Source organism: Chroicocephalus ridibundus, chromosome 1, assembly GCF_963924245.1.
Source record: "Chroicocephalus ridibundus chromosome 1, bChrRid1.1, whole genome shotgun sequence".
Lineage (NCBI taxonomy): Eukaryota > Metazoa > Chordata > Aves > Charadriiformes > Laridae > Chroicocephalus > Chroicocephalus ridibundus.
Window position 1 is genome coordinate 59,410,446 of NC_086284.1, and position 550,914 is coordinate 59,961,359.

Here is a 550,914-nt window from a genome sequence, read left to right on the forward strand (position 1 = left end):
AGGAAGGAAGGGGAAAGGAAGGAAGGGGAAAGGAAGGAAGGGGAAAGGAAGGAAGGGGAAAGGAAGGAAGGGGAAAGGAAGGAAGGGGAAAGGAAGGAAGGGGAAAGGAAGGAAGGGGAAAGGAAGGAAGGGGAAAGGAAGGAAGGGGAAAGGAAGGAAGGGGAAAGGAAGGAAGGGGAAAGGAAGGAAGGGGAAAGGAAGGAAGGGGAAAGGAAGGAAGGGGAAAGGAAGGAAGGGGAAAGGAAGGAAGGGGAAAGGAAGGAAGGGGAAAGGAAGGAAGGGGAAAGGAAGGAAGGGGAAAGGAAGGAAGGGGAAAGGAAGGAAGGGGAAAGGAAGGAAGGGGAAAGGAAGGAAGGAAGGAAGGGGAAAGGAAGGAAGGGGAAAGGAAGGAAGGAAGGAAGGGGAAAGGAAGGAAGGGGAAAGGAAGGAAGGGGAAAGGAAGGAAGGGGAAAGGAAGGAAGGGGAAAGGAAGGAAGGGGAAAGGAAGGAAGGGGAAAAAAGGGGGAAAAGGCAGCAAGCAGTTGAATAATGTTTTTTTTTTTCTCTGATATGGAGTATCAGTTGTTTCACTGTTATGCATTGAATTCAGCAGATGTATACGCACCATTACTACAAGTCCATTATAAGTCCATCTCTATGGTAGCAAAATACCAACTTAAAGAAGTTCTCTGTTCACATATGTTCGAGTTGCTGCCTGATCTCCTTAAGGAACGATGTTAGAGAACAGGCGTTAACAAACCAGACATTGCAGTGACAGGGGCTAGCTAAAGCCAACCGCCATCAGGATTTAATTATTATTGCTATTGGGTTACACACGCAACGCTTCGTTGGGTACTTCATACAAAGCAAATGCCCACAACAGACTTTTTAAAATCCATATGTGACACGTTAAAAGTGTTCAAAATGCATAAAGGTCATAAACCAAAAAAATATAAAAAGCTGTAAAAAAAATTCACACGTCTCGTACTACTAAGACTTGAAAAAAATCAGCAAAGCATGATTTTAAATACCTGCTCTTTACAGTAAGAAATTTTAAATAACCAACACCTGAGGATGACGACAGTACATACAACACATGCTTCATTTTTCTTATTATTTATTCAATTATTTGCTGGTATGGAAATATACGTAACTCGTCGTGGATTCACACACTTAGTGCAAATTACCTCATCTTTTATAATTTCAAGCATTTAGACTGAAAGACTGTGTTAAGCTGTTCTTACAAGGATTTGTGGTCACATCCACCCTATTTTGAAACCAGCACAGTCTAAACAACAGAGTATGTATTTAAGGCACTAGATTTCAGTTTAAGAAATAAATCCCCTATTTTCAAATATGTATTGCAAGAACTTTGCACTGCAATTTTTTGGGGGATCAAAATGTCAGTAGCCCATTAAAGCAATGGTTTTGTGTGTACATATTTAGAAAATTACAGGAGACACCACTTATAGTCAAAATTACTCACGTATTTTATTATTTTCTTTTAAATTCTAAACAGAATGATGATAATGAAAACCGAGTGGAAACCGCTTTCAGGTACCGACCTTCTGGTGCAATGTATGCTGGTTGGAAAATCATCTTAACCAAAAAATATAATGGAATTTTATAACATACTATTAAATGACCAAAAGGAGCCTAAGAATCAAAAGTGATTTTTTTTTTTTTTAAATTAGTAAGAGTGCAGCAATCCTGCATAAAAAAAAAGAAAAAAAGAAAAGTGACATTTCTTGCTTTAGTAAGCTTCCAAGTTGACTTAGATTGGTGTGGTCTGAATTACATGAGGTGGTTTTTTATGTCTAATTTTTGCTACGCTGACATTTTTTCCTGTGACCTCAGCATTTCTCCAGGGACAAAACTATGGACATATAACCAAAATTCTTTATATTTAAATACAGTAGCTTAATGCATTTAATATGCACAAAACGGTTTTCATGTACACCTTTAATGTGTGTGTCCTCCCCCAGATGGGCACAACACATCTCTGAAGAGTTGAGCACATCGTTCTTTATACCCTAAAAATCCTCTGGGCAAACTGTCTTTTAGCAAAGGAAAAGAAAACCAATGAAATTAGGAAAGCTACTCTGCGCTGGTTAAAAAAAAAAAAAAAAAAAATCAAGTACCCGTGGATTCTCTTCTGGTTTCGTATTTCATTTAAAACATTTTAAATAACACTATAAGTTATAAAATATTTGACCTCCCATTATGGAATATCCCAAATGGTGCCAAAGTAACATTCGTAACTTCCACTCGGTCTTTCCCAGAAGACTACTGAGCTGTCACCATTGCTGTTTACAGGCTGTGCTAAAGCTCGTCGTGCTTAAGCCCTGTAACCAAAGGAAAAAAAAGTAATTATAAAACCCAGTTATACGCAGACCTAATAACTAGTTTTGTAAAATGTGGAGAAAGCCCTTTACTTTGTTTCCTGTTAGTCAGTCAGTTCAACAACATGAACTTCATTTTTAGAGCCTCGCTAAAAGTTGACCCATAAGCTTTCACAAACTATAAAAACTACTAAGAATTCTTTATAACAAAAAGTGAATCTGTTCCTTGACACATGACTTTTAAATACTTATCTGCTAAGTGTTTTCTTCAACCTTGAGACCTGAGATCACTATTTTTTTTGTGTTTCACATTACTCCAAGAAGTCAAGTCGTATTGGAAATCCTATAGGAGTGAGGGTTTTTTTCTCATGCTATCTAACTAACTCAGTTTAAAACAATTTTAGTAAAAAACGAAACCACCATGAAAATCTATTTGTAAACTAAACGACCATTTAGTCTGGTGCGAAAAGGCCCCACGTTGATAAGCCCAAAGTGCGAGATGCAGAGAAAAATTAATAGAGACTCAGTTACCTACTGTTTAATAGACATCAGCTTTAGATTCTCTAAGTGAGGTCTAAGCTAATGTGCTTTATTTAATATTTGCAGCTCAAATGACTTGGAACAGTTGGTTGTGTTTGAGGTCCACCACTACATTTTCTCTTAGATTCTGGCATGAAACTAAAGATTTTATCCTCTTAGTGTAACTCCTGTGTAAAGAAGCATCCCACGACTCTCAAACCCCACACAATTGCTCTGAGAGCTGGAAAAATTACACTAATACTGCCTCCAATCTGAATTTCAACTATATAAATGGTTATTTTTTTAAAAGCTAACGGATAGAATATGCATGAAAATTACCTTTTTGAAAGAACGATGTTAGATTTTTCTTCTCTTTTTCAATTTGCTGGATTAACTTTCGTATCTCAGAGTCATAGTCAACCCATTCGGGAACTATCCGGGCCGCAGCCTTTAATTTTGGTTCTTTGGTTTGGGGATTGTTGCACTGAAAGTTTAAAAGATACTAGATGTAAACAAAGCAAGTGTGAAAACATCACCTTTCGAAGGAACTTACCTAAAATAGTTTTGTCAGCATTTACAATTTCACCGAAGGACGGTGTGCAAGGTCAGTTACCTTGATATTAATAATTAAAAAAAATAATAATAGTCACACAAACCAAATTGTAAATAAATCCTGTTTAAATAACTCAAAACATTTTATTGTAAATACTCGTATTTTTCCATGTGCTGCTGACTATACGGAGAGCAAAAGCACGGCTGGCGCAAGACTACTAAGATTTAGACAAAGTGACACAGGGAGATACAAGATATACATGAGTATATTGAAACTGAATCTGGTATGTTTTGTATTAAGTTTGTGATGCTTCCTCTAGTGGCGTCTAGAAAATGTATCGATTACTGCCATAAAATAACATAAATGGAAATGATAATAAAAAGTGATACATGATAATGGGGACTGAAAGACAGTCTAGTAACTTAATTTCAGTCTTTCTTCAATAGAGCACCCATCTTTAATGCACCAAAAAAAAGCTTATTTTAACATCTGTAAAGGCACAAAGAAAACAAAACTATTTATATACTGAATATTCCCAGCAGATTCCACCTGTCTGTCTGTCTTCAGAATTACGTCTCTGAAGTATCACTTACAGAGCATGTGCATTGTCAGAAAAACAAGAATGGGGAAAAAATGGGATGGGAGCAATAATGACAGAGAAGAACGTTTTCTCTCTCTGTTTCAATGCCCAGAGACACTTTCTTCTTTCTAAATATGGACAGTCTCCTCAGAATTACACTTTTCAAGCTCTGCTTTATCTCCCGTTTATAGCGATGAAATGGACAGAGCAAACCATGATAATATTAACTCCTCTCCACAGAGGGCTCTGGGGGAACCTTCTTTGTAGGGAGTGCAAGAGCAGCACACAATAAATACTCAGACAGTTAACAGTACTTCATCATCAGAGTTCCACTAACCTGGCTGAATAGGGAAAAAAAGATAAGGAAAATACAGATGCTGCTTTAAAAAGCCCCAATCCTGTCCAGTTACAGCTAGCGACATTTAATTTTGGGGTACAGTTTTCAGCTTTAATATAAGCAAACTGGGTAGAGAGCGAGCGGGAGAGGTCTCAGAGGAAAGGCAAAAAGTTGCTGTACTGCGAGGGGAGGGAAGTGGTGTTCCTGTGCCGGCAGCGAGGCCGCCTCCGTGACATCACGTACGCATATCTCAAAAGCCACAGAAATGACAGCAGAGTTTTTAATCTATAACACTAATTAAACTCAAAATCAACTCACCAGATCTATTGTTTTAGCCTTTTTCTTGGATTCATCGTCACACCAGGTTTCACACCAAAGCCACTCCTGAGGAAGAGACTTAATGGCTACTTGATGAATCATATTATTGGGAAGATCCTGTACAAATGTTGTAAAATCATAAATTAGCATTGAATTTAATGTAACTGGTTATCAAGCAACTACTTAAGAGTAGAATAGCTTTGCCTAGTACCTTTTCTGCAAATTGTTCTTACATTTCCTTCTTACGTTTCCTTCTAAGTGCTCACCTAGTTCTTTTTCAGGTAGCTTGAAAACTCAGTCACGCTCACTTTGATGGCCAATTCCACCTCATTTCTCAAGCAATTTTTTTCTTATACTTACATCTGTCCTTCCTTAGCTTGACCTAAGCAATACTACTGTCTGAACTACTTGTGGTTCAGATACTGCATGTCAGACCATAAATACCACTACGCAGAATTAGACTGTGTGAAATTATTAAAGCAAAACTTAACCATCTTTCCATTCCTCAAATTCACAAAAACGCTCAAAAACATATAATCCGGGATTATGCCATGACTCTAAATTTAGACGACTTCTAGGAAAATGAATTCCAGAAACAGGAGCATGAAAAGAAAAAGACATTAAACTGCTATTCTGGCTATCTTCTTTACTTCTTTTTTTTTTTTTTTTTTTTTTTTTAACCTTTAGTATATAGTCAAGTACTCTCATCATGAAAACTCTGAATTAGTATCTTGCTGAATGCAGGGAACAGCATTTACAGATGAGAAAACCCTCAGGCCATCATACGCTGCTGCAGGTACTCTGGCCACAGTTAAAAATAGCAGGTGTAATTGGTAGATCCATTCGTAAGCTCCTTCACACGTGCAACTCCTACATTATACTTAAAAAAAAAAAAAATAAAATCAATGTCAGTACTGAAATAAGTATTAGTTAGTTCTTATTTTGCCAATTCACATTGCTAAATGTGACAGAATAGCACATATAGCTGCATTATGAAAGGCATATAATTTAATTCAAATATAGATATTAGTGTGGGAAAATTACATCAAATCTAAGTAGACCGAGAGTCTATTTAAATCAAAACATTGATTTAAATGCTTTGTGTTTTAAAAACTTCAATTCTATTAATTTTTGAAAGGTAAAATAAATGATTTATCACCATCTCAATTTCAAGAGAAAAGAGACTGGTTTTCTGTTGCGTGTCTCTGAGGGTTACAGTAGTAACTCAGGAATTGTGATTTCATTTAGAAAGTCAAAGTTGTGAATTTACAACTTGTTATATGGAGTAAAAAGTAGAAAGACAGCTGCTAGTTCCAGGATTTATAGTAAATAGAAGAAAATAAAAAAAATAATCTAAACAAAAAGTTGCTTATCCTTTCTTCTAAGTGTTTTATCCTCAAACCCACTAAAATACATCTAGAAGATCAAAGGAAATATTCATGAATCAGAAAAATAAATTAACGAGGGTAAGAACAGATTGTTTTTACTGCCAGGGCCAAAATTCTTGTTCATCCAAAATATGTAAACTGCTGAAATGAAAGTCTTCTAGACTTTCACAAACAACATGTAAAAGTTGTTCTTCAATTTGATTTACAGTACAACTGTTTTCACATTCAGTCAGATAAGCTACACAGTTTTAAAGGGGAACTCCTCTACAGCAATATCTTTATTAGAAAATAAAACCTCAATTTAAAAATATAAAAACATTGACTCTTAATAAAAGAATGTCTTACATTCCTTTCTGCTGATTTTTATTCTTTAAGTAAAGAACAAGACGGTTAATCATTTTTAGTGAATGGCTATTAGTATAAATACTTGTCAAGTATTTGTTTTGTCACCTATACATAGACGTTTCCATGCTTCTCCTTTAAAAAGTACAATTAAATGCACTGTACTGGAAGTCTAGTTTTTATCATGTGTGATTTTTCTCCCTAGGAGTTCTTTACTTACTCTTCTTGGCATTTAAAATTACTTTTTTTTTTTTCCACTCTCTCTACCTCTATTTTGTGGTTTATGTTAACCTTAACTACTACCCGTGAAGGCATCAGTGCGGCAGATGAGCAAAGAGCTGAGATTGCTGCATCTTTGAGAAGGGCAGTGAGCACTCCAATCAGACATTTAAAATAAAAAGAAAAAAATTATCATAATGCATACTTATCAGTAGACAAAAACTCTGCGGGACCCTTGTAAAATATATTGGACTGTGGTTTGTATTTCTAGGAATGTTGCTGTGTTTGGTGTAAGTAGTAACAATGAAGACAGAAGATGATTCCTATCAATACAGTCAGAAAGCAGATTACTACAAAAATATTACTTTGAAATATTTCCCTTTCCTAAGTAATTCCAATTCCATTCTGCCAAGATGTAACTACCTTAAAATCTGCTCTCAGCACCGATGTGCTGAGGGAAGGGCAGCTGACACTTAATGGCTTTTGATTGGATCCAACAGACTTGTAAGAGATATATGCTGTCATGAATTAATGCTGTAATCGAAAACATAAACACCTTAAAATGGAAAGAAATATGTTATAAATATTTTGAGAACATTAGATTAAACTAAGTACCATTTCTGAAAAAAAAAGCAGCATCATGATGCTGTAACCAGCTTCTGAATCTTAAAGGTCTTTCTGAAAGACACCTTGTCCATCTGGGTAAGACTATGTTTGAAAAACATACAGCTCTATCACATCAGGCCTCTCTAAGTGTGTGACACAGGGCCAACACTTTGTTCTGTTTTCCAGAAGAGAGAGGTAAAATCTGACTCTTGCTGTTACATCAAGTCTTTTCCTCTTAACAGTTACAGCTTCAGGCTGCTCCGACTCCCTGTGTCCAGTCTAGTTCGAGTTTGTAGTGTAGCTGTATTTCCACTTTTCTTCCAGCGTCATAAGAACTGCTATTTTCAATACTTAGTTTTATTTCTGGATAAAATGCAAGTGGCAATAATGTACATAGGTAAGCGAGAGGAACTCACTTGCAGAGAAAGGGGGTGGAGTGCAGACACTGAGAGATGTGGGGTTTGCTACTGTGGGATCCCTTACTGCCACAGGCAGGTAAAAACCTTTTGTGGTTCAGTAATTTCCAAAAGAAAAATTACAAAAGCAGGGACAATCATGCTTATGAAGCCTTATGAAATTCTTCCAAAGAGAGACATAAAGTATTATCTACTCAGGCAGAAAGCAGATGAGATGTATTATCAATCTTCTACTGAGTTAAAGAAACTCTACTACAGAAGAAAATAATAAATTTAAGTATGTTCTGTACATCTGGGAATATACTTACATGCTTGTGACTTGCACCCTGACTTACCCCTCCTAGCTTTAAAAATTGGTGGAGTTATATAAATGAAGATACTGTCACCCCAAGGTGACCGTGTACAGCAACGAGTAAGAATATAATAATATAAGAATATAATTACCATTATCAGAATATAGGATTATCATTAGAAAAACACAAATGCACATAGAAAAACTACAAATAAAGGACAGCGTCCCCTATGCTGTTTTCTCCTCATTTTTTCATATTAAATAATTATTTAAGGTAATCATCATTTAATGTTCAGTTTTATGAACTGTGCTCATCTGCACACCTGAAAATGTGCTAAAACAGCAGGAAGGGGCAAACGGTTTCAGAATTATATAACATACACATCGAGATACAAAATAACTCCACGCATATTGAGAAAGTTAAAGAAAATAAAAACCAAATTGCTTAAAGCCATATATACCTGATCTAGATTTGACAGACTGTTGGGATCTTGACTAAGTGCCTGGTACTGGCCCCGAAGCCTATCTCCTGCTGCAATCTTCCTGAACTTCTTCAGATCCACAACATATAAGGCACTAAAAATATGAACAAAAGAACTCAGTTTTGTGGAGTTTCACCTCCTTTTTGGTAATATTAATGAAAATAACAAGAAACCAAAACCTGTTCCCATCCTAAAGGAATATATTTTTTTTTAATTAAGTGCCTGAAGCTACAACACAAGAAGTGAAATCAGTATGTCATCAGAATTCACGCCTTATTCACCTCTTACTGAGAACGACTATAGGGCAATTGCTTTTGAATGCCTCAGCGATCAACACCAAGACCCAGAATTTAATCAAATCCACAAACTGCACAAAAATATGTAAGGGGTTATCCCACCTAATATGGTATTTCCTTTTCCCAAGATGCGATGCCCAGTATCCCGATTTCCAGAAACGGTACCCATCCATTTCTTTACGGCTGTCACAGAAAGGTGTGTATCCATAGGGAGCTCCATTTAGATCCAGATCTCTGAGTTCTTTTAGGTCACTTCTCACAATCTAAATAAAAAAGTCTTTATTTTTATGATTTAATACTCTCTTTGAGGTGTGCATATGAGGACATTTATTGCAGCAAGCTTCCCAAATTTTAATTAAAAAAAAAACTCAAACAAACTGCGACACTGCAATGGTGCAGTATGAAGTATTCCACTGGAATGATATTTACCAAATTATTGTTCAAGGAAAAAAAAGTATAAATTAAATAAAACAAGCAAAGTATTTTTATTTCATAGACCAGTGTTTCTGGCTGACCAATACTAAATGCCTTCGTGCAGGAGTATAGAGCTTTCAAAATCTACTGAGCATCTCCCTTCTAAAAAAGTCCTTCCTTTTTGTTACCTAACTTGGGCACTTCAAAATTATTGCATCATTTAAAAAATCTTCGTATCTAGGAGTAAAGTACTTTTAAAAATGGGTTATGAGGACATTTTACAGATGTCCTTTATTTACTAATCAATCATTCTTCCATCAAATCCCACTACTCTAATTTATCAGCAGTAAAAAAAAAAAAGTTTTAGCTGTTTCTCTGTATAGAGAAATCCTTACAGTAAGCAGTTAGGACAGACAACCAGTATTACTACTGTATCCAGATGAAATTATAAAAGTTGCAGTCTGCATTGCTACACTTAAATTTAATTTATTCTGAAGCTTTGGAAAAGGCCCCAGATACGTAATATTTGTTCTGAAGTTTTTAATAACCACAGGATGGACTCTTCAGTGTCTCATCTGTTTGAGACAGCATGTGACCTTTCAGTATACCATATAATATTCATTTCCGAGTGAGAGACTGCATACAAATTTAAGGAAAACAGTGAGAGGATTAATATTGAAAAAATTCAGCCATCTAGAAGTTGTTCAAATGCTCTAAACGAATCGTCTCAGACTCCGTCCATAGTGGAGAAGTCCTCTCACAATCAGCCCAGAGACTGAATCACTCAAATATACCTTAGGTGAAATGCGCCTTTAAGGTCACACAGACCCCTCCAGGTGCCTTTCTCGCTCCACAGACAATTTCGGGCAAACTCAGCGCAGTGAGGCTCTTAATTTCTACATGACTAAAAGTAAAATTATTGCATTTCGCTTTCTGCACCACCACTGGTTCTACTTGTACAACTGCAATAGTCTTACGGGACCAACATCTGAATAAAATGGCCACAGAGAATGAAACCGGATCAATTTAAACCAAAATGAATTCCTCATACATTTATACAGCATTATTTTTGCCTTACCTGGTCAGCATCGACAAATATTATTTTATCCACAGCCAAAGGGAAAAGAACATCCAAAAAAAGAATTTTGTAGCCCCAGATAATTCTTTGTTTTTCTGTCTGTTGATAAAGCCAACGGGGCCACTTATACTGTACTAACTCATACTTGAAGCCATACTTTTTAGCCATGTGAGGAATAACATCCTAGAAGAAGAACCAAAAAACTATTAGTTGCACAGGTACGGGACACAAAAGGACTCAAAAGGAAAAAGAGGGAATGTTGCAACACAGTTGCAGCTGTGTTGGCCTTACTGACTACATAATTTATTACTTGAAAACGTTTCTTTAGTTCCAGCAGTATCCTCAGCTATTACACAAATATAAAAAGCATTGATTTCAAGCTCTGGGAGACTATCAGAAGAGATTAAATTATTATAATATATCACTGGGCTTTGGGTTCCAGAAAAGAACTACCGTCCTCATGAGATTTTTAAAACTATTGGTATTTAATGCATTCAGACATTATTTCCAACTATGAAAATTTAATTTTAACTATATAATTACTCAACTGTAATTTAAAAAAAACAAACCTATTTAAAATTTTAAAGAAAAAATAATTATAGGAAGACATTTCTCCTACCTTAAATGTTGGGGAGAGATAGTTTTTCAGAAACCAAAATTTAACTGGTGTTTTTGTATGACGTAGGACAGAAAGCATCATAATTCTGTGGAAATATAAGTCTATAATAAACAAACAAATACACACACGTCATTAAATTTCAACTGCACCTAACAGACGCTAAAACTTTCTAAGTCTAATTTTCTTTAACCCAGTTTAAGCAGAAATTTCTATCTATTTCAATTAAAAGCTTTGAAGAGCATTTGTTCAAGACCACTTTGAGATGGACTTATTCAATCCACATTGGCTCAGCAACATGAGAATGAACAATTTCAAAAGTGGATCTGTTAACAAGTTTTATTCTAAGAGAGGTGCCTGACAAAATCAGAATAACAATTACTACCTTATATTAACTTGGGTACTGAGATAACTTATTTCAGAAAACATTGGTTGAGTTTAATAAGGTTGCCAAAAAGAAAAATAATGGGAAAGAAAAAGCATTGTTCAAGTTAAGGTCCTCTTCAGAAAACCCTTGATAACTGCAAGAATCACTATTTTGGTTTAATTTGTTTTTCCACTATTGTGGCATTTGTTTGGTGTAACCAGACAGATAAGCAACACCTTACAGCCTTACGTGAGGACAAGTCTGCCTGAAAAAAATCAAGAAATAATAAGCTTTAAAGTAAGGTAAAGAAGTATGTAGGATGTTTTAAAATTTTTTTTTTCTCCTTTAAAATAAATGAGTCTTTCCTTTTATGAAGGCTGTCGTAGGTTGAAAGAAAGAAATGCAGATGTTCAAACTGCATCAGACTGCTAAGAAATAAAAATCAATACATACAAAAATACTACTTTCCAAATAAATATGCATGAAAAAGAACCATGAAATTCCATTTTAGGGTAGGAAAATCACAACATCTGACACCCGTAGACAAAAACTCAAATCAGAAAAGTAACAGAGACGGTCGTGAACAGATTAGGCAATGCTGTAAGAATTCCTTAGAAGCAATCACTGCTTACTGAATGAACGCCGAGATAAGTAAGGCCGTATGAGCATGTGTTATCCATAGTTTGGACTAAACATAAATAGATGTAACTCTAACGAAGTCACTTCAGTTATATCTTTATAAAGAGAGGCTGAACTGCATCTGTTACGTTCACACCTTACACATGCACTCATGAAAGACATGGATAACATGGATAATATTCTTTCTTCAAAGAATAATGGTATTTTTGAACATCTGTACGTTGAATCAGTTTCTTCTCAAAGATTAATTTAGTCCTCACTATATACAACTTTTCCGTGCTTTGATAATTTATACTTTACACCTCGTTAAAAAAGTCAGTTTCTTTAAGCTGCTTAGTTTTAGGATGAGCGTTTACGGTATCGCTGTGAAATTCTTGTTTCCCTTTTACCTTTCCTTACCTTAAAAAACGTTCATATAAATGGCCTGAAGCAACTGAAAAAATGTTAAGAACATCACTTTTCTTTTCCTTCTCTTCTGCTGGAATTTCTTCCGAAAATCTAAGAAAAAGATCCCCCCAAATTATTATATAAAGTAAGCATTCAGCAGAAAGAAAATACTACTACATTACCATTAAGCTTGTAAAAAAATCAAAAGTAAGAAAATACACAAAAGAAACACTCATCCTACAGTAACTGAACAGACTTACATTCCACTCCCACTGCAGGTGCCTATGATATCAAAATCTTTTGGGAGCAACACCTCATACCCAGTCAACTCGGGACAAACGATGGCACAACTGCAGCCTCCAATATTTGCAATCAAACAGAACCTAAATTTGGCAAGAACTCCACATTTTATCACAGAAAAAAACCCCCAAAAAACCCCACCCAGCCAGAAACAACACACAGCCAGAATAAGTTGAGAACTGGTCATTTTTAAAATCAGCAACAGTTATTTTTCAAGCTTCATCCACACACGTTCTACACCAGAAGAACCAATGCACATTCTTGAGGCGAGGGATGTCTGCAGAGCCCCACAGGTGGTTGAGCTGAATATATACTCTAAAATACAGACCGAACATAACAGAAAGCTGGCCACACCAGGCCAAACCACATATTTAGCCCAGTACCTTACCAACAGCAAGTGACAAGGCTGAGGAGTAGCAGCCTTTCCCAGAATACTCTCATAACAGCCAGTGGTCTCTGGTGATGGGCATTCCTGATTTTTTCATAATATTTGCTGAATTCTTCCTTAAATTAATCCAATTACTCTCCCTATAGGCCACCCTGTATCTTTGAGGTCCATCATCCAGAGGTTTTCTAGCTTCTGCTGCACAGCATTTTTTGCTTGCTTTGAACACCAGGTCTTCTTTTTCAATCAAGTCTACCAGCATTGTTTTTTAATCACGTATGCCTTCCAGCACACGGAGGTGGGAGATGGTGGCTGCAGTCTCCCTCAGAGCACCGCTTCACAGATCTCAGAAGCGCGAAGGCTGCCTTAGCCAAAATTGGTTACAGCGTGGCTTTATATTGTTAGAGATTCACCTCAACAGTCTTTTTTTGAGGTGAGTCATTCCTCACGCACTTAGATTGTGTGAGTCACTTCTTTTTATTTTTCTTCTGCTTAGATCCCTTTTAAAAATATACTTTAAAAAGTACAAAAATAAGTATCCCTCGTAATCTTTAAGAGCAAATCAGACAAGTCTCAGATCTCCAACATATTTAAAGGAATTCACATCACTCCACTAACACAAAGCTGAGATCTCAGAAGGCTGCAATGTGTGTACATGGTGCGAATAATCTTTTGAGAAACCCATGTTCTTTTCACCGAGCATTGGTTAAGAGGAGACAGCACAGTCTTACCCGATCAGGACACAAAAGAAAGGGACATCAGTGGAGCGGCACTGACTGTGTGGTGCGGCATCTCCAAAGGAGACAACCCCACAACTAGCACTGAGTTCTCACAGGCTAAATAGACTGCAGTTCACAGTCTCAAGCTGTCCGTCATCTTTCTTTCTGACTTTTTGTCCCATTTCTCATACGTAGTGATAGCAGGACTGAAAGAACGTCAATCTCTTTAAAATGCAACCATCACCACATGTGACTAACAAAGACAGTGATGAAACATCCTTTTCTGCCCTTACGTCATTCTCAAAGGTGATACAACAATTTCATAAGAATTTGTATCTCATTAATAAGAACTACATTCAAATTTTAAAAAGGGCAGCTTGAACCACATACAATCCACACTCAACATAACTGTGAGCAACATTATGACCAACTGAAAACAAAATTTTACAATGGTGTATGGCAAATTAGAAATACTACAATGTTAGTAGTTCCAAGTATAAAGCTTGAGACATTTATTACAATTATTTATAGAACAAAAACTTTAAGGCAAAAGGTATTTTATTGACAAATACAAAACCACATAATTTCATAAACTAGGTCTAGCTGCAGACACGCAGCATCATAGCCTGCCTTTTGATGTTCATTTTGATACATCTGAGGACCACGTTACTGGCTGAGATTTGCACATTGAGATTGATTCCCTGACACAACAAATTAAAAATAATGCCAATGGAGAAAATGAACAGGAATTAGAAATGCAAAGGAGGGACTGAAAAATAAATAATGAGTTGAACAAAACATTACAACAGAAGGGGGGAAAAGACAAGCTGCAGACTCAGTTTGGGTTGGAAAGGACATTTAAAAAGGTCATTTAGTCCAACCTCCCCTGCAGTGAGCAGGGACATCTTTAGCTGATGATGTTGCTCAGAGCCCCCTCCAACCTGACCTTGAATGCTTCCAGGGATGGGGCATCTACCACCTCCCTGGGCAATGTGTTCCGGTGTTTCATCACCCTCAGTGTAAAAAATTTCTTCCTTGCATCTAGTCTAAATCTTCCTTCTTTTAGTTTAAAGCCATTACCCCTTGTCCTATTGCAACAGACCCTGCTAAAAAGTTTGTCTCCATCTTGTAAGCCCCCTTTAAGTACCAAAAGACCACATTAAGGTCTCCCCGGAGCCTTCTCTTCTCCAGGCTAAACAACCCCAACTCTCTCAAGCCTTTCTTAATAGGAGAGGTGCTCCACCTGCTCTGATAATTTTTGTGGTCCTCCTCTTTCTATGTCTTTCCTGTGCTGTGGGCCCCAGAGCTGGATGCAGTACTCCAGGCGGGGTCTCCCCAGAGCAGAGCAGAGGGGTAGAATCACCTCTCTCGCCCTGCTGGCCACGCTGCTTTTGATGCAGACCAGGATACGGTTGGCTTTCTGGGCTGCAAGCGCACATTGCTGGCTCCTGTCCAGCTTTTCATCCACCAGTACCTCCAAGTCCTTCTCAGCAGGGCTACTCTCAATCCCTTCATCCCCAGCCTGTATTGATACCGGGGGTTGTCCCAACCCAGGTGCAGGACCCTGCACTTTGCTCTGTGGAACTTCATGAGGTTCCCATGGGCCTGCTTCTCGAGCCTGTCCATCCTGTTCTGGATGACATCCTGTCTCTCAGGCAAGTCAACCGCACCACTCAGCTTGGTGTCCACAAACTTGCTGAAGGTGCACTTGACCCCGCTGTCTATGTCATTGATGAAGATATTAAACAGTACTGGTCCCAGTATGGTTACCCCAAGGGGACACCACTTGTCACCAATCTCCATGTGGACATTGAGCTGTTGACCACTACCCTCTGGATGTGACCATCCAGCCAATTCCTCATCCACTGAACAGTCCGCTCATCAAATCCATCTCTCTCCAACTTAGAGAGAAGAATATTATTGGGGACCAAAACATAATATTTATATTATAAATCCCTTGGGAAGCCTTTTTATATATTTGTATCGCTATTAAGTAAGAAACATTTACTTGCTATAAGTAATAATAAACATGTCCTGGCAGAGTTAAAATATAAGCAAATTATGCATTACCTTGCAATTGATTCCCGATTTCCTTTTTTTCCTGTTGTTCCATCAGTAAGGAGATCTTCATTGATTTTATCAGGCTTTTTCTGTACCTAGTCATTAAAATAAATGTATTTGTGTAATTTGGCAAGTTAGTTGATATTAATTACTACTTCAGTTGTGATATCTAATTGCAGCGTACTTACTGGCTAGAGCTGGACCAGCATCTTACCAATTTCTATTTCAGTAAAATACTTACTGAACTTCATTAAAATGAACAGTAAAAATTTCACTTTGTGCTTTTAAACTACACACAGAACTGTGGGATAATTGCTGGAGGTGACTTAGGAACTAAAGTTATATTCACATTTTAAGAAAAGGTACAGCATTGAAGAAATTTCCAGGGTGGAATGCAGCTGATACGCAATGAATGTATTCCACTGTAGTTCCCTAGGCCACATAACCTGCAGTCTTAGAGTCAGCAGATTCTAAGGTGGAAAAAAGCCAGCAGAGAGAGTGGGGCAGTGTGAAGATACTATAGCCAAACTCTGTGCATCAGAGCAGGGAATGGGAACTTACAGTACTATGAACACTCATAAGCTGCATAGTTATTACCCTGAGCCAATAGTTTCTTATTTTTTGTAAAAATCATGTCTTTGGATTGAACTTTGCTAATCATAATGTCATTATAACACCAAAACACACCTCCATCCTAAAAACTACCCCCCTCCAAGGTGCAACCACCCCTCACTGAGTCTGTGCTCTGAGTTTCTGCTTTTCTGAGTTTACACCAAGCACAACAAAGGTATGTATGACTAGAGTCACTCAAGCTCCACCTGAAAGGTAAAAAATAGTATAAAAATGGCTTAAGAATGGAGGGATGTCAGGAAGATATCACGAACCATCGCTGACTTCTGGGACCAGTCAATGGGCTGAGCCTCTCTTCCCCCCCCATAGGGACACCTATTGGGTGAGATTCGAACACTCGGCTATACTGAGTGCTTCCCTGGGAAACTCAGAAATCGCTATAGAGAGTTGTTTTATGCTACTATATTACTCAAGTTGGTTCATGCTGCTGTATTACTTGCATGTGCTTTGCAGACAGGGTATTGTCACCAGCAATCCAAAAGAATCTGCAATTCTCTTGCCTCAATAAACTGCACTATTCGTTAATCTAGCTGTGAGAGTTCTCATTGAACGTGACCAAGCTCCTTAAATCTGTCCGTGCTAGTTCATTGAACGTGACTAAACCAGAAGTGCATTGCGCTATTGTGCATCTGTAATTGTGGTAGTTCAATACATTGAACGTGACCGGACCTATAGTGCCAAATTGGGCATCACTCAGAATTTAAGCCCAGCTGCCCCCAGCCCCTCTGATATCTGAGGACAAGCTGGAATGCAAAGGGGTTTATTTTCTGCCAAATTCCTTTAACCTTTAATGCAACAAGAACTTGCTGTAGTAAGAACAACAATAACCAATTAGGAAAAATTAAATGGCGATTAATAAATCAAACAGCGTGTTCAAGCCCTCTGTACTTCCTTATGCAAACAATAACTAAAAGTGTGGGGAATGGTATCTCATTTTCTGCCCTCATGAGTTTGTGATCTGGACACTGGCTGCGAGAAGAAGGGTAGCAGGGTGTCACACCACGTTCATGGAACTTACCTGCAGGGAAACGGCAATTCTCATAAGTCCTTCACAAGGATAAGGCGACAAATCTGTCACTGGAACATAAGCTCTCCCAGCCAACTTAAGCAATTTCTGTTTTCTTACCCAGATGCTTAATAAAGGTTCCAAATTAATTTTGTTTGCTGACCTTAGCTTCCTTGATTAAAAGAAACCTAATTGTTCTTGAAACCCGAATAGCTTTTAAAATACTAGAAGTTTGAACATATTCAATTCTAACTACATTAATTTCCCATGTTTATGCCGTCAAGCTAATGCTTACAGATTTCTTTTCACCTTAATGCTTCTGAAGCCACATCCTACGTATTGCATAGGATGCAACCGTAGTGATTCTACAGTTCAACTGAATAATAGAGCTCGCATATTCTAGTTATAAGCTCAGTAGATACCACCTTTCACATAGAATAATTTTACTATTTTGACCCAAATGGCACCCCTTTCCCCCATTCTCTGTGGTTTAAAGGCAGGCTCATCACGCTCCACGGAGTAATACGTTTCCTCCAGGTTCTGGAAACTTTCAGTTACAAGGCTGGGGAAGAGACTCTCACATGTGGTTTTAAAAATTCCTTCTATAGTTGTGTTCACATTGTTCTCTCTCCTTCTCAAAGGCTAAAATTAGGATACAAAGTAGCAAGGACACCTACACAAAATGTTACTTTACAAAATAATGGAAAACATATAATACTAGGACGTTCTTTCTCCTTAATTCTCCTCTGATTTCATTACCTCTTTTTGATACACCTTCAAGAATATAAGTAACGTAATTTCATTTACACAAATTTGGTAGCTTAGGGTAGCATTCGACATACCCAATTTTAACTTCCACTCTGGTATCTGGACTTCACGTAAAATCCCTCCCCAGTCACAGCAGAGAACTGGATGTCTCAAGAGGTGGTGATCCCCTTGGTTTAAATACACACACGAGATGGGACGAGCATCCATCCCTATGGACTGTCTTTCTCATTCTGCTAAGCAGAGAGGGAGTTTAAGGCACCTAGACTATGCTCTTACCTTAAGCTAGATAAGACAAATCCTAACTATGTTACGCACATGGATGTATTATTTTAACAGCTATTTAACAATCTCCCATGCAATTAGTATAACCTGATTGGATCAAATTAACTACATTAATTCGCACACCTTTCTCTAATTATACAGCATCCAAATTACATATTTCGGTACACATCTTCCAATTAAATATAGCCTAAAACATGTAAGCATTAGTCATACTTCATATAAGCAAATACTGTAGACAAAAAAAGGTATCTCTTTACATACTTGGACTTTGATAATTTTGCTTCTGAAGTTGTTTAATACCACGATAACATCTGTCAGGTCAGCTTCAGAATCCGTTCCTTCATGGCTGTGAGGAAAAAAAAAACCCCATGCCATTAAAACAGGCATTATTACTCGTGTTTAATTAGAGTATAAGGTTTAGGATTGCTGAAATTTATAGATACAAAGTTTCTTCACTTGCACCTAATTATACCTTAACTTCAGAAACTTTCTCAGTTTTATCCATCACTAGACATTGTCCACAGTGGAAGCCCTCACTTTTTAATTTGGATTTTCACAGGAAATTCTACCAACCAATGAAAAAAATGCAGCAACCTTGAGCCGAATACTTAATTATGTATTATATGGGTATGTATTATATTCAAATATTAAACTACATTTTATTTTTCAAATACGGAGTACACCTTAGAAATTGCCGTGTGACGGCATTAAATGTACTTTTAAAATAAATCCGCTTTAAGAAGCCTAGGGAAAGCTTCACCACAGTGCTGAGATAGTAAAGAATGGCTTTCAACTGGCTGGCTTTGGTAACTGAACCCCTGCAGACACGGCTGGGCAAGGCACCACATGAACATCTGCCCTACTGAACATCGGGTTCAAGCCTTTCAGGCATCTCAAAACTGTACCGCAGTCCACTGAGTAACTAGTATGAAAAATGTTGCTGTCACCCCATGATACAGCATAGTAACATAATTCTCAAATTTTATAGCCTTTATATTTATATATGTGTATATATATATACAGCCCATATATTTTTCCATCAATCCATTCTGTCTTTTAACAGCATTATTGGTTTCCTCTTGCTAAGGCTGCACATACAAAAAATGGTTTAAGAAAGTAATCTGCTGCCCCTTAGGCTTGATTTTATTTTTTTTTTTTGCCTAGAAAACAGAAATATTTAAACCTTGTTTCAATCTGTTTCATTCTACCTATCTGAAAACATCAGCTTTTTATATAGTTATCTGAATTTTCTATTTAATACCTTTCTGTAAAAAGTGCCCATGATTACTAAGTTTCATAGAGATGGCCGATTGTTGCACGAATCAAGGTTCAGGGTTATCTTGACTTTTCTACTCTCTGGTTTAGTTTCATTTTCACACTTTTAAAATACTGCATGTATGAACACTCAGCCAAGGACTGTCTTTTTATCACAGGGATGTACAGTACTCAACATAAAAGGGCACAGATCTCCATTTCAAATAAAGTGTGTCATTAAAAAGCTCTAAAATAGTAAAACTAGAGCCAAACACAACTGCTGACAGCAAAAAGCTGGCACAGCATTCCCATTTTTGCCCTCAGTTTTTACACAATCAAAATTTTCTGTTATTCACTCAGTTACCTCAAAATCTCTATGTTAGGAATTCCGTAGCTAGCTCTGCAGCTCTGCTGATGAAGACGATTTTCCAAAGTCTCTACAATATTCTCAAAGTGTTTAGTTTGGCTTTAAATTTAATAACATTGCTTTGTCTCCCTAAATCCCTTCTCTCGATCCCTCACTGGCATCTCCATCTTTAATGAGTGCCAGTTGTTTTTACTCTGCACGGCATTCTGTTTGATGCATTTCTGTCCCAGTATGAACAAGGCACTGAAAATAAGAGTTACCTTGGACACTTAATGTTGGTCTCAAGATACAGTTTATCTGTTTCTCCATTCACATCTTTATATACTTCCTATTATTACTTCTTTTCCTGACAGAGTACTTCATTTCAACTCCTAGTCACTCAACTATGTGCTACTTACTGACTAGGAGAGTCACTCGTTTTTAGGTAGGTATCTCTCTGAAAGAAAATGAAGTCCATCATCTGTTCTCTAATTTTAAATCAACGTGCTGAATCTTATACAGGACCTCTTGTCTTCTCTCTGTTCATATGATATTCAGCATGTTGTAATTTATTCATGTAACAGATACACATTGCACATGAGCGATCATTTGAATAAGGTTTTGATTGTGACCTGGGGTTTGGAAGAACTGGGATCATGATTTATAAACTCCCTTAACAAAATGAACACGGATTTTGTGTTTTGTCCAAAAGATGCTGAATGCTGTTAGTGTAACGTAGTTTGTAAACTCACTGAAAGTAGGCACAACTTCCATTTTAAACGCAAGCAAAATGTCTTGCATACTGACAACACTATTAAATATTTAACAGTAACTACTTCATTGTTATACAATTGTTATATGAAACTAAACATGTCAAGCAGACTATTTATGTCACAGCTTTAAAATGTTTCAAAACACCTATGTACTTTAAATATAAATATAAACAAATATCAATATAATATAAATTATAATTTTCCATACGGAGAACAAAAGCACTCAAGTTCAACAAATGGAGACCCTTTAAGAATCTCAAAACAAAAAAAATCCTCCTTGCCCGAATTATAAAAGATACAACTTTCAGTTAAGCAGTCTGCATACCATCACAATATAATGAATTATATCTACCTGCATTTTTTAAAAATGGAATATTCAGCAGGAGCTTATATATCTTTAGATGTATATTATTTTCTGAAGTCTCATCTTGCAATACCTGTTTTCCTACCAACATCATAGAATCAAAGTTCCAATAACAAGCAGTGCTCAGACTGTTGCTGAGCATATCAATTTTCATCTTCCTAATATTCATAGCAATTTACTAACAGCAAATTGATTTACAAGTATGACTGCTTCAAAATAATGATCCTTTTTAGAAGCAGTGTTTGGCGGGGGGGGAGAAGCTTATTTCAAAAGCTGTGTATTTACATAAAGTAAAAATAAATTATTTGCATGTGTATTAGATGTTACTATGAGAAAAGCAAATAAGCACTGAGGTGTAGAACACGCTGTAACTTCAAAATCCTGTATTTCTCCTAAGATTCCTACAGGCCTGTGCTTCAAAGAAAACAGGTCATCTCTCAGTTCAACAGGAGAGGATATGATTAGTATACGAGGATGGTGAATGTACTGCAATACCTTTTGGCAAAATTCCACCCTGTCACATAGTTGCTTGAGTTCTGATAGCAGTTTGATACTATCAATAAGTAAGAGTAATATCAAAGATCCTGGTACGGCCTCCCAAACATACTTCAGCTGTTGTACTCTAAGCCTACGGCTTGTAATAATTCAATGAAATAAACAGTATTGTTTAGATTCCTCATCAAGTATTAATTTTACATAACTTAGCTGAGCTCAATTAAGCTCATTTGTATTACTCTTATGGAAAAATAAATCAGTAATCTTAAATGGCAGAAGATTTAAGTTTTCTTTGATCTAGCCCAGAATCTCGAGTGGTTTTGTTTCATTTTTTAATTCAACTACAGCTCATTACATTATTTTTTTAAGACCATGATATCTTTCATAAATCACTTTATATATATCTTAAGAACTGAACGTTAAATCCGACAAATAACTACAGCTGGTGGAGATTAAGTGAACTTCTTAAGATAAAGACCATGTTTTTCTGCTTTTTCAACAGATCGTGAGTGGTTTCTGGAAAAAAATAAATTGAAAATCGCAAACAAATAGAATGAACCTAATATTCCGTTACCATTTCTTCCAGTAACACTGAAATTGATTCATTAACTAAATATTCAAAAAAGCAAAGATGTTCATCAGTTTTTTCATTTTTTAATAGTAGCGATGACTAAGCATCATATGGAACTATGTGTTCCTGAACTCCAAGTAATAGTAAGTATTTTATAAGAAATAGACTTATTTCAGCCCACAGAATTAAAGGGGAGGGAGGAAAGAAGGAAGAACTGAAGCTGAAATGAAACAATCCTGTTCCTCTAGAAGGGGTCGGATCCAATGCTTCAAGAGGAGGCCCTCATATGCTAGAGATCTATGCTCTTACATAAAACATGAGAAAAAGATGATTCTTCCAACAAACAGTTGGAATGATGGGTAGCATGCGCTCCTCATTTGAAAACTGACCATGGAAATTACAGAGCCATGTAGGTGGCAATTAAATGCCAGTTACTGGAGTACAACGTGACTTCTTTTCATGCGCAGGGGTTTCTCCCAAGAGAGGGAAACGTGGCGCAGTCAACATGCAGCCAGGGTACAGAACTGAAGGGTGCTTCTACATCCTAAGGTGAAGGTGTAACCACAGTGATTCTTGGATGACTTGGACAACTAAGAAACACTCAGAATTAATTGAAGAAAAAAGCCTAGAACTGACATTAATATAATGCTCTTGCTAAAACAAGATGCCGCCCTCAATAACACTGCATTCAGAGGCATCCTCAGGGCTCAAAAAAAATAATGAGATGGAAATTCATGGCACTTCCTCTAGTTGATCAAGACGCTGCCGGAGAGCTAGCAATGCTCCAGCGGACATGTTCTTGGAATTACACGTTAAGTATGTTGGGAATGCCCAAATATTAATCAGCAAAGCCATGAGTGACATTTCTACAGAATTTGGTGCAAGCAGTTGCATGATAATGCTAACCATGCTTGGAACTGACAGGACAAGCATCTGGAAGCTGCGTAGCTGCACAGTAAGAGACTTTGCTAGCATCAAGCCTAGCTGAGCAGCTTAGGCTTATTATGCATTAACATATCCAAATATCTTCAAGAACACATGGAGCAATCAAACAAGAACTTAGGCTAATCAGGAAATAAGGTATCTCTTACAAACTTTACATCTTTCTTTGCTTCTTGTTCAATTTTTTTCGCTTTATTTTTGCTCATTTTCCTTCAGTACTGTCTGATCTTTCCAAAATATGTACACTTTCAGATTTATTCATGTTTCCAAAAGATGGATTAATACTTACGAAAAAACCTGATAAATGTCTTCAGATCTTCCTTTACGCAATCTCAGTGTCCAAGCACCTGGATTTGCTTTCAGCTGAAAATACCCCTAAGAAAAAAAGGAAAGACAGTCACTTGTTCCATCAGCATTTCAGAATCAACCATGTATGCTTACAAACATCAATTATCCAACATTTGGTACCGCAGACAGGGTTAGTAGCCATTAACTACTGTCAAACCAGCACTGAAAGTAATATGGCAGTGACGCAATCAAGGATCACCTTTCCTGTATGTCCATATTAATGCCTTTCAGTGCTCCATTTGTTTCTAGCTCCACCTAGAACAGCAAGTGACTGAGTAGGAAAGAAATAAATTATTAAACTGACCCTAAACTGAAAGGCTTTTTTGAAACCTACAATTTTTGTCTGGAACAGCTTTCCAAGTCAACACAGCTCCTTCCCAATTTAGGAACACTGCATACAGCTATCGCTATGTGAAAGCCAGATGAAGCAAGCTTTGGAATGTGAAGAATCATTAAAAATTTCATCATGTGGAACATCTACTGTTGAGATCGCATTTGGTATTTGTGTAAAAATCAAAGATTCACAGTTTATTAATCATTTTATTCTTTGTGATACAAAGAACAGCAGATAGGTAACAGATCTTATTTATCAAAATCCTTCCCTACCAAATGACCTTAGCCAATAGAATATAAATCTTTCATTTTGGAAATAACAAGATTTTCTGCTCTACAGACTGCTAAAATGAAAAATAATTACTTTAGATGACCAGAGGAATTCTCAGATGTGGATTTGTCCTACAGAGGCTTTAAGCGCTTGACTGAAGTATCTAAAATAGGAGCCTTCTTTTGCCTGGATCATTGTGTGACAAAAATGGTTATTTTAATCAGAACATGATTCATACCTTACATTTGTCAGTGGAATCTCCATCTGAATATAACTACCTCCAACCATCTACTTAAGACAATTAGGCTCCCAGTTTAGGTATTTCAGATAAGAATCTAAAATTAGCCTATATCCAAACCTTTATTGGATCAGAAGAGGAGCGGAGGAAAGCTCAGCAAATTAGAATCATAGAATGTGTTGGGTTGGAAGGGACCTTTAAAGGTCATCCAGTCCAACCCTCCTGCAGGAAGCAGGGACATCTTTAACCAGATCAGGTTGCTCAGAGCCTCATCAAGCCTGGCCTTGAATGTCTCCAGGGATGGGGCCTCCACCACCTCTCTGGGCAACCTGTTCCAGTGTTTCACCATCCTCGTTATAAAGAGCTTCATCCTAATGTCTAATCTAAACCTACCCTGCTCTAGTTTAAAACCATTGCCAATTAGAGATACACATCTTTTGTAGATGGTCTTAACTCCAGGATACTCCTGTTACTTTTAGCATTACTAAGTTTGCAACACAGAGAAATGGACTTAACGAACAAGAAGCTCATGAAGAATTCTCATGAAGAGCGTGCAATTGTAATGACTATTTCTGTACTTAATACTTACCAGGTTGGCCATCACAATAGTATCAACCATGACAGGATTATTCTTTGTGCCCAGAGTGAACTGTAACCCTCGAGGAGGTTGTCCAGTTGTCACATCAAAGCAGTGTCCTTCAAGCAATATATATTCTAGTTCATATTCTGCTATAACTGTCCCTTTTATCTATGGAAGGAAGATTTCCTCAATAAATTACGTCATTTAACTATGTGGGAAAGGCAACATGTTGCAATGACAAATATGTTGCATAGGATTTACCTCAACTAAATTCAACTGTCAAACAAGAGAGAAAGGTCCTTCCAGAAGGAATTTCACTGAATTTTAAAATAGGTATCCAAGGTAAAGAGGATGAGTCTCTGTGTGGAGGGACCTTCTCTCCACTGACCATTGATGAAGCTGAGGCATCCCAGCTTTGGTAAGGTAAATCCCAACCTTCATTTTCACAATACACCTTCCAAATACACAGCTTTGGTCTATCAAACACCCTCAATATTTTGAGTAAGTTTCATGACCGAAATGAATCTAGTGACTTTGAAGCTGATGGATTAAAAATAATTTTAAAATTGTGAACTAAAAAAGGTCAAATATATTTTAATAGATATTAATAAACAGCCATCTGTTCATGTTTATTTGAAGATTTACCTAGGTTAAACCTATTACTACCAAAAACATATAAAAAGAATAAAAGAGAAATAGAAAGCTAACACACAGAATCCCTTAATTGCTTTATTTTTATCTAAAAAAATAGTATTCCTGTAAACATTATAAAGCTCAACGTAGCAGATAAATTGCTTTCACTTGTACTCTGAATTCTGAATTTTTCTGTTTCATTGCTTTTTTTTTAAATTAAGAGAAAACGTAAAAAAAGATGATGAAAATATAAGTGGTAAAATGCTGACTAAATAATCAATTACCACAGAAAATATTTCCAGAAACAGACACACAAAAAAACCTCACAGTATTTCCATTTCCCTTGAGGTAGAAAACTTGTCCAACACAAGTTTTATACTGTTTACAAACTATTACTTACATCCTGTAAATGAATGTTATCGAGATCACAGGAACTGTTTACTGCTTCAACCAACCAGCTTTCAGGAGTGTTCATATTTAGAGTTAAAAGAGGTGATTCTGGCAATTCCAGGAATTTTGCCACTGGTTCAGAAGGAAGGTGCTTGTTGATCCCATAAGTTAATTCTGGTTCCAGAACAAAACGATAGAAGCTGTTGAAAAAGTGTTTTTAAAAAAACCCGTAAGTTTACTGACATATGAAGGTCCAAACATGAAGTTCTTCTAAAATACTAAAATATAATGAATGTTTTCCAAATTATTGATGTTTGGAGGCACGGCAGCTCCCTATTCTTTTGGAATACTGTCAGACAACACCTTTATTCTTTTGCAATACGTCAGACAATTTGATACGCTGTATCATATCAAATGGGCTGGTAGATGAACACAGATCTATTCCCTTTTGAAAATTTTTTGCTGTGAAAGTGCCTAGTTTCCAGTAACATTCTAAACAGCTGGCAAGATGAATACCCGAGAGGTGGATCTCAACATCTTGACTGTGAACCGCCTTGAATTCTCAGAATCTGTATCACTAAACTAAGCAGCAGGACTAACGTCTGCTAGAAGAAAAGAGTCTTTGGGAACAGCTCTTGACACTAGCAGCAGCAAAAGACAGAGCAGAGGAAAGGAGGGTCCTTCTATTCCTCTGCAGCTCTTACCTCATTTATTCCACAAGTAAAAGTTCCTTGCAACAACAAAATAACGATGATTTTCTTCCTTCCTCTACTGATACTCAACAAAATGAGAAGAATCAGTACAGAGAAAGAAGAGCACTAAAGACGCAGAGTGAAAGAAGCAAGCAATGAGTGCTTCATACAGGGGCACTTGTATGAAGTAATTAAATGTTACTAAGAAAAGTAAAAAGGTAAGAACATCTGTACCCATCAGGAGGAATACAGTTTTCCCCACAAAGTATTTGGGTTGGTATGCAGATGCATTTCGTATTAAACCACTACTGCAAGCAAAATACAACCTTTACGCAGGGTAGATGTCAGGACACTTTTTGCTCTCACCTCTCCCAAGCACAGGGAAAGAACCAGGCACTAACACCTGCAGAGTGCCTAAATTTAAAAGCGATCATGAAAGCGTTCACCCAAGATCACTCAGAAGACTGATGAGATTAAGACACTCTTTTGCGGTATAAGAGACGAGTTCAATTCCTCTCAAACCGAATAGAAACTAAGGACTTCTGTTTTGTGAGGAAGTGATTAACTAGTCTGGTGGCTAAAGGGCAGGCAATACCAGCAGCCTCTCTCGTAACAAGATTGTATGTAAAATACCTGCCAAAGGGATGGCAGTGCTTAAACATTTCTCTTAGAGGGACTGGAATCCTCTCTGGGGAATTCACTTCAGTGTAACTGTTTGTAACTGAGTTAGTGAACCCTGGTCTTTACAGACAGTTAAAAGAAATGACAATTTAAGGCAGGTACTTTTAGGATATAATATTCTTAATGAATTATAACAAGATCTCAAATGCAGACTGGACATTTACTCAGATCGATTTAACTTTTAAAGTTAAGGGTACCTGTAAGAAGTGACCAAGTCAGGCAGACAATCTCCCCCTGCAACTTTTCAGAGGCACAAAAGGCTCTCCACTCATTTCGCTAAGGATTGTTTATGAGAGGTGCATTTGATGGACTACATCACTTCCCTGTGATCCCATGCTTGACACCACAGAATTAGAATTTTTCTCCAGACAAGTGCAAACTGCTCGGGTAACATTCAACTTACATTCAAAGAAACTAACGAATGCAACAAAAGAATTCAGAAACACAAGCCGCTGTTTATTTTTCAAGGGAATATACACTAAGGCTGTTTTTCCAAAACGAGCTAGATCATACACTTGTAAGAAAAGCTATAAACTACTTACCTCTTCAGTGGCACTTCTGACAGCTTAGACCTGCAGTTCAAAAACAACCTGAGTTTCACATTGATAATGTCTTTGAGCACCTACAGAAAAAAAAAAATCTCTAAAAAATAGTTCTTGGTAATCATCAAACTTTGAGTATAAGCCAAAGTTATCCTTGCCACATCCTGTCATTTCTCAAGCTTCAGTAGAAATCTCAAACATTTTAAAGTTCTAAATTTATCTGTATATTAAGGGATGTTGTCAGATATTCCAAATAAAGATTTGACCTTTTCTAAAACTGCATGAGTTAGCATATGATATTCTTGATAGTCAAAACGTTAATGTTTTCCCCTAGTGATGCAGTTTTTTAAAGAGCAGCTGTCCCCCTTTTCTAATACTTGAATCAATTACATTATCACCGTTCTTTTATTGTTTTCTAGAAGATTTTAATGCACTTGAAAGTCTGTAAATATAACGCATGCCTTTTATTCAATAACCAATCTTAATGACTTTCACTCTTATTAAAACAGTTGCATACAGTAAATTGTTGAATAAAGCTCAGAGAATTATTCTAATACTTAATTATTTGTTAATCTTCAATGGCAACAATAGAGTAATGATGTGTTAAACTTGAAAACATTCCAGTAAGTTAAAATATTTCTACTTCTTTCTCAGTTTCATCTATTCATTTCTAAAATACTAATTTTCTGGATGCTGTTATATAGGAACCATAATATTAGGACAGTATTTTTTCCTTATTTTTGTTAGCAATCAATTTTGTTTAAAGTTAACAAAGTTATGGATTTCTTTAAAGCCCTCAAAACCCCTTACCAAGTTATCTTTGCTTCTGTGTTTTCTGATCCAAAGTGCTTATTTGAAAGCATAAAGCAGCTGTGTCTACGTTTATAGATATTAGCAAATAAGATATTAAAGCTAAGTTAAAATACTGCTACCACTAAGACTAAAATCTAGAATTACTATAACAGCAAGCAAATTGGTAACAAAGCAAGACAATGGTCATCCTTAAATCTCTCTTATTATAACCATTTTTTTCCTCTTTCTTCAGTTCAACCCACGGCTATGCATATTCTTTACTATCTGCTACAACTTCACATAGTCCTAGGGACCTGTTCTGCTCCTCATTTCTCATTCTCATCCTTTTTGTCACATGAATACCACCACTGAAAAACTACTGAGCAAAGGATGACGACTAGGGAATGGTATAAGGGTGAGAACAAGTGAAGAGGCAGGAAATGAGAACCCAACAGCACTGGAAGCATAAGACGGGAAAGTATTATGTGACATGGGCTAAAGACCACCAAAAACCAAAACAGAGGTCAAAGTCACTCAAGAATCTATCATTCAAAAAAAACCCCCATTTGTAACCAGTGCTAGCTGGTCTCATCTACTAAAACATACCCAGAATTTTCAACATTAAAGAAAACAATTTCTCAAATAAAGATGCTGCACGCAAAGTGATGGGAATCTCTGTTGGACTTTATCTTCAAGCAAGACAAAAAACCCCCATCCATTAGTAAGAAGGATACTTCAGCGATCTGCATGGAGAGGTTGTTGTGTGTAGAATAAAATGATCTTGAAAAAGACTGAGGTACCATCTTCATTCATCAGCTGACCATGAAATTTAGTGTAGTATCATAGCCAAAAGAATAATGCAGTTCTTAATTAACATTTCAAAGGAATTTAATAGGAAATGACGGATAAGACAAGAATGCATTATCTCTGTGTTTTCCAACAATGCAAATTCTGGAATACTGTATCTGGTTCTGTTATTTAGGGCTGCTGGGGACACCAAAACCCAGGGCATTCAAGTGAACACATGAAAACAGGTTAGGAGACTGGAAAGCCTCTTCTATAGCAGGGTATTTGAAGAGTTCAGTCTGTTTACTTTAAATACGAAAATCCAAAGAAGAGCATGGAAATTTAGTTCAGGGAGTATTGTTCACACTGCAAAAAATAGGTGCGTTATTTCAGTTTACTATGATTGGAAATTATTTAAGAGCAAGTTTTATTTTGCATGTGCAGTCACTTTGCAAACCGCTTACTGTAAGTTACCACAACTCATCCGAAAAGCATTAACTAACCCATGAGTATTCAACCAATCACTTGGAATTGTCTGTGAACATCACCATAATACGAAGCATCTACACTGAAAACAAACTCTTTATAATAGAATCTTCAACAGAACAGGCAAAATGATACAGCATGGAGCTAAATAAAAATCTGCAATTCCAAGCCTGAGTTTAACAGTCAGGTTCATTAGCCACTGGAAAATCTCAGCAGTAGCTGTATTCAACTGCTTGATAATATTTTAATTAGCTTTAGATAAAAAAAAAAAAAAAAAAAAGAAGATTTTTACTTCAAATGTTAATTGATAAAAAGAAGTCCTATGACCAGTGTTATACAGGAAATCAGACTAATTATCAAAAGGGGCTCCTTCGGAGATTCCTGTCACTTTAGGGATGGCATAAGAGTTTCTCCCTGAAGACAGAAGAACCTAGAATAAAAGGCAGAAGATAATTGACAGGAAAAAAGAAAACGTTTGATTTTTCACTCCACATTTCTGAGTTCTTTGACAGTTACTGGAACAAGAAAAAAAAAAAAGAGTAGATGATCCTAAGGATTACATACTGCCAGGGCAAAGCAGTTAGGCTAGGGGACATGTAGTTTGTTCAAGTGCAACATGTATAACATTTCTGCAGCTTTGCTATCTTGTCTGGAAATATCTGATGCTGAAGTCCATGATAAAACTTTTTGAGAAAGGGAAAACAGGTTATATGGAAAGTTCTACCTGCCTCCCACTAGAGAGGATATAGAGCAGTTCTTATGATACAATCCAGTATATATTTTAAAAACAGATAAAGGCCTTGGCTCTGCTCTCATCCATGCTCTGACTCATACCTTGCCTCTGGCCTTAAATTCCCACTTTCTCAGAATAAGCAGTAAAGTTTAAATTACAGTTTACCAATAGCTGTTTCCACCTCCTCAATTTCAGTTCCATTTAATATGAGTAACTTTTTGTTTATATTAAAAAAAAAAAAGTTTTCTTTGAAGTGACTATAAAGTGACACAAAGTAATAAAGTAACATGCTTTCACCAGGGTAAAAAAAAATAAAAATATCACAATGTGGACATAATCACCATGGACTGGGGCAAGAATCGTGTGTTTTGCTGTGGTAATTACCACGCAAATTTTGCACTATGAATAGCTACCATCCCAATATACCGGCCACTAATCCAATTGTGTTATTCAAAAAAGATCCTTTAAATATGAATATATCCCAGTGCTTAAAGTTTACATTATTTAAGTCACCTATATACAGCAAGATAATCAGAGAGGCATCCATTTAGGAACTTTGAGTTTGGGCCTTGCTGTACATGTAAGCATGTTTTGTCTACACCAGGAGGTAGTGGTTTTCCAGATAATTATATGTTTGCTTTTATTTTTAATTTTCAGGTTATTTTAATTTTCATTTTAAAAAAGAAAAGATAAGTTTCACCTACATTAAAATACTTCCCATTTGTTTAGTTTTAACAGCATTTTGTTATTCTCTCCGAAGGGTTGGCTTCTTGAATAAGACTCCTACGAATGAAGTAGGATCTGTGATAACTGAATAGCCTGGTACACCCCGGGGGTCAATTGCCTAGGCATCCATTAGGGAAGACAGTGCTCATTAGGGAGCCTGTTCCACTAGGAGGAATGGAAGCTTCTGATCTGAGCTGCAAGGTCCTTGATGCAACTTACCACAATACAAACTTCTGGCTGAACAGAGAGAGTTTCCAGTCAATTCCAAAATGAAAATACTTTCATTTGGTAGTATCGAGCTTTCACTTTAACTGAGAATGGTGAAATAAAAGATCTGGCTCTAGACAGAAGCTAGTATTTCACAGTCTTGAAATATCAGAATTTTCATGAATTTTTAAAATGTTTTACTTTACTATTATCTACAAAGAGCAAATGGATCCTTCGACATTTGATACAAAAAGCATAAAAGGGTATGAAAGTGGGAGGGGAAAAAGGAATGTAAGAATTTATGAAACTTTCATAATTACTGCAGAGAAAAAGATAAAACAGGATGCAGCAAAAATCAAGTTACGGGCTTCAGAATTGTAACAGACCATAAAGAGAAGACAAAATTTACATTTTTATGGGAAACTATAAAGGAACCTGAGGTAGAGTGATATCCTGCAGCTAGTGAAAAGAGAAAATCACTTTAGGAGCTACATTTTTAGGACAGTATCTCTTTAGATGATCAATAGCTACACACAATGGAAGACTTCTAGATATACTTGGTAGCATTAATCAACTAAGAAATACCCTTCCAAGAGCTGAAAGGTTTATAGTGCAATCTTCTTATGATGATATTACGGGTCAGATTTAGACCACCTCATTTAGGTACCTTGGAAAACTAAGGTGATTTGGTTTAATGGAAAGAAGCATATGCCTCTTAAGATTTTTGAGATGGGGGATCCTTTCCCTCTATATTACGCAATCTCCTCCTTTCTTTTTATTGACTATAAAGAGCATTTATGGACTCACTTTTAAAAGGACTGGTTCAAGGGGCATCTGAATTTTAATTGCAAATGAAGTATTTACAATGATGAATCAGATCATCCCCAACTTTTTAATATGAATTTAAATAACTAAATATATATATTTTTTAAAATACCTACTTTTCGTTTACTTCTTTATCACACTGTACATGGAAATTAGAAGAAGTTTAGTAAAAATTAAACTACAAATATGCAAATTAAAAAAAATGACCACCATCTTACAATCAATAAATGAGCCATCTTCTGTGCTTCTCTTGTCAATGGATCCACAATAGCAATAACATCATAGAATGGTTCATTCTGTTGGGGATCGACTTTTACTACGCTGTAAAAAAAATTAATAGACAAGTGACAAGAACACTCTAAACTGAATTTGTGGAATTAACAAACATTTTTAGGCATGAATTTGTAATATCAGAGGCACTTTAGATTTTACTGCTCATGAAGATGTTTCCCTCATTTCAAGTAGTAACCATTATTGCTCCCTGTGACATCACTAGGAAAGCTAAACGTGAACAACAATAAAAAATTTAGCGTTACTCTACATAGTTACATATTGGTTATTGATTAAATACATGCCCCGTAACAAAATTAATAAAGTAAAAGGAAAACACACAGCAAAGTTTTTTAAACGGCCTTTTTGTTACTGGTCTACAGTTTCCTTCACCGATATGTAGAATTATCAGATTTGACAAGTGCCAGCAGTGACACAATTTTTAAAAAACAGTGGGAAAAATGGCAACTGACAAGTGTGAAACTTGACAGGCTGGACTAGCTTTATGCATTACAGAAAGTAATTTAGTTTGATAAACTCGATTAGACTAAGTCAAGGAGATCCTTGTTAAAAGTCGTCTGGATCTACAGGAATGAGAAGTTAGTAAACCTCACTTACAAAAAAAAAAATCATGTGCTGAAAATACACAGAATGGACTATCTGAATTTGTTTTCCACAAAAAACATACCTAGAAATGTGAGTACCATTAGTGAGTCAAACGCCTTCCAACAGGGTAGCAATACAGTACTGGCTGTTGTTAGTGCAAGTTTGGAAAACGTGTTAGCCACTTAAAACAGGCTACTACTGATTTCACTCCTTGTATTTTCAACAACAGGACCAGCCCATTGGCACAGCACGCTATAGCACCTTTACCAATAAAAACAAGCACGGATTTGGAAATAGCATTACAAAAGTTTTTATTTTGATCATGGTTCTTGTGTTATCATATGTCCTTTTAAAAAATGTACCTGTCTGCTCCAGAAAGCTTGCCCCAGCTAAGCTTAAATTAAAACCAGCTACCATTAGAGTATCCCATTACAAAGAGGATAAGATTCACAGATGCACATGTTGGCATTTTAGGTCTCATTTATTAACAATGACAACAAAAGACGACACTTAGGGTATATTCACTTTCTAAATCTGGGATCAGAAACACAAGGAGCCAACATACATGTAAGTACACTAATGACATTAATATGAGCTGGCCAAGTGTAAAACTGTTAGCTGATCTGTTCAGTTTTTCTTCAGGAATTAAGTGCCAATGAGCCCTACTAATTTGCATTTGAATGAAATCTAGGTGTATTAGCTGTGGATTTAGCTGTGGTCAAGAATGACACTGCTAAGCCACAAACTGTTATACAGGTATAAGCCTTGACAATACTACATGAGATCCACAAACAGAAAAAGCTGTACTAGAATTTTCCACATTAATGAAAATTAGTGGGGGCTTCTTTTAGCTCTAATCTGTGAAAATACTTCTAACATTTTAGTAAATGCACAGACTCCAAGTTTTCTAACTCCAGATCACCACTTGTGATTCACACCAATTGTAATAACTTTTTTTTTCAGCAAAGGACAAGGCAGGATAATCACTGAATATTACTAATTAATTTATGAAGAAAGAGGTAAAGATGAACAGGTTGTTCCTACAACCACAGAATCAACAACTTCTTTTAAAACTGGAATGCTTACTCAAGTTTCCAAGGACCTTATGTAGTCATCAGTATATTCTAATTTTAATATGAAAGTACTATAAGTGCGTTATCATGACAGACAGAACTTACCTGTGCTGTTCTTTGAGTAATTCAGCATCTTGTCTCACCTCTGTTTTAGGCAAAGACGACAGTAGGGCATCTATTTTCATAATCAAATCACTGCCGCTATATTAAATAAGGCACATATAATTTGTTTTTCATTAGAAAAGCAGTAAAACATTCACATTTTCATGTCTGTCTGTCTGCATAAGGAATATTTAAAAAGCCCACATCCCAAACCTGGACTCTTTAAAACAATTATCACCTTGAGATTTGCAGCTTTGAGTAAAACCTTTAGCATGACAACGCCCAGGAACCACTAGTGCCTTAGATTTTGTGAACTGTACGCTTCTTAAAATTAAATGATACAGAATTAGCAGAATTACCATTCAGCCTCACAGTTTGCATGGTACAATCTACTGACATTTATAGCTCTTTATTCCCTTTCTTTTTTTTGCCATTTTTTCCCTTTGTGACAACACATCTAGGAACGGACATAAATGAACGAGTTTCAAGTTTACTTGGCCACATCTCTTAATTTTTTTTTAGTACTTCTTGCTGGAATTTCCTTAGAAACCTTAGTAGTTCTATATCACTGGCACTAAGTCCTAATATTTGACTAAATATGTTTTGCCTCTCACTACTTATCTCGTTGATAGTTCTACCTCTTCTTGATTTTGTTTTTCTGGTAGTTATTCTTTCAGTTGTGCCAGTCCTTCCAGATAACAGAAGTGATACTCAGACACAGAATGTCAATAAGACACTGTAAATACAATAAAATTTTGCTGTCGTCTTTGTACACAGAGTGGATCCTTAGATTAAAAGCTGGCTAGAACTCATCTTTACACTTCTTCAATTAACAGATGTGTGAATGCTGTCTAGCAGGGTGTCAGAGCACCACATCTGCGCACGCCTCTACAGGCTCCTTTTCCAACGATTCCCAAAGACAATGCACTTTCTTACTTCAAATATCAATATGCAGTCTTTAATACGCAGTCTTTAAGATGCACTGGATTTTATCGAGCTTATTATTATTCTTTACAATTGCCCTTAAGTAAACAAAAGCTAGTAGGAATTGTCTACAGTCAGCTGTACGCATCTTTTGGTTTTAAGCACAGTGAGAGCAGATAAAATATTTGGAGTGATTTAGCAGAGCTGCACACACGTTATGAGGCAAGTTGGAGAGGATACGATCCTTCGGACACCCAGTGCTCTCTTATGCCCTAGCTTCATCGCACATATGATAAAAGAGGGCATGTCTCTTGAATAACGCCGGGCGCCTTTTTTTCAGCTCTGTGCTGTAATGAGGTACCAGAGAGTCTGTCAGCAGCAGGGTAAGTGACACACAAAGTTGAAACCTAACATACACAGTTTGTATATACAGTGGAAAACTATGTCAAATAGCATAATTAGCCAAGCATAAAGGTGATACAAAATTTAGCAGATGTGCCATTTCTTTTAGAAAATAGGGCGAGAGTTTGAGTAGGTAAGGAGACTAAGCGTGGCAGGGAAACGCTAAAAAGGAAATGAAGGACTGTTAAACCTGTCTACATAGAAGTACTCAGATACTAAGTAAGAGGATAGCAAATATATACCATGCAAACAACAAAAAAGTGCATGTAGAGGGTATATATATATATATATGAGTATATAGTATGAGTACTGTGACTATATATTTCTTATTTCCCTTCATGCAAAAGGATTATTATTTGTCACAGGCAATAAGTGAGGCAATATATCATAAAGCCTCAAAATACAAAAAAATTTTACCTTTTACTACTGTTTCCCATCTCTTTGACAATAGCTTTAATCTTCTCCGCTGAGGTACTGTATGTTATTTTTTCCAACAAATTAAAGTCTTCTGCATAGAATTCATTTTCTTCTAAAGGACCCAGTACCTTAGATAGAGAAAAAATGTTACTAAACATAGAATGTCCCAATAATGTTTCTTCTGTAAGCAAAAATATACAAATATTTTAAATGAATGCACAATATTCAATATGCAACCCCCAGCCCTATATACATCAATGTTATTAACTATATAGTACTAAACTGTACATTAACTAAGCAAGATTAAGTTTTTACAGTTATGTAATTACAGTTAATTATCTGTCACGAAGAACAGCTGCAATGATATCCATGGTATTTTTCATTACGGATACTTATGTAAAGGAGTACACTATTTAGAAATAACAGATCTAAGTTTAAGAAAAAGCTCTGTTAGGTACACTATTTCAAACTGAAATTCAAATTACTATCTATCTGCCTACTGCGCTCTTTAGTTGTTTAATTCTGTGAACACAGTCTTGGCTTCTCAGATGAAGCAGAATGGATAGAATGGAAGAAAAGAGCAAAGGACAAGAAATGCAGGATATGCAGAGACAAAAACCAGAACTACCACATTTTTTCGGTGTCTGAAGGAAAAGAAGGTGCCTTGAAGTCCCAGAAAACAGCTTTGAAGATGCTGTTTGGATTTCCTACTCATAGTCTACCAGGCTAAACTGACCCAAGTCAGCTTCAAGAGCCTACAGGGCTCCTAGGATATAGAATGTCATGATGTAAATCTGGTGCTGAATGCCTCTCTCACAAAATTCAACTGCTTCCTAGAAATGAGAGGTCATCTAACAAAATTCCACTTTTGAATTTTTTATTAATATTAATGATGCATGAGATAATCACACAATGGTTCTCTCTATGAAATACCATGCTACTTTTGTAGAAGCCATAATTAGAAAAAAAAAATTGCTCATAAAAACAGGACTTCAGTGCTGACGCAGCGAGGATAGAAATTAAGGATATCCCATGTCTTTTTTAAAAGTAATCTTTTAAAGTGAAAACATACTTTCAGATAGATGAATATATATTATCAAATTCATCCATGTATTTTTAAGAAATGTATTTCCTCAAAACTTAAAATATTACATAATTTGAGCTTTTCTGGGCATGGAAAACAAATAACGTTTTCTAAAATAACGCTGCATATTTAGCTGGGGGTGTGTGTGTGTGTTTGACACAAAAAAGCCAACACATTTCTTTTGTGCTTCATCAACAAAAGCGCTTTCTGTGGGTTTGATAATGGTATTCCCGTTGTATCTTAGAAGTCATTTAGGATGCACAAGAGTAATTAAGAACATAATTTAAAGACATTTTCCAATAATGAGATGCCAACACAGTATCTCTATTTCTTTCTAATGTGGAGCAATAAATAGAAAATAGAGAAGAGTTAAAGAGTAGTTTGTGCAAATTGTGTTTGTAACATTAGGTATGGACTGTCATTAACTAGTACTAAATATTGAACACAATATTCTATTTTTTAAGCACAGTTCATCTACAGCCACATTGTAATTCAGGCTATTGGTTTCAGGATATAAATTCAAGAAATTCAATCAACAAAACTACTATACTTTTATCTGAACATTAAGAATTAAGACTATAGAACAATATTTATAATATTTATAAACAATATGAGTTTTTAAAGATTGAAATAACTATCCTAGTCAATGTAATTTATTTTTTATTATATATGCAATAGCTTATCCTATCCCAAAAGTGTAAAATATAGGTAACTTCAGGATCAAAATTTATTCTTAAATACCATTAATAACACATCAAATATTAACTTACTTAGAGAATTTTGTCAGATTAAGTTTTAAAATAGCCATGGGAATGACATAAGTATATAGTAGCTTCAATGGAGTGGAGCTAATAAACAAATTAGGAGTAAAGCAAAATAAGAACCAAGGCAAACATTCATACCACTCTCTAATAACAGGTTGCATAAGCAGAAAAATCAACATAGTGCATTTTCTTTAGCTTGAAACTGAACTTCCAGGAAGTAAAAAGTACCTACAAAAAGACTGAGATGACTTTCTTTCTTACCCTGCCATTGCTCACAACAGCCATTTGCCCAGGAAGCAGCTTAAGAACCTCCTGGCAGAACATCTGGTGGGTTTTAATTATATCCAGTCCTAAAGTGTTGTACTTCTTCTCAAAAGCATTATTATCCATTTCCTAAGGCAAAGGTAAAGTATGAGATGGTAGAATGATTAAGCAAAAAATAATTTTTGTAACAGCAGAGGTAAGCAAAGATTTTCTTCAAGTTACATGGTAACCAGAAATCAAAATAAAGCAACGACCTCAGCTTCAATATAAGTAATATGACTATTAGTGTGGACCCACAGTTTCCCAACTAGTTAGTGTGCAGCTTTTACCCTTGGGCAACTGTGAATAACCATGAGAGGAAATCTGAGCCTGAGATTAAACGCTTTTTCTAAGATCCAGCACAAAGCTGCATGAAAAATAACACACTCTGTTAACAACTCAACTGTATTCTCACCTTTAAGAGAGGGACATATTACTCTAATAACCTAACAATAATTTTAACATGGTCGTTTGATACAGCTTAAACATGTTTTGGGGATGCCAACATCATTGAGCAAGACACATAACAAATCATTGTTCAAAGTGGGAAAAAATGCTGGAACTTTGCCACGCTTACAATGGCACTGTACCTCATCTGTTAAAATTATCCCACTAAATTAAATTCTACTGATATGTATTTCTTCATTAGAAATATACAAATTAAGCAAATAGAGTCATTCAGATACAATTAATATAACAAAATAAATTAGTAACATGCATAAACTGCTTAATTGGCTACCTCTGTGACTTTCAAAATGTATTAGACAATGAAATAAGAGCATGACCCAAATCCGCTAATTAGTTTTCCGCTATGGTGCCATAGAGTTCCCTTAATCTTCCAAATCTTTCTATTTAAAAATACTACAGTTTACAGCTCCTTCTGAAAAAAAAACCTGTAGTTTGCAGCTATTGTTTGGTAACTCTGCTCTAGTCTATGTGCAAACTTTGAAATAAGCAAGATTTGCATTTTAAACCAAGGAATTTTCATAGAAACACACCCGAATATGTTGGCCATAAGTATACAATGATCATTAACCTGAAAAATTTCAATTGAGAGCGCTTTAAAAAAAAAACCCAAACAATTAAAAATTATTTTGATTCAATAATCCAGTGTCCATACTCAACATTCTTCAGTACTCTTGTACTTTCTTCCTTTAGAGAAATTTTCTATTCTTCATCACATAAGCGTTGTCAGAAATCCAAATCTGCTTGAGCAGAAACTGTATAAGGGTCATAAACTCCACAGCATTTGACCAAACAGTGTTACTCTCAACAACATATCCTTACATTAAAATACGTGTAAAATGAAAAAGGAAGTAGTCTAATTCAGTTTGCACTCACTGAGGTGAGGAATTTAGCAATTTTAGTTCCAGCAGCAAGGGATTTTGCTGTCTCTTCTCTAGTTAGTTTACTTAGCAAACTTTTTAAGCTGCTGTTGTTTTGGGTGAGAAAAGCAGTCAAAATTCCTCTTGCAATGGCTGTGTTATCTTCCTTTATTTTTGATGAAGGATTGTTCAAAATCCCAACTCGTATATGACTGCTTGTTTTCTGCAAAGAAAAATACAGAATAATACACAATTTTACAGTTCCATCTGCTGTTACCTAATGTATTCATATCTATTATAACTCTGTGAAATGCCCTTAAGTATTCAATTTTTTGCAGCTACTTGTCTTTAGAAAACACACATCAATGCCTAATTCAGAACTTCAACTAGGAGTAAAAGCGTTATTAGTAAGGATTTACCTATTCTGTCATACATATTTTAAATAGAAGGTTATTTTTTTTAATAGAACAATTGCCTTTGAGCATTCTGCAGAAGTTCATTTTTAACAAAGGACATACACAAGTGTTCATTTACAGATTTCAGAACTGGTTTTCTAGTTGTTTTTCTATTTTTCAAAAACTATCAAACTAAGCATAAAATAAATACAAGAAAGTTTACCCACTTATCACTTTACTCTTAATCAGCAGGAAAATCTTTACTTGCTGAAATTGGTGATACCACTTAAATTTTACTAGAGAGAACATGATCAAATAGTGTCACTGACTGCAGAAAAGATAGATGGACTCTATTTCAGTAAAGGATACAAAAATAAGGGATGAAATGACTGGTATTCAACGTATGCAAACAGCAAATTTTAAGCCCCTGAGACAAGTTTTGCTAAAACACTTATTTGAAAAGGTTGAAAATGTATACTTTAAACTATTCCTGAGAAGCATGCTCTCACTGGAAAGACAACAAGTGGCATAGTAGGCTACATTAGGAGACACATGGCAAGCTGATCAAGGGAAGTTCTTATTCTCCTCTACTCGGTACTTGTGAGGCTGCACTTGGACTGCTGGGCCTGGTTTTGGTCCCCCCAGTGCAGTAAAGATGCTGAGATGCTGGACAGGCTTCAACAAAGGCTTCAACCAAGATGGTCAGAGGCCTATGAGGAAGAACTGAAAAAGTTGGGCTTGCTCACTCTGGCAAAGAGGAGGCTACAGAGAACCCCAATAGCCAGCAACAACTACTGAAGGGAGAGTGAAAAACAAGACAGAGGCAAATACTTCTTGGTAGTGGCAAACAGTGTAACAAGGGGTAGTGGCCACAGATTTTGGCTTGGCAGACATTAGGAAAAACTACATTAGGAAGACAGTGCAACACCAGAACTGTGCAACACCCAAGGGAAGGGATGGAGTCATCTCCTCGGAAATTTTCAGGACTCCTTCAGGCAAAGCTCCAGCTGACCTGATATAATGATGGCAATAGTCCTGCTTTGAGCAGGAGGGTGAACTAGATGACATCCAGGAGTCTAGCCAAGACATATCTACTTTTTTTCTAATAACGTTACAATATATCAGTAATTTTCAAAATAATATATATATTAGCTGAAATACTTAAAAGTGAGTTCCCTTCGGCCACTTCCCCTCCCAGATTCTTGCATGTGCAAGAGGTGTCTGTGCCAGCTCTGCACCTATCAGAAATTCTACTGGACCCTGACCCAACAGACAAAAAGGCCCAGAAAGGAGTAGAGAGTCTCTATACAAATCAATGGACTTTTAAAAAAATAGTATGTTTTTGTATGTCATGAAACTTGAAAATTAGACCAAGCAGTACAACTGGAAATTAAGTTTAACTAAATCAAATCTAAGAATTAGAATGAACATAATCAATTAAATTGCTATTTCAAAGAAGATCCAACAAACCTTGTACAGAGCAGCTTTTTCTAATGCTTTTCCTGGATTCTCCTCACTAACAAATGGGGACTTGCCCAGACAGATCTCCCTTCCTAGAGTTGTGAACTGTGGTATATTTTCCTTACTGAAGGATAGGTACTACAGGGGGAATATATCTACCTGTCAAGCTCGGATCACAGATCTAGCAGTCAGATAAATGAAATGTTTTTCCTGTAACAAGGACTTGTACTGCATATCTCTCCTTGCAGTTTTTTAAGCCTCTTTTTAGGACATATTTGATATCACATACTCTCTGCAACATACTGTTTTTTTAATTCCCTTAAGATGGTTCCTATTTCTTTCCTGATTATTAAACCTAGATGTTTTCCCAATTTCATTCTAATTACTCTTCTAAACTCCCCAGCACTGAGTGTTTTTGTCATTTATATTCACATGACATTTACTTGCGCACTTTAAATTCTATTATTAATACTGAAGAACTTAAAAATAAGCAAAACTCATAAATGCAGACAATCCTTCTAGCATATTAAAATGCTTCTTAGCTGACCTTGGTTGTTACAGCAATAAGTATAAGAGCCTCTCTGCATACCATTCCTTGGCATGAACTATAAACATTGGTCTTATCAGTGTGAGAACGAACAGTTTTCTGCACAACATGCTGTTAGTTTCAGAGAGTTAGAAGATGCCTAGCTAAGAAGTAAAATTACTGAACAGAAAAAGTTGGTTCTGTTTTACCTCAGAGCAGGACAAAAGTGTAATCTGTCTCAGAAGCATACAAACAGCACGTGGAAAAATAGTCACTTCATGGCCAGTTACGCCACATGATACTGGAGAACACTGCATAATGCTTCACATGAACAGGCATTAACCCAACTTCCCTGGCCCAGGTAACATGCTAGGTTACCTCATGGAATAAGGTCTGTAATTGGGAAGAAATTCACTCTTTTAACGCACAGCGTTATAGTTTGTCTCCTGTGTCAGGAGCCCATGAATCAAACAATCATTTACAGGCCTGTAAGATGCCAGTGCTGCAGGAAACTAGAGTAAAATGAAAGCACTATCTCATAAGTCTGCAGCTGACCCACAAAAAAAAAAAAATACTGTTACATCTTTATTTAAGAGTAAAATTTTTGAAGTGCACGGTGTTGTTAGGAACCTATCCATAATAATTATTTTAATAAAAACTGCTAGAAACTCACCAGGTGTTTCAAGGCATTAGAAAGCAGTCGTCTCCCAGCTGGCTTATCGAAATCAGCAATAATCCAGATAGTAACAGCATACAATGCATCTTCATCTGAAAATTAAAGATAATCCTGCTTCACATTCTAGAGAATCTTCTCACAAGTAATGAATTAATTCTGTTAAAGATTTTGAAGGTTATGTGTACGTCTGACTGTTGACTTCAGCTGTAAGACTAATCTTTGCCACATGAGAATCTTTTGTCCTCTGAATTGGAATACAATTCTTAGCAGGTACTTTATCACGTTAATATGAGAGAGTCACTAAAATAGCCAATCTATTGTTCTACCACTGAAACAAGATGGCTTTAATAAGCCAGCTCAAATTAACAAGACCTGCTTTACCAGAGGTTTCTTGTGAACATTTGATGGAGGCTCATTTGACAGAGGCTGGTCATACGGCCACAAATGAAAAGAATTAAGTAGTTACAAGAATGCCTGAGTTAGGCCATTCAATTTCCCCAGCAGCAAAGGGAGAGTCCTTCAGCCAAAGGCAGGACAAAACTTACAATTTCTGGACACAAATGGGAATATACCAAATACAGTCCAAAGAAAGTAAACTACAGTATAGGTGTATATGGAGAAAGTGTCTCTTTTCCCTGGTCTATAGCCTCCTGTTCTTCATTCTTCATAGAATGGCAATGGTACATGAAAAATTCTGCAAAATTATCTGTACAACAACATCAGTCTATTCAGGCCTATTGAATATCCCCGTATTTTACAAGGTTCTGGTAAGATTCTAGGAAGAGGTTATGATTAAGCAAAAAACACTGGGGACAGAGGTTTGAAATGTAGATTCCAGCTTAAAAGTTGTGGGTTTTACAGAAGAGATCTGAATCTTCGAAATGAGCCTGCAGATTGAAGGCCAGTTGTTATTTGACCATGAGCTGGGATGTCCCTGTGGTTGTAGACAGAGAATCAAATACAGTCAAATAATTTTATTCCAAAGAAACGTAAGTATACAGCATTTCTTTTTGATAATGGAGTACGTAAAAACTATGTTAACACCATATAATAGTTACTGAAAGAACAGCACTTTGCTAACAGGACTATTCTGTTCCTTGAGGGGCTGATGTAAAGGAGCAGCTTTTAATTATCTACTCCTAAATGTTAACAAAGTACAGACTAATGCAAAATTCCACACAGTATTATGTCCCTACTGTTGTAATTAGCATTTCCTGTAACTCAGAGGGAAAATACTTGCATATGCAATAAGAATATTTTACATAAAAAAATATTTTAAGTGTACAAAAAAGCGTGCATTTTAGTAAAATGTATAAATGAGCGATAATCCATAAGAATATATGCATTTTTTCTTTTCTATAGAAAGACAAAGATTTAGATAATGAAATTAAACAATCAACTAGAGTAAAAAAAATAAAGAGATACTAAATGCTAACAGATAAGAAATAAAATCAATTATCTATTAAACCGTAGAAATGCCTAATTTTGGTATAGATATTACAAAGACTATAAAGTCTTGACTTGATAACGCTGCAAATAAGAGTCACTTGAAAACTGAACATACTCTGTCCAGTATTCTCAAATAGAACTACGTCACGATGAAAACTGAGTCTGTTTTCAACACTGCAAAAGTCTTACTTTTTAATTTCATGTCTGTAAAACAGAAAACAACTAGCCATGGCATCCATTCCATTTCAAAACTACAAAATTTAAAATACCTATCCTGTTATTATAATTTTTTTATTTTATTTATTGTAAATAATAATGTTAGGATATGATCTAGCTCCAGAAAGAAGATACTGGGATATTGGGAAATGTACTTATTTACATGGGATCCTTGGGATGCTTGCTTACTTGAGATATTTTACTGGCAAACTTCAACAATTTTTAATACCCATATATACATATAAGGCATATAAAAAAATTAATATACCCCTTTTTGTTAAATACTTCATGTTGTCTGAAATTACAGCACTTTTATCTTGTGAGTCCAAGAAGGAGAAAGTAGAGAAGTCTTCCACATCAAATGGAACTGCAAAATGTAAACCACAACATGTTAGACTTAAAAACGGAAAATCATAACAACAGTCAATCCAAGAAAAGTAGTTACCAGATGTGGATCTGAAATGTACGTATCTTCTTTCTGCTCCAAAAATAGTTGGGTTTATACGGGAAACTACATTGTGCTGATCCATAAGAAAATCTATTGCATTTACATGATCATTTAACAAACCCTGTAGTAAGAAAAAAGAAACTATAAAAGTATAGATTTAATTTAAAACAAAGACCAAGTACTTGTAAAGCCTTTCAATGAGCTTAAAGCTTCTATATACACACCCAGTTATGGACAATGTCAAATCAAAAATGTATGACTATCACACATACAGTATTTCAAAATACCAGATACACATTTTTCAATGAATAACTGCATTATATCCTCAGTTTCTGGTTGAAAAATTCCATATGATTACTATATGCTTAGTTGATCCTTCAACTTTGTATAATCTAAATATACTGTTTCAAAACCATGACTGCAAATTAATGTAACAATGTAATTTCAGTTGTCATGTTATTAATTTTAAGCCATCTCATTATAAAAAAATTAATATATAAACGTGACTCAGACAATCCACTGACAAACATTTCATCTTGCCTTCACTCAGAAAATGTTAAACATACCATGAACACTGCCCTCTGGAAGAACCCAGTGGCATCAATAATCCTCTGAAGAATAACTGTCTCCAACTCCGCAGCATCCATCTCTTCTCTGTTAAAGGGCACGCCATTAAACAGAGCTTGAGGCAATGGACCCAGGCCAGTCTTTTTATAAAAGGTTGCTCCTGCCTGATCATATCAGAAATATCACAGGATTAAATAGACTGTGGCTGACTGTAGCAAAAAAATAAACTAATATCAAGAGACAATGAATTCTAATCTCCAAGCACTATTCACTGTCACACCTTCTCATGAGTAGCCGGGACAAAAGAGGACATGTTTGGAAACTAAACAGGACACGTGGAACTCATTTCTCAAACAGATGACAAAAAATTCTAGATCTATACATGGCATTTTAAACTTCTGCTTTATCATCCTGCTGAGAAACATTATTTTATTTTGCTCAATATTCTTAGCAAAAAATATTAAGTAAATAATATTGCAGAAGGACCTTGAGACAGTCACAGTTTGAGGTGGATCACTCTAGACCTTTTCCCCGAAGACAGCACCCCCAAAACCCTCAAAACACTTTTATGTTCAGAAGCCAAGCCTTATTTGATTAGAAAGCAGAACTGGCTAGTTTTTCCCAAACAGAGAAAATTCAGTGAGACAAACAGAAATTAAGATGTATTTTAAGTAATTCCCCCTTCCTATTCCGTATCCTTTCAAGCTTCCTTTCAGTGTCACTTTCTGAATGGCTACAAACTCTATGGCAGTGCCCATGCATCCATCTTTTTGTCACCCCACTGTCTCCTCCCTGATCTTCACCGCAGTTTCATAGTCCCTGTTCCTACAGGGGGCTTCCTCCTGGTACATCTCTGTCTACTTTTCCTTCCTTTAATATTCTCTGTGGGAAGCTTTTCTCCCCTAAGTGTATCCAGCTGTTTCCAGGGCAGATTCAAATTGTTCTTCTATGCAAAGCCTCCATGCAACTCAGTGAGGAACAAGCAGCATAAGGCAAACAGCACCTTTTTTTCCTGGCTGCCCAGATGCACCTTTTTAAAGGAACATAATATCCTTCATACAACAAATTTAAAAAGGAAATAATTAAAGTGAATGGCATGTGTCAGAAACACAAGATTGTATAGATGGCATGGCTGAAGAAACATGAAGGACAAATACTTTTACATAGGTATTTTAGCAGAAAATTGTCTACATAATCAATTATAGATAAAAATGTCTTCTCTATAGCCTTTAAATCAAAATCCATAGCTGTCTTTCCCAAAGGAAATTATAACCAGAAAGCACAATTAAAGGAAACAACGATTTGCCTAGAAGATTGGCTTCAGCTCCTCACGTACAAGACATGGGTAAACAATATCTGCAGTGAGAGACAGACTCCTTGACATGCTTACTAGGAAAAAAACACAAAACTTGTGCTCCTGAAAGCAGCAGGCAATAAGAAATTTTAATAGTGCAAGCCGTAATGCAGAAATCCTTTCAACATTTCCGCAAATGCCTGAATGGTGGCTGAAGAAAAATTAAACTCAGATACTGTATTTCCGTGCTTTAACACTTACTGGTCTTTCAGCTGGGCAAATGCAATTAATTGTGTACTGCAATATTTCTTACCACTTTGCTCTCAACATACCTTCCTCCCATCATCGTATTCAGAATGCACACCTAGTATACTCTGAGCATCAGCGTGGGGGTATTCGCTTCTAAGAACATCTTTCACATGATTTACTGTTAGAACATTTCCGTCTTTCACTTCACGGTACATCTGTAAAAATTATAACAGAAATAAATAAATAAAGTGTAATAAATTTTCAATCATATTTAATAAAAATAAAGACGCAATAAAGTAAATATAATCTTTGTACAGTACTGTAGTAATTTTTGTATTGGTATACTTTTATATTGCTTTTATTGCTATATTGCAGTTTTTACATTGCTTTAGTAATTATCACCATTGCACATATGCTCCATTTTTCATCAGAGCACTGTTCTGATGAATCTATTATTATACCTTTAGTCTAAATCTGAAGTGGCAAAGTGAATATGCTTATGTGAGCAGAATGTGAAAGGTTATTTCTCTCCACTGATTAGAGAGGGAATCTAAATTATTACTACAAACTACCTAACCATGGGTATCTACCAGAATCTATATGGGATGAATCCCAGTCTGAATTAGTAAGTGATACTTTTTCCTACAGGAGTAATTTTTCCTTACCAACGCCATTTTATTTCATAGCATAAGATTTTATTACTTTCATCAAACATACAAAAGAAATTTGAAGTGAAAATTATTCCACCCATTTCTTTTCAAATGAACTGTAAGTTTATCTCTATAGCACTGAATATCTCAAACCTGTATTTAATTGATTCTATTTTTGTTATCTTTTAATTATATTTATCATCTCCTCCTTTTTATATTTTGAAACAAAGTAAATAGAGGAACACAATATTTTAAAAAGCACGCTGTAAATTGATATATTGTGACCTGGTCACAGACAATAGTCACACATGCGTGTCAGCTCCTAACACTTGTAGCTTTCTATTTCTCTTCCAAGGTACTCCTGGCTACTTCAATTCCTTTCATCTTAAGCTCTCTGAGTTTGTCCATGACATTAGTTTCTAGGCACTGAACAGAATAATAGAAAACAAAAGTAAGAAAAGATGTCATGTATTAATACCATGACCATATTCTCTGATATAATTTTGCCTGCAGAGTCTTCACATAGACTGCTCACTTTATTTCCCTCCACTCATCTCTCGTCTCTGAAATTCGTGTCTTCCCATGAACCTGCATTCTCTCACACAGAAAACCTGGCTCACCTGTTAAACTGCAAGCCTGGAATATTTCCATTTTCTACGCTCATTAACAGCTCAAACGACCAAATAAGACCTTAGCTTACTCTGTTTCACTTTCTACACTAGAGAACCAAGAGTTTTTCAAAGCTTATAGGATTGCCAAAGAGATATTAAAATGCCTGTACTCCAAGAGATACAGAACACAAAGGCAGACACATCACACTAATGCAGATAATACAGAATCATTTTTTTCACAAGAATGCACTGAAAGCTGTAAGGTATGCATCTACTTTTTACATTCTTGTAGAAAGCCTGTAGGTAAGTAAAATTACAAGAATAAGTTGGTTTCTGGAGGAGGAAAATATTTCTGCAAATCATTCTATAGCAAATTAATGCTATACATGTTTTAATACTTTGTTTCCATGCAAAATAAATGCGAATGTATCATGTTGTCACAAGGTAGCAAAATCCTAACTATACAGAAAAGTAACAAGTTTAAAGAAAAAAAAGAGGTGATTTCTTGTGAAAGAACTAACATTAATTATCGAGGTAAAGGCTTGAGAGGTGTCAGTTTCCTCTGCAATGTAATTAAAAGTTCTCCAAAGAGCTATTCCAGCGTCTTCATTTCCATCAATTTCTTCTTTAGTATTTAAAACAAAAACAAATCCAATTCTATAAACAAACAAAAAGAGATCATACATTTTAAACCAGTATCAGTTTCATACAACTTGTTCACATAACAGTTCACGTAACAGTCTAACACCAACAGAGAAACCCAAGAAGTCTGCATTTAAGTGATGTGTCCAGCATGTAGGCACAAAAAGCCAGCAGCAATTAAGATCTTTGGGAGTTATTAGGATTTACTGACAGCCCTTTCTTTCCTTAAGCGATCACGGGTTATGACACACTTTACATCCCTGCCATCATCTCTTAACCTTGAGTCTTTGTTTTAGTCTGAGTATGATCTGTCTTTATTTTTCCTGAAATGGGTGTTTTGAGTAGCTGCACGTAGACATGCTGGGGTCTTGGCACCCTGTCGGCAGTACATGCCATTCTTACTAGCCCTTCTCTTGCCTTTTTCACCTTCTGGGGCTTCCCCACCCTCCTATTACCATTCATTCTCCATTCACAGCAATTTTAAAAACATCTACTACAATTCCCTACATTTCCATTAAGTGAAAAAAGCCCTAGAAATAGGAGGCTTGAGAGGAAAAAACCCAAGAAAACTCCTATTGGAGATGGTATTTTGATACTGTTCTCATGGAAAAAAAAAAAATTGGGTTAATCAGGCCATACTACCTTTACAGCATGAAGTATAACAGAGATTTAGTGTTCTACAACAGCAGGGGACATTCAAACCTAACAGCCACTTGTTTGTCTATAACAAAACATTTTGATTAAATTGAGCATCATCATTTTCACACGAAGACATCACTGAAAGGTTTGGCACACGCTCCAAAAAGCTCAAAAGTGAAAGATACTGATGCGAAGATCCTGTTTCTCCAGGGAACAAAGGCTTTGAGCAGTGAGACAATCTGGTCAAACAGACTGCAAATAGCAGCACAATGACTAAAGCACAAAGTCTTTCGCAGACTGAAGACCCAGGAGAGTTAAAACTGAAGATAGCTGAAGTCATATTCCCTGCTGAGAACACATGACAATCCTGGTCTCTACTATACTACTTGAAAGGACTTCTGATCATTACAGTCAGTTCTATCTTAGCTGGTATAGGAAAAGGACCAGAAAGATCCTTCCATTGAGGATCTTGGGACTGGCAAATTGACCTGGCCCAGAAAACACCAGGCCAGTTTCTGACAGTGCAAGGAAGGAAAGCGTAGACAAGCTCCATCTTGCATGCCATGTCACAAGCAATAGGTAAGAGGAGCAAGAGTACGAATATTTTCCATTAAACTTAACACAAGTGTGCAACCAATGTGTTGCATGAGAATGCTGTTGCATTGGACTTCATTTGAATTCACATATTTTCCTAGCAGAACAGAAGATGAAGAAGAAAACAACCTCCTTTTAAGACTTTTATTCAAGTCTTTCCGTTTTCCTTACCTAAGTGGTACATTATGATGATAGAATAATTCTGCCAGTTTCATATAATCACCTGTATCTCCTTGGACAGGATCAACAAAAAGTACCTAAGAAGAAAAAACATATTATACAGCCAATATTTATTCTTGATATCTGCTTTTGTTTTTTTTTCAGACATAAAATCTGAGATAAGAACAGAAATTTCCAAAGGAACTGTGCACCCCAATGGTTTTCAATTGCCTAGAGCACTCATTGTAAGAAACATTAGGAGTGTAAATGAAAATAACCTCAGAATCAATGAATTTGGAGCAAACACTGAAAACAGGATTTAACCATTTATTGAACTTAAAACCACGTGATATCACTACTCTCCTTTGAAAGACTGTGCCAATACTTTGTTCTTATTAATGAACTTGCTAATTAATTAAAAAGGATCTCATGCTCATTTTTCTATTACTTCTTTCAACTAACTCTCTTCTGTTGTGAAAACTAAACTAAAATAAACAAATAGAATATATTGACTTAAAACTTTAATTAAAAAAATGGAGCATTGGGAAAGAATTCTTCCTTCCCGTCTCATGTATCTTTGTATTCACTCTTTCACTTATTGTAGCTTGAAGTGTAAAATCAGATCTTCCAGGCATGCACAGAATTTAAAACTGTGATCTGTCTGCATAGGTAGATTATCCTTATGCAGATTTAAATATGACACCAGTACCTTATTTATTCAGCTTCGCACTGCAACTCCCCTTAGAATTTATCATAACTTTGCTAGAATAGTTGAAATGCAGCGGAATAAATTTAAATTTTGAACACTCCCTCCCCCTCAGATTATAGTTAAATGATAGGTTGTAGGTTTCCATAATACAGCTGTTATATACATCTATGCCAATATTTAACTTTGAATACATAATGCAATTTACTTCATATTACACACATCATCTGCTTCATTATGAACATTTTTTTTTTATTACATACTGCTTGTATTTTGGTTGTCTTTGCATATACTGAACTTCATGTCACTTGGATTGAATACAACAGTGGACAGGAAGGAGCTACTGATGTCATCTATCTGGACTTCTGTAAGGCTTTTGATATGGTCCCCACAACACCCTTCTCTCTAAACTGGAGATACATGGATTTGATGAGCAGACTGTTCAGTGGATGAGGAACTGGCTGTGTAGTTGCATCCAGAGGGTAGTGGTCAACGGCGCCATGTCCAGATGGAGATTGGTGACAAGTGGTGTCCCCAAGGGGTAACCATACTGGGACCAGTACTGTTTAATATCTTCATCAAGGACATAGACAGTAGGGTCAAGTGTACCCTCAGCAAGTTTGCCAATGATACCAAGCTGAGTGGTGCAGTTGACATGCCTGAGGGATGGGATGCCATTCAGAGGGACCTGGACAAGCTTGAGAAGTGGGCCCATGTGAATCAGCAAGGCTAAGTGTAAGGTCCTGCACCTGGGAGGGAGTAACCCTCAGTATCAATACAGGATGGGAGATTAAGGGATTGAGAGCAGCCCTGCCGAGAAGGACTTGGAGGTACTGGTGGATGAAAAGCTGGACATGAGCTGGCAATGTGCGCTCACAGCCCAGGAAGGCAACTGTATCCTAGGCTACATCAAAAGCAGTGGGACATGACTCTCCCTGTCTACTTTGCTCTCATGAGACCCCACCTGGAGCACTGTGTCCAGCTCTGGAGCCTGCAGCACAGGAAAGACATGGACCTGTTGAAGCAGGTCCAGAGGAGGGCCACAAAAATGGTCAGAGGGCTGAACACCTCTCCTATGAGGACAGGCTGAGAGAGATAGCCTGGAGCAGAGAAGGCTCCAGGGAGACCTGATTGCAGCCTTTCAATACTTAAAAGGGGGTTTATGAGAAAGGTGGAGCAGCTTTTTACCAGTAGTAGTGACAGAACAAGGGGTAACAGTTTTAAACTAAAAGAGGGTAGATTTAGATTGGATATGAAGAAGTGAGGGTGGTGAGACACCACAGGTGTCACAGGGGAAGGGCTCGCCCAGAGAAGTTGTGGATGGCCCATCACTGGCTGCGTCCAAAGTCAGGTTGGATGGGGCTTTGAGCAACCTGATCTAGTCAGAGATTATGGGGTATTGGACTGGATGATCTTTGAAGGTCCCCTTTCAATCCAAACCATTCTATGATTCATACAATTACCTTTTGTAATTTAAATTTCAATTTAAATTAGCAATAACTTTTTCCTTAACTTACTAAGTGATACAGACTGCTACAGACAGAGGAAAAATTAGGCTACAAGACATTTGTAATTAGTATGCTTTATAAATTAAATCTTTCTGTACGTTAGTTCATCACCTCTAAAACAAGGACAGTTATCATTACCTTCTCTCAGTAGTGTACCATGAAGAAAATTAATTGATAGTGGTGAATTATCTATATGTAGCATGGAAAGGAACAGAAAAACTGACAAAACTGTGCCCAAGTCCAGTATTGTATATTATAGGAGGCAGAAAGCCAAGAATTGCATGGGGAGGATAAAATGAAATACTGAGTTAATTCAGTGAGTAGAAACTATTCTTCACAGTGAACACAGAAATGTCACCTGGAAAAAAAGTTTGTGTTGTCATGCAGGTCAAAGCACGACAGTACTGTAGAAGAGAGCTGAAACTATAGCTGCACCATCAGAACTTCACTCCATTCCCCAGATTAATATTCATTCTGTGCTCTTTTTAAGCAAATTATATTTCACAGTATTCCCAGATAAGTACTCGCTGGACGCTAGCATTTATCAAAAATTACAAACAAGCTCAGTGGTGCTTCGTTCATCATGTGGGAGTAGCTCATTATTTATTTTCTGTTTTACTCAGGAGGATATAAAAAGTTTGCATTTCTCTGTCAAATTGTAACCACATTGCATTTAGAATTTTATTTACATCAATTCCTTGGCAGAGAGGTTGAAGAGTGCCATTACATTATCCCATAAATGAAAAGAATTTCACAAGATGTTTTTCCTTACAGGGCTGGAATAACTTGCTTCCTGTATTCTTCAGTGCTAATCCTATGCATCCCTTTCATCTCCTAAACTATATATCAAGGCAGTGGAAGACGACCATTCATTATTTCACATCTCCAGCTGGCAGTCTTCAGTGACACCTAGAAGCAACTTTCATTGCTTGAAAACAAAACCTAAACCAGTGGCGAGTCTTCCATGAAACTGGCAGCATTTTCTAAAATAGTCTTAAAATGAGGCATGCATTCCTCTTCTCCTCTAATTAGTGGCCTGCTGGTACAAAATTTCCATCTTCATCTTTTGTCTCTGAATCTTAGCAATGAGATTCACCAATGGTAATGGTGACTCTCTGAAGGATTTCAATAAATTATGAGGCTACTTTATAATACAATCAGTTGCCTAGTATAAACAGAAAAGATTGACAGCTTGCTTGCAAAGCCTGAAAGCCAAGAAACACATGGGAATTAAAATACTGCTTTTTATGGCAGCATCTAAAATAAAGAATATGTCAATTAATTGAATTTGACATTCACATGTTAACTGTCCTGAGAAATCAGTCAGCTGTAAAAGTAGTTTCTTCTCCTTATACAGAATACTCAGCTGTTACGATCAACAGGCTCATGAACTCCAGTTTTAGGGTCTCCATGTCAACTTCACCTATGCCCCCTCAACTCCTACACATTCTGAAAAAATTAATTTCATGATGTAGTCCTGAATATGTGCACTATCTTTGTCTTTTATTATCTTTTTGTTACACGGCCAAATATACAGAAAAATTTAATTATATATATGTATTTACACCCTCATTAGAAAGTCCAGGTTACCAAGAAGGTTGATTTTGTAGAATGTAAAGTTTGACATTATTTGTAATTCTGGGAATATTTCATAGAAATAAACCACTTCACCAAGATTCAAGCTGTTAGAGTCAACAGATAAAAGACATAAACGCCGCTTCTGGAAATCAGACTAATAATCACATATGACTCACTAAACAAAAAGATTTATTAACAGATCCACACAGAAAACATGAAGTTCTAACCTATGTTAACAATGAATATAGCATGTGTATTTTTTAATAAATTGTCTGTCCACATATTAATACATAAAGTACGCAAAGAAATTAAGTTCTCCAAACTTACCAAATTATATAAATTACGTCTAATCTGCTGTATAACTCCAGGAAATGTGGGCTTTAGCAGTTCCTGATAGCTTGCAGGCCACGTGCTATAGCTGTGATCTTGTTCTATATTATTAACCCACTAAAACAAAGAAGCCATTCATTTAAAAAACACAAATTTATTAACCACTGAATAGATTATGTATGTATAAATAAAGCTATTTTAACACGCATGGAAATGCTGGAAAGAATAAAGTGTTTTATCTTCTTTTCGAAATTGTAACAGGAAATAGCTTTTAAAATGAGTATTTTTTTTCCTTCTCAAACTGTTCGGGTTTTTTATTTGCAATACATAATAAAACTAATAATAGATAGAAAAGGAAAAAAGACCATTTGTATGCTGCATCAGGATGTGAATAAAAGCATTTTTTCAAGTGTGCAAACTACTTTCACAATACAAAAGTCATAACAACATAACACACAGATATGTATGTAATACAGCATAACACCTTGTAAGACAAATACAGTATTTATCTATAACCTACAGCAGCAGTATTTTTATATAAAAATAAGTAATTAATATATGGCCAAATTTATCTACTATTTCCTGTGCAAGCCTGTCTACACTTGGCAAACAGAAGAGTGAAATGTGGTTCTTTCAGGTGAAGAAAATTAGTATTTTAGTGCCTTTTTCACCAGCATAACCTTTGTAATGAAAACTGCATAAACTTTGAAAAAGAGAGGGAAGAAAAAAGCAAAGTAATCAGACAATTAAAAATAAAGTATTTAAGTTCTCCACAATTCAATTACCATACCTTTAAAGTACATTTAGCAGTCTTGCATAATACAAAGACATTACCTAGCTAAATGAATTGATGTAAAGTCAAATTCTATAGCTATCAGTGTGCAACCACTCTTCCTCTTTTCAATATCCTACATATTAAAATTTTAATAAGGTATAGGATAGAGTAAATGACTCCTAAAATGTATTGAAGAAATACCACCCTCCAAAATATTTTATACTGCTTATTGATATATGGGTTTATGCCTAGTATTTTAATTACACTGCAAAAAAAAGACAGACTGTCTTATACATAGCATCAAATATGTAACATTCAAATAAATAGTTAATTACTCACTATTATCGAAGAGTGACGAATATCTAACGCATAATTGTCATCTGTAGGATGTATATGCAACCTCATAAATTTACTCAGGATCTCCTCTTTGATTCCAAGTTCATGAAGGCCATGCATCACTTTTCCTTCCAGTTTAAGAGTCTCTAAGATACTTTTTCGGGAAGAAAAAATACATAATGTCTACACAGAACTCTTGTCATGACAAAAAATAAAAAAGACTTAACACAAGGATTATTTTAGTATTAAAAATAATTTTTATATTCTTCTGCAGTCAAATGTTTAAAACAAATAGATTAACAACACTGCACTTATATGTCTTCAAATTTTTCAAAATAGAATTATAACATATTACGCAAATAATAGGAAGCTTTGCAAGTGTATAGAGAAGCAGGCAGCAAGTGGTGGAGACACAGGCAAACCCTAAATGTGCATCACAGCAGAACCCTGAAAACAGCCGGGAGGGAACATATAGCTACTCCTCTAAGAGAAAACTCTTTCCCAGAAAACCCAACAAGACTCTAACATTTGTTGCAATCTGAAAATTCACTATGTGAATGAAACAAACCTGAAGTACTCACCTACTAGACCACGGCAGGCAAGATTTTTCAAATGCCTTTATTCTACCTTGCTTCATTTTGAGTTCTATTCTAAAGGTTTCTTCTAAATTATACTGAAATTAAACCTAGCACTAGCATTAAAAAATACTATTAATATTTGCATCATTATCAAAAAATATGCAAGTGACTCCATCCCAAAACCACAGCTGAGAAAAAAATTGAGTAAAAATTGCAAGTATAAACACTAAAAGCAAGAAAGTTTAAGGATTTCCTTGAAGGAGCAAAGATGACATTTTGAGTTAAAAAATAGAAAATAAAGAATTGTAGACCCTGATGAATTATAGGAAAATTAAAACAAAACAAAAAAACCCACTCAGCCTCAGGAGATTTACTGACAGTTTGCAGGCCACCAAAGATGATTCTGAAGTAGTCATGTCTGTTCTCTGTTGACATCATACAGAATGTAAGGGAAAGTGCAGTTTATGAGTGCTTGCATAAGAGAGGCAAGTCACACCCCAAAAAATTATACTATAATTACATAAACTGGAAAAAGATTTCTTATACCAAAAGCAGGTTAGTTCTGCATTAACAGAAATTATTATAAAAGGTGGCCAGATACAGACTCACAAGTATCTCAAAAAGAACCCAAGGTGTTGTGTATTTAAATTTAATGCCTCCAATTTTTTTGTTAATTTTTAAGAAATAGGGATGAAGTGAAAGCACTTAACTTACATTAAGTGCTTTTCCCATCTTTTTATACATAGATATTGGATTCCTTCCATTTTAACATGAATTTTACATGTTGAGTCATAAAACTAAGCAAATATAAAACATGTTCCAAGAGAAAAAAATACTGTTTTCAGCTACTTATACAATGTTCATATTCAGAGTAAAACCACTGTAAACCAATATTCCCTCTATTGGAGCACTTCATGGCCCCAAAAACGCAACAGATGAGATTACTTATCGCCATGAGTAAAACTCCTCCAGTATTATTAGTAATTTGTAATTTTCAAATAAAATATACCATCTTACCTAAAAGGATCATGAAAATCCAGGTCAATATGAAGGCCATTTAGAAATAAACGTGCTTCTCCAGGTTGGATTCCAAGTATTTCATGAAAATGCTTAAAAATAAGAAGTACTGCTAAATTATTTAGGACACTAACACACATATACAGATATAAAAATACACAAAACTAAGTAATTCTACACAACAGAGATATTAAATCTCTTCCACATAATTTCTTCTCTTAGCTGAGTGTTGTTGGTAAAAATATTGGAAGCATACTTTTAGGAGTGCTATTCAACACACTTTCAATGCCTAATAGAAATACAAATTAAAATAGTTGATAATCCCCCCCGAAAGAACCTACAGTGTCCCTACCTGTACAAAGGTATAGGCAAGAACACATTCTCAGTGTCTCCCAACAGAAAGTGAAAATACACACAGATACAGAAATACAGCTCATAAGTTTTTGAAAATTAGCCCCAGCATATTCCTCCTACGTATCCATTCACCTCCAAATGGAGATCAAAGGCAGACCCTACATGTGCTCTCCAGACCTCCACTTGAAAGTACCTTCTCAATAGCTTAAAATCTTTCACAATTCCAAAAATGTGTAGTCACAACTGTTAGAGGGAGGGAGGTAGGAAAGACAGACGAGAAAAAACACAATCTCGTCTAACAGAGGGGTCCTGGAAAAAAAATAAATCAGAAAGGGATAGCACATCCTTGCTTTGCATAAAGAAAAAAATCCACAATAAACAAATACAAGAGGAAGGAAGTGTTTAGGGACTAAGGTATGCCTTATCATTTTATTTCAGAGCTGTGAGGCACCACACTGTTCAATCTGCAGTGGCTGTAGCAAGATAAGTAACACGAGCAACAGCAGCAGTTTATTCCAACTCACCCCATGAGGAGCAGTCAGAGTTCCAGATCTGTCTTAATTCCCAACAGAGGAATGGAAAGCACCAAAAATAGGCAGAAAAAAAAAAGCAAGCTGAGAAAGATAATTTTTTCCCCATTTAGCTCCCACTTAGTGAACAAAGTAAGTGTGAACAAAAAGCACACTTTGAATAAAAGCACCCTTGGAGCAAGCAACTCAGGCTGCATATACTACTCCACTTATGAGCCTGCCACTGAACAAGTGAGAGAAAAAACAGGACAACCTTGAAAGTGACATTATTCCATTAAAGTAGCGTGGTTACTTTCACGCAGTTAAATGTAAGTAAACTCAAAGCTAACTGGTTTGTGGCATTCTAAGTGCAACCCCACATAAATGAGACAACAGTGCACTTGAAGCTCCTTGTAATCCAAGAGATGTGCATATTACTCACCATTCATCGAAAAGGTACCGTATTCCTCAGCTTATATAAACATTTTCACAACCCAAAGCAGAATGGAAATATGTAATGGTACCTAATATCAACGTATGAAAGGCAGGGCTCTGCATGAAGGAAGAATGCAGCTGTGATAAGTCCGAGCCTAACACAGAAAGAATTTTTATGAAAGCCCCAAACCTGACCTTGAAAACCAGCTTTTGAAACTGGTAGACTTAATTTATTCTAATGGTGTAACCTGAACTTTGTAGTGCTTTTTTGTATGTAGATTTACAAGAGAGTAATAATTACTTTGTTATAAAGTATCTAAATACTTTATATATTTATATTTTCAAACTCAGATATAATGTGAAGAACATGGTGGATTTGGGGGGGTGGGAGGTGAGACTGCATCCCACTAATCCTAAGAACTAACCAGAGGGGAGACTGCATCCCACTAATCCTAAGAAATAACCAGAAAGCCTTTTTTTTTTTTTTTGGTTAATTTAGTTAGTTATTATCTTTCATGAAAACTTCAGTAGGCACCTAAAAAATGGATGTCAGTGGGCCTTTCAAAAATAAGGAGCATAAATGCGTGGCACTAAGTTTCCTATGGTTGGATAAGGGGAAAAAAAAGGAAATAGTTTAATTACTTTTCTAATTTATAAAGGAAAAAGGAAGAGGAAGGACTTTTATCTTCTTCATAACTAACTGCTGCTTTGCATTACTCTGGCCCAAGTGCAGGACGTCATACTTATCTTTGTTAAACCTCATGCAACCATTAAAACAAAAACTAGAAGTAGGGGCTAGTGTCTGATGTTAACATTTTTCCTGCCACAGCTTCACACAGAATTACACACCCTCCCAAGGTCTCACTCTACACATCCTTTATAAGCAGCCAAAATTCATAGATGCCTAACAGTGCCAAGTGCCGCTGCAGCATGTGGTATTTCTGATCGTTTTACCTAGACAGAGCTTGATCCTGAGACACAGTCAAAATGGGCAGATGGGACAAAATTAAACAGCCAGGCACACAAAGATAAGACTTCTTTCTACCCAAAGTCCTAGGTAAATCTGAAATGTTTTTGTAGTTAGCAAATCCAACTTGGCTTCCAGTTTTAATACCAGCGTTGTGCCACAGAGTGCTGTAACCACAAAAAATCCCCCTTAATGCCACTGGACTCAAGGAGTGAACAACTATAAGGAGGATTCCAGCCTCAAGAAATCTTACCAGCTTCTTTCAAGGCTCTTGCACAGATCTTGTGAGATCAGCTAGAACAGTCCCTCTCCTTGAAGCACCGAAATCAGCATTTCAGGTAAGAGATCTCTTACCCCTACTGAATGCTTAATACGCCCAGACATTCACGTAAACAGAGATACTGAGTAAGACTGCAACTGGCTGATGTAGGTCACACAAAAACTAATACTCAGTAAAATGAATGCAAGAACAGTGATAAAAGTATCAGCCATTGGGTGTTGAAATAGGAGTTTAAAACATTTTTCAAATCCTTCAGTAGGAAAAGAACTGAGCTGAATCAGAGATGAGACTCACTATACAATTTTGATACTAGGCATTTGATTGTTCAGAAGAGCATCCATTTGCTGTAGCAACTTTGATGGAAGGAGTATTTAGGCATCTAAGACCAGAATTTAATGATGATAATACTCACACGGTATTTTCTTGCTAAACTGTCAGCAGATTATTGCATCAGAAGTTCCGAGTTGTGTTTAATGAGATTTTATTGTTTCTCTTATCTATAGCAGTTCTTTGTCTATTTCTTAGTTAGGTATCAATTCATTACACTAAATCATCACATGCCTTTCAACTTCTAATACCTTTATTTCCTCCCATTACATTTCCTATTCAACTTTCATTATCTTGAGAGGGAATCATCCAGTTACACACAGCATGAGATCATATCTCTCCTGCTGCTAGATGGATGTACTGCAGCTTAAAAACGCACAAGCCAATTTATAGTGCTCTAGCAGCAGTGCTCAGGAAGTTTCCCTATTTTTATTAAACAGACTTTAGCTTTTAGCTGTCAAAAGGCCTATACCCTCAGGTAGGATGTAGCATGAAATTTAAACTTAGTGTTCTAGGTGCTTAAGACCCTCCTAATGTATTTAATACAGTCATGGAATCATAGGAGCAATTTAGTTGACCAACCACACAGACACCCAATATAATTTATCTCAGGACAAAGCATCTCAGACTGGGAGGTACGGGTCAGGCAGAAGGGAATGGATATCCCAGTGGACACATCTGCCAGACCTGTATGGCTATCTCAGATAGCCTGCAGCATCTCAAATGACATCAGAAATTCAGGTTTAGGCAACTCAATCATGTCCCACAAAACAACCACCGAGTGAGCTAAATTGTTTTTGATGTCCATTGACTACATCTTCATTGTCATAACAGGAGTTTACATACCATACAGATGTGCCTAAATGCAGAGACATTCATTTCCAATCAAATCTCAGTAACTTTTCCTAATCCTTATATTTAGTAATAACAGCTATTTCAATTTCTGATATCAACGCTTATAAATACTTAAAGGGTGGGTGTCAGGACGATGGGGCGAGGCTCTTTTCAGTGGTGCCCGGGGACAGGACAAGAGGCAATGGGCACAAACTGGAACATAGGAAGTTCCACCTAAACATGAGGAGGAACTTCTTTACCCTGAGGGTGGCAGAGCACTGGAACAGGCTGCCCAGAGAGGTGGTGGAGTCTCCATCTCTGGAGACATTCAAAACCCACCTGGACGTGTTCCTGTGTAACCTGCTCTAGGTGACCCTGCTCTGGCAGGGGGGTTGGACTAGATGATCTCCAGAGGTCCCTTCCAACCCTATGATTCTATGATTCTATGATTCTATGATATGCCTTTTTTTTTTTTGCATTTTGGGGTAGAGTTTTTGATTAAGCTGTTGGTTTTTATTTTTGTATTAACAGAGCTGCAGTTTGAGAAAGACACTGTAAAGACTTCACCAAAAAACAAGGAAAGTCCTGATACCAACACTCATACTCTGGAGAAAGTATGATCAACAGGGCTTTGTTTTGCTTTATCCTGACTATAACCCTAACAACAAAGAGATACAGGAAAATGTGTATCTCAGCTGCACATAGAAAGCACCAAAGTGGGGTGCAGATACTGGTTTGGTCCCTTGAGGAAAAACTACAGCACTTCTCACTAGTGCAATAAACAAGCTGTCTGCATAATGTTGAGCCCACTCCGAGATCTCTGTGACAACCCAAGAATCACACATGCAGCCGGCACACAAGCAAGCTGAAGGGCTCAGGAAGGTGAACTGCTGGGATATGTGAATTGTATTCTCAATAGGCCAGTCCCACGTGGAATCACCTATGGACTAAAAAGGCCCTATAAAATTGTTTGCATAAACATTTACAAGGATGTAACACTTGAGCCTGTCACTATTTGGGCAGGAAATACTCAAGGCTGGAAAGTTTTACAATTAGTTTTGTGTGGTGGAGAGCTCTAACACATTTATGTGAAATTTTTGCTACAATAGAGATGACAAGCTCTTCATGAGAAGGTGGCATGAGTGCAACAGGGATATTGTTAACTTTCACTGTTTTGGAAGGTGGAAGAAACTGGAAAGGAGTGACCTCTGGAGATATTAGTCTTGGCAAGACAAGAGGAAGAGGCCTGAATGGATACAAAGGAAAACAATACATGGAAATGTTCCAAAAGCACAGAAGTACTGTAAGAAAGAAATAAATCCCTTTTCACTATGGTGGCTGGTCAGCCTTAACACCATATGAAAATATATGTTCTGAAGATCACGGACAGTGCTATGGAGGTCCTTTCATGTGACCAAAAGCATGGTGGCCAACATTTAATTTTAACATTCAACTTGAAAGAAAAAATCCAAACTCTCAACTGAGACAGAAAATGACAGATGTCACAAACTCTACAAACGCAAAGTGGCATCTTAGATTACACCTCAGATCAGTCAAAAATCACATGAACAGCGGCTCCTAATGTGATACACAAAAGATGCAATGCATCAAGGATGAAAATAAATCCACCATCGACCACAGGCAACATTCAAAATACCTTGCAGAATAGTTCTATGCGTGAGTCAGGGTGTGGAAAGCTCACAGCTAGTATGTGCTAACCATAATATAAGCAGCAGGCCTAGAGTCAACACCAAAACTCTAGAAAAATTAACTGATACTTATTTTGCTTTCACAGCACACAATTTATGACTGAACACAGTACTCCATAAAAAAAAATTGTTTGTCCTTGCCTAATTCTGTAAAAATCAAAAGAGGGAAGGGAAAATGGACCAAGAGCAGCAGAAAGTGAAAAATTTGAATTGAGTATTTCAATGTTGTTTCTTTAGCTCTTTTTCTCTGATAGAAACCCCATGAAAGTTGCTACACTAATAAAAAAATCTCCAAAAGCAATAATATGATAATAGTACTCAAATGTCCACTTGAAGAAACAAAAACAAACCTTCTGATTTTCTTCTATTTCATTTCGCATTTTCTTGTCTACAGGCAGTCTGGTCAGCGATCTGTAAAAATGAGAAAGGTGTAACTCAAACTGTGATGTCAAAGACAGCAATAAAACCAGTCAACATGGTTTAAATATGTTATTATCAGTAGTCATCGGAGGATGAGCTTAATAACTTGCTTATTGTTTGTTGCGGTTTTTCCTCAAACCAGGACATTGTTCAACTAATCTAAACCTTCTCATAAAGCTTAGGTACTCTCTATGAACATACAGAATGTTGTAAGTATATTCAATACTGAGTAAATATAATACTGTACTACTTTCTATGTTCACTAGTTTTGATATATGAGTCATAGAGCAGAGAGCAAGAAACTATAAATATTTCTGCTGAAAAGTAAACATTGCTGATTAAGATTTTTAGAAAATATTAAAAGACTGTAAGTACAAAGAAAAGACTATCTGAAGCCAAACTTGAACTTGGAAAAATGGAGAAGGATTAGGATGAACACTATCAAGTAGAAGTCTCAGAAGTTGACTATATAGGACACTGCTTTAAGAGAACTTCCACCAGCAACAGACATAGTTCAGGAACACTACAGAACTTTTCTCATTAAAAGAATATCTGTAATTGATGGGAATTATTACTGACAATTTACTTAGCCAACAAGCAAAACAACTACTTAACAGAAGGACTTCATAGCAAGGTAGAAATTTAACGTGTGGCAGTACTAACACAACTATTACTTTGAATTCATAGCAATAGTTTTAGAGAGTCCTGAAGTAAAACATCTGTTCAACATCTTCATCAATGACATAGACAATGGGATCAAGTGCACCATCAGCAAGTTTGCTGATGACGCTAAGCTGAGTGGTGCTGCCGATGTGCAAGAGGGATGGGATGCCATCCAGAGGGACCTGGATGAGCTAGAGAGGTGGGCCCCAGCAAACCTTATGAAGTTCAACAAGGCCAAGTGCAAGGTCCTACACTGGGGTCAGGACAATCCTCATTATCAACACAGGCTGGGGGATGATGTAATAGAGAGCAGCCCCGTGGAAAAAGACTTGGGTGTACTGGTGGATGAAAAGCTGGACGTGAGCCAACAATGTGCGCTTGCAGCCCAGAAGGCCAATCGCATCCTAGGCTGCATCAAAAGAACTGTGGCCAGCAGAGCTAGAGACGTGATTCTGCCCCTCTACTCTGCTCTCGTGAAACCCCACCTGAAGTACTGTGTCCAGCTCTGGAGTCCGCAGAAAGACATGGACCTGTTGGAACGGGTCCAGAGGAGGGCCACAAAAATGATCCGAGGGCTGGAGCACCTCTCCTATGAGGACAGGCTGAGAGAGTTGGGGTTGTTCAGCCTGGAGAAGAGAAGGCTCCGGGGAGACCTTATAGCAGCCTTCCAGTACCTGAAGGGGACCTATGAGAAAGCTGGGGAGGGGCTGTTTGCAAGGGCATGTAGCGATAGGACGAGGGGCAATGGTTTTAAACTAGAGCAGGGTAGGTTTAGATTAGACATTAGGAAGAAGTTCTTCACCATGAGGGTGGTGAGGCACTGGAACAGGTTGCCCAAAGAGGTGGTGGAAGCCCCATCCCTGGAGACATTCAAGGCCAGGCTTGATGAGGCTCTGAGCAACCTGATATAGTTGAAGATGTCTCTGCTTACTGCAGGGGCGTTGGACTGGATGACCTTTAAAGGTCCCTTCCAGCCCAACACATTCTATGATTCTATATTTTAGGGAAAAAAGTTCTGATTTTTATCTCGCTCAACTCAACATAAGTAGTACAAGGGCCTGCAACTCTCAGAATCAATGCTTCATTCTGCGTACATAGGTGAAGAGAGCTACACAGATAAAAAGAACAACCTAAATCTTTCCAAATAGCTTAGAGTAGTAAGTCAGAAACATTAAAAAATGAATGTGAAAATAGTAAAAAGGTGGAAAGGAAGAGACGAAGTTGGCCCAACATTAGCAAGGAAGTAAAATACTTATCAGCAAAAAGGCAAGCTTTACTGATAGCTTTTTCTGATAATAGGAAAGCAATACATTAAAGAATCATTAACTAGCTCCTTGTCTATGCATGGCAGTTGACGATGCAGGTTTCTAGTAAGATTTTAAGGAAAAAGTGTGATGGTCAGCTGTTGAGAAGGACACCCTAGGAATTTGAGGTAACAACTGTAAAAGTACCTGTGAAAGGTATTAGTTCATTTTGAGTTCAGTCATTTGTTCAATTTGTTAAAAGCTTTACAAAGTTCTATGCATTGCTCTTCTAAATATTCAGTGCTAAAGACTTACCAAACAGAAACACCTTACTGTCTGAAAGTAAATGGATACTAATTATCCTTCTACATGATGCAGGAATATTCTTGTATGACCTTAAAGTTGTAATATTTTCTGTCACGTTATTTTATACATCTTTAATCTTATCTGGAAAAACATGTAGCTATACAGTACTGCATATCAGGAGAAAAAAAAAGAAAACTTTGCACATGGTTCATAATGTTAACATTCATGAATAATGAACAGATAACAAGAAACACAGTATGATAATTCTTGTTATCATATTCTTAATTAACAGATATTTATGACACATATAAAATAAATCAAAGATTAAAAATATCCTAGAAAATGCATTATCAAAATATTGCCATGACATATATTAGTTCTTACACTGTCTAGATCTGATGACATTTTGTACAATCTAGCTCAGACTAAACTGTTCAACTGGAAATATTGAGACACAAAAATGCAGGAAATTTCACTAGAAACTTTAGGAAGACTGGTATATTATTTTTTATGGTCTAAGGAACTCCTCCATTTTTAATGAACGTGTAATATTTAATTTTTATTTTAATAGCAATAGTTCTAGAATTTTTACACAGCCTTTTCAAAGCAAAATTTGCATAACTAAGAAAATGGTTATTTTCATACGTAAACTGTGTGACATTTAATCAATTTTAAAACACTACTATTAGAATGACCAGTTATCTATCTAAAGTGATTAAGCAATATCTTTTAATTTCCTGTTTATTCTAGGTTGGGTTTTTTTCCAAACTAGTATTTGTGACTCAGCAGGTTAAGCATGATTAGATTATTATGGAAATATATTTTGTGCACTGTTGTTTTTTTTTGGTTTTTTTTTTTTTTTTTTTTTTTTTTTTTTTTTTTTACACAATGCCCCTTTGATTTAAGTCTGTTTGTTGCCAATGCAGACCTACTAACTTTATTTAAATATTCATAATCTCTCTTTGTTAAAAATAATATGTTAGATTAGCATATTAGAATAAATTATACAGGACATAAACTGTGATTCCCCTTTTAATAATTGTAAAATCTTCTTACACTTTTACTCATAAAAATAAAATGTTTGAAGAGCAGGTAAATTGCGCTCTAATGCCACAAATACACGGCGGGAGTCAAAGGGAATGTAACAATTTGACTTTTTAAATCAACGATTTAAATGTCACCTAGCATACTTCAAACCGCCTTTTTCCTATCCTTTAAAGAAGAGAACCAACCTTGCAGTTCATCATTATGTACGTTTCCACTACTTCTAAGGGAAAGCTGTGTTTTCTGATTGCTAATCTAACTGTAATTTGCACCTTAATATTTAATAATAATTACATTTCAGGCATTTTAAAGTTATTTTTCTTCTTTGAAACAGGATGTTACAAAGCTGGTTTTTCCATTACAGTGTATATTTTCTCTAACAGAAAATCAGGGATGACAATGAAACACTGTGATGATTAAACAAGAGTTGTAAAATATGAAAGCACACTGAGCTAAAGAACCCTGTTTAGCATCATACTTAATTCAGTAATTCAAGCAAATATTGCTGATCGGATTGCATGAAGAACTTATTAGATATGAAGAAAAGCATTTCTCAATTACAATAAAATTATCTTACAGGAAGAGCAATTTTTAGTATTAGTACAGATATTTATCTTGATCTTTGTCAAGTAATCTGTTATCTTCCCAGGTAAAACACTGACATCTTATCTTAGAAGCACAGCATTGCTTCTAAGCACAGTTCTAATTCTAACTAATGTGGGTGGATCCTCTATGAAGTTTATTAATAGAATTTTGCTTCTTCCTACTGTGAGTAGATCTGCTGTTAACTCAACAGAATTTCCCACCTGGGAAAATATTATTCCAGTAAAAGCAGAGAGGAGTAGGCATTCAACCATAAGTGCCTGACGGATTAAGAAGCCTTCATGGCATCTCCTGCATCAGACAGGAAGCATTTAAGAGACCGATCATGAGCTCTGCCAGGAGTTATTTTCTACTTGACGAAATTGCCAGGAATCCATCTAGCAAGCTGTAAAACACGCATATCTGACTGCAGGATTTGGATATAAATCTATACCGGTGCCATTAAACTCAAACACAAAAACAGCATTTGAAAAACAAGCTTAAGTATCATACCTGGCTCTTATTGGGAAGTTCTGAGCTATGTCTTTCATTACCTTTAAGGCATCATAAACAGGGGCAGACATAATTCGAGCAGCTGCTTGAAAACTAAGATCTGGAAAAAAATAAAAAAAATCACTGGAAATATCACTCTCAATCAATACTGCCTATAACCAGAAAACTGTCCCATATACACACTTCCATTATTAATATTTTTTTATGTTTCAATTATACATTGTAAAAAAATTATGCAGTAACATTATTAAGGTCAAAAGGCAGGCACTTAAAAGTTTGAAATACCAAAATCAGGCTTTCCTACACAATTCTGCTCAGCCGTCCTAAGCACATACATTGTCCATGTAATTTCTAAGCTTGCAAAAACACACTGAAAAAACCAGACAATTCATCGTGTGATATTGTACCGGTATCACAAGGATATCATGCTCAAACCTCGACACACGCCAACCCACAGGCACCCATAACTGTAGTAAAGAATAAGATCTTTCCAGGTCCAGGACTTCACAAGATTTTCAGAGAACAGATATGTTAAATGTATAAGACTGTATTGAGCATGTGAGGTGCACAATTTTCAAGAGTTTGCCGCCATCTCACAGGAAGAGAAAACAAAGACTCATGAAAGAAAGGTCAGTCTACTGTAAAATTCAAATTCATAGTTCTCCTAAGTGTCTAGCTCAATTTTTAAAGGTATCTCATTTTTCTCTCCCTCCTTTTTCTCAGAATGAGGTAAATTTTCATATGTCAGGACAGTTTATAATTCATTTGCCTGTCCACTGGAAAAACAACACTGGAATTCAGTCAGCCTTCTTTAGGTGCCTAACCTGGATGTGACAAACCTTGGCACATGAGACTGGAGAAAATCCAATTTTGGTACCAACAGTACCAAATAATAAGGCAATAATATAATAGGTGCTTCTGTGTACTTTGGATACAGCCTGTCTAACTATCTTGGCACAATGATGCTTTTTCTTCATAATCTGCTAGTTAAGACATTTGAGCAGAAACTGAAGGCCTTGGGTTATTCACTTTGAGGAAAGCAGATGCCACGTTAAGTAAAAAGTGCTGGGTAGAAAGCCATAGAGGATGCTGCCCTATTAGAATTTTGCATCACCTTTTTGAAGCAATTAGGAATTTAAAAAAAAGGCTGAAGAAAAGCAATCAGCATGCATTCCTCATTTAGCCCAATAAGGTACACCTTGGCTGGAAAAAGGCGAGTCCGAGAGGTGGAATGTTAACGTGATATTTCTTAATATATTTAATGAAGAATATGAAGAGATTAAGGTTCTCAAAAAGAACCTTTCAGATCCCTTTCAACAGCCACATAAGCTGTGATCAGGTGAAGCAATATCCAATTGCTGCTGTTAATACAGCTAGTGATGCCTTATCTGCTGTGCACTTAGGACACACACTTAAAAATCCTTCATAAATTGTTGATTATTTCCATTCTACGCTGAACAGCTTAGAGTACAGATATTCAAATCCCGCTGAGGCAAACTGACATGTCGTTTTATCTCCTTGGTTATCTCTGGTCCAGGACTGTCACTTACAGACCTCCCCTTGCGGCACCCTAACACAGCTGAGAGTGCTGTGTAGGGCACCTTGGGGAAAAGACGATCCTGAGCTTAAAGCAGATCTCAAAGTATGCTTTGAAAGCTAATGAAGCACTAGAGATCAAGAGGCTGTTCACACAGATAAAAGAATGAGTTATTAAAGGGAATACCACATCAGTACTCTGTGCATCATTTCTCATTACGAACAGTAAATCCGATTACTTACCTAAAACATAAGGCTCCTGAAAGACTCTTGAACGGTGTTTAGGGTCATTTATAAATAGAAGTATGCCTTATAGCTGACAGAGTTTTGGTTAAATTTAGTTAAGTTTTTACTTGGAAGCTAATTAAAGGAAATCAGAGAGTATCTGAGCCATTAACTCAGCCACTATCATTAGTCATTAAGAATGAACTAGAGAAAACACCCAGTCATGTCAAGAGTAAGAGTAACGAAGCAATTGTGCCATCCAGAGAGAGGGCTGAAGATGCCATGTCTGAAAAGGCCCTGAATGTACTTACCACAAGCCAGTACCACTCTTCCTAGCACCAAACAAACAGCATCCCAACACTTAACTACTTTCAACATTGTATGAACTGGTTGCTTGGGCAGTGGCACCACTTTCATTTTTTATTTATATAGTCATGACACCGCGGAGAAGACCACCACTAAATAGAGACCTTATACAGGCTTTTGAAGGTAGACACTAAAGGGATCAAAGCTTCACAGATGCTTCTGTTCGAACATCAATTAAATGGTATTCAATCATGTAAAAAAATTAATTAACTAGACAAAAAGATAATTTTATTTTTATTTGCATAATAGATTTCTCAGGAGAAGTGAAATGCGATGTTTTTCAATTTTTTTTAAATTTTGGTCCAAGATAAATACTGCAGCCGAAGGAGAGTTCATTAATAAAAGACTGCAAGTGAACTACAATTATCTCAAATAGCCAGTTTCAGACCAGGTACTGCTAGCAAACAGTCAGGGTCCCCAAAAGAAACTGAAGTTCAGATGATTGCTCAGTCAGTCTCCTTTGTTGCACTAGTATAAAGGTAAATTAGTTTTGGTCAGCTCGTCCTCTAAAACTGAAGAATGTAACAGGTAAAATTTAGTTGCCTAAACTTTTGTGCATTTAGGGACCTGTTTTAGAGTGATTTATAATACCATCCAAGCTACAGAACACCCTGTAGGTCATCAGCACAGAAGGTGTTTAGAAATCAACTTCTACATATTTGTTCTTTTCCACAGGAAAGCTTTTAAAAGCATGCAATATGAACTCCAGTACATGATAAAAGTTAGCATTTATAATTTAAAGAAAGCAAAGGTATTAACCTGTATTTCGTCCCGACTCAATAGTTATGCCAAGGTGATATTTTTTGCCTGATTTCTCAAAAAAACCCCTGAAACTAAATTTAACATCCAAGATAACACATCAGGCAGAAAACTGGGCAATGTAATTTCTGTCTTTAAAATCAGTAAAGCTAGTTATGATTCTCCACCTTATAAAATAACTTCAATGCTCCTTTAATATCTAGCATGTAATAACAGGACAAGATACCAATACATTCTTTTTAAATACTTGATATAATACTGCTTTTTTTATGAAACCATGCATCTCTTTTTAGAAGAAGCTTTTATCATACTGTTGATACATCAACATAATGAACAGACTACTGTGTTAATTCAGAAAAATGCAATACATACCCTGTAGCTCCCAAACTTTAAGTGGTTCCATGTTGTTAGTAGTTTCAATTAGATGTTTTCTAAACTCTTTCAGATTATTTTTCAGATCAGGATGCATCTGTCTACAATAAGACACTTTTTTTAAAAAGGCAAAAATCAATGGCATCCAACAATGTCTGTTTTTATCCACAGCATTGCTCACAGGTAATACTATATCTGCAGGGTAACAAGCAAGAGTCAAAATTTTAATTCATACTTAAAAGAAAAGTGAGGATTTGGGGTGAGAAGAGGTGATTTCTAAGGACTAAAAAACAGTTAATTACAAGGAGGAGTTCAGTTCTTTCGTAGCGATATATCTCAAACCCTGTCGCATAAATTTTGATGGAAAAAAGAAACTCAAAGATTAAGTAGTATTAACAATACAGTTAACTGTATAGTTAGTTTACTATAGCATAATGTATACTAACTGTATTGTAGAGTAACCGTAACTGTACATAGACATAGAGTTTGTTGTATTACCTACAAAAGACATAAGCCAGTCAATGTTGAGAATATCTTTTATAAATTAACATCACTGACAAAAATCAAGGTACTGAGCACGCAAATCACTAGTCAGACCTGAAGAAGAGCGTGGTGCCCAAAAGCTTGGCTATCTTTTTTGAAAACAGAATTGGGCAAAGACATTTGGAGGGCAAAGACTTCAGCCTGCAACAAGATACCTTCCAACATCAAACAATCACCACTAGATTTTTAAAGACTCTTCTACAGCAAGTATAGAACAAGAAGCAAAAGAGTAGCTAAAAGTCTTAACGATTTAGATTCTGTAATATTTCATGTTTTATTTTAGATATTAAGGAGTTTCACAAGGAATCTCTCCCCCCTCATTTTATTAGCTGTTGGATTATATTAGCTGTTGCTCTTTACAGAAAAAGAAAAAAAAAATCACTGATGAAGACTGTTGTTCTGGGATTAAAAAATAATCCAGGTTCCTCAATGAAAGCATACTCATCTAAAAAGGGAAGCAAAGACAGAAAATTCCTTTTTATCTTACTTGTAATATAGGCCTAGAACTGACAAACATGGCTCATACTCCTAGAAATCCCTCTATGACAGAACAAACCTAACTAGTTTTGATGTCTTTAATTACTGCTTTTACTGCCTTCTTTGCAAATTTATCTTCATGACATTTTTTTCCTATTCAGACCCTCTATTCTTCTGTGAGTGAAAGAAAATTGACAAATAAGACCCAGCCACAAGCTCTAACCAAGATCTAGTATTGATGCTTGATCCCTCATTTCTCTTGTTCAATTACATTAGGGTCAGCGTGGGCACAAAATTCAACACACAAAGTAAAGTGAGAAAAGCTGCCCTTCTCTGGATATGTATTATGATATAGGATTAAATTACGTTAATTTGAAGAACCAAAGAGTTATATTTCTAAGATTTTTTTGTCCTCTGCTTACATCTGTACCTATTTCACAGTGGAGAAAAGTATAACCTTTGACATGGCTACTACAACTGAAGGACAATATAAAGATGGCTGAAACATCTCTTTCATCTTCAGTATGAAGAGGGGAAGAAAAAGAATTTAAGAGTCTAGATACACTGTCAAGAAGTCGGGGTAACTATCTGACAGCTTCACAAATTAGCCATAGTGCAACACCAAGAACCTAAGTATAACTGATCTGGCGCAACTGAAGAACAAAAAAGCTCAGATAAAAATATGACATAGGCATTTGATGCTACCTACTGTGGAAGATCTCTACAGATAGGACAATCACATAAGGATGCCTGAAGATCTGGGTGCACTTCTATCTCAATGTGTTTACCTTAAAAAAGGCAGAAAGGGCATGGGCTCTCATGAATTTAGAAAGCATTAGCAGCTCTAAACCCCAAGGAGACTTACAGCTTGGTGAGAATATCTACAAATAAGTTTACTTTTTACTTTAAAAAATAAGAAAGAATGACATTAGAGAAGACCCACACTCTTGAGTTTCTTCTTGAAGAAAAAGCCAAGATTTATGATTCACTCCATGGATCTGTCACAGGAAAATGGAAGCACTTCTGCTGACAACAATCATGAAATGAATCCATCAACAGAGAACCAGAAGCAGCCCATAGCCCTCAATAAGGTAAGGATCCAACTCCATCAATCACTTGGACTAACAGATTGTAACTTGGAGATAAAAAAAGTTCCTGCCAGAATGGAACACAAATTCACGAACTCCAAAATCAGAAGACATTTATAATAAGCATATCTTCCAAGAAATATCACTGCTTAACCCTAAGAAATCAATGCCTAACTAGCTTGAAAACACCTTATGTTACTGTAACCCACAGCCTTGGATTTGTTGTGCTACTGCTTGCATTTTGAAAACCAACATTTTGATTCTAATTATCTGAAAACAGAAGTAATAGTAACCATTTACTGTAGAACTCCATGTTTTCACATTTGTATCTAAGGTTTTTTTTTTGACTGTTGCTCAGAAGGATTTTTTTTTTTTTTTACTTTAAAAACAGTTTACTATATACATTCTGAGAGAATTAGGAAACTAAAATCAATAAATTGAAATGAATAAACAACTGTTGCACCTTTACACTCACAAGACATATACACCAAAAAAAATTAATGAGAGTTTTCACCAGTGACAAATTTTCAACATAAATCTCACTACTTCTATAAAAGAATTGGGTTTGGTTCACATTTCAGAAACTAATGTAGAACTTTAATTATAACTTATGTCAACTCACTTTAATTTGCCAAAGAGAAATCCTTGGACATCACTTTCCTCCTCCTCCTCTTCCACTTCTTTTGTATCATTTGCTCCTGAACACACAGCACATGTAGAAAATATAAAGAAAGAAAGTTACCGATGTATTATGGTCTTACGAATTATAAGACTGTTAAAAGAAACATACAAACAGAAAGTTGTTGTTCCCAGACATAATGTCAATTAAATTTATATTTATGCATTCATATTTTGGCATCAGAATAAATTGCTTTACAGAAATTAGCAACATTCAAATTAATTTTTAAATATCATTCATCTAACGGTTACATTTTTTTACATAAATTAAATTGATATGTTTAAATAGTTTGCTTCCCAAAATAGCCATTTCTCAGTTTGATTAAGTGGTAAGGTATAACTCTTACGAGCCAGCTACTACCAGATTTATGCCTGAAAAACATGATGACTTTAAAGCGCCTGAATCTCCAGCTATCATTTGATGTAAGTCAAAGATGAGTTTCTTCCCCTTAAAAAAATATTATTCTAGTTTTGAAGTGGCTCACAGGCTATTAAACCTTATTCTCACCAGAAGAGAGTTAGTTTCTTTAAATCTTGTAAATCTCCACACAAAGTAATTTCTCACTGTCAGAATGCTATAGCTACTACTTTCTGTGATGTGTGTTTCATTTCAACATGTAGTAACATACACCAGTACCAAATACTATGGTAGAGCACATCTTTCCTACCAAAGGCTGTGAAAGTATTTTCTACAAAAATTTAGGAACCCAGCCCTGAAACAGTAATGTGTAGCTACTGTGGTAGTTAGCATATTAAAGATGCCAACAAACATAAAATAACTGAACAAAGGTTAACGTTCTTATACTTATTGAAAGGAGGAAGAATGGGTTACATTTTGAAATAAAGCTCCAAATAATTACAGGTTAGGTAATGAACTATATTCTAAGCACAGCTGTTTAAAAATATTTGCATATATTTTGATATAATACTTCCCAATGCTGAGACTTCCTTCTGTGAAAAGAAATTAAGTATAACCTTCAAAACTTTACTGACTTTATAACTGAAGATTGTAACATATTTTAATAGTATCACCAAATACGACATAATGAATAAAAAACCAACATACCTTTAACCTGTGTGTCATCTACGGCTTTATATTCTGTGCTCTTTATTGCAAGTTCTACACCATATCCAGACAAATACAGTTTTCTGGAACTTGGTTTCTGTTTGATGATATTATTTTAACAGACCAAAAAAATGTAACTTAAAAAACTGTATTTATAGGAGATTAAAATATTTAATACTGTAACTTTAAAATTTTATGACAGTCATAACTTAAACTCATCTTTCAGTTTATGATTCAAAATACTACATCAAATAAAATGCAAGAGTCATGTAAGGCATATCAATAGTCCATTGAGAAGGTGTGTAAAAGGAAGTAAGGACTTCCTTTATCTCCTGCAGACCACAGAAAGGCTGTCAAAATTGTAGTCACTGTAAGTAATATTAGAGGAAGGACTAGAACAGGCAGAGTTGATAGCCCCCTATACAGTTACTGGTCACATTTTAAACTGTTTTTCACTTAATTGTAATTTTAGCAGATTTCAGCATCTTGGGAGGAAACTATCTATTTCTACATCAGGCTGATTCCTTAAAAAAAAGTTTTAATGAAAGAGTTAATAACTTTATGCAAGGAGGATTAAGAAAACATAATAAAATATCACTGCTAAAAAACACGTCGCCACTTATTAAAAACAAACAACACGCATTTCTAACTTTGGAGTGGAAGTTTGACATTCAACAGTGTAATTACTCAAGAGCACATGTATTTCTGAAAAACACTCCCTAATTTCCCCAAAAACGTTTGAAAATCCCCTTTCCAAAATGCAATTTGCATACACACAGAACTTGAAAGCTTTTTGGCTTTGGCTTACAATTTTTAAGAATCATTCTGCATTGAGAATACTCCAGCCCACAACTGAAAAGCCAGCAGGACTGAGGGTTTTCTCTGCTTGTCCTCTAAGCAAATCTCAATGCAGAGAGCAGTGCACTCTCTAAGCAGTCTTGGTGATACTGGCAAAAAAAAAAAAAAAACCAAAACCACCACAAACAAAAAAACCCCAAAAACCAAACCGACAGCAGAAAGACCATACCTCTTCTGCTCTCAATGCTCCCTCTTCTGGTATTTAATGGAAAAAAGGAGGGAGAATCCCTCTCAGTGGAAACCAAAGAATAAAAGAGGAGGTTGTGAGGAAGGAGGAAGAAGGAAGAGCAGTCTGAAGAGAGAAAAAGTGCAGGGAGGAAGACAACAGGCATTTGGGGGGACCATGGTGCATAAGCCAGTCAGAGCAAGGAGACTGTAGGTATTTAATTGAAAAAAAAAAAAAAGTGCACAAAAGAACAGAAAGTTCAGTAAAAACTATATCCCACACAACTTAGAATTTAAGATTGGTTTCCTCAAATTCTCTGTTTCATTACTGTGAGCAAACAACTCAGTCATCCACAAACTATGGATCTCATTAAGAGCTGTACCTTGAATATAAATTACAAAAACCTTCCAATAACCAAAAGTGGGGGCAATATAGTACCATGTACTGGTATTTGTCTTGTTTTTTTTCAGGGAGAAGTGTAAGTTATGAAAAGCATTCAGAAACATTATGTTTAAAACACTGACACTATGGAATGTGTCAAAAAATTGGTCAATGATGATGTTGACTGTGATAGCCCATGCTGTTATCATACAATGAATGTATGCGATTATACTCAGAATATATAAAGTATAATTAATTATTTTGACTTGATTTTCTATTCTACTTCCCATTTTTCTAATTCTTGTTATTAATATATTCAGTCTCCTGCACCAAGATTCACCCAAGGTCTCCATACAATGTACAAAAAGCAGACACATAACCAAAAATTAAGTACTTCAAGATCAATCAGTGATGCAAACAGTGCTTGCATGCAGGATTAGATAATATTATCATGCTTTCCCAGCTTCAAAGTTTGTATTAGGTGAATCACTTAATCTAGAAAGTTTTAAAATTAGAATATATATTGCACATGATTTAGGCAAATGCAAAAATAAGTGTAGAAAGTGTGCTTTGTCAGAAAGCAAGCAAAATAAAGACAGAATACTAACAGTTTACTGAATCAATGTTAATTTGAATTGCATACCTGAACATAATGCCGGAGAACATAAACAATTTCCTCCTTTTCCGCCTTCTCAGATAAAATCTTGTGGAATTTAACAAAGTCTTTTGTACCCATTTCTGCATAAAGAACAACCACTGGGCCATCCTCTTTGAGAGTTGGGAATTTATGATCTCCCTTAAAAAGATACGGCCTGGGTCTGTTTTTAAAAACAAATAGTTGTGATATTATATATTCAGAAAATAAAAGCAGTGGCAGTTTTTCTACTTCATAATTGAAAAACTATTAAGGGCTTACACACTAGAAGTATAAAAGCCATGTTAAAATCATCACAAAATAATCATGATTTCTCACAAAACAACTTAGAACACAAATTTTCAAGTTAAAGCCCAAGAAACTGAAAAATCAGCATCAACTGTAATTTATTTTACCCAATCACAACAGAGCCAATGAAGAGCATGGCGCTTCGAGATTTTGTGCAACAAGCAGTTACAGCTCGAACCTCTTAAATTAAATGATGCATTACATCTACTAGAGATGTACAGATCAGACAGTGATTAACAGAGTAGCAGACGGATAGTCAGTGAAGTTTGCGAAAGCTGCCAACACACACTGGGGTTATGCTTCTCTTACACCATTAAGCTCTGTTGATTTAGGTAATTTTACAAATTTTGATTTCCTACCTACCCTCCTAGTTACGTTTTCTATACCTGTGATGGTATCTTAGATGACTACAAACATCTTTTGAATGAATCCTTGAAAAGATGAAAAAGTAACAGGGGATATGGTTGAGTAATATACTCAACATGCTAATTATTGATGAGTATACTTCTTTTTCAAAGTTGCCTTTGCATAGTTACACTTGAAAGACCAGTAAACTCCCTCCAAACCTCTCCAAGGCAAGTGAGAAACTGTAATCCAAAACACACTACAGAAATGCGTGTAGTAGATGTTCATTGAAAAGTCATATTGGAAAGGTGTGAGCAGAACTGCACACACCACAGTTCCTGTGATACAAAGTTTAGGAATATCTTCAATATAAAAATCACAGAATTTACACTGCAAAGGACCTTTGGAGATCACCTGCTCTAAACCCTCACTCAAAGTGGGGCCAGTTTGTATTAGGTTACTCAGGGCCTTAACATCAACGTCCTACATAACTTGGTAGGTACACAATCAAAGACCACATTTGTAAAGCAGAGAAAAAGTGCCTGGTTTGAGAATTAACTTGGGTGCATGCAGCCATGTGTCACAGAAATATCAGGCAAGCTTTCCCCTCATCACAGGGCAGGGCAGATGAAGTAAGTGTCATCAGGGAGTCTGAAACAACTCCTGAAATGAGTAAGCTCTGTTCAAGAACAGATCCATATCTGCCCAAGATTAAAGCATATATATGGGATGTGACTTGTGCAATTTCCTTTTCATATACAGAGAGACAAGAACTGCCACAGTCATTTATAGAGTTGAAACCTAAATCAAGGGAGCTTCTCTTTTCTAAACTAGTCACCTACGTATAGCAGAAGGATGACTCCTGCTCTCAAAAGGTGGGTACCAAGGGCTGTCATGACTTTCTTGAACGCTGACAAAGGAAGCATTTTATACTATAATGACCCAGCTCCACTACAAAAAAAAAAAAAATTAAGTGCTGCAGTGGAATAACACTGCATAGGGCTAACCATAATGACCTTGGATTGGAGAATTAAAGTGTTCAGCCCTTGTAAATCCAAGATAAGCCCCCATTCTCTGTTTCTCTTCGACACTGAATAGTTGTGAGAAGTAATTGGTTCTCTTGCTCTTAGAGCTGAAAGCTAATTTATTTCCTGCCATAAGAGATTCTCATGAGAAGGCTGCCTGAAAGCAAAGGACAGCAGCTGGGCAGAGAGAAAAAAAAAAAAAAAGATAGAAAACCCCCATGGATGTGGAGTTCTGCACTCGCTACCCAGTTACTAGGGTAGTATAAGCAACTATAGGCTTGCCTTGATAGTTGCCAAGACACGGTGCAGAAGGAATGTGGTGCACAGAAGACAGCAGACATGCGTACTGACAGACCTTCTAAAGGCATTATTGTTTTGAGCAAAATATGACTCCCATCAATCTTAGTGTTGTATTTTTGACAATTAGCAAGATAAGCAATCCCAGCCATTTAACCACAGAAGATCTTGCTTTGAAAGGTCCAGAGCCCTCGAGAGTACAACTGGAAACAACAGTGGAAACAATTACAAGAAGGCAAACATGGATTTCTCAAAGTCTAGCTCCAGGAACTCTAAATATTTGAGTGACTCAACTACTTTTGGGGTGAACAGAAGGAGAGGAAATTTATCAAGATTTGTCTCTACAGCTCTGAAGGTTGTGATGTGACTGGTGCACACAAAACCACCCAAAACACAAGAACAATTCAATAGAAAGAGCTTAAGTTTTGAGTTCTTAAAGTTAATGATTCGTAGAAGTCTAGCTCTTTCAATTCCAAATACTTCAGGATTCTATTGTGTAGTATTGTGAATTTCCAGAATCTTGTCAATTTGGGGATAGTATCTCCAGAATGGAGAACATACTGAATGCAGTTAACTGCTTTAAAAGAAGAGCATATTCAGACATTGTGATAAAATATTAAGGTCTCATGATGCCTAAATGTATGACCAGAAGAATTCAACATCGTTTTAAAAGCCAAAATATAGTACAAATAATCTATGTAAGAAAGAGACATTTGTTAGGCAGAATGTAATAGTTAAAATGGGACATGGCATTTGAAAATACTGTACATGTAGAACGCAAAATTGTTTTCAGAAGCAACCATCCCCAAAGAGACAAATTTATAGGTTTTCAGTTTTGGTTTTTTTTTTCTGATTTCTATTTGATAGAAACCAAAATCCAAGAAATATGGCCTACTGAATCATCTTTCAGCTCTACATATCTCCATGAAGCAGTTGAGGGTACAGACACTGACATGTATTATGGTGACCTTGACCGTTGCAGGAAAAACAAACAAAAAAAATGCTACATAGAGACCTTGAAAAAATACGGATTAATTCTTTTTTTATGGAGATTAAACATTTTGCTTTCATTATTTTCTTATTATTTGTTATTTTGATAGGTTCTATATTACTTTACATCCCAAATTCATTCTGGACTGATGCTACTTTCTACAGGACAAAGTCTGCAGAAAGGCTTGATAGGTGCGAAGTCTAGCACAAGGTGAGGAAAGGTTATGCCAGTTGAGGTAGACTCCTCTTCCACCCCTGTGCCAACCCCTTACCACCCAGAAAACCTCAAATGCAGCAGCACTGACTACACAGAAAGGTCTGACAGCAGAAGTACTGTCTGAGACGCATTAAAGGGTAAGCTTGTATAGAAAGTACACTGTAACTTAAACCTGACTATTCCACACCAAAGAAAAAAAAAGGGAATACAAAATTATCCACGTGTTTAGAGTAGCAGAGCTCTTTTTTTTTTAAATCCCTAGTTTGATTCATAATTGATGAATTCTTATAGCAGAAAGTGTTTAAAATATTTCAAAACCAAAAGTCATTCTTAAAATAACTTATATTTTAAATGGTTATGTCTTTCAATATCCAGTAAACAGGGATTTATGGGCTTGGCATTATCAAGTAAATAGAACACAAAATTTCAAAATACTACAAGTATATATGCAATAATACCTTTTCCTCTTTAGTAATCTATTTTTCCTCTTAAAACAGATCATTACATTTACCTCTTAGTAGCCTTCTTCAGCAGCTTTTTTATTTCATTAGTCTTACAGGTGTGCTTCTCATGGATAACCACAAATGCACTGCAGCCTTCTGGTGGAGGTTCATCAGCTGCAATCTAATATTTCAACAATTATACTCAACCAGAATGCTTTGATTGCACTTCAACTTAAACTCACATCCCTTTGATTAAAATAACTCAACAGCTGCCACTGAGTTGTGTTTCTAATTAAGCCCATTCAAAATTGGGTGCATGTGAAAAAAGTAATGGAAAATATTAGAAGATTAAGACCTTATAACCTTTGTGACACATAGTCTATCAAATGCAGTCATGCTCCATAAAGTCCAAGTCCATTTATATTCTGTAAGACAGGGCGGAGAAGTCTCCTCCACAAGCTGAAATCACAGCCTGTACTCTCAGACATTTTTAATTTTAGTTGCTATCAGCAATCATGTTAATATACAAAGATTTGACTGCTAACCGATAAATCCCAAACAATTAACATCAATTTTTGGTTCTCTCTCCTTCCCATCCCCCCACTTTTTTTTTTTAACTATATTCAGCTATTCCTATGTAAGTGGGAATTATATGACTGCCTATCAATGACTCTGGATTCACAAGCTGAAAGATAAAAATGAAAATATACTAGTCTGAGATGATGATATTCCTCCAGAGAACACTTGCAAAAAAACCCTTAACTTTATTACAGCTTATTACCTTTCAGAAACACGGATTTCTCACTTTATCTTGAAGGTGGCATTGCTAAAAGGAGGAGGAGCAGCTTTAGGCTAGAGGCACAGTGAATTTATGCCCTCCCACTTTTTCATTAACAAAGCAGGTATTTGACTATTCTATCTTTCATCTTTTCAAATACTAATATAATGAGAGGGGGGGAGAGAGGGGGAGAGAGAAGTGCACTAAATAACAAATACAAATGACTTGGACGTTACAGGAAATTTCCTACTTAGGGAATGTCTGAAATTCCCATAGGATTATTTAAAGCAATGCAAAAATAGCACCCACAACCTGAGTTTTAAAAACGAACAATTCCAAAAATTCCACCCTGAAAATGCTATCCATACCATTAAACATGAATATTTGTTCCTGTCAATATAACCCGCTTATAAAGCATCACCTTCATAAATTGATCATGCTTTATTCCAAATAACATTGGCATATATTTTACTGAACTATAATAATGAACATTCTTCACTCTGCAGCAAATATACCACATAAAATCATGTACCAAATATATCAGATAATACAGTCACCTGCTGAAACATCTGAACAGTTGGAGAATATGCCCGTATGGAAAGTGCAAACTTCAACAGATTGATTTGCAAATTGGATAAAAATTGTCCTGCTTTCTTCAAGATTAAATTGTAATAGGAATGCTCTGAATCTGTTGAAGAAGAAAAAAAAAATATGACACTTTTAGTAATTAGCCATAAATGATGTGGCATGTCTACCTGTGCTATATAACAGGCAAACATTACGTTAGTGCTGCTTGGCAATTCAAGTCTTAAATGTTGTCCGCTGATAATTGTTTCCTTTCCTACCAATTCTAAAGGCCTAATGCAATGTAAATACAACAAAGATGAGTGCAATAGCACTGGTTAACATTAAGTCATTTTCAGCAATATAAAAATTGGCTCAAGACAATAATGTCTCTCTGCAGACCCAAACAGAAAGACTTAAATAGAACTTCCTCATTTATTTCTATTTGTCATGCTTATGCTAGCCTTTTAACGCAAATTTTGAAGGTTACTTTCAACTAGCATTTTACATATTATTTCCTCACATTTAGTCTGGGAACACTCCAACCATGCAACTTAAATAAATAAAAGTCTTCAAAAGGTGACATTCTTTGTGCTACTCTCTCATGTCCTATTTCTTCCTTAAAGACAGATGATAAACAGGAGTATGAGAATGGATGCAGTACGGAAAGTGGCTTCCCCCCTCCCTTCATATCTCGCCTTCTCAAGGCCAAAATTAGGACTCCAAGTAGGAAGGAAGGTGGATGGTGCCTGGGAATGACAGAAGTGATAAAGAACATTGGTTGGAAATAATTAACCTTCATTTATTCTTCTAGAGGCACATTCAAGTGAATATAGTCATGCTCTCCTTGGACTGTGAGGCAAAAAAGCCTAATTAGAATGAGGTTCTAATATTGTTTTGTCAAGTTGTGAAAAAGACCTGTACCTGTTTAGGGAATAATGCTCACCAAAATTTTAAATCAGGCTGTGTACATCGTACTATATAATATTTTTGAATACAAACGAATTAAGAGTCAGAGAACCAAAGTTGTGACCATACCATCCCTGTTCCAGGGGCTGTTCTTCCACAGGAGGAACCGCTGAAACACGCGTGAAGCAGTCCAGAATTACCAACTTATGGCCCAAAAAACCCTATATCTATATAGTCAGCATGTATTTTACTTACACTGATAAGATACTATGTGGAAACTGCAGTGACTCAAGATCTTTTTCATGTGTAATTCAAACATTCTCCTATAAAAGCAAAAACTTGCAGCAAAGGGAAAGTGAATTGCACGGAGGAACCATTCTAGCTGTCCCGCTTGAATTTATCTGTGTTCTTGGGTCAACACCTTATTTTAAAGGTGCTCTTGCTGTGAAAGTGGAATGATCATCCCAGAAGGAAATTCCTTTAGGGGTCCAAGAGGCACCAAATTTTTTACACGGTGTGAAAGTCACCTCATATGATTTAACCGGCCAGATTTCACCTGCCTCAGCTGCAGCAGATCTGAGAATTACTCTTATCAAATCATGAATGCAGCAATGCAAATGCCATTCCCTCACCATGGCCTAGGTTCCAGCTAAACATTATACCACATACAATAGCCCTACAGGCCATAGTTTTGGAAATGCCCATTAACTGCTCCCAGCACTTCTGTATGCTATTTTCACAACTAAGCACTTCCTATCTTCTCACTTTCCTCTTTACAACCCTTAACCTTCTTTTGTTCTTAAAGCCTCAAGGATCTCTTTTCTGCCTTTCCTCCTTCTTAAAACTCATTATTTAGAAAGGACGAGTTTGCTGTGATTCACTAGAAAAAAATAATCTACGATTACAAAAGGGTATGATCTACATTTCCAGAAAGCTGCCTTCCCATAAATTGTATATGATCATTACTGTCTAACGTTAAATTCAATGGACAAAAACCCCATCTCTTCTACGTTTTCTAAACCTACACATAGCTCTGGCGGAACTCAAATGAGATAATTTTGGCTTCACACATTCCAAGCAGCGAATGTAAAAGTTTTGGAAGTGGCAAATACTTCCAGATTGAAACGTCTTCCCAATAACATGAAGCAAAAATAAAAATTAGATATGAAATCTCTGCCTCTCCACTCGGCCCCAAATAACTTCCTATTGAAAAAAATGAAGTTATTAAATATACAATTCTAAAGATACCGCCTCAATAAAACATTTTTACCGCAAGTCTTTATAAATTCTTTGGCTTACAAATTCCAGCTGTGCTTTCAGTGCTTTATATAAAACATCTGACATTTTTGCTCTGGAAGATTATTAAGACAATGATGATTTTAGTAAGTAAAAAAAAAAGAAAGATAATTTGTCATGTGCTTTCAAAAATAATTGTGTTACATATTGACAAGGTCACATTTATCAAATTATGCATACATTCCTACCACTTCAACTTACATCAACATTGGTGGCTTCATTCAGACTACAACTGTACTTTAAACTTAAGCAAGATAAATTAATCTACATCAAACGCTATACAATACACCTAATGCAAAAGCATTTTAAAAAGTCTATTACACACAGAACTATGGTTTCAGTTTTGAAAATTATTTTCACATAGTACTTGCTCCTTGAAACTTTATAACTACTTTCCCTCCAGGCACATTTTAACACTGCACTCTACGCCAAAAAGTAAAAGTCATATTAAGTCATATTAAATTTCTTAGGATGTTACAGGCAACCATGGAGAAACAGATGTTTCTGGTCATAAAATGTGGCATGATAGCATATTACCACTAAATTCATTAACAGAGTTGATTTAAAAATAAATAAATAAAAAAATGAGACAACATTAATAGAATACAGCTCCAGATTTCAGACATCTGAACGCATGTTTATGAGCTACATACCTGTAAAATCCCATTCTAGCCAAGAGAGATACAGCCTAGCAGCCAACAAAACCTGAAAAGCTATTCAGCTCACTCTAAAGATGCCTAAATTTGTCAGCTGAATAGCTCCCTTAATTCCTGTGGCCAAATTGATTAGATTGACTACAACAAGAATGGAACAGCTAGCTAAGCAGACACATTTAAACACTGTCGTTTACTATCCACAATCTACAGCAGTATCTGGCATCACAGGCAGATAAAAAATAATTAAAGGAAGATGACCAGGACATTCACAAAAGGAAAGTAAAGGTCTGTATCGCAGCTCCTCAGATCTCATGCACACACAGCACAAAATTAATCTGAGTATACACTGGTGGCCCGCAGGAGAATTCAAAGTGCTGAGACACAGTCAGTAGGGAGGGTAAACATAAGGGACATAATTAGTCAAAAGAGCACAGGGTTCTGGCATCATTATTTTGAGGGATGGGAGCGTGGGGATTTTTCCAACTGCATAGATGTGTATATCTGTATCTATAGATCAGCTAGGGAACTAAAGATCTCGGGTAACAGCAGTTGAAGCAATCACCAGCCAGTCAAATCCCTATGACATTCAAGCAAGATGCCAGTAGAGAGGGAATACTTTATTTTATTGCATGATTATTACAGAAGTGCCATGCTTGTGAAACTGATTCCTCTTGAATCTTTAATGTTGATACAGTATATAAAAAAATTATGTAATTTAGTTGTGAATAATGTATAGCCTTCTAGATTACAACAAATAATTTTCATGATTGTTATTTCTATGTAATGCTCTGTTACATTTTTTCAGAGAAAATAGCTTCTCTATTAGTATGTTTGTGTGGGGTTTGTGGCTTTTTTTTTGGTTGTCTTTTTTTAATATGTATTTAAGAGATTGCTGAGAATTCATTATATTAACTGAACCACTTGGGAAGACAGTAAACACTCAAGTTATAATTAGTCGGCAGGGAACTGGCTACTTACCTTCACTGTGTTCCTAAATTAACCTTTTGAGATATAAAAGCAACAGTAAATTTAAAATGCAATCTTCAGTGTTTTGTAACTGTGCTGGTTTTAGTACAAATTTTTTGCAACTTTGATTTCTTTATAACATGCATGCAGCCCAAAATAGCATCACCTGCATTTACAAATCTTCCATAAGCCTGGTGGCAAGTATGTTGCATATTGAGTAAGCACACACAATCTTGCCCATACTACCTGAAGAACTCACTCTAATTTAATATAGTAAATCCCATCATTAACTTTTTCATGTTTTTCACAGTGTATAATCTCAACGATGCCCAAGCTGATTTGAGTTCATATTAAAGAAAGTGTTAAAACAACCAAATACACCACCAGACTAAATGCTTTACCGAATTCCACTTATATTGTTCCTACCAAATCCATTAAATTGCTACCTATATCATAGCTAAAGAGACCATTACTAGACCTAATTTGCTAAGGATGAATATTTTAAATGAGCAAATTAACAACAGATGTTGATTTGATTATTCTAAATTTAAAATAACAAGTTTTGAGAACTGATAAGCAATGATTTGGAAATCATCCAAGGGATAATTTTAAAGAACAAAAAGAGCCACCATATTTGATTTTTTTAAGTTTTAGCTTCAGTACTTCTGAAATACTCAACTGTAGGTTGGGATACAAATCTATCATCCAATTCTCCTATAAACCCAGTTTTTCAGCTTCAAATCTAGTAATTCTTTACCTTCTATGAAAGCATTGCTATTTAGAAACAACAACGCCTTTATTTCCCAGTTGTCCATCCTATCTACTCTTGATTTCATCCAGAGCAGAACTAAAAAGTCAGTCATCACAAACAATCCTTTTTAAGCCAGATCCTTTAATTTGCTCCAGTAGTTATTGTTACTTCAGCCTTTACGCATCATGAACATCCCTCTACGTCAACACATCTTGACATGCACCAGCTAAGACGGAACCCATTCTACCCCATCCAGAGAACCACCTTCTCCTCAGAGGCATACTGTGCCACACCACTATTTCAGTATCAGTATTCTTCACTCAGCTGACCATTTTATTGTAGACATCTAATGCAGACTTCCCTACTGAAAATGGCTTAACTATTGCTGGATATGTATGATGCTCATATTATTTCTATTTCATACTTAGTATGTTGACTTCTGTAAGGCGCTCTTAAGTTGGAAGACTCAGTATTGATGTGATTTTGTCATTAAATAACCACTTTCTTCTCCTCTAAAACTGAATCTTTCCTTCTCATCCTGTTCATAAAGAGCATTGTTTTGCTTGTATAATACTACCCCAACTATGAATAGACTTTTAGGAAAACCACTCGGTGCCAGAACTTTTTTTCCTGCATTGTAAACACAGGAGTTCGTTGGCCATTATGATAAATCAACATATACACATCAATTGCTTAGTATTCTTAAAGTAATATTTTAGTACATTCTCAAGGTTCCCCACTACCATAATACTGCAAGACAGACCATGCAGATCATCCTACTGGTAATTTATTTATTCTGAATCACAGAGCTTATCCAGGTAAAATAGGTAAAGTATGCAGCTAACAGCAAAGTTCAACATACACCTGTGTCACTAAAGCTTCAAATTTCTTGGAAAGTTGGTCCGAGCAAACAGACCAGAGATGGCTAATAAAACCCCCTGACACATCATCTAATACATCACTCTTCAAGGCAATATCAGCTGCATCTAGACTACTCATAGAAAAAACAAAACAAACAAACAAAAAAAGACTAATTCAAGTCAAAAGTGACTTCTGGAGGTCACCCTATCCAAACTTAGAGGAGATCTAATTTCAATGCTGTATTAGGCTGCTCAGGGGCTCACGCAGTGGTTTTGAGTAAGAATGGAGATTCCACAACCTCCTGGGGCAGCCTGTTCCAGTGTTTACCCAACCCCACAGCAGAAACATTCTCCTTAGTATCTAACAAAAATTTTCATGTTTCAACTTGTGCCCATTGCTTTTTTTCATATTACTGTGTAACTTCAGGAAGGATCTGGTTCCATCCTCTATACCTTCCTAATAAGAAGTTGAAGATATGAGGTCTCTCCTTACTCCTCTCTTTTCTTCCTCAGGTTGAGTGAAACCCAGTTCTGTCAGCCTTTCCTCAGAAATCTGCTCCAGTTCTCCAGCCACTGTGGTGATCCTCTCCTAGACTTGATCCAGTCTTTCTTTTAATGGGGAGCCCCAACCTGGGCGAAGCACTCCAGAGGCAGTCTTACAAGTGCTACATACAGTGAAATAATCACTTTTCTTTACTTGCTGGCTACACTCTTGCTGATGCAGCCTAGCATGTAGCCAGCCTTCTCACGCATACGAATTTAACTCGCTGTTGACAAGAATCTCCAGGTCTGTTTCCCAAAAAATGCCTTCTAGTCAGGCAGTGCCCAGGTTGCACTGTTGCTGAGATTATTCCAGCCCACACGCAGGAGTCTGCAAAGCGCCTTTGCTGAAACCTCCCAATGTTTCTGTTGGATTATCTCTCCAGCCTGCCAAGGCCTCTCTAATGGCAGCCCTACCCTCCAGCTTCTCAACTTCTCCTCCCAGTTTTGTGTCATTCACAACCTTGTGGAAGGTATAACCCATGCCACTGTCCTGTGCGTTGACAAAGATCTTAAACAGCATTAGTCAACAGTACTTGGCTCAACAAATGCTACAGGTCAAATTCTGCACCTACTTCAATTTTCCACATCCTCATGCTCTTACACAGAATGGCTCCAAGCAGCATTTACCACCCGGGCCTCTGTTCTCAGCAGTTCTCTCTGGCTTTGTTCATACTTCTGACCTCAGACCATCCCCAGTTTTTATCAGCTCACAGTAATTTTCTAGGTTTCTTTTCAGCTCTCCAGTTGATATCCCACAACTATAATCACAGTTGTTTGTACATCTTCTGCTTATACTATATCCTTTCTGAAGAAAGGGAGAAATACAGGGAAACAGTAAAGTAGAACATCATGTGTTGCTCAACACAAAAGCACATCACGGAATCATAAGCAGCAAAATGTTGTTTACCATGCAGGTCCCTGTTTCTTTCCTAATAATTTTTTTAAGTCTATCAGCTACCTCGGACATTGCTGAACACTCAAAATAACATTCTCACTGACCTATCCACAAGGACACCGCAATCTCTTTTTGACTTGTATTCAGTCAGTCACAATTGTTGAAGCATGCCGTTTCTTAAGTTCTCCCTCCGATATATAGCATTTTTCACATAACAAGGATTCATTTTTGTCATCTCACTGCCATTTCCTGCATAATCTTTCTAGTGTTTGTTAGCTTTTGACAACTGATGTAACATTCAATTTACCTGAAGTCTCTTCGTGTAGTAGTTAGGTCCTCACACTCATGCCTAAAGAGCTGTACTATTCTGAAATAAAAAGCAAAATGAAACAGCCTTACCTTGTTTTGAAGCTTTTTTCACCTTGTTCATCTATTGACCTACCAAGTAGGTCTAATATTGACCAACCTGTTGTAAAACCCGGTAGGTTTCCAAATTTTTCATTACCATGGTCATTTCTAGTAAACCTCTCTCCAAGGTATCTTCTCAGGTGGCTCATTTTTACGATTAATTTCCTAGATTTTATGCTTTGTTCCTCTCTCCAAACTTCTAACAACTTAATAGTCTTATGTCTAATCATGCCAGTTTTTTTAATCCTATTTTCACAGTGATAAACATTTATTCCAAAACACCAGTATCGCTGCTAGAAAACAGTCTGTATGCCATCTAACAGTATTAAACCTTTTTTGGTCATTCTTTACATTTTTTCCTTTAGCTAGCATTCTCATTTTAGTTATGTGTGGGTTTTTCTCCCCTACGAGCATACATCTTACATAAAACATGAAGTCTGAACATCCTATAAGCTCTTGCAGAGCCACCTAAGAAGGTAGGTATCTTGTAATCTTTACATTTCTGTTCCATATGGTAACAGCAGTTCAGTCCATCTCATCTTCCTTGCTTTTACAATGCTCCTACAGGTAGAGCTCCCAGGGAAAAACATGCTACAACTTTCTGAAAGAAATCTACCTCGTAAGCAATAGTGGAAGAGTTAGGCTTTACCTGACAGGAACTAGCTAATGTGTTAGCTTGATTTTTAAAAGTGCAAGATAAGATATTAGAACTAGCATGCTCTTTAACTTACCTCCTTGCTTATAAACTGTTAATTCTCGTACGGTTTCCAAGAATTGCCAAAACTTCTCATTACCATCTTCTGCAATAAATTCACTGTTTAAAAATAAAAATGAATCGTCCATAGGTTGATTTTGTCCAAAGATGTACCACAGTAAAAATCTTCAGTTGCTTAAAATAACAAATACCCAGCAACAACCAAGTATTAAGTATATTCAATGACCATCTAAGTTCTCTGCAGCATAAACACTGAACAGTGATGTACTTTCATTAAAGTTTTGAACAAAATACTACCCATCTGAACTCAACAATGAGAGCTGTAAAGCAAGCAGACTATTCTCCAATACAGAAATAAACACAATTTTTCACTTTATTTTTCAACAGGTATTCCAATATACAGTTATAAATAAAATCAACTAAGCACACAAACTTTATTTATTAGTGGCTAAATGTACAAATAAGAACATACACTCTGTCAGGTTATATTTTTTAATTAAATGATAATGTCTACTGTGCTATGCAGAGGAGGTCCCCAATCTCTGGAACACTTTCAAAGATGTGTTAATCCTTACAAAGCATAAAAGGTAAGGTTTGCTTTATTCCAAATACCATTCTTCCACTTACTGGTAACACTTTTTAGTTTTGTGGGTTTTTTTTTAAGGGAACATCAATTGCTCACACCATCCCAACCCCCCTTACATCTGCATAAGATATCTACTTGCTAGCATGAGTGTACTGTTTTCTAATCTTTACTTTGGAAGTTTGCCACTCCTTTGATTACAGAAGCTTGCAATCCTCCCTTTCATGGGAGTTCTCCAAACAGCAGCAAACAACTTTATAAACAAAACAACAACAAAAAAAGATTTTTAAACCAAACTGGCAGGAGAGCCGCAAACATGTAATACTGGAAAACATTTTCACTTCCAATTTTGAAATTATGATCACAAATTAAAAATAACATTCGAGAAAAAAAGATATGTTTTATTACTACAGCATCACATATTCGCTAATCCCTTTATACATATTATTTCATTCACCAGCAAAAGTAAACTAATTGGGGTGAGATGAAGAGATACTATTAGTCAGCAGAAGGTCGGAATTGTGTAGATTAGCCCACTGCACCTCCTCGAACTAGCCTGCAAAATATCCGAGGTCAAATACAAAGCAACTTGAGAGCACACTGAAAATCTGGGAAAGCCTGTCAGCACTAACCAGAGCATTTTACGAAGGGAGAAAACAGTTAAGCCCTATACCAACGGAGCACTTGAACGCGCCCTCTGACAGAGAAAGAGAGAATCGCAGCCATCCCTTTCTGACAGCCTCCCTCCCTTCTCCGCCGAGAGAAGGAAGGGCCCCCCCGCCCTCCTCCTGCCCCCTCAGCCAGGCGCCCCCGCCCCCCCCCCGGAAGACCGCAAGGGGAGGCTGCGCCGCCGCTCCCCTTCCCCAGCCTAACGGCCTCCCGCGGCAGCCGAGGAAGGGCGGCAGGGGGAGGAGGAGGATGAGGCGGCGGCTGCACGCACCTCGCCTCCAGCAGCAGCGGCGTCGCCGGCCACTTCGCCGCCAGCCGGGCCGTCACGGCCTGCGAGGAGGCCGGAGCCCTGCCGCAGAGGCAGTGCTGGACACGCAGGAGGGCGAGGAGGAGGGCCGGCAACAGCAGCGGCCGCCAGCCCGCCATGAGGAGGAGGACGGGACGGTGAGGGGCGCTCGGAGCTCCCGCCGCTCCCTCAGCCTCGGCGTGCACGGCCCCGCCCACGACGGCCTCTGCCTCGCTCCCACTGGCTGCACCGTACCCTCGCTAGGGGGCTATTGGCCAGCCTAGAGACCAATCAGCGGCTGACGCCGAATAAATAGCGGGGCCAGCGGGGCTGGTGCCGTGACACGCGGCGCTGGGGGCGGGGCGGCCGGGCGGCTCGCGACCCCGCGCAAGCGCGGGAGCGGCGGTGGCGGCAGCACCTCCCCTCCTCCCCCGCCGCCCTCAGGCGGGGCGGGGAGCGCCTGTGCCCGCCTGGGGTGCTGTTCCGTTACCTTTTTGTGAATTCTCGGGATGTTTTATAAGTGGGAGTTTTGCGTAGGGTGTCTCTAGCTTTCCTGTTAAAGGAGAAGCCGCTGGCCGGGCGTTCACACAGCAATCGTGGTGTCGCGCACACACACTTTCAGGGGCGCTTCCTCCCCTTTCGGGCGTTGTTTTTTTTATAAAATAATTAATTTAATTAGGAGGTACAGTGGCAAGGACAGCCCAGGCTAGGTGCCTCCAAAGGGGGGGACCCCAAGCAAAGAAATCCCTGGGCCATTACTCTGTGATCCGCACAGCCACCCCTCATCCATCTTTTAGTCCAGTGGTGATCTTTGGTCTGGGGTCCTGTAACATTTTACTCAATTCTTTCTCTGTGTCCAGGCCCGCGGGCTCTCACCTTCTTGATTCGCAGTTTCAGCCGAGGGTTGGAGGCTCCTTATCTTCTGGTCTGCGCTCCTCGTGCACCTGTGTCTGCCGGCAGAACGTGGAGAACTGAAGAATCCCAGACTTGGGAGAAACACTAACAAAACATCGGTGTGATATCAACATATTTCCCATACTAGAAGGCTAAACACAGCACTGTACCAGCTGCTAGGAAAATTACCAAGAAAATAACTCTATCGCGGCTTACAGGCTTTAGCAAATCTAGCTACTCATGCTAAGTAAAGCGAGGCAAACAGCACAAATCACACCATATTGTAACCCTAAGTAATTTATTCTAATTAAAACTTACCTTTTTTTTTTTTTTGGAGGTGCTATGATAGAGATGGGTTTTTCTCTGTGTTCATTAATTTTTGTGCAGCTTACAAGAACTTAATACTGTTGATTTCTTACTCAAATTTGATTGAAATTATTACACTAAACAACTAATACCCCTCAACGTTTCCCCTGCGGGGCTCTGGCGTTATTTGTGAGTGGTGGACACTGCTGTTGGTGACAGTGGCAGCGGCGGCTCACAGCTGAGGAGAGACAGGGCTGTGTCATCCAGGAGCCGTGGTGGCAGCTGCATTCCCTGGTGATCCCCAAACTTCCCAGTGCCTCTGCTTGTGCTTGGTCCTGAATGGTTGTTCAGCTGAAAATAGTAGCTAGGAGCTTACTAAGTGTGAAAGGCTTCATACGGAATATACATTCACATATACTTGGTAAAGGAAAAGGGAATTACTTAATTTTTCCCCCCCCTTAAAGTGAAAGTATTCCATGCCAATTTCTATTTTGAGATGTGTTCTGTTTCCTACCAACATAATGTTTTCCTGAATAGACATGAGCTTTGCTGGAAAAACAATTGTTTGAACCCTACCTTTATATTCAAACTTAAGATTTTTCAGGCTTGTGGTCTCCAATTTCTTTTTTAATCTGTTTTTGTAATTGCACTAGTTAATTCCACTTCCTCTGCAAAACTGCTGCATTTTCTCCCTTATTTTTCCCCCAGCTGTATAGCAAAGCTAGAAAAGCAGGTGCAGGTGCTTCTGAAGCAGTATTGTGGGATGTGAATGCGGAGTAGCTCCGAATAGTTGTTTATTGGAGGAAGAATCCTCCAGCTGTATTAAAAATAGAGGGTACCGCCTTTCCCAAAGAAAACATAACCCATGAAACGTGGAACTTGAAGCTGAAACCTGGAACATCTCACTGCTGCATGCACCATAATTTATTTTGCTAACGGTCACTTCCTGACTCCTTAAAGCTGCTGTGTGGGTAGCAGGAGTCAGTCAGGGCTGTAGTCTAGGGAGCAGGGTATGGATTGTATAGTCTCCATGTTAGTGCTCAGGACCAGTCAGAATAACACCATATGTACAAACAAAAGGAATCTGTTTGCCAGGTGTTCTCAAACTATGGTACAGAAACTCTGCCCAAACAAAACGCCTGTACTTACACACCGCTGGGTCCTTATCATCTGAAAGTATGATAAAGACATCCCTGAGGGTTGTTCATATGTAAATTCAGTCTGGGGCCCTTGTGTTTTATCTTTTTTGGACTTATTCCAACAATTTTGTGCTATTACATGACCTCAGATAATTTTCAGGTATCACTGGGAAACATCAGTGATGCCAACTTTAATGTAAATCAGTTGATTTAAGTAACCTTACATAAGACTGGTAGTTTTCATATACCTCCATAGAAAAAAGTACAGGAGTATTTCTATTGGTTCATGGTTCTAAGACCATTAGAAATACTATAAATTCAGTATCTTTCGTATGGATATACTGTGATATACTGTTTGAGCAGCTTTTTTCTTTTATATTGACCATTCAGAAGCTGCTGCTGCCAACAGGGATGTTGTGTGTATGGATAAGTAAGTTTTGTTCCCGTGTTTTTCTGTGCTAATAACCTATGTATGTGGACAAACTCTTGCATCCATGGAAAGTAAAAACACTTATGATGAACTGGTGAAAGACACTTCCATCACTCCCTAGCAAAGTTCAAAATGCATTTGATAGACTTACTAGAACTCTCTTTACACTTGTTCTGCACAGAATATAGCTATTTTATATGAGCATCTATCAAAAAAAAGCCCAAACAAACCCAACAATCCTTTTATGGTTAAAGGAGTAACTAGTGAGTTGCTTTTTGCTGTTTCTTTAGCCAAACCTGACATTTACTAAGCGTGCTCCCCATGTATATACATTTACCATGCATTTTTCATAACTCCATGCGATACTATGTATTTGGGATGATGGATGCATCTCTCTTACCCTAATCTCTCAATTACTTTTCTATATAAAGTTGCTATATTACATTTTGGTTGATATTGATATTGAAGAGGCTGCTATTGTTGCTTAAATGTGAATTCTTAATAGCTTGTACTTGTTTCATCTTGAGCTGTAACAATTTATGATTTGCCATGTAAAAAGATAAATAAAAGTTTGTTGCGACTGGTTATGGAAATACGACTAGCTTTGAATTTAGTGGCAAGGTAAAGCAGTAGCTCTGAATCACAGGTCAGATAATTAATCTCTGGTGAACTGCAGAAAATATTTTGTGCGGTTTTTATCGTTCTGCTTAAATTCAGAGATCTCCATGAGGCAAAAAGAATCTCCCTGCCAAGACATATCTCTCTCTCACATTTAGGATTACTGTTTTATTAGGTGCTTAAAATTTAGGATGATGGATAGGCTAAACGAAGTTGGAAGGGACCTCAGGAGGTCTGTGGTCCAGCCTCCCACTCAGAGCAGGGTCAGCTCTGAAGTCCAGTCAAGGCTTGAAAAAATCTAGGGATGGCACAACCTCTCTGGGCAACCATTGCTTAAGATGCAGTTCCGATTGCCCCTTGGAAAGAAATACATTATATTTCCATATAAAAGCTTTTGCATATTTATCCATCTTCCCTTTGCTTTGGCACCTTAGCTACACTCTAGCCACAAGGAGCCAATACACACTTTTCAAAAATCTGTTTCTTTATATTTGGACAAAGGCAGATTTTAGGTTTTTAAGCGGTGTGCAAAGCTAGAAGATGGAGAGCAGACTTAATTTCTACAGCAGAATTTTATGTAATTAAGTATTCCAAATAGCACTTGGCCATTTTTGTACGTATATTCCATATATATCTGAGAAAGCCCCTTAGTTCTCTGAAACCGTTTTTCATCACAACAGAAAAACAATTACAGCAAAATTTAAAAATTATTCATATCACAGCTGTGCAAATAAGAATTGATTATCATAGCTGTTTCAGTGTGAAGAGAGGAAGTGATTAATGAAGACTTCTCAGTAAGATGCAAATGTTTTATAGTATAAGTCACAGTGAGCTATGTCTATTTAATAGAAACAGTAGCAGTAAGTGCAAATAAGTTGAGCTTCATCAGCATATTCAGTTAGTTGAAAATAAAACTTTATTTTTTAATGGATTGAAACCAATTTTTGAGCTGAAAGGCTCCCTTTCTCCCTAACTTGGAGGTAATGTAAATGTCAAACACTAGTCAAAAGATGTACCCGATATCTGGTTATTAATTGACAGCCTCCTGCGCAGTAACTGCTGGCATCCTTTTATCTCGCTGCGAGATTGGAGGCCGATCTCTGCAGAACCTGTCAATGTCACTCCTATGTCAGGCATTTGAGGTGTTTCCCCGAAGACATTAAGGATGCTCTTCGTCCATTCTGTTGAAAAGAAAGACCGGCCTGGGTTACTTGATTAGCATATCTCAATATAGTGGTATTATGTAATAAACAATGCAAAATATATTTTATAGTCTGTTAGCTCTTCATTTTGATTTACAGGGACAAGGAAGTGAAAGAAAAACAGATGCAGAAGTAACATAAGCCTGATTTCATCAGCTCACAAAAGCTGCTCAGTGGCAACTTTTTGGCAATCGGAATTTATGCTGCTTTGCTATGCCTACGCGTGCAGCTGCAGTGACAGTAAATGGGTCTCTTCCAGTGTGCTTCTCTTTCCAACTTTTCATAGAAAAGAAACTGAAGCAACATTTTGCTTTGTAAAATAAAGACGGAAGTTACAGCTTCTTATTTAAAATGACCCACCTCTGAAATGTAAAGAATAGACTTCCCAGGCCAGATCAACACTGTGGGCACATCTGTGCTGCGCAGTGGGGGACAGTGAAATGTGGCCGTGATGTGGACTGCAGCCCCATTTGGATACATCGGCTCACAAGAAACGCCACTGCTCTGCTGTGCCAACAGGACAGTGTGGTTCTGTCGATTTCTGGACTGTACTGGCTCCTACTGTGCCAAATCTGAGCAACTCGCTCTACCAACGGATAAATGTAGGGCTTATCTTTAACATAGCAGGTTTTCCTAAGTCTGACTATGCTAAATCTTAGCTTATGGGATCAAGCTCATCATGCAACATGAGTTGTCACTTCTGATGCCGACTAACAACCCTGGTTGTTAACTGGCATGCTCTCGTAATTATTCTCTTATTCACAGAACCCTGTGAGCTTCTTAGGTGTTGAAAAAAAAGAACATTTTTCCTTCTTTCCCTAATTGCAACTTGTGAATCTGTCTATGTACTCAGTGAAAGGAATACAGGTGATACACAGGTCATAAAAAAAATTAACCTAAAATGTCCAGTAAGGCTATTAAGTCACCATTGTTAATGATTCAAATAATAGCCACATACTTGTGTTTTAGACGTGGGTTCTCACATGCAAACATTTAGGAGATTATAACTTCAGTAGGTAGGATATTTAAAAATAAAAAGTACTAAGTTGAGTATTTTTACATTAATTCATAAGCTGATAATGTGCAATGAAGTGCCTCAAGACAATTCTGGCCACATAGTACAACAGCAGCACCCAAAAAGACTTTAGTGTGAAGGTACGGGTGTGTTCACTGAGAAAATACAGTATTTCCCAGAACAGAGATTTGAATTGTAGGCCTAGCATGTATGAATCAAAAGGTGCTATTGCTGCATGCAGGGTGGAAAATATAAAGATAAAATAACTGTACAACGAAGTATATCAGTGATTTTTCCTTTTCAAGTCAGATCAGCGAGGCGAGTTCTGAATCCTTTCCAGGATACCTAAGAAAACATAAGTTGGAAAATTAGCCAGAGTCCTGAATGTGCGCTCAGCCAAGTCACCTTTGATAGAAGCGAGGACTGCAGAATCATGGCACACTGCCCACTTAAAGCCAAGTACAGTTTTTCTTTGAAGAAGCTCTTCTTTTTTAACTGGTTCAGAATTGCAATTGTATTTTCTTTTGTGCAGCTCTACATATAGACCGCACCGTCCAGCGTCCTGCAGTGAAGGCACACGCTGGGCTGTTTGACGCAGCAGTTCCTGGCTCAGGGTGAATTCTGGACTCGGCAGGAGCGAGGAACCACTGCCACGTGAGGAGACACATGCCCCTAAAGAAGTGACTTCTGGGGTAGTTCTCTGTTCCCAGCTGTGCATGGAGTGATGTTCGGGCCACAGCAGGAGCTGGGTGTCGGGACCAGCTGGCTCGCAGGCTGCGTGTGGCCAAGCATCCAGCAGGAGAAATCTTGTGTCTTTGGGAACGGTATCCCTCACTTCTCACTGAATGTCTTGCTAGTGCACCTCCAATGCAGGAAAGAAAAATATAATGCACCTCTTAAAAGGATGCTCCCCTCTGCATTATGTTGTTCTAATTTCCAGACTCTAATTTCAGAGAGTGGTGACACTTAAGATTACACCCTGTTTTTCGTGCGGCTGTGACTCTTGACTGGACAAAACGCTGGGCAGCCTGAGGGAACTTTGAAGCCAGTCCTGCTTTATGCACAAATAGAACAAGGTGACCTCCAGCACGCTCTTCCAACCTAAACTATTCTATGGCTCTTAAGTGTGATTTATTTTAATTAAAGCTTTGTGTAGCTAAAGTGAAACAGAACAAGTCATGCTGCTTTATTGTGTGAAATGCAATGGATTTTTTCCAGTCGAACAAATTCCAATGCTACTTTTTAGGTTTTGCTATGTCCCTTCTCATTGGTCTATCATTTTGGTAATGTTAGTAGCAAACTAGTAGATAGGTTTCTTGCCTGTCAGGGCTCGTTTCCCCTTATTTCCCAACTTTGAAAAAGCATACTTGCAGACAAGTCATCTAAAGCTATTCCTTCCAATAATTTATGCTGAATATCTTTAGAGAGAACACAAAATTATTACTTTCGAATAATGAAAATTAATATTTTATGTCCTTTTCACTTAATCTCAGTATATAAAATTTTCAATTTTTATGATTTATACACAAAGCTAATTACAATCCGTTGTGAAGACAGCTTTAAAAATCAATGTAAAAAATAACAGTTACACATAAATGAAAGAGAATCAAAAAGTGCAGCCACAAGCTATTACACATATAATGAAAATGGATTTATTGCTCAAGTCTTTTATTACCTTCTATTATTAAACCATTAAGAAGGTCCCTTAAGTTTAATCCAAACTGGAAAAGACATGTTTCCATGCACATATATATGATATTCCAGGCAAATATATACTAAAGGAACATTATGAGACTTGGAGCTCCCAGAAGAAAATAAAAAATTATGATTCCCACATCTCTGAAGTCAGCATGCCAATAAATCATAAAATGTGTACTTTAAAATGTTCATAAAGCTTGGAACGGTCAGGAATTACAGTTTTTTAGCACTGGAACATACACATATAAATTGATTCCTAGGTATTAGCCCAGCACATTTCTTTGGTTTCACTGGCACTAGCCACTCAAAAATCCAAGGAAGTACAGTCCCAGAGAAATAACTGGTCACTGAACACTGAAGTAACTGCAAAGTTGTGGTTTATATCTGTATATGAAGAGATTCAAATATGCATATTTCTGGAGCTTTGCACCTGTGTATTGAAGTGATTGCACATAATTAGAAATGTGATTATCAAATATGTTTTCACATACCGCATATAATTAGACTTACAGAAACACACTACATTTAGAATATTTTAATGTAGATAAACTTTGAGGGCAAAAATGAAGTGTTATTAACGAAATGCAAATTGTTTAACCCCTAATGTGCTAGCTTCTGCTAATGGTATCTCCTGTATCCTCCTGTTGGTAGAGGGATTCCCAGCCATGCAAGCTTTCCTCAGCGGTGAGGTAAGAGCCGGTAGGATGCTCTGTGCAGGCTTTTTCACCCCTCCCTACTGATGTGCAGTTCCAGGCTATGGGACACTGAAGAGGCAGGAAGAAAAAGAAGGCAAGAGGACTAATGCTAGATGTATGCTATCCTGATGCATGGTCTTTTGAATAGCTTTGTCACTAAAATAAAATGGTCACGCATCTAGACACATGTTTGACTAACTTCTAAGATGACACACAGGTATGTATGGTAATCCCATATAACTAATCTCTCATCTTAAACTAAGGGAAAATTATGTTTATCTATTAGTTTGTAATAAAGCTATGTTTCTGACTGGAAAACTTGGCCTTATTTCTGTTTTCCATTATTCCTTGATCATGACTTCCTAGATTAACTGAAGTTAAATCAGATGTATGCTAGCTGTACTAGTTATTCACATTTGTTTAACTGCTGTTCATGCTATAGTTTTAATAACTCTGACCATTATCATAAACAATTTGCTATATTAGACTGATATACTTAGGCCTTCTAAAAGTATTAGGATTAAATGATAGGTCTACTCTATGATACTAAAGAATGAAAAATGAAATCCTGCCTGCTAGAGGCCCCAGCAAACTTTTCCAAAAGAGTCTTTCTAAAATTCCTTACAAAAGAAAGCGTAAGCTCCCATTTTCTCCACATTTTTGCTATAAACTTGGGGTTCTCAAACACTTTATTCAAGGAATGCAATTATAAAGTCTCTGGACAACTCTCATCCTTCTATTTCTTAACAGTTGGGAGAGGGGATGATAATTACGTTATAAACATCTCTATTTAAATAAAAAGGCTTTACAGCGTATGCATTTTTATGTTATAACTGTAAACCTCAATTAAAACTATTTTCATGGCTGTTAATTCCCAGTTATGCTTGCACATAGCCACAGATGAGTGTACAGGGCTGATAATTGTTTTACAGATCAAATTCTGGTATTTCACGCACCATCAATGGTTTGTAAGCCACAGTGCGACTACACTGCTGTGGGCAACTTCTGTCTTCTCTTAGCAGTGCAATTCTTACTCTATTTCAGCTTTCCTTTTGCCACAAAATGATGTACAATGTTGGTAGTTCGAAAGTACGTGCTTTTCCTCACTAAACCGCTTCAACTTCAGGTGCCCTTAGACCCCTTGTCCAAACAAACTCCTTTGACCAACCTGTATTTTGATCTCATTTTCCGCCAACCAGAGAATTATTCTCTTTTTTTGGTCGTTCTTAATCAGAACAAACACTCAAGTAATCTTCACCTCAGTTCTCCCTCTGAATTTACAGTTTATTCATCTCAAACCTGTCACAGTGCTGAACAATTTTTCTTCCTTCTCGTATTTCTTACTTAGTCATTGGTCTCTCACAGACAGACTGCAAGGCCAACAGATCCTTCCCTCTGCTGAGGGTTAGGGGAACTATTGATATCTTGACACTTGCTGACACAATTTGCCATTACAGGTTAAAACTCCTGGTTCTTATGGTAATTACAGTTCCTAGCATAGTCTAATCCAAGATCATAAGATAGATTAGAGGCAGATGTCTCAAACCAAGACTTCAAACTGAGTATGAGTATCTAACCCGTCATCTACAGTACTGGTAACTTTTCTGCACTGTAACTTCTGTAGGTCAACCAGATTTGAGGTAATAAGGGTAATTCTACTGCAGCCCCAGCTGTGAAATAACTTACATCCCTTCATAACTAAACCTGAACGCCTCTCAGCATTTTCCAGAAGTCCAGCTGAACTTTTAACTGATGACAGGACCAGTATTTCACTGATCTCAGTAGGATAATTTAGAGAATAAATATTACCATTCATACATTTTATGAATCCATAAGGAAGACAACATTAAATCTTTATATGGCTATACGTTAGGGAAGAATCACTGATTACATGCCTTTAGGTGCACAGAACGACAGGTGAATATGGAAGAGTTAAGAAAAATCCCCAAAGAAGAGTTGGAGTCCTTCTCAGAAGGGGCTGAATTGTTCTAAAAACTCCTGTAGCAGCATATTAAAGAAGTGCAGTTCTTGCATTCAAACTTCAAAGTATCCAGGTCAGCTTGCTGAAATGAATCCAAGAATGGTCTAGTAAGAAATAGTGGCAACCCAGAAAGCGATAACAGTCCTGAACTTGCTGTGATTTTCAGTAAGGAGTTGGAGGTCAGTTATAAAAGAAAGGTTCAGATTTGTGGACAGCTGTGAAAGCCAGATAGAGGTGCTAGAAGTTGAGCCTGGTCTACCATTTGCAATGCTTTTCTCCGTTTTCCATCTGTATCCCACAGAGATCAGATGAAAGAGATGAAAGATTCTGAGATCAAATACTACAGAAATAATTTTTTCCATCTTGGAGAGGGAAACTTCTTAGAAGAGTTTTTTTTGTTGTTGTTGCTGCTATTGAGGCTTTTTGGGTTTGATTTGCTTTTTTTTTTGTTGTTGCTTTTTTTATACGTCACATCCCAAAGGCTGAAAAGATGAATAAAAAAAGGAGGGAGAGGAGGTCTAGTGGATCATTTTAAATATTACTTCATATTTATTTCTCAGAAGACACTGAAGTTTCTAGACTTCATACAAAGTTGAAATCAAGTTTGAATCAAAGTTGTGTCAAGTTAGACTGCGTCTATCCATCACACATCTAAAAATCAATCCTGAAGGAAAAGACAAGATATGGCCTGAACAGCTTCGAAAATCGTAGTAATTTGGCTTCTAGACACAAGTAGAGGTGCTCAAGAAAAACTGCTGGTGGGATAAGTTATTCTTGATGGGGACTTGCAAATTAAGATCACCTGAATGGGAGCAAAAGGTTTTTGTGTGATGGTAGGTGGAAAAAAATATTGCTGTGATGCGTATCACCAGGTGGCAGTGTTACACAGTCTTGCAGCTCCTATACTTTATGAGAAGTTTTGGGGTCTTGGGAGGAATACTGATAGGGATATATATTAGTTTTTCCTAGGCAGAAGGAAGCATTTTGCAGTTTCAGAAGAGACAGGTCTCTGCATTGATCTCCCTGATCAGAGTCAATCGCTGGGAGGAAGTTACAATCCTGGAACTTGGGCATTGACGTGGACACCTTAATCTTTAAATACAGGAATTTATTGCATGCTCTTAGGCTGTTCTTTACTGGGCAAAAGACCAAATGCAAGTGCAGTAGCGATATCCTTCACATGATTGACAGTGACTGAGTCTGTAGCATTTCCACTTGTAGCTGAATCTTGAAAAATAAATGTGGATGTGGTACAGATGGCATGCCTTTGGTCTGTAGTAAGTCCACAAAAGCTACTCTAGAATTTACGTCATAAGTGTTACAGGATTCAGAAGGCCGAAGGCTGGAAGGAATGTGTATAAGTACGTCTAAGTTTTTCCGTGCACAGAACAGAAGTGGGGGAGCAACTTGCTGTGTCTGTCCTGCTAAGTGCTTTCCTCAGGCTGTCCTCATGTTGCAGATTCTGGTTGTAGAGAGCATACATGAGCAACCCTATGTGTAGGGGGTTTGGGATTACAAAATAACCACCCCGCATTTCATAGTCTTTCCTTTCGCCCTTTGGTGCAGGACCAGCATTTGCTGCTAGTCATTTGATGTTGCATCTTTCAATAACGGGAGCATTTGTAACTCCACTCGAAGTATCTTCTCACTCACCAGCTCTGTCTGGCCATACCCTGAAGCTGCACACATCTTTTGAACGACAACAGCAGCCAGAGGCTCTTCGGCTAATTTGCAGGCACTGGTCCCATCTCACATTGTCCTTGCCACAGTTCTGATTAGAGCTGGATAGCAGCAAGGCTCGCCATTGCTTGTCCTTACTGCCACCCCATCCCCGAGGCAGCGGAATCCAGGAAGCTCCCTACGTAGCCTTACATGCCAGAGATTTTCTTTGCTAGCTAACATACTGTAACTTCAGCCTGAGTTTTGTAATGTAACTTGGCTGTGCCGCAGTACAAAAGGCAAGAGAGAACACAAATTTTTCTTCCTTAAATTAAAAACTGCAAATGCTCAGTGGTGTTGCCTATGTTAGTAAATGAGACATGCTCAGGAACTTTCTTGGATACTGAGGCCAAACAGCATGGCATGGTCTGACCCACACTGAAGCTGTAATCTTGGTCACTGAGTGCTGGTTGAAAATTATTTCTGGAATGGTTTGACTCCCAAACTATGTCCAGGAGTTGTATGGGAGAGTGCTAGTTGGCACATACCAAAACATGGTTACAGCATTTTCTCATTCTTTACTTTTCTAGATGTCCATGTTGCAAAGTCCAAGAATGATCCCTGGTGCAAGAGCAAAAGATGACCGAGTTTACATGACAGAAAGAAGATCTTCCTATAAATATCTAGCTTTTGGCAGCTAAAAAAAACTAGCTCAAAGTTTTCAGAAAAGTTCCATTTTTGGGAAACTACTTTCCCAAAAACTGTAACTAAAAAAAAAGAAAAAAAAGTATTGTAATATTTCTATGAGCAGTTATACAGTTTTAAACAAAAGAAAAGTGGCTAGAATGCTGGAATTGATTTAAGATGTTCCAGTTGTCCTAGGTCAGCGTCTTACACAGGTGGAATTATGAAAGCAGACTATACCTGATCCTTTATCTCATAAGGAAAACAAGCAGCAATGAGTAAGGAATGATTTGCAGAAGCCACTGCGTATGGACTGGCACATGTGAGACATTGAAAACATCGTTTCTGTATTGTCTGCTTTCAGACTAAAAGAAATAAAAAGGGGTCATAGGTTTAATAAAGTTATTACATCCAGAAAAAGAATGGCAAGCAGGAGAAGTGAAAATTAACAAGCCTCATAATGAATTGCAACTTTACAATAAGATGAACCGGTAACGGTATAATGCATAAATTGTTTTAAAAGGAAGAATACAGCACTCAATGTGCCATTGAAACAGAAGGTTCAGTAAGTGCACATACTAAAATTTAATCTGACAAAAAAATAAGGGATGTTTATACTATAAACCTTGGAACAAATTAATCCCAGAGAGATGACTGAAGTGAGCATGAGTTTATTAATTTAACAATTTGCATCCTTGTGACAAGGATGCCACCTGGGACTTGCTGCACAATGAAAAATTGGATTATTGGAAATCTCAACTGGCTGCAAGTGTTGAAACAGCTCAGGTCAAGCGGTGATAAATAATTTAAAGAAACCAGTGTGAGGCAGGTGTCACTTTAATTTTACATTAACAGATCTATTAGACATTAACCTTATCAGACAGGTAATTGTTAAATGAAATCACGCTTTTGTACTTTTGCTTCATAATATCATTTGCTTACTTATACATTTTGTACAAACCTTGATGTTGGCACTGGCACTGACACTGCTTCACGTGTCCATTGCTTCAGACTAGCAAATATTGTATTGACCTTTAAAATAAATGGTAAGTATGCCAATTTTTATTTTTAGCAGCTCAGAGAATGTGTTGTGTGTTACCTCAGAAGTGGCAAGGAGAAGGGACATACTGTGCTGGAATTTTAAAATAATTTTGTGTGCACATTTTCACATGTCAGGACATCTCTCGTAGAAATGACAGTAGAGCTGGCATGTAAATTTTAACAGGTGAAGGGGTTCTGCCTGAAGTCGTTATGAGGAATAGGTTATTGCAGGATTATTTTCTTTGAATTCTTGGTGAACTCTGAACTGTATGCTGAGAGCATAGGATCTCGGAGAATTGTTATGTTAGAAATAAGAGAATCCTAAGTCTTACTTGCAATTGTTTTATTTTGAAATCCACAGAAACTACATTCATTTTTTTAAGAGTATCCCAAAACTAGCTTCTAACTGACTTTGGATTTTCCTTGTAGTTAAACTCTCACTGGAGATTTAGAGATGAGTTACATTTGAAAGGGAAAACGTTGAGATTGCAATTTTTAGGGCTTCATTTTGAACCCAGTCGTGTTCCCATCAAATCAATGGAAACACGACCGCGTTCAAAATGAGCCTTATCATCACTTCATTGATGCTAGTGAGTTACAGCCATTACTTCTAAAGAATCTAACTGATTTTATTAAAGCTTAATCCCACAGGGCCTTGCAGAGTAACCTGGACCTCTATAAAGACGACATAAAGTGCTTCCAAATGAAAACGCTACATTCTTTCTCTAGGGATAATTAGCCTCTGCTGACTATTGTGAGACTCAAGTTCACTCTGGAGACCCCAACTCTTATGGAAATTAGGGCCACGTTCGGTATAGCCACTGGGAAGAACTGGGTGGTGGTTGGATGTGCTGTGGGTTGTGGCTGTATATAAAGCATGGTCCACAAACCGTCATTAAGAATATTAAAATTCATAAGTAAAAGCCTGTCTTTGAAAGCTGCATAAATGTATTGATTCATGTGGGCCTGCAAGTGCTTTTGCTAGTTTCGGAAAAATGAGAGCTTTTTTAAAAGTCAAGTTTTTAATCTAAACCTCATTATAAATATTTTCACTTCTCTTGGACATCTTTTCTGTCCAGTAGAAAATACTTTTTGCCAGTCTTCATGAATCAGTAGCTGTCTTGGGCAAGTTTAAATAAATAAGAATTTTAAATTTAACTGAAATTCACAATTTCTCTGTTTAGCAAATTTAGCTTTGATCTTTTCATGGAGATGAAGGTACAGTGTCAGTCTGGTATTTAATGAGAAAATCTTAAATTATAATAGCATCTCTGTATCTTACTAAAAGCATTATGAGGGATACTTAAGTCTAAATCCTTTATCTGTGCTTTTATTCCAAATACGAATTTACCCACACAAGCCTTGCTAGTGCTATTCTGTTACCGAAATAAGGCTGTATTTATATTTAATGTTGGGTTGGTTTTTTTTTGATGGTTCCTTAGGTGATGAGTAGGCTGAGGTGAGAACAAAATACTTCTATATCTTACATGTATAAATATTTACATTTCTCTGGGATAGGCTTCCTGTCACCTAGTGAAAGAGAGAGGTTAAAAGGCAATCTCGTTAAGTCCACTCTTGGGAGACACGGGGAGTCTGGAAGCAGGTGTGTACGGTAAAGGACAGAGCAGAGAAGAGAGTCAGGTCTCCCAAGAGAGAAGGTGGATGCTCTGCTTCTCTTGCTGGCAGAGAACACAGTGATTTTCCAAGGCAAAAGTGCTGTTTTCCACCTTGGTAAGAGTGAGTGGGTGCACACCTCTTGTCATTACTGGCAGAAGACTGAACAGATTCATTTAACGCCAGACTCTGCCTTTTCTTCTCTCAGAAGATGGAGGGACCGGCATTCCAGTATCGTGGTGCATGGCTGTACAAGGGTGGATTTCACCAGGTGACCCATGGCGTTCTCCTTACAAAATTTCACTGAAGATAAAATTGCATCTCTTTCGATGTCTTGGCAAGACCCAAGAATTTGCTACTTTTACCAGCATAGTACTTTAACAGTGCTGTGGGACTCTGGGAATGTGTATGTGTGGGTAGCACGTTCATGCATTTGAAGTCGGGTGGTGTATGCTGTTGTTCTTGTGGTAGCAACTTTAACGTCTAGATTTGGCACTTCAGGGCATGCTCTGAAGGGCAGAGACTGTAGGTTGTTGGGGGGTTTTTTTGTTGTTGTTGGTTTTGGGGTTTTTTTTTTGGTTTTTTTTGTGTGTGTGTATGTTTGGACTCAATGATCTCAAAGGTCCTTTCCAACCATGAAGATTCTATGATTCTAACTTTTGGAACATCTCACAACGTTTAGAGTTTTAACTGCTTTCGTTAGATCATTTTCTGGTAACTTCTACTATTTCTGGAAAGATTTAATGAGAGCTGATACTCTCTTCCAAGAGTCCAAATACTTACTTTCTACTTACTTTCAATCTTCAGCTTGAAATACATTGTTATAACTATTTCTTTAAAGTTTTAAAGTTAAATGGCCCATGGGAAGGCACTATTCTTCTGTTATGAGCCTTCCAGAGGTGAAGTTGTCTTTAGAGTTGAGCAAGAAAGTTGCTTTAGCCCTGTCAGATATCTAATTAATCCCTCAGTAAATAAAGACATTCTGTAATTAAATAACCACGATGTGCAATCAGTTCTAACATGAAATGCTTTGCATATTAATATATTATAATCCAGGAGCTTGTACGAGGCTTGTATTTGGATATGAAGTGTTTGTGACAGACTTTTAAAAAAAGACGGAGAACTCATTGCAGACAAAAGGGTGTTTGACAAAGCACTGCTTAGCTAGATGTGACCTCTAAGGTAGATATTTGAATTTCTATTAAATTATAATTTTTTCAATAGGGAAACAACACAGTTTCAACCTGAGAGGTTTTGTAAATATGTGAAGGGGCTTGAAGAGTTAACTCTTGAAACTTTGATAAAGTAGCTGCTGGGGAATAGATGTTGCTGCCTTGGGAACAGTAAGTTTTCCTCAGAAAACTTCCAAGCATTTGGGACTTTGTGCTCTGGAGGCTTCAAGTGACCCCCAAGAGCCACCAGCACTGCAGATCATTTAATGTATAGTTAGGTAGTTGTCCTGGTTTGAGCGACACAGGATTAATTTTTCTTTCAGCAATTTTACTTTTCAGTAAGGTCTCTTCTAATGCTTGGGAAAACTGCACTTTTAGAAAACTCTAGTGTCTGATTGGTGAAAATATTTACTTTACAGGCAGCTGTGGTATGTGAGATTCAAGGTCTCAGTGCTTCGAGCCTTGCCAGGTGCGGGGATGAGGAGGAGCGAGACCCGGGCACTTGACCCAAGCCGGACAACAGGATTATTTCATACCATGAACATCACATTCAGTATAAATTGGAGAGTTTGCTGAGCAGTTCTCTCTCTCCCTTGATGGCTGTGATCCTGAGAACGTCTTGACCCGGTGCCAGACCCCTGATCCCTTCCCTTCCTCCCAGAGCCACAGCGCTCGCGGTGTCCGACATTTGCTGTCCCCTGCTGGGAGTGCACAGCCTCCTGCTGACAGCATTGGCCGAGTGTAATCCGTGTGTATTTTATATCGGTATCGGGATCGATACTGGTTCTTTAGTGTTATTAATGTTAATTATTTAGTCTCATTCTGTTAAATCTATTTATATTTCAACCCTCGGGTTTCCTTGGTTTTTTCCCCTGATTCCCGTTCCCAGGTGGGGAGGGGTCATCGGGTGATAGAATAATTGTCTTAATGACAATAAAGTGTTGTGGGTTCCTCAAGCCATAACGGTAATTAACACGTGCCGCAGTCAGCACTGCCTGCCCTACTTATTTGAAACACTGGAACTCCGGGGTTACAAACACAGGCTTGAAACCGCAAGCACTACGAGACCCACGTGCCCCCAAGGCAAAAATAATGGAATTTTAAGGAGTTTAAAAGAAAAAAAAAAAAGAAAAAAGACCAAACCCCGATGTTATCTATTCCCGCCTGGCTTCGCCGCGACCGACCGCGGGCGCGTGCCGGCACCGGCCCGGCGTCGCGCGACCCCGTGCTCGCGCCGCTTTCCGCGCGACCCCCGCTCACCTGGCGGAGCCCCCGTGTCAATCTCATTGGCTTCCCTCCGCTCCGCCCTCGGCGCCTCATTGGCTGATGTCGCCTTCCCCCCGCCCCCCTCACCCTATCGGCGTCCGTCCGATACCTGGAGGGGAGCGAGGAGCGACTCCCAGCCAACCCACCCCCCCCCGTTCACTCGCTGCCCGCTCTCATTGGCCATATAGCCGGCGTGCTAGGCCCGCCCATTGGCTACTCGGCCGGCCGGCTTTGCCCCCATTGGCTGGCAGGCGGGGTCCGCCCCGCCCCTCCCCGCCGGGGGCCGAGCGGTGTGTTTGGGCTGGAGAGTTGCCGGCGGAGCGCGGATTCAGGAGCTGCCGTCCGCGCGTGCCGGGGAGGGCGCGAGGTGCTTTCCCCCTCAGCCGCGAGGAGCGGGATGGCGGCTTCGGGCGGGCGCTGAGCGGAGCGGGACGAAGCCAGCCGCCGCCTCCTGAGGGGGACCATGCCGTCGGGAAGGGAGCCGTGCGCCCCTCGGCTGCGGGATCCGAGGGGGGCGGCCGCCCTGCCAGCCCCCGGTAGCGCCTGAGCCCGGGGCCGCGCCGCACTGCCCCCGCGCATCGCCATGGACGAGCGTTCCAACAGGTGGCTGCTGCCGCCGCTGCTGGCCCTGCTCTTCTTGCTCATCGTCTACCAGTACGTGTCGCCCGCCTGCCCCGGCGCCGCCTGCCCCCACCGCCCGCCGGCCTCCGCCGCCCGCCGCGGGGGGGGCCCGGCGGAGCGGGAGGAGGAGGAGGTGGTGGCGGGCGCCGCGGAGGAGGAGGAGGCGGCTGCGGCGGCAGCGCTGCCGCGGCTGGTGGCCAAGTTCCCGTTCGCGCGTGGGGAGCTGTGCCGGCGGGTGCGGTTCGACATGCGGGGCCGCGACGTGATCGTCTTCCTCCACATCCAGAAGACGGGCGGCACCACCTTCGGGCGGCACCTGGTGCGCAACATCCGCCTGGAGCAGCCCTGCTACTGCCGGGCCGGGCAGAAGAAGTGCGCCTGCCACCGCCCGGGCGGCGACAAGGACACCTGGCTCTTCTCCCGCTTCTCCACCGGCTGGAGCTGCGGGCTGCACGCCGACTGGACCGAACTCACCAGCTGCGTGCCCGCCGCCATGGAGCGCCGGGGCTGCGCCGGCAACCGCACCCTCAGGTCAGTGCCCGCCGCCCCGGGGAGGAGGTGGCGGGGGGTGATGGGGGCAAACCCACGCGTGCTCGGAGGTCTCGCCTGTGCGGCTTGATTTCCACCCGCTCGAAACCTGATCCCACCTTTCCCAACGCGGTGGGAAGGCTCCCTGTAACTGCGTCCCGCTCGCCGGCAATTTGGCAAGAATTGTCCGCCGCCGTCGTCACTGAGAAGCAACCGCGGCGGGGGCTGTGTGTGAAAGGACTTCTCTTCCAGTGGAGGTTCTAGTTCGGGCTATTCCCCTCCCTATTTGTTACCTGTGATGCGTTCGCTTCACCTCAAATTTGAGCTGATTCCACGTAGCGCCTGTGCAGCTGCCTGCTGTACAGGGTTAGCGTGAGAGAAACTACTCGTTTTAATGCAAGTTTCTCCTATCTGTTTGTCCTTTTGAAACTTGTTTTTGACAAAACGCTGTGCTCTTCTGCATAAGAAGAGTGCCTCTGCAGAATCTAATGGATTGCTGCAGCTGCTGAGTGATGCAACTAGTGGAGTTTGAAGTATTCAGAAGCCCTTAAACTCTCTTTTTCCCGTGTTTCTTGTTGGCAGGTAGACTGGTTCTCTGCTTCGTGTTGAGTACTGAGCACTTGCTCTATGTGCGAGCTGAAAGCCAGGCTCTGTGCAGGGAATGCAGTACTAGCAAAAACTGCAGTGTTAATGGTCCTTGGATGATCGGAGGACAGGGCAAAACTTCTGATTTTTGTATGCATCCTGCCTCCCTGCCTGTTATCTTCTATTGCGCTTTTTTTGGGTCGTGCAAATGGTCTTTTCTGTTTTTAAAATGGAAAAATTGTCAGATGGCTGATCTTTCTTGATATGAGATAGCTCTAGGTGATTCAGTAAGTTTTGGGCTTTCTTCTAATTTATTTACCATTAAATCAAGATTTTCAGGCTAATATTAGATCCTGTCTTTATTTGGATGATAGATTTCAACATGCGTATTAAGAAGTTATGAGCTGAATTCTCTCTTAAACCTTTGTACTGTAATGATTGTGACTTCAACATCTGTAAAGTATTTAGGAAAAAAACTTTTTTTTTTTTAGTTAGATAGTTATCCAAGTAACTTCTTTCATTTTACTATCCATCTTAATTTTATGAGTCTGTAAACTTTAAATTTTCAGTAGGGCCACTCACACATTGTGTTTTGTGGCTTGTCACTTAAAAACACGTACAATCTATGACATAGGTGGACTCATTTTCACAGGGCCTATTAGTCAAGACAGTAGAGTTGATTATTATTGTTGTTGAACAATTTGAAGATTATTTGATGTGAACATCAAAGTCTCTCCCATACCTCAAAGCTAGTCACATTTGGCATGACTCCAGTCAGGATAATTTGAATTTATTGTTGATGGTTGTGGACTGGGACTGTACTTGCAGAATGCTGTTAAGGTAATTCATACAATTTTGTGAAAAATGTTTAGCTGGAGATAAAATGAATGCATTTGTGTGCCAATGGAATAGAAATGCTGTGAATGCCTCCAAGGACAAAATAACTTGGTGGTAACTGTAGAGCTTTAAGGAATATTCAGTAAACTTGTAATGTAAACCAGGGAGAGAAGGAAGAAGAGTAATACTTGTAGAAATGGCTGAAAATACATAATCTGCCACTGAAGTCCCCTTTTCCTCTGTCATGAAGAATATTAGTAGGTAAATAACTCAGTGTTAAATTGAATTGTGAAGATTACAAATGGGCAGTAAAATTGGAGTAGTGGCTTCAGTACTTTTAAACAAAAACATGATTATATTAAGTAAATTTAAAACTTTGAGTTGAATTACAAAGCAGTTCATTGTGGTTGTTTGGTTGATAATTATTTCGATTGAAGAAAGACATGTGGTGACATTTCACCATTATAGCTGAATAGTGTTTTCTTAATTTTTTTTTTTTTAGTTAGTGAATGATTTGGTTAGTGTGACATTGCACTTCTTGATTTGTCTTTATATAAGTGAGGAAAGTGCTGTGAATAATTTTGTTGCACCTTTCTAATACTCATTCTTTCTTGTATTATTTTGTGTGCTGGACAGATACCTTTACATTTTTCCCTTTGTTTTCTCTTTATAGTCATGTAGCTTGACTTCAGTTTTTCAAGGAGCTGTAAAATGATTTGGATAAGCCTGAAGTACGAATTGTCTTTGCTGCTGGTAAAGTTGGAATCAAGCCTAAAGTACTTTGCTGGAGGACTGTAATATTGGAGGCGTGCATCTAAGTCTTTTTTTAATGTCTGAACAGAGAATTGAGAATGAGACTGTATGCCTAAAACGGGCAAGAAACTAGCATAAGAGTCTAATGTAAAGCACAGTGATTATTTTTAAGTCATCTTTTAAAGCTTCTGAATGTTTGAGGCATTAGACTTTATTGAATAGCTCATCTTTTTCTCTTCTCCCTTCTAGCTATGGAGTCAGAAAACTAGGCTAAATTGGTTAAATATCTGACAATGAATTTTGTTTGTGGCTAGGAGGGCAGTGGGACAAAACATATTATGAATTTGGTACCAAGGAGTTTGATCTCTTGTGCCGTATATTTGATGCAGTGAGGATGATGTTAAGTGTATTTCAGATTTTTTTTTTTTTGTTCCCTTCATAGCAGGATGTTAGTAATATAATCTGTTCTTTCAGTCCTCTGTATGTGTAGTCTGCCCCTTACTACATAGAGGGAATAAGGGACTTAGAGTATAAATCTCCACATTCTGAAAACTTGCTTCTTAGAGGGCTGGTAATAGTGTAACATAAGTAAAAATTAAACAAGTGGCTTTTGGAAGTATTTTCTTTGCTATTTTGTTATAAGTAAGTTAGATTAAGTCCTACCTTTTAGCACACGTCTTTAGAAGAGTCAATGGAGAGACTATAATTAGAATTCATGGGGGAAGGGGCTAGGTGGCAAAAGGAGGGAGTGGATGATGGTCCTAGGTCTCTTAGAAGGTGTATGAAGCACTACCTCATCTCACCCTGGGTTCTTTGTCTTTCACGGGCAGTGTGTTTAAAGATGTTTTACTTCTGAAATCTCATTAAGGTTTTGAAGAGACTTTATCTCGGCTTTTCCTGTTTCTGATGTTGGTTTTTTGCAGCCTCAGGTCCCAAGGGAGGGAGCACAGGGCAGAAATTGCTGCTGTGCCCCAGCAATTTGAACTTCTTTAAGCTGAAGTGCCAGCTGTAGTTTTGATGTCGCTGGACCCTTACCTCAGTGTGACTTAATGGTCTGAAGTGTCCTGTGCCCTTGTCCCAGCTTAGGTACTTCATTTTGAAAAGTTCTTTGTTATCAATGTATCGGATGCTATTGTGAAGTTGTAGAACTATCTTTTTTTGTTAAAAATCAAAGTTATTCTTTTGAATGACATTACTTTAAAAACAGAACAATAACTTTAGACTTTATTTCTTCAAACACTTGCATATGTTTCAATTTTCAGGATGTGAGATGTTCTGCTGAAACACCTGCTTAAGTGTTTACAGAGCCAGGCTATTAGTTTTTCATACTAATGTACAGCTTTCACTTTCACAAAAGTTGCTGTCCAGATAGTAAGGTTATTGAGAATGGTATGCAGCTGATGTATTTTTAAATTAAATTCTTATTAGTGTAGTTTTCAGCTCAGCATTGCAAATAATTAGTATAAGTAAAGCATCAGGACTTTTTCCATGAAGATGCAGTTAGGTTCGTATGGAAGTTCTTGCATCAGTAGCACAGCCCCCCATATGTTTAACAGGGGAGTTCTTGCTATGCATTATGTCTACAACTTGTGTTACTTACTCTGCCTTACAAAAATGGGTGTTACAACAGAAGGTAACTGAGACTGGTGTGGAATTTCTCTTTTTTTTTTTCTTTTCTTTTTTTTTTTTTTTTTTTAAGTAACAGTGTTTTATTTCCCTGTGTATTTGCTCTGCCCTCTCTGGAAGTCATTGAAGTTGATGATGCTTCTGTTTAGCTCCACCTCTGGAACTTGGCTTTCCTTCAAAGGTGCCAAGAAGCTGAGGCTATGGAGTCTTAGCCAACATTACTTGAGGAAAGAAAGGGAAGAGAAAAGTTAGATGTCTAACCTGGGATGCCAGGGAAGAGTTGGTCTCAAGTCTGAGTGAATGACTTTAGACTGCCTCTGTAGATGGTGGGGAGAAACAGAATAAAGCGGGCAGTCCTTTGGTGGATCTAAGACGTGTCTGAGACCTGCTGAATTGTCTTCTGGAGGGGTAGTTCTTCCTTTCACCAGTTACAAGGGAAGCCTGGAATGGCTAATTGGCACTTGGTATCTAAAACTAGATGACAAGAACTCCACATCTAATGTTGCATAGACATTGTCCAAATGGATTGTGTGCCTCTGTTAGGTTACCAGGTAAAACTTGGTGTGTGAGGTGGGGCTTGCTTTGTCTCTCTACTCTGTATGAGGGATTGAGAAGGGACCTTAGAAGTCCTAATCGAGGCACACTTTCTCCCTTGCTGGTGTGCCTGCAATATAATTAATAATTATTCATTATTATTTATTACAAGTTTGATTAAACTAGGAAGGTAATCTTTTAAACTACACACTTGAAAGAACACTGCATTGAAAGTGTTGTCTAATTTTCTTATACGAAACAGTGAAATCAGTCTAATTGTGTAAACCCCATGAGCTTTATTATCAGTGCAGTTTAGTCTTCGAAACTATTGATTTTCATTAATTTGCTTCCATTATACTCTCCATTTCCTCATGTCTGTTTAACTTACTGTGTGCTCCATTATTCTCTGGAAGGATAAACCAGCAGTAAACCCATGAGTCATGGAACTGGGAGGGTTGAATAGAAATTATTAGTAGGATTCCTTTTTCTTCTTATGCAGTCCTTTATTTGACTATTGAGTATTTTTAAAGCTTTAGCAATAATAATGTAAGATGGACTCCATTCTTTGCAGCCATGGTAACTATGATCATTGTAAAAATGTAAGAGCATTAATTGAAAATTAAGACTACACTGAAGGTAGTGGGGAGAAGAAAACAAAAAGCCACAAATGTTTAAACTGGGGGGGAGGGAGGAAAACACAAATTCTCTACTATACCTTGATATTTTCTACTGAAATGAATGCTAGAGCCAGTAAACTCTATATAGTTTGTTTTTTTTATAAATGTAAAGAACAACAAGGATTGAACAATTTCCTGAGGTCCTGCTACTGACAGTGGGTTTTTTTTTTCCTTCCTTAACTGTCTCCAGAGTGGAATGCTTTAAAAGAACCTTGGTAATCTGCTGCAGCGTTTCATTGTCCTTACTATTGGAAAGTGGTGTTGTCTTCCCCCAGTGCTTAGTGTGAATCTTATTAACTTAAATTGTAACCCCATTGCATCTTCTGTCTTTTGAGAAACCGGGAACAAATTGATCCCCTTTTCTCTGCAATAGCCTGCTAGCTACTTTGGTTCTTAGGAAGTCCTCTTTCAACCTTCCCTTCTTAAAGTGTAACCAAATCCAGATCATTCTGTATTTATTGTAGGCCATTTTTAATGTTCCTCTTCCTTGGATTGATATCGGGTTTTTTCTTGAAATGTGATGCTTCAGTAAAGGTACAGTATTTTGTTTGTAAGTGTAGTACAAAGTGGAGCAAAAAAGATTACTTAACTTATTCTGAAAGTTGTGTTTGTGGTTGTATAATTCAGTGATGTTTGCCTATTTTGCAGTTGCCTGACATTGACTGTTCGGCTTCGGATTTAGACGCTATTCATTTTCTTAAAGACAACTACTTATATTTCCCAGTGTCTTTTTACATGAGTTTTGTGCTCTCCCCACTGGATTTCATTCCTCTTCCGTCAGTTTCTTTAATTTGTAAAATTGATTTAAATTTTAATTTTGTCCTTCCTAGCTTTTCATCATTGGCATATTTAATAAATGTGTTTTGTATTCAGCATCCACATTGTTGATGCAAACATTGAATAGAATTAAATCCCATTGTAATAAACCTTTTGTTTGATATAACTCTCAGAATTGCTTTCCAGGGAGTTCTGCCATGCCACATTTTTTTTTTTCTAGACCATTTTTTTTCTGGCTTATGACACTAATTAAAAATGTTGTCTAAAGTCATACTTTTTTTTTTTTAAAGCATTTCCTTCCTACTGTTCCTATTCAAAGCCAATTACTGTATTTTAGAAGGAAATTAGACTTATTTGCTCCAGCGTGATTGAGATAGTAATGCTGTCTGCTAATCTTTTCTTCTATGTGTTTAAAGATAACTTGTCTTAGAACTTGTGGCAGCATCTAGCAACTCTCCTTAACTACTCTTTGCACTGTACTTGTCTCCTGTGAGATTTTCCCTGCAAATGATTGATGGGGACGAACTCTTTAGCATTGGGGTTGTCACAGCTCTGTAAAACTTTTGACCTAAAGATAAGTCTTGTCTTCAGACTTTTGAAGCTGCTGCAATAGAAATCTTAGGTTGCCTTGCTGGTGACTACAAAAATGACTTGAACTTGTGTTTACTGTTAGTTGCTAGTATTAATAAAACAGTGATCGGCACTAATTCAGTTGGGAATTGATTGTTTTTATTCATCCATCATTGTAATTTACAGATAACTCTGAAATTCAGTAAATTTTGAGACAGAGAGGTGCATTTTATGAAAATGGTCACCGTAGCAGCAGTTCTTCTCATTGTCTCAAAGAGAACTTAGCAATTTACGCAAGTAAATTTGCTTACTTCTTTGCTGGTTCCTTTTTAATCTAGTTTGTTACATCATGTTGGGGTGGGGTTTTGGCTGCTTCTGGTATTTCATTCTGGAAAATATACTGTCTAATAAGATTTTCTTTAAAATGAAGGAGCTGTTCTCTTCTTTGTGCAGGAGCCCGACAGAGAAGCCCTGGGAGAGAAACAGAAAGTGGAAGTGTCAGTAGCATCTCCTAGGGCTGTATGGTGTTATAAGACATAGCAGCTGTTGTAACTCTCTTGTGTTATTAAGATGCTTTTTAATTTCTGTTAACTAGCTGCCTAATTTAGAGTAATTTCCTATCCTCTTCCTTAAATTCTTACATAGCTTTGGGGTATGTATTTGTTTGAGGTGAAATGGGAAAAGTTATGTGTGAGTGAGAAAAGTTGCTGTGTAATGCCGTCACACTGATAGAGATTAAATCTGTAGACCCAGACAGTGGCAAAAATAGGGATAAAATTGTGAGCTTACTCTTGATTTTTTTTGAGAACGCTTTGCAGAAGAAGAAGAAGAATCTCTGCCAGCTCAGCTGTAGCGATCACAAAGAAGCTCAATGGAAAGTGTAGAGAGCTGGCTGAACAGAATGATTTTTCTGTTCAGGTGTCTTGGCAATTTTCATATGTTGCCTTCTAAGTCAGCAAGAGTAAAGCATTTCCTCCCAGAGTTTGATGCAGCCATGGTAGTGAATTGAGCTAATAACAAAGATTCTGCTGCTCTCTGTGCAGAACGAGACCTGATGAAAGTAAGGGAACCTGTGTTCTTTAATGTATTTAATATTGCATTCAATTTGCTGCCTCTGGAGGTATTTATAACCCAAACTTCTAGTGCTAAACTACGTTGGATGTCTTAATGTTCTTGGTGGCCTTAGAAGGTAACTTAAACTCCCTTCAAAGTTCTGTTATTGCTGAACAAGGTTTTCAAGTGCTATGTAGGAAGCTGACTGTATGAATTAAGGGTCTAATTTGCACTGCCTAGATGATAAAATGATTTAGCTTTGAAAAAACTACTAATTTGCGGGGCGGGTGGAGTGGGTTGGAATTAACAACAGAACTACTTTTGGGTTTGTTCAAGATGGCATGGGTCTTTTGGAGCAAATTCCGGAGTGGCAAAATCAGTAACTCTGGAACTACTTACGGTCTATTACATGATCAGTGTAATTGTATTGTATTGACATCTCAATAAGTATTGACTAAAAGGTATAAAATGGGTTCTTGTAAGGATCAGGCCTTTTATCTTCAAGCTCTGAGGACTTTGGTTCTGCTCTGAAACTTAATGTTAGATTGTCTCATGTAAACTTCTATAAAGATCTGGAGTTTGGCCCACAGCTTAAAGTAATCTTAGAAAAAACGGAGTGGGGGATTAGATTTTACTTAATGATTTAAACTTAATGTCTTAAGCCTCTTATTTTCTTTAAAAATTAGTAATGTTAGAAAATGGTGAATGTAAAGTGGATTTCAGACATACATGAAGTGTTCTATTAATGAAGTTGTATGTCAGTTTTGAAGGTGTATTAATGCAAGTTGAAGTGTGGCTCTGAGTGTCTATAAACTGATGGAGATGCCAAACACACTGGCTTAGTAGTAGGGAAACTTTGAATGCCATATGAAGAATAATGCTGTCATGGGGAAAGCAATGACCAGATGCAGTTTCAATTTCCAAAGTCAGAATAGTGAAGGATTGGTGAAACAAACAGTGATATTCATAATTGACTTGAAACTATATTTTCCAACTCTGTGAAGTGTACCTTTTGTTGATGAGAATGCTGGCCATGTGGTTCCTGGTGGTGTTTGGTATACTGTGAGGAAATGGCCACTTCAGGATGTCAGGGTATGTGGAGGAGCTGACCTCTCTGAGACCAGTTACTTTCTGCAAACAAGTAAACTTGAAAGCAAGGTCAGTGAAAGAAGGAGGCATACTTCACAAAATACTAGACAAGAATGTATTTTATTTTTTTTTCAAATTCTCATCTAAAGTCTAATAATGTCAATGGGAAGAGCTTGCTGACGTAAAGATTTCCATTTGTAAGACTTGGGCACGTTATGCTTTTAAATGTATGTTAAATGAAAATTTAGAGATAGTAATGTAGGAAAAAGCTTTTTTTTTTTTTAACAAAGTAGCCTATTTCTAGCTTGTTTCTTGAGCTGGCTTTTGTTTAAGTAGCAAATACATTTGTATATGTGTTTGTGTATTTTCACACTCAAAAGTAGCTACTTGCAATTTTTTACTTTATTTCCATGTGTCTTTGCACACAGGCTATGGTTCAGAATGTGGGGGTGGGTGGAATGGCAACTGATAGTGTTTTCTTGGGGAACCCCTCAGAGTAAGGGGAAAGAAGAGAAACAGTGTAGGAATAAGCTGTGAGCCCAAAGTGAAAGCAAAGTCTGGAAGAAGCAGAAGAGAGCAGGGAGCAGAAATAAATCTACAGTCTTGTGAGGTGAAGGACAGATCAAAATTTTGCAATTTGAGAGTCAATTTTTTCCAAATAAAACTTGGTTTAGGATTTAAAGCTCTCTGTTCTTTTATACTTGCTGAAAGATAAAGATGTGGACATAATGAGAAAGTTCAAGTACCAGCTAGTTTGAATTCCTGTCCTTCATGGGTCTTTTCTTCTTTTGGCATAGGTTTTTCAAGTCAGATAAGTGTTGTAATAAGAGACCCAAATGTTAAATTAAGCATCTTCAGCTCCTACACTGTAAATCCCCAGTAGCACAGTTGTCACATAATATTTTCATCCTTTAACTCGACCTTAATTTTTAGCGATGGGAGTAGGACCGTTATTTTCCAAGAAGCTTCAAATGTGAGTGACGAACAACTACTATAACTGCAAAAACTTTGTTTTCATGCCAGAAAAGCCTCTGTCAGGCTAAAGCTATAGCTTTTCTGTTGCTGACTTAACAAGGTTCAGATGAGAAGAGTAACTTTATGAAATATTTCATGTTGTTCTCTACTAGTAGTCATTTGGATTTATTATAGAATCTTGTAGGTAGGAAGGGACGTCTAGCAGTCATTTAGCCCAAACCCCTGCTCAAAAGTCAGTCTAACTAGAGCAGGTTTTTCTGGGCCTTACCCAGAAGTTTTGACTAACTCTGAGAGTGGAGATGTCACGGTGTCTCTGAGCAGCCTCTTCCAGTGTTTGACCACCCTTCAGGGAAAAATAGCTTTTCTTCTCATCAAGCTGAAATTTCCCATTTTCCAACTTGTGTTCATTTCCTCCTGTTTTATTGCTGTGTGTATCCAAAAAGAGTCTGGTTATGACTTCTCTATGCATTCCCACCTGAAAATAACAGAGCAATAAGGTCTACCTGGTTGCTGCCTTGTCCCCAAGCTGAACATCCCACCTGAAAATAACGGAGGAATAAGGTCTACCTGGTTGTTGCCTTGTCCCCAGGCTGAACAAACATAGCTCATTCAGCCAGTCCTTGTGTGTCATATGTCCCAGTCCCTTGATCATCTTGGCAGCCTGCTGCTGACAGTTGCCATTATACCAAGATCTGTCTTTTACTGGGGAGCCCAAAATTGGACACAACAGTCCAGATGCTGTCTCACAGGTGCCAAATGGGGGAGTGAGGGGAAATCACTTCCCCCAACCTGCTGGCTAGCTCCTGCTGGCATAGCCCAATACTTGGTTAGCCTGCTTCACTTGCAAAGGGCACATTGTTGGCTGTTATTCAACATAGTGTCCACCAGGAGCCTCAGCCCCTTTTCTGCAGAGCTGTGTCCTAGCCACTCAGTGCCCAGCCTGTCATCTCGTGTGTTCTTACTTCACCTTGGGTGCTAGTTTTTTCTTTTACTTAGAATCATAGAATGATTTGGATTGGAAAGGACCCTAAAGATCTTCTAGTTGCACCCCCTTGCCAGGGCAGGGATACCTTCCACTAGGCTTGATGTCCAAGTGGAGACCAGTGATGAGTGTCATTCCTCAGGGGTCTGTACTGGGACCTAGTGGAAAGCGTCCCTGCCCATAGTAGGGACTTGGAACTAGATCTTTAAGGTCCCTTCTGGCTCTAAGCATTCTGTGATTCCATGATCAGGTTGCTCAAAGCCCCATCCAGCGTGGCGTTGAATGCATCCAGGGAGAGGATATCCACAACTTCTCTGGGCAACCTGTTCCAGTGTCTCACTGCCCTCACAGTAAAGCACTTGCCATGGTTGATCTTCATGAGATTCCCATCAACACAGCTCTGTTGCCTCTTGAGATTGCTCTGAATAGAAGCGCTGCTTTCTGGAGTATTGATCACTCTCTCCAATTTGGGGTTGCCCATGAACCTGCTGAAACCAGACTCCATCCTATCATCAAGATCATTAATACTGACCTTTAAACAGCATTAGCACCACTGTCAGTTCTTCAGTGACACCACAAGTAATCAGCCACCAGCTGGACTTTGTACCACTGCTTACTCCTACTTGCAGCCCAATAGGCCACTTTGCTATATTGCCCCGTCACCTAGTCCATATCTCACCAGGGTGGCTGTAATGACAGTGTGTGAGAGCGTGGCAAGGTCCTTGCTAAGGTCAATGCAAACAACATCCACTGCTCCAGTGAAATTTGCTTAACCACCTTTCCAGGGACAGAGGTGAGACTGACCAGCCTGTACCTCCTTGAATCCTCCTTCTTGAAGGGAAGTGTGAGGTTTGCTTTTTATTTATGGACAATGGGTAGAAAAATTACAACAGATAAGATGCTGCAACATGCTGATGTAGATATTTTAACCACTCCCTGTTCTTCAATTTAAGAATTCCTCGAACAGGGTCAGAAGCTATAATTATTAAATAAAGAAAGGATAGATACAATGATTTTTTCGCTGTGTGCATTACTTTAGTTTGTCGAAAGAAACAACTTATTACCAGCAGTAACTTTTTAAATGTTTGATATGTCCATGACATCCTATGTAAAGCTGGTCTCAAGCATGTGTTGTAAATACATTCCTTTGTACATTTCTTTGAAGACTGGGATGGTGTGCTTCTTTGGTGCCAGGGAGGGTCAGCTTTTTCTTATTAAGCTGAGCTTAGTTGATAATAGAACTTGAATAGCAATTCAGTAAATAAGACATGGTCACATATTTGTCTTTTTGTTGTTGTTAATACTTGGACTCTTGATGTTCTGTAATATTTATACAGTTTCAGGATATGTTGAGTCAAGCATTTCTATGCAAATTATTTTTGTCCAGAAGGCTAACGCTTCTATAGTTTTCCATATTCACATTGCAGACAGTGTTCTTCAGAGCTCTTTAACTTCCATCTACAGTGATACCTTTCTTTATTAAACTGTTCACAATTAAATTATAGTGTAAAACCTTAATTGTCATGTGTTAACACGAAATAACTTTCCAGACTGTATAATAAAAGAAGATAACTGTTTTGCCTTTCTTTTTCCTATTCCAAAGTTGAGTTATTGGAATGAACTTTCAACATAGGTTAAGATTCTTTTGTGCAAGGTTCAAAACTTCTCTATAAAATTGTCTCTAGGCAAATACAGAATCCACAAAAGAGGAACAAATACAGAGGCAAAGAACTGGTGTTTATACCTTTACGTTTCTTTTAAGTGGACTATAAATTCTTAAAAAAAAAAAAAACTAAGTAGGAAAAATTCAGAAGATGTGATCTTCTTAATCAGTCTACTTATTAAGATACCGGGGAGAAAACTGAAATAATTAGTTTGTGTGTGTATGCATTTTTTTCTACTTTTTTTTTTTGTGAAGTCAAGGTATAAAGTCTCCATTTAAAGACTTGAATCACAAACTTCATCTCAACTGTGTTAAAGCATTTATGCCTTTTTAACATGCTTTTAAAACCTGAAAATGCCCATTGAAATGGTTTCCTCCAAATAGAGAATTTGGCTGCCTAAGCGAAAGGAGTAAATGAAAATAGCTTTTCCTAAAAAGCCCGTGTCCTCTGTAATGCATTGCCTTCTTAAGCAAAGGCTTCTTTTTGATCTCTGGTCTCCTGCATCCGTTGTCCAAAGCTGGCAGGTCAATGAGCATGTAAATGTATGTTAGGTTTTGCAGTACTGCCTCTGACATCTGCAGATTATTTCGTATTAGTGTATATCTCTTTTCCTTTTGATCAAATTGCCAGATATCTGACAATGGGATAAAGAATCCCATTGTGATATGGGCTAGTAGCAGGCATCTAAATGGCTGCTGGGCATCGCTATAGAGAAATAGTAAAACTGATGGACTGCATCTGACAAACAGATTGACTGGGAAGCTTAAGTGCGGCCGCACAGAACTGCAGCTTTGATTAGGAGAGTAGTGGGAATAGTGGATGCTTATCATTCTTGTTTCATGCTCTGTTGCTTGTATTTCAGTCCATTATCAGATAGTTCCAAAGAAAATATTAAAAATAAACCCCAAACAAAACATAAAAATCGAGTTAATCAGGAAGTATTCATATTTATGTATTTTTTCTTGTGTGACTCATCTCCTTTGCGTTGTACCTGATTGCTTTGCGTATGGACTGAGCTGGTTGGAGTAGTGCTCATCTCTGTTTGACTTGTTTGACAAACTGCAGGCTTGAATTGCTCAGTTCTGTTGAGCTTGTCTGCCCTGCTGTAGGTTTTCTAGGTGTTTGGCCTTGCAAGGGGTAACAGAATTGACTATTTTAATCTGTCCTAAAGTCTTTGTTTTATTGTTCCCTCTGTTCCTAGCAGTACACAGAAACTGATAAGGAAAAATAACTCTTCTTTTCCCCATACCTGAAGAGACAGGGGACAGAAAAGATGCATTTCTGTGTAACTCCTGTGTTTCTATCTGCTCCCTGAAGCTGCTGCTCAGAGGGCTTTTATACTTGTTTCCCTTTGATTTGTATTCAGTTTCTCCTAGGATAAAGTATTGCAATTGCAAGTTGTCTCTATGGCGCATGCTTTAGTCTTTTGTTTTTATGATGTCTTGGAGAAGAAGGTATTTAAGATTAGTGTTGACAGAGCTGGCAGAAAAATTTTGTGCTTTACTATCAGCTGTCGGTCGGCACTGCTGAAACCCAGCTCTGCAGGGTGAGCCACCAGTTTCATCCCAAGGAGGGGAGTCCTTGCCAGCAGATGAAGGAAGGTAGATAGGTCGTGACTTTGTCCCCCTGCCACAGAGGGAAAGAAGCAGGGTTGCTAATACTTCTGTAATCTGGGGGGGAAAAAAAGGCGATGGTTTGATGGAACTAGAAAGGTATGAAGTAAAGAGGAGTATTTAGGTACAAGTAGGGAGGGAGATACCCCTGGGGTACGCAGAAGGAGAAGTGATTTCATGATAGAAGCAATAAGCAAGGAGATCCAAATAGAACATCTGTTTGCATCAAAACACAGGAATGCACATAGCTCTACCAAGTCAATTTTCAGCAGGTGTTTTGGCTCTGCAGTGGCTTCTTCAATCTCATAGTCAAATTTTAATTTCTCTAAAATCTTTGAGAATTAATTTTAAGCAGTTAGCTTATGCTTTCATGTTATCTTTTAATGGAGATTTTTTTGCTTTCTGCTTCTTCCGTTCGCATCGAGTATCTGAATTACAATTTTTTCACTCTTTCATGGGTTAGAAATTAAGAGAAACAGCATCTCAAGAAAAATGACAAATATCTAATTCCAGGACCTGGAGCCCTACGAGCAATGTGGTGTAGAAATGCCCAGAAGTTGACTTTATTATATAGTGGTTCTCCTCCCCTTCCTTCTCTTTGGCGCATTTTCATTCTCTTCAGGCCTCTTAGTTGTATTGCTCCCTGGTCAGCCTGGTTCCTGCATGGTAGTGGCAGTGTCTGCAGCAATGATTGATGTGGAGACTAAATTGCTAGGCACAGTGAGTGTTTCATGGAGCACTTAGCCCGCAAACTTGAAGATGGAGAAACAGTTTTTTATTTGGTTTTGACTATTGTTTGCAGGATCTGGTTCAAAGTGTTTCTGCCAAACAGTCGTTCTGTAAAATGTATTTAAATTTCTTACTGGATCAAACAGTTCTACCTCTGAAAATCCCCTGCTTTGGGGGTTTTGTTTTTTAGAGAAAATTCCTTAAAAAGAAAAATCATATAGAAGACAATTTCTAAAAGTAAAATTCTTGTAAGTGGCATGGGAACTACTTGAAGATGCCGCATCCCGGAGAAAATGCATGCACCCGTTGAAGATACTAAGTCCAAAAAGAAACTGGCATGGCATAACTAAACAGCCGGGTAAGAGAGGTAGTTACACAAAGCAGTTTTCACCATTTTTTTTAAAAGGTCAAGTTTTGTCTGCAAGAGCAAAGCACAAAGGTTCATAAATTCTTTCAGGATAAGGTAAAAATGCAATGCAGTTCAGAAAGATGATTGAGGAACAATTTGCAGAAGGTATAGAATTAATGTTTTTGAAAAACGCTGGTAACAAGAAGCCTATTAGAGAATGCGTAGGACTAATAGATGATTTCTCCTTCAATCCTCTGATTGGAAATAAAGCTCTATCAAAAAAGAAGCTGTTTTACCTGTTGCTTCGGTGTTCATCTTTGAAGAATTTCTGATCTGGAAGGTCTTCATTATGGAAGGTGTATCAACAGATCACTCTTCAAATTGAAGTGTTGGTAGAAGCGATTATAGAACAAGCTCAGGAAAAAAAAAAGTGGGGGGAAAAAAAAAAGACATAAACCAGATGGTATTTAAAGGTGCCAGTTGCCAGAACCAGATGGTATTTAAAGGAGCTCAAGAATTAAACAACCAAACTACTAAATGCGGATGTGATGTCCTGCTTAAAACTTGGTATTTGGAAAACTTGGAAGTAATTTTTAAAAAGACCTCTACTACTTGCCCGTAAGCTTAACATCTGCAATGGGAAAACTAGGAGAAACTATTACAGGGAATAGAATTAGTGGATAGTTACCTAATACAACATGGTGGGAGTACCATGTGGCTTTTGCAATAGGAAATAGTGCCTGAATAATCTTGTAGGATTCTGGAAAGGAGTTAAAAATCATGTTCACAAGGCAAGTCCAGTGGTTGTAGTCTGCTTAGGTTGCTAAGGTTGTTCAACAAGGCTTTCCATTAAAAGCTCTGTGGGAACCTAAGCTGCTATAAAATAAGAAGAAAGGTCATGTCATGGGGGAGAAATATTCTTCCTCTGTTTTATTTTTAATATGTTCATTTATTTATTTTCTAAAATGCTGACAAATAAACGTAAAGGGATATCGTCTGGAAAGAAGACAAATACTGGAGGATAATGATACTATGAATTGTGAAGAAAAAGCTGGCTGTGAGGACTTGTAGAAAGACTTTTTTAGGTATGTAAGTGATAAACTGACAGTTGGCTTTCTTTGTTGATAAATGTGTAGTGATGTATACAAACCATCCTAGTTTTGCTTACACAGTACGGGCTCTGAAATGACATTATACTCCCCTTCGAGAAGCGTGACAAGGAGAATTCAAGGAACTGCAGACAAAGAGCAAGCAGTGGATGCTGTTCGCATTGACCCTAGCAAGGACTTTGCCACGCTTTCCCACACGGTTATTGGGGCACATGGGTGAGACATGGATTAGGTGACAGGGCAATATAGGGAGCTGCCTATTGGGCTGCAAGTGGGGGTGAGTGGCTGTACAAAGTCCAGCTGGTGGCTGCTTAAGGTTTAAAGGTCAGTATTAATGACCTGGGTGATGGGACAGAGTCTGGTCTCAGCAGGTTTATGGGCAACCCAAAACTGAGGATAAGAGTCGTTTTCCAAGTGGGAGTGTGTAGACAAACAGAACCAGACTCTTTTTGGATGCACACAGCAATAAAACAGGAGGAAATGAATGTAAGTTGGAAAATGAAAAACTTCAGCTAGGTGAGAAGAAAAGCTCTTTTCCCATGAGTGGTCAAACAATGGAAGAGTTTGCCCAGAGACACTGTGGCATCTCCATCCTTGTAGTTAAAGCTTCTGGGCAAAGCCCAGAGCAACCTGCTCTAGTCTGTATAGACTACGTTTTGAGCAGAATTTTGGGCTAAATGACTGCCACAGATCTTTTCTAACCTTAAATCTACTAATCTCTTCAATGAGAACTTCAGCAGCAGTATCTTCTTATTGAAAAACTACTAGAGTGAGCTTTGACTTTTTCTTCTGTTTGATTCAGAACAGATTAATGGCCTGCACAGTTTTCCAACAATATAATGCTCTCAGTTAATGTTGATGCTTATGTGACTGTGTTGCAAAGATACAATTATAAGTTGTGTAGAAGTCCGTGCTGTAAACTAACTAACTTTATCTACTGCTTGTGCAGCAATCATAGCAAGCCAGTGTTCTCAAGGGAGCATTGCAGTGTGGTGCTTATGCTGATTGTAAATTAAAGTTTCTTCTCTGAGCTCTGGGTTGTTTGTCCTGCTGCAGTACCTTTAACTCTTCTCTTATTTTGTTGTGGTTGGGTTTTTTTTGTTTGTTTTTTTTTTGTTTTGTTTTGGTTTTTTTGTTTTTTTGTTTTTTTTTTTGTTTTTGTTTTAGGAGTGTGTGAGGGAGGACTGGTAGAGAAAGGAAAAGGACATGGGATGCACTGCATTGCAAAGATAAGTGGATTGCAGGGGTGGAATCGGAGCAGATGGACGTAAGGCTGTGGATGTTACTGAGAGATTGGGGCCTTTCAGATCTGAAACTGAGTGGGGAGATAGAGCAGAAGGATGTATGTGGCTCGGCAGTGAAGTGGAACAGAGACTGCTGGAGGCTTTAAGAAGAGTTTTGAAAACTGACTACAACTTTATGTATTTATTTTAACAGGCAATTCAATCCAAATTGAACTAGCATCCATAGAACACAGAGGTAGGGTAAAAGCCTACTGCTCTTCCCAGCTTTTAAAACTCACAATAGGTGAGCCTAACATATTTTTCCTGTCTTCAAAAATAACTCAAATCCTTGAACTCTTATCAGTTGCCTATCAAAAACTTGTACATTAAGAGAGTCCTTTTAGGACAGTGGTCGTTTTGAGAATCGTTGATAGAGAAACAGTTTATAAATAATAGCAGTGAAATCCTTGTAACTTTTCAGAATAAATGCAAACTCTCGAGGGAAAGAGACAAGAAGTTTCTGCATGCCCCAATTCTTTCACGCCTTACAGGTACTCAGTTTGTCACATCAGTTTCAAGTTTCTTGCCGGTGGTTACCCATATAGCACTCAAGCTCAGACTTATGCAGACAATTGCACTGCAATAGATGAATTATAAATCCATCGAATCAAAATAATCATCATGGAATACAATAAACTTCATGTGAAATTTCTGTGAGCTGCATGTATATGCACCTTTTAATCCTTTCCATAATGAAAAGACATTTTTGGCTTGATGAGATGTCGGTAAGAAAAGTACTTGCACATAAAAAGATGTGCTTAGATACATCTGCTGTGGTAAATCCCATTCAGCTGAAGTTCTGAATCTGCAAATTCTGACAGCTTTTTATTCAGTGGTACAGCTGTTTGCATAGGTACATACGGTAGCAATGCTTAGAAATATTACCTGTGAGTTCTTAAATATGTATAAAGCAAAGAAATCCTTTACCTTCATTTGGCACTTTTTTGAGATAAACTACACTGGCTCTTGAAACTGTAATTTTAAATCTTCAACTACAAGGCTTTTTAAAAAATGTTTCTTTTTTATTTTTCTTTTCCACAAATTCAGTGCAATCTCTTAGGACCCTGAATGAGACAGCGCATTTAGGTGGAATTACTTCCTCTATGCATCCCCAGCACCATTTTTATATCGAGCATGCCAAAAGAGATTAAACTTTTCAATTCCTGAAACTAAAGACTTTATTAGAGCACAACAAACCTGACCAGGATAAAAAATAGGAAAACCTCAGGGTGAGGGAGAGTTAGTTGTAAGGCTGGAAAACAAATTACTGCTTGCTTCGCATGTCATTCAAGTGTGTTGGCTTTTCCTTAGTCCTTCTTTCAAACCCTGCGCGTTCTTCCCTCTCCCAGTGGTTGCTCGGTTAGAGACAATCTACGTTTTCCATCTTATGATTTTTTCCTCAGCTTCCCAAAGAAAATCTCCTTTTGAGGCTTGACTGTGGTTTTGCTTTCTGAAGCTGTCAAGAACACTGTCAGTCTTAGCTGCCCTGTAGCTTCCTTACTTGCCATCTGTCCCTCGCTGTCACTTGTGTGCTTCTTTTCTGTATTTTTAATGGCTAAGAGTGATCAGTGTTTAGGGAAGAAGTCTCCTTCCTTCCCCAGTCTCCTTCCTTCTCCACTAACTCACTGCCTAAAACGGCTGTTTTAGTCTCTTTGTCACATGGTATTTTATGAATTGCACAGAGTTTTATGGTGTTCTGTAAAATGTAACCTCATGAAGTAATGAAGATACCAAATTCTGTAAAGCATGAACATGAGTTCATATCTTTTTAGTGTTATGTTAAATGTGGATTTACCACACTCCTGTTCTCTTGTGTGCTTGCCCACAGATGCTTGTACTCAACCATTTACACTGGTTAAATACAGGAAAATAGTGTTTGTTTACTCTCAGTGTTCCCCCACTGGCTTCACATTTTTTACAGCTATTAAGTGACTTTTTCTTTCTTTGTAACTTTGATCAAAGCATTTAGGTCGTCTTTTATTTGGATTATGTCAGCTCATATTCCTTTGCACCTCCTAAGTTCTTCTTATATATATGTGCATGTATTTTTGGAGAGAAGAGGTCAGAAGTGTATTGTGGAGAACTTGTTACAAAAAAGAAGTCATTATTATTTGGGAAGTGCATAGGAAGAAATTTTAAGCTAATGAAGTCTTGTTGAATTTTTTCTGTTGAAAGTAGGTTGAGACTGATTTTGGCCCTGTCAAAATAAGGGTAGATTATTGTTTTCTTATGTAAAGGTGACTGCTACTCACAGTCTAAAGAAGGGTGCAGGGAGAAAGGGCCAAGGTACTTTCCTGCTGCTGCTTTCCAGACACAGCTGTTCTTTGTGTTGTTTGGTACTGTGTGTCTCTCTCCAGCTGAATTGCCTGCAGGGGGAACAGCCAAGGAGGGGCAGGTGGGCAAGCAGCTCCAGAGCTGGAGTGATAGTACAAGGCTTCTTCGCGTTTCTCAGGAATTTAGGTGAGAAATCCCTTGCTCTGTTTCCTTTTCTCCACTGCAACATATGTGCTGATGTCTTTAATGTGTAATGACGCTACGAAACCTTTTTGTTTGATGTTAATGGAAGGCAACTTTGTACCTACAGTTGATGGTATGAATGTCTGATGCTTCCACTGATTGCAACAATTTCTCTTCTCCTAGATTTCTGGAGGAATTGATCAAATCTACAACAACTAACAACCTTAGTGGTTGTAAACTTAATTACATCATACCCTACTTATGCAAAAATTACATGAATGCTTTATTGTGGGACTTGAGACTTTGTTTTCTTTAAACTTGAGGATGATTTTATTCTCATAGATTAGGCTTTTCTGTAGGTTATTTGATCTTTGGTTTTGAAGAAAATACACCTAGGCATCATCTTGGTGGAAGGATGACTGCTGACTACAAAGTATTTTACCTTAACTGTCTTAGCATGGTTACTTGTTTTGCACATCTGGGAAGGATTTGGAAAGATTCCATTCAGTCCCATTAACAAACTCCAGCTTTGTGACTTTCAGAAAAGAAGGAACAGTATTACCTATTATGAAAGATAAATCAATTAACAGTTGTTGCATACATAACGAAATAGCTCTCCTATATCTTTCACGCTGCCTCGTAGCAGCAGTCCGACAGTGGCAGAACCCCTATTCCCTCCCCCCTGTTCCACCCGCCCCACCCCCCCACCTTCTTAATCAGAGAAGAGTCGAGGAAAAGATGATGGTTATGTGTGAGTACATGACAAAATCACAGGTCGTTCTCAAGAACAACAACAATAGAAATCCCTACTGGCACAGAGAAAATGTATCTAGGTGTTTACCGACACACTGCTGATGTATTTTAAGGAGGCAGAACCTCTCAAAAGAGTGGTGTTCCAATGCTGACAAGTCAAGAAAAACATTATTTCTGATTTATGTGGAATTAAGGGCCATTCACGTTTATAGGCATGGGTAAATGAAACTCTCTGAAGTTAATCTGTTCTAATTTAGGAAATGCTAAATATGTCTGTTATTGCCTAGCCTGTAGGCAAACTATTCCCCCAGCGCACACAGTGTTTTATTTACGGTTGTGTAAGTGTCCCTGCTGCATGCCTTTGCCATTCGGTCACATATACTGCACAGTCCTATCAAATAATGTATCCTACATTGGCATCTTCTGGCTATTGGGTGAAAGGGAAGGGGAAATTATTTCCTCAAAAGACAGTGATTTGGTGTTTTTTTGTTTGTTTTGTTTGTTTGTATTGTTTTTTGTTTGTTTGTTTTTAAATATTTATGTGTAGCAGAGAATGCAAATTTCCACAGTTGGGTAGGATTTAAAATCTTGACATCAGCAGCATCTCCTCGTTTCAGAAGATGGAATGAATGCTTATCTATATCTTCCCATAGTCCTGTGTTGCTATTGAGAAATAGTAATAAATGGGAAGGTCAGGTCACGGAGCAGACTTAACTACTTTATTGCTTACTTCCCCTTATCTCAGTGTTTCAGACTGCTTGACTCAAATGCTTCAACTGGAGCAAATCACACTAATTAAACTTACAATTTATGCTATGAAGATTCAAAGGCCACCCTGAGATCACCGCTGGTGATACCAGTGGAAGGAAACTCTTCTCAAATATAGAAGTTTAGGTTTACTCTTACTTTGTTTCCTTGATACAATATGAGGTATACTCACCTTCTAATTGATGTATTCATACAGTGATCCAAAAATAATTTACCAGTTAGTCAAAATAATTTGCCTCTTACTTTCAAGACAAGATCTGTGTATCCCTCTCTTCTTAAAACCCTCAGCTAACTGCTTCAGAGATATCACAGAACCATGAGCTTCAGATTATTTGATAAGTCTTCCACAATTTTATCCTCTTAAGTAGGATAAAGTAGTCTAAAATGACTGAGGAGCAGCTTCTTTAAACGTATGCTTTGTTGAACAGCTAATTTGATATTGACAGTGTTCTGGGGGGTGTTGAAATTACAGATTTGCGCAAATCTCTGTTTTAAGCTAACTGTTTTGGCGAGGGACTAAAAGGCAACTGGCAGTGTTGACCTTCAGTAAAATGAGCAGCGGCTCAGACTTCACTGATTTGCAGGTGATATTAGCAGCAAGAACTTTATGTGAATCACAGATTTTTCAGAGGAAGGTTTGCAAACCACTTCTGAAAGGTCTAGTTGATTTACAATAGCAGCAATTATTTTCTTGTTAGAGAAAATTGTAGAAAATGTTTTTGATCTATTTTTTTAAACTAGCTGTCAGATCACTTTTTATCTTTTCTCTATTTCTGGACATTATTTATGGTATTGAGCAGGAAATAAATCAGTGTTGAAATACTAGCTAATGACATTGCTTTTCTGTAATTTTAAAGATTATAAAAAGTAAAATATTGAACAGGTTTTTTTATGCAGAGTGAACTAATGTTCATAGTAATCTACTCTTTTGATGACAAAGAGAATATCATTACAGTTTCAGGAGCTAATCATTTTTAGTACAAATGTTTCTAGAAATGAGCAGACATCTTCAGATCTGCACTGAGGTCAGGAAGATGATTTTCTTGAAGATTGAAGTGAGAGTGAATACTTATGGCCCTTAATCAGTACTGATTTGTACAGTTCCTGAAATGTTCAGCCCTTTGTTTTTCTTATTGCTTACTTATTATTACTATTTAGTTTGGCATTACTAAGGAAGCCAGCTTTATAATATACATGTGCTTTGACTGTAATTGTCAATTATGCTTTGGATTTATGGTTTAAAAGGCATTAAATGTATTTTGATTATATGTGGAATTAATCTGGTATACTTGCTCACTGATGATGGTCTGTTATGCATAACTTCTTCTAAGTGTAAAGGCAGTTGAGGGATTGGGAGAGGACAGCAGAATATACTCCAGGGGAAAACAGTCAGTCACTTAAGAAAAGAGAAGAAACTAAATGACAGAAGCACCAAGCAAAGAAGAAAACCCTGCTGTATGAAATGTAAATAAAACTTGTAATAGCTTGAAGAATAGGTGAGGATAAGGCTGGAATTAACAGCTTTTTTGAGTACCACGTTTTCACAGTGACTAGAAATTGTGGATGGCTACCTTCAAATAGGGACTCCATTTTCAGAGCTGAAGGCATGAATTGATTTAATGTAAACATTGTTGAGAGGCTTTTAAAATGTCTTTAAGATAGTCCACCTAGTTCACTTGCTGATGGTTCTAGTTCCCTTCAGGATACACTAGGCACTTACAGCTGGCTGGTAGATGAGATGGAAATGCAGACTTTTCTAGGAGACCTGCAGTACTTCGGAGCAAAACCTGGAGATGGGGTGGGGAGTGTGTTACCTTAGAATGCCTGAAAGAGAACTGATTGTTTGCATTTAAACTACTGAATCTTATTTGGCCCAGAATGTCTTCTAGGAATCACTGGATTGAGTAAAAGTGACTTTGCATGCCCAGTTAACACAAGGTCCAAGTCCACTTTTGAGGTGGTCTTAAATATTACAGTAGTATATAAGTAGGCAGAGAAATAATTGTACGTCTCTTCCATCCCCAAAAGTTTGACTTCATGGATTTTCTAGGACTGTATTAATTTCTATTTCTACAGGGTGTGTATTATTGGTGCTTCATGATTTCAAGGTCACATTACATATCCAAGATGCTACTGTGATTAAACTACAGACAGAAAAGTATCATACCTGAGAACAGAATTCAGAATATCATGTCTTTTGTAGAATCTATAGTTAACTTGATTTGGTTTGTGTTTGGTTTTTTTTTTTTTTTGGTATGTTAATAACTTAAATATCTGTTATGTATTTTGGGATAGTTGAAATATGGCCAGAAGGAAAGAATGTGCCTAAGAGGCAATACTGAGTGTTTGAACACTTTGAAATATGTTTTTCTGTATACACCCTAAGTGTCTTACCAGTGGAGGCTGCATCTGTCTCTGTGGAGAAACACAGGCACATTTAGTTTAGTTTTGTACACATCTGTAAGTACATAAATGTTCCTCAGGCAAAATGCTTGTTTTCCTTTAATGCTTGATCATTATGGTAGTGTGAATGTTTGCACATATAAGTTACTTGAAGTCTAATGCATTCAAACAAAAACTCTAATAAAATGGTTTTTTTTAGTAGGTTACATTTGAGGATTTTTAAAACTGAAGGATAAAATGTCGATAAAAATAGAGTGGAATACTACGATGTTCAGTATTTTGATGTTTCTTTCCTGCTTGCATAGTAATACAATGAATGATACGAGCTGATTAAAGAAGCTTCTAAATTCATTGTTGGTAGAATTTGGTGGCAGAAAGGCAGCAGTGCTAATTATAAGCACAGACTATATTAAATTGACATCAAACACTTAAGAAATACCATAACTAAGGCGGTGGGTGTGTTTCTAATTTTCCCCTTTGTCCCCTTGTGCATGGGTAGCATGATACAACCTCCAGTTGCGTTATCACTTGTGCATTTCTTTCCCCACCAAGTCCTGCCTCATTCAGTGAAGAGGACAGATGATACTCACTTCCTAAGACGCTAGTCAATATTTATCTTAGCCTGGTTGTTCATTGTGAGCCTCAGGCTCTGTTTACTGTAGGCTATTAATTTCTGTGTGGACTTTTCTGTGGTGCTCATTGCTGTAATGCTTGAGTACCTCACAAAAAAAAATTCAGCACCCTTTTTTAAGGTCAAGGGATGATCTGGAAAGCACAAGAATATAGAATCAAGGAGTCATGGAATGGTTTGGATTGGGAGGGGACCTTCAAAGTTCATCTAGTCCAATCCTTTTGATGCAGCCCAGGCTTTCTGGCTGCAAGCACGCATTGCTGGCTCATGTCCAATTTTTCGTCTACCAATATCCCTAAGTCCTTCTTTGCAGGGCTGCTCTCAATCCAGTATGAAAGATTAAAAGGAAAAATACTATGTTTAAGTGTTTGACTCTTTACTTTGCAGTTTCTGGCTGAGGTTGGCACAGAATACAGTTTTATTAGCCACTTGGAGACCTGCCAAGCTTGTCGCGGCATCTGGCTTTTAAGATGCTGGTTTTGATTGCTTCTGTATTTGCAGACTGACAGGAAAAGATTTAGTCTTACCTGAAGAAGACTCCAATTAAACCACAGACAGAAAGACATAAAAGAAGAAAAGGTGGGTAAGGAAAAGATCTTATGAACAGGGAGGCAAGAGAAGTAAAAACCACCACATTCCATGTTCAGGACCTCTGGACCTGTTAAACACTGATTTATCTCTAGGATGGATCTTTCCTAATCAGTGACCAAGGCAAGGGTTCTCTGAAGATCACAGAGGATGTTCCTAAAGTATAGGTACACAGGGAGTCGGACCTAGGCGTATATAAGAAAATTTGTATATGGCAGAACTTGGATATTAGAAACCTTTATAAAGCTTCTCCTTAATTTTATATTTAAGCAAACTTCCTTTGTCCAGACTTTATCCCTAGTCAGATCACTGCTTCCAGCATGCAGCTGATAAAAAGTTACTGTGAGGGCAGTGTGTGAGCTAGCTATGGCCTCTCTAGAGCTGGGGGCAACTATTATGGTAGAAGAGATGAAAAGAGGAATTATATGTTGACGTTACCCTCTCATATCAGTAGGATGAGAAACCATAATAGGTCAAATTCAATGACTTTGTGGTTGAGGCAGAAGAATAGTTGGTCATAAGTCCAGAGCTTCTGTTTCTTTGGTAGGGGGTGGTGGTGTATAGACAGCACGCTCAACAGCGGGGGCTGATGTACTGGCCACCAAAAAAAAACAAACCCCAAGAGAGCCCTGTCAAGCAAGAGTGTAATCATAGGTGCTTTGTTTCAATAATACTTAATTTTAATTGAAAATATCTGAAGATGCTGTTAAAAATCTCGGTGCCTTAGAGGACTTCTAGTATCTATCAGCTATGATTTTTTTCAAACTTTGTCATGTTTGTATGAGTTCTCACTGAGATTAGAAAAAGGCAAATTCCTGACATTCCAGTAATCTTTCATGAAAGTTCCCATTTCATAGCTTAAGGATTTCATGTTTTTTTTCTTAAGTACAGACAGATTTTTTTTTTTTTTATTTTTATTAATCTTTCTTGGGAGGGAGGGGGACAAAAACTGGTTTCACAGATTTTTTTTTTTTTTTTTTTTCCCCCCCTTACATTACTTCTTGTACATCTGTCTCTCATGTGGTTGCTCTGCTGTTCTTCTTCCTCAAAATATCCCCTAAACCTCATAGAGACAATAAGCAAGATAAATTTTAGCCTTATTGGTGAAAGCTTGACAAAGCTTACTAGCAAAAGGTAATGGGATATGATAGGAATAATTTAGCCATACTGTATAACCTGTTTTTCCTCTAATGATAAAATACTGAGAGAAATTCAGTGGCCTGAGGAAACTTGTGTTTAAGGTGTTTGGGCCCAAATTAATAGACACATATGGCATGGAGTTAAAAGAGATTTCCATTAATGTTTCATTGCCAAATCAGCAGTGTGAACCTGTTGTTCTAGACTTAATTTCTCAAATACTCCGTGCCAAGTTTTATTTTACTATTAAAAATACTGCCACTGACTACTTAAGGGAGTGAAAATAATCAATGTTGGAATAAATGAGTAACCGTTGCAAATGGATGCTTTAGTAAATATCTGATCTGTATCTTGTGTGAAAGGCCTTTCTGTATATATTACATCCGTGGTGATGGGTTTGCCTCTAGTTGGGATGCTCTTCTCAAGGTAAATTTGGACCAAAATAAATATTCTTCCAAGCATTGTTAAGAAGTCCTATGTTTGTGTGTTGTCAGCAACTGAAGCAGGTTGGCTAAAAAAGTTCAACCAAAATGTCTGTGAATCTTTGCCTTATCTCACGCGTAACTAGAAAGTTTGCAAAAGAGAAGAGGTTAGTAGCCTTAAGTGTTCTGAAAAGTCAGAAAAATATTTCTTATATATGTGAAGCTGTTAAATGTGTAGTTTTTGAAACAGACCAGTTTAGCAATTTAAAATGAAAGTTAAATTTTGTGGTGGTTCTTTGCTTCCAAATACTAGGTTGAGCCATTTTCTCCAGGTCAGACAAACTGAGTTGAATGTAGTGAGTCATTGTTCTGTTCAAATTACTACTTCAAAATCTTCTTTATCTTTTCTAGAAGTTATTCTGTTACCTCCCTCTTCCCCATACTGTGGTACATACCAGCTAGCTCTCTTGCCACTCTTCATATTTTAGCCCCTCGTTGTCTGTCCTGATGCAACCAGATGTACTAAGAGTATGTTGTTTGTAAGAGTGAAGGTAAGTGTGAAAACCAGTATGCTCTCTGCAACAACCTTCTTCAAAGCTGGAAGATATGCCTCTTTTGAGGGCTTCGTTGTGCTTGAAAGATAATCTGTTGTCATATTTAATTCATAAAAAAATCTTCATTTCCCAGCTCTTTTGCTTTTTAAAGACTTATATTTCTTAGTTTTATACTTCACCAGCAAGAGTGTTTTCTTTTTGGCAGTTCTCAAGAGGTTCTTGTCTTTGTTTGATTAGGAGTTGCATGAATAACAGCATGCAGTTTATTTCTGGTCTGATAGAAATGTTGTTAGTAATCACTTACAACATCAAGTCATCTTGTATTTATAATATTTTATTATTCCTATGAGAGTATCATCATGAAATTATTATGGAAAGGCTTATCGTTAGATAAAAACACTTTCAAATATGTATTGTAGAAAATACTTTCAATGCCATCACAACACTTCAAGAAAGAAGCAAGCGTTCTATCTCTGCAAGTAAATATGACAGGGAAGTAATCCATAGCTTCTTTAAAACAAATTCTCCAGATATAAACTTCCCTGGAGTTTGCATGAAGACTTCAGTATAACTTTATAAAGAAGAAAACGTCTGTTTCAGTATTCTTCGTATGCTTTCTGTGGCTTTAAAAATTACTTTTCTTAGTGTTGTGAGAAAAAGTAAAGCCCCTTTTGAAACCAGCCTCTGAAAAGTGACTAGACAAAGTCATGGAAAGAAAACTCATTGAGAGCTATGTAAAGGTGCCAGAAGTGTTTGAGGCACTTCTGTAGTAGAATCACTGGATGCTGAGAGTTTTGATGGAAGGCTCTATTATCCACAGCCCACATTTGCATTGTTTTCCTATGCACCTGTGTAGCCCAAACTGTAGCTCCAGTTTTGAATCTTCAATAAGACCAGCATTTCTTATATTATCATCGTTTTTATTTTTAAAATTTAATTTAAATTAAAATAAAGTTAAATATATAAAACAATATTTGAGAGGGACTTGATTTGCATAGAATGCATGGGAAGGCAATTTGACCCAATAATCTTCTGGATTTATAAGGTAGCGTTCATAGTGTGCTCGCAGAAAAGAAAAACTCTGGTAAGTCTTTTGCCTTTACTACATTTTAGACGACACTACTATGGTATAAATTAAAGTGAAAATAATAGGAGGTGATTGTATTGGCAGTCATCTCTGTATCGATATTGAAGTCCACTCCTGGTGGAAGTAACATTACTGAATGGAATAGTTTTTAAAAACAATGTCTCAGTGGGAAGTGAATTGACTCAGGGGGCAATAAATCGGAAACAGTTTAATAGTTAAGAAATGTGTTTAGAATAAGGGCTAAGAAGGTATTCCAACTGTTCTCTCTGTTTTGTTTCATGTATCTGTTTTATTTCTATCACTGGAGTATCCTGCTGAAGGCTGAAGCAAAATTGGAGGTAGTGTTTTTTTGGAGTGTTTTTGAATTCAGTATAATGTTAATCAAAATGCCTTGGCTACTCTTTAACTTCCATTTGCCAGTGTTGTGAATGGATGGTCAGTGCCTTTTCTCATACCTTAAGGCAGATAAAAGCCATTGAAATTACATAATGTTGGTCCTTCTGTGAATCCGCTGTTAAAATGTTAGGGTTTTGGGTTTGGCTGAGATGGAGTTAATTTTCCCCATAGCAGCCTCATAGTGCTGTGCTTTATATTGGTAGCTAGAAAGGAATCGATAACATACCAGTGTGTTGGCTACTGCTGAGCAGTGCTGGCTTAGCATCATGGCCATCTCTCCAAAATTCTCCCTTCACCTGGTACGCTAGAGATGGGTAATATCTTGGGAGGGGATGTAGTCAGGACAGCTGACCCAAACTCACCAAAGGAATAATCCATTATTATATGATGTCTGCTCAGCAATAAAAGCTAAGAGAAAGGGGTGGGGGGCATATTTGTTACTACGTTGTTTTGTCTTCTGGAGCAACTGCTAAGCATACTGAAGCCCTGCTTCCTGGAAAGTGGGGGGACATTGCCTGCTGATGGGAAGTTGAGAATAAATCTTTTGTTTTCCTTTGCTTCCGTGCATGGCCTTTGCTTTTGCTTTATTAAACTACCTTTATCTTGACCCACAAGGTTTTTTTTTCCCATGTTAATTTCTCCCCAAGCTGGGGAGTGGTAAAGCAGCTTGGTAGGCAACTGGTGTCCAGCCAAGGTCAGCCCACCACAGTCAGCTAAACTTTGAAGTAGTTTGTGTACACTGTAACCAATGGAGCAAGAAACCACAAAGTTGTGAATAAGTGTGACCTGCACACTGTCTCTTATTTTAAAACTTTGATTTTCATCTTGAATATGTGAATGTTTAAGCATTTATAAACAAGTGACCGTACTCTGAAATTTTGTCTGCTCTACACAATATAGTTTTCATGTGTTTGTTCATTCTGTGATTTACTTTTTAAAGACCTTATTATATGGGTGTTTCTTAGTATCACGGAGTGATCTTGGTCTTTGAGCAACCCCATCTAGTGAAAGATGTCCCTGACCATGCAAGGGGCTTGGACTAGATGATCTTCAAAGGTCCCTTCCGACCCAAGCCATTCTATGATTCTGTGGTCCAGGTTGGGAGGGTCCTCTGCCCAAGAGGTCCCAGACGGGAAGCTTTTGTTACAAGTTTAGAATTTTTCTTGTATTTCTCGAGAGTAACCGGTTTATATAGGTTGCTTTGGGTTGTTCTTCTGGTGCCTGTGTCTACCTCTGAAGCTTTTTGGTGTGCAAATAATTATTTTGATAACATTCACTTATTTACAAAAATGAATTGTTTGAGGATTTTTCATATCCAGTCATCTGTGGTACACATGCTTATTTGTGTGAATGTACTGGCCTGTGTGCTTCTGTGTCCAGTTTAGTATTGTATCTTGAAGTAGTTTGCAAAATGTGGTAAGAATTACATCCTAACTCTTAATAAAACAAAACACCCCCCAATGAACCCAAACCTCCTCTCTACTTAATGGATAACAAATACAAAAAAAGACTTAACCCCTCCAAACTAATATTTTAGCATGTGAATTTCAGCATTACTTTCCTAAGCTAGAATGAGTAGTGAAAAAAACCACACTTTAGAAAATCAAAGGTTTGTTTGAATCATATAATAAGGATTCCTTATGTAAGAAAGTTAAGTCACCAATCTGAATAGCAGAACAGTAAAGCTTATTTTCTGTGATAAAATTTATTCATATCTGCTCTGAATCTGTCATGGATAACTTCTGAAAAAAAAAGCGTCATTTAAAAATGTTTAGTTGGAAGATTATTGAAATGTAGCAGGCTTTTATTTGAAGGATATCATAAATTAATTTTATGTATAAGCCTATGGAGAGTAAGTTTAATCAAAGCCCTTTATGCCCGCAGCAGTTTTTTATAGTAGTTGACATCTCTCAAACTGTTGCCTAATTAATACTTTAGTTCTACAAGGTGTTAACTCAGATCCTTGGAATGTTATGGATGCTGTTACAAGGAGTCTTTGAGAACATCTCATTGTTTGACCTGTTCTATAATAAAATACCCATCACACAAGAAGCTTTCTAGTTTTATCGTGAAGTATTTTCATATATTGGGATGCTAGATCAAATAAAACTGTTGAAAAGCTGTGGTTTTATTGTGTTTACCTCGAGTTGTGGACTAGAGGTGGACTGGTTCCCCAGTGCAGTAAATATCAGTGTAACTGTACCTGTTAAATCCCCTCTCATTTGTAGTAGCCTGTAGCGATGGCAGAGCGTGCAGGAAAGACATTCGGTGTATCCTTAGCATAAGTTCAAGGCACAAGTCATGTGGAAAGGAAAAGTCAAACCTTTGTTCAAACTCCTTAGTCATGTATCTGGAGGTGGGAGGTGGGGGGGGCGGGGTAAGAGACCTGCGTCATGGCAATATGAAGAGTTTGAATCACTAGCGACTGGTTGCAGGACCAATACAACTGTTTATTTACTATACAGCTGTGGTTGCTTTTGATGACCGTAGGAGGAAGAGGTTTTTCCACTGAGGCAAAACTCACTTGTAAGTACTTACTGGCACTTGCAAGTGTTCCATCTGTTTTCTCAGCAAAACGTGTGTTTGAGTTTCCTGAGACCTGGGTACGGTAACCTGTATGCTTCCTTAAAACTTAAACTGTGTTCGTGTTTTTTTTTTTTTTTTTTGTCTCATCTTAGCCTGAGCTAATACAGGTATACACTATCTTCTCTCCTTTATTTCTCTTACAGAAATGCTTGTGGTCCAAAATCTGGATTATCCTAGTGTGAATGAAATACACTGTCACTGCAGAAAAAATAGATTGTTTCCTTGCACATGTGCAAACCTCAGAATGGCAAGTGATACAAAAGGAGATAAGCAGCGTTGGTCATACAGCTTCTGTACAAACCAGGCCTGGTAGGGCTTATTTGGTCAAAAACAGTGCATCTGAATCCAGGTGAGAAATCTGTATTAACACTAGCTTGGGAATTTCTGTGTTCCTCAGTGAGCAGCATCACTGACATTTATTTTCTCCACTGAACTTTTACACGACTATCATGCAAAATCCACTGTGCCTAATTTATGTAGGTTTTATATTGTATATGGATTTGATTTATCTAAGTTCTGTCTCCTCTTCCCAGTCTGGGAAGCTGGCAGTCTGTGCCTGTGACTTTTAAACAACTAGATGTCTTCAATTCTAGTACACTTCAGTTATTCACAGCTGCTTCTGTAAATGTGGTCTTGCAAAGGAAAGGTCCTTTATTTTTAAAACTAAGGAAGCTGATGAGGGGTTATTATGGGACTAGGTACATAGTACAAGGTGTCTTCCTTACTGTTTTATCTTTAAGTGGTTGTGCTGTGGTTAAACACATTATTGTATCGTTACTGTCTCAGAGGAGATCTTTTAGGCTTTCACCTAGGTGTTAGTCCTGTAAGCTGCTTCAAAATGGGTATGAAACTACAGCGGAAGACTTCAAGCCAGGATAAACAGGCATTCTTTCAAAAAAGTCCTGCACTCTTCTCCCTCATCTCAGTTACTGTGCCAACACTTGTTTCTCTCTCCCCTGCCTCCCCCAACTTCCCAAAGTGATGAATTGAATCGGTTTGGGGGTTTATCTCAATTAAAAGTATCTATATTTACCTTCATACAGCTGCATATATGGAAAGGAAGGCAGCGTGAGGATAACTGCTGGGGCTAGGAGGGCTGAGACTGTTGCTTCTTCTGCCAGTTTGATTAGTGCCATGGGTTACAATCAATCAGTTGAGCTTAGTAGCTGTAAAAATATCCTATACAGATACAGCTTTAGATCACACTCAGATCAAATTTTAAATGAAACTGTGCCTCTGTCATGTTTTTACATTTGCCATCACAATTTGCACTTAGGATTCACCAGTTTTCATGCATGATGTTTTCAAGCAGGGGAGAAGCATGCATATGGAAACATCAGGCACGCAGTCCTAAGGAGGTAAAAAGCATTAGAGAAATCATCCATCCTTTAAAATTTCTGACTAATCTCTTCCTTCACCGTGAAGAAATGGACTCAAAATAACAAGGGGAAAAAAAAAAAAAGCTGCGCTTCTTTACCCCAGTTGAGTTGGTTTTGGAGCATTGTGTTTAATGGGTGGCATTATAAATCAACTTTGCTACTGGAAAAATGTCTGATTTACTTTATGCGCAAAGATTTTTGCTGTCTCTTCTTTGGTTTTTTTTCCTACTTTTTTCCAGCTCCTCTTTTTTTCCTTCCTGGTTGCAATTTGCAGAATCTCTTCCTCGGTTTTGCATGCCACTGTCTTGCTATCCTTACTGTCTTTTTTCTGTTTTTCTGTGTCATGTTCCTACCTCACCCTTGTCTCCTGTTTTAATCCTGCTACATGCAGACAGAAGGAGCAGGGAAGTATTTCCCACCCACCCAAGCATCAATCCCACCACCCAGTCATAAGGTTTGAAAAGCCTACCAGACTGAAGACTAGATGCAGTTGGTATTTGAAATAGAAAGCCGTGCTATCTAGAGGCAATGCTCGAGTGAGACACCAAAAAACCCCACAACCAGCTTCTTGTAGCTATTAGAAAAGGGACTATCCTGTGCACTTTCAGACTCTCCTAGCTTCTGGCTAATAAGTGTCTGGTTAAATACATGTCCCTTTTCGTCTTGTAAGCAAGAGGTACTTTTTTTTTTTTTTAGCTCTTTATACAGTGTTTAACTCATATTCCTGTGCTGGTCGTCGCCTTTTTGCTCCTGCCTGGGCCATTGTTAGCAAATGTGTTTTGTGTCTTCCCCCGCTCCATCAGCTCTTCTAGACAACTTGGGTCTTTCTGTGGGTTGTGCAGAGCTTTGACAATGGAAGATGCTTCTCTGTTGTTTTGCACAGATGATGCTTTTGGTACTGTGTACGTTAATTATATTTCAAGATTGCTACTTCAGTGAAAAAGAAAAGATTCCCAGGACACATGCACGGCAGTTGAGTGTGCTGAGCAGCAGGCATGGGGTGCTGAGGTTGGGCTTAGAGGGAATGTGGGGCTTGGGCTGTGCTTGACTGTGGGGAATGGGGTGGGCTTGTAGGTTGGAGGGTGTTTGGGGGGTCTGTGCTGCAGAGGTGCTGGCAATCAGGAGGAGGGTTTTGAGGGCAGCTGAAGAGGTTGTGTGTGGGGGCATTTGTGGGTGACTGTAGCTGCTGGGTGGTCAGAGAGTTCCTGGGGGTGACGAGGCAGGGGCGCAGGCGTTGAGAGGCCTCCTGGGCAGCAGTGTGGTGGCGGGACAGACTCAGCCCTGATGTTGCCCACAGGTGGGGTAAACTTGTTCAGAACCAGCTGGTGTTATCAGGGGTACCTCCCCATGGGTGACTAGTGGGGCTGCAGCATGGGACCTCAGGGACCTGTGAAGAGGCCCGGCAGCTAGTGAGGCATGTGAGATGTTGCATCTGGGGACTAGGAAACTTAGGGGTTTTTTTTAACTGCGTGAGTAGTCAAAATACTGGGTCAGGATGTCATGTGCAGTAGTGGAGTCTGTGTCCTTGGAAATGTTCACGAGTAGATGCTGCCCAGTGCCATCTGATCAGGCTGGCTTTGAGCCAGGTGTTTGGATCTGGGTGGCCTCCAGAAGTCCTGTCCAACCAAAATTTTGTGATTCAGAGATTTACAAAGCAGACTTGCTGGATAGCTTATATTTTTAGTGGTCTTTTTCTAATTTGAGGGCTTTCTAATGTTGCATACGTAACTTGATTTATGGATGTTTGGGAATTATGTCATTGTTGGCAAGATGCACACTAGCACAGAGAAAAGCATACAGAAAAATAAGATTTGCCATGCTGGGTGAAATCATCTGGTCTGCCTAGATGATAATAAGCTAGCTGGGATCACTACCAGATCTTTAAAAAAAAAAAAAAAAAAAAAAACAAACCAAAACAAAACCATCCGATTAGCAAAACCAGGAAAAAAAAAGTCAAAAAAGAAAAAAAAAAAAAAAAGCCAAAGGACTCTGTAGGGTCAGTGTGGGATATGATTATGCACTCTCTTCCTCAGTTCTGTTTTGCCAGAAGCAGTTGGGTATCTATATTTCATTAATTGTTTTAAGTCCATTAATGTCAGTCCCTTCTGAGTTTTGACTTAACTAACTTTGGCAATCATTGCTGAAGTCTTATACAGTATGTAGTGGTTTTTACTCATTGACACTTGTTGACTTTTTATTGGCGTATTTTACTGGCTGCCCTCTTCTACATGGGGAACAGATTATTAACTATCCACACACATACCACAGAGGTTTACAACTTTTTAATGAGATAATAAATTGTTCTTGTTTGTTCTTGTTCTTCTTTTATGGAAACCATTCTAATTCTTTTCGGTCTCTCTGTATTAGATCTGTTGTATGGCATTTCTTTGAGTTCACTTTGATGTTAGGATTTTTAGAGATTTATGGTGTGTGGTATTATAAAGGAGACCGCACCAATGAATTACATAATGGTATATGTGGATTCCCTGTTACCCTCCAGTCCTTTGGTTTTGTTTGCTTAGATCAAGTTTGATTTAAACAGCAACTGCACTTTCAGTTTCATTGAGCCATTTGTATGGGAACTGAAGTCCCTTTCCTTGTTTAATAACTGTGAATTTATAATCTTTAATAGGCTATAAAAAGCTTAAATTTTCACTCCAAGGAGCCTTCAGTACTGTCAGAAAGAATTAAGGAGTGGGAATGTCTTACCCATTTGGATGTCATTTGTCTTGATAGGTGCTTTCTGGAGATAGTCAAGATTAATATTAATTCTGATATAGTGTGCATATACTTCTGTTTTCATAATTCATTTCTGGACAGTGACTCTCCTAAATACATTGCTGTGTGTTTATTGTTGACTTTCATTGTATGCCCTGTGTATAGGGTAAGTAATCCAAATTCAAGAAAGAGGAAGCATGAAATCCATAACAAAACAGACATCCACATCTGATTCTTTGATAATGGAATTTGTATGTTGTAAAGCATAAAAATCCTGAAGTTTAATTCACTGTAGATACTACTTGGAATCTAGACTTTCTCTCCCTCCCACACGTATTCTTCATTCCTTTCCAGATATGCTAATTGTTGTAGGGGGTGGTAAGGAGGATCAAAATTGTCAGTAACATAACTATCTATATGTGGTAATAAGAAACCAGTCTTACTATATCAAAGTAACTCTAAACTTACGTCGTATTCAGAAGTCTTGAACATTCATCTCTTGAATTTTCTCTAGGGATTTTGCTTGTCTTAAGTAGGACTTTGAGTACCAAAAATAGAATACAGTATTTATTTTTAAAAAGAGCAAAAATAATAAATCCAATCTGATATGGGCCATGAAGGGAAGAGCCATGAGATAAAATCATTCTAATGCCTTGTTAGATGTCTGGTTCCTCCCTCTTCCCCCGCCCCCCCCCCCCCCTTTACTTCTCCAAAGATATTTGCAAAGGTTCTTCATCCTAGTCCAGATCCTGGAAGAGTAAGTCCAAGTGTATGCCAGAGACTGTTTAAAGATTATTTATAAAATGCTGACAAGAGCAAGCCAGGAAGGGCCATAATATTGCCACTTACTTGAGTGAAAGGGCTTTTAGTTGATGCAAGTAAACTGATGTTCAAATGATCTTTTTGATGTTTCATTGAAAATGCCTGAGCAAGGCTTGATTTTTCTGGAAGGCTGTTTTTGTTAAATGCACTTCTTAACACTTGGAATTATTGTATTCTGAAAGTCTAGATTATTTAATTGTGTGTCCATCAGATCCTGGGTTGTGTGTGTGCACCTTAGAGGGCTTTTCAGCGAATGAGGCTTTAGTTGTATTTCGGAGGTAGCAGTTAAGTAACAAATCTTCTCTTTACATCCATATTGGAACCTAATATGGATTGATTAAATTGAGAAGCTGCTGTAAAACTACTTTATCTTATTAACTGTGCTGTTCACTTGGATGTGAAATATATGCAGTGCTCATCACAGCTAAATGGTGGTGTGAACCTAAGTAGAAATATGTTAAGATATAAAATTCTACATATGCTTTTTATTAGTGAATGAAACCAAGCCTTCATTTATATACCTTTGTAGAAAAAGTTAACAAGTAGAGGAGTGCATTTCTATCCATTTTATTACGATCTGTCATGTATGCATTCTTCCCCCTTAAACCCGTCTTCTCTTTTTTGTCTCATATTAAACTGCTTATGTTTCTGAAAAGAATGTTAGACTTAAGAAAATAATTTTTTCCTCTTCTCCTATGTTTTTGTACTTAGTAATCCTTTTACTTTTTAAAAATCTTTTTCACAGTTCCTCTGGTTTTCTTGTATGATATCTGTAACATTCCTGCTAACACTACACTAAGAACTCTGCAGTTTTTTCCTCTGTTTGTGAAATTGCCTTTACCTCATCTTTCAAAAGTCTCCTTAAAAGTACGCTATAGTAATTCCATTGTTTCTCATCAGACATGTGTTTTCATACTGCTGCGTGTGTGGGGGTGTGCGTGTGTAGGTGTTGTCATGTCCACCTCAAGATACTCATTCTTCCTGTGAAAGTGCATAAAGTTTTCCTGCTTCGGTTCCCAGTCAGATCCTTAGTTGTGAAGGAGCTAGGCAACGAGTGGAACCAGTTGAACAAAATAAAACACAAAAAAATCTGCCTCTCGGCCTGTGGAAGAGAATGCTGCTGGCAAAACTGGGTTACCACTTTGGGAATTTGTAGTTCCGTGTGCGTCAGCTACTGGTGCAAATTCACAATTTTATTAGATGTGTGCTGCTTTTTAATACATCGTTTAAGCTTTATAGAACACGTTTTAGTTAGGTTATCTTCTACCATAGGCCCTAATAATTTTAAATATAATTTTAGATGAGTTAGAATATTATAAATAACTTTTAGATTTGGATTTATTCACCTTGGCTTTTTTCAGATTGGGCAGTACAAGCATTTTAATACAACATCAAGGATGCCAGTGTAAACTCTAGGAAGAAATACCTAAGACACAGACTTGTTTTATGAAGCAAATTAGCCTGTTATGGAGTAGTTATCGTAATTTTTTCCTTAACAACTGTCTTTCAGGGTATATATACTGCTATCACAGGAAGGTGCTAAAATGCCTTTGATAAGGGTCTGGGCACTACCTTGTGCTGGTGCTTTTGATATTTACAGCTGAAAGGGGATTTCAAGTGTTTCTGAACAAGCTCCATGTTCTTCATCTTGTGCAGAGCAGGAACACGACAGAGTAATGAAAGGTTTTGGTTTAGTGGTTTGAATATTGTAGGTAAAATAATTGCAGGCAGTGATCCTATGGGATAAAAGTTGATTGGGAGATATGTAGACTAACAGAGAGGTATTGCAATTTTTGTGGAGCAACAATGCCATGTTGAAACAATATTTGTTAATTGGCTGGTGTGTTTAAGGAGGAATAATCTGCCTAGTTTAAGATTGAGCATTTTTTCTTTCATTTGTGCTTGTTGCCTAAATGAGAGCTCATTATTCAGGTTTAACAGCTAGTAATTGCATTGGCGGCTCTAAGTGTTACTGAATCAGCACTAGAACACTTTAAGTTATTTATACAGATTTACTGTGTTAGTAACTTTCCATGAATAACTATGCCATTTAAAACTTAGCCTATTAAGGGGTCTTCATTTATATCATCAATAGCAAGGGTGCTCCTTCCTTTTCCCTTTAGTGATCTTTTAAGCGCTTTTCTTCGTTTATACTGGTATCTGCTTCATTTGTCACTGTTGAACAGTAAAATTATCTAGTTTTAGTAAAGTGGCTTTTATAACAGCTTGTGCATAAATATTTTGGTGGCTAATGATTTTCAAGGAGATGAGAATGTTTTAAATTCACTAATCGGAATGAGCTAATAGCTCTCCACTCCTGGGAAGTTACTACTTTATTGATATTTTGTAAAATTTTTAAAAATTATTTTATTGAAAAATATTAAATTCCGTGCAGCTTTTTGTCATTTAGTTGCAAATCCTAATGCTTTCCAAATATTAACTACTTGAATAGTCATTAATAGTCATCAAAAACTCATCTTTGTAAGAATGTATCTACTGTTCTAGTGAAGTGTTTACTGGTTTTCATTGCTGTGACCGCCCTAGATAGAAAAATAGCTGTATTTGTTTTAACAAACCCACTTGATTTCAAAAGCAGCATTAAGACATTTATAAATATGGCAGTAAGAGTACTGGTTGCTTGTTTTTTCCGTCTGGCCTAAGAGTACTGGAAAAGAGTAAAAAGTGCTGGACTGTTTTTTAAAATGCTTTCATGCTGATGGTATGAAAATTGGCCTTGCCCCCTCTATGTGCGCAGGAGTTTCTAGGAGGGAATATAATCACTGTGACTATTTGCAAATATCCTGCAGTTTTCTCTGAAGTGAATATTCAAGGAGCCATTGTGCATTAAGTTTCTTAAACTAGGACCTCTGCTTTGATGTCTCAGACCTGAGTTTCTTTGTAAGGTGGTATACCCCTTTGCAATGCCACATGCCACTTAGTCCAGATTCTCATCTTGAATGTCTGAACTTGGTTAGGTGTGGGTTTGGTTGCATTTGTAACGTACAGCTGTCTGTAGGGAGTGTGAACTGATCAAGGGGAAGGTCAAATGCTGAGTTAAGCAAGATGACCAGGCTAGATGATTGTGGACACTTAAAACTTGCTGCATAACCAAATAAACACCCAATAACTGAGAAATTGCAGTGTTTTCCACCTTCTGTTGGAACCTAACTGATGGAATGAGACTCATAGCATTTGAAAGCATCGGTTTTAATTCCAAAAGCGTTGGGCAGAGCAGAAGTCTTGTCAACACTTGGCAGTGTTTTGATCATTCTTTGTGTGGCTTCTACTATTAACCACAAGATGGTGCAGTAAAATGAATTGCAACTTTTGTGTATTCTTGCTTCTGAGTCACTAATGCAGGAATATTCAGCAATCTGTGATGGGAAGAAAAATTTCAGAAGAAAGTTTGTAAAGATGAAGTATAGAGGTTATAATACCCCACTTTTAGAAACTGTTTTTAGTGGTGCTTACTGCAGACGTGCTCTTTCCATTGAAAAGTGATTGAGCAGAATAGCAAAATTATGGAACTAAATAGTGTATTGCTGTTTAAGCATCCGATGTTATTGGTATTGAACTCTGTCTCTTTTATAGATGCACTGTGTGTAAAGGAATATTTAAGGTAGATTTATCCATTATTAAGGTGGAAGTAATTGTGATATAGAAACTTTTTTCTTTGAGATTCCAAATCTCAAACTCTCTTCCTGTTTCTTTATGGCCTTGGTAATTTTTATTTTTGTAATGAACAAAACAATTCGTTTACTGTGCACTTCCCTTATGAATTGCACTTTTTTATACATGGATGTATGTAAGCTTGGAAATGGAACAGCTGATTCTGGGCCAAGCTGATGTACAGGGGTGCCCTCTTGCAGTACCACATGAGGACAAATATGTCTTTCTGTCACAGTAGTGTATGATCCCAGTGGTGTCTCCTGTTTTAGTCTTCAGTAGCTTTACTGCTACAATAATGTTAGGACTCTTTTGTATTATTTTAACTTTTTTCTTTTTTCTTTCTTTCTTTTTTTTTTTAAGAGCAGAAAATATGTTCCCCTCCTTTCTCTAAAAATGTCGTAGCCAAGTTGTCACGAAATCAAAGCATCAGACTGCTCAATTCTTCTCTTAGACACTGTTTCAACTCCTTTACAGATAGCTGTAGAAAGCTGTGTGTGCTGCCTTAATACATTTCCTCTATTGGACTTTCTGTCTGTCATGGTCCTCCTCAGTGAAGACAGGGAAGTTCAGAGATAGCTGCCAGCACCTGTATTTTTCTCATAGTTCACAGGAAGAGATTCCAACTCTAACTTGGATGGGTTATTTTTTGGGGAAAATACTATGCATCTGAGGCTTTAGCCATCCAGTGTCTGCAAAACTCATGGCAACTGTGTCAGTAAAACATCCCTGGCACTGAGAAGAGATGAACCACTCTTGCCTCCCTTCTGCAAGCTGCCACTCTAGCACTGCAAACTGTCACTGCCCCTGCATCAGAGCCAGGCAAAGTTGTGTGTTCGGTGCATGAGTAACTTGATGCTGGTTTGGGAAGAAGTGAAAACGTTTATCCTCTGAACAGTTAAAAGCCTCTTCTTGTAAGAGTGGTTGGTAGAGTTGGAACAGCCTCTAGGTCAGCCTCTACACATGACACACGTCCTCAAGCTGTGTTTGCAGACACCACTAGCTGAGTGCTGTGGTTGATGGTGGTAATTCTTTAATACTCTCCATCAGCAGTGGTGTCGTTACCGCTGGCAGAACCTAGTATTGTTGAACGTAGTTTTTCCTTCTTGCGGGAAGCAACCATTTAACCAGGATCAATCCCTCTAAGAAAAGCACTAAGAAATATTCTTGATGCATAGAAAACATCAGTTGTCTCAAAGTACTCTTTTTTTTTTTTTTTTTTACAGCTAAGATAAAACACAACTTCTGAAAAAATTGCTGAGATTCTAGATGTTGACAGGCAGAATCATCTTTGTAAATGAGACACTTGGAAATCCTTCTATCTATTATTACTATAGCAACAACATAGGTAAATAGGTAATAGGTAACTTTATCTGGTACTACCTGCAATGCTCTGGTGCTGTTGAATGAAGCTTTGTTTATTGTTGGTTTCCTTTGTAGTTCCCTTTCTGATGGCAAGAGTGAACATGAACAGATCTCTGAAGAGTGAATGCGAGTGTATAAAGCGCTTTGTCATTTGCTATGTTCTTGCACATGAGTCAATCTCTTTGGCTCTAGTACTACTGCTTAACGATCTTAAAGAATTAAGACCTATTGGACTGTCTTAGAAGATCTGTCCGCATTGGGACAACTGTTGTGAGAGAGGAGAAATATTTGACTCCTAATATTCCTCATCCGTCCAGCAAGATGTTATGGCAGGGTAAGATACCCTGCTTTTTTGACAAAATTTGCAGAAAATTAAAACTTCGTTTCTTTTTGAAATTTAAAAAAAAAAAAGGCTGAAAAAAAAAATCATATGAGAAATTTCATAGGATTCCAGTGCCTGTCTGGCATTTGTATTTGTGCTAAACATGCAGAATGACAAGTCAAAAGAGCTTTTTTCAGTAAGTGAAAGAGTATGGACCAACCACTATGGAGTTGTGTCATTTTAATTTATTTGACTTGCTTCTGTTGTTGAAATCCTGATAGAGGTTTTCCAACCTAAGTGGACTTGTCAGATACTAGTATCTGCAAGAAAGATGCTTCATAGTTGAAAGAAATAAGTTCTGCTATTTTCATGCTGTATTGCTGCAAATAATAGTTATCAATATATCCCACACTTCTTACACATCTCTTTCATCTTGTGATAAATGTAACAGTACGTGTGCTTTTCTTTATGCCCCACATCCTGATTGCTCGAGAATCATTTCTTCCTTTTTTTGGGGGGGGGGGCTAAAGTTTCTTCGAATATACAGTTATGGGGAAAATTGAGCAAGCTAACTATGTCTTTATGTGTCTGCTTTAATAGTGACATTTTCTTGGTGTTCTTGTGGTTATGTTGTGGATATAAATAATATTTAGAACTATTAAGACTGGCAAGGCTACTAATTACATAGTTCCATCAAGGAACTAGCTATATAATTTGCCCTGTTTTCTAGAATGATGCCTGAATATTCCATTATGTTGTGACCAGAGAAGAGTATTTTACTGTCACATTCAACTGAATTTATTGTTATTTTTCCCCTGTCTCTGCTCTTTATGTGGCTGTTCTCATTACAGTAGAGAAGTATGTATTTTTCTATGATGTGCAATTTTAAATTTTTTTTTTTATTGAGTTGTCTGAATGTGACAGCAGCATGGCTGCCTGAAGTCATGTTCTTCTGTTGTCATGCCCATGGTACATCCATTTCTAGCCTGGCTTAGTTGATGTGTCAGCCTGAAAGATGTTACAACCATGGTGACTGATCCCCCGCCTCATGGTCTGCAATGTGAAAGTCGACTGGTCTAATGTCAAGATTGTTTCTGTGGGGTAAACACCTAGTGGAGGATATCCTGCTTTTTGACAAGTTGGTATCAAGAACAGAATCTTTTTTTATAATCCCGAGGGAGCTTTTCTGTGGATCTGAAGAAAATACAATAAGCCCCTTCGCTCTGCTGTCTTGCAAGAGGAAACCCCTGAGGAGATGGGTAATTGGATACAAGAAGCATCAGACATTATTTTCAGCGCGTGCTTGTTTTTAGCAGGCCTGACTGGATAAAAGAAGGTAAGACAGTTTCCAAAGGGCCCAGGGTTTGAGTAGTTGTGACATGGTTCTTGAAACCTCTTTAAAACTTGCTGCAGGTAGGAGGTGCTTTGTCCCTTTCAGTCTTTGTGCTTCTGGAAATGTTTCCAAGAAGATGTGCTTTGAGAGTGGGAAGGAGCCTTCGAGTTCGGTTGCTGCTTGCTGCACAGCAGGCTGGCAGCTCCTTGTCGATTCCAGAAGCGGTGTGTAGCCCTGGTGGTGTCTGGGGGAGGGAACTGTTATTTCAGAAGTTAACTCAAGCTGTATTGGAGTGCCACAAGCTTGCAGTGACAGACCTACGTGGAGTCTCACTGATGCTTGTGGTTACGTACCTGACTGTGTCGTAACTGCTCTTACCGGTGCTCGGGCTGCAAGCCAATGCTCATACCTGTCATAACTGTCGGTGGAGAGCTAGGTAAGAAAGCAGCTCCCTCACTGCAAGGGAGCTGTGTTTTAGTAGTAAGTGTAGCTGCAAGTTAAGTACATTGATAAGTGCAATAAGTTGGTTTAGGGCTACAGAGGACTTAGTAGAAAAAACGGGGAAAAATGCAAGACTGCTTTGACTTCAGAGCAGATGGCTGGTGTGTTATTTTATCTGCTACCATTGCTAAATGGAAAACAAGCTTGTATTTGCCAACCCTGTGCTGTGTATCAAAGACTTCCAAAGCATAAGAAAGCAGTGCATAAGTGTATGATGTCTTTTAGCCTTAACAAGACATCTTGTAATTAGATTTATGTAAATGTATGGTGTCTTTTAGCCTTAACAGGACATTCTGTAATTAGATTTATGTAAAAGAGAAGAAACACAGGTTTCTTCTTTTGCTGTTTGAGCGAGGTTTTCTAAACAAACGTGACTCTCTGCCCTAAGTACTGTGCTGCCGCTAGACTAATTAATCATTTCCATGCTGGAGAGGGATCATCAAGAAATGACCTATAGCTTTGAAACTTCCTGGAGCTACTACTTGTGTATGTTGCTGAATAATTAAAACTTAAAATCAGCATTTTCTTTCAGTTGCTGAGTTGTGTGGCTTTGATCAAACTCTGTGAATGCAAACTGAGTGACTTGCAAAGTTAATAATGTACTACTGCTACTTTATTGCAACATCTGTACTTGTCTGACTATAACTAGAGAGGTGCCAACACATTAACTCAATACACTTTCTACCTGAAATACCAACTTAATTAGGATCATTTATCAAAATGACACTTGTTTCATAAGGCCAAATCAAATTGATTACTGTTGTTTCTGCTGCACTTGTGCCAGCATTAAGAGCAATACTTCCAGAAACAAAGGTGTATAAATGCATATCTTACATTGCATGAAAATGTACTGCTTGAAGAAGCCCAAACGTTTTAAAAGTATTGAAATCTATAAAAGAAAATTCAAAAATTTAGCCAATGTAGTTGCTTAGATAATCTCTGTGATCATCTTATCCGACTAGTTTGCCTTCATACAATGGGAAAAATTGTCACTGTTTTGCAGATGGGGGCTTGAGAATCAGAGAGACCAAAGCTCAGACTTTCAAATGTGGTTAGTCACCTTAATGGCTTTTGATAAGACTAAGAGTTAAGTATCTGTTTATTTTCCAAAGTTCTGGATTTAAGTGACCTGAAGATCAACTGAAGTCAAACTAAGTATTTCATGTTTTGGGAAAGTACTTCTCAAACAACAAAGCAATTGAAAATTCAAACAGCTAAAATAGTTTTTAAAACAGATGACTTTTCTAGTGTATGAATGAAGGCTATACTTAGTAGATAGTATACTTTCTTTCTTTAAAATTATATCTGTTTGGATCCTCTTCTAGATGTGCTAATCTCATGTGCTGTGTGCTTAAAACCTTTTGAATAGTACTGTCTGAATGCCACCAGTGACTTAACTTACATGTCTTTAGGCTTCTGTGTTTAATCTTATGAAGTCAGAGCGTGAAGTCAGATCCACAATTATCAGTCCTTCAGTTCCCTTGGTAAGTCAGAATTTGAATTTTAAAAAGCGGGTAGGATCAGCTGCAGGGGAATCTGAGTGCTTAACTAAATCTAATAAAAACCCAGTTAACAGAGGAAACAGAGCATTGCCATTCTGAATAAGGTAATGTTTCCTCTTTAAAGATGAGGAGCTCAGTGGTGGGAAGGAGTCCCATGTCAGAGGTGGGATTTTGTCTCCTGACTTTTGCCTACCAAATTTTGGTGAAACTGTGAAAAGAAACATTAGATGCCCTTCACATGACCTGTAGTAAGCTCTTGAAATGGGATATTCACAAGGTAAACATGGGAGGAATGGCTTGGAGGAGATGAATGCAAGTCCGGTCCAAAATTGGTTTGCAGACTGTATCCGGCAGTTTTTGACATTCCACTTTTACAGGGAATTACTGTATAGTCCTGAGGCTCATCTGTCTGAAGACAGCAGTAGTTAGTGTGTTAATGATATGGATCTTTGTGAAAGAGTTGAGAGCATCTGCTAGGGTGCTGAAGGGATGGTTTTGGAATTTCAAGGGAGTTGGTAGTTTGGAGAAGTGGTCTGAAGTAAATGAGGGGCAGAGTTCAGGATTGGTTCTGCACTACTCCCTGCCTAAGCTACTAACATGAACCCCACTGATGAAACATGGGAATAATTTATTTACTTTTCAGATCTGCAGAAAAAGGTATAAGGCTGTAGCTGATAAGTTGAATGTAATTTAGTGATGTCAAGCCCTTTTGATTAAAGGCAAGTTATATTGTGCTGTATAAAGAGGAGCATTGTCTGCAGGCATGCTCCACATGAAGTAAAGTTTCTGTTCTGTTCAGCATTGGTAAACCCTCGGCATTATTCTGCCCTCTTCTGGGTACTGTGTTTTAGGAGAGATAAGTACCATGTAAGCATGATGCAAAAGAGAGGAGTAAGAATACCCAGGGTCTGGAATAAGTGACTTCCAAAGGAGAAATGAAGAGATAATTTATTCTAACATATAAAAATCTGTATATTTATATAAATATTTGTATTTATACCTATCTTTATACTCTTTTTTTCCGCCAGGACATTTTTTCTATGCTTACCTGGTGAATATCCCATTTCAAGAGTTTACAGAGCTGACGTGGATGACATGTAGTGTTTCTTCTCATATTTGACCAAAATTTGGCAAGGTATCCTGATTTGAGGAGTCAGGAGACATAAGTCCCACCTCTGAAACGGACTCTTTCACATCACTGAACTCCTCTTTAAGGAGGAAACGTTACTTTATTCAGAAAAATACGTAAAGTATATGACTTCCAAAGGAGAAGTGAAGAGTAGAGATAGTTTATCCTAACCTGTAAAAATACAACTGAGAAGCAATGTGGTAATAATATGGCAGTGTAGAGAGGAAAGAACTCCATTTGTCTCTCATAGACCTGGCAAGAAGTAACAACAGTAAACTGCAATAAAACTTTTTTCTTCTTCTCTTAAGGTTTGGCAGACCCTTAACAGCAAGACAAGTGAACCTGTGGGATATTTTGCCTGGAGATTTGTTTACAATGTCTGAGGTCTTCGGGAACAAAACAGAATTGTTAGGATTGATAGCTTAAGGTCCCTCCCAAATTTATTTGTTTGATCTTTGATTTTATTTGACCTTCATGACCTAAACTACTGCTTTTTGGGGCCTATGTACAGTCACTTTGGAACAAATGCTAAACTGTGTGTAAATGAAATCGTAGTGACTGAAAGCAAATGAAGCAAGTATGAGCTTTATTTCTGACACTACTTTAATTAAGTGTTCATATAGTTCTGAAGATTAGTTTGTTTTATTTCAGTGGAAACTCAAATATAGAGATTGAGCATATTAGATTTACATGTTGTTTTTGTATTTTCCCTTCACTACATGTAAAAAAACTTCTCAGTATAGTAAACCGTTTCCTTTTGAAGTAATGAAAAAAAGCAAGCACCAAAACCTCTTTGTTGTTCAGGCTTTATTTTACGTTGGTGATGTTGCAGTTTGCCAGCATTATTTTTCGTACTAAAAGAAGAGCAAATTGTTGCTATATTGGTTTTGCAACTGAAATTGAAAATATGCTTTGTTCTGGCCTATTTATTTTTAATTCTTTGTCTTCAGTTCTTTTTGCCTCTAGCAAAATGCCACTTCACCCTAGCAAACTATTAAAAGAAGCAATATCCGTGCTGCTTGTTTGGCCTGTTCCATCAATGCATGCATCTGCATCAAAACTGTCAGAAGAGACTTTTCTGTTGCACTCACATCACTTAGTGAATTGCCCTGTTGATAAATTTTCCGCTCTGATGTCTTATTTACCCTCTCTTTTTGCCTTATTGTGGAGGAATTTAGCTCCTCGTTTGTTGTATTGCATTTCACATGTCCAGTGGCTGAAGTATCACCCGTATCAATCGCTGGAGCGTGTCCAAAGAACAACAGCAAAGCTGGTGAAGGGTCTAGAGAAGAAGTCCTGTGAGGAGCTGCTGAGGGAACTGGGGTGGTTTAGTCTGGAGAGGAGGAGGCTGAGGAGTGATCTTATCGTTATCGTGCCATTTGATATACTACTCATATAGAATTTGTTTAGCATAACTTGCTTAGCATTATTAGTAGCTAAATTTGGTGAAGCCTTAGGCCGCAAGCTGTGAACCTTCACCTAGATATGTTGAACTTTTACCTAATCAATACAAAAAGACTCCAGAGCTGGTCCAAGCCAGAAGACAGGAAGCTACATTCATTAATAGAAGTTGCAACCTTAGAGATAAGAAAAGAAACAACTTGCCTAGGGACAATGAAAGGACTCAATGAAGAATGGAAAGACCCCAGATCCTAATATTATTACTGGTCCGAACTGTTGAATGTGGGGTGGGGAATTTAGATTGTAAGGGTATAATTGCCCAGTGATTTCTTTGTTCAAGGCCCCTCTTTGGAGGCACCCAGCTCAAGCTGTAGCGCTAGTAATAAAAAGGACTTTACAGAAGAATCTCTTTTTGGCTTATTGATTCAGCGGAAACCTGGAGTCGAACCCTGTTATGGTGGCTGGCATGCATAATTTCTATAACATCACTCTCTACAACCACCTGAAAGGAGGTGTAGTGAGGTGGAGATAGATCTCTTCTCCCAAGTAACAAGTGATTGGACAAGAGGAAATGGCCTGAAGTTGTGCCAAGGGAGGTTTAGACTGGATATTAGGAAAAATTTCTTCACCAAAAAGGTTGTCGAGCATTGGAACAGGCTTCCCAGGGAAGCGATTGACTCACCATCCCTGGAAAAGAAGCTTAGGGTCATAGTATAGTGGTGGACTTGGCAGTGTTAGGTTTATGGTTGGACTCCATCTTAAGGGTCTTTACCAACCTAAATGTTTCTATGACTAGATGCACTGAGGTGTTCTTCAGTATGAGAATTAGGACTGACTCCTATTTCTTGAGCAACAAGGGGTGGCATTTTGAAGAGATGACCAGCCTGACTACCTGCAAGTGCCCTGGTTTGAAACTTTCCATTGGTTCTATGAGCTCCAGAAAAAGCCTGGTGCAGTACACATCCACTTTGCTTCATGGGAATTCTCCAGAATGCAAATCCATCAGCACCAGAGATTTAAAATGATATGCCTGATTGAAAAGAGCGATTGAAACATGGGCAGTATGCTCTGTATTTTTTGTTTATTTTTTTTAAAGATTTGTGTTCATGTCTAGACTGCTGTCGTGGTTTAGCCTCAGACGGCAACAAAGAACCACGTGCCGCTCGCTCGGGCCTTCCCGATACAGGAAGAATCAGAAGAAAAGGCAAGACTCTTGGGTTGAGACAAAGGCAGTTTAACAGGACAGCAAAGGGAACAGGCAAACAACAACAACAACAACACGGATAGAGGCGAATATACGAACATGATTACGGAACCGCCGCTCCCCGCCGCTCGCCGGCTGGACTGCACCCGGGACGCCCCAGCCCGCTTTTAAGCAGCAACTTCCTGTCCCCTCCCCCAGCAGCTCAGGGTGGGCGTGGCTCACATGGCATGGAATACCAGGAAAAATTAACCCTATCCCCGCCGGAACCAGGACATTATCCACCCCTTATTCCATACCATCTATGCCATGCCCAGCAGGTTCCAATGAATTGCCACCACTTTCCCCTGTTATATATATATATATATATATATATATATATATATATATATATGCACATATAATGCCCTTAGTTTATGGGCCATCCCTCCAAAGTGTCCGTTGAGTTCTTTTAATCCGCGGCTTTGGGCTCCATCAGTTAGAACAGTCTCTCAGGGCAGGTGAGATGCTGGGTGGTGCTGGTCTGTTGCATGCTGTATTTTTCGGAGCTTGTGACTGGTGCACCTGGTGTGGCTCATGCTCACAGTCCATGGGCTGAAGATGTAGGTCTTGAGGAAACTGCTGGGCGCCAGCTGCTGAGGTCAGTTCTTATCCCATCATCCCTGTGCCTTACTCGTAGTACAACTGATAGCAATTATAGCAATGAGGACATACAGTGACAGTGTTACTTAGCAATTAACAGCACACAATCTGATTCATTGGCTATTCTCGCCCAAAATCAGATCCCCATGAGGTACACATCGGACTTCCCCATCCTTCCGCATCACCCACCAAGTGCACCCAGGTCCTTGGGCAAAAGCAATCCCACGGATGGGTTTGCCTTTGCCTGAGGCAGGACTAACCCAGACTGTCTTCCCTAGCATATTCTTCATGTGCGCTACGGGGACTTTATCCCCTTCTACAGTATGTGGAAGTTTTGATTGGGCAGGGCCAGCCCGATTGGTAGATCCCCTGGTGTTAACTAGCCAGGTAGCTTTTGCTAAATGTGAATCCCAGTGTTTTAAAGTCCCACCACCCATTGCTCTCAGTGTAGTTTTTAACAGTCCATTGTATCGTTCTATCTTCCCAGAGGCTGGTGTGTGATAGGGGATGTGATACACCCACTCGATACCATGCTCTTTGGCCCAGGTGTCTATGAGGCTGTTTCGGAAATGAGTCCCGTTGTCCGACTCAATTCTCTCTGGGGTACCATGTCGCCACAGGACTTGCTTTTCAAGGCCCAGGATAGTGTTCCGGGCAGTGGCATGGGGCACAGGGTATGTTTCCAGCCATCCAGTGGTTGCTTCCACCATTGTGAGCACATAGCGCTTGCCTTGACGGGTTTGTGGCAGTGTGATATAATCAATCTGCCAGGCCTCCCCATATTTATATTTCAGCCATCGCCCTCCATACCAAAGAGGCTTCAAACGCTTGGCTTGTTTGATCGCAGCGCATGTCTCACATTCATGGATGACCTGTGCAATAGCATCCATGGTCAAGTCCACCCCTCGGTCACGAGCCCATCTATATGTCGCATCTCTCCCTTGATGGCCTGAGGAGTCATGGGCCCACCGAGCTATGAATAGTTCACCCTTATGTTGCCAGTCCAGATCCACCTGAGCCACTTCAATCCTAGCGGCCTGATCCACCTGCTGGTTGTTCTGATGTTCCTCCGTGGCCCGATTCTTTGGTACGTGGGCATCTACATGGCGTACTTTCACAACCAGATTCTCTATCCGGGCAGCAATATCTTGCCATAGGTCAGCAGCCCAGATGGGTTTGCCTCTGCGCTGCCAGTTGCCCTGCTTCCACTGCTGTAACCACCCCCACAGAGCATTTGCCACCATCCATGAGTCAGTGTAGAGATAAAGTACTGGCCATTTTTCTCGCTCAGCAATGTCCAAAGCCAGCTGAATAGCCTTCACCTCTGCAAACTGGCTCGATTCACCCTGTCCCTCACTGGCTTCTGCAACCCGTCGTGTAGGACTCCACACAGCAGCCTTCCACTTTCGATGCTTTCCCACAATACGGCAGGACCCATCAGTGAACAGGGCATATTTCTTCTCATTTTCTGGCAGTTTATTATATGGTGGGGCCTCTTCTGCACGCGTCACCTCCTCCTCTGGTGACATTCCGAAATCCTTGCCTTCTGGCCAGTCCATGATCACTTCCAGAATTCCTGGGCGACTGGGGTTTCCCATTCGAGTTCGCTGCGTGATCAGTGCAATCCACTTACTCCATGTAGCATCGGTTGCATGATGTGTGGTGGGGACCCTTTCTTTGAACATCCAACCCAGCACCGGCAGTCGAGGTGCTAAGAGGAGCTGTGCTTCTGTACCAACTACTTCTGAAGCAGCTCGAACCCCTTCATATGCTGCCAATATCTCTTTTTCTGTTGGAGTGTAGCGGGCTTCGGATCCTCTGTATCCACGACTCCAAAACCCTAGGGGTCGACCTCGAGTCTCTCCTGGTGCTTTCTGCCAGAGGCTCCAGGTAGGGCCATTCTCCCCGGCTGCGGTGTAGAGCACATTTTTAACATCTTGTCCTGCTCGGACTGGCCCCAGGGCCACTGCATGGACTATTTCCTGTTTGATTTGTTCAAAAGCTTGTCGTTGCTCAGGACCTCATTTAAAATCATTCTTCTTCCGGGTTACTTGATACAGAGGGCTTGCAATTTGACTGTAATCTGGGATATGCATTCTCCAAAAACCCACAATACCTAAGAAAGCCTGTGTTTCCTTTTTACTAGTTGGTGGAGACATAGCTGCTATTTTGTTGATCACATCCATTGGAATCTGACGGCGTCCATCTTGCCATTTTATTCCTAAAAACTGGATCTCCTGCGCAGGTCCCTTGACCTTACTTCGCTTTATAGCAAAACCAGCGTTCAGAAGGATTTGGACTATTTTACTCCCTTTCTCGAAAACTTCTTCTGCTGTGTTTCCCCATACAATGATGTCATCAATGTACTGCAGATGTTCTGGAGCTTCACCCTGTTCCAGTGCAGTCTGGATCAGTCCATGGCAAATGGTGGGACTGTGTTTCCACCCCTGGGGCAGTCGATTCCAGGTGTATTGGACGCCCCTCCAAGTGAAAGCAAACTGTGGCCTGCACTCTGCTGCCAAAGGGATTGAGAAGAATGCATTCGCTATATCAGTCGTGGCATACCACTTGGCTGCCTTGGACTCCAGTTCGTACTGGAGTTCTAGCATGTCCGGCACGGGAGCACTCAGCAGTGGCGTGACTTCATTCAGACCACGATAGTCTACAGTTAGCCTCCACTCTCCATTAGATTTTTGCACCGGCCATATGGGACTGTTAAAGGGGGAGTGAGTCTTGCTGATCACTCCTTGAACCTCTAGTTGACGAATCAGCTCATGGATGGGAATCAGAGAGTCTCGGTTAGTGCGGTACTGCCGCCGATGCACCGTTGTGGTAGCAATCGGCACCTGTTGTTCTTTGACCCTCAACAACCCCACAACAGAAGAATCCTCCGAGAGACCAGGCAAGGCAGACAACTGTTTAACTTCCTCTGTCTCCAAAGCAGCTATGCCAAAGGCCCAGCGGTACCCTTTTGGGTCCTTAAATACCCTCTCCTGAGGTAATCTATACCAAGGATGCATGGAGCCTCTGGGCCAGTCACAATGGGATGCTTTTGCCACTCATTCCCAGTTAGGCTCACTTCTGCCTCCAGTACAGTCAACTCTTGGGATCCCCCTGTCACCCCAGAAATACAAATGGGTTCTGCCCCTCTATAGCTTGATGGTATTAAAGTACACTGCGCACCCGTGTCCACTAGAGCCTTATACTCCTGTGGGTCTGATGTGCCAGGCCATCGAATCCACACCGTCCAATAAACCCGGTTGTCCCTTTCCTCCACCTGGCCGGAGGCAGGGCCCCCCTAATACTGGTCATAGTATCCATTACTCACTTCTTGCATAAATGACTTGGAAGTTCCTTCAAGAGGATCAGAAGCAAGATCAGGCCTTCTGCTTTGTCTGGGGAACGGCCCACTGGAAACTGGGGCGGCACTTTTCCTGGAGGGATCCCCTTTTGTGGTTGTCCTTCCTTGCAACTCCTGTACCCGTATCCGCAGGATCGAAGTAGGTTGTTCATCCCACTTCCTCATGTCCTCTCCGTGGTCCCGCAGGTAGAACCACAGGGTGCCTCGTGGTGTGTACCCTCTGTACTCTATCTCTTCAGTGGGGAAATGCCTGCTTCTAATAGCTGAGACGCTGGCCCGTGCAGGTGGGGAGTAGGAGATATTCTCTTCAAGTTGCTGGACCTTCCGCGACAGTTTCTCCACAGCTGAGACAAGGGGGGAAGAGAGACTTTCTTCATATCTCCGGAGCCGGCCAGCCACCTCATCCACCGTTGGTCCCTCTTCACCTTTCCATTCCATTACTGCCAGTGAGTTGGCATATGACGATGGTGCGCTCTGTACGAACTTCCGCCACATGGGCCTTGTGCATCGCACCTCATCAGGGTCTGTGGGTAAGTCGGCATTGTCCAAGTCATAATAAATCATCTCCCGCACGGCTAATTCTCTCAGGTAGTGGATACCTCTTTCCATGGTAGTCCACTTGCTTGGCTGACATACAACATCCTCACTGAAGGGGTACCTCTCCCTCACGCCTAACAGGAGTCGTTTCCAGAGGCTGAGGGCTTGGGTCTTTTTCCCAATCGCCTTGTCAATGCCGCCTTCCCTAGACAGGGATCCCAGCTGCCTGGCCTCCCTACCCTCTAATTCCAGGCTACTGGCCCCATTATCCCAGCACCGGAGCAGCCAGGTGACAATGTGCTCGCCTGAAAGTCAACTAAAATCTTTTTGCATATCCCGCAACTCACTCAAGGATAGGGATCGAGTAATTATCTCTGGTTCTGCCTCTTCCTCCTGCTCTCGTGATGACCCTGGTTCATCATCATCTCTTACTAAGCGAACTGATTTCTTTCTGTACTTCTTCTGTATGGGGGCAACTGATACCGGCACGGGTTGGTTCCCTGGTTCAGTGGCAGTGGCTGCTATGGGGGTTGGAGTAACTGCAGTGGCTACCACAAGGGTTGCAGTAGCCGCAGTGTCCGTCGCAGGGGTTGTAGTAGCTGCAGTGTCCGTCGCAGGGGTTGTAGTAGCCGCAGTGTCCGTCGCAGGGGTTGCAGTAGCCGCAGTGTCCGTCGCAGGGGTTGCAGCAGCCGCAGTGGCTGCCGCAGGGGTTGCAGTAGCCGCAGTGGCTGCTGGTCTGGTTTCCATCTCTTCCCCCTGAGGGTGCTGCATAATTCTGAGCAGTGCCTGGTAGATACTGGCCAGGGCCCAGCACAGCGCGGTGAGTTGTGCCTCTCTAGAATAGCCACAGCATTTTCCCTTCAAATATTCTACCACTTTATCAGGGTCCTGTAATTGTTCAGGGGTGAAGTCCCAGACCATTGGAGGTGAGAAGTTCTCTAGGTACCTGCCCATGCTCTCCCACATGCCATGCCACCCCTGACTATCCAGCCTCGGAGCAGATCTCCGGGTGGTAGTCTTAAATAGTCGCTTAACCCTAAACAAGACCTGGAACGTATTCAGGAGACATAACACTAGGAACAGGCTGGTTTGAGTATCCCAAGGATATTCAAAATTCTCAAAAGTTGTCATACCTGACCCGAAGGAGAAAAGGGAGGCAAAAGAGCTGGGGAAAGTGCCCCCCCCGTTTCCCCTACAGACTGGGTGTAATTATTAATAAATTCTGAGAGACGGTGTCCAATGTACGGACAGGACAGCAACACCACATAAACACCCCAAAATAGCTGTCTGAACAGTGATGTTATCATATCATAAACAGATATCGCACAGGACAGCAGAATGATAATCCTCATCCCTCTTCCAGACATGGTAAACAGCATTGCAGGGAGTACATAAGCCATATAGGAATTTATATAACACAGCCATGAGAACAAACCAAGCAACATGATGACCAGCGACTATTTACCTAATAAAATAAATGCGTACAAAAAAAAAAAAAAAACAAAACCGTTTTTCCACGTTCTAGTTGGATTCTGTCGTTATCTCAACCCTCCGAGCCCCACGTTGGGCGCCAAACAGGACTGTTGTGGTTTGGCCTCAGACGGCAACAAAGAACCACGTGCCGCTCGCTCGGGCCTTCCCGATACAGGAAGAATCGGAAGAAAAGGCAAGACTCTTGGGTTGAGACAAAGGCAGTTTAACAGAACAGCAAAGGGAACAAGCAAACAACAACAACAACACGGATAGAGGAATATACGAACACGATTACGGAACCGCCACTCCCCGCCGCTCACCGACCGGACCCGGGACGCCCCAGCCCGCTCCAAGCAGCGACTCCCTGCCCCCTCCCCCGGCAGCTTGGGGTGGGCACGGCTCACATGGCATGGAATACCAGGAAAAATTAACCCTATCCCCGCCGGAACCAGGACAACTGCTGTCATCATATCATGGGCCTCAAATTGGAGTACCTGAAAAAGCTTGGAGTCCGTTTCAGACGTATTTGCTTAATGGATAAACAGGATAAAATCTGCAAATAAGAATTAAGCTTTAATTGTGTCATTTCACAGCATTAACCCTCTGGTTACCCAAAAGCCATAAAATTTGCTAGAACAGATAGTATCAATTTGCAGTGCAGGTACGTTTCCCCTGTTAACCCCCTTCTAGTTGTTTAATTTCCAGAGCCAGAAAAATGCATGTGAGGTGACTTTTCAGTGGGAAGGATTAGTGCAGGGAACTTGCGGAATGATACTTCTTTCTCCTGGTTCTGAAACTGTGGGGAGGAAACGATCTGATAAAAATGCATGGCCCTGAGGGTGTTCACCTCTTCAGATCTTAAGATTTTTGGTTTGGATGACTTTTGGGGGGGTAATATCCAGGTGTTGCTGGAGGAACGCATTAAGTTAAATTGTGTTGGTAGACTGCTTTGTTAAGAGTGAATACAGTATTTTTTTTGTCATTTTTTTAGTAATAGTTAAACCAAGGAAATATTTTCTTGCTTTTCAAAAACTTTTTTCTAGCAAAGGCTGTTTTGGAGGATGATCTGTAAGACTAAGGTTACCTTATATATTAACTACCTCGTAATTTGGAATCCTTCATGACAACAAGTAGCTTCCAGATCAGTCCTGCCCATTAGGTCAGTTTTTGCCATCTTAAGCATCACGTGGAGTATTTTGTAGAACTTTAAAAGCAAAAAATGGAATTCTTCATTTTAAAATGTGTAGCTCAGGGGTAGGGTTAACTTGTGTATAGGTAATATGTCAGTGCAACTTCTTTGCTGCTCAAAAAAATGTATCGGAAATCCATCTGGGGAAAAAACGCAGTTGCTTGCTTCAGTGGTTTCTCATGAAAAGACATTTTTGGCTTTTGCTTTCAGATTCCAAGTGTCTTGTGTTGTTTGCAGTCCATGGTCTGCTGGGCCAGGAGAAGAAATTTTGAAAACTAGTAGTGAAAACAGGTGATTTATCATGAGCAGCCCACAAAAAGTTGGGGTCACAGGTAACTTGTGTTGAAATGTTTCTATGAACTGAGATGTGTTAGCATAAGCCCTTTTCAGAGAGATTTTTATGTTTACAATAGAATATTTTAATTTATGCAGTAACTACTTTATACAGTCACTTTGACATCTTCAATAATATAAATTTGTGTATTGTGGTTTGAAAGCAGTGCGTAAAACAACTGTGTTAACACTTCTTTTTCTGACTGTAGTGACACTTAGCTATTGCATGGAAGTTGCAGGAGATGAAATAATGTGACATGAAATGTTATTCGCTTGGTATTGGATTTTGGGTTTTGGCCCAGAAAGTGCATTTTAAAGACTTTTAAGGCAGTCCATTTATTGAGGATGGACATGGCTGAATGACTTTATCACTGAGTTTGTCACTGCTAAAGGTAACTTATTTAATTTTAATGCATACAATTGAAGTCCCTGATGAACTCTGCAGTATTATCAGTTTCCTTTGTAATTCTTGGTAAGTGAATGCTACTATATTATGTATATTAGATACAATAGTGCTGTTCAGAGCAGTGGTTTTTAAGTGCTGTTTCCAAACTGCACAGCATTAGAGGATGTCTTCCTTCTTATTGTGTTACCATTAGTCTTTTCTTTAGAATTGTTGCTTTTAATATTCTGAAATACATTGGACTCAAGTAATGTATAAAATCTGAAGTCTTTAGTCTTCTTATCTATAAAATATAGTTTATGATAAGACAGGAGACACAACAATTTAATGAAAAACCTACTTTCATCCTGGGCTCTGTTTGGAAATGTTTCTTCCAAATGTGTTTGTGATGCAGGAGCCCCATCCTATCAGCAGTTTGTCTTGTTTTGCCTTGGAAAAGTTTGAGCAGCTAATGAGTAGTTTTGCTTAATATTTCAACCATACTTAACCATGAAAACCTACTATTTTTGAAATTTTCTGTGTTCCTAATAGAAAGTTGCAAACACATGAAGGAAGAATATTCATTCATTGCTCTAAATGTCTGAATCCCCTTTTCTCATTTTATGTTTGTGTGGTACCACTGAATGTCATGTTTCCTCCCCTGCTGTTTCAGGTAAACCTTCATGCATACGTAGAACAGCAATCTTCATTGCCAACAGTATGAATTTAAGGAGCGGGTAGAATGAAGAGAGACCGTAGCTTGTCAAAATAAACACTGACCACTAAAACCTCATTTAACAAGAATGCCAACGCAGTACTAGGTCTTCCTTTTCTTTGTGTCCTGATACAGATCTAGAATGTGTATTTTATCCTTATTTACAAGCTAGGATTATTGCTCCATCTCCTGATGTTGCCAAGGTTATGAAGGATAGGTGCAGTTGTTAGGAGTATATATGAGCTGAAAAACTGTTTAAATTTGTATTTAACAGAGATGTAAATTTGTACAAAACAGAGATGCTGTTTGGTATGAGAGCAATCACTTCATTTTGATAAATAAAAAATTAAAACACTTTAATCATATCAAGAACATCCTGTGATAGAAAATCTAGTTGCATGTGTTTACTGTAATCTCCCACGAAAAGATGTCATTTCTATCGTAACTAAAGCCATCATGCCTGAAATGATAGAGATTGGGATAATTCACTTCCTGTGAATGTAATTGCTGTACTATAAATTCAAAGTGAAATTCATGTAGTAGGCAAGTAGCTATGATGACATTCATTACTGCTATGAAAGAAAGTTCATTGGGATTTTATGCAGATGATACTTATGTGAGGTTATTGAAACAAGGTTTTGAATGGACTCTGATTTGGAAATGACATGCAGGAACCCTGGGCCTGCTCTTTTAGACCTATCTGCAGTGTGTATTTCACTAGAAGAAATTGCATTGGAAGCATAAGGAAATCTGTGCTCTTAACAATTAAAAAATGAAGAGATATCAAGGTAGCTTGAAGAAAGATGAACAGCACGTGCTGTTTGCAGTTTTGTTGTTGAAGCGTGACTGTCCAGCGCTTTGGTTCTGCTCGGAGATCTGCTATTATCTTTTGGTGGGTACATAGTCAGTGACCTCAAAACCAACTTTGGAAGTGCTGTGGTTTTCTTATTTAAAAAAAAAAAAAAGAGAGAGGGGGGAGAGGGCAAATAAACTCTTAAGATGATTTATTGGCACTTACAAAAGGAAGTAAAGTTGTAAAGCAGAAATGAGTTGACACATGTTGTTAAGGGGTGGTGGAATTGTCTTGTGTCTCTCAGATTCCATGGTGGTGCTGAAAGAACCTGTTGAGGGTTAACTTTGGGAATGAGTTAACTAAGCCTCTAAATCTAGTAAGGCAGCACTATATAAAAAAATACTAAAAAAAAACCCCCCAAAACACCAAAAAACAAAACCAGAAATGGGGCCTTTAAAGACTGACTTTTCCTTAGTCTTGTCTATATTTGCTCATAAAATGACAAGATTTTGTTACTTTGAGTAATTAGTTACGTTTGTTCCTTAAATTATTAGTTAAACTGTCTTTTTAGATTGTTGTTGCAGGAGTGAAGTAGCTAATGGAGCTTTCACGAGAGCTTGTTAAATCTCTGGAATCTATTGTCTCTTTCTACTTTTTTTTTTTTAAGACACATTAGGAATAGGTGATTGTAATAGAGAAAAATGGTAGTTGATTTTTTCTTTTAAAGTATTTAATGTTTTTTTTCAGATGAACATTTCCATGTCTCTGCAGGTTTCCATTCCCCTAACTAGATCCTCTACTGAATTAACTGTAGCAACCCCGTAGCCACCTTAAAGGAGAGGGGAGAAGGCAACAGGAGTTAGTTGCCAGTTAAAGGTGTTTGGTACAGAAACTTTCGAAAAGTGCATTTGTAGCCAATGGAGGATGTTGCTGTTCTACCAAAAGCTCATCCCTTTCAGTGTCTCCTGATGCTTCATTCTTGCCTCCTGCTGGAGATGTCAGTTAATGGCTGAATGTGTGTTGTGGGTGTTGCTTGCCTCTTTTCATATTTGTAATATATTTGGAGAGGAAGAAGAGCCCAAGAGGGAGCAGGGGAAAATCTGTAATCTGTTACGTTTTATGAGACTATTAACCAGAGGCGTGGTTATGGAGCTTTTCTGAATTTCTTCTGTAGATAAATGTGCAGGCTGAGCTTCCGTGCACTCTAGGTGATTCAAGGAGTCTCCATCTCTTTCCTTTGGTAGACAGCTATGAGGAAGTCCAGCCTTGGGACTGATGCCCATGCTCCACTGATTTCCTTCTGTTACTCTGAAGGAAACTTCAGCTTTTTGTAGATGTAGTTGACCATGGTGTTATTACACATAATATGGGTACTTTGAAAAACCTCCATATGTTCTTGTTTTCCTTGCAAGTCAGGGCAGGAGTGACAGGAATTCTTGACAGGAATGAGAGGCAGCCTAAAGACAAAAGAGTGTGTGTATTGCACTGTTAATCTTCTAGCTTGTTAGTGTGGTTGTGCAATTTGTACCTTTTTTTTTTTTTGGTGTTTGGGTATGGTATAGAACTTATCCAAATCAGCTTCAGGAGTTGCATTTCACTAGTTGTTACTTTGTCAGAGGGATAACTTTGACTAAAAATCCTGTCATCTATTGTTTGATGTCTTGGTCCTTGCTTCTTGTTTCAAGTACTGAATTTCTACTTGATTGCTGTGAATGGCCTAAGAATGTAGTTAGTGCTTACTTTAAAAGAAACGCAACTTCCCTCTGCCCAAAAACTTTGTGATTTATTATTTTTTCTGTACAGTTTTGAGATTTACCTTCCTACCTGTATATTTCTTGAGTACTTTTAAACTCGCGAGAGTGTTTGTACATAAATGCATGCCAGATATGGAAAATCAGAGTACCAAGCAGAGGCTGCTGTCTTTCTGTTAAAATGTGATAGTCCCTTAGAACATTTCTTCCTAAGAGAAACAGAGAATGAAGTAGAAATGTAGTTATTAAATGGGGTAGCAAATGGAATATATTTCATTCTTTTTGATTGCAAAAAGGGTGCCAGGTTATCCTTCCTTCCTTCTGGACACTGAAGTAGTGTGATAGCTTCTTGGAAAGACAGTGCAATTAGCAAGGAGTACCAGCTACTTAATCAGTCAGTGTTTAAAAAATCATTTCTCTAAAGTTGATGATAATTGAATTTAGGATTTTCTTCATTTAGCTTTGTAAAATGAACAGCAATATACAAATCCAAATGATTAGTCGCAAAAATGTGATTGCTGTTATGCTAGCTTTTTAGCTACAAGTGAATTTTTAACTCTCTTTGAAAGATAAATGAGCTTTTATTGATATAGGCCTCATTCTTAAATGGTCCTCGTTTACATTTTTCATCCAGAAGTGACATGTTTTGGGGTTTGTCATGTTTCCTACTTCCCAGACCCTGAAGCAGGTGAGTTATGAAGTTTCTTTGTCTCGCCTGTCTAGCCAAACATAGAAAAGTTTCAGATAGCTTGGAGATCTGCACAGTTAGGTAGCAGTTACTGCCGGCTGATTTCAGAAGACAGAATTGTTCTACGTAGAGGTAAGAGATTGCTGTGCATCTCCCTTTGCTTCTGTGGCTGCATTTGTTTTCTTTTCAGTCTGGGTCATCAGAGAAATGCCAGCATTGTAGTTTGGATACCAGCTAGAATAAAAGACAGGTTACTGAGGACAAACTTTTTCTGGGGAAAATAAATAAAAAAACCTAGATACATAAGTGCGAAAACTTATTTCAGTAGCAAGTTTGATTTCTCAACTTGGCTCTGATTTTAGATTGATTCTGGAAACATTGTGAATGTAGCACCTTTCCCTCTCCCTTCTTCCTTCTAACCAGCTTTTCTTTTCAGTGGGCTCAGTCTTCAGAGTCTACTGTATTTATGTTTTGTGTAGAAAGTTATTGTATATGTGGGGCAGTTCTGAGGGGAAAAAAGGCCCTTGTTGGCAAGGAGTATAGAGTTGAAGCAGACACATGGAGTGGTGTGTCAGTGTGATCAGAACATGCAAGTGTATAGGTGTATCTTGATCTGACTGTTGCTTCTACTTTTTTGTTGCTCGGGTGTATGAATTTCCCCTGAGAGCTATTTTTGAAGAGGTATGAAAGATGCAGGGAGCTCCAAAGGTATGAAAGCAGAAAGATTTAGAGTTTATATGTATTCCTGGGCATGTCAAATGTGATCTCTTCTTGTGGCCCTGATCACTTCAGTTCACAGAGGAGATGGCTTAGATGCATCGCAGTGATTCTAAGGGCCAGTTTTTAAACTTTTTGTAAGTCTGGAAGTGAGCACTGTGTTGTACAAATGCTTCAGGGTACATACAAATATTTGAGTCCAGGGTGTAGTAAGCAGAATTTCATCCAAGTTAATACGACAAGAGATTTTCCATCCTATATGAAACAAATTAGGTATAATGCCTTTATACATGGTATCACAACCTTTGCTGGCAGCTCAAGTAGCACTTCTGAAGTACAAGCAGTTTTTCTTCAAAGCATTTTTCTTTTTTAAACTCTTTTCATGCTGGCATTGGAAACAGATGTGCTATTCCAGGCAATGGCATAGACGGCTGTGAGGTGAAGGAGTAGGTATTACAAGACCATTACTTCTGATCTGTAGTTTCTGAAATACGTTGACTGAAACTGGTAGTTCTAGTTGGATTTGGCATCTGGAGAGCGCATCTGTATGTGTTTAGGAAGGTGTGTGAAACCAACTGGCAGTGTATGTCTAAGAGAAACTATCGTGGGAATCCTACACTACAATCAACCATGTGCCCCCACAATGTGGGCAGAAGAGAAGAAAGAAATTTGGACTCAGTGGCGATGGCTGGGGCTTTCTGGGAGTGTTGAAAGGTTTGATGCAGCGAATTAAAATTTACGCCTGAGGCATATTTGTATTGCAGTGAAACCATAAAGCTTAATTTTTCCTTTTTTTCAGATGTTTGCAGGTATTCATGATGGAAAACATCGATTTCTGGAACTACTGTAGTGAATTTTGCAATGGTACTGGTTAATAAGCTGGGCTTTGAGGAGGACAAACATAGATGGCTCAGAAAACTTCGGTTTATTTTTCCTTTTTGGACTATAAAAAAGGGAACATAAAGCTTGTCTTAGAACTGTTTGTGTTTTGTTGTGCTCTTCACCATGGCCCCTGGAGTTCTTCCAGAGTGAACAAATGAAATGGCAAACAGATGGCAAAGTAGTAAAGCCTTCCCTTACCTTTGTTTCAGCAGTCTTTTGTGTTTACCTTAGTAAAGATGATGTCTGTGTGTGTACAAAGTATATCATGTGCTACTGCTTATTTCTTACAGGACTGAAGGCTTCTCTACCTCTTAAAATAGATTCGATGACTTAGAGTCATCTTGTCTTCTGACAAGAGTCTTCTTGTCTTGTCAGTCTTCTGAATGAGTACCTAAGCAATAATGAGATGCAGCTCACTACCAAATATCATTTCAACAATTAGTCGTTCTGACAAACTGTCACGTGCTACTTTTCTTTTAAAATGGTTCCCTTCTCTCTTCCTCCTCCTTCCCCATTTCTTTAGGTGAGGGTGTGTATAAATAAGTCTTCTGTCCCTTCTATGATGAGGATTGCAGCAGCAGCTGTCTCTCAGGTTTTGGTCAGCAACCTCAGGGCATAGTATATCCATTTTTAATGGTTATGGAAAAAAATTGTTTTATATATGATAAAAGCTTATCTTGCTGTTGTAGAGATACAGGTCAGAAGAGAGATCTGCAAAGTTTTTTGGTTTTCTTTTCTTACTTTCCAGGAGAACCTTGGAGCCATAGTTTCTTTTTAATCGTGGATGCAACATGCCTGCATTATAATATATGCAAAATCTGAATATATGATAAGAACTAGTCTCCACTCAAATGATATTGGGACAATTTTTTCATTATTTTTAATCAGCGGCCATTTTTTATAACTTCTCCTTTTAAGGTGAAAGATATACAGGGATTGCAAGCTTGCCTTTTCCGGTGTAATTTGAATCAACCAAGAAATAATGGAAAAACTCTAAAAAGTAGGTTTGGATTCTCCTATTTTATTTTACAATATGTAATTCCCAAGGTTACAATAAAGATTGTCTGTCTTTGCCTTTCTTTTAGAAGCATCATTTCTTTCGACCTTTCTATTCATTCCAGGTACTGAAAAATACCGCTTAAAATAAAATACGGAGGAACCTGATGTGTTTGAGGACTCTGTTTTTGTCAAACTTGTTTGAAGCTGCTTAGTGAGCTCAAAAGTTAGTGGAGGTAGTTATCAGTCAGTATTTTTGTTGGGTTTTTTTTTCTGTAGGGAGTCAGATTATAGGATTTTTAAAATAAATGCTGAAGATGTCTCTTTTTGATATGCACAAAAGTGAATTATTATTTTTTTGTATAATGTGGCAAAATCCAGAAGGAAGCGGGCTCTTAGAAATGTATGAAGAAATAAGATAACAGCTTAGGAATAATTGAGGACAACTTAGACTGAAGAAGTAAAGGTTGTTAAAGGGAGTCTTGTCCCAAAATTACTTGTTTGAATTAAATTCAGTTAAATTCTGAAGTGGGTATAAGGCACGCCTTTTAAGGAATCAAGGAATTCTTATAAAATGACCTGTTCTCCTAGATCTGTGTCCATCCTTGGCATTTTTTTTTTCATTCTTGGCTGTTTTCCGGTATGCATGTTGAATATTGTTTTGTTTTATCACTGTGTTAGGTTAGTTTTCAGGAGCAGAATGTAAATATCTATTGCAAGGTGCTTTTAACATGAGTTCATCAAATTTTGCTGTTTTCTTTGGCTGTGAAAGCATATTTATTTTATTGGGAAGATAGATCCTCCTCAGCCCTCGTGCATGAGGCTCATCATAGGCAAGGGGGAATTGATTTAGTTGTAGCTTCCTGTTGAAATATTTGCAGCACATCAGCAAAAACACCTGTTGGGATGGTAGGTGAGGGTAAACTGGGTGGGTGAGTGGGGGAATACGTGTTGCCAGGTTATCTGAATAATACTTCCATAGCTATGCAAATTCACAAGTATAAAGAAAAAAAACCCACACAAATGACGTCAGTCAAAATCTTAAAATCAGCTGCCAGAAGACAATTCCATATGGATCCAGTAAAGCTTAGAAAGCAGTTGGAAGAGAGGCTGGTTAAAGGCAGGGTGCTTTGCTATATTAGTTAAATGCCATTTTCAGTGTTTTGGGAATATCTGGTTCTTATAGAGAGCATACCTCCATTTTTGTGTTACTGTCAACCGTGTCATCCCTGTAGCAGTGTTTGGAGCATTTCTGCTTTAGTAACGTTATTTACTCCAACTTGGAATTTGTTTGGGAGCTTCCCCTGCCTCAACTCATAATTGCTCTAAATCTTTCCTAAATAGGATTGATTGAGTTTCCTTTGTGTTTTTAGTACCGTATTTCCATCTCTTTATGATCTAAACAAGAACACTTTGTTTTTCTGGAGCTTAAGAGTGGGCAGAAATAGCAAAGCACAACCTAAAGTTTAATAAAGTTGCCTTTGCTTTTTGTTATCTAATTTATGACTGGATAAACTGTCAAGCTGAAAAATTCATAATGGTCAAGCCATTATTTCACGGTATTGTTCTGTCTACTGTTATAGCACAGAAACATTTAGTAACTTGAAAATGACCGGTGTTCAAAATAGCAGCCTAATTAACTCCAGTAGAGCACTAGGAACAGCAAATAGATAACTAGTCATTATTAAAAGGCTATGAAAAGCTATTGAACAGAAAGCTTTATTAAAAATAAAACACTGTTTGTGGCTGGAATTTACAAATGAAGGAATCTAAGTTAAGGCTGTGTCAGATGGCTTTGGGATGGAGAAGAAAAGTATCTGCGGTAAGCTTAAAAGAGAAAGTGATGCAAAAAGTGCAGAATTTCAGATGCTGTGAGTGTGTGTGTGGGTCCAACAGAGTTGGTTTTGTAGTTGCCTTGCAATAATACTCAATTTCTGTTAGCTATCAGAATGTTTCTGAATGTGAGGAAGAAAAATCATTTTTAAGGCTACCTTCAAGTGCTTGAGAGAAATCTTTGTATAAAAGCACTGAAATTATTGAATACGGTAATATTCCTTTTGCTGAGTAGTCAAATCTGGTAAAGTCTGTGCAGAATATCTTCTGTTAACCAGACTAGATGAAGTTGGGGACCGTGTCAGTGGTTAACAATGTACTGACTAACTTGTGAAAGTTCTGCTGGCATAAACTTCTCATTTAAATAAAGTACTTTCTTCAAAGATATTAGTATAAAAAAAAAAAATCTCCTTTGCATCTGAAGGTGTTGATGATTAAGGACTTTGTCATGCTTGGAGTAATTGCTTTAATTAGCTATTAAACAGGTTTCAGGGTCAATGTGAGAACAGGTTTCTCTCTTTCATTTGATTTAGTAGGAGCAGTTAATGATTTTGTTTTTATTATCTTTACTTTCTTCTTTAGAATTATTTACTTAGCACATCGAAGGCAACAGATATTTGCTATTATAAAATCAATTTCATGCCTGACTAGGCTATCTCTTCCACCTCTATCATTACTCTTGGTGCTTGGGGTGTTATCTTAGGCTTATTTGTGTTTATACAACTAGATGGCAGTGGGCCTTTCCAGTAATTATTTGGGGATTCTGGACCCTGCAGCAACAAACAAAAAAATGTTAGAAATAGCAAATTTTAAGTATGCTTGCACATGATTGTCATATTCCTTCCTTATAGAAAAATGAATACTTAATTTTGGATAGTGTATAAAGCACATAGATACTAAATAATTTCAACTATGTCTTTCCCTTTAAATAAAGGAAAAACAGCTCAATAGAGAAAAGAAAAATGTTTATATAGAAACTCCTAATTAGTCAAGTAAGAGTTGTAAGTAAATGTCTGCAAAGCAAGATTTGAGCACTAAAATGTTGACATTTAGTGTTTATCGTGTTCCTTACATTTCTAATCTATATCTACTGTGCTCATATTTTTTCAGTTTGAGATGATGTAATAATTTAATAGATTATGGAGCAACTTTTGCATTCAAAAGGACTTCTCAAAGAGTATGTACAAAGTTAGTTGTCAGAATGAAACAATATTTTCACATCAGTTTTTTGGGATATCTGGCATGTATAACTCAATTAAAATATTGTGATATACAAAGGTAAAAAAACCCCAAACAACCAGGAGATACTGCAGAGGCAAAGAACATATACCCTGTTCCCACAGTGATGAGCTATGTTTGTATGTGGTTTTGGTGTTGGATAAGCTGAATTAGTTTGTTTCTTCAACTGTTAGGTCACCTTGTGTAATACAATAGAAGACTAGGTTTTTCTTCCCATCAAGGTGATGTTCATGTTTTGGTATCTGGGAATTGTTTGCTTTTTCTTGATGGTCACGTAAGAAATGTCTGTGTCCCTCAGAAATGAGCTGCTGCTTCTTGCTTGTGATTTCTTTTTTTTCCAATCGTTTTTTGGGGAGTGGAGAGAAAGAGTAGGTGATGTGAGTAGAGTTGTGCTGAACTTTTATTCTAGCTGCCCTGAACTTGTAGGTTGTTTCTGATAAATAAGAAAGGAGATACCAACTGGGTCATTTTATCTTTCATAGCTGTGAAAGGGGAGGTTCTCCTGCTCTGTTATATTCTTATATTCTTCTTCACAGTTTAAGTGACCGTGATACTTTTTTTTTTTTTTTTTTTTGCTCACCTGTTAAATACTCAGCATTGCTGATGTTTTCCTTCTCATTAAAAAAGAACTTGTGCAACTTGAGCACCCATGGGTGCACCTGCGCTGCATAGGGATGTAGGAAGCAAACTGCCCTAGAGAGCAGTTAAATTGAGGATTCTCTTCCAGCTCTCGCATCTCCCAGACATTTGCCCTGCACTGTACAGCGGTGTCTAAACTATACATGCATTGGGCAAGTGTGGAGGGTACCAAGGCAGTACCCTTGAGATTTCTGATCTGTCCTTCCATTAAAGAAAAAAAAAAGGGATGGGGACAGGGACAGGACAGGGTTACAATCTACATATATGCCACAGTCATATTCCTGTATGCAGTTATAATCAGGAGTTAATGCCTTTTCTCCGAGATATCTCATTTCTCATGCCTTTCAGTGCTTTCACAGGAACTACGATGCCGAGTCTATCCAAGTGGGTTGTTTTATCATTTTTCATGGCTGTGTTTTTCTTGTGCACTGTGCACATCAAAGCTGTTAAAATGGAGCTGAGAAAAATACTTCTTCTTGTAAGCTATTGGAATCAAGTTATAAGATGTTAGTTTTGAGCTTTACACTGAGCATTTCAGAACATTAGAAATTTGAAAAATTGAAAAATGAAGATTGAATCATTTGAATTGAGTGGGTTGTTGCAACTGAGAAATGAATAGCTCTGAGAATTTTGTTTCATACCTGTTGCTCTGTATTGATCAAAGTCTTAAAGTTACTCAGTTATAAATAAATGAGCATAAATTTTGATCTTTAGTCTGCTGTGAGGTTTCTAACTGTCGTTATGGATAAATCATGTCTGACTTGTAGATGTCCATAACGTTAAAAGGAATCTTTTGGAGGACTAGCCATTTAAAAAAAAAAACAAAACCAACCCTTACTTGCATTGTAAAGGAATGAGTTTGTATGAGAAGTTACTTCTTTCACCACACGGGCATGCTGTGGAAACTTGCCATAGGAGTAAGGTGCTGTTTCGGGAAATAATTCTCATCATTTTTTTTTGATATTAGTCTCATTTGGTTTTCCTCCGTGCTTGGGAGGGAAGGAATCTTTTGTGCATTTTTTTTTTTTTTTAATGGCACTGTTTATAAGAGAGTGGTGTGGCCTCTGTCCCTAATAGTTGATCACTACAGCGCTTGTTACTGAGCTCATGCCAGCACCCTTGTTTGAGAAGATACGGCTTGTCTGTGCCAGTACAGGAATAAATAGACCATGAGGTTGTGTTACATGGTGATGCTCTTCATGGAGTTGTGGTGGAACACACTTCTCCAGTGCAGTCAGGTGCAAGCAGAAGTGATGCTGTGCTGAAGCAGTGGATGTGTTGGGGCTGCAGTTTCCTTTTGACTGACTTTACGTGCTTATTTATACACACATAAGTTGGGAGGAAGAAGCAGTGGGAGTAGGTATCAATTGCCTGATTTTCTACTAAATGTCTTCACTTTTTGAATTTGTTTTGGAGAAATACCTATTAATCATTAAATGGAATGAATCTGAAATTAAAGAGAGTAGATTCCTGTCGAGATTAGGAAAAAGCCAAAGAATTTATGAAGCCCAAATAGATGGTCTTTCTAGTGACTGTTACTGGGATCTCTACCCCCTGAATTGAGTCTACTGCTTTGGTCATTGTGGGAAGCAGTCCGAGAGGGACAGTCACGTAGAATTCAGAAGAAGCAGGAACTAAGTGTTACGGAGTCACCTTGTATAAACTCTGGAGATGCTGGATGTGTTTAAAGGCCTCTGGATTTTATTACTACTTAACTCTTGGGCGTGGGATATGGTGTTTGTATTTGGTTCTGGAGCTCAGTCTTTGTGCAGGAGGCTGTACTTCACTGGTCAGTTTATATGTTGTGGCTGAAAAAGTTGAGAGAGACTGTGTAGTCTGAGGCTTTTGAGGCAGAGAACCAGCTGTGAAGTCAAGTTTAATTTGATCGCTCTTACCATGTTGCCCTTGCATCATGGTGGTTATTGTAGTGAAGGTTTGCCTGGTCTTAGTTTGAGTGCTTAATACAAAAGCTGGTTTTGATAGCTGGTTTTGACTCCACGTAACAGATGGAGACACTTTAAAATTGTTCTGTACTATTATTTTTGCAATAAATTGGGACTGGAGAGTACTTTTTAATTAAAACCCCTTTTATGTTTGTGCATATAATTCTGAGGACAAATCACGGAATTTCAGAGTTGGAAGGGACCTCTAGAGATCATCTAGTCCAACTGCCCTGCTAAAGCAGGATTGCCTGGAGCACATTACTCAGGACTGCATCCAGGAGGGTCTTGAAAGTCTCCAGAGAAGGGGACTCCCCAGCCCCCCTGGGCAGCCTGTTCCAGGGCTCTGTCACCCTCACCGTAAAGACGTTTTTCCTCATATTTGATCGGAACTTCCTGTGTTCCAGCTTGTGCCCGTTACTCCTCGTCCTGTTACTGGGAACCACTGAAAAGAGTCTGGCTCCATCCTCCTTAAACCCACCCTTTAGATACTTGTAAACATTAATAAGGTCTCCCCTCAGCCGTCTCTTCCCCAGGCTAAAGAGTCCCAGCTCTCTCAGCCATTCCTCATAAGGGAGATGCTCCAATCCCTCAGTCATCTTTGTTGCCCTGCGCTGGACTCTCTGCAGTAGTTCCCTGTCTCTCTTGAACTGGGGAGCCCAGAACTGGACACAGTATTTATCTCCTTGTTCAGGAGCTCTTCTCTGGGAAGTGTTGACATGAATTCAGTGTGTTTTCTTAGGAGTCCTGCTGATTGTGTGGCTTTCCCTTTCTGTCATTGCAGCTCTACTTTTTAAACGGCATGTGGCAGTATGAGAAATCCCGGTTTCCGCTCTTACTAAAATTATTTTAATAGTAAGAAGTAATTAGATTGATGAGTTAGTGATTAGTCAGTTTGACAGTGAAATGGCAATAGATAGCCTAGCCTATTGATTTTTTTTTTTTTTAAGACAATGACTTGAATTATAAGGTGTAATTTCACCCTAGCTGAGTAATAGCAGCCAACGCCTGTGTTTCCACACCAAGCAGCTGTTCAGGAGTAGGACTGAAATAGCAAGGCAGCTCCACCATTAGCTCTTCATTATCTGGGACAAAGTCTGAAACACAACAAAAGAGACTGGAAAAATCCAGATAATTTGCTTCAATAAGATGTCATAGAAAAGCTGCAAAGAGAAATCTGCTATCAGCTTGTACTGTTCTTGGGTTGTGTTTGAGTACCACTCAAGGTTGTTTCTGCAGAACGAGAAAGCTGCCTCTATTGTGCACTTTAATGTCACAGATTATTGAATATGCAGCCCTGTTTTTCTTGTCCCGCTGTGGGACTAGTACATAAATAAGAGATGGCTTGGTGCTAGAGACCAGTGGTCTCCAAAGTAGGGTGTGTGCACAATCTATTGGGGTGTAGGAAAAAAAAAATTTTGGTACCATGAAAAATAAATGAAAATAATTGTTAGTCTATTGACTAAGTCCTTCCACGTGGACTCTTTCAGTCCTCTTGGGTGTACCACATCCTGGTGGAACTTAAGGCCTGAATGTGAAGATAAGTTGACTAGAACAATAATAGTTACCAGCTCATTTTGTTTATTGACACATTAACTTTAACAGAAGAATTCCCTTCCCTTTCTATCATCTTTTTCTCTGAGATTTGACTAATTCATGTGTTGACTGAAGTCAGGAGCAAAACACCTTTTCACCTTGTGAGCCAAGATGGCATTGTCAAAATCTTTATTTAAAGGAATTTCATTAAACAAAAACTGGAGGTAAGTGATCATTCTGTAAGTGTTTTTAAAATATTTAATACAATTAATGATACATTTTAATGTAAAAGCCCCAGCGCAGGTAACCTTACATACATGTTTTTCAGTGAGAAGCTTTTTATCATGTGTCAAATATTAATGAAACATTACTTCTAATAGGCAAAAAAACCCCACAACCCAGAATTTAGAATGCACTCTAATGTTTTAATGCTTTTAATGTAACTGTTTTAATGCTTGATTTGAACTGTTGTCAAGTATGCCTTGTATCCTTTTGTATTTGGTAAGAGCTCTTTGCTTGTGACCATCTTTTTGTGTTACTTCCTCTTTACTGTGGCTATTTATTCCTGCCTTTTTGTTATCCCCAAAAGCTAAGACATATATAACTTTTATCATGCTGGTTTTCTTTTGTGTAGTTCAATACTTTGTTTTCAGTAGGAACTAAGTACCTGACAGTGTTTCTGTAAAAGTTTCAAAGTCTGTTGCTTGTGTGTATTATTAGATCAAAAGAGAGGAGAGCTGAGCACATAAGTTACCTTTTGAGATGGTGTATTCCAAAGAGAATTAGGTCAGTAGAAACTGATGTCAGGCAAAACCGTTTTTCCATTACTTATTTTTTTTTGTCTAAAAAGAGTTTCTGTATAGGTGTCCTTTGCAAAATGATACCTCTTTTCCTTTCACTCTTCTTTTTTTATTCCTGACAATTACTGTGCTGCCTTAGCTATTCTTAGGAACAAGTTAAAGCTGGTAGGTCTGTGGGTAGGTAGAATTAAACTTTTTTTTTTTTTTTTTTTTTTTTTTAAAAGGAGGTGGTGATGTAAGCAACAGGTTATCTTCCAGCATGTCAGAATTAAATTGGTTTTAGTGTGTCAGTAAAATCTTCACATGCAATCAATGTTGCAAGAGTACTGGAAGTCTTGTGCATTTCTTCACGTGGGTTAAGTTGATCTGGCTGGTGATGGAGATTACTTAGTCCAAAAGCTTATTGATTTGTTATGCGTGATCTCACTTTTTAGATCATCTAAGTGAATTCCATGTGTAGGTCCTTACTGTGTTGTATATTATAACCTGCTTTAAATAAGAGTGTATAATCACATGGTTACAGAATACGATGTATGTGTAGTTCACGTGGACTGAAGCTAAAGACAGAAATCTTTGTGAGAATTTTATTAAAATTAGTAAGTGTTGTATCTGACTAATTTGGTGACAAATAGCTGCATTAGAAGTAGGGGCTCAGTTGGATAGCTGCTGTCTATATGCACAGGCTTGTTGACAGGGATCCATATTGCCCTAAAGCATCTTCTTGAGTATTCTTACCATTTGAACATCATAATGATGTGGTCTGCTTCATGTGATGGACAGTATGCCCTAAATCACCGGGTGTAATTAGTTAAAGGAAGCAAGATAGGAATTTCCTCAAACTCATTTTTGTATACTGAAAACTTGTTTTTGAAGCCTGAAGCTACAAAGATGAGAAGGACACAGTGAACTGCTTCTGTCACTTGGTCTGCACAGCGTGAAGCTCAGTTGTGTGTTTTTGTCAAGGGTTCCTTATTCTGATAGAATAAACAGACCATCTTTCCCTCAAAGTTGTTTGGGTGTTACTTTGTGACTAACATAGAGAATGTGACTACAAAGAGTATATCTCACACGCAGTATATACTGACACAGGATAACACCATGAAATGGTGTGTGTCAATATAATTTTGAAACAAATTACATTAATGTAAATATGAAGTAATTGGCATGAAACTGATATGGGAAGAGAACATCTAAAATGTTACCGAAATCACAAGAACAGAACACACTCGTTGCAGTAGGCTATTTTTCAAAGGCCTGTTAAAAAGTCCTGTGTTAGCTCTGGCTTGGTGCGTGCGGGGTTGTTATTTATTTTTTTTGTTTTTTGTGCTTGACCACTACCACTTACATCAGCCTATAGACATACATACTTACTACGTGTATATACACATCAGCGTGCACCCACCCACCCATTTGCCTCTGCTTGGACAGAGATGTCCCTTGGGCTGTGCTTGGGCCATGAAAAGCCAGTACACCTGGTTGTGTGCCAGCTGGCTAGTATCCTCCTGAGCCTCTCCTCCGCCGTAGTCCTGGTCCCTCAGAGACTTTGAACAGGCCTAAAATGCAGCAGACGTGCCCTTGTGATATACCCTGGTTTATGGTGTGCTTCAGCTTGTGGCTGTCAGAGAAATAATTCATACCTTGATGTGAGTAGGAACCGTGAAGACGAAGGGGATATCTTGACATCATAGGTGTCCTGTTAGAAAGTACTGTGGCCATACAGACTGGTAGCATAAGCTTCAACATTTTGATAAATTCCATCATTCCCAAGAGCTGTCACGTGTCATGGTTCTTGCTTAAAAATTAGAGGCAGCTGCCACTGCAGAGGAGAGGTGAAGTTTCTTCTCTTTCAAGCCAAATCAAAGGGTAAAGTGATGCCTCTGCTAATAGGGGAATGATGGATGCAGCTACATCTCTGTCCAGTGCCTGCTGTATCACTGGCAGCAGCTGAAAGAATGGTTGGTGTGATGTAGCTGGTTTCCTCTTGGGACTTCAGTCTTTGCAAAGTTTCTTGTTCTGTAGACTGCCTTCTAGAATATGGGAAGGCTCTAAATCTGTTCAAGCTGTGTTGTGACAGAGTTTCTTGGACCGATTTTCTAAGCAGAAAAATACAGTCTCTAGAACTGGGTATATATGTTACTATCTAGCCAGAAGTGATTATGGGCCATCAAAACCCATCCTAAGGTGTTATGAGACCTTGTCTGAGTAGTGATCCTGAGGGTTAAAAAGAAAAAACTAGCAACAGATCTAGCAGCTAAAAATTAAGAAGTTTGTCTAATGTGCTCTGTATGCAAGATAATACTCAAATCCAATAACATACTCGAAAGCTATCTTTTGGTTAATTGCATATATTTGTATGTCTGCACGTATAGTAAGTTGGGTACACAGCTTCTACCTGCTAATCAAATATTTGAGTCTTCATAGTCTATGAACAGCTAAATGACTATGTAGATATGCTCATATGTGTCAACTGACTTGATTATGTTAAGGATGCATATAGAAGTCTATGTTGCATAGCTATGACAATGGTTCTCCTACCTCTCTGTAAGACCAAATACTACTTAAAGATAAAGTACTCTTAGTTGTCATAGGAATTTGTTTAAATTCTAACCTCCCTAAATTTATTAAAGGAAACATTGGGTGTTGGCATCGTTGCAATATTAAATGTAATTGCTTTCTATATCTTTCTCTGGAGATTTATCTCTGAAGGTATCCTGTAGAAATAACTGGACTTTCTCAACTATTACCACGGAACTCAACAGTTATTCTACAGATCTTGGGATAGTGAACAGTCTGTATTCTCCTGCAGCCTCACTGTATGGCTTAATTTTTCAGCATGTTTTCAATACATGTTTCTTCATAGGAGTGAGAACTCTTCAAAGATTTTATTCTTTCTTATACTTCTATGCAGAGAGGCCAGGTTACTCTTCAAATTGTATTCCTCTTATTATTTTGTATTGGAGAGGAACTATTAACTTAACCTCTTTAAAAAATGGAAATGAGTTCTGTTATGGGTATTGTTCAGCTCTGTAGGTAGATTTTGGATCGTGTTCTTGAAATAATTGTTTTGATTCAGAACTGGTTCCTGAAGAAAAGCTTTATTTAAAATAGCAATATATGTATCTCCCCCCAAGATAATTCTGAACTCTTTTCAGTTTGTCTCTCATCTTGTAAAACATGTATTATGTCAACTTTTCAAACTTTGATTAACCTATTATGACAGGTTGCAAACCAACCACTTAGTCTCCGCTTTAGTAACATTCCCCTTCCTGCCCCAAGGGAAACTTTGAATATTCTCTTTCTGTGGAACATTTCCCTTTCTATCCAATGGAAAATAAAAATAATATAAATTACTGTTTTGTTGTTTTTCCTTCAAGAAGGCTTAATAAGGATCAAATTTTTATTGTTCTTGCACAAAAATACATGAAAGTGTTGCCTGTGCGTCAGACAGCTCAGCAACACAGTGATAAATGAAATTCAGAATTTGGGAAAGAAGGGTATAATGAGATTAAGTGCAAACAAAATAATTTGTTCACATCATTGGGGATGTATAATTTGATCATATCTTGCTTCCCCCTGCTCCCCTCTCCCCTTTGTGCCTCCGGCTTCCTTTACTATATAGGACTTTCATTTAACTGCCCTACTTGGTTAATGTAGAATTTATGAAGATTTTATAGTACCACAGAAAGAAATACTTTGTCTGTGCTGCATATGTTACAGGAAAAGGTGCAAACTTGGGATGCTGCACACACACTACTACTATGACTCTTCCTTACCTACCCTGGAAGTTAAGGCCAAGAAATATAATTAAAGCATTGCTTTGCATATAAAGAGGAGAGATTAGTTATTTTGATGCCTTCTGCAGTTGATCACGCAGCTAGGTTATGTAATAGAAGCTTATTAAAAGACTTGTGTGTAACACACAGATTTTCATGGAAATCTGGGATGATATAAATAATCACCAGTAAGTCTGTCTTCTGAATTATTCATATATAGAAGCCAAGTTTTCTTTGTCTCTTTGTTGGGCACAAATCTTTTTTTATCATATTCTGAATATGGTGAATATAGTGTCGAAGGTTAGAACAAAACTAGAGGATCTTTCATTGTCAAAGTGTCTGAAGATGGTCCATGAAATGGCCTAGTAAAATATACAAATGGGTACACTGGGCTTAAACAACAGACTCCTCTTGGCAATAGAGTGGTGACTTTCATTGTCACTGGGCAAAGTCCCTGGAATACTTTCTAAATCTCTGTTGGCTTTTGGTCGTGGTTTTTTTTTTTTTTTTCTATAGCTTGGAGGAACTTTAGTCCCCAAAATATGTCCAGTTGCTTTTTAAATATATGAAACTTCTCAGATCTGTTGCAGGTACTTGAGCAAGGAAATTCATAGGATAACAAATAGTGAGGAGTCCCCTCTGCGAACTTGCCACATATTGGCTTCATTTAATGTTCCTTGGTTATTAATTTGGAAGATGCACTGAACAGTTGTTCTGTCTCTTTTTTCATGCCATTAATTATCTTATAAATTACTGTCATATCTCAGTTATCTCATCTTCTGGACTGAGGAGTCCAAGTGTCTTAATAGTTCCCCAGATTAATCTGTTCCATGTGTTCGAAGGGGCTTGCTGTCCTTCTCAGTAACTTTCCTATTTACGTCCTTTGAGTGATAAGAGGAATCAGAAGTGCCCAGAGTATTGCAGATGTGGTTGCTTCATTAATTTATACCAGGGCATGATGTTCTCTGCTCCTGCTGCTGAATAGTTAGTCTATAGATAACAGATTACAGTGGCTCTGAGCAGATTCCCATGAAGTACCACTGGGCAATGTCTTTCCAGGGTGAGTACTGCCCATTTCTTTTCCCTTGTTTTTTTTGTCTTTCATAAAGTTATCTATCCAAGCAAAAACATTCCTCTTATGCTGTGGCAGCTTTGTGTCTTTAAGAGCTTTTTGTGAAGGACACTGAAAGATGCTTTTTTTAATAGTCCCTGATGGGATTTCTGATTTGCTCTTCTTGCATGTGGAACCTTCTTTTAAGGTTTGTCAGTCATGGTACCGCTTCACAAAGGCTTTGTTAAGTCTTTCACAGTATGTCCTGTTTGTCTGTGTCACTAATACTGTTAGTCTTTTGGTATGATGGTTGTTCTAGTTGAGAAGTGGCATTCTTAGTTTTTGTGTCTTTTCCAGATTATTCTTTAAATACTTTTGTGCATGATTTATTGCCTTTTATTTTTTGGCCTGTCAGAATTATAATTTTATAATTTCAATAGACCCATTTTAAAAAATTTTTTTTTGCTTCTAATAACCTACGTTATTCTTTTGCTCTGCCATATGGTTTTCTCTTGTATTTCTCAAATATATTGATAGATGGTGTGAATCAGTTTACACTTTAGTTCAGTGATGTTAAAAATAGTGTTGAGATTGCCCACAAAGCTTTTCCTTTTTATAATATTTTGCAAAAGTTTCACGATTTTTCATGCTGTTTCCATTTTTAAAATTAAACACAATGCTAGTGAATCCTTCAGCTTCTGTTGCTCAAGCAGGAGTGCTGAATCTAAGTAGATTGTGCCAGAGTAGCCCTTCAACAGTTTTATGAACTTGGTTGTGTGCTGATCCAAGCCATATCAAGATTTGCTTCTCCTTATGCTTCTCCAGATTTGAACTCTATCACAATTCTTTGTTTGGGCACTGCGCCCCAACCAAGTGTTCACCCACTCTGTGAGGTCTTGGACATTTGCTGTTGATGGTGTTTCTTGCCCTAGCAGCTTCTGATTCCTTCAGCGTGTTACTACTGTTGTCAGTGTCCAGACTACATTGTGAGCTGTAGTGTAGTTCTTGCCTAAGCAAAAAATTTCAACCTAAAGTTTCTGAGGCTCCTGAAGCCCTCTTCTATGCTATTTGTCAGTGTGGTTAAGTTCCTCATTTGACTTGACTCTTAAGGTGGGGGTGTTACAGTCTTCATGAATGAATGGGTTTGATGGCCCATTGTTTGTAAGAGGAGTTCACATGACAAGCTCATTTGTAGACACCTACTTTTGCATGTCCACAGTTGGGAGTAATCCTGTGATTACCTTTCTGCTTACCAGGCTTCCACCCTGCATCTACTGTGGTATTGCTCTGTAGTTTTCTACACAGTGCCTTTGTCTTCCTCTCAGCTTCCTTCTGTTCCTATCCATAAAGGAGTGTACACTTTGTCCAAGAGGTGTCCACATGGTGGTCAGCTAGTGGGTCCTCCAGACCCCACTCTTGCTCATTTGCTTGTACAAGACTCTTCTGTAGCATTCAGTTAGGCTGGAAGTATTTGGTCATTTCCCTAAATTCCCTGTTCGCTGGTTCTTAATTTTTCCCTAGCAATTTTTTCAGAATTTGTGATCCAACACTCTCTTCCACCAAAATGGCAGGTCAAAATAAATTTTGCTTTTAAGCCTCATCTCTACAGTTTTGTATTCATTTAATCATTTAATAAGGAGTATATGTTTTAGAAAGCTAGGCAACTCCTAACGTGGGTACGTTCACATCAGTGTAAAAGGTTAGAGGAATGATCTTTGCTATCGAAAGTATGTTTTACACTAGTGTAATTACAGTTGTGTAGCTTCTATCCCTACAGATGATTTCTAAAATGATTCTGCTAATAGCACATAAGCAGTGGAGTGACAAGTCTTCAGTGAAATTCTGAAGGTCACTGAAGAAAAAGGATGATTAATAGCATAACTGTTAAAGCTCAGTTGCCTTTGGATTTATGTCCTTTACCTTCCAAAGAGGAGTTCTTTATTTTCTCCCTGAATTTGTCTTTTAGCATCCCTGTTTGATATCATTTGGTGTGCCTTCTCACACACGCACCAGACCGCCACCACCACCACCCCACTCCCAAATTGTTTAGGTTGGATGGGACTTCTTGAGATCACAGAATCATAGGACGGTTTGGGCTGGAAGGGACCTTTAAAGATCATTCAGTCCAATCCCCTTCCTCAAGCAGGTTTGTCTAGAGCAGGTTGGTCCAGCTAGATTTTGAATATATACAATGTATATATACTCAAATGTATATACACACGCAAAATATTTACTCAAATATTTATATACACACACACAGAGTGTGTTTATTCCATTAGTTAGGTGATGGATAACAGATTGGTTAAAGCTCCTTTGCCTTCAGTAAGAGCATTATGTAAGTGTCTCTCTTGTACTCAGCTTCTAATTTTTGTAGAATTTGCAGGACCTTAATTATTTTTGAGTCTCCAAACCCTTTATCAAATTTAGTTGAAATTGGCCAGCAAGTTTAGAAGATAAATGTGACAAGCGAACAGATGTGCGACTGCCTAAGCCTCATTTCCTTGGAGTCTTAGACAGTCCAGGTTAAAAATGTCTCTATTTTTGGGTTCTCTTTGCGTTACCAGACTAATGTAGCGTGAAGCTGCTCAACTGTGCTGGGTAGTTAAGGGCTGGAGTCTGCTGTTTAATGTGTATTGTATGAGTGGTGTTATTCCTCTCCAATGATGAAAGCAGTTGTATGTACAGTTTGTCCTGGAAATTGTTAAAATATACCTTTCTTAAGTGTTAATGATAATATTAACAGACAGTATATTTTCTAAATCTCGTTGCTGATGCAGGAATTCTTTCCCACTGTCAGAGAAGTCTTCGTATTTTAAATGAAATGTGTTGGGTTCCTTTGTTACTTGTGAACCTTATTTTTCTGTTTTAGCCTTGTGAGAGTTCATTGAAGTCAGTGAGAGTGTTTCCTATCAGATTCAGTTTCCTGAGAGCACATCTGTTACATCTCAGAGGAGGACAGAGGAGGCAGAAGTAACTTCCTAGCAAGTACATCAACTTCAGCTCAACAGGACAGCAACTCCACAAAGGCTTGTGTCTTAAACACTAAATGAAGTTGTTAGGTACAGCAAAAAGATTAATGTTGTGACTACCAATCGTCTTGTCTTTGGCTTCCAATTCTTAATTAAAAAGAGAGCCCCAACCCTACCCGTAATTAAGGCAGCTTTGAAGAAAACTTTGTAAATCCAGAGACTTCATGAAGCATCTCAGTACGTTTAGGCAAAAAGTGACGGTCTATGTAGAATTTTACAACAAATAGCAGTTGTGGTGGACTGTGTCATGAAAGGAAAATTTTTTCAGAAGATGAAAAATACTTTTATATGCACTGCAAATGATTGCATAGTCTGTGTACAGAGTGTCATTCTGAGGACTGACAACTTAGAATCTGATACTTCTTTCTTCACGCGTGAAAGATGTGGTTTAAACTTTGGATCCTGAGCACTGCTGGGGTCGGGGAGGAATATTTTATTTCCCTCACGCAAGCAGCGAAACAGGAAGAGCAGCTCTGCAGCAGGTAATGTCACTGGACATGCATTCAGGCTGAAATGTCTGCTAAGGAAACCCCACATTGCCTGCTACAGTGAGCTGTTAGATTGCTTTCTGTGAGTGAACATCACTTGACTTTCATAGTGTTTATTTATTTTGAAATATTTCTCAAATAACATGGTTAGCTTCAAGAGATGACTGTTTATGGAGGAAAAAATAACATGTAGTAAAGGCGGTTAGACATGCATGGAGAAGAGAAGGCTTCAGCCTGGAGAAGAGAAGGCTCTGGGGAGACCTTACAGTGGCCTTCCAGTACCTGAAGGGGGCCTATGAGAAAGCTGGGGAGGGGCTGTTTGCAAGGGCATGTAGCGATAGGACAAGGGGCAATGGTTTTAAACTAGAGCAGGTTAGGTTTAGATTAGACATTAGGATGAAGTTCTTCACCATGAGGGTGGTGAGGCACTGGAACAGGTTGCCCAAAGAGGTGGTGGAGGCCCCATCCCTGGAGACATTCAAGGCCAGGCTCGATGAGGCTCTGAGCAACCTGATCTAGTTGAAGATGTCCCTGCTTCCTGCAGGGGGGTTGGACTGGATGACCTTTAAAGGTCCCTTCCAACCCAACACATTCTATGCATCTGCCAGAAGTGCAAGGAAAACTGCATGTAAAAATGCCAGATTTCAGAGGTAACAATGTATTTACTATTAGACTTAAAGTCAAGACTATGAAATGCTGTCTTGATGTGGTATGGAGAGTTAGATGTCTCTTATACTACTTGGTCAACTGTACCTTTTTATTTCTTCTCTCTCCCTTTTTTTTGTCTTTCTCTTCCTCCCCTTCCTCATACCGTGCTGCCCATGCCAGATGAGTGCAAGTTTGATGAGGTATTAAAGTAGTAATTTGAAATGTGCATAATGACAGGAGTGCAGCATGGATGGAATTCAGTGATAAAGTTGTTTCTGCTTTGTAACAATATTTTGAACTAGTGATAGCCTATTAGAAGTGCTGTTCAACAATTAACAGGAAAAACAAGAGGACAAGTGTGGTAATTGCATAATGGTTTAGGTGTGGCTTGACTTAAGTTTAAAAAGGTGTTTCGGGTACCAGAGACTGGGTATTGCTCAGTGGAATAGATAAGTCTGCATTAAGCTTTCACACCTAGAAGGTTCCTAGCAGCGAAGGCTTCTTGAAATCTACCTTTTAGCGTCTCTACTTTATTATTCTTTGTGCGGGTAGTTTGGATATATCCACCCTACAGGAAACACTGCTCTTACTGAATGAAAAATGAGACCTGAATAAAACAAATTCACACTTGGATTATGTGAGTCTTACCTGCAAGGACATTTCATTCTGGATTTCTGACATGATGAGGTAAATTTCAAAGGCTCGCTCTCTGTCTGTCAGCTGACTCGTCAAATGCATCTTCCGTTCCCTAAAATAATTTCTGAAGCTATTGGCCAATTGTTAGATTGGAAAGAAAAATAGGTCTCCCAAAGGTGCTAGATTTCTTCTCCATGACTGTTAAAAGTAGGAAATAAAATGGCACTTTTTCCCTGTTGAGGGGGAACCGAGCCTGTATCCTGTTCCATATAGTGGCAGCCAGCTGGGCAGTCATCATACACCTGCTGGATCCCTTATAGCATGCGTGTTGTCAGAGCATGCTGTCCATGTTGTAGGCTGCGTGAGAGGAAAGCTGACCTAAGGGACTGGGCTGCCCGCGTTCAGGGGATAAAAGAAGAGACATTTACTGGAGACTAAGTTCTCTTGATTCACTGCTTGTGCTATGGCACAGTTACACAAGTTGTACTTAAACTAAAGAGTCTTCAAACTGAATTGAGTTTAGATATTGAGAGCCCTTTCTATTCTGCCTTAATTCACATTAAACTAAGAGGATTTACAACCTTGAAATCATCTTGGTGTATGACAATCTCATGCCTAACTTAAATTATTTTACTTTTGTGCTTACATTCTAAATGGTGGGCTTATAATGTGAATTGGATAGAAAACATTGTGGTTTCTGATATGACATGCTTTTTCTGATGATAGACAGCAGTGTAGTTATTTCGGGTACGTGATCTTTTTAAGAGGACTGATGGTGTACTTGAAGCACAGGATACTGAATAGGTGTCTTGGAATTATTTTTATATATAAATATATTGTAAGGTTTCATTGTTAATACGGATGTTATTAGCTGTTCTGTGACCTAAACAATAAAGTCTCTTGAGGGTGGGGCAAATCCTTTAGATGGAGTATTATTCATAGGACAAAACACTTCTAAAAGGAATTGATTAACTCTTCATAATTGTACATCCTTTAATGTGTTTCATTTTGGCTGTTTTGCACTGAAGATTGGATTCTGTTACTAACGCTATACTTTTTTTTTTTCTTTTTTGAACTGAAGTGATATCCCATGTCACGTTTTGTAGGTTTGTTTTTGGATTATATATTTTTTTCTTGTCAGCTTGTGGCAGTTTTTCAGAGGTTCTGTGAGCTGCTTCTTCCTGTTTGCATTTCTGAGACAATATTGTTCTGTTCCAGCTTCTGTTAATAAAATAGGTTTGCAGTTACTTACACAAATGGTAGGACAAAGAATTGTATTTAATCACATCAGAAAGCATTGATACGGTTATCGGTAGATGCAAAATTAAGAAGGTAAAATAAACCTTGGAGTATTGAGTAAGGGTATCAACTCTCATCCTTTAAATTCCTTACCTGGGTGATTTCCTTGCCCCTGTTTGCTTAGGGGACAGTGGTAGCAATGGCTTTCACAACAGTTGTCAGCAACTACTAAAATCATAGAAATTGTGTCAACTTACTCCAGTAGTGGATGTAGTTCTGCTTTATCTTTGTGAAGGAGTGTTGTGTATTATGCTGAAAAAGAATTAGGTTTGAGATCCTAGGTTTGTGATGTTTTGGTTTGGTTTGGTTTTTTTTATAAGTATGCAGAATTATTTGCTATCCCATTTTAAACTGCATATTAGGATCTGTGAAGATATTCTGTTTATTCTTACAAGCATGTTATTACTGTTACTTTCTGTTTTTTGTCAAGCAATTGGGGTTTGCTTATCTATGGGGTTTACAGTATTTTTGTAATACTCTTTCTTTTCTGGTAGGGCATGTTTGTAATGTTAAGATATATTCAGTGGGTATATTTAACTCATTTAACAAAGTTTCACTTAAACCTTAATAAAAATTTGTCTTCAGATTAAGTATCACATGTCATATGTAATATGCTTTAATTTGCACTTAGCAATTACAGCTCTACCTGGAAAGGGAAGGTTGATTTGATTAATCACACTTAAAGACTGTTATAGTGAACAAAAAGGAAAATGGTTTGACTTGATTTCTGACATAATTGCTTCATTTGTATTGGCATCACCTTCCACCACTTTTTTGGAAAAGGGGGACTGATTTCATGTGAAAGAATTGTGAAAATTATTAACCGATGCTGAAGTTGATGACATTTAAATACAGCTTTATGTGAAGATCAGTGGAAAGAGGAGGAAAAAACCCCTTGCTTTACAATGCCACTACTGTAGTGCATACTTTTTTTTAAGCTTAACCCCTCTATTACTGCTGTAATCTTGCAATAAGCTTACTGCTGTTATTGTCCCTCCACATAATATAAATAAAAGAAATTATGCTGGGGGGAAGGGGAAAGTAGTATTTTGCTTTAATAATTTTAACATTTTAGAACAGTTGCTTTTTGTTGGTCTGTAACAACTTCTTTCTTCTTAATGGTTTCTGAATAAAATTCTATTTGTCTAACTATGGCATTTGTGGGGGAGAGTCCCAGATTGAAGTCTCTTTTCCCTTTAGAGCTGTCTTGCAACACCTGTCTCAACTTTTGTCTTTCTTCTTTTCTTCCCTTGGTGCTTGAATAAGTTCCTTGATGTTCACAGTCATATACTGCATCTCTTGCTCGGAAGGTGAGAGTGCCCTTTTCTGGTACTACTCAAGTATCAGTGCTAATTGTGTTGAAATATTGTCTTCTAATTTCATTTTGGCTTTAAAACAAAGTGGCACTGCATTTCAGAATTCATAAAATACTTGCAATCCAAATGTCTGTAAGCTTCGTCGATGTTTAAATTTTGTAGGCTTTTCTGGATCCTTGCTTACAAAAAAAAGAAGGAGCCTTCTTATGCTTACATGTCACCTTGTTTTGCTGCGTAACCTCAAATTCTTCCTCATCGTATATATTTCCATGACTGAGGAGCACTGGTCTTGCAGGTGTGCGCTGCAGGCAGGCAGCTTCGGAACAAACCCTTTGATAATGACCTATCAGTAAAAAAACTATTTGGGAGACTTTTGGCTTCCTAGGCACTCAAAATCCACTTTGCAAGTTCTTTTAAGTAACCTGTCTTGCTGCTTGGGCTTCCTTCTTAGTAATAAAAACCTCAACAGTATTAATTCTGTTCTGATGTACTTCTCGTCCCTTATACTGGTCTCTACGTCTAACAACTTGCTTCACTTTTTAAAGTGAGGAGTGGTAACTTTCTAGTTTGAGGCTTAATATGAATTTTCTCCACTGTATTGTATTTTTGTAGGTCTCCTGTATGTTGTGAACAACACCTGTTATCTTTTCTCCGTGTTCCAAATCTTCTTATTCCAGCAATAATTTTCACATCTAGGCAATATCAGTGCCAGAGTCACTCTCTTGTAATAACTTCTGGAACAGCTGCACACTCAGCTGGTAGTTGCTGAGTGGGATATGAAAACAGCCCAGGAGCTGCTTTCAAGGCCAGAGTCTCTGTGGCCTGATGGTCTGCATCTTCACTGAATTTCTGTTGCTTTGTGGGAGAAATTCCTGTTGCTGTTCTACGTCAGACTCTGCTACTTTATGGAGAAGGGATTGAATCCTGGGTGAGTGTTTTTTCTTTCTTGTCCCTCTGAGATTGCCCTTTGTTTCTAAATCTTCAAATTTTGCTGCCCAGCAAAGGAAACTTCACAGCCCTGCTCACACCATGTGGCCACTGCTCTACCACCCGTGGCCTCTGTTAGGCTAAGAGCTGTCACCTTTGGCTGACAAATAAGAAAGTATATAAACCTGTTAGATATGCTCTTTTTTGGCTTGGGCATTGCAGCTGTCATGCCTGACTGTATATGCTGTGTGCTGGCCGCTGGGATAACGTTGGCAGGTGTTCATCAAAAACTGGAGCAGATCTAATGATGGTGGTCTCCCTCATCTACGTGTGCATTCACAAAGTGGGCGTTCGTGTCACACGTACAGGACAAGTTATGCCATAAGCAGTATCTATACAGCTCATTCACATGTTGTATATTCTTGTATATACAGAACACTACCTGTTCTGAATACTCTAGGCACTTCGTTGCTTTGTACTCTATGCTTCAGTGTCTTTAAGATGCAGACTAATTAACTACAATGCTAGAAGTGTTTCAGTATGGCTACCTTGTAACCCTAAGATAGAAGTCAAGATGCCACTGCTAATTTTACACTCCTGCTCCAGCGTTTATAGCCTTGACAGAGATGTAGTGAACTTGCGCGTGAGGACAAGATTAGAAAAGAATCTCTAGCAATAGAAACTCTTTCTCATGAAGGGAGAAAGAGAAATAGGCCACAGGACGCTTGTTTCAATTTTACCAATTTGACATCATGAGTACCTGTAGTCCAATAGATCTTTCTCAATGTGCTTGACCTTGCAGAGGCATGAGAAAGTCTAATTGCTTCTGAGGAGGAAGTTTTGCTATCCAGTGGATGTATTGTCAGCTACTTCAATGAAAAAATGACTGATTTATGTCCTGTCTCTGCATAAGATTTAAATTATTCGTTATTGGGTAGTTTAGGCATGCTGTATGTCTTTCAAGTCTTGTCAACCAGCATTTTTGGCTATGACCTGAAGTGATGGGGTGTAACAGTATTTCAGTTCCTGGTAAAAACTAGGAGCTTCATAATGCATAACAGCTGTCAGCAAAGGCAGTGATATGTGGTATACATTGTTAACGAATGTGGTTTCTGAATATCTGTAATCATTTAACTTCCCCTCCCAACAAATCTGTGCATGAGCATCTCTTAGGATGGTGGGAGGAGATGTGTCTCCTGAGTGCTGGGAGAAAGCCCTTGAAGTCCAGTTTTATTAAGTAGTTTGTAATAATGGGTTGTTTGTTAAAAAAACTACACCAAACCACCAAAAGCAAGCACCCTCCCCCACCAAAAAACCAAACACCAGGACAAACCGAAACACAAAAAAAACCCACCAAACCACAATACCAACAAGAAAAACCAAACCAAAAAACCATGACCAGGAATTACAAACTTGTTTAGCCTAATTCACTCCCAGCGAAATGCTCTTAAAATGGTAATCCCCTATGGCATGCTACTATTATTTAAAAAAAAAAAAACAAAAAACAACAAAACCCCACGAAACCAGTAATTGGAAAAACTTATAGAAACAAAAGATCTGAAAAAGAGGTGTGGGAGCAGAACATAGGTAGACCTTAGAGTGGGACAGGCAAAGAAGAAGAGGAATTTCTTGAATTTGTCTTCCAACCATACAGGGTCACACCGGATCCCACTTGTTAAATTGTTTGTGAAGGAATATGAAATATGAATGACAATAAACAAGTGAACAAAGAATCCTGCACAGTTTTTTAGCCTTCATGATCACTTCTTGTAGATCTTCCAAAGAGTGCACAGACTGTTGTCAGAACTGTTGTGTGGAGTCTACTGCCGACAGCAGACTAGAGGTGTTGATTAGGAGATTCTAATTCAATACTGTTGATAATAGACATCGTGTGAGCCAGTGAGAATAGGTGTTATGTTCGCTTCTGGCCTTTCAGTGTCTTTGTAAAAAAAACACTATAAAGAAGAGCTGTTAATTGTGAATTTGTAACAACATATAGCACCGAGAAAAATGTTTTCTCAAACTACAAAGAAGTATAACTTCTAGATTCATGCCCAAATTTGTGGCTATGAGCAACGTGATCTGGTTGAAGATATCCCTGATCATTGCAGGGGGGTTGGACTAGATGACCTTTAAAGGTCCCTTCCAACCCAAACTGTTCTATGAGTCTATGATAGTTCCACTTTCACAAGAAAGTGAAACCACCCACACCAGAACCCTCCGGTGTTTTTTAATAAGTTGTTAATTTGCTTTCATAAAAATTGACATCTATTTGCATTATTCTCTCTCCTGCTTAGTAAATACTGAAGAATTCAGTAGAAACTTTGAAAGGTGCTTGCAATATCCTTTTTTCTATTGATCTGCTTCTTTATTTTCCAGATACAATCTAAAGAAATGTGTAATATAATTATGGCTTAATCACTGAATTGAAAATGAGGTGAAGTCAAATTCAATTTTAGATAGCTTTCAGACTTGGTTAGAATGACTGGGTTGGATAATTAGGTTTCCAAGTAACATAAATAGAAGTGTAAGTAATGTTAAACGTGAAGGCCATGTCAGTCGGCAATAAAATGCCATGTCCGGCTTCCTTGAAAAGATTATCTTGCAGTGCCTTTGAAATCTAGATGTTATTTGCAATGTCACGTTAGTCAGTTTGTGCTGGGAGGTTTGCAGCTTCGGGAACAATTATGCTATTCTCGGTTCTTCACATTATAACAGTGTGGACAAGACACATCAGTAGCCACTCTTAGACATCATCAGTAGCGTAAACTGCTGTTGAGACTCAGTACTGAAGTATTCAGCCTTTGTATTTTGCCTGGTTTTTTAGTTCCTGTCCAGTTAGTTTACGCTGAAATTTTGTATGAAAATAATATAAAGATTTTGGGAAGCAATTGTAAATGCAAGAGACTGTAGTTGGTTACTGAATAAGATAAATAGTAGTTTTACTGAAAATTGGTCTGTTGTCTAGCATTCTTTTTTAATTTAAAAACTTTGCAACCTTACTATATTCCTGAATAATCATCTCATGGGAACCTAGTTTATTAGGAATTTAATACTAAGATACTTCAGTTTTTTTATATTTTTGTGAAATGAACAAACCCCAATGTTTCAAAACATTTGGAACATGGGAAACAACTGGGATTTTTTTTCCTAACATTTGTGCCTTTTTTTATAATTTTGAACTTCCTCTAAACTATTTAAAGAGAAATGGATCATCTTTACTGACAGTTATTGTTATATGAAAATGTGAGCTAATTAGTTCCTAACTAGTTGCTAGGTGACTATTTAGAAGGATGGCCCTGTTTAGCTTGTTATAGGAATTATGTGCTTGCTTGCATAGTAAAAATGAAGAAAAATACCAGTGTTAGGTGTAAAAAGCGTTGAACCTGTAAATATTCTTACAAGCAAACACTACCTGTTTATCACTGCCATGATTGCTGATGGGTAGGCAGATAGGAATTCTCCAAGAAAACAGTTCCATCCTCTATTTAATTAAAACCTTAAGTTATTTTCACTTGTAAGCTGTAGAACATTTGTGTCTGAAAACGTTGTGGGGTTGGGTTTTTTTCCCACTTAAAATTATTGAAATTTAGATTACTTCTGTGAATAACTCAAACATCTAAATTTAACCTACAGCCCTGTATGGTACCTGTTTGGTAGTTCCTGGTTTGAATAATACACAGAAGGTAACCTACCGTACTTTCAGCTACCTAGATCCTGCTGTCCTCATTGACATAAAAGTCACAGGTATGTCACAAATTACAACACATACATGAACCAAATAGTTTTCAGTAAAATAGACTTTCTAGATATTTAAGAAATCCCGTGGAAATTCTCTCTTTATTCACTTCTCCCCCACAAGAATCAGCAGGTAAAATACAGGTGCTAATCACGAGGAACACAGCTTTGTAAACTAGGTAATAGAATACGTTAGAATGTGAAAACTGTCAATTTTTAACAGCAGAAACCTGGAAACTGAGCATCTTAACTGCTGGGGGGGGGGAAATAAAGAGCTATTTCACCATTATACTTTGAATATGAGTTACCCAGTTATCTCATTTACTTATTTGCATGTATTTGCTGGCCTGTCTTTACTGTCAGATGTTTTGAAAAACAGTTTACACATAGCTAAACAGGTACCATGTGAAATAATCTGCTTTTGGGTTGAGCAGACTTAATGTGATAATCTTGGCTTAATTTAATTTGTTCTAATGGTAGCAGTGAATTTTTAAATGGTTCATTTGGTGCTTAATTATTGTTTAAGGGATTTAATATACTTTGAGAACACTCATATTGGCATCAAGTGCAAAAGCCGTTCATCTGCGTACATTTCTTGTCTTTCCACTATAGGATATGAGCAACAGTAGGAGGGAAAACCTGGTGATTTGATTGCTTAGAGACAGTAAAGGTTTCTTCTAAAAAGGCTTTTAAGGTTATGGTACGTTTTATTTCCTGTGATGTAGTGTGAGAGGCATAGTCACTGTTAGTGAATGCCTCAAGCTGGTGGTCCTTTTTGACCTCTTTGGAGGCTGTAGGAGATGCTGAACCAATGTTAGAGAAGGGGCTCAGAGGAGGTCGTATGTTCACATGAAACTCAGATAAATTCAAATTATCAAAGAACCTTCTTATTAAATAAGGGCATATTTACATTTTCTTTTATGGAAAAGATTTCCAGTTCTAAATGAATCCAGTGGTTTTTAGGCAGCCTTGTTGATGGAGTCCTTATCTGTTTATAAGGCAGATACAGCACAGAACCTGGTGCGTTGCCTGTGTCATGATGTTAAAAGTACATGTAAAGTAATGCGTTAACATGGTCAAGTACTGTGGAGAGTGATACACATGTAGAATTGCAGTTGCTCTGAAATCACGTTTGCCATGCTTCTTTGAGAGCCTCACCTTTGCTGTTTCCATTAATCCATTTTCCCAAGGACTTGTTCTGAACTTAGACTACTCAGGGGGTTCAAATAGTTGTTGGGGGGGAGAAGAGGAGCGACTGGATCATCCTTAGGTGGGCAACACAATTAATTGATTTAAACATTTGTATAACTGCACCTTCTGCAAAAATGATGATACCTTTATCCCATCCGAAGCCAACATGTCTGTTCTCCCTTCCCTCATCTTCTGTCCTTATTCAGGGTCGTCTAGCGTATCGAAGTGATGCACGTGGTACAATTGAAATACCATCTCCACAGTGAACCTCAGAACAATTTATACTTGTTTATATCTAGGAAAACTATCAGTTCTTTTGGTGGCTCTCAGTTGGAAACACTACGCCTCCAGGTGTAATAGTAAGGTCATGGTGGGGAGTTGCGTCTTGTTGAGTGAAGATGAGATTTGAATGCAAGCAGTAGGAGATAGGTTCCTATTTTCTACTGAAATTACCTTCGGGTTACACTGTGACAGGACCATAAATTTTAAAGCGACAGACCTGTCCAGCAACGCACTCCTGCAATGTGAGGGTAGCATACCTCATTAGTAAGACTTGTTCTTGAGTGGTAGTAGTATGAATTCGTGTCTCATTTGCTTCCATGGAGTAGTTTAAGTAGTATCTCTGTAATATGCTTCAGTCTTGTGATCTGACTGAGAGCATTAGCAGTCACAATTATCACACCAGAAGCAGCTGCATTACAGTTCGGCACACCCAGCTGAGAGTAATCACTGGAAGTTTTCACCAATAGTTTTGTACCTCCCAGGTAAATAAGTCCTCAGCACTGTTTCCAATGTTGCCTTTCTGTTGGTGCTTCCTTTTTCTCTTCTTCTTCCTCTGTAAACATCTTTAAAATCTCTTTTGTCTGGAAAAGAAATCCAGGCAAAACCTGCCTCTTCAATACTTTTTTTATTTTTTTTAAGCTGGTATGCTGCCAGTTCCTATCTATAAGATTGATATATCTGTATTTATTTTCTCAAGATGGCCCTTGCGTGATTTATTCCTTACAGTTTTCAATGAGAAATAGGTATCTTTTCCAACTTAAATTTACAGATCTAGTAGGGCTGGTAGGCAGTATTTACTCTTCATTCTTCTTACATGCTGTGTTATGATACTTGATCCTTACTTTGGGATCTAATGAGTTTTCTGATGTAAATAAGAGTCACTGTTGCATCTCTTGTTTAATTTTATGTAACCACGATTTTAAAAACTTAATTTGCCCATTTTTTCCCCCTCCAATAACTTGAGGGTGGGATGAATAATACCTCAAACTGTATACAAGTTTCTTAAATTCATTTAATTCTAGTTGATATTGTTGGTGTGTAGTCTTCTAAAAATCAGTAGGCAAAGCTAGTGTCACAATATCTGTGTAAGCGACGTTTTGATTTCTTTATCCGTCCCTGTCCACCGCTCCAGAACCCTCTTGCTTCACCATTCAAAGCCGAGTCAACAGTAATAATTGCTTCAGTGTTCCAACTACTATTTTGTCCCTGAAATACTTCTTCAGTAAGATCTTGGGGCAGTGAGCTGAAAATGTTTTAAATAGTTCTGTTGACTGAAGAGTTCTGAGTGCTTATCAACTCCCAATTTTGATCTGTTTGAATCCTTTTTTTGCCTTTTCTGTCTGAAGGGAGGAGAAAATCTAAAGAAAAATCAAGGGGGTCAGGTGATTGTTGGACATGACTTTTTTTTCTCCCCTTTTTCCTGTGTTTTTTTTTTTTCTTTTTGCCTATTTCCTTTTCTTTTTTTTTGTTTTGTTTTGTGACTACCATTCTCTGATATTCTTCCGCTGTACAATGTGCAGCTGTCTTTCTCATAATAGTCCCATGGAATGACCAGATCTGACTTAGACTGCAGTCTAAGGAAGTCTCCTTAAGTCTCCCTTCCTTTCTTACATATTGCAACTCTGACTTCGTGGACATCTGTCTAAAAGACTGGTTGTTGAAATTTTGTCTTGAAAAATATGGTAATTCTCTACCAAAAAGCTAAATTCTGTAGGTAAAAACTCACTTTTCCATCGACCCTGCTAATCACAGATGTGAAACAATCCCTTTGCTATTGAAGAAGGATGCAGTGCAGTTTTATATACTCAGTTTTCTAAGTTCAAAATTAAAAAAGGTTGCAAGGTTGTTTCTCTGTTAGTATATCTGTTGAATGATTTGAAGACGCATATCAGATGATTTCAAGTTGGCTGCTCAGCCCTGAAGAGAAATTTTAAGCACCCAGGATCAGTGGGAACTGCTGAGAAGGTTGCCTTTTCCCTTTGAACACTACATTTTGCTTTTTGTATTCTGTAACTGAAAAATATTGCCAATTTTGGTCTCTAAACAAATCAACCCTGCTCCTATGAAACATCTTTATTATTTACAAGCAGTGTCGCACATTGAATCTATTTGAAATCGTATTTGAATCTATGACCCATCTACACATTTAATGGAATGTATGAATTATTATTTTAAGTTTGGCAACACCTGTTTTCTCTCACTTGAATTTACCAATTTACTGTAGCAATCCATTATGAGGATATGTAGTTCTGATGTTCGTTAGGATGGCTGCTTGCGTAGGATCTGAGTACAGTTCCTTGCTTTGCCTCTTGGGGATACGGTTTAGTGATGGTTTTTGTCAGAGTTAGGTTGGTGGTTGGACTAGATGATATGAAAGGTCTGTTCCAACCTAGGCAATTCTATGATTCTATGAGATGCAGTAAAGATACACCATTAATTTTATTCATCCCAATTCAGTGATACTAGGTTATAAACGTGCAAATAAGGTTTGGCTGCCTTTTTCTGTTCCTCTGGTTCAGTAATAGAAGGTAACAGATTCACTTTCCCCTCTGACAGCTACTATATACTTCCCTATTTTCTTTTTAGGAAGTGGTACTTTTAAACATTGATAGCAGGGGTGCAAACTTAACCCAAAATGCTAACACCAAAGTTCAAAGGCTAACCCCAAATCGTGGTAGTGATTTCTGACTCCTAATATAAATAAGCTATTTTCTTTCTCTTTCCTTCTAGCATTGTTTCTATACATTGATTACTGGTGTGATGCTCAAGAATTTTGCCCTGTGTAAGAATTTATTTTTATCTTTATGATTTCGTTATTAATATCTAAATCTCATGTGATGCTTGCCTTGTTTTTGTCTGGATATAACTTTTGGTATGTATTTCTTTTTCTATATGAAAGTGCATGTTCAGTTATGATGGGGAAATAATCTGTAACAATAAACTTACACTCTAAAAATACTCTTAAATCTTCAAATATTTTGTTCTCAAACCATCAGAATCATAAGATACACATGGTTTTACTTTCATAACAATGGATAAACTTATCAGTAATTTAAGTGTACAATTAAATGTTTAATGTTGCAGTCATGAAATACTTGTGAAACATGCACTTTTTCATTGTAGGGTTTTCTTTTTGACTAAATGCAGCATCCATTTCTATAGCTATTTTTTTTTTGAGGGTCATAGAATCTTCATGGTTGGAAAGGACCTTTGAGATCATCGAGTCCAACCCTACACACACACAACCCGCAAAACAACAACCTACAATGTCTGCCCTTCAGAGCATGCCCTGAAGTGCCAAATCTAGACGTTTCTTTAAATACCTCTAGGGATGGTGACTCAACCACCTCCCTGGGCAGGCTGTTCCAGTGCCTGACCACTCTTTCAGTAAAGTAATTCTTCCTAATGTCTAATCGCAACCTCCCCTGCCACAGCTTCAGACCATTTCCTCTGGTCCTGTCATTATTCACCTGGGAGAAGAGGCCAACACCCACCTCTCTCCAACCTCCTTTCAGGTAGTTGTAGAGGGCAATGAGGTCTCTCCTCAGCCTCCTCCAATCTAAACATGCCCAGCTCCCTCAGCCTCTCCTCATATGACCTGGTCTCCAGACCCCCCACCAGCCTTGGTCTCCTGACCTCACCAGTCATAGTACAGTGTGTATAGATTGGAGACTGATAATCCGTTTTGATGACTAAAGTGCTGCTCTGGCAAAATTTTGGAAACTAAATTTAAAAGAATTCTGTCTAGAGACAACATAAATATTTAAAATTTGGGGCAGAGTTTTCCATGAATTCTTACTCTTGATGTGTCCCAGCATTTACCAAGCTGACTGAGAAGTTTGTCCTTGTGCTAGTAGATCCCAGAGTGCTGCTAGCCAGGACCGGGCGTCTTTTCCCTCAGGCTATAGGGCACATGCATTGCTGCAGACCACGTGCTTGGACAGAGGACCTGCCTGGTTGGGCAAAATGTCAACTGTTGTCAGCCTGGTAAGGTGTGACCCACTTAAGCTTGTTTCTGTGGGTACTTGTATGATTGTGTATATATATATATATACATGGGTATTTGCATGATTGTGTTGTTTCTGTTTTATGGAGAGGTAATCCCAAATGTGGGAGGGGAAACTGGAACAGGAACTTTTGGTTAATTTGTTCTTTTTATTTGTTACTCTTCTCATTTCTCTAATACCACAGTTCTCTTCTTGTAAATACCTTTGTTAGTTTTGCCTGTAAACCGGTCTGGCAAGTTAAACTGCTGGCTGTTGCTTCAGCTGGCCTTGTCCACATCTCAGAATATTATCCTGGGCACTGGGCTCTGGAAAGCTTTAAGTAAAATTTGCCAGTCTCCACTCTGCTCCTGAAGTAGGACCAAGAAGCAAGATGTGAAAGCAAAATTCATAGTGTTGTGGGAAGTGGGTGCAGCTAGGAACTGTCCTTTTACTGTGGTAAAGCTCAGCATCACAAGCTGGATTCCCTTTTAAGAAACTGTAGTGCTCGACTACAGGGGTAAACATGCATATAATGCAAGAACTTTGAAAAGTAGATACACAAGTGATGCTGGAGGTAAAACTATTACTCTCACTAGTGAAAACAAAAAATCCAAGCAAACCTCCTCCTCCACTTCCAGTCTAAAAGTTGACTTCGAATTTGTAGTTTCTCTGTCCTATTCAATTAGATAATGAGCAGAACAGTTACGGTAGGCTGTCTGTTACGGTAGGCTGTCTGTATGGGAATACGTGTATCTACAGAATCAGAGATGGTCATCAGAGCCTTTAATTGAGCATTCTGGATCTCCATCTCCAAAACTGTCTCAAGCTTTAAATACTGCTGCACTCTATTACACGCTTGTTCTAGACTTTCCCATCTCACACAAGTAATGCAACACGTTGCACCCACAGATCATAGTGTTTCGAAGACAAAACGTTGGTTAATTTCATTTCTTTCATGTTCGGAAAGAGCATGCCCTGCAATGTTCTCCTGATGAAATGCTGATATTATAGACCCTTGTTATTTCAGCTGTGGTAAATCTCTGCAGCTGAGCAACTTTTTCCCTTTGTGAAAATTAGAATAAATGACAGATGCAGAAAGCAGCAGTGCTGGACCTTAAAATGTCCCACAGTGACTATCTCTTCTCTCTTCAAAGTTGATTGCAGAGGAGTATGTAAATATTAAGATTTTGGAAATGAAACCAAGATACAAGTCAATAGGTTGCCTTATTTCCTAGTCCTCCTTATAGCTGAGCAGAAAGTATAATTATTAAAGTACCTGAATTCCTGGAGTATTGTTAACAGCTGCCTTATTGCTGCTGCAAGTCACGTTTATCTCTGTTGTTGTACTGCTAAAGTCAGTTCCGTTATTATGGGGCATGGGGTTGGTCTCTAGAGCATTTCCTAAGACCCAAATATATTGCAGTCTTTAGGGCTGTAAGTTTTTTTTCTGGGAATGACAACGAAAAAACTACTGACAGTTTTATTTTCTAGTCTGTGCCCCTTCTCGTCATACCGGCCTATTTGTTAGCTCCTTACTGTGGCCTCTGTCCTGTCTGCAGCAGCAGTGCAAAAAAAATGAAGAACGGAAGGTGGAGAGGTTTTGACATTTTGCAAAGTGATTTCATGTTACTTCATTACACTTGAATGAGAATGAAGTGGGGGGAGGACAAGAGGATCACCAAGTCCCTTCTGAAGTGGAAAATGTAGAACTGGCTTTTCAGAGTCTGAAAGTTGTGCTTGAAAACAACTTCTAAAAGTTTTCTCAATGTTTTTTATTATTTAGGACTAAAAATAATACATATAATCTTACTGAGTGAAAATCCAGCCTGACATTAAAAAGAAATAATCTGTTTTTAAATTTAAAGCTGGTATATACTGTGTAGAAAGCAGGCTGAGTTCCAGAATATGCAAATACCATATCAAGAAAAGGAATTAACATCCTTCCTCTCCTCTGCTGCCCCCCACCATGGTTCAATCTTCTGGTTTTGGCTTCTTTTCTTGTTTTCACATCTCTGAAATACTTACTGCAAGATAAAAAGCTGTAAAAAAAAAATTAATCAAGCACAAATATACATTAATGGCTTATTGCTTTTAAAAATGGTCATTATGATCGTTATTCACAAATGCTGTTCACAGATATGTAGGAGTGCTGATGAACTGAAGGACTACTTTACACTAACTTTAAATATGTTCAAATTCCACTAATCAAATAAGGGAAAGTATAAAAATTGCTGCTCGGTTTGCACAGGTAATTGTAATATAATGAAGATCTGAAAATGGTGTTATTGATTATCTAGTAAGGAGAAGCAGCTTGTACCGCAATGTTTCACTGGTAACTATGTACTGGTTGGTGTTACTTGCTTTTATCTTCTTTTCAGTGTTTCGTTCCTGTATTCCACTTGCAGTGTGAAAAAAGTGGCTATGAAAGCATGTGGTAATCAGACGGACTGTAACCTGAGTGAGATCGGATTCCTGGAGAGTAGGAGGTGTGACCACTGTTGTTAGTGCAAATCGAGATCTAACAACATGGGGAAGATTTTATTTATGTAAAAATTAAAGAAGGGTCTAAATGGTGCATTATTTATTTTTACAGAGGCTTCAATGGTGCATCTCAGTTGGTTCATGATAATATGATAATAATGCATTTGTTTAGGAAGTTGAAAATTAAATTTTGGTATATTGTTCTATTAGATTAATCTTTTTCCTTAAATAACTGTATTTAATGGGAATATTACTGAATATCAGGTGTCTCAAAGCCTCTGTTGAGAAGACCACAAAGGTCTTAACTTTAAACTCTCCTATCCTCATAGAAGGAAACTGCAGCAGGTGTGGTCCGAGGATAATCAATGGGAAGAAGTAGGTGCTGGGTAAGGGCCTGTTGCTTTATACAACTCGGTGAAGTTAAGATACAACAAAAGTGTTTTGTTGTATGCATCTGTATCTACTTACTCTGTGTTTTATTTATAGGATATTATGGAGAGATGAGTAAGTTGGAGCAGAGGGATTTTAGTTTGGTCCTGCAGTCTCCGGACTTGAGAAGCAGAGGAGAAAGAGAAGTTGAGCATTGCCATTACTACAGTCAGAAACACTTTAACCCCCAGCCATAGGCAACCATATGGGACCCTCTGCTGAAGCTGCTAGCATCTTCATTTAATTATGTCATAAGTGTCACCTGTATTTCTTGTGTGCCTTAGTGTGTATTTATACAGCCTCTTTAAATTACAAGCTTACTACCGTAATGGTACTGCTTTCAAGCAGAAATTTCACATCTTCAATATAGGATTTGGCTGATTTTTTTTGTTCTATAATTTTTTCAGTCTACTCGTGGGTTACCTAATTACTTATTATAGAGACAAAATCATCATTTCACTTTTGAGTGTCAATGGGAAACATCAACATCTATTTAATGTATGAGAATATGCTGAAATGGAGGGAAGGGCTTTTGGTAATTTGTTTCATTAGGCCTTAATGTGTTATTTGGCTACTTCCACAACCTGTAAGTGTATTAATCTGTGACATTAGTAGTCTATAGTTGTGGTATCAAAACACATGACACTTCTTCCATATTTTGGATGTATTACAGCAGCAATAAAAGACCTGCCAGACAGTTGAAAGTTGGCACAATTCCTACAACTACTGCTCTTAAAAAGATTGTCTTTCTGGAATAAATGCTGGAGGCTATTAAACATTGTTGATACTTTAACACCATTATGGGGAACAATACGAAGAGCGCTTGCAACAGTGGCACCTGGCACCAGAACAACAGCACTGGATAAAAATACGATTATCTACAATGAGGTCCAAAGGCAGAACTGGCTCTAGGGATAGGCAAGGTTGTTGTCCTAAAAATGGACATGCTGGCAAAATGGCCATGATTTTGCCACTTGTGTTGCTTAGGAGGAAGCCTCGGTCAGTCGGCTTGCTCTTGCTACCGTGGATGGCAAGGCTGAGCTGGAGGACGCATTTTTGTTTCTGCATGGAAACACAGTTGTTACCCAAGCTGTTGCTCACCCCTGGCTCTGCAGAGAAAGTAGTGATCGTCATGTGGGGCCAGTAGAGAGAGGAAGCAGTTCAGATTTACTTTGATTTCAATTTAGGATATCACTTCATCAAGACCGGTAATAAAGCCATGATATTAATCTGTAATTTTTGGATGTATTTATGTAACAGCTTGCTGTCTTTCGTGTGGCAAATGTGTACAGTTGGCTTTCAGTTAGTTTAGTTTACAGGAAAAATAAATTGAGAAACGTAATTTTTCCTATTTCAAGTGGAGGGTGCTGTAAAAACAAAAGTATCTTTGCTTTAGAGCAACTAACAGCTATAATAATAATCAGAGTAGAATATTGCCTGGGAGAACTCCCATTTTTTCAAAAGCCTATTTTATATTTAAAAAATATTTTGGATTAATGCTTTCAAGTAGATCCAATTTTTGTATTGTAGTAAGACTGAAAACTTAGAGGAACAAGGGTCTTGTCTACTTTTACATTATGCGGGTTTGGTAACATCAACACCACTTCACACACATGTTTTGTCAGCAAATTTTGTGTCTGACTTGGTCCGTTCAAGCTGGTCCATTGGTCCAGCACATGAGCAAGCTGGTACCGGCAGGGCCTGGTTTGGTTTGGCACCTTCAGTTCGGCATTTCCACTGACATGAACGTACTTGGTTTCTTCTGGAGCAGTGTTGCACCAAAGAATCAGACGCAAAGTTTTTGTTATTAAAGTCTTACTGTCCATACTAAATTAAAAGACTGCATGAAAACACCTGTAACTTGGTTATCTATCCAAGAGCATGCCATTTCAGTCAAAGGACATAAAATCACTACAGGGACAGAACGTAAATAGTGATTTAGCTGACCAGCCATAGGTGTTTGTTGCTGGAGAGCCAAGTTGCTCCCTGGGATTCACTGACTGTAGCAACTAGATCTCTGCGGAGTAGAAAAGCAATGCAGACACTTATCTTTAGGTATCTCTACCTGGTACTGAATCATACCTACAGTCTGGTACAGGGAGTAGATGATTTACAAGGGAAGGATATTTTTACTCTGCTGAAACTTTTTAAGTATTAATTTTAAATGAAATCAGCATTTGTTCTGCTTGTCCGCTCTTTTTAACAGACTGCCTTTTACTGAGCAGTCTGAGATAAACGTGATGGTGGAGAAGAAAAAGCTTTTGTTAAAAGTTTAAAAGGGAACAGAAGAAAATCCCAAACAAAACTCAGAATGCAGTCAGCCAAGAAGGTCACGGTCACAACCAAGGGCTAGTTGGAGCGTTCAGCTGACACCAGCTGCCTGTGTTCTTACAAGTGAAGAGAAAGCCACCCTCAATGTTGAATACGAAAATTAAAAATTAGGATGCGGATGGACTCAGTTGGTCAACCTGTTCTCAACACTTTGTGTTCTAAGTTTCTGCGCTTAAATGCGTGTCAAAACATAGAGAAGAAATGCTTTTTCCCCAACACATGGGGTTCATTCATAATTTTGGTGCTTTTGGTCTCCCCTCTGGGGCTATGAGTGTCTATTGCCTTTTCAGAGGAATGGTATCCACATTGTCCTCTGTTTTGATTTTGTGTTGTGTTTTTAACCAATATCTTGTAGAAGTGATTGATAATCCGGCCCCATATGTTTATGCCTTCTTTGCTTAAGAATAGATGAGCTTTTGTTTTTTAATAGGAAAAGTAGATTTATTCTGTGGTATGCACAAAGCACAGACTCTTAGGCTTTAGTGTGAAGTTAACTCTCAAATTCCTAGCTAGATGTAGTCCTTAATGTTCAAAGAAGCTTTGTCCAAGAGTCCGAACTGTTGCTGTCTGTTTTATCCAAACAGAACAAAAACCTTTGAATGCTTTCTTTAATCATCTTATTCTTTGATCAGTGGCACGAGTAGTTGTGGAAATTTGTATGTGTCCAGGTGTTCTGTGCTTAGATTACAAGGCAACAAGGGGTTTCGACAGGTTTGGTTAAGCACTTAAAGCTTGGAGTGAGCATCAAAACCAAACCCTTGAGGGTCTCTCTTCCTGCCTAAACATCTGCAATGTGTGATTTCCATTGTCATCTAGAGTTACAATGAAGAGCAAGGGAAAACAGATATTTAGCATTTGAGGTATGCAAACATGATTTATTTCATGTGGATCACAGTGTAAGATTTTGAGAAGGATGACATATAGTTGTCTGTTGCAAGATCCTCTGCTGCCTTAAATTTTCGTAGCTTCATTGATATTGATGGAAGTAGGACAACATAGACCTGCTGTGGTTTTGCCTGGATTTGGTTTGTAAATTTGCCGGAGATACTAGGATTGTGCAAAAGATGTCTCTGTTCTGTGTAGGCTCTGCACATTTTTACTGAAGTCTACACTTAAGTCTGTGCGTATTGGGATCCAGCTGCCCCAGTGACGGGACTGAACAGTTTGTTTGGAGGGTGTCACTGTTCTTATGGGGGTTATGGGTGCCAGTGTGGTAGTGGAAACCAGCCCATGAGAAAGACCGCTGTTTGCCCAGGTCTTGCCCCATATGGAGTGTTCTGAGTAGGTCCTGGAAACAACTGAAGCCCTTCTTAAGTTGAGCAGTATGTGTAGATGGTTTCATGAATGGAAGTGTGGGCTGAAGGGGGACTCACTGGTGGACAAAATGAAATGATAGGGTCTGAACTAGACAGAAGGATATGGAAACTCCCTATACATATATATATATGTATATATCAAGGCTGCTGTTTGAAAGGGAGAAAGAGAGAGAGGAGAACAAGAGTACATGCAGATTACACAAAGCACTTGGATCTTTGAGTTATGAGCCCCATGCGGGATCACCGTCAGTCCGAGATTTAATAGCTGGGGAATTTAGTCCTGTGTCTCTGTTTTGGTGGCAAAGGAGGTTTCAAATGCCTTCCAGACAATGTTATAAATATTTCCTCTGCTTTCTGATGAATGTACAAAGGTAATTACTCTTTCTGTAAATTCTGAAGTTTGTCATCACAGCTGTGGCTTCTGTCATTCCAAAATCTGTGTCACAAGACAGTTTTTTAGCTATAAGGGCTTATTTTATGATTCTTAGGACTTCCAGCTCCAGGTGTGGGACAACACCATACCTGTACGGCACCCAGTTCTTGGCTTTGCCTTCAGGTCTTGTTATCATGTCGTCAGAAAATAGAGGAAGTGCTTTCAGAGTGGACCTTTCATATTTCCAAGATCAACCTGATCTTCCTTCCAGATACTGTAAGGGTTGTTCAGTGTTTGCAGAGACACGCAGCTCTCGCCTTCCCAGACTGACTGTGACGGCTTTTCTGTTGAAGAGCTGGTCCTTCAAGAACGCTGACTGCATTAAAGCTCTGGGCACTTTGACGCGAGATTGCAGTTTACCGTTGATCCAATTTTACATCAGCTGATAGAGTGGTGCGAGATCCCTTCTTTTCTCTCAAAGGATTTGAATTCTGGAAGTGCAATAATCCATGTTCAGTGTACTTGATTTTGGTATGTCTCATGGGCTTGCCAAACATTTCAGCAGATTGTCTTGTGAACTTTTCGCCTGGATTAAAATTAGGAAAGGGGTCTTTTCTGGTGGTTATCATGTTTACCACGAGACTGAGAGATTTCTTTCTCTCTTCCCTTGCCTCCTGCCCCCATACCCCAGGGAGTAAACTCGCTCTGTGTCCATCTTCATTCCCTTCCTGATGTTGTGCCCAACTGCTGTTTTTTTCTGAGGTACAAAATTCAGCTGCCTCCAGCTGAATTTCTCCAGGCCGCCTCCTGTGGAACCACAGGCTTTGGCCTTGCTTGTCACATAGGCCATGTTTGGAAAGCAGTCCTTCTACTTGCCCAGGATCTAGCCTTTCAGATGACCTTGCTATAAGTGTGTGAATAACTAAGAAACCAAAAAGTTCAGCAGTCTCTTTTCAATGAGATAACAGCCTTGTCCAAGATTGTGTAGAACCAGCTAAGCTGGAGTTACTTCTGGTAACGAGAGCATGCTTTGCAGGAGGTCAGGGTCCATTGGTGACTTTAGTGAAAAATGACTGTCATTCCTGATACGTACAAACCAGTGTTTTCTCATAATCCTAGCTATTTGTAATTGAAACTGGTTCCCGCCGCCCTGTAAGTACTGTGCTAATGTACTGAGGAGTGTTGTTCCACTTGAATAAATTGTCTTAGTCTTCCAAAAGGTTTTGAGATTTATATCCCAATCTGAGAGTTTGAATGTCACCTTTAGAGAAAAGGTGCATGCAAACAAGAATGTGAGGGACGGTAAACAATGGAAATGAGTTAAATTTGACTGAGTGTATGTTCAAGGCTTATCCTCTGTGGATGATAGTCCTGATAGCCCCTAGGTGTGCAACCCTAGGAATGCATCCTAGGCTACGCATTGTGGTGAGCACCTTCCTTTATTGTTCCCCTGGTTTAATTGGCTGTGTAAAGGCTTACAAACTGAGTTGCTGAGCTTTTTAGTTAACATACTCAGCGTGCTGTTCAGAACTGAGACAACCTTCAGTCTGTAGATCAGATGTGTTATCTTACTGAAATGTATTTATAGTGCTTATATATTCTACTTGTACAGGAAATGAATGCAGGCATGAGTAGAGCTTTAGCGAATAATCTTTGAAAATAAAATGCCCGAAGCATGAACCTATTGTGAGGATTTGTGCTGTGTTGTGGTGCTCTATCTAAAGCTGTTATGACAGAATATCAAAAAAAGGCAAATTCGGAATAAAGAATGAGTTTTTAGGATGTAAAAAATGCCACGAAAATTGGATTGACTTGTTGCATAGCATCATTGTAGACATGAAATAGGTACAGTGTTGTTTCCTAGACATTTTTAAAAAAAATGTGTATTTTCATGCAGATGCACTTTGCAACGATGCCTTTCTTCAGGTCTCCTTGATACAGAAATCGCTATGGCTATTTCAGACTCCATTTTTTAACATGCCTGTTCTTTGAAGTTGGTTTTGAAGGTGACACCTTGTTGTGTCTTAATCACTTCTCCATAGCAATACTGTAGGCTATTATGGTCGAGGTACTTAACTGCTTTTCTGCCCTCTCTTGTACTCTGTCACCGTAATAGCTATCTTTCTGTACACCATGTTGGGGGGGAAAAAAGGTGGAATTCAGATTAGATTTCTATTATAGCCCTTATCTAGATTGAGCCCTCTGGTTTATGGTAAGCAGTAAGAAATTGTGCTGAATTTGAGGTGCATATTTCCATTTATTGTGAGTTACGTGGAACATGTTTTATATAGACCCGTCTGAACAGTGCATGTAGTTGTGCGCATAATTTATAAATAAGGTGATTTGACCAAAGAGAAGCAATGTGGATTGACACTAGTTAAATGTTAAGTTAACTTAAGTTAACCGCATCTGGAGGGTGGTGGTTGTGGCCAAGCATGGTAGCGCTCCCTCAGAGCAGTGCCGTGGTTCCTGTGTGGTTGAGAGTGATGCTAAAGTGAAGGAGGTGGCAGCACTCGTGGAACAACGGGCTCTCTGTGGTGGGTTTGAGATGCACGTGTTCTCCTCTCATCAAAAAGCAAGTGCTGATAATGCCGCTCCTCTGCCCATCCTCAGTTTGGGAGCAGTAGGAGACAAGGCAGGGCTTCTGGATGGCAATCCCAGGGTTGATTTTTCTTCCCCAGTTCCTTGCTGGACATATTGTAGTATGAGATGGCAAGCTGTCCTTCAGTTAGCTAATTCTTCATTAGTGTTTTCAGTGAATGAGAAAGTATTTTTGATTGCTGTGTGAGGGTGTGGAGTTTTTTTAGGTAAAGCAGCTATTACCGTCCTCTTCTCATCACCTGTAATTGTGCAATAGGGCACATCTGGCTACAGGCTCATCATGACACAGTTACATTTTAAATAGTGTGGCTATTTAAAGTGACTTAAATATTCTCTCACTTATTTTGTCTCCTAAAGAAAAATGAACAACCTTTTTACAATGATTAGTTTGCTAAAAATAAATTACTTGAGTTGCCTTTCCTTACTGTAGTTACTGTATGGTACAAGGGAGAAATGAAAGTTGAATGCTTTCATTACCTCAAATTCAGGGTCATTTCACAGGTGACAGCTAAGAAATGTTAATGCATGCTAAGAATGCGTTTATTAATGAGACTAATGCAGATATGGGGACAAAGCCGTCTCATGTTCCACAACCATAAGGCATGTTAATCTCTTTAGTTGATGAATTCTTAAATGAGCAGATTGAGTGAATAATTGGGTTGCTCTCTTAGTCCTTAGTTGGAAATGTGAATGAAAAATGCTTTGATATTTATATTTGCATAAGACATAATGTCTTCTAATTGATTTATTTAATACTTTTGTACTGACGTAATTGTTTAGTATGCTTGTTCTCTATGCCTTGGAAAGAAATTATAGAAACAGAGACTTACAGTTTTGCCGTTTCTCACACAACTTTCAGCAGCCTAATAAGAAGGCGAGGAGGCAAACGATATTTATGTGAAATTGTATTCTCTCTATTTTTGCTAGCTGTCACGTTTCCTGTGTGAAAGCCTGCAGCTATTGCCTGACATTGTTGCTGGGAAGGAAGATGCACAGAGATGTCATGCTTGCCTTTCCGATTGCCCTTTTACACTTGTATTCATGCAGTCCTCTTACATTTAGTTATGTTATAAAATTCTTAAAATTGGATGTCTGTTGATTTTTGCTATGGTAAGCAGACACAGAGACTGCAGACTGGACAGTGAACTGCAGGTTTGATGGCACCTTCCATGTTTTACTGTAGTCTTGCGGAAGCTAGGTATTGTAAGATATGGTGTCAACAAAATTTGTTTTGTTCTGGTTTTGGTTTGGGTGATTATTTTTGTGGGGGTTTTTTTGTTTGTTTGGGGTTTTGTGTTTGTTTTTTTTTTTTTTTTTTTAAAGAGGCCTTGTCAGTGTCTGATTTTCCATAATAAAGGAGAATCTTGTAAAATTTGTAATCTAAACATATCCAGTGATCACATGGGTAGGGTGAGACTTCTCACTATATTCCCAAAACATAAAGGTTAGTACTCCTGCTCACTAGTGGGTTGAGTTTTATGTTTACGCATGCAGGGTTTAGCAAGCGAGAAAATAATTTTCTCCAGATACACTGTGCACAGATCTACAGCAATGTCATTGGAAGATTCTTCTTAAAGCTTTATACGAGAGGTTTTTCTGGAAAATTGTTTGTGCTGTGAGGGTTAGGAGCTTAAGCAGGCTGTGGCTTTTCTCATGTTTCACGTTGGTCTTAAGGCAACCTAGTGTTTAAGTTAATGCAGTAAGTATGTAATCAGCCCTATTGCTGCTCTCTTGCTCTGCTGCGTCTGGCAGTTTTAGCTTTATTTTCTATTGTCTGTTTTTGGCTGTGTTTCAATATTTGTTTCTAATTTACTTTTTTTTTTTAATTTATTTACGTGAACTGCTGAGCTATTTATCATTAATTTTCAAAATGCTATTTAAATCTATACTTAAATTGCAAAAAATTTTACAATTTCCTGAAAAATAAATTCAGACTGTCTTATTCAGCTCCAATGCTTCTTGGAGTTCATCTTTTTCACAAAATAAAATATTGTGCTCTTGTGTGAGAGTTGTAAGGTTGGGTTTGTCTTGTTTTCAGTTTTCCAGCTTCTACATTTTAGTCTCAGAACAGCTCTTAAGTCCTTTGTACTTGCTGTAAAACTGTAGATTTTGTAGACCTTGAGCTATAGAAGTGGGGAAAAAATGAAACACGTTATGGGAAAAGGGACTTTGTGCACTTATTACAGTCTCTTCTCCTTTTATTGCCTTATAGACTGATACCAGTTGCTGTCAAGTCTTTCCTCTGTGTATTGTGGTTTTATTAGATTCTTCCTCAGAATCTGCCCACATCAAAATTAATTTACTTCCATTTTTGGTTTTCCTTTAGGTATGGATGGGAATGATCAGTGAAATCCATCATAATGCTGATTACGCTTATACCATTGCACTAATATGATCTGTTCATACTTCATAAGGGCAGGCTTTTCTTTTGATCTTTTTACTACAGTGGATTTATAACTTCATAATACCATAAGCTATTCCAGTTTCTTCTGTATCCTCTAGGACACCGAATGTTGAAGATCCCTGTTGTTTGTTTGGGTTTTTTTGTTGTTTTTTTTTTTTTTTCCTAGAGTTGCTGCCATCTTAGTCCACCTCAGCTTGTAAATTTTAGGAATAAGCTTGGCTTTGCTCTGCCTGTTAAGCTGTGGTACATAAGCACATGTTAATGTCTTCCTGGTAATTAGTCTTCCATTGCTCTGTGAGAAATCTAATGATTTCCTTCTGTGGGGCTGTAGGTGATTTTTTTTTTTTTTTCGTTCAGTCAGCCAGATACAAAGATGTGCTGTGGAGTTTTGTTTTGTTCTCCTTTTTTATTTTTCATAATTGTTGCTGCCTATTTGCACAGTTTCTCTTGCTTACTTAGGAAAATAAGACATAACATGCTGTATTCTAAAACTGGACGTGGGTGTCTATGCAAGCATCACCTTGTCTTTGTAAAATAAATACACACTTGCTGTCGTGTTCTTTGTGCAATGGGGTGAAGTACCAAGACGCATTTAAGTCGCGTTCTACTGAGTTGGTAATGGGGGTACTTACTTGCTGCAGCCTCACGCTGCCTGCCTGCTCCCCCAGTTTGTCAGAGGGCAGCCGTGGCACCGGAGCACAGGGATCAATGCGCAGCTTTCGATACCTCTGGTGCCTCCTGCCCACCCGCTGTGCACTGAACTTTGTCATGGTAGGGCTGTGACAGCCCATCGATTAATGTGCCTGTGGCGATGCCAGGGAAACAGACAAACCCTTGCTTAATTGAAATACTTATTTTATTAACTGATTAAAGTACCTGAAGCTAGTAAAGCAGTAAAGCTAAAGAAAAAGTGATATAAACTAATAACAAATAATAACGCTTCCTATGACCTGTTTCAGTTGCCTACTCTTTGCTGCCCACGCTGTGGCTACCCAAGGGGGTCTTTCCCCTGCTTATCCATCCCGATGGGTGGCTGAGAGAGGCTACCTGCGTTGGGCTCCAATCACTGATTAGGATCAGGTTGTGCTGACTACAGTCCAGCTCAGGGATCAAAACAGAGTTTTGTTCCAGGTCCAATGATGAGGAAAAGGCAGCAGTGCTTCTGCACCATTGTTGCTCCTGTTGGCTGATGTTCCTCCAGGTCTTTGGATGATCTTCCCCTTCTCCTCTGCCAAAATTGCTCTACCATGCCAGGTGATGTCATCAGTCTCTTGGCCTGAGCATTACATGACTCTCTGAATCTAATATTACTTTGAATGATTTAATCTCGTATCTCATTTTCTGTTCTTGTTGGTTACTCCCTCATCTTACTTTTGGGTACTGGTCATTAGGGTTGTTTCTTCATGTTACTTTTGGGATGCTGCCATCAGTAATCTCCAGGCAAATGTTAACTCCCCTTCCATCAATCATGCTCAAAGTCTATCTTAGTTCCCCCTTCCTTACAGCCAAGAGCTCTAAAGACTGCTATATATAATTTATGTCTGGCTAGGTCATAGCGTCAAAGGAGGTCTGTGTGGACACATCCACAGTTATTCAAGTGTTTGGGGATTTTTTGGAAAGGCCTCATGGGGTAATGTAGGATACTACATTTCCAGCAGATTCAGTGTAGGAAGAGGAAGGGGCAAATACCAGAAGTGGTGTTGCAAGGTTTTTAAGATTTATTGCTGTGTAGTAGTGAAAGCTTTCCAGCTTTTCAGGTCTGTCCAGACAGGACCAGACTATCACAGGTTCCTCTGATTAGATTTACAGACTCATTAAGTAGGCTGTGTAGACTCATGTCTGTTATAACTGGTATAATTTAATTTCATTAGTAAAGTGGCTATATACTTTTCAATGTCATGAGCAATGGTGTTGCAGCATGTTTGAACTATAATAGATATTGTTATTGTTTTATTTTCATTAGTATTATATTTTCCACTTTTTGCTTTTGAAGAGATTAGCCATTCTTATTTTAGCATTTTCCAGTATGTCTCAGGCTCTAGGCTTACCCTTTGGGCTTAATTATGAATGCATGTCATGTTTGCAATTACATTAAACGTAAGCAACAAAATGTTACATGAGTTAAGCTGGACAATAGCCAACTTCTTTTCAGAGAACAGCAAAGTCAAGGAGGTAAGAGCTGAGAATTAAGCTAGGTATTTTCTTATCAAAACTGGGGGCTGTAGTTCTGTATTTTGGACTTTAAAAAAAATCCGTAACAACAGTTCACAAGAATTAAGATTAAAAAATAATTCATGTTAAGCAGTATTTAAGTATAAATTTTAAATGAAACCATGTAAAATAGTTCAGTATAGAAGACAGGATTTATTTGTTCACCTTGTGACATTCTGTTTAAATACTATAAATAAGGGGAAGACTAATTTATCAGAAAACCTATCCATTTTAATGAATTTCTTTATTATCATTTGATTTTGAACTATCTGTCCTTTTAAATGACCATGATCTGTTTGAATTAGGAAAAAAGAGCATTACTGTTATTTTGTTGCTGATGCTTAGTGAAGTGAAAGGTATGCACCATGCGTGTTCTTAATAGTTCCCAAAGGGATTGTCCTAGGAAGACAAATGGTATGCTTTGTATAAAGAAAAGAAAAAAAATATCCCAAACTCGCAGGATGATTTTGATCTGCTTGGAGATCTTTATGCATTCCCTCTTTTGTGAGTTCAGAAAGCGCTGGAGGTTAAACAGGAGGTACTCCGGCGGAGGTCAAGCTGAAGGTCCATTTTTGTGTAACTCTACATTGCATCTGTAGTCAGAGGAGCCACAGAAACAAGGTGTTCTGCATCTTGCAGGAAAAAGATTAATGATCTTGATTGAAAACTTCATACAAAAAGCCAGGAGGGTTTTAAATTACCATTTTCATAAGAAGTTGGTAAGGAAAGCAAATACAGACAGACTGCAACTTGGTGCATCTAGAAAAATAGCAGTGAAGCTCTATATAATATGAAGAATATTTTTTTTCAGTTCCTTTTTCAATAATGGTAGATGTCTAGTTAACAAGCAAAAGGTGTGATGAGAAGCTGTATATAACTGGTAGAATCGTTTGGACTGAATTAGAGTCACTGTTTGAAGGATAGAGAGAATAATAGGTCAGGTAGCACTCTGTTTTTTAAAGACTTCATTACCTTTCCTAGAGTTACTGAGAATGTAACCATGGGTTTTTGAGTGTGTGTGGATCGATATGCTGCCGGAGGGATCTGTTACCAATCATCAAATGATACCACGGAAGAAAAGAGTTACTTTAAGTACCTCTGTAATTCACAGTTAATAAAATGGTGGTGTTATGGGGGAACTTCAATTTAAGAGACGTTTAGTGGAAGATCTGTGCAGTTGGACATAAAACAAGCTATTGTTGCTAGAAAATAGAGGATAATTTGCTAAAGCAAAAAGCTATTGCATTGAATATATGATAAGTCAACTCTGTGTTTCATTTTGATGGATAAAGATGAACTAACCACTGGACTGGAAGCTGATGGTTGCCTAGGGACCAGTAATCCTGACCTGATTATATTTAGTATAGGTAAAAAGAGGACAAGTCCAATCATAAACTGATATCAAAAGGGCTAATTTCCCAGAACTGAGGAAAACTATATTTGAAATTGTCTGTGAGGAAGATACAGACAGAAAATTGGGAGTTCCTTTAGAAAGAGTAAGGAAAGGGCACCAAGGAAAATATCAGTAGCTAGGAAGTGGAGGGAAACAATCAGGTTTTTATTCTAAAATACACTCAGATCAAGAGAAAGTTACAGGCTCATGACTAGAAAGAGGTTAAAAATCTTAATGTTGATTTAGGGGAAAAAAAAGGTAAGAATGATAATTAATTTTCTTTCTGCATTTTGAAGTGTGTATCTCAGGATGTACCAATGAGATTGCAGAAATCCCTCATCTTTTCAGATCTGTTAGTAACCAAGGACAGTGGTGATAAATAACATAGACTTATGGAACGAGAACTGGTGTTACACCTGCACCATTGCTGGAACAAGAGATTGAGGAGAGAATTGTTGCAGTTGGTTATTGGACTGGTGAAAAGACATATAATCAACTCAAAAGGTTGTATCTCACCTGTCCTTAAAAACTTCACTGCTTTTTGGGGAAGAGTTTGCAAAGGCAACACCGTTTGCTGAAGGCTTTTATGGGACTCACAGGACTTGAAGGTCTAGAAGGTCTATAGCTATGCTATGGATAAAAAAATTGCTATTAGGATAAAAAGAAATCACTGCTAGTATTTTGTTGAATCAAAATAGCTTTGCCAGCTATGAACAAATTCAGACCACTGTGTTTTTACTCCATCAAACTAAATTCTGAAAGGACTAAATTCACCAAGAAAGCAATTCAGAATAACTGCACTGTAGCTCTGCAGGTGTCTTCCAAACATAATGGAATTTGGAATCATAACTGTGTTATACCCCCAGCAACTGGATTCTGTAGGTAGGTGGGAGTCGGAGGTAGAGCATGTCCTACTCTGCGATGTCTGAAATCTTTGTTTTGGCTGGGTAATGCAGACCCATTCTTAAAATCACAGTAGCTCAGGGTGGTGGTTCCCTTCACCAGAAGAAATAGAAAACGCTAAAGATCTGCTTATAACATGTTAATGACATCTCTAATGAGGGTAATAAAATATATGATGTCCAGTATGGTGGAATGGTTATAAAAGAAATTACAATGTGAGTTTCTTAGAAAAATAGAGGACAACTTTCCTGCAGTCTTGCAAACAATTTAATCGGCTGTTACAAGGAAGTATTGGGAGGATTACTTGCCACTAATCCATCTCAGCACCCGCTGTTTGTGCTATTTTGAATGATCTATTTTTTGTTCAAATAAAATAATGCCAGATCTGTTTGCATGTAATTACCACCAATGCTACTTTTTCTTATCCTTTACAGCCTTCAAAACTAATACAGGGTAAGAATGCATATATTCTTTACATGAAGTTTTATCCAACTTGCTCAAACCAAAAAAGCTGCAAGACATCTGTGTCACTTACCATTGTTTCCAAGTGGTCCATTAAATTGACACAGTGCTTGATTTGCCTCATGATTATTAAAATCTTCCTTGTCTGCAATACTATCAGTGCATTTTGAGCCCTGTTGTGTTCTTAATGACCAGCATGTTCATAGTATGATGGTGAAACAATAGTACAATACAGTAGTTATACAAATTATACTACACTAAACTTACCAACAAGATAAACTAAAAGGTTTTCTGGCCCAAGTTGGGAAAAAGCCTGACTTCCCCTTTCCTTCTCCTACAGGGAAGAAAATCTTCTGTCCTATGTACCTTTCCTTTTTCTCTTTCTCTGGGTAGAGTATCTAAGGATGGAAGCTTATTAAATTACTTCTATTTTTGAGGGACAGCATTTTTAAAGATTATCTGATAAGTATGATGTCTACATAGTGATGACTTCCTTCTTACGCAGTGTAGTGCAGCATGTTTACAAAAGTAATTATGATATTTGTAAACAGAAAGGCTTAATTCTGTTGAATACGGTTGGTTAATGACCATAAATAAATGATCTCTAGGTTACAGGGAAATGGCTTCCAACTTCATTGACATCACTGTCTTTGCAGGCTTTGTTAACTGTCTGTCTTGGTTATGGAGATGCATTTAGATGAGTTGTCATGTTGGACATGAGCAGTTCATAGCTTTTTATATTTCACTGTAGTTGAGTATGAGAATACTAATGAACACTTACCTAATCCCCACCACTCGTTACCCTTTGGTTCTTGTGATATCTGTTTTCTAGCCTCTTTGTGTTACAGTTACACTTCATAGACTTCATGGAGAAGTATTTAATTATTTCCGTCAACTACATTTTACTGATTTATCAACAAGAGATACACTTGGAAATGTCTGCCAAGCAAACCGTAGAGATGAGTATTCCTCCTCACAGTCCAGCGTGTGCTTTGGTTCTAGGTCAGTCTCAAGCCTCAGGCAGGGGGTGGGACAGATGCTCTAGTGGCACTTCAAATGGCAGGCAGCATCTTTATTAATTCATGTATATTTAACCATGCACCTGTTGTGCATACATCTAAATCTCAATTAGGGAGCATGTCAGGAAAAGATGATCTGATTCTCCTCTCTTGCTGTTCTTCCAAAGCTCAGGTCCACTAATCCCCCTGATTTTATTTTGTCTTCCTGCAGTCTGTCCTTCGATGGTACCACATGTCTGTTGGCCTTCTGACAAGTCTTCTGTCTGTTGAAACCTTTGGCCATCTACCCCTGCCAGTTGTTAACGGCTGAGTCTTTGAGTTACTGAACAGTTCATTATGAAAGCAAAAAAGCAGCTTGATCTCTTCCAGTCTGGACTACAAGGAAAATTACTTTCTTGTCTTGCTAATATGAAAACCAGGATGCTGCATTTGCCTGTTATAGACTATTACAACTGAGTAGAGAGTACAGATGGCTGGGTGGAATTTCTTTTCTGGTTTTGGTCTGGGTGGGATGGCCCTTGTTCATCTAAGTCCAGGCTTGAAAATTATTCTGCTGTCCAAACCACCCCATCAAATCCCTACCTGGGATCTGTAGGAGGAGGGGGCAAGGCAGATGAGACTAATTTTTGTTATTTGGTGGTTATTTCTGGGGGAGGGAGGCCAGTTATGCAATACCTACAGATATCATTTGTTCTTCTTGCTTGTTGTTTACCTTCCTCATGTTCCTTCAAACAGCATCTGTGTAGGTTTCAGTTGTGGTCTCCTATAAAAAAACAACTTCATATTTGTATTTTGTTTTATTCTTTCACCCTGCTATCTCGCTGTTTATGTTGATAGACCTCAAGTGCTATGTGTTTGTCAAATAATGAGCTTGGTCATGTTGTTACTATCATCTTCTGGTTAAGCGATATATAGTTGCTTTACATGTTATGAGTTACCAGCATCACAGGCCGTGATGAGAGGTAAAGAAAATTGTTGTTATCTCTCCAATAACAGTGAAGCTCAGTTGTTGACCTTACCTGCCACAAGCTGAACCAGTTCATTAGAAAACTTGGATATATCAGGAAAAACAGCCTCTGTGTCTTCCTTCCACTATGCAAGAGAAATGGGGGACAAAGTCTGTTTCTAGTAGAGTTCACTTAACAGCGTCTTACCACTTACTGCCCTTCTGTAAGTCTGTGTTGCGTCATTCCTCCTCTGAACGGTCATGGCATTAGTAGCTTGCACTTGTTCTGTAAGGTTTGCAAGTGTAATGAGAATTAACTTGAAATCTTGCTATAGATAGAGGTCAGCAGCAGATGATAGTCACAGAAGATCTTCCGGGGATGGTCATCTGTTTCTGTCCCCAGTCCCAAAGCAGAATCTGTTGTATTTCCTGAGCGTAAAAGCAGGCTAGGTCATCATCTAAAAGAGATTTCACAACTAGAGTGATAATGGTCTTCCTAAGATGTTGCATCATTCCTTAGACTCCTCTTTTTATTTTTGAAGATTCTAGTATAAGAGTATTGACTCTCTAGTATAAGAGTATTGACTATTTTGATAATACAAAATGACAGTGTAATTCAATGAGGTTGTAAGCCAAGTATTATATTTGGTGTGCTGCAATATATAGAGTACACCTTTGTATTTTGACTCTGAAGGATCATCCTGCAGGTAGGGGAGGTGATAAGTTTGTCTCTTCGGTATTGGGCATCAGTAGGTTTTTTTCACCTCTGCACTGGGTTGTTCACCTGTTCATCTCCTGTATAAAGAACAGTGATTGTTAAATTCATTACTACTCCAGTTTTCCAGATTTTTCTTTTTCTTTAAGAGACTGATGCTTTCTGTTCCCAATTTTTATTATTTTTATTTATTTTGACTGATGAATGTTTCAATAAGTGAAAACTGAAAGTTAAGGTGTGAATGTAATAAAACGTTCTAAAGAAACAGTGGCAGAATTAGGGAACTTCTCAGCTGTAGACACCTTTATAACAGTAGTGCATGTCTGTAGCATCTCTGCAAAAGTATTTGATGCTCAGAGTGACTATCAAATCAATAAAACTTCTATTTAAAGTCATGTCAGTTTTGTATTACGAAGCTCTATTGTTTTCTGTGCTAAACTACTTAAGAAACAATTCCATATTTCTTCAAAGAAACTGAATAGAAAAAGTTTCAGGCAGACAGTCATAAATTTTTTTAGTCTTGGTTGTGATGTATGGGATTCACTTTGAGCTTACTTTATTACGCTAAGCAAGTAATTGGATATATTCGGAAATATATATATTGAAATATATTGAAAAATTACAAACAGCCTGTGCCTGTTTGTTAACTGAAGTTAAAATAACATTAGCGTAAACTCATTAATAGGTCCAAATTAATAGGTCCAAAAGACCACAGCTGATGGGAATTGGAGTTGATTCTGTGAGGTGTCAACTTAGCGATGAACTCTTCGCTATCCTTACTCCTACAGCTCAACTCTCTCACGTTTGCAAAAAATTACATCGTCGTTCCTTTGCTAGAAAGGAGTTCAGTTCAAAAAGTCATCCTCCCATGTAAACCACTGGTGATCAGATGCAGTGGGATGCCAAAAGCTACCTACTGCAATTTTAAAGTGTGTAGAAAGAGAGTGAACTACTCCTACTTCCAGAAAATCTGTATATGCACAGATGAGAGGCAACTTACTGTGCTTCAGCAGTTAAATAATTTTTATTTTGAACATTTTTGCTCGTTATGCACAAAACAGTTGTTGTAGGCATTTAAGGAAAACGCTTAACAACCTCCTAGAAGGTGTATCGATTAATGCGTGCGCAAATTTTTGTAACACAAAGCAAGGTGAGTTCCATGTAGCTGAGAGCATGAGAAGCTAAATTAGATGCCATTTTACCCCATATGGAATAGTTCAGGAAGTGTGTAATTTGGAAATGTCAACTACTAAGTAACAGTTTCGAATACCTTAGAAAATACTTATAAATGGCTCCCAGTCATTATACTTTGAGATGAGATTAATACTGTGCATCTAAATGAGATGCTTATTTCAGTCCCCGAGCAGATTAATTTCAAGACACCAAAGGTCAGGGAGGCTCTAGTAATAATCTAATAACAATTGACTGCACGTTTCTGGGAGATTTAGCTGCGTTAGAGCCTGGTTGCTGAGGGCAGGACGAATTAGTTATTATTTAACTGGCATAACTTGAAGCAGTGTCAGCCATCGAATGTGACTAATACAATGTCATGGAGTAGCCAAAGGCAACAAATGCTTGGACAAGTGCTCTAGAAACTCGGAGCATGGTCACTGTGGCTCTGAGCAGATTTGTCTGTGTCCCACCTAATAAAGGGGGATTAAGTTGGGTGGGATTAAGGCGTGATTAAATTGGGACTGGGATATGTGACGTCATGGTTTTAGGCAATAGGCATCACGCCATGGTTCTGGAGAGAAATTAGGTGTTGAATGCATTCACTCAAGTGAAAAAACCATGATTTTTGTTTTGTTTGTCGGTTTGTTTTTTGTACAGGTGATGATTCTTACAGCAGCCTGAATCACTCCAAAGCCTGCCTCCCTCTGAATCTTACCACAGTCCGACTGTATGATGTGTGTAAATTCACGTGGAGATGCACAGATCGTAGGCACTAAATAATGGCAAAGAATTTTTATAATATTGGTAGAAAATAATATTCTGACCATGACACCTAATAACAGTTTCCCTGGAACACTGAATGGAACGTTTAAATCTCAAGACCAGAGGCTTGTTTACAGTTTAATTGAAGTAAATGCATATTAATACTGATAGTATTAGTATTCAGTGTCTTTGGGAATTTACAGGCAATTAATCTTCATATTTCCTAGAGGAATAAATGATAATTTGGGGATGACTAATTTGATGTAGTAATTCTAAATATGATTTTGAAATGTATTAATACGATTCATGAAATGCTTCTCACTTATTTTCTGGTAATCTAGTGAAGACTCAGTTTAAAAAGGAAAATTCTGCTTTTGAGTGAGTATATTTGTCTCTTGAGTTGGAGGTTAAAGCTCGTATGTCACGGGGGAGTCAGCCTTCCTGTTGCTACATGCTTTCACTCCTGCCCCTGGTGGTGCAGGGCTGTGTGAGAGGAGAACTTGTCCCCAAGGAGGCAGTTGTGCTCCCACTCAACATCTCTGATGCTCACCGTACCACTTTGCTTAACAGTTAAACGCGCTAGCCTGGAAAGAAACTAGACTAGTGAAATAAATTAAATTTCTTTCTGGCTAATGAGTTGAATCAGCTCATGAGAAGATGTAAGACATGTTAGAGCTCATGCCAAAGGATTGTGTGAGTAGGGGAAGAGGAAAATTGTTGCTCTTGAAGCAACAGTGAGCTGCTAGGTTAGCTGCTAGTCGTGGGATTGCCAAAGCAATTCTACGTGAAGATTGACACTTTCTAAAAGCAATATCCCGTACTTCGTATTGGTTCTGTCTGAAGTATTAAATCCTGTTTGAGAAAGCACTTGGAGAAAGCAGGAGGATCAGAGCTCTGAGGAATCACGGCAATCACTGGAATACACTCATCCCCCATCTTCCCTCGTCTTCTTTCAGGGATCATGAATTCCATTTTTCCAGTCATTAATTTCTCTGAGGCTTTGGGATCTTGGAGATAGCATCATTATTTTGTTGGGCAGGAGTATGTAGAGCTCAGTTTTGTTAGCGATTTCAACTTGGGAATAATATAAGACAGTGTATGGAGTTAATGTATTTCCTTGTGTGGGGAGTTTACCACAAATCTGGCCAGGATCTAACAGGAATCTCTTTGAATATATACTGTTCAACATATTCCTAAATCTGGAAAAAGGACAAATAGTGAAAAGACATAATTCTGTAGCATGAAATAATTAAAGCATTAAATTAAAATCAAAGAATTGCAGAAGAATCTCATGATATTCAGTGACTGGGCAATAATGCAACAAATGAAATTGTAGCAATAAATTCATAGTGCATAGGGGATAAAACTGTTGCTGCTAACACAGTGATGGGCTGTAAATTATCCATTAGCACTCAGAAAAGAGGTCTGGAAATCATTGTGATAGGAGGCTGAAAATGCTGGTGCTGTGCTTAGCACCAGTCAGAACAATGTTAAAAATTATTAGGAGAGAAGGTGAGAACAAAATGGAAAGTGTTTTATAAATGTATTGTGCACTTGCATCTTGAGTAGGAAACAGCTACTGTACAAGGAGAGATTAAGTAGAGTAGGGCTCTCCAGTTTACAAAAAAGGTGACTGAGGAGAAACTGATTTTATATATATATAAAAAAATCATAAATGTCTTGGAGAACACTAGACTAGGAGATATTCAGTAAAAAGATCAGGAAGCATCTCTGAAATAAAATAATGGAAATAATTTTCATACTGTACTTAATTTTTCTGTGGATCTCTTTGCAAAGGACAAACGTCTAAATATCCACCGAATGGATTAGGTAGGGAGGGTAAATCAGAGACTGATTAACTGTCGCGGGCGGATGTGTACATCACGGGGGGATCCTTTACAAGGATGTGTAGAGATTCTTCAGCTTCAGAAATCTTTAAATACAGATTGCTGAAAATTGGAAGAGTTAGTTGCATACTTCTCCACCTTTTTAATGCCCTTTTTTTTTCAGCATCTCCCACAGCTGCTATTAGAGGGAGGGAGTTGGTTAGACTGACATTTGGTTGTACCCAGTACTGCTGGTTAACGTAGGTTAACATTTAACCGCAAGAGGTATATGTTTAGAAATGACTGCCTTAATAGTCTCCTGGGAGCACTGATGCAGGATAGATGGAGCAAATAGTAATTTGTATGCATCTCTGGTGGCCCTCTGTCCAGACCAATAAGTCTGTGTGACCTGTAGGGTTGAAGGCATAGTGGAGGTGAAGGGCAACTGTAGGTGTGAGACAGTGACAAGAGATGGACACTAATACAGTGTGTGTATAAAAAGCTTTGATTCTGTTGAGTAGTGGTCGTGATTATTAGAAAAAGTTAAAAAGCGGTAACTTCAGGAACAACTTTAGAGCAGAAGGCGTTACGCTTGTAGCTTTACTGTTAACTCTGTGCTCGACTGTTGACGAGGCAACTTCCTTGAAGTTTCTGGAGTTTAATATTGTTTTGTGTTTTTAAAGATTGTGTCATGTCTTTCCTGTTCCAGCTATCAGATCAAAAGAAAAGCATTTAGAGGGCTATAGTCCAAGAGGAACTGAAGACTGAGGGTTAGGAATTGAAGGATTGCTGAGAAATTTGCCAGGATTTAAGATGCAGATTTTTCCTGAATATGAGGGGAGACCTAAAGTTTATGGAGCTGGATCCTCAGCCTGTCTCCCCAAATACATTGTAAAAGAAAGTTGTGTGGAAAATAAAGCTTCAAAAATGGTGTAGAGAAAACCTAGAAGTGAAAAACTATGGAAAAAAAATGTGGAAAGGAACACAGTGCTTGTTTTTTGATAGAAATGTTAGACCAAGAGGTGAAGAGCTTTGGACTTTGATTTTACTGAATTCATATTTTTCAACTTGTCTTGAAAGGATAAAATTGGAAGACCACCTGTGGAGAACTGTAGCTGAGTGGAAAATTTTGTGTACAACACGTTATGCAGAAGATAACGGGTCCCTGTGGATCCTCATGGATCTTAAAATAGTGATTCATTCTGTGCCTGGAAGCCTGAGGAATTGACATCCTCAGTACTTTTCATGTAGCAGCACAGTAAATTCCTGTGACCCTGTTCCACAGTTTGGTTGCTGTATTTCTCATCATCCAAATGTATGTCTTTTAGATGAAGAGAATTACAAGAATATACAAATCGATTCAGAAAAAGATGGCACTTTCAGCAGTAGTTTGGTGTAGTGACTCCATAACTTAAGACCATCCATCAAAGCCATTAAAAAAAGTTTTGTTGGAATCTCACTTGTTGATACAATTCTGCAAGCACAGAAGCTGAACAGCATCCAAAGTGCAGATGAATACACTAAAGGAGAGCCTTTGCCTCACATCATGAACAAAATCAGTCATGAATCAGGAGAATTCTGCTTAAGTTAGTTTATTTGTGATTTCTATCAAGTTGTAATTTCTGGTTCTAGTATCAAGAAATAAGATGAACAGTTACACTAACACTTAGAGAAAACGCCTCGGCTTCCCTCCAGACGCTTCTTCTGGCTTCGTGGTCTGCAGTCCCCTGGCTGCATGTTATACACAGACCCTCGTTGAGGTGACAGGTAGGGCAGAAGCGTGAGGTCAGTGTGATGGTGTTCATTAGCTTTTTGCCCTTCCTTGTTTGTTACTCAACTGCTGTGGCATGGCTTTCTCCAATGGCCCCAGTCCCTCTCAGGAGCTCTGCCTGCTCCGCTGTGGGTTCCACCATGGGCTGCAGTCTCTTTCAGGGGTTGTACTTGCTCTGGCATGTGTTATTCTATGGGATGCTGTCCATTTTGGGGGTTGGTTGTACTTGCTCCGATGTGGGTTCCTCCATGGGATGCAGTCTCTTTCAGGGGTTGTACCTGCTCTGGCATGTGTTTTTCTACGGGCTGCAGTCCATTTCGGGGGTTGTACTTGCTCTGGTGTGGGCTTCTCCATGGGCTGTAATCCCCTCAGAGGTGTTGCTACTCCTGTGTTGTCTTCCACGTGTCTGCCCTTGCTCGGACATCTACTCTTGTTTCTCCTCTCCAGCGTCTCTCCCGCCCCTCGAGGTTACTGCCCTTTCTTAAATACATTTGTTCCTCTGGTTGGTCTAGTTTTGGTAGGTGGTGGGTCCGTTTTGTCCATTGCTGAAGTGGCTGTGACCAGCACAGTGCAGTCCCTGATCTCCTCTTCCACAGGTCACCCTTGCAGGTTCCATCCCACCACTGACAGTTAAGCCTAATAACACCCCCATGCCCCATAGCTCTTGTATGTGTTGTGTCTTTGTTAGCCAAGTTTCAACAGGATTGGGAAAAGGTCCCCTTTCCAGTCCAACCTGGAGGCTGCGGAGCTGTTTAGAGTGGTAAGATGCATGAGTTTTAATTCTGCAGCCTGTGAGGAGAAATGAGCATGGGTGGCTCATAAGTGAGGAAACACTTCTCCCAGTAGCTCAGCTTTAAAAAGAAAAGAGTTAGTTCTGGTTTTGGGATGGTCATGTGAAGTTAGTAGGATGCCATGAACGTACCCAGTGATGAGCTTTTCAGGGAGCCTCTTGCATTGCTTTCTGTAATTTCCTGGCCTCAAATCTGATGTAATCAGGTGGGTAGCCAGTTGCTCAGTTCTGGAGACAACCAAACATGTGCACAACATACCGTAAAGATACTTAGGAAACTGTTATGTTGAAAGAGCAGTGAATTTAGGAACTCTTCATTGCAGGGAGAGGATGAAGAACGGAGTCTGCATCACACTCTTGGTATTTGTGCACCAGAATTCTGCTAAATGCTCCTTTGGATCTACCAGCTATAGAATTTCTGATTATTTTCCTATTCTGCATATATTACATTTAATGCTATTCTCAAAGAAACAGGCTTGCATGTAAAAGCAGAAGTATATTAACAATTGCATGAGTATCAGAATACAGGAAATGTTAATGTTCCAATTTTTCAATCCTTTATATTCTTCTAATTATGAAGTTTGTCCCAGCAGTATTACTCACTGATGTTTAGTGCTAATTTATCTAGGCAGTAGTATATAATAGAAGATACAATCTTCAAATTATTTTGGTAGCATGCATTCATAACTACCTTATGGAAGAAATTGAATAGATTAAGTGGGAGTGGACACACTACATACAAACTTAAATCTTGTATTGAAATCTTTCAAGTGTGGTATCAAAATTTCATCTTTATGTGTATCACTGGGATTTTATGTCATTTTTGAGCTATATTTATATATCATGGGTAAAAAGGTATTGATGAGACTAATTTTTCATGTAGTATGTGTTGGTAGATCAATGGAAAATACATTAGGTTCTAGTGAGCTGCACCTTATTCTCCTTAAAGAGAGCCAATCAATAATACATTTAAACAGAGATGCTTTGTGAAATCAGAAAACCTTCAGTAGGAAGATCTAAAAACATATCCACCAAATAAGAATAAATGGAAAAATGGATAATGATCTGGATATGTGCTGGGGTTAAACTCATTCACATATGTAAAAGTGAATTACTGTGCCTTAGTGATGCCAGATGGTATAGTGCATTGTGGAAACTGGAAATAAATAGATTAACAAAAAAAAAATCTGGCAAGCCTATTTTTCTGGTCTTTGGTATGATTCTGTTCTGTGAAGCGCTGAACCAGGATCACCTGGTATTTTCAGAGGAATAAATCGGGGTGATTAGCACATTCTGTGTGACATAAAACAGACTGTTATATGGCGTTGATTAAAATATTTTAAAGTTACATTAAGAAGGTAGTTGTGACTAGGAGAGAATACTCTTCAAGGTTTTCTTAGGTTATTTATCCTTTACAGTAATCTATCACAAATGTTTCTAGGTGCATTTCACGATCCCATTGGTAAATTTGCAAATTACTCTGTCCAAATCAACACACAAGCCATGACTAAGATTATCTTTTAAAATGTCCCATGAGTAATGCTGAATCACTCCACATCATCCAGCTACTAGAGAAAGCGGTTGGTATTCTTGGGTGAGAATTTATCATCTTGTTCCGTGTGCCTTAGAATTTATTCAGGTCAGTAAGCTGAGGCAGAATTTAATCATAACCAACCATCTGACCTAGCTACATGTGGCATGAGTGCTTTGAGTCATTTTTATTTCCTTATGAAGTAGTGGAGGCAATACACACTTTCAAATGAGAAGTGAGATGTGAAAGCTGGGTAGTGTGTTCTCCCCTTTCACTGTGCTAACACGGTACAACCAAGGGTACGAGAAAGATCACGATGCTTCTCGGAATAGGATACTAGATGATGACCATTTTCAGGTAGTCTGTTTTCAAATAATGGTTGTTATTTTTGATGTTCTGTAGCATTCATACGCACATGAGGTCTCCTTTAAGGTCTCTGGTCTAGAATCAGTAATAGGTTATACTTTTTCTGCCCTAACAGACATTGTGATTTATGTGGCTAATTTTGTGTCCTAGACAAAACACTGAAACTATTAATGTCTTTTGAAATACAGTATACATGCTCCTGTGACTACATGCTTGCAGACACTAGGGGAAGAGCTTTTAAAAAAAAAATCCCATAAAACTGGACTCATAGTAACTCAAAATCATGAAAATATTAAACAGAGTATATTCCTTTGACATTTCTGGCACTGTTCACTCAGACCTCTCATCAGACTTAATTTATAAAGTAACCCTGAAGAATTAAATGGAACTAATTTGTTCCTCAGATGATCCACTGCATTGGGTATTCACTCCCATTGTTTTGTGTATGTGTTTTTCAGAAAGTAGTAAAAAGTCTGCATTTACTGAAGAAATTATCTATTTTCATCAAATACAGGTACTAAAGCCACGCAGTATTCTGTTTAATGAGCTATTCTTAGGGCATTTGGTTTTATAACATACCTTTGTTTCACTGGGGGATGACTTCCATGGGCTATGGAGATGTGAAATCAGCCTGGCTTGATAATGTTTATAAATCCTTTTTTTTTTTTTTCCCTACCCTCTGCAAGTGGGACAGAAATTATATTACTATTGTGATACAAAATGAAATAGTGGTGAAATTTTGGGCTTTTTACCCTGTTTTTACTGGATACGTAGAACCACAAACATGATTCTTTGTCATTCTTTTTAATACAAAAAAAGTTAAAAAGATTTTAAGAAAACATTCTTGAAAATATGAAGACTCTCCAAGCATCTTGTCATCAGCAAAAATCCCCGTCTCGTTCATCCCAGAGGGTTAGTCGTGTTGAGTGAACACGCACTTGCTGCTTACTTGTGTTCATTGTGCATTCTTGTGCGTCATTTCTGTGTGACAGCTGCATCCTACAGCAGATAGATACAATCTTTTCATTTCCCTGAGCTGTTCCTCGTAGCCCTCATTGTAGGATGTCAGGTTATCAAAGGCACATTAGAAAAAAAAACCAAACACTCTCCCCTCCCTGATTACAGCAACCTCTTAGATCTTTGCAAACAATCTTTAGAGCATCCCTGTGAAGTGAGGTGGTGCTGTAATCACTGCTCACACATGAGGAAATAAGGCACAGAGATTATAATTAATGATTTTTGACTGAAGAGTTTGAGAATGTCTGGGGCTAGACTTTTTTTTTATTTAGTGCTTATTGTGTTTTTATATCAGCAGCAATTATAGCTATTTGGATTTATTAAATAAAGAATCAGACCTCAAGCTGTTGTACTGGGTGTAGGAAAGATGCAGAAAGGCATCTAGATGTAGAGCTCTGGTTGCCCACCATTCTCTCTCAAAGCTATAGAAGAGAAAAGCTGTACGAGAGATCAGTCAGTCCACCTGGCTGCCTCTGACCGTCTGATGTAGGTACCTGACTTAAACACCTCTAGCTAGTGGAGAAGAATCTGGATGTCTGTGATTATCTTTAAAGAGGAGTCTTGATCAACATTGTACATGGGTTACACAGCATTGTTAGAGGTGGCATACGGTTCTCAAGATCTGAAGAGCAGAAACTACCTCGAACCATATGATCTGCTTGTCTTCTGAAGTCTCCTGTCTGATTCATTACACACTTTCTAACTTTTGTGACAGCAGAAATAAGGAGAGCCATATGGTTGATTCTGTAGACAAGTATCACTGACATTCACAGATTAGTCTGTCCTTTATGTAATTTAATGGAGAAAAGAGTACATGATCATGTAATTACATATTGCATCCTAACACATAGATGATGAATTAACATTGCTTAAGCAGGGTTTGTTTCCTCATCTCCTGATTTTTAAACAGTGGGCTTGAAATTTTAGCTTCCTTTTTGCATTTTAACATTCTAAATGTCCAAGTTTGAAAGTCTGAATATGTTGAAACTCTATGGATTCTCCTTTCCTTCCCCTTGATGGTTTATCTGTGGTGTTTGAGGTTTTTTTTTTCCAGCAGGCTTGTCTATCAGGCTTTTCTTAGCGTGAGAAGAATGTCGTCTCTGTATGGACTTTCCCCTGGAAGATAGTGAGCTAAACTGACAACAGAGTGGTGTTTACAGTGACTCTGCTCAGGCATGTACCTACTGTAGCCAAGTCAGGAGAATCTCCCTAATATAGATAGCGTTGCTGGAGAATGATAGACCATCCCAGAGAGATCAGCAAAGAACTCAAACCTTCCAGAAAATAGAGCTGACTTTTTGAAGAAGTGCTCTCCAGTCAGCATAATCCCACACGCACCCCTTTTCTCAGGGCCGATAATATCTTTTTTTTTTTTTCTCCTTAACATAGTAGTGTTCATGAACGTTCATGCCTATGTCTTTTATCACATTCTTTACAGGTTTTTTTGCAAGCTGTCATTTTATGTCTCTGCTCTAGTTCTGTTCATACTCTCTTCCCACTGCCATTTTGAATTCCCTTCCTTCCTGTCTCTGTTGTTTCTATCCTACATGCTTATTTTATTCACATTCCTCATTCACCTGAGTTCTTGTTTGAAGTGCTTATTAATCCTCATTCCTGCTGTCTCAAGGGGCAATGCAGAGTCTTCCTTCTACGATTCGAAAGTGCTAGTGACTCCCAAGAAGCAGGAGTGCCTGCAAAATAGTCTGCTTTATCTGTGTTTATCTCGAATAGAGCTTGCTTAATTCTGTGAAGATGATGACTGCAGTGTACCATGAGCTCACAGGATTTTTGAGAGGCAGTGCACATGGGATCTTCAGAGGATGGAGCTTCTCAGATCTTCTATCTCTGGACCAGGCTTGATCTAGGTGAGGAGGAATTTTTCAAAGACCTATACACAAGCCATCTGGAAGAAGTGGCTAAAGAAGTGTCCGTGGTGGTAGAATGTAACTGTCTGCTAGATAGATCCATTCCAGAACATGAAGGTCCTGGAATTTGGTACAACAGAGAAAGACTAGAGCTTTAAAGAAAAAAAATCTTTCAAAAACACACGGCCTGAGTTTGTCCACAGAACACAATACTCCATAGATGAATACTGATGGAATATTACTACCATGTTTTAGTTGTAGTGTATGTTGGTGCAGTGCTAATTTTTTCATCCAGATAACAGTGTGCTCCACAATGGAGGAAAGCGAGGCTTGTGTGTGTCTCGCTAAGCTAATGGCTGGCTTTCATACTTTGCATAAACAATACCTTATAGAATCACAGAATCATAGAACGGTTTGGGGTGGAAAGGACCTTAAAGATCATCTCCTTCCAAACCCCTGCCATGGGCAGGGACACCTCCCACTAGACCAGGCTGCTCAAAGCCCCATCCAGCCTGGCCTTGAACACCTCCAGGGATGGGGCATCCACAGCTTCCCCGGGCAACCTGTTCCAGTGTCTCACCACCCTCACAGTAAAGAATTCCTTCCTGATATCCAATCTAAATCTACCCTCCTTCAGTTTGAAACCGTTACCCTGGGTCCTATCATTACACTCCCTGATAAAGAGTCCCTCCCCATCTCTCCTGTAGGCCCCCATCAGGTACTGGAAGGCCACTATAAGGTCTCCCCAGAGCCTTCTCTTCTCCAGGCTGAACAACCCCAACTCTCTCAGCCTGTCCTCATAGCAGAGGTGCTCCAGCCCTTTCATCGTCTTTGTGGCCTTCCACTGGACCCGCTCCAACAGGTCCATGTCCTTCTTGTGCTGAGGACTCCAGAGCTGGATGCAGTACTCCAGGTGGGGTCTCACCAGAGTGGAGTAGAGGGGCAGAATCCCCTCCCTCGATCTGCTGGCCACGCTTCTTTTGACACAGCCCAGGATGCGGTTGGCTTTCTGGGCTGCAAGTGCGCATTGCCGGCTCATGTTGAGCTTCTTGTCCACCAGCACCCCCAAGTCTTCCTCAGCAGGGCTGCTCTCAAGCCATTCTCTACCCAACCTGTATTTGTGTCTGGGATTGCCATGACCCAGGTGCCAGACTTTTCACTTGGCCTGGTTGAACTTCATGAGGTTCACCCAGGCCCACCTCTCAAGCCTGTCCGTGTCCCTCTGGATGGCATCCCTTCCCTCCAGTGTGTCAACCATGCCACACAGCTTGGTGTCGTCAGCAAACTTGCTGAAGGTGCGCTCAATCCCACTGTCCATGTCACCAACAAAGATGTTAAACAGCACTGGTCCCAGTACTGACCCTTGAGGAATACTACTCATCACCAGTTTCCATGTGGACATTGAGACATTAACTGCAACCCTTTGAGTGTGGCCGTCTAGCCAGTTCCTTATCCACTGAGTGGTCCATCCATCAAATCCATGCTTTTCCAATTTAGAGACCAGGATGTCATGCGGGACAGTGTCAAACGCTTTGCATAAGTCCAGGTAGATGATGTCAGTTGCTCTCCCCTTATCTACCAATGCTGTGGCAAACTCATAGAAGGCCACCAAGTTTGTCAGGCACGATTTGCCTTTGGTGAAACCTTAAAATATCCTATCTGCTATTGCATCACTTAGTGGTAATAGATGGTCCAACACACACACAAATATTTTTCCAAGGTGGTATTGACTTCATATTAACTTCTGTAAACCATGTGGCTGGTATTTGTCGTAGGAACTTCTCCATTCTGTTTTGAAATTTGTTTAAAAACCTGTCTGTTGACTATAGTGAAAATCAAATGTGTTCCCTCCCTCTTGACCTAGGCTGTTTCTCACATTAATTCAACATTTTCCTACTTAATGAAGAAAAAGCTTAGATTTTAAAATCTGGGATAAAAATAGAATAGTTACAGGTAGCATCAGCCTTTCAACAAATCAAAACACCATTGTGTTACCATGGGATCTACATGGATGCAGTTCTGGTCTCCCAGCCTCAAAAAGGATGTAGTAGCATTAATTAAAGGATGGAATGGATTCTGCATGCAGAAAGATTAAATTAAATTCTCCAGATTGAAAAGGAGGAGTTGTAGGAGGGTTTTGATAATGTTAGGAGGGATCAGGAGAGGAGGAGAGAGCATAAACAAAAAACATCGTGCTCTTGTATAAATCCATAGTGATCTTGCATCATGGAGGAGGTGAAGAGACTTTAAATAAGAGAGTTCTTCATTTTAGAAAAAGAACGACTGAGGAGAAATAAGAGTTAAGTATATAAAATCATGAATGTCATGGAGAAGGTGAAAAAGGAATAATTATTTGCTATTTCAAATACAGCAGCAAGGGGATATCTAGTGAAATGATCAAGCAGTAGCTTTAAGACGAATGAAGGGAAGTAGTTCTTCATGATGTGCATAATTAAATTGCAGGATTCATTGCTGCAGAGTGTTGTGGAGGCTTAAAGTCTGAATGGGTTCAAAAGCAATTAGACAAATTCATGACGGATACTTCTATCTAGGGCTGTTAAGCACAATGATGGGAATTGGGAATCCCTCAACCACAATTTATGGGAAGATGAAAGGTTGCTGGAGAGTTGGGCAGAGTAAAGGAAGCATTGCTCTGTGAAATCAGATGGCTATTCTTTCCTAAGCATCCAGTGCCAGCCACTACTAGGGATGGAAGTAGTACAGAAGGAGTGATGGCTCCCTCATATTTGCACTTTCCCCTCGGTTACTTATATCCATTGCTGAGATCCCCCTGAGCCTTCTCTTCTCCAGAGCTGAACAGTCCCATTCACTCAGCCTCTCCTCATAGGAGAGATGCTCCAGTCTTTTCATCTTCTTAGTGGGCCTTCTCTGGACTCTCTCCAGTACTGGACCCAGTACTGCAGGTGTGCCTGTACCAATGCTGAGTGGGTGGAGTCCATATTGTGTTTTGAGGGCTTGGATTGTAGCAGAGCTCAAGGTGGGTTAAGCAGCTAGCCTTCAAAGGACATCTCACCATGTCTGGGTAAGAGTCAAGGGACATTTCAGGAAAGCAGAGTTACTTCTTTCCTTTCTTTTCTTTCTTCCTTTCTTTCTTCCTTCCTTCCTTTCCTTCCTTTCCTTTCTTCCTTTCCTTTTCTTCCTTTCCTTTTCTTCCTTTCCTTTTCTTCCTTTCCTTTTCTTCCTTTCCTTTCCTTCCTTTCCTTTCCTTCCTTTCCTTTCCTTCCTTTCCTTTCCTTCCTTTCCTTTCCTTCCTTTCCTTTCCTTCCTTTCCTTTCCTTCCTTTCCTTTCCTTCCTTTCCTTTCCTTCCTTTCCTTTCCTTCCTTTCCTTTCCTTCCTTTCCTTTCCTTCCTTTCCTTTCTTCCTTTCCTTTCTTCCTTTCCTTTCTTCCTTTCCTTTCTTCCTTTCCTTTCTTCCTTTCCTTTCTTCCTTTCCTTTCTTCCTTTCCTTTCTTCCTTTCCTTTCTTCCTTTCCTTTCTTCCTTTCCTTTCTTTCCCCTTTTTTTTTGCGGGGGGAGCAGGTATTGGATGTCTGTAGTTTAGAGTTTAGCAGCATGGCTGTATGTGCATTGCAGTTTGAGTGCTAGGTGCTGCCCGAAACTCTTAGACAACCTGAATTTCACTTGATATTCTGAAGCTGTCATTTTAGGAGCATCTGTTTGCTCACTGATAATCTATAGTATATGCAAAAGTCCTTTATTTTATTTTACCAGACAAAATTATCTATGTGTTTGCAAACATCAGACCAGTTACCAGTAGAATGAGATCAGAAAACAGAAACAAAATTTTCAGGTACAAGATTAAACTGCATTCTAATTGCTTTTCTTTTTCAAAATAAGAAATTGAAAAATCTAGACAGTGCTGTTTTTCCTCGTGTAAAAGAATTTACCCATGTAGAATGTGATTGTGTAAGCTACTTTTCTGATGCTGCAATGGATGATTAATTGTGCTGGATTAATTAATGCTTTGCCACCTTCAGATAGAAAAGATATTGTGTGAAGAGGAACGTTTAGACTAAATGTGTTTGAGAAATGAATTGCATACTCATAATTGTTTTTTATTATTAAAGTATCTAAAGGGATTTTTGACGTTTTGAAATGCTACAGAAGTCCATCATTTGTATAATACTTTATTGTTGAGGAAGCCTCATGGATGTTTTTGCCTTCGTGTTTTTCTGCTTTTTCATCATTCATCAGGTGTTGAAAGATGCGTAATGTTTCTGGGAAAAAGGAAAAAGCTGCGATTCACATTTGAGAACTTTGAAGCCATCAGAAATTAGAGTCTAAAATAGTCTACTAGAGAGACAATATGTATGTTACTTTTACATTACATTTTTATTATCAGCTTTTAGTGTTTGTTATACAGCGAGAACCAAAAAGCCAAACTGCAATATGAAATTGTAAAAAGAAAACAAGTCAGTCATAGTAACTACTTAACACTTGGCTGTGGTATTAGGGTAACACATAGTGTAGGGTCTGCTGAGTAATGCTGGTTTTGTTGCCTCTCAAAATTTGGAAGTGGAATGTAAAGATACAGCAGAACTAACCTGATAACTTCAACAAATTCTGTGACTTCCATAAAGCCTGGATCTTCTGTCCTAGAAACAAAAGTCTCACAAGTTACTGTAAATATAAATGCTGTTCAAGCAAGGAAACATAATTAGCTTTTTGCTTGTACAGGAAAAATTAAAAATTAATTAGTGGCATCCATGGCATACTTTTTCTCCTTTCCTGCAAGCTCACCTTGTTAAGAGTGGATCATTATCTCTCTGATGGGGATTTTGAGGCTGGTCATGCTTTGGATGTCTATCCTTTTTGATTAGTGCTTGCAGAATGATATACCATTGGTATGGAATTAAGACATAGCAAATATATGTGTAAGTCTTAGTGTGACGACTCTAAATTAATATGCAATAAACACTTAGGATTGTGTGCCAAGTGATCAACACGGCAGGAGAAAAACTCGATATATTAAAAAATACTTCTACTCTTGGTCTTGCACCATTTTTTTTCTCTGGTTTCTTGCTTCAAGAAAAATAGATCTTCTGAGCATTTGTAAAACCATGTTGTAGCTGAATAATGTTTTATATGGGACATGACTATCGTTACCTTTTGTAATACAAGAACTAAGTTATTAAATGTCAGCTGGTGACAGGTTCCACATAAACATAATAAGGTAGTTTTTCAGATGAGTTAATGAAGTGGTGAAACTTTTTATCAGAGGATGCTTCTATATGCTAAAAGTCTTCATGTGTTGGAAAAAAAGACCTGGACTCTCTGTTCAGTTCTGGGCCCCTCTGTACAAGAGGGACATAGAAGTGCTGGAGCGTGTCCAGAGGAGAGCTACCAGGCTGGTGAGGGGTCTGGAGACCAAGTCATGTGAGGAGAGGCTGAGGGAGCTGGGCATGTTTAGCTTGGAGAAGAGGAGGCTGAGGGGAGACCTCATTGCCCTCTACAACTACCTGAAAGGAGGTTGGAGAGAGGTGGGTGTTGGCCTCTTCTCCCAGGTGAATAATGACAGGACCAGAGGAAATGGTCTGAAGCTGTGGCAGGGGAGGTTGCGATTAGATATTAGGAGGAATTACTTTATTGCAAGAGTGGTCAGGCACTGGAACAGGCTGCCCAGGGAGGTGGTTGAGTCACCATCCCTAGAGGCGTTTAAGAAATGTCTAGATGTGGCACTTAGGGCATGCTCTAGTGGCAGAGATTGTAGGGTTGGGGTTTTTTTGTGCGTGTGTATCGTTGGACTCGATGATCTCAAAGGTCCTTTCCAACCATGAAGATTCTATGATTCTATGAAAAGATAAGTTGATGAAAGAAAAATCTGCAGAGGGTTATTAAACACAAAGTTGCCATCTTTGGCTCAGGAAATCCCTGAGCTGAAATCTCCACTGAAATTGGGAAGACAAGCTAAGAAAAAAAGCATTACAAGTTTGGCCTATTTTCATCGTCTCTTTTAGGTCTCTATTACTGGACGTTGTCAGAAACAGGATAGCAGATTAAAAACCTTCAGTCTTACACAGCATCTTCCTTTGGTTGAGTAATAGCTGCATTAGATTGCAGAAGGGAAAGGGTTAGCCAGCATTATGATTGCTAATTATTTATTTACTCAGATTTTTCACATCAATTTACTTATTTATTTTTTTATTTTATCAGAAAGTTGCACGTGGAACATTCCCAGTGTAGAATCCTTGGTTCTGCCTCACATACTTGCTTCAAAAGTTTCATCATTGCTATTTCAGTTTCCTTTTTTCTTATTTCAAATAGAGAGTTTAAAGTGGGAGCAGCAGAATTTCACCTTGTTCTAAGGATGTTCCTAATTTGTTCTTTGCAACGTTTATCTGTTTCTCTATGATGTTCGAGGCTGCTGGGTTACTCTAAAAATACTCGCCTTTCTTGAATGGAAGTAGTTCATGAACTCTCCTCCGCAGGGCTCAGTAGCATCTTCCTATATTGAGTAAAGGGTTCTCTTTCATTCCTAGTTATCCTGCTGAGCTTGCAATAAGAGTTGACTCTTCCTCTGTACAGCCATTGGTTTTTAATCATAACTTAATTTTAAGTGGATTCTGTTCTCTTTAAACAGCTAAGAGCTCAATCCAAGCAAGGCTGATAGATGTGAAGTGGGGCCTAGGAGGAATTGAAGTGTCAGAGTCTAATTGTGTCATCCTAACCTTTGCCAAATTTCCATCAAGCCCCGAATCCATAAGCACTTTTAGCTAATGTAGCTCCGGTTAAATTCCCTCGGTGCCTGAAAGTCTGCTTGTGCACACTTCATAGACTCATAGAATGGTTTGGGTTGGAAGGGACCTTAAAGATCATCTAGTTCCACCCCCCTGCCATGGGCAGGGACACCTCCCACTAGACCAGGCTGCTCAAAGCCCCATCCAGCCTGGCCTTGAACACTTCCAGGGATGGAACATCAGAACTTCTCTGGGCACCCTCTTCCTGTGCCTAACCACTGAGTTTCTAGCAGTGCAAGCAGCCTTAGCAGAGAGGTTTGTACATCGTACACAGATCTGAATAATTTGGAGTATTCTCCTCTCTGAAGAACCTTTGAAGTGTATCCAGATCACCCTGTATACAAGTGACGGAATGAATGACATATATAATGTGTTCACCATGACTTCCTGAGAAGCAGAGACACTTCTGTAAGTGTTGCAACAGAGTATTCTCACTCAGAAGTGTAATGTTTAGGATTCGTAAAAGGACAGGGAGCAGTTGCACGTTTCCATTTCCTTGTCCAAACCTGTTCATACCCTTCCCTGATAAGGCAGCCATTGGATAATAAATAAGGCAGGGCGGTTCAGGAGCAAGAACTCCCTTCCCTTCTCAGAGAGTGCCTGATGTCCTACTGACATCTTACCCCTCTGGTTTTTAAGTCTTGCATACCTTTCTGCCACAGGAGCAAAAGGCACCTTGTTCTCTCCTCTGTCCCTATTTGGGGGTTTCTGTGGGGTGCGTTTGTAAAAGTTTTGGAGTTAGGATGGTGTTGGTCCTCTGTTAAACCACCTTTGGAGTGCAGGGTAGAGGAAGTTACATCTCTCTGCATCTGTATTAACATGCACATAGTCAGCTCCAAGTGGTCTATATCTAATCTTTCCCCAAGTTTCTAATCCTGTATTTACTTATAAAGCAAATATTAAAACAAGTAGAGAACCAAGTTTCCAAAGTAATTTTCGTTAAGATCTATGACTTTGATACCATCCTGAAATTACAGCAGTGTACATTCTTAGTCTAAAAAAACCTCAGTATGTATTGCTCTGTTCTCCACAGCAAGTAAGAAGAACTGTTGCATTACTTTAGTTAATTTGGATTAATTCCTAGCCAAGCCACAGTATTAAATGATCATTAGGCCTGGTATTAACCATAAATACTGGTTTAGGTTTATTTGTTTCTAATTGCTGCTTTTCTTTACTCTTACTTTGCTGGGGACCTGCCTTGCAGCTGATTGAATATTGATGTGGAACAACGGTCACATAAAATGCTTTCTGAACTTGGAGGAACTTTGTCTTCTGTTCTGATCTCTAGCTAATGTTTCCTTTGCCTTGTTTATCTTGCCTGATAAATGGAAAACATCTCAATCACCCAGGTCTAACGCGATTTCATGATGTTCAATCTCCTTTCTAAAGAACATTTCCATAGTTTACCCTTTCTGTCTTACAGCTGAAATAACTTTTAAAGCACCACCTAACTTGAACAATCACTTTTTACCCAAAGCCCCTTTCCTTTTTATAAAGTTGATGATGTTCCTTGAATGAGCTGCAGCACTTCAGGAACCACACATTAGTCAAATGCTTGGCGAGAAGATGAAGGTCTGCAGGGCATTGAAGTATTAATGAATAAAAAGGCAAAATTACAGTGCTTCATTTCTTCCAAGCTGCTGTGCTTTATTACTCATTCTGAGAAGTTCTGTCTGTGCCCCCTTCCAGGTTATGGCATACACAACAGAAATGCATCAGTTTTATAGGTAAATTTATCCTAAAATGTATATATTTTTAAATTTATCTAATAATATGAAAACGGCTTCTCAACAAGGAACGCACATGTCAAAAATGATTTGCCGGTTACTGTGTTTGAAACGAAACAATTCAATTGTGAGAGTTATTAAATAATCAATAGTCTTTGCCAAGACAGGTGGTAGTTCTAATAAATGGCTCATGGACAAAATAATTTGATTCAAACATTTGTTGTACAGTTATGTTAGACTACTGTATGGAATTTGAACATCATTTTGCCTTATTTCTATTCTATCTTAACGCTTATTTCTAATAAAATGACATGTAACTCCAAATTCTGCAAAATTTAGAGGTGATTTATGAAACAGTTCTTGTTTCATTCAGATAAACTAGATCTAAAAAACAAAAAAAATGAAAAAAGAAAAAAAAGTGTGTGGGTAAGGCTGTTCAACTCAATAAATTCTCTTTTAGAAACTCAAGTTAAACTTTTTGATTCTTATGTTGGTTGCTAGCCATTTCTACCACTTACTGTAATTTGAATTTCAGGAGGTTTTTCTTTTTAAAACCTTACGAGTTCTGGGCAGGGAAAACTGTTTCCCACCTCAGTATAAATACAGAGAGAGAGTGAGGAGGTACAAAAATAAGACCAACTCACAAAATGTTCCGCAAACTTCAAATCTTAGGAGGGAAGTCTGTGATGGGACCACGGATGGAACAGGTACATTGTAAGGATGTGTCAAAGCTACTGCTGCAGTGAAATTCCTGAATGTGCTTTTGGAGTGTGCTGAGACAGGGTCTCTCAAGTCAAACATCGCAGTAGTTATTAGGCAGATCGATAAGCAGTGTTATCTCTGTGGATTAGAGTGAATTTCCTATAGTTCTGCAATGTAGCTAGGATTTCCTAGATATCAAGGTTATTACAAAACTAAAAACTCAGACTAATTTGACGTTATGTAATTTACCTAATATGCCCCGAATTCTTGAGGATGGTGTCTGTTTAAAGCAAGGTAAACATGTAAGGCATTTTTCTTTGAACCAGCAAGTATAATTTAGTTGCAATGAAGCCTCTTCTATACACTTAAGAATCTGCTTGGGTGATAGATTATTCAAACCCACCAGGCAAGGTGCAAACTGTACCTCTGAGAAGCTGTCTTAGACTCTGATTCCTGTGTACTGTGGTGGACAGTTTAAGGCAATTGCTTCTTAATTGCAGGGTTGTCCTTGATAACAGTGAGAAAAAATTAGGTTGGACAGTATCGATTCCAAGCACTTCTGTTCCTCTTTGGGGACATTCCCAGGCAGCAAAACATTCACTGACGGTCAGATAAAACAGCTTAAGTTCACCCCATGCTTAATTTAATCAATAGGAGCCTATTTACATTGCAGAATGGTGGCCATGTTAATTTACTCCTGGAAATATCATCATCATGTGCCTCTTAGGTACCATAGAAAACAGGTTTTGGTTAAATATGTACAAATCTATCCAGGTCTTGAATTTTGCCCAGTTATTCTTTAAAAGACTATAGTTTTTTCATAATACTAGTTTTGGCAAGTTTTATACATCTTTCCTTAGCTGCATATAATGATTCTCTCTTTGTAAATATTTGGTTTGAAATGCATTCGTTTTTAGCAAGTGCTATGTGTCATCCCTCCTTTATCACAGGGAGAATTGGAAACAGCCATCGTGGACTAATGCTGGGTTTGGGTTTGGAAGGCCTTTGATGCAAAATTTCACCTTCAGAGTATTTACCAACATTACTCACAGATTCTGTGAGATAAAAGCAATAGTATACCTTTCTAGAGAGAAATTGGGATCAAGTGGGATTAATTGCTTTGCCCAGGGTCACCTTTCAACTCCGTTGTGTGGTCCAAAAGTAAAGCTCTACAATGGATAGGACTGAAGTGCTTTGCATAGGTAATCTATCAGCCTAATTATAAAAGGTAATCTGTGTGATATCACAGAATCATAGAATGGTTTGGGTTAGAAGGGACCTTAAAGATCATCAAGTTCCAACCCCCTGCCATGGGCAGGGACACCTCCCACTAGACCAGGCTGCTCAAAGCCCCATCCAGCCTGGCCTTGAACATCTCCAGGGATGGGGCAGCCACAGCTTCTCTGGGCAACCTGTTCCAGTGTCTCACCACCCTCATATATTTTCTCATAATCTGAAGTGAATTATTAAAATTCAGACCAAACATTAATGCAGGTGGATTTAGAAGAAAAAAAAACACAACAAAATAAAAATGGATAAATATTCACATACAGATACATCTGATGTTCAAGCTGCAACATCCAGTTTTGACTTTGGGGTTTCTTTGTTTGGTCTCGGCACTTTCTCAGCTGTGAACTTTTTTACTTGCTATAGTAACAACGTGGTACAGGAAGCGAAACATTTTGAGATTGCATTTTGGGGACTTGAAATTCCCTGATCATATTACTATTACTTTTATGTACGCTGTGGCAGCAAGTCTGTTAGCAAAACAAACAGGGACTGGAGTGGGAGCTGGCGAAATGAATGCGGAATATAGGCAGAAGCAGTTAAGACATGTTTGCAGCGCAATCCATAGGTTAAGACAGTGTTTGAGCCAAGGGTCTGTTAGTAGCTGAGAAATCCCTTAGAGGTGAGAAAACCATGGAGCTAATAATAATCTTAATTACAAGCATAAAGCATAAAATAACCGTTATTTTACAGTGTTCTTCTGAGAAACAAGAAAAACATGGAAGAAAAAGGTTCCTGTTTTGGAGCATAAGCAAAACTTGTTCTCAGCAGTATTGCTGTAGTGACCAGTGGTGCTCTTTGGACAGGTGACAAGGATCAGTGTCAGGAATCAAATGAAGGTTGATTTGGCTGCAGTGCAGGTCACATCACACGTGTCAAGATGCTGTACAGGTGGGCATTTATGAGACTTCCTTCATAACTATTCCCAGCATCTGATGTGATGGGGGAGGATATACAGAAAGCAACAGGATGATTTGCTCTTATAGGCTTGTGCCTATAAAAGAGAATGGTAGACGAAAATTGGTTTTTAAAAAAAAGGGAAAGAAAAATACTCCTTCTGTTACAGTCTTCTAAATAGAGCCTTTGTAGAGCAACTAGCTATGGGGTTTGTAAATAATTTTGAAATTCATACACTAAAATATATCTTGCATACCAGTAAGAGCTGTTAAATGATAATTGAGTGGTGTCATATTGTGCTCATCTTTCATTTTTTGACCATTTAGTTTCACATTATGCATGAAATGAAAATGAGCCAATTTATTTCCACGTGTGAACCATTTCAACTTTTTTTTTTTTTTTAAATTATGGAAATTAAATTAATACTGCTTTTTGGCTCTGGTCTGCGAATTCAGTGTTACATCTGAGTTATGCTACATCTAGTGGCATCACATTTAATAATAACAAAACCTTGCAATTACAGAAAAGTTGTATAGTCTAAATAATGTGCTTTTAAATAAGCTTTCTCTGGCCAAAGGACTTGCTTCTCCAGTTAAAAAATGCATAAATGAGAGAAAAAATACTATATTTAAAATGTTCTTTATATATAACTTTTTTAATGAAGTTTGGCATTGCAAACCTAAATGAACATTAACCAGAAATTTGGATTTTGAATGGCACTGCACGCTTTAATTAAGCTCTGTTAAATGTATTTACATTTCTCTTCTGTTGGTCTTAGCTCTTTTTTCCCTTATAATTCTGCTTTTTGAAAAAAATTATGCTACGCTTCTGTTTAATACCCCTGTACTAACAATTTGATCTTTAATAGATTGGGGGTTTTTAACTTGGTAGTGAATGTAGTAGCAATCTATGATCTCTAGGGATGTTTTCAGGTACTCTGTGTTCTAGTCAAAAGTTAGTGTCCTCATTTCAGGATCCCAGGTATCGTTCAAACATCTAATTCTGGAGAAGCACAGGTTTGAAAACCTGGCTATTCCATTTTTGCCTAACGTTTAGCTGCTGTTCCTGCAAACATTTCGCTGCAGCAGAAAGTGCAGAGCAGTCCTCGACTTCTCTCTGTAAATGTCCAGTTACAGCTGCTTTGACGAGTTTTCTGCGGTGGCTCCTGTTACTGCCCTATGTAAAAGCTAACCCACAATTTTACATTTGTTCTAAATAACTTCTCGTAAGCAGATGTCAGGTTGCCTTTTTGGTTAAAGCGTTATTTCCAGTTTTTCTCTCCATCCTATTTTTCTTTGTCCTCCAAGAGGGAAAAAGAAATTCCTGATGATAGAGAAGCAGCAGCTCTTTCTATTCTGTCTTAAAAATAAAACCCAGACCAATACAGCGAAGAAAGGAAGAAGTATTCTCAGAAAATTGTTTACATAAAATACTGTAGTCAGAAAGTGATAAAGAATAACTATTTTTTTAGCAGCTGGAGAACATCAGAATATAGTCTTCAATTCCCTTACGTGTTTTGTAATGCAGATTCCCTTTAAAGTAGCCTTACCAATGTACCTTAAATATATTTTAGAATTATTTTACCATGAAATTAGTTTTTCTCCATCATTGGCTTAGTTGAATCCTTCTTTTTGATCTATGCTGGGACATTAGAAGTGAAGCCGTGGCTGCACATACTATTTTAGTAGGTTTCTATCAAAATGTGTTCTGCAGTAGACCATACCCATTGAGAGCGGAGGTTATTAGCGTAGCCTGGCTGCTGTGTGACTGGCTTCTCCAGCTCTCACCATGAGTCTTACTTAATTCCCACAATCTACATTTCTGCCATCAGGTTGTATTTACATATTTATTAACTGGAGGAATTGCAGAGAAGAGAATTTCCATCTCGAGAAGTGCAGAACGGCAGAAGGCTCTTGAGGCTGTCCTCTTGCCCTCCTAGTCATCGGTCAGCCTGATTTAAACTCCAGTCTCTGGAGTTTCCTCCCTAGTAAACAACTTGCAAAATATTGCCTGCCTTTTAATCTTATCCACTAGAGAATGGAAACAGGGTTGTTTGGGTTTTGTTCTTGATGTTTTTTTTTAATTTTTTTTGTATTTGAGGAGGGTTAAATGAAGCACTTAGAGGAAATAAATTGGTCTGGGTAGACAATTTTGGCTTACTAATATTTCAGTATCCCTGTCCCATTAATGGCTTTTTTTCCTTTTCACTTGCACGTAGTTCATTTTCTTCTCTTTGTTATTATTTTATTTTAAAGCATTACTTGACAATAGCTGTAGAGAAAATTGTTTATTGTTCTTGATTTACAGAGCCTGTTCAAGAACTTCTATACTAAAATCAAAATGCACTTTATTTTATGAGGAAATTAAGATTACATTGGAGCAGTTAAATCTTATGTTAATGGAAATTATTCTTCCTAAAACTTCATGATGTTTACCTGCCATTTCATTTCTGGATATTCTATAGTACTTTTAGGTGGAATGCTTTTTCCCCTCTTTTTTTTTATTTATTTTTAAACAACAGTTTCGTGCTTATCACAAGAAACAAGTTATGCAAATCAGTAAAAGATGTGCTAGATGGATTTCAGAGGTTTGAGTGCCTTATTGCAATTTTTGTAACTAGTTTTCCTCTGAGGTGAAATGCCACAAAGTGAGTGACTTTCAAAGAAAGAGCGTATGAATTTAAGGCTACCCTAATGTGGGTCTTGTGAGAACCTGAAATTCAGAGCACAAAGAGAATATGGATGATTTCTTAAAGGTAATCCACGGCAGAATCTGATCCGCATGTGTGGGATCCTAATCTCTCTTATATTCTTGCATATGCCTTTGTATGAGTATAATCACTGAACACGTACGAGGGCCAGATTTTCCATGAGTAGTATTTTAAGAATAGAAAAAGAAACCTTATTTTTGTTATGATATCTATTGCAGTAGGTAACATGTGGGCAGCACATGCAGAAATCACCATGGCTCCACTTGTCTATACTTCATCCACCATTGCAGGCAGAGGCACTAAACAAATTCAGCATCTGTTTAGAATAAACACCTTGGTTCGGACATGCATTAAAATTAGTTCAGTTTAAGTGTTTGTAACTGAAGAGTATTTCGCCACACAGCTCTAAGCAGCAAACCAGTGGTTAATTCCTAGGTACTGAAGTTTTGTGCTTTCTGAAGTAAGGGAGACTGGTTAGAGGGTGATGTTGGCTGGTCTTTTTTCATATCTATTCTTGGAACAGAAATATAAATTGACATAAAAATAGGAGAAACATTGCTTGCAATCTCCAGTTATGAACAAAAATGCCGTTAGTAACCAACAGATACTAATTTTCACCTGAGTTTCAGATGTCTCACTTCAGCAGGATCTCCTTACTACCATTGCCATGTTTAGAGTACATGAATTTTTTGCAGAACTGCTCTATCAGGGTTAGAGTCAGACACCCTCATAAGGTGTGTGCCCACCCATGGCTCCTCTGGGGGTGCTCACTGGCAGTTCCTTATCACGAAGGCTGGGCCACCTGCGGCAAGCTGGACCTGTTGCATAGAATGGTTTGGGTTGGAAGCGACCTTGAAGATCATGTAGTTCCATCCCCCCTGCCATGGGCAGGGACACCTCCCACTAGACCAGGCTGCTCAAAGCCCCATCCAGCCTGGCCTTGAACACTTCCAGGGATGGGGCATCCACAACTTCTCTGGGCAACCTGTTCCAGTGCCTCACCACCCCCACAGTAAAGAATTTCTTCCTGATATCTAACGTAAATCTCCCCTCTTTCAGTTTAAAACTGTTACCACTTGTCCTATCGCTAAACTCCCTGACAAGGAGTCATAGAGTCATAGGATGGTTTGGGTTGGCAGGGACCTTAAAGATTGTCTAGTTCCAACCCCCTGCTGTGGGCAGGGACACCTCCCACTAGACCAGGCTGCTCAAAGCCCCATCCAGCCTGGCCTTGAACACTTCCAGGGATGGGGCATCCAGCCTCTCCACCTTTTCTGTAGGCCCCCTTTAAGTACTGAGTAGTGCTGAGGTGTCGCCTGGCACATGGACTCAGAAATTTAGAGATGTGGAGGGCTGGTATCAGAGATGAAATCTTGTTTCCTAAATTTGGCAGCCTGCATCTTAACCTGAATTTAAAGATATGTATATTTGTACCCTGCTGTTGTCCAACCCTGTGAACAGCATACATACAGTGTGACTTAATAGTTCAATAATCTGTAAAATAGATTTTTATTTTAACACAGCCTGCTAGTGGCAGCGCAGTTTGGCTTTTGTCCAGCAACTAAAATACGACATGATGTATCAACATACAATATTTTTATTTTTTTTTTAATATGCTTATTGATATTTTTAGAAGATGTGGACATCGAGCTGAACAGCTGGCCGGGTCCCTGCCAGGTGCTTCTTTCTGGACACCTGTGCCCATCATGTGTCTTAATGCTGCTGTGGCAAGCATGGGAACAGCAAAGAGCGATGGTGCACTGTGTTGGGTTTCTATCCCTGCTGCCTGGACAGACTCGGCCTATGACTTTGCATGTTTGGGAAACCTCTTTTACGCATGCCAGGTGTGTCTGCCTGGGGGAATTGGCTTGCACGCTTGGAATCTTGACTGCTCCGCTGCCATCACGTGCGTTCAGGAACAGCAAGTGTGGATTCGTTTTGTTGGGACTTTTGACTTGCTGTTTGGACAACTTAATCAATCCTGCATGTAAATCAGCTCTCTGCTTCCCCAGTTAATTTTTCACTCGGTTCAAATTAATTGTCTCTCCTAACCTGCTCAGGCCTGATTTTTCTTACTGTTCTATGGTTCTCTCCTTTCACTTTGCCATTTGCCTCAGCAGGCCTAACCTCCCCCAGACAGCTGGGCTTTCAGTTTTGGCTTCAGGTTTTTTCCCACCTGTCCCGTGGGGAAAAAAGTGTAGCGGCGGAAGCTGCTCTGCTTTCTCCCCAAAACTCAGTGGTTCCTGGAGTTCACGGCCCACACTTTTCCCTTCTCCTCGCCTCCTGGGAAAGGGGGCAGCGAGTCATGTAACAGCCCAGGAATAAATGAGCTTTCCATTAAACCCTCTTCCAGTGAAGAGGGTTGGTCACGTCTCTGTATGCGAGGAACAGTGACTGAAGGATGTGTGCGTTGCAGCAGTCCCAAGTTATTAGCCAAGTTATTAGTCCCAAGTCTGACTGTTACTCACATTAAGCTGGGAAGCGGGGCAGCATTTGAGATGCTTCTTTGGGCGGTCGGAAGAGTTGCCCGATGCGAGCGGGCACTGCCAGGTGCCTGGCTGCTCCTGTCACCCCGCTGCGGCGCTCCATCACCCAGCCCGTCCAGAGGGTTTGCTTTGCAGTCTCATGGTGCTGCGATCTCAGGCATGGCCCTAAGCCCAGCATGGTTATTCTAAAACCTGCAATATTCCCAGAAGTTCCCAGGTGTGAAGAAGGAAATAAAATAAACAAATAAGCCAACAAATAAGTAAATACACCCCTCACTCTCCCAGCCTTTGGTTCAGGAAAAAAAGCGGGAAAAAATGGAAACAAGGTTTAAATTCCACAAAGAAAACAGTAAAAACTCTGGCAGTCACAGATTTTTTTAGATACCTTTTTATTTATTTATAAGGGTAGATACGTTGTTTATTTTTGGAGGGTCACAGAAGGGAAAACTACCTATTAACTCCACGTTGTGTTTTCGGTCACCACACTCAGCTCACCCATCTTCTCACTAATGCATTTTGTTACCTATTCGTGTTGACTACCTCCTCTGCTGTGTTTTCTGGTGTGTCTGCTGCTGATGTGTTGTTTTGCAGGCAGAGAGTCAGCTTAAACTGATTACCAGGAAAACAAAGCATCTATGAATACTTGAAATCATACTTGTATGCTTCTTATCTTCATGGGACAATAGTAAGCTGTTAGTGTTGTTTTGAGCCTGTCTGAACAAATTTACCTGGAGGGAAGAAAGAAAAATCTACCTGGATTGCACTCAGGCAGAATGGAACACGCCAAGGTATCAGAGCGCTGTGTAATAGCGGTGGGTGAGTAATAAATCAGCTGAGTAAACTTATACTGGGAGATGAGGTGGGCTGTGTGTGTAACACTACTTGAGCTAACAAGTATTTGTTACTTGTTTTGAAGGTTTGGTTTCTGCTTAATGTAGCCTAAGCTATGCAAGCTCACTAAGTGAACGCTAACGTGTAAGAAGGATCTTTATTCAACTTAATACTAATTTGAAATATGTGATTAGAAGTGTTGAGTGCCTGGGTGATAGATGGCAGATGAAATTCAGTTCTTGTATGAAATATTAATGTGTATGTTGAGGTGAGAGAGGAGGAATTATCCTAACTTTGTATGTGTGGCAACAAGCTCTGAACGTTCTATTTCCATTCAAGAAAAAAATCTTGGAATTATAACAGGTATTTCCATAAAAGCATTATCTCTGTGCTCAACCGTAGTTAAAGAAACAGAATATTGAGGATGGTTATGTGGAGAATAAAGAACAAAGCAGGCTGTGCTGCAGAAACCTGTGACTTGTATGGTTCTGTCCCCCCATCTTGAAAAGGATGAATAGAACTGCAGAAGGTACAGTGCAGAGTAATAAAGAAAAAAAGGTATGGAAGAGCTTCTGCACAAGTAGATGATTAAATAAACCAGGACTTATCATCCTTGGAATGAGAGGACTGAGCACAAATGGAAAAGGTGAACAGCAAGTGGTTCTCATTCAGGATGTTTGTCTCCCACCAGATCTCGGAGGCAACAAATGAAGCTGACAGATGGCAGGTTCAGAACAAAGGGGGATGCTTCATGTGTTGTGTGATCAAGGATATTGTATGTTCCAGGTGTTTACACATAACAGAAAATCAGAAAACGAAGTGAAATTGAGTAAAATGGAATAAAAATGTGTCACAAACCAGACAAATCTCTGTCAAAGCACACAGGTACCATGCCTGTGACTCAGGATGACGCTGGTCTGCATACTGTTGGGAGCATATCCCTAGAACGTGTCTTTGTGTCCTTTTGCTGAAGATCCTGAGGTAAAAGACCCTTTTGTCTGACTTAGGAAGACTGCTCTTCCATTTCTTTTGCTGTGTATGGGAGGCTAAAGTTTAAAAGAGCAGTGCAGTTAGGTTCAGTCAGTTGTAACACACATCTGAACAGATCTTTACAATGCACCAGCCCATCAAGGATTCTTGACCAGAGCCTTGTCATCTCCTGCTTCTCTTCTGTTCATTACCAGAAATAAGTCTAAACTTCCTTTCTTTGTCCTCAGTAATGTAGTATAAGAGGTTGTAGAGTATATTAGAGTTGTTTAGTTGTTTGGCGTTTTTTAATTGTCCAAGGATTTTATGCTCTGAAGGCCTATGCAGGCCTAAATAACACAGCTACAAAAATAATTAGTAATAGAATGTGTGTGTGTGCAGATGAGCTTTTTATCACATAAGCTAACAGAAGGAAGGAGAGCTTCAGCAAGAATGAGGGAGTGGGAAGAAAGTCCGCTGAGATCTGAAATGAGATGGAAAGTGATTAAAGCAGAGGGGGGAAAGGGAAGTCTGATTAAAGATAAGGAATTCTGATGATGTGACCTTTCATGCCTGCTGCATCTTCGATGGCCAATGCAAAGTAAAGAGAAGGGTTGATTTAAAGGGCAGCACAATCTGAGATTGGTTGCACACATCAGTAATGGAGATCAAAAACAAGGAGAAGGCAATTTTGAATTGTGCATTAAAACAAAGGAGGAACAAATGTAGATGTGAGGGACTGGTGGTGTGGTGTCCCTCATCTTTGTCTAAGGGTTGCAGAGCTGGAGAGCTCTGACATGGGTGTGACAAAGCTGCCAGCAATTTCACTACAGTTGAAAATGTAGCAGGGGCTTGTGCAGAGGCTATTACAGAGGCAGTAGTGAAATAGAGACAATTTGCTGTCCATGCTGTAGATTTTGGAGACTGAAGCTGTAATTCAGTGCTAGAGGGTAATATCTCTTTGGTTCCCAAATAAGACATTAGATTTACCTGTACTGGCTTGGCTGAGAACCTCTCACTTGTTAAATGACTTATTGGCCACTCTTGGTGGGTGTGCAACCGCTGCATGAATTTGCAGAGAAGGGGATGGAGGGCTCCACAGCTGAGTGAAAGCCAAAATGTTTGCTGTAGAACCTTTCAGCTCTCACACACACGCACAGATGACTTCAAGGTCTCTGTTCTCCCAGGGCCATCATTCTGTGCTGGAAGAAAAACTGCTGTTAAAAGTCATAATTTCATGCAGCCATGGTGTCCCTATCATTTCTGTCCTCAGGCTCCTCTGGGTGACCTGCCGGATCCCAGTGAGCGCTGGTTGGTGTTTTCCTGACCGAACAGCAGAGGTGGCCAGCGCTGCAGGGGAGGAACATACATCTTCACTGATCTGTGGGGGCTCGGGGTGTGAGCACCAGCTGCATTTCCTTTTCAGTGAAATTCTGGGGGGAAAATAAGGAAACCAAAATCCTGTTTCGCTATTGTCACATTTTGTCCCCTCAACTCATGGCATGTACTTTCTGTAAACATAGCTGCCTTGTGTGGCAAGCATCCACGACTCAAAACTCAAGGTGGGCTTTTAAATACTCTTGACTTGGTCCCTTCCTGGCACAATGGCCTCCTGTTGCCTTCTGCATCCTTAACCTGTCTCTGCTCTGTCTTCTAGTTGGGGTGGAAGCGGGCAGGATTCCTGGGGTAATGATACTAGCCTGACTCTGATGACAGCGTTGAGGGCTATGGGGTGGGTGATGTTGAACAGTTTTTCTCTGCTGATGACACCTCTAAAAATAGCTTCCTTGAGAGAGAAGTGCTGCCTTCCAGCCTTCAGTGGACTACCATCCATCCTTTGTCATCCCTTCAGGCTTTCCATTAATTAACAGATTTTCAATCATAAATAGCTGGCTCAAAAGCCTTTCTTGTGTCATCCCTGAAAATCCCTAACTTTCATATGAGCTATTGTCCTTTTTCCTACAACTCTGAAGTTGATTATTGTGATACTAAAGAATTTCTTTTGTGTGGATCTTCTTCCTGTTGCCTAAAAAAGGCTTATATTTGGGCCCTTCAACACAGTATTATCCTTTCCTGGATTCATTTGTTTCAAAACCTTTTTCAGCTTTGGGATGTTCCCTAAAAAGGCCAGATTCTCCATCTCCTTCCATCACACAGGAAACAGTCATCCATGCCTAGGCCATGCAACCTGTCAGTGAGGAACTGGGAATGAGAATTAGATCCTGAAAATTTCTGAGAATATAGGGCCATCTGATAACGCCAAAGTCATAATCTAATAAAAAATGGTTGAAACGCTACATGCCTATGCTTTTCTTATTCTCAAACTGAACTAAAACTAACGGGACAGTCAATGGGCTTGCCTATTCCCTGACTTCGGCAGTGTCAATGGAGAAAATCAGGAATGGCTGTGTTGGAGCAAACCAATAACACCTTTTTTCCAATATCCCATATCTGGTGGCGATGTGCAATAAGCATCTGTCTTGGTTTATTCTGTGAAACACTGCAGGGGTTTATGCTCTTTGTATCTTATCTGTTGTAATTGTGTATTCCCATCATTTTATGTAAGTATGTAATCTCATTTAAAATCCCCCTAAGCCTTTTGGGTAACGGATACATGTATGTCAGTATCTTCTCCATATGTATATGCATGGAACAACTTTCATGGTTAATTATGCATGGTTTAGAAATAAAAAAAGAACTTTAATCAATTAAAAATGAAAATATGTTAAATTAGGAAGTCTATATTAATTTTAAATGTATTGTCTTTGCCTTTCAGTTTCATTCTTTATTCACTTGCTCTTCTGAGATTATAAATAGAAAACAGTCACTGTATTTTCTCTGTGTTGGTTTATTATGTACCCTACTTTGCTTACTTCTGTCCTTCCTATCTCTCAGGCTTCTGTTCCTTATGAGGCACTTGAAATACCTCTGTGTTTTTTCATTGCCCACTTTTAAATTTTACATATTGCCTGCTATAGCTTTTTATTTCTGAGATAGATGACAAGAAGTACCCATCGTTTATTCCATATTAACCTGTATTACAGCATGATAAAACCAGACACAGAATTACATTTTGTTCATTTGCCAAGTATGACCAAATTCTTGGGACATATATCATTGTAAGTGGACAGAAATTGCGTGCTGCATTACACAAAAGCTCATGGAAAAAGTGAGCAACAAACTAGATAGCTTGCCGAGGAATTCTAGGTTCTTTGCTCAGGTTTTTAACAAGTTGTTTGGAGAGCTCTCTTTTCAAAGCGAGCTGGAAACCCCAGGCAGGTTCCGTAGCAAAAAGAATGATAACACGTTGCACAAATCTTGATCAGTTTAAGAAACCTGGAACTTCAGGGAGTGGAGACTCTTGTACCGCACCTACTGGGTATTTTCTTCCAATAACGGACTGGTCTTACCCAGCCTCCTGCATGTACTTTTAAGATTACTGCTGATCAGGAACAAGTATTGCTTGGTCTCATAAGCGTTCCCAGGGAATTTCGCACATATAGTACTAGTCTAGCATTACACACACCTTTTCCTATGTTAATTATGAGCCTGATTGCGCACTGCTTCTAGGAAAAGAAGTTTACTGTTCCTAATGCCTGTCTGCCTGCCTCCTTGTTTGGCCAGGACATGCAGCATATAAACTCTGCCTGCTGCCTTTGGCCATCCTCCCTGCTGATTGCATCAAGCAAGGCCTGGGAAGGATTGCGCCTTTCAAAAGATAGGTAGTGGCAACTTGCTGTGTCAAAGAGAAGAGGATCCTTAAATTAGACCTTAAATGTACAGAATGAAAGGAAAATACACTGCCATCAGCATCTTCAGTGCCTCTTCTCTCTCTTTTCTGTAAAGTGGTGATGAAAGTCCAAATTTATTTTCACTAGTCTCATTAAAAGTCAGCAGTTCTTTTAGCATAGAAAAACACCTGTCAAATTATACCCTGAAATATGTTAATTATTAGCTTTTTGTAATTATAATCAAGTGCTTTTGTATTTACTAAGGGAAAGTGGTATGTGGGAGCTTAGATAGTATTACTGAATGTAAAACTCCTAATTTAATTTCATCTTGTTTTCCCTTTGATCTGATTATTCTGAATGGCAAATCTATTATCCACGTGAGCACTGGGAACATTGACTTTTAGTTGGTATGTATTCAATTCTAACAGGTAAGATGCTTGCTTGTAAATATTTCTGCAGCATAATTTTCACCTCTGCCCTACTTAGAGCAGATGACAGTGTTTTCATCTTGCACTATGCAAGATGCTTTTAATTAGTTTAGTGTAGTCAGCTATGAATCATTCGCTGTCCTTGAATGCCAGAATTGATGACTGTCATTATGATACTCTGAAGAAGTGTGAACGAATCCAGTTAATGAAATAGCCATTTGGGCATCCTTATTGCTTCCGTTTACATCTTTGTTGCAGTAGCAGCAATAAAAAAGTTTGTGGTTCACAGTTATGATAGTATTTAGATCAAATAGATCTCATTATATGTACTGTCTATGGATGTGCATGCAGACAGTCAGATAGCTAACGTGAAAAAAAGTTATATAATTGTTTCAAGAAAGAAAAGATCGCACGGGATGGTGATTTTCTGATGTACAAGAAGGTAGTAAAGAGCTGCTGACTATTAAAGCTTAAACTGGTAAACATGGGGACTAACTCTTTGACTGTTACCCAGGTATTTTCTTTCCTCAGCTTGTTTCCTTGGTTCTTTCCTAAATGTAGTTTGCTCAGAAGTATATCTTCATCTGTTTGAAAATGCTCACTGTAGTGTACAAATGTTAGAAAGTCATGAGATGGTGTGAGCTTCCCAAATGGTTCAGGTTGGAAACTCAAGGCAAAAACACTCGTGTTCATGCCACACTTCAACTCACATGCTTTAAAACTCTGCTTTGTGTCTAGTCGTGTGAGTACCGTAAAATACTATATTGCTAAGGCTATAGATATTTATACAAGGACAGTATGGACCAAGAATTAAACTTTGGATCTTCAAAGGATGTGTTAAAAGACATTTGTTTTGGCATCATCTTCTTTGACCTGAATTACTCTCAGAAAATTAAGTGTCTGAAAGTAAATTTCAGAAAGACAAATGTGATCTGCTTCAGTAAATAATGTATTTACTTCTTTATGAGGAAAGTGTGTTTTCCTGTTGGTTTTCTTATTTGATTAATGTGCCCAAAGTATTTGGGGAAACGACAATAACCAAAAGTCAGGAAGTCAAAGAATTATGAAGTATGTGTTTGATCAGGAGTGATGATATGTAAGAGAATGAATATAAAAATTACTTTTTATGCTGCATTTTACTGTTAGACTGTACCCAATGAGAGAAGGTGTGAAGGAGACTATAGCCCTTTCCCTTCACAATCTTCTCAACTCTCTTCCAGCAGCATTTGGTGTAGGTGCTTCCATGTTGTTTCACAGTTGTCCCTGCCATTGCCTTTTGGCATTAGATCTATGATATATGTTTGAATTAATAGTAATAGAGAAGAAAACTGCATTCCTCTCCTTGTAGGTGACAGGCAAGGCATGGTACAGAGTAAAGATGCTGCAAGGCATAAAGCCCACAAGGCAAAATTAAACAAAGACTCATCCTAACTGCTGAATATTTGCTAGTTGTTAAATATTTGCTTATTTGTAGTGTATTTATATCTGCTGAATTTAAAGAGGAGGAAGAAAATTTGAGTGATGTTTCTATTCATCTGTGTTTTCTTAAGCATGTGGATTAAAAACTAGGATCCCCAAACAGAGCAGGAAACATGGGAGCTCCAAATGTGACGGTATTGGGCACCAAACTACTTAATGCTTGCCTCCACTTAAAGCAACTGGTTATAGTTGTATCTGAAAATGTTTGGGAAAAATTACTAGGAAACCAGCAAGAACCTGCTGTAGAGGGAGTTTAAAGGCTAATGATATAAAGAAATGGCTAACGTACTTAAGGGATAATCGATGTTTGGATGCAAGTATGTTAGGTTATGTGTATTACAGTATTAAGTGTTCTTGGTTCGGCACCCAAGGATTTGTGCAGACGTTTCTCTGGTGAACTTCTGAAGCATTAAAGCAAATGCCTGACAAGGGGAGAAAGGTAATTTGAATTCAATAGCCACTAGTCATTTGAGAGAAGAATACCAAGAAAACACTGAAATAGAACAGTACAGCCACATTCTGGGGTTCAATTCTTGCCAGTTGTTTTAAGAAACTACAAAAATGATGAAATTTGGATATAAATAATTAAACAAAATGGTAATATTTACATACTTTGGAAAGGCAGTAAATAAATAGCAAAGGAGTATTTGAAGATATCTCAGTTAAAATGCAGGAAACCTCAGACTGCCTGGGAATCATCTCAACAGGCTCATCTTCTCAAACAGGCCAGCACGATCCTCACAAACCTCCCCACCATTCTTCTGTAATGTGTTTGCTTTTGAGTGTTCTTGCGTGAAAAGTTTGGTGCTTGCTTCTTTTCAGTACGGGAATGAAACAACAGTGGTTAGATTTATTTGTAGCTAAATACAGGAGGTCTCGTGCAGCCTTGTGCTCCCTGCTGCGCACCACGCAGTGACTCACGAGAACAGAGCTGAAGGGGACTGGTGCCGTAAATACCTGGTGGTCTCACAGCTTCGTCTGTCAAATTGGAGGCAGCTATTTTTGTAGCTTTAGGTAACTGGATGCGACTGACTCAGTGACAAAAGCCTTCCTCCCTCACAGATAGAAATAACAATCTCTGTTTATATAAGCGTCTGTTAGTCCTGAAACTCCTGGATATAAACTGCAGGTATTAGGAGGCAATGTCAATCCCGAGCAAATACTCAGGTGTACACTGGCCTCCAGAGAGGCAGAGATGCTGAAACATGAGGTCAGTTGTCTCCACAGCTATAAACTTTTTTTCTGTACCTTTTCTAGGTGCAGTTTTATTGCAATACCTCGTTATCAGTTACATTTTGTCTTTTTCTGCGGTTCTGCTAGGGCCATCACTAAGTGTGAACTGGTTCATTTGACTTTCTCAGCAACAGACTGCATAATTTCACCCTTAGAGAGCTTCTGTAATCTACAACCTTGATGTTCTGGCTACAGACTAGACTACACCTAGACTTACGGGTTTCAGCTTTGCAGCATTTAAGCTTCACCTATTTGGCCCTCTAGACAGAATTCACAATCTGGAGTTGTATGCCTTCATCCTGTATGTAGTGAATAGGACCTAAGTGCTTTGTGGTGGTTTTCATGACAGGCAGCATGCCAATAGTAACCAAAGCGAAATAAGAGTGCATCTCTGCAGATGGAATGCTTTTGCTTCTGATGCAGACAGAGTAGGAAGAGATGGTTGTGGCTTCAGAGCGAACACTCAGTGTGGAGTGTGGCTCTGAAGCCCAGTGGTTGGACATTCACCAGGAAGAAAGGGGAGCCAAGCGGTCCAGCCCATCCTGCACTCAGGACTGCTCGTGCAGATACCCCTGGCTATATCCCTGTTCTTACTGCTGATTGCAGTGTCCTGGTCCCATCTACTTACTGCCTCTGAATCCAGAATGAGGCTTTTTTTTTTTTTTTTTTTCCCCGCTCAACACCACAGCTTCAGCAGAAGGCATTAAAATACCTACTCTGACTCGTAATTCGGTGATCACCATTCTCCTAAGTGGGTTGCAGCAAGTGACGAGCTGGAGAACTGCTCCAGTCAATATAGGGTATTGTGAAAAATGTAGGAGAAAGTCTCAGTTCTTTGCACTCCAATAGACAAAGCTGTGCAAGTGTGGATCACAGAATCACAGAATTGTAGGGGCTGGAAGGGACCTTCAGAGATGATCTAGTCTAACCCCCCTGTCAAAGCAAGTTCACCTACAGCAGGTTGCACAGGAACACGTCCAGGTAGGTTTTGAATGTCTCCAGAGAAGGAGACTCCGTAATCTCTGTGGACAGCCTGTTCCAGTGCTCTGGCACGCTCAAAGTAAAGAAATTTTTCCTCATGTTCAGACAGAATTTCCTGTGTTCCAGCTTGTGCCCATTGCCCCTTGTCCTGTTGCTGGGTACCACTGAAAAGAGTGGCCTCATCCTCTTGACACCCACCCTTTAGGTATTTCTAAGCATTGATGAGATCCCCTCTCATTCTTCTCTTCTCCAGGCTGAACAGACCCAGGTCTCAGCCTTTCCTCATAAGAGAGATGCTCCAGTCCCCTTGATCATCTTCGTAGCCCTCCGCTGGACTCTCTCCAGTAGTTCCCTGTCCTTCTTGAACTGGGGAGCCCAGAACTGGACACAGTACTCCCAATGCGGCCTCACCAGGGCAGAGTAGAGGGCGAGATAACTTCCCTCGACCTGCTGGCCACATTTTTTTTAATGCACCCCAGGAGACCGTTGGTCTTCTTGGCCACAAGGTCACCTTGCTGGCTCATGGTCAGCTTGTCCTCTAGGACTCCCAGGTCTCTCTCCGCAGAGCTGCTTTCCAGCAGGTCAACCCCTAACCTGCACTGGTGCATGGGGTTATTCCTCCCTAGGTGCAGCACCTTACACTTTGCCCTTGTTGAACTTCAGTAGGTTCTTTTCTGCCCAGCCCTCCAGCCTGTCCAGGTCTTGCTGTATAGCAGCACAGCCTTCTGGTGTGTCAGCCATCCCTCCCAGTTTTGTGTCATCAGCAAACTTGCTGAGGGTGCACTCTATCCCCTCATCCAGGTCACTGATAAATATGTCGAACAAGGCTGGACCCAGTACTGATCCCTGGGGAACGCTGCTAGCTACAGGCCTCCAACTAGACTCTGCAACACTGATCACAACCCTCTGAGCTCTGTCGTTTAACCAGTTCTCAGTCCACCTCACTGCCCACTTATCTAACCCACGCTTCCTAAACTTACCTATGAAGATGTTATGGGAGACTGTGTCAAAAGCCTTGCTGAAGTCAAGGTAGACAAAGTCCACTGATCTCCCCTCATCTACCCACTCATACAATCATAGAAGGCTATCAGATTGGTCAAGCGTGATTTCCCCTTGGTGAATCCATGTTGACCACTCCTGATAACCTTCTTTTCCTCCAAATGCTTTGAGATTACATCCAAAATGAGCTGTTCCATCACCTTTCCAAGGTTGGAGGTGAGGCTGACTGGCCTGTAGTTTCCTGGGTTCTCCTTCTTGCCCTTTTTGAGGACTGGAGTAACATTGGCTTTCCTCCAGTTCTCGGTTTGCCTAAATGTTCTCTAACCTGATCCTCCTCAACCAAGGGAAAGTCTTCCTTTCTCCAGACATTTTCTCTTACCTCCAGGGTCTGGGGATCCTCAGGACCGGCCTTGGCCGTAAAGACTGAAGCAAAGAAGGCACTCAGTACCTCCGCCTTCTCTGCATTCTCCATCACCAGGACACCCAACTCATTCAGCAGCAGGCCCACATTTTCCTTAGTCTTCCTTTTGCTACTAATGTACTTGAAGAAGCCCTTCTTGTTGTCCTTGACATCCCTTGCCAGATTTAATTCCAAGTGGGCCTTGGCCTTCCTCGTTTCATCTCTGCATACTCTGACAATGTTCCTATATTCCTCTCAAGTGGCCAGTTCTTTTTTCCACATTCTGTAAAATTTCTTCTTCCATTTGAGATTTTCGAGAAGCTCCTTGCTCATCCATGCAGGTCTGCTGCTTCCTTTGCAAATTATGAGTCTGCCTTCACTGAAAACTCCATGTACACCACAAGGCAGATGCCAAGCTACAGCCAGGTACACTTCTTAATGTCCCTCTCCCGGTATTTCCTGCTAGCAGTTTTACTCAACTTCTCTTGAGTGTAGGGCATGTAGGAGGTGATGCAGATCTGGGAATATCCATCCAGCACTTGAGGATGACAGGACACAGTTGCTGTTGGCATTACCCAACCTGAGCTCTTTGTGCGACTGTCTTGAAAGCTGTCACTGATGCAGACCAGTACCTAAGTGAACGCAGAGCACACTTGGCTGGTGTCAACTGATTGGTGTTGCTCCATTGCTATTTCAATTGCAGTCATCAGTACAAACCCCACATCATTCCAGGACAGTGAGCTTGGAAAGTCCATAGAAGTTTTTACTTCTCTGCATGCTTCCACTTAAAATAATTCATAGCAATTTGGTCTGTCTAGTAAATATTTTTGCTGCCACCTGGGATATTTGTTTGCTGATTCAGCACTTTGTTACCTGAGAGCTAATAATCTCTTATCGATGTGTGCAGGCTAGCACAGTAATACTTCTATCTGCGTTAGGAGAACGGGGGTTTGTCTACACAGGGTCATTCAGGAAAACTAATCCAAATTGATTTTTAAAGTAGATTAATTAAATTAGGTTCCATCTCTTCGAATTCACTAAATGGCCAAATTTATGTTAGTTAAATTAGATCAAACCCTTGTTTAACCTTTCTGGTTCAGAATTGCCATGGCTTTAATTTGATTTATTTTAATTCACTTAAAAATTGAGACAAACCTAAGTGTGCTCACTTATATTCCAAATCAGAGACTTCTATCTAATTTAACTAAAGAACTTTAAAGACAAATGTTCAGTTAATTGGGATTCAAGTTTGAGTGTCCTGAGTGAACAAGTATCTCGAACAGAAAGTACTCAGCAATTTATTTGTTCCATTTTTTTAATTGTAAAACATAAATAATGTCTGATGGAGTCAACGTACTCTTGCTGAAAGCCTTGTTTGTGTCCTCAGTAAGTATTTAACGCGTAGATTTAAGGATGAAAGAGACGACTAATATTTGACAACAAAAGACTTAATTTTATCCGCTGATAAAAATCGTACTATTAATTCACTGTAATTTGAAACAGTGTATGCAAAATACCTGATGATAGAGCTATCAGAGCTTGCCCAATACTAACAGCCAAGGATTATCCAGCTGTGTCTTACATCTGGATGTGTTACTGTGCGTATCAGTGTGGTATGTAAACTCTGTGCAGTATATTGTCTAACCTTCCTATGCTTCTAATGCAAAAGATAATGATGTGTGTCACGAGAAGATTGTACAGGGGCTGGTAACAATATGTATGTGACAATTCCCTCATTCCATGTGCCCGCTGCCTCTGGCACTTTCGGTGGCTGGGGAGCTGGCCTGACCTTGGCAGGGGCTTGCAGAGCAGGATTAAATATTTGGTTATGAACACTGGGAGTGAAGTGATGTCTCTGATGTGGACTGTTAACTAAGGAATTAGTCAGACTAACATTGTCTCAGCCAGTTCTTTCCTGATTTATGTAGCAAGGCTTGGTGGCACATTGCTTATTTATCACTGATAAACTGTTCTTCCACAAAACTTTTTTATATATATTCAGTCTCTCACTGCTGTGGACTTTTGATAACATTATGATTTATATTTACCCGTGCTTTTGCCTGACAGTAGTTGAATAACAATAAAATTCCTGTTGATTTTGGGTGGTCAGATGAAAACGTTGAGCTACAACCAATGTGTTAATCAATGCCACCCATCAAAATGCTATGGGTCAAAGCAAAAATTGATATAAAAGTTATTTTATTTTGTTATCTTAGTGAATGGCATAAAGTATTTCCTAGGTTTCCTTATCACTGGTAATGCATTAATGTTGGCTCATACTCCTTCATAGTCTGTTGCTAATCGATAAATTATTTTGATTTGTGTTTTTTTTTTACAAGGAGTGTATAATCTAGAATGAAATTAATCTTTGTGGAAGAGTGAACCTGCATGCTTTCTGGATTCAATTATTCACGTTTCTTCAAATGTCTGTTTTTGTTTGTCTGGAAAACTGCTTTCTGAATTTATAGATGGTTTCAGAACATTATTTTACCACTGCATAATGACAAAAGTAATTTAAATTTACAGATTATTTTGATATGGGAAGCCAATAGTACTGGTAAATTGTATATAGTCTTCCCAGCTGAGCAGATAGATTGCTTGTAGAGGCCAAAAAATGGAACAAAACGAGCATAGCACACAACGCAGTAAGTCTGCTGTTATGCCGGAGAAACACATCATACTCACTAGAACCATGATACCAACGAAGTTGTTGCACTGTTCAATGACTTAATGGTATGCAATGCTGCACGAATAACGTCAGCTACTCATGCCTGTAGATCTCTGTTGGAAAGAGTTAAAAAAGTCTAAAGAGGCTTGTTTTAAAATTATACTGTATTTTTTTCAAGATGGAAACATTGGATGGCCCGTTTCCCTTCTGAAATGCAACTCCCGAGCTACTCTGGTGTTGCTGGCTTTCTGAATTGTTGGCTAATCAAATAGAAGCAGTAGGATAAGAGTTGGTGACAAATCATGCATAATTTGCAATTAAATAGGAACATATCAAATGTTCTGAGGTGCAGTCTACATGCTAAGGCTTATTCATTTGGTTTGGAGCATCCTCAGCTATGAAATTATTAAAATGGAAATTAGTGTCTTGAAATTAAAAAAAAAAAATTAAAAACCAAAAGCAATATTCAATAGCTGAGCGCACGTCAAAACTAGTGAACGTCTTGTCAATTCACTTTTGAGTCTTCAGTACCCCTCTTTATGTTATTCTCCTAGCAGACTGTGATCACCCTCAAGTGTTATTCATGTAGTTGATGTCCTGTGTTAGAAAAATGTCCTTTTCTGTCTTCTGATGTTTGATGCCTTTAAAGCCACTGGGTGCAACTTTTCCAGGTTTCCGTTATAGTGAAAATGTCATTTTTTTTGTGCCTTACTGGAATTCTGGTGTATGGGGTATAAACAGCAGGATTTCAGTAGCAGGGTGCTGCTGGGGGTACCCCTTTGTAGGAAGAGGCCAAGAATTGTCCTGTGCCAGACACAGGCAGTTCAAGCCAGCTCTGAAACACCCCATAGTGTGCCAGAAGTTCAGCCAGCCAGGGGAGCATATGATGCTTCTGCCTAGACATTTAAGAAAAAGCCTCGGCTGCTAGGAGTAGGAGATGTAGGAGGAGATGTGTGAGGAGATATGTGAAGAGATGTGTTTGGAGAACAGGGAGGAGGAACAGAAGAGAGGTGTGGAAGAGGACATGGTTGGAGATGCCCTCCTGGAAAATGATACTCCGTGGCAGAGGAGGGACACTCCCAATAGAAATGTGGCCTGTAGGCAACCAATGCTGGATCTAGGAAACTCCTGAACAGGGACTGTGTCTTTATGGAGGGACCCATGCAGAAGCAAGTACACCCCTGAAGGTACCGCAGCCCATGTAGGACACATGCTGCAGTAGATACATCTGCAAAGGGATTGCTGCCTCTGTAGGACCCACAGCAGAGCGTGTGCACCTCCGAAGTGGAGGACCCACGCTGATGCACAAACACCCCTGAAGGTATTGCGGCCTATGGAAGAGACCACAGGAACCCACAAAGGAGCAGAGGAACAGGAAGAAGCAGTGGATGAAAATTAAAGTAAAATTCCCTGAGTCAAGATTCTTTTGCCCGCAACACCTGTTTAAACTGATTGTCAGTGACAGGTTTCAAAAGTGTGTCCTAAATACTGTTTTTGGTAAGAGAAGCTCAAAATTGTGATTCTCTGAGAAATTCAAAAACTGTAAGAAGTTCTAAATTCAGAATGAAGTATCATAATTTTCAGGTCTTTCAGGGGAGAATAATTCTGTTTTATTTGGGAAGCTACATATTTACCCCTTCCAAAGTGAAGATGACTAGTAGCCATCTTGATTTCTGCAACAATTTAAATGTGCTGCCGTAAACAAAAATTAAATTGGAAGGAATAGTTAAAAATTGCTTGGGCAAACAGCTATCACATTATTGCAGGTACTGCTGGCATGATCGCTATATTGATTTTCTTATCAACAAAATAATATTTCATCCTTACTTAAAATTTCTTTTTAAAAATGGTGCTTTTTTTCTATTAACCAAATGAGAAGATACTCTTGTTTTGTAAGGCTTGTATTCAGAGGTTTACTTCCAGTGAGTTTATTCCTATAAACTTTCCTTAAGGAAAATGTTTGGGGCTGATATATTTAGATTTTTTCTTTGTTATCATAAGTTTTTGTTTTATCTGTAGGTTTTTCATATAGTGGTTTTCTTCTTTCTGTACCTTTCCTCTGTCTCTCCTTCCATCTGCTGCTGGTGATAATGTTTTGTTCTGCTTTCATTAAATATTACCCCGTTTTTCCTTTAATTACAGGAGGTGTTTCTATTTTGTCAAAGATAAATTTGCTAGTTCTGTTTGTGTTGGTGTTGAGAGAAACGCTACTGCTTCATGTCTTCTCGTTAATTTATCTCTTAGTTTTAATGCTAATCTGGTTAAGACATGATTAACAGTATTCTGTGGGCCTCATTTTTTTTTTCTGTCCAGAGCCTGTTTCGACAGTTGAATTAATGCTTTCTTATTTGCTGTATATTTGCCCAGAGCTTAAGTTTGATATTTTTCTATACTCTACCAGTGGTTTAGGTTCCTCAAAAAATATTTTCAATAATTTCAATTTGAAAATTTTCACAGAAATGTAGGCAGATGGGGCAATTAATTATGAAAGTGCTCTTGAAACTTCTAAAATTAATGACACAAGAGTTTAAGAATCTTTTTGCAACATTTTAGAGTGAAGCTTTTTAATTGTAGAGTACATCATTGCATAAGTGCTGGTGAAGGTGTCTCAGGTTTCAGTGCTAATTTATTGGGCCAAAATTCTAGGCCTCTCATAAAATAAAACAAGATAGAGCCAGTCTTATATTTTAATACTGAAAAAGAATTATGCACTGTTCGAATCATGCCTCTCATGCCAGTTAGAGCTTCTTGCCTGTACCACCTTGTCTCATGCCATTTCTTTCTACTTAGAAACCTTATAACAGTCTTTGTAACGTGTCTGATAATGAAAAGTTTCTCTCACATCCCATGAAAATTAGACAACGCATTTGAATGCTCCAAGACTTCTGATTTTAGACCTTTGAACATGCTGTATCTCTTCCAGGTGATACTGTGCTGGACCACACCAGGCAACTGCCCCTTCTATATTCTTCCTAGTAGAAACTTTTCAGATACTTTATGTGATATTGCCTCTTCTTACTTGCCTGGTGTATCACTTATCCACTAAAACACCAGACATCTCAAATACTTATCACAGAATCACAGAATGGTTTGGGTTGGAAGGGACCTTAAAGATCATCTAGTTCCAACCCCCTGCCATGGGCAGGGACACCTCCCACTAGACCAGGCTGCTCAAAGCCCCATCCAGCCTGGCCTTGAACATCTCTAGGGATGGGGCATCCACAACTTCTCTGGGCAGCCTGTTCCAGTATCTTATCGCCCTCAGCGTAAAATACAGATTGCTCAGTTTTCCTAGTCTTCTGGCATAATAAAGGGCAAGAGATCTCACTAAGAAGGCAGATAGGAATGATCTGCTGGCACAGTGCTTCTTGTGAGTAGACCCTTACCAGAGGCTAGGATGGATGGGTAGCGATTTTGAGTTCTTTGTTCAAAGCAATATGACAAGGCCTGCAAGACCATCTTGGAGCCCATTAGCCCAGAACTTCTACATATCTGATGAAGCAAGAAGAGGAGTTATTTTCAAGAAGTGGCAAGACTCTCCTGAATAAATTAGAAGTAATTAAATTATGGGGGCAGGGGGAGAAGTAGCAAATACATATCAAGGGAGGAAACATAATACTGTCTGGACCCCCAGGGGAGTGCAAAGAGGACATTGTCTGTGAAAGTGAGTGCATGCCACTAGGAGGGGGGTCTCTTATAGTTAAGGCTGTCTTTTAGAATAGGTCATGCAGAAAGTCTCATAGTGTGTGTCAAAGTTATCTAGATAAAAAGTGAGAGAAAGATTTCAGACTTGATCTTGGTGTAGGTAGGCTAAATCCTCTTTTACCTTCGGTTCCTCACTTCTGTTTCTCACAGCTATTTGTAGCTGTGGTGACTACTTTGGATATGATAAATTAATTCTTTGTTTTAACCTCAGCCTACTTTGAATAAAGAGGGATTTCAACAGAACTAGCTGAAAAGAAAGCAAGTTTCCTAATCAAAGTGCACCGAAAATTTACAGTATGGCAAGAGCCATGCTTATCCACCCCATTCTTCAAAGTGGACGAACAAGGTACCACCGTCATAGAAGGTATAGATATCAGGATGCCCAGAGTCAGGAAAGGAAGAAATGCCTTCCAGTTGCAAATAATAACAAGAAGAGCTACTGACTGCACTTTCACCTCCCCGCAGTTTCATCCAGAGAAAAAAGACCTGTTTAACCAGATTCTGTGTGAAAACAGATTAATATTCTAGAGAGCAGACCTCCAGAATATACATATGAGTATGTAAGGTGGTTATGGGGCACCTGACCTGTCCACAGCAAAGTGAAAATGTCTTCTCATGAAACCAAGCAAGTCTTCAAACAGGGCTGCTGTGAAATTAAGAACAGTGCAATTACAAAGACATAGACCTTATCAACTTCATTTTTCTCCACTTAAATTTACAAAACTACATTCTTTTTGACCCTAATTACTGTGTCTAACCACCATAAGTGCTATGAATATATTAGCTTGGGGCTGAGCTGCCTTGAGCATCTGCATCCTGTAATGCATTAGTTGATGTGGATGTGCCTTCAGCAGCGTTAGAGAAGTTTGACATAAATTCTATAAATACAGCTGGTTTTTTTTCCACGAAATCACAAAACATAATCAGTAAATTTAAAATAAATTGTAAAAACTTATGATCCATTTTTTCACAAATAAAAGTACTGACAGCAATCTTTCTGTTTGGGGTTTTGAGCTTAAATCTCAGGTTCATCTGTTTATCCTTCTGAATCAGCACACTGAGCTCTGAAAGCAATTTTTTATGTCAAGATTAAGCTACTTTAGTGAATCTTTTAAAACTTTTCTGTAGGATTTGTATTAATATGTACAGTTTTTCTCTTGCAGTGTCCTTGTTAGGGACTTGTTGAGTAGGTGGACTCTGGATGTTGTCTGGCATGGAATTCCATGTTTCGGCTCCAAGTAACTTGACACCAGTCATACCACAAGCAAAGAGGCCGGTATTTCAAAGTGATGCAAATATGGATGTACTGCTTACAAACATGCTGAAGCTACCATATTTCAAGCTTGAAGTAGTTTTCTCAAAGGCTCAAGATAATACTCACGTTGAAGACTTGTTCTGTCTGTGAACAGCACGGTATAAACAGACTGGCAGATTTTTGATCTTGATGAAATTTGCGATACTAATTATCGTTCTGTTCAGTTGGCATGATCTTTCAGTGTTCTTCAGTGCCTTGACTTTTCTCTTCATGACCAATGTACCAACTCCAGGTGTGTTAAGCAACACTATAGACAGAAACTGTGTCGATATAGTTATGTTTTGGACTGGAGGGCAGTGTTGGTGAGAAGGACAACAGTTTCATTCTGTCTTATGCTGACTGCAAAAGTCCCCGCATAAACTTGTAAGAACTTGGAGTATCTTTTCATTTTCTGTAAGCAGAAAGCATTATTCCATTATGGTTTTCTGACAAAGCCAAACACTGGATGCAACTTGTGCTATATTATGTGACCGTGAGCTTTCAGCTTTCTCTTGGTGTAATTGGAATTAAATCTTCTCCTTTCCTCTTTCTCTTAGGAAGGAGGTTGTATTAAATCAGACTGGTTTTTCAGGTTCTGAAGGTCTGAATAGCAGAGGAATAGGAAGAATAGGAAGTGTTTGTTAGTGCTTATCAGTATGTTTTTTCTTCTCATTGTTATTCAATTGAGCTTAAAATAACCCTCTCTAATTACTTCGCTGTTTGACACTGTCAAAGGGTTGGGGGTTGTTTTACAATTTAGCATCTACACTAGGGTTCGAGACACCCTTCTGTTTAAAAAAAAAAAAGGAAAAGGAAAAGTCATTACACTAATGTTTTAGACTTTTTTTTTTTTTTAACAGGATATAGTCAGTATATATACACATACCGCTTGCCATGGTGATTTGCTGTGTGGTGAGGAGCTGAATGCTGAAAGCAGAGATAATATTGGGAGCCTCACGCATGTGTGGTTATGACAGCTGACAGGAGAGCTCAGGCACTGCGGAGAGGGCAGGCATGTCCACAGAACTGCTGCCAATAAAGATTAGTGAAGGAATAGCCCAATTTCCTCCAAATGAAGGGTAAAACTAAAAGGTTACGTAGGGGTGCCTGAGCTCAGTGCAGTCAAAGATCTCTTTGTCGCTGTGCACGTTTTGCCGACTCCTGTTCCCCATCAGTCAAGGTATGAAGGGTGCCTGTTTCTGAAGGCAGTGTAGGTGCAGTATTTTCAAGTACTGGGATAATAGCCTTTAGATAAGCTGTATTCTTAATGCGATTTTCTGCTTCCTTCTCTTCAAGCAGTAACACGGGAAGAGAGGGTTTTGGTAGGTTGTACCTTCATTCCCTGGCACAAGTGGATGGTGACAGGTTTGAGAAGCGTTGAGCACGCTGAAGGAAAAATCTTCTGCTGACCTTGTTACTGGGGCTGACTGAAGCTGCTGGGAGGACCTGGAGAAATAACTTACGACATATTCGGCTTTGACATTGTTTACTTCTAAACAGCTTCCCGTTTCCATGCAATTTCCAAGCTGAACCTACTTGATATTGACAGGTAATATTTTAATGGATAGATTGATTGGACTGGCAGAATGAATTAGCCATCAGCTTGACAACCATGTAGCATTATGTTGTGTATCTGTTTACTCAGCACTGGGTGAAATGCAAGAGTCTATTGAAAATCAGATTTCCATGCTGCTTTGTCAAAGCAAATTTAATCACAGCTAGAACATGTGGCATCCATCATTTCCACTTCAGAAGGCATCAACAGGCACAGATCAGCAACAACAAGCAGTGCTGCCACTGCTGTCTTGGACTCACATGGAAAATTAAATTTTACCATAGATTTTTGATAAATGATGCAGTCTCGCCCATCAAACATGATTACTTAAGTGTTCTCTATTAAAGTAATCCCCAATAGCTTTGTATCCAGGAGGAAGGTCTTACTCCATTTGGCTTTGAGTTGCTCCTCCTAATGTGGGATAGGCTTTTGGATATTGCCTTTGCCCATCAGACACTGCTTTCCATTTGTTTTTCTTTGAAATCTCAGATCTGCCTGGCTGCCTATGTTTACCTGTGTTTTAGTGACCAGCTCAGCTACATACTGTAATTTCTTCTGTGGTTTTCTCTGAAATTTCACATTAATGCATCTTGTCTACCTCACTGAGATCAGGGTAGCAAATGATATTGTAAGAAATGACAAGGTAACTTAAGGAGTGGAACAGTATAGAGGACATGTAAAGATGGAACCAGTTGCTTTGTCATGCCTTAAGTGTGGTGGAGAGCATTTGAAGTGATCAGATTTACATAAAACGTGGAAAAACATTAGTTCTGCACATTTTACTTAAAAAAAAATTTCATCTCCTTTAATTTATCACAGAAACTGAAACTACTCCAGTTTAAAAGCTAATTAATGTTTTATTTGGGGTGATCTTTTCCCCCCCGCTTCCACTTCCATTTAGAATGGCCAAGCATGTGTTTTGTAACACCACTGTCTATTGCTATTATTCTTGTTAAATTTTCATCTGATGTGTTAATGCCTCCATAACTGTGAGTCCAAAGCCTTTTTCTTCCAAACATGAAGATAATAGCACAATTTTTCTAATTCCTACTAATTGAGCTATGATTCTTTAAGATTGTCTCATGTCTTGTACTGTCTCTTGTAATGTCCTCAAAAATTATGTCATTAATTGAGAGGAGCTCATAGTCATTGATAGGTCTTCTGAAAATCGTTTCGCATTTACTGTTTTGAATTACAGTACTGCTCAAAAATATCTTGCGTATAGACATTGAGAGTTCAAATAATAATGCTTCCTGTGTTTCTGTGTTTCCTCAAGCATCAATATTCAGCTGTTTATAAATATTTTTTTGTAATTACAATACAATTTCTAAATTGCTTTCCTTTATAGTGTTGCTATTAGTGGTACCAATATTTTGAATCAAATGTCTGAATATATATTTTTTTTTTTTTGCCTCTTTCCTTGAGAGGCATTTCCACTGATAAAAAATTTATATAGGTATGCGATGATAACCTATGGATGCTGATTAAAACGTAAACTTTTTTCCATTGATCTAAAGCAACATCTTAATTAAAACATATGGCCGTATTTATTTCATGTAACTTAGAAGTTGGCTAATTCATCTGAAGTGATTCACTTATTTGTAGTCAAGGTGGAGAAATACATACTCCAAGGGATGATTCACCATTCTAAGACAGGCACCTAAGAGAGGCCAAGTAAGTCACCTTCTGGAGGTATTATTCTCTCTTGACTGTAAAAGGTGCCTGGGATGAGTAGTGTTACCTGGGAATGTTAAGCGATAAGCAGAATTTGAGGAGGAGATGTGCCAAACAAGCACTGCCTCTTTGGTATACACCGCGATACAGACGTATTGCCGGAACTGCTGGCACCGTACAGATGTGTGGCACACCTGCCGCTGGGAAAGCTGTAAGAAGTTGTGAGCGATGCTCACTCTGTGATTTGTACTGATGCATGCAAATGCTGCACAAGCAAAATGTGTATTTAAAGGCTTAGGCACCATAATTTGTCCCTTACTCTCCCAGGTAGTTGCCCAGCAGATGTACTCTCTGAGTTTTCTGTTATCTGCACTTGGGCATCTGTATCAGGGACATTTGTGTCAAGTGACAGGTGAATACATACAAGAACTAATCAGTCCCTAAGGGGACAACAGTTTTTTCTCTGTCAAACTGGTTTATTTCTCGTTTTCTTAGAAAAATATGAAGCTGATGAAGTGTAGCTTACCTTTCAACACCAAAAGGTGTTTCTTCCCAAAGGCTGCGATGTTCAAGATTTATTACTTTTTCTGCTGTCCGATTTGCTGGTCTGCATGATTTATGATGAGCCTATTCCTACACTAGCTATCAGATCGTCCTTTTCAAACCAGAATATCTCATGTTAATAGTCAGTGCAATTCATAATTGCGTATCACTGGGCCTGACTATTATCTGAGTGGGTTGATATGCATCCACCAGGCAGCAGGTCTTGCTTGATGATCCACTTTCTTCTATATGGGTCTTATAACTTAAAGGTGCTCTCAGAGTGATAACAATAACTCAAAATTTAGAGAATCGAATTTTAGATACCTAAATTATGTATGATGAAGGTTAGCTGTGGTGTCTGATCATAAATAAGAGGTGAAGTGTGGACTGGGATAGCCAAGCACAGTATGACTTTCCAGCCCCATATGGATGTAGTAGCTCCCATATACAGCTAACCTAGTTTTGTGTGCTTCCTGATCTTGCCCAACATGAAAATTCATTGGTTCGTCTGGTTTTGTTGCCTGAATTAAGCGTTAGGCTGCTGCTTTGGGAACGAAAAGTGTGGAGAAACTGCTCAGTTTATGTATTACCTTACTTCATGCCAGCAGAGTAGTTTCTCTGGGTTTTCAGAACAAGGCTGTTGTTGGATGCTGAAGCAACTTATTAATGCAAAGTCTATGAACCTGCGTCTGAGCAATAGTAACTATCAACTGTCTGGAATGGTGATGGACCTGCGTGCTTGGGACTGCTGCCTTGCCCAGCATATTGAGTTGATTGAGACCGTGCATGTATGGGTTTTTTTTCTTTGATATGAGAGAAAATATCTTCTAGTTCACATTCTTTCCTCATTCCCATTCCTGAGAACACTCGAATTAGAAATGTCGGGAATAAAAAGATGAGTTGAGGGAGAAAATCCATTTTGATTGTAGCCATCCAGTCTAGCAAAGAAGTAATAGTGGTGCTTCAAATTTTTGAATAATGCAGTAAAATAGAGATAATGTAGCTGAATTGTATATATAAATAACTTTATTCTGGCTTATTTTAAAACAAATAACGTTTTCTTAATTTTTTATCGCAAAATTTCCAAACACTTCTTGATATTGTGTCCCAAAACTACTAAATTCATGAAACTTTAAAGTTTCATGACAGTTTTACTAATATAACTGAGTAAGAAAAATAACAGATTTAGATTTGATGACTGTTTTATATGCAGTGCAGAAAAGAGAGGAATAGGCTTAGTTGGTGTTTTGAGCAAAGCAAAAGTATTACTCTTTCCTTTGCATCTTTTTATTCAGTAAAGAAACTTGTGTCCAGTTGAACAACACGGGACCTTGGTGGGACATTATTCCACTCTACTGAATCAAAGGATTTTTCAGCATTTTCTGAAGCTTTCTGTAATCACATGGTCTCTTTAATCATTTTAGCAGTAATGTAACAATTTTTTATGCCTCTTTGCGCTCGTATGTATACATCCATCAAGTTTTAAATTATATGCAATCTTTTTACAGCAGTTTAACAAGGGAGGAGTAGCGCATGAAGCAGCAATAAACATTTACAAGCCAATGTTTGTCAATTATCACTTGGGTAAATACATTTTAAAGACCAGGGCATCCTGATTTGCTCCAGTGGCAATCTCATAATTGAAGCAAGTACAATTTAGAGCACACAGTTCTGGCAGAAAAGATACTGGGAAAGGCTAGGGGGATGGAGATCTAGTATTGGAAATAGCTGCTTGATTTCTCATGGAAGCCTGTATTTTTAAGAAAGCAAGATGCTGCTTTCTCTGTCAGTTTAAGCTTTTTTTGGTTGTTGTCTTTTTTACGACACGGGGTGAAAGTGGAAAACTTTAATGAAAGCACACATCTATTGCAGAGGAGACCACTAAGACTTTTAATATAACTGGTGACCTAATTGTACCATGACCTATGTTTTCATCTGTCTCTGAAGGAAAAGAAATTTCTCTTCAATTTGTGTTTTGATAATTACAGACGCTTGCACTTCAGAAGCCTGGGCTTTGGTTGTTTCCTCTTATGCAAGTGATCCCTGAGTGTACGGTCTTCATTTCGGGGTCATTCTCACTCATATTGGAATCTCTTCAGGGAACTCCAGGGGAAAAGGAAAAAAGGTCTTCATCACCAAGGTACATGACATCTGCCATGAGTTGGCAGGTGAATTCCATCAAAATCAGCTTCCAACTCATCCTTTCCTCCCAAGTAGTTTAATTTGAAGCAAAGATACTGGACTTCACTCTTTCCAAAAATCTTGTGTGCGATGACTCTGGTACTGCATATGATCTTCTGCCTCTGCCTTTAAGTTGTCTCTGTTTCCCGCAGAAGTTCATACCTACGGTTTCTCCTCAGTTACAGCGTATCATTCAGACACTGTGTCAGACTTGATTATTTTTTTTTCCTTTTGCTAAACACAGAAAGTCGCAGAGGTTTCCTTGAAATCCTCCATACTGGGTCCCTATACATTAGGTCACTTGAGTAAGCTCCGTGAGGCAACATCTCATCAGGAGCAATCAAGCTAGTCAGGCCTGGTATGCTGTGATCCAAATCACAGAGAAGACCTCTCTTCCTCTTCCAGCTGCTGTCATTTCTTGTCTCTTACAGCCAGTATTTGCTCTTTTCAAGGGCAGCCAATTAGTCAGGCTTGATCCCTTTTTCCCTACACAGATGTTGGAAACTATCATCATTCTTTGGCAAGCCATGGGATGGGACCGAATTGCACTGGACAGTATCACTGTATTCTGTACTGCTCTGCCTCGGGTCGGCAAGTCTCCCAGGAATTTCTGGATTGAAGTGAGCTTAATTTCTAGCTTTCTTTTTCCGCACGAACATGGATGTGTCCTCATGCATGCTTACGTAGCAGCATGCTCTGGGAAGGTTGCAAAGTGGCAAAGTTAATTTTTAGAAGATCCTACATGTGAATCTCTTCATGGCAAAACAAGGTCTTCTCCAGACAAAGGCTTGTTCCTGGTTTCCTCATTTGCACTGTGAATAAAGCCTCGAGTCGGACCTTTGAGGTAGATGCGTGTAGATATTTCTGCTATAATAAGCTCCCTGAAGAAGATGACAAGCTTTTGAACTCAAGCCAGATTTTATGTGAGTAAAAGCTAGAATAAGTAACTTCTTAAATCAAGAAAACCCAGAGTAGCTAGATAAAATGGAGTGAAAAGAAAGCATACAGCATTTTTGTTGATTTACAAAATCTGCTATCCACTGTGTCTGTTCAAAAGGTTTTTGCTTCCAGGCAGTTTAACCGCTCTAAATCACAGCAAATGCTGCCCTGACTCCTCTAATACTGAGGAATTTGCCTTCCAGCTATCTCTTGGAGGTCTGGGTGTTTGCTTCTGGCTCTGGGCAGTCTATGTGAGCTGCAGCGTCCCCAGTCTAAGCTGGGACTCCCTTTTTTCTTGGCAGGCGCTGCAGTCTCTGGAAGATAGGTCCTTCTCTCTATGCTCAGTACTCCTCCAGAAGAAAGGTGGTCTCCCCTCCTTCCCTTCCCTTACTGTTTGGGTTTTTTTTTTTTGAACATCACACGCTTGTCCAAAAATATAAGCAAGCATACACAGGTATTTGAGCTTTCCTGTTAAGGTCTAACATATGCTTTTCCTGCGCTTCCTCTTATACCAAAGTAAAGTTTATACTGAAGGAAGGCCATGTCAAAATTATTTCATAGCCTCAGACAGATGAAATGCTTAAGCTCGTCTACCTTGTCATGCTGTCTGTAAAAAGATTAGGAACCTACCTCTAGGCATGAAGGATCTCATATCTCTGTATTAGGGCAAGATTTTTTATTCTAGTTCTGCCAGAACAGCTGGTTTGTCCACAAAGAAACTGGCAGGTCAGGGTGTTCTGCTGAATTTCAGAAAAGGACCCACCTTTATTTAATGGAGATTGCTTTACTTAATGCTTTATTTAATGGAGATTTTTTTTTTTTTGCACTGCAATCATAGCCACAGGTGCCTCCTTATGAGAACACAAAATGTCCTGAACTACTACTTCCATCTTAAAACATCAGAGGTATACTTCATCTAATACGTAAATTTTTCAAGATCATATCAACGATTCATCCCCATTCATGAATGGGTAGAATCCACTTCTTTCATGAGAAGACTATTGCATCTTACTAGAAACTGTGTCTGGTTTTAGTGGTCAAATTTCATCCTAATTTGCAGGGGACATTATATAAACTGGTAACAACTTGCTTGCAAAAAAATGTATCTTTGACATGTGCATCATATCTTCTAGGATATAGATGTCATGGATGCCCTTCTGTCTGAGCCTTCTGAGGCAATATTACGCAGAGATGGTGTTGAGTTTTAACTCAACAATTGCCAAACAATTTCTTCTTCTGATTATACACCTCCCTCCAGCAGATGTCTTTTTGCCTTTATTAGAGCTCCAGGCTACTCCTGTAGTTGGTTGAGAAACTTCAATGCTGGGGGTCTGCAGAGAGCCTGGCTGGTACTTGTAACTTCCAGAAAACATTGCTCTGTTGCAATGGGTGATGAGGGCTTGAGTAAAGCTCTTGTGATGTCTCTCCTTACGCTCTCTGTCTTTTAGACACTCATGGACTCAAAAGTTAAGTATGTGTGTCATACGCATGTGAAAGAACAAGGGGCATGTTTAACAGCCTTGAAAAGTGTGTACAAAAATGACGCTTTTATGGAGCTGCAGATATTGTTGGAGTCAGGAGACCAACTGTGTTGTTGAGGAATAGTGAGTGTGTTTGCCTGTGCACCCAAAATTGCTGCCTTGCTGTACAGTGCTAGTGATAGATAGCTTAGTGAACTGAGCTGTCGGTCTTTGAAAAGGCAAAGAAAAAGGAAATGGAAAAAGGGAACCCAGATGAAAAACTGCTTGTCGCATCTTGCAAAAATGATTGATAGTTCAAAAGGAATCTCACATTCAACGAATGAATATAGAAGCGCATAGATCTGAAATAAATAAAATGTTGTGACTTAAATGTTGCTTTCTGTTTTCTGGATTTCTGTGTTGTTTTCTTCAGTCTCTCACTCCCCCCATGCCCCACCACCCCTTATGATTCCCCATTTACTTTTCTTCCCTGTCAGCTTATGGTTATTCTTTATAATTTTTATGTTCTTTGTGGATATCCCATATTGATATTTTCCTTCCCCTTCTATCTTTTCTGCCTCTGGTTTGTTCTCCGCTAGTCAGTCCTCTTTTGATAGCCAGAGGAATCTTACTTCCCTCGCCTTTGGCAGCCTATATACTCCATCTCCTTGGAGGCTCTCTTTCCTCCACCATATCTGTATCGTCTCCATTATTCTCCGGCTACCTGCTGGAGAACACATCTCAAAGGCAGATATTCTGGTCTCTTTGGCTCCCACATCACTTGCCATTTCAGACTGCTTAGGCTGAATGAAGACTAGGGATTTTCTCGCATGTTCTCCAACTGCTCCAGCATTTTGGGAACCTCACCATGATGTTCCCTTTTCCTTTGCCATTCCAAGAACACTGTGTCATATGGACTTCCTTAGTACTCATATCTTTGCCTCTTGGACCTGCGTAAGATTTAAATCCTCAGTGAAGATGATGGCATGACCTAGAGTGTGACCTGCTAGTTGGGTCTAGCTCAATGAGGCCTGAAACTACGGCTATTAACTTGTCATTAACGATTATAGAACTGCAGAAGCTTTTGAGTGCATAGTAGATTAAAAATAATAATACAGACCAGAATCAGTAAAACTAATACAGCATATAACTATGAGCTGAACAGAAGTTTTAATAAAAATATCAAATTTTGCTTGTACTAGTAGATTTTTGAAAATGAGAATATATAACTTAAGTAAGCTAAAATAATTAGTCTCAGAATGGTGAAGTTTCCCATCCCACGGCACAGCAGCAGAATTCTGTAAAGCCTTCCTCCACTGAAATTAACTGTTTTATTTTTGTACTAGGTAATTATATTTTGGTATTCAGCTAATACAGAATGCTTTTTACTCTGAACTTATTAGCAGTTAGGAGAAGTAACATGTAATAATGTTTCTTGTGCTGTTACCTTAATTATAACTTCGTATGCTAATTCTTAAATTTAGTTTTAAGTACAGAGATAGGTCTTTATTTTAACTGTGTAGCACATGGAGAAAGTTGGAGTCTTATAATGGATCTTTTCTAGATTATTAGACAACTCTTTTTTTTTAGATTTTAGAAAATAGAACAAGGCTTTATATAATCTCAATGTGACAGTTATTTTTAATGAAGCCATATTGATCGAATGCTTATGGAATGTTCCTAATATGAAATATTTTGGGTAGAGAACACTATTTTAACCAATTATAGCAGTAATTTGTGAGCTGTTTTATGCTATACTAGTGTCTCTTTAAACCTGTCAATAACTAAAAGGATATAATGTAACATTTTTTTTGGAAAGAGGCGCTTGTACTGGTTTAAAAAAAACCCTACAGATTGTGAGAGTGTTTTGCTGTATGTATCCACCCCAAATGACTAGTTCATTTGTAGATGTCTATGCTGTAGAGCTCTGACAGACACACAGTGAATCTCAGCTCTGGATTCCCTCCACTTCCACTTAAGTAAGAGAGGTGCTTTCAGCGGGCAATGAATCCACCTTAAAATAGCCAGCCATCTAAGCCATGTGTACTGAGTCCTTTTATAATTAGCAAAGGTAGCATGGCAAGCCCTTAGGAATAAAAACCAACAGATAAAGTGCATGAAGACAAACTGCGTTCTCCTCACCACAGAGCAAAATTCTGTGGAAGCTCAGCCTACCTCAAGTTGGGAAGAAGAAGCAGTAGAGCATGAGCCCTTGTGTTCTGTGTTTCATTTTACCAGTGCACCTGTCAGTGTTATGTGAATGGTGTGTGGTGTGCTCAGGCTCCTCTGTATTTCTTCTTTACACCAGCCTGTCTGTCTCCTTAGAGGTGTTTCACTGGTGTATACGGTCAAAGTAAGGGGCATGGCCAACAGGTGGAGAGGAGCTTTTATTCATTTCTATGTGACCCTGTGAGGCTGCACTTGGAACACTTTGGTTTGGCTCCCTGGTGTAGTAAGTGTGTTGAGGAACTGGAAGGGTGCCCTGGAGGGCTGCTGTGATGAGCAGAGGCTAGAGTCTGCATCCTGTGTGAGGGATGTTGAGGGAACTGGGCTTTTATAGTTCTTTTCTAGAAGAAGGCCTTTCTAGAAGGCCTTTTCTAGAAGGCCAAGAGCACTCTAATATCAGACTTGAAATGTGTTTACAGAAATTACAAAGTCATCTTAGTAGTGCTGGAGAACACATCAAGTGGCAGTGCACACAAATGTTGGATGGGGAGGCTTAAGTTGGATGTTAGAAAAAAGAACTTCAGTAGGTGGGCCGTGACTCGAACAGGTCACCCAAGGAGGTGGTGTCGGGGAAAAAAACTTAACAGTACTCTTTTTACTAATTAAACAGTCTAACTCAGTATAATAACCATTTGAATTCCTGGGGAAGGTCTTCTGTAAGGAAGTTGAAGTGTAGTAGTTGACTTCAAAGTGTTTCTGTGAAAGGTTTTGAAATCTGTCTCCTTTTAAACCTTGGCTGACAAAATTAGTTCTGAAAAAAATGATGTTTGATAAAGTTTATTTGGAAAGCAGATGCTTGCTGAGTCAGAGTTCATGGGATTAGAATATTGTACACTGATTATATCAGGCAGCAGCTGTGGCTCTGATTCATGTGCCAGGTTTACATAAAAAAGAATATTTCTTCTGGGACCAATCAAAAATACTAATATTTGATCAAGGAATTACTAGCTGAATCTTTATTAATTGCATAGTGAGATGTTCAGTGACCTTTATTTAAGATGATTCTTTAGAGACTAAAAATTAGCTAATCTAAGTGTGTTTCATTTAGAGTAGACTAACCTCAGAAATATTATTAGGAAAGAAGCATCTGTTCATCAATCAAAAAACTCTTTACGGAAAGAGCTCTCAGTTGATACTTCTTACGAAGTCAAAAGAGACTTCTAGATGAAGTAAGTCCACCAAAATAGCAAATTTCGCAGAACATTATAATACATGAAATGAAAATGAAGGATATATTTCAACGAAGTGCAAAGGTAAAGATAAAACTTCATTATGGAGGATGGGAGTAATTAAATTCCTTTTTTCAAGTTACTGTGGGTATGTGGAATATGTTATATACCGTTTTCATAACCTCTGTAATCTTGAGAATAATGGGTTCAATGAAGATGGAATTTCACTGTAGGATTTTACGTACTTTATTCTCTACACTAGCTCGAGAAATTTCATGTAAGTGACTTCAATCTCCACTTGGTATGTCTGGCTAAAATATGATAATAATTATTTTTAAAAAATGTCCAAGTAGTATAGAGTAGGCAGTGGCAACAGAATTGTGTAAGTGATGCTGTGTGTCTAGCTCTGTCCGGAGCAAAGCCCCTTGATTTCAGTGAAGGTTTAAGGCAAGGTACAGGTGAGACTAAGCATTCTTCCAGTCTCTAAGCAATCGTCATTAACCTACAGTTTCTCAAGTTTAGTGTATTTTGGGAACAATTTGCCAGTTCTGTTTGCTGCCCAAGTATGAATTTGGAATATTTCCTCAGCACTATTATCTTTTTTACTGTCATAGGAAAATAAACATTCCTTGTTTTATTTTTGTGGGCTCTTTCTTTCATTTTTCATGAACTATTAATTGGTTAGTGAATTTAACTTCCTCCAAAAAAGATCCTTTATAAATTGAAAATATGACTCTCTGCCATAAAACTTTAAGAAATCATTGCCATTTTTGTAGGAAATGGTTTAAAAGCTGGAGAGGGGAAAATTCATACCTGTTAATTGTAAGCTTTTGGGTTACCTACGCTAGCAATCTGGTCGTGTTTGGCTTCCTAGAGAGTGCACAGGAATGGGGTTCGGAAACAGATCAGGATGGTTCAGAAATCATGTGGTCAGCTTTTAACATAGGTCTTTCATTTAAGTTACGTTTGCATCCAAAATTAGATGGAAATAAAAGTTATTCCCATGAGTTTGCACACAGATTTTATTTTCTTTTTAAGCACTTTTCCAGAATGATATACTTTTGAACAAGTCAGTTCATGCGGAAAGTTTTGCCCATTCTTCTAAATGAAATGTTCCTGGCACACAGGCTGGAGGGGTATTTTCCTATTTTGTTCCACTTGTTACTCTCCAGACAGAAAAATTCATAAAAAATGCAGCATTTTCTTTCACTGGTGGAATGCATTTATAGTGAAAGTGTTGCCACTGTCTGATAAATTGTGGAATGCAGTGGGGTTTCTTTTGTATTTTCTTATTTTTTCTGCTTGAAATGCATAGAAAACTTACCAGCAAAATACAGTAAGTATCATGATGAAAAACTTAAAAAGCTGTAAATGCAAAGAGAGAATTCTCTGTTTCACTTTACTGCTCCCTCCTTTTGCACATCCGTATATTGCAGTCCTTAAGAACATGTTTCCAGTGAGACACATTTTCCATTTAGTGCGCAGGTTGGGAAGTGAATGAGGGTGCATATGGAGTTCAGCAATTTCAGGGTCTGGAATGAGCTTTCTTATTTTTCCCTTTGTAACTCACGCCCTACTTGTTTTTTGATAAATGTAATCTCTCTTCATTTTGTAGCTGCAATATATAGGAAGGACAGGTATTTTTGAGTAGTGGAGAGAACATTGAAAGGATCTTGGCTACTACTCCAGCATTTCCTTGCGGTAGGAAACAACATCTAGGAGGAAAATACAGTACTCCTTCCTGAAGGTAGGCACTGGCTGGTGAGCAGGCGATGTGCAGTGGAACTACGCCTCAATCAATGAGAATATATCTTTTTCTAAGCACCTTCTAATTTGTGGCCGCCTTCTGAAAACAAAAAAACCAACCCTGTCATTTGTAGCCGTGTTTAGTCTTTGCTTAGGTAGTGTAGTAAATTGAAGGCATCAAAAGCACGTGCATAAATACCTCTAGTGATGCAAAGGTTCTGTACAACAGTATCCGCGGCCACATACTCGAATGCGTTCAAAGGGGCACAGCCTGAACTTTGTCCTTTCTGCCTCAAAGGTAGTTTTAGTTGCAAATTTAACAAGGTATCGAGGAGGCTGGGGATTTTGCTTGTTTTCATTTCGTTTTGCTTGGATTTTTAATTTGTAATACGAAAACTACAGTTGTGTTCTATAGAAATTTGACTGCAAAGTAGACTATCCATAAAAAAACAGTATTTAGAACAAAACAGTGAATGGTTTATTTCCTTTTCATTGCATCTCTGCTATATAGTAGGCTGGCTAGTCAGTCTGTGAAGAATCTGATAAACAAAACAAGTGTCTTTTGGACGTAGAAATCAAATATTTTCAGTAACTTTATCGAGATTGTGTTTGTGTTTGCACTCTAGAGGATTTCACAACAGATGCATGGTTTACTAAACTGTTAAGCTTAAGTTATGACAAGTCTACATGTTTTTCTCCCGTTTTAGTCTTTGAAGCTACTAAATGGATTTTACAAAAAGGAAAAAACACATTTAAATACATTTAAATGAATAAATAGGATGTTCCTCTGCATAAAAATACATTCCTAAGTGCCCAACATCCTGGCCATAAAGATAACCACGTCAGCCCTGTTGTTAGCAGCAAGTAAGGAAACAGGAATGTACCCCTTGCTTCTTGCTAGTTTGGGATTTGGGGTTCAAAAAAATCAATACCAAACTTTTGAAAGACACTGAGATTTTTTAAAAGAAAAGTATTTTTAAAACTTTCTCTTCTCTTGTTTTGGTTGATCCTGACCTCTCTTTTCACCGAAAAGATTGCGAGCGGGAGTGCACTTGCGTTTCCCTTCAGCCACGTGGTTGCCTGCCAAGCCTTGCAAACGTACATTTTGCCACACTGTTTGCAGTTTTCTTTTTGATGCCTGTAATGCTACAGAACTTGAATTAATGCACAACTTGACAGTCATTATGCTTTAAAATAATTGGTATGGGTTTCTTTGCTGGTAAAACTGGGAGAAGAAATTAATGAGAGATCCCTTTTCATTTGCAGCTTTAGTGCTAAACTAAAATGTTCCGGACTTTTTTTTTTTTCCCTTCAGTTTCCTGAATTCTTCCTTATCCTACCTAATAACAGGCTTCTGAGTGCTAATTAGTAACTACAAAAAATAGCTCATACTTTTATCAAGAGATGAGCTTTCTTGTTCTGATAATATATGGTAGAGCAGTTTTATTTTGCATGGTGTCTGTGGTACAGTTTGTACCTCAAGAATTCAGTAATTAAGTGAGGGAGGGGACGGGGAGGAAATATCCTTGTGGGGAGAAGGTGCTAGGAGATTTCCTTATTTTTATCGGTGAAGACATGCAAGACTGCAATTCTTTTTTCTTGTTTAATTTCAATCAGCGAGTTTAATCATATTTCAATATCAAATTAAATGATGGTGTATTTATAATTTGGTGCATTTAAAATTTGTTCCTGTTGTAGCAGAAGTCGTTTTGTCAGCATCCCTATTAATAGGGGAATCTATTTTTGCAGTTTAGAAGGAAATGCTTTGGGGTTTGTATGTATTGTAAAAATGAAATACAAAGACTAACTCAGAGCGAACTCAAGCTTGCAGGTCTGCAATTACAGCATCTAGTCACTTTAATTTCAGCAGCTTCTCACAGTAGCATTTAATTCAGTTGGATCAGTCAATTTGCTTTGTTTCTGTCCTTGAAAGACAGTGAGTCTGATTTCTGTTCTGGTAGGAGTGTTTGTGCAGAAGTCAGGCTTCTAACTTGCAAAGGCTTTAGAGTCCCTGTAGCACCTCTTCTTGTGAGACTTGATTAAACTTCTAGACTTAGAGTTTGCAAAATATGTGCCCTTCAATTGTTAAATATAATGAATAGTCCACTGACTTAGCTCTGTGCAAGTGTAAGTCTATGGGAGGCTCTCGCGTGCGTGAGAGCTTGAGCAATGCTGGGCAGAGCTGGGCAAGAAGAGCAGCAGGATGTTGACGTTCCTAAAATCCTCCTTGCGTAAGACCATTTACAACACAATGCCTAAATGAAAACTGAAGAAGTGCTATGGTGGGACCCAGTGGCTGTGTCCACGCCGCTCCTAACCACTGCAGCTGTGTTCAGCTGTCTCCTGTCTATACCAAGTCAGTCCAAGGATGCCTTTGAGTGTTCCTGGCAGGATAACAAGCCACGTGAGTGCATGTTAGTGGCATATTAAGCTTCAAGGGTACGTTTGGGCTCATGGGATCACGTGCATTTCCAATTATGCTTTTCAAAAGACAGGAGAATCCAACCAACTTTGCTAATGTCCCTTTCTTTTCCTGCACTATCAGAAGTGAGAATGTTTCTACAAATAATTAATCATCTCTATTTAGCGTGTACATCCCTGAACTCCAGTGACATACACTGTAATGTATGACTGAGGGAATGGTTTGGGATGTTTAAAATGTAATGGCCTAGCACTTTCGTTGAAGAATACTTTATTCGCTGATGTTTTCTGGTATGAGAATGAAAAGTTAGTAAATGCAGTTTTAAAGCCTATTAATTCATTTACCTCCTGTTCTCATTGAAGAGATTCAAAGCCTGGTAGGTTAACTGTCTTTAAAATCTGTAGTGTAAACATTGCAGGAGATTATTTTTCCAACTAAACCAAAAGTCTGCAAAAATGACATGTCGGACAGAGAACAACTAGAATGATGTCTTCTGATTGTGGGGTGTTTCAATTCAAAATAGGAAACTACAGTTCCTTAATATTTTCCTTCACTTTTCAGAAACTATAGGCAATCAAGTGTTTCTCCTAAATGCAAACTGAAATAGCTGTAAGCATTTTTAGGGAAGTTAGGGGTACAGAAGTATTTCATCTTAAGATTTCTTTTCCCTCTCTCAAAGTTTGTTATCTGTTTGGGTGAGTTACCCAGATCAAATTTTGTCCAGCATAAATAAATATGGCTACAGGTATTATAGTACCGGTAGTTAAAACTAATGATGAAAAATTCCTGTGCCAAGCAAAGTGATTATAGATACTAGTAATACAGGCCAGTATGTAAAGAGCAAGATTTGCTCTTCTGACAGCCAGACCCATGTGTGGTGTAGAATTTTTCTGGCCAGTCTCTCCTCCGTTTGCAGAGAACTTTCTGGATCTTGAAGTAATGCTTCTGAAAACTTGGTTGTAGCCCAAATACTGCCTATTTCTAGTTTTTATTACTTAATCAGTTCCAGCAGAACAAATCTCCCATCTCCCTTTGCAGGAGGAACAGGCTTCTCTGTGAGTCTTGATTATGGTAGGCATTTTCATGGTGTGGAAAAGATAAGAGAATCTGACTTTGCTAATGCTTTTTTCTTTTCCTGTACTGTCGGAAACGAGAATGCTTCCATAAATGATTAATCATCTCCATTTAATAAGCCTATGTCTTCATTTCCTGTAAAAACAGATGGGAAGAAATGTCTGTCTCTATTCTGCATTATTAGGTCTACGGAAACTTAAGAGGGCTAAAGCAGATTTTGGAAATTAATTGATTTGTCCAGTTTGTCATGAAGCAAGGTCTGGCAGTTGTACCTCCAGAGGCCCCTCTGGTATCCGTCCTTCTGGAGGATGCTTGATCCAAACCAGAAAGGATTCCACAGAGCTTGCTAGGCAACGTGATACTCAAAATGGTCCTCAATGAAGCAGAGCTCTGCAGGATTTCATCATGTCTCTTTTACACAACAAGGTTGTTCCCGTGGTATCGCTGGGACTTAAAGTTCATGAGATCAGTTCTTATTCTACATTTCTTTTTTGAAGGCAAACAGTTCTCTCCATCTTACAGAGAAGGTTGAAGTTGTGTGGTTGTAGGATTATTAGGTTTAGGAGATGACAAATGTTGGATGTTGAGATGGCTGTGTATTTGTCCACTCTGTCTGCCCTTTGTATGATAGCATTGTGCTGGGCCTCAAGTGGCTTGTTGGCAATCTCTGTCAGACTTTGCAGTAGTCCAAGTGTAATCTTTGCACACAAATTCCTTTTGAGACCATTTGTTTCTTGTAATTCACCGTGGATTCTTTGCACTCCTTATTTTATCAGTACAGGCTCGTGATGTTGTAGACGGGGTGGCGTGTTGGGTAGTGTGGACCCTGCCAGTAAATGGCTGACTCGCTGCATCCTAAAGGTCAGAGGCATAGGTATAGTACATAAATGCATCCAGAATATCTACAGTAAGGATATCTTCTTTAAGTGATCATGCATTCTGTTTGCCATTTAATATGGTATTTGGTATTTTCCTTTTTTTTTTTCCTGCCACTGCCCCAAAGTGCTGGTTTGCAAAGTTACTGACTGCCCGTAAACAGGGAGCAGTGCCTCGGTTTCTTGTACATTCATAGTTTTTCATGGCTCGGCGTTATAGTCTGATGTCAGAGAAGTGGATTGGCAGAACCATTCTTAAAATACAGCAACAAAGTCAAAAATCACTGAGCTTTCACTCTCTTTTTCCAGTTTGTGGTAGCGGTGCTTGCATTATGGAAGCAGTTAGACAATCACAAGTGATGTGAGCACAGTATGCCGTACAAAACACCCCTCTGGCTCTTTCCTTGAGGACTCTGGCATCATGAAAAGCTAATCTGCAAGAAAAATTGTGAGTATTAAAAACAAATGAATAGTTACTGTGCTCCCTCTTTCTCACTTATGACCCTCGTCTAGCCTCCTAAACAAAAGAATGTAGCAATCTGTCACAGAAAGTATTCTTGACATCCTCAAAATGAGCTTCTCTCCCTTCCCCCTCCCTTTTTTTCTTAAATTTAAGTTGTTGCATAATTAAAATCTCTTTGACATCCTGCGTACACTCATATAGTCATCCTGTCACAGGATTGGTATCCATCTGGCTCACAGCTGATGGAACTTTATACTAACCCACTCTCCTTGTATTAGACACCACTAGGAAACTCATGACCTTAAATGTCACCATGGCTATACTTTTTCAGCTCCCACCAAGTGTAATGGTCAGTAGGCTGCACAGGTTTTTTGTGTTTGTTTTTTTTTTTGTTTTTCTTTTTTCTCTTGAAAGGCATTTAATTTAAAACAACTTGCTCTTGTGCTCTTGTTTAGTAGGTAGAAATGTATTGATTTTCACACATATTATAAACATCATAAATACACTAACAAACGAGCAGGGATCCAGCGATTATTCCAAGGCTCTTTCTGGGCACATCGCCTTTAGCTGTTTTAGCTCTTACACATCCCCACTAGCCAAGAAATACAAACTTGACCTGTTCAGAAAGGATACTCACATTTCAGTGATGCAGATACAGCCCACGAAGAGCTGCGTCTGCCCATTCAGGACCTGCTGGAGTAGGTATGCCAGCAGAGGTCCACCGTACAGCAAACATGCAGTGGTCCAGTGAAGTTGCCATTGGTTGTGCATATACACTATATGTACAGTGAGGCTGACACAGCTGGGAACCGCCGTGCTTGTGCGTGTCAGTGCAGTGTTTATTCAGGGGGTCCCATTCATCCAGGCCAGCTTGTGCATGTATGGTAGGTCTGAAAGGTCCCGGATTATTTCAGAAACCCAGACACAATTTTTGTTTTTTCCACCTGTTATGGTTTGAGAAACCCATAGCAATTTATTGTCATTAAGACAATTATTCTATCACCCAATGACCCCTCCCCACCCGGGAAGGGGAATCGGGGAAAACAAGGAAAAACAGAGGGTTGAAATATAAATAGAATTAATAAGATAAGACTGAATAATTAACATTAATAACACTAAAGAACCAGTATCGATCCCAATACCAATATGAAATACACACGGATTACACTCAGCCATCGCTGTCAGCAGGAGGCTGTGCATTCCCAGCAGGGGACAGCAAATGTCGGACACGGCGAGCGCTGCGGGTCTGGGAGGAAGGGAAGGGATCAGGGGTCTGGCACTGGGGCAAGAAGCTCTCTGGACTGCCGCCATCAAGGGAGAGAGAAACTACGCAGCAAACATTCTAATTCATGTTGAATGTGACGTTCATGGTATGAAATTATCCTATGGGCCAGCTTGGGTCAAGTGCCTGGGTCTCGCTCCTCCTTATCCCTGCACCTGGCGAGCTCAAAAACACTGGGACCTTACTGGGACCACATACCATAGCTGGCTATAAAGTAAATATTTTCACCAATTCAGATGCCAGAGTCTTCTAAAAGTGCATCAGAAGAGAAATTAGTCCTGTGTTGCTCAAGCCAGGACACCACCCAGGCACAAATCTCCAGGAGGAAGAATAGGGCAGATCTGGGAGAAGAGAGCCCTGGTTTTGTATTGTATCAATACTATTCTTGTCACCAGGTTAATACATTGAAAGCAGTTCCGTTGAAAAGCTATTCAAATGCAGTGAGCAGCTGAGCAATGGTGTAATTTAAAGGTGGGCTGAACTTCATGGCAAACAGGGGAGGGCAGATGTCTAGGCGAGGCAGCGCGCTGTGTAAGTTTTGATGTTTTCAGAAGTTTGTCCTGGGCTGGAGCATGCTTTTTTTAGTTATCGTGCATTTATAAAGATCTATTTATGGAAATCCAGGAGTTTCATGAATAAATGAGATGGCATATTCCTTTCTTCATTTCATGAATTACAGTATCAACATTTTAGAGCCTGTTCATGAATTAATAATTGCTTTAATCAATAAAAATAATTACAGTGCTAAGAACATTTTAACAATGAATGCTTTCACGCCGTTTCCACTCCTTTTTAATTAAAGCATGACAACTCATATTTACCGTTTTCATCATGATAGCTCTAAATGGTGAAATTTGTCATCTTTGACTTGGGCTCTAATTATAATTCTTTTAGATGGTTCCAGTTTCTTCTCATTATTCAATTACTCTTGCTCCAATTTTAAACCGACAAATTTTTCCCCTCAAAGTCTCTTTCATGCTGTAAGAATATCTTTGGCTTCATAATGCTCATTTTAAATATTCTATGCTATTCAGAATAAATGCAAATTAAATATATGAAATAGAAAAACAAATATAAACTGCTGAATATAAATAAATGCAGCAGAAGACCAATTATTTCCAGTTTAAATGCATCTATCTTACTTCAGTATAGCATGAAATATTAATATAAATTTGTTGCAAATATAGAAATTGCTAAAAGACCATAATAAGCTTGCCAAAGCAGCATACAAACTTAATTTTTATGCCTGTGAAATAGTCTTCAATTAAACGATCTCTTATTATTTTTTCATATGGAATCTCTTCCTTGCTCTTTCAGTAGATTGCATGGCATTCCCTTAAATATAGTAACTTACTACAATATTCTTGTTCAGCCTGTTCTCCATGTCTTGATGTTACTAATATTTTTTAAACTTGGCTATGTGAGAATAAATTTATGTTCCTCATCACAGGAAGGTCCGTTTGCCTCACAAATATGGGGGTTTTTTTTGCTGGTGCCTCAGAGAAGTGTGTTTTGCCAGGTGTATAGCTAAGAGCGTGAGCCACTGAGGAATTATGAGGAAAATTGTTATGCTTGAGTTGACCATATTCGGGCACGTAGGACCTAGGTTTTTCAAGTCCTTGCTTTCTAATATCGTGTCATGCTAAGGCACTGTACTAACGCGCTAAGACTGAGCTTTTACTTATTTCAGACACAATTGTGAGAGTACTTCCAGGAATCAGCGTAGACTGAGGACTTCCTGATGTCAGTTCATGCCATCTGAATTTAAACATGTGATTGTGATACATATGTCAGGAGCGAAGATCTCTTTGTTCTCCCCAAAACCACAATTGCTCCTTTTCACTCCTTGCTATTAGCATTTCTGTCATTGTATGCCTTTATTACAAATCTTCTACATTTTTCCTGTGCATCAGATTCGCTTGTAATAAATATAAATAAGAAGAGGGGTATTTGAGCAAATATCAGCATGGTCCAGTTGCAGTGCCTGTCAGATGGTTTTACCTATCCTAAAGATGCTTTCAGTTGACCTCTGCGGTTTTCAGGCACTGAATAGTGTCTGCCTAAAAAGCCAAATGCCTCCTCCTGTGCCCTTCACAGACCGTCGCTTACAGCCAGTCTGCTGCTTCAGGACTTCGTTGGGCATCAGCCTGCAAATAGATGCCACTGTTGGAATCCAACCTTTGTGAACTACTGTGATCAGACAATTAAAGAACTGAATTATAGTGTGTGTGCATGGGGGGAAGTAAGTTAAATTTGCAGATGGAAGCCAATTTCTGCCATTTTGTCTCTGGAGTGCTTGACTTAAAATCATGATAAGGTTGTTTCAACAAAATTTTGTGCATGCGGTGTCCAGTAGTTTTAGAAGATCCACTGGGAAGAAAGCAGCAAATAAGCCAGTGTACACATGGATCATCAGAAGGACTGAAAAATTTGGCATCCCCTGTGCAGAGGTTTGCTCTTAAACCTAGTTCAGCAGTCAGCAACTGCATCCTCTGAATGACTTGCCCTTTTCCAGTAACTTCATGCAAACTGGCTTCCCGTAGTGGAAATCTCGGGGTTCATTCCATCTCTGGAACAAAGTGTGCTTCTGGATGCGCAGATCCCTGCCTCCTTTTACCAAAGCACTTCTGACCTGTCCTGTTCTGTCTTTTCTTTCTGCCCAGTTACTTTTTCGGACCCTTTGCTTGCCTCTTCCAGCCTGTCGTGGTTTTGGCCAAATTGGCCAATGGCCGGCAACAGATGCTCTCCCTCCACCTCTCACACATGGAGAGGAGGAGGAGAGGTAAAGAGATTTACGAGTTTAGAAGAAACTAAACTACTTTAATGAAATATTAATAATAAAATATAAGGGAAATAATGAAATAGATACAGTATATACAAAACTGTATTAAGCTCCCAGGATGACATCACTGGCAGGCACTGGGGAAGTCCCAGGCTGGACTCAGCGATGGGTGGGAACTGGATCCCAGGGCTGGAGTCAGGAACACACGGATCGGGATCAAAGGCAGATGAACAGACAGGGTCCTCCTTGGACGTCAGCCATTGAAGGAAAAGAGTTGACCCTTTGATCCCTCAGCTTTTATACTGAGCATGAGGCAGATGGGATGGAATAACCCTCTTGGTCAATTTTTGGTCACCTGTCCTGTCTGCTCCTCCCTGCAGGTGATAACCCTCTACGCTTTTCCGCTTCCAGCCCTCCAAGGGGGCAAATAACGAAATTAACTGACCTTGGTTGTTATAGCAATAAGTATAAGCAAGAGCCTCTCTGCATACCAGTCCTTGGCACTAATTGTAAACATTGGTCTTACCACTCTGAGAATGAACCGTTTTGGCACAACATGCTGTTAATTTCAGAGAGTTAGAAGAAGCCTAGCTAAGAAGTAAAATTACTGACCAGAAAGTTAGTTCTATTTTACCTCAAACCAGGACACAGCCTCTTCTCCATGGAGGTTCTTCTGGCTCTGTCTAGGCACTCCTGTCCTCTCCTGGGTGCTGTCCTCCTTGCACAGTGGAGTGGATTAAGATGTGGTAGATTACTAAAGTAGTAATAAAAAAGTGAGTAGAAGTATAAAACTTGATGATGGTTACACTCTATTTTTTACCTACAGGGCAGTACCCGATTACAAAATATATATGTAAGTGCCTCTTTACCTGTCAGTATAATAGAGATTAGTTGGTGTATAAGACTCATACTCCCTTTTCGCACACAGCAGAATGAATTGCTGGTATATTAATTGCACTTGGTGTGTTAATGTCTTAGTGCATCTTAATGACAAAACTTATTTTTAGAAATTGTTAACTTCATGCGGGTTTCAGAACAGAGGAAGTGCATTTTTAAGCTATTTAAACAGTCAACTTTTTGCAAGGAATATAGACAAGCTTTGGACGTGGTTGTCATACATGTAGACAACTAAGAGACAATCACTGATTTTTATATGGACTTTTTTTAGTGACAGAGAATATGTTCTTATCAAATCCAAAGTAGCGGTCGCCTATACTTAGTTGCTATTTCAGTATGAATTGTAATCACTTTAACGAAGCAGCTATTTCCAGTTTATCACACTGAGAGAGGAGCTCAGGTACCTGTTTTCCTGGCACGTGTGTTTGACAAAATATTAAATACTTGAAATACGATGCGCAAATCCCACATCAAAGTGCTTTTCCTATATTTTTTCTTGAACCCAGAAAATTAAGATACATCCAAAAAGTATCTTGAGTAAATATTTGCATTTGGTGGATTTATCATTTGCTGTTGGCAGCTATTTCAAATTATTTCAAGATATCTGAGATCTGGGAGTAATTTGCCATGAAATGATAAAGCTTTTCCTTTAAAAAAAGGCATAAAAAATAATTGCTCTATAAGATGTAATGTTTATGAGGTCATAGGAATGGTTGCATAATGTGCACATGGTGAGAACTGTGCATTTCATGTTAAATATAAGAATGGCTGCGCACCAGGAAGGAATATTTAAGAAATCAAGAGAACTATAAACGGCCATCTGCTTCATTCTCCATTTTTATTTGCTGGATTAACCCACTGCAATATTTTAATGGATAATGGATCACTGTTCCATCTGCTCATTAAATTTTTCATACCACAAAAATACCTTATCATGAAAAAGGGTTCCTTTCTGTGCAGGGAGGGGACGGTTGTTGGGGAAGAGGAAAAACAAAATATAATATGACAAATGGCACGAACTGTACCTTTCCTGTTAACCTTTGCTGGGATTCCAGTTTTTCCTATACTTGCTCCTTTCTTCAGCACAATGGTCCTTATGTTGCTATGGGGTTACAAAGGAGGAATAAATAACGAGGTCCTGTCACGTTCTTCCCCTGTTCTTCTGGGCAATCCTCTGCGCTGCAAGTAGGACAGCGAGTGGTCAAGGTGTGCTGTGTGTGGTTACTCTCGGCTGCTTTAGGTGGACCTTTGGCAGTGTTGTTGCTGCCAAAGTATTAATTTGAATAGAATCATGGAATGGTTTGGGTTGGACGTTCAAAGATCATCTAGTCCATCCCCCCTGCCATGGACAGGGACATCTGCCAGTAGATGAGGTTGCTCAAGGCCCTGTCCAACCTGTTTGTGAACACTTTGAATAGCTCCTAGGCTGCTCTGACCCTGCTCTTCGCTGAGATTCACAGAGTTGACAGGCTGAGTAGCATGAAGCTTGTGCAAAACATTTTTCATTTCTTCCTATTTTGCCTCTTTTGTACCAGACGGAGGCAATGGAGAAGGAGCTAGCGTGTGGCTGCCTGTGTGCTCTGAGGCTGGACCTCAATTTTGTGCTTTGCTGCAACAGCAGAAAACATTTGAGTCTCTTAGTTCTGCGAATACGCATTACTGCTCTGCCTATTCAAACAAGCAGTGTAACTTTGTTTTGTGAGGTGTTTCCAGGGAGCGTTGTTTTAAGGAATAAGCATTTCTAGGTACTGGGGAAAGCCCTTTCCATGAAGGGTAAGTCCTGGGTCAGAGTGCAGCTTTTTTTAAAAAAAGGGGATGTGATGTTGAGTGTTGTGGTGTTATTCTTAAGATGGGAAAACGGCTCAAGAACAATTTACCATAATATTGTTATTGTAAGATAATAAACCGCGTAGTAGGATTTACCTAAATAGGCCTAATAGAGCATTTTAACCGTTCCAGTGTGATTCTGTTAAGAGTGGGGAAGCACAAAGCAAATTACAGCCGGAGCCTCAGAATCTGATGTTTGCAACAGAGATGCGTTGCAGAAAGGCATTTGAATACATTGTTTAAAAGAAAAAGACGTCTGGTTGGGGTGACCCACCAACCCTGGAGCATACGCCGTTGGTCAGCCCAGAGCTTATGTTTTAATAAAAATTCCTGTTATCTTGCAGTCTCGTTCCTGAGAGGAAACAGCCCATTAAGATCTATCTCATTGCTAGGCTGAATGCGTGGTTCAGATTACTGTTTTCCCCATGTGCACCACATTTGTTTACACTGAATTTCACTTGCCATTTTATTGGCTAATCACTCGGTTTCATGAGGTTTTTCTGCAGTTCTCTTCCCTCACAGCACAAATTGCAGGTTCCACAGTGCCTCTGCCTAGAGACAGGCTGCTTGGTATCTTTGCTCTGTTTGAGCTATCTTACCGTCTTTGACGCGTATTTCTGAAATTAGGCCTTATCCTTTGGTGCCTCCCTCTGAATTTAGTTAGTTTTCAGGTACTCGAGCTCGTCCCCTTTTTCTCTCCTTGTTTTGGTGAAAAGGACATTTAAATATTCAAGGTCTAAAATGCTTCTTCCCAAATTCCTTGCCCTGTGTGAGAGCATTTGCCTTTTGTAATGGGCAGGTTTAGTGTTTGTTTTGTTTGCGAAAATGACTTACCTGAAAATGTATTTTGTCTAAACTAAGCAAGTGAGGCTTGGCATGCTCATGCCTGGCTGTGCACCTTGTCAGCCTTTTTAGCATCTCTGCCCAGGGGGTGCTGGGCCCTGCTGAGCCTCTGTTAGGAAGAGCAAGAAGTCAGAGATGAGTCTTTCCTTGACTCTGAGGACTTCAGCAGGAACATTTTACAACCCATGGCTATGGGGAAATCACCCACCACCTTACACAAATCAGAAAAGGTAGGTCTCCTCGTAGCGTCTCCGGTTCTGCAGTCAAGAAACTGCAGAGCTTAGAGTAGGAACCCATGAAGCTTCTTGGCAGTACATCATCAATATCCAAAGGGGTTGTACGTGTGATGAGATTTTTTTCAGTACAAACATCCTTGAAAATTGGAGAAGCTGCTGTTTTACCCCATCATGTCAGAAAGGCATAGTCAAAGCGAGCTTATACCTGACCACTCATTCCCTGCTGCTCCTACAGTCAAAATTAATTGAGTACCACTCAATTTGAGTAGTGTGGAGGTAACTGCAATGTGATCTCCCTTTCCTAACTACCAGACAGCTTCATAGAGCTGCACTGTTCAGTAGAAGGCTTTGGCAGATTACTACTATTATACTTAATGGCTACGATAATATTAAAAATTAACTTTAAAAAGATTGAAAAAATGTTGATCCAATTTAAAGACGTTTGCAAGACTGCACATATTAGGTAATATTTTCTCTGTGCCGTTATGACTTGGTTTTTCAGTCAAAGAAACTCTCAGAAATATATATTACTGGATTAGAGTGGAAAAGATGACTGATGAAAGGGATGTTACGAACTTTCAAAAAAGAGCAGGGTGTCTTGGTTGCCATCTGGTACAACTGCTGCAGACAATACCATTTAAAAATACTTCTAACTGAAAATGAGGTGAATTGGTTTTGCTCTACTTGTTCATAAAAATTATTCATCAACTTAGAATAATTATGAAGCACTTCTGGCACAGCATAACTTTCCCAATTGCAGTGAGTTCATGGACTTCATTGACAATGGTCATAAGAACGTAGGAAGCACATTGGTTATTAATTAGGGAAAAGTCACTTAAAAGCAAGAATTTCTAATTTTCATTATACGACACATACTTTCTGAAAGATTTAGAGCTAATACAGCAAGTAGATTTTGTTTACCTGTCACAGGTACTGAGAAAAAAACCCCCACTCTCCAGTAGAGATTCTCTCATTTAAAGTTCTTAACATTTTACAGAGTGGGTGAAGCCCTCCAAATATGCAAGGTTTCTGATGATAGCGTGTCCTCTGTGGTTATCTGTGCTCCAGGAACAAAATGAAATACGCTGTATGTATCTCATCCTCAGGGCGTAGGTGATGGCTCCACCTGCCAGTTGTTATCAAGGTTTGTAACATCAGGCTGTAAATTCAAAGTTAAACTTCCACAGGTCTCATACTGCGTGGTGTTGGCTGGTTTGGGGCGTCTCCCTTCTTTTCTCTGTCTGTGCACAGCTGGACGAATGAAGAGCCTCTGGGCTTTAGATTATGAGGCCAGGAATATGTTGAGCACATTTGAGAGCTTGAGTCACATCAATAATTGAAAGCGCTTTACAGATTTTTAAATCTTATGAATTAGTAAATAAAACATAATAAAGTCTTTAGATGTGAAATAAATGAAAATGAAATACAAAGTACAGTTTGCTTTAATAATTATAATTCTTCATTGTGTGCTTCAACATTATCCTATTAAATCACAGCTTTGAATTGCTGAGACTGACGATTTTTTTGGTGCCTAAATTATGGCACGGTAACAAAATGCCTGTTTCTGAGATTCTAATGATTCTAATGAAAAGGAAAAATTAGGAAAATACATAGCATGTGTCATAAAATGTTTGCTCTGCAGTGTTTGGGACACCATTTTAAATTTGCTTTTTAGTGCATTACCTCATCTTTCCTTATCCTTTGATTTTAATGCAAGCAGGATCTTTTTGTGGTAGGTGGAAGTACTCTGAATTCAGACTTCAAGTGCTGTGTACTTTTAGTGCTGTGATTTTCAGACTTTTCTTCACGTACCAGTGGGAAAACATTGGCGGAGGTCTTTTGATTGTCTTTTAGAACTTGGGGGAAATAGTACGCTTTGAATTTCTCTGAAAGTCAGAACCAAATAACAAAGTTGGGGCTTTTTGGCGTTGTTTGTTGGGTTTTTTTTTTTGCCGGCTAATGGCTTATTAGACTCCAGCTGTTTCAGTGCGGGAAGCGGGAGATCACTGCGGGGCCATTTCAGAGTCTGTGCGCCTTTCCTCCTTGTGGCCCCAGAGGATTATTTTGAGAGTGCGCAACTCAGGGCTGATAAATATGACAAAAGCATTCCTCCAAATGGTTTTGATGCCCTTCCGTGCTGACCCTGGACTCTCTCTCCACCTTTTGTCCCATTTCTAAGGCATCTAGTTTTGATCATAAGGTCGTCTTAGCAATCACCCTTCACCTTTTCAGGAGCGAGGCATTCCTGGGGTGTGCATCATGTTCCTAAAGGCAGATGGTTTTACCAGGTATGGGTTCACCTCGCCTGGGGACAGTTCGCTCTAGGGACTGCTCTTGGAAAAAGTTGTGGATAAAAAGGCACAAGGTTCCTCTTCCTCTATTCCATGCAGGTCTCTGACAGTATCTGAGCAGACTCCCAAGCATGGCCGTATGCCTGCTCGTTGCCTGCCACGGCATGCAAGCGCCTGCCCAGTTTCTTGCTATGGAGCCCTGTTCGTATTTATTGCAACACAGCCATTTCCAGTGTGTTGAAAACACACAAAAATAATGTTGCTCCGTCCAGTCTGGGATAGATGGGAGTAGCCCGAAAGAAAACAAAGCTATTAGTGGGGCAGAAAATCAGACCCACTCCTTTTGCACCGCAGATGAGACTTCAAACATCTACGAGGTTAGGTGGGATTCCAGGTAATGTGCTCTTAGATTTATGTGCCATCCTTCGCTGTAGATCGTGCGACATGCCTACTTTCTTTGTCCTTGTACCTGACTCCTCTTGTGAGAGATACAGGCTTCGCAAATGGCACTTCTTTAGTGTCTGTGCTAGGTTGCATAGCTATTTTATGTTTAATCACCCTCTTTGCTGCTTTTGAAATGGGGCTTAATCCACTCATGAGGGGGGTCATGAGAGAGGCACCTTTTACTCTAAGGAACTGAATTTGAGAAACCAAGAGATCTTATCCAGACATGTTTCCATTTCTGTTGGGTTTTTTGCCTTTTTTTAGTAAGTTTCTGAAACAAGGGAACAGCAAAAACAATGCCCAAACAGGGAAAACACTTGTATTTTTTAATTAATTACCTTGATGTTGGAGGCTAAGCACATGCTGAAGAGGTTTAGTGTGTCCTGTCGTCCACCCATCGGTCTACCCCATAGGCCGTAGAGTGAAGTTTGAATTCCTGCTGCAGCTGAATCCATTTCATGATTCTTTGTTGCTTTTCTTTGGTTAGCCAGATTGATCTAGATTTCATAACGTGTTTACTTTGGTGTCTGTTATGCTATTAATTTCCTACTCAGGTATTCAGAGAAAAGCTATGTGTCAATGTGAAGCATTACACCTGCATCAGCATTGTATTTGTCACTTTCTTCAGGTCTAAGGAGTTATGTATTTCATTTAAAAGAAAAAAAAAAAAGACATTAGAGTAATTTGGGGGTGTTGTCATAATCCATAGCATCGCTGAATTGTATTTTTGTGTTTTTAGCAGCCTAGCTTGCAGTTTATGTTGTGGACGTGTATTATATGTAATTAAAAAAAAGTTCCTTTAATCAGTCTTAAATGTATTACCTTTGAATTTGATCTTGTCTTTTAGGAAGAAAATACAAATACAAGCATCATTTATCATTTTAGTAATTTATCTGCTTAAAGAGATTTCTCATGCCTTTTACCATTCTCACTGTGTTTTTGGATCCCTCTGACACTCGTGTATTCTTTTTCAAAGAGTATACTTTACTGGAACTGAACAATGGGATTCAATGCTTGTTTGCAATCTATAACGTAAAATAAAGATTTAATATTTTATTAATTTTCAAATTCATTCCATCTTCTTAGCCGAACGTCTACATGAAGCAGGGATTCAGTGAACTATCCACTATAAATTTCATTTTTTTCACATTAGAGTGGTTTAATGAAGAATTCAGAAGTATGAGCAATTCAAGTAGTTTTCTAAGCGTTATGCATTGTATACAATAATATGCGTAATATTTTACATTGATCTGAGTGAAGTATTTCTAATGACCTCAGGCTTTTTTCAGTCTTGATTGACTAACTGAAATTTTTTCTCTGATTTTCAAATTTTGCTGGCCTTGTTAATCTCTCCTTGGGACAGACTACAGAATTTCTAGGTTTTCAAACAGGTTGTTTCATGGATTAGTTGGGGACGTTTTTCCATGGGAAAGGGCATCGAAGTGCCAGCATGTTGCATTTAATATTCTGAGCAGACTCTTCACAAATTCTTATACAAATTCAACTGCAATGTAAGCAAAATACTGGATTGCTGAAAAATGGAAAAAATGTTTTTGTAGCTGTACTACTTATTTTCTAAGAAGACTGTGCAAGGGGCTTTGGTCTGAAAATGTCATTAAAATCTCTTTTGGAAATACCATAAGCTTATGTACTTAGATACGCCTTGTCTTGAAGTGAATCATGATGTGGGTGTGGACAGTTTATGGTCAAGCCTAGCGAATTTTATTTCATTGAAACTCAAAATCGTATCTTTTAGTTTCAGTGAAATGTATATAAATGTTTTTTCCGTGAGGCCTCTGAGTCTGTGTTTAATGTCCAGAAGACTTCTAAGATGGTACACAGTTCGGTATTTTCTCAAGTACAAGTCATTTTAAACGATGTCAAGGAAAATGCAAATGTGTTTCTGTGCCTGTGACCAGGACGTGCTTAACGCGATCTGCAGTTGTTTTCCATTCTGCCTCTTTTCATCCTTGGGTTCACTGTGCTACACCTGTGTTATAATTTAATCTGGGTTATAATTTAGAGGTATACAAGCTGTCAAATGTTTGATCATGTTCACGTCAGCCAGCTGTGTGGTCTTGCCCAATACTTGGCTTTTAGTGGCCAAACCTTCCTTTTAGTGGCAAAAAAATTGATACAATATAATAAAATAAATGTCCATGTTATACAGTAATTACTCTTTGGAAAAATACATGCCACAAGCTAACAAATTCTCATTAATTTATTTTTTATATTGCTTTAATGTTAGGTCGGTTCCCTCTACAGTACAAGGGAGTATTTCTTCTGGGGACTGTCCCAACTTGCACTGAAGGGGGGAGTCTATTCTGGGGGGGTGTTCATCATCTGTAGTCTTCAACCCATTGTATAATTTGCTACGAATGTCAACAGTAGTGGCCAGCTTTATGTCATGTACACCAGAAACCAATTAAGTCTATCATATCATTTCAACATGCAGTCCAGCTAATAAGTTTGTGTCACCGCTGACGTGAATTGGATTTGAATTGGTGTTCTGGAGGGTAAAGACTGGATATTAAATTATTGATGCTTTGCAGTCTTAAATTTCCTCACTGAAAGTGTCCTTCCCTGCCTCCTGCTTCCTGCAGGGGTTTTGTATAAAACAGACAGGTCAGGTCAGGTCTGTTCTCAATAGACAACCTGGGATTTAGGTTCCCTTTTCCTGTTCCCCCCTCCCTACTCCCAAATGTATATCAAGTTGACATATATTTCATCGTTCTCCAGCCACTGTCTGCTTTTACAATATTGGTATCTCTTCGGTTCCACACAGGAATCTGTGGCTTTATAGCTGAGGAACCAAAGACCAAGAGTATTCCTGTGTGTTTGGAGGTTTAATTTTGTCTCGCTCTATTTCTCTGTGGAGTAGTGTCTCTAGAGGAGCAAAACGTGATATGCCACAATAGGATTTTTTTCATTATTCCTTTTAGTAGCAACGCTACAGGTACTCTGGTTTGTAACACATCAGTGTAGTTGCATCTTTAAAAATAATCTCTTATAACCGAGAAAGGAAACATCACACAAAGATAAAGTCTGCCCTCATATCAGAGACAGGGAGAAAACATCTTTCAACTTAAATTTGTATAAAGCCTGACAAACATAGTTTGCGGTGATTTTACTTGCAGGGAAAAGCCTTTTCAAATAAATAAGAACTTGCTCCAGATTCAGATGACAGTGCCTCTGTAAAAGTCAGATCTGATTTTTTGCCCTTTCCTTGACAATGATTATAGTAAGTGACCTGAATGTGGCCTGTTCCTTTAAAGTGAGCAGCTTTGAGACGCGTTGGGGAGGCTCCTTCCTTTCACCCTTTGAAAATTAAACTAGCAGGATTGTAACGTTCCCATCCCTGTAAATGGGAGTGGTACATGTGCCTGCTTGTGTGCGTTTTCCAAACACTTCCCCTGCTAGCATGCTTACGTATATTTAGTAGTTTATCAACTAACAGATGCCGAGTTTGTTTTCCGTGATTTCTGTTAATGCCTTTTCAATAACTGAAGTATGTGAATAAATAGATGTTTATTATGATTAACGGAGTAACCGTATATTCTAAATTTATTGAGTGCTGACTGGAACTTTTTGGTTGGAAGTTGGTTGGGAAAAATTACTGTCAAACTCATTTACCACGATTGCAGCAGAAGTGCAGTTCCTTCTGGGAACACAGGCATTTGTATAATCTGACTCTGTGGCACTGAGCTATGCTGTGTGTAGTGTATTTATGATTGAACAGAAAGTTTCAAACAGCAGCCTGTGAAATTGGATTTCAGATGTAATGTACCATAAATAAGTGCTATAAAGAATGCCTTTAATGCTATAAATCAGTTTTTATTGGTTTCAGCTATCTCATTCTGGTTATTGTATTACCCACAAAATCAATGGGAATCAAAGAGCTGGAATATATATTATTTTAATGTCCCATCTCCCATGGAAATGGCATATGAGCCCTTAGATCACCTTTTGGGTAGGCTGGGCAAGGCTGATAAATTACAGGCGATGAGAGTGTATTCACAAAAAGGTCTGTGTAAATAGTAGCCGTGTAAGGCTTGAAATGCTTTGGTACAGCACTTCCTTCCTGTAAGGGGATACTTGCCTATCTTTCTGAATGTCCTTTACTTTTGTTGCTTCAGTAAATTTACCAATGTGATTTGCTTCCTGTAGCTCAGGCTTTAAAAAAAATGGCATCACCAAGTTACGTGAAGCGAATGTCACCGCCATTGCATCCGGAGTCGGGGAACGCTTTGAGGGTGGGAGATTTGGTTTCTTTGTGCCTTTAAGCGTTCCCTCTAGCGGAGGCTTGCTTGTTCCTGGTGTCGTGGTTCCAGCAAGAAACACTTCTAGCAAGAAAAGAGCAATAATGCTTCTAGCAGCAGTTGTGAAGAGTAAAATATGGTGTGGGCTCCATTTAAGAACATATTATTCTAGTGGAAGAAAGGAAGGTCATGCATCATGATTCTATGAATAGACTTTTAAAACGAGAAACAAATCATACTATCCTGGGAGAGTGAAGAAATAGGAAGAAAACCTTTTTTCTAACTAAATAACATCAGATCAATTTAAAGTGTTAGCTATGCTTCCTCTATGTTTCTCCTTTCCTTATATTAGTATCTGATGGTAGGATGCAGTTAGGAGAAATGTGCATCTCTGGAGCTCGGTTATTTAGGGCTGGAAATCTGTGGTGGAGGATGGAATACTTGTCTTTACATGTGTTTGAAACGTGCGCTGTGTTAAAAGATGGAAGTACAAACACATTGTAGTAGCATAAGGGTACACTGCTAAATGTCTCCTGGAATACTGGACTGCTTTATGAAGTTACGTATGCCCGTCAGTAAAGCAGACTGAAGAAATAAGCTTTTTGATAGGTATTAAATATGGGTTATTTACTGTTCTACGCATCAGCATTGAATTTTCCCTTATCAACTAAAGGTGGTGTAATTTATATGCCAGAATTAAGAGGGCAGAGTAGACAAAGAGGAATGATCACTGTGGGGATTTGAGCACTGTGTAATAGGTTATTCTTAGTAGAAGTCTGTGCGCTAGGATGATGGTAGGGTAGAGGAACCAGGAGAGCCGATTTACTCATCTTTGATCCCACGAATAGTGTTAAACTGCCTTTGAGTCCAACACGCTCATGTTGACTTACACCCACATCACTTCACGTTGGATTTTAAGCTTTTATTACAAGGATTGAATGACACGTTTTATTATTTGCAATGGTATAAGCAGTTATTCTCACTGGAGCGCAAAGATGTGTGGCTTCACGAGAGGGGAGTGTTAATCATTTACATGCAGACGTGTGTGGTTATCTGTGGGAGTGGGTTAGAGAGACAGATGTCAGACCTGGCTGCTTAATAGGAATGTAAGACATGAATGATACCAAGGAGGCAGAATAAAATGCCCGACTGCCTCAGAGATGGTTATAAAGTTCCCTACTCCTACAGTAATTTTACAGGTGGCGATTACAGGAGACGTAATGATTTCATGCAAAATACAAGATAATTAAAATGTTTGATTTGATCTACGGACCTGTGGTCAATTTGCAAGCCAGCTGCTGACCAGCACTGCACCGTGGCATCCTGAACATCGCTCAGAATTATGCCCTTGGTTCGAGTAATGCTGTGTCAGGTGTAAATTTAGATGGTCTTGTTGCCGCTGCTGATTTGGCTCCGACCTAGTAGCTGGGCTGATTGCTAAGTCCAAAAGAGACAATAAATCTATTTCTCTGATCAAAGAATGAAACGTCCCAGGGTCTTTGGGTGCTGCTAACATGCAAAGCAGCAAGTGCAGCGTGTGGTGTCACAGTGGGGAGGGAGGTGGATGAGGAATGCTCTGAGGATAAGAGCTTGCTTAGAGGTCAAATGGGAAAATGAAGGACTTCACAAGTACTTAGGGTTTGGTGGGCAATCAGCTTCCTGCATATTGAAGAGAAGCGTGGGATGGTGCATTAGTTGCTTTCTTCTCCTGAAGGAGAGAATTTAGATGTTAGCATCTGAAACACAGATAGGGGCTTGTCCTTGCTCACTTCAGGTACAATTTCCTCAATCAGTGAATAAAACAGTGCTTCTTGAGGCTTTGGTGAGCACATGGTCCTACGCATCAGCTATATGGTTTCACAGGAACACTATCCAAAAAAAGTCAGTGACAGACAGATGAAGATACCTGAAGTGTAGAACTGAAAAAAAACCAAAGCCCTTTGCAATCATGTGCTTCACCAAAGGATAGGATCAAGCAATATGGTTTTGACATATGTAGAAAAATTATAATATATGGAATACACATGCACATGTGGAATCTGATAGTAGGTTTGCACATATTTCTTCTGTCTTTGATGCAGTGAAGTACAGTTTGGAGCTGTGCAGTGGCCTATCTTCCCCAGCTGGATAAACCCCTATGCAGTTGCTCATAGCCCTGACGGGGCACTGTGTCCAGAGGTGGGAGCTGCAGATCAGGCAGGAGACCCAAGTGTCCCACATCCCAGGAGTGTGGTCCCAGTAGTTTGCCATTTACCAAAAGATAAGCTGATAAACCAGAAAATTAACTGGGTTAGGCCCTTGGGTGGCTTTAAGCACAACAGCAGCTATATGTGACTCCTGCGGTCTCTAGGCTGAGAATGGAGTTGGGATACTGCCATGTAATAGAGTTCTGGGGACATCATCCCCCATGCGCACTTTTTATGGTCGGCTCTGCTGGGTGCTACAGTCTTACTTTAGGCATTTCATTTTAGATCTATTTGAACAAAGACCTATACTTCCCTTTGGCTCCTTGGGACTATGGAACCAAGAAGAGAGCAATATGAATGACACAAAATGGCTATCTGAGTCTGTCCTTAAGGAAGACTGTTCTAGTTCACCATAGTTTTTACTGTTTTTTTTTCCCTTCCACCTGAAAGCTGATACGCGTCCTGATACTGGTGATCATTATAAAATTAATGCCAGTTTAAGAGAACACATGGACAGAAGGACAAAACGGAACCAAGGGAAACTACAATGTGACCTTAGCAGGCCCCATCTCAGGTTAACCAACAGGGATGCAGCGCTGTGCTGCTTCGGCCATGCTGCCCGCAGGTTCAGAGCTGAGCTCATGGCTTTTCTGGGCATTTCTGTCAGGTGCTCCACTGGATGGGCTTAGCATGGTGTTGTGGTGTGTAACAGTAGGATATGTCCCAGCATTTGCTGGTTGGTACCTTGTCACAGACTAGTATTGAAAATTACAGTGGCAAGGAGGTGAACGGGACCAACTATTGGACCTGTTGGAGTGGGTCCAGAGGAGGGTCATGAAAATGATCAGAGGGCTGGAGCAACTTCCTATGAGGACAGGCTGAGAGAGTTGGGGTTGTTCAGCCTGGAGAAGAGAAGGCTCCGGGGAGACCTTATAGTGGCCTTTCAATATATAAAAAGGGGCCTACAGGAAAGATGGGGACAGACGTTTTAATAGGGCCTGTAGCAATAGGACAATGGTTATGGTTTTAAACTAAAAGAGGGTAGATTCAGACTAGATATAAAGAAGACATTTTTTACTATGATTAGGGTGGTGAAGCACTGGCACAGGTTGCCCAGAGAGATGGTAGGTGTCTCATCCCTGGAAACATTCAAGGCCAGGCTGGATGGGGCTTTGAGCAGCCTGGTCTAGTGGGAGGTGTCCCTGCCCATGGCAAGGGGTTGGAACTTGATGATCTTTAAGGTCCCTTCCAAGCCGAACCATTCTATGATTCTATGAAGATGTCTCTGCTCATTGCAGGGGGGTTGGACTAGATGACCTTTAAAGGTCCCTTCCCACCCAAACCATTCTATGATTCTTACTGGCAGATCTCATGATTTCACAGGAACACCACATCAGAACTCTAATTCATGAAGTCCCAGTATGTCAGTCTATGTCTTGAGACAGAGTGACAGCCAGATGGCAGAAGGCTGTGAGTGCGAGGATGTAGTGTGAGCTCGTGCTTCCTAGAAGGGCTCCTGTCGGGACGGTGCCTGCTGGGAAGCACCCAGTTTGCAGTGCCGAGCAATCCCATGGCCTCTTCCCTGCTCCAAGGCCCCATGCATCAGTACAGCTGGCCATCTGTGTCAAGCATGTAGGATTGTGAAGAAAAAAGAAATAAAAGGACACAGCAGTGGGCTGTTAATGCATGAGGAACGTGGGCTGTTATTTAGGAATACAAGTGGGGTGGTGGTGGAGTCCCTGAATGAAGTTTGTGTGTGTGACTTCTGCAGGTGTGCTGCAGAGGGACACGCAGATGAGCTGATGAGCTGTTGGATTGGTCATTGCTGAAGTGTAACAGAGCACTCACTTAATGCGTATTGATTTGAAAGTGTGGCAGGAAAAAAAAATTGCAGGTTTTGTAACATGTAATTTTTCAAGGTGTTAGCAACAGTGTTAAATAGCTGAAGTTAAAATTGCCGTGCTAAGAAACAGCTTAACTTGAAGTCTCCAGGAACAATATTCTGCCATTAGCTCCCACATCTTCTGTTTCTTGCCTGAAATTGCCATTGCCAGCTGCAGAAATAGAACATTTTCCATATAGAGTATATACTGTTTCGGCCAGCTCTACCAATAAAAAAAGCAGTTTCTGCTCTTTCACCCCCCTGTTCTTTGTTGGCGTGAACCCTTTTGAGACCAGACAGCCGTCTTGGTTAGGGACCCGAGCTGGCTGAAAAGTAGCCCAGCTCGACCCCCACAGCCCTTCCAAAACCCCCCAAGGTTTTTCAACGAGTTCAAATCCTGCACCAGCTCACCCAGGCACAGAACATCTCATCCAGCACAGTCCTTCAGTTTAATCCTTTAGTTTGTACCTTGCCTGTCTTGACTTTTTGATTGCCTCTCATCCACTAGCACACTGTTCTGTTCTTTCCTTTATCCAGGTTGCATTTTTTTTTTCTCCTATAAGCTGATGAATTCGGGAGGAGAGAAGAATCTCTTCTTTTGCAAGTCACAGAAGTGGCTCTTTTTTGTTGCCTGAGCTGCTCTGCCTGTTCTTTCTCTGTCTTAGATGGTTACTTTTAACGAGCGGCACTCTGCAGTTATTTGAGTAGGTCTATTCCCTGGTTCTGCAGGGTGGCACAGATCAGAGGCTTTGCTTCTGAGCAGGACACCCAGTTTTAGTTGTCAGTTTTGCCTTTTTCTCCTGTTAAGTCAATGGTGGGCTCAACAGTGCAGGGTAACCTTTATTTTTCTCTGTACTTCATTCCTTTATCACCACTGACAGTGCACAAGAAAAGATGAAAAAAGAGGCTTCTCTGAATCCTCAGCCAGATAAGCAGAATCCCCAAAATAGAAAAAACGGTGTCAAACCAACAGACTCAGCACTTTCTCCATTCTATTCTGTTCTTTTTTCTTTCTATTCCATTTTCTCCTATTCTGTTTTTTCTGAAAATTAGAAATATTCTAGAATATTTCTGTTTCCCCCCTCCCACCTGAAATCAGAAACGTGTTTGAATATTGACAGTCTTTATCAAAGTACCAAATTATTTGCCAGCTAAAGAGAAAAGGTGGGCATAACCAAAGTATGTACTCCCTGGGCAAAATTTGGTTCTTGAAGTGACTGTGGCTGCTAAGTAGGGATTACAGCAAATGAACAGATTTCCAGGGGTCAGAGTAAGCAGCCCGTGTAAGTGCTGTGTACTGTGCCTGAGACGCAGTGAGCTGATGCTGTGGCAGGTTTCCCATCCCTGGATGTACGTCATTGGAGCGTGCCCTTTCTTTTTTGCGTGTGTCTCTGGCTTTGATGAATGCCAGGGCAGGGAAACATGAGTTTTTACCTTTGTAATGGTTGGGTGAATACTAGTAAATTTGCCTGTTGATGCTGATACAGTTTTTCTTCAAAGTCAACTGAGAGGAAAGTGTAGTCCAAATGAGGTCAGCAGCTGCTCTGTGTGCGTGATAAAATAAAATGCAGAGAAAGAAGAATGGGCTCAATTGATGGTAACACTCACAATCTTGTGCAATATAAACAAATAACCAGACTAGAATTCTGCTTAGAAATTGAGACTTTTCAGGCATGTCTTAATGAGCTCAGCTTCACAGGCGAAACAAGAAACTCTCACAACCTCCATTCTTCATCTGCCTTAACTTGCTAAATTGCATTGACACAGAAGGAACGTGCATTCAGCATGTCTCCTTAGACATAAATTATCCCATCACCCTTTTTGCAAAAGCACTGTGCCTTATTATTTTCCTTTACGATGTGATAGATTGGTAATCGTGGAGTAGCATCTGAAACTATTATGCCACCCTTAAAATGAGAGGATTTTACAAAATAGTTAATGCTGAGATTTTAATTGTCTCTTATTTATCAAACACATAGAGTTTGGGTTTCCAAGCTTCACACCACAGTAATGAGGCATATATTCAGCTTACCTAGTTCCACACACTTTGCCGAAGTATCTACATTAATGATGCAATTGCTTATGCTTTCCTTCTAGTCAACGGAGGAAGATAGGCCCCTTCAGAATTAGGTAACTGAGATGTGAAAGACACTTTGAAGGTAGTGATAGTGCTAAATTAGTCACCTTAACTTAATGATTAAGCTTTAGTGAGCTAAATCGGTGCTTGGCTCTTTGTTTCATGTGAAAAGAAAGATCACTGCAAAACGATTTTAAATCCGAAAGGAGTTTTTAAAAAAATTGCTTTTAAAGTTGCAGGAGAATCCTCAAAGGGGGAGGCTACGCTAGGCATGGTTTGCTAACACTTTTAACAAAATGTTCTCAGTCTCTGATAAATCCTCAGAGGTTATAGGGAGGGTTGAGAGGTACTATAATCTTCTCTTTAAAAACAAATTTGTTTTATAACCCAGGAGCAGCAGGCTGCAACAGCTATTTGTAATAATGTGCATGACAGTAGCCATTGGATAGAGGCTCTTACAGTCACGTAGGCCGTATGTGCTAATACAGTTTGAAACAACCAGAGAGCTTCAAGTTTAGGATTATGTAAAGATTCAACAGGTAGATAAAATGTAGTTGCTTAGTGGCTTTGGGAGGCCCGATGACAAGGGAGTTTCTTGTTTGGGGGGGGGGGGGGATGTGGTGGGGGAAGAATTGCATGAACAAATTAGTAGTCATGAGTTACCAGAGGCCCAGTTAGTGCAAGGGTGTTGTGTTTTGCAGGAGACCAGAGAAGATACATTTTCATAAGGAAAATGCTAGTTAGAGGCTTTGGTTGCACTTTCCTTCCCTGCCTAAGGGACAACCCTAAGGACAGCCAGAGAGAAGGAGGTCCAGAGAGAAATGGCACAATGAGTTGTTAGGCAGAATGAAAACGTGGCTCATGCTGTGGTCAGGTAGTAGGTTTGATAGGTAAGGGTGAATAAGATGAGATCGATGGGCACGGGGCAGTGTACTCACTGGCAGTCAAGTAATGACTTGGACATTGGGAGGTTTGAATCAAAAAAGCTCTGGAGCAAGCCCTCCTTAATCTGTATTCTGGTGGGACTGTAGGATGCACTGTGGCATGACGATGATGGACGGGACTGATCCTGCTGAAGGTACCCATATAAAGTGTAAGTGGATGGTCTGAGCTCATCATCTAGGTGCCACCTTCTGGTCACTACCAAGCGAGCAAGGGAGAAAGCCGTTCCACAGTGCATTTCTTGTCCACCCTCACATGGATGTTAAAGGTGATTGTGATAAATTGCCTTGTGGCAGGTCTCTGTCCATCTCCACAGAATGACTTAAAATAGGTACCAAACTTGTATGTATTTGGGTGAAAAGTATTCTGCTCAAAAGATGGAGTAAAATTAGTGAATTTATACAGTGTTATGCAGGCTGGGATCATGCGCATGTGATTTAAACACTATACCAAAACTGTGTGTTTTGAAATATTTTTAAGGGAAACAAGTGTGACTGTATCCCACATTAAAAAAAAAAAAATGGGGGTAAGGGGAAAAAACAGAAACTTGAAGATAAAGGAGAAGGTGAAAGCATCACATATTCACTTGAATTAGAGATTTTATCTATTGCCCTTCAAATCAGATAGAGGGAAGAGAGACAGACCTGTATGTAACAGAGGAGCTTTCTAAAGTTGTACAGTTGCCTATGGTTCCTACAGAAAATAGAAGAAAACTATTGTAATGACAGCTGTAATGATGTATCTGCAGAAAGCTAATGCAGCACAGTCTTCTGATTTCAGAAGTAACCCGATTTGCCCAGCATGGGTTTGAAATAAAAGGGAATCCTTCAGGTTTGTGTAATCCTTGGTAACTGAAGGTAGCTGCTGTTCAGTGCTTTATCTTCTCTCCTACCAGGACAATAGAGACTGACCTGAAACTTTCTGTATTTTTGCTTGGGAGCACCAAATTGCTATCAAATTTGTTGGCCTGCTGAGAAACGGTAATAGAAATCTTGAGGGAACCTTTCACTTCTGAGAGATACAGGATTCATTTTTAATGCCCAGTTCAAGCATTCTTTTTGCCCGTATTCCCACGCTTACTAGCAGGCACCAGATCTCTACTTTTTAACAGAAAATCTTATTATTGGAATGTCATTCCAATAACATGTCTGTCATTATTATTGGAATGCCTAAACTGATTATTTAAATCAGACAAGTGTTACAACTTCAGAAAATGAACTTTCTTCGGCTTTTTTTTTTTTTTGTTGTTGGGTATGAGGGAAAACCCAGGTGCTGTGACTTCAGGTAGTTAGCTCAGTAACTGACTTCAGGTACCAAGGTTCAGCATTTGTACATTCTTCAAGTACTGGCAGTAATCCTGATAAGCCCACAAATTTATGCTTTATAACTTTTATATTTTTATTATTTTTTTCAAAAGCTGATGGAGTAAACATACTGCCTTTGCTGTTCTTGTGTGGGTTCTTTTCTTGAGTTTGGTTTGTTTGGGCTTTTTTTCTCTTCTTTTTTTCCCCCAGATCAGCCACACATCTTAAATTCTTTGCCAGTTGCTCTCTGGCCAGGAGGAGCCAAGAAGGCTGTAAACCTCCAACAAACTGAACGAGTACAATTTTCCTTTATAAAGAGCTCCTTCTGCTGGTGGGAAAAAAACCACGTACGCTAAACCCAGCAAAGAATGTATAGTCTAGGTTGTGTGGTAGGTACAGGCAGATTTCTGAGGTATTTCTGATTAGGAAATGCGTTATATTTAACTTTTCTGTTAGCAGAAGGGTCGTCGTGTGTGCTAAGGCTTGTTATCCTGTGGCTCTTCACTGACATTGTCCCTCTGTCATGCACAAGTAATATAAGAGAAATTATGTTCTTGATACCTGTCAGTCTTTGATGGACGTAATGGATAATAACATGCAGGCTTGTATGTGTTGAAGACGCAAATATTGTAGGTTTGTTGTCAATAAAATGTGTTTTCTGTATATCATGAAATAATGCAGTGAAAACAAGCTTGCTGAAAGAAGTGGGTTTCTCATGAGCTAAAATGAAAAATAAATTCTGGGGCACCAGCCTTGGGTAGCAAGCTGTGAGGGAGTTCTGCTTTCCGAGACATTTTCCTTCCGATACTGAAGTTGTTGGGACTGCTGTGCTAATACGGTTTGATATTCTCACGCAGCATTCAGCAAATTTTGATAATGGGACAGGCAGTAAAGATGAATACTACAACAAAACTGATTTTCTTCTTTGATGACTGAAAATTTTTAACTTCAGCCAAGTTTATTTTCACTTAACTAAGCTCTTTCCATTGTTTCTACTCTCTGAGGTGCTGCCAGCTAATAATAGGACACTGCTCTGTCCTGAGGCTAATATTAACCTGTGATGGGGGGCTTTATTAAAATGTGGGAAAATCAAAGTGGGCTATGCCCTCTTCTTAGCCCCCAGGATGGAAGAACCTAGAGTCTAATCACTTTTGGGTGTACAATAATAATTGTGAATAAACAATGTGCATCATCTCCAGGGTTGCCGTACAGTGTCTAACTTTTGTATGCATCTTTGTAGGAAATCCTCAAAGCGTAGTGAGATTCGCCTCTGATTCTTCAGTTGTGTGGTACAAAAGACTCTTTGACTGAATACAAAATCATTTTTCTTTGTTTTCTCGGGAATTCTCCATAACTACTGTTTTCAGGCAGTTTAGCAGGACTAAGGAACAGTTCCTTCCTTTGCTCTTCACAGCTGATTCTGATGTGGGCCAGAAAAGAGCTCTCATTTTCTTTGAATACTGCTGCTGTGTTCAGTTTAGCACATTGGTCAGATGTTTACTTTGGATGGTTAATTTTTCAAGTCTGGTTTCTTTAGAACTCCTGGATCTTCCTCCCTGCAGCAGTGTCCTCCTCGCTTATGAGAGAGTGGACGCTTCTGGGGAAGAGAGGAATGAAGGGGTGGTGCTTATGGGAGTAGTTGTGGTCCTTTGAGAGCGCTGTTTTCTTCAGTCTCACTTACCTCCTTCCTCGTGGGAAGGAAAAGACTCGGTACTGTTTAGCTGAAGAGCCCAAGGCAATCTGGACAATGTCGCTTTTTATATCCACTTGGAATTGTCAGTTCTGTGGAGGACTGTTTGTACTGTTCTGCATTGTTCTCCTACAAAGCAGTGCTCAGGGATTTCTATGAAATATTAATATAAAAATGCAATGCTACCAAAGTGTCAGATGTACTTGCTTAGTCGCATTTGGGTGTATCAACTCCAGAAATCGGTTAGCGATTCCTGCCCACTCCTATGTAAGATGTTCTTTGAGATAATGTTTATACAGGTTGAGCTTGTAGTACTCCTACAGAACTTAAAAATACTTAGTTCTTGCAAAAGTGCTTTGAAACCAAATATAGGGAGTAGGCCTGATTTGCTTCTCAAAACTTCTAAGGCATATATATTTAAGTAAGTTCTCAGTAGGCTAATGCACAGGGCATGTTAAGAATCCCTGATGTTGCTCAGTATGAAAACTATTTTCTTTTACACAGAACTTCTAAATTAAACTTTTAATGGCAAAAATCTTCTCCCAGTTGTTTGGGCTTTTTTTTTTCCTAAAGAAAACTGCACTCCGAACCACCTTTGGGCACAACGCGAGTGCCCACGTGCTGGCATCTAGTGTTTTTAAGTCACTGTAGTATACCCTGCCTGCCCTCCAGCTGCCACTCTGGAAGGACATGGGTCTCCCATAGCCGCTGCGTTGTATTTGCTCCTCCATGACAATGTCTTGGAGAAGCTGGGCTTGGGCTGTCCCTGAGGGGTCAGCTCAGAGCTGGAAGAGCTCACTGAGCTTTCTTCTGCTGGCTCCTTCCAGCTACTCTTGAACATTTGCAGCTGTAGCTATGCCGTGCTGCGTCTTCTGCAATAACGTGATCTAGATACTCAAAATAGGGACCTACACGTAATAGGTATCTTTGACCTTGATTTCTCTGCGCTTTGTTTTCTCATCTGTAAGTTTGGATAATACCAGCTGTTCATCTTTCAGGGATATTGTGAGGATAAATTATTAGTGAAGCACTTAAGTACTTAAGGGATGAGTAATATTGTAAAGTCTACAAGGAAATTAAACATTCTGTCTTTCTAGCAGGATCTGAATATTGTTTACTAAATGAGGTACAGGGTCATACACAAAATGCTGAATAGAGAGCTGTGCATCCAAATGAGGCAGAGCTCCTATCTTGGAAAAAACCAAGTGTGAATCAAAACTTCTGTGCCGAGTATGTAAGTGTATATAAGCACATGAAAAAAAACAACAAAGGTAGGATAGTCTACCATAATTCTTATATCTGCAACTTTTTGGCTGCTGACTTACAGCTTTAATACTACTTTTATGAGGTGCTATATTTTGTGATGTATTGTCTGCTGTATTATATAGACACACGTGCACATGTCCTCTCATAGCCAGCTTTGTTAATGGTGGAGTCCTTAACCAGACCATACAATGCAGCCAAATCGAGGATTCAGTAAGTGTTAAAAAGAAAGAAAAAAAGTTAGGATGTTGACTTAGGGGGATATTTTTTGTTGGTTTTTTTTTTAGCATCTGTCTTTTAACATGGAATACAAATTTTCTAAAAGGTTCACCACTCAATTAAACTTTTCTATTAAATGCTTGATGCAGAAGCCATATATTTAACAAGTTTTCCACTCTGTTGCTTTACTGTATAAATAATACGTCTTCTGGAAATTTCTAATACACGCCAGGTATTCATGATGAAAAAGCACATTTGTACTGCCAGTTCAGAGATAATTACTTGCCATTAGGTTCATAAGAACATAAATTTTATTCATTTCTATCATCTAACTTGTCAACTTCTTACATTTTGTCTACACTCTGCCCCTCACTGACAAGCAGCAAATAATTTAGTCTCCCACCAAAATGATAATGACTGGCAAATGAAAATTTCATTGAAAGAGACAGCACAACATCAGTTGCACTGAAAGAACTTCTTTATTTTTAATTTTTTCCAATGATAATTCAAGTGCTGTCGCTGAAAGGAATTTACTTAAGCGACTTCTATTAAGCTGCTCTTATTTAGATGCTTTCTTGTTATTCAAGGGGTAAGCAATACATACCGGTTATTTTGTTCAAAGTATATTTTTACAGACAGTCTTTTCGTCAGTTGTGTTATAACTTGTTTGAGAAAATAATAGAATTTACCACTGTAACAAAGCTTCTTCTCACAGTTTTGTCACTTACGTGACACAAAAAATGCATACAAATCCGATGGGGGATGCAAATGTCTAGCTTCTTATTAGACAAAGGTCATCTATTTTCACGTCGATTTGGTTTTGAGATGCTGTCCAGCAGTAACACTGGGGATGGTTTCAGTGATGTGTTGTCTGTAGCTTAATCAAGGACTCCCACGAAAATCTATTGCCTCATTTGTAGAAGGATCTGTGGCACGCTGATACACAGATGAGTAGAAAAAAATCTTGAGATGTTGGGGAAAGCTGTTAATTTCGTTATTATTTGGGAAAGACTTTACTGTTCCCTGATATCTGCCCACCTCTGTCCATCCAAAGAAATTACCCATTTCTTCCTGGAGTCATTGAAAGGACTTTTTTTTTTTTTCCCCTCAGCTTTTGTGTTCTTTATGTGGAGCTCTTCCTTACCTCAGTGATTGACTACATAAAAACCTTAGAGAATCATAGCTACGCTGGGAGAATATACGCATTGACAAAATTTATATTCCTAATCGTGATTTGGGGCAGTTATAGTATTAGAAAAATATACTTCAAATATTAAAAAGAGTAATCCAGACCAATGTTTAATATATGTAATTTGAAATGAGAAAAGGTGAAGTAATACTTGGCCATGTCTGTCATGTTTGTGTATTAATTTGCCGCTGGAGACAATCAGATGCAATGCAGGGGGAAAAAGAACTAGCAGTAGAGAAGCAATTTTACAGTGAATTAGTCTCTGGTAAAGGTTGTTTAACAGGGGAGCCTTGCCTTTCCATCAAAGAAAAAAGAAAAGTAAAAAAAAAAAAAAAGTAACATCACCTTTTCCGCCATTTGGTGGTAAAATTTTAGTAGAGTATGATCCAGTTAGTCCCACAATGGCTTCCAGCATATGAGTGCTGACAAGATTTAGAAAACAAAGAATGTCCTCTCAATGTGTGTGTTAGATATCGGTATTGTGGACTTGCCTTTACGCTAGCAGGAAAATATGCACATTTTCACATTGAGATGAAATGGTTTGTGAAACGTTCATGCTATGCATCGAGTACTCAAGAATACCTTAGTAAACATACAGTTGGAGGCTATTAGTGTATATTATTGACTTCAATTAGAGTTTACTGTGTAGCTAGTAAATGGGAAAGTGTGGAGTTGCATGCGTAATGCCAAATTAATGTAAATGCTTGGAGGAACAAAATGACCTCTGATTCCCTAAGATATTTTACTTTGCAGGTCAGTGTAGCTGCAAAGATTTTGTTAATACAATGTTAACGCGGATACAAACTCACAAAGGTGGACAAAGTAAGTAGACAACCTGCGTCCTGGGGATAGATACTTCTGTACTCTTCTGCCTCTTTCACATTTCCAATTACCCCACTGCTTGTGTAGATATTCTTGATAGTATTTCGAATATTTTGTTCTACAGCAATGCTACATAGAAGCTTCAATATAAGCCTGAACAAATTTCTTTCCTTTTGTTTGTTTTTTTTGTGAATTGTTTTGGAAATCTTAAGGTCTCCAAGAAATCTGGATCACTGAACACCAGGCTCTGAGAAACAGGAAGCTGGTTTAGGTTGTTTGTGGAGAATGCACACAAATGTAGGCAAAATATAATCTAATGCATTTGCTTACAGTTTTGTTGTTAACTGTCAGCTTTCATAGTAGGATGATGTATTTCATTCAAGCATTTTTTTCATTTCCTTTTTCTGGGTGTAAAATTGACAATCTTCCTTTGAAGAAAACTTCTAGGAAGAAGGATTTCAAAAGAATGAAAATGTACAGTTAAAAAAAATATAATTAAAATACAAGTGTGAACTGGCAGCTCAATTTCTGTACTTCTAGTTTGCCAGAGTCCTAGCTTCTCCTGGTGCACCTGGAAAGTCCTGGTGCCGGCTGTGGCTCCAGAGCTATTAGGATCCCTGCTGGAAAGTCATCCTTCTGTATCCTCACTCCCTTGCAAGGCGCTGAAAGACCCCAGCGATGTTGAATACCAAGGCAAAGTTGCACTGCCAGGAAGGCTGAGGTTTTCAGTGTCTCATCAGATGAGTTTGCAGGAAACTGGTTGAGTTTCTACCTTCCTGTTTCTGCTCAGAAGTTTGTTTGAGGCACTTCCATTTCAGTGAATCTGGTTTTCCAAGGAAAAAAAAACAATGCAAACGACTAGCAACATTTACAAGAAGAGAGATTTCTGGCCAGTTGTCTTGCCATTTTTGGCCAGAAAACCAATGTGAGATTAATTATTTGTTTTTCTAGCTGACTGCAAAGGTACCTCTGTTACTTTCCTACTCATTCTTCTTGAGACCACGCTGAAGCTGCAGCTTAGATTTTCCCCCTTAGTTTATTAAGCAGAGCTAGACAAAGGCACTGATGCATTAAACGCAACACTTCTATGGATTCTTTTAGGTCAAGGAATCTTCCAAAAGCCTCTTACTCTAAGCAGGCAATTGGTTTGTAAATTATCGGAGAGCTGTTTACTCGTATTCCTGTAAGGATTTGTCATAACGTGCTGGAAATAACCGCTCTGCTTTGCAAGGTGTCTTCCGGTCGGGTGGAAACCATCTAACACCCAGTGGGTTCGGTGTGTAAGTGGGTCTGAGAAATGAGAAAGACAAGACACCACCTCACAACTTAATATTCAGACATCGCTCTCCTCCGCCCGCAAGCCCGGGCTCCGGCGGGTTTCAGCAATGGTGTCGCTTTCCTTCTCTGCACCGAGGCAACCAGCATATGTCAAGCCATTTGTACCATCTGCCACACCAGCGTCGGGGAAAGCAAGAGGAGCACAAGGGGGACGGATACTCGAGGACTTTAGCGGTAAATTATTTAAATAAGAAACACCAGGCTTGGAGTTGAAAAAGCTGCATAATCTTGGCGAGCCTGGCTTTTCAGCAGGCGGTCAGGAAAGCGAAGCACAGCTGAGCCGCTCCTGCCAAAACAGCAGGATATTGGGTAGGCCCAGTCTGTTCGTGTACCTGCACTCCTGAAAATGAAATGGTGAAATAAAAGAGCGATTCAAATGCAGTTTGTGAGATGGCTAATCTACAGCATGTTTTGCTCTATGAGAAAAGGAGCCTTGATACAAATGTTTACAAAGAGAGGCTTGAGGATTTTCTAAGTATGCCGATTAAAAGTTTACCAGCAAGGATTTTTTTCAGCTTGGCCATGGCTAATTACCTCACTTTTGAGAACTTCTCAAGCTGTATCTCTGGGTTTCTTTGTCATGGTTTTGGGGTTTTAGTTTGCACTTTTTATAAATAGGCTTAGCAGGGTGGCACTAAAATGTGGGGTGGGTCTGTTTGCCGGGAAAATGCAAGAGTTGACTTCCCATGTGGCCTTCTTGGCTGGCAACTGCAAGCTTAAGTATATTACTCAGTTGTATTATTATTATTATCATCATCATCATCATTATTGTTGTTGCAGTTGTTGTTATTATTGTTATTATTATTAAGTTGTATTATTTATCTGCTTCTGCTCACCGCTTCGCAAAACTTGGACCCATTTCTTGCCTGGAAAGGAGCAAAGAGAGGACACAAGAAACAGGTTCGTTGTACATGAAGAAAAGCGTGGGGTTTAAGGGAGACTTCTGAAAACCTACTGTCTTGCAGCTCTGCGCCATCTTTTTCTTGGTGTACAGTAAGAAGGACCGCCCCAAACAGTTTTAGGTCTGAGAAAAAAAATGAAACTGAGGAAAAAAAATTAGGGGCTGTAAGGAATCTGATTTATAGGGGTGATGGCAACAGGCGAGGCATCTGCCTTCCCATTCAAGAATCCTGCTGTGATTGATGCAAACCGGCGTGTTGTTGCAGGATGGTGTGGCTGTCGCTCACCCTCGAGCACAAATTACCTCTGCCTGGTTGGTAATGAATATACATTTCTTGTTTTGCCGTGACCATACAACTTTGATCTTAATGACGGCTAGAAGCAAATATACATTGGGGTGTGTGGGGGGTGTGTGTGTGTGTGTGTGTAGAAATGAGGGCTGAGATTCTCTATTTGCCTTTAGACACTGGAATTTAAGAAGACTTTCCCATGTGGTAAATTTTGTGACAAAAATTAGGCGCGTTTACTCTGATGTTTCTACAAGGTCTCTGGGTTTAGATCTATGCAGCAATTTTCCCGCTTGCTTCCTCGCACCTGGCTCCTGCTTTCCTGCTCCTAAAAGTGAAGAAAAAGAATTTGAGTGCAAATTCTCTCCCAGCCCGGCGATAGGCTGTTACACGGTGGGGCTGCTTGCTTGGTTGGTTTTGCGTATTCGCTTTGCTTTGTTGCCAGTCTCCTGTGTAGAAAGCTATTTGTGCTTTAAGAAACAGAAAATGACAAGTGCTGCTGAACCTGATGGGCTCTCAAAGCCCTGAAATGGAGGGAAGCGGGAGGTTTGTACCAAGTGCCGGTGTGCTGACTGACCTCGGTGTGTCATTTAAGTGTTTTAACTACTCTTTAGCTCACGTCAGTGCAAAAAACATTAAGGTGTTCACATATAAATTTCTGGCAATGACGCTACAGAGATTAAAAGAACGGGACAGTATTTTATTTGTCGTCAATGTACTCAAAGCAGATTTGCTGAAAGAACCAGCATTAACGACAGAGCTATAACAAGCTTTCCCAAATCATTAGTTTTGAATAAATGGTGTTTGAGCACGTTGAAATTTTGCATGAACTTATGAAAAAAAAAATTAACTCTTTTGCAGTTATCAAAACATATGACTTAATTTACTCTGCTAATGAGAAAAATAAATGCCTTTTTGGAACAACATGAAAAATAATCATACCCTCTTTCTTACGTAATCGAAAAATATTAAGTGATTACTTTTATGACTTTCCTGTTTTCGTTCTGTTATAGGACTTAACGTACATAGTCCGTAGTCAATGAAAGGACGGTTGTATTATGAATTGTCTGTTTCTTAAATCATTGAAATCCAGTTGCCTTCCCTTAAAATACTTATTACTTTTTACTGATTACATATTCGTGGCTGGTGCACCTTAGTGCAACGTTCCAAAAGTTGCATTCTTTTTGAGGCCTACATTTTGTTTATGTATAGCATCTGTATGCCGAGAAGCTAGAAAGAGTTGCAGAATCCAGTCTGCTTGGTGACAAGTGCATGACAGTGACTGCCTCTTAAGTGCTTGTGTCTTTTAAAATGAAGACCTTCCTTCTTCCTTGGAAGAACCTTGCTGAGTGAAGAAGGTCTCCAAAGCATTATTCTCCCGGGTTGCCTTGTCATCTCGACTGAAGCAGCATGACCACGTGCTTACATGTAACTATTTACCTTCTGTTTCGGCATCATGTCGAGTTAGAAGATAGTTGTATTTATAATAGACACCAGTATGAAATTATGAGTGAGACTAAAGAAAAATGACATCTGCTCCAACTCCTGTTTCTGTAACTGTGGTATCTAAAGCAAAAAAGTAGTAGAATATGAAGGAGTGGTTATCAGTGAGTATATTACTTTGGGGTTTTTTTGAGGAGATAAGATAGGATTGGACAGTTCACTGTGTAAAAAATGTGTCAAGATTTAGTTCTCTTTTGCTGCTCTTGGCTCATGTTAAATCAGATTGATGACCAGCCAGCCTCCTATGTTGGACCAACTCTGTGGGCACTGCCAAGAACTATTGTGCTTTTCAGAGAAACACTTTAAAAAATAATCATTAAAAACTTCAAAATAAATCATTTTATGGTTTGCTAATAGAACACAAGTAGGTTTTTGTGCGGCTTTTAATAGTGCTAGGCTGAGCTAAACGGCTTTAGGTATTTTACCACTGGCAGTAGAAGCTGTTTAGTTCCACGGCTGGACATTGATATCCTGGCACAGGAGTATTTGAATCCCTTTCCAATGTCTTTGGCCCTGGAATAACATTGAATGTTAGTTTAATTTCCAGCACAATTATAAAGATCCATGAAAATTTTACATGAAAGTTTAAGATTGGAAGACTGTACTTAAAAGAAAAGAAAAAAACCAAAAAAAAGTCAATCCCAACTGCACACTCCCCCAAAAAGCAATGGTGAATGCTTAACAGGACATAAAGGAACATGCATTTCGGTTTTACATTAGAACAAAATTATTAACCCGGGATGTCAATTTTTCTTTATAATATTAATCTTTTCTATCTAAAAGTACATTGAACTTAATTTTTAAGCATTTTTTTCATAGAGTGCTCTTGGCATATGTCATAATTAATTATGGTAATTTCTGTCCAGTATGGCAGGATGGAGTCAAGTCTACACTAACCTAGCTTCATCTTTTTTTAATCTTTTAAATTTATAACTCCTGAGGGTTTCCAGAGGGGGTGGGAGATTTTTCTTATTTATTATACTGAATTTCTCCTGAGTCTTTCTTTACCGAAGAATTTTGATGTAAAGAATCTTTTGAATTTTGTTATTTATTTTTTCCTGATTTTGTAAAAAACATAATCTTTTCTTGTCTTTTCCTGCAGTTTCCTCATTTCCCATCTACCTTCCTGAATGAAGGCATAGCTTTACTTTTTTATACGTAGGCTCTACTTCCCAATTGACCCCCAATCTGGAATTAGTGGTTCAGTAGATGTAATGTGAACATTGAATCAGTCTTTTCTAAATTTGATACTTGGAAAAATGAAACGTTATTTCTGCAATGAGCATGCTGTGCATTCTCCTTCCTGCACAAGAAGTTGCTTCAGCTCTTTAACTTCATTGTGGAGGTACGCCAGGGCACCGACTGGCGCTGAGCAAATGTGGGACGTGCCATTGATTTCTGCTAGGGAAACTCAGAACATGCCACCAGCTCTTCCTGCTTTCTGAAGTGACTCCCAAGCCAAGCCTGTGAAGAGGTAGCCGTGTTGGCACCCTACCCCTGTCTTCTCCCCCACTGCTACCACTATCATTTATTACAACTGTTGGCAAAAAGAAAACATAGAAAAAAGCCCCCTACCTGACAAGTAAGTAAAGATTAATATCTGGTTTCTGATGAGGGTTTTACACAAACCTGCCTATTTCTTAATCAAATACAGAAAATGCATTTTGTATGTAATACAGCTTTTTTTTTTCTTTTTGAGCAGAACATAATTTTTCCCCGTGCTTGTTCCTCCTAATACATCTTTCTGTGGTTTTCATTTCATATCTGAATATTTTTTCTGTGCATTTTTGAGCTTTGATTTTCAGGGGGAGATGGTATCTTTTTTTAAGCTCACCTGATACACGAAAAAAATGGATGAGCTTCTGAAGTTCATCTCTTACCAAGCTCTTCTCAAATTATTGAGTTACTCTTCTCACCTTTGTTGCTTTTACATCGGATCAGCAGACAGCAGTCTGTTGGCCGAGTGCTTTATCCTCTGCAAACATTTGGCTTTGCTACTCTGGGATTTTCTGAAACATATTGTGAAATTCTCAATGATCCTTGACAAAACAGAAGTGAACATGCAGTTTTTCAGTAATTTCTCTAGTATTGGAATAATGAGGAAGAGAGGTGTTTGTACAGATCTTGGCATTTGTGACTGAATTATTTGGAAACCAGGCAATACATAATAATTTTGTTTAAGAATTTGCATTATTTTATGTGACTTCATTAAAGGAGAAATGTGATGATCCCGTAATTTTTAAAAGTCAATAATGAGACTGTAGCTGGAAAATGTGCTGCTCCAGACTCTGGGTGCAAAAGTTTTGAAATTGTATCCTAACAGAATAACTGCATTTTTATATTAATTTTGTCTGGTGGCGAATGACTACACAAGGTGAAATTAGTCCAGTGCCTCCTAATTAGGACCGACAGCTTGTAATACAGGTGCTTTGGATGTATGAAAAAACCAACCTGAAAAGGAAAGGAGCTCTGTGAATCAGACTGTGCGGTGATGACTTTATTTATAGCCTAGTTCATTTACGACTGTAAGTAAACTTGACTTCCACACACAGCAAAGTGTGAAATATCCAAATTAATCACAGACATAAGTGCCAGGGGAAAATAGATTTTAAGAGGATCAAAGGTATGAAATGAGAAACAGAAAAGAATGGGGAACAGGCCGTTTATGGATTAACAGGCAAAAGGGTCGCTTAGCCCTCAGAAACAGGGCTCAAAGGCAGAGCTGCTATTGATTTTTTTCTTAACTGAAATCCCATTTATACTGAAAAGAATTAAAGCATAGACACACTAAACAGATTACAATCTTCTAGAGCCCACTTGCATGTAGCCTCTGAATTTACCTGGCTGGTTGTAAAATGCTAGTGCCGTAGTCTGTCCACCATGAAATGGGTGACAGCACAATGTGCCAGTCTGTCGATCCTGTCCCACCATGTGGATCCCACAAGTTCAGCAGAGCTCTAAGCAGCAAATTCAAACTGGGCCTGTGAAATACTCATCAGATTTTAGATGGGAGTGACCAATGGTCCAGTCATGCACTACAAAGAACATGTGGATTTTGGACAGGGCATACAGTGGGAGAGAGAGCAACCATGATGATGGATGTGTGTCCTGCAAAGCAACTGAACAATGAAGACCCTCTTTCTGGATCTGCCGTAAGCTCTGTTGCTCCTAGCGGAGTTGCAAAGAACGTGATGTCTGACAGACATCACGGTGACTAGCATGTCCCAGAAAACCCACATGGCAGTAGGATAATCCACTCCTCTGTTACATGCTACTGATAAATGCCTCAGTAGTACATTGGGACACATACTTCCCATTTTAGGACCTTAAGAGGCAGTGGGCACAAACTGGAAATTCCATCTGAACATAAGGAAAAACTTCTTTACTTTGAGGGTGACAGAGCATTGGAACAGGCTGCCTGGAGAGGTAGTGGAGTTTCCTTCTCTGGAGACATTCAAAACCTGCCTGGACGCGTTCCTGTCCAGCCTTTCTAGGTGACCCTGCTTTGGCAGGGGGCTTGGACTAGATGGTCTCTGAAGGTTCCTTCCAACCCCTACCATTCTGTGATTCTGTGATTGATGCTGTGATTATCTTTTGTCTCAGGGGAGAACAGCTAAGGAAAGAGTAGTGTAAGTGACGTGGTGTCATCTACAGTGAAAGTCTGTACCTTTGGTGAACCACAACCACTGACAATGCCCTATGGCACTCGATGTCCCACTGTTCTCTTCACAGCAGGCACCTTGCAGCTGAAGGCGACTGAAGCTAGACTGAAGTATCTGACTTACAAAGTGATGTGCATTGCACCAAAAAGTTCTGGGATTCTCTGTCTGATTCAGTTTGGTTATATTATTGTCTGTCGGGGACTTAATGGACTAGATAAGTAGACGGTGAGGTGAACCGGAAACTGGATGAACTGCTAAGCTCAAAGGGTTGTTGTGATCAGTTGCACAAAGTCCAACTAGAGGCTGGTAACCAGTGGTGTGCCCCAGGGATCGATACTGGGGCAAGTACTGTGTAACGTCTTCATTAATGACCTGGATAATGGGACAGAATAAACCCTTAGCAGGTTTACAGACAATACAAAATGAGGAGGAGTAGTTGATACAACAGCGGGTTGGAGCTGCCATTCAGAGGGACTTTGACAGGTTGGAGGACTGGACTGACAGGAACCTTATGAAGTTCAACTAAGGGAAGTGCAGAGTCCTGTAATGACCTGGCTTTGATGTTGTTTTACTGGATGACTTTGGATTAACAGGTAGGTGAAGATTTTCTGTCTCATGGCGTAATTGCTCTGTTGTGACCAACAGACCATTCCCTTCTTGAGCTCAGTTTTCATTCTCAAGTGTGCCAAACTCATAGCCATGCAGTACAGCTTACCTGGTGCTCATCTTTCCCAGTGCAAGAGCTTAATACAAAGACAATCAATATTTTCACCACAAAGAGGTGAGAAAAATGTTTGTGTCTGTTGGCATTCCTAACCACTTCAGGCAATTAACTCTTGAGGCTTTTGACCACAAGTGAAGTATGTCTCTCTTCTGGCTCATTGTGACTTGAACTGGTGTCCCTCTCTCTGTCTCTATCCCTCCTTTTTAAAAAATCTTGTGTACTCAAATTCCTGTGGAATACAGATGTTGAAGAGCGTTCTGTGCCTTCACCAAGCAGGCTGGGAAGTTTCCTAGTCATTCCTGTTAGATTTACGTTGCTGTGCAATGGGAAGGAGTGATAAGCTGCTGTTCAGTGCCAGAGCTTTCATGGCTCACTTCAGGGAGGTGGAGATTTTTAGAACTGCATAGCCTTTGTATTTTAGAGTCTGTTTTGGATAGGACAAGAAAACCTTGTCAATAGTTGTAATTCTGGAGATAGATGACAAAAATGAGCAGAAGTCTGAAAGAGAAATGCTTCTGCACGCAACATTTATTTGAGTTATAGAATTTTTTCCCCTTGGGGGACAGTGAATGGATGCTGTAAGTTTTTAGAGGTTTGAAAAGGCATTGAACAAATTAACGGAAGAAAAATCCCGTGAAGCCTAAAGTTGCCCCCTCTGAATTAGAAAGTGCATGAATCAAAAGTTGGTGCATGCTAAGAGTGTATGCATGCTTACACTTAAACTTCTCTATTTGTGACCTCCTGATACTGAGCTCTGTGGACCCTTTGACCTGACCAGTACCTCTGTCCTTGTGCTGTTCTCTGAACTGGTCCCTCTCAAAACCTGAGTCCTGGCTACCCCTTACAGCTGCACACCACAGCGGAAGGCACTGCTACTTGGTCTTGAGCCTTGATGCAGGGCCCCAGAACTCAGGGTCTCAGGAAGAAGTTGTGAATACACTGGATATTTCTCCATGTGGATGCTGGGCACTTTCTAGGATTCAGGTGGGGTGTACATGGACTGTGTCAACTGTGCAACGTGTCACCATCTGGTCTTCTTAGGTCAATAAAGTGCAAGTTCTGGGCCCCTCTGTACAAGAGGGACACTGAAGTGCTGGAGTGTGTCCAGAGGAGAGCTACCAGGCTGGTGAGGGGTCTGGAGACCAAGTCATGTGAGGAGAGGCTGAGGGAGCTGGGCATGTTTAGCTTGAAGAAGAGGAGGCTGAGGGGAGACCTTATTGCCCTCTACAACTACCTGAAAGGAGGTTGGAGAGAGGTGGGTGTTGGCCTCTTCTCCCAGGTGAATAATGACAGGACCAGAGGAAATGGTCTGAAGTTGCAGCAGGGGAGGTTTAGATTAGATATTAGGAAGAGTGGTCAGACACTGGAACAGCCTGCCCAGGGAGGTGGTTGAGTCACCATCCCTAGAGGCGTTTAAGAAACGTCTAGATGTGGCACTTCAGGGCATGCTCTAGTGGCAGAGATTATAGGTTGTTTGGTTGGACTCGATGATCTTAAGGGTCCCTTCCAACCATGAAGATTCTGTGATTCTGTGATTTTCAGATCATGATCAATTTATTGAAAATAGGATGGTTCCCAATGTCTTTTAAAATATGTCTGCTTTTATGGAGGCCATAAGCTTAAATCTGGAAGAATAATTTCAGGCAGCACCATTGAAAACATTGGCTTCTATAACTTCAGTTTTTTACAGAACAAACAGAAGAAAAATTGCAAGCAGAAAACATGTTTTATGTAAATACCAAAACATCTCGGTAGAGCCAGCACAACATAGGTAAAAATAACTTTCTGGTTTTCTTCCAGGTTTGCATTTGCATTTTGAATCAGTCTGTACACTTTAGAAACAAAGTAAAATTAGAAGATTGGAGGTGTAAAGCAAGGTTGAGGGTTTTAGTTCAGATAACAATGTGTAGATAGAATTCTCTCAAAGTGCAATCAACTCCTGTTATACTGTCAACGTGATATTTGACTATACACAAACACAGACTGCTGCAATGACAATTTTATACCCTATTGTACAACTCCAATCAGCCCTGGTGTTTCAAAACAAGACAATTTGTCTTGCTGTAAATACAAAAAGAATTATACAAATGTATCTTTCTGCTTTATTATCCTGGAAACCTCATAGATCATATGAAATGTTTGGTGTGTGGCAGTCCAAGGAGAAAAACAGAAAAAGAGATGGCATTTAATTTGGCTTCTTGCTATGTTTACCTCTATCTGATGTGGGATTAAGTTGTCATTTATGCAGCTTTAACAACATTTTTATTCCTTTTGAAGTTTGTGAAATGCAGGTCGGACGAATTGCACAATATTTCGTGAGTTTTCTCAGTGTTAGAAGTCATTAAAAGAGTGCAGCAACTACTTGGAGAGGAAATGCAAGAAAAGTATTATACACCTCAGGAAACTGAAACTCCCATTGCTGAATGTGACATAGAGAATATCACAGAAACATGTTTAAAAACCATGTTGACTTCTGAATGATTATGTTTTTGTTTTGTTTTTTTTTCTTCTATTGGCAATCCAAGAAGTTTGGTCGAGTGCACAAAGAGTTATGCCAGTGGCTATCAGCACCTTAGCCTTAGCTCACGGGGCAAGTGCCAGTTCATAGAGGAGGTGCCTTGGCAGTGAGCTTCAGGGAGGTAGAAGGGTGAGATGGAAGTACCACTGCAGAAGTGTTCAGGGTCAGGTATTTCTTTATGCATCAAGGAAGAACTGGCTTGAATGAGGAGTAAAAGTTGGAGTAAGAAATGGTCATTACTAACAGCTGAAGCTGAAGTCTTTGATTGTTGCTTTGGTTTGATTTACCGTTTTCTCAGTTTTGTTTGACATTATGCTTTGTTGTGTCTTTTGCTTGCAGCCTTGCCTTCTAATTTCACTTTGGCCCAACATAGACTGTACCTGTGTTACCAGCTGCTCAGATGTTTGAGAGGCAGATTGCGTTTGGCCTCCAAGGGGCTGAGATAGGGAGTTCCTCGTTCCCTGTTGGTGCACAGAGCAGACTGGATGAGAATATTGAGCTCAGGGCAGTGGCAGCTCAAGGACATGTGCCTGTTGGGCAGAGAAACAAAAAGCCCACCCTAAATTAAAGCTAGGTGATCATTAATTGCAATGGAATAGATCTGTGTTTTTTTTTTTCTCAGCTGAAATTTTCATTTCTGAAAAGTGTAGCTCAATTCTGCATAGGGCTTCTATATAAAGGTCCTGTTGGTCATTGTTTTTTCTTTATACCAAGAAGACTTTGTTTCCACACAACAGCTAACTTTTAAAAGTGTACTATTCTGCAAAATTCCTACTTGCACTCTCCGATTATTTGCAAGTTGCACATAATGCAGTAGCATTTGTAATGTGTGCATAACTGTAATTAATTTTACTACTATAGAATTTCCATATCATAAATACTCGTTGTCCTGTCAGGCTTCAGAAGATGTGTCTGTAGGAATAGCAATCTTTATACGTATCATCAACAGCAAAACAGAGAGATTCTTGTTTGCCCTGGTAGCTTTTTGTATCAGTCCTGCCTGACTTGGGCTATGGAAAATGCTTTGTTAATAAGTTGAAGAAGTAACTAGATGGAAGTTTTACTCAATTTCTATGGTTTGGAAAATGTGTTCAATCCAGCTTCTGAAACATACTTACACAAAAGCAGAAAGATGGACAACTTTAAAATAAATAACCTTATGTCCTATAACCAACATAGGATTCTCTCGCGTTGTGGGCAGGATGTCTTAAAGCTTTACTCCCTTGACTGTGGCTGGCTGTCATCCACATATGAACTGCATTACTGGAATCCAAGTGAACTTCTAGCTATATTTTATGTTACATGAGTAAACAAAGAACTGGAAAGTATTATTTTGTGTTGGTTTATAGTGCTGTGAAAAATTACTGCCACTGCTTGCCTTAATCACATGCAGTAATCAAAAGACAATGCTGTGCAACATTAAGACACTGATTTCAACCAACAACAGTAAAAGAAAAGGAAAAAAATTGTCAAATTAAAGCTCTGAAAATGAGCCCTGGCCCTGCTTGCTTGTATACACATATATATTTTAAAAAAACCTAGTAGCTATATAAGTAAATAAATAAATAAAAAAACCCCTAGTAGCTATATAATTAAATATGGTAATGCATAGTCTAAGTAGTGAAAAGCTGTGTGCTCCATTCATATCTTCATGCTTCTTCAACATTAAGATAATGATTTTATTTTGGGGGGAAAAAAATCCGATTACTCTATGACTGATTATAAGCAGAACTGTAAAATAGCTTAAGATATCTTAAAAGACTTCAGGTTACAGCAGTGGCTTTGCTTAGTCTTTTGCCTGTCATCCAAGAAGGCAGTTTCTGATTTTTGACGAACAGACAGGAATAACTAAATAACCTCTTACAAATGGAAAGAATTGCTCTTAAAACCTTACCTTTGAAAACTTGGAAAGGTTTACAGTTGCAGAATATCAAAATAAGTAGGGCGTTCTTGTAATATTTTTCATAGAGTTGGATGAATTTGTGAAAAACACTTTGACTGTAGGCTTGCCTTATTTTTCTACTGCTGTCAAGTCCATCAAGCGTGTGAGCTACTGCAAAAGGAGGAAACTAAAACAGTCAGGAAAAGAGAGGAAAGTAAAGGTACAGAAGTTTTCTGAGCCCTACAAATTAGGAATAAAGTAGATGTAATTATATCTGTGCCACTTGGTCCTTTTGTAAATCTGCTAATGTTTTTCTATTACTCTTTTTTTTATTTGTTATATGGCATTTCTAATAGAAGGAAATATTATAATTTGGGGGGGTCTCACAGAAGCATTTACATATGCTAGGTCTAGTTTTTCTTTTGCTTAATGCCCAAGCAAAATTGCATAGCTGTAAGCAAGAACAAAATGTAATTATGTTAGTGTGTGTATTGGTTATTTATTTATATTTATAATACCTCAAAGGCATAGTCATGATACAGTACCCCAATGCAAGAAGTGCTGGATAAATGCAGAACAGAAATATTATCTCTTCCCCTAAGAATTTGTGATCTAAATTTAAGACGAGAGAAGAAACGATTTCAGGAGAATAAGGAAGGGAACAATACAGTATTGCTACGGTTACTAGTACAATACAGGATATTACCTCCGTACTCGGAATGGTAATATGAGAAACAATGACCTTCACACAAGAGCAGAGTAGCATCTGCCTAGCTTTTCGAGGCTGGGGGCAACGGGCATCCATGGGAGGAGATTTGAAGAGCAGTTTTGCATTAAATTGAAAGCATGTGCAGGGCTTAGGGATCTCCTGAATAAGTGGATCTTAAAAAAAAGTTAAGTCTGATGTCCAAGTTGCAGGTCCAAGATATGTATTGTGGTGGTGATGAGAAGAAACAAGAAAGGCGGCATGACATGCTTGCTTAGTCATGTTGAACCTGCATTGGCAGCTGTAGGGTAGATAGGAATGCGAGTCAGGAGTTTGTTTTGTTGCATAACTTCGGGCAGCTACATCTGAGTTAGTCATTTAGATTCCTGTTCTAGATGATGCAGAGAAGCAGACACTTTAAGGGCACAAATCATCTGTCCTCTTTTAAAAGCTGACTTGGGAGGGGGGAGTGAATTGTGCCCTAAAAGGACATGTATCTCTGTTGATGAAAAGGCAAAAAATGACCAACTGAGTCTAACTGGCTGCATTGTAGACATCTACAGTGCAGATATGTCCAGAGTGAAGTGAGATGAATCCCATGATGAGACAGGTGGGAAGCACAGGCTTTATAGGAGAAGGAGAGATAGGCATCATGGCAGAGCCAGGTTGACTCATTTCTCTCCATGAAGGCGAGAGAAAGGCCAAAATAATTTTTCATTTGGCATTTTTCAAAGGAATCAGCAAGATTCTCTGTGGAGAGAGAAGTAGAGACGGGAAATGCTTTGGGATTTTGAGGAACAAATCCTGGACATTGAAAAGCTCTTGGGGACTGTCAGTGCGGGATTCCTTGAAGTTAAAATGAAGGTATTAAAAGGAAATAGAGGATGGCTAAGCTAAAGGAAGAGTGGATGAATCACTGATGGTGAATGTCACTAGGGATACTTTGCAGTGTGTACTAAAGGTGCCTTGTAGAGCAAAGTCAGGCGCAGGGAAAGCAAATATTGGAATGATCCAGGCACAGGAACTGGCAGGATGGGCTACGTATAGGGAACAAGAGAGAGATGATTGAAAGATGAACAGTTTCAGCAGCTTTGTCACTGGAGAGGCATGAAGACGACTTGAATTCTGCTAAAAAGCCATCAGACCTAATGCACTATAAATCACATACAAGTTGGTTGCCAGGACATGATTTGGGAAGAGTGAGGAGCTCTGGTGGTGCCTGGAAAGGGAGAGTGGAGCAACAGAGGCTTCTGAGAGAGAAGCAGCGTATGTGGTGAAGAGGAATGGCCTTTTGCGAATAGAGGTGATAAATCGTGGCTGCAGGTCAAATGAAGATCTCACTGTGATGGGAACAAGGAACTAAAACAGGTCAGGCAGGTGGAAGCTGAAGTCATTAGGAAGGCTGTGGGGCTCATTAATGCTTCGGGTAGATAAACCGTCTCATTGCTAAATTTTTACAGTGATTTCTGCTCCATAATCATCAGTGATCACAGTCTGGTTTGCAACGAGTTTCCAAGATTTATATAACTAATAATAACTCTTACACAGCTTTTTGGTTTGGAAGAACTTTAGGAACAACACAGATTAACCTCATTTTCTTTCTATGTCAAGATGAAATTAAAAATACATTTTTCTGTAACTTGGTTTATTTTTGGTTACAATATCTGAAGCCAGTTAGGGACGCTTACTTGTTCTGTTTCTCTCAGCTTTAGAAAGTGTTTCTTGGTTGAGGTATTCTGCAGATACGTATATAAAACAAGAGAAAATAATACATACCAAATTTACAGTTTTTTTCCAGCATATCAAGTTCTCCTTAGTTTTTCCTTACAACTTTTCTATATATTTTTCTTTATATTTTTCTTCTATTGTTGGTAGTAGGTCCTTTCCTGTGCAGAAGCTATCCACCAGCTTCTGAAATCAAGCCTTTGTTTTTTAGTGACAGAGGCCTGGAAGGGAGATTACATCCAGAATGAAAGCAAGAAAGATTGACAAGTGCTTATTTCATAATTAAAGTGAAGTATTTAATAATATAGCATTAACTACTGGGATTAGAGCTGAGTCTTTTTAAATATGTTAGGCAAACATGCCTGGTAACAAAAAGGCTTAAAGTTGGGCAGAAAGGTTTTCCTTCTGGAAGCCTTCAGGGACACCTGCACCTTTCCTCTTTGCTTTCAGGAGTGCTCTTCTAGGCACCCAAAATGAAGTTTGCAAGTTTGGCAGCATGGATCCTGAGAGGTTTTTTGGGCCTCTCAAACCAGTGGAAAGCTGAGAGTAACTTTCATTAAAATAAATTGTTGTTTCTATTGTATTAACCGCTATTACAGCTGGCTGCAAAGTCTTCATTTTCTGTAGGTGATATTAATCACAGGGTGCCTGTAATGTGCTGCTACTTATCCTGAACAAATACAATTAAACTATATTAAAATTCCATAAGGAATTCTCTAAATGCATCTATTCCTATGTGAGTATTAATCATTTTTTCCACTTAGGAGCAGATGTTCACTCTTCCTGTTTGAATTCCTTTTTCCAGCACAAGCTGTGTGACATTGAGGTACGAGGCACGCAACGTTAGCACATGTGTTTGGAATGGGTTTGAGCTATTTAGTTGGTTGTTATTCGTGCCCCTCGGGTTTTGCTTGATTCCTTGTCGTATAGGACTAGGGTTGTATAGGTTCATATAGTCATATATCGCTAGTTCCTGTGTCACTAACGCCAACACTTTCGTGTTGGGAAGACTCATCATGTGGTGACGTTTTAGAATGGTGCATCCTTAGTGCTTGAACTAAAAGCAAATAGCAAAGCCTGCACTTCCTTAAGCCAACATTTTCCCGCTGGGAAAAGGCCACTCGAGGCCTGAAGGATATTGGGGCTGCTCTTCAGAGAAGCTCAGTTGCACACTTATCCAAGATGACGTGCAAAGATTTAAAACTTTAGGCTGCTGCTCAAGGAACCTTACTTCTCTTACCACAAACCTAGATTTGTCATAATGTCTCCTACAGTGGAAAATCAGAGATTTGGTAGTTTCAGTGTTCTGTGCATGGAACAATTGCATAACCTCATAGTTACGGGCATGTGTTTCTTTTCCATTATTCTAACAGAGGAGGACTGTAAACCTCCTTGGAAAATGAAGTACAGCTATAAAGATTTTCATAGTAGTTGTGAAAAAAAAAAATCATCATGCAATCAGACTGATGGGCAAATCATAGAATCTAAAAACTACAGTCAAGGAATATTGCCTGGGCGGGGAAAAAGACAAAACCCTTTAAAATAATATATAAAGCTAAAAGGGAGGAGGAAGCTACAATGTTTTCACAGCCTATGGGTTAGTATAAATGTGACCATTGCCACTTTTTATTGTAAAAGTTTTTTGCAACCAAACACAAAGGAAAACATAGCTGGCACACAGCAGAAACATTTAAGAAGACTGGCTTTAAATATAAAAAGAAAATACGAAATTCCTGGCAGAACATAATCCATTTAGCAGTTTAAAATTGTAACTCGATAACAATAGTTTCCTCATGTGAAGCGATGAGAAAGGTGGAGAAAAGCTAAATCCATCAAAATCTATCAATTCTTAGTCTTCTTAAGGAAAGTACATGGAAGCGGCTCGGGTAACATATTTTATAGCCACAGAAAAAGGACAGACAAACTGGCAGTTCTTGAACGGTTGGCTTCAATCCCTTGCAATATGTTGATGGTTTGCATTCAGGAGGGGGGATGATCACGTCCAGACGTGACGAGCAGCCACGCTGCTTTCCCCAGACCTTTTCTCAGGGTCAAATCTGGCTTCGTTGCCCTCCTTCTCAATGAGCGTTGGATAGCAAGATGATGTGGATGGTACCATTGTCACCTGGATGTTGCGTTGCTCCTGGAACAACAGCCTGGGCAAAATCGCTGACTCAGGCGTGAGCCTGATAAAAGGAGATAATGGATGCGTGAAGAAATATTTTCAAGAATTAGCTAATACGCTGTTCTCACCCTTTGTTGCCAATTAGTGCTCTACATATGCCTTATGTAAGGAAGACTGAATAATAACTCAGTGTTATTTTTGCAAATGTGAAGATGGGAAGGGGGACAAGTGAGTGAGAACTCTGAGTGAGAACAGTGGTAGCAACATATGGAGCTTAAAAGCGTGTCTTATGAAAAATATGCTCTAATGCTCCATTTTTATGTGATGTCAGTGGTATTACAGTGAAGTAGCTGCTGCTGCTCGCCGGCTCTGCCATGCCATGTGGGAAGCACAGCGCTTTCCTGGCTGGCAGCGCCAGCAGAGAGTGTCCACCAGGAGAAGCTGGAGTGAAGGGGGGTGGAAGGGATGAAGGCCATAACTGCCAGCTGAATGCTTCATCTGAAAGTTGTGTCCTAGCTCAACTAATTATAACTTTCCTTTCCTTCTCTGTTCACCTTCAGGCAATAATCATTAGGGCTGTATGAGTGTGTTTATATTTACTGAGAAACAGCAAATTTGCTGAACAGTGTGATTTAAAGTCTCAGAAGCATTTGAATGCATCAAATAATTGTGGCTGGAAAAAATCCAAGGCTTAATTGGAAGTTTTCTCTTTGTTAATCCCATAACTAATTTGGTGATTAGGGCATTCACCCTTGATGTGGGAGAACTTTATTCAGTTCCTCTCTCTACCTCAGGGGCACAAACCCAAACTTGCCAAATCTGAAGTGCACCTAAGCACCAGATCTCATCCTGTGCCTGTCCTACCAACATGCTTTCATTTTGGATAAGAGAATGGTCACTGGGACGATGGCTAGGACCCAGACGCCTGCAATCTAATCACCTAAATTAGAGAGTATATTACTTCTTGCTGTCTGTTTTGTTTGCTGGTAAAGCTTTTTATGCAAAAGGGAACAGCTCCAGAAAAATATTAAGGACAGTAGTTTAGGCTCTCATGTAATATTCTGCTCTGGGAGAGTTCCTAAGAAGGCAGACTTTGGCAGAAATTCCTACTCTGAACTAGTTAGAGAAGGGATTTCAGTCCAATTCTTTTGCTTTTAAACAAATTCACGTTGTTGACGGTACTTTGACGTGGATAAGGTTCAGAGACATCTTCAGCTACTTCCTAGAAGAGTGTAAGGGGCAGTTCAGAGGCTGCCTGGACTCGAATACCTCTGACTTACTCAGTAATTCCTAGCTGTTTCCTTGATGATCCTGTTTAGTTGTTAAAACTGGATTAATTAATTTGGGGTGGGGAAGAATAAATGACTGAAAGAAGGTAGGCATTGAATACTGAAACCTTCACTGCATCATCCATTATGTGCTCTGTTTTCCCATTACAGAAATAAATTCTATTTCTCTGTTTCTGTTTCTTCTAACTATTAACCTTTTTTGTTGCCTCTTATGTCCCTTACAAACTATAGCTTGTCCCATGTCATAACCTTTCTAGTGTTGTTCCCACATGGTGGTGGTGTTCCTTTGTTCTTGTCCTTAAATAGGTGTCCTTATTTAAGCTTTCAGTATAGGGTTTTTTTTTTTTATTTTTTATTCTGAGGTCACTGAAGAGCTCTAAATGTGATCATATTGTTTTATCACTGTTCTCTGTACCCTTCCTCTGCAATAGCATAGTACATTGCTATTGTATTTAATAAGACTCTTTCAGGTCTCCAGGACACTTCTATCCTTTGTGCTTCTCTCCCAGGAGACCCTTTCAACCTGTTCCCTGGGTAGGTTAAATTCCACTTTTCAAGTTGGTTGCCCTTCTCTTCTGTTCCTACTGATTCCTTTCCTTAAAATAGCAGGTTCTTTTGCTTTGTTGTCAGCTTCGCTGAGCTTACTTCCACTTAGTTTTCCCAATTATGTCCCTATCAAATCTAAAATATTTGCTTCTCCAGTAGCTTCCTTCATTTTTAGGAACAGTCTCCTGCTGTACCTCCCAGAGCTTGGATTGTCCCCTAAGCATTTCCGCTGATTGTAGAAATCAATCCCTTGCCTTGTCCCAAAATTGTAGCTCCCCACCATGATTTTAGCCATGTTCTTCAGGGCCTTTATTTTCAACCAAGTCAAAACTCTGCCTTCCACCTCTTCCAGAAGCTGAAAGTGAGAACATACGTTTAGTTGGGGGGTTTTTTTGTTTGTTTGTTTGTTTTGTTTTGTTTTGTTTGTTTTTTACATAGGATACAACATCCCCTTTTTTCTGTATAGTTACTTTAGGAGACTGCTGTATGCTTGGGCTTTTTACTTCACTTTTATGTTTGCTTTTTGTGCATAGAAGAGTTGTGCTGCTGGACTGTTGAACTAGTTCTTCATTTGGAATAGATAAGGATTTTAGCCAAAGAAATGCTTCATTATTAAATACTGTATTTCCTTATAGTTTCCAGAATAGCAGTTTATTAAAAGATTCAATTTTACTTTGGATTTCATATGAGTGGTTAGTAATTACACTCAGTTTAAGAGCAATGAAATGTTATTTTAAAATCTGAATCGTAGGAGAAATTAGGAAAAACTGGCTAATTAAACAATGCGATCATTTGTAATGGTTCCAGTTGCACAGTAATGTAATTTAGAAAATAAATTGTTTGAGAAGTATTTTAAATAATTATGGGAGATAACTACGTGTTGGTGTTTGCTTTGCAAAAAGTGCACCACATAGTGAAATTATTTTTTAAATCACTGCTCCTAAACCATATATGAATGGAAGGAACCATTTGGGGCTTACAAATGTGTTTGTAGCGGCTATCCCATTATAAGTAAAATATTTCATCTTTCCCTTGGATGAAATTGCCTTCTCCAAGTCCTGCCTTCATCCTTGATACACCTTACAAACTATTCTTCTGAAAAACAGACTGAGCTCTTCCCCAGGACAAGACAGGCAGCAGAAAGATACTGTAGGTAATGTGACTGTCCCCAAACTGTCCTCGTGTTTCTTTGTGTCCCAAAATGGCACTGTACAGGGGTGTCCTGGTTCCGGTGGGGATAGGGTTAATTTTCCCTGGTATTCCATGCCATGTGAGCCACGCCCACCCTGAGCTGCCGGGGGAGGGGGCAGGAAGTTGCTGCTTAAAAGCGGGCTGGGGCGTCGCGGGTCCGGCTGGTCGGCGAGCGGCGGGGAGCGGCGGTTCCGTAATCGCGTTTGTATATTCCCCTATCCGTGTTGTTGTTGTTGTTGTTGTTGTTGTTGTTGTTGTTGTTGTTGTTTGCCTGTTCCCTTTGCTGTTCTGTTAAACTGCCTTTGTCCCAACCCAAGAGTCTTGCCTTTTCTTACGATCCTTCCTGTATTAGGAAGGCACGTGCGAGCGGCACGTGGTTCTTTGTTGCCATCTGAGGCTAAACCACGACAAGGGGAAACAAGGTGCCTGGAAATCTCAACTATGAATTATTCTGCCAAAATAACTTCAGTTATATATACATTCTGGGGAAGCTGACAACTCTGAAAATAGGTGGAGACACTATCCTACAAAATCTCCTACCAAAATAATATTTAATATTATGAATAAAATCATAGACTAAGCGCTTCTTCCAGTGGTGGATCCTTTTCCAAGTGATTGAGTGCTGAGCAGTCTTTTCGAGTACCTTACTTCATGTCGGAACCTGGCCCACTGTGGAAATCACATCCTTTTTACAGGTCTGTTGAAAGGCTTTTGTCTGCTTCTTGAAAACACAGAAACCCAAATATTTTTTCACTGTATAGAAGCTGGTAGTGTTTTCTTCTCATACTGAGCCAACAACAGGTGTACAAGTTAACACAGAAGGCATCAGAACTGTCCTAGCATGAATTAATTTGAAGAGAGGTAAGGCAAATGCCACATTAATTCTTTTCTCCCCTAAAGAGTGTAATCTGTGATGACTGATAGAAGTGTTTTGAAAAGAGCATTTCAGATAACAAAGCGCTGAAGAATACTGATGAGAAAGTACTTCACCTTCTCTTTTTTACTATAAATTCTGTGAATGCTTCCGTTTTACAATGTTACAAAACATACTTTGGTAACTTGGCAGATATTTTCTTTTTCAGCAAAAGTAAAATTGTCTGGAGTTTTTGATAAATTTTTCATGAGGAATCTCGGTATTTTTCCCAATTCTGCTGCTTGTTTATGCTGAGATTGATCTACTAAAGACAAGGAATCTTTTCCAGTCCTGCCCTTTCCAATCCTACTCTTCCAAGAGTATGATCATCCTTGGGCTTCTCTGGACCAAGAAGTATTCCTTCTGCAGTCCTGGTTCTCCTTAGTTGCATTGCTTATGCTTTTTATTGGAGAGTAGGGAGTTTACCCTGTTTTAGCTTCGATCGTATCTTCTAAAGCTGGGAGTCGCTTGTGAGAGAACAGGATTGCCATTTGCTTGTGCATCCTAATTAAAAATGAAAATAAAACTTCTAGAGAACAAACAAAAGTGTGAAATCTGAGACACTTGCTAGTCAAAAAGGACGGGTTCAAAGAATGCAATACTCAAAGACTTTCCATTAAATAGTATTTCATGAGAGAGACACGGGAATTGGGTTCATTAGTATTTATGTCTACTACTAGCACTGGAAAACAGGTGTCAAACAGTCCATCCCCCTGCCAGGGCAAAATCTTTTGGGATTTTTCGGCCCCTTGTTCTCTCTTTGCCTGAATTCCGCCTGCCCCATGCATGGGTGTGACGGCCTGCCAGGAGTTAGTCCTTTATGATTTAAATCAAAGCTGGTTTTGCATTATGTGAGTTAAGTCCATCTATTTGAAATTTGTGACGCTAATTTGCTCTGGACTCTGACTTGATAGCAGATGCCAAGTTCCTGCCCAGAACAAATTTTACAGCTCAATTCCTTTTTCCCCAGCTATTAGAAAGGGGATGAGCAAAGGGGCAGAGTTGATTAGATTTATAGGCAGTCCTTCTGAACCGCATGTTTTGTTTTGTTTTGGTCTTTGTTTTCAATTTAAGGCAGATGCACCCAACATGCTTTTTTTACATAAGGTATGTTGTATTAATTTAAAATAAGTAAAACAATGCAATGATCAGAAGCCCTGATGAGTTAAGGATTCATGCTAATGAGAGGAAACAGGATTTTTGCACCTTGCGCGCTTTCCCCCAGGTTCCACTAGACACTGTTTCTCTCCTAAAAGTATCACCGTTTGCACAATTGTTTAATATTAATTTAGGCTTAGGGAAGGTGGCAGGTTGTCATTCCCGACCTCCAGTTTTTCTTCAGACAAACCAGTGAGAACTCCAGCCACCTTCAGTCCTTTAGTCTCTTCCAAGAGGGTACCATATTTTATGGTACTTTTTACAATGTGGTTACTGGTCTGGGGAACTGAACAGCAGCCCTCAAACATGTCAGTATGGTCCCACTACTTTCAGGTACAGAAAATAACAGCTAATTGCAATTGGGAACTTTTTGGATCATGCTGGCGCATTCTAGTTGGGTGGGTGTAATTCAGGCTTGTTCAAATGACTGTAATTACTCTGTCTGAGTTAATGAAGCAGCTATTGCATTACACTTTATGAAGCAGAGATTTATAATTTTGGAGTAAGTGATACTTGGGAAACTTAATGAATTAAGGAAATTTTTTTTCTAAAAATGTAGTCGTTATACATAAATGCTGCTGCATAAAGAAAGGGACAGGGTAGCAAAATTACAAACATTATTACCAAAAAAAGAAAGATTTGAGTCAGATATTAGGAATTTCTTTCAGCGGTGAGGGTAATGAAACACTGGAACGCATGAGATGAGGCCACAGTTTCCACAGGCAGTGCTGCAGGTTTTTAAGAATATCTGTCAGGAAGGCATTTGTGCATACTCATAGCTACGTGACCTTTTGAGTTACCTATTGATTTTATTCATCACACTTTATACATACTGGTAGTTCAGGACTACATGGGCAGTTCAAAGCCATAGATTTCACATCATTTCTGGTTTTGTGGAAATTCAGCTGAGGCCTGGATCATGAGCTGTTTATGATCCATCTCCCGTGATTTGTAGGTGACCATGAATGGGTATGAGATTCTAAACCCTGACTATGGCTATGTCTCCTAAACCCTGCTGCGTTAAGACTTCAATACCTAGAGTTTAAGCCCAGACAGACACCCAGTCTGATGACTTTCAAGGGCTGCCTAATTGCATTCTTGAACTCAACACTTATTCACTAAGATATTGCTTAACTCTAGTGGCCTGGGAAGGTGCTGGCCCCGTAGGTGTTATCAGATGAATTTAGGAAAGTGGCGTATAAATCTTCAAGAAATGCCCAGGAAACAAGATATGGTCAGGTCTTAAATGGATTTTGATAGTGGACGCTGTTAACATTATTTTTCATGGTTAGAGCTGTCAGCCAGGGGGCAGGGGACACAGGTTCTGGTTGCTGATCAACCTGGAGAAGAATGATCTAGCCTCTTGGTAAGGGAATTTTCCTGACTACTAGGTCTTGAGCTGTTCTCAACAAGAGCTTTCACCTTCTGTGCTGTGCAAGCTGGGCCCAGGAAGAACGCAGGCAAAAAAAAATGCTGGTTTAATGGGTGAGGAGGATCCCAGCTCAGGGATCCCCAGAATATTGATGTAAATTACACAACTACTGATAAAAGCTAAATCCAGTCTCGGATCTGAGTGACTGAAGGTGCCTCACGTTTCCAGGTGGTACCCTGTTCTCTCACTGAAGGAAACAGATGCGCAATTTGAGCAGGCTTAGGCTCCCTCTAGGCGTGCACATGTTCCTTATGAGTTAATAGAGGCAAGAAGATACTCTTGTTATGTGGAATTTCAGAGGAACTTATTTGCTCCAGAGAAGAAATATCAGTAGTTATGGTGGGCAGGCAGGATGCTCCCTGCTCTTCTGCTCTGGTCCACATCACTAAGTTAGGCACATAATTATTGTGAGTTGAATTCAGCACTTCTGTTTCTTAAAAGAATATTGTTATTTGTTTTTCTGAAGCTGGAAGGCAGTGGATGTAAAAACTGATGTAAAATTACCAATTAAATGCCTTTCCAGTATGGGCAGAAAGTTCAGGTCTTCAAGCAAGTGCTGATGATCCTCACTAGGAGGGACAGCCTCGTGCTAGAGAGAGATGAAAGGCAAACTCTTATATACCAGCTGTATGTGTAAAAAAATTAAGGAGTGTTGTCTCCTTGGTCTTCAGCTGGCCGACTTGAAAACAAGCTAGGTGAAGAATATTTGCCTTCTGTAGTCTTCTCAGGCTGGAGGTAGACACCAGAGAGACAACAGCTAGTCGTGTGGGAAGTGGTTGGGTGGCAGTGCAGAATGGTGTCTCAGGGATCTGGAAATGTTGTGTACCTTCTGTTCCCAAATATCTCTCAGTGCCCCCTGGTTTCCATTTGCAGGCCTTGCTCCAGTGAGGCTTGTAACCTGAAATGTTACACAAAACCACTACCTTTCTCAAAATCTCCTCATCACTTATAATTGGGGCCCTCACTGCTACCTGGGGAAATGGGTTTGCAGATGCATAGGAAGAAGCACAGTGTGTGTCTGGTCCCTGGACTTTTTGGCTGTGTGGCAGTAGGATACATTTTTAACCAATACAGCTCCTATTAAGAATATTTTTATTCAGTTCTGCAAGGAATAGTGTCTTTGAGTATCAGTTAAAGTTTAAGGCCTCAGTCAGGCATGCACTATAACGCTATGTATGAACTGGCTCAAGTTCAGACAATTTTGACTAGGCAACAGATGAGTAAAAGGACAGAATGCAGAGAGAGGCATAGACACTAAAAACAGAAGTCAGTTTTCATAAATTCAATGTCAAAGTAGTCATATTTATTACCGCATATGCATGACAACAGAAGACTTGCTGTTAAAGAAGGCACCAAAAGAGAACAGGAGCTGGTAATTTCCATGCTGAGTTCTTCCCAAGCCTAAGAAGAATGGAGGAAACTAAGGAGAAGCCTTAAAAGATAAAAACTGATTATTTAAAATGCATAGCCAAAGCTCCTGCTAGTAGAAAAAGGTGAGCGCTCACAGTAAGAGGAAAAATTAGATTTCTTATTTTTTTTTAGCAAACAAAAAATCCTTTACGCTTTTTTTCCCTGCTGTCCTGTGAATATTTATAACAGCAAAAGAAGAACTGACAAACTACATAAAGAAATAGTAAAATTAACTGTCTTTTTCACTACCTTGTTTCAGTCATTGTCATGTAAGATTTTAGTTGTAACAATGTCTAATATTTTCACACGGCTTTATGATTTTTTCAAGTTGACTGAGCCCATTGAGCACTGAAATTCTGTAAGCAGATCTCTGATATTATTAAATTTGTCTATTACATATGTGCATCTAAACAAGGAAAATATGACCCTGTATTAAATTTGGGTTGAGTCATGCATAATTCCTCAGCACTTCGTATGGAGATGCCGTACCCTTTTCTCTTCTCTCTCCCTAAACAAAGTGCTGCAGCACCTGTAGTTCTTTGGCATAAATCAGTAGATCAGAGCAACTCCGGCTGTGGTACCTCAGGGTGAAAAATTAAGACTCCTTTGAATGCCACATCTGGTATTGAATTGTGTGCAAGTTAGATTAATGAAACTGAGGTTTTCTTAGTGTGCTGTATTTATGTATGAAGGTGCTTCTAGAAAGTGTGCTGTACATGGCAGTATAACATACTGTAAGTATTACACAGATCTTTTTGGCATTCATTTTTAGGGAGCAAGGTGGAATTCAGTAGCATTCAGGGCAATGCCACAAAGTCTGGGAAACACAAGAATGTAGGTTTCTCCAAATCTATCGATGATGCTGGCCTCCTGTGTGAGGTGAGTGAGACCTGATTTAAGTATTAAGATAAATTTATTAAAGCAGTTGAAAAGTAAACAATATATCCATTTTGTTTAGTAGAAAAGAAAACTAATTAGGTTGATCTGTATTATTCCTACTATGGTCCAATTACCTAATTATTCTTTGGCCATGATAGACTTCCACCCCTGCTGGTACTGAAAACTGGTGTTGACCATAATACTTCTGGTAAAAGCTCTAAACTCTTCTTTAGTTTCAAAGCAACAGGTCAGTGGGATGCTGCACAGGACTTTGGGGAGCCATTTTTATTGAAAATTAGAATGAAATGATGGAGGAGAAGGCAACGGAACTATTTAGAGTTGGAATGATGTGTGGACTAGTACCAGGGCTGCTCTAATGCATTTTGAGGGCTTTTCATGTTCAATCAAGGCACTAGCAGCTCAATCATAGAATCATAGAATGGTTGATGTTGGAAGGGACCTTAAAGATAATCTAGGTCCAACCCCCCTGCCATGGGCAGGGACACCTTCCACTAGACCAGGTTGCTATGTGTTGGAATAAATATAAGCTTTTTTCTGGATTGCAGGCACAAAGCAAAGTTTTTCCCTGTGCTTTGGGCCAGGCACTGTAACCGTGACCTGTGTGTACTTGCATGAAGCCTCTGGAAACCATTTCAGATTCCTCAGGGACCAGCCCGAACCTGGATGATGCAGCCTTTTGATTGCAAAGCTTTGTTCAGGTAATGTCAACGTTTTTTGGGAAAGTACTGCTATGATGCATGTAACCACTATAGACAAAACCGGATAGAAACTTCTTTAGAAGGTGCTTTTCATAATGTTCGGAAAGGATCAGAACCAAAATCATTGCAAAACAGAACTGAGCTGTGCAGGAAATAGCACAGAAATGAGAAGAGTAAGCTGGCTTAAATAGAAAAGATTTAAAGTCTTTAATGATAGCTTAAGGTAATGACAGTAGTGATAAAATAAGTATGTTTTAAGTGGTTTGTTTTAATCTTCTTTTGTATTTGTTTCCAGAAGAAAGACCAAAGAACAGGGAAAACTGTAACAACTCATATCTAGTTTTTTATAATTGAAACAATCTTTCACACTCAATTTTGAGTCCTCTCTTTGCAAACCCAAAATACTGTTTCTGCAGAACATTAATTCGGGCAGTTTAATCATTAGCAAGCTCCAATCAAATTACTCTGTTTAAGTGTTATTATGCAGAAAATGTTGTTTGATATATTTCATATTTGCTTATTATCTCACTCGTGATTTGTGTCCTTCCCATTTGGATGGAAATGTGTGCTTAAAAAACCGGAATTTTAAATCAGATTTTTAGTGATTGCATTTATTTTATCTTTATTACTTAGTTCCGACGATGTCTATTTTTCACTTCAAAGCAACAGATCTACTCAATTTCAGTACTGTTTTCTAGTCACTGCTGGACTGAGTTTTCTTGATATCTAAGCAGCTATCAATGTAGAGATTTCAACAGGGTGTCCCAGCAGGTAAAGTTTCGGGGTTATGCTTGCAGCCATTCAAAGGAGACAATGATGTTCTGTAAATCTTACGTCTTTGGTAGCCTTGTTGTTGTTAGAGTTATCAGGAGAGCTAATAAAACTGGCTGTAGCAGGCAGAGCTCAACCTCTTCGAGGTATAGTCTGTGAGAGCCTTCACATCCTACGTTTTTCTCTCTTCTCTTGGGCGTGCCCTGACTTGAAGCACCAAACTAACCAAGAACTGCCATGGCTTTACAGCTCAGAGCCTGCTGAGATGCATCTGAAAGGTCTTATCAGTGACCTACCTGTGCTGTTGCACACCCAAGAATACCTGTGCATGTCCTTCAGTTTCTGTATTTACTAGGTCTCCCTTCTTACCATGCAATTTGTATTCATGTGCTGGGAGAGGGGAACAAGCTTTTCAGCTTTTTCGATTCAGAGCTGGTGTCTTAACTTTCGATGAACTCGTGCAATCAAAGAAAATAGGCTCTTGACACCTGCTAGTTGTGCTGAAAACATAAGTAATTAAGGAAAAAGCTCCAAATAAAAACTAGAAAATTGTAAATAACAGCTTTTCTTCATTCTAAACGCTAGGTTAATTTAGCAGCTTAAAGGATTGTAAGATACAGGGATGTCTACGAAACCATAATGAACCCCCAAATTTTGGATTTCTCATAACTGTCTGTTTTTTAAATGTGTTACATGATTTATTCATTTGTACATGATTCAGCAACATATGTTAACTTTTAAAACACAGTTGTGTTATTTTAATAGAGGGCTTTAAACTCGAGTAGTTTGTCAGAATTACCCATTTATTTGTCAACAACTGTATTTGAAAGAGAGAGGATATTTTACAACGAGATTTTTTAAGTCATACATTTTTGTCCATCCTGACATCAAGATGATTTGTGGAGTGACTATTATGCTTTGGGCACTTTTATAGCACTTCCCAGTTTATGGGCTGTGCAGTGCTTGTTTTGTGGCTTTAAACAGCATTATGATTTCTGTAAGCATTTTGCCTTCATGGATATAATATAATCAAATTTGTATTTTGAAGCCTATAAAGTGATTACAAGAAGAAAATGCAATGTTATTGCAATGGAAAGACAGCTGTCTCTGATAGATGGCTTACTGAAACATATTTGTTTGATTTTGGGGATGAGTTAGTGCCTTCATTGGGCACTCCTTTCCATACACATTGAGCATTCAGGTTGTGGGTTTTTTATTTACTTAAAGTCTTCTTTCAGTTAGCTGTGCTATAGTAGATGTTGAAAGAAAGTTAACTTCATGTGTTCTGCAGTTTTTTGCAGAGGGTTTTATTCAATAGCTCTGATTTATGGTCTGTGACCTGCTTTGTTAGATGCTCAGAGTTGCTTTGAATGCATACTTAACAGTTGTGATCCTCAAGGTCTTCAAGCATTTGGTCTTGTGTTAATTTACCTGCAGGGGACTATTAACTTGTCTTATTAGTTTGAGGTCATTATTTCCTGTCTGAATGAAGTGAAACCCAATTAGCATTCTCAAGTGTTTCAAATGTTAATTTGGAGAAAAGGGAAGTGGAGGGAAAGGCAAAAAAAGGAGAAAAGAGAACAAAGAAATAAGAAGGATTTGGCCTTTAAAATACAAAGCTGCAGTTCCATTTCTAGTTACAGTGATGCAAAGCTACCATAAAAAGTTTTATCTTCTGGGGTTGATTTAGGTGCACTTACTCCTGACTTCAACAGAGATGAGAAGCTCTCAATAGGTGCCTGTTGTCCAAGGGGAGGTCTCTGCTTCTTCTAGCAATGGCAGTCAATTCTGTATTTTTGATTGGTTTCAGGAGAGTCAGGAAAAAACCATTCAAATCCTGCACCATGCAATGGATGATGCCATGTGCATTTGCATTGCACCTGTAAAGCACCTGTTCGTAGTGGTACTTGGCATTTCCAGGTCTCTGGAATAGCATCGATACCTACAATCTTGGTGCCTGACTTTTCTTTATAAGATGTTGGGAGAGTTACACACAGAAGAGATCCACAGTGCAAACCAATGCCTTGAATTAAGACACTTAAGTGGTGCAGTTCAGGCTGTGTCTTGAATTCTGACCCTTTCCAGGCTTAATTGCCAGCATTGAGCCATCCTTCAGGATTGTCTCCACAAGCCTCATACAGGCACAGTTCTTTGGAAACAGATAAATGGTATAATCTTGATTTTGGTGTAAGGATTTACAAACTGATGGGGAATTGGCTTGTTTGGGTTTAGGGGCTCTTTGTTCCCCCTCCTTTCTTTGGTTACGAAATGAAGTGTTTCAAAATAACGCCATATTAAAGGTTGAGCACAAATGAGTGAACAGTGGTAACTCTGAAAACCAGTGGTCAGGTTACTCGCCCAAACAAAATTCTGGGGTACACTGCCCAGTATCAAAGTGGGTGTTTTGTGTTAACAGCATAAAATATGAAGACATGGGTATTTTGAGGACCTGTCTCTCTGGCTGAGAGCCGACCTGCTCAGAAGTCCCACTCTAGATGCCTAAATCCTTTTATGAGGTTGGTGTCAGGGAGCGTGGCAGAGCAGGGGAGGGCACTGGTGCGGTTTGGGTGCTGGGGCATGGACGGGTGCACGCCTGGAGGGAGAGCAGTCAAACCCTGGCGCGCCTCACTCTGTGTACAGGTCTCCTGTCCGTGTTTTTCAGCATGAAATGTCTGGAGACAGTACTGACAGATATAGGTCAAGTTGCTAGTTATGTAGATTTGTAACACCTAAATAATTTTTACTTTCAGCCTGGGAAATGAAGCTGAGTTGATGGTACAGTGTGTTTTAGGAAGTGTGGTATCAATAGTTTAATCTTAGTCTATTTTATCAGCTACAGTATTCCTTAGCCTTGTGTTCTTGCTTTTTCTGTAGCAATTGCTTGTCTATGGGGATTTACAACCACAGGAACAGTCTCCCACTACCAGATTCCTCTATGTTAGTTAACGGCTAGCGTTTCAAGGTTTCTTGATGAGCAATATTTTTGCTAATTCAAATATCAAACGAGGAACTCCAAATAAAAGTTACATTTTTTGGATCCAGAGTGAAGGCTGATTTTAGATTACGGTCCTAGTGGGTTATCTGCGAAAGGCTGATTCTGTTCTGTAGCATGTGGAATTTTGTGTGGAATCATGTTCCTTGGATAAAGAGCCTGGAAAACAGCAGTTGCCAGTGTATTGCCAGTTTCTCACGATGCAAATTTAGTCTGGAAGGAGTTATAACACTACCCTTACTGCACACATTTAAATATTTTGTGTTTAGTGTTTAATGTCTCATATTTGTTCAGTTTTGTAGGAAAGAAAACATGCGAGCTGAGGTTCTTTTCTGTGCGACAAAGGGGGAACAGGGTTAAAGGTCTTAATTTCTATGTTGCTGCCTTCAAGAGATTGCTCTCAAAATGTTGGATCTGATTTTCATTACTAACTCAACTGTTTTCACCTCTTCAGGCAATGGAAAGTGTCCCATCAAGTAGGAGTGATTTAAGGCAACATTCGGTATCCTGATGTTAGAGAATCAGTTGATTGTGTGTAATTAGTCAGACTCAGGAGCACATCAGCAACACTTCAATAAACACTGTTTCTCCCTGTCATCAGCTGTGACTTCCATGTTCAAAACTGATGCATGATTTTGAGGCAGAAGTGCTTATCTGGAGGAATGAGTAACAAATGGGATATGTAACTTCCCATCTTCAGGTTACTGATTTGAATCCAGCCTTAATCGGGAAAAATGTTCTAAAGTTATCTAAATATCAAATGGGAAACTGTAAATGAGAGTGAAGTTAGCTGGACGCAGAGCGAAAAGGTATATTCCCCAACTACCTGGCAGGCACAGTCATTGCCGGAGGATTCCACTGTACTGTTTTGTTTAAAACTTTAGTGCCAAGGTTGAAAAGATCCTAATAGTAATTTTCTTGGGATAAGTCTTCATTTTCTTGTTTTGTAAACTTCTGTGAAACTACTCAGCAAATGCTGGATTTCTGTATTAGTATGTGTATGGTGCCGGCTGAGACCCTGTAAGGGAAAAAAAAAATGCAGAGAGTGTATCTGGAGAAGTAGAAAAAAGTGTGACATGGAAGTAGAACAAAGTGTCTCCCTGGACTGAGGGGACAGAGAAGGCTTTGATATTTCTTGAAGTAATGGCCCGGATACTGTTTTCTACCGTCTTGCACCCTCTGTGCATTTACAACCATGACCATTGAGATACTGGCTGTGCAAAATTCCGTAATTCTGGAAATTGCTTTTTCACAGCGTGCCCTGGTCTATGTGAATATGCCGCATCCCTGGAAACATTCAAGATCTGTCAGTAACATGCTCTGAAGCAGTAAGGGAAGTGTGAGAGTAACGTATGGTTCAACATCCTGTGCCAGGTCTGTGCATGCAATGAAGGTTATAGAGCACTGTGGGCATTATACTGTCAATGAAGAGAGGTAAAGATGTCCACATTCAAGGGGAAAGGTGTGCCTATCAGAATTGTTGGATAGAGGGCAAAGGAACCCTGAAGATGCAGATTGGATAAGGGATGGGTTCATTTTTTGCAAGGTAATCATAGGATGGGAGCCTGGTCCCAGGAGACACACCAGAGGAGCCATGATAATACCAAATATTAGGGCTTATCCAAACTTAGGAAATCTCTTGAGCCCATGGGCACAGTGAACCACTACATGAATACATTCAGGTGAAGTGTATCAAGGCCACACACGTGACTGTGACATCCAACGACAGTATCTCTGTGTGCTGAAAATGAAAGATCTGTTGTTATTTTGCCTTTGTTTGGTCTCTCCAATCTGTTGTGAGGTTTTCTCCTGAAGTAACATCCAGAATAAAGGGAAAGTAACTTCTGAACCCCTTTCCCAGTAGAAGCTGTTTCACATGTGTCACAGTAGAGTCATTGAAAAGGGGAAAAAGATGCAGTGCAAAGATAAAAATGGAAGTAAAGGCCTTAAAAAGAGAATTAATGGAAGACTACTTAGCCTAGCACCTGACCATACAGTGCTGCTTCGTTCCTTTGTTATCTCAGATCAGTTCTGTACACGCTCATTGTTATTTTGCTCCTTCTTTGTGCATTGAATACCTCACTGTATCAAAATGGATCTATAAATGGACATTGGACTGTCTAGGTGAGAGGAGGACAACTGCTGAACCCCTTCTTGATAATATAAATATGATACGGTAGGTTGGCTTGAAGATAGCATTTAAGATAGGAAAGGTATCTAATATACCTTCAAAATCTACCTGCTATTTCCATTTTGTCTTACTAGTGACTAATGCATGTTTCCTAAATAAATTCTCTTTGGACTGTCTTGTGCCACCAAGAAACATACTTCAATCTAGTGACCCCAGGTAAAATCTTAGTTCCATTGAGAAGGAGACTGAAGCACTGGTGAAAGAAGAAAAGGGTCTGGGTGGAACACTATTGAGCCCACAGAGAATATCCTTCATCTGCAACAGAAAGCAAAAATTTCTTCCTAAATACAAGAACTGACCTGTTCTGCAGCTGTGCTGTCATCAAGTGCTCAATGAATACTATTTCATTTAGTTCATGAATATAGATGGCTAATTCCTTGGGGCAACTGATTCTATTAATACAAAGCATATGCACAACCACCACTAATAGCAGAACTCTGCTCAGTTTCTGGTGGTTTGACATTATTCACTAGAGGGAAATGGCAATCTCAGAAGAAAAGGATGCTGACAATAGGGTTCCTACGACTGCAGTAGTTCTGCTTTAGTCAATGTAGACTTTTAAAGAGAGTGGTAATGAATTTATGTACTTGGGCAGTTGATTTGAGACCTTCCACGTCTCTTAATTTTGAGGCAGCTGGTAAGAGAGTTTTTACTCTGAGTTCATTATGGAAATTACTATACAGTGGGATGATTATCATGCTTAAAGTTAAGCATTGTGCATAAGTGCATTCTGGGCTGACTGACAACAGGACAAGTTGGGAAACTGACCTTGAGAAGATAATCTCAAAATAGACACAAGTGTTATTTCCTTTGTCTGTATGGTAAAGTATGGAATAGGAAAAAACACTTTGTACATCCAAAAGTAGGAGAACATCTCACCTATAACAAAAAACCATGGCAATATAAAATGTGGAAATAGTGACTCAGGAAAGGAAAGAGTCATTAAAATATCAGGGTGTAACCACTGCAAGACCCTATCTAGTGGGGTCAAGAAGCTTTTAAGTCTTCTGGCTCCACAAAATATTACGCTTTTGGCAAAGGTAGGCAAAGCTTCTTCTTACGTATAAGAGAAGTTAAAAGGCGTAGAAATGTACCAGCGGGAAAGCTGAGGGAAGAACTTCCACGCTTTCAGTAGGAGCAGGAGGAATTTCCCTTGTGTAGCTCTTGAAGACCTTTTGTGTTCTTCTCACAAGTGAGAAGAGGTTCAGCTTCCCAAGGTGTTGTGGAATAGATTCCATCTTGAGTCAGCAGCTTGTGCAGAGGAGATAGAGTTAGCATCTCTTTTATTTGAATAGACCGTCCATTTTAGCTGCCTGAGAATTTTATCATTTGTAATTACTGGAATCTTCTAGTTTAATTTTCTACAACGTAGTTGTAAGTGATATATGTTTTTCCTCCAAATGTTCCTGGCTGCAGCAGAGGTCCCAGTCAGCTTTTGAAATGTTTTGCCTATTGACTGGTAAAAACTGAAAAAGAAACTTTTCAGGTCATCTCTTCAATTTCGCTCTTTATGCAACATTACTTCCCAGCAAATATTCCTAAGTAATTTAAATTATGTAATTGATGGTGTTTTCATCAGCTGTGATTACGTAACATATTGCTCATCTTATCTTCATTATACATCCGTGGGGAGGGTTACTTTAGATTAGACATAGCTTGGTCTGCTTGGCTGGACGTTGTGACTAAAAATGTAGTACAAAGCCTTCTGAGGGGAACTTCACAGGGCTGTGAGAGGAGCAGCTGCAGTTTGGGAGGGGGAAATGTGGCAGGTGTGAAGGAGGCAGAGGGCAGAACTGGCTAATAAGGCCCTGGAAGATGAAAAGAGGCCTTGAAGTAACTTTCTAATCCTCTGCAAATAGATAAAGCCTTCTTTCCTGTCCCTCTCACCCTCTTCCAGGTGGTTTTTGGGAGAAGCCACCTATTTGTCCTATTTCTGGGCTTTGGGCTGGAGCACTGTGTTCAGAGGCTAGCTTCTCCTTCCCCATCTCGCTCTGGGCATGCAATGCTCCTTGCCCCAGTGGCTCTTCACAGCCAGACCTTTTCAGCCCCAGACACTACCCCAGCTTCCAACACACGGAGTGATGGGGCCAGGCTTTCCTCACGTCTGGTCCTGTGTGAAGGTTCCAGCTGGCTCCCACGGACCCACCACAGCACATACTACAGGAGCCCCTCAGCCAAGCTGCCCGGACAGGCAGACAAGAAGGGAAAAAACTGCGAAACAGCAGGGGGAATGCCAAGGTTATAGAAGGAGGAGGAGATGCTCCATGGTGCCAGATCAGATATCCCCTGCAGCCAGTGCTGGAGCAGAGGAAATGTGAGAGTGGAAGGAGCAGCAGAGAGAATCTTGTTTGTATTGGTCACCCCACCCCCCCATACACACACACCCCCACACACACACTGCCCCTGTACTGCTCAGGGCACGCAGAGGAGTCTGGAGTGAAGTTGAAATGGGAAAGGGGAGAAGAAATGTATTGGTTTAACATTTGTCTGGTTTCTCACTACCTGAGTCTATTTTATTGGCAATAAATTAAATTAATTGTCCCCAAGTTGAGTCTGTTTTGCCCATGACGGTGTTGATAAGCAATCTTCCTGTCTTATCTCAACCCATGAGCTTTCCCATCCTATTTTGTGCCCCTGTCCTGCTGAGGAGGGGGGGCGAGTGAGCGGCTGGGTGGGCATTTTGGCTGTTAGCCAGGTCTAACCCACCACAGAGCTCTTGGGTAGGTTGGAAACGGGAGGTGCTGATGCTGGCTGTGACCGTATGAAAAGATGCATGACTCTAGTTACTGTGTGAGACCTGCTGATCTGTGTGCGCGGTGGGCTCTCAAACGTGTTCTTGTGGTCCTTACAGAAGGCAGACTGAGCAGTGGGTAAGGTGGCAGGCAGTCGTGGTGGTCTGATCAGATGTGGGTTTGGCCACAGAATTCGCGGTGTCTGCTCTGTCTGTGCAAATTGGCAAGCTCGCTGTGCCTTCGCTACAGCCACGTTGCGTGGCAAATTTATCTTACTTTGCCATTCTCTGCCTGCCTCTACTTTCGTTCCTGCTTTTGCTGTCTCTGCCTCCTTTAGTATACCAGTCATGCGTATTTCTCTTAGATGCTTATCTCTTGTATTCTGCATAGGCACTGTTTTCTGCCCAGTCTTTTCACCGTCCCCCCCCGCCCCAATCTAGTCACTTCCTACTCACAATTTAATGTGTCAAATTAGAAATCAGTGTATTTTTTATTGGTTTTAAGTTGTAAATGAGCATGTTACATAAATCCAAGACATCAGCATCATTCTGGACTCTATTTGTCCTTGTTTCATACTGTTTTCATTTATTATCTGTTATCTGTCTTCATTTATATATGTTTTTAAAGAGAGTTTTCAGTTCGTGTGCATTTATTTTTCAGGTGGAGTTTTGTGTGGCACGGCACTATACTCTGACTAAATTCTGAAAAGATTGTCTCTGTTTCATTCCCTTACTGATTCTTTAACTAAAAATAAAATCAAAATGAATATTCTTCCACTTGAGCCAGGTTTTAATGTTTTTGATAGTAACTAACTTTTTTTTTCTCTAACTCTTGCATAAATAAAGTTTCCTTTTTAGTGGTGTGGCCAGGTAAAGTAGGTAGATCCTTTAAATATAAAATCGGTATCTTCTTACTCGTAACTCTGGCTGAAATCAGCCTGAATTAAAAGTCTGAATACGTGTATTGTAATCTGGGGTAAATGCTAAAATCTTGAAAAATATTTCATCTGTTACAGAATGTATTTATTCAGCTTTGTAGTTTCGGTCACATTTATTTCTGGAAATATGGAAAACACAAAGCACTGTTTGAGCTCTCAGGACAGGCTATTTGGCAGTGCTAGATACTTGGCATTTTGATCTTTAATTGGGGAAAAGGGTGAGGCTATTTTGTATTTGTGCGTGATCATTATGGTTTTAATAATAATAAGAGATGGCCATTGCAAATTCAGCCTTTCTTCTCTATGTGAAGGTAGACCAAACGTGGCATCCGTCCGGGAGGAATAGCGTTTTTATCCTCTTTGGAGGATAGAAATTGAGTTCAGTAGATAGAGGATAGAAACTGAGCGAATTATTGAGTTCAGTTGTAAAATTTGTAGTGATTTTAATTCTGTAGTTCTGAAGCCTGGCAGAGGAAACCACTGAAGGAGATACCTTAGTGGAAGCGCCTGTGTGTTGCTTCTTCTCTGCCAGCAAAGTTCCTTAACGAATTTGGGATACCTGTTTGGGATATCTTTCTTAAATGCTTAAGCTTTGCAAGCTCCTTGTTGCTCAGGTCTGCCTTTGTGTTTGACCAAGTAGATTTGGGCATGCCTGAGGCAAGAGGGCATGTCAGCTATCACTGTCTGTAGCTGGGAAAGGGTTTTCCAGTAAAAGAGGGATTCGATTTGCAAGCAAAAGCCTTGGAGCTGTGGAGCTCGAGAGTAGAGTTTTATATAGAAAGAAAGTTTGTGCATGTGGAAGTCTTCGAGGATTAAAGACACTCTGGAAGTAAACAATCAGGACCCTCATTTTTGTAACGTTCCCCTTGTGGGAAAGGGAATGGCAGCTGTAGTTGCTTTACACTGTTCCCAGTGTAATCACTATCACATCAGTGCATTGAGCATTCAAGTGCCTCAGCAATGTCTTCCTCTACTAACACATATTAGACCGGGAGACAGATGTTTATGTCGTGCTATTTTATTCCTCATCAATCAGCAGTTTCCCCAACTATCTTATTTTTAACTTGATTATTTACTAATGAGCAATAAAAGCCACAGTGCCTACAGCAATGTTTGCACAGTGGGTCGTGAAATAGCAACACACACACTCAGTTTTATTTCTTTTCATGTTTACCGCAAATCAGGTCCTCTTCTAATGTCTATGTCCTTGTTTAAACCTAAGTCATAGCCGGGTATTTGTGTTCTTTCAGTTGTTTCCTTTCAGTTACAGTCACAACATTTTGTCCACTGAAGTCCTAGCAGCTTGTAGCAGTCTTGGAGACCAAGCCCAGTATTTTCCCTAGAGGCTGTATGTCGGGATGCTGGAAATGAATTTCTGATTTTTTCTGGCTTCCTTAGCCTACATTAATTCTGATTTGTTATGAAGTAGATCAAAGCTAATAGGAAGTGAAGCTTCTTTCAGCTAAAATAAGTGAAGGGGTTGAGGTGAAGGGGTCCAAAGATGCCACGAGGCAAGATGGCTGTTAAGTTTCGGAGTGACACATGCACTGTAGTCTTGAAACACACTGCCTTAGATCATCTATCCGGACAGCCCTACCCCTACAGAAAGCCAAAAAAAGGCTTCCTCTGTCAGTCTTACACAACAGAATAAAACATTTTGGCTTTGCACCAAATGTTCAAGTTTGCAACACAAAGCCAGAGTTGCAAGAACTGAAAAGAGGACATGATCCAGGATGTAAGAACGACGTTAAGAGGAGTGGGGAGTAAAGACAGATGCCGTTAATGTGAATGGCTACGGGGAGAGGGATTGTAAAGCTACTGTTTGTCAAATCCAGTGAAGAAGAAACAGAGAAACTAGTCATGTTTGTAGAAACACCAAAACATACGGAACAGCAATGTAATTTTCCTGAAAACTGATGTAGATAACAGGAAAACAGGGAGCGTATGTGTGTTAAGAGGCAGGGAAGAGCGAGAAGCTGGGTTTGAAGCTATAATCGTAGAACCAGAACATAGAACGTAGAACAAAATCGTAGAAACCACAAACCACAGACTACCCATTGCATGACAGTGAATTAAAAATAAAGCATTGTACAAACTGGATTGAGTTTTGCTCTGTTGAAGCTCCAGTGTTACAAAGGTATGGCATCTGAATTACAGCACCCGAGTACTTCCCAAAGTACGCTTAAGCTGCCTGTACCATATCTCACTCTTTCCATGTTGCTTTTCTTGGCAGAAAAATTAAAGCCCGCTGTGGCTTGGCTTTCTTTAATTGTTCAGTATGCTGCGGCTCGGTGCGCCTGCTGCTGACGGCAGTGTCGGTGATGAGTACTTCGCTCCTGCGGCCGAGGGTGGTGTGGGATGTATTCATTCGTGGGTCTTCCTGGAGTTTATTTCACAGCTTCTGATTTGCTTCTCAAGAAAATCCAGTGGTTTGCATTGGTCGTCTTTATCCTCGTTGCATTGCTTGTCTAAACTGAAATATTCAAGTGGCTGCATTAAATTAGCTTCAAGTTGAAGCTAATTTAAAGTCTTCCATGACAAGAGAGGCGATTATGGTTTCTGAGTGAATTAGTTGAGAGTAACTGGAAAACAGTGGAGAGAGTAGCCGATGGCTACTTTCAGTGCAAGTGGCTGCTCTTTTGTTGGCTGTATCGGTGTTAGGGCTTGTCTGCACAGAAACTTGCACCACTGTAGCTAAATGTTTTGGGTTTTTTCCTGCGTTAGTTAAATTGATAAAAACGCGGCAGATGGACTGGCCTTTATTTTACATCTTGCATATTCTTTTCCTCCAGCCTGGGATCGAACTGCCTCTGCAAGAGATATTTCCTCTGCTCAAGGTGTGGTCCCCACTGTGAAAGTCTGAGGACGCCTTATCAGAGAAGAGTTATATCTGCTCACCTTCAGGGACTCATTATTTCTCCGCTGTATCATTGCACATTTTTAAGGTGCGAGGAGGGAAAGAACACCCAGCCTACCAGAGCTCCCGTGATTAATGTGGGCTTAGCCTCAGTAAGTGCGACGAGGTTTCCTCTCCTCCTTTGAGGAAGAGATGAAGGGGCAGACTGAGGCCAGCAGATGGATAGCCGGGCGCTAAGTGGATTAGCTCAGCGTTAACTCGCAGCAAGGCCAGGATGTAAAAACGATACTTGATCAACCTGGCGCCGGATACCAGCAAGCAGTCTATCGGGGGATGGTAAATCTAAACCATAATGAAGTACCTATGCAAGGACAGTATTAAAGTTGGGGGAGTTTCTTTCTTCTCCTTTTTTATAAAAAGAGATGTAACTCCCAAGAAGAAAAAAAGTAGCTTTTTCGTTCTGTTTTTTAAAGTTTTGCATTTTTTTTCCCCCAGCTTCAGATACGTTTTGCAGCTACGGTGGAAGATTTTCTCACGCAGTTCTGTATTTTTATCACCAGACTATAAAAGACCTTGAGAACCACTTTCAGTCATTCTTATAAAAGTGATCGGTATAGCAAAATCCCAGTATTTTCCCTGTAATGTGCCAGTGTCTCCTTGAAATCTGCCTTGCCCTCTAGCAGGTAGTAGTTTTTCCAGCCTGAGTGCACTGCAGAGGGTGCGTTACACTCTGCGTAATCTGCAGGAAAGATCCACTAAGTCCGGCGTGTCTCCGTGCGACGTGTCTGTTACTGGCACCTTGCTCCTCATTACCAAGCTCTGTTCTAGACTGGGAAGAAAAATGCTTGCACTTCAAAATATTTCCCAGCCCATTTGCAAGCTCTACAACATTTATTATTTTCATCATGTTTAATAGCACAGCTCCTCATTTTTGTGCCCTTTTATTGCTGTTATAGTAATGTGGGCTACGACTTCATTTGCCTTCTCTAAGTAGGCAGTATCACCTCTAGTTAGCATTTAGATGGGAAAATATCTGAGGGTGTTCGGGAAGCATAATGGCTGTTCAGAATGTGACATGTATCCATCTAAAACAAGACTGAGAGTATGCTGGGAAGTGATTTATCAGAAAATGTTCCCTCATCAAAACCGAGTACTTTCAAGTGAAAATAACAGTTCCAGTAAAACCTTAGTAAAACAAACAGTTTAGATCAAAACAGGAGAGGCAATCCGTGGTGTCTGTGATGATACGGTGCCTGATATCCTCACTGGGTAAGTGCATGAATTCATTAGTCAGATCTTCCTACCTCTGTTCTTCCACACAGCAGGAGACTGTCCAAGCCCCCAGCCTGCCGGCTGTCTCAGAGTGCCTCTTCCATGCTGGAGCTCTTTCACCACATATTAAATTCTTTGGTCTAGCAGTTTGACCCTTACAAGCTCTATAGCAATAATCCATTTGGCTTAAAGGTCAGTCCCCTTTCTGCATGTACAAGCTCTCAATCGGTCTTATAAAATAGGACAGCTCCAGTAGGAAGGACTTGATGATCTACCGTGGAATGATAGCATAGAATCATAGAATCATAGAATTGCGGAGGTTGGAAGGGACCTTCAAGATCATCAAGTCCAACCTTTAACCTACCCTGACAAAAGCCACTTCTAAACCATGTCCCTCAGTGCCCCATCTACCCTTTTTTTAAACACCTCCAGGGATGGTGAATCCACCACCTCCCTGGGCAGCCTATTCCGATGTTTAATAACCCTTTCGGTGAAAAAGTGTTTCCTAATATCCAATCTAAACCTCCCCTGACATAACTAGAACCCGTTTCCTCTCGTCCTATCACTTGTCACCAGGGAGAAGAGGTCAGTCCCCATCTCTCTACAGCCTCCTTTCAGGTAGTTGTAGAGGGTGATACGGTCTCCCCTCAGCCTCCTCTTCTCCAGGCTAAACAACCCCAGGTCCCTCAGTCGTTCTTCATAAGGTTTGTCCTCCAGACCCCTCACCAGCTTTGTAGCCCTTCTCTGGACACGCTCCAACACCTCAATGTCCCTCCTGTAGCGAGGGGCCCAAAACTGAACACAGTACTCGAGGTGGGGCCTCACCAGTGCCGAGTACCCGGGGATGATCACTTCCCTAGTCCGGCTCACCACACTATTCCTGATACAGGCTAGGATGCTGTTGGCCTTCTTGGCCACCTGGGCACACTGCTGGCTCATATTCAGCCGGCTGTCAACCAACACCCCCAGGTCCTTTTCTGCCGGGCTGCTTTCGAGCCACTCTGCCCCAATCCTGTAGCGCTGCATGGGGTTGTTGTGACCCAAGTGCAGGACCCGGCACTTGGCCTTGTTGAACCTCATACCGTTGGTCTCAGCCCATCGGTCCAGCCTGTCCAGATCCCTCTGCAGAGCCAACCTACCCTCAAGCAGATCAACACGCCCGCCCAGTTTAGTGTCATCTGCAAACTTACTGAAGGTGCATTCAATCCCTTCATCCAGATCATTGATAAAGATATTAAAGAGAACCGGCCCCAGCACTGAGCCCTGGGGGACACCACTTGTGACCGGACACCAACTGGATTTAACTCCATTTACCACCACTCTCTGGACACGGCCATCCAGCCAGTTTTTTACCCAGCGAAGCGTATACCTGTCCAGGCCATGAGCAGCCAGTTTCTCCAGGAGAATGCTGTGGGAATCGGTGTCAAAAGCTTTGCAAAAATCCAAGTAGATAACATCCGCAGCTTTTCCCTCATCCACTAAGTGGGTCACCTTATCATAGAAGGATATTAGGTTTGATAGGCATGACCTGCCCTTCACAAACCCATGCTGACTGGGCCTGATCACCCTGTTCTCCTGCATGTGCCGTGTAATGGCACTGAGGAGGATCTGTTCCATGACCTTCCCAGGCACCGAGGTCAGACTGACTGGCCTGTAGTTCCCCGGATCCTCCTTCCGGCCCTTCTTGTGGATGGGTGTCACATTTGCTAACCTCCAGTCAGCTGGGACCTCCCCGGTTGTCCAGGACTGCTCATAGCAATGTGGAACAGGATGGAGGAGGCTTAGGTTATATCTTGAATCTGAATCAGACAGGGAAAGGACTTGATTTTGCAAGGGTGGCCTTAACCACTGTGGTGTGGAATTGATGCATGGCTTTTTCTCGGTCTTCCCTGCTAGAGCTGCGCTGAGTTATAAGAACTATGAAGTGTCAGTGGTGTGGAGAACTGAAAAAGTATCTTCTTACACGTCGTAGTCTAAGGACAGATTTTTGTACCGATATAGCTGTTTCAGTTATGGGTGTGTGTGAACCAGTATGTCTTTTCAGTGTGAATGGTAATTTCTGTGAAAGTGTCTTTGCTTTTCATCCTTCTTAGAGAAATTGCTAGATGTATATAGAATAAGATCCATACCAGGTGAATTTATTGCCCTAATTTTATTGCTACAGCTTTATGTGTGGTCAAACCAAAGCTGGTTCAGTTCAACTTTCTGAAATCTTTAACTGAGGCCCCTGACACAAAATCCACGTTAGTCTGCATGTGTTTACCAAATTCTGCTGAAAGTTGCAGCCTTCGTGACCCAAACCCCAAATTCTTTTGAAACTGATGCTAAAACTCACACAGATTTCACAGGATCAGCTTCATCCACTAAAAAAGGGAAGTAAAAAAGAAAAAAAGAGAAATTAAGTATTTTGTTCCCATTGCTTTCAGCTCAGTTATGTCAGGTTCCAAAGGTTATGTACTTTGTTATATTGGAATAGTAAGGCTGCAATCTGACCTTGCAATTTAATTAACAGTTCCATTGATGATGTGCTGATCAGAGCTGGAGCTTTTGCTGCCATAACTCTCTTGGCTAGGTAGAATTTAAAGGAGGAAAAGGGAGATGTTAGCTGCTGAGGGAAGCAGGTGTTACTAGAATTACACGCAGGGAGGAGAACTGTTGCGTAATAGATGTAGAATTTTTAAAAATCAGTTTGCTTTCCTCCTGGCATCTCACTTTTATCATAAACTGTTGTGTAGTGTCATGGAGTTCTGTTAAGCAGATGGTGCATTTTATCCCGGTGGTGTCTGCTTATTACTCGTGGATGAAGTGGTCTTTCTATGCAGTTAGTTAAAGTGGAACTTGAGGTTCTTTCGCAGTTCCAAGTTGTTATTTAGAGAGGCTTAAAATGTAAGTCATGGGTAACTCGTTGCTCATTTTATTTTATACACGCTTAGCACTAGGCGTGCTTCTAAAAATACAAGTAAACACAGATACCTAAGTGCGCCTGAGGAAGTTTTTAACGAGCTTAGTCTCTGTTCAGTGGAAGGAATTGGTATTTTGTGCCAGCTGCAGGTTATATTAGGTAAGCTTTGCAAGACTAGGGGTAATGAAGAAATAGATGGAGCTTGTAGAGCTCTTTAGGAATAGGTTCAACAAACATCTGACAGGAATAGCGTAAGTATGGGAGGGTGCAGTGAGTGACTGCCCGAGGTGTCTCCACCAGCACTCACATCCAATTCCGAAACTCACAGGTTTTCCAGTCAGCCCCTCAGATGGCAGATGGATGGATGGTATTGGCCTAATTCTTGAGACGTACAATCATGGAATTTGAGACCCAGACTCTGGGCAGCCATAGAGGAAACACATGTGTTTTTTCCACTCCAGTGTTTAGGCTTCCCAGGGAGCTGGTAGGATGTGGATTTTACAGAGGCAGCAAGTTTTGCCTTGCTTTGGTTTTTAGCCTTGGGGGTTTTTTTGTTTGCTTGGTTGGGTGGGGTTTTTTGTTGGTTTTTGTTTTTTTCCCCCCCCACTTCCTTTCTTCTTTTTGCTATCCTGACATCTGTGCTGGTTTTCAGCCTGTTTGAAGAGTTCTACTGTGGTCCAGCAAAAGCAGATCATTCCTCCTGTTGGTTTACTGTGGGAGTCAAATTTGAGAACTTGTGTGTGTTGGGTTGGAAACCTGGGACGCTACTGAAAACCACTGACAGGACAAAGCGCTGGCTGGGATGTTGGCTTCATTCTTCCTGCATCACTGGAAAATTTCTAGGAGATTGCACTGATGTGTCATCACTAACCCATATTATCTTTTTAAAAGATTTTAGCAGCTTGAGCTGTATGTGATCTTCCTTTAGAACTTTCGAAGGAGAATAGCTTTCTAAACAGCCATTGCACTACTTGCTGTTCCCTACCTCCTGCTACTTTTTAACACTTGGTGAATGAGATGAGCTATTAATAATTTGTACCCTATTTTTCTTACCGTAAATAAGTAAAAGGTCTCCATCACATGCTAAATACTGTGAAACATTATGATCAAAGGAATTATGAGCATGTTAGCCTCAAACTCGCCTGACGTTCATTTGAATTCTGCTGCTCTAATAGCACCCTTTAAATTATTCCTACATCATTCAAGCTACAGGTAGTTCTTTGACACACACATTCCCCTTTCTTTTCCAGTGCGCTTTTTCATTTTGATCACCGTTGTCTAAACTGTTTGAATAGAATGTCACTCATTTGTGTCATTATTGGAAATACTAACTGTGTGTATCTGTCACACACTTCCCACGCTAGCGGTGAAGTTCAAACACTTACGGGATGGTTAAAGGAATAGTAACAACACAGGGGTCTTCTGTAGTGGCTCACACAGGACTCAAACATAGTGCCCCTACATAAGATCAGTGCAGGGAGGGGTTTTCAGCCTTCCTTTTTCTCTGGTTTCCTTCTGTCCAGTTCTTCAAAGGAGATGGTGCCGATGGTGTCCCAGTGTGATTAGTGAACAGGACTATATTGTGGGCGCAGGCAATGCTTCATCTTAGGCTGTAGCTATATATCAACATTTATAAATAGATCATCTTGATACCTTTTCGAGACAGCTAGTGTTGTGGTGATTTTATTTGATTTGCGCTTCTTCAGAAAGGATAATTATGACAAATGTTTCCATTACCTATTGCTAGTGCTTTGGGAAAGGAAGAAGTCTGTGATTGCAATTAGCTCCTGTAGACAGCAGGAGAACTTTAACTAAAACTAAGTTTGCTTTAGTGTTAACTGTTTCCTTTGCAGAAATCAGTCAGACTGCAGTCTGACTTTTCTGTGGGTAAGGAAGACGCTGAATGTCGGATGCAGCATTTAGGCCATGTGGTCAAAATAGCTTGACACTGAGTGATGGCACTACAGAAGTCACACGGGTTTGAACCACGAAGCATACTTCCTCCGTTCCTCTCTAGACTGCAGTTTGTCTCGTTGAAATTCTCACTTTTCTGTTTCTGTCAGTTCTGTCTCTGATCTTCCCGAGGTGATCCCTTTCAGATAAAACCTTGGCTGACTTCTTCCAAGTCTGCCTCCCCACTCACTGATTTGCCCGTCTGCCTTCTTTTTCAGCAGAGACTCTTTCTCTGGTGGACTCTCAGCTCCCTCCAGTTTCAAGACTAGCGAAAAATTCTCTAATCTTCTCTTACTTCACAAGACGGTTCATTTTCCAGGGAAAGACCACCCATCGATAACATACTTAGGTTAATTTTTAACCTGCATGGGCGTTTCATTGCTCTCTGCCCCAGTCAGTCAGGAGAGCAGAGAGGGCTCTTCACTTCAGCTTCTTTCTCCTTTCCGCCTCTACAGCCGGAGATGTTGTTAGGCACTGCACAAAAGAAGAAAGTAGTCCTGGAGGTTGCAGAATAGGTAATGCTTATTTTCTTCCCATCTTTTTGGTCAGCAAGTCAACATAAATCCCAGATCTCTTCAGAGGGGCTGGAGCGGCAAGCATGTCTACTAGCTGTTCCAGTCAGGAGACCTGTCCTGGCTTTAGAGGCTGGAGCATTTGAGTCAGAAAATCATTTTGATTTGCCCGAATTAAGATTGACTATATAGCTGGTTGAATTTTTAGATACTCTTAGTTGTATGCAGTAGTAACAACACATCAGTAGGTAGTACTCTACTCTCCAATTATTTCCAGTAGCCCCAGCTAGACCATTTGTATTGTGCAATTTGATTTATAGCTCACAGAGTGTCTTAGGATGTGGTGTTAAGGCATGTGGCTGATGAACACCGTTACTCTTGGGCAGGAATGTAAAGTACTCGAGTACACAGCTCCTCAAGCTGTTGTGGAAGAAAGTACTTTAAATGGACTTCACCTGGGAAAGACTCTTGAAACCCATATGTGACCTTTTTGTCTCAGCAGTAGCTTGCTGTTCCCTTCTTTCTTAAGAGTACAGACCCGCAATAAAGCTATCTACCGCAGAATAATCAGAATGGTTAACCTCTGACAGTCAGTTTCACATCTGGAGTCTGGCTTCCTTTTCAAAATTACTTACATTAGCCTGCTTTCTTGACAGTCAGCGTATGGGATGAGGGGTTTCTATTAACGTTTGCAGAGAAATTATTAACATAAGGTGATTCCCATTCACTTTCTGGTTAATACTTGGTGACTGGGCTTGTTATCCCATGCAGATGGCCTACACTTATCATAAAGTTTTCCACGTGCAGTATTTGTTACTCAATCTCTATTCCTAAAGCTGAAGATCTTTTCCCCTCCTTTCAGATGGCTGAGATGCTTAACTGCCTTCGCCCATTATGACTGGCTTTTGTTCTTTTCTCTGTTGCAAGATTGATCTGGTTTTCCGAAAGGGTCAATTACATAGGTCATTTTTCACTTGCCGCGTTTAAAGCTTCACTTAGTTCTTTCAAGTTCTGTATTAATGTCAAAATACACAGATTGTTGAGATTACAGGATGCATACATATCAGTTTAATTGTACTTTATTCACCTGATTTTACCAGTCATCTGACCAGTATGTGGCTGTTTAAGTGTCTGCAATGCCATGAAACTATTCAATGGGACCAGCAGCATATAAAGATGAATGCATTTGAGTCTTCTGGAAGTACTCTGCAATATGAGTGCCATACGATACGTATGCATTATCTTTTTTTGCCTTGGACTCCTTCAGTAACCCTGGCTTCTAGTGAAGTTGTTATGTACTTCAACCAAACCTTCTAAGTGCAGACTGCTGTTATTCACTGTTTACACCATTGTACTTCATGACTGTGCTTAATCAAGAATTTGCAACTAATTTCAATACCAAAATGATAAGATTTCCAAAGAGCAGGTCTGTTTACATCTTGTTGTATCAGGTCATGAAGGAATGTAAGTGGCAAGGACTCTCTAAGGTTGTCACTATTATGATTTCTTGTAGCACAAACTTTGAACATCCAAAGCTTGCATCATCTATGAATCACCCAGCTCTACGTTTTCACTTGTTAAAAAGCTGTAAAGAAGCTTGCAACACATTTATCGTGACTAGTTCTCTGAAAATGCCAACACAATGCCACAGTGACTTGCATGGAAATACTCTGTAATAGCACTGAACTTGTGTCGTAGGGGTGGAACACTGGAGCCTTCCTACGGAGTGATGAATGCAAAGGAGCCACATCCTTTTGTTGGGGAAGATCATTTCAGATCCTCCAAATCAGATGACTCCTCACTTTGTGCTTTACTCATGGTTCACCTAACATCTTATTGCCTCGTATTACGTTGTACAGGTCTCTTTGGAACACCTGTTTGTAGACACACAACAGAGTTTTAAAGACTGTCTCAGAAAATAAAAAGCAAGAAAATGTGTAGAACATAGTTTCTCTTTTGCGAGTGAACTTTTTAGAGCAGGGTCATGGCTACTTTAATTGCAGGCCGGGGTTGAGGCTCCTCAGTTGTCAGAAGAGGGATTGGTAAGTAAGGGAAGGGAATTCGCCTGCCACCGCCAAGGCCACAAAGGGTTATTGGGTCTTGACAGCTCTTCAGCATTTGGCTTCTCTTAAAGCCAAGGGTTCAGCTCTGTGACATTGGGGAATGGGGCAGAGAGCTGACTAGAAATAGGAACCCCAACTGGCTTCAGTCTGTTTCAGGTAATAATGTCTTTCTAAGGCTACTTGCTTCAGGTGTAGTTGAAGCCACACACCTAGTGTCATGAAATGTGTGACAAAAATCTAAGGGGAATGGCAAGTGGTCAAGACTATGTGAGCCAATCCCTTCCTGTCCACATGTTTCTCTGAAAAAAGAACTAAAAGTCATCTTTCTCAAGGAATTTCCCATCCAAAAAATATTGTCAAAATTCCCCACTGAGCCAAAAATGTAGTTTGAGGGCCATAAGAAGTTCCCGTACTCACTGCAGGAGCTACCCACATCCAAAGGCAGCAGCCAGAAAGGGAAACAGCATCTTTACAAATGCTTCCCTCCCTTTTGAGGCTGGGGGAAAGGGATAGATAGAGCCAGGACAGTGATATGGCACTTTAAGGGAGATGATGGATAATTGTTCCTGTCTTTCTTCTTCTCCCTCCATTGTTTGCCCTGGAGCGCTGAGGAGTTTTGGTTCAGTTTTGGTCCTTGAGCGGTTCCTGATGCAGCATGACTGCATTCCCCTTTTACAGTCAGTGAAGAGTGTAGTCTCGCTCTCAGCTGTTTCTGTACACTAGCAAGAAAAAAAAAAAATCAAGCTGGGTGACCTGCCAAGGTAACCTTATAAATTTCAGTGACTTTAAAAATTTCATCAACCTTAACCATATGTGCTGAATGCCCCCAACAGCTGCAGGTTAAGAAGGGCATTCAACACGTAATTACCTCAAAATTGACTTTTTTCTTTTTAGTGCCCATGAGTCTATGCTTGCCATGGCTGGCTGGCTCCCATTCAAGTGACGATCCAGCATGCTGCACACTGGTGATGCAGCAGCCACCACTGAGCCCACTGAAGCATGGGGCAAGCTGGGGGTGGGGAGGATAAGTGCTGCTCTTAAGTCTGTATATTGCCTTTCACCTTTTAAATCTTTTTTGCATAAAATTTTGCAAAAAACATGCAATATGCATTTTTGTTTTGTTTTGTTTTGCTTGCTTGTTTGTTTGTTTGCTTTTTAAAATGGCCACTTAATAGACCCTCTTTGCAAACAAGCCATTTTGCGTGAGGCTTCTTGGACAATTGCAGCTTTACTCATGGTGGCAGCTGGGCAGACTGGGGTTACACTTATGAGGAGGGACTCAAGGGGAGGACTGAATCAGACCTCGCAGGTTTATTGTCTGGGGCTGAGTGTGGCTATTGATGTCAGGGCATTCAGTATCTGTATTTGAGTTACGTCTGGCACGTCACTTTTGAAAACCGAACCGCTAATTTATGGAAAGTATGCTTAGATCAGCAATTTTCTGGAATAGATTGGGTTTTCCTACTAGAAATGTTGGGTAAGGTGATCATGATCCCTCTTGGATTGGGGAATGGTGGCTGAATAAAATCCATCAACAAGTTTAGAATTACTGTAGTGCAAACAGAGCAATCCTAGGTTTGATACTTGATTCTGCCTATAAGGCAGTGAGGAGATTATACTGTACAACCCAAGCGTAAAGGACGTCAAGTTCCTGTTTGTTGTAAGGCATTTACACCCTCTCACCAGAGGAGAAAGACAATATCCCTGTTGCATGGAGGCTCCTCCCGGCTGTGAAGAGTATTTTGCTGTGGCAAGTCACTTATTCCCTGTGTTACACTTGGAAATAGTGAGACGGGGAAAGAAATTCTGTGCTTACACTTGAAAATATTGTTCCTCTTTGTATGAGAAGTGTGCATCCAAGTTGCTGGGCTTGAGTCTCTGCAGTGATACTAAGGGTGGGATTTATCTGACTAATTGTAGATGTCTGCATCAGAGTTACTTGTCTGGGCTCTTCTTATAGTCTATGGAGAGAGATATACACTTTTATGGCATGATGCACTGCATCCTAGAAGTATACCTTTAGGCATCGGAAAGGATCAGACAACTTGTGACCCTGAAGGGGTCAGTTTCTAGTGACTGACTTGGCTGTTGGTGGGTGCCTCTGCAGATGTCCCAAGTAAGCGAGGTGACCCCTTGAGGGCCTGATGAAGGAGGCTAAAACTGATTCCCGAAAACAGCTGATGCCTGTAAAAGGAAAACAAAAATCACTTAATTTTAGAAGTCTTTGTAATGGCCCGTAGCCTGTGACCTTCATTAAGACTTTTAGGAATGCAGTGGCCCATGAGAGGGCTTACTGCAATGCTGTGCTACTAACTGTGTTTCTGATCACTGATAAAGCTGGGAAGATCTGCATTCATGTGAGATGCCACTTGTTCCTAGTTCGGAACTGGTTTTTATTCCTAGCAGGTTTGTTCTTAATAATGTTCATGAATCTGACTTTGCCATCACGATCACATATTGATTAAATTCAATACTTGATTCCGTTTTTAAACTTGAGTAATCTGTCACCACTTATAGATAACCATTTTTCTAAATATTCTTCAAATCAAACTTTCATATATTTAATATAAACTTTTATCTGATACAATGAAAGAACAATTCTATGCTTTCATTACCATCCAGGAAAAGGCCTTTCTTCATATGGAATATTTACCTAGGTAGCAAGTGGCTAACACTTCATTACCACTCCACATTTAAAATAGCAGGAACCATAATCTATTGCGAGTAGTAATGCAGGCACAGTGATACAGAATCAATTAGTTGTTTTTACATTACACATGCAGACTCCACATTTCCTGAAATGTCACCGAGAGACAAGCTTTAGTAAAAATCCTGCCATTAAAGTAGAAGTTCTGCCTAATGCGAAGCGCTAGCTGCTGTTTTATCAGCGTAATGAATAGGGAGAGAGGAGATTACCTCCATAATCAAACTCCCGCACTGGCTAAAGTTCAGTGCTGTTTCAAACCAAGAGCAAAGCCTGTCGGTAGTCATCAGTTGGTGGAATCGGCAATGTCAGTGTTGTAAATCAGCAAGCGCTCTGTATTTTCACAGCCATTGCAGTGCAGCAGAAACATAGGTCTAATTTCCTGTGATTTCTCATTTTAGTGCTCGAAGGCTGATTTTAATAAAAGAACCATGCATCCTAAAAATGGTAGTGCCGAATTATAATTTATTTATCAGTGCTTCCTCTAAATCATGACGGGTTTTGTTCCTGGGCTTTTGTACTTAAAAAGGAGAGGAGCATCCTAAAGGGTACATTTTGAAGGTGAGGAGAGTTTTTTTGCTTTAAGGAAAACTATGATTTTTTAGGTGTATATTCTGGTTCCTTTATTTCAGTGATGGCAAGATTATAAATCTGAGAAGCTGGCTTCTGGTCTGTCTTATACTCGAACAGATAGAATGTATATTTTTATATCCTTAATGTATTTTCTGATACTATATATAGCAAAAATGCTTAATGAGCACATAACACAGAGTCAGTAAAAATGTGGCTCTTAGTTACTCAGCCACAAGTTCCCTAGTCAGATCCCTTGACAGCTCCTGGGTCTGTCCCCTTGTTGCTGAATTGAGGTGATGATATCAACCTTTCGGGCGAGCGTTTTTTCATCATGTTGATGAAAGGTTTGAGAGGACAGAAATTAAGCCTGCTACCCTACTCTGCTGCACATGTTCTCCCTTCTTTATCAGTGCGGAGGATTTTTTTTGAGGAAATCTCTTTGCCCTTTTACAGTTGCCTGTGAACTCTGTTTGTAAAGTGGGAACAATAAAGTTAATCCTTTGATTTCTGTTGGTGAAACATACTCTTTAAAAGCTAAATATCATTTACTATTCAAATTCCATTAGATGAAAAGTATTGGGGAGATTCCCACTGTGGCCAAAACTACGAAAAGTAAATTACAAGAGAGCTGCAAGGATGAAATTAAAGCGTGTCCTATAGTTATAGTTGTGGCGTAGCTGGGTATCAGGATTGTATCTGCATCCGCACCCAAATTAGTAATTTCCTGCATGGTCTGGGAGCTCCCCAGTTAGTCATGTACATAGATGAGACAGTGGATTGCCTTGAGACATGGACCAACTTGAGACAAGGTGATTGACTCAACTCTGAGCCACCTTCACAGCGATGTATTTGACTAATCGGTGCAGGAGCTCTCCAGGTGGGAATTTCAGAACTATAAATTCACCCAGGCAGTTCCTGCCATGTCTTCACCAATTGGTAGGCACTACTTCTGGGCTTGCACCTGTTGATTAACATCCTGGGTGGAGAACCTGGTTGTATGAGACTCCCCCAGGCAGGTCCTTTTGAAGAATTGACCAGATCATATCTAAACAAGATGTTTGTCCATAATCAGTAGGAACTGTTCCTGCAGATGCAGAAATGGTCATTCAGGACATCTTTTGAATGTAGATGAGGTGTTTAAAAGATGTTTTGTAGGTAATTTAAGATAATGCCTAGCAAAGGACCATGCGTGTGCTGGTGTGGTTGCGTAGGACCATGGACCAGCTGCATACAAGAATTCAGTAGACTGGGGAGCCTCATGTTTCCTTCAGGAGCTTTCACAAAATAATTTGAAATTTTTACGGTGGAATTTTTGAGTGGCATTCTCCCATTAGAGAATGTTCCACAAACTTCTTAGTCAAGCCATGGCTTTGAAGGGGGTGGTGAGACCGCAGAGAAATGTATTTCTGGGTATGCTTCAAGTTGGGTGTGTAGCTGAGAAAGGAGCTGGTTTGGTGAACTGTCCCTTACTCACTGGTCAGAGTTTCTGGTGGTGTAGGGGTGGGTGGGGGAATTGGCACTGACTCTTCAGTTATACTGAAGGAGTTTGAAAGAAATGAGTCTTGACAACAAGGCAAGCAGCACTTTGATTTTTCAGCCAAGCTGAAAGAGACTTTGTAAATGAATACACTTAAATATTCCATTTTGGTTTTCCTCCCAGCAATATCCCTTTTTGTACATGCAGGAAATATCACTGCAATCAAAAATACGTCGAAGAAAATGTAAAGACTTTCTAAATGCAACACCTCAAAAACTTAGTCAAACCTGGTAGACATACATTGTGATTTGATTTTTGGAGAGACGATGAGTCACCTGTGTCACAAAAGAAGTTAGACTTTACATTTCTATTTCTGGGTTATGGGGGTCATGTATAACCTGTAATGCAGTTATTTGATGCTGAAACTGCAGAATGTTTTGGCCTAATTATTAGAATTTTCTTTCCATCAGTTGCACTGTTTGCATTGCAAACCTTGGAGCTGTCAGGATCAGGCAGTTTTATTACAGCATATTAATTACTTGCTATTTAAATATTTGGGGTGGAGGTACTACTTAAGACTGCCTGTGACAGATCAGGTAAGTGTTTTTTAACCCTGTCAAAATAGCCAGCCAAGGTTAACTTGAAACCTGAAAAGCCTGAGCCAAAGTAGGGGGAAGATTACTGCACTAAAATGGGTGTAAAACAAAGGGAAGCTTAAACATATTTTCTAGGGATCAGAGAAAACTGTGGACTTGACGTTTTGCACTGAGGAATACTGTCATGGTTTGGCCTCAGATGGCAACAAAGAACCACGTGCCGCTCTCTCGGGCTTTCCCAATACGGGAAAGAATTGGAAGAAGGCGGCTGTGTCTTGTGGGAGAGGAGAGATGTGGCTGGTGGTGAAATCTCCGTTGCTAGCCTGGTACCTATTTACTGTAAAAGTCACCCAAGTAATCATCAGATGGCAAGGACAGACAGCACCGTGTCATCTAACAGTTGTCTTTCCCTCACATGAACTTTTCATGGAGCAAACCTCTGTAGGTGAGGGCAGGATGGCTTTTGGGTGGTAAAGAGCATAAGAAAGTGAGGAAAGTTCTTCTGGGCTCAGGAGCACGAGAGGATGGGGGAGATGGAAAGGTGGCTATGACTTCTATTGGGAGTTCAGTAAAGTGCCCTCCAAGTGAAAATGATAATGGGAGATATATCCTGCCACGCTTTTGATGTGGAGAGAGAAGGGAAGAGGAACAATTTAGTCTTAGATTTTTTAATCTCTTTGTAAAATACACTGGAGCTTTTCTTACTCTGGAGGGAGCTGGAGGGGTTTTATAAAAGTGAAGGTGTTAGTGTGTAAGGCTGTCGTGCTGTCATTCAAGAAGTGAAGTAGATTCTGCTCCTAAGGAAGTCACAGAAAGACTTTGCGTGTGGAGCCCACTGGTGTGTTTGATTAAAGGATATTTTCCAGAAAGTCATACAGTCTTAATCCAAAATTTCAATAAATGTAGTATCTAGCACTTCCTTTGGTAGTTTGTTTCAAAGGTTAATCACCCTCTCTGCTAGAAGCAGAGGCATTAATTCTCATTTAAATTTATCTAGCTTCAACTTCTAGTCATTGGTTCTTGTTATGTCGTTCCCCATTAGATTAAATAGGCCTTTAATATTGGCATTTTCTCCCTGAAAAGATACAGCTTTGCTGTAATCAAATCTCTTCTTCATCGTATTTTGAAAAGCTAAACAGTTTTAACTTCTTAAATCCCTCACTATAACACCTTTCCCCAACACTGAGCTGAACGTTACGTAGGTTCTCCAGGTTTATTTTATTCCTGTAAAAGGAAAATGGCAGAATGCTATGTGATGTTCTGGTATTGCTCCCATCGATGTGATATTTAGAGGTAAAGTTGTCTTTCTCCTAGTTGTTGCTCCGTTTATCCAACCCAGGGTTATGTTTGATATCTTTGCTGCATTGTCTGTGTCACATCTTCTCTTGGTACAACTTCTTTGCCATTTTTGAGAGAAAAGGGAGACCGTATCATTAATTGTTGGAAAAGGGAAGGGGATAGTTCCTCTTTATTTTACCTATCTTTTATATGGTCTCTAATAAACAAAGAAACTACATTCCAAAGAAGAAAATGAAAATTTAACGTGTCAGTACAGAAATCATGGAAAGAATGGGCACATTTAATGGCAAGAAAAGATCTACCGTGTCATGTGCTTTTGCTTTATTGCCAGTAGGAGACCTGCTAGAATTATTTGTGCTTCATCTTCAGCTAATTCTTAAGCCCAGTGGGGAGCAGCCACTGAGTTTGAGGTCAAGTTTTCAGAAATAAAGCTCTGATATAGTGATCTAAACTCTGAAACCACCCTGTGCAAAAGTATCAAGCCATTTGTGAAATGATTTGGTAACATCTAAGGACACGGTTATAGAGGAGGTTTCTGTATTCCTCTAATTATAGAACTGACCATGCTGTACAACATATGTGTGAACTCTGCAGCCAACTGCCCTTCAAGTCAAATTTGTGTGTCTCTTGCTCGTCGAATTATAGCATTTGGATTATCGATTGCTGGTTCTGCTCAGCTCTCAATATCAAAGTCGGTTTGAGGATGCTGTTAGTATTTCCAGGTTACGCGATTGTGCCGCGTTTGTCTGCCTTTTCTTCCTCAGTGAATCTGCTGGAAAAATTTGATAGAGTTGGAAGGGTCTCAGGTTATTAACCCTATGCATTTCGTAAAGTGAAGTAGCTGGGTGCAGTAGCTCCGCTTGGGAGATCTGTAGTGTGGGCTCCCCCCAGCAAAGAGCAGGGGAGAGGTTTTGCATGTCTTAACCGTGAGCAGTGGATGCAGCTGGAGCTCGAGCCGTAGCCCAGATGCACAACTTCTGTTCCTTCTTGCTTTGTTGATGCCACAGGCACACATGGGGCATCTTCTGCTGCATTTTGATTCCTTTCATACAGTGCATCTGTAAGGCATCCTTTTCCAAATTAAATGACATTTTCTCATGCTTTTTTCTAAGCAGTACTCCAATACGGAAGAGACATTTGTAGGATACAATGAAAGTACAATGTACTTTGTAATAGTGTAAGGGATAGACATGCATGCACACAGAAACAAAAAAAAAGGCTTTCAGAAGAGTGTTAGAGTGTCAAATTAAGCAAGTGGAAGTGGAAGTCAAGAAATGCCAGAGGTAAGGCTATTTCATGCTGGTTTAATTTAGTTCTTTCATATGGATGACTTACAGTCCAGGTGTTGGACTGACAGGTGCCTATTATGTATATTCACTCTGACACCAGCTTATTTTGTCATTATAGTGAGATAATGCACAAGGACCAAATGCGTATTGCAAGGTGAATGAGCTGTTGCATGCAGAATTCTTCATTCACCAGTTGTATTGTGCCATCTCGGCATTTTCAATTTAAATATTAAGAAGTGCAGGGGGCAGGGAGAAAGTGGGACAAGGTGCCAAAATACAGCACTTGATGCAGGCTGTCTCACGCAAATGATGTGCAGGAGACTCCTTTGCATCCACAGCAGGGACCAGACCTTTTCAGTTCATGAGGCAGCAGGTAACTCTTTGCTAGTGAGTGGACCAGCGGCCAGGCTGAAGGACTGTGAAGTTCTCGCTTACCGGGATCTCTCACCTGCCAGCAGAGCATTGCTGGGAAGTCCTTAAATTTTAGGTTCTGGGTGGAAGCATGCTCCCAGTCTTTCCTTGACCTTCTTTTTCTGCTGCTGCCCTTTCCTCCCTAAGGTAGTCATGCATGGGCATGCAGGAACTGTTTTGCAGAAGTGGTATAGTGTGGCCAAATGTGGATAACGCTTCAACGCGGATCTGCTCCTGACACTGGCGAAGCAGCTAGGATGTGTTTTGTTGCTCCAAAGCGTGATCATGTTCAGGCTTTTCCATTAAGTGAATCCCAAATTCTTACACGTGAACCGGGTAGTAGGGAAAATAGAGATTTATTTTTTTTCTCTAACACTGACGCTGCAGGAGAAAAAAGCCAACTTCATGCACGTACTAGCCTTTGAAAATCTCAGCCCCAAATATTCAAATTTGATGAAATTGTGAGTACTGAAATTATCATATGAAAGTATGGCACTGCTTTAGAGGGATATAATTCTGCCAGCTGTCAATATAGTAAACTGCTACATATAATTTGGTATTTCATTATGTAAAACCTGTTCCTCTGAGTCCTTCATGTTACAAATTTGCTTAAGTTAAGATCCTCCTCATGAATTTCAGGCTAGTGAATGCCAGTTAGAAGAATTATGTATGACATAAGCCTTGTTTAATAATAGTTTTTAAGATTCAAGTGGTGGTTCCCTGCTCTGGTGAAGGTTTCATATATCACATCTTCAGTGATGAGGGAGCCCATTTGACATTGCTTAGTCTTTACTGGGAAAGATACTGCATCAAAACAGGAAGATTAGAGTTCATGATGCAGTGCCCTTTTTGATATTCCAGATAAATAATTCCATTTTAATCTCACAGTAGGAAAACAACTGATAGAGATTTAATGTCATATACAAGGAGCTGCGCAATGTGTTAGTTATTTGTCAGTCTGATGGAAGAGCAGAGGAGTTTGCTTCCTTTGATTCCAGACACGCTATATTTTATGACTAACTTTTACTTGTTTTACTTATTCCAGATAAAATCTGTCATGATTATACATCAGAAAACATTTCATTATTCCATCCATGAGAAATAACTGTAGTCAGTGCAGAAGCAACAGATTGCTGCCTCTTGCAAGCTTTATGGAAGTGTGTTGTAATGGGATCGAGTAGCCTGGATCGATAGTTCTCTCTAGTAATACAATCCACTGTCAGATAACTTCCAACAGCTTTACAGATTTAATGAACTCCCTCGGTTGATGATAAAAATATAATGTAAGAAGGAAACTAAAACACCATCATGTATTAGATATAGCCCTAGGCAACATTTTATGACCATCTTTTCTTCAGTTGTATGTTTTTAATTATAAAGCCAGTATGCATCAAGCACTGTCCTGAAATCCTCCATCAGTGAAATTCATCTTGCTCTTCTCAAGTCAAGGATAAGGAGGCTTCATGTAGGGAACTAAATGAGAATTTCAAGCTCTGTGTTCACAATACTTTGGTGGTAGTATTTCAACCTGTGAGCTGGAGGAGAAGCCGTTTCTCCTTGTGCCCTCTTTGCGGCCATTAAACTCTTTTGTCTCTGGCTCCCCCCTGCCCCATCCATAGTAGGATCTTAATTGCCACAGGTTTTTTGGAACTGAGGAAGTCACAGAAAGAAGTACGAATCTGTGGTCACCGAATCAGTGAGAACATGTGTCTGAACTGCTACTAAAAACATTGATTAGGAGTAATGGGTAAATAAAGTCTTAAGAAATTAGACCTATTGTAAGGAGGATATATACTATGAAGAAGCAAACTGCTTAGATAAGACACTACAGCTGTAGGAGTAACCTTAAGTGTGCCTAGGTTTGAGCACACTGATACAAGAGGTAAGGATTTTTGCCTATGATAGGAAGGTGGAAAGCCATATAAATATGTTGGAGGATCATTAAAAATTATTTTCGTCCCTAGAAAAAGGTCAATAAAAAGTTGCCAGTGCCATACAGTAAGAATTTCTTTTTTCAGATTTTCATCCAAGTGAACAGGAACTCTAACGCAGGTCTTGGATGTGACGCAATACTTAGTCTAAAAGTTATGAAAAGCAAAAGTAGCAGCGGTGTGACCTCTGGACAGACTGAAAAAGATACACTGTGGTTGTTCTTATTTCTTCCTGTCTTTGCTCTCCAAATGAAAAAAGAAAGTGGCATTGTGATGATGCTACTTACTAAATTTCTGTTGGGTGTACCTAGATTTCCTCCCAGGAGTTTTGATGCGGCTCCTCAGTGGTGCTGAGCTCTGTCATTCACGTGCTGCTGCCGTTCATCCTTCCTTTCCTCCTTTATGGGCGGTGGGAGTGTGGCATCCACCTCAGTGCTCGTGCCAAGCCGTAACTCGGATGGTGCCAGCATCCTGGTAGCGCACTTTCGAAATAGGCATTTCCCTGCCTAGCTGGAATTAATCCTTTTGCCAGGTTCAACCCCGGGGGAAAAGGTAGTGCTTAGTCCTTTCCCACTGAGCAGTTGGAAGAATCAAAGTTCAATGCGCTGTTGGAGGATTCAGGTGTAGGTTGGCAGTTGCGGTCAGGCCTTGGACCACCTGAGACCAGGTTACCTCCACCAGGGCAGTAGACAAGGTAATCCAGGAGCCATAGAGGCTTCCTGATTAAGATTCACATCTAACAGGAGGCCAGATGGAGTTGTGTACTTTCCTGAGCCAGCTTCACGAGGAGCAGTGGATCTCAAAAAGTGATTTGGCCCAACTGCTCAAAAACATGCAGTGTCTTATCCATCCATCCCAAGCAAGCCCCATCCCTGCCACTGCAGCTCTGTGACAAGGGGAACCTGCAGACCCCCACAGTGGGGGCAGTTGCACAGGAGCTGGCTGGCCCTCTGCTCCATCTATCAGGCTGACAGCCGCCATAAAAAAATAGGAAGAATGTTTATGCCTGATGCACATAAGTGCCAGGTATTTCTTCCCTGAAGAGTCCAATTTTTGGCCTATTTCAGAAGACCAAAGTGCCGCCTGCACTGCCTTATTAGAGGAACAATGTTCATAAAAATGTTGACACTGCTTACTGTCATGAGCATTGGTAACGTTAGTGGAAAAAAGGCAAAATTTATGCAAACAATTTAGTTCTGTTAGAATTATTGAAAAGGGGAAATATCTCCAAAGCAATAAAAGCAAGAAATTATATTTATGACAGTACCAGAATTCCTGGGGAAATAGTGCATTAAGTAAACAGGAACCACATTGTGTATTTTGTTACTGTGCTTTTTACAGAGCAGAAGCTTTTAAACCAAACAGGGTCACACTGGCCCATAAAAGTGAATTCTTCCCTTTTGGCTTAGATATATTTCCTAGCAGAAGACATGGAAGCAGGAGCAGATGATTGGAATGAATGTGTAAACTGAATTTTAAAAGAGGAGGTCCACTTAATTCTTCTTACATTATTTCTTCGTATGATCCAAGCTCCAAGGGTTGGCAGACGCTTTTATAGAAATCCTTTGTGTGTTGGACAGACGGCATTTCATGCATGCTGTTAGACCTACTAAATTTTTCTTAAGGAGCCTGGATGCGGCTCAAGCCACAATTTCCAGTGAAATTCATTCTTGTTCAGCTCTAGAATTCATCATGTTAGTGACCTGCTGCTTCTTAGAAGAAGGAAACGTCTCATTACACCATTGAAGACCACTGAGATACCTCAGTGCTAACTGCATTTGATTGACCTTGAGTGATTTTGAGCGTTGACTGGTCTTTTGATGGGACTTAGTTTGAAGGGACACTGGGTTTTGTTGCAAATGGCTTGTTTTTGAAACACCTTGGGGGAAGTAGGCATATTTTTTTGAAAGAGGGAGAAGGAACCTGTGAGATGAATATGATAAGCTTTTAGCTGAATACAGTAAGCTGAACATAATTGGTTAATGTGTCTTTTGGGAATTCATATTCCAGAATTTCTGCAGGAATAGAGATGCTTCTTTCAAAAATGAGGGCCTTCCTTTTGGGACTGTGAGCTGTTTGCTGTTTACTGGCTCCGCTAGCTTAGATGGGGAGTGACGTACCTTCTCTGATGAAGTTCCAACCAACGCAGGGATGCCAACAGAGAATGAGACTAGCAGGCCACATCACAGCTGTGCAGTTTAATACCATCAGTGACTGCAGGCAAATGGACGTAACATTCTCTTGGACACAACTTGAAGCAGTAAACCTTTTTTTCTTCTTTTTAGCTCCTCTTTCATCATCATTTTTGATATTGCATTTTTATCAATCTTCTCTTTCTGTGTCACATAGGAATAATTTAGCGAGTTGGATAGCATGGCCATCTGGTTGGCTTAAGTAAAGAAGCCTACAACCTTGTGCTTCCAGGCTTTGATCCATTAAGCATCCAAATGTAAACTGTACTTCTTCACAAGTGTTTATTGGATGTATATATAAACTGGTATGTAGCAGCCACGTGCCAAAGGAGAAAAGAACTTGGAAAAATCTAGTTACAGCACCACAAGTCAAAAAGTATCAGTAACACACTGATTAAACTACTGCATATGACTCAGTGAGTCTCATAAATCGCAGTTGTTTCCTGGTAAGAACTTTACAGAAAGGCACAGTTGTGTAGGCCTGTCTGAAGAGTTATGTGGAATAACCCTTCCTAGCTTTAATGAGCAAAGAGAAGACCCAAAGGCAGGAGACATGACTCTCAGGATTACTCTTGTCCCAGTCAAAGACAGAAACAGTTCTTGGGCTTTTACCAAATGAAGCAAGAGCTCCTGGAGGTGTACAATGTTTAATCGTGTTTATAACCTCCTTCTCAAAGTCTTAGTCTTACTAGCTTCTTAAAGTACATCAGTAGCAGAATTGCTCATTGGTCACTGTAACTGTCAGAAATATGTTTTTAACTAATGCTAGTCATGGTGTCACCTTCATTTACACAGAGCAGGTATTTCTGATCTTGATTATCCCTCCAGAGTTCCTTTTGCCTGATCACTCGCAGAATTAAGAATCTTTTTCAGTTCAGAGGTCCCAAAAAGCCTGTTTTGTAGTTCATTCCAGGGGAGATGAGATTGCTCAAGGTGAGATTCAGTTGTCTGGTCCTGGAGTCTTATGTGATTTTACTAGCCGAACTTTTTTCTCTTCTAACTGTTCTACAGCAGTAATTTTTTATAAAGCTTACCTTTGATCTTGGTATGCTTTCACTGGGGCACAGTGCGTTCTGAAGCGAAGGCTTGGCAACAGCTGTCACAACCTAATGAACAACATCTCTGAATATCAAATGTAACACAGAGCTCTGTGAGTGTGGGGACTTGTTCCCAAGAAATGTCAACTCTCTTGCTATGCAGCATGTAGCAAATACAGTTTATACAGCTATCTCCCAATATGTAACTGCTAGTCTGCAGCCTAAAAATAAGACAGAAATTTTATAGGTGACAAAAAGCAGTAATGCTTGGTTGAGGCATTAATGGATGAAAATACCACCTCCATGTACAAAAAGTCTGTGCTCTGCTGGTATCAGCATTTTATGAGAGACAACCTGCATGTTTCTTTTTGATTATTTTCTTCTCGTAGCCCTAAGGGTGTCTATAGAGAAGATTAAGACAAAAGAGATTTTTAGTGGCAAAGCAAAAACACATTCTGCCCCCCCTTTCCAGAGTTTTTCACAGAGGAGCGTTTATGCCCTGATGCCCACATCCAGTTATGCTAATAGAATACCTAAACCATGTGACTGAAAAGAGAATAATTTGGAATTTACAAAAATGCAAGAGAAAGGCAAAATTTGCCATTATCAAAAATGCAGGAAGTTTTAAAGCAGCAGGCTTGGCAGGATTTCACTACACTGAACAGATTTGCTAATTGTATTTTATTAGTTCAATCTTGTTTTCTTAGCATGAAAAATTAACAATGGATCTATTTTTTTCTTTCCTTGTTTGAAAGCGGGAGCTCTCCTAGGAGCTCTATCCAGACAAAGCCATGTTAAATAACAGTTTATGAGAGCTGGATTGGATAAAATTTGGAGATGATTGATGACATGATTGCTACTGGTTGTCTGTGGGATGTCTCAAGCTTTTAACTTTTCTGCTGGGAGTTCCATGCATAATGCTCCGGCTACATAGATCTCAACAAGGCAGCCCTAGAGAGCCACAGTGTTTAAATGTCCCTTTTAACAAGAATATTCATAATGCACTGGAGAAAGGTTTGCTAGAGCTGAGCCTTTATGGAAACATCTGTTACTCAAATTTTGATTTTGGTTTGGTTTGGTTTTAAAATCAAAGTGTATAAGTGTGTATACCTTCACAAAGAATCAAATCCTCTTGATTTTTGATAGATCTGTCCCACAATAGGATATTCCTATGTAAGCATCAACTCTGAGCACACAGTGGGGAAGAAAATGCAATATTCAGGAAAAGTGCCAAATTTCAAAATACTTGAGATAGTAGCACATCTGAAGGTGCACCGGTGCCTATCTAGATTTTACTGATCCCGTTATACTCAACTTCAAAGAAGAAAGGTTTGTTGAGAGTAGCTGTTGCCTGCTGTAGTGCAGCACAACAGGGTAGACACAGAAACCCCACTGTGGGTCAGACCAAACTCCAAGCCAGCAGTTTAACGATATTATAGGAATCGATCAGGGCTTCGAGCAAAATAAGCTGGGACTCTTCCCTGCAAATACATTTGCAGGAAACAGTATAGTACTGCTCATGAGAGAATATAGATTTAAAAGAAAGAGTTCACTGCTGCTGGATGTGGCTTCTCACTGAAAAATCAGTGTAGCTAATGCGGAATTGAAGGTACAGGAATCAGAAATTTTGTAAGCTTCCAGCTTTGTTGAATTGTTAATGTTTAAGAAATGACACTTTCATTAAATAATTATTTTTGCAAAGCATGCTTTACAGTTCAAAGCTTAAGGACTATCCCCTTTGTATACCTTTTTGTCTTTCAGGACAATTATAATTACTGTAGAAAACCTCATTGTAGTGATTAGCGTTTTATCAATGGGTCTCAAAGCACTACCTAAAGGAGCTAAGAATCATTATCCCTGTTTTGTGTGTGAGGAAAGAGTCAAGAGATGATGAAGAGACTGGTAAAGGACAACTGGGAGACTATAACAATGGCCGAAATAGGAACAGGGCCAAGGACCAGCCTCGTACATTATCAAGGAGGCTATTCTTCCTCGGTCTTTGCTTTCTAATGAGGTTTTCTCCCAAAGATTAATATTCAGGTTATATCGTTTAGTTCTGTGTTTTTCACTGACACAGAGAACTGCAAAGTGTGGGGTTTATACTTAATACAGCACTTAGCATGTATTTAAAAACTGAGCAGCTGTCTCCCCTTGAAGTCCGATGCTCTTTACCCAGTTGTGCTGAATCAGGCATTTCCTACAGTACGCTCCCTAATGCAGAACAACAAAATGATCTGTTGGATTCTTCCCTTTCCATGAAGATGACTATGGCCAAAAAAACCCCAACAGTGTGGTTATTTATACCAATGACAACTATCGAGTCAGTTTTTTCTGACAAAACGAAATTTTCACTTCCCTTCACGTGTGCTATTCTGTTTAAAACACAATAGATGTTTCTAATCCAAATGTGTCTCATCTCCAGCTAGGTGCAGGCTAAGCCATGTACTACCCCCTGAGGGTCATTTGGATAAATGAATCTGAATTGCCCTTTAGAGATGTATTTTCCCTCTCTCTTGAGTGCAGGGGCAACTTGTGGTGACCAGTATCCAAACTTGCATGTCTCAGGAACTCCAGACTAGGTAGGAAAGGCTTCTTTGACTGTTTAGGGAGAGGGAGCGTACCTCCTTTTTTTTTGTATGCATGGTTAAACTTATCAATAGAAGAGTATGTCAGCATGTCTTCACTAGAGGTTACTCTAGCAGGTAGCGTTGCTGAAGCCTGGGTGTGCACAGGAATGAATCATTCAAGACAACGCTGGTTTTATGCGATGTTCCACAGCACGTCCTCAGAGTGGAGAGAGCTGACATGTTGTTTGAAAAGGTCACTTAAAACCTATAGGCAGTTGGCAATTATTAATATTTATTACTTGTCTAAAGAAGTTTACGTGCAGATACTTACTCCTTAAAGGTTGTGAGCTGTGGCAGATAAAACTGATAAAGTTCCTGTTCTTATCTGTTAGCAACTTTTCCCCCTTTCTCTTCCTTCTTAAATTTTTTTCTGCGCATCATTTTTTTCTAGTTTTGCTGAACGATTTGGAAGTGAGGGAAAATTATATTACTATTATTATTATTTGGAGCTACACAATTATACTATTAAGGTTAATGATGCCAGCAATTATAAGGCATCTAGTTATTTGGAAACTGTCAGTTGGGACAAATTGTTCTTTAATGTCTCTACACATGGATTACTTTGATGGGAATGTAGGAAATCGGTAGGTCAGTGCAATATTTCTTGTTGCTTTTCGCTGTCAGGAAGCTTTCCCTGCTGTCCTTGAAAAGTATTGTAGGAAAGTGTAAACCACATTATACCACCCCTTATCTTTCTTATGGGTATTAGTTACAAATATTCTCATTAACTCTCCATCAATGAATTATGGACCAGCTATTTATGGTACAGAATTATAAATTGTCTGGGACTGTTTGCGCTTGTGGGTTTCTGGCTCTGAAATTTGCCTCCTTTTCACAAAACTGGTAGTTATAAAACACACCTGGATTTCTAGAGGATGAATGGCTTTGTCGTGTATGCCTCCCAAATAAAATTTTCCTTCTCTGTAAGATTTTGCATTGCTTGAAAATTTTTCCTCATAAAAAAAAAAAAAATTGCAAATACCAGGCCAATTACTCAGCTGCGCTCACAGCGAGCCCCAAGTCCACATGCAGCCAAGAGGGAGGAATATCTATCAGCTCAAAATTTTGCAATCACTTGTTTTGATAAAGTCCATGGTATTTAAAAACCTAGATGGGAACACTGGTGTTTTCTGCCATTCCAAGCTCTGTTTCGAGCGTTCACTAAACATCCTTCAGTGAGCACACGTAGTGATACCTGCAGTGCATTTCCCTAGAAGATTGCCAGGTTTATTTTGGGCAATTAGATGTGACAACATCAACATTTAGACTTTTGCTTGTATTCCCTGTACTTATTAAAGAGAACAGCTGGTTAATACTGATAATGTATTGAAATGAACACATATGGATGCACAAATACATACAGTTATCTAGGGAATAGTTGTCATGATTTTATGATGCTACTCTCATGCCAGCTAACAATTAAAGTTTAAAAAAAAAAAAAGTTTCATTTGTTTCAAAGTGATAAAACGCAACGAAAGATCGATGTCTTGGTCTAGGGAACACTTCAGGTTAAAATGCTATTTGAATGCTTAAAGTGACGATCAGCTTAGTAGAAAGTGCTTAAAACTGCACTGCAAAATGTTAACTATATCAGCAATGAGGGGTGGATGCTATCCTACCCACTCTGTGCAATTTCCAGGAAAAAAAAAAAAAAAAAAAATCCACAGCAAAACCCAAACCATATATTGCACTTTATTTTCAATACAGGTGAAATACAGTGTTTTAAGTGGGAACGCAGACAGTGGTCTTGGAATTAGAGCGGCGCTAATGAACTGCTGGTGAGCTTCAGTGAGAGCCTACCCAAAGCACCTAATGACAGAGACACGTCTTAATGTACCTACTGGTAGTAAATAGAGTACTTGCTGGAATTGCTCCATTTCTGTGTTCCTTTAAAGGTGTGAATATGGAAATATGGGAAATATGAATATGGAAATATGAGAAATATGAATATGGAAATATGAATATGGGAAGCTGGAATAGAATGGAACCAAATGCAGAAAGATTTGGAAAAGTTTGGGGTTTGTTTGTTTTTTTGTTTTACCCTGTTTCAGCTTCCCTGACAACCTTTCCTTTCCCTTTAAAGGAAACTAAAATCTCACTGAGGAGTTTTATGCTCAAAAGTAGTTTGTTTTAAGCAGTGAAAAACGTTCTTTGGATCTTTTTACCTTTGTTGCAAATACAGATCCAGTTTGCGAGCAGCACTCTGAACTAGCTCAAGTTTGAATTTTACAAGATAGGAAAATTCCTTCCACTTTTAATGGAAAGTCCAAAAATGGTTTCTTCCCCAAAGGCTAGAAAATGTAAAATATGGATTAATTTTTGTTTTCTTAAACAAGTACATAGTTCAACATAATTATCCAATGACTATTGTTTATTTAGCCTTAATATTTAGTTGCTCATGTGAAACAATTGTCCAGGTTTTTGCAACAACTTTGAAGTCTGTTTAGGAAAATAAATACTGTGATTAGAAATTAAAAGTCATGTTGCTCAGTATAATAACTACATTAGTTTTAAGCAATGAAATGGAGGTAGGCTTTGTTCTTTAATTACTATTATTATTATTTTTCTTAATATGTATGTGCCCCATGCTTATTTCCTGCCTGGGGCATCACATTTGCACAAGCTGGTCCTGAGACTATTTCCAGCCAGTTTTGCTTGTACACCATGGCGTATAGTTCATAAAGAACCAGGTGACTGATTACACTGGTAGAACAAAAGGGTAAACAAGAAAACATTTAACTAACCACAGGAAACCTAATTATAATCAGAATTAAGTTATATTTTCTCCTGATTTCTGAAATATTTTTGGCATGGGAATTATTTCTGCATCACTAGCTGTAATTGTTTCTTAAGTATATATAAACATTTTCGCAGTTGCAAGATGCAGCATCAGATCAGAAATGATCAGAATCATTTCCAGCGAAGGCTCAGTTGCAAAGCTACTAATGATGGGTGCTGTAGGGGTATAGCCTCTCAGCCCAGTCCATAACAGTACTTTTCTCAAGTACATTTTTGAATTAAAATATATACATGGGCTTTGGATTCCCCAGCACAGTGGGTTTAGATCTGAACTTTGTACGTTGGGTGGAACTATGTTTTAGGTGCAGGAAAAATAGTCATGATTGTGACCCCTACGAAATGGGTATCTACCAAGATCCTAATGAAATCGTTTAGCTAGAGTGATATTCTTAATGAAGCAGAACTAAACTCTAGTCAGGTAGTAAAGCAGAGGACTTTCTATCTGTGCTCAACACAGCACTAAAGAGCAGTAAATCAGACTTGGTGAACTTAGGGATAATTGTGTGTCATAGGTGCAGGTCTCGTAGCGTTAGCGTTACTGGTGGATATTGACTGTAGAAGGCCTTTTCTAAATGGCTTCTGAGTTACTGCCCTCAGGACTGCGATGGTAAACTCTGCTCAACAATGCTGACCAAGCACTTTATAAGGCAGTCACTCTGACATTCGTGCTCAAGATGCCTTAGCAGCTTGGTCAAGCCAATGTAGAAGGATCAACAAAAATAAAAGGGGTTTATGTAGGATGTGTTAACTCATGTGTTAGCCCCCTTTCCCCTGCCAACAGCAGCATCTGTTTTGTTTCAGCCAAAGCAAAACCATAATATTTGTTTTTTCAGGGAGTGAATACTGCATTGCCTAGAAAAATCCTTTCCTGGTGAGAGGGTTGAGGATCCAGGGGCATCCTCTCTGCCTCAGCGATGCCTGTGTGTGGGAGAAGGAATCGCCTATCTACCTTTCCAAAAAACGAGGAAGGTCTGCCAGCAAGTGTTGCCGTTCTCTGTGCTCCCCTGCCCACAGAGAGACCTTTCATGTTGTGGTCCAAGAGGCTGTAGGTCCTCCCACTAGGAAGGACCCTGATGGCAGCTGAGCTGCAAGGACACAGGCACCAGCAGTTCCCATTTGTGCAGGAGGTTGGACACTGGTCAGGTTGATCAAGGAACGTACAGAACTCTGGCACCCTCGAGGTGGTGCTTCAGTACATCCCTGCATCAGGGGCTGTCCCTTGGCTTTCCACGCGGAGGATAAAGCCTGTCCCAGGAGAGCGAGAATCCCCATCAATGGAGGGAATACAAATTCACCTAACACTTTGCCTGTGCAAAAAGATAAATCAAGCTTTGCATTTTTAGTCTGCTGCTTCTTTCTCTTTTATTGCTGTTTATTAGGATCTGAGGATGCTTTTCATTAATTCTGAATCCCCTTAGCAATGGCTTGCAAAAATCTATGAACAGTGTATAAGAGCAGACTGGTTTGGTCTGATAAAAAAAATCACTTACCACGTGCAACATTGGTGTCAGAGGTGTCAGAGGTACTGAAGGTGCTTCAGTACCTTCATTGAACTTGATGCCACTTTTTTATTCCCTGGTTCTGTCTGCTAAGTTTCAGTGGAAGCCAAATTCCTCCTCTAAGGGGAGCGTGTGAAGTAGTTGCCAGTAATAAGACTTGAGCCAGAGGATGACAAGTGAGCTGAAGAAGCCCAGCAGCAATGCTTGTAAGAATACTGTGTCACGGAGATCATTTTAAGGCCATTATTGATTAGGGGAAGATGAATGTGCCTTTTAATGGTATTCTTTGGTGTATCATTGATCTTCATAGGGCCCTACCAAGCTGCCTTCAGGTGCTTCACTGAGAGCGCCATATGTTGTAGCCTGGGGCTGTGCGGTGATAAATTACACGGCACGGATCCACTACCGACTGCTTCCCTCTCCCTCCAGGATCTTCACCAAAAGCCTGCTTGCTGCACTGGCCCAGCAGCAGGCTCCAGCGTCTCTTTGTTTTCTTACATCTCTGGTAAGACTGATAAGGCTGCTGTGGTGACTGAGTAAAGCTTCTGAAATTCAGTTAGGAAGGAGTAGGAAAGCGGCTTGCCCCTTCTATACAATTAATTGCTTGGAAGTTACGTTCTCTCTTTGTATTTGTTCTCGCATAGGCAGGACATGCTGCAAAACAAACATTGGGATTGCAGCTGTATCGATCGCCTGGATTGATCAGGCCTGATCCCCTATATCACGCCGACCGCACCTCCCGTGGTGAGACGGCGGCGGGTCGGTTACTGAAGGCAATCCCCAGCAAGAACGGCGTCCAGTACTAGGCACTACACAAAATTTGCCAAACAGATTATAGGCATCTGTTTTAAAATAACGTATGTTTAAATAAAATCTGATTAAAGACTATTTTAAACTTTTTGAACCGTAATTATTTCTGAACAGTTGCTTTCCTTTTATCAGGGGAAGTTTTGTGTTTCATACGGCACGAATAAATAAACATTGTGCAGAATGGCTTCATGAAGAATCCATATTGCAGAATTAAAATAATGTGATCGTACGCACTTTTTCTTGTTAAGGCAGCTGGGTAACTCGCATGCTGCAATTTAATGCTTCTTTATATGCAGTAAAAATTCATGCCAGCAGTTCGATAACCAATATGTTTTGTGTTCCTTCCTGCCATGACATAGAATGAGGCCGTTTCTGAAAATCTTTTAGTTGAGCGCTGTACATATGGAGAATATTAACTATGCATGTATTCTGAAGCTACCTCCTTTTAAGAAAAATGTCAGGGTTTTTTTGGTAATTTTTGTACTCTTCAGTCTAATACATCAACAAGCCGCCATGAATTACACATACATTTATTTGTACGTATTTTGCATTAATGTAGCTTTGAGACATACTCTTTCACGAGAGAATGCATTTAGTATGAATACTTAAATAAAACTTTTCTTACATATGAAAGATAATTAGGTGTGGAGCTCCCAGGAGCATACTATTGGATTACAGTTAATGGCTGTGAAAGTATCAAGAAGACTTAAAAAGTGTTAAACTGTTTTGGACAGTCTGTATTCATACTCCAAGGTAACTTACTGCATTATCATTAATTATTTTGGGGTCTAAGTGAAATTATGGAAGCACTCAAAAAATTGTACACCTTTCCCTTTTTTAATTTAAAACTGTAATCATAGATCTTAAGAAAAAAAAACATAACCTTTAATTTTTTAAAAACATTAAATTCCCCTGGCTAATAGATTTAAAAATTAAAAAAATATATGGTTAATTAAACATTTTTCTCATTGTTGAGAAAAGGAGCAATTATGCCATGGTTCAAGTGTGATTTAAGTATTTCGGCTCATCTTCAGATGAGGAGTAATCGCCATAATGACTTTTGGTGGCTCATGGCAAACCGTGCCTTTAATGCAATAAGGCATAATCATTCTTTATGGGATCAAAGGCATTACGCTTATATTTAATATACACTAAGTACATGTAACAGGATCTCCACGCAGCCTGCGCCAGGGTGGCTCGGGTTGGAGCGGCACCTCCTCAGTGCTGGTTCCTCACCAGTTGTGGTTACCCTACAGATTACTCTAACGGTGAGTGGTTGAGACTCAAATTCAGTGACGGCATCAAACTCTGTGCTTTTTTTAAAAACAGGTTTTTTTCTGGCTGTTGAACCTAGTGAGAATAGCCATGGAGGAAGGGACCTGAGTTTGTGTGATGGAAGCCCTTGGCATGTACTTTCAACCAGCCTTAAAAAATACAGCTGAGAGGTAGGGATGGCAGCATCCTTCTCTTTTGGGTTGTCTGTTCTGATGCTTGCCAGCCTATCTGACACTGCTTCAGCAAGGTCGTGTGGGGTGGAGGAGCATGGCTGTCTTCACTGCTCTTGGCCATCACAACTTGAGCTGGGCACAGGAAGGACTGGCATCCCTCCATGGCACAGACAGGTCCATAATGCAGTAATGTGGCCAGGGAGGCTTTGAAGGGACTTGATCAGTAAGTGATTGCTGTGATGTTCCTCCAGTTGTCTTAGATGGTGAGAAGTTCTCTTTGGGACCCTCTAGTGGCCTTGGCCACTGGTGGCAGCGCGGGGTGACTTCCCAGCCTGTTCTGCTGTCTTGTTGTGCAGCTTTTTTGGGAGGAAAGAGTTTGCTGCTGCCTGAGGGCTTTCTCTGTTCACCATTTCAGCCAAAACACATGCAAAAGTATACACATTTTAGATTTTCCTTCAGATTTCTGCATTTCAGGGGGCAGAGATTTTTGGTGAAGGTAAACTTGGTGAGCCGGGAACAGCCCAGAGGCCCACTTGGTATCTCCAGATTCAAAACAATGCTGGAAAACGGTGTGTTTCTGGGTGGCTTCTGGGCAGAAATAAGGACTGTTGCAGTTAGGACTCTCTTCTGAGCTTCTCTCCTGTTTTTCTTCTATAAGGATATTTTTCCCAAGAGCGCCTCAACAATTCGAGCTGCAAATCTGCAGACTCTGGTACATAAGCTTTTCCTGGTGACATGTTTATTAATCTTAGTTGTACAGCATCTCTCCAGGTGGGCAAGTTTGACGTATTTGCATTATCAATCTAATCTAAAACCTTCTGACATAACCAGACTGAGTGCCTCCCAAGTATTTAAAAGCAAAAATATTCTATTTCTTATAATTCTCTAGGTGTGATGAGTTCTTATAATTATGAATTTTTCCTGGGCTTCTATCTGTAAATGACACGTTGAGGAAAAGCTGTGCTAAATTCTTGCAGTTTGGCACGTGTTTCATGACTGTTCTTATCTCTGACAAAGTAAGTAAGTAGATAAATAAAATGTTCAGTAGTCCAGGTTTGGCTCTTACATCAGGTTGGCCTCCTGCACTCATAAGCTTCCCCCTGTTAGGTGACAGTTTAATTATCCTAACGGGCAGTTGTGATTACAGAGTGCAAGGTGACTTGTCAGGTATCCAGGCATAATCCCATGTGCATTAGAGTGAAATGCAAATATTAAATGTCAGTTCAGAAAGCTGAATCACGCTATGCACCGAATGGCTTGCCAGGGCAAAATACATGCCTAAATGGTGGTTCCATCATATCCTTGAACTTTTTCATCTTGTGTCTTCTCCAGGCTGCCCGGTTTCACACAAGGAGAAAGCAGAGCTCCGTACCTACAGAAGACCTGCGTTGACCTGGCCTAGAGGCAGCGCAGGCAGGGAAGGCCGAGAGGCTGGGTGGGCAGCAGAGAGTTGTCTGCCAGTCTCCAGTGGTACTTGGTGCCCTTGGCTTCTGCAGCTCCTTGAAGGTCCCAGGATCTGCCAGTAAGCCTACTGAGTTAAGGAGTGGTGTCCTCCATGCAGCTTCAAAACTCCACACGTGGAGTTTTGAATTCTTGAGAGCGCTGCCTATTTTCTTTCAGCCCATATCTTGGTCTTATTGAATTTCACTTTTGCTGGCTGTTTTTCATGCAACACCAGCAGCACTTTGGGAGATGGCAGGAGCCGGTCTTTCAGGGGTCCAGCAGGATGTATTTTCCTTCACTGTGGAAAGGAGATCTTTCATCTCAGTGAAAGCCTTCAGCCCAAGAGTTGACAAAGAATAATCCCTAGTCTCAGCAGGACCCCCCGTGCCTGCTTTCTGAACAAGCCAGTTCAGAAACAAACAGAAGGCACAGGTTATACGTTCAGCAGTGGTTTGTGAATTTTATAGAAACATGGTAATTTCTGAAGTTACAATACTATTACAAAGTGTTTTAGAGTAGAAGGTAGATGTTGGTTGATCACAGAGCCTGTCAGGACTAATCGTCATTGGCATCTTTTTGGTTGAGGAGCAGGACAAACGGGGAGCGGCGGGAAGTCTTCTCTCAACTTCTAAATATTGGGGTACTCCAACCAGGACCTAAGAAATCATCTTGCAGCACTGCGGAGCTCTCAGAGCTGTTGCTCAGTCTCCATCGTACTGTTTCTTTCAGTAAGCGAAACACGAAGTGGAGTTTTCCCCATTCTCCTCCTGGCAGGGTTCTTGTCAGGCTGCTTGGCCAGACTGGACATGGGTGAGCCCTGCACCTGGGAGGATAATTCTGCTCAGCGAGAGGTGGTGTCTTCTGGGGACAACTCAGTCTGCATGTCTGTCTTATGAGGTATTTGTGATCCGGAGGGGTGCTGTGCTGGGTTCCTGCGGCAGCGGGAGATGTGGTCGCTTTGCTTTGCTTTGTGGTGACTCAGTTGAGTGAAAATCTTTCACGTCCAAGTACTTCTGAATCAACCTGTACTTCTTCCGCCAGCAACAGTCAGGTTTTCTTTCTTCTTTTTATTTGTATTTTACTTCGTCAGGGTCTGCCCAAGACTGACTTTCACCTCCGTGGCAGATGTAGTGGAAGCCACATCTATTCCAGCATGCTGGCAGCAGGCAGTAGGGCAACAAGGCTGTACCTTGATCATTTATGGGTGTATTTTTAGGTGTGTTCACTGCTTATATTTGAAACTAGATTTTCCAAGAGGTGCTAGATCCCTTGGAAAAGGACCGGGTGCCTGCTCTCAGACAGGCAGTGACCCCACCACACGCCAGGGCTGGACTCCTGCAGCACCCAGCATTGTCCAGGGGCTCGGGGTAGTGGTGTGTCTGGCAAAGGGTTTATCTCCAGCTAGAAAGGGAGTTGATGGGACCACAGCAGAGCGCTGCTAGGTTTTTATGTGCGGCCTTGTCATCTGCCCTTGGCTGCGTAACTTGCGTGAGAGACAGCAAGAGATAGAGACTGAGGGTAGCCACCCACCTCCTCCCTGGTCAGAAGATTTATCCGCAAGGAGACCAAAATCTATTGAGGTGGTGACCACGCGGACTTTTTGCATTGTCAGGCAATAATTTTCTCTCATATAAGTCTGTGGTTATTGGGTTTTATAGCTGAGCAATACAGCCAGGTTTTACCTGTCAGTTTACGGATTAAACATGCACACAAAAGGGGCTTGAATTGGAACAAACTTTTCAGTGGTGGAAGCGTGGAGGGAAGAGGATGGCTGGTCTGTTCTCCTCCAGTCTGCGGTGAACAAAAGGCTTGGGGCAAGGAGGGGAAATAGCAAATGCCAGCTCTGCTGTCTCGGCCAGCAAAGCTAAGCTCCTAAGCTTTTCTTCTGGCATTATATAAAAGCATACCGCTATGGCTGAGAATTATTAACATCCAGTTGTGTGGCCTCTGCATACCTGCAATGAAAGGGAATGGAATAAAAGCAGATAAATCACTTATCTTTGTGATTTTATCAGAAAAAAAAGTGCAAGCAGGTGTTCATGCAGACATATTCTGGTCTATGACCTTTAGTTTAAAGGATTTATTTTGCATTATTCCTTGCTTTACAGCTTTAAAGACATAGTAATGAGGTACTCTCTGTGCATCCTCCTACTCAGAGAAGCTATATTGAGAAGTACAGCTGCAGCCAGCGGGGTGTTAATCACCACTTACCGACAAGCAGGACTAACACAGGCAATTGGAGAGTGTGGTAATTTTCTATAGGACGTCTGCTCTCGCCATCCTGTCTTCCATTAATAGGGTAACAGTTGAAACGCTCACGCATTAGCTATTTTACCATGGAGGATAGATTTATGTAAACAAACATTATTCCGGGGTGAAATTAGCCAAGGTATTAAATTGATAAACGTGACTGCGAACAGTGCCGATGACAAGAAGGCAGGAGAAATACGGCGGTCTTCTGTGAGAGACGGAGTACCCCCCATAGCCCGGGATGGTGGGCTTGGTGACCTGTGGGCTGCTAACATTTACATGAGATTTCCCTGCCCTCCATCAAGTTGAAAATGGATTTACGGTCTTCCTGCCTCTTGCTGCTGGCCTTGACAACAGGGAATTTCAGTGTCTCGTGTCATTTCGGACAACTATCATTAGAATGGTGATTTTTCAAGATAATAATTAAATCTTTGTAGCAGGGTCCCATCACAGTGTTGTCTCCTGCAAATTATGTCATCTTCTGACTCTTCACAATTTGCTTCCTTGTTCGGTTTTTAGGTTTTTTTAAAAAAGCTTCCATTAGGGATCACATTACAAGCACAAAGGACTGTATTAATTTTGGATCTCTATTACCTTTTCCAGCATTACTCAAAATTTATATTGTCTTGAATACCAGGGGACCAACATGATGGATCCAAGTGGCTAATCACAGTAGGATAAAAGGTTATTACAACCCAAAGAATTATGAGTCTCATAAAATATTATTAAAAGTTAATGTGTTTGATTTTTCTCTTAAAATTATTCAAACAATTTTACTATCTCTGGGTAGCTGACAATTTGCAAGAGGGTAATCAGAAAATATTCCAAGGAAAATGTGAATGCATAGCTTTTGGATTGTTTCATTATGTGCTGTTTTACATTTGTTATGACTTTTAAACTTAATTATCTCACAGGGTAGGTAGTGATGCACTCAGTGATTTGCCAGGCACCGAAATATTAAAATATAATGACTCATGGTGGAATATATGCATCCAGATATTTTCAGTGTTATTGCTTGCCTTTTAAAATATTTAGATCCAGAGCATGGATTGACACTAGCTCTCTCTTTGTTTTAATGGCTCGTTAAATAGGAAGATAAATCCCCATTTTAAAGAGAAACAAGAAAATAGCTAAAGAGCTTTGAACCTCTTATGGTGGTACTCTGGCTTCTCTTGGCTTACCTTCATCTTCAGGAGCTAGATGGCTACATGCATCAAAACCACCTCCCAGATCTAATTCAATGAAAGTTTGTTTCTCAAAAAAACCCACCCAGAAGTTTAAAGGAAATTTCACAAGTGATTTTTATTTTCTGGTGTTTTTATTATTTGCATGCGTACTGGGTGTTCCGTTTCTCCGGAAAACGGAAAGATTAAGAGACCGCTCTTAATCTTTTTATGATCAAGTCCTTTGATTTGCAAATTGGAAGATGGAGAAAAATAAGAAACCAAACTGAAGCATTTGGCAAGCTCCTTCTTTTCTACAATTTTGTCTTTAAAGGGCAGGGAGAAATAGGTTAGGCAAGTTACATTTTCTTCTGTGTCTCAAACTTGACATGTAAATTTATCAGATGTGATAAGTCCGAACACAGAGAGGTGGGGTGGTGCCTGCTTCTTTGACTTCATGCCCGTCTATGAACAGTGCAAGGAAAATACGCTGGGCATGAGTATTCGGTGTTCACTCACCTACCATCTCTTCTTTAGTCTTTAGAAGTAGAAGCGGATTTTTTGTCAGTAAGTAGTTGATGGTTTTGTTTTGGAAAGACGCGTTGATGGATCAGGAGTGACCAGAGACATAGGGAAGCTGGATGCAGTTTTTCTCTCTCCCGCGGGCTCCTTGTGTGACTCTGAGATTACTTAATCTCTCTCTCTAAAGGCAAGGATGATAATATATTCCTACTTGGATGGGATGACACATCCCTTCCTTGGGCATGAAACGCTGTGATGGCTGGATGCATGCAAGTACTCAGAGAGGTCTAGCATGGGGATTGATTTTAGCAGCACACGGTGCACCAGCAGAAGCTGCTGTTGAGTCTGTAGGTGTTGCATCCTCCCACAGAAAGTTTCCTCCATTTGCTCGTGCTTTAATCCCTTTCCCTTTCACCAGAGCTAGTGTCCGTGCTGTGATTGAAGTAATTAATGTCAGTCATTCAGTGGACAGAGAGGATGGCGTACATAGGACCTAAGGGGAATTTCAGTCCTTCAGCAGCAACAGATTTCTCTCTGCTGGCTGAATGTTGATACTTGGGAATAGGCAGGTAAAAATAGATCCAGAGGACAGATAAAAGACTACTTTTACAGCAGCTGAAGGATATGACAGTTTAAAGCAATAGCTTTTTGCTTTGTGTAACAGCCCTGCCGTATTTGAGATGGTTATGTAGAAGGTATTCCTTTGGCTTGCCTCTCAGCCTGCAGGTTCTTGGCTCCCTTATACTTACAGTTTATAGTTTGATGTAGAACTGAATCTGAAAAAAAAAAAAAAAAAAAAAAAAAGAGCTGTTTTAGAGAGAGGGATGAATACCAGTGAATGAGGGTGGGATTTCCTCTGGCAGAGTAGCATCTGAACCACAAGAGAGCTGACCCGTCTCCTCTAAACAAACCCCGATGTACAGATTTGTCTGGGGTCCATTCTTGATGCAGAAGGCTCGCTCTCGCGGTGGCCAGCATCACAAAAACGTTGCGTTGGCCGTGTGAGGAGGAGATGCTGCTCCAGACTGTGTTTGGGTGTTTGCAGCATTTAAAGGCTGTGTGATCACTCCTGCGTCGGCTTAACTGTGCTTCAAAACCCGCTTTGTACCAAGCGTGTGGATACTGTTGGTTATGGGTCAGCCTCGCTGTTAGCGAGAGGATTCGTAACTGGTGGTAGCACGGCAGCTGATCGTAGGGGAGGGCTGCACTCTGCTGAGATAAATTACGGTGCCAGCAGGCAGGAACTGATGCCAGTGATTAAACCCATCGCCTGCTCTCACCACTGTTCAGAAAAAAAAAGAAAAGATTTTTGCATGTGGAAACTTGACAAGGAATTATATGAAATACAGAAAAAAAAAATCCACTTTTTTTTTTTTTTTGGTGTCAATTCCGTACCCTTTGAGGTATTTCTGAGGTAGTGTACGCTCTGCTGAGCAGCGAAGTGTTGCTTGGCAGGTGTCACCAGGTGGCACTGCTTTCAAAATGTCATTGTGTGCTAGGAAAGGCAGAGATTGGCATCTCTTTCCTGCTGACATTTTAATACACCTTTCTGATGAGGGCATCGCTGTGTGAGAGGCCAGAGAGCTTGCTTTTGGCCGATATCTTTGATTGAAGCTGCTCCCTGGGAACAGGGCATTGGGGTTTGGCTGAGCGTCTTGAAAGAAGAATCGCCTGTGTGTTATTTATGACAATCTCTGCTCCAGGATGAGTGTCTAAATGTAAATTACTCAATTTGCCTTTAGAGTATATCCACTCTGATTTCTCCTCCACTGAGAAACCAGTCTGCAGGGCGCTGACATCTGCTAGCATTCAGAAAAGAAGCAACACATGTTCCTAGAAGTTAAAAATGGAAGAGACATATTGCGTTTTCTAACATTGCTTTTCCCTCTGCCAGTGCCAGTGTTTGTTCCCGGTGCTTGGGTCTGGCTCTGCTTAATACAACTCCAAGTGACTTAAGTTAGTACAGTTGCCATCATTTCTCAGAGGAAATAGTGCCTCCACCATCCAGGTATCTGTTCTTCTGTTTAATTTACAGGTGGTTTTTGTTATTGTCCTGTCTTCCCTTAATGTTTAGCCATTTACTTTTCCTTAATTAATTTCTTTCCCTGCTTTGTTTGTATGCTTTAAATGGCATAGTTTTAAATTGCATCGTCCTCAAGGGATCCCATCTTACAACCGTTCACGTCAAGGGAGGTGATTCTTCCCCTCTACTCAGCACTGGTGGGCCCAGTTCTGGGCTCCTCAGTATAAGACATGGGCATACTGGAGCAAGTCCAGTGAAGGATCACTAAGATGATTGGAGGACAGGAGCACTGGATGTATGAGGAGAAACTGAGAGAGCTGGGTCTGTTCAGCCTGCAGAAGAGAAGGCTCAGGGAGATCTCGTCAATGTATATAAATACCTGAAGGTTGGCTGCAAAGAGGACAGAGCCAGGCTCTGCTCAGTGGTGCCCAGGGACAGGACCAGAGGCAACGGGCACAAAAAAACATGGGAGGGTCCTGACCAGCAGGAAACACTTGTTCACGGCAAGGGTGACCGAGCACTGGCACAGGTTGCCCAGAGCAGTTGTGGAGTCTCCATTCTCAGAGATACTCAAAATCCAGATGGACATGGTCCTGAGCAAATTGCTGTAGTTGATTTCCACTGTCTTCAGGGCTCAAAACCCAAGAGTTTATATAGCCCAGGTTCATAGATTTGCTCCTCTCCTGTCAACACTTTGCTGCCATTCCCTCCAGCTTGTTAGCATTTTTTCTTATCCCAAAACATTATAATTAATTCAGACGTTAATACGCTTAAGTCAGCAAAGTCATGCCATACCATAGGATACTTGTGAGTGTAAAGTGAAAAATCTCCCTTTTTTCCCCAAAGTGTATATGTCTAAAGCACTTCCCATATTATTCCATATTTCTGAGTCTAAAATGTTTCCATCCTATAAAATACTTGTTTCAGATTATATTTTTCTCATGTGTTTCCATACAATTTTTGATGAGTTTTTTTACTAAGTTCTCTAAGTAACTTTATATTGTTTTCATGCAGTTACTCAGCATCTGCCAACTTAGTGTCGTCATCATAATTAATTAGTGCACTTGATACCTTTTCTCTGAAAGTATTTAATCATAGTATATTACACTGGATAACATTGCATCAGATAACATTGCATCCAACAACACGGATCAAAGTAGCACCCTTTATATGTTCCTTCTTACAGTATTTCCAGACTCGACATTAATTTCTATTTTTTTCCCCATCATTTAATTACCAGTCTATATGACCATGTCAACAGCTGAGAAATGTTAGCATTTTTTTCATGGATTTATGGGACAATACTAGATTTTACAGCAGTTCTTATACAGTGATTGCACTCCTCTAATACCTGCACTGTGGTGATTGAAATCCCTGCAAGTTCATGCTGCACAAGAAGTCAACCGCCTTCTACCAGAATCTAGATACACATTTAAAAGCCTAATTTCCATCCTGTTTCTAAAACTCTTGGTGTCTGAGCTTACAATTTATGGGCGAAATTGCTATCACTTATCAAGCTCTCAGCTCAGGCAACCCACCACTGCATTTCTCAATGAAATCCCTCAATGTTATTGGTTCTTATCAGAAGCAGAAGGGACTGAATAACCCTACGCTTACCGTGCACACACCAAACGGCATCGTAATGTCCTCTGCCAAGTGACAGCAATGAACAGGTCTTGGCAACAGCTCCGACACAACAGAAGTTTGAAAAATGAATTGGACCGTCATTTATTTTGAATGATACAGCAATAAACGAATGACTCAATGGATCACTGAGCAGCCACACTTAAGAAGCTGGAGAACTCAACACAACAGTGAAACAGGACAAGTAGCACTCAACTTTTTAAATGCCGAAGAGATAACCATCTTTTAGAAGTCAGCATTTTGTAAAATAAGTGATGGAACCAAGTAATTTTTCCAGTAATGTAATGCACATCATCTGGGGAAAATGTCTTTGCCAGGTGGTCATCAAACACCATGACTGATTGCCATGTTGTTCCCCAGTTGCTGAAAAGAAAGGAGCATCTACCAAGTGCAGGCAGTTAAGTACTCAGTGTGATGGCTGTCAGTCCTTGAGTTGCATTTGATCTAACTTCATTGACATCAAGAATGGGGTGATGGTGATGGTGGCTGTGGCAGGGGCTTGCAAGCAAAAGTGAATGTAACTGTATGGAGCTTAACTGGAGCACACCTTCAGGGACAAACTTATTCCATGTCTCTCAGACAGCTGTCTTAGGAGGGGTTAAAACACCTTTGGAGGTACCCACCTTTCTCACTTGACTGCAGAGGTAACAGAAATGCCTAACAGAGTAGATATTTAACATTTGCTGACAGCAGATGTAGGTCTCACCCTGAAAGTCCTGTGAGAGGAGGTAAGTATCAGCAGAAGTCAAAAGGCAGTATGTTAAACTGAAGATATTTTGAATGTGCTTGCACTACCATTTTCATCCTAAAAGATAGGTTTAGAAATAGGAGAGGCTAACATTTAAGAGATAGCTCCGAAAAAAAAAAATCTGTGTTTGAATGCCTGTAACAGTTACATGTTTTCTGTCTTAGAAAAATGTCCCCATTCCCGGTGCCAAATTCCCAAGAGGAATGTTTTTATCCACATAATTAAATTAAAATAAAATGTCAACAGGGTAAGGAAAACCAGACACAGCTGTTCTCAAACCATCGAGATCTGTGCTACACTATAGCGCACTGGCAGAGTGCACTCCCAAGGCTTCCAGGGCAAGGACATTTAAGCCAAAAACGGTTTACAGAGACCAGTTATTTCAGTACTTCACAGCAAAATACACACGTGGCAACTCCGAGGTCACAACTGGGAAAAGTGAGAGGAAATTTGGCTAACAGAGTCTATAGATCAGGGTGATGGTTATTTAGAAGAGATATCGCAAAAGTCAGTATTTCAATTTACTGAAGGTTCAAGAAGAAAAGAGAGATTCAAGAGTTCGGTAGTGTCCTACAGACTTCAAAGACCAGAATAAATACAAGAATGCAAAGATTTTATGGAATTATTGGCTCCAAAGAGTCTGCAAAACTTTGATTGTCTGAAAAAGAGATATCTAGTCATTGAAAAAGAAGAAATCAAACGTCACATATAATCCTTTTTTAATCATTGATATTGTATCCCACAGAGTCATGTGATTGTATTTTGGGTGTATTTCCATATTTTAAAGATAGAAAACATCCATTTTATCTGGATGTTTACCTGTTAGCTGTGGTGTCTCCTCCTCACAAACTCTTGAGGTCTGAAGCAGTCAGGTTTCAAACCCAAATGAATGCAAAACATCTCCAGAACTGAAGCAATATTGCAATAATTATTTGCTTACCGGTATTTACATCACTTATTTGCACTTTGAGTGAATAAATCCCTGTCGGAGAAAATAAAACTGTGATTACTTTAATTCAGTTCATTACTTTAAGTCCACCTATCATCCAGCTAATTTACTGTGCTCACCACTGTCTCTCTGCATAATGAATTAGATAATACTTTTTAAATGTCCACAAATAATTGAAGTCCTGCTTCAGCAAGGCAGTTAAAGCCTGTCTTTATCCAGCAAAGTGTACAGGCCCGTCTTTAACTTACATCTTACATCTTTATCTTAACTACAAGGTAGTGATGGCGACCAGACAGTCAACTGGTCCCTCATACTATCTCCTCGAACTGTTATTTTTATCTTCAAGTAAATTTGCTTGTGATGTTGTACTTATTAGTGAGTATAAAGTGGTAGGCTGATTTTAAAATCAAGTTTTCTGTGTAGCTTAGATGTATGTCTTTTTAAGGCACATTATGTTAATTGTTGTTTGACTGACAATATATTGTGTCCATACATCCTCTGGATTAAAAAAAGAAAGGTTTGTGTTATTTCTGGATGTATCAAACATTCCTTTGGTATTAGGCATTTTTACCCTATCAACTGTTTGTGTTCTTGCACCCAAGAATATATTTCTTGATGAGAAATATATGGACAAAAATAAGCCATGCCATGTGAACATCTTTCTTTTAATTGTCCATTACCTGTGTCTTAGTTATTCCTAGCATCTGACACTAAGCGATGGCTCCAAAACCACATTACTGCCTTATTAATGTCAGTCATTTCCTTATTAAGATTTGTACTGCCTGAAAGATGCAATGAAAAATAAGAGACAGCCATTTCCAAACAAAAAGTGCGGGAGAGAGAGGATCGTTTAGTAGTAATGGTATTTTCATACCAATAACCGTTTCATCATCCTGGGCCATGCGCGCTTGCCATCAGTACACACAGCAAGACTATAAGATAGAGAAATTACTAAATCTTCAAGATGCTTTATTGCGTTTTAGTCTTGTTAGGTTATTATTACTAAAATTCAGGATTCCAGCTGGAACTGAAAAGAGGTGGCCTGATTTCCAAAGACGTCGGTATTGAATGAAGTAGTCTGAAAGCCCGAGCCGTAAGGAGCGAGTACCAAGGCTGGGAGTCTCAGGCTCAAAACCTCGCCCAATTCCACTGTCACAGGAAGCCTGAGTTGGGAATAGTAAGGTTTCTCAGGAGTCTCCAGTTGTGCTATTGTGGACGTGCAGTACAGCTGCCTGTTTGGGGGGGGTCTGGAGGCTCTCAGGGAGCACAAGTGGGGAATACGTTGCTTCAGGAGCCCTGCAGACGTAAGCGAGTGCCACACCAAATAGTAGTCACAGCTGCTTTTGTCAAAAGCTGGGGGTGGTGTCTAGAAAGTGGAAGATGTTTCTTCATTTTCTTCCTCAGCCTGAGGGACTCGGGTTTGCCTCTCCTGTTGCCCGCGAGATGGTTGCAGCTCCGCGGCTTCTGCCTCTCTGAGGAAGGAACTTGTCCCCAGTCTTTGGTCTGGTGCTGTTTCCTTTTAACCTAAAAGAAATCAGGGGGCAAAAGTGTGAGGATATGAGTATAATAGGAGTTGTAGGAAATACTAAGCCAAAAAAATTAAGTGCAACGTATTGCAAGGATGATTGTGATAGTAAAGGCGATAAGGAAACGTGACATTCTATACCCTGAGCAGACTCTGTGCGACATGCTGTAAATAAACCACTGAACTACATGCTTTCAGATGATGATAAAAAGAAATACTGAACAGGCATCTCACTTGCTGAGCGCTGCTTGTTCTGTGCACTGCATAAAGCAGGGGTCCTGTGGAAAAATAATATTTTTTTGTAGCAAATAAATAGGGTATCATAATGGCAAAATAAAGCTGCACAAATAATATTATTTCTGGCATTTTCTAACTCTGAGGACAATATCTCACCTTGTAATAGAGGCCTTTATACATTTATTTTCTCATGAAATCGACACGGTATTGTTATTAAATATGTTCTACTCCTTTAAATTTTATGTGTGATATTCAACATTTAAGGAATTTAATATTTCAGTTGTGTCATTTACTTTCTTCTCGTTCATATGGTTTTAGTACGCTGGAGCGAGGAAATGTATGTTATGTGGAAAGAATTGCGGAGGCTAGGTAAGTTAGGACAGACATACAGAAGAAGCGAGCGGGGCAGCAAAACTAAGCAGATCATCCTGGTGTGGTTGCATGCTCATAAATCCAAATTAACTCCTGCGCAGTTGTAGCAGGTTAGGTACCGAGGCCATAGTTTGACAATACAGTCAAGCTGGCTTTAGATCTCCTAGTACTGGCCCAAAAGCGGGGTGAACAAATGATGCAAAGTACTACTCCGGCATAAATTGGTTTTGTGCCAGAAGATTTTGTGCCGGAATCAGTGGTTTGGCTCTACATTACCCTGTGCCCCATCTGATACATCATCTATCCTCTCACTTCTGGCACACGTGAAGACATAAAACCAGCGTAAGCACCACATCATGTACTCTAGCTAATTCGTGTTGCCTGGGTTTGCCGTGGGTTGTATTTTCATTGCCAGGCCACCTAGCCACACGCAGAGCTGGCGTTGGACGGTGGTGGAGTTGTCAGGAGCAGGGTGAGCTGTCTTTCAGCCTACCTGAGGATCTCCTCAGCCACCCTTTCTGCATTGTGGCCTCAATGGGATGCTCCTCTCCTGCTTGCTGAGCCTCGGTGGTCGGTTCCTGCATTCCGACTGTTTCCATTTCTCTTTCAGAGCTGACATGCTGTTTGATGTTGCCTCCTACCAACCCCTGGTAATAACATATTTTCTGGTAGTCTCTTTGTAAATGAATGGAAAGCGTTCGTTTTTACAAGCGGTAGAGAAAGAACTGCTGTTTGTAACACCCACATCGTGAGACCCATTTTTAAGAAAACAGAAAACAGATTTCTTATTGAAGGTGAGAGAACATTTTCTATGGCAAGCATCACATCCAAATTCCGCTTTACATTTATAACTAAAACTGTACTTTTGTCTTTTCTTTTTTTTGCTTTGAATTAACTCATCAGCATGTGAGATGCTTCTCTCATCAATGTTAATAAAAAAATAATAAGTATGACTGACTATGTGGGTGGCTTGAAGTAGCACAGGGATGGCTAAACTGAGTCAGACCAAAGGTCCATCTAGCCTAACACCTTGTCTCCAACAGTGGAGATGTCCAAGGAGGACAAGAACAAGGCAAGCATGTAATGACGATACCCCTGAATATACTCCCTGGGCCAAAAAATTCAAGGCTTGAGAATTTCTTGCTTAGTGGAGATGTCTCTATTTAGTAACTCTTATTGGGTTTACCTTCTATGAACTAGTTGAGTAGCTTCTTGAACCCATTTTTAATATGATATTTTTTTGTTCAGCTTTTTTTACAGAACATGATTTTTCTAAAGCCTTTTTAGAAAGCTGAAGCCAGGTTCAGGCATGGTTTAACAGAACAAAGTCCCGTCGCGTGTTGTAACTGCTATAGGATGTCCAGCATTGAAAGTTACACAGAGGTTTTCAGAATAATTTCTGGCTCTCAGATTTATTAAAAGAACCTGAACTGACAGTAATGTACAGGGATCTAAACCAAGCTCTCGGGGAGTTTGTGTATGTGGGATGCAAAAATTGGGTGGATCCAGTTTCAGTGAGCTAAAACTAAAAAATCCCAAGCTGAACAAAATTCCCTATCCCGGAAAATAGTAGAGGGAGAGGCACGAATGAGGGCAGCGCTGTGAAAATGGGGAAGCAGCCATGTGCCTAAACCAGCACATCTCTGGGTTGGATCTGTCCTCAGCTTGGCTTCGTCGGTCCCTGCTCCCACCCCGGCGAGCTGCAGGCACAGCACAGTGGCTGATAAGGGTTTTGAGTGACACCATCCCACTCAGTTTTGCTCTGCAGTCAGCTCTATGTGCAGAGAAATTTGGTGCAGGAGCAAATGGGCTTAACCCTAGCTTGGAAAAAGTCGGTTTTCTTCTGTATCAGCCCAGCACATGGAAAGGCTCTGTTTCCTCTGCAGCTCCTCCAGGCATAAAGTTCTCCTGCTGCTGTATGAGAACACAAATAATGAAGGGGGAAAGAAGGCAAGAAATGGAGAAAAAAAAAAAAATAGGTGGTACCAAAGGATGAGAGAGAAGCTGGGAGGAAAAGACGAAGAAAAATGCACGTGTAATAAATGCATAGTAAGAAACACTGTAATTTTCCTAGCTCTGATGAATCGCAATGTTGTCTTCCCAGTTTGAGTGTTGAGATTGTGCTCAGGGCTCACTGGTTTAAGGATTTTATCCCCAGATCCTTTGCTCCAAGGCATTTAACATGGATTTTTGATTAATATCAGGTATTTATTTTTTTTAAATTCAAGGTTCGGTCTCTAGGATATATGTGTTTGTAGGGTATTGGTTTGTTCTATATATTCAATTTTTACAATAAAGGCAGGCGTGTTTTAGAATAAAAAACTCTTTCAGGAAAACTGTGTATCCTTCTCTCATTGCCTGGTCTGTTGACATTTGCACAGTATTTTTCATAAATACCTCTTCCCATTCTGTCAAGAATATTGGGACAAAAAGAAGCAGCAATTAGGTTAGGGCCAAGTTGTGATTGTCTTTGTGAGCCTGTATTTTCCCTTCCTACCTACCAGCCCCTCTTCTTCCGACGCGGTAGACTGGGGTGTCTGCCAGGGAGGACTTGGGTCTGGGGAGGGATGCCAGGCTGGGGGAGGTGGATTGGTGGCCACTGCCCCCAGCCCTCACCCGTGGACCAGGCTGTCGGATGCCTCTGTGGTGAGTAAGGAGGGTCACCTGTGCCTGCGCACCCCGCTCACGGCAGTGGCCCAGCCACACTGCTGGGCTTTTCCCCTTAATGCTCAGGGAATACTAATGTGACCCCTGGGCTAGTCCCCTGCTACCCCTCTGAGGATCCCCGCTGCTTTGCCGAGTGGGATTTTTTTGATGATAAATCCCTGCCTGTGCTGATGATTGTTCCTAGCAGTAAGAGTGGTGTTACTGGAAGCAACGTGGAAAAATGTCTGAAGCGAGTTATTTTTAGAGCTGTGGTTCGCATGAGTATGCTTAATGCTGGTGTGTTTATTAAGGCCATGGAGCAAATTAAAGTGTCAGGAATAAAGGTCTGTGTGCACGCAAACTTCCTTCTCGTCTAGGCAGAGCCATAGTTTAGCCTGAACATACAGCAGCTGCTATCTCAAGATGGAGAGCGGAGATACCAGTACTAAACAGCACTTGGTGAGACTATTGGGATGTATAGTTTTGTCATATATGAAAAATGATACAATTATAAGCAAAAATTTTGCCTTAGAAGAAGCCCATTGAAAAGGAACATCTTCAAAGCAAAAAAGCAAAACCAGATTAGTTTGCATCCTTTTCTTTTTTTGGCTGTTTTTACTGGGCAGGTAGCACATCTTCAGTTGCTCAGGAAACTATGATGAAGTTTCTTTTTTAAATTCACAGATAATAATTTATGTAAAATTATGTAATATTCAGTATGTGTACCAGAAATAAGATTGGCCCAGACTAAGTGATCTACTCTGTTAGGTAAAAGATAGGAACATTGAAATCATTACAACTGTAGAATGTTCAACTGTTCATGACATTATGTCATTTTAACCTGAATTTTGCTTTCCTGTTTGCATCACTGGTGGATTTTATTGACAGTGATATTCTGTATGAAACAGAAGGCAATTTATAGAGTCTATAAAGAAATCTTAATGAATGTTTCATATTCAAATCTTTGTGTTACTTAGGATACACATCAGCAACTTTGCTCCTTGTTAATGCAGAAATATCTTTCATAACCCTGTTATCATCCCCTTTCCTTTAGGGAAAGATAGTTTGTGACCTGAAGAGCAGTCTGGCTCTTCAAAGGGAAGGGAAGAAATCCTCAACTTGCGAAGGTAAAGATCCTTACCATTAGGTATTCCTAGACCTCAAGCTCAATTTCAGGTGGATTTTGTTTCTGCTGCCTGAATTCACGTTCAGCCTCTGCCCAGATGTTCATTAATTTCCGTGAGAGATACATTTGAAAATAGAGTCCTGCACGCTATTCCCCTGGCTTTTAGTTCAGAAAGATGCATTGAGATCATGTTGAGTCTCAATGTCAAATATCTCTGTGGGGAAAGACTAGAAAGCCTGACCTATTTGCATATGTGAGGGGTTACGGCAACAGTCTGCTGCACTAGTGTAAGAGGAGTAGGTTATTTTCCAGTAATAATAAGATTGCAAAGATGATAACCTGCAGTTCAAAAAAAAGAAATTCCTCCTTGTTTTTACAGACAAAAAGGAAGAAGAGTGAGAACATCAGCTCAGAGACTGTGGCTGGCTTTTAATAAGGGCTGTATGGCTTCATGGCCCCTAACAACATTTATATATAAATGAGTTGAGATAATAAGGCTAATCAAATGTCATGCTTCAAGTAGTCAGTCCATGGCCTGAAGGGATTGGGAAGTGCTTTTCCTCCACTGTACAGATGTGCTTCATTGATCAGGATTTGTCCATTCCGGAGGAGGGCTGCAGAGCCAAAGGCATCCCTGATGACTTGCTGCAGCCAGTAATTCATACGGAGTCCCATCAGCACCCTGGGTATTTTCTTTTACCTGAATGCACAAGCATTGCAGCAGCGTGAACTCTGTCATCGACATTGGTTGAACACGACCATGTCATATGGCAATATTGCTGAGTGATCGTGAAAACTTTAAGCAAAGTTTGCACTGCAGATCAAGGTGCTTGAATGAGTTAGCAGATTGGCGGGTTTGCGCTGTATCAGCGAGGCTGAATTCACATAATCGCTTGCTAGTTTTCCTGAAACGTAAAGAATCACTCATAAAAGTTGGCAGTTAGAAGCCTAGGCTTCTTTATTTCATTTTATTACCTTCTTTCTCCTAGCACAGCGTCCGCAGCCGATAGCGGTACAGTGCAGCGCGAGCCTGGCATGTGTGTCAGAGCCTCGATTCGTTAAGATTTGAGGTCAGAAGGAGATAGTCCAATTTCTATTAGATATTCCAAGGTCAAAGGTATGGTAAATAACAAAAACCTCACAGAGCTACAATTGAATTAAGAAAATGAGGATATACAACACTGTCTCCATAAAATGTTCAGAATATTAAAACAAGGTATCCCAAACAAGATTTGTTTTTCATATCTGCTGGGAGTTGAGAGGACAGTGCAAATAACTTTAATAACATTTGCACCTTAACTGTGGTGCCTACGGGATGCATTCACACAGAGCTGAAGTCACTAATAGTCACTTACTTGGGGTTTACCTTACAAATTACGATATAACGTAGGGGCAGGCTGCATCTTGAAGGCTGCCTCGCCATTGCAGTGTGAGCTGACTTTGTGAGTCTGTGTCTTAGTCTGTGTAAAAGATCTCATTTTGGCTGGTTATTGCAAGTAGTGAACTTGGAAAAGCTTTGTCCAAGTTCTTTGCGTGCCAGATATATAGTGGAAATGGTACACGAAACCCGATTGCCTTTCAAATTACAGTTTTTGTCATATAAAATTATATCATAAACTCAATTCTAGTCGGTAAAAACTTTTTGCTAAGATACTGTAGTATCTGCAGACAAAAACTTTTAGTCATAAATTTTTGGAAAGCAAGTCAAGCTTTTGCTAAGATTTGGGGATGATAAGAGGGCCCTCTTGTGGAGATTATACATATGTGTACATATATATACACACACATAGCCTAAAGTGAAATAGAAGAAATCTGTTAGGTCAGTGGAGGAGGAAGATGGCAATTTTGCTTATAGAAAAAATTTCAGGTTATAATTAAATGCTACCAAGGATTTTAGTAGGAAACAAAGCTCGGTGTGAAATGGGAAGTCAGTGGTCTGTGTTATAAGTATTCAGCTGAAGTACCTTGTCATCTGCCTGCTTAATGTCTTACAAGACATTAAAAAAAAATTAAAATCTGTACAGTTACACCACAAGAAGAAGAATGTTAGGGGAAGTTCGCATTTCTGTCTTACAATTGAGCAATTTTCTTAGGTTTTGTGAATCGTTTCAATGAGTAAATAGGAAGGACTACTCTTACAGTGTTTGCATTAGTAGAATCTCCTGAAATTCTTTAACATCCATATTGTTTACTTTATGGGAGGCAAATCTCCAAAGTTATGACCAAACATACATATTTTAGAAACTCAGCACGTAGGACAAGAAAATGGTTGTGATGCCTGGATTTTGTGATGATCATTTATAATTTATGGTCATTATGCTTGATGTCAGAATTAATAAAGACTTGAGGCAAAGCTTAGAGAGAATAAATTGATGTACTTTCAAAGGGATCTCAATTACTGGGCCTTTTTATTGTTAATTACTTTATTAATTGAGCAGAATTACTGCACTGATTCAAAATGAGTTGCAGTGAAAAATTCCCTCAGAACTTTCATCTGAGCATCCCAGATTTGGAAGAAGGCATCTGCAAACTGAGCTATTAGTTGGAAATCAGAGGCGGCTTTGTTAGGGAGGGAGCCTTGGTACGTGCCATTTGTGGCACAAACTGGTGTCCAGTGAAGGCAGCCGGCTATGGAGGACCACTGGTGATGCCTGTGCTGCTTGTCTTACCTAGGCAGAGAATAAAACGGAATGGCAACAGCTCCTTCAAAAACAAGGAAGAGGATGAAAGTAAACATCGTGGTTGAATTTAACATAAATATTTTTGCTCTGTTTCACACCTAACAAAATCTGACTGAAGAAATATAAACGTCAGAAGATTTAAGGGTCTGGCTACTTTTTATTTGTCTATTCAGGGGTTCTTTGAAATTTAATTTTCCCCAAAAGGTGTATTGTTGGCAGCCAGGACTCTTGTGATAACAGATCTCTCATAATTCTGCATGAAAGTATGGAGGGTTTTTTTTTTCCCTTTATAACCCTTACAAAAGGCCTTACGTTGTTTACATTACTGAATAGGCAGGGGTTCTGTGTCCCCATCTCTTTGCTTTGGATCTGCCTGCTCACTCCATCGCCCAGGCAATAACCCGCTCTGGGGAGACTCCTCCTGAAGCAGGGACTTGTTCTAACCTTGCTGGCAGCTGCTCAGAGACTGCAGCCTGGTAGCGAGGAATGTTTTGTGGCTTGTCCTGTGTTCAAAAGGGATATTTTATGAATCCTGTCGTGCTAAACCATTACCCATGATTATAACCATCAGACTTGATCAGGAGAGTCCCTTCCTTCCCAACCTGGTTTCTGTAACCCTCGGAGGCTCAGTTGGCAAAACAAGCTCGAACTGCAGGTCCCTCTTGCTGCACCGTCTCCAGGTTTGCTGTTCTCTTGTCCCTTGCCTGTCATCACCTTTCTTTTCTCTGGCCAGCCCTTGTTTTCTGCTGCCGCCTGATGCTGCAGGTCATGCCCTCAGCTTGTCTCTCCCGTGCTCGTAACACCTCTCTGAGAAAGGCAGGTTCAGGTTCCTCCCCACGCTGGGGGCAGCTCTGGGAGGAGGCAGGTCGTACAGTAGTGCAACATCCTGATTTCATTTTCCATTCTGTGCAGTGGCATAGCAAAGGCAGAGACAGGAGAAACAATGTTTTTGAGGAAAGATGTCACACGTGCCCCAGATTTTCACAGTTCCTTTCAGACACAGCAATGATCTGTGCACAATAGGGATGAGATAGAACGAGGGCGATGTGAGCAATGGATTCCTCCTTTGCCAATCCTGGCCACAAAGGATTTATTATTCTCTCTGGCACAAAGGTATGCATGGTCCTGCATACAATGTCCTTAAAGAATCTTATGGACACTGTATGTATTTATTGTTTTTGAATATTATTTCCTCCTATGCGTGCTCATACACCATCTCTTACAAGGTAGAAAGTTTTTATTATGCACGTGCTTCACAAAACAACCAAAGTCTTATTATTTGATTTATTATTGCATTTTATATATCTTTCAGAGCAGCTCTTGCTATTTCACTCCTTTCAACAATTTAAAGAACACTTAGAACAACTGAGCTTGATATAATTCAGGCAAAGAACAAAGATCTCTGGAGGGAACTTTGTTAGATTTGTGTCTCATAAAGAAATGATTTACAATTTGTATCAAGGTTGGTTGATGGAAAGTGGCAGATTTGTTTTTCCATCAAATCGCCTAATCGTACATTTCTATTCCAGGCTGCTTCGCTCTCAAATAAATTGTCATTTCCCCATCTTAACCGTTCTCTATGTTCTCACACGCTGCAAAGCTGGGGCCACAATTCCCAGCCTTTGGACTGAGACATGTAAATACCCAGCGTCTGTCTCTGATAGCAGAAGGGAAATTTACCTTCAATAAAGTGTTTGATAGAGTGGCATCTGCAAAGTTACTATACAAGTCAGGAAACGTAAGACCGAGCATAAGAATTTTCTGGTGGACAAGCTGGTAACAAATCGGGATATGCTGGAAGAGGAACTTTCTGGTTTAAAGGAAAGTTATTAACGAATTTCCTCAGGGCTGGTCTTAGCTCTGATCCTATTTCATGTTTTCCTTCACGATGTTGGCACAAAAAGCTGAAGTATGTTAATGGAATTTGCTTAATGACCTTGAGGATTTCGGTAGAAGAGGTGGAATGAAGTTTGATAACGAAAAGTGCAAGATCATGCATTTGAAGCCAGCAGAAACAGATTTCCTCTATCATCCAAGTGCTTATCAGCCGAAACAGGGGGAGCAGAAAGACCTCTGTATATTAGCCAGTAACACAGAGAGTATGAGTTTCCAGAATTAGGTGGCCGCATAAAAAAAATAATGCAATGTGGGGGTGTATCAGAGAATACATTGTCACTGGAGATAAGAAATATTTATTATACAAGGCACCTGTGAGGCCTCATGTGAAATTTGCCCAATTCTAGCCACGTGTAGTGAAATGTGAAGTCGTGCAAGGTCAAATGCCAGGAGAGGACTGCTTGGGTGGTCAGAAAGCAGAACCAATCTCAGGAGCTACCAACATGTCTTACTTTTGTGAGCATCCTGTCAAAAGCTAGCATGGAACACTGGGATGTGGGAAAACTCGAGGTGCATCTCTGAGTGAAGTGATCTAAGTGTGACCCAAGGGTTTTGGGGGACTGCAGCATGATCACTTCTGGCTTGTCTTATCAGAAAAAAACAATAACAGCTAGTTCAGCTTCGTAAAATGAAAGCCAAGAGGTATGATTGCTCTCTGATCTCCGACTTAAATGCCATTTCTCCTTCTCTGATGTTACATTTATAAATCCTCTTGATGTATTTGAAGCGTTAACCCAAGAACAGGTGGATGTGAGTAGACCAAGACCAGGTTTAGTCTGGGAATAAGACTCATGTTCCTAACCATGAGAAGCAACATTCACAAGCCGTTTTCAATGGGAGCAATGGCAAGAAAAGGATATTTCAAAAGGGGCTAGGATATTTTGTGAAGGAGATAATAAAGTGCTGTTATCTGTGTGGAGGGAAGTGCACTCTGAGGGCTCTGGGAGCCTCCTTTTGCTAAATAAATCAGCAGGCCATGTTTTCTGGGTACCTGAGTGTCCTTAGCTCTTACTCCTGTGTGTTTTTTCACTGGCAATGAATGAGGCTGAGTCTATCTACATGTTTAAATATAGAGTTAGATGCCTAACTTTATGCTCCGTGTTTGAAAATTTATGCCTAAATCCTAAAGGCAACACACCGGAAAAACATGCGTTAGCTTAGAAAGCTCACGCATATTCATACGCTGTTTGTGCGTACTTTCTAAAATACTGGCATTAAAACTATGGGTAGCTACATCATTTCATTAGTCTAGGAGTTGTTCAAGATCCAGACTTGATACCTGTGAACAGAATTAATTTCTGCAGGGACATGTAGTTGCTGCACTGTCCTCTCCAATTTCTAGAGAGTCCATATCGAATGAAGTGTCATTGAAATAAATATTCATGAAGTTGCTCAATAATTCAAGGTGTGCCGATTCAGAGTGTTAAAATCGTATACAAACCCCCACAATCTCCTAAAAGGCAAACCACGTTCCCTGTATTCTGTCTTGGGTAGCCAGGTAAGAACAAGGGAGGGCAGATATGATCTAGTTGGAGAGTTGGTTCTGGTTTGATGTGTTTTCTGAGAGGACTGTACATTTGGTGACAGAAGACTCTGCACTGTCATGCAGAATGGCAGAACCCCTGGGGCGAGAAGGGACCTCAGGATGTCTCTGGCCCAGCTCCCTGCTCAGAGCAGGGTCACCACTGAGCACAGATGGGGTTGCTCAGGGCTCTGCTCTGTCCAGTTGGGTCTTAAAAACCTCCAAGGATGGAGGGTGCACAGCTTCTTCAGGCAAAGGTTTCTCAATGCTTAATTATTCTCATAGGGAAAATTATTTTCTGTGCATCCTCCCCTTTTTCAATTTATGACCAATGTCTCTCCGTATCCTACCATGCACGTCAGTGAAGAACCTGGCTCTGTCTTCTCACTGACCTCCTCTTAGTTACTAGAAGGCTTCTGTTTGGTCCCCACCTAATGTCTTACGCTTGTTGTGTAATGAAAAAAGGGACTTGCAATTTATAAACAGAAAAATCAGGACTTTCATAATGAATCCTAAAGCGACAGATAAATGTAAAAGAGACTGCAGCTGGTGACAGGGAGTATCCCTGCTAACATGCAATAAAATGTGAAGGTTCCCGTTTCCTAAGTGCTTCCCAGTGCCCAAACACCCCATTTCATTTCTCTTGTCCGCAACAGACTCTGTCACCACAAGTGACTTCCTGAGCAACCAACCCAACCGCCTTTGTTTTCCAGAACCAGAAATACAATCCCAGCTGTTTAACTGCAAGCCCTCCCCCTGGCTCACTGATACACTGATATATCAGCGAGGACAACAAAATTATGGTAGGCTGGTATTCTAACTGCTGGTTTGAAGATTTGTGTGAAATTATAAACAACTTAGTTAAAACTTCTGTTTGCTTTGGGAATGCTCCAGCTCTAAAAACATGCTTAGAAATGAGATATCCTAATGTGACTGGGGTATATATGTATCTCATTGGTACAAAAAGTCATCAAGTGGAGGTTCTGTGTAGTTACTTCTCACTTGTTGCAAAATGTTATATTACTGTTTAGTTTTTGAGGTTGGCCTGAAGCTTGTCCTCTGTGAACATGTCTGTGCAGGCAAGGGAGCCTTTGACTCCAGGCATGGGGTTCACCTTACAGATGGAGACACCTGTATGTAGGTGCCTACAATGTAGACATCTCCAAGTTAGTGGGTATCTAAGCTCCTGTTGTAGTCAAGGTACACAGTGCAATGCATAGGCATCCTCTGAAGTGATGCACCTCATGCCAGAGCTTTGGCCAACTGCTTCACCCGCTGGACACACACCACTGCCTCTATTGAGCAGCTCCCCGCTGGCCTCAGGGGTTGCTTAGATGTGTAGCTTATATGTAGACCACTGCATTTAGATGTCTTACCCTGGAAGTAGTATCCAGTCCCTTCTCTGAGCAGGCGTGTCCTACAGATTTAGCTGTGCTGCATATCACTGAGATAGCAGAAGGGGTAGTTAACCAACAGAAGCTTGTCGCCAATTTGCAAATAGGAAGCAGTGGGCAGTCTTTTTTCTGGTTGGATTCAAAGCCATGGGACAAAATCCCAGAGGAATAATAAAACGTAGCTAAAATTTTATCATTTTCTACCTCAAAATGCAAGTTTGGCCTTTTTTTTTTTATTTAACTCTGCTGAAGTCAATGGCAAGTTCTCTTTTAATGCGGAGTAACCAAGCGTCTGTAGGACATTACAGCCACTGTTTTAAGTAAGCACAGCGCCGCCATCACAGTTAAAACCAGCAGAAGTGGTGAGTGCTCAGATCCTCTGCAAAAACAGCCAGTTGTTTTTCCTACATGCTGAATGGGTGTTGTATGTAGTAAGAGTGGGTAAATGTTTACTTCTTCATGGCGACAGCTGTTCTTTCAGTAAAAGACTTTTAAAGAAACCCATGACAACCTGAGAGGACAGCTAATAGTATTAAGGTCACAAACTTTTCCAAAGGATGTCTTAGAAAACCATTCCCATCACTGTGGTCTAGCATCCTGTGACAGATGCTAAGCTTAAGAAACCTATGCGCGGTTGCGACATCATCTTCGCAAAAGTTTGTGGGCTAGCTAGTGCTTATCTGAGTTGGTGGATAAGCTGTATGATGCTTCCTGTAGCCAGATGGGCACGCATATAATTTGCGCACGGTTTCATAGCTTTTTCGTTACAGTACTGTTGTGTTGAATAAGAAGCATACAGTCAGTTCCTGTTCTGTTGGGCAGTTTGTCTGTAAATTAAGCACAGCATAGATGCAGTGACACTCTGCACAATAAGGCTGCCAGCCATGAGCTGGTACATCTGCGTTATGCTAGGATGACTTTGACCCATTCGGATCAGCCCAACAATGTTTCTTTGCTTTCTGTCTCCCCCCGCCATCCTTGTTGCATGCTCTTATTCCCTAATTGTTCGTGTATTTCATTACCCTTATTTTTGCGTCATTTGTTTACCCTATTTACCATTACCCATACTGATGATACTTTGCCTGAAGAGGTCGCTGATCGGTGGTTAACTCTGTTACTGCCTCTGAGAAAGCGGGTTTCAGGATAAAACTGGGAGGCATCAGGCTTTTGTTCACATAATGCAGATTCTTCTTAACCCTTTGTCTTGCCACAGCCTCTGTTATGAGCAGAAGTGTAGTGCCAGGCTGGCTTTTCCTGACCTTTCCTTTACCGAGGAAAGGTATTTCAGACCTTTCCTCGGGAGCACACTCACTTCTAGGATTAAAGCTGCTAACTTCTGGTCTCTACTTGGGTCGTAAACTTGACCAGGGCTTTTATTTTCCCTGCTACCAGGAAGAATCAGAATGTGGATGGTTTTATGTTGCACCTGGGCTTTTCAGTTGTTTTCGTTCTTCTTTCTTCTGTCTGTTAGTGTCTTCCAAAATATTCTCTGGTGACTCTTTTTCTCCACCTCAAATACTCCTCTGTCTGCGTCAGCTGCTATGGGTGTGCTGTTCTCCTTTCATGAAGCTCATCGCTCCCTGCACGTGAGGTCCTGCTTTTGAAAGAAGAGGGAATAGCTTGGTTTTTCTCCTCTCTGATCCTCCGCGAGAGCTGCGCGAGCTCTCCTTGTGCCGGCTGCTCCACACAAAAGTGGGAGCGACAGAGAAGATGCCATTCATCCTTCTTCCCCAGGAGGCCCTAGAGGATCTTTTTGTTCTCGATGTGTGGTGATCCTTCCCGTATTTAGTAAATCTCCCTCAGCCAGGATGTCTGTTCCATGGCGATAGAACAGGCAAAATGCCCTGGTTTGGGATCACCTTCGCTAACATTGGAGTCTGCTCGTCTGAAATTAATTTCTAAACCAGAGCAATACTACTGAAGGATTAATGTAAGATTAGAGCATTTATATTAAAATACCTTATAATGTGAAAGAAATACATGTTCTAAGGTTATAACTAGAAGCTTGTTTTAGCTGTTCAATTAATTAAAGGTTTTCTTTGCCTAATGCTAATGAAGAGACTGGATTTCATGCCAGCGGGACTAGAGCCTTCTGAATTCCCAAGTGCTTTTTAATTCTAGTGTAAACAGTAGCGTGCAGCCCACGCTTCTCCCTGGTGCTTGTTTGGGCCCTTGCCTGGATTGTCAGGCCTGTGCCCTGACCATCACGGTGCTGAGCATCTGTCCAAAAAATCAACTGTCCCATAGTGGCGACTTTGATAACCCATTAATTTCAGTACATTGTGCTCAAAAGGAGATGGTTTAATCTGGGGAAGTTGTATAAAGTTTCCTTTCAGGAGGAGCTAATGTAGTGACTAATGGGCTGGTGTTCTTTGAAATGTAATCTAAAGTGTTTGTACATGTCTGTGTGTTTATATAGACAGTCACAAGACACATTGGCAAATACACGCTATGCATTTACCATGATTTTTCTTCCATTGACAACTGCAGCTTATGGCCAGATTTGCATGGAAATGTTTACACACACACGTGCACGCATATGCTTATAGATAGATATAGATATAGATATAGATGATATAGATGTAGAGGTAGAGGTAGAGGTAAATGTAGGTATAGATATAGATGTTATAGATATAGATATAGATAGATATAGATATAGATATAATTTGTAGGGGTTTTAATTAATGTTGAATGCTTTGTGTAGAACATCTTCTCACTGACACGCCGGCATATTCCGCTTGGCGAGCCTTTAAGCAGCAAGGCTGTCTGTGACAGCAGTTTGAGTAATCGATGATGGGAGTCCACTGAAATGAAGCCAATAAGTCTGAGACGAGTTTGCTTTGTCAAATAGGGTAACAGAAGTTATTACTTAATTCTTTGCTGAGTATTTCCCACAGTGGGTGGCTGTGGAGTTTAACGTAGGCATGTAAGCACCAGTATGGGCGACGCAAGGGGGTCATTTACACTGACAAGATGTTCGGTGTGTAGCTGAATTGATGCTCTTTTACTGAACAGTAAAGAAAAGAGAGATTGAAAGCCATCCCCAGTTTCATATTTTTATGAACTACTTTTTGTCTTTATTTTGAGCCGACTCCCCAGCCATTCCTAGTATGATTGCACACTCTGTATTAGGCACTAAAACTAAGAGCTCTGAAATGCTGCTATATTTAATCCATAATTGTCAACATTTGAAAACAATTTCCTAAGATAATTTTTATAATTTTCCAACTGAAACAAATGTGCATGACCTATGTATTTTTACTTATGTCATTATTCTAGGGACGTGACATCCTTTTCCCTGCAAGAAAAATTTTTTGCCACGACTGCCGCGCAGCATCCCCCAGTCCTCTGCGTAGCGTTGAAACAGTGTCATCTGGCCCGGATGGGAGAAATCTTAAGGTCTTCCAACCTCAGATTGTTTAAAAGGGTGATGGAGAGTCACAAACAGAAGGTTAAGCAGAAGGCTGTAAACTGTGAATGCGGCAGGGGATCACTGCACTCTTACTTATTAGTGCCTCGGAAACTAAATGTGTGTCAGGCTGCTGTGAAAGGTTGTGTGCCAGATGAAGAAGCCATTCAGTTGGTAACACAAGAAGGCGACACTCTGAAAGGCGCGCAAACCAGAAGCAAATTAATCAGGATAGTGAAAACAGCTGCAGAAGTCAGGTGGTCACAAGGAGGAGCAGCAGCAGCAGACTGGCGAAAGTTTCTCGCCCAGCCTGCGTTAAGGGAAGCTGCGGATGTTACACAGAGACGCGCTGTTCTCATTTCCCTGCATTTGCTTCCTACTCCTGTTTATTGCACATCAAACACATTTACATATCCAGGGATGAAATGGAAATGATTGATGCAAAGGAGGTATTTTTGTTAATTGTTGTTGCTCTGAGTCATGCCTGACTGGGACTGCTGGAGATGGGTGAGGAAAGACAGAATTATTATTAGAGGTATAAATAATTGTCAAGAGCGACTTTTAAACCCATCTGTTACCACATATCAACATCCAGCATCATCTGACGAGGGGAGGGGCAGCCATACAAGGACTAAGCCAATGCCACGTCTCTGTCAATGTAGATGTTGGCAGCTGCCTCTGAATCTTTGTCCATTTTTTTTCATTTCTGCTCCCTTGGAGCTTCAATCATTTTCTGTTACAACCCCATCAAGTGCCTGCTGGATGTTGCAACAACAGTGTCTTACGCTCAGAGATGGTGGGTGTTTGAGAGTTTGGCTGCTTTACCTGCACAACACTAGTGAAAAGTGTCCACTTTTTGTTCTGTTAGTTGGAAAGCAGTTCTTAATGTGCTCTCATACATGCAAGGTAGAGCCAAGATGAGATGAGCATCCGATTTGAGAAGGGAAAGCTGTGCCTGAAGTGCCTAAAGACAGTGCTTTTCACAGCGGCACTTTACTGCAGAGCACACAAGAGGATTTCTGGTCCTTCCTGCTCTTCAGGAGCAGTGAAGAGGGATTTTAGAAATATCTGTCTATGGATGGTTGTGTGGTCCTTGGGCTGTGTAAGTAACTGAAGTGGATTAAAACAGCCGAAGTGCAGTTTGATTGTGTGTGCGTGGCAGCCAGAAAACCCAAGCCCCAAATTATTTTTCAAATACCGTTCTTCAGAGCGTCATCTGATGCTAACACAAATCATGGCTCCCAATGCGAGCGATAAAGAAAATACATCCATGGCTCTCCCTAGTTTATATCCTTCCACCTGTAACCCTTCTGTTGTGCAATAATCCATGAAACAGCTGTTTCCATTAGATAGTAGTTCAAGAAATGACCCTGCATAGTACGTAGTTTGGGCTCATAACCTTATTCCAGAAAATATAGTATAGATCCTCTAGGGGGAGAACTCAGAATGAATAAGGACAAAGCATTCAGCCCTGTTCCCTTTTGCTTAGTTTGCACTGGGGAAAATATCTGCATTTTCAGGAATATGTGAGAAAATACCTGTTTTTATGACAAACCTGAGGTTTATGGAGAAGCTACGGGGAATCTTTAATGGCAGAAAACGGGTAATATCTGAAAAAGAAAGGCAATCGTCTCAGAGATTGTTAGCAGTTTCGAGATTTTTCGTTCGGCTGGAGTTAGCTCATGTACGAGATGGCCCTCACGAGGTGTTGGTTTGTTTGCAGGGTTAGACGTCTGTGGCAAGCTTGCCTCCTGCTTACTTGCTTCATCATTCTCTAAACTTAAAGAGTATTGAGATCAGACTTTTCTTAAGAAATCTTAGGGCTCATGATTTATTAATGTATTGTTTGCAGTCAGATGAGTCACGCGAACTCACAAGCCTATTTTGGTACCAGACCGTGTGTTAATTTTAGTCATGAATCTTCTGCTGGTTATTCTGGCTGACAGAATCATAAATATTTTGGTTTTGCTTTGTCTTTATGATATCACCCTGTAATTCAGGTGAGTTTTTATTGAATAAAACATTTCTCAGTAAAAAACTCAATCTGTGAAAGCCTGCTTGAAGCACACTCAATTGCAGTCCATTTCAGATTGCCAGAAATACATGTACAAACTGAATTCAATAGCTAAAAGATGAACAGGCAATGTGAGTTCTGCAGTTATTTGCTCTATTTCAAATCAATATTTCTTGGTGTCTCTTTTGTATTCTTGACAGGTGAGGTTGAATAATGGTAATCTTTATATCAACAAATGCTTTTGTACTACACGATGATAACTAATTTCAATCAAGCACTAGTCTAAAATTAAGTCATATGAATGGATTTTGGGTCTCTCATTATCTTCACTCCAACCCATTTAATAATAGGGTTCTTCTTAAGTAGATGGCTCATGCCAGTCATTCACATGGTGTTATTTTTAGCAGCATCCACATGAAATTGCTCATCCGTCTCTCATATTCTGACCAAGCACTGTATGGATTATCATCTTGTTCATCTTGTGAGACATGCATGTCTCAGTCCAGAAGAGAAGTGGCAAGATTATAGAAATCTCTTTTCCCACTGTTTCTGATATTACTGAGGGTTAGCATTCACTTCAGTTAATTGGCTTTTGTATAAAGTAACTACCACTGAACAGTTCATAGGTCAAAGTAATTCCGTTTCTCTGATAGCTGCTTATTTCCCTTGATCTCTTTCTCTTTCTCCCAATTTACCTTGTATTTTATTCACAGTATTTATGAAGCTTTAAGCTTTTTACTGTCTCAGAAGTAGTCGCTTAAACTGCCTACATTACAATGGAAAAAGTGAAGGGGGTGGTGGCGGTGGCTGATAATCGTTTTATTAGAGAATAAAAAAAGTGCAATCCTCTGAATCTTAAAACTGTGTTTAATTATATGTTTCAGGAATTTCTATTACATCACGATGCTGAGGGATCCGGTGTCACGGTATTTGAGTGAATGGAAACATGTCCAGAGGGGTGCGACGTGGAAAACTTCCCTTCATATGTGCGATGGAAGAAGCCCAACACCAGACGAGCTGCCTACCTGTTACGAAGGAGACGACTGGTCTGGAGTCAGTTTACAGGAATTCATGGATTGTAGCTACAACTTGGCCAACAACCGCCAGGTGCGCATGCTCGCAGACCTCAGCCTGGTGGGATGCTACAACTTGACTTTCATGAATGAGAGTGAAAGAAATATGATTCTTCTCCAAAGCGCCAAGAACAATCTGAAAAACATGGCCTTCTTCGGGCTCACGGAATTTCAGAGGAAAACGCAGTATCTCTTTGAGAGGACATTCAACCTGAAATTCATTTCCCCATTCACCCAATTCAACGTTACGCGGGCCTCCAATGTGGACATCGGTGAGGATGTGCGGCAACGGATAGAGGACCTGAATTTCCTGGACGTGCAGCTTTACGAATACGCGAAGGACCTGTTCTTGCAGCGCTTCCAGTACTCCAAGCAAGAGGAGCATCAGCAGAACCGGCTAAAGAGGCGAGAGGAGCGGCGGCTGCTGCGGGAGCAGAGAGCTCACCAGTGGCCAAGGGATGAGGCAGCAGAAGTAACCGTCACTGAAGATTATAATAGTCAGGTCGCAAGGTGGTGACGCTCCTCCATCTTGACTAACCGATGAGAGGATCAGAGAGTTTGTGCAACTTGGCTACCTGGGAATTAGCCAAGGAAAGCCTACCACTTTGGTAAATGAGACGGCGTCTGACAACTACCCCTCCTTGTCTCTGTTTTTCTTGGTTTCTGCCCGTGAGGAGAATGTATTTTTTTTCTCAGTCGGCATTAATTAGCGTTATTAAATGGCAGTAGAATAGATTCCTGTCCAAAAAGACTTTCTTCAAAGCCCTAAGCTATGAGGATGGTTTGAAGAGAGAGTGTTACCAGATGTACCCTATACAATCTGAGCTACCAAAACTTGTGCAGACGTGAATGAAAAATAGAAAAAAAATATCTTTTTTGGTTTCTCTGTGACATGAGGTTTATTTCATACAGTCCTTTGCAACTGTAGTGCATAGCTTTCTAGTGAACGAAATGGAGGAAAGCGTATTGCCCTTCAAACCTCTACATGCTGTGTTTTCATTAAGGGAAGAATTTGCTGAGGTGATTAAAAAAGACCTAGGAAATACGGGACTGAGTTCTAGAGAACCTAAGAAATGCTTGTCCTGTTCTGTTAGCCAGCAATCAGAGATGGTTTGTAAGGAAGTGATGGGGAGGTTAGCTTATTTCTCCGTGGATGATGAGAGTTCCAAGCCCAGCCAGGTAGCAGCCGTCTTTCTGAGCACGTGTGGCAAAGGGAAAGCCTCAAGAAATGAGGTCCACGCAGTAGCTGGGCACACATCGTGGAAATTATCTGTCTGGAGGCAATGAAATCAGCCTTCGCATTCACAAAAGGTGAAGAGGGGCCAAGCAAACTACAGGGAAGAGGAAAGAGAGGAGGAAAAGCTTAAATATTAGTGTGACATTTTCCAGATTTGCTGTAAAAGCCTGGAGATAGATTGTCTGTGAAGGTAGGCAGGTTTATGATATTGTCTGTTAAAATACATTGATGCCAAGTGAATACCATTTAAATTGGTTTTCTGTCTAACTACAGTAGTGGCTAGAAAAAAAAATCAGATTTCATTTTTATAGGATACATAATGGATATGTGGAAAGTCTTGATATTTATTACTCTGTATGAAGATTCTTCGTAAATTTATTGCTTTCCTGATGAGAGATCTGTATCTGTTTTTCTTCCTTGCCTAGAAAAAGATTCAATGGGTTCTTCCTCCACATGTTGCATCCTTGTGGCAAAACTGCATCTATTTATTCCGAGATTTTATGTTGTTCCATTCGTAATAGTGAAATTTTAAAAAGAGGGTCCTGTGCACCATAGATCTTTTGAGAGAGTTTTTTTCCTTCTTCTTCTAGCATAAATGTAAAGCATTAGGAGGAAATTTCTCTAAGTGCCTCAACGTGGCTGCTAAATCGAGATGCTGAAAGTATATTACTGCATGCATGAATGGCTTTTACCTTACAGATTTGCTAATTAGAACTGCCGGAGTACCTGATGCGGATGCACATTTCTCATTTATTTTCAAAATTCAAAGTTTTATCCAGTCGTTAAAAAATAATGTTACAGAAAAAAGAGGCTGAATTTGCAAATTTGTCCTTTCATTTCCAAGTCTTTTTTTTTTTTTTTGTAGTGCATGCTGTGTCTTCTTTTCTTCTGACGATGCTATTGCTACTTCTCTATGCACAATATGAAAAATATGATCTAACAATCCTGTGGAGAGTTAATGCATACAGTAATACATTAAACATGGAATATCATAATGGCTATTAAGTAGTGAAGAGGGCTACCAGGATGATGCCTCATTATCAGTGTAGTTTATTAGCAATATGCTGCTTTACGCCTGATTGTCAGTGTGCTACTTTTGGGCTGAGTAGCAGCAGGTTTTGGTCCCTAATACCTGTTCCACTGGTGGACCATGTGCATCTCCTCCCACCTCTGCATTCAGAAGGCAGAACGTGGCACAGCAGATCGTTATTCTCCTGGCCGAGCGTGGGATGTCTGCCTTAGAGAAGAGCAAGGAGCTCTCTAGACTCCCTGGACACCTGCTTGGATCCCCGTCACCTGGAAGAGGCACTGAGACACCTCGCTCACGTAGGGACGCCTGCCTTCAGAAGTGAAATTACATTGAAATGTTTACCGTCTAGGACCGAAGCTCGCTCTGGGTATCCTGGCTGCAGGATGGCGAGGCCATGAAGAGCTAAGCCTGAGTGGTATTATTGCACCTTTAGTGCAGCGCAGGTAATTCTCAGCGAGCTGCCATCTTACTCACTGGCACCGGGGCTTCAGGCTGGGCTGGCTCTGTCCCTGCGGAGGCAAGGAGCTTTCTGGCTGGCGATGCAGGGATGATGGGGATCTGGTGACGCAGGGATGACAGGGAGCTGCTGCTCCCCGTTCCCACGCCCGTTGCTGCATCTTGCTGCAGACCCCGCAACAAGAGAGGGGAAGGATTCCTTTGGAACCCCACATCCAGGATTTGCAGGTGTGCTCCTTGTTTCCATGAGTGCAGGGGGCTGTGCGTGCTGGGGGGGCCCTAGAGGACCCCCCCCCAGCAGAGGCAGAGGTGGGGTGGGCAGTGGTGGGGGGCTGGCAGGCAGGGAGGGGGCTTGGCAGGAGCAGGGCTGTGTGGGAGACAAGCCAGACACATAGAAGGAAAGCTGCAAGGCCAAATTCACACTAAAGAAGAAAGTAAGTGAGGAAGTAGAATCGGTCCCAACCCATCTTTTGTTGTAAAGCATCCCTTCTTTTTCATAGACTCATAGAATGGTTAGGGTTGGAAGGGACTTTAAAGATCACCTAGTTCCAACCCCCTGCCATGGGCAGGGACACCTCCCACTAGACCAGGCTGCTCAAAGCCCCATCCAGCCTGGCCTCGAACACTTCCAGGGATGGGGCATCCACAACTTCTCTGGGCAACCTGTTCCTGTGCCGCACCACCCTCACAGTAAAGAATTTCTTCCTGATATCGAATCTAAATCTCCCCTCTTTCAGTTTAAAATGGTTAAATCGTTACTCCTCACCCTGTCACTACAGTCCCTGATAAAGAGTCCCTCCCCATCTCTCCTGTAGGCTCCCTTTAGGTACTGGAAGGCCGCTATAAGGTCTCTCTGGAGCTTTCTCTTTTTTTCTCCAGGCTGAACAACCCCAACTTTCTCAGCCTGTCTTCATAGGAGGAGTGCTCCAGCCCTCTGACCTGAGGTGCCCTTCCTCCTCAGCATGAGAAAAGGGTCCCCATCCTTGCGTCCCTGCCTCTTTCCCCAGCAGGCCCCCTCTCTGCACCACTCACGGCAGTGGGGCCCTTGTTTTTTAGTTAGAAAATGCAGTGTTACCTTTTCAGGGGAGAGGAGAGAGAGCTCAGAAATTGTTCCCTGCAGCCTCACCAGTGACTGTAAGTATCAGTTACAGCTGTCTAGGCATACCAATGTTCTCCGGAATGTTCCTTCTGCCTGACAACAAAACAAAGCCTAATGAGCAAAATCGAAGCAGTCTTTGGGCGGTTTACATTAGCTTTAATAGTTTGGCAATACCTTAATGCGATGCCTAACCTTTTCGTCAGTCATTTCCCAGGAGACAAGATTAGGGTCCTGAAGAGCTGCTAATGTGCTGTAGCATCTATGTTAACGGGATTTGCCTTAACGCTTGGGATTTAGTTAAAATTGAAGTTGGTTTGTTGTGGGTTTTTTTTGTCCCTGGAGCCTGTGTTGCAGATAGCCCTGGTTGTGCAGGAGCGGTTGAGGAGGGGGAGCACCAGCAGCTGAGATCTTGCCCATTGCCCCTGGGACTGAAGGACCCGGCACCTCCTTCCTGAGCGCCAGCAATAGATCCAGCAAACTCACTGCGCCAGCATTACTGGTTTTCTGAGCAGAATTTCCTGGCACGTGACAAATAAAGCAGTTGTTTGGAAATACTTTCAGGCTGACTTCTAAGACACAGGCTTGCAGCTTTTTTCCTCTTGGGCGCTGCGCCCGAAATAACGTAACGCAAAAGCAAAATAAAGGCCCTGGTTCATATCTCTGTTACTCCAGGTTTTCGTTGCTCTGACAGCATGGACTTCACTGTAATTACACTGGCTCGTATAAGATGGGAGCACAGCATGTTTCTTTCAAAACCTTCATGAGCAACAACGCTATAGGATTTCTGTCCATCTTCCTGGCATTATTTTGTTGCTTAAACAAGGCAATTTGGCTTCTGCTACTGTGGTGCTGAAAGAAATCTCATTCTTTTGTAATAGAGATGTACTTGCTAATCTCTCCCATCACATCCTCTGCACTGGCTGCCTTTTCCAGTTATAATTCACTGTGGGCTTGGAGCAGACAGAGAAACATGCTTTGTCGTTAAAACTTGTTCCCGGTAATTTGATGTCTAGTCCAAAAACTCAGCCTGTGGCCTTTGGGACGTACTTTATTAAGGAATGAAAATTTGCCCTTTCTTCCCCGCTCATCAGTGCTAACGATAAAATGCTTTTTCACCATGAGGAAAGAAAAAAACACCGTTTCTGATGATGGGTGTTCTTCACTGCAGTTATGTTAGCAGTGAGGCCGCGGTAGCCTTGCTAGGGCTTCTACCCAATACGCGGTAGTTATTTGCAGTTCACTAAAAACAGAAGTACCGAACAAAAAAAGTGATGGAACTCAGATCCAGAACCAAACTTCCTAACTGCAGCATATCCGTACAGCCAAACCACGTGGCAGGTCACATCACCGTTGCATCTGCAGTTGTTTCAGATTTGACATCCATTACTAAAACATGAGGTTTCTCAAGTTGGCCTTCTCATTAACACGTGCTTCCTTCTGCACTAGTGGGCTCTTGTTTCCCACCGGCAGTCTTCTATCAGTGATGAGCACTGACGTTTTAAAACCTATCTCACTGACACTTTATTTTTCCTCTGTTGCTGTTCCCCTGATATATGTGGAATTATTCTTTTTTAGTCCAGGATAAGGAATAACATGTTTCCAGGCTGGTGGAGAATACTCTGTACGAGATGAACAATCACAATAAAATCATTCTGCTGGAGCAGATTGCTGTATCCTCCCTACAGGTGGCAAAAGCATACTCGGAAAAGGTACCCAGTTTGCACTGAACCACTTCTTTCAGTTTGTTTCTTGTAATACTTTCTTTGTTACTATCTTGTGGAGGGAATGGATTCCATAGCCTATAATGTCCTTGGCTTTCTTCTTGGCCGTATCACTAGCTCTGTGATTTCAAATAAATGTTGGAAGTGAAAAAAAAAAAAAAATCAAGAGTTCCCATCAGTTGCCATATTTAAGATGAAAGGGTAAATTAATAAGCTGTAAATTACTTTATTCTTTAGGAATTTTCCTTCTGTTTATGTGCAATAATGTGTGTGAACTCTGCTACTAAGAGATTGTATTGTGAGTAACCATATCTACTTTTATTCCTATTTACAAGATAGTTTGTAGACCTAGGCATTTTCATTGATGTAAAGCACAATTTAATGAATTATTTAATGTGTTTAACCATTGTGATGTCAAAACCAATTGCTTTCATATATTTATTTGCTGGTGGTTTTCTGTAAAATGATGCTCATTAAGAAATCTTTTAAAAATGAAGAAGTTTTGTTGAATATTGTTGGGTCCATGAATTACTTATGAGCAACAAATAAACATTGTTTGCGTTTTGGAAACACTAAAAGTTCCATCTTATCTACATAGCCGTAAAAATGACTAAAAATGCCGGGCCGGTTCCAAGCATTAGTAAAGATCCACCGTGACCATAATTATGTTTTTTTAACAAAATGTACATGAAGCAAAAGCATGTTAATGTAACTTCCTATTCAATTATGTTGGGGCCCAACACCAAATCTTTTGATTCCAATTGACTTTGGTGGGCTTTGTCTCAGATTGAATTAAGACCAGAGACTCGAGACTTGAATAGTCACCAGCACTAATTCAAGTGACCCCAGTGTCAGATTTTCCATACGGATTGAGTTAAGACTTAAGTATGCAAATAGTGATAGTTTATTCATTGGACTTCATTTCTACTCCAACGGCACTGAGGAACAGTCTCATGAGCTGCTCTTGGGGAAGGAGGAGAAATTGCAGTCTCTTGCCACACCGTTAGTCTTGTATGTGTATCCTCATACCTTCTCAGGGTGGGTGGACCTTGGGAGGAACTGGTTGCTTATTCAGCCAGACTATTTCATGTAAGTGCCTGAATACAGTGAACTAGGACAGAGATGGGAGCATGGAGAACCGTAACAGACTTGAGTAAGGAGGAAACACTGATCTCTCTTCTACAGAGTAACTGAGGCCCTCTGTTTGGTCTCCTCCTTCCAAGAGTAGTCCAGGCCTCTGTTCTGTTTTACGAGACCAATACTTCTTCACATTTCTCCATTTTCCCAACAACGAGCCTTGCAGACATGCCACATCCCTGGAGATAAGTCTGGTTAAAAGAGAAGGCCATGCTATGGCAAATCAGAGTGGAGTGATCACGACCCACCACTTTTTGATCAAAGTCAGCTGACCTCTGCTGTGGGAAGCTGTATTAAAGGTAAAAAAAATACATAGTCTGCATGAGAAATTACTCTTGGGACACAACAAAGACAGCATTTGATGAGGGCAGAAGAAGAAAGGAAGCTCTCAAAGGTTCTGGTTAGTTTTTTTTTTCTTAATTGTTCTTCACAGGTCCTTAGACTCAAACAGCTACTGTTTAAAAAGTGCCATTGTAAACAGGGTCTGTTTGAACCTATAGTAATCAATACCTCTCTATAATTTACTTTGATATCAGTCTGCCATTTTTTTATTTCTCTAGCTCCATTCATTTCAACACTGAAGTCATCTGTACTGCTGGTTTGCTCTTGAAGTCTTCATATATGTGGATATATATGCATCTGGACTCTTAATATATTGGAGAACCTTACAACCAGGTTAATAATCATGAAGAACTAGGTACAATTATACAAACGCGTTGCAAGAGGACTGTGTTAGATAACCTTTTGTAGCCCCCTTCAGTGATGTTAATGAAATCCCCACTGCAAGTTTATATTTTCATGCCACCCATACCTATGTTAGGATATAACATTTTAGGGAAGCAAAAGGGTTGGAGGACTTTGTCATCTCCGGGTTTATGTGGATTGTGGTGGTAATATCTCATTGCTTGCTTGGCTGCTGCTGTGAAACAAGCTTGGTTCCTGGGAGACAGATGTCAGCCTCTGGAAACTCATACTGTTGTTTGCAATCAAACGCTTAGAAGCTGATGGCTGAGTGGACATGAAGGCTGGATCCTGACAGTGAATGCCAGATGGCATGGGGAGTTAGTACTACTGGGAAGAAATTCGGGCTGCTAAACAGAATCATCCAGTGCTGTTTATGGTGCCCCGAAGTTGCTCTCCTGACCTCTAGCTGCTGCTCCCAAAGGATGCAGGTCTCCAAATAGATGCTTCATCATATCTATAAACCCTGTGCAGATGTCTCGGATAGCTGCAGATCTCCAAACAACAGTCTGTCTCCTGGAGACTTATAGTTAGGAATCCAAGTTGTTCCCAGTGTTTGTACCGTTTAGAGGCATCACTCTCTGCGAGCTGAGAGTCCATCGTCATCACCGGTTTTGAGCACAAAATTAAATGCACTGCAGGGCAGCATGAGTGATAATGGCAAAGTGAATGTCGTTACATTTCTGGGTCCTGCACTCTGGTGAAAGCAGTTACGAAGCAGGGGCAGCAAGATGGTAAATGAAATAAATGTCCGTATTGCTGACAAATATTACTATCTAGCAAAAGGAGAAATGGATTTTGCCACCAGAAGACAGATAATTTTTTTCCACATATATGGTTACATTTCAAGAATACATCACAAAATTTTACTGTAATGTTCCGTTTATGGCACAGTTAAAAGCAAGAGTGAGACTCAGCATTGCTGGACTGTGTTATGTATGGTTGGAGAAAGGCTTTGATTTTCAAGATTTCGTTCACATTCATTTCTATTTTAGCTACAGAGGCTATACAAGGTGTGACACCTTTGAACATTTGCTAAGAAATTTGTGAGTATGCCCCTAAAATTCCGAATATGAACAAGTGAGATTAGAGAACATGGAGGTAAATCGGACTTATAAATGCTACTGTCCTGTAAAAGCACAGAGTGCTGAAAATGTGTAAGGGTGAGAATAAATAAGGCCTTCCCTACTCAGACAAGGGGGCTACTGCAGGAGTTTGTCCACTGGGTAAGCAGCTCGCCGCTTCCCTGTGAAACGTATCGAGTGAGATTCCCTTCACGCAAGTAGAGATCAGCTGGCAGCCAGCCTCCTCGTGCAACCCCTGGGGACCTCCTTACAGGCAATGGAGGGAAATGCGCTTTCAGGGCACGTGCGTCTGGCCTGCTTTAGGCATTTACAATGGTGTAAGAAGAGTCTCATTCCAGAAATGTCTCCTTCCCTTGTCTGTTTATAAACAGGGGGAAAAAATCCACAAACGTACCTTAGAGGAGGTAAAACCTCAGCCATGAAAGGGGACGAGGGGGCAGCACTTCACTTTTGGAAAGGCTGAGCTTGAAATGAAAGTAAGGCTTCCAAGTGGATAGGTCTAGAGGCATCTGAAGATGCGACAAAAAACAGAAGGGGAGAATTAAGGACTGAGAGAGCTGATCTGGGGACCCTCTGTGCAAAGACCGAAACTACTGTAATGCGTGAGGTAGCAAAGAAATAGGAGAGAAGCGGGGGGAGGCGTGCAAGCATCAGAGAGACAAAGGGACACCCACTGCAAGAGGCAAGCGTGGGTGTGAAGCTCCCCTGAAAAATCTGCTTAGCTATGCAGATTTCAAGGGAATAACTGGCAGTCAGTTTTGGTGGATTTCTGTTGTACTCCAAAATCTTTATACAGAGTATTTAATGTGTCCTCAGGCCCAGCATCGTCAGGCAGGGTCATACAAAACCACCCGTGCTCTGCTAAAAGTAGTCAAAGTCACCCAGCCGTCCCTCTGGGATTTCACTTCCACGGTGCCCCATCCAAGTGATGAACAAGCAGCCCGCTGTTGCCACACGGACACGCAGAGACCAAGCGATGCCTCCCTTTGTCTACGGCAAGTTTAGAGTTAGGTTTGCTCCTGTAGCTGTGAGACTGGAAATCTGGGACTGGTGATGCTTACGACAAGCAGCGACGACAACGTCACAGCTACAGAAGTGAAAATGTTTCTGACTAACAGGATGCAGGAGTATGTGTGCTAATAAATGGCTGGATGTTAAACAGGGAAAAGAAAACAACCCTAGGTGAAACCCATCAGCAACAGACCAAAATAAAACTTTATCATTGCTATAATTAACATTGCAGTCTAATTGGCTTGCAGATGCATGTTTTTTTGGTCAGGAGAGGGTTTCAGCAAAGAGATCATATGAAAATAAAAACTGCCAAGAAAGCATGAACGTTTTGTAAGACTTTAATGCTACACAGCTCCAGGTATGGTCCAGGGGAGCAGGGGGCTTTCACCTCAGGAGTGACTGAAGGTTAAAATGTGTGTGTGGATGCTTGTGTCTGCATGACACAATGTGTTTGCCAAATGCCGCTGCTTGCCACTTGCATACAGTTTGATTCCTACGTGTAAGACCCATATGCTTTGGATTCCTAGTCAGAGAGAGCCCAGCCACGCGTCTGCATTTATTTTAGGGGATGTTTTTATGTAAGGACCAGATACAGAGAACTGGTCCTCCATCCACCACACACTGCCGAGAGCAGGAGTTTTTCCTCACCTGCAGTATTGCCAGAAGCTCAGCAATGGCTTGCTGGCTTGAGAGCGTCCATCCATGCGATGGAGCCTCGTGAGCTTTCTGTTCTGTCTCGACTCTTTTCAAGTGCTTGCTGGTGGTAGCAAATGGTTATGCAGAACATTTTTAAGACAGTACCCACTTCAGAGATGAAGGTAGAATAAGAAATGTTAATCCCTTCCCCAGCCCGCCACCATTCTTGGGTATGCTGTAGGATTTGTGTCAACGCCCTCTCAGGGACTAATGCTTCTTCCAGCAAACCCTTTCCTCTGCATCAAGCTGCTTTTGTGAGCTATGGACCAAGTACCTGTCTCAATTTAGCTTCTTTGGACCTTGGCTGGTCTTGCAGCTTTCCTTGCTTATTCTCCCCTGCTTTCTGAGTCCGTTTGACTTCTGTTATTCCCACATGAGCACATAGTTCCTGTGGCTATCCATGGATTGGGAGCTCTTCTCAGCTTTTGCCTCCCAGCTCAATACTGGGGGGGCATAGTGATACCCTTGCCCCCTCCAAGCGTCCTGCTCTCCACGCAAAGAACACAAGAATAGACAGACATCCCAATTGTAGTGAGTCAAGACTTCAGGATGTGGCCTCAGCACTGACCATCTAAATGGTACAGCCATCATCTTACTCAGCTGTGTGTTTGTGAGAATTAAATGGCAAATAAATGAGTTGCAGTTTTATGAAAGGTTTAGATAAACAATCATAGGATGTTTCATCTTCTATTTGGATCAACTGGGCAGCTAGCTCAGCAGATCATGGGCTGAATTTAAATTTCTCCTGGGTCTGAGCCAGGCTTGTCTTTGCCAGATTTTGTTTTAAAGAAGCATCTTTATTTATAAACTCCAAGGAGAATTTATCAGTCAACATTGTTTGTGCCACATTTAAACCTATTTAAATAAATCACAAAATGGAATAAGTATCTGAAGGAAGGAATATGTAGGAAATATGTATTTCTGTTACTCCTGGGCAAAATACACACTCTCGTTGAGTCATAACGGTCCCAGGCTTAGGAAATACAGGCACTAGTAGAGAGTGATTAATCTCCTGAAACACCTACCTATTCCAGGACAAACTAATCTGCCTTTTTGTTGCTGTGTACTGCAAAGGGAGGTAAACTGAAAAAAATCTAAAGCAGATAAATTGTATCCGCAGACTCTTTAATTTTTCTGCTTTGATGCCATGCCCACTGGATGACCCCAAGCTTACAGTGACCTTTTTAACCTAACTGAGAATTCTCCCTGGCACATCTCCCTCTGCCAACAACATGCGATGAACAAAACTACAAAGATTTACATTAAAAACATTTTTTGGAAGAGTTGAACTAGGGTCAACCATTGGCTTCTTGTAAGAGCAGAAAAGGATATATATATGATCAGTTGTCTCCTCGCTGCCAGTCATTTTCAGGTCAAGAACTTCTTGACCAAATTTAGCGTCTCTGAATCTAACAGGGCTTTTCGTGGCCTTTTTTTCTTCTTTGAATTTACCCAGTTGCTCCTTGAGCTCAAGTATCAACTTCTGGTACCTTTTAGCTTAAATATGATGAAAGTTTCATGAGCACAACAGGAAACTGTCTCTTTTTGATTCTTTGGAGTGGGACATCTTCTGGTTTCATTTAAGCATGCCTAGTTCTTACATTGGAAGAGATACTGAACAACAAGTCCCTGCTCATCTTCATGCAACTCCTAATTTCATAGTTCTCTGTCATTTTTGTGTCTTTCCTCTGGGTCTGTACCAGGCAGAAGAGCGTAAGACTGTTCAGTAAGTGCCCACGTCTTTGATTATCCCGGTTTAGCTTGCCTGCAGCGTTTCTCATTCTGATGTATCTTTTCTTTGGAGATGGGAGGACCAGGGCTGCTCACAGTACTCGATACACAAGCACACCAAGGATTTCTATGGTGAATATGAGTGATGTTTTCCACATTCCTTACTGTTCCTTTCATAATATTTCCTCTAAATCAGTTTTGGATTTTTCTGAGCAGAGCTGAGCACAAATCTGACATTTCCATAAAATTATCTGTTCTAATGGCAAGATCTCATTTCCAAGTAGCAATAGTCAACTCAGAACTCAGCACAGCGTATCAAAAGCTAAGATTAGGTTTTTTTCCCCCCACGTGCCTCATTTTCAATTTATCTAAGCTGAATTTCATCTGTCATTTTATTGCCGTCATTCCGTGTCATTAGGGTCTTCTGCAATTCACACTCAGCTCTTGTCTTTAGTACCCCGAATAATTTAGCGGCGATTCTCCAGCACAGATTAGTGTCCCCAGAGTTCATTCTGCACCCTGCCCAGGCAGCGGGGGAGCAGAACTTGAGGCACGCTGACATAACGCCCCAGTAGCAGATATAAAGGCTTCATTTGCCTTCCCAACCATTTTGATGAAAGTGCTGAGATGTATGCTGCCATTCTGCTGCTCTCGCCACGGAGCTGAAAAATCAGGTTTTATTAGTGTTGAAATTGCTTTTCACACAGGTTGCCATAAACAGAAAGGTATTGCTTTTTTGGTTCGTTCTTTTAGCAGAAAGTCATACTGAAAGGGTGCTTAATACCCTTTCTCATCTGTATTCTCGGATTCTTTAAAAACTTTTGAAATGACATTGCTGCTTCCTTCTTTCACACGCAAATTTTGGCAAAAGGAAATTTCTGTCTTTCCAGCGCATAAGCAGCTCCCGTCTTCACTTGGTCTCTCTGCTGTAAGGCTATAAACAAAGGCATATTGAGTGAGCTGGCAGTGAAATTACAGAAAGCTGAAAAGGTCAGAATCTTAAATCATAGATCAGATAAGACAAAGAATTTCAGCTATCTCACAGCAAATAAGGTACAGAGGATGTGATGAACACTGTGTATAACACAGCATGAAACCATGTATGGAAAAATGTGAAGTGCTATAAACTTCCTTTTCTGATTTAATTTGCTCCAATGGCATTTAGAAATTATAGCAAAAATGCATTGATAGCCACGTTATTATTTACACGCAGTAGGAAGCAAGGCTGAGCCTCATGCAGAGACTGTCAAGGGGTGGGGGGGGGCGGTGCTTTTAGTTCTGCAAAAACCTCATTAATTGTGTTTTGGTTTGGAAGCTCAAAAATCAAACTTGCCACCCTAGCAGCTGCCAGAAAGGTATAATTACAATGATTTAGCGCTTATATTTCAATAGCATGCAAGAATTCAGGCTCTATTACTTCTCTGGTTGTCTGCAGTAGGGAGGCGTGAGTGAGGAGGCGCCCACTCTAGAAGCCATAAAAAGTGGGATCAACCGAGATGATACCTTGCTACAGCCCGGTCTGTATTTGCGGTGTTTTTTCTCCAGGAGCGTGCAGATGACCCAGGGTTGGTGCTCAAAGCTACCAAAGCCGTTTTGAGGTAAATAACCCCAATTCCTCACTTGTTGGAAGCAAGCCAGCCTTCATCATGAGCCGACGTCGGTTTCACAAACCAATCCCCCAGAAAACCCAGATTATGAGGAGAAAAGTATCATCTGGAAGTTACGTGGACATCTTTCTCCGTGAGGTCAGTTACTGGAGAGCAGCAGGAAATGGAGGTGAGCAAGAGATGGCTGGAGAAAGGAGCTATTGCAGAAGGCGCTGGGTGACTTTTTGGGTGAAACCATCCCTCTTGCTTTGCCCTTTTCACTACAGAGGCAGCAGCCGCTTCGTTCCCCTCTGCTGGCAGGACGGCCCCAGGATCAGGCTGGTTTACAGCAGGGAAGAGCTGGAGAAGAATCAGGCAAATAGATTTTGGCAGTATTGTGGAGCGTATTTTCTTCAGCTTTTTCCTGTAAAGCTCAAGGACAAGATCTTTAACATTTCTTCTTAAAATATAAGACTTAACTTCTTATTTATGAGCTATTTCTGAAACTGAAAACGTCTCATAGCCTTACTTCAATATCCCGGTGTTTGGCCTAGCCTATAAATAATACAGGTCTATGAAGAGATGCATTTCCATGCCAAGGCTGTAAATACATAGTGAATATTGATACACACTCTCTTTTAAAGCAGGCAGGAAAAGCTGCCTGCCCATGGGTACGGGATGACTCTGGAGAAGGGCTGGGGGGACAAAGAGGTCTTCTGTCCAGTGGGAATTTTGGGTTCTGGTGGCTTCATACATCTAGTGCACTGCTTTTGGCTCTTACCAAAATTCCAGGTAAGGAACCTCAAGGTTTTAAGGTTTGCAATGATTTAACTGACTTTGCTTCTCAGCGGAGAGTTAATTCAAGACTGTTAATTAGCTGTGAGCAAGACAACCTGCCTGAAACCCCAAGTACCTTCTTGCCTCTCAATGGGGAGGTCTTGGTACAGCAGGTGAGGGAAGCGGCATGGAAAAAGTTACAGGTGTTGTGCCTGTGCACCACCCATCAGGGGAGTCCATCGAGGATTTTTGAAGTATACCCCAATATATCATCCAAAATTCAGAATTAAAATAAAACTTCCTGAGACAATGTCTACCTCCATGCAGCTTCACTGATGGGAAGAAAGATGCGCTGCAGGGATGTTTTTCCATGCTCTTCCCCGCACACTAAAGACTTCTTCAGGCCACGTGTCATTCACAAGCACCAAATTACGATGGACCTTCCCTGAAAGCCACCCACTTTCTGGTTCAACTTTACAGTTCATCACAGTGATACAGGCCCAGAGGAGGGAATGGAAGGGGTCTGGGCCTGCTTTTGGGGAGGGAGTTCCAGTGACACAAGGGGGGGAGAAGGGAAGCCAAGAGGGGCTTGCGGGACACCAGATCAATGCGTAGGAGGCAGGCAAAACCAGATTCTTCAGGAAGAAAGCGTCTGCAATAAGCAAAAGCAGCAGAAGTGCTCAGCACTTTCAACCACTTGGAGAAAAAAAGCCAGGTAGACAGCAGGAATTGCTGGAGCCCGGTGACATCAATTATTGACTTCCTAATTCCACTGGAAAAATGTTTTCAGAGAGGTCTGTAGAGCCAGCGATGTGGTCTTGAAGTGCAGTAATCAAAACAGAATCATCTCAGGGACCAGGAATGGTATTTTCTAGGCTGTAATTAGTCAGTAAGCTCTCTGCTGATTCTCTGTTCTCAGTGCCCTCCCTTTTCTGGCAAAAATTGTTAAAACACCCAAAATCTTTGTTCAAATACTTAAACCTGTGAAGACCCCCACTGTTATCAGAAATAGTGTAATTAGAGCCCATGGTCATGTAGCTTTCAACTTTGCCTCTTAGATATTAGTAAAATGGCTGAATCTCTGATTAAAAAAATAATAAAATCCAAGGGACCAAAGCTGCTCTCTGTCTGTGCAGAGAGCATCCCATGGAGCAATCACTATTTAAACTCTGTGGTAGCTGTCATGCCAGGAGGCCAGAAGAAAGCCTTCAGTCCCTGAGAAAATTATCAGGGACTTAGAAAAGGCAAGAAAGACACTGTCTCTTTCTCTCTGCTTGTCAAAGTGTGAGATAGATCCCAGGGACCTGTGTGTGTTAACCCCATCAATGCCACAGCTATACGGGAAGCAGGAGTGGTTGCACGAATTCCTCCCTCGGATTTGCTCTCTGTGCCCTGCCGGCTTATGAGAGCTGTAACCTTTCCTCTGGACAAGGATTTGTCAGCTGTTGTTTTTAATCTGCGTCATTAATGGGAAGACCATTAACAAATTATACGCTGCAATGTGTCAGTAAGTTTACATCAGAAGTCATCTGTTTGTGGCAGTCACAGGAGTCCCACACGGCGCTTCTGAGGACCGCAAACAAACACAAAAGCAAAATCCCAGACGCTTCCAGCAAATCCACGTTAGAGCAAGCAACAGCAAACAGCCCAAGGTCTGCATCCTAACGCGCTGCTTTAGCTAGTCCCCATCCTTCCCTGCATTCATTTACTGCATCTGTGCCTGCCTAAAACCCAGCCCTAATCCTGCCCCTCTGTGGCACTGTGTCGGGTTGCTCGTGTATGTCAGATGGAACAGGATCGGGGCATCAGGGTGTATTTTTATATTATGCTTGATCTCTTCTAACAGGGGAGAGGCCAGGTTTGCTCTCCCCTGCCTGCATGCCCTGACCCATGGCCTGCACCATGCCCTCCACCGGAGCCAGGGGTGGTGTGGCACACCGGGTAGATGGCCAACCCTGGAAGACCTGGAGAAGGGGTTCAAGCTGCCCCCCACTCCCTCTGTGGGTGCTCCAGTGCCTGACACCAGGGAACAGGGGGAGAGGGAGGACTGAGGGTACCTCTTCCAGCAGCACCTTGCAAGAACAAACCCTGCTGGTCTCCAGGGGTGCACTTGTATTGACTGTGGCACAATGGCTCTGCGTGTTACCAAAGCCCAAGTTTAGCCAAGATAACTGATGAATAAGGACACTGATTAAAAAGGAAAAGAAGCAAGAGAGGGTTAATAGCCTCTGCTCATTCAAGGCTGGATTATTGGTTATTCCCCTTTTTTGAATTCAGAGTATGGAAATATATTAACCTCCAGTGTCTGGGTTCGATTAGACAGATACCTGAGTTCTGTCTTTTCCCTAGGATATATCACTAAAATGGTATTTCCTTTTTAATTTACTCTACACGTGACACCTTGTCTTCTTGCTCACCTTGCAAGATATTTTCCCAAGCTCTCTGGGTGACTATTTACCTGTTGGAACATTTACATTGATGCTCCAGCGCGGGCAGTTTCTCTTGGCAGCTTTCCTTTTGGACCCGGTGGGCCAGACTTTGAACTTTTTCAGCTTGAAAAGGTCAGGCCATTACAGAAACTGACAATTTTTAATTTGGTAACCTCTGTGGGGAGCTGAACAAATAAATTAGTGTGAGACTGACTGCTTTAACCAAGCTGCGGTTGTCGTTTGGGGGAAGAAGTAAATTAATTCCAATAAAAAAAAAAATCCTTGATGCCCTTCTGACAACACCGGGATCTCAGGGAGGAGGGAAAGAAATTTAGCTTATTAATTGTTTAAGTCTTTGGCAAACTCTCAGAGTTTATCTTTTCTGTTTGGGTAACGCTAATTTTTTGCAGTTGTGTAGACAGAGGAGACTCTTGGCCATTAACAGCCCCTTCGCCATGCGGTGGTCTGGTGGGACATTGCACGTGATAGGACATTGCACATGGGACATCACCCCCTCGGGAACATTTACAGCAGTTTGAGTGGTTCGTGGCCACAGCATCTCATGCAGAAGGCAAATTAACCTGTCGCAGAGAAAGTTGCCGGGGTGTCATCATGGCTACACCAACACAAGGTGATGGGAAAACTCACACCAGAAGCATGGTCCCTTGTAGACAGACCCTAAGGTTTGGGGGGCTTGGGTTGTTTTTTTGTTTGTTTGTTTGTTTGTTTTTCTTGAGGATTTGATAGAGCCTGCCTAATTGAGTGGCCTGGGGTTTATCTCTAGTTTGTGAACACTGTACCTCCGCTGCTGAACTGCACAGGCCAGGACATGCCTGTGCCATCCTGCCTGTGCCTGTGCCACTCAGCACCCTCCTACATGGTCCCCAGGCACAGGTCAAGGTGTAGCACAGGCCAGGGACCACACTCAAAAGCAGCTCAGACAAGGCTGCTGTCTTTCATTTCCTCATGTTTTGCTTTGGTTCTGTTAGGAGCAGGAGCAGAGGTCGGCCGTGGTCACTGACCCATTCTGAGGCCAGCTGGGGAGGGGCATCTTGCTTTTGTGGAGGGCAAGAGCAGAGGGAGGGCCAGGAGAGCTGCTACAAACCTGGGCAGATCCCTCCTAGTGTGGCTGCTGCCAACCAGGCGCCAGCTGTGCAGGTGATGGCAGCGCCAGATGTGAGCAGCTGGAGGCAGGGGAAGGGGCCCCCTGTTCGGTTCCTCGGAGCCCTCCAGACTTCTTACTGACACCAGGCTCAAGGCAAACCACCCTGGTTACCCTTCTCCTGCCTCTGAGAGGGGGATACATCCCTCTCAGGGGTGTCAAGTCCTGTCCCTGGAGGACTGTCTGAGACAAGTGAAATAAGATAAAGCATTTGCTAAATGCCTCTAGTTGCCATAAGCGTCACAGGATTTCTTTAGACAGATACCACCACAGAGTTTCTTCTTCCTTTTGTTTTAAAATAAAATCTCATCTGTAAAGGAGGTGAAAATCAGTAGTTCAGTTGTAGGATTTTTAATGGCTATGGTTGTGTGACTGAGGTGTGTCATTGGTGTCTCTGTAGACTTTTGTACACTAAGCATAGAGGAGCAGACCTCTGCTGGAAAGGCAAATGCCAAGGCAGCACGCCAGGTTAAAATGCAGAATATTTCCTTAACTACCAGCCACTGACACAACAGGTTTTGTAAAATTCGCACTGAGATGCCTTAAAGTTGGCACTCAGCTCCTGGAGAGGCACTTAAAGTGCCAAGTTAGGGGTTGGTGGGGAGCACAGAGGTCTCCAAAGGGACCTGTCACACTGAGCCCCAAAACAACCGGTGTGAAATGCCGAAGAGAGGGCGGTGCACAGAACCTCTGCCGTCCCTCCTCCTCACATCTAGCACCTACCCAGCTGCAATGGGGCACCTCTGCCAAACTGGGGTGCTCTGGTGTCGACCTCGTGCATGTGGGTCTGGATGTCCTGCACCTCTCTTCTTTGCAAACGTGATGGGAGGAAGAAATGAGATTTTAAAATGCATAAATGTAGGTTGTAAATTGTTCTGGCCCAAGGATGCTCAAGCCTACTGCTCTCTCTTCCCAAGAGGCTGGCAGGGCCATCCATTCAGCTGAGGCCAGAGTCGAGGTAAAGGAGAAGGAGGAGGGTGAATAGCAACCTTCTCCGCTCCATTTTCAGCTGAGCTGTGGCACTGTGAAGGAGTTGATAGACTCTTAGAGCTCATCTCAACAAAGAAGAAGTTTCGGTACCTGTGTTTCCTAGGGAGAATGGTTGGCTGAAGTCTGTGCTTTGTTTGGTTGCCCTCTTCAGTTCACCTCCATGTGGGGAGAGGCTTTTTGGTTCTGACCTCACGTTCTTTTTGCTACAGAGATCTTACTTTTAATCTTGGTCTGCTTTCAAGTCGAAATATATTATCCAGCCCAAAGAGACATATTTTCTTACACACGCGCTGCTGTTTCAAGGTCGGTGCTTTGTACGCAGCTCTCGCACTTCGGCACTGTTTCGAAGAGTTCGCTTCATCTCCAAGGATGTGCCTTAAGCACTAGCAAGCACAAGATCCAGGCCTGTGTGTGGGTCAGTCTAATGTGAGATAGACTTCAAAAATAATAGGAAAAACAGTACCATTCTTTTCCATGAGGATAGGCTTGTATATGAAGAGGCCTGACTCTCCCTCCCCTAGCAAACATTAAGATCTGAATCACCTTGTCTTATGTTTGCAAACTATACCCTAGGTGCCGATTTACTACGTGGAGCCATCTGTTGCAGTCACCATCTCTGCGACCCTGCTGAGGCACAGAAAGCACATGTGAGACCATAGCTCTGTAACCTGGTCCTGGCTGAACCTAAGCCACCAGCTAAATAATCATTTTGAAGGACATGAATCCATCATTGGTACTGAGAAAGGTCAAGGGCTTGGCCACACAGGTCCAGTGCAATGACACTGCACCTCCTGCTTGGAGAGGTCCAGCATCTAACGACTCTGCTGACACAGGGTGCTTGGGAGGTCGACTATGTGGGTAGAAAACTGTGGGATTTGGAGGAGTTTCACTATCAGAGGTAGAAAAGGTTGTGGGCGTGAGGAGAGGACACGATGTGGAGTTTTTTTAATCTACATAGCTTACTTCAGTTTCTGTTTTGTTAGAAGTGGAAGCCACACTAGGTTCAGGACCTCCCAAACCTATATTTGGGTTACTACAGAAGCTTTTATTTAGCATAACATGGCCCTTACCGGAACTGCTATCATAAAGCAGAGCATTTAATGTTTCCTTTCGATAAAACTGGAAATGAGACCTCGTGTCCAGTTCTCCAACTGGTTGGATATATCACACTGGTTTTAAGCTCTATTCTGTAAATCAGTATTCAAATTCATGCAATCTGCCAAGCAGGTAATGAATATCAAGGAGGTTTTCCGGGAAAACCATGGCAAGTGGAATTCTTTAGCTGCTGTAATTGATGCGGCCTGTCTTAGGAAATAATAAACATCATGTTTTAGGGAGCAGAAGTCTGAAGACAGAAAAGCCCTTTGAAGGAGAACCATTCAGGGGACAGCAACAGAAGAGCACATTAAAACATAGGATGTCCTGCCTTTCATGTCATTAGGTGGTCAACACAAACACACACGGGCTATACTGTTGTTGAATATACATCACTTGAGCCAAAAAGGCCTTTCCTAGTGCCAGCGCCCTGCATGTGGTAAAGCCTGTCCCTCGCTGTTGAGTTTGCTAGCCCACTGCTGAAACAATAGCAAGTGAACACGGTGGTATTTTCTGCTGATGATTTCTGACAAGGTGGGAGAGTTGCTCTCCCTTCCGTACTTAGCTGAGCTTCAAACTCAGGGCTCAGGACTTGATGTACAGTTCATCTGATGAAAGCATTTTGCCTAAGAGGTAGTTCAGCACGTCCGAGGTACAGAAATGGGCTATTACTGTTTTCATTTGCACAGTAGTTATCCACTCATCGTAGCTCATAGATCTTCCTCTGTGGACAGATCTTGAATGCGCCTCGCACACATGGCATTAGAGGCTCTCCAGCATGCTGTAGTGAAATGTCATTTTGGGGAGGATTGAAATCCTGGGTCTACAGCAGCCGCTTTGTGGGAGCACATTGAAATGGTCCTGCAAAGTCCTATCAGACGTCTGAATTTATAGCGTGAGGAGGAATGGCCACAACCATTAAACATAGGCAATTGCAGGTGTAGTTTTGTAAGGGAAGGTCCCGGCTTGGTGGGTTGAAGCTCCATTGCAGCAGGACATGAGATGGTGGCACGAGAGGAGGATGGGTGGGCAGGGATTGCACAAATAACGCCTGTGCCACGGTTTGTACTTTGGCCCCATGGGAGACTGGGTTACCCAGCTCATGTCGGCATGATCAAACACTGTTCCCTCCTCTCAAAACAGGCTGACTTTGCCTGTGCAACTCATTAGGAGCTGGTCCTGGACTGTCCCTGCCTCTAAACTGTCACCAGGCAGTGTGCGGGAGAAAGCCGAGTTAGACCTGAGCTGGGGAGCACATTAACAAGGCAACAGCACCTTGGTTTGGCCCTGGCCCACTTTAGACCACTAGCGTAGACATAGCCAGCTGCCTCCATTCCTCTACAGAAAACAGCTTGTAGGCTTGCCCAGTCTGAGTCGATGGGGGCTGGCAGACACTGGAGATGTTTACTTGAGACCTTGAACCTTGAACAACTGGTGAAAGCAGTGCGTAATGTGGGAACCCCCGCAAAAGATACCAAGCAAGTGCCTGTTCTGAAGAGGACAGTGTTTGAGGGCAAAGATTCCCACACCTTCCTGGAGTTTCTGCAATTACAGCTTAGCAACAGGCACAAAGAGCAGCGGTGATTGAGGAGTCTGGGTCAGAACCTCATAAAAGAGTTTGATAAGGAAAGAGAGAGCAAAGCTGGCTTCCTTCAGCTGCCAGGCATCTCTCTGACCGGCAGCAAAATGAGTTTGACTAGAGCATAGCGGGTCTGCTGCATTTCAGGAGTCCAGATTTCCTTAGAGCAGGTGATAAAGCAGAAAAGCTGAAAAGTGTCTGTGGTCACCCATCCCTCAGCGTAGCTGCTCGGCTCTTGTCAGGCACGTTCTACATTAGTAGTTCTGCTCCCCGGGGGCTCACTCTGCCGTCTGCACACCATCTGAAACCCAGACCTCCCTGCTGAGACCCATCACTCCGTCCCCTATCTGGAGAGTCTGGAGGTGCGGCAGAAGGCCATTGGCAGGCTGTCGATTTTCACTGTCACAGACTGTCTAAACATTGTGACCTGTGCTCCTCGCAGTGAACTCGAAAACGTAACGTGCTTTGTCTTCCCTGCCCTTACAAGCATTGTCATCCTCTGACTGAAACCGATCTTTAAATAATGAATGCGCTGTCACGTCTTGTGCTTTTTTAGCTATGAAGTGTGAGTGCAACAGTATAAAACTCACCATCTCTCCGAAACATGGCTAATAAGTTTTTACTTTCATTTGATACCACTTGCACTGGCTGTGGCTTTCCTAGTCTGAACGGGGGCACGTGTGGCAAATGCTGCATGGTGTAGGAGTCAGGGGGTGTTGGGGTGTCCTTCCTTGTTGTCCCTTGTAGGGGAAGCTGCCAGAAGAAGCAGAGAAGCTCTGTGTTACGGAGGGTTCTAGCGAGCCGTGAATGAGTGTGCAAAGGTGATGCGAGCTCTGCATAACCTGCATATGTCAATTTAATTGAGAGATGTAATGGCCATTTTACTCGCTGTCAATTTTGTATTAAATATGCACAAGTAGCATAAGTGCTACTAATGGAGAAGCCTTTTCAGTGATGGGTTACTGCTTTTTGAAAAAGTTGCATTGCACTCAGCCCAGACTAATGTACTTAGGCTAAACTACACCTTGAAAATGTGTCTAATTGTAAGTTTTTATGCTGGGTGCAAACCGTAAAAAATTCAGAAAGATAAATGCCTACAAACCTACGGTTTGGCTTCGTACAAGAGAAGGCAGGGATGTGCCCCTTGGGCTGAGCCGTGCAGGGATCCAAACCCAGGAGCTGGCAGGAGGTTTGGCTAAAGGCAGGAGAGGTCGGTGGGTACTTAAGTCACACATATGTACACTAGTGACTTGGGAAGATACCTCTTGAGATGGAGTTCTGGTAAATTATCGTTGAAAGATACTTTCTGTGCTATTTTACATTAAAATAAAACCACAGGATGGTCCCACCCGCCCAAGCTGTGCAGTAGCTCTCAGGGATGGTGGACGTCAATCCTGTGGCTCCCACTCAGGGTCGAGGTGAGGATGAAAGGTTGAGCTGAAGGGATCCTGGATGAGGTTTTGGCACAAGAGGAGGGCTGAGTGTGCACAGCAGATAGCAGATACCCCTCCACACCCGGGCATTGACATTAGCTGCAGTGACTGGCTTCCTGCTGTGCTGCACCTCATGCACCAAGAGGAGCATGAGGGAGGTAATGGCATCCTCTGACAGACACATGATGGCCATGATGGGGCTTTTCCTCAACTGACCCATGAGCCTCTGCAGCCGCCTCCAGACATTCCTATCAGCAGGGCAATTCATGGTCTGCAGAACCCCGGGAGCATCCTGGGCACCAGTCTGACCACCACTGTTGATGGGGCTTGTGCCACCATGAGTCTGATCAGGAAAAGGGTGAGGAAAAGAGGAGTAAAAGACATCTGAAGAGGAGCTGAAGGGGCAAACAGGTGACTATAGGTTTGCAAAGCAATTGAGCACCATCCCAGCTTGCCCTGCTACTAACTCAAAGTCTTAAAGCTCATGTGGTCTCACGCTGTCTGTGGCACTCAGTGCTTACACCTGTGGGCACACACAAGGCTGTGCTCATTGGAGCAAGCCCAGAGAAGGGCCGAGAAGATGATCGGAGGGCTGGAGCACCTCTGCTATGAGGACAGGCTGAGAGAGTTGGGGTTGTTCAGCCTGGAGAAGAGAAGGCTCTGGGGAGACCTTATAGCAGCCTTCCAGTACCTGAAGGGGGCCTACAGGAGAGATGGGGAGGGACTCTTTATCAGGGAGTGTAGAGATAGGATGAGGGGTAACGCTTTTAAGCTGAAAGAGGGGAGATTTACATTAGATATTAGGAAGAAATTCTTTACTCTGAGGATGCTGAGGCAGTGGAACAGGTTGCCCAGAGAAGTTGTGGGTGACCCATCCCTGGAAGTGTTCAAGACCAGGCTGGATGGGGCTTTGAGCAGCCTGGTCTAGTGGGAGGTGTCCCTGCCCATGGCAGGGGGGTGGAAACAAGATGACCTTCAAGGCAAGGTCCCTTCCAACCCAAACCATTCTATGATTCTATTTCCATACATGCCTGTCCACTTCTCAGGCAGCTTCCTGCTCCCTGGCATCCCCCCAACATCCCCGGTGAGAGGCTGGGGCGTGCCACACCTCAAAGCAGGCAAGGGCAACTGGAGCATGTCTTTCAAACCCGGATCAAGCTTTTCTTCTTGACAAAGAAGGAAACACACTTTTTGTGCCTTTTGTGTGTTGTGTTTGCCATTTCAGGGGGACGCCCAGCTGCTCGATTCCTCTCTGAACCGCAATGGAGGTGAACTTGCATTCTCCATTTTCAGTAGAACTGGTGGAATGATTTGCCTTTTTTTTTTTTTCTTTTGCTATTTACATGTGATAATCATGTTGGGAACTCGCAGTTAGTGTAGACTTAAATACACTGAGATATGAAATGCTGTCAGTTATAACACTGGAAATCCTTAAAAACAAGCCTACTCATTTAGAGCTGTATCTATGGCTATAAGTTGTGAAACATAAACTGTGGAAAATATGCACTGTAGAAATGTTTATGAGCAGAGCTGTGGTTTGATCATGCTGCTGCCACTTCTAAATTTATATTTGGCTACTGCAAATTCTTGCTCTAAATTCTGGCTACAGTAATCTGCATTCTTATGAACAGCTTGGTTTAAGAAAAGAGGGAAGTGTGGGAGGTAAAGGATTAAAGAACAGTATATGCATGCCTCAGATACCTCTTCTTAGCAAAAGCTTGCTTAAATGAAAAAACAACAACAAGCCCTTGTGGGAGGCTGGGTAGAAGCTGGAAAGGGAAAAATCACATGCAGCTGGTGGGTGAAGGGCTGAGACGCCAGGTGAAGCTGTTTGCAGTGAGCTAGGAAGGATTTAGAAAACAGTCTGTGCTTTTGATAAACAGACACGTCATCATAGGGGAAGATAACACGCCAGAAGAAAACTAGCTTAGGAGATATCTCCTTAAGGACACGCATGGGCTGCTTGCGGAGGGGATGCTGTTGCCTGTGGTGAGGGGACCTGAGGGTCCCTGCTCCCCGATCCCCTGCCTACCCCAGCGGTGTGCTGCTGCCAGGCCCTGACACAGTCCTGGGGTTTCGCCCAGAGATTTTCACCTAGCAAAACGGCACCATGGGTCTTCCTCCTTCCCACTCCCCCTCCTGGATGTCAGGCTTGTGCCCACACCCCACTGATGTGCAGCCAGCTTGATGCTGAGGGGAGCGATCTCCAAAACGTTCCCTTGTTTAAGGTGACCGAGGTGACCTTTTAAGTGCAGTAATGTACTTTCTATACTGTGACTTTTTCCCCCAAGTTCTTCTAGCTGTTCTCCTGACACTGATTTTTTTGAAAATTATTATTTCAAAACTGACCCAACCATTAAAGTAACCAGCTTTTAATTTCAGCTCAAATGCAGGTCTCCTCAGATTTGGAGGAGTACCAGGCACCATCATCTGGGCAAATGTTATCCATTACCAAGAGAGACTTGAGGGAAATAAAGTGTATAAAATTTAACCTGATGTTTTCAATGGCAAATGTATTTTTTCCCTGTAAATGCCAGAAACGCAGCTATAGCTATAACTACATCGCACGTTGGGGCTGGGATCTGGCCCAGCAGAACTCTCAGCCTCTAATTGCTGTATCCAAATTAAGAGACAGCCAGACCCCGCGTCTCAGCTGGGAGGCAGCCACTAATGGCAAAGAGGCATTAAAACACTTAAACCTTCTCTGAGCCGTGCCTAATCATGCAGAGGCTCCTCTCCTGGCCGCACTTGCAGAGTTTAAATGAACACATCTTGTTATTGTGCTGAAACAGAAGGTGAGTATTTACACTGACAGGAAGAAGGAGGAACTTCACACCTGTACAGGGACAGCTTCTTAAGCCCCTCAGCTTTCTGTGGTAGCCGTCCAGCCGTTGATCCCAGGCTTTCTCCATGCAATATCTGAGACGTTAGCATAAATCACCATTAATGTTTGACTTTGCAATGCAATGGGCTAAAAGAGCTCACAGTCAGACATAGATGGGAAGAGATTTAAGAAGCTTTTCTTCACCTCCTGTTATTGAAGGTGGGAGCCAGTCTGCCCAAATTGGGATTAGAGGCTGGTGCCAAATGCATGCCCAAGCAGGCGCTCCTCCTGGAGGAGCAGGCTGCTTTGGGCTCTCGGGATGAGCAGGGTCCCGATTCTGCAGCATGTGTGGAGGGTGTCCCCCCGGGACCAATGGGAGGGGACAACTCCTGGCCACCAGCATTTTTAAAACTGAGAGAGCCCAGCTTCCCCTCTGCTCCTCTTGGGAAAGCTATAACTGCCTAACTGTCCATGCTATCTCTCATTTAAAGAAGGTGGCCCTGTTGCAGTAGGAGCTTCTATGCTTAAACATGCATAGGCAAACCAGGCTGTAAGGGTGCAGAGGAGTAGTTCCTCTTACTTGGACTGGATCAACCTCTGGATGTCTTCACAGCAGCCCAATTCTTCCTCCACTGGAAATGGAGATACTTAGGCCACCGCATCTTCCCCTCTATGCCTGTGGCGAGGCTCCGATGTTGGGTTACACTCCCAACAGCCACCCAAGCTCTCCACATAAGTTTTGCTATTGCTCCATATCACTGCTTTCGCGGCGTGGATGGGAGGCAGTTTTTTCTTGCCAAGTATCCTCTGACCTCAGGGACCGTGAGGATTTCAAGCCACGTGCTAAGGGTTGGCACAACCTGGAGGTGGAGCGTTAATCCCATAGACAGCAGTGGGACTAAAGAAAAGCAATAGTTTGGGCTCAGTGATGTGTCATATAGACACAGGATATATGAACATGCGGAAGTGGTAACTTCATAGCACTGTCCTTGTAGGACTGAGGAATAATAGCTTTGTGATAAAATTAAGGACTTCTGTTTAATCAGCTTGATCTTTGGGTATTTTTCCAGTTCTTTGTAAAATTACATTGTTCTTCAGTCTTTTAACAAAACACATATAAAACCCAAAGACCGTACGCTAAGACCGATGACTGCAGAGTTATTATTTTAGTTCCAGGAACAGGCTTTTGAAGTCCCCATCATCCTCAAGGAGCTGAGAAAGTCAGGTCTCCCCGGCAGGCAGGTCCTTACTGCGATGTACAATGGGGAGCAGGTGCCTTGTTGCTCCTGCTCCATTTTCTTCCAATTTGTTGTAAACCTGAGCAATCTAGTTCTTGCTTGTGCTCTTCAGGAAGGCTCCCTGTTGAGAGCACTGGCGAGGGGAGAAAAAGGCAATTTGGGCTGAAAGACTTAAAATCAGGTGTGAGACAAGCTGCTGACATGAGTGGGAGTGGAATGAATTCAACACTCAAGAAAGCAACCACCACCTCACAGGCTCTGAAAGAACAGTTCATCTGCGAAACACTGAGTAATAATTCTGGTTATATCACTGGCTGTCCTTGGGGAAAACTAAATATATCCTGATCCTGATATCATTGCTCCCAACTCTGCTTTTTAATTGCACTTCTTGCATTTATGCTTAGTAAAGCACTGATGCCTTCCTCAGAATTAGCCGTGGAAACTGAGGAAGCCAGTGACTCCAGTTGCCCCAGTAAGCAGCTGCACTGGGTCCCGCTCGCTGATGCTGCTAAGCCCTGTCAGCATGCTGCTCCCCATGTCTCTGTGCTTCTGCTGGAGCTGGACAGAGAGAAAAGAGGGAAACCTTGAGAAATCTGCGTATTTCCATGGTGTTAGTCTGTGTAAACTATGGTGTCATGGTTTAACACTGGCCGGAAACTAGGACCACGCAGCTACTTGCTCACTCCCCCAAGTTAGGACAAGGGAGATAATTGGAAAAGCAAAAGTGAGAAACTCATGGGTTGAGAAAAAGAGAGTTTAACAGGTAGAGCAAAAGCTGCATATGCAAGCAAAACAAAACAAGGAGTTCATTCACTGCTTCCCGTCGGCAGGCAGGTGTTCAGCCATCTCCAGGAAAGCAGGGCTCCTTCATGCATCACGGTTACTTGGGAAGACAAACACCATCACTTTGAATGTCCCCTCTTCCTTCTTCTTCCCCCAGCTTTATAAACTGAGCATGATGTCGTGTGGTATGGAATAGCCCTTTGGTCTGTTGGGGTCAGCTGTCCTGGCTGTGTCTCTTCCCAACTCCCTCCCAGCCTGCTCTCTGGCAGGGCGGTGTGAGGAGCAGAAAAGCCCTTGACTGCTTAGCCATAACCAAAAATACCAGTGCACTATTGACACTATTTCCCATCCCAAATCCAAAATACAGCACCACACTGGCTGCTAGTAAGAAGGGTAACTACGTCACAACTGAAACCGTGACAATGGAGCAAATCAGTCTAATTCCATTTGTGCTTTCGGATAGCACCTCCATCTCCCGATTAGCAGATTAGGTGTTCAAGATCAAGGTCTCAGTATGACTAGCAGATAGGTGTTCACCTTAACAAGTTATTGCCTTGCTGGCTAAACATCTTTACGAACAAATAGTTTTTGGAATGAGCTGAAGTTTGCTTTTTCGGAGTATAGCATTGGCACTGAGAGCTAAACATGAGCACACCTTGCTCTAGCACAAAGGAAGATGTCGTCACCCTGCACCTTTTAGGGGACTTAAACTGTGGACAGGGATCTTGGGAAGAAGTGATGATTTACCTGAGTGACCACTGGATGTCATAATATCCTTCAGCGCTGCCACAGCCTCATCTCTCAGGCAGCAGGATCAAACGTGGTTTTAAAGGGGCATCCTGCTGCCAGAGCTTGTTATGGCTGTGTTAAAGCTGCAAGGCTAAGCTGAGCTCTTTGGGTCTTAAAATAGGATGGGGATAAGTGTGGAGAAGTGTGACTAGAGGTCTGGAAAAAAAAAGCCAATTGACTTGCTCTTTGCTAGGATGACTGGGGATGGTAGGGTGGCCTTTAGGCTGGGGGGTGCCTGCTGCTGCCCCCCACTTTGCTGCAGGGAGGAGGAAGAGTGTGTGGAATGGGGCTCCTATCAGGGACTCACACTCGCTCTTCAAGGCTGCTCCATCCCTCCCGTGTCCCATTTGGCAGCTGGGGACTTGTACCAGGGTGTCACTTACCTTGTACCAGGGTGTCACTTACACCTTAAAGCGTGTAGCAACCTGCCAACCATGTCTGCTTGCTCGAACATCTCAAATATTACTTTAATATTGAAAAGAATAGATTGAAACTTCACGTGTGCCAACTGGAGAGACTCGAGAGGACTGCAAATCCCTGAAGGAAAGTGACCACCCTGGCTGGAGCACGGGAGGTGTTTGCCTATGCTGGGAAAGAGAGAGGCAGCTTGTTTCTGCTGGTGATGCTCACAGCATGCATCCTGGGAGAAGGGCTGGGTGGCACGTTTTCCATCTCCTACCCCTGGTGCTTTGGCAGTACTGGCCTTTTCTGTACCTGCTCTTTTCTACCCGCAGCTATGCCTCACGCACACATGCACAGAGTCCCAGCTGCGCATTGCGTATGGGCCCTCAGTGTGTGCCTCGTGGGGCAAACCTCAGCAGTTCAGACTCTGAGCAGTGATTTCTTCCATAGTGAAAGACGAAAAAGGCCTTAAGTGAGGGCAGCAAAACCAACAAGGGGCAAGAGTGTTGGGAAGAGGGAGAAGCAGGGCGCTGCTAACAGGGCACGTGATGCCTGCTGAGACTGGGGCTGCCAGATCTGGCCCTGGCTGCGCTTGTGTTACCCATCGCAGCAGCAGCACCAGCGTGCACTGCTGAGCAGGCAGCTCCTTAGATTTATCAGATTAAGGAGTATGTAATTCCCTCACCCTGCTGGGGAGCAGAGCTGGGCACACGTTGGTGCAAGTGCAGCTTGGCCCATAGGAGCCCGGTGCACTGCAGGGGGGACACCAGTGCAACAACAAGACTCCCCTTTTGTTGTTGATTTTGGTCCCCCAGCAATTTTAAAGGCAAGAAGGGGCTGTGTTTTACACACCATAAAACTGTACCAAGAGATTTCTGCATCAAGCCTGTAACTTCTTGTTGAGCTGTGACATGGCCTTCAAAAAGGCATCCAGCCTTGATTTAAACACCTCGAGCACTGGGGAATTGACCGTGTCTGCGCACCTCATTTTGAATTTCAATTAATTTAGTTTCTGTTTCCTGCCCAGAGGCTGTGCTTGCTACGCATTTGTTTGTTGAATTAAAGAATTTTCTATTAGCAGTGATTTCATCACAAAGTTACACCTAAAATGGGACTAACCCAACATAGCCCCTTCTTTGTTAAGCCGAATAGGTTGAACATCAGGGATATCTCAGTATGTTTGCTCCTGTAACGGTGTTTTGAAACCTGTATTTAACGTAGGTTTTAAATGTGGGCGACGAACGTGGACACTGCGGTCTGGTACCCATCCCAGTGATGCTGCTTGCCGGAGTGACAGGCAGGCCTTCTTGTGTCCAGCAGAAATCCCCATCACTTGGGGACTGTCTGAGCTCTCTCCCATCGCTCTCTGCAGGCAGACAGGCCAATTTCATGGCTCCTTGTTGCTTTTTGATGCTGACAGGGGGAATGCTTTAGCCTTTTCCCTGTTGCCCTATCTGTCTCCGCTCCTCTCCCTGTACTCCCTACCAGCTTGTGCAGGCTCGGCTTTTATTCAGACTCCTGGCTGAGCTGCTTCCATTGACTCCAATGGCAGAAAACTACACAGGTTGAGGTTCCTTCTGAGGTAGTTTTCTGCAATTAGGTGAGGGAAAGTGGCTCACGGGGGTCTGTCACACACTGGCACAAGGCAAGCAGCAGGAGGAAAGGGCTGGGAGCAAGGAGAGGGCAGGGGGGAGGCAGGAGCAGATGTGTGCCCTCTTGGTGCCCGTGCTGGTCCTTGCAAGGGAAACCTGCCTATTCCCAAGCTCTTAGATGCTGGAGGTATGAGCTCGTGAGCAGTCATGCTAGGCCTTAAATGATACTGCTTTTCCACGGTGATGTGGTCCTGAAGGTAGGTCTTACCTGATGATCCTTGTGAAACAGCTGTATGAGCATTTCTAGAAAAGAAAAGGAGCCGGTCTTTTAATTAAAAGCCCATTTAAATGGGTTGTGCATCCTTATTTTGCAAATGCATTGTCCCCCCTGGCGACCCAGAGGAGAAAAAATAGTGACAGCACATCACACTTACAAATCACTGCCTATAAGGACTTGCCTTAAGATTTTTGCAAAGATGAGCCTGTCCCCTTTTATACGTATGCAAAGAAGTTAAACTGACTTGTTCAGTGGCTCCGCAGTGGAGCTGCAACAGGGTCCAGCTAACGCTGGGGAAGAACTTATCTTTCACCAGCTCCTTTTTCCGCCTCAAGCTGCAGAAACCTGCAGCGAGATGTTTTTAATCAGCCAGGATTTTGTATTGAGCCAGGTACAATCTTGGGCAGCTGCAACAAAATCAGCTTCTTTTTTAGCTTATAAATGCTGAGAAACTTCTCGGGCATCCTCTTGCGAGAGAGGATAATACGGTGGACGCATTGTCATCATCAGCTATTCAGAAAGCATTGCACCTGGATCCCGTCTTTACAGAGCCCTCAGTGCTTTAGATAAGACAGTGATAAAAAAGATGAGTGTATGTTTTTGTGTGTATAAAAGCCTGGCTTTCAGGGCATTAAATCTGCCTCCTTGTGAAGAATTTCTGAAGAACTGTATGTCAGTTTATTATTCTGTGCTTCAACTCTGGATACTTGGTGATTGACTGCTTCCACCTATTTGTTCCAGAATGATGGCAGCTTTATTTAGGTGATAATAGGAGCGCTGTGCTGTTTTATGAGGCTGTAATCCAGTTCCCAAGTGGATGAATACTCTCCAAGGCCACGTAGTTTATCCTGACTATCCAAGGAACTGAATTACTGACCAGAAAAATAGTGGTGTTTCTGCTCATGTTGTTATGCTCCAATTGTCCAGTATCTGTGCTAAATAAATGTTAAAAGCATTTGTGACATCAGAAGCAAGAGCACAGGGAGAAGATGGGAACGACAGTGAGGAGCAGACTGGAGCTGTAGCTGGGGATATTTTATTGTTTGCTTCTTAATTATTTCAGTAATTTCTTCAGGATATTCCCCATCTTTCAGACAAGAATTGCACCTCCAGCTAAAGTCCCCTGCCTCTGGGTTAGACGCCAGCTAAATAATTTCCACAGGCCCAAAAAGCTGAGAGCTAAAGGCTATTCACAATTGTCAGAGTCCAATCTGTAGCTGAACATCCCATGGGATAAAAATGCTCCAGCCTTTGCGCTGTGCAGGTTCAGGGCTCCTTGTGCGCGGTGTGGCACAGGCAGGCTCTGCTTTTTTTTTTTTTCTCTGCTTTACTTTGCTGTCCTGCTTGCTTTTGAAAGGGATCTTGAGCTGATTTTTCTGTTTTAAATATTAGGGTTTTGATATAAACGTGCGTGTTGTATGATTATGCATTAGGCAGCAAATAAACACCTACCTGGTGGCTGCATGTTCAAGCTGAACTTTGCAGCCCTCAATACTGTTGGGGTGCGCAGGGTGCAGCTCAGGACTGGGGCCGTAGTCTTTAATCAGAGGCAAGCTTACGACTAGACAAGAAGTGCTCCCAGCAAAAGAAGCTAGGAGTGAGAACGGGCTTTTACAGCGGATACGTGAATTCACTGACTCTCCTTGTCTGTTAAGCTATGTTACAGACTGAAAGAAATACACTGCTGGGAACCATGATGCTCCCTGTCTTGCCCAGAGGCTTTGTGCCTCTCTGCTGGCAGTGTCTGTGCAAGCCCAATAGGAGCTCGTTTGGCTTAGGTATATAAACGGCCACTTACCTTAAGCATTGCGTGGATGGCGATTGTATCTTAGGGCCAGCTTATTTCGCAACACTGGTGGAGGATGTTTTCTGCTTTTCTGCAGGCCCTCGGTGCAGTGTCTTGCTCGGATACCGTCAGGCATAGACATCATCCATCACCTCTGCACTGACCCGAGTGCAGGATACTCCCTCTAGGCTTAGGGGGCACCCTGGGAACCAAAGGTTAGCTGGTTGCTTCTCAGCCCAAGCTTCTAGACTTCGGTAAATTTTGAGGGAGTGGGGAGGGTTTGCCCTCTAGCCACCACCGAGAGAGCCACAGCTCGTGTTTCAGCCCAAAGGTTCAGGTCGGAAGGGAGAAAATCCGTAGCTGTCACCAGAGGTGCTCAACACTTCGAAAAGAGCCTGCAGTGACCAAGACTCCACATTGCAATTTTGCAGAGCACTGAAATACTAATTAAAATTACAATTAATTAAAAAAATTGATAAATATTACCTCTTCCATTACACTTAGGTATTCCTTCCTGGTTTGAGCATGCAGACTTCATACTGGCCGCCTTCTTCTTTTGGACTACTTAAATCTTCAGGCTCGCCAAGCCCTGATGACTCTTTGGTCCTGTCGGGGTTGATATGAGAAAGCATTCAATGAATGTACTTTTATTACCGTTTAGTCATTATTTAATAGTGTTTATCAGAATTAGCAATCTGAAAAGCATTACTGGCTGAAAAAAGCTCCATGTTAAAATTCTTACCTACGTAATATACATGGAGTTATTTACCTAAACGCCAGTTCTGTAAAGCCGTTCAATAAATCTCACTGGCAGTGGGACTAAAACCACGTTTAAATATGAGCTGTCTTCCGTATTTACATCAGCGTAGTTGTAGCCTCCGTTTAGACCACAGATGTTCTTGTTTGGGCAGTACCCTGCTGCTCACTCGCACTTGCCTGAGTGTTTGAGTCCCTACCAGTGAACCCAATATCAGTTTGTCCTAATGTGCTTATTGTGACCCTTTTGGTGAGCCCCAAGGTTCAGGTTCTTGCCGAAAGAAGAAGCACCTGATCTCCCTGTTGCAGTAACCAGAAATAAGCCCGGCCGTGGTACTCCAGTGTTGTGTTGGAGGTAGGCTGTGTGCTCAGATACTGGATCTGCTGTTAACTTTATCTTCTGCTGGTGGCTCATTAGTACCTTTCAGATGAGCAGTAGTCTCCCAAATGCTTGGCTAGGAATGCTTTAGAGGATCTCTTTTTTTTTTTTTTTTTTTAAATAAAATTAAGCAATTAGTGCAGGAGCTAATTAAACTGAGCATATGGTTTTCTAGGGTAGCACATGAATCATGAATTTGAACATAGGATTAATTTATCTCTCGGTGACAAATCTATGTAACTGACATGCAATTTTAGGGGCAGACGCAGGTGCTTATTCAAATAATATTCACGGATAGAAGATATGTACATTAATTATCCTATGACAGCTGCAGCCAGATTTAACAAAACATTTCTCTGCCTAGAATAAGGTAAATAAACTCTCTTGCTCCAAGGGGTGCTTTTGGCATGATACTTTCCACAGGCCTGAGAAGCACAGCTGATAACCAGTGCCACCGGTGATTGCAAAGCATGTGGGAGGAATAAGTCCTGGTGAAGCTGTTTAAAGGGATGAAAGAAGATGTTGGCACAAGCTGTCCTGGATCAGTATTCATCACTGCTCTGCTCCTTTTTCAATTGACCTTGCCACCGAGTCAGTAGTGGTACTCAAATACGCTGTCTCACTGGTGAGGCAAGAGCTGGCAGTGGTGGCCCTAGTCAGCCCCAGTGTCATTAGTCTGTGTCAGAAAACCCTCTACCAGACAAGTGAGGGTGACAACCATGTGGTAATATTTATAGAGATACATACTTTGTGATAAATGACCACCGCCTCAGAAATGAAAGCTGAGTAATAAGTAAATCTTCATCTTAAAACAGAAGAAAATGGGATCACACGGGTATGCAAGCGAACGATGAAGGTAAATCTGAAAATAAGGGGCTCCAGGGAAAAAGAAGAGGTTCCTGGTCCATAAATTTTGGGGGGAAGGAGGAGGTGAAGAAGCTGGCAGGGAGCTGGCTGGTGGCTGTCACAGCAGCTGGGAAAGGCAGGGTGACACTGTAGACCCTGACTCCCTGCATGGACTGTGAGCTATGGCTGTTTGCAAGAGTTACTCCGGCTGAAATGTCCTTGGTCTCACCAGACGGAGCCCAAGGTCTGGGCTTTTCAGTATTTTTTGAGATTGATGTAGTCACCTCCAGCTTAGCTTCCCTGTATGTATAATAGACCAGAACAGGTTGCCCCAAGAATTTGTGTATGCCCCATCCCTGGAAGTCTTCGAGGTCAGGTTGGGGCTTTGAGCATCCTGATCTGGTGAAAGATGTTGGACCAGATGAACTTTGAAGGTCCCTTCCAACCCAAACCATTCTATGATTCCCTGGTGTCATCCGCGTGCATGATGTCCAGGTGCTTGGAAATGAGACTCCATGGGTGCTTCATGTCAGCTGGTTTAGGAGGAAAAAGTCCCTTTGGGCATGCCTGCCTCCTTCCACTAACTGGAGCCAGGACCAAGTGGACGAGCTCAGGCCATGGGTCAGAGCTGCGGATGGATAAAGAGAAGGCCCTTCCTCCCTCAGCCTTCAAGTGTACTTGCCTTTCTCCTCAGGCAGATGGAGGGACTTAATGTTTTGGCCACTGATTTTGCACCCTCTGAGCTGTAGGCACACATTAGGTCCCATCCTGAGCAGACGAATTTACAGAAGAGGTTGCAATGAACCCTGCAATCTGCTGGGCTGGATTGCAGAGGGGTCTCTCCAGCTTGTGATCCTGCAGGAGTCCCCAGGGCGAAGGAAAAGCACAATACTCTTAGGGGAACAACACCGTAAGCAAGATGGGAAAATTTATTGGAATGACCTGTATTTACGAGCCCTTTTGGGTGTCTGAATAAACTTAGATTATGAAGAGCTAAGGCAGGTTATTTGAAAACGGATCCTGTGAGTAGATAAGGGGGTCTCTAATCTCCTCCTAATATGTTGCTGTGGTTGGTAGGTACGCCTCTCAAAATTTTAAAGGACAAAGGTGATGTTGAATGGACAGCGTAAAAACAGCTGGATCAACAAGACATGGTTATGGCTCCATGGCATGAGGAATAAGTCACATACATCCCTCTGTAGCTCTCTCCTCCATGTTCATCTCACAGTGTTTGTTTAAGGCATTATGTTGCATTATCCTTGTGTAAATGGAGGAGATTTTTGTATCGTATCCTTTGATGTGGGCATTGCTTGGGTGCAACTGAGACAATTTTCAGCTGCGTCAGTTTTTAACTACACATGTAGCTTAGAGATTACTAAGTATTAGGCACCAGCATTAATGCTTGTCAGTTTGGGAGCAGGTTCCACAGGTGGTGAAGATATCTCTCCAGCAGTTGCCGTCCTGCGGGCTGCCACTCACTTTAATCTTCCCGTCACCTGTATTTCTCAGGCACTTGTCAGTCCCTCAATTTCGCTGCTGCAAATTATGTGCTTCAGAAGTTTCGTGAAGAAATTTAATAGTTTGGTTACGTTACAGGGAGGAATCTCCTATAAATTTTACTTCTGAATTTCCTTAATATTTTTTTAATACCCCATTTAGGGCCTCAGTCACAGCGTGTCCCGTATCAGAGCTACGGCAAATTAAAGGGGTCTAATGAGAAATCCTTTTTTCGGACAAGCTCCTGTAAGGGCCATTCAGAAAAGTTCTCTAGCAAACTCAGAAAGTTTGCAGAGGTAGAGAGCAGAGATACTTCAAGTGTGCAAAAACAGGACTCGGGCCTAAGCCACCGCTCTGAACAGCTTCTCCGGCTCTCAACTCCAGCGTGTTTGTATGTGTGTGTGTGTGTACCTGCACCTATGTTGACACACAGGAGTCTTTCTCTTTTTCCCTTGTGATGGCTCGCCACCTGTTTATTTTCTTTATATTTTTCTCATAGCTTTTCGTACTTTTTTCGAATGCTGTAAGCTCTTTTTATTTATTTTTTTTTGGCTTTTTTCTTGTAACTCATCAGGCTTGCTCTTTTTCGTGCTAGAAAAGGCTCCTGTCACCCTTCCCAGTTACCTCCTTGCTACTTTCTGGTGCCCAAAGCCAAATCCTAGCACAAATCTGCACAGTACCTGGCCCCCTCCCTTGGCCTGCCCTGCACTCCCCCACGCAGCGGGGTCCCATCAGCACCCGGCTCCCACAAGTGAATCAGCCCCTTAAAGGGGGGGGGTCATTCCTCCATGGGTGCGTGCAAGGAGGGTGGGATGCTCCCTGGGGGATGAGTCTGGGGCAGAGCCCAGGGCACCTCGACTCCAATGTACCACATATTTGAGCTGGGTGTATGTCCTCAAAGGCTTTTACGCTTATTTTTATTTCTTCACAGTTCCATGTGTTCTATATATTCTCTCAATATATAGAATACGTATAGAGGAGACACATAGGATATTCTATGTTCTTATTTTCTGCATAACTGTAGCCTCTCATTTAGCAAGGCACATGAATATAATCCAGACTTCTTAAACTAGGTTACCCGAAGATAATGATGATCCAGAGGACATCGTAAAAATTCACCAAAAAGTGCCCTACAGCTAAACTTTAAAAAACCTGTCATAAAATCAAAACCTACTACTCTCTTTTTTTTTTTTTTTTTCCAAACTTTTCATATAGAAATGACAATCAACCTACAGGTGAGATACAGCGGACCAGGTCTGTCATGTCAAAGCCTGGGTGCTGGAGTCAGAAGTGTGGACACCATTGACTCCCTGTGCAGGCGCTTCTAAGGCACAATTCATCTGGCCCAATTTGGGGGGAATAATTGGGCCCTCCAAGCTCCCATTTCTCCCTGCTGACTATAAAACACCCTAGATATCTATGTCAGAATTAGGCCTATGTGTTATCTGAAGTTAGTCGAGGAAGCTTTACCCAGAACGACTGCTAAGAAAAAAAGGAAATTTAAAATAAAACAAAAAGGGATGACAGAAAGACACCTTTATTTTTTCCAGAGGAGAAAAAAAAAAGTTCCCTTATAGTAAGTGGGGCAAAAATAGTCACCTTAAGTGGGTGATAGAACTCAGTGCAATGTAAGATATATATTTAAAACAGGTCAGATGAGAATGCTCTTTGTATTCTAAGTATGTGAGTAAGCCTAAACTGCTTGGACAGTGATCCACATTCAATTTTGCAGTGCAGAAATGAGCCACGCAATCGTCTTGAAATATCAACATCTTAACAGCAAAATTTACAGCAAAATTTACACAAGCAAATACCCCAGAGTTGAATAGCCTACCCTTGAATACACATCCAAATCCATTTTAGTACAGAACATTATCATTTATCACAGAGGCAAATACAACTTGTTTCCATGGCACAAAAAAAGAAGCTAAACAGCCAGGTGCTAGCGGTATTAAATATAAATAAAACAGCATACTTAGAGAGGTCTTCAAATCAGTAATAAAACCTTATTAACTTGTATAAAGCAGAAAATTATATCTTAAAAATTATAACGTTTATTTAGCCCAGTATGTCACCACCAACTTTTGAAAACTGCTTCAGGAGATTTTGCGCATTGCTGCGATTACTTTTGTAGCAATTGCTTTTTGTCCTGAAAAGTGATTTCTGTTCAGCCAGTTTCTGTCCCCAATGTCACGCTATTTTTATTCTGCAGGAGAGAAAAGGAACAAGTAAAGTAGATATTCATATCCAAAGGAAGGGGCACTGTTATTTTAAGAGTTTTATTTTTGCATTAGGTCCTGCTTCCCCGGGCAAGTATATCTGCATACGTGTGTTTATGTGTCTCTATACGCACAACTGATAAGTAGCTACATCGTTTACATTTTTATGGCTGAAGCCCTTAATTGAATTTTCATAATGCCAGGAGGGCCCATTCGGGATTCAGATCCTGCTGTGCAAATACTCACCAAGACATCTGCCCCAAAGAGCTTGTAACTCTAAAAGGATAAAATGTGGCAGGGGAAATAATTAGGGGGAGATAAAGTGAGTGTCTCTGGTCTGATGGGAGGGTCAGTCAGCTCCAGGACCAGAACAAACATTCCTACTTGCCCGGCACTGATTTATTGGTGAATCAGTAGCACCGACCCAGCTTTACACTGGGCTCGCGGCCAGATTGTCCCACCTCCTTGTGCTGGTGGGTGGACATCCCTGACCTCATCTGAGCTGCGCAGAGACATCGTCCCCTCCCAGAGAAGACACCCCCCCACCTCCACGGCATAAATCAGCCCTGTTTTTCTGCATACTCACTTGCTGGGAGAGCCATGTAAAGAAAAGATTTTGCTGTTGTTGGACTTCTTTTTGAGGCAGGAGGGGGAAAGAAAATGTTTCATAGAATGGTTTGGGTTGGAAGGGACCTTAAAGATCATCTTGTTGTCTCCCTGCTACAGGCTTGTTTCTCCATCACACATAAAAGGAAAGGCAGGTACAAGGAAGATCTCAAACCCCTATGTCTGTCCCCAAGGGGACATCGTTGTCAGCCGGGAACCCCCAAGAAGTGGTGAGCTCTGACAAATTCCCATGTGCCATCTTTCTTTGCTCTGCCTGTCAGTCTTCCACAATGCTATCCCAAAACACCAGCATCTCTGTGCCTAAAGTCCAGGGCCTCATCTCCAACACGTGGCCATAGCCAGGCAGGGAAGGAGGGAGGTCACCTTGAACGCTGGGTGGAGGTGACATGAAAAGCGAGGCAGAGGGACACCGCTGAACCCCCAGCCCTCTCTGGAGCCAAGGTGCCAGAGCCAGCTTGAAAATCAGGCACCTGCGTTTGCTCAGGGTGGGGAGGTTTGGTTTGCACTGGTGACTCTTGCACAAGTTTTCTACGTCTTCTATTTTATCGGTTGTCAGCTCCACTGGCTTTGGGATGAGCCAGACCGCTGCTGCTGATGTATTCAGTTCGGTCCTGCTGCGGGTAGAGGAGGAGAAACATGGTGGTGCAAATGCAGCCGTTTGGCCTTTGCTGCTGCTCCTCTGTTTCCATATCTCTGGTGAGAAACTGCCCAATTGCCCAGCAGAGTGAGTTAAGTTTTTTTAAGCCTGCTCATGTCACTTTTGAAGAGCCATAGGAACTATACCTTCTGTTGTGGTTGTGGTGTGCAGAAATGAGAATAAAAGCTGCAAATTAGTGTGATTGTCCACCGTACCTCCATTGGTGGATTTGTGTAAAATTCAGAACCCCCTAACACCCTAATTTCCTTCTACTATACAAACCCATGATTTATTTTGGTGTTGCCACTGTCTCTGTGGAGCCGGCCCAAGATGTTGCAGGAGTTTGGGAACGCTTTAGATAACAGATTCAAAATTTCGACATAATTTGTGGCTACTGCCTGAACCCCTGTTTCATACTCTCAGCTCAGTGCAAGCGCGTTCTTGCAAATTAAGTCATCCTTGTCTCCGTTCCCCAGGGTTTGCATACGCAAAGCTATGAGCAGACACTGAGGTTAATGTTTGGGTAGGTGGTTTTATAAAGTGGAAATCTGCTGGTGGATCTGTGGGAATATTCTCGCTGACTATTTGCATTGGATTTGTACATATACAGAAAAAAAGGTTACCGGCAGTCATAGTTTTTAAATATAGTGCTTAAATAACACTATGTTTAACTGAGACTCAGGCTTACTCCTTGGGAATGGACACAGTTAAACTGGAAGAAGTGTCTCCTCCTCCACCACTGCTGCAAGACCAAACAGCATTTCACATGTCCATCCTTGTGTAGTTACACTTTTAAACCAAATGTAACCAGCTGACTTGGTTTTGCTTGGGTTGCTCCACAAAGTCTTTGTGTGCAGTGCCTTCCCTTCCCACAGCTGACCCATGTCTCCTGCTCCTTGTGGGATCTGCAGAGGTATCCCAGAGCACAGGCTGCCAGAGAAAAAAGAAAACGATATTAAAGAAGGAAAAGGAAGGGGGTGTCCGTGTATGATATTCATACAGAGAGGTGAGAGTCTCACCAAAGTTGAGATGGGTTTCCCTCCCCTCCCCATTTCACTGTCCCTCATGCACTCCTATGCACAACACACATACGGGTCTGCAGTAAGTCCAGGCTATTTGCTCGGGTAAGCCCAGACTACCTGCTGGGCTCTTTAAGCATCCTGAAAATAGATATTTCTGTCTCCTTAGAGGTGGGGATAAAATAAGGTGCATGTGTTGTACACTTGATGAAACTAGCCTTGTCCCCTTTTTCACTGGCACAGTCATGAAGTCCCTGAACCACTGTCATGCTGCTGGCACCGGCTGGGTTTCTCCTTCAATGGGTTTTCCCCGTCCGTTGGGTGGTGACTTGATATAGACAGGTGGAGAACAGTGTTTTGCTCTCTGACATTCTGTCAAGCCTACAGCCTTCTCCTTCTAGGCCTGCTTTCTGATAGCTAAGGCCTTTGTGGAGATGAAGCTGGTGTATCTGCCCAAAGGGTGAAAATGTTACCTCCCACACTTCCAGAGGTGGATCTTTTGCCTTAAACAGTTGGAAATCCCGAGGAGAGCAGAGTCTTTGCTCTCACACTGCTGCAAAGATGCCAAAAATCCCAAAGATCAGCATGAAGATGAGAGCACAACACATGCTAGATGGTACACACAGCGATGCTCCTAAGCCTTACGGCTTGCTTTTACAAGAGTGATGGCTGTTGGTTACCTTATAGAAGGAATTATTTTAGGAACTGTCATTTTTGTTTTAATTATTGCTGGGAATCAGACACCAGAGAAATTCTCTACTTGCTGAGAAAAAGTAATTATTGTCCTCTTCTAGTACATCATTTCTTCCTGTGCATCCGTGCAGGGAGGTGCTGAGGTTAGGGGTATGGATCGGGGCCTTCGCTGAGAACAGTAAAACACAAATTTTGACTTATGTCTCTTTGACTTATGTCTCTGTGGCTTGTGTATGGATGTAACAGTGCTCTAGTCTTGTAAGAACATTACAAACAAGCAGTACATGATCATAGTATGATACTTATTTAAGGATTAGTGCCCTACCCGTAGCAGATTGAGTATATAGGCCTGTCTTTTACTCCTTGAACATGATTAGTTTCTTTCTCCTTAAGGCAAATGTATTAGAGGTGTATGGAAGCAATAGCAAGCCCTTGCATTGTAGCAGTTCTGAAAAACCTACAAAAGCATTTAAAATTAAAGCTAAAAAGCAAATACAACGCTTAGAGAGGTCAGATAAAAAATTAGTAAAATATGAATGACTGAACTGTTATCCCTATCTGGGGTGATGCAAATCTTAAAATACAAGGATCATGTTCTGCTGCTGGACCTGACTGTCATGTCAGCTGGTAGCAGTTTCTTGATAATATTTTTATAATCTTGCCCTTTTTTTCCCCCTAGCTCAGTTGAGGATGAATTGCAGTGGGGTGAAGGGAGAGTGGAATGGATGCTGACAACCCCACAGCAAGCGCGATTACTGTCTTTGGTTGGCCAATGTCACACCATATGATACCAGGTTAGGGATGAGCCTGCCAACAGTTATGGCCCTATAGCGGTCAGCATGGCAGACATGCAGAGGAGCAGGGGGAGTTGAGGGCAGGAAAAAAATGCAAGTACATATGCACGGAGGACACGCAAAGCGGGGGTAGGTTATTGCAGCATGGAGCAATATGAAAGTGGGAGGCCAGTGTTGATTGCTAGCGGGGGCAGGGGAGCAGGCAGGACTCTTCCATAGATATCTTTTTCTTTGACTTCTGTTGAAATTGCAAATGTACCGTTTATAATAAAGCAGCTTACAGGCTTGTTCTTCACAGTTTGTAGAAAAATCTGAGAAACCGAGATCTGGTTCATCCCCTTGCCAACTCAGGATGATCTCTGCCCAGATCATTCCGGGTGAGGGTGCTAGTACTGAAGATGTTCCAGGCATCTTCAATTTAAAAAAGAGTACATAGCCTGGATGTAAGAACAGATGAGTGTGCTGAGTAATTTATCCAGAAAATATCAAGTAGAGCTGAAAGGGGACTAACGCAGAGCTTCACTTAAATTTGAAAGCAAAACCTGCTCCTATATATCTGCAAAAACAGAGGCAGTTCCTTTTCTTTCTGAAACACCAGAAGACCCAGACTCCATGATGTAGATGTTAAGGTAGGACTCAATTCAAGTTAATGAAACTCTTGTGTCTATATGCAGTAGAGGCTTAAGAGATATTGTATCATCCTGGTTCTGCTGAAAAAACACTTGGTGGTTTGTTGATAGGATACCCTAAACTGAAAAACAGCTAAGATGTTATGTTCAGTATTGCCTTCTGAACTGAGTTCAGCTGCCTCTGGTGTCTCAGGAGCAAGCAGTTGTGAGCAGCACTCTAAGTGACATGGAGAAGGTGGTGCTGCCCCTTGGAGACTGGCAAAACTGATGCAGCATATGGGGTGGGAGGACTTTTCTTAACATTTTTTGGATATTTTCCTCATGTAACATCTCTCCAGGTCTGCACTAGGTGAGATTCCCTCTTCACCTAAAGAGCTCATCCACAACTTGAGGATGGGTAATGGTCACAGCGGAGATCATGCTGCACTGTGCACAAATTTTAAAACTTGCATTGACTAATACCCAGGGGTGGATTAAAATGAAATGGGCTATGTCTGCAGGAAAATGGCTTCCTCCTCTGCTTTCTGGCAGAACTTTTCCTTCACTGGCCATCTTCTACCCTATCCCAGACAAACACTGTTCTTCCTTTCCCCATCCTGCTCTTCCTATGTCAGGGATGGTTTCTAATCTCCTCTCACTCCCTTGACAAGACTGTAGCTTGCTGTTGCATTTTTCTCCCCTAGCTGGCCCGGAGAGAGGCAGTGAATGAGCTCCTCGTGCCACAGAGGCGTCACAGGCTATCTGCCAGTCACTCAGGCATGATGCTTAACGGGAATGGTGGTCTGGTGGTCTTGGTCTGGTGGTCACTTGAATTCAGGCCATGCATAGAGGGATTGGATAAGGAGAAGGGTCATGTGAGAGCCTTGCGACAGTATGCGTTACCATTAATTAATGAACATTGCAGGGTGGAGAGCAAAAGTGATGAAACATGAAATAAGGCTGTTATAAAAATGTGTTGGAGAAGTCACTCTGTGGTCATACTTTTGGACTCTGAATATTATGTTGCTAATAGTTTTGTGTTGTTGTTGGCTGGGGTATCTCAGCTGGTTCTGGGACCTCTCTAGATGGTGTCTGCAAGTATTGGACTCACATTTTCCTGCGAGTCTTTTTTTTTTTTCCTGTGAGACAGGCCTTATCTCCTGTCAGATGTGTTATTACCCAAAGTTCTTCCTCACCTGGTGTGACCAAGCAGACCTTCACTAAGTAACGAAAAGGACAAAAATTACTTTGTATGGATCACAGAGAAGGACCTGATGGTGCTGGTGGATGAAAAGCTGGACATGAGCCAGCAAAGTGCGCTCTCGCAGCCCAGAAAGCCAATCGTCTCCTGGTCTGCATCAAAAGCAGCACAGCCAGCAGATCGAGGGAGGCAATTCTGCCTCTTTACTCCGCTCTGGTGAGACCACACCTGCCGCACCGCATCCAGCTCTGGGGCCCTCAGCACAGGAAAGACATGGACCTGTTGGAGCGGGTTCAGAGGAAGGTCACAAAAATGATGAGAGGGCTGGAGCACGTCTCCTGTGAGGACAGGCTGAGAGAGTTGGGGTTGTTCAGCCTGGAGAAGACAAGGCTCCAGGGAGACCTGATTGTGGCCTTTCAATACTTAAAAGGAGCTTATAAGAATGATACTTTTTAATAGGGCCTGTAGCAATAGGACGAGGGGTAATCATTTTAAACTAGATTCAGACTAGATATAAGGAAGAAATTTTTTACCATGAGGGTGGTGAAACACTGGTGGAGGTTGCCCAGAGAGGTGGTAGGTGCCCCATCCCTGGAAACCTTCAAGGTCCAGTTGGATGGGACTCTGAGCAACCTCATCTTGTTGAAGATGTCCCTACTCGTTGCAGGGGCGTTAGACTAGATGACCTTTAAAGGTCCCTTTCAACCCAAACCATTCTATGATGCTATGATTCTATGGATCTGGCACATTTATACATCCATTCACTTCTCACCTCTGGACTAAAATGAACACAGAAATCACAGTTAGTAGTATGGAAAACTCTTACAGGAGTGGTATTGTATTATTGCACCATTAATCTTCACGTGATCACTGAAGGCACTGAACAGGGTCTTATTGTGTAAGCCCCCTTTTTAGCCACCTCTGGAGAGTGATCCATCCCACTCTGCTAGAGCTGGGCCTCAGCTGTGTAAAGGCAGGCATGAACATTTGGGTCTGTGTCTGATCTACCTACCTCTTATGGTCAATGGAGAGAAACAGGCACTTCTAGGTCATGATTCATCTTGTCCAACTGTAGGCATCAAGAATAATTGGGTGAATCACACTCTAAAACTGATTATTTCTCTCCCCTATTATGGGAAATTATAAAGGGAGGACCAGGTGATTAGCTTATATGCATACACCTACCCTGTCAGTGTCTCCAGGGAGGTGAGATGAACCTTCTACAAGTCTAAAATAGGTGTAATGAATTGCACTCTGGAGGGTCTTACCTCTCTCCATTGCTTAGGAAACAAGTCAAAGGCAGGCACCTAGCCTAGACTAGACACTTAACTTCTAAATTACTAAAATTAAATTAAATTACTCCCACCCCGAACCTATATCTGCCACTAATAAGAAACTATTTTATTTTTTTTCTGGAACCGTTGGCCATTCTCCAAAAGAGGTATCAAGGATTCAGGAAGCAAATACAGAGAAATTTCTGAGAAGTTTCACATTTAATTTTTTAGTATTTTATTTAAATCCTTTTATTTTAAAGTTAAGTTTATAAGTTTTCTCTTTTGATGATCAATTTGCAACTCCAAAACACAGAACAGATTAACGCTCCTTCAGCATTGGCAGGGTTAACCTGAGTACTCTGATGGCAGTGAGGTTGTGCCTGGCTGGTTGAAGGCAGGTTTGGACCATTCCTCCATAACTCTTTTATGGCATCAATCACTTCTACTTCAAGTTCTTGTTTGTCCGAAACTTGAGGAGTGAGAAGATCGCCTGCTGGAAGTTGTCTCCCATCACTACATAGAGCAGTAAGTTTCCAAAAGTATTTAGCGCTGCTAAAGGTTTAGCTATAATAAACATTAAAAAGATCGTGTTCTTCATGTGGCAGCTAACCGGTTGTACTCGGAGCTCCAGCCGAATCCCTTGGAAGATGTGGAAGGGGAGGAAGCACACATAGAAGACCACCAAAAGGACAATGGCAAGTCTGCGAGCCTTTTGTTTGTAGCAAGCCCGCGTGTGGGGCCCGGTAGCCAAGGTGTAAATAATGAGCGCGTAGCACAGAGTCACCGTCAGCAAGGGCAAGAAGAAGGCAAACACCGTTAACAGCCAGTTATACCACCGACTAGTGTCAAGGTCCTCAGCAGTAGCTAGGTCTGGGCAGATCGTCCTGTTCTGCTTATGCCTCGTGTCAATCAAGATGCCCAAGGGGCTGATGGCCACCAGGGAAATCACCCAAACTACTACGCAAGTCACCACTGCCCATCTTCGTTTTTGAACAAAAAAGCATTTAATTGGGTGGACAACTACAAAAAAACGGAAGATGCTGAAGCAGCTAAGGAAGATAATACCACTGTACATGTTGAAGTAGAAACAAAGGTGAATAAACTTGCACATGAAGTTTCCAAAAATCCAGTTATTTCCATTAGCAGAGTAGTGTATAAAGAAAGGAAGCGTGGCTATATATAATAGGTCAGTGATAGCCAGGTTTAACATAATGATGGTGCTGCTTTTCCAGGGTCTCATCTTGACAAAGTAAACAAAAATTGTCACGATGTTCCCTGGGAAGCACACCAGGAAGATGAGGCCGTAAAGGACGGAGAGATAGGATTTCACCTGTAAGAAATCTTCATCGTTGCAGCTTGTCAACGGGTCTGCGTGGCCTGGCAGAGCAGTAAAATTGCTGTTGCGTTCAGATGCCATGTTTGCAGAAATCTTCTTAAAGCTTTACAAAAATCAGATGGTTAGTTTTAATTGATTGGTTGGGACAAATGCATTCAGTTAAATCTTTTGTGGCTGGAGCACATGTTGTATGTTTGACAAGGCATAGTAGAGGGAGGGAACGAGGATTTGCTAATGCACCCAGCTCTGAACAAGATAACCCCACTCAAAAGTTTAATTTCACCCTTCTCTCTCCTTTATGTTTAATTTTGATAATGATTAATATTGATAATGATTAATATTACTCTTGCTTTACTTAACCTCCTACTTTGAAGAAGACAATTACTGCTTATCTGCAAACCTTCAGGAGTAGGAAGCACACATTTAGGTAGCTAGAGAGACTTTGGACTTAGATTTTGCAAAACTGTGTGTGAATTAGTCCTAGCCTTTCAGAAAGTAGAGCCATACCCATATCTGATCTTCATTAATCTGAACTAATTGGTGTTTTGTGCTTACGAAACCAGAGAAAACCAAAAGATTTTGGTTTTGAAAACCAAAAGATACAGATCTGAGGACCTGGTGCTCCCATAACCTGACGATCATAGTTTGTTCCCTGAATATGATGTTACTCTCTTGGAGTCATCAGAGTATAAAACTCGTATGAATGATTACTTTTTTAAAAAAAATCAAGCTTCATAATGGCATAAAACTGATTTAAGTGATTAAAGACTGTTTCTCAAAGCACAGAGGGAAGGTGGAAAGCACAGATACTGAGTGAAGGCACTGATCTTCCTTCACATTTTGTGCCAATTGGAACTAGACAGACTTGTCTCTGATGAAGTTTGTTGTCTGCCATGTCCAATTTGGATCTCTCCACAGTGAGTTCAAGACATAACCTTTCTTGGTAGCATTTTAACCTGAAAGAATGGTAGCCAGGGATGAAAATCATCTCATCTAACTTCAGATATCAAAAAGTTAGATGCTTAAAGTGGAGCCAGTCATCCTAAGCCCCCCTTTATCATCAAGGGAGAGTTGTAGGTTCCTCCAGGACATTATGTATCTTCCTAGAAGAGAGGTTTCTAAGATAAATTATTTACTCTTTTTGGCATACCTATTTCTTTCCATTGATGAAAAAGGCAGCTCAAGGTGACTAGTTCAGACCTGAATGTCTAACCTTTAGATGTCTCAAGTGAGGCAAGAGGTGTGCCACTGTGGGTCTTCAACATCTCAGGTGAGCACCATTCCTCCAGATCCTAACCTAGTCCATCTGAGAAAATATTTTAAAGTGACTTCATAAAGTGCTAGACAGCACACTACCAAGGCCAAATTCCTCTCTCTTGTCCCAGAAACACAGTCTGTAAGCTAAACCAACATTACATTGGACATGTAGGATGAAGTCATCGCATTAAAAAAGAAAAAAAAAAGAAAAAGAGAAAAGAAAAAAAGACAGAAGTGTACCTTATTGTGGTCCTGGAAATCCTGTGTATAGAATTAGGTTTTGATGTGACTCAGTTAACAGCATTTAGCCTGTTACTTGTATGGATGTTTCTGCATTATCCTAATGACTGGCAGAACATGACAAATTTTCTCTGACAAAGCCAGTCATTAAAGCTGGGAAAAAAAGGAATTATTTCTTCATAACCACTCAGAAAGATGGGTATCACTTTGTTACCCAGGAGCACTTCAGAGAGAAATTTGAACAGTCTCCCCATAATTTAGTTAAAACACTAATGCTTTTCAACGTGAATGTTAGCTCTGGCATAGCAGCTTTGCAAAGATTCATTAGGTAAAGGCAATGAAGCTTGTTTTAAACAAATCCAGATTTACATTCAGACAAAAGCTAGGGATATACACATTTTCTCTCGTTTCTGCTGTGTGGCAATACCACTGTCACCCACATTTATGCCTCTCATTGGTATATTTCAAGTAAAGTTTGACAAAATTTTCTAGAATATTTGATTCATCCCCAGTTTAGTTTTCCTGCACTGCTGATCGGTTCTTCACTGCAATCTTGAACCTTCCGAATTGAAGATGGAGAAATACTGCTTACCTGAAAACTTGCAATTCTGCTTCTCCCTTTGATACTGCTTTGAGCAAAAAGCACTACAAATGAAATGTATTTATGTCTTACTTACAGTGAAGCTGGTTTTAGTACGGCTTTGCGACCATATACATTCACTCCCTGGCAGACCGAGACTCCATGTGGCCGTAAATTAGGAGACTGGTAGAAAACCTGTTACTGGCTCAGGCATCAGCTCTTAGATGTGGGTGGCTGTATGAGGTCTCTTTTGCCCTCTGTCATTCATGCTGTCTTGCCTTCAGATCACGCTTTGCTGGCAGCAGTTCTGCGTGCCGAGGTAGACCTGTAGTATTCAAATAGCAGCGGATCACATTTAAATTAGTGTGTATGTGTGCGTGCATGTGTTTATAAAAGAGAAAATTAAATCTGTTCTTCATTTCCTGTAAAGTGAAACTTGATCACCAAAGTGCATAAGACGTGTTGCCATTTCAAGGCCAGGTGAAAAATGTTATGACATACTGTCTTCATTAAAAACAAATTTCAAAGTACAATTTTCATCTCATGTAAGAAACGAAGGTTTCTTTTGGCATGGTGTGCTTTTCAGGAACTGTGGCAAATTTTCTGCTTATTTTTGGTGAATAAAATATCTGTAATTAGTGTTGTCTGGTTATTACTGGGGTAGCTGAAGTTGCAAACTTGTCTTCTTTTGAGTCTTTGCTTTCGGGCTTCGTGATTCACAGAGCTGCAATTTTCCATACTTCTTGAACCAAAAGACTGTTCTTGAATAAATATCTCATTATCATTCTTAGCTCGAGGAACAAGAGGAAAAGAGATTATAATTTAAAAAGAAAAAAAGTTATGGCATCTTGAATTTTGAAACTGCTGGCTTCAATGTCTGAACTTGCAACCTGGTCGAAGCAAAGAGGCCCCGGCTGCCCAGCATGGTCGGCAGCCTTTTGACCTTGGTACATTTTATACGTCCTGCTTGGTAATGAGGCTTATGATGCAGTATTAAACGAGCAAGGTTTCATTTCTGAACAGTATGTATATTAGTGTAGTTACTGAGAACCACGCAGAGAAGAATATTTTTTGGAAGACTGTCTTGGCTCTCCTTGAGTGCCTGTATCGTAGGCATGAGTTAGAAGAAGGCTATCTGTTTTGCTAATCATACTGCAGGGAAAGAGTGGTAACGGGGACAATCAAGACTGGGGCAGCGGTAATGTCTGACAACTAGCACATTATCTATCTGTTACCATTAGGGGAAGGGCATCATCTCTGTTCTCATCTGACCAAGCTTTTCTCTAGGTCAATGCCCAGAGCACTTTTAAAAAATGTCCAAAGTTTCTCAGTAATTGTAAAATACACTGTCGTGTACCAGCTCAGGGATCAGCAACTGTTTAAATAGCTATTACCCTGTTCCTAGACACTGCATGTGTCATTAGAAACCATTTGTATGAGGCTGTAGTGTTATAAGCACAGGGGGAGCTAATTATAGTTAGGGATCATTTAATGCATCCACTACTTAATCCATTATACCCCTGAGCAATAGAAAACCTGTGCAGCAGTGGCTGGTATTTATCCTTCCTTGGCGGTGGCAGTGCTTTCTGTGAAGCAGAAATGGGCTTTCCTGGCACCGTGGCCCAGAGCTGCCCGGGATTTGGGGCTCTGGGTTCTCGCGCAGGCACTGAGGTCACCTCTGAGTATCCGACTCTGGGCAGGAAAACAAAATAAAACACCCAGTTTCCGATCAATTTCAAGAGAGGATGACTAATAGAAGGTCATTCATGCAGAGCTGCTCTGCATGGAGACCGAGCTGTGCTCCTTAGCTTACCCAAATCTTGTCTCATCATCAGCTGTAGAGAGCATGTGGTTCCTGCCTCCCTGCAGCCTCCCTCCACCCTTCACCAGGGTTTCAGCAACTCTTCATTGCACATGGACCTTCGGAAACACTGGCTTCGATTGCAACCATGCGACTGGCCCAGGGGCTCGTGACAGGCCCCAGGGAAATTATGCATAAACTAACAAGGGTCAGTTGTGAATATCTGATTGAAATCACTTGCCTGGCGTCGTGTAGGATCTCTATGAATAAAGGCTTGTCCTGCAGTGTGGCTTTCAGCTCTTTAGTCTGTGGACCTTTTCTCTTTAGCAGTAATTTCTCCACCTCATGTCCCTGGACATTTAAAGTCTGCCCATAGGTAGACCAATCTGATCCTTACCAAAAACATGGCCCTTTTTGTGCTTTCAGGCTATCCTCACACTGCCCCGCTCTACAAGCATTGGGGGGAAATCAAAATACCCTGTAGTTTCACACTTGACTTAAGTGACTCTAATTGCAGGCTGCTGTCAAAAGAGTTGGCAGCACCACCTCCCTCCTCTCATCCTAAACCACATGTTTTCAATGGCCCCATGGGATGTGTTGGATAAGCGAGCTGACTAAAAATAAACCAGTTTTCTTATTCTTGGGTTAGCTTTCTTTGGTGAGGAGCTGGGGCTCCTCTCATGGATGTGTGGGCTCCAGGACCCATGGGAAGCAGTGAGAGAGACTGATCGGGGCAAGAAGAAGACAGCAGAGGTAGACCAGCTCGTGCTGACAGCGAGGTTGCACGGTGGGTTCCTGATGTGGAATGGTGTTTCTTCCACCATTACCGGCAAGCAGCCACCCGCAGCTGAAGCTACTCTCCAGCAATGGTCCCCCCCTGAGAGACAGCACTCATCTCTTGTTTCAACAGTCTTCCAGGCAGGATGCATTGATTTATCAGATAGGCTGTCATTTCCCCTAATTTAATGAGTATGGATAAGAATTGCCAAGACCAGTAATCCAACAGCAAAAAGCAAGCTATTTGCACCTTTCCTGAAACCGCCATTATAAAATCCTGCGGCGTTCATGTGTGCATATAAACATTGCTCTTAGTCACTGTATACAAAGGAAACTGGAATGATTTGGTGGCACAATTATTAATTGAAGATTTCCTCTTAAAACTTTACGCGGTAGGGTGGGTCAGTTACCCCAGAGTGCATCACGCAAATAGGATCGTCTTTTCATATTGTATTTTAATTTCTGTGATGGCAGGGCGAACAGGATGCAGAGGATGACAGACGAGTTTGCATACCTGGAGCACGCAGTCTGCTTCAAAAGCTTCCAGGCTAAAATACAGGCGTGGAGAACGAAGTCCAATACTTTTATTTTGGTTTGTGGCTGGTTGCAGACAATGTCTCTTTCCATGAATGGTCTGCCTGTTGGCTTTTGTGGGCTTTGGGGTGGAAGAGGTCGTAGCAAGGCTTTTTGCGGTGTCCCAGCATCACTGCTGAACCCGATTGTAATTAGGACTTGTGGGTATGAGGGTCCTCCAGTGCAGAGGCTGTTTTCATCTCATAAAACCGGATCTAAAATCCACAGGCATGAATGGAAGACTCCTTTCAGAGTCAGATCTTCAGACATGACAGCACCTGGTGCGGCACAGTAGAAATGGCAAAGACAGCTCTGATTAATAACTATGTAGGAAAATAGGCAGTTTGCTGGGCAAAGGCTAGGCTCCAGAATGTTAAGAGCTTCCATTATACGTTTTACTTTTGGTTCAGCAAACATATAATCTTTCCATGGGCTATTTTCCTTAGCAGACATACGCTGGTCTGGCTGATCTTACTCTGTGTGTGATTGAATACCTAATTACAGTTGTTATCAGACCACGGTTGGGAGGCGCTCGGTTCTGTTGAGAATGATACCGTGCGTCTTCATCGCATGGGCAAATCAGCTCCAGCTCTCCCTTCGTATTTCTCCCCTGAGACAGACTGGTAAGGGCAGCATTTTTTTAATCCCTCAATGCACAGTAACTCTAAATTAATCACAGTTAAATGCTGCCATCCAATTATGCAGGTAATAGAGACTGTTAATGAAAACTTCTGGAAAGGAATATTTTACCTTAGGAAAAATGCATATATAATCTGGAATATACGCAATGCTGCTGCCACATCAGCTGAGCAGAAGTAGTTCGATACAGTTCCAAAAATAGCCTGTATGGATCCGAGGCACTCTTTTACGGCTAATATTAGTCCTTGAAGTGAATTGGTGCTCATCGACTACAGGGCATAGAAGATGAGATCTGCTGCAGCCCTTAGACAAGCGCTGAACTTTGAGAAGGCGAGTTGCCCCATGGGGGGTGGGGAGAGGAAAGACAATGGCGCAGACGATTTGCCTGCTCAAAGCCAGTACGTGCTCAGGTACCTTGGTACAGCACGGGCAAGGCCATAAACCGTGAATAAAAAGCGCTGCAGGAGCACCCAGCTATGAAGTGGCCTTAAACACAGCAGCTGCGCCAGTTAAAGTTTTCCCAGCAGACACTAAAAGCCAAACTAAACTCATCGGAGATGTGACAACAGTTGTAATTGTTTTAGGTAATGGGGCATTTCCTGCAAATGACCCAGCTTAGTCGGCCTGAAAACAGAGAGGACCAATTTGCTGCCTTGTTATTTTGGGTTTTTTTTTTTTCAATTCCAAGACAAAGCAGCCTCTAAATTCTTGTGAGATGAGATATACATCCTTGGCTTCCAGTAATGTGCCAGTACAGGATGCAGCAAAGGGTGCTGTTAATGTGACCTCCAGCGTACAAGCAAGTTTTCAGTCATTGAAGATATATTCTGTTGTGCTGCTGACGCTCTTGTAATTTGTTCGCAGGGTGCTATGGCAAGCGAAGGAAAGGCTGCCCTTTGCCTTAGGCCACTCCGATAAAGCTTTGTCTTCAGCAAGTGACTTGTACCATCCAGCCCTCTACATGTGTTTAATATACACTGCCAAAGACGAGCCTTTCTACTAGCCAGGTACCATTCCCTCAGCTAACACGAGCCCTTAGCTAATGCCTGGCTCTCGGCAGAAGGACCCTGGGTCTCCTCATTACTGTTCTGATCTCCCTCTGTGCCCAGCTCCCACCTGCCGAAATTCGGAAATGAGCCTTTCCCAGCAGGACTGGTGCCAAGAGGAGCACAGGGAGGACAGCGAAGGGAGCTCAGCCTTGTATGTAGGACGCACTTCATATTTTAAAAGCACCATTTCCCTCCCAAGCTTAATCTCTTTTAATTCTTTTATTTACACAATCACTAAAGTTATAAACTGGTAAATTAGTTGTTTGCATTACTAGTGCTTGTTTCTGATAAGGTAAGGTAATTATCAGGTAGGATTTTACTATCATTAAGCAATAAGCAGAAACAATTCTCAGTCAAAGTGAAATTAGGAGGTAGCTAGACCACAGCAGCAAAATAGACAGAGGAAATGCTCTGCGAATCATCACTTGAGTGCGGAGTCAAAGGTCTCGTATTTTTCGGAGAAACCTCCCTTGCACAGAGAGCTGTGTAAACAGGGAAGGGGTTCAGGCTCCTCACCCCAAACCCTTCCCGTTGCATCCCCTCTGGTACAGAAACCTCTGTGCCAGCATGGGAGTGTGAAGGCAGCTCTCTCTGCTCCCCCGCTTGCCCAGCCTTGCTCTGCCGGCTTCATCCCCAGAGTCATGCAGCTTCACTGCCTTTGAAAGAGTCTTGTGCTCTTTAAATGATGCTTAAATGCTAAGTATTATTATCCTCAGGCAATTAAATGGCTCTCCAACTATTCAGATTGGGTGGAAGTGCGGGCTGTTGAACTAGCCTTCAAAGAGATAATTCATGCAAGCTGAGCCTGGGGAATTCATACTTTCATTTTTTTAAAACCTAACATTTTTTCCTCTGGCTATTTTGCGCTCATCTAAATCAAATATAGGAAAGAGAGGTGCACTTCTCTCCAGAGGCTTTCTCTTGCTTTGCCTTTCTATGCTACCTTTCACCAAGAGCTTCAGGGCCACTCCTGGGCTTTGGTCAGATCTCCTCCCTCTGCGCTTTGCAGGATTTGAACTAACACAGTGTCACACTTACTCACCATGCCTGGGTCAGCTGGGGATCTCTGCTGTGAATGTCATTCTGTCATTCTGAAGACAGAGCAGTGAACAGACCGCATTGGTTTGTATAGGCCAAACGCAAAAAATCATGGAGCACTGGAAAATCAGAGTCACATAATTCAGAAAGTAACGTTTTGCCACCATCTGCAGTGGAACTAGTTGCTGCTGGAGCATTATCTTCGAAGAGAAATACCTAGTAAAGCAAGAGATGAGGATGTGCATTTCACTCTGGACACAAGCAAACAGTTAGCAGAAAGCAGTTAACCTGGCTACCTTCACAAGCAAATGCAGTGTTTACAGAAACCCAGTGGTACAGAAATAATGATGCAGTGTATTTTTGTCGTCGCTTTCAGAGCTGGCACTGCCTATTCTAAATACTGTGACAGTTATCTATTAAAGTGTGCAATAGGAGGGAGATGGAAGAAATCACATCACCATGGGACAGAAGATTACACGTCTCAAGAAAAGTGAGAAAATAAGACAATTAGAAGCTCTGTGCGCTTGACCCTGGCTTTTTGGTTTTTCAAAAAAGACTATTTAATAGTTTGCAATAAACTGAAATGATATAAAGTGATATATGATAAATGTGTTGAAGGATATAAAAAATACAATGCCCTGTGTGGTTAGGGTGTTTGGGGTCAGGCCAGGTATTTCAGCCATTACTCTGCATTTTGCCAACATACAAATCTCCACTGGCTTTGGAGCCAAGTTAATTCACCCCAGAAAAATATCTCATCCATTGGCTTTCCAGGCACAACCACTGCAAGGAGCTGAGCTCAGACACCTCCCTTCTCTGAGGAATTATCTTGGTGTGTGCAGCAAGATGCTTGCCTTTCCTGAAATCTTCTGTCCTGATTCAAAAGTGTTTTGCCCATGGCGTTGCAGGAGGTGAGGTAGAAGGAAGCTCCTCAGGACATGCTGTCCATCAGCTGCCCCAGACAGAGTCATATCCTTGGCCGGCCCAGCAGATTCTTTTCCAACCTCTTCTAAAATCTTCTCTTTACCAAACTTCTCTGCTTCTCTGTGCCCACAGGACGTATTGCCCCATGTCCAACATCTTCCCAACCTAGTCCTAGCAGGGGGCATTCTGCTTTCTGGATACAGGTGACATGTGTGAAGGTCACCATGATCTTTTCGTCAGTGGTACTTCTCATAGACTGAACAACTCTCAGTCACACAAACTTGTTTTGGTTTGGTTTGGTTTGGGTTTTTTTGAACCTCTGTTCTGCTCCCTGTCCAGCAAGTCCCTGTCCTTCTTGAAGTGTGGTGTTGGACCAGACATGCCACCCCAGGAGACACGTTTACCAGAGCAGAAGAGTTACTCATCCTGCCTGGCAGTCTGTGTTGTTATTTCCAAGTCCCATTCTGCTGTTTGCCCTTTTCACAACAGCACGACATATTTGACTGATGTTCGGCTTATGACCTGCGTAGCCCTTCGATTCTTTGCTGCGGTACTGCTGCCTAAGCAGATAGTCCAGATTTGTGCATTTTTGATCATTTTCCTACAAACATAAATTTTGCATCTCTCCTCATTGTATTGCGTCCTGCTTTTTTCAGACCATTTCTCCAATTTCTGTAAATTGCTTTGAATCTAATGCTGTCCGCCAGCATGCCAGCAGTCCCCTCACTTGTCATCTGCATGCTTAAAGGGTATACTTTCTACTCCATTGACCAAATCACTAGTGAATATAATAAGGATGAGCTCACTGCATAATCTGGACTTGGATGGAAAATTTTGCCATGCTAAACATCCTAGAGCCGGGCCTTGCACTTCTCTCCTAGAAACTCCCATCAGTATTATCTGTGCCTGGAGTAGCAGCTTAGCCATGGCTCCCAGCACGGCTTTTGTGCGAAATCTGAGAAAAGAAGCAAAATATCAAGTTTTGTGTCTCTTGTGTCCCCCTCCCAGAGCATTTCAGAGAGAAACCTGGTCCATCCCAAGAAAGGAACTGGATGATGCTAAACCATCCTGATGGATGATGCAGCAGCCCTCTGCATCCCACCATCACTGGCTTCCCCGTTCTCTTTCTGGGACTGGTTGGCTAGCTGGGTAGCTAGCCTGGATGCTGCCTACTTGGTTTCTATCAACATTTTTGATAGATTCAAGACATTCACATGAAACGTTTTGATTGCCCTTGGATTATGGAGGCTTCATTCTGCTCCCTGAGCCTGTCTTCCAATTCAGGGGGCTGGGTACCCAAAGAACAATTGGTCTTACTATTAAAGACTGAGGCAAAGAAATTACTAAGTACTTCAGCCTTTTCCTCATCCTTTGTCACTATGTTTCCACCCACAGTCAATAAAGGCCGGAGATTCTCCTTAGCCCTCCTTTTGTTGTTAATGTATTTATAGAAACATTTTTAACTGTCTTTTACGGCAGCAGCCAGATTAAGTTCTAGTTGGGCTTTGGCCCTTCTTGTTTTCTCCCTGCATAACCTCACACAATTCTTGCAGTCCTCCTGAGTTGCCTGTCCCTTATTCCAAAGGTCATAAACTCTCCTTTTTCTCCTGAGTTGGAGCCAAAGCTCTCCGTTCAGCCAGGTCAGTCTTCTTCCCTGCTGGCTCATCTCTCAGCAGATGGGGATGGCCAGCTCCTGAGCTTTTAAGAGTTACATCTTGAAGGATGTCCAGCCTTCCTGGACTCCTTTGCCCTTCAGGACTGCTTCCCAAGGGACTGTGTCAACCAGGCCCCTGAGCAGGCCACAGTCTGACCTACGGAAGACCCAGGTAGCAGTTCTGCTGGCCCTCCTCCTTACTTCTCTGAGAATTGAAAACACTAGCAATAAATTGTCTACCAGAAAGGGCCAAGCAAGCAACAGAAAGAGGGTTCAGCAGCGATACAGTTTATTCTTTCTTTGAAGACCTGGTTTTGCTGCTGCTTAGTTGGGCATTTCACCCTCTAGTATCTCTAGCTCATCTACCTTGGAGCAGAAAGTTTTAGGGTGGAAACTTGTGTTGATGAGATGATGCATTTCATGGACCCCTGAAAGACAGCAACAAGGAAGACTTACTGTACAGCTGAAGCCACAAGTGTGGTTTAACCTTTGTTAAACTGATGGAACAGCCTTCAAAGTGAAGGCCTCAAAAGTGAATAGGTAAGAGGGTCGCAGAATAAAGGTCATCTCTCTATATGTCAGTATCTTTAATTCATACAAGAAAAGGAAATTTTGTACAAAATTTAACATCAACTGCCTCCCTGAGGCAACTACTTGGTGAAAGACCACATCTGCCAAGATCCTTCTGTTCCTTACCAAATCCAGCTTCTTGACTCCCTGCAAGAGAGGTTTTTACTTTTCACCTGCTGTCACAGACTTTTGTATTTTCAATAAAATATTCCTTTTTTTTTTCCCAGAGTGATGAAGACAGGAGATTTTTCCATCAGATCAACATCACTTGAAGCAGTTAGCATGGCAAGGACAGGTGGTAAAGGTATTGATAACCATAGGGTAGATAAATGTGATCTCTTGAAATGGTCTAGTAGACACCAAATGCAGCCCGGTGCCAAATACCAGATACCTCTCCTTAGCCCATGCCAGCATCCAGCAGAGCTATCATTGACACCTTAACAGTACAAGTCAGATAGAGAATATATAATTTAACCTCATTTGGCACGGCTGTCTTTCAGGATTAATGCTTCTTCCTTTGCTTCCAATATTGTGCTGTGAAAGTCTCTTTGCAATGGATTCGCATGCCTTAATGCAGTGAAAACACATGCTGCTGCCTGAAGGGCTCCTTTCTTTGGCTCATTAGGGCCACAAATGTAATCCTTCTCCGGGCACACCTCCTGTTTAGCCTTTGATGTGACAACTGTGGAGACTACCGCCTGTAGTGCCATGTCTCATCCAGTTTCATCATCTCACTCTGGAGGGAGAGTCATTGCCACCCTCAAGACTATGTGGGACCAGCAGATGGGACCCACCCAGAACAGGGGGACAACGTTTCCTTTCAAAAGCCCATGTCTGTCCAGGGGGGAGATGAAATAGAGTAGCGCTTGTGGTAGAAGACATTGCCATGCCAATCTTCCAAAGTACAGTTAATTCAGCCTTTAATTATCCTAGCTGTGGAAGGCGTCCCAGCCTCAGGAAAGCCTCTGAGAGCTCCGCTTCTTTGATGGGTCTTCTTTGGTTCTTACCTCTGTCAGCATAAGCAAGTTTAAGAAGATCAAATCAAATCCTTGTTTAGCATTCAAAAATACCATTTAGCTCACAAAGGTGGTCCTTCTGGGTCTCAGGCCATCTTTGTGGATCTGTGACTAAATTAGAAAATAAACTCCGAATTGCTTTGGCTTCCCTAGCATCGGTCTTGTTGAATCGATGTGAAAGCCTGCTTTGGAGAAGCAAGATGTGTGGTGACCAAATCTTTTTCCAGTGCCCTTATCTGCAATGCAGGAAGCTCCCTCAGACAGTCAGGCTCACCTGGAGAAGGATCTGCTCTTTTGGGGAGACCAAGAAGAGGAAGACATGTTGATGACAGCCATACTTTCCACTCCTGCAGCAAGGTTGAGAGAAACCTGTTTGCATTTCAGCAGTGGAGAAATGTGTGAGGAGAAAATGCAAGCCATTATTTCCTGCAATAGTAGAGTGGTCAGTAATAAGAGAGAGATAAACCCACGGTTTGATATTTTTGGCCAGGCATTCAGGAGGGGATGAATTCACTGTTGCCCTGAAGTGGATAAACTCTAATTCCCTATATTTATCCTTTCTAACTGTTTGATATACTTAACTGGCTCCTATCACTGTTTGTAAGATAACATCCACGGGGGCAAGATCAGCTGTATTTGATTTACGATTTACATGTTTATACCCACATAGCCACTCCAGCTGTATTTGATATAAAGATATAAACTAGAGCTTGTGCTTCTTTAGAGGAAGCTGGAACGATGCTCCCACCTCACTCTCGCAGGTGGTATGAACATCTTTTTGTTCTTCCTTTTCCTATTTTCTGCTTCCTATCCTCCAGCCCAGACCTCCTTTACCAAATCAGACACCGTTTTCCCGCATACTTATGCTTTTCCAGAGCGATCCTTTTAAGGGAAGAGTTTTGCCTACCCTCTAGTGGGAATTTGAATTATAGCACCTGCGGGGCCCAGCTGCGGGAGTACGGGAGGCTGGAGCCCCTTGGGCACAGCCTGCAATTACTGCAGGGCTGATCTTCCTGGTGTTTACAGTAAGCACGATGCCCCGTTGCTGTCGTTCCCTTCCCTCAGTGAGATTCAGGTTTGCATTTTGGGAAAAAAAGTTATGTCTGCTAGGATTTTTTCCTGGCAGAGGGAGAGATTTAGATTTTCACCGGCATTTGTTGGCCAAATATTTAGCTCTAATGAGTTAGTGTAGCTGCATTAATCATGTTGAATAGCAGTGAGGATGGAAATTTAGGAGGTGTATGAAAAAATCTGCATCTTAACTCCGTTAAGAGAAGTTCTGACGTCCGCGTCTGAAGGCAGAACATGGGCCTCTGGATCTGAACAAGGGTGTGCAGGGAGGGGGCTGGCCCCAGCTCTGAGGAGTGTTAGCTCAACCCATGCGCTCTCCCAGCATCGGCATAAGTACGTGGTGAGTAGTGGGACCCTGCCCCTTGGGTGAAGGCAGCTCACTAGTTATGGAACCTATTTCTGACCTTTTATACCCCACAGAGAACAGCTTCCCACCCTGTGGTGTGATGCACATCTTTCAGCCTGAAAGGTTTCCCTATATGCTGCTAATATTGTGTGTTAACCTCCAAATTAACAAATACTTGATACAAACCTGTAAATGGGATGAATACAGCTAATTACTGGCTTTCGGCTGAGATCCGATGGTTGATGGTTTGACGGTTTGATGGTTGGACTAGATGATCTGAAAGGTCCATTCCAACCCAGGCAATTCTGTGATTCTGTCACATGCAGTGTGACCAAATGACTTTGGTGATAAAGAGCTGGTCCCCCAAAATCTTCTCTGAAGGAAAACAGAAGTGCTTCTTCCACAGATGCAGAGTATGATGTTGGGGATGAACTGGGGCCTGAATAGCACAGTCACTGCTCTAACTCAACTTTTATTACTGAAGTGCCACAACTGAGCAATCAAGACTCCCTTGAAAATCTTACCCTAAGCCTAAAATGCACTTTGTAAAAGCTCTGGGCTAGGAACTGATCTCTTCCCTGCTTGGCTGCTAATTTGCTTTGTGACTGGAGGCAAGTCACTTAAATCCACTATGCCTCAGTTTCATCACCTGTAAAATAGGGGCAATATATAAATATCTCAGAGCAATATAAATATCTCAGAGCAACTTACTAGCAGAAAGGTAAATGTGAGGAAACTCCTGTAGGCAGGTGCTGCTGCCTTGTCTGTTAAGATAACTTCCCGTTGATAAAAAGCATGATGAAGCAAAGGGAAAAAAGGAATTTTCAAAAAGGTTTATTGCTTGAAATTGTTGCACAGTGGATTTGTATGCCACTGTCTGCTAGGCCTTCTTCATTATTGCTGAGGCCGAAAGTGATTGGGCCAGCCTGCCTCACTCAGTGGAAAATTGCCCCTGTGGGATCATTTCGGGCTAGGAAATAAATCCACCCATAATGCTTCCCTTCTTTGTGCCACATCACCTCCTTTTTTGCCCAGCTTAACAGGTCTGTAACAAGAGCAGAGCAGGAGGCTTTACCTTGAATGCCCTTTGAGGCACCCCCAGAGAAGGTGTTTTCTAGCCCTGTCAGCTGCAGGTCCAGGGCATCGCTTTGCACAGTGGCTGGCACCATGGAAGTCCTTGAAAACTGGAGGAGTGATGTGAGAATGTCACTGGGTGCTCTTGCGGTAATACCAAAATATCTTATCACAGATCCACCGACAAAATATGGATTCTCCCAGATGCAGAGGAATTGGCTTGAAAGTGCTCTAGGATGCAGCCAACTAGCTCGTGCCTATCAGGGGTAAAGAGGAACAACAAAGATTTTGGCAGAACCATTAGAAGGGACAGGGTGAATTTCCTAATAATTTTTCCAAAAAGCTGATGGGTCTTCAGCAACAGGCTGGATGTGGTGAAGGGAGAGGGAAGGACCGAGTAACCTGGCATCAGGTTTGCTAATTTGGGTAGCAGGGAGTGCGCTGGAAATACAGCCGTATGAAAACACGTGAAGAAAGTTGTCTCCAAGAGCTATACCTTCTACCTTGCTTTATGGCGTTGTCTGTCTGTGCACAAAGTTGTATTTCTTTCTTTTTCACCTTATCTTCTTTCACTCTTTTACAAAGTAAAAGGAAATCAATAAAATAATTTGGAAAAACACATCTTTCCCTTTTAAAAAAAAAACCCAGAAGCTCAGAACTTCGTTCTCCTTGTAAGAGTTAAGAGCATTGCCAGTACACTATAGCTTCCAGGCAACCTTTTCTCTTTTGGTTTAGAAATCAGTGATATCAACCGTTTTGGGGAGTAAAGAAACCAAGTAGAGATCTTAGAAGATAAAATACCTTTAAATTCAAATGCTTTTTAAGGTTCTAGCAATGATGAATCAAACATACTCTGCATTATACTTGCCTGCAGCAGCCCTGAAAAATCATGTTCCCTCTGTGTGTTATAAAAAAATCAGCATTTCAGCTTTAAATTTTATTTTGGAAAGACACTTAACTCAGTGTTTACCTACTTTACGTTTTCTCCTTCTGGGCCTCAAAGTACAGCTCTGACTAAAAGCAAGATTTTTTTTTTTTTTTGTTCTCCTGCTTTAGGAGGCATCCAGCTCTCTCTGCTCTCCACCGCAGCACCCAGCAGGCTAGAGCATCAAGTCAGCAGACACCTTAGTCAAAAGTACTGCTCTTTTCCAGTTGCTATTCAGAAAACAGGCATTGAAATAAATTTTCTGTAGGGTAAACTCTTTTTTTCCTTCCTGGACTTGGTTGTGCGTCCTTTACATTGAAGTGGCATCAGCTGGCACTGCTGAATGCCTTTACTTTCACAAAACGTAAGGGAGCTGTGAGGGAACACACAAAGTATTTTCCTTTACATCTCTCCTCCTTCTCCGCTGGCAGGGAAAGGCAAACGCAGTTTGGGGCTGGTAGGAGTTGAATAGCGGTGTGTTCATTTGTTGTTTGCTGCTTTAAAGTTTAGGTTCACTCAACCCGCACTTTCGGAGTAGAAAATACCGACAGATGGAAGCAGTCACTCAAAGATTATTCTGCTCGCTTAGCCTTATCAGCAAAATGACAGCATCTATCTGAGGTCTAAATGACTCAGTGGTGAGCCTGGCACTACCCTCCGCTTCATGTGGTGGATCACTGCCGTGCAGTTACACTGTACGGCTAATGCAGCAGCATCCCAACTCCGCATACCATTGCATGGGGATAAAATCGCAGCCTTGTAAGACACACCTTGTAAGGGCAGACCGTTCTCAAGCTATTTGAGCCTTTCTCTCTACTAGCTGTTTACTAAGCTATTCACTTTGATGCTACACGCAGTCTGCTTCACACTCTCTTCTTAGGTGTTCAGTACGACACAGAATTGCTTGAATGGCAGCTAGATGCAGCCGGATTAGGACAGATTTTGCGATATTTTATTTTTTTTTTCATGCAGAACGTTACAGTCAGTATTTTCGCTCCCTGGGAAGTTTGAGTACAAGGAGGGTTGTTTGCTTTCACTTCTTAAGGGAATACATGATTTGAGGAGAAAAGGAAAAAAAATTGCTGATTGCCTTCCTGAACAGTTAAGGTTAGAAAATAGCTGTGCTGCAATCTGTGACAGCGCGTGAGTCACCGTGGAAGAATAAGGTTCGACACGCCTACAAAAGCAGTCGGCAATTCCAAAATTTCATCTTTAGCATCATCAGAGTTGACAGCCCCCATGAGAGGTTTACCTTGCAAAGCTATTCTCTTGGTCCCTCTGCGGTCCCAGGCAGAGAGCAGCGTGCTTGAGTCGACAGGACTGTCTTTGCAGACAAACCTACCAGAGACTTTTGACAGAAGCCTGGTTACTGGAGCATAACTATGCTGTGAATTAGCCTGCAATAGTGTAGTAATTTATGTAGCTGTGTTGTCACACTGTGTACAGAGCTTGGAAAGTGTCTCCTGTTTACTGCAATCGAAGCACTTATCTTTGTTTCAGCAGTAAACTTAACAGCTGCTAAAAATAGAAGCTATCGAGATGTCACCCTTCACAGTACGCAAAAGGAATGAGTCACATGAGATAATGATCTCTCAGTCCTACAGAGCACCTGAGCAGTCCTTGAATGCTTTAAAAAAGCCTTCACTGAGCTTGAGCTTTTCTCCTTTTCCAGAGCCAGCCATGCTGCTGGAAGATGTGACTGCCCTTCTCCTGGAGGTTCTTGCCCCACCGGCAAACTACAGCTCCCAGGATCATTCCCTAATCTAGTCTGGCACTTAAAAATCAGCTATTTCACCCCAAACTGAATGAAGAGAGGTGGTGGATGAGCAGGTGAGATAGGAAGAGAGGAGGAGGATGTAAAAAGGTAGCCCCTCTCCAAGTCTCTGAAATCGTGGGACTGTCACTCTTGCCGTTAGAGACGGAAAGCCTTGAACACTTCCATTTCACACGTTTTACCTTTAGCTGCTCCATTTTATATTGTATGTGTAGTTGTACTGAAGAGCTTCTGCTTGTATGTGATAAGCTCAGCTTGGGCTTGAGAAGGAAGAGCTTCTGCGAACAAGAATTAAAAATGCTCTGAGAGAGGAAAAAAAGATAATTTTTAATCCGCTCCAGATGTGTATGTGTAAGTGGTAGACACATCTTGTGCTTTCACTTAGGTGGAAAAGGAAGAGAGTTTGTGCAGTGCATGTTTGGCCATGTTGGAGAGCTGGGATGTTATGAATCTATGTCAGAAAAGATTTATTTCATGTGAATCATCTTCTGTATTTGTGTAAATGTGGATTTGAATCAACCATGTGTACGTGAAACCAGGTAGCTTGACCATGATTGATCACCATCTAGTGGCAACCTGTAAAATTCAGACTTCAACAATGATACAGAAGAGGACAATCTAAAATAGAAAACATGTCAAAAGGCCTATAGCACTGCTTCTGAAAGATATATCTGGTGGTTGAGCCTTTACCAAATAAAGTATTTTAGATATCCACAAGGCATGTTAAACACTACGGTGTCATGGTTTGTCCTACTTAGGCTCCTGTGTGCCAGTGCTAGTGCAGGTGCCTGGGCTTTGCTGGTCACTTCCGGCCAGCTGCCAGCCCAAGGAGACCCATGGCAGCGTGGTGGGACAAGCTCTGGTGCTGGTGATGCTCCTGGGCACTGCTTGTTTTGCTGGCACCAAAGCTATCTGCAGTGTATGCCTAATTGCAAAGCCTTGTGGCCAAAAGGGACCTCCAGAAGGCAGGCAGGCTTGTGTCCCTCTTGCTCAGTGTCTGGCTAGCCTGCTCCTAGAGACACGTGGCTGTGGGGGCTTCTCTTGTCCTCACCAGGGCTTCATCACCAGTCGTTGAGATAAAGTCTTTCCTGGTATCTGCCCTTGAGGGATTTGAATACCATTTGGTTTCCTGTACGGTTCCTTCCCCTCGGGACATTCCACTGAGTGGTCTTGCCATGCTCCTCTCATCTGTGTCTCCCCTGAAGGTCAGCCTCGAAGGCTGGGCATGATGTTCCAGCTGGGAGGGGAACAGTGCTGCAAAGGGTGTAAGGGCTGCTACACACATCTCGCACATCATATTCTTTTTTATACATCACAACATTGCATCTGCCCTTTTTGCCACAGCAGACACTGTCAGCCCACTGAAACTGTCGGCTCCTGTCCAGCCTGTGATTCACAGTAACGACAGATCTTTCTCTGCCAAACTGCTACCTAAACAGGTGGGGTTTTTTTCTCCTTTTGTGTTTGCACAGTTCATTATTTCTACTTAAACACAGAACTTTGCATCTGTCACTGCCTAATTGCATCCTGTGTTTTTTCAGCCCGTAGTTGCAATTTGTCAACTTAATTTTGTCCTCTCAGCTTCATGTCACCTGCAAATATAATAACCAGACTTTATTTCATCATCCCATTTGTTAAGGAAAACACTAAATATCCCTAAACCCAGGACAGACTGGTGAAATCACCACTCAGTGGCTCCCCCTACTTTGATAGTAAATCACTAATATCTCTGCTCTGAGCTCAACTTTGTAACTGGCAAATTTCCTGCAGACTGTTGCCTTACCTTCCACACAAGACTGTCATCTCAGACAGTGTCAAAACTTCTTCTGGAGTCAAGATATATGACATTGTCTTTTCCTTCATGTACAAGCCTGTTAATTTGCTGTAGTAGGAAAACAGAATGACCTGGGATTGCACATAGCTGATAAGTCCATACTGGCTGGTACTCACCTGTATTCATCCTCTGTAGACTTCCCATCTGATTGTCTGTTTCGGTATTTTTCTGAGGTTAACACGACTGTTAATTCCTTGTTCCTCCATTTTTCCCATGTATATAGATATCTATCTCCTTTTATATATCTATATATCTGTATCTCCTTAAATTCACCATGTATGTCCTCCTCTGGTACTCCTCTCATCCTCTCCTAGGCCAGTTCTGAGATTTCACCATCCAGTTCCTCAGTGCCCTATGCTGAAGTTCATCAGGTCCATGTAATTTGAAAACATCTGATTTATCTAGGTGCTTTCTAAGTATGTAATTCAGTGGCTTCAGTATCCGTGACAATATCTACTCGGTTTCGCTCGGGCTGTAATAAACAAAGCACTACATCAGTGACAACACTGAAATCAATGGAAGTTGTTCTCATGTCCAGACTAAGCTTTCCATGTTTCTGTAATCAACCACAAAGCCCCGGAGCAAGAGAACCCTGCATTTCCCAAATGTCTTTGGAAACAGTCTGGTTGGGTGGTTTTAAATTTCACCTTTGAGGTGGCTTACAATCTTTTCTTTTCACTCCTCTTTCTTTGGTTGCTAAGAAAGGTATATATAAACCTGCTCCCGAGACAGCTTTTTGACAAGTGCTCTACTGCAGGGAGAGGGTGACGCCAGCTGCAATTCTTGCTGCCATATCACCACACCTGCCTTGGCAGGAGCTTACAGCAGCAAAGCTGTCCTGGGTTTGCTGGGATTTTCTTCAAGGGATTCCTGCATAACTTTAATGCGATTTCTGACTTGGCCACTTAATTGTTGCTCCTGGGCTGCTGGATATATTTGCTGCACTTACACCTTGAAAGAGAGAGGACAGCCTGCTGGAAGTTACCTCCAATCACGACATAAAGTAGCAGGTTTCCACATGTGTTGAGCGCAGCCAGTGGCCGAAAGATGATATAGATGGAGTGGATTTGTTTCTCGAGCTGACAGTTGGCTGGACACAACCGTAGTTCAACCCGAGCCGCCCGAAAGACGTGAAAGGGGAGGAAGCACACATAGAAGACCACCAAGAGGACGACAGCGAGTCTGCGAGCCTTTTGTTTGTAGCAAGCCCGCGTGTGGGGCCCGGTAGCCAAGGTGTAAATAATGAGCACGTAGCACAGAGTCACCGTCAGCAAGGGCAAGAAGAAGGCAAACATCGTCAGCAGCCAGTTATACCACCTGATTGTGCCCAGGTTTTCAGAGCTGGTAAGGTCGAGGCATAAAGATCTGTTTTGTGCCTCTTTTAAGGAGATCAAGAAGTGGACGGGGCTGACAGCTGCCAGTGAGATCACCCAAATGGCTGTGCAAACTACCACTGTCCACCGCTTCCTCTGGATGTGGAAGAACTTCATAGGGTGGACAATCACTACATAGCGGAAGGCACTGAAGCAGGTGAGGAAGAGGATGCTGCTGTACAAGTTGAAGTGGAAGCCGAAGCGGATGAACTTGCACATGAATTCACCAAATATCCAGTGCTCCCCGCTGGCATAGTAGTGTATCAGGAAGGGAAGGCTGGTGAGGTAGAGCAGGTCTGTGAGAGCCAGGTTCAGCATGATTATGGTGCTGCTCTTCCAAGGCCTCATCTTGAAGCTGTAAACACAAATCGCGATGACGTTTCCCGGAAATCCCACCAGGAAGATGATGCTATACATAATGGGGAGGTACAAAGTCTTCAGACCAACTTCCACATCAGTGCAGTTGGGAAAATCACCTTCAGTGTCTTGCCAGGTGGTGGGGTTGGCTGAGTCGTCATTTGTTGTGTTCATGATTTTTCCTTAGCACTTAAGGAAGAGGGAAATGTTTAGTGTTCACTGACAGATAAGACCTTCTCTTAGTCCATTAAAAACAACTAATGATCAGGTCTTTACTTTCGACTTCCCATCAGTGCCACTGTTAAACGCCTTTATTGAATAAGGAAAGGCCTTGCTGCTTTGGTGAGAGTTGATCCCGATCTACAGGGATTTTATCATATCCATACAGAGGTAGATACAATTTTATTTTAAAATATATATTTTCATGGAAGGGTCTGCACAGGCACAATGAAGTTGTAATATAGGGGATTCCCAGCCCCACAGTGTGTGATGTGTCCCCCCTGGTATATAAAGTTCTGCTCTCATCAGCAGAGAAGAAGGACAGGCTAGTCATGTTGTGCTACTGACCAAAAGACAGAGCAGAATGTCCAGACCATAACTGCTCCATAAAAGCTATTTGCAGCCTTGTTAATTAAGTGGAAAACAGGGGGGATGTTGAAATGTTTCCATATTCTTTTTGATCCTGGAGTTAGTTAACATTTTTCTCCCTGCTCCTTGGAAACAACTGATAGAGCAATATTTAATTCTTTTAGTTCATTAACAAGATTGATGTTGCAAAGAAATAGGTTATTTTTAGGCTTGTCATTAGCCGCTATGTAAATTTCTATCCCTGCAAAATTTTCAAATGGTGTTTTGCTTTGACATTAGTCTTAGATAGAAGTTTTGCGAAACATCGGAATAAATTCATCCAACTTTGCAAAGCAGCCATTTGCAAGATACAACAAGGGACTTGAGCAGGATTCAAGGGAAGTAAAGGTAGCCTGGTATATAGTCTCTACAACAGAAAATACGGGGCCACTGAAGCACGTGTCAGATAAGTGCTAACACGCCATCCAGTAAGTGCATATGTGTGAATGCCTTCTTTCTTTTCAAGTGGAGTAAATGTTTTGATCGAAAAAAAAGAATAAATCTCCATCTTAATTTTTTTACAGAGGAATGCAACTTCTTACAGGACGGTGCCTGTCCTCAAATTACTTTGGCCTGGGTCCGTCTAAATGGATCCTACTGAATCACCATGTCTATTTCTTGTTCCACTCTGAATTTTCTTGATGTAGCTTCTATCCTCACTCGTGAGATCTCACAGAGACAGGTTGCAGGATTTGAATTCAAATTTGTGTAGAACATTTGGTTCAAAAGTACTTAAAACACTTTGAAAACTGAAGCTGGAGCTTCCGGAGATGCATGCCAAACATTGGCCTTTGTTTTTAAAGAACAAACCAGCTTCAAATCTCTTCTTATTGCTGGGGATGATGCAGGGGATGGTTTGGATAAATCCAGTGGCTCTAACTCAGTTAAGAAGTAACGCAGCGATACTATCATCCCCAAACAGACTTGAAGCCTCTGATATGGCTAATGGTTAACTGGGCTAACAGCAAAGCCCTCCATCCTGCAGTGGCAGGTCACGGCGTGCTGTCTGCTGCTGGAAGCACCGGGGCTGTGCACGCCGCAGTGTTTACAGTGCACGGTTCTTAAGCAAGCTGAAGGGCACGGCTGGGTGCTGCTTCCCGCATCACTTTCTTCGTGGTTTTGTAGGACTACCATTTTGTCAGCAGCATTTTTTTTTTTTTTTATTCCCCACCAACCAGTGTGCTGCTGCAGGAAACCTACAGGGGCTGGAGAGCAAGTACCTACGATGGTCAAAGAGCGCGGCAGTGGCACTCCGCCGCTGCAGTCCCTACCGACAGCCACAGGCTCTCAGGCGCTTTCAGAGCCATCCCCTTTGCTGTCGGTGAGGTATCTGATAGGGCTGGATTTGGGTTGAGGAATTCCCCCCATGGGCCAGGCCACTCCCAAGCCCTGGTTATGGAAAGGTGAAGCGGGGGACAAATATTGCAAGAAAATCACACGGGTGTGGGGTCTTGGTTCTGGAATACCCTAAGATTACATCCAACCTTACAGGTTGGCACAGGGAGCGAAGAAAGGAGACAGCAAGTCTTTGCTGTCGGCCTTATTATTTTGCTGTCTGAATTACAAATAGAATTTAGACAAAACTTAAATCTAATTAAGGAACAGTTTGTACTGTGGCAGATTTTATCACACTAAGTAATTGGCCATAATGGGACTTCTGCAGCCCAAGCTGAGGGCAAATGATATATGCTGTAGACACATAATGAACTTTAAATAAATTATCCAAGAGCAGAACTCGTAATAAAAGGGAACTAGGTTATTGAAATAGAAACCCTCTTTCAGTCTTAGCGGTGGAGTCACTGCTCTATTACATGGTATTCTTTACTGTAACCAATTGATTGGAGTCACTTTAAAAAATGTTGTGATTGCATGTCTTTAATTGCAGTCACGTATAAGGGAAACTTGTCTGCTCCCGCATTGTGATAATTTAATTAGAGCCTGCTGGAAATAAAAGCCAAATGGCTGCAGCCATGGCAAAGTAACCTAATACCTGTAATTGGACTATATTTCACACAGATGTGTTGCTGAATAAATTAAATAGGATTTCACTCGCAGTGTTCGGCTCTTCCACTGGCTCAGATTTGAGACGCAAATGATATATTTAGGGATGAAGATGTAAGCCCTCCTTCCCTTACCCTTTATAATTCAGGGAGGTATCTCCATGAAGAAAGAGAAAATTCAACCTGAGTACTGGATGCATCCCAGATAAGTTTAATTTGTTCCATACTTCCATCATCCTGTAACCCTTTGCTCATTTCTGTCCACTTCACCTGACGTCTAAGTTCACACCTTTAAATCAAAATATGCATTTTACCTGTAAATCCTTGGTGTTGTCTTCTCTCCTCTTCATAACTGGTTCCTTAAATATCCTACTCCAGCTGGCAGAGTTTGCTTTTGAATTCCGCAGGTGTGCAGTGAGACCGTCTGGGAAAGCCGTAGCAGCTCCCCCGGGCTATTGGGCAGGTTGCGGGAATGCTCTGCCTCCGGTCCCAGGTCTCTGCCAGGCGAAGGTGGCGTGGGCTCCACGGAGCTGAGCGAGAGCAGCTCTGACCCCACTCGCCTACCTGCGGGCTAGCTGTCACGTCCCCGGCAGCGGGGCTGTGCAGGTGTCAGCTCTCCTCTTGTCTGGCCTCTGCTGCCTGTGTGGGACGTGGGGACCTGCTCTGTGTCACTGGTAAAATTGGTTGGGACTGCCTGCAACCCGTCCGGTTTGGCTGGAGCGGTTTGTTACGGGCGCTTCCAGCCCTCGGCGAGGGAGGCAGGCCAGCAGCACTCCGGCAGGGAGAAGCAGCACTACCGCAATGCCTGCCTGAAGGAGTATCTGCTCTCCGGGTCCCAGAGCACGGTATAGGAGAGGTGGGAGATGCAGGGAGCAGGTTTCAAACTGGCAGGAGCTGCCCTGCAGAGGGCTTGGTGGATGCTAGGAGCTGAGATCCAACCCGCACCTCTCAAGGAGGGTGAAGGTACCCATGGTCTCCAAACTGGGAGCTTGGTGGGACCAGCTCCCCCTTCTGCAGGGAGGGACCTGGCTCTCGGAAGAGAAGGGATTGTGTAACTGGGGCACAAGCAGGGTCTTGTGTCTGGCAGAGGTATCTAAGACCATGTGCTTGTGAGGGCAACCTGGCTGGAGGAGCACTTTGCTGGAGAAAGGGATTGCATGACTCTGCCAGACAACAGTCCTGACTATATTACATGGGTAATACCCTTATTTGTTGGCATGACTTGTCCAGAGGTCAGAGGAACAAAGAAGCCCAGGAAGGAACTCAAACTATGTGCTGCCTTTGCATATGGTTTGAAAAAACACACAACCTGCTGTGTGATCTGCAGCATGTTACAGTTTCCAAATATCCAGGCAATAAAGCGGAAGAAAGACCAGCACTTCCCCAAACGTGATGGCCAGTCCTCAAGAAGGAACTAGCCGAAATCTCCTCTCCCTTTGGAGAGGGAAGAAGGGCACAGGCACCTTCTGGCGTGCCCTTTGCACAGTGAACTGTGAGGAGCACTACTCCGAGATGCCAGGGTAATCACGGTGCTGTAGTTACAGAATTTATGGGGTGACTTAGCTTTCCAGTGTGTGGTGCTAGCTGAGACTATGACCTTGTGGAGGTCTCCTACACAGGCAGTATTTATTTACACATTTTGCTTGATCTTCTCTCCCTCTTCCTCTTCAACAGGTTTTGACTCTTGGGCTAACTGTGCTCTGTTGACTTTCAGCTTGTTTCAAAGCAGTGATCCTTACACCAGTTTCAGGCTTCTCTCTTTTCTTTTTGTTTTCTTTTTCTTTTTTTTTTTTTTTTCCCCCATGAAGAAAACATTTTCAAAAGCATAAGCATTCCAGATTTGATTTTGAATTAAATATTTGCAAACTTCTCTGAACAGGTAGGAAAGTTATTATCTTGAGAGGGAAATGTTTAGATGAGGCTAAAAAGAACTTGAATGTTTTCCAACACTGAACTTAATTTCAGATCTCGTTTGAAGCTATTATTTACTTTCTCCTGATGATAAGAGCTGTGAACCTGGAAACATGAGCAATTAGGTACTGCATAATGTAACGGCGAATCAGGCTCAAATTATTTAGTAAATATAACTTTTAATATGGTTGCATAACTGTCCTGTTTCTATACCCGATGCTTTCAGAATTAGACATCTTCACAGGAACAACTTTCAGCTTACTGGTCGTAATAGAATAGAATAGATTTTTTTATTTTTTATTTTATAATAGAATGTGTTGGGTTGGAAGGGACCTTTAAAGGTCATCCAGTCCAACCCCCCTGCAGGAAGCAGGGACATCTTCAACTAGATCAGGTTGCTCAGAGCCTCATCGAGCCTGGCCTTGAATGTCTCCAGGGATGGGGCCTCCACCACCTCTCTGGGCAACCTGTTCCAGTGCCTCACCACCCTCATGGTGAAGAACTTCTTCCTAATGTCTAATCTAAATCTACCCTGCTCTAGTTTAAAACCATTGCCCCTTGCCCTATCGCTACCTGCCCTTGCAAACAGCCCCTCCCCAGCTTTCTCATAGGCCCCCTTCAGATACTGGAAGGCTGCTATAAGGTCTCCCTGGAGCTTAAGTTGCACGTAACGTAATCTGTTCTCCTTAACACTGTTTGGTATAAACTTGGCCACATCAGACTTGAATGTGAACATTACTTTTGGACTCCTAAGTACAAATATTCAGAAATAAACTGACAGTTGTCAACATATCCCTGAGTAACAGCTAATATGAACCACCATTGTTTATAGAAAGAGTTTAAACCACTTTTTACCACGTGACTAGCTACCAGATAGTAGTAATTTCAGTTCTCTGCATCATGGAAACTGTACCTTCTGCAAAGTGCAAAGAACCTCTTTTCAAAGGGCATATGGGGAGTCATGGAGAGACCAGGAGCATGAAGCTCTATGTTCTCAGGAGTCCCAGTATATCCCTACACATATAGGTGAAGAACTTTCTGCATTTTATTTATAAGTTCCTGTCAATGTATAAAGGATATCAAGTTCATTGCCTTTTTTTTTATTATTATTTTTATTAATTTTCTTGATATTTGTCTGCTCTGGTATGGTATTTTTGAATAAGAACTGATATTGCTCTGGCATTATGATTCAAATTATATTAAAACAGGTTAATTACTTGAATACTTCATCTCAGGCTTAGTGTTTGTAGTTAAAGAAAAGATTTTGAAAAATTTTAAGGAGCTGGAAAAGAGTGTCAGGTCTGAATGGAGTACTGGAAGATGTTGTGACATGCCTTGAGAGACTTTTGTGGCTTTGGGGATTCTCTCTGGTTAGTTTATTCGAGAACAGATTTAAACAGGAATGGATGGTAGCCATGATCACATCCATGGGAAGAGACTCCTGGCATCAGCATAGCTGGAGCTATGCCAATCCAGGCTGGCAGCAAAGCACAAGTATTTCTCCGTGAGGGTGGGTAGCTACTAAAACAAATCCCCATAGTAATATGGTTGATTCTTCAACTTTGGAATTTTAAAACCAACATTGAGTGTCTTTTGCATAAATATTGGCACAGTCGTAGAGCAATACCATCATGCAACTTTGCAGGAGAGATTAATAGATTTTAAAGGCTAGAAGGACCTCTAAAAAACTGAGTCTAAAGGGCTGTATCCCCAAGGCCATGTACACCCAAGGCCATAGGACTTAACTCAGAATTCCCAGTAACTTACGTGTAGCTGGGGTTTTTTTTAGTAGGAGGACAATCTTTATTTGAAGAGAGGGGGAGTATCCTCTTATTCCTTTGATAGCTTGTTCTAAAGGTGAATCATTTTTCACAGTTGAAATCATGTCCTTAGACTTTAATATGAGACTCTAGTTTGTGCTTCCAGCCTTTCAACTTCTTCATACATGCCTCTGCTATAAGGAGAGAGAAGCCCATTTCAGAATGGCTATTTTGTTTTTTGTTGAAGTGTTTAAACATGATAATCCAATTACCTTTCATACTTCTTCCTGATTATTTTGGTAGCTTATGGCATCCTACAATAGTATCTAGGCTTCTCCAGCCTATTCTTTTTCCTCATATCTGCTTTGTTAGGTAGCACATGAGGTCCTCCAACCTCCATCCTGTGTTTCTCCATCTCAGGCAACATGGCTGGAGCCATGTCCCTCCCTGCAGCACCAGACTCACAAAAATCCCAGGCATCCCCAGTGCCCGTGCACCAGCCAGCTCTGTCCAAGCTACCCTGTAGGATTCTGCTGAGGGGTGTCAAAGGTGGCCTGTTCTGCACGCTCAACCCTCCTGAGCCCTAATATTTCCTGCAGAAATTGGGGAATCCTTCCTGGTTTGGGAGCTCTTGGCCCCTTCATCTGATCACGTACCTATTCCTTCTTAGCATGATGGGAGCACCAAATAATGATTGTAGGCACTCTTTGTCCTTCCAGGAGGAGAGAGGAGAGGAGAGATCATTGCATTTCCATTCTCTTGAAAAATCTAGAAATGGAGAAAATAGTCCTCTCTATCACCATGGCGGAAAGACAGGAATGTAAAGCGGTATCCTGGGCTGGGAAATCATCACCCAGGGTGGGAAAGCCAGAGAGAAGAAGAATTGCAATGAATGGGGTCTAAGGGAAGTGGTTGAGGCACCATTTCTGGAGGTATTTAAAAGACGGGTAGACATAGCGCTTAGAGATATGGTTTAGTGATGGTTTTTGTCAGAGTTAGGTTTATGGTTGGACTAGATGATCTGAAAGGACCCTTCCAACCTAGGCAATTCTATCATTCTATAAGGACCACACACACACACACAAAAAATTTCTGCTGCTGCACCAGTAACAACTCAGGAAGGAATGTATTATTCTTCCCACTTTTATCATATAGAGCAGGGAAGTCATGCAGCAAAGCAACCTCCATCATGCAATGTCAGCAAGGAAAGCCTCCATAATGTAGCCCTTGTCAGAGTATCTCTCCTGCTTTTCAGGTCTGACTATGCTGTGCTGTGTTGTTTTCAGCTTGCTTCCAAAATATGTGTCATGGTAAAATACTTTAAGATGATCCAGTTGTCAGAGATTGACTCCTTCTGTCAGAAAATAAATGGGATCTCCCTGCTGTCTTTCCCAGCAAAATCTTGTTGGTTTTTTTCCCCCTTGGAAAGAGTTTTTCTTAAATAATTTCATTAGCTTGGATTCTTTGCTTAAATTCAGATGTTCCTTAGCATGTATTTTTACACTAATCCATTGTGTAATCTCCCTATATACAGTTCTGAACCATTTTCATGTTGTGCAAAGAATGTCTTTGAAATTGCTCTGACTTTGACATGATGTTTTGGGTCCCTTATAACTGAAGACTTCAAAGATGTTATCTATCTTTGCCAGATTTCATGTTGACGGATACGAGGTTTTCAAGTGTTATGGGCATCAACAGGGATTGGATACTAATTGCCCTTGATTCCTCGAATAAATCTCTTTTTCTGACTTCATTGGCCACATGCGTCCTCCCGGCTGTGTTGCTCCCCTCTGTCTCTTTTTCCAACAGAGAGATTTTATAGTTGCAATGGAGACATTTTAAGGGCCCACCATTGAAATGTGTTCACTGATTGTCATCAAGGTGATTTAAAACATGCACAACACACGCACACATTTTCATTCACACCCACAGTTTTTCCTTTGGGAAAAACTTTACTTTTCCTTTGATTCTGCATAAAATTCCCAGGGTACAGCTGTCCCATGAGAGTTGGCTGCTTGGCAATTTTTGCCTCTGAAGTGCCTACATCACGCGTTCTTCCGGCCATTCATTGCCCCTTCCTGCACTGAAAACTTCCTTCCTGCACTCAGTGGGAAACTCAGACTGCTAAAATGTGATGCTAATACCTCGGTTCTTTTCCCTTAGTATAACATCTTTGTCCTCAGGGGAGTTCTGGTGTGCCTGCAGGACCTAGCAGTGTAGATGGGCGCACGCCAGATGGCCGCACACCCTTTCACGATGTGTATATTCCAAAGACACAGGTTTGTTCTCAATTTATTTTCCCACATGTTTTGTAACAGTTTATTGGAGTGAAACAAAAACAAAAATTGCAGAATGCTGAAAATACCCATGGGCCCTTGGAAAATAGGATATGCAATTAGTACATTAGTCTTTGGTATGTTTCATTTGTAGCACTTTTTCTTTCTTTAAATTCAGTAGCATTGCAGTGCTACGGCAAAATAGGCAACTATTGCAAATCATGTATTTCAGGGATGGGTTATCATATATCACTCTTGGGGGCCCACAGTCTCTTTCTTAACTAGAAGTTCATGCTTCTTAGTTTTATCCTGTGCTTTCACAAGTCTGACTTTTTTTTCTATCTGTCCCTGTCATGGCATTGAGAAAATCCTCCTGTCTTTTTTGTACTACACCCTGTTGAAGGTTTCTCTTATCTTTCGGGGTATGTGTTCTGCCGAGGGTGGCTGTTACTGAGGAATCTTTCTGCAGCTCAGCTGAGTGCTCCAAAGTTATTTCCTAATTCCCTTTCCCTTTATTAGGTTTGCAGTGTGAGTTACTTACATGCACAGTCTATAGTAGTTAAAGACAAACCTGCTGCTTTTCTTTAGCTGCAGAGTCCTGTTTAGTCAAAACAAGACCACGTGGAAAGGCAAGAAGGAGAGAGTGGTGGCCAACAGAGAGGCAGGGAAGTGAGGCACGGAGCTCACTGGGAAGGGAGGAATATGAGGCTCAGGAAGCCCATAAGATCTCGTGCTGCATGAAGCCTAGCTCGGGCAAAAAGCAAACATTGCCATGGATCACCTTTGCCCTTATGTCCTTTCACTGGAAGACAAGAATAAAATTCTTGCATATGACATCCTTGTCCAGCGCAGATGCCAGTTACCAAACGCTGAGCATGCACAGTGGAAGAGCAGATGATGGTACGGATCTAGGTGTGATGGTCACCTCTTGTCAAATATTTCTTAGTCCTAAGCAGTGCCTGAGCCACGTCTGATGGTGTCTGCTTATTCTTCCCCTTGCATGCTCAGCTGGACCATTGGCCAGCTGGTGTCTGCAAAAGCCTGTGTTTTCTCTTATTTCCTCTGTTGCTGCCTTTTTGCAGTTAAAAACTGAAAATGTCATCCAGTCAAATTTTGCGGGAAGAAGAATTTGGAGAGAAACCTTTTCTTCATAAAGACAGCCGGGCAGTAGAACAGGCCAGTCGGAGAAGCTGTGCAGGTGCCATCCCTGGAGATTTTCAAGTCCCAGCTGGACACAGCTCTGAGAAACCTGGTCTGAAATTAGTGCCAACCCTGCTCTCAGCAGGCAATTGCACTGGGGGCCTCCTGATACCCCTTCCAACCTGCTTGATTCCAGGATTTTATGATCTTCTGAAGTCTGCAAGCTGTAAAAGTCAATATCAAAGAGCCATCATTTCAAGAGAAAGAAGTACCTAAGTACCCTGCTGCTTCAGGAAAGACAAATCATGGTATAGCAAAGCTACCCTAGACCTCATCCAATCCTTTTCCACAGGTGGAGAGTCCTGTTTACCAGCCGGGCTTGTCTGTCCAATCCCTGTTTCTCAGGATTCTTGAAGGCTGCAAAACTGAGGTAGTTAGCTGAAATTGCTTAATTTTCCTATTTTATTAGTCCTCAAGATTGTGCAGTCCTTTATATTCTTTTTTCATACCTGGGATTTGGACATGAATGGCTGTGTGCATATGTGCATGCTTGGTTACCCGCCAGCAGTCACATGCAGAAAGCAGCCTGGATTTAAACAGAAATTTGTACCCTGAAATTACTCATTTGACTTCATTGTGGCCTGAAAAATATTTCTGTTGTTTAATCTAATTTCTGATAAACCAATTGTCAAGCTTCTCTTTAACAGGAATGCTTGCTTTCAGGCCTGCATTGTGGTATTTCACTGTGGAACAAGGCTAGGAGCGCACACGAGTCCCGGTGGGGAAGCTCTGAGATCTGCGTTCACAGATTAGGTTGTAATCTGTTTTCAATGTCAAAATGCCTCAGTGTTCAAACGGCGTATTTGATTTGAGTCTCATTCCCTGTGGACTCCTCTTCAAAATGAAAAAGGATTTGTCTCTCTGGTTATGCACCCCCGATTCTTGAGACCTGCCACCTTCTTCATTCATTGGGTTTGAGTTGCTGGTAGTACTGCCGTGTTTGTACGTGTCCCAGCTGTTGGTACTAAGGACTCCAGATTTCATTTTGGTTCATCCACCAGAACTTTGGGTGATTTGCTAATACTTACTAAAATACTGACTCTCATTCATTTTAATTGACAGTACGGACTGAAGGCCTGAGGGCAGAACTGCTCAGAGTCTACCTCGTCGTAACCCGGGGAGGAGAGGGACAGCCACCGGCACACCTATGCGCCCGCTCTGCGGCTGCTGGTCCTGACGGACAGTAGATGTCACTCTTGCCTAACGGATAGAGATTGGTTTCTCCACTGAAAGGATGGCGATTTGGAGGGGGAAGAGTGACTGCGGATCATAATTGCTACTGAGTGAAAACTTTCTTTTCAGATAAAAAGATGTCTACATAGAAAACCATAGTTTTTATAGAATCATAGACTTGTTCGGGTTGGAAGGGACCCTTAGAGATAGTCTAGTCCAATCCCTCTGCTATGGGCAAGGACATCTTCAGCTAGATCAGGTTGCTCAAAGCCCCGTCCAACCTGACTTTGAACACTTCCAATGACGGGGCATCCACAGCTTCTCTGGGCAGCCCGGTCCAGTGTCTCACCACACTCATCACAAAGAATTTCTTCCTTATGTCCAATCTAAACCTACTCTCTTTCAGTTTAAAACCATTGACCCTTGTCCTATCACTACAGGCCCTGGTAAAAAGTCTCTCATCATCTCTCTTATAAGCCCTCTTTAAGTATCAAAAGCCTGCAATAAAGTATCCTCAGAGCCTTCTCTTTCCTTGGCAAGATGTTGTACCCATACCTTGTTCTGAATCCCTAAAGAAAGATTTATCAAATCCTTAACAAAAGGGGGTTTGGGGTACAGTTTTTTGGGGGTTTTTAACTCACTCTCTGAAATGTGTGTTGGGGGCCTGCTAAATGACGCAGAACTGCCCATCTCATCAAAAACTTGCCATTTTGATAGATAAACCAGTGGAAACCTAATTGTAAATTTGGGTACTGAGGGGTTGAAGGATATTATCTTGACCATTTGTCTTACAGGTGAAGAACAAACCAAACCTGCTACAATATCTCTGATAGCGTAATGTCTGTCAACGGAAGGCTGCCAGCCTGGGCCACGCAGGCAAATCCTGTGTTCCTCTCTGCTCTGCAGCTCCCTGGCAGCTCTGCAATCACCTCATCACAGTTATCCCCCAAGCACTGAGGGCTGGGGCTTTCAAAAGGCTGCAGAGAAATTCATGCCATAATTGTGTGTGTTGCTATGCCTCACTTATTGTTTAATAACGTGTTCGGAGTCCCTTTGAGTATCTTGGGAGACTGGACCAGTGGCCAGTCAGGGGAAAAACGCCTGTAAAGTTGCAACCTGTGGGGGCACCTGGGCTGGTTAGTCTTTTTTTCTTGGTAAGTGAGAATCAGGTTCCCTGAAGAGAAATATTAGTTGCTCTCACCGGGGTGAACGCTCTCACTGTACCTCACAGTAAACTTCATTTTTTAGCAATGTGTGGAAATCACAGTAATTTCTGACCTCTGCTGGAGTTCTGGCTGGTGGTCTCCTATTGAAATCGGACTTTCTTTCAAATAGTGACCATTTTAAAGACTTTTCACATAAGATAATTTTCCTACCAGAAAAAAAATCCACTGTGTTGCTATAACAGCTACATAAATACTTCCGATTCTGCCTGGATCCCTAGAAGCTCAGTTTCACTGTACAGGACCAGAAGGTGTTTACAAAAAGAGAAACCAATTGTCTTTATTATTAATGTCTGCTGTGGATATGTGATTTCAAGAGCGAGGCAGAATGGAGGAATTACACAACTGGGACATCACTTGAGAGAGATGTGGAAGGCGAGATATTTCACTAATACACATCTGCCACAGACTCCTTTCCTTCTGAATCCCACCCTATACCCACTGCAACAGAGATCTCAGTCAAGCATTAAATGCTTGTTTTTAGAAGAATCTTTGAAAAATCTAAGATTTATTAAATTAGCAGTGTTATTAATAACCCTAATGAAGACAGTGACAGGAATGTATTTCAGTCTGGCAGTTCTTTAATCTCTCCAGAGGAAGTCAATGTACGGCTTCTTTCATAACAGTGAGTCACATCCACCCAGGAGATTATGCAAGAGAATGGTAGTGTGTCAGGAGGAAAAAAATTGTTGGCAACTGTATTCGTCTAATTAAACCAAGGGATTTAGGTAATGTGAAGGGAAACCTCATGGATCCAGCCATTTATATTATTTCAGAATGGTAGCTGGCTGAAAAGGCTCATTTGGAAACAGGTTGCTGTCATGGGCGAGGCAGGGCGAACAACAGCCTCGAGTGGCTCTGGATAACTGGGATTTATTTAAGAAACAGTGAGACAAGAGTTTTACTCTACTTTCTGAGACACTCATTCCCTCACTAACCCCAGCCCTACAGTCACAAGGTCTCATCATCCATCTCAGCAGGGAGGGTGGTGCTGGCCCAGGATTGTCTATCAGAAAGTCAGGTTGGTTCATGCCCTGTTGCTGCTCTTTATTAACAGTCTCAGGCATGATGCGCCACAAGCTGTCCGGTCTCCTGCACCTTCCCCCATTGCCAGGCTATTCCTTCAGGCAAGAGCTTTGCTTTCTTTTTTTTTCCAGGGTCCCTTCTTCTTTCTGAGATTGATACTTCATTTTGGGAACCCCTCTCATCAGCACCAGCTCTTCTTTCCAGCACCCAAGCCTAATTTTCCCGGTTTAAATAGTCTGTGTGCAGAAGCACAACGTGCGATCAGCCTCCTAATTGCAGGGTTCGTCTCATGTCTATTTATTAATTGGAGGATTCAGGATGTGCCATGTTTGTTCGGTTCAGGTGGGATGAAAATTTACAACCAGCAGCTGGCAAGCAGCAGGTTTCAGCTTGAGGATTTCAGAAATTCACACCTCCACGCAAGCATACCCAGTTTTCTCCTGCCTGTTTGCATTCATAATTAAAATTATTTTCCACCTTATTCTTGTTTCTTCATTATATCTGCCATGTCAAGCACAGAAACTCAGGATACCTGATTTTCAATCCAAGATTTGACACCAGGTTTGCTATGTTTACAAGCCTTGCCGCTAGGTGGTAATGTCTTCATCCTTAACAAACCAAAACACCCACCACCCTCCTCTGGAGGCATAGGCTCAAACATGAACTATTTCTGCAAGGCTTATATGTTTTTATGGAGGGATCAGAAAAATTGTGGCTGTTCTGAGGTAAAGCCTTTGATTACCAGCTCACTGCACAGCCAAATGCCTGTCAGGCAAACAAAAGATGTGGGAGACTTATGCTGGCCTCACACTTTTCTTTACTGTGAGCAGAAGTTTGGTAGGACAGGAAAAGTGGGCATTGTAGACATATTTTGAATCAAATATGTGATTACAAAACATCATGCAAGCGTGTTCTTTTTTATAGTTCTTGAAGCAGAACTATTATACCGGACTGTAATGCCTCTATAAATGCCATGCAGTAGCTATACACACATTCACCATGCTGAAGGAAATATTCCTGAGCTTTATGTGCTCTCTTTTAGGGTATTAATACAGAGCATAAAGCAGCTCCTCAGCAGCGAAGACTATTGCAAACAGCTCGGCTGTGCCATCTTCCGCTTACAATGACTTTCCACTCAACAGCAGCTCACAGTGAGAGTGTCTGTCCTGAACTTTCTTGATGCTTCAGTCAAACTCAAGTGCTGGGCAGCTGAAGTGTTAAGGTAAGGATCATGACATGTCCTGAGAGGAGACGGGACACTGTGAGACCTCCATGGTGACGCTAAACCTCACCCCTGGAGGGGGGTTCCTGCAGGCTGCAAAAAGGCCCTAGGATTCAATCGCTGAAGACTCACTTTGCCTTGAATATCAGTGATGCTGGTACCACCAGCTCTATCCCAGTACAGGCATTCTGCCCTTCACTTTGACTTCCACACTGAATACATAAAACTGATCAAACATCACCAAAAAAACCTAATAAAATGCATTTTAGAAACTTCCCAACCAGGTGATTCCCTTGGACAGAAAAATTAAACAAATTTGTATGTAGCAAATGGTCTCCAGGCCGCTTACAGCCCTTTGGGCAGTGTTCAGGCACCACAGTGGTGTCTATGCTGTTATATGAACATTTAGTGGACTATATTCTTGGCAATAATTGTGCAGTTTTTCCTTCCAATCTCACACTGTGTTTTTGTTTAAAAAAAAAAAAGTAAAAAATAAGATCCTGAAATACGTCTTAATCCTCTTTCACTTTTCACAGTAAATGAAAAAAACTAATGTACGTCGTAATATAAACCATTAAACTATATTTATATTTTGATCATCAACACAAGCAAAAGAAATCAAATGCTATACTATATTACTGAAAGCCCCCTAAAAAGCTGACCTGCTCCTGCTAGCTTTTACCCAATGGCTCAAGAAGAGCACAGTTGTCTGTCCTAAGGAAGAGTTATACTCGCCTGCCTCAGCCGCCTGAACGATATTTCTAAGGCTGGCTGGTTGCCAGTCTCTCCTGCAGTACAGCTCCATGTTGTTAAAAAGTCATAGACTTGTTTAGGTTGGAAAAGACCTTTAAGATCATTGAATCCAACCATTAACCTAACACTGCCGAGTCCACCACTAAACCATGTCCCTAAACACCACATCTACATGTCCTTTAAATTCTCCAGGGATGGTGAATCTACCACTTCCCTGGGCAGCCTGTTCCAATGCTTGCCAACCCTTTCAATGACGAAATTTTTCCTAACATCCAATCTAAACCTCCCCTGGCGCAACTTGAGGCCACTTCCTCTTGTTCTATCACTTGCTACCTGGGAGAAGAGACCGACCCCCACCTCTCTACACCCTCCTTTCAGGTAGTTGTAGAGTGTGATAAGGTCTCCCCTCAGCCTCCTTTTCTCCAGGCTAAACAACCGCACTTGCCTCAGCAGTTCCTTATTAGACTTGTGCTTGAGACCCTTCACCAGCTTCGTTGCTCTTCTCTGGACACGTTCCAGCACCTCAATGTCTTTCTTGTAGAGAGGGGCCCAAAACTGAACACAATATTCAAGGTGCGGCCCCACCAGTGCTGAGTACAGAGGCACGATCACTTCCTTAGTCCTGCTGGCCACGCTATTTCTGATACAAGCCAGGATGCTATTGACCTTCTTGGCCATCTGGGCACACTGCTGGCTCATATTCAGCCAGCTGTTGACCAACACCTTCAGGTCCTTTTCCACCCGGCAGCTTTCCAGCCACGCTTCCTCAAGGCTGTAGAGTTGCATGGGGCTGTTATGACCCAAGTGCCGACCCAGGAAGGCTTTGGGAAAGGAAGGAAGAAGGAGCTTTGTTGCTCGCTTGGGAGGTCTGGCTGCTCACCTGAGGATGGAGTTTCTCCTCCTTGCTCTGCTGCATGCTCAGTTATTCAAGGTCTTGTGCCACCAATAAGAGGGTTTGAGGGCTCTTCCTCTGCTCCATTTTCTGTGTCTTACAACAAGGAGGGTATAGCATGCTCCTGAGAAGCAGGATATTCAGGTTTAAAACCCTGCTGGCAGTACCAGATGTTAAACTCAGTTTCCCACTTCTCAAGTGAGTGCCCTAACTTGCTGGCCGCCCAGTCGGGGGTGGCAGAAACTTGTCCACAACGCTTATGACCATAGCTTCCCATTCCACCCCAGCCCTGATTCCAGAATTAAAAAAATGAGAGAATCAGTATTTGCTTGGGGAGAAACAAAACCACCATTTTGGCCATGCTAACTGTTTTCTCAAAAAAATGTTACCCAAATCTAACAATAATAATTCCCAGGATATCATTCATTGCTAGGAGCTCAAAGGGAAAACTCCCAAAACAGTAAACATGAACATTAACATAATTGCTGGAAAGGGCTTTTTTTTTTTTTTCCTCTCTCTTTGCAACTGTTTGTGCTCCTGCTGACATGAATGTGAGAGCTTACTCTTATGTTTGCAATCAGCCTTGCTTTACCTGCTGTCATTGACAAAAGTCTGCTCCATACCATGCTGAGTGTGTGACAGCTGAAGAAGCTATACAGTACGCCACATGCACATGTGCGCTGAGGCCTTAGGGGCAACGCATGGCTAGTCTATACAAAGCAAAATATGTATTGTATTGAAAAAAAGCCCTGTTTTTGGTTTTTTGTTGTTTTGTGGGTTTTTTTAAAGGATCATCACTATGAAGTAAGAGAATTGTCGTGGTTTAACCTCAGACAGCAATTAGGACCATGCAGCTGCTCGCTCACTCCTCCCAGTTGGGATGGGAGAGAGAATCAGAAGAGTAAAAGTGAGAAAAAACTCATGGGTTGAGATAAAGACAGTTTAATAGGTAGAGCAAAAGCCATGCCCACAAGCAAAGCAAAACAAGGAATTAATTCATCGCTGCCCATCAGCAGACATAGTGGTTACTTGGGAAGACAAACACTGTAACTCCGAATGACACCCCCTTCCTTCTTCTTCCCCCAGCTTTATATACTAAGCATGACATCATATGGCATGGAATATCCCTTTGGTCAGTGGGGATCAGCTGTCCTGGCTGTGTCCCCTCCCAACTTTTTGTGCCCTCCCAGTCTGCTCACTGGTGGGGCCGTGTGAGGAGCAGAAAAGGCCTTGAGAGCTTAGCAACAACCAAAACCACCAGCGCATTATCAATGCCGCTCTCATCCCAAGTCCAAAACACAGCCCCGCACCAGCTGCTAGCAAGAAAGTTAACTCCATCCCAGCTGAAACCATGACAGTATACATCACAGTGACAAAAGACTCTTTTTTTGGCTATATTCTGGCCAAATTTCAGTGTCTTTGCCCAGTCACTTTGCCTGAACAGTTGTTTAGAAAATTCAATAAGGTGTGTATATCCAATATATGTGTATATATGTATATATGTCAGAAAAGGTACTTTTTCCACTATTTTCCCTGCTCAAATCTCATTTAACATTTCTGCTTAAACTTCAGAAATAGGTTGCCTTTCAGCAGGGACCGAGACAGGAATTTTCAAGGAAAATTAAGAAAATGTTACAAAGATGCAGCTAGAATGGAATTAACTATAGTTGGAACACGCTTTGGTCATTTACTGTCTTTTAAGGGGTATAGGACCTTTTAATGCTGACAACTGACCACCTCCATATCCTTCAATGGCAACTGGCAACTCCGGTATTACAGTTTAATGCCTTTCTTACACTGTGTGAACTTTATGTATCACAGTTTGAAATACTTGTCAGTGGGCTGATCATACTGCAATATTTTCCAGGTTAAAAGAGTGTTTTCCAAAAAGATACTCTCCGCTGTTTTTAATTGCTAACCTTGTTCACCAAACTCTACCCTACATGGAAAGCACCGAAGATTTTTTCACCGGGGGGAGTTATGCTGGAAAACTGTCCTGGTGCAGCCTAGATTTTTTTTGCTTCTGTTAAAAGGAAATACTACCTTGGAGCTGCTAGTATGACGCCAATAATTTCTCTGTTAAAAACTGAGTCTAAAATTTCACACAGGAAAATGAAAAGGTAGACTTAGTGCTACGCTAAAGATTTCCCGAAGCGAGATAAACACTGAAACAAATGTTAAGGCTGGGAAGAGAACTGCAAAAGAGCTACTGAAAAAACAAAGTGAGGGAAGAAAAGCTGGCTGTGTCCGATGCTACACCTAGCATGTGATTAAATACTGTAGCATAGCGAAAGCCGCACGGCTGCCAAGGGCACGCATTTGTTTCCCCCTGCAGTCACGAGCAAGTGACTTGGCAGGAGCTAAAAGGCATCGCGGGTACTGTGCAGTTTATAGGATATTCTGACCTTCACGGCCTGACTCGTCGGCAGGCACTGCAGAGGCACGGGTGGCTAAGGCCAGCTCGACACCAGAAGTATTTACCGGAGTCATGCTGCTACAGGGCACTGTGTTTTTAAGCAACATCCCTATACTAACACAGCTAGATGCAAGTGCAGAGCGAAAGACTGTGGTGCTGCTGGTGTTCCTCACTTTGTACAGAAAACTGGAATAACGAATATCGATCTAATTTTGGAAATCTCCAAGGATCCACCACCTTTCTGGGCAAACAGCTTCAATGCTTAACCACCTAGACAGGGAAGATTTTGTTTCCTTACGTATCGCTGGCATTGTCCTTGCTGTCACTAGTGACTGTGTCACCCCTTGTCCTTTGCTGGGCACCTGGGAGAAGAGTTGGGTTTCCTCCCTCTCTCACCTGCCAAACTCTGCCTCCCCTCCTTGAAGTACAGCCCAGCCACCCCCCACCACCCCGAGCATCCCTCCTGTGGGGCCTGGCTGCTTCAGGCAGTGGGGAAGCCCTAACGCCTTGGTCCTCCTCCCTAGGGAGGAGAGAGTGGGGACCCAGGGAGGCCATCACCACCAGGGAGGCAGGGAAGGACTCCTGCCTTGGCCTTTAAAAAATTAGTGCTCTGACAGCCTGCTCAGCATTTTTTCTGTCATTTTGTTTTCATTTATGGTTTAAATACTAAAAGATTCATTATGATGCCATTCATTATTTGTATCTCAATCTAATAAACTTCCCACTCTCCCACCTTGACATTTATTTGCTGTTAATGCACGGGCCAAAATCATTGCAGTTTATTTGGCCGAGGCGAAGGCTATTTGCTCAGGAGCAAGAAGCAGACACAAATTACCATTGTGATATTTGCAGGAGCTGTAGCTGCACTTGCTTTACGATTCTGCACCGCTTAATTGCAAACAAAACCGGCACCACTATGTGTTATTGCCATGTTCTGTGCCCAGTGCTCAACTTGTGTACCATTCAAAACATGAAAAAAGCCCATTTAGGCAGTTGCTCTCTACCTCTTGCTAATGGAGAGACAGAGAAAACAAAGAAAAAACACACAAATCCCCATAATAGCAATAAAAGAAGTATAAAAATAAAGATGACAGTTTAATGGAGATTTGTTTGAACAGTATGTTTTTCTTCTAACCGGTTGTTGTGGTTCACTACTAATGGTTTTCAATAGCCTGAAATCGAGCTGCTGAAAACATTATGAGGTTTGCAAACATCTTACATTTTGGGCCACTGGTTAGGCACATAAACAGTTCGTCTGAGCTTTCAGAGCTGCAATAAATGTGCTAAACCTTGGAAAACAAGTCATCTTGCACATATCAAGCACCATGCTTCAGTTGTCAGCCCGATTTTTTTTTATATACAAATTAGCTTTTCTGAACAAAGAAGAATTTGTCTGTTACCACGGGATAATGCTGTCACTTGATACGACTTAATTTTATGGTCGTTATAAATAACTTTGTTATAATCAGTCTTCACCCTCATTTCAGCCTGCTTTCTTGGCAAAGTCTTTGGCTTACAGTAAAGACTGTGCAAAGGAAAGCACTGGAGAGTAATCACACAAGTGACCTAATATAAGAGTCTTTCTTCACAAAGCTGATCAGAAGACTGGGATTTCCTTAAAAAAGCTTGTATGAATTTATAGATTTCATAGTAAGTGCTTCCAGAATAATACTATAACATTGAAATGAAAAAGTAACGTCACAGACAAATCCCAGTCAAGCTGCCCGAAGAAACCTAACAATAAAGTATTTAAAATGCACACGTATATATATATTTTTATAAACATAATTTTATAAACATACATTTATAGACCCAAAAGTCTTGGTTCTCTTACTGGTTCTTCTGCTTCTATTGTTTCTCTTATACACTACCAAAAGAAATTCAAGGACCATGACAACCTGACTGGGGCATCATAAAAACCTACGCAGAATTTCTCTTGCACGCTGCTCTCTCGCTCTTAAGCCGTGCTGGGCTTTCCTCGGTGGCTGTCAGAGCACGGAGACAGCTGTTCAGCTGTGTAACAGGAACAGCACAAAAATAGACGTTCTGCTCAGCACTTCCAGCCACATCAATCTCCATAATGGGCATTGGGATCTGTGCGTGACACCCCTCCATAAAATTACCATATGATGTGATGGTTGGCACCCAAAATAGTGTTTGAGCCACGGCTGCCATGGATAAACCTCAATCATCGTTAGTCATTAGTGCCCTGTCTGCAGGAAGCAGGGGTTTTGGTGGGACAAGGACAGACCTGTTGTTGCTCCCCACTGGTTCCTGGTGGAGAGGAGGTCTGTGGTGGAAGCTGGCTCACTCATCCCTCCTTTTCCAACCTTCTCTAGCTGTCACAACATTTTTTCACCTAAACTCTAGAGCAAGGATATTCATCTCTCACAGGGGCCTGCAGGACAGCCTGGCACACCTACCTCTCGATCACCCTCTTCCCCATGGCCATACACACATGGAAATACTCCCACTCCAGGTGCCTCCATGCCTTTCCACAGCCCCCATGAAGAGGAAACCTGGCTTCCTTCAGAAGCTTTCATTTCCTACCTTTGCACTAACAGCAATGAGAAGAGGAGATGTATTAGGAGGAGAAATGTTTCCAGTGGGGAAAGATCACATTACTGAGGTCTATTTGTGTCTCCTGCTGTGTTGTGCTTCTTTTTTCTTCTCCCTACAGTCGCCTTTCCTCTGGTTCAGGCCCTACTGAAACCGATGCACCTCCTTTGCACTATGTTGGGCACCCAACAGAGGGAACATCTGCACCCCCAAAAAGCCTAATGAAAAGCTTTATTTATATTTTGCAGGCATGGGCAGACTAAACTCGTTACCAGCAATCTGTAAATGGCCCGTGTTTTCTCTTAGTCTCACACTAGTTGTTCCCACTGGCCGCTGACAGACCTTCACGTGTCACCTCACAAAGTAAAGTTTCAGCTAATACAATTTGTCTTCTCAAATGTGACATTATTTTGCACTTGAGTCAGCCTGATTACAGTGAGCGAGGATGTAAGTGCTACCCGAGGCCTCCACGTTGTGCTGACAACAGCCCTGCCAGAGCTGGGGGACAAAAGGGAGCAGGTGAAACACACTGTGAGCAGCTTAGCTGTGTTGTCCTCTTCTGCCCGGACAATGAAAATGGCTTCTACTTTTGCTTATATTCTTATCCATGCTGTGCCAGGTTCATGCGTTAGCATCTCTGAAACATGCGAGTGATGTAAATACCCTATTCAGATTAAACTATTGGTATGAAGTTGCAGGTAAGCATAATGCAGCCCGCAGATGTTGTAGCGCAGGTATCCTGCGGTGGGCATCCAGGTACTGAAACAGGATGAGCTTTAGTAATATTCAGTGTGGCTGATAGAAAAAAACCTTCTTTGCAACACAGGAAAGGAACAGCTTTGTGGTTTTCACTCTTCTGAACCTGGCTTGCCATACAGCCCCGTAAAATTTGCTAGTTCTTACACTTTCTTGGTTTTTCATATCTGCAATAAATGTAGAGCTCTCTTTTTCCCCTCAAGATTTCACCATACTGAGCCAGTGTAAAAAACCTGCATAAATATACACTGATGACAAGGTGGCTTTCCAGTCTGCCCGTGCTCTGCAGTCAGCGGGAATGCTGAAGTCACGAGTGGCGTCACCTCCATACAGCTGAATAAATAATCTAGGTTGTCTTCATGGGGGATGGAAAGCTGGACAAGACGCACAGCACTGTATAGCCTGCAGTCACCTCATCCTATAGTGAGCAATGACATTTGATCTTAAAACACCAGTGACTTCAGTAACTGATGAGACCAGTTTTGGGGATAATGGGAGATGAGATACCCAGCACAGGCGTCGACCCCCTCACCACAGGCACCTACACTGAAGCCAAATTAATTTGGAGTGAAGCTTGGTTTTAGTAGCTGACCTTGGAGGGCTTCTGAAAAGTGAATGCGGACACATGAACAGCTTTTTTTTTTTTCCCATCCTTTGACAACAATAGTGCAAATTCATGTGGTTTGGCTGATGGTCAGCTTAAAGAACAGCTTCACCCCGTCAGGTAAATGTTGCTGAGGACAGGTGTTTCTCCAGTGTATTTTACATTAAATAGACTAGAAAAGCCTCCGAAGTTTGTATTCTGTATTTTACAATGTAAAATCTACGCCACGGTAAATAACCTGCAATAACACTGTGAGAGCTGATATGGACAGAAAGGAGAAAGATTTCCAAACTGATAATCTGAAAAATGCATAACCACATGTGTGGACAAGACTGGCAAACCCGATACTTATGAAATATTACCACAGAGCTGAAGGGTCCCAACCGAGTGTTAGACCTCCAATGCGCTGGAATTTGCACAAATGTACAAAAGAGATATTTTACATCTCATGGAATTAAAATATACATAATGGCTGTATGAACTGCAACAGAGGCGGGGAAAAGTGATGCTGGTATTATTTAAAGTAGTAATTTTAATGTTGATTATGTCTGAAATATACTTTATAGAATTCTCATAACCTTTTCACTGATTATATAGGTGTATAATCAAGGTACTCACTTACAGGTGAACCTGATGAAAGGCTGTATCTGAATTTTATGCAGAGGCCAAGGACTGTCGCCTACCATGCCTGTTCTTGCCACTGGGCTGAGTCTGTTCTGAGTCTGTTCTTTCTGCTTTCTTTTTTTCACTTACTTGTTGGCCTCACGCTGGACATCCTCCTTCTTCCATTAGTTCTCTGACTGTTTGATGAGAAAGCTGTCATATGGGAAAAAGACAAAATCTTCTGCTCACATGATGTAAAAGAAAGCAGTAGTGGGATTTTGATAGTCCTTCAGGGCATCATTACCTGAGAAGGGATAGTCTGAGGCTCCCTTACAGTGTCGGGGCCCAGAAGGAAAAAGAGCCACTATTTCTTGCATCTCGTTTGGGCTGAGACATGACATAGGTATCAAGTGGTTTAGACAGAAATGCTTTCTGTGCCCAGAAACACAAACCGAAGCATTTGGGGAACTTTAAACCAGAAGAGCGAAGCAGTTGTAGACCAGAGGTATCCCCAGAAGGACACAGCAGCTCAGCAGGGGGGTACAGCATCTTTTGTGTTGGGCAGCTAAATTCTACCCAGGTCTTTACAGGTTGTGTCTGGACCTCAGAAATTTCTATTTACAGTCATTCCAGGACCCACTCGTGTAACAGACTAATGACCTGTAAAATTTCAGTTTAAAAAGCCTTTAGAGAGTTATAGTAAACATTTTAAAATGTAACTGAAGATACATTTCCATTCTGGTTTTACTCTTACAACCCATAAAGTAGAATGCATTTCATATAAAAAGACTCTAAACCAAATCCCCGCTTCTCATTTTAATTTTTCTCATATAATCTATAAACACTTTTATATAAAAACACTGTAAAATGCATTCCATTCTGCTTCTTCACTATGTTGAATTTTCAGAGTGGTATGAATTTCTAAGCCTAAGCTTCTGGAGAGAAGGGCTTATACAAAAATGTTGATGGTATCTTAACTGTTGTGCTCTGACCAATGCTGCAGCAACAGAGAACACCAATAAAGCACTGCAGTGCTGTATAATTGTCTTATTAATTGGAACATTATTTACAGAGAGGGCTGCCTTCACAGCATGCACCTACTTTCTGAAATGCTTGCAGCACTCAGGACACAGCAGGCAGCCAGCACAAAAGTTCAGTTAAAGAAACAGTAAAATAGCCATCCATATAAGTGCAAGTTAATGAATTGAGTCCTCCTAGCAGGAAGACTTGAATATGAGCAAGCATTTTCAAATTTAAAGGGAGGTGACCTTAAAAGCCTGCCAAATCTCAAAGGTAACGCAGCATTTATGATAATGATGGTGGGGCCCTTTCCTTTAATTTTTAGATGAAGAACAACCCATCTCAACTATTCTATTAAAATATGTTGTATGTTACTTTACAAACTACATTTTGACAAAGATTGATTTTGGAAACCAAAGGCTAAGAAAGAAAACAACCCTTTTGAATATGTAGGGCACTACCTCACATTTAAATTAACTGCTTAAATAGCATTGTACATACTAAATACTGTGCATGGCAGTTGTTCATGGAGTCCCTCTTTGACAAAAGTTCTCCAGACACCATGAAAAGGAACTGCCATGCTCTCTCTATGCTCCTAAAAATGACATTAGTGCCAACTATTCAACAAAGCGTTTCATATTTTCAATGTCGCCATAAAATCCTTTCAGCTGACAGAAGGGAAATTATTATGTCCGTCCCTCTGCCTCTGCAGTATCCAACTGACTTCTTCACAAATTCAATGGAAAAAACCAAAAAGCATGCAGGACCAAGACTTACAGCTTTGAAGGACCGTTTTTCCCAAGATTAATGTTTCATTATCATATATGAAATATAGCACAGCTACTCCGTCAATATTTACATTTACCACTTTCGTGCTAAGTTCATAAATTGCTATGTGGTTTATTCAGCATGGGTACAAAACACTGGGTTTTTAAAGAGTTTTAGGGCAGTCAATATTTTTGCAGAATACCTCATAAAATCCTTTTTATAATTTACTTCCTAAAATATCTGATACTTGCAGACTTTTGGACAGATTGCCTATTACGCTTAGGACTTTCCAACCCAGCTCAATGCAAAGCAGGAAGATGATTTTTTTGCCGTCAGCACTGAGTTGCCATAAATCAGGCTGTCATTGCGGGCGCTTTGGATGTGTCATTCATGATGCTACAACTTGCACTCAGTTCTTGGAAACTGAAGCCAGTTGCTTCCTTGGCAATTATACGGTATAATAGCAGGCTGGATCCCAGTTCATCTGCAATGAATGTCAAAGCGTTTTATGTTAGTTACTCATTGGAACACAGAGCACTCTAGTGCCTGATTTCCTCTGCGGATCTAGTCATTCCTCTTTTCCTCAGAAAACATTGAAAATCAACACTGTATTTTTTTTTCAATGTTTTCTCTGGTGCTTGGAATAAAATCAACCAGTTTGTTGTTTAAAAAAGCACCTGTGAGTGAAATGCATCCCATCTATGTCTAGGTACCTATTTGAGACAGACCTACTTCTGCTTTCGTCACTTTATGCAATCCGACCTCCATTGTTCTGCAGCTCATATTTGATTTTTCTGGGTCCACCACCACCCATCCCCACCAAATCCTTACTGGCCCAAAGCAAAGAAGCGCCTTGTAATTCTGACAGCACCGAGATGCGGGCAGGTTACAGGCGCTGCCGGTTTTTGGGTCCCTCGCGGGCATTTGAGACAAGGTACAGTGCTCTTGGGGAGCAGCCAGCTGGACAGCAAGGAAATCCAAATTCCTGACTTCTTTTTATTTCAAAGCCCAATTATTCTTATTTTTTTCTCCCACAGAGTATCTATATTAACTTCAGTGTTCTGGATCTAGTTCAGCTGAGATAGATAGGCAACAGGCTTATTACTCCCGCAGTTTCAAACGCTGGTGGCATTTCCTTGGCTCTCTGCCAGGCATAAAACTATTGCGTGTTGTTGCTAGATTTGTGTAAACAGTTACCAGCCTTCCTCTGAAAACCAACTGCATGTTGGTAGTGTTTGGGAATAGCGTTTTGCATTAGCTAAGGCTGTAAATAGTATCCTCTTCCAATACAATCTGCCTTCCAAAAATGATACTCCATCCCACTGGCTCATTATTTTTTTTTCAAAGAAAATCTGCCTCAAAATTGAGTTTTTCTGTGTTTCCATTTAACAGAAGGAATTCTAAAAGACTTAAGGAAAGCCAATTTAAGTTACCTCAGGTAAGGGAAGAACAGAGATTTAAGTAGGCATGTAAGTTAGACTAGTGTTTCCATAACATGGATCAGACCAACTTATATTTGGTTCACGGGTGAATTGAGTTGCTACAAGCTCACATTTCAAATGCAAACGACTATGATGAAAGAAATGGTTTTAATGTTACAATGCTACTGTCCAGTCGTAATAGAGATGACCCAGACTCAGGTAAGCCCATAGCAGGCTGGATCCATATCATGGCTGCCTATTTGGCTATATTCTGGCAGTGAGCCTCTTGTAGCCGTCTTCTCCTGTTTCTTTCCTTAATCCTTGTCAAGGACAAAGACATTTTCTGGCTGCTATAATTGTAGTCCCTCTTCTTGTTTCTGTCATAAAGTCATGGAAGAAAGTTCGTATTACAAGTGTGAAGTACGAGTTACTGAAACATATCAATTCATATGCTTTTATTCTCTTTTATGATTTCTGGAAGCTTTATCAGTTCAAGTTTTGCTTCTGAGTCCAAATATATTAAAAGCTGTTTATGTTACCAAATGCCAGAATACACAGATGGCATCCATTTAACTGAGTAGATTTTTACTATTGGTTATGAGCATTTCATGCTATCAATCTGACATCTTCCCGAAGTGTTGTGGTTTAGGTTGGGCTGGCCACTAAACGAACAACAGATTAATTTTAATTTTTTTTTAACTCTTCCGTAAGGTAAATAGGTGTTTGGCCAAATCCTTCTGGCTCTACTTTTATGAAGTAATTTCACGCCAGCTGCTATAGTATAAAGAGAACACTGTGATGTTTGATTTATTATTTCAGTTGAAGAGTTCTTGAAATGCCTAGTAAATTTGATTCTGGTAATTCCAAATACAGCATCTATATCATAGCCATATGCACAGCACATCGTACTTTTTCTTGATAGAAAAAAAAAAAAGCAACCTGCAATCTCCTCAAATATAAATGAAATTTGAAGAAATAAGAACCATACCTCTGTACATGTGTTCTTTGGCCTAGAATGTATTTATTGATACAGGATATGGATCTAAACCAACATGAAATTATTCCTCAGAAATGCCGAATTTTACCCTTCAAAGAGTGTGAAAGTGCACCAATGGAAGATGGCTGAATTTGACAATGATTTCCTAAGCTTGAGCTATATTAAGAATAATAGGATTATGTTATTACAACTCTAGCTGTGATAGGGCTGGAGAAGGTTACTTAGACCCTTCTACACTGCTAAATAGAAGAGAGCCAGGAGCTAATCCTCAGTGCTGAGGCCAAGCGGTAAGCACAGACAGATCCATGCTACATAGCTCTTGTCCCTGCAACTTGTTTCATCCCATGTGATGCCTATGCGGTCTGATGGAAAATACTTCTTTTCATGTGTTTTTTTTCCAATTCAAGATGTCTGAAGTAACATATAACCTGTGTTGCAGCTTGCCAGAGTGGTGGGTTTGTAACATGAAGCTGCCTATGTGTATGGCATGTCTGAAGGGTGTAAAACCTGCTGGGATAGCATTGGAAGATTGTGTAGAGTGGAAGGAGTTACACTTGGTGCAGTCTTGTCCATGCTGTCCTGGAATGAACTAGTTCACTGAAGTGAGCCCAGGCATGGATGAGAACCAGGAGCTCAGCAGAGAAGTCCATCCCCTGTTGACCTGAACTGGAGATACAATGCAGCTTACCCTCCACAGCTGAACTTGAACCTTAGTCTCTATTTTGGTGTTCAAGGAGCTTAAGAATCTCCAAAACGTTGCCCACATTTCTACCACTGTCTTTTTCCAGCCTAGAAGCCCAGTGTTTCAAATGCTGGGAAATGATGAGCTGAGAGCGCTAACCATGTAGCCTAGGCTAAATACACCATAATCTCTGTCAGGCAAGAAGAAGACATTGCGGAACATGCAATCTTTCACTCTCAAGAACAGAGAGCCTTCAAAGTGCTTTTCTGGTGAGAAGTTGGCACTTGCAGGACAGGGTCGTAAAGAAACTGATTTGACTGAGTAGACTCTTGCATGCAGTCTGGGACAAAAGAGGCACTGCTCCCTTCTCAGAACAGAGGAATGGAGTCAGGGAAAACACCAATACTGGAGAGAAACCTTTTATACCAGCCCTGGGCAGAGCTCCCTGGGATTTCAGGCTCCTGTGGGAACATTATTTTTTCCCCCTGCCACATGCAGTGACTCTTGTTAGGAGAGGGAAGCAAACTTCTCATGCAGGACACTCTGCATCCAGTTCCAGACCAGTAAAGGCAATTCCCAGTGATCAGAGTGCTTTTGGTAGCATTCCCAGATCTTGCCAATGCGCAGCATGGCACATGCCAGCAGTCACTCTGCAAACCTAGACAAAGCTCTATTATTGATCTTGAATGTCCTCTCCTTTTCCCAGCAAGACACTGGAAATAGCATAAGGCTCTCCACTCACTTGGCAGTGCAGCCTACAGACACAGCAGGGAATTGCCATGGGACTTATCACATGGCAGAGACAGATGGGCTCTTCCTGCTCTTTACCTCTCTTCCCTTTGCCTCTGCTTACTTGAACATCCTCCTCCTCTTGCAGACTGAGCTTTAGGGATATTGCATGGCTGCACAGCTAGTAGCATTGATACTCATGACCATGCCATCTCCTCTAGGCTCACAGTCTCAGGAGCTACCACGCAATCCTCTCTAGACCTTTTCTCTAAGCAGGCCTTGGGGCATGGTTTGCTGAGGCACTGGTCCAGTTGAATGTTCTCATACAAAGTCACACAGTTTAGGTGTGAGATGTCTGTGCAGCAAGAACTTTGGTCCAGACGATAGCCACCCTAGGTTTTTAGCATCTCCACACACTACTGAGACTATAGGGGATGTTGGCTTGGGCCTGCCCTTCAAGGTCCTCCAGCACGGAGCTGGTCAGTGAAGGTATGCTCCCCATTGGTGCTAAAGGAGGTGAAGGCCTAGTTAAAGTCTTCTGAGGGACGGCAGGTGTCAATAGAGCTGCCTGTCTCATCAGGATGCAGCACAGGCCACAGCCATGGAGTCAACACTCTCATACTCATGATACCTATGTCTGGGAGAATTACATGGGAAAAACCTTGCACTCCATCTCCTGATGAAAGCATCAGATACTCAAGTTTGTTTCCAAAATATCTTGGATCTCTCATACTAATCATGACTAATGTATGCTACAGCCACAGCCTAAGACTGTAGTGAATGCTGTTACCTTGTTGTCTGACAGTAATTCCCTCCCTTTTTTGTCACTGGAAATTTTTCTTTTGATGACTGCCATGTGGCCACTACTATTATAAGGAACTTAGAGAATGCAAATAAAGGGTTGTTGGTTTGTTTGCCTTACTGCTACCTTGAGGCAATTTTCTGGTGCTTAGTGCCCATCACTGAAGCCTGTCTTCCCTCCCCTGGGTCTCATTTACAGATACACTCTGTGGCCCCAGGAGACACTTTACATAGTTTAAAAATTAGCGCTCAGTCTGAAGATGGGAGGATTGCCAGCTAGTCAAGTAGCACTAAAAATCATCGCTTTTTTATTCCACCTGGCTCAGTACCCCTCCTTCCAAAAGCAAATTATACACTTCAGTTTGCAATGTCTTCCCTATTCTTGCCTTAGTGCCCTACACTGTCTATTGATTTTTGTTCTTGTGCAGAGCGCTGCCCTGCTGCAATGAGATACAGGCCTTAACTCTCCTAGTGCTCTTTCTGGTTTTACTTCTTCATTCTATTTTAATATTTAGGAACCAAACAAACTGAGACATGGGTAGAAGGAAATGAGGAGAAGGAAATGAGGAGGCTGATGGGACACTGAGGAGGAAGAGTAGGGGAAGGAGAGAGTCAAATGAGCAACCAGTGTCCAGAAGTCAGCTGCACTTGAGCTGCATGCACGGGCGCTTACTGCACTGCTGTCTGGGGAATGTGAAACAATAAGGTCCTGAGGTACTTCTGCTCAGCTTTTTGCTACTTTTGCTTTGCCTGCTCCACCTCCAAGTTGGTTTAATCTCTGGAAAGTCTTTCTCTGTTGTCTAGTGGTCGTTGCAAACAGAAAGAGGGTGAGTAGGAGGCCATTCAAGCCCATACTTTACATATTTAATCATTGCTTCCTCTAATGCAAGGCTTATTGCTGTAGGCATGCTTTCCATTTTACGCACCCCTCCCTTGGGCCGCATATAATTCTTCATATTGTGGTTGACATTCGGGCATTTAAATTACAGCTCTCTATCTTGCCTTGCAGACTGCAATGACTTTTTTGGCTTTAGAGTATTTGCTGTCCAGATGGTTGCTGTCAAATAAGAAACAGGTGGCATCACTGACGTGTGGTTTGCCTATAAATTTCTTCGGAAAACAGAGTAAAATTTCAAAATGTTCTTAAGCTTGATGGTCTGCATTATTACAAGGCATTTCAGTCCTAGGTAGTCTCTGTGGGACTTGGGGAGAGAGACGCTTGAAAAAGTCTCTGCGCAACTTGAAGATGACTGTTTATTGGGCTCACATCTTCTTTCCCCAAAGACCTGACACTGCCCGGGTGAGCTTGGCTCACACCTCAAATAATTTCTTCTCCTTTTTGCAAATTCTACAATCGCTTCTGGAGCGAGTGCTCAGCAGTGGACGTGACTGCAGTGGCAGAGAGGGCAGCGGTGAAGCTGGCGAGGGAGGGAGGCCAGGAAAGCCCTAGGAGAGGTGCTGGGTCCAGCATGTTCATTTATAGCTCTTTCCAGCATTCCCTCCACTAGATGGTACTCAGGGAACACATTTGTCTTCACTGGCTTTCCCAGCGATGGTAATCATAATAGTACAGGGTCCCTGCACAGAGAAGCAGACAACCGGCAGGCTTTTCAGGGCGCAAGAAACTTCTGATGAAGACCATTAAACTTTCAAGGTGAAATATTAAAAATTTAGCAAAGAAAACAGGTGGCCTGAGCAAGCTGAGCTCGCTTTCGCATCTGTTACGACAACCTTTAGTTGCATATCACGTTCATTTTTCCATAGTTTTGTTTTTATTTGTCCTCAAAGGGCATATATAATCTAGAATACTGTTACAGAAAACAAATGGTAAGAATTATGTTAATATTAGATCCTACCACTATCTTTTCCCAGAAGTTACCATTTAACAAAAAAATTCATTCATTTGCCTGCCCTTACCAACACATACATTATTTGCTGCAATATATGGCATCCAGAGCAAGGCAAAACTAACCCTTACAGCTTGTATAGCTTAATCTCGTAGCTCATTGGTGTCACTGTCAACCAGCAGCTCAGTAAATGGTAGTGACCATGCACTTCACAATATTCGTATGTCTTACATTGATATTTTTAATACCTGGAAAGGTAGAAAAACCTTTTGGACTTTTTTCAAGTGGAGGGGTGAATGAGAATTTAAAGAGGTAAGTGAATCTCCATACCCACAGTTGTATTGGGATTCTTACATCCTAGACTGAGTGTGGTACCTTATTCCATGGGCAGTGATAAAATCTAAGGCTATTTGAGGTGTAAGATCATGTGAGTGTGGTGGGTTACAATTTCCCATTTCTGCTCCAAGACAAACAGAACTGCAATAAGGTTTGTACAACTTGTCAGCCAAAATGCTGTACAGCAATAAAGGAGCAGGACTTCCAGGCTGTGCTGGAGGCTCTGACAGCTCATCCGATGAGCGCAAAGCTGTTGGAAAGAAAACAAGATGACATAAACACCTAGCTATTAGGGCATGCTGGTATCTCTCTCAGACTTTTAAACCCAAGAATCGCTGAATTTTTTCTTAAGAAAAATTTGCAGACTGTCTGCAACAATTAGCCTCTTTTATCTGTGTGACTGGAGGATTTAAAGCATTTTACAAACCTCCTTCTCCCATCCCCTGACTACAAGACCTCCTTGAACTCCAAAAAAATATTAGAAGAGACAAAAGGAAAAGATAATGTACTTTTCACGTTATTTATTTCTTGTAACTCTAGAAGTTTGTATTGGTTATTAGTGTTACAATAATGTATGACATTACTCATGAAGCTTCAAGCTGACAGTAGCAATCTCTGGTCAAAGGGTATGTAAGCTGTTTTGAGGGCATTTTTAACAAAGAAAAAGGGGAATTCCATAGATCTTGTTCCTTTAATGCACACATTTCAGAATTTTATTAAAAAAGGTCACTTGAGGGAAGACAGTTTGAGTTAGTTCCACCAGCGTTAAAGCAAGATTAATTTTTCCTTTAGTATTTTTTTTTTTTTCAGAACTGGTACCATTTTCATGCATCTAAAGAGCTTTTCTGCCTGCTAACAACTCTTTACTTTCTAACGAACCTGTGACTGACAGAAAGTTGAGCTTTTCTTTCCTCCCACTAATACCACCATTGTATGTGTCTTGTTAACCAGTATTGTGTATCAGTCACAAGCTGACTCCTTTGTGCCTTTGTAAAGTATCGATTTAGTCAGCATTATCTACTGGGGAGACAATGCTGCTGGTAAACGTGAACACAAAATCCTGTAGCATTATAAGCCCTAAAACCACTGGTTCAGCCAGGAGCCCGGGAGCCTGGGAGGTGGCCAGGCTGCAGCCGGAGAGCCGGCTGCCCGTCAGCAGCTGGCGGCTGGAGGGTCGGAGGGAGCGGGACGGCAGCCAGGACAGGATCGGCTGCCAGAGCCAGCCAGGGTGCAGGGGTGGCCGGGAGCTCGGGCAGAGTCTTCGTTCCGGCTGACAGTTAGGTTGCTTGGCTGGGAAAAATACCCCAAAACCAACTATGCCATCCAGATCTGCCTGCCAACCTGCCTGCAACTTGACTCTGCTGATATTTGACCGGACTGACACATTCCCAGCGTCTGTTTTGATTTTTTGCTTGATCAGGCTTTTCCAATAGCAAACTGATTTCTCTGTGTTATAAAACCAACTCCAAAACCCAAAAACCCCGTGGCATGCACAGAAAGTTGCAGCTCAGTCACCAGATCCCGCACTCCACGAGGAGCCTGTGGCTTCTCGTACCTGCAGATGTGAGTTAGCTCCCTGTCAGTCTCCGGGTAGACTTTAAAAAGGAAGGTTAGACCAACTCAGTCTTTCCTTTCATGTTTTCCTGCCTGGACGATGGTCAGCAGAAATACCCAACCCCCATTGCACTAGAGAGGGGGAGGGCAGCAGCTCTGTGGGGGTTCTGTGTCTTTGGATGAAATTGTTCCTTTGTTAGTCCAAAATAGCTCAAATTGGGCAACTTTCCAAGCATGCAGTGAAAGACGTCTGTTTGAGACAGTGCTTAGAGAAGGCTGAGGATGGAGAACTGAAAAAGAGGTGCCTGACTGGCTGGGTTCCCATCGGAGTGATTAATGTAATGTTGCTGGGATTTTACTGCATTATTAATGAAGTGCTAGTGTGCCTGGAGCACTGGAAAAACATCTATGGAAAATTATTACTAAAAATCTGAATTGGTGTATTGGATAACCTTTCATATTTATTTTTTTTCCTTGCCCATAGAGCCCTTATCATGCCAGAGGAAGGCTATAAATAATAACGAGCAAGAGCAAGACGACGCAGGCGCTGCTCCTTCCACCTCCCCAAGGAGCGCTGGTCCCATTGCCAGTGGGCTCGGGGTGCCAGTAGCCCACGGGAGCCTTGCCCGGGGGCTATGCGGGGGTGCGGGATTGCACCCACCAAGCCCCTCTGGACTCCCGGCCAGGGAGATGCTGCCTATGGAGTCCTGTTTTGTGGAACATTGGTGGGATCTGACAGGGAATAGTCTGGGCTGGTTTATGGCTATTGTTTGCATTGACGAAGCTTGCATCTAGGATGATCAGTATAAAATATCTCTACTTTTTTTTTTTTCCTAAGCTGTTATTGCCTTTTTAATTGGCTTTGTCATGCTTTTTTTTTTTCCTTCTTGTCTTCTAAATCCTCAGCTCTTGTGATCTAGATTTAATCATCTCATATTTTCTGATGGTATCAACTGTGGGGGGATTTTTGGGGGGAGCGGTGGGTTTTGTTGCCTTTTTGGTTTGTTTATTTATTTTTTATTTTATTTTATTATTTTTTTTTAACTGCTGTGCTTTAAAGCAGCCTTGCCTGTCTAAGGCTTCCAGTTGCTAAGCGACTTTTCCCCTCCGCCCTTCCCGCAGCCCGGTTGCCATAGCGCTGCCAGCCTCGGCTATCAAGTAGCAGAGAGCAGTCATTACTCACCCGAAAAAAACCCCAACGAACCCACCAAAAAACAGGGCTGCACGGGCAAATAAACATTTCCTTTCCTTTTTAATTCATTTTGCGAGCCGGCGGGAGGATCCCTGCGCACATCACAGCCGCGGCTGCACGCTGCGTTATTTTCTTGCGGAAGTTTTTGGTTCGGTCTCTGCGTTAAAATAGGATGGACTGCAGTGCTGACTCATGGACACCTGTGACGTTGTTCATGGCAGCAACAGATATATGAGGATGTACTTTCTAAGAAGCTGGTTTTTGTACCTGGGTGACTGGTATCTCACCCTCCGTGACTGTAATTCACCCAGCGCCAGCAGGTCCTCTGCAGCTCTGCAAATCCCAGCATCTTTCCTTAGAAACTGGGTGATATGGTTAGAGCTTTTCTCTTGAGACGTTTTTTAGTAACAATAACATTATACGTACATAAAACATGTGGTGTGCTACCATCAAAGACTAAAAGAATGCACACTGGTCAAAAACTGCCTTTTCTTTTCAAATGCACTCGAACAAATTTGTATGAAGAATAATATCCAGAGAAATAGAGAGTCTTCCATTTTTTAAAGAAAAATTATATCCCTGGTGTCTTGGGTGAGACAAAAGTTAATGTCAGCCCTAAAACATACTAAAGAAGAAGGAAAACCTGACATCTTTCTTTTCTAAAATGGTGAGCTTTCTTGTCATCAGTCTACTGATTGCCAGATTTTACCAGCTGGGTGCTATAGGGTGACATGGAGTATGGAAATACAGTCCTGGGGTCTCTAATCAGCCACACCATCCATCATACCCCGTAAAAAAAAAAAAAAAAGATGAATTATTTGATTGTTATATAAAATTGAAAATGTGCAGGCTTTAAAATACCTACTAATGAAGAATTTGGTAGTATAAGGTTACCTGTGTGAGAATATAAATCATAGGAGTTAAATTTAAGTTGATAGTTGGGGGAGAGAAGCTTTTGCATCAGTAAATGTTACGAGTGGTAGTTGAGTTGGACATAAAATAGTTGCAGTTGTTCTGTGACTTTAGCTTCCATTAATCACAGCAAAAGCTTCCACCTCGGGTTGTCAGTATAAAGCCTCTCTTAACATCCAGGGAACTTTCTTCCCACGTTCTGCAGTCGGTGAGATATTGTGATAATAAATGCAGCGAGGAGCTAGACTCCGTGTCCTTACATGCCCTTCCATTTATCCAATCCAGCATGGGCCTATTTGAACGAGTGCATCAGATACAGGCAGCGTGCCAGCTACTAAAATGTTACACCTACCGCGATGGAGCTGAATTGTACATTTTGTTTTCCCCTTGTCCTTGAAAAGGACTCACTCCTGAAGTAAGAGGAGTGTGTTTAATGGCTCCTTGTCTTAAATTCCTTATTTACCCAACTGTCTGTTGCCTGATTTGGTACTTTGTATTCTCTTCTTTTCATACTATCCTCGGGAACATTAAATATCATTGTGCAAGAAAAGTCATTTAAGGAAGAACTTTTGCCAATTGTATGGAAAACTGATTTCAAAATCCATTTCTACTCTGATGAAGCACGCAAGTCAAATATTGTGAGGAAAAAAAAGGATTATTTTAAAATCTCCCTTTTTTTAATCAGGATGTTTTTGTTCTACTTAGGAGCGGACCTGACATAACTTCAGCTGGGGGGCCATGTGCGGTGGTCGGAATCCAGACATCACTGAGGTTTCAATAAATTGACATTTTCTTACTGAAAAAAAAAAGACAAAAAGTGATTCTCAGCTTTACTATCTGTTGTTCTAAAGGAACTCAGGACTTGAGAATGGCTATGTTCAATAAATCAGGAATTGAAGGTCTACGGAACAGACCTTTTGTCCTGGAAATATTGATTTAAGGGAAAATATTGCCAGATTTATTATGTGAAGACCCTTGCCTAACCATAGAGTTAGGTGAAGATCCTTATTCTCAATTAGATTGCTTTAGCTCTAGGCTTCATTTCATCCAGAAGAGAAATTACTGGAATAAAGGTTAAATATTCAAATCAGAAATATTATTGCCTGTGTTTCTTGATGTTCGAAATGGTAATAGAACAAATTGAACATTAACCTATTAGGACCAAGCCATCTCTATTTGCATGGTTTTGACATCTGAATTGGGCAATAACTTCTCCATGCTGAAATTATGCAATGGTTGTTAGTCAGTCTTTCATTTCCTCAAGCATTTGTGCACAGATTACATCCGCATATTGTATTTTATTATGACTCATTAAAATGCTAATCGACAAAAGTATGCTATCACCATTCCAGGAGAGATCTACATCATTAAATGGCTCTCCATTTTGATACCTTTCTCGTAGCCAACACAGCACATCAAGTGAAATCCACGTCAACTGCTTGCTTTCTGAGTCTATGAGCAATGTTCACTTTGTGCATTGCCAGTCTCACTGTACCTGTTTTGTGCATGTCCTCTCCTTCTGATTTCTTTCTGGTTTCCTAACCTTCTGTCCCAACACACCCAACCTCTTCTCAAAGTAAAATCACTGTATCTTTCAGGTAGTTCCATGAGTGCCACCTCCTCTGCTGTCCAATGCTTGTACTTCACCTACCTATCACAGTCCCCAAACTTTTTTCTCTGTTCACAGAAAACCTTTGATTGCTGCTTTTCCTCTGTCAGTTCCAGATCTGCTTGTTTGTTCTTGTATTTTCTTTTCCCATCTGACTGTGCTCTCCAATCCCGCCCTATGCAGTTATTTGTGTTCACTACAAAGTGCCTTCACACCTAAGTTGTTTATCAGGAAATGATTTCACCATACATAAAAATTCCGAAAGCCAAGACATCAAATTGACCAAATAGTACATTGTCCTTACAGCTAACAGACAGGACGCTTACTTTCTCCCTTAAAACTTATAGGTAATGATAACTTTACATTAGCAGAATTTCCACTATGCTGAGTCTTAGTTACTCTGATGTGAAAATCAGATTCTGGGAAATTGTTATTTCTCACCAGATATATGCTTAACCTGTTCCCCTGTTTTCTACCTTTGACCATACTTTGATGTTATATTGATTTTCCTTGCCACCCATACTATTTCTTAAAAAATTGTTCTGTAAAATTACTTCCCTCTGATAAGTTAAAATTTCTCAATCTCAAACATTTACATTAAAATCTGGGATTTGAATCCAAATATTCAAATATCATTTCCTTTGCTTAATGAAAACTATTGAGAAGGAATGCCCAGTTTTAATTCAGAGTTGCAGCCTACCTCTTTCAAAGGCACCGCTATACTGGCAGGAGGAGTCATTCTCGTCCTTCAGCTCTGCCAAAGCAAGTATGTCCCCTTCCCTTGGACTTTGTATCTGCTCACTTCTTTGTGTCACTGGCTTATTGACTTGTGTCCCTGCAGCCTGTGGCTCCTGTGGCAGGATTTGTGGACTTCTCTGTGTTTTAATTTGGACATCGAGTTATATGAACTTAGGTCACGGCTTTAGGAAGCCCCAGGTTTATCTGACCATGGACAGTGAAAGCAAACAACGATGACAGTTGTGAGAAATGAGAAAGCTGGCCCGAGTAAAAGAATTAGTCTTCCTCTCACCTGATAACAGAGCCATAACCGGGATTAGCTGAATCTGGGACTACCATGACTTAGTTTAGATAGTTGTGACTGAAGAAGGTTGAGGCATTCTGGCGGCTTTCAAAATAAATATGTCGATCATCTGCTCTCATTGGCTCCCACTCCAGTTGGCTTACTTGAGTTTTTTAAAAGTAACATGTCTGTTTGTCGTGCACCTGGTGTAATTCTATTTTTGTGCTACTATGAGGCATTTTATCAAGTACATAAATCATGCTGAGTACTGCAGTATTTTGAGCATGTGTATGTGCATGTAATTCTAACACATAGCCTCAAAGAAAAACCTTTGTCAGAATTATAGATCGCTAGATATTCATTATTCACCATTGTTCAGATTTCTGTCCAAAACATTTTATTATCCATTTAGTCTGATAGCCGTTTTCTAGACCATTGTGCAAGCTTTAGTGTTACTTAGCAGTTAATCTCACCCAAAAATGGAATAACAGGCTTCTTTGTCTACCCAAATTTACACTGTTTGCTGTTTGATCTAATCAAAGAAAAATAAACACCATTTATTTTTATCCTACTACTTTTCCTTCCACTGTACTCTCTAAATACTAATACAGTCCATTGGAAAGTGAAAAAAATGCACATGTAGAAGAGGTTAAATTCCAGTCTGAAACAACTTGTGATAGGAAATAATATCCATTAAGAGCAAATAAGCAAACTCTTGCATGTTCTGTGGATTTTCTGAAGGTCTGGCTGGCATCCATGGATGCTCAGATGTTGATGTGATGGAGACCTTCAGAAATGAATGGATAGATAAAACCCAGCGTCTATCTTTTCCTTCTTTTTTTTTTTAAGCTTTGTTTTGTTTTGTTTTGTTTAAGTTTTGTATATATGGGATTTCTTTCTCAAGTAACAAACATGTAATGAGGTTCCTCTTAAAATGATGATGACTTTAGGTAAGCGGTTTTCTCAGTGCATTACAGGATGAACTTTCTATTCCCTTTCTAGGAAAGTGATTATTTAGAGCCATCAATATCTGTTTCCATTCCCCTACTTCCATGCCTTTCAATTGAAGATACCTAAGTATAATTCTAATTCTTTTTTCCCTCTACAGAGAAGAAAATGTAATAACCCATGGCTTCAGAGACAAATGTGGTTTTTTTGCTGTTGCCATGTTTTTGTCTCTTGTATCATTCTTTTTTCTTTTTTCGTTTTTTTTTGTTTTTGTTTTTGTTTTTTAGCCTAATTCCCTATTCTCTTGTAGATCTGTATTTCAGATTTTAGCCAGCGGCACAAAGTGCTTCTCAGAGAGCCTCTTGAAACTTCTCAGTCCATTCCATAAAATCAGCGTGAATGTGCCTGTCTCGTGGGATTCCTAGAATAGATAAAAGCCTGCAAGGGCATCTACAAATTGAAAAACCACAAAAAAGAAAAACTAAAGTCAAGTTGACTGCAACTCAGACCGCCTTTTTACCATGGGGGAGAAAGGAGAAAGACCATCCACTTTGCTCAGAATCAAGGCCTCAGTCCAGCTTTCACTGAAGACAGTGGAATGTTTTCCCTGGGCTTGAGTTAGAGCTGCATCAATCCCCACTTCTAAAGTACTCGGTGTTAAAGCAAGCACTTACATATAGTCAGGCCACAGCCATACCCCAAATTGCTATTTCCTTCCCAGACTAAGCAACTGCCTGGCAATGTTTTGCGCTTGTACATTTCTTTGAGGCTTTTATTATTTTATCAAAGCTTTAGGAGAACAGGTTATATTTTTCAAGCTGCCGTATGCACCATGCAGCCTAACTTTCATTAAAAGTTATTCGGACTTTCTAGTCGGGTTGATGCAGAAGGAAAAAAACTGAGTCTTTGAGTTATGATTTACAAGTAGTATTATTCCTCTTTTTGTTTTCAGTGTTTTTGTGGACCTAAGTTACACTCGTGTCATCTTGTACCACTCCATTAGGGCAAGATGAACCTCAAATTAACTTGATCTGGCCTTTTAGGATTTGTCTTGTTCTGTGAGATCCACTGTTTGCACAAGGAATACCAAACAGTGCCATTTACTGTTAATATAGGAAACAGAACTAAAATTTATTCGCATTATTAAATAAAATTTATCTGCATTATTTACATGCCTGTAAACAAGGCCTTTCATAAATAGATCATCAGCTTTTCATATCCCTGAATGTAGTGTCCATAGACCATGATATACAGAGACAATGAAGCTCCTAACTCTACCTTAGATACATTAGATTAGAAGTTCAGGTACTTCAGTATCAGCTGTGAGCCTTTGAGGATCTGGCCATAGAGAATATGGAATACACAAAAGTATTCCACAACAATATACATTTTAATACCACTGTTCCCCTCCCCTTGCTCTGGAAGACCCTATAATGAGCCTTGTTGGTTGCTTAACAACAGGTTTGTTCACACCTCACCCTGACCTGGCCACCAAGGCTTCCTCATTGTGGAAGCCCCGAAGTTGCAGATGACAATGGGATGCTGGGAAAGGTGCGTGTAAGTCCTCTGTCTGCAATAAGGTCTATAAGGAGCCTGGGCAGAGGCTAAAGACATCTTGGAGCAATAGTTCCAAGACTCGGATAACGGAAATCCCAGGGAGGGAATTTCTGTTTGAGAGCTTTGGGAAAAATTCGTGCCCTCTCATTTTCACTACTTAGCTGAAAGACTTGAATGAGAATGCAGATTCCTAACGTTTCCTGTAATGGTATCTCCAGAAAGGAATTCATAACTCAATAGGGCAAAACAGACACCTCTAGAGGGCTGTCTCCTTCCACTTTCCCCACAGGGACCACAGGTGACTAAGGTTTCAATGGAGGTGCCTCATTTAGATGCCTTCAACTAGATGGTGTGAACTTTTCTGAGTTTGGTATATGCAGGAAATGACTTAGAAGCGGAACTAGAATTTGCAGGAGGTATAGGAAAAACTTCTGCTTTCTTTCAGTACACCAAAGTTGGGTCTTCAATCAGAGGGAAGAATCAAACTTCCTTCACCCATTCCATATAGTAAGTGATGGAGAAACATATTATTGCTCCACACTGGAGCAAATTAATATCTGGCCTGGAACAGTCTAGTGCAAAACCTTTTGCTCTTTAGATCTTGTACAACAACTACCACATTGCACATTCAGCAGAACAGAAAAACCTGGGGAGAACGTGCCTGCGGGGAAGGAGATGGGGATTGTTTACTTACTTGGGTACACACTGTATACACAGCTATGTGTGCCATGACTGTCCCTTGTTCCTCCAGGAAAAGCGGTCATCATTTGTGCTCAGTGAACATAGTGGCTCAGAAACAAACCCCAAACAGTGTTTGATTTCTTTTCATTACATGAGACATTGGACAAAGGAACTATATAACATACTGTCTAATGTACAAATATTAAATATTTTCCATCTTCTTGAATTACGTTTTTTTGTCATCCATTCAGTCAGTCCTAACAGTCTGAAATCCCTCTGACAGAAACTTCCCTATATCCCCACTCTGGCTCCCAGTTTGCTAGACATATAAATCTTTTCAAAATAGCAACTCTCCCCCCTCCCCAAATCTATTTCTGTGATACCACAATTATAAAAATAAACACACAGATAAGGAATGACTGAATTCAGATGTCTTTCACTCTAAAACTAAGAAGGCAACATTTTAGTTCTCACCATGCACAAGGTTTGAAGAACACTCCCAGCAATCATGAATCTGTTCAAATTACTTTAAATATATCTGTTTAACCTTTGTACTAGGAATTGACAAACTACTTTCAGCGGCAAATTAACTGTATTTTCAGCTGTGTAGAGGCCTTTGTTTAAGAGGTTAGTAAATGTTAAATGCAGGATATACATTTATTTAGAGATATGTAAGAGAGTTTTGCAAAGTAGCTGCTTTGAATAAAGTATAAGTAATATATTTCTCCTAGGATGTTTTTGAAATTGTAACGATTTTCTATAGTGAAGTTTGGAAAACCTGGTGCTGCCTCTAGGACTGCTGACCTGTGTACTCTACCTCTAGTTGAACACCCTGCTGCCAGGATTTTTCCCCAGCCAGCTGCTGCTTGGCCCATGATGAGCCAAGGCTGAGGTCCCATCCCAGCTTCAGCTGGTCCCCAAGGAGATGGTCCCCCGGTGCCCCCCAGTCTGCCCTGCTCCTGACTGGGGTGGTGAGATGGGCCGTGGCTGCTGCGTCCTGTCCCAACACCCCCAGCCTGGGGAGCCCTCTCCGCTCCCATCACCCTGGCCCCAGGGAGCAGCCTGCCCTCGCTGCCAGTACCCTGCCTGTCCTCCCCTTCTGCAGATGGGCATTATCTCTGCATGGTAGATGCTGAAAAACCACCCTGGTTGTCTTGGGCACACAGAAACAAAACCAGCTTCATCTGTGCTACCTGTAGAAGATTTTCTTCAACATACTGCTTCCCACAAGGCTACTGCACAATATATGCAGAGTCATCAGCTATCATTGCTTCACAGCTGGTCAAAATGATGCAAATTGGTATCACAGTACAACTTAAACTGAGAATTAGGTTAATTTATAGGCAATGAGATTTACTAAATTTGTTGAGAAAACTGCTGATCATGGGGAGGACTACTACAGCCATGAGTACCAATGATCTAATTGGCCTTCAAGAAAGCTGGAGAGGGACTTTTTACAAGGGCATGTAGTGATAGGATGAGGGGTAAAGGCTTCAGACTGGAAGAGGGGAGATTTAGATTGGATATCAGGAAGAAATTTTTCCCTATGAGGGAGGTGAGGCACTGGAACAGGTTGCCCAGAGAAGCTGTGGATGCCCCATCCCTGGAAGTGTTCAAGGCCAGGCTGGATGGGGCTTTGAGTAACCTGGTCTAGTGGGAGGTGTCCCTGCCTGTGGCAGGGGGGTTGGAACCAGTTGATCTTTAAGGTCCCTTCTAACCTGAACCAGTCTATGATTCTATGACTTGGTCATTTCACTTTCCTTAAAGCATGGTCATTTCCACCTGGTTGAATGGGCACTGTAAATCAGCTGTTTTGGAGGGAGATGACATTGGTCTGATACTCTGTGAATTTTCACCAGATTCTGTTGTTCAAAATCTTCAAAGTAAAATGTCGTTAAAAGGCACCGCTCTGGGGAGTAGATGTGCCGAGTACTGTGGGCACACTCCCTCGCTAACTCACTCATTAGCCCATAGATAGGAAAACATGACTGGCAAAGGAGCATCAGTGGAAAAGCAAGGGGAAAGGGACGACACATGAACACTCTGGTTGTCAAATGTAATTTTGCATAGTATGGGGTTTTGGCAGACCTATGACTTTGTGTCAAAAGTGCTTTGGATATTGATAAGCTGCACAGCTGGAATAAGTAGATGTAGAGAATACCACGCTGTTGGTAGCCCAAGGTCTCCTTCCCATCCTATTGCTCTCACAATGGGTCACTGATAAGAGCTAGTATATTTGTTTTGGTTAGTGAGTTTGGGTTTTTTCCCCCCAGTTGTAGACAGTGGACAAAAACATAACATTATTTCCCTCCTGCTCCGTCCCTGACACACCACAAAACAATGACAAGGAAGAAAGCAGAACAAAATAGCAGAAGATAAAAATGCAAAATGGCTACAGCAGTGCAGTGGGAGCACAGAAGTTCAGAGGTACAGAAGAGCAATGGAATACTCTAGGAGAAATGAATACATTAATTATATGGACAGTTTTATTTATCTAGTCTCGTGTTCTCATACAGTTTTTATTGATCAAGGAACAGTTTAGCATACCAGCAGGAATGCTTTTCTGCATCCCACTGGGTATTACTAAAACCCCAGCAATATTTTAAATTCATTGGGGTCAAGAGAATTTATTTGTTACATGTAGTCCCATTGCAATACCCAATTTTTAGCAGTACTAGTCACCATTAATGTTTCCACTGATGAATGCATGTAAGGGTTTAATAGCTGTAAATGGCAGATCACAAAATATTGATGGATTAGTTTAAACCTCATCTTAAGTTCGATAAACCAAGGATGCCAGACCCATCAAGACAATTTTAATGCCTCTTCGAAAATATTGATTATTGCATTGTTGATTTTTTATGAAGTCTGCAGTTAGACCAAAACCTCTACACATTCACTTAAAGTTTAGAAGAAAATGCCACACAGAAGCAATCCTTCATTCCACAGGATTTCTTTCTGAGGCTTAGGGTGACAGTATTTTTCTGGGTTCACTTTCCTCCTTATTTGGGTTTTATTTAACCCACAGCCAGCATTTTCTTTCCACAAAAAGTGGTCTGAAGGTTGGAGTCTCAATCACGTGCATGGAACCAAGTTATGTCACCAGCCACAGCTGCATCCTTTGGCTTAATTGTAAGTTGAGGCTTGTACGACGAGCTACTGGACTGCTGATGGCATGGACTTGTTTCCCTTCGACTTGTTTCTTGCAGACCTGCTTGGGACTAAAAAGAACTTTCCACATTCTCTAGACACTGGCTGGCCATTGCCCTAGCGAAGTCGTCTTCCTCATCCCCCATTAACTGCCAGTGCTGGTCTTTTCCTTCATATGTCCTGTATTAACTTTGTTAGCCTGCTTCTTGGGCTCCCTCTTTCTTTTTTCCCTGTCCAAAGGAGCAGACAGCTGGTTCTTAATTAGAGTATAGAAAATCTCATAGTAGACATGACTTTTTCTCCTTCCTCAAGTAGGAATGCAGTTAATCTTTGCTTCTTGCTTAGTAAAGGTGTGCTCCTATATAACCTTTTGGTCCTAACTTCTGTCTCAGAATGTTGGGAATTACATTGTCGGTTAAGATACTCATTACCTGAGAAAAGCGTCCTTATTTCTAATGACCGCCCTAATATTAGTGCTTCTAAAAATAACTTTGTTGTCTCCAGACTCAGTTGCATTCTTCCAGTGCTGTTATTGAGAACCACTGAACCTGAAATATGGTTATTGCCTGTCTCATTAGGTCAGTCTCATACTAAATTATTGAATGTAAATCGTGTTGACATTAAAAAGTTAGGCAGTTTAACATTTGTCTCTGCTTTGGTTCTCTTGGTAAACTCTGAACTTTGTGATTCTGCTGACATAACAGGCAGCTATTTTTCAATTAGTGATCACTGTTGGTCTATTTTAGCTATGTGGAGAAACACCGGATTTCTTTTTTATCTTTCTCAGTTATGCCCAGTATTTTCTGCTTGGCTTCACTGGCTTATTGTAGCTCTCCTTCAAAACAGTGACTGGACGTACATTGAGGCTAGGAGCCAAAATGGACTTCAGCTTTCCTCAGAGAAAAAGATGCCCAGAATAACATCAATTTTGAGCACTTTTATACAGCTAATATTACTTAACAAAAGCTGTTACAAAATGAATGTGATGACCTCAACATTTACAAATAGGTCATTTGGATTTACTACTCTCTTGCTCTCCCTCTTGTCTCTTCACTCAGTAAATATAGAGGTACTCTTCAGTGCTACTGCCAACATTTCTACGAACTCGGGACAACTTAACAGTTCTTGGTCCAGGCACCATTACTACCCAGTGAACTGTCTTTTCTCCTGCCTGGGTATGTCACCTCGTGTGAGGTCTGACAACTTCAGGGTGCCAATTCTGCAATTTCTCTATCACCTTTGGTGGTGAAACACTGGAGCAGGTTGCCCAGAGAGGTGGTAGCTGCCCCATCCCTGGAAACATTCAAGGTCAGGTTGGATGGGGCTTTGAGCAACCTGATCTAGTTGAAGGTGTCTCTGCTCATTGCAGGGGGCTTGGACTAGATGACCTATAAAGGTCCCTTCCAATACAAACTATGAAACTATGGTTCTATGATTCTATGGCCTTGTGTACCAAACGTACTGGCAGTTTGGGTATAACTCTTCCCCTTAGCAGTTTGTGAACACAGGATTGTTTGATCAAAACATCATTCAGAGATTAAAGAAAATTTTAACAGTCAAGGGAAAAGATAATTTAGCAGGATTTGCTGTGCCCCAAACACTATAAGGACTATACTAGTTTCGCAAAGCTTTGCCACCATAAAACGCCAGAACATAGCCTTCCACGGTCTTCTGCAGCCTTCCAGCAGAAGCTTGTTCTGCGCAAAGAGCTCCCCAGATCTTTGTAGAAAAATGTCCTTGTCAATTTAGATTGTTTTCTGGTTCGTTTCCTAGAGTTTTTGACCTTGCTAGTCAAAAATGATTTGGTGTGCTCTTCGACAAATAGGTCCTAACCTTCTATGGACAGTTGCTGTGCTCTGTATCAAATTGCAAGGACTTTGATAAATGATTGTCTTGTCTTCTGCTTGTGTTCTCACAGAATGTCAACAAACTGCTACCAAACTAAAGTAATATAATCTGGCTGTGACTATGCTAATAACAAAGTCCAGATCCTTGAGTGTTTTCAGACCTGTTGAAGCCCCATTAAAAAGAAAGATGCTTAGATACTTAAAGGAGTGTGGGTCCACCTTGCATAACAGATATATATATATATATATAAAAATTACCACAGAGCTGCTGTATCCCTCATGAATGGGATGGAAGGGAGAAGTTTGAAAATATATATTCAAAATTATACCACAGGAAGGCAAAAATCTGACCATAACTAGACTGAGTAACCCAAACGTTATTGAAGATGAAAAATAGGGCTAAGGAAGAGAGAAGACAACAATGTATGTAAGGCTATGCTACATAAAGAGATAGAAGCGGGTAATTCCAAAATGAAGCGAAGGACCTGTGCCATAATTTGGTTTTGATCAAGGCAGGGGGAAGAGTAACTCTGTGGCTGCAGGATGGATCAGCGGAGGGGACTGAAGGGGAGCAGAGGGGCTGGCCTGGCAGGGCCAGCTCACCGAAGAGGAAAACAGTTTTAGAGAACAAATGGCCAGAGCTGAGAGGACGGAGAAGGGCCTTAAAGTGTGAGAAACCAATACAGTTGCTAGTGCTTCAAAATAGTAGAAAATTTGTGATAGCAACTGCTCAGTTTTTCCTTCTTTTGAAGGGGTGGTTATCTCCAAGAAACTGAAATAAAACCATCCCTTGTTTTTATGATGCACCCCAACTGTATCATGTGGCTTTCTCTTCTCCACCTGTACTGTAAATGCAGCGTTACAATTTTATTTAGGTTTGTTGGGCCCGGTACACCCTTGCACTTGAAAACCACAGAGCACACCGTCATTTCCCCTGATGCCTTCTGCAGGATTCTTTACCATCGAGCCCGAGCCTCAAAGACCACGGTGTCATGGGGCGGAGGCCAGGCTCCTTGCCCAGGAAGCCAGCACCTTCCTGCCCTCACAGCCTGTCCCTGAGGAAGCCCAGCACAGCCTGGCCCTGAAAGCGGCCAAGGTGTCACCCTCCCTGTGACACCCTGGGGCGATGGAGGCCCTCCTGGATGAGGAACCGTGTTGAGCACGGGCCCCACTGCCGCTGGCAGGATGGCGGGCTGCAGGACTGCCTCACAGCACTGCCTGCAGGGGAAGGAGCCCTGTCACCTGCGGCCTGATGGCAGCAGGACTGGGAGCCGCCGGACACATGGCAGAAGGGGAAAGGGAGAGAGGGAACATGCCACTGCTGCCCCAGCCGCCATGGTGCTGCTGACTGCGCTGAGCAAGTGTGCCGGCCCTCAGCGTGTCAGAGCGCCCTTTCCCTCCTTCCCTCCTCCTGACTATCATCGCCATCTGCCCTGTGCCAGGGAAGTGCAGGAGCAGAGTTTTTAAAGGAGGGGGCTGTTCTCCCGCCTCTGTGGACTCCCTCCTGTGATGCTGGGTGGCTGAGAGGGCCACCAGCCGCGCCATGACAGGGGCTGGGGACTGGCCTGCTCCTGGCAAAACCCTCCTTAGGGAAAGCATGGTGCGGGGATGCAAAGTCACAGTCTTATGGACACACATTTTGATGGTGAGAGACTTTGGGAGCCAAAAAACCCCACCAGTGAAATATAGCTGCATCCAGCATAACTGTGTTCGGCAAGTCATTTGTCTTTAGCAGGTGACAGGATAATGTCACTTGTCAACAGTCTGCGCTGAAATGTTGCCTTTTTTTTCCCCCATGAAGTGTTTTATGTGCAGATTTTTTATTTAATTCTGACAAATAACTGCCTTAGATCTTGTTTCCAAAGTGATTTATTTTCATGACTTCATGTATTTGTCTTCACTGCTTGCCCAACGGTGGGAAAACAGGAGTTGTCACCTCAGCTCTGTGCCGAGGGTCAGGTGCATCTGATTGGACTAAATCTTTGGACATGACAATTTGTCCCTTCTGAAACAGAAGGGACGTGTTCTGTGGTGACGTATCTCTTCCGTATGCAGTGAAAGTCCCTTTGCAGACCATTCTTTTTTAGGAAATTCCCTTCTATGTGATTCTGTCCTTGCATACATTGAATCCTGTAAAGTGAATGTATTTGAATTCCTTTGAACAGACACCTCTCACACTATTCAGAAGATGGGAGTCTTGCTGTTTGTCAAATTATGAACCCCTCAGCAAGACAAGAGGTGGACGGTTACAAGTTGAGACAGACAGCAAGCTAGTGTAGCTGGTGGCAGCCAGTGTTGCTCTATAGTAACTGCCTAACTTCATGCGTTTTAACCTTACCCTGCATGCTAAGTAGCTTATTCTTTCACTGAGGGGTAAGAAACCTCAAATTACCCCATACACCCCACCGTCTGTGTCAGCACCATGTCCTCTAATTACATATTGTGCTAAAAAAGTGTTATTTTTTATCAGTTTTTAATTTGCTACCTTACAATTTCACTGAATGTCTTCATAGTCTTGTGTTGAGACAGGGAAAAAAGCTGTCTCAACAAAGCTTTTTATCTACCTTGCCCGTACCATTCCTTACTTTAAATACTGTTATCATGTTCTCTTTTAGATGTCTGCCTTGGGAAATGAACAATCCCAATCATTTCAATCTATTTGTGCATGGTTTTTCTGCACTTCTAATCATTCCTGTTGCTTTCCTCTCAATGCCCACAACCTCTGTTTTCTACTGTATTCTGTTGGCAGATGGTGCAATCTCTTCTAGCCTGGAGAAGAGAAGACTGAGAGGAGATCTCATCAATGCTTATAAATATCTAAAGGGTTTTATTTATATAGATATTATAAATATCTAAAGAGTTTTTATTTTTTTAAATATCTAAATGTCAAGAGGATGTGGTCAGGCTCTTCTCAGTGGTGCCCAGGGACAGGACAAGGGGCAATGGACACAAGATGAAACACGGGAAGTTCCATCTCAACATGAGGAAAAATTTCTTTACTTTGAGGGTGGCAGAGCACTGGAACAGGCTGTCCAGAGAGGTTGTAGAGTCTCCTTCTCTGGAGATATTCAAAACCCACCTGGATGTGTTTCTGTCCAGCCTGCTCTAGGTGAACCTGCTTTGGCAGGGAGGTTGGACTAGGTGATCGCCAAAGGTCCCTTCCAACTCCTACAATTCTGTGATTCTGCAACCTGTTTTCTTTTAATATAATGGCTACGTAGTATTTTTTGCTGTTTTTCTCAGTGACCTTCTCAGGGAATGTAATGCTGGGTTTTGTTTCTGAATATGGTTGTGTACCGAAGAAAGACTTTCACTTGAGCTGCCCCTAGTGGTAAACAGGTGTCCTTCCTACATAAGAATCCCAAATAATCCCAAATTTCTCTTCACACATGAGTTATCTAGCGACATTGAGCTTAGCCTGCCATTGTGCTATTTGTTTACCTCGTCAGTGTAAGTCCCTCTGATGTTTGTAGGGGGTCTTTTCAGGACTTGCCTATCCTGGGTAGCCATCACTGCATTTGCCTGTAGCCAAGTCTGTAGTTTGAGGAACTCTTTAAGACAGAATAAACTTTCACTAGTCCCCAGCTGCTCAGTCTTTGCTTTAGAGAGTCATACATGCTTGTGTGGTTATGCCACGAGCTAGGCTGAGGAAGAGATCAGGCTGAAAGCTAACACAGGGCCTGACCCCAGGTCCCACCTGACTAAGGACGTGGCTGTGGAAGCAGCTGTGTCCACACAAGGGAGTAATGCAGAGGTGGGAATGTACTGCAGAGAGTGGAGGAGATTGGGGACCCCTTCTTTCAGCAGCAGTGCTATCTTAAGCACTCTTTGACTTACAGCCCTTTTTAAGAATGGTTTAAGAAATTATGGTTTTGTTAAAACAACCTTCGTGCAGAAGTATCTGTTATCAATGAACAGACTGATGATAACTGAGCTGAACACCTTAGCTGAAGTCCCTGCTGCAGGGTAGTTTGCTGTGTGTGCCTCTCCGCGCTCCAGAATTCTCCTTCCCGTCAGAAGGGGATTTCAAGAAATCTCATCCAAACTTTCACCTGATCTAGTTGAAGATGTCCCTGCTTACTGCAGGGGGGTTGGACTAGGTGACCTTTAAAGGTCCCTTCCAACCCAACACATTCTATGATTCTATGATTCTATTTAGTATTAGATATTGTTGAGAAGCAGAGCTGGGGTTCTGCATTAAAAATCAAATTGGATGAGTTTGGTATGTATCAAATGTCAGATACATAGCAGAGGCTATTAGAAACTTCCAACAATAGGCCTATGAAGAATCATTAGCCTTGAAAACCGCAAGGATGAGATCACAAACACACAGTCCAATAAATCACACGGGTTGGTTTTGGAAAAGCTGATGTGGTATAGCAGCAATTTGTTTATACTATGACGGGTCAATTGGATCAGTGTCAGATCTTCTGTGGGATAAAAGATTTTGCTTCTAATGCATGCTCTTTCCTGAATGGCTTCTATGCAGCCTTTATATCAAACACCTCTAGTCAACTTCAGGATTACAAATAGAAAATCTGAAATAGATGAAACTACTAAAATAGAATTATTGCAGGATTATTTCAAGACACAGATTTGGCACTGAAAGATCTCCAGAGTAAAGTCGCCTTACATGATTTAAGTTCAATTCTATCCCAATCATTTTTAAATGTTTTTAGTATATTCTTATAACCTCAGCTTTAATCACATCTCCTTTTGAGAGAAGATTCCCTAATCCATATCTTTCTCAGGGAGACTTCAGAGCTAACGTGATCTTCTTATTACCTTTCCTAAAACCTTGACAAAAATTGTCTGATCACAGAACTAGCAATAACGTTGGTAAGCATGATACAGACAGAGAACCTTATGCTTTTAATGACTCTAACACTGCTTCAACTGCTATGAATTGATTTGATACCAAAAATCATTACACCTATCAAAGCCTTCCCTGCAGTAACGCCCAAAACATCTGTAGCATAAAAAGCAGATTTATTAATGTAATAATGAAACTAAGAAAATGCAATTAAGGCAAAGAAGAGTGGATACCAGTCTACTGTCACACCAAGCAAAAGATATCGTGGATACTTTTTTCCAGTGTTTTAACAGAGGTGGAAGCACTATTTTATGCTTTGTGCCATCTATCCTTTTGTCCCAGTTTACTCTGGACATATCACTACTAATTGACAGACAAATACTTAATCTGAGTAAGTCCATTCCTTCTTCCTATGCTCACTTTCCACTGGTACATCTCAGATCACTATCCCTTTTGTTCTCCACATACTACTGTCAGAATTTCAAATGTAACAAATAGGCAGATTAAAAAATATTTTACCAGATTGCGTCTGTACTTAATTTAAAAAAAAAAAACCAACAAATTTATTTGGCATAATCTCAACTTTGTTTCCCTTTTTAGGTCACCTTTTGGTAGGAAATGTAGCTGTGATAGTGAAGAGTTCTCTTGTACTTAGGGTTTTTTCATTTTCTTTTAATGGTGGTTTCTGCTGCTGTAAACCAAAAGGGTGATAATTAATGTCTCCTACTGTTTATGCCTGCTGCCATCTACAACGATGAGCTATTATTATTCTGTCTGCTAATACTTGGAAAGGATATCACTTGGACGACTAATCCAAAATACAGCAAGTAAAGATCATTGTCACAGATGCCTGAAATGGAGACATTGTTACAGATGTTAGAAATGAAAGGTTTTCATTATATTGGATCATCCAGTCCATCTGCCAAGACTGTGCTTTGCTGCGCGCTCTCTAACATCTCACACAAGTGCTAGGATACCATAAATCTTAAATAAATTATATTCCTTGAAATACATCATGTTCACTTGAAAAACTGTTCCATAATTATGGTGCTAGCTAGACCTGCTCTTGAAAGGTGGTCCAGTTCAGTGGGGCTTTACAGTAATGGGCTGCTCTTCCTGCTCAGATCCAGTTACTGGCCAGGAGTCAGTCTGAGGCAGTTATTAGATTACACAGGCTTCTTGTGGAGAACTAGACTGCAAAACAGCCCAAAATAAAAAGCCAGGCTCGTCTCTATACCAGTGGGCTGAATAAAGAGAAAAGAGAAAAGGATGGGGTTTCTTTTTTTTTTTTTCTTTCTGTTTTCTTTTTAGGAATTAGGATTTTGTTGAAAAGTCCCCACCTCTGTAAAAACTCTGTCAAGCTGCAATTCTGAGTCTCCATATGTTTTTTCTATGGGGACATGTTTGTCAGACGAACATAACATGTTCACTCTTACACTGTCGTGTTTTCTGCTAGAAATCCAGAAGACAAGGGCCACTAGAGAGCTCCCAGCATCTGGATTTCAGTCTTTTTTGCACACACTGCCTCTGGCAGTGGGAAGGCAGAGGAGTTGCCATCTTCAGCTATCTGGAGGAAGGTGTCTCCTACTCACCTGGAGGGCTGCGTACATCACCCTGCTGACTGATGTGATGCAGAACTCCTCCTTGTAGTTGATCACAAGTGACATGGGATCCTCTGCACTCTTTTTCCCCAGTTCTTCTCTGCTGTGGGTGTTTGTCTCAGAAGCCATGTCACTCCACACAAACAACATAGAAGCCAATCCTCCTGGCAGTCCCCCTGTTGCAGGTAGTACAGGACAACCTGCACCCCTCACAAAATCTTCTTTTACCATTTTTCATTGCCTTCGTCCCCCTCAGAAAATCTGTACATTATTGGCAACCTGTTGCAATTGGTACCTAATGCTAATTAAGCCCCGGCCACTAGCAGAAAGCATCATCAATGGGTCTTGCTGACTGTAAACTGTAAGTACAAGACAACAACGTTTGAGTATTTAAAACAGAATTTAATTCTCGACTACAAGTCCTTCTAGTTCGGTCATCTGTGGAGTCTTTAACTTTTGACTTGCTTCCAGTAAATAAATGTGACCGAAAAAGTATTGAATTGCCTCATAACATGTAAGGGAGGAAAAACCAATATTTTCTTATGGAAACTCATGAATGACAGCAGCTGAAAGTTAAATCTATTTGATTGTTCCATCAGCCTTCCAAGACAACTCTTTAACTAGATTGAAATGTTTCAGTGGGATGTTGAAACGCTGAATGTACGTGGGAGGGATCTATACTTTACAATGCTGGGGACCAGGAAACAGTATTGTTCACAGTACATGCATAAAAAATAATGAAAGTAAGTGCTTTCTTGCAATCGGTAAGGTATTGATTCAAAAAAATAGGATTTGAGAACTTACTTCACTGTAAGGATGATGTTCAATCCACGCATCTTGGATATTTGACTTGTACCTCAGTTTTAGATGTCTGTTGAATCACTGTTCCCAGAGTAAGGGCATAAGTTCTTTAAGAAGTGAAGGGGTAGAGATCTTCAGAGACACCCACCTTTTTCTTTATACAGGTACCTTGGTGAAACAGTCCTCATTTTAAAATAAGTGTTTAAATGCTAAAATGTAGCCTGCGTTACAGCCATATTGCTGATTTTTTTCCCCTTAGTGCAATTCCTTAAACTATGATTGTTGTAATCTGAAATAATAATATAGTATGCTGTTTATTGTATCTTTTATGTAGTTGTTCCTACTTGCAGTCTATATTTGCTTAATGGAGAAGCTCAAAATGTAATACACTGCTCCTGATGATCAAAGTCGCAAAAGAGCTGTTTTCTCTCTTGGCTTATTCAACGCATGCAAATATCTCTTGCTCTTTTCCTTACCTCTCTGTCTCATCATTGTTTCCTTGTTTAAGATATGTTTACTGTCACTATACATTTTTAATAAGGTGTCCACAGCTGCTTTCCTAAGAAACTATTGATTCTGTCTCTCTGCCTGTCAGTCGGTCTGTTTCAGTCTGCTCTAGACTCAGGATCTTTTGAAGCCACGGCTCAGGTTCAGCTGAATTTGTCAGAGGGATTGAAAGTTCAGATATCAAGTTTTCATGAGTTTTAAGGAACTAAAAGTTTTGCTAGGTAGGCAACCACATCAGCAGGCCACTGTTGGAGCGGCTCCAGCGCGACTTTGATCTGTTTGGCTTGCCCATTAGCCAGCTAGCACGTGTGTACTGGCCTGCTGGTCACAATTCCCACAGCTTGGAACAAGCCCAAGCACATGACACGAATCATATTCCCCCCCAGTCACCCTTTTGCTAGACTAAGCAATCCAAAGCCTTTTAGTTTCCTCTTGTAAAACAAGCTCTCCATTCCCTGGATTATCTGAATAACATTTGCAAGTGTTGGAATTTCAGCTCCGCTCTCTTAGCCATGGGTGGGCAGAGCTGCACACAGGAGTCCAGTCCTTGAGGTCACATTAGGACTAGGTGCTATTAATTTTTGCTTGACTCCAACAGGACTATCTTGGCTGATTTAAGACTCATTCTCAAAAGCAGCAAGAGAGCGCTTACATTTGTGCAGCAAGTGCGTTTGAAGAACTGCTGAGGGCAAGAGGCCCTTTTTTACCCATGACTAACTCTTTTTTCACTATTGAGTTGCACTAGAGCAAACTACCTTCCGCTTCTATATATCTCCTTAAAATGCCTTGAGCCACACGATGACTCTGAATCTCTGGCTAGTGACAACAGCTTCCGTGAGTGTCTCTTGAACAATGAAGATGACTTCTCTTGGTCTCGACAGTCAGGAGTTACCAACTAAAGCTTTTCCTTCCTTTTCTTGCATTTGCTTGATGTTTTAAGCAGTAAGATCAATTTTATGAAAGTGAAATTTTGTGAAATGCTAGAACGCATTTCAAGGTTGCGTTCAGAATTTATCTTTTAAGGGAGATTAATAATTTCTTGACTTCTCCCTCATTTACTTTGTAGGAATAAATCTCACAGTAGAAAATTTGCTGCTTGGCCATCCAGTCCTCTGTACCCTGCAGGAATCACGCTATTTTTTGAACAAGCTGTTACAGATATTAATCTTACGATGTCTCTGGGTCTGATAAGAAAGGGAGAGATGAGTACAGGCAAGCAGCTGAACTAACTGGAAGACAGAAAAAGAGAAAGTGAAGTTCTTTTGCATGGTGGCTGTAGAGATGTCTGAGCATTTAATGTTGAGCATTACAATTTAGCACTTAACTGTATGAATGCAAGCACTTAAATGCTTGAACTGTCACTTCTGGTTACTAAATGGTTTTCTGGCCGAGCGAGTCGTCGGGTAAGCGTCCTTCGAAGTTGTGTCACAAGAAAGAAACTGTCTTCTGTCCTGTTTAAAGCTTGTCTTTGTCACATAAACTGGTGGATTTTTAGCTGAAGTACTGAACATATGTTTGAAGTTTGCTCATCTTTACTTTGGTTGGTACAGAGAAAAGAGTGAAATGGAAACAGATTTTTTTTTTAATAAGGAAGGATTAATTTGCCAACCTAGCTATGCTATTTCATATGAAAGCCAGTTCTCAGTAATGAAAGCATTTTTCCTTTTATGTGATAAGATGGGTGGACTATAAAGTATCTATAGAAAAAAAGGAATAGGAAATATATTTCTATAAAGAGCTACACCGTGTGCTTTTTGTTAGGATTGTTTTGTAAAACCGACTTGCTGGAAGTAATCCACAAATAGGCTTAAAAATAAGCCTCAGAATTTTATTCTGAATATCTCATCAACAACAATAAGGTGAACATTATGCATATTGACAGAGATGACTCTCTGTCAAGTATTCACTGTAGTTTCAGAGCTGTTGCATTTTTAAGTGTGTTTGCAAAACATCTTTGGACCTCTTGGACCCACTACAGTTGTGATTATTTTAATCTCTTATCTGAAGTCTTCCCATGATTTCTACTCATTAACACGAAAAAGGCAATCAATGACATACATTTAGATAACCGGAGCTACGAGGATCATCTGTTTTCCAGACATCTCTCTGTTGTACGTGACCTATGGTCCGATTTGGCTGAAATCTGATAGCGTTGTATAATTTTGCATGCCATCATTAGAACATTCCTACAAGGGGCGCCGGAATAGGCCCCAAGCCTGGGAGCGGCATCTTTGGGTGATCTTCCTGCTTTTAAGGAAGCTGCGTGCAGAATCACATCCAGCACACGTGGAGCAGTGCCCTGAGGATGGGCACGCAGTCTTTGGTGGGCAGGCATGAGCTGGCCTGCGCACCGAGCCACATAGTAGCCATGTAGCAACGTTAGTGCGATGATCGGCACATCTCATGGCAAGGTTTATTAGCTATGATTCAGTCAACCACAGCAATGGCTGTCTCGGCACACGGGCTGGCACAACGGTTTGCAAAAAGCATGCAGACAGGTCCCTCCTCCTAGCTGCACCAGGCCTACACGTGCAGAGAAAGTGGAGGCTCTGTGTATGTCAGCCAGCAATTTGATGCATTAGGAGCGGATCAATAGATCTACTGTTAGATGCCGAGCCTCCTACATCTTCAATAAATGTGGTCTGACGTTTTGACTCGGAATAGGTCTAATGTGGTGCTCTGGACCAAATGTCGCTGGCGCGCATACCGTTAGAAACCATCTGACATTTGGGTTGGGCGTTGTGGTTTAGACCCCTGCATGGGGATGGAGCACATTTGGGGAGCACCTGGTGTGGGGCTCGAGATTTAGTTTCTCTGATAGAATTCTACTTTGTATATACAAAACCCATTCCTTTTACGCAACAATGTGCAGTAAGTGTGAACAACTGGGGAATGTGATTCAAAACTGCTTTAAGGGTCCAAGCCAAAATATCAACGTAGACACAGCCTAATTAGTTTTCTAATTATATTTGGTCACTTGTTCAACATTTCCTTCAGATCAACAAGATGTGTGCAATTCATGTAACTTAAAACCAGTGTCCTTCCATATGCCTTCTTTTGAAAGAACATGTAATAGTAGCTTGAAATTGAAGAATGGGCTATAATGAGGTAGAAAAATCCAAATGTTTTATTTCAATGGCTTCCTCTGGAAAGAAGCATGAGTTTTATCAATATGAAACTTACTTACATTGCGATGCTACATAGATAATGGATTTAAATGCCAGAGAAACAAGTTAAGCTATCAGAAGTCCTAAGATGGTGGTTCCCACTGCAATGTGATTGTTTACACAAACTTGAAAGTTACATTGTATTTTTGTGAAATTTTCTGGGCGATGTATACAGGAGGTCAGACAAAGAAAGTGATTTGAATGCAAAGTCTACCTGAATCTCCTGAGTGTTTATGTGCCTCTACCTTTACAAACTCGGTAAAAATGCAGCAGAAGAAAATTTAAAAATATATATTTTAATTGAAATTATAGTATATAATCAACACTGGGAGTTGTGCCCAGGATGAAAGGAATATGCATTCTATCCACTGACATTCGAACAAGAAACGATCAGCTATAAATCAAGTTTAAAGCTAATCCTTTGATCTGTGATTCAAAACAAATCCAGGTCAGTAACGACTGAAAGCTGTTACCATCAGGATGACCATTCCCTAAAACATTTGAGATGATGTCAGGCTGATTTCCCTGAAGACTGGTGGGTGTATCACAAAACTCTCCACCACGAGTCCACCAGACCTAATGAATAACTCAGATATCTGGGCAGGAAGCAGGTGGAGGAGCATAGAGACAGAAATGCCTTCTTCAGCTGGCTGCCGCTTTCGTTTGAGGTTTGGGCAGAACGGTGAGACAACGTATGCACTACACAGCATCGCTCCTTCCCTGTGAGTTAAGATCTCAAGGCTCTCCCAGTCCATCACCTTTCATAGCTAAGCAATTCTTTTAAAATTCTATTTACTTGCCCACAGGTTGCTTGAAAATTGAGTAATAGAGCAGTATTTTAAAGCAGTTTACCAATGCTTAGTACTATTCAGTGAAAGTCAGAGGTAGTAGTTGTAAACATTTCTCGTAAGTCTCAACAGAAAAAGAGCAGCTGTAAGGGTAACTTAAATCTTACCTCCAATGTAAATCCTACAATGAAGACATAAAAAAAAATGAAAAAGTCCATGTAACATTATAATAAAATAAATTCCAAATTTTTACCTCATATTTTATTAATCAGGAGTACCTTTATGATCTGCTATGGGGCAAATCTAGGTTTACTGCATTACACATGAGGATAAAAGTCTGAGCATCTTTAACCCATGCTGTCTACAGATCTGGTGCCAGAATTATTATATTGAAGTCACCACTCCAGATGACAGCAATCAAATGTGTTACCAGCCAAATGAATATAAAAGGGAAAGATTAAAAAAAAAAAAAAAGCTTCATAAATAATCTTCTGTAGCAATATTGGAAGTGCTTTGAAGCAACAGTTCATTCCTTACTCAGAAAAGCTGGAGGCTGCAAAGGTCTCCTAGATTACCATAGTAACTAAAAGAATAATTTAAATCTGCCTTTTAAAGAGTTGTAAATAATGCAAGTGTAATATCAGTCAGTGCTCATTGCCATTTCACATGCTCCAGAAGACAATTTGAAGAAGATTGTAGTATCACATTTCCTCTTGTAAGGAATTCCAGTACAATAAAATGATGTGTCCAAATCTATCCCTTTATCTGTTGTTTCTTTCTGGATCTATCTGATGAGAAATAAGAACTTGTACAACAGGCTTCATTGACGTGTCTCTTTGGGAAGCTGAAATGGATGTAGACATCCACTTCTCTGTGTGTCCAAAAACCACCATTATAGAGGATCGAGAATGTTAATCAGACTCTCCCTATGCGTGTGTGTGTGCCGAGTGTGGAATGATCTGCTGGAAGCATTACAGTGCCGGTACGCAGCTGCAAAACACATATAAGGGTCTTCCGCATTATCTGCCAGAGTGGAAACACACAGCTCCATGGGTGCTGCTTTCAATACTGTTAAAAAGATTATCAGAGAAAATCTTTTGGATGGGGATTTAAATACAAGGAAGAAATGGTACTGTTGGTCTTGTACAGATTGCTATAAGGAAAAAGGGACATAAAATTCCAGTCTTGTGTGTTGGAATAATAAAACACAGCAGGCCAAAAAATTCATGAAGATCCACACAGGTAGCCTTTTTTGTCATCTAGAAAGTAGATATTATAAATAATTCAGAAGATATCCAAGGTACATGTATGAATAGGAAAGATATGGCTGAGGATTATATGGAAACTTGGAATTCTGAGCCAATTTCCAGATGCTATTTTAATTCCATATGGTGTGCAATGATTTTATAAAATACAGTCAAGCAGTGGCAAGTGATTTGGAAGAGCAAATGAGTGTGTGCTTTTAAGCCTTAGGCCTTAGTCCCTTTCATGGGTAGGTGTGGAATTTCATAGCATTCCTCCCCTTTGACTGGAATCAGATCGTTCTCTATCTCCTGGGTCAACCTCTCAATGGTCATGGTAGCCATGACAGGAATGAGAAAAGTGCCTTCTGAAAGCAAGTTGAAAATTATTAGCAAATTGAGTAAAGTGCTGCCTAGAAATAATTTTTTTTTAGCAAACAAACTACAAACATTTTTGTCTCATCTAATTACTGGGGCGCCCCTCTTCAGAGACAGGAAAGGAACAGATCCAGTTTGCATCCTTAACACAGCCCAGCATGTTTTGGGATCTGGACAAAACCATTTTCTTTCCAGAGCCTTTGTGACCCACATTCACCTTCCCTCTGGACAAGCCGTGTTTTCCCAAAACCATCATTTTCTCCATGCTCTCTGGCTCTGGATTAGTATATTGCTTGATATACTGTTGCAGTGCCTAGAAATAAAGTTTTCCTTTTGCTTAGAGTGCTCTGGAGCCCAGGCAGCCTGATGCACTGAGAATATATACCTGCTGTGTGTGCCCCAAGGCTGTTTGGCCGTCATCCAGGCAGCCTTTATGTCTTGTCCTAAGGGGGAACGTGCCATCGCTGCCTTTTCTCCCTGACATATGAGGCACCATCTCAGGAAACCTATCCATAAGATGTATTTTCAAAACGGTAATATTTACCACTAATCTTTACTGTATTTATTGCAGGCACAATGAGAGCAAATCAGAAAATCCTCTAGTATAGAGAGATGCATCCATAATTAAAAGACAGAAAGGACAAAAAAAAAAAAAGGATGCTGTGACAGACAAACTGTTAATATATATTCAAAACAAAGAATTAAGTTCAGTGCAGATTATTAAGGCATGAGTCTTTGCCTCTTTAAAGGTATGGCGACTTTGTTTATATTGTGGTATTGGTATGAAGTGTACAAACCCTGTGATGGCTCAGGCAGGGAAAGAGGAAAAGAAATAAAGTGGTGTAGGGTTGGTGTTAGTCTTGTGATAAAATAGCACTGAATCTTAGAAGAAAACAAAGCTGGTTCTAATCAATAACACAAATAAGAGGACTTACTTTAATGTAATTTCTGACTTGATAGCATTCTCTTAAATGAATATAATCCTTGGCCTATTAAACTTTAGTCTAAAATTATATTGAATTCGTAGCACTTATGTTGCACTTTGAAGAGGCAAAGTGCTGTGAAGTATTGATCATACAGCAAAAAGATGTTATTGAGTATTTAAAAAGACTGTGGTAGTTTTACTTGGGGGTAGAAAAGACTGTATCAGTCTCCCAGATCTTGTTTTTGGCAATGAAAAATTGAAGCCCAAAACTGAGATTTCCACTGAGTTAATTATTCTGTGTATTCCTCTGGTTTTCCAAATTTATTAGAAAGATCTCTAACAGAAATAGTTCTGCAACAACCCCCTCAATTTATACACAGTGCACTTTTTTTTTTATCCAGTGATTTCATATCCATTTTGCCTGACTCATTTTTCCTATGGTGCCACTCTTACTTTGTATTATAGTTCTACTGAATTGAATATGCTTTCTGGAGAGCTCAAGTACCCCAGCAATAGTACATTTAAAGGTAGATAATGGTAGGCACAATAACAGAATAAGAAGGGCTAAATCCTGATGACCTTCGTTATTACCTAGGAATTCATACGGTTGCAACTTTTAGCTGCAGCTGGTTTTCACAATCCAGTTTAAAATCCATCAAAAAGGAACAGAAATATTCTTACATAATTTCAACCCTACCCAGCTCCCTTAAGATGTGTTGCTATAAAATAACCAGATTTTTAAAGATGGGTGTTTTATCCATAAGATTGGGTAAAAAGAATTTATATTGCGTATTTATATACTACCTAACATAACTTCTTCTAGCCTCACAAACCACAACTGAACTTTCACTGGTGAAGTACTATGTTTCCATAATGCTTCCAGGTGAAACAGGTTTCACAGCTTCATTTTTAAAAGTTTTTTTTCCCCAATAAAGCTCTATTTAACTTTTTTTTAAATAAAGAAGGCTCTAACTTGGGTAGCCAGAGGACATCCACTGTTAAGTTCTTTTGAGTTATGTTGGTTAAAAAAAAAAAGAGCACTCAATAAATTGCAGGAAAGGAAAACCAAAGATAAAATAATGGGGATCATACCCAACATATGTGCTTCTTTGTGTTTGTAAAACACAGAATACACAGCTATTTAAGTGTAAAAGTGTACTTTCAACATACTTAAGATACCATTTGTACTCTACAAATGCTGTAAATTTGGTCCATACTAGCCAAATCACAATTAGAAATAGGATGCTGCCAAATCAGTTTTATTCCATATATAACATCAGTACAAGATGTAAAATCAAGTACGAGATTTCCCTGTTCAGTGCCAGATACCCTATTAGTAACCTACAGATGCATTGCTTCTGCACAGTGCAGCGCTGGATTTATCCACAAGAAAGCCCTTATATGAATCATGCATTAGCGGTGAATTATGTAGATGTGAAAGCATGTATCACTTTCCCATCTGCAACTTCACTTTGTATTGCTCTTGCTATTGATTTGGAAATAAAAAACCCTGCTTGGGTTTTGCTCTGATCGGTTGCTCAGTTCCAGTTCCACGTCCTGCCAGGGTCGCCCAATGTGATTGTCTCATCTGCAGCTCCCGGCTGGCCTCTCCGAGCCTTTACTCTCTGACTGCACCGAGCGTGTGGCAATACCCAACTTGGATGGCAGGCAGAACCGGGGCACTCAGTATCGCCTGGTTGTGAACCTGCTTCATTGCCATTGGGACAGTTCTATGGTACGTTTTTAAAAAATTTTTTAATTTTTTTAATTTAAATTGATTTTTAAAAATTTAAATGGATTAGCTGCCTCTTGTTTTCAATGCTCATTTTTCGCATCAGAATTTACACAACTTGCTTCATGACGTTACTTTTGCACCTTGGTGCTTCCAGAAACTCTCAGCTGCTTTTTCACACCTTAACTGAGGCTCAGGTAGCTAGGAGGGCACCTATGCTTGTCAATGCATTGCATGTAGAAGGAAATGAATTATTTAAACATTATCCATTTGCAGCAGTGCTGCATAGGTATAAAACTCTTGACATAACTTCTGTGAAGTTGTGCCAGTAGCTTTAGGGATCTGTTAAGTATTCATTGAACACATCCCTATAGGAGTCATTTGCACATTTTAAAAATTTACAATAGTTTATAAGCCACTGGATATTTCAGTGCTTTGTTCTGTATTTCAAAGGATAAATTATAAAAAATATTTGCATATTTTTCCTAGGTAATTTTTTAAAAAAAGTTCTTAAACAGCTATCATTCTTAGACATTTAGTGGGAGAAACACTGAAAGTGTATATTAAATTGCAGAATAAGTCTCTATTTCAGAAAAAAACCCAAACAACAAAAAACAAATGCTTGCACTTAAATTCATCTCTATTCAACAAACCATTTAAACATACCAAGCCTCCACTGGAACTTCAAGACGTACTTAAGTGGCCTGACAAATACTGATGAACTTAAACAAATGCTTAAAGTTAAGTGCTTTGTTGAAACAGAATTCAGTGACGCAATTCCCACCCTGTAAATTATTAAATAGGTGTAGGTGAAACTGTAAAGTATGAACTTCAGCAACCTTACCAATGAATCTGAGAAAACTTCTCTGGTAGGGAACTAACAATAGTTAAAAATGTGGGTGCTATCTGTTTACAGAGTTATACAGTTTGGTTACATTTAGGTACAAAAATGATATTTTAAAAAATGTGTAGAAACTGATACACAATGGAGTTTTGTATAAAACCAAAAAGAATGTTGTTTCAAAAATACAACTTCCCTAGCACATAAGCATCTGCAGCATTAAATTCTGCCCTGATTTAGACAATGTCACGGCAGTAGGAATAACTGGTGCAACATCTGACCTCTTGATGCTATAAGTTTAGGGGGATATGGCCTGGATGTAGATTCTATTTTAATGCAGGCCTGATTGGATTATTGCTGTGGTCTCTACTAGCCTTAAAAAGCCGTAGGGTAAAACACATGAAATATATTCTCCTATATATGAGCTGTGAAAACATGTGGATCATACCTAATGACAAATTGTTTTATGCTAAAGCTTATGAACTACATATAAAACATCAAGATGGAAAATCTATCCCATTGGTTAATTCAACCTAAGGAATGTTTGCTGGATAGCTTGTATTGAAAAATTAAGTAACAAACTTCAAGGAGAAGGGTTGTTTCATTTTAAAGCTTATTAATGCAGTGTGCCCTGCTCCCAAAGGGAATGACTCATTATCAGACCTCCTCTTGACAAAGAATAGTTAATTGTCACTCTAAAAATGACTCTGTTGTTTATGTATTTCTGATTAGAATCTGATTACATTCCATTTGCGTAAACATGCAATGTTAGCACCAATATTCATCTATGAAACTCTAAAAGAGCTAATTACCGAAAGCTTAGACTAATTGTCAGCATAATGGACAGAGAACACGGCTTTGAAGTAGGAAGTGTTAAGAGAAACTGCCAGTTTTTCAAAGATAGCCAGTTGGATACATAGATAGCCACGATTTCATTAGCATGTAAAGCTTTTACTGGGCAGAAAGCCACCCTGGTTAAAAAATGAAATGAGGAAATGAGAAAATAGAAAATCAATTTGCATAGACTCAGGTGGGGAAAAAAGAAATTAATGACAGGGATTAAAAGTAACAAGATTAAAAAAAAAGTTACTTGCTGTGCTACTAGTGGGCAACTGGATTAAATGCAGTAAAAGGACAGTTTTAGTAAGTATTAGGAGGAAAAGAAAGGAAAAAGCCTACATCAAGTATATATGGTGGGTAAACAGTACAAGAACAGCAAAAAAATGCCCAATCAATTTCTGTTTGCTATTTGGAGCAAAGGAATTAAGTATCCATGTGAGAAAGTGGCAAAAAGAATAAACATCACCTGCAAGAAAGCAAGCAGGCCAGGATCCGTTCAAATTAAACTTCGGTCTTAACAGAGTTGGACGAGTACCTGTCTTCAGCTGCTAATAAGGCATTTCCCTAGGTCGTGGCTAATTCCAGAAGAGCATTGTCAAAGTTGCTTCAGTTTTGAAAAGCCTGAAAGGACCTATTGAATAATTAATGACGTCATTCATAACCATAGCAAAGAGATTGCTAGTTTGGATCTTATTAACAAAAAGTAGAGGTTAAAATATAACTAGGATCAGTCAACATGGCATCCCAGAAGGTAGATCTTACTAGAGCTCTTTTGCTGGGGGTGGTGTCTGTGCTTCTTCACTTGCTCTGAAAAGTATGTAATTTTGAGGGCTAAAGACGGCTGTGTTCACATAAGAGCCGTTGATTCCCTCAAAGCTTTTTAGTCAATATCATAATAACACTGATTTAAAAGAACTTCCATTATACGAAATTAACGTTGCATGGATTAAAAACTGACTCACTGGTTGGTTGATCTCCAGATGTCACTGTTAATGACAAAGACATAAACAAAGAAAATTATTGCGATGAGGGTTTTTTCCCAGGGATTGACTTTTTTTTGGCCTAATACTTTTCAATGATCTAGACAACATAAAATATTATGGTAAGTTTGCAGATGATAGTAAATATTGAAGAGCACATACCACTTTTGCCAGTGGGGCTGAATCATCTGATCAGGAGTCACAATTCAACAAAAAAGCAAATTAAAAGGGACAAATACAATGTATTCTATGAGGGATCTGACAAGACTAACCCTATCTACAGGGTAGGAGACTCGAGGTCAAGAAAGAAGTACTATTTGGTGGCTGGAAATTGGCTAAAAACAAACTTGAAACGATAGACAGCATGCTAGCAGCAGTTGTAACTGTCAGAATAGATTATTGGGGAAGTTGAAGGACTCATGCTTACTAAGTAGGTGAAAACCTAATCAGAATTCTTCTCCACACATACAGTTTAGCCTAGTTTCAGGGTGGATAGTCATGATGCTGGATGTTTCTTTGGTTGAGGATTCTGCACAGGGCAAGAGTCTGGGCTCAACATTGTCAATTTGCATTGGTCCATCCTGTTTAATGACTACCCAACACATGATACAGTTACATGACAGCTAACATGCTTTCAGGCAACACTGAACATGCAAACAGATACCACCATCCCCTGAGCTCAGGGAATAATGGTGCACACCAGGCAGCACAAATGTGGCCGGCTTTATTGGGCGTAGAAGAAAGTTTAGCCACGTGCACACAACACACACTGTGTCGCTTGGCCACAGGGCCAGAGAAGAGTCATATGCAGGAGTATAGAGACGTCCCTCTCAGGTCCTGCTGGAGGGTATGAGCACTGTATTGCCCTGAGCATGTTCACTACATTTGCAGCTCTTCATTAAGACAAAGAATGTATTAAAATCTTGAATGTCTGGACTTCAGCTGGCTGGCTGTCACAGTAAGGAAAGGCTCCTCTCTCCTGCACAAAAGCCCAATTGTATTTTGTGGGTAGAAGTTTATCTCCCTCTGACATACTGGAAAGGAGTCTCTCCTAGAGATGGAACATCGGGGGGCAAGAACTCATTTTCTGAAATCACGTGGAGAACTTTCCTTCTCAGGTGCTTCTCTGCTATGGCCTTTTCACAGAGTAACAAAGTGCCAAAGCGTTCAACAAATTTATAAATGGGAAGGAACTTGCTTCCAAGTCAGGGGGATCCTGTCTTCCTTTGGAGCATAGGGCAAGGGTTTACTCTTAGGATCATCTGGAGATATAGCACCGCTGCAGACTAAAGAAGAAGCCAGCCCCTACCAGGCCCTAGTTTCTCCTTTTCTTTCAGTACAGCACACAAAGCTCTGTCTGCTGTGGGATAAGACAGCTTCTGCTGTGTCTGCTGAAGACAAGGAACAGAGTTGTTGGGCTGGCCCTCTGCGGCTGTGTTTTGAGAAGATTTAACAGCACATAGCACATGGTGTTTGTAATCTATTGATCCACAATGGCCTTAAGTCCTGAAACAATGAAGGTCTGTGAAACTTCATAATAAATATATCATAAAGTTATTTGAAGTATAATTTCCAACGAGCATCCTGAACAGATGGGGCAAATGCCCCAATCGTCATATGAAGAAATTTAGTGTTGCATACGTGAAAAAAGGCATTGAAAAACTTGGGCAGAAGCAGCAGCTTGCAGACTTGGATGATGGCATTGCATAAACTTTGGGTGAATTGTTTATGGAAACCTGATGCTCCAGCAGTAAATAATAAAATATTTGTTCAATTAACTTGCATGAGTTCATAGGTTAAGTTTCATGTTTTCTCTTTACTATAAAAAAAAAAAGGAAAGAAAAGAATGAGTTATAGCACTGGCTATGAATCCTAATGGCCTCTGTATGTACATATAGGTGCCCACATACAGGAAAACTTCATACTCAGCTGAATTTTCTCTTCTTTGAAAAAATGAGATGGGGTTGAACTGACTCGACTGCCTTTGAAACAACAAATTAATCTCAACTTGTGTAGACAGGCATAACGTCAGTGAAAGCATGCCAACTTTCCCTTGCTGCAGCATGTGAATATATAGATACTAAAAAGACTCTT

At 40.4% G+C, this 550,914-nt stretch overlaps 4 protein-coding genes across 8 annotated transcripts; 1 reads left to right on the forward strand and 3 right to left on the reverse strand.

The window, feature by feature from the left end:
* Window positions 1-525: 525 nt before the first annotated feature.
* UGGT2 (UDP-glucose glycoprotein glucosyltransferase 2) lies at window positions 526-91,042 on the reverse strand. 3 transcript variants are annotated; one of them, XM_063336471.1, is made up of 39 exons: window positions 90,830-91,042; window positions 89,323-89,405; window positions 81,301-81,431; window positions 80,034-80,146; window positions 76,349-76,523; window positions 74,301-74,397; window positions 73,179-73,254; window positions 70,449-70,549; window positions 67,191-67,290; window positions 62,769-62,829; window positions 57,004-57,095; window positions 55,412-55,562; window positions 54,295-54,414; window positions 50,188-50,273; window positions 48,663-48,798; window positions 46,964-47,095; window positions 45,337-45,501; window positions 44,768-44,891; window positions 44,591-44,689; window positions 42,655-42,749; window positions 39,616-39,822; window positions 38,233-38,364; window positions 36,124-36,251; window positions 34,384-34,479; window positions 32,548-32,650; window positions 27,775-27,854; window positions 25,870-26,059; window positions 24,846-25,004; window positions 23,356-23,441; window positions 18,583-18,667; window positions 15,645-15,730; window positions 12,183-12,281; window positions 10,781-10,865; window positions 10,162-10,344; window positions 8,772-8,932; window positions 8,353-8,467; window positions 4,629-4,745; window positions 3,180-3,324; window positions 526-2,324 (listed from the first exon to the last, which is right to left on the reverse strand). In XM_063336471.1, the coding sequence occupies exons 1-39, from the start codon at window positions 90,982-90,984 to the stop codon at window positions 2,302-2,304; spliced, it is 4,572 nt and encodes a 1,523-aa protein (XP_063192541.1). In that variant the 5' UTR covers window positions 90,985-91,042; the 3' UTR covers window positions 526-2,301. The 3 variants fall into 3 exon arrangements, with proteins under 3 accessions (XP_063192541.1, XP_063192551.1, XP_063192561.1); XM_063336481.1 differs by lacking the exons at window positions 89,323-89,405; window positions 90,830-91,042 and adding an exon at window positions 88,491-88,506; XM_063336491.1 differs by lacking the exons at window positions 526-2,324; window positions 3,180-3,324; window positions 4,629-4,745; window positions 8,353-8,467; window positions 8,772-8,932 and having other exon boundaries at window positions 10,207-10,344; window positions 10,781-10,881.
* A 17,515-nt stretch (window positions 91,043-108,557) lies between these two features.
* On the forward strand, window positions 108,558-419,710 carry HS6ST3 (heparan sulfate 6-O-sulfotransferase 3). The gene is made up of 2 exons (XM_063336502.1): window positions 108,558-109,410; window positions 416,501-419,710. Exons 1-2 carry the CDS (start codon window positions 108,842-108,844, stop codon window positions 417,204-417,206), a joined length of 1,275 nt encoding a protein of 424 aa, XP_063192572.1. The 5' UTR covers window positions 108,558-108,841; the 3' UTR covers window positions 417,207-419,710.
* Window positions 419,711-462,300: 42,590 nt separating this feature from the next.
* LOC134516394 (2-oxoglutarate receptor 1-like) lies at window positions 462,301-487,169 on the reverse strand. Its single transcript, XM_063336529.1, has 5 exons — window positions 487,075-487,169; window positions 468,431-468,767; window positions 465,436-465,663; window positions 464,759-464,911; window positions 462,301-463,364 (listed from the first exon to the last, which is right to left on the reverse strand). The coding sequence occupies exon 5, from the start codon at window positions 463,340-463,342 to the stop codon at window positions 462,368-462,370; it is 975 nt and encodes a 324-aa protein (XP_063192599.1). The 5' UTR covers window positions 463,343-463,364; window positions 464,759-464,911; window positions 465,436-465,663; window positions 468,431-468,767; window positions 487,075-487,169; the 3' UTR covers window positions 462,301-462,367.
* Window positions 477,489-487,206, reverse strand: LOC134516382 (2-oxoglutarate receptor 1-like). 3 transcript variants are annotated; one of them, XR_010071305.1, is made up of 4 exons: window positions 487,075-487,206; window positions 482,520-484,322; window positions 480,048-482,161; window positions 477,489-478,127 (listed from the first exon to the last, which is right to left on the reverse strand). XR_010071305.1 is itself a non-coding variant. In XM_063336521.1 (2 exons), exon 2 carries the CDS (start codon window positions 484,305-484,307, stop codon window positions 483,309-483,311), a length of 999 nt encoding a protein of 332 aa, XP_063192591.1. In that variant the 5' UTR covers window positions 484,308-484,322; window positions 487,075-487,206; the 3' UTR covers window positions 482,466-483,308. The 3 variants fall into 3 exon arrangements, 1 of the variants encoding a protein (XP_063192591.1); XR_010071304.1 differs by lacking the exon at window positions 477,489-478,127 and having other exon boundaries at window positions 479,648-482,161; XM_063336521.1 differs by lacking the exons at window positions 477,489-478,127; window positions 480,048-482,161 and having other exon boundaries at window positions 482,466-484,322.
* Window positions 487,207-550,914: the final 63,708 nt, after the last annotated feature.

Bases quoted from the DNA above. Each gene is read 5' to 3' on its own strand.
- HS6ST3 (XM_063336502.1), top strand. From the start codon at position 108,842: ATGGACGAGCGTTCCAACAGGTGGCTGCTGCCGCCGCTGCTGGCCCTG. The intron at 109,411-416,500 runs GTCAGTGCCCGC...TATATGTTTCAG, and splicing joins GCCGGCAACCGCACCCTCAG to GAATTTCTATTACATCACGA.
- UGGT2 (XM_063336471.1), bottom strand. From the start codon at position 90,984: ATGGCGGGCTGGCGGCCGCTGCTGTTGCCGGCCCTCCTCCTCGCCCTC. The intron at 34,480-36,123 runs GTAAAATTTTTT...TATTTAATATAG, and splicing joins ATGGGAAACAGTAGTAAAAG to CGGCAGTGATTTGATTATGA. The intron at 27,855-32,547 runs GTAAGATGGTGG...TTTTTTCTGTAG, and splicing joins AGATGGCTCATTTATTGATT to GTGCTCAAAGACATTATCAA.
- LOC134516394 (XM_063336529.1), bottom strand. From the start codon at position 463,342: ATGGCATCTGAACGCAACAGCAATTTTACTGCTCTGCCAGGCCACGCA.
- LOC134516382 (XM_063336521.1), bottom strand. From the start codon at position 484,307: ATGAACACAACAAATGACGACTCAGCCAACCCCACCACCTGGCAAGAC.